The sequence below is a fragment of the Phalacrocorax aristotelis genome, chromosome 3, assembly GCF_949628215.1.
Source record: "Phalacrocorax aristotelis chromosome 3, bGulAri2.1, whole genome shotgun sequence".
NCBI lineage: Eukaryota > Metazoa > Chordata > Aves > Suliformes > Phalacrocoracidae > Phalacrocorax > Phalacrocorax aristotelis.
The window spans coordinates 15,873,384-16,450,099 of record NC_134278.1 but is presented as its reverse complement, the minus strand read 5'-3'; the positions used below and the strand labels follow the sequence as shown (position 1 = coordinate 16,450,099).

At 41.0% G+C, this 576,716-nt stretch overlaps 6 protein-coding genes and 2 long non-coding RNA genes across 33 annotated transcripts; 5 read left to right on the top strand and 3 right to left on the bottom strand.

Moving 5' to 3' along the window:
• The first annotated feature begins 125,328 nt into the window (after positions 1–125,328).
• Positions 125,329–137,865, top strand: CIMIP5 (ciliary microtubule inner protein 5). 2 transcript variants are annotated; one of them, XM_075086819.1, is made up of 4 exons: positions 125,329–128,600; positions 134,386–134,529; positions 136,873–136,912; positions 137,552–137,865. In XM_075086819.1, the coding sequence occupies exons 1-4, from the start codon at positions 128,485–128,487 to the stop codon at positions 137,741–137,743; spliced, it is 492 nt and encodes a 163-aa protein (XP_074942920.1). In that variant the 5' UTR covers positions 125,329–128,484; the 3' UTR covers positions 137,744–137,865. The 2 variants fall into 2 exon arrangements, with proteins under 2 accessions (XP_074942920.1, XP_074942919.1); XM_075086818.1 differs by lacking the exon at positions 125,329–128,600 and having other exon boundaries at positions 134,151–134,529.
• Positions 130,244–147,506, bottom strand: LOC142054351 (uncharacterized). The gene is made up of 4 exons (XR_012659496.1): positions 147,386–147,506; positions 134,311–134,504; positions 131,271–131,922; positions 130,244–130,584 (listed from the first exon to the last, which is right to left on the bottom strand). It is a non-coding gene; the product is annotated as an uncharacterized LOC142054351 (long non-coding RNA).
• Positions 147,184–157,492, top strand: SLC66A3 (solute carrier family 66 member 3). Of its 4 annotated transcripts, none has more exons than XM_075086813.1 (7): positions 147,184–147,490; positions 149,859–149,941; positions 150,404–150,473; positions 151,081–151,138; positions 152,351–152,471; positions 153,672–153,713; positions 156,449–157,492. In XM_075086813.1, the coding sequence occupies exons 1-7, from the start codon at positions 147,348–147,350 to the stop codon at positions 156,814–156,816; spliced, it is 885 nt and encodes a 294-aa protein (XP_074942914.1). In that variant the 5' UTR covers positions 147,184–147,347; the 3' UTR covers positions 156,817–157,492. The 4 variants fall into 4 exon arrangements, with proteins under 4 accessions (XP_074942914.1, XP_074942915.1, XP_074942918.1 ...); XM_075086814.1 differs by having other exon boundaries at positions 147,217–147,490; positions 155,725–157,492; XM_075086817.1 differs by lacking the exon at positions 152,351–152,471 and having other exon boundaries at positions 147,217–147,490.
• A 411-nt stretch (positions 157,493–157,903) lies between these two features.
• ROCK2 (Rho associated coiled-coil containing protein kinase 2) lies at positions 157,904–269,939 on the bottom strand. Of its 4 annotated transcripts, XM_075086810.1 has the most exons (33): positions 269,650–269,939; positions 226,696–226,777; positions 216,553–216,653; positions 206,882–207,019; positions 203,959–204,219; positions 197,961–198,105; positions 194,106–194,244; positions 192,308–192,399; positions 191,321–191,480; positions 190,667–190,730; positions 188,882–188,961; positions 188,417–188,465; positions 187,582–187,717; positions 187,361–187,452; positions 186,863–187,109; positions 186,433–186,539; positions 185,606–185,765; positions 184,418–184,578; positions 183,815–183,999; positions 182,512–182,581; positions 180,748–180,851; positions 180,420–180,606; positions 179,978–180,071; positions 179,754–179,848; positions 178,887–179,066; positions 178,485–178,653; positions 175,607–175,677; positions 174,557–174,645; positions 173,750–173,828; positions 173,281–173,542; positions 172,420–172,633; positions 166,316–166,350; positions 157,904–158,373 (listed from the first exon to the last, which is right to left on the bottom strand). In XM_075086810.1, the coding sequence occupies exons 1-32, from the start codon at positions 269,797–269,799 to the stop codon at positions 166,347–166,349; spliced, it is 4,167 nt and encodes a 1,388-aa protein (XP_074942911.1). In that variant the 5' UTR covers positions 269,800–269,939; the 3' UTR covers positions 157,904–158,373; positions 166,316–166,346. The 4 variants fall into 4 exon arrangements, with proteins under 4 accessions (XP_074942911.1, XP_074942910.1, XP_074942912.1 ...); XM_075086809.1 differs by lacking the exon at positions 157,904–158,373 and having other exon boundaries at positions 165,601–166,350; XM_075086811.1 differs by lacking the exons at positions 157,904–158,373; positions 166,316–166,350 and adding an exon at positions 165,601–166,079.
• A 17,459-nt stretch (positions 269,940–287,398) lies between these two features.
• Positions 287,399–299,702, bottom strand: E2F6 (E2F transcription factor 6). 4 transcript variants are annotated; one of them, XM_075086805.1, is made up of 7 exons: positions 299,231–299,702; positions 296,158–296,206; positions 292,086–292,302; positions 291,623–291,772; positions 290,491–290,605; positions 288,868–289,015; positions 287,399–288,150 (listed from the first exon to the last, which is right to left on the bottom strand). In XM_075086805.1, exons 1-7 carry the CDS (start codon positions 299,294–299,296, stop codon positions 288,113–288,115), a joined length of 783 nt encoding a protein of 260 aa, XP_074942906.1. In that variant the 5' UTR covers positions 299,297–299,702; the 3' UTR covers positions 287,399–288,112. The 4 variants fall into 4 exon arrangements, with proteins under 4 accessions (XP_074942906.1, XP_074942907.1, XP_074942908.1 ...); XM_075086806.1 differs by having other exon boundaries at positions 292,092–292,302; XM_075086807.1 differs by having other exon boundaries at positions 299,240–299,678.
• On the top strand, positions 299,682–302,479 carry LOC142054346 (uncharacterized). The gene is made up of 2 exons (XR_012659495.1): positions 299,682–300,912; positions 301,004–302,479. It is a non-coding gene; the product is annotated as an uncharacterized LOC142054346 (long non-coding RNA).
• An 8,611-nt stretch (positions 302,480–311,090) lies between these two features.
• Positions 311,091–417,505, top strand: GREB1 (growth regulating estrogen receptor binding 1). Of its 11 annotated transcripts, none has more exons than XM_075086796.1 (33): positions 311,091–311,366; positions 351,154–351,310; positions 357,835–357,957; positions 358,715–358,891; positions 365,514–365,696; positions 366,018–366,161; positions 367,446–367,571; positions 369,465–369,587; positions 370,513–370,650; positions 370,822–371,007; positions 371,589–371,939; positions 372,667–372,795; positions 374,307–374,432; positions 374,900–375,097; positions 375,187–375,367; positions 377,209–377,401; positions 378,003–378,139; positions 379,469–379,808; positions 381,311–381,426; positions 382,147–382,346; positions 384,146–384,235; positions 386,314–386,930; positions 394,102–394,204; positions 395,926–396,084; positions 398,253–398,395; positions 399,164–399,325; positions 402,532–402,736; positions 407,586–407,760; positions 408,719–408,937; positions 411,311–411,446; positions 411,979–412,179; positions 413,806–413,944; positions 415,791–417,505. In XM_075086796.1, exons 2-33 carry the CDS (start codon positions 351,154–351,156, stop codon positions 415,952–415,954), a joined length of 5,841 nt encoding a protein of 1,946 aa, XP_074942897.1. In that variant the 5' UTR covers positions 311,091–311,366; the 3' UTR covers positions 415,955–417,505. The 11 variants fall into 11 exon arrangements, 10 of the variants coding, with proteins under 10 accessions (XP_074942897.1, XP_074942899.1, XP_074942898.1 ...); XM_075086798.1 differs by lacking the exon at positions 311,091–311,366 and adding an exon at positions 324,296–325,843; XM_075086797.1 differs by lacking the exon at positions 311,091–311,366 and adding an exon at positions 332,485–332,731.
• A 6,961-nt stretch (positions 417,506–424,466) lies between these two features.
• Positions 424,467–508,038, top strand: LPIN1 (lipin 1). Of its 6 annotated transcripts, XM_075086788.1 has the most exons (22): positions 424,467–424,724; positions 447,435–447,491; positions 467,824–468,024; positions 469,342–469,437; positions 470,654–470,988; positions 471,356–471,475; positions 472,587–472,694; positions 477,190–477,319; positions 479,288–479,597; positions 481,104–481,197; positions 482,533–482,720; positions 483,867–483,960; positions 485,310–485,379; positions 488,231–488,323; positions 489,638–489,714; positions 491,738–491,882; positions 493,447–493,595; positions 495,214–495,300; positions 498,189–498,341; positions 500,151–500,265; positions 503,562–503,665; positions 504,471–508,038. In XM_075086788.1, exons 1-22 carry the CDS (start codon positions 424,644–424,646, stop codon positions 504,628–504,630), a joined length of 2,967 nt encoding a protein of 988 aa, XP_074942889.1. In that variant the 5' UTR covers positions 424,467–424,643; the 3' UTR covers positions 504,631–508,038. The 6 variants fall into 6 exon arrangements, 5 of the variants coding, with proteins under 5 accessions (XP_074942889.1, XP_074942890.1, XP_074942893.1 ...); XM_075086789.1 differs by lacking the exon at positions 472,587–472,694; XM_075086790.1 differs by lacking the exons at positions 424,467–424,724; positions 447,435–447,491 and adding an exon at positions 459,322–459,521.
• The last annotated feature ends 68,678 nt before the right edge of the window (positions 508,039–576,716 follow it).

Here is a 576,716-nt window from a genome sequence, read left to right as displayed (position 1 = left end):
GAAATATGTGTCTAGGTCAGTCAAGGCAGAAACACCTTGGGGCAAACTCAGCTGAAAAGCTTTATGTGCTTGAAGGAGTTTTTTTAAAAAATATCCTCTTGGGATCTAATCAGGTTTAGGGCTTAAAGCTGGACTGCTCTCCTGAACACTGGCACCCAGGTTGTGTCTATGACGCACTGGGGGCCCATGTAAGAAATCTTACCCCAAGTCTTAGCTTTTGCTCTTCAGTGCTTTCTATTGGTTCAATAATTTGACTCTTTGGTCCTGTGGCTATTGGGCTTCTGAAGTTAATTCTTCTCCTGCAGGGTGGACGAATTGTTTATAAGCGATAAACCTCTTATAGGAGCCCTCCAGGAACGGTACACATCCACAATGAAAGACATCCAACATACTTTTCACCTGCAAATATAACTGGATTAAAAACCTGTTTTAAAGGAGAAGCTATTTGTCAGACAGAGGCATAGCTTATAAAAATGGAAAGAAAAAAAATTGAAAAGTGTCAGGAAGATTTTTGCCAAAGTTTCCTGTTGCAGAATTGAGAAGCGTGTGCATTCTCCATGCAGGTTTCACCTGTAGCCTTACCAGCTATGAAATGGCAGGAAAGGATTAGAAGTGCTACTTTTCAAGAGCAAGTGTTGTGTTTGGAAATCATTGTCAAACATATTAAAGGGAAGATGTTACTTTTAAAAATGAAGTGTATTTCTCTCCTTCTCTTCTTCACACTCTCTTACTATTTCTCAGCTCTACAAAAGCTGGAAGAGAGTGAAAGTTTGGGAAAAGAAAAAGCCCTTTTTCATGTTTTCATCCTTTGCTTATGGAAAAAATATATGATTTCACATGGAAAGTACTCCTCAGAAAGGCTCTACCTACACATGAGACAAAAAAGACAGATTAAAGGAACTGTCAAAAGGTTCAGTGTCAACAGCGGAATAAAAAATAGAAAATCATTTTATCTGACTTTGCCTCTCCCTACTATTATTATTGCTGTCTCTTCTACAAATCAAACACTCATTTCCAAAATGTTCTCTGCTGCCAAGAGTAGGACCTGGCAAAGGGGGGAAAAGATCCTGCAGTGTTCAAGAGGTGGTTAATAATTCCTCTTTTTGAATCATCCTGAAACTGTAATTGAAGATTTCATCAAAATAATTTTCTAAACATTCACTGACACTTTGCAGCTGCTAAATTGCCACAGCAAATCCAGGTTAACTTTTGCCCATGACAAATCAAACTTTTTTTGGTCTCTTCCTCCAGCCAAACCCTTCAGTCATATTTCCATAACTTCTTATTACAGACCATAGAACTTCTTCCCATGTCTACTCTGACTCAGGAACCAATTTCTCTTGTATGTGTGCATGATCCACATTGCTATTCCTTTAGAAGTCCTTATGAGATCAGAAAACCATAAAGCTGCTTTCTTTTCCATATCCAGCCCTTTCTGTTCACCTTGCAATAATTTTCATATCCTCTGACTGTGAATCACCTCCTGTAATGCCCAGCTCCTGCTTTTGTAACAAGGGTTCATGCTGAAAAAAATAGCTTTGTGCTGAAATCTCAGATGCAAAAGTCTCAGTGGAGAATCTCTGGAAAGACAGAAGAAATCCCACGAACACTCGGACAAAATGACACAAGCCTTCCAAATGGATTTGTCTACCATTATTAAAATAGAACACAAAATGCTGTGATTTTTCCTTCCATTGGACAATGTCCTCATTGCTGCTTTGCTTTCCCAGTGTCTCAGCCTAGCCCTTTGGGGGGAGACATCATCATCAGAGAGATGGTGTGACCAGAGAGGCAGTTGATAAACTGCCAGCAAAGAGGTACCTACCAAGTGCCAATTGACAGCAGCGCTGTGCCTTAGTGAGCTACTAGTTTTGGTAGGTCTTGGTGACTTGCTCACTCTCTCAGAAATGTTTTCAGGTTAAAGAGTAAATTACAGCCAGAAGGTGACAATGTGAGATGACATGAGAAAATGTTACCTGTCCCGTGAGCTGCTCAGGTGAGGCTCTCTGTCATTGCACTACCTCGTTAAAATGAAATAGGTCCCCAAACAGAGGGCAAATCCAATAAAAGTTACAGTAAGAAATGCGAATGGGGAAAAAATGTACTCACTGTTATTATGTTCAGTATATCAATGTGAGTACAGGATATCGTCTGCATATATAGGTTGGAAGTGGGACCTGCTCTATAAGCAGAGGACAAGCCAGGTTTTCTCTGTTAGTACGGTAAATAATAATAATAAAAATAATAATAATAATAATATATTCACCTTCTCTGAACATTAGACTGTGGCTCTATATACAGTTTCATGATGGATTACACATTTTAACTGCACTGCCCAAGGAATTTATTGCTGACCCACAATTTTCAGAGCATCTTCCTTGCTACCAGGTAGAACAAGCTGTGATCTACTACCATCAAGTTCTCCTAATTTTAACAAGATGAATGGGGTTTCCACAACTTTGACACTGTCATTATCTTATGTTTTTAATGTTATGTGCAGGTTTTTTTAGTCTTCATGAAAAATGAGATATTATATAATCTTATATTACAATTTTTGTCAGTGCACTGTGTCTAAAAGTTACACCACTGTGCTTTCAGGTGGCTGAAAAAAAGAACAAAGTGCTGGAAGCCAGATGTGTAAATTATGATGTGGAGCAGAAATATTAACCAAGAGACCTATAGAAAGGAGGGGAGGAGTTGAATCATGCGATAGATTCATGCACAAACACAAGAACGAAACCTGTCCTAAAAAGGAATGGGGAGAAGCTGCGTGACAGAATACATTATGGGCTGGAAACAGGACAGGTTGCTTCAGGAACCTTCACCAACAAACCAGACAATACGCAACTCAAAAAGCTCTCCAGTGCAAAGTAACTTGGATGGAAAAGTCAATTATCCTTTCACACAAGCTTGCTTCTATGCTGGAGGGGAATTTTAATGATTTCTTGTGGGCTTCTCTTTTTGTAACTGAGAAGAAAGCCAGAAAGCAAAATCACTGCTGTCGTGTAAGTTTTCAGGTGAACTTTCTCTTTTATCCTTAAATATCCAATAGCAATCTCTCTGGAGCTGTGGAAATTAAGGTGGTTTAACTAAGCAGGCCTTTCTGTTAAGCCTGGCTATTTCTGTACAGAAAGTTGAATGGGAAAGTCCTAAATTGCCCATAACCCTCTGGAAAATGGTGTTCTCAAAATGACCAGGGAAATTCTCCACTGAACCTGCTTATTGGCAAATGACACAAATTTCCTAAGGTGAAGAGAGATGCTTTTCTCAACATGTGCGCTAGTCTTGGCAGCTTCGTTGAGCAACCTGGGATGGTGGCCTCATCGTGAGCAAATAATTTCTTTTGTTCTCTGGCACTCTTCCTGACAGGGTACATGGGCGGATGCATGATCCCGTTTATCCCCACAGTCCTGGGCAGCTCACATGAGGACACTGGAGGGATCGCTTAGGCATTAGCAGGACACTTAATTCCAGCCTGAGCAGCAATGTCTCTGCTCCTAATCCAACCGGAGTCCTGTGTTCAGTCATGGACCCCACACCAGACGCACTGTTAGCAGGTTCACTGAAAAAGTAGATGGTTTGGATGCAGCCAAGTGAGGTTTTGGAGGGTGGGGAGGTCTCAGCAAGTCTATCCACTTGAACCAGCAATGCTGTCCACTACACTAGACTGATCAGTGACATCCCAAACTGTAATTTAACACAGCTACCAGGTTTTCAGTGCCATAGTTTTTACAAAACACCTATTTTTCTTCATGTAAGGCAATTCACTAGCAGCAAGCAAAAAGACTTTTTCCTGCCTAGCAAGTTTTAAGGTGAAGTTACGTTTTTATGAGCTGTAACAATTCAATGAGTGACCATCCCCCAGGCAGTGTGACCATCTTGGAGCTTCATGACCTGATTTCCAGAGTGCTCCCTAATCCACACCAGTGCAAAGTCAGCAGGATTTGGGCTCCAAAGGGGTTGGTATTAGCTTTGAATTAGATCAAATTTGTAATTGATCAGCCAGCAGTGGCAAGGGGGACTTTTTCATTTTGATTGCTTCCGCTGGATCCATAAAAGATTCAACAGTAATCTGAGACAGCCTTTGGGTTTATGTAGAAGACTTGAATGTTGCACAAGGAAAGAAAAACAAAACACGGGATGATGAGCACTAGTTCCACACTTGGAGCACACTGACATGCACAGACTCTTGACTGCAAAATGAAATTCAGTGAGGAGACTTACTCTCCTAGGCTCCTCAGAAAGAACTCACTCTGTAAATTCAGTATTTACGTAATAAAAATGTGGTTTTGGGAAAGTTCAGTTAAAGCATGATGCTGAGCATGAGACAGGGCCCTGACTAATCTGTGCCACCTCAATATCAAAAGGCTTTGAGCAGTTTTTCTGTTTTCACCAAAGGAAGAGCTATGGTATCACCTGCAGCTCAAGCTATTTTAGAAAGTTTTGCATTTACAACCAATAAGTCAAAATCAGTAACAAAGCAGTGAGTACAACTGCTGAAAAGCATCTCTTAACCATGAGCCAAAATCCTGTCTTCAGTCAGCTTTCACTTCTTACCTGATATGATTTTGACAATTCACCTTTGTTTCTCTAGGGTATTTTGCCTGTGTAAATGCAAAACACAGAAAGACCCTCGGTTCTTTCAAACATTTTTGCTAAGTGAAACATAAAAAAGCTAAATGGGTGAGAAAACAAATTATTTAAATCACCTGTGGAAGGAGCAGCCCCTTTTTACTGTCACTTATATGCTTCTACAGAATGATGATGGGGTTTTTTTCCACATTGAATATTCCATTCTTTTCCAAGTTCCTTACAAATTTAAGAACCTAGGAAACCAAGGAAACAAAGTATTTACCTTGGTTAATTTTATCTTGTGACTTCAACCCACACAAAGTATTTCCTTTGTCCAGTGCTTCCATAACCCTATTTTTAGTTAATGAGGAATGATTATAGTAAACACCAAAAAGCCTGTCTTTTCAGAGCTTTTGAATGTAACGTTTGGCACTGTACTACTTCCAGAGTGTCACGTAAATGGAACAGAGCACCAGAGACTTCCCTCATCCCTTGGAAGGGAGTAGGGCTAGGTTTTGGATATGAGAGTCTTTAGGTATAATAGATTAACTGGCTATATGTGTTCGTCATGGAAAGTCAAATAAGTGTTCCCAATATCCATCAAGCATGTTAGCATGCTGATGATTTAAACACGTTTTTTTGGCATAATTAAGAAAGAGCTTTTCGGGAGACCTCATCACACTATAACTGTCTCAGTAATTTGCCATGCAGCCTGCAATACCCATTTTTAATTCCAGGAGTAATTAGATATCTCCTGGGATTTGCCCTGAATATATTTTCTTGTTTGTCCTGTATACTTCTTCAGATAAACTGATTTTGCATCCCTCTTGTCAGGAAAAGCACATTAGAATCGCCATTAATTTTTGCCATTTAGAATCCTACAGTAATATGATGGCTAAGATGTAAATTGGCCTTTTGTACTCATCTCTTCCTGCTTCTTTCTTATCTTAGATAAATATAATTTGCTACTATTAGTTAATAATAAAACTGAATTAAATTTAAGGTGCCCTCTGTTAGCAGGGACTTAATATCAGCTTCCCTGAGGCAAGTAACACGCACTGTGTAAACCAGGCTGGCCATGCTAGGAAATGGTCCAAACTTTTATCCAGGCTTGCAACCGGCCCAAACCTGGACATTTCAAATATTTGCTTCGTCTCTGTGCAACTATTTCTCTCTCTCTGAAAAAGGGAATTTTGTCTACTAAGTTTTGTCTACTAAGCTGTGTGGGCTCACCCATCAAGGGTTACTTAATATTTCTGACAGGAGTGTCTGTGTGCTCCAGACTGTCCCAACACTTTGGGGGATCACTCAAAGGAGAGTGTCCAAGGAAGGAGGTCAGTACCATAGTGATGGGCACAGGAGAGCAGCACGGTGGGCGGTTCATGTAAATGTGCAAGATTGCATGCTTTTCTCTTTTGCAAAGGGATAGAAAAGCTGGAAAAACTAGGGAGGCTATGGTTCAAGACACCTAAATTGAGGACCATGTAGGTGTCTGTGTGTGCTTCCAAATTTCCATTACAGTCAACACAGATCCAGGCTGTGATTCAGTTCCTTAAATGTAAGTGTCTAGAGCCATTTGAGACGCCCTAGGACACCCCACAGGTCCCCTACAATTTCTGTGTCATACCTATGAGGCTCACACGAGTGTTTCAGGTACCCAAGAGTATCCTAAAAGGCTTCAGACACCTCCTCTAGTCAGCTGAACAAAGATGCATATGCCTGCAGGCACTCACACATGAACACTGAAATGGAAGGCTCCGTCTTGAACTGAGCCTGCCTGGGATATATTGTACTGCCCACGGTACAGATGGAAACCATGGTACTGAGTTGTTAATTAACTGTCTTAATTCATAGAAATGATTGACACCAAATCTTGGGCAGAACCTGGAACTGATGCAAAGATTTCCAAATCCCAGCCACTGTCCTATCGAGTAAGCGGACAAGGATAGCTACAGGGTGGCTAGAAATTCACAGAGTTGCTCATTGAGTGCCAGAATAGCATGCAAAAAGTGAAAGATTAGAAAGGCATGACTTGTTGGTCCTGTTCCTGCAGGTACAACCTTTTATGGCCACCTCATCTTCTTCCATGGATCTTTGAAGTTAATAATTTCTTAACATGTAGCATATCATGCTGCAGACCCTGATTCTCTATTATTTTCTGTAATTTTAAATTAATTCAGACCAGTGGAGATGACTGTGCAATTGGAGTGGCACACCACTTCTGTACAGCTCAACAAATTCCCTTATGTGTACTACCCAAGCAACATCTCCCACAGCTTCATTTGAAGTTTTTTTTTTTTTTGCTATTTCAATTGTAATCAATTGCTTTAGCAGTCTGAAAAAATACCTTACAGGCCACCAGTCCTAATCACACCTATGCTTAGGATTGCAGTAAATCATCACATGTGGATTAAAAAAACGTGTGAATAAACCCTTTTTCTTACCTACTGCATGATTGCACGTTCCTTTCTAATCAGTCTTCACTGGTTTTTGTACATCAGTTATTTAATCAAGCCCTAAACAGATCAAGTATCCTTGACATTTTTTCGTTATAACTTACATCAGAGATGTAAGACAAGAACCTGATGTGCCATATGTTTCTCTGCAGCTGTGAAGGTTATAGTTGCCATATCTAGAAATGGAAAAAGATATGTCACGTCTCCAGGTACACCTTTCCATCTGGACAGCATTTTCCCTCAGAAATATTTTGAAGATCTTTGTTGTCTCTAGTTTTTCTGACTCAAATATTGAGTTTCTCACCAATCCTCTGGGGAATATTGCTCAAAACTTTCCCTGCCCTAATGTCATCCTACATGAACCATGACTTTTCATTGCTGCAGTTTCTCAAGTGTTTGCCATCTTGTTGTCTCCATTGTCCCTTAACCCTGATTCATCTGCTCCACACTACATAACCACAGCTCAGTTTTCAGTCAATAATAATTTTGTTTCTTTTTTGTTACTCCCCGATCTTTAAAATTCATTTTAATTACCCGCCACATCCTAGAACCACATAGACACAAACAAGCACTCTTGGCTTGAGTTTCTGTGGACTGTGACTGTAACATATCACCACACCAGACTGGAAAACAGGGCCGATTTCACCAGGTTTGTTCTGGGCACACTTCTTGCAGCGAAGATACCAGCTAAGCTCCTGAAAGAGTACAGCCCCATGGATTATAGCTGTACCAATACAGAGATCTCAGTCCCATCAATGCTCCTGTACTGGATCTGGCTCCAGAATGGAGTGAGGCATGGGTCACTCATGCCTCTCCACACAGCACAGAGCACAGCGGGCATACACCTAACCTCCAGTCTCTGGGATGTGTTTGCCAGGGCAACACAGCCCAGAATAGTTTTGCCTTTGCAGCACTACCACATTGCAAATTCAAGATTAATTTTGTCACCACCCTCATGTCCAATCTGATATAGATATTATTAGTACATTCTCAGATTTTGCTTGAACATTTATGTATAAATATTTACTGTTCCGAAGTTTTTCTATCTTATTTAACACAAACATTTTCCCTGCATATTTACTTGTATTTTCCAAGTGCAACATTGCTAAGCAATTTTCTACCTGTAGCACTGACGTCCATCCTCTTGCCTTATTGCTCTGTTCTCAAGAGAATCGCAGTGTTTCCTTAGTTAGTATGTGTTGCAAACTGGGCCCTTTATTCCAGGTCACCAAGATGTCAATGAGACCAATACAAGGACCAATATACCAATGCACTCAGCACAAAGAGGTTTGAAGGTGGCCATGGAGTGATGCATTATCAGCAAAGGGCTGGTGCTGAGCTTCCTACAAAGCCCATCGTGGCACAGGTCTTTCTTTCCAACCTGACCTCTTCTTGTGGCAACTTGTTTAGTATGACTGGCACAAAGCCATTACCTTCTTGCTCTTTCAACCCACAGAAAGACCTCAAAGCACATCTTAAGGCCTGTTTTAGCTGGATGTAAACTAGCAACCTACTGCAACAACCTCAACAGTTTGCTAATCCTACTAGCCTGCAATGCTTTTTTATCTATTTTATTATTTCCTGTACTCAGTGTGCAGTAGAGTTCCTTTCTTCTCCCATGAGGCCATGATCTATTTCTCATTGTTTCCCTGTCGATCCATTAGCCATTTGAGGATTCAATTAGTTGAAATTATTTTTATATTTATGCTGTAATTTTGTTATTAGCATTGCAAGTGACATGTTGTAAACAATGTGTTCACTGAACTAATGAAAATGTCACTGCTGACATTCAATAAACTTTGCCAATAGTTAGTTATGAATACAGTAGGTTTTGTGTTGTACTGTCACTTCAGCCCAAACTGTCTGAAGCAAGTTGTTTGTCCTATGATCTGTAAGGGGACCAATCTCCTTTGTCTGGAGTCAGTGGAAGTCTCTCCGTTCTCTTAGGTGAGCAATGGTCCCATCCCCACAAAAAGTATAATTATAACTAAATTTAACATTAGAGAGTGATAGCAGTGAATATCCTTGCAAATGGAGGAGCAGTCCCATTTACTACAGAAGACACAAAAGATGTCCCAGCTTCCTCACCTGCCAACCAGTTAGGGAACCACCTTCATGATGACAAAGCTGTTAAAAAGGAAGGCACTTAACATTTGAGTTGTTTACTTTCCCAGTCTCCAGAGTGCGAGCATGAAGTTATTCTTCTTAATTATCAGTCTTCTAAAATGCCATCCAAGTGCCCCTTATGAAGGGAAATCAAAACAAGTCACAGGTGTTTAATGCAGCTTCACGGTAGAGAGCTGGCAGGTAGATGTTACCTATAAAGGTTTATATCTTTCCATAGTCAATACAAAAATGAAAATAAGAAAGCATAAGATTCTTTAAATATTTCCTGCATTATGCACATTTCTGTAGCACAATGGGCTCTTTTTATTGAAATATTTTGGAAAAATATATTTTTTATTTTTTTTTCTGCTCCCAAGAGATATGTCAAACTCTAAGATTGATAGAGACACTGGACTTACTGCATTTTCTTACAATCCCCAGTGTAACTCTTCACAGTGAAAGGAAATAGCTTTTCATTGGTCTGCAAAAGGTAAGGAGTGATAACATAGGAAAAAATGTCCTATATACCCTGTAAAATTTAGAAGCACACTTTGGTATGTACAAATTACCTAGGTATATACCTGAATTTTCTAGGTGTTGATGAAAATTTCTCCTAGAACAGAGATCTGTGCTGCATATAGCCAGATGTCTCTTTTCCCTCTACCATACATCAAATGCAGCTTTTCTCGTGCTTGATTCTTAAATCAGAATTCAATTTTTGAGGAACTATAGGAATCCCTATTCATTTTGGACTTCATTTTTAGTGACGGACTGCCTTTCTTTTCCTGTGTTCTTTTCATTTGTGTTTTGAAAACAGTATTGCTTAATGGAGAATACGTAACATCTTTCACAGAATTTTTTTAACTCTTCATCAGAAATAGGTAGGTTGACAGTATCAGAGCTTAAATTTCTGCAAAAGAAATCCAATTTAGACAGAATTCAGAACTGGCCAGAACTTTTGTTCACACTTTTTCCCATACTTTAAGTTGTTTAGAAGTTCACAGAGGTGGAGGAGGAGGGAAGGGAACAGTGAGAGAAGCACAGTGTAATCCCCCCTGCTCACTGCATTCATGCTTACTGATGCTGCTGGGGCTGATTGTAGGGAGGCAGGCTGAAGCTCTGTGCTATTCCTCTTAAACCAAATATGAGAAATTACATTAAAGGAACCTGGTACCTTATTTTCCACTGCCTGGTGTGCTCCTGCTTCCAGGGCTGCACACAGGCTTAAGTGGCTCGCCAAGGCTGCCTTTTCCCTAATCAATATTGGCTGGAGGCTGGTTGTATAATCCTGAAAAGATACCCCTATTAGAGAAGCTCTTCACAATGTGTGTGGTCATCAGGACAACTGTCATATCACATTTCTTCTGGGTCCTGCCTTAAGGGAAATGTTCTGCAAAGAAGAGAACATGGGCAGGACTCCCCTGCACACACAAATCCTGGCAGCCTTACTGCCCCTTGGAGCCACTTCCTGGCATAAGGAGCCTGAGGAGCTCTTAAATGTCCCCTGAGCTGCCCAGGAGTGGGCAGTGCAAAGCTGACATACAGTGCCACCCCCACCCCCCTGCCAGCTCTCCCTCTCTAACCTTCACTAGATCTACAACTTTTTATTTTGGAAATGAGTGGTTTGTTCATCTTGACTCGAATGATACAAATATGAGGTGAGATATCCTCTGCTGTTGAAACAAAGAAAAAGTAATATCTTTTAAAGTTATAAAAGATGTTGATTTACTATACAAAGTGTTCGAGTCGTTCAGTGATTTGCCTGCAATGAGTAACTTTGATCACGGACAACGTGTTTGTTACCGCTGCCATTGCCCGTGGTGCTTTGACATTTCATGCCACAGCCCCTGGGTTTCCCTTTCCTGACACTGGAAGTGTGATTAGGTACTCTAAATCCTTCGACAAGGAATGGCACATTGTGCTGGTGCACTCCCATTAGGTCAGGAGGCATAAAGGGAAAAAACAGCTGTTCTGTTTCACTGGAGATCGTCATTGAAAGACTTCCATCGATAATCAAGTCTCTGAGTGTTTATTGTGACTCAGGCCCATATATTAATTGAAAAATGCAATTAACCTCAATGCTGGCCAAGCCCTCCCCACACATATAAAAGAAGCCCTTAGGGAGCACTGGCAACCAGGAGTGTCATGACTAGGCAGGGCATGGTGTGGCAGTTCGCATGGAAGGGCATGCAGGAAGGGCACTGAAGCTCTGCCAGCTTGACCAGGGAGCAGTGGTAGCCACCCAGCAGAAAGCCATGGCCTCTCTAAGCTCTGCACCCACCATGACTGACGCAGGTTCCCAGACAGAGCTCCAGTGGGAACCAGCTGCCGCTCGGGTGTCCGGCTGCAGGGTGTGCCCTGCTCTTACGCCAGTACCAGGTGGCAGCAGTGAGCACAGCTGTGGGATCTGCACCCACGTAGGTGAACTCCTCTGCTTAGTGAGGGAGGGGCTGAGTAGTATCAGGTTGAGAAGTATTAGGGAGATCGAGAGACAGACAGACTGTTGGAATCACACCCTACCTTCTCTGGGACAGGCCTGTCAGGCCGACAGGATGCGTGATACGGAGGATTCCCTATCCTCTCTCCAATGGCAATGAGTTCCAGCCTGGCACAGCAGGCGTGTCTCCTCTGTGACAACACCGCCTTCCCAGGTGCCCTTGTGTAATAAGGTATGAGGCTCTGCAAGTGGAACCAAACAATAACAAGGACCATGATTCATCTATCTTGGAAGCATCACCAAGGTTAAGTCAGCCTTATGCCCTGCATCAAAACTGCTTCCATAAAGGAAAAAAAAAAGGGACGTTGTCATGGGAGGCTCCCTTCTGAAGGGAACAGAAGGCCCAATATGCAGACCAGACCCACTTCTTAGGGAAGCCTGCTGTCTCCCTGGGGCCCGGATTAAAGGTGTGGAAACTTCCTACACTGGTACAGCCTTCAGATTATTATCCATTATTGATCTTTCAGGTAGGCAGCGACAAATTGGCAACAAGAAGACTCAGGGTCTTGGAATGAGTTGTTAAGGGATCAGGAGCACAAATAGTGTTTTCTATCCTTCAGTTGCAGGGAATGATGAGGGAAGAAAACAGGAAGAGCCAGCAGATCGATACCTGGCTCTGAGCCTAAAGTCACCAGCAGAATTTTGGGGTTTTTGATCATGGGTTGGTTTACATGACCCCAGGTCTTCTGGCAACAGACGGGGTACACCTGCCTCAAAGGGGGAAAAGGATCTTTGCAGTTAACAGGGCTCATTGAAAGAGCTTTAAACTAGATTTGAAGAGGGAAAGGGATAAAAGCAGGCTCGCTAGAGATAAGCCTGGAGGCAGCATGCCAATGTTTGAGGTACAGTATGCTAGCGAGGTCCTTCAGTCTGATGTCTCAGTGGAGGCAGGGGATGGAGATCCATACAGCAGCAAAGATGAAAGGGTTATGGATGTCTTACAAACCACGGAAGCACTTGAGATTGGTCATGTAAGAATTAGGGCTTCTCCCCCCAAAAAATTGTCAGGATCAATAGCCCAGCAAAGTGCATCTACACCAATGCACACAGCATGGGCAACAAGCAGGAAGAGCTGGAAACCATTGTGCAGCAGGAAAACTATTATATAGTTGCCATCATGGAAACATGGTGGGATGACTTGCACAACTGGAGTGTTGCAATGGATGGCTGTAAACTCTCAGAAGGGAGAGGCAGTGGGCTAGCCCTGTATGTTAAGGAGTGTTTTCACTGTCTAGAGGTTGATGATGGTGGTGATAGGGTTGGGAGTTTATGGGTAAGAATCAGGGTAAGGCCAACAAGGCAGATATCATGGTGGGAGTCTGTTATAGACCACCCAACCAGGGTGAAGAAGCAGACAAAAAATTCTATACGCAGCTGGGAGAAGACCCACAATCACTAGCTGTTGTTCACATGGGGGACTTCAACTTAGCAGAAGCCTGCTGGAAATAAAATACAGCAGAGAGGAAACAGTCTAGGAGGTTTCTGGAATGTGTGGAAGATAAATTCCTGACACAGCTGGTGAAGGAGCCAACTAAGGAAGGCACCCCACTGGACCTGTTATTTGTGAACAGAGAAGAACTTGTGGGCATGTTCAGGATAACCCAGTCACAGATCAGGCCCAGTCAGCATGGGTTCATGAAAGGCAGGTCCTGCTTGACCAACCTGATCTTTCAATGACCGGGTGACTCAGTGGATGAGAGAAAGGCTGTGGGTGTTGACTACCTAGACTTTAGTAAAGACACTGACACCATTTCCCACAGCAGTCTCCTGGAGAAACTGGCTGCTCATGGCTTGGATGGGAATACTCTCTGCTGGGTAAAAACTGGCTGGATGGCCGGACCCAAAGAGTCGTGGTGAATGGAGTTAACTCCAGTTAGTGACCAGTCATAAGTGGTGTTCCCGAGGGCTTATTTTTCGGCCAGTTCTGTTTAATATCTTTATCAATAATCTGGACGAGGGGATTGAGTGCACCCTCGGTAAGCTTGCAGGTGACACCAAGCTGGGTAGAAGTGTTGATCTGTTGGAGAGAAGGAAGGCCCTACAGAGGGACCTGGACAGGCTGGACCAATGGGCCAGAGCCAACGGTATGAGATTCAACAAGGCCAAGGGCCGGGTCCTGCACTTCGGTCACAACAACCCCATGCAGTGCCACAGGCTTGGGGAGGAGTGGCTGGAGAGCTGCCTGGAGGAAAAGGACCTGGGGGTGTTGGCTGACAGCCGGCTGAACATGAGCCAGCAGTGTGCCCAGGTGGCCAAGAAGGCCAACGGCATCCTGGCTTGTATCAGGAATAGTGTGGCCAGCAGGAGTAGGGCAGTGATCGTGCCCCTGTACTCAGCACTGGTGAGGCCACACCTTGAATCCTGTGTTCGGTTTTGGGCCCCTTGGTACAAGAAGGACCTTGAGGTGATGGAGCGCATCCAAAGAAGGGCAACAAAGCTGGTAAAGGGTGTAGAGCAGAAGACTTCTGAGGAACAGCTGAGGGAACTGGGGTTGTTTGGAGAAGAGGAGGCTGAGGGGAGACCTTATCGCTCTCTACATCTACCTGAAAGGAGGTTGTAGTGAGGTGGGTGTTGGTCTCTTTTCCCAAGTTACTAGCAATAGGATGAGAGGAAATGGCCTCAAGTTGCACCAGGGGAGGTTTAGGTTGGATATTAGGAAAAATTTCTTCACTGAAAGAGTTATCAAGCACTGGAAGAGGCTGCCCAGGGAAGTGGTTGAGTCACCATCCCTGGAGGTATTTAAAAGATGTGTAGACGTGGCAGCTAGGGGCATGGTTCAGTGGTAGACTTGGCAGTGCTAGGTTAATGGTTGGATTTGATGATCTTAAAGGTCTTTTCCAACCTAAATGATTCTCTGATTCTATGAAAAAATGTTCAGAATATGTTATTTGTGATTGTCTTTTCAATCCTTCCCTAGTATTTCTCAATGAATCGACTGCATAAACATGTACAGTAGTTTTGGCAGCATGTAATATTAAGTCCTAACTTTTGGCTTTGACAAACATTTCTGTATTATTCAGTGTGTTTTGATAGGTTCTCTTTTAGCTTACTAGCTCAATTCCCAAAAGGCTTCTGTGCAGCTTAGCTTTATAGTCTCAGTAGTGTCTTTCATAAGTAAGCTGCTGAACTAATAAAAATGACCCAAATTAATAATATATTCTTCTATTTCAAAATGTTGACAATATGGAGTAGAAGTAGCTGCCAATAAATCTTTCCCAAACCTAAGTTAAAAAAAATAAAGAAGAGAAGCATATCGTAGCAGCAGCCCAACATTTTACTGAAATGTATTCATGTTGGAAGCAGGCAGAGTGCTGCACGGGATGAGAATGAGGTTTGGTGAGTTCCAGGACTGTTTGATTTGCTGACATTTAATGTTTCATTTGGGCTTCTCTGTGCCCAATGATTTCCACTTCTTTTTTTTTATCAAGTCACATAAAGTTCCTGTTTACTTCCTGAAAACATTCAGACAATCCACTTTGATGCTTTAGACAGAACTTGGGTGCATTTTCAGTGTAACCTGGAAAATGAAGTGGCCACCTAGCCTAGGTATTGATATGTGCATCCCAGAGTGTACAATTTAAGCACCCAGAAGCCAGCTTTTGCCAAGAATTCACTGTAGTCTTTCATTCCTGGAAGGTGGGCCTGGGGAGCAGATTTCAGCTCCCCCTGCTCTCCACACCATCAACACACACTATGGTGTGGTGTCACCTCCATCTCTTTAGGCTCTCCTGCTGTGATCTGTGCATAGGCACCTTGCTTCAGAAGCAGGGGAGGTGACTGCTGGCATACATGATTGGTGGGCAGAGCACTCAGCTGGAAGTGTGGAGGTGTCACAATCCACTGTTGAGTTGAACAATTTGGCAGAGGTTAAACCACCTTGCCTTCCAACCAACCTCAGATAGCTCTGGGTGGCTGAGGGCGGCTGGGCTTAACTTCTGATTAACTCAAATGTTTTATTGTGACTAGGTTTCTTTTACATTCTCAGAAATAGAATTAAGACTCGAAATGGAGTCAAGTGCCAAGTCACTTTATTTGGCCAACAAAAAGTATGCAAGAGAAAAGGAGAGAAAGAGAGAAAACAGTGAGAAAGGGAGAGAGAGAGTTGTGATAGCTACCACCACAGATCTGTAGCATCCCGCCAGTCCGATGTATCTTCAAATCTGTTGGGAGAATGTTCTTCTTTCGTCCCTTCCCTTCCCTCTTGCGGGTCTCTGTTGGTTTCACCTTTTATAGTGTTTTTCTCAGAACTTTTTTGCATACCCATGCCTCCCATTTGGCAATGGGGACACATGCCTAGTACCATCACTAGAGGCTCTAGAGGGTCCAAGCCCCGCATGTGTGGTCAGTTGACCCTGGGCCCAGGTGCATGAACAGGGGACTACGGCTATGTGCTATGAGGCAATGGGATGCATATGTGTTCCTGTCAGGTCAAACTGTCCTGGCTGCCATGGTGATGAGGTTTTGGTGGTTAAACTGTCCTGCTTGATTGCCATGGTGGGTAAACTGTCCTAGTTGCCGTGGTGGCTAAAACTGTCCTGCCAACAATGTTGAGACAAGTTTCTAGTCCCTTACAGGAGGCAATGCAGATCTCTCCCAATTCAGGAAGAGGTAAAAACTGAACCCAGGTCTTCAACTTCTTGATGCCAGTATGGACAAAAAGATGCTATTGCTGGGCAGGCTTTAAAATGAATGAGTTCTGCTCAGCTGCAGTCCTCACCTGTGAAGTGGGTCCCACACACTGGACTGACCTTGTGCACAGGCCTAAGGCATTATCAAAGGCTGAGCAAGAGATCAGTCACACTGCCTACTCAGAGGTTACTTCTACAATTCCTGTGGCCAGGTGCCATGGTCTGGCCATCTCCATGCAACTAAACGTGCTTAGCCTTCCAAGTAGGGTGGCTGCATCCAAACCACCTTTTGGGAATGGTCCCAAACACCAGAGATGGCTCCAGCAGTTTAACTACAAAGTTAGTCATTGTTCAGCACCTGCATCGAGGTCTTGGTACTATTTTTACCAGCATAGCCACAGCCTTCAGTACTAATTGGCCTGGTCCCCTGATGCATAGTAATTGCGCCCTGAAACTTTCTGATATACAAATAAAGAGATCTAAAAAACCAAAAGACTGACTAGCTGACAGGCAAGCCTGGTTTCACTAGCTCAGCAACTGAAAAAAGAAAAAGGGAGTGAGGGATGGGAGCTGGCAAGGTATTCTCTTTAATAAGCAATGTCACTTGTCATCACCAAGACCAAAGCTTCACTGCTTGAGGGTGCTCAGAGGATATGGCTTTTCTGTGTGGTTTGCAGCTTCATGGTAGTGGCACCAAATCACCCATGAGTGTTGGCACAGACAACTTGAGAAAGGGAAAACTTTTACCCACCAAAATTTGATTACTCAGAAAGAAATGAGACTAAAGAATATTGAAACAGAGGCTTAGGATCAACTTTGAGCAGTAAGCCAGTAAAAATCAAGGAAAACTTTGTCTTTTATGCAGCCTAGGAAAAATTTTAGATTAGTACTTAACATCAAAAAAATTATTATCCCTCTAAGTGAGCTGCTGCAGTGTTGGGGAACTTTATCTTCCAGCCACCCATTAAGATACACTTTACTTCAAAAGTATGATTCCCTGGGGAAAGAGAACATGCCAGAGTAGTGATGGACACAAAGGGGGACTCAGGGTCTCCACCTGAGAGTCCTTTCAGGAGTGGACATATTAAGAAGTTGCACAATTAAACTTGAACAGATCATTAATTTGGTAATGACAATGTGCCAAGACTGTATGAACTGTCTGGATGGTCGCATCCAGAGGGTAGTGGTCAATAGCTCAACGTCCAGTTGGAGACTAGTGACAAGTGGTGTCCCTCAGGGGTCCGTGTTGGGACCGGTGCTATTTAATATCTTCACCAATGACATAGTGGGATTGAGTGCACCCTCAGCAAGTTTGCTGATGACACCAAGCTGAGCGGTGCGGGTCACACACCAGAAGGACACAGACAAGCTGGAGAGGTGAGCCCATGTGAACCTCATAAGGTTCAACAAGGCCAAGTGCAAGGTCCTGCACCTGGGTCAGGGCAACCCCCAGTATCAATATAGGCTGGGGGATGAAGAGATTGAAAGCAGCCCTGCGGAGAAGGACTTGGGGGTACTGGTGGATGAAAAGCTGGACATGAGCCAACAATGTGCACTTGCAGCCCAGAAGGCCAACGGTATCCTGGGCTTCATCAAAAGAAACACAGCCAGCAGGGCAAGGGAGGTGATTCTGCTCATCTGCTCCGCTCTGCTGAGAGCCCACCTGGAGTCCTGCATCCAGCTCTAGAGCCCTCAGCACTGGAAGGACATGGACCTGTTGGAGCAGATCCAGAGGAGGGCCACAAAAATGATCCGAGGTCTGGAGCAGCTCTGCTGTGAGGACAGGCTGAGAGAGTTGGGGTTGTTCAGCCTGGAGAAGAGAAGGCTGCCAGGACACCTTATTGTGGCCTTCCAGTACTTAAAGGGGGACTATAGAAAAGATGGGGCATCCTCTTTATTGAGGCCTGTTGTGACAGGACAAGGGGTAAAGGTTTTAAACTGAAAGAGGGTAGATTTAGCCTAGATATAAGGAATAATTTCTTTGTGATGAGGGCAGTGAAACACTGGAACAGATTGCCCAGAGGGGTGGTAGATGCCCCATCCCTAGAAACATTCAAGGTCAGGTTGGACGGGGCTCTGAGCAACATGATCTTGTTGAAAATGTCCCTGCTCACTGCAGGGGAGTTGAACTAGATGACCTCTAAAGGTCCCTTCCAACCTAAACCTTTCTATGGTTCTATGAAATACTCCAACTCCCATCACTTAGCAACAAATCAAAAGGAAACTATGAGGACTATGAGGATAGATGGTAAAATTACTGATAATAAACTTGGCACAATGAAAAACATTTAATAACACCTGTTGAAATAATACATAATAATTATAATATGTCAAACAGGATGGGCTGTACTATACCAACACATCGCGTTTCTGGTCTTTAGGAACCACTGTGAACTGCTTGCCAGTGACAGCCAAGGGCAGGCACTTCTAGTCCATGGTGCATAAACTCTTGAGGGTCCACAGACTGCTTCTAAAAGGTAGGGAGGTTAGCGTGGCTTGCTTAAGGTCATAACAGAGAGGTTGTCAGTGCCAGGGAAGTGGGTATTTGGATGAAATTCTTTTTGCCAAGCCCTGTCCTGCTTGTCCTGGAGTCACTGGGAGTTACTTCCAAAAAGTGCAATGAAAACTGGATTGATTGCTGTAGGAACAACACCTAGACAGTGTTTCCAAGGTCTTGATGCTTTGGGGAGGGGGAAGCCACCCTTATTCCAGACAGTTCTGAGCTCTCTGTAGTCCAAGTATCCAATAAAGGTCTACTTAACAAACAGGAGATTTAATCTGCTTGGTTTTGACCTGTTGTGCCCGGTCACTTGCATGCACGCACTGCAGTAAAAGAAAAAAGTAGGAACTTTTGGGCTGCTTGTCCCATTTGTGCTCACAGTGGAAGGACAGAACTAGACCTAGCACTCTATTTTTGCTGTGCAGATCAATGCATTTTATATTAATGTCATATACAAAAAGCATGAATCAAACTCATCAGTTAAACTAGGAAGACACTTGCGTTTTGGTGGCCTTCCAGCTGAGAAATTTAACCCCCGTGTTTCATAAATGTAAAAAACACAAAATGCAGAAATGGTCAAATGGAAGTACTCAGTTTTACGTCTCAGTACATCTTCTGTAACTCTAATGAAAAGTCAGCATTATTGACCTAATGGTAAAAGAAGTGAGTATTTCTCATGCTTCCTTTCTTGTTATGAATTATTTCTCAGCTGAAATCCCCAGAGAAAGAGTATGTATTTAGACTGTTGAACAGCAGCAGCTCCTCTCTTTGGTACCACTTATTTCTTCACAAAGGCAGCTCTAGAGCAGTGCAGCACCACCAGCAGCAGTGAGGCCTACACCCTTCCCAGGCTGGTGCAAAGGCAGGCAGAGTTGGGTCCCCTCTCTTTGGTCTTATCAAAATTAGCAATAGATCTAACAAAATGATTAATATTGCAATGCAGTGAGAATCACTGCTGGTTACAGAAAGACTCTTCTGTAAGCAGTTTGCAGCTTGCCAGAATCTCACAGGCAAGTTTTTCAACTTTCCATTGAAATACAGAAATAAAATTTTAGTTTCAGGAGATAATAAGAAACCTCAAACTTATCAGGTAATTAATTTGGCATAACTAGTCACATGCTCAGAAAGGTGAAAGCAGATACTCACAACACTTCATTTTTTGCAATCTCCAGAGTGCACTACACCAGGAGCAGCAGAATAATAGGGCAAGCAAGGGAGAGAAGATGAGAAAGCTGTCATGTTAAAGTAGAGAAGAGCAATCAGTTCATTCACAGAGTTCTTTTTTGCTTTTAAACTCTTAAAAGAAAATGCTACAGATCAATGGGTTTTCTCATTAACCAACTTTAGCACCAGGTTCTGCATATCAAAAACAGCTTTGACTTGCAGATGACAACTGAGCTAACATCACTTGCAGTGCAGGACCTCTCTGGACTGAAGGTTATATGTTATAAAATGAGGGCTCCACATGTAAACTGGTTCTTGCAAACCCACCTCTTCTGGGGACTGTAAATTTCATTTCTCTCCTGCCCAAAGCTTTGCAAACTTACCCTGCTAGTCTTCTTTCTTTGGCCTTGGTTTTTGAGGATGCTTCCTGTTCTGTTCAGGTGTTCTGGTGGGAGGAGAACAAATGAGCAGATCTTTCTGAAGCAGAGCCACTTGTTCCAGTTTCTCATTTTTAAATTTGAAAAATCTTTATACCATGCTTAAGAATAAACATCTTGTAAATTATTTTATGAAACACAAATAAATTGTTTCAGGCAAGCATATTTTTTTCTGCGTGTTTTCTGCATTTCACAGCACAAAAGCAGTTTTATTTTGTGGCCGTATGATACAGCTCACAATCTAAATTTCCAAATAATAGGACTATTAGTTTCCAACCCCAAGGGTTCTAGCAGATGAGAAAAATGACATAATTATATTGAAATCCAACAGCAGAGACATTTTACTTGCACCTGCAAAATGTCTGCACATATAATACCTGTGCAAGCAAAAGTCCACTTGTCTTTCCACTAGCCTCCTCGAAGCTCCCTGCTGCACACAGGAGCTGAGTTTACAGCAGTGAACAGAGCTTCTTGACATCAGGTTTCAGCTAAGTAAAGGACTGTAGGTCTTTACTAGTGAACCTCTCAGAGCCTTAGTTTCTAATTATTTTCTGTTCTGTCAATTTAAATTGTAAACTTCTTGGTACAAGAAGTATCTCTGACTTATCAAATAATTAAAGTTGTATAACCAGTCACACATCTGAGAAATGCGAAACCAAAGCTTTGGCCAGGGTATGAATGAAAATTAATTTTCTAACGTTTTGCATTCCGTTGCCTGACAATCTTGCCTTTTCAATTCAAAACCATAATTACTTGGATTAAGATAGTTCTGCAGCTATGGTTTTCAGAGAAAGGCAGTAGCCAGGCTGGGTAGACCCTGCAGCCTCTGCATTGGGATGGCTGGGAACTACTGCCTTTTCTCCCAGTTCTGCATGGGAGGCAGCACAAATCCCAGAACTGATCGCTTATTTATATTTCCCAACCAGGGGTTGCAAAAGGCATCAGCTATGTCTCTCAGAGGAATGGAGACATGTGGAAACAGCCTCTGGTTCAAACGAAGAGTTCCATGCCAGCACACCGCTCTTTCCGAAGGTATCACAAGTACTTGTGTCAGCTCTGAATCCCCTGCAGACATTATCCACCATCCACCTGTTATCATTGCAAGTCTCTGCAGCCTCTAACCACTGCTGCAGCTGATTCAGTTAGGTATAGACTCAAAGCCACATGTATCCTGCCCGTGCAAGTACATTTAGCAAAATAGCAGCAGAAACTTAACTTGACTTCTAGGTGATAGATTTTTTTCAAGACTAGCATTTTGAGTGTATTTGATTATAAAAATCAAATAATGAAGAGAAATGCTTTGCTTCTGTTACAAGACTGCTTTGAAGAGTGATGATTCTTCATTTCCTAACTTGATTTATTCAGCTAATCTACTTGACCTCTTGTGGACCTTCTGGTTTCATGTCTGAATGGTGAGGAGGAGGGGTTCTTAGTGTGCGCAAGAAAGCCAGATGGACTATGAAGAAAACTGAAGCCCAAAACATATTGTTTTGTGAGGAAAAAGTAAAATCTGCATTTATTACAATGATTGTTACAAAGGTCTTCTCTCTTTTCTGCATTTGTGTTGTTGGGGTCCCAAAAATGAAATTATTAGCCTAAGATACAAAAGTAAATTATTCAAAACTGTCTTTCTGGATTATATCAATTTGTATTTGAATAAGGCGTTGTGTCTCCCCTATGATCAAGAGTCAGGAACACAGCACATACAGGTTACAGTCTTAGAGAAAGATGCTCAGAAGACTTTATTCACTTCATACAGCCTGAGTGGCCACCACTCTGTGCCAGCCGCAGGTCTGGTCCTGCAGTCTGACATACTTTTTTGCTTGAGCAACAACATCTTCCCTCATACAGGGGACTTAGCATGGACCTAAGAAGTAAGTTGGGTCTTTACCCATCTCTCGTTCCCACTGTCAAAGAGCACTGGCCTTGCAAGATTTTGGTGAACCCAGCTTCCTTCCCTCACAGATTTTGTGTTTTCTTATTCTCCCTTTCTCTGCCCAGTTTTGTGTCAATATTTTTTCCCTTGTCAGAAGTGAGAGAAAACTGCATCTCTGGCGGGGATGTGAATACGCAGCAGGAGACACTAGCACCTGGAGGCCAAAGAGTTGATTTTGGGCTCAAAGACCAACCAGGATTGGCCTCACTGGCTGAAATAGCAGGCACATTTTTTTTCCTCTGCTATTGGCAGAGCAACCTCAGCTGTCCCTCTGGATTAATCATCATCCTGACCAGGAGCAAAGTGACTGCCTGTGGTGCAGAGAAGAGTTGTCCTTCCTGCTCTCATAACAAAACCTGCAGGATTATCACACAACCTGACAAACGTGTTTTCTGAGAAGAACTGTAACAGAATCTGAGAGAGAGGTATAACCCTGAATGAGCGCTGGTGGCACTACATGCTTGAAGAAGGGGGTCTCTTGTGTTGACTTTCAAGTGAGCAATTGGCCAGAGAGAATACTAACACAGGGTTACGCTCACCCTCCTCTTTGGGGATTAGACATGTAGCAACAGGCAGTTTTATTCAAATTAAAGACCCAGGCAGCTGTGCTCCTTGTTAGCTGAGAGGTAACTTACAGCAATAATTCACACACTTGAGAGTCACAGTTCGGTTGATTAAATTGTGACCTGCTTGAAATACCCTTAAATGAAAGTTATTTTCCAGCACATCAGTCATTATTTTGTTAGAAGATACATACAGCATAACAGGCATTTTTCAGAGTGCCAGTAAGCCCAAGGTCTGAGATTTTTACTTCAGGAGGAAAGGGCGTAAACTGTTGAGAGAAACACAGAGCAGTATTGTGCAGGAAACTTTGTTCAGAAATAGCTTTTTGTGCTTTGGCCAGATAAGGCACATTTGAATATGCAACTTTACGTACCCTATATTAAGTAAGTGCTTGCTGTTTCTTCTGAGTGATTTGTGACAGTGCATGCCATCTACTGTAAAACAAGACTTCTGACAGAAATAAAGGATAATAGTTTCTAAAACAGTGGAAAAAATCATGTCTTTCCATTACCTTTAATGGGCTTTGGATCCATCCCAAACAAGCTACAGCAATGTGCTGTTCACTATAATTCACTGGCTCTTGCCCCTGCCTTGTGGAAGAGAACATCATTTAGCAAAGTGTGCACTGCCTGTAGCAGCTCCCTTTGGGCTGCAGACAACACCAGCAGCAATGGTCAGGTGTAGTGCTATGTTTGTGTCTGAGGATGGTCTGAGAGGGAAAGAGAAAAACCCCATCAAGAGCAGAGGCCATCTCCACCAGTTGTCACAGATGCAGCCTTTCTTTAGTGTGCTTTGCCAGGGGGTCCCAAAGTCACAACTGAGAAGTTTTTCCAGTACTTTGGATATGCAGCTTTCTTGCAAAGCAGGGAAGACTTTACAGAAACCCAGACTACACGGGCAAGATGCTGTTCCTTAGGGGCTACTCCTTGGGCAGTGGTCACTAAAGTGCTACTTCCCTGAACCTATCATCTCTCCGGAGCCTGTGGATGGGAGCAGAAGCTGCCAACAGTGACCTCTTCTTGCCCACGGACAGTTCCTGCCCAGCCAGGGGCTCAGCCCATGGGTATGCATTTCCAAAGCTTCAGGTTTATCTCCATGATTCATTCTTTCCTGCAGCATCACCAGCACACAGGGCTTTTGTCCCATCTGCTCCCATCCCCAGGCAATGCACCGGTTGTGCCAGCCTAGTTGCACTGCAGGCCCCTACAGATGGGCAAAAACACCTCCTGTCCCCCTGCTCCCTGCTTGCTGCTCCTGTTTGCATTGTGGCCTCCAGGGAGCCAGAGAGGCAAAAATACTGTTCTCAAAGCCGAAGCCTCAGGCTTCTATTCAAAAACTTGCTTTAAAACAGCATGAACTGTCCCCATCCCTCAGGCAGCTGGTGACCTCCCATCTCCCCATCCCCTTTCTCCCCAGCTCTGCTCAGTGCCTAGAGCTGGCAGAGGTTTGGCTGGCTGAGTGCTAGAACAAAGCAAGGTGCTGAAGCATGATACAGTGATGGGGACAGGGCCAAATCCCACCCCAGTCCACTGCACAGTCACATGGACCCTTAGAGGTGGCACATGGGGAGACCTGCCCCACTCCTTCCAGGGTCCCTGGGTGATAACCCGGCAAGAGCTGCAGCCAAGTGGAGTTACAGCTGGGTGATATTTAGCTTTCTGTTCTCCCTAAGCTTAGCAGGTTGGTGTTTTTGAATTCAGATCCATTACAGGTATGAACAGGAGTTGCAGGTTGTTTTCTCATCACTGGACTACTCCAAGTTATACATGTGCAAAACTGGCTTGAGTTTAGGCTTCCGTGCAGAGACTTGTGTGCACATAGTAATACCTCTCAGAAATGAAAAGACTGAACAATTACTAGATATAAAGCTCCTTGAAGCAAGAAAAAGGTCATTCTGCAAAAGAAATGTCCTTTTATTCCTGAAATGAAGCTGCTGAAATAATGCTCATGATGAGGTTTAGCTGCAGAGCTTTCAGCAGTTTCATTAATAAGAATTACTTCCAGTCACTCTGTATCTGAAGCACTGTGACACCAGGCAGACTCACACCTCCCATCAGATATAAAGAAACATAACCATCAGCTCTCCTGCTTTGTGTGTGACTGTTAAGATGCCGTATGGAGATAAGGCATCATGTCCCATTCTGGGACAGCTGGCCCTTTGTGAGAGGTTCATTTTATTCATGAGCAGAAGCTGATTTGCTAAATCCAGCATATAAAACCATAAGTTAGGGTAGGTGTAAGAATATAATCAGAAAAATAAAGTATTAGCCTTTCCACATCATAAAAATCCTTGCATCCTTTTTGGTAAGCAGATAAAAGGATTTCTTTAATCAGTGTTTGTTCACTGACTGTAGGCTAACATATCAAATCTTGGCACTGATCGAAGGCACATTTGCTGAGACAAAATATCATTATTAACAATTAGAGCAAAGTTATTCTAAAATATTTTGCTGCACTTGAGCAATTATCTGGGTAATCTCTGACAGAAGTGTACAGGCAGTGATGCCAAAGCACAGAGCTGAGTTCTTGCTTCCTGTTTCCCAGTCTTAGTCTCAAATTAAAAATCACTGTGATCCAGTGGAGTTAAACTATGTGTACAGCAGCATCCTGCAGCATTGTCACATCTGAGATTATGCAGAGATTTACCCTTTCCATATTTACCAACTCTAAATTTGTTCCACCAAATTTAAGCGCACACACACATGCTCACAGAGCTCCCCATGCTCTGCCAACCCCACATTGTATGAACCTTGTCTTGGTAGGATTCTCCACTTCTGAAAACATGCTACAGTGCAGCTCAGAGCTGGTGACACTGCCCACCTGAGAAGCACAAGCACTGAGAATGTCTCCATCTGATAACACAGATTGCTCACTGCAAACCCAGGTCTATAAAAAGATCCTGCAATCACATTCCTCCTAAAACAGATTTTGGAATCCAAGAGGTCCTGCATAATTGAAGAACTATGAAGTAATAGACAAATATGTAATGGTACCGCAAAGTCCTGATGAGTCACCCAACTTACAAGCGGGACTGGAGTGTGTTGCCTCACCAGTTTATCCAGGAGGAGGGTATTTTGTTTTATTTTGCAGGCCTGTAGTTTACAACCCTTTTATACCCTCTTACTGAGTGGTTTGCCTGCTGTTCCAGGGAAACTAATTATTGTGCTGGAAGTCTCATTTTGTCTTTGAGGCTTATCTTCATATTGTCATCACTTTATAAATAGAATCTTAGCTAAAAATAAGCATTTTAAAATGTTCATCAGGGACTTGCTTTCATACCAAAATAGATTTGTGTGTGTGTGCATGCATAACATACAAGTGTGCAAGTCTTGATAAATTGAATCAATAGAGAAAAAAAAACCAAACCAAGAACCAAAGCACACTCTTTCCCAACATTTTCCTTTAATTATTAAAAAAAAAAGGGATAGGTGGAATTGTTGAGGTATTTCTCTAAGAACATGATATGAAGCCAAAATAATTATTTTTAAGAGGTCCTAAAAGGTGGGAAAGTCAGGTGTAAGATAAGGTGTCATTTTAAAATGTCAGAATTTATATTCAGGAGGGTGTTGTAGATGAGGAAGATTAAGACAGAACAAGTGGTACCACTGCAGCTCTTAGTGAGTGCCTGAAACCTTCAAGATTTAGGTATCCACATCATGTTACTAGTCACAAGGTGACCATAAAGATGCTCTACAGAAGAACATAATATAAAACTCAATGTTTTTGGAAGGTACCCAATACTTATTTTTCTTCTTGAATAGAGCTTGGTTATTTCCTTAGGCAGTCTTCAGCAAAGATTAGACAGCAGCTTTTCTGAAGCTGATCAGTTTTGGGAGCTCTGTCAGACCAGGGAAATTTCTTTAAAGAAATAATTGAGCATCTCTAGCTCAGTTATCCACTTTACTCAGTTCAGGCAAACTTTTGTGCCCTCAGTGGGAAACAATTACCAGAGGATCTGACTTCTGCTCCCCTAAATCTAGGCTCCTAAAAAGCTCATTAGGTTGTTTTCCAGCACTGGCTGATTCTTTCTGATGTGCATTCCAGAAGAAACTGTTAAACTATAAGGACGAGCAAATTACTAGCAGTAAAATTAATCGCGCATCTACTAGATGATAAAGAGGAATTAATGTCAAGTGAATGTCAGTAACTAGAGCTTAAAAGGATTCTTCAGTATCATTTCATTACTGACTGAAGTTCTGCGAGTGAACACCAGAGATATCCTGTGAAGTTTTTACTTCTCTAGGATGTTTGATTTCCGTTGCATCTTTTGATATAGACACAGGTTTTACATTAAATGCAAAACTCTTTTACTTATATTGACTGCTTTACAGAAGTTCCTTCGATCACACACCTTTTGCTCAAGTGTTCATGATTTCAGAAAAATGAAGATTGTTCTACAGCTGCCAAAGAAGCCAGTATTCTGGCATTTTACAGTATCTTGAAGGCTACTTGTATCAAAAGGAATAATGAAAGTGATGTTAAATTAATGTAAACAAAAAAATGGAGAAGTCAGAATGTTCCATGCCCTTACATAAAAGGGTTTTCTCAATTAAAGCTGAATTGCCTTATTGGGCTGGAGCCACAGAACTTGTTAGTCCTTAATCTTCTAAGAGCTGCCATTCAGGGTGCTGTGCAGGTCTCACATCTCTAATTTGTGTAATGACTTGCCTTCCTACTAGGAATTAAAGAGGTATTACAACTAAACATGGCAGTTCTGATTAATAATACAGAAGTGAGACATACATTTTTAACTCTACATGTACAGCACACATAGAAACCCAACTATTTCTGTTCTACTAATTTTCAGCTCAGACAACATCTTACAGGAATGAACACAACACTGATTATGTATTTTATGAAAAAAAAATTAAATATGGATATAAGAGAAAAAAAGATTTTTCTGCCTTTGACTGATCCTGAAGCTATACATATATATGGGTTGGTTTTGTTTGTCTGGGTTTTTTTCTCCAGGTCTTTTTTGAAGAAATAGGAAACATATATCAAGAACTATATCTTAGTTTAGGTTCTGGTCATAACAATATAGGGATTGAATCAATTGGAGAGTTTTACGATTGCTTACCTTTATAGCTATCTTAAAGATATAGCCCTGCTTTCCTGTTAGGTAAGAGGAAATTAATGCATCCCTTAAGGCAGACTTCCAAAATGGGTCCAATGAAGCACTCTAAAATTGCCTATTGCTCTTCATTGACTATGCAACATTGGGTACAAGAATCAGTTTGACACAAGAAGCTAAATTTAAGTACTTTTGGGTGCACTAGGTTTCTAAGCTCCCATTACAGTCACTCGAGCCTGAAGAGCAATTCAGCTCACCATTCAGCTGAATCATTCACTGATTACTTTTACTAGATCTTCATTAATGGTAATGGAAGCTTAGACATTTTGTATGTAGTTTCTTGTGATTAGGGGACTTAATCTAGACTTGATCTCCCATCAGAAGTGTTAGGGGTTTACCTACTACTTACTAACCCAGGTTACATGAGCCCTACCCATTGTCTCAGAAAACTTCCACCTCACCTTAGAAGTATTCTTGGAATAACTAAGAGCCAAAATGACTTGAAAAACCAGGAACTCCCCTGAACTTTAACTTCCAAAGGAATTACGCATAGGAAATGCAGATTATTCCTGAAAGTTGTTACAGTTACAGTTACAGATCCTCTTGCTTCTACTCAAACAGAAGAAAAAGCAATAACAAAGCACAGTTAAGCAGAAAATGATGACCAAGACATTTGCTAGAAGAGCATGGCTACTGGCAGTTGGTGGCTGGATTTCATATAGCCTGTTCAGCACTGACCTAACAACAGTCCTGTCAAGGGGCCAAGCACTCAGCCTGGAGTCAAATTCCATCAAACAACTGACAATGAGATGTTGCCATGTGCAGTGGTAAGTCACCCTTGGATAGCATACTTTTCACAAGGTAGGTACTTATGCAGCATTTGAGCAAGAGGCACTCTCAACTAGCAGCTATGACTGGATGCTGAGACAATTGCCTTGTCTTAAATCCTGCCTCGAGGCATGTAAAGTCAGTTGCTGAAAGACAACACAAAAAGGAATTATGCAAGCCATTTCTACAAAGTGAAAAGTTGTTGGCAGTTAACTCCTTTAGACAGTAACTCAGAGGTAGTTCACTCTTCCAAAGACGGTAGAGATAATGATCCAATATACTTTTTCCTCATCTCCCAGAAAGCTCCCTCTATAGTGGGTTAATATAGGATTAACAAGTCAGTAATTTCATTTTCAGTCATTTGACGTAATATTCACAGAGAGAGCATGTACACATGCCTCAAGACTCTGCTTCAGGAGTTGGGTTTTGTTGGACTCGTATTAGAGCTTTACACTCCTAAGAAATTATTTAATTGCAGAGGTGTTAAACATGCACAGAGCTTAGGCAAGTCCAGAAGGAAGCGACAGCCCTGTCAGGGGTATTCAAATTTTGAGGTAACAGAAAGAGAGTGAGGTGCTCAGAGTGAAAGTTTATTTGCATTTTATTTGCATACACTGTTAAGGGAGGATTCCAGTGTTTCTGAAGTGGGGATAAGTCCTTTCCAACCTTTGTTTTTTCCAGACTTTATGTAGCTACAGCAGCTATGGGTAAGCCTGTGTATTGATTGTGGATTTTAAGCTGTGGGTTTTAGGAGGCAAGATTTCATCAGGTACCAGGACTTCATCCATGAAATAAAGGCTGTGCAAAATTAACCTATTCAACTTTCACCTCATCAGTCACTTGGTGTGTTCTTCCAAGCTGTCTCCTTTGCACTAGAGCTAGCAATGAGGCTGGATATTACACTGACCTTTAAAACCTATTGAAACCTCTTTGGCCTTTAGGGAGCAGGGAGAGTCCTCCCACACCCCAGGAATGTCCTGTCCCCTGGTTCTCCACTTCAGCACAACTCTAATCATTGGGCAATTACCTCAAGGGGAATAGATTTCCAAATTCACTTTTAAATACAGAAAAGCTCTGATTTTTTATTGTGTTAGCATGATTAGCCAAATGGCTTTGTGGACCCAACTGCTTTAGAGCATCACATTATGAACTAATTTCATTACTACTTGGCAAGAAGCAGTAATTAGAAGTCTCCTTGCACCAGAGTTTATAGAAAAGGCAGGAGGCAAGCACTGCCATTTCAGTAAATACAATCACATTTTACTACATCACTGTACTAAACAGGCAACATACAAAGCAACCAACAGGAATGCAACTTATCTATGAGATGGGGGCTTTATCCCTGTTCCTAAAGGAAAGTATTATGATCCCTTCACATTTACCCCAACAGATAGAAAACTCAAACTCTACCTTGCCAGTCCATCAGTACCCTATATGGAGCACATGGGAATTTTGAAGACATGCTTGTATAAATAAGGTAGGATAGAATTTAAATCAAGAAAAACAAATTTTAAAAATCTTGAGTAACATGTGTGAGAAACTGTATCAGTGTTTTTTTCTCCCCCAAAAATGCAAAGTAATTTGAAAGGTGAGATTTCTAGAGAAAAATAGGATTTTGCCCATTTTTTCTAGCAGTTGTGTATACTCTGTCTTCTACATGGCATGGGTACTGAGCAAGTTTGCTTCAGTTCATGTGAAACCTACTGCCTGCTGGAAATTATGAAAATTTAAACAGAAAAAAATCCACCTGCCAATGGTTTGCTCACCAAAGTTATGTTATCGGGTACACGGTCCCCAATTTGCTGTCCTACTGGCTCTGGCTGGCATGGAGTTAACATTGTTCATAGCACATATGGTGCTGCCCTTTAGATTTGTGACCAAAACAGTGTTGATAACACACCGGTATTTTGGCTATTGCTGAACATTTCTTGCTCAGCATCAAGGTCTTCTCTGTTTCTCACTCTGTCCCACTCCAGTGAAAAGGTCAAGAGTGGGCAAGAATTTGCGAGGAAACACAAATGGGACAGCTGACCCAAACTGGCCAAAGAGATGCTCCATTCCATATGACACTGTGCTCAGCAATAGAGATGGAGACTTTTGTCTTCCAAGGTAGCCATTGCTTGGTACAACAGCCTGCTTGTAGGAGTTGATGAATAATTGCCTTTGCATCATTTGCTTTCCTTCTCCTCTCTCCTTCATTTATTAAACTTTCGTAATCTTGACCCACAAATTTTCTCACTTCTGCTCTAGCTGTTCTTTCCCCATCCCACCTGGAAGAGGAGTGAGCAAATGGCTGTGTGGGTGCTTAAATGCTGGCTGGGGTCAACCCACCACCCAACCCTTCTCACAAGACATCTCAATACATCAAGAGGCTTGAAAAGTCCCACCAACATGAGCAAATGGAGCTTGGCTATAGTTTAATCCTTCATTAGTCATCATTTTTTACTTCCCAGAGCATGCACCTCCCATCTTTCAACATGCTGCTCCTTATTATCTCTCCTTAGCTTTCTTTTAAAGAGAGTCCTTTCCCTCAAGATCACAGGTAACAGGGCAGTAGAGTATGTGGGAGGTTGAAATTCAGCTCACAGTGGAGCTGAAAATGGGGAGTTTGCTTAAGGGAATGAACAGGTTAAACAGGCTTCCAAGTACTTACTCAAAATAAGCCTTGTTTAAGCATCCAAATGGAGAATAAATTCCTGTTAGGTTATTAACATAATTTAACTATTTTCAAAAAGTTTTCTGAATGCTACAGGACAGTTTGATCATAACTTTTCACTGGCAAATAATGTAAAGACACCATCTTATTCCCACTTAAGAAATTTGGTTGCTAACAGGCATTTAAATCATTCCCACCAGACACCTGAGCATAACAAAATAAATATGTTCACACACTGGAGATTTTCAGAAGGTACCTCTATGCATTGGTAACTTCTAGTTCACAAAGCATGGTTTTGCTCATAACCAGAACAGCCTAACAGTCTGTTTAGGATCCTGGAAGGCAAATGAATAAATTCATAGAAGTGCTGCATTCATGCTACTGATCTTGTCTGAAGGTTGCAAGTCAGTCCAAAATCAACTGCTAAAAAGCAAAAGTTCCTAACTGAAAGGTTTTTCACAGATATTAATAAAATTTTATTGTTTCTACAATATAAATTTAAGAAATGATGACAGCAAATTGTAAATTGGATTTCACGGACTGCTAAACTTTGAATAATCTTAAAAGTGAAGAGGTTTGTTTCTTCTTCCCCCACAAAAGTAAGCTTTCACAGTACCCCACATGTAGCAGCACCATGACAGAAAACCTAGGAATTGTCTTTCATATAGTATTCTGTACATGTATTACATTCTGGTCTAAAAACTTTCAGTATGACTGTTTAGTAGAAATTCAGTAGATAAAGAAAAGAACACCAAGTCCTGTAATTAAGAATTAAACTTCAATCTTGTAAATACCCAGGAATTTTCTGGGTCGTTTACAAAAGTCAATTCTACTTCCCTGTTGAACATTGTTCAAAGCTGTCAGAGAAATGTAAGAGAAATACAGCAGGCCAAGTAGGATGTTAAGGGCCTGCACTGTGCATTCAGCTATTCTGACCAATTCTCAAACACTTTTCTGTCCCTTATTTCAGTCAGATTTCATTGATGGGCTGAATTCTGCCAGGTATTAAGCACCTACCACTCCGGATCCCACTCACAAGTCAACAACTCTTCAACTCTTTTCAAAAAGGAGGACAAGTAGGCTTATTTCTTAGCCCATTTCATTTAATATCAACAGGACTTAAGGGTCTTGGGAACCTCAGCCTCGTAAAAATCCCACTTGATTGCTCAGTGTGAGAAATAGCGCTGCCATAAGAGCAGCTGAGGGATGCAACACATTGGAACAACTCAGTCCTTCAGTACTAAAGTGCTCCAATTCTCACACCAGTCATGGCTTTTGCTCTCCTGCCTCAGTGGGGTTCAGGATGGTCTATCCTGACCAAACAAAGCAAATGCTTAGAGCCAGGGTGGCTGGTCAGCAGGGGTGCTGAGCAACTGGTCTGGCAGCACAGGGGTACTCTGGGATCCTATGCCTAATTCAAAGCACAGACTTGAACTCAATAATTGACCTTCCTCATTGTTGCCCAGCAAGAGGCAGCCAGGGATCCTGGCTCTTACTCATACAAACTTTTTAGTTTTGTTGACCTTATTGATGAAGCTAAGAAAAATAAAGTGGAATACTCTCAAACTACCTAGGAGTTCCTGGAGAAAAGTCTTTTCGAAAGGGTGGGTGAGGGCAAGAAGGGTGTAGGTATAAGCCTGTATTTTGCCATTCTCTGCTACCAAGGCAACTACTTCAACAGCTGACCTAGTCTAACTGCATGGCCAAGGTCACTCACACATGAGACCAAGGTCGCTCACACATGAGACTGGGAAATCTGGGACATCTTATCTACTATAATTTCCTTTGGGGGACAAAGGAAGGGGCAGGCAGGGAAGGATGTGGGAGTGAACTGCTGAAGAGCCAGTAGCAGCTTTACTCTTTGTCTCTTCTACCAACTTAAAGAGATTTTCCCAAGGAGTACACTGATGTGCACCTTATAAGTTTTTCTTATTTCACTGCTGCTAGTTTCAGGTCAAGAGAGCATTACTTTTCCCTGCTATTAGTACTTATTATTATAAACACTGATCCTTTCCACAGGTCTCAACATTGTCTTCGTTAGTTTATGCCTTTGAATGGGATCAAATATGATCTATTACTTTCTCCACACTTTTTACCTTGAGATGGTCATAAAGTAGTCTAAGTGATATGTTTAAAACCTCCCTAAATCAATATAATTAAATGTTATGTTTCATATTATATAAAATATTCCATCCTGACCCCCAAAACATTGTTTATGTCACCATCTTCCATCAGCTTGTTGTTCCTCAAAGAGGAAAAGAGACATCTCTGCTTTGTTTCATATGCATCCTTGAAGTTTGTCAGTTTTATAGGCACCAATTCTTTATAAGCTTCTGCTTTGATGTTACTAGCCTCCAAAATATGAGGTGTCTCAATGAAGAGATACACAGTTATAATTATTTAAGGTATCATGCTCATTCAGATTGTTTTCCACTAATGAATGATGCTACCTTTTCTGTCAAAGTCTTGTGTGTTTAAGGTCTTTGACAGAATGCAAAATATGCCCAGCTCGGCTCTGTTCTCACAATATCATATATCAGAAGTTGTTTAATGGACTTACAGAGGGAAGACTGCTGTAAGTCAGCTGTGAAAGATCAGAAATTGCTGAATGAACTCCGAGAGGGAACATTGCTGTGAAATTAGGTCTTTTGTCTCATTTCTAATCTTCCAAGAACTGGAAAGAACTGAAAACACAAGAGTATAAAGACTAGTTGATCTATTTAAATACTTGGCTACTTTTGTAGTGCAAATTGAGCAGTGTACGTGAATTGTTCTGCTTATATCTGTGTTACTAAAATTAAAACACTAAGTTAGATCCCAAGGCCCAAATATGCACCCTAACCTTGGATCAAAAATTTGCAGTTCAACCCATCTTTAGTAAAGTTGATATACTAGAACCCATAAATGCCAAATGAGGTAGCTCATTTAAATAAAAGCTTCCCACTCAAGTCCTTACAACACCAAACCTCCAGTGTGATATAGATACATGTGGACACATAAATACTCATGTTACTGCTGTGAAGAATCAGGTCTTCATGGCCAGTGTTACCAGAACCCTATAGTTTCATAGCATCTTATGAGGACTCTAAGATCATAAGTTTCAGAAGGAAATAGGTTAAATGTTTATAAATATCTTTGTCAGACTCCCATAAGTGAGTTAAGGAGAATAATTCAACTATTTTGAAAATATATAAGGCTTCATTCCTTTGCATAAAACAACAGTAGAAGAGACCACTGAGTGTACAGGCCATTTGAAGTGGGACCTAGGCTTACAAGCGAAACACCCTCTCCACTGAAAAGATGTCTTTTATTTACTTTTGTACATGTGTAAGGGCATATAGGGCAAGGCAGTGAAATGTCAGATTTCAAGCACTCCAGAGTAAGTAGGTTTTATATACATGCTACTTAAATACAGGGCTGAATCAAAAGCTCAAGTTTACTCATATTCCAGCCTGCACACACAAGCCCTTTGCTAATGATATAAGCACATGTGAAGTACATCTTAATTCAGTTTGAAGTGATTTGAGCACTGGCAACAACAGAGAATAAGAGCAAGCTCCTTTTTGTGATTCAACTTTATTTGGTAAGGCAAACTATCACAGGTACTCACATGCTTTGAATTTGACCTCATAGAGGATTCATGATTCCTAGAATTATTTTGGTCTTGACAAGCAGCAAGTAGATTGCTTCTAAGAGACAGAGTATAATCTTTTATCTTCTCTAAAAAGTGATATTTATTGATTGTTGTGCTGCTGTCAAATATAGTTCAGGGGAAAAAAAAAAGTATAAAGTCACCATCAACACCACAAGAAGCTCTTGGATCTCCTAAAACTCTTGCTGGGGAAAAAATGCAGGTTGACAGATCTGTTTGAGGAGCTTTTGATCTTCTTTTCCTCTTTCATAGCACATCTCCAAAGGGCAAGGGTGTCCTTACTATGGTAGCTCCCTTCCTTTTCACCAAGCACACAAGGATCCCTTCCTAAGCTTTGCTGTAAGACGCAAGAGCGCAATAAGTCATAGGCCAGCAGGATTTCAGAGGGTCAGTTTTTGTACAGCACTGTCCGCCCCAGGGCGGCAGTACCTCCTGCCAGTGACACCGCATCATTGCCAGCGCTCACCCTGGTGGGCAGAGGAGGGGGACATCTGTGCCAGAGGCTTTGAGTTTGTTCCACGTAGCTCCTCACAGCTCCAGGAGTGGGCTCTACAGGACTGCACTACTTCACAGAATGATGTTGATGAATTATGTGCCTGATAATTAAGCAGTCTAACAAGCCAAGTCAAACTCTGCCCCCACATTAAAAATATCAAAACCAAACAATAAATAAAAATCAAAATTGGAAACCCACTCCAGGAAAAAAACCTCACATCAATTCAGTTTCCAATAGAGCTTTCACACAGCCCTCAGCATTTAAGAGACTTAGTTAAAAAGCAAACAGGCTTTCTTCAGGACATTTCTTTCTCTGTAGAGGGATACTCCATACAGGCTTCATTTCAGGCAGAAATAAACCTCTTGTACAGAGGATATAAGAAAAACAACTATGCTTTGTATACTCAAGAACACTTACGGTGAACACAAGGACATAGTCAAGATATACATATTTAAACACAGTAGGTCACAAACTGAATGTGAATCAGTCTATACCACTTTTATGGAAGGCAAAGACATACCTAGGGGCGTGCTAGGAAATATGAAGAGGTGTGCTGTGTTTTAACACACATGGCAAAAAACTACACGCCAGTGAGGAGTTATGGAGACTGACAAATCGCCTACTGCTTTGGGCTCTGTGCTTCAAGGAGTATGCAGTTGTAAAGAGTCCATAGCTGGGATGTTAAAGCTGGAGAAGACAGAGTATCAATATTGTAGTGTCCTCCTCAGGTGTAAAGCCACTGGAAGTGGCCTCTCCACAGCAGTTTGATAGCAATAGCTCAAGAGCTGGGCTGGGCTCCAGGTCTGAGGTTATCTTTAGATAACCCCCTGTAAGAGAAGCAGAGAAGAATCTTTCAGTTACTGTGCTGAACTCCCTGCAGTCAGGGGCAGAGTCTCATGCAGGCAGGGACTGGCACGAGCAAGGGAAGATGGGACTACCCTACAGCAAGTAGAGCAGAACTGCTTTGAGCCAGCTTTTCTGTCAAAGGAAACCTACTATTGTCTTGTGGCCTAAGGGGAGAGATATCAGCGCTCCCTTACATAGGGGAACATATTCTTCCCCATGCACATTGTAGAAAACTTAGTTTAATGGGCTTTAGTTACGGCAAGGGGGCATTCAATAGCTAAAAGCTTTCTGGAGTGAGAAATTTGTGCAGGATAGGAGCAGGTTGCACAGGGTGGGGTCTGTACAGTCCCCATTACTAGAGGGTGGGAGGAAACTGGACAAGGACAATGCTCCTGGAACATAGCATTACCCTGCCTTTGGGGAGAGGATAAAGCAGCTTCTCTGAGGCTTACAGACTTATTTGACGTTATTTTGGCTCCCAGACCTTCAGTACTGAAACTCTGGACATAGTTACTTTGTAAAGAGGGATATTCCATTGGATATTCCATTCTATCCCTTCACTCACTAATACATGGGGATTTTAAGAGTGAGATGACACTTTAGTAGATAAATTACTCTTAAAGGGTAATTATATATTCAGGGGCAGAGGCAATGAAGAGTAATTAGGGCTACTAAGACCCACAGTTCACATACAGCCGAAGCACTCAATCATTTGCTAAGTAACTGGTTGTAAGCAAGCCCAGAGTTGATACATTTTCCAAGAGAAAAAACTGTTCTTAATTACATTTTTTTAAACTCTCCTGTACTTGTCTCATTCATATATATAGTGCCACTGAAGTGGATATTATTTGAGGAATCCAGTTGAAGATAATTGGAAGTTGGCATTGCTTTACTGAAAGCCATGAAGCATTAAGGACAGATCTCAGCCTCGCCAGGGTATCTTCTAACACTCATGCAGACTGTCTTATACTGTTCTTACAGTCATCATCTTGCATCATCATCTCTTCTCTTGCCCGGCCACATGGTAGGTGGAAGTAATTAGTGTCTGAAAAATGCTTTAAAACTTGGGCTGACAGAAACTACAGAGGAATGATGGTTATTTGGAACAACTTCAGGAACAGTCACTGTATACTCACTAATTTTACTTCCAGTATGAATTTTCCATGGATAATTTGCAATGCTCATAACCCACCAGAAGCAGATATTTTCTTGTAGCCAGAAGCTGTTTGTATTAGCTCTTATTGTTTGCCTATTATCTGAAGGAAATCTTTCTCAAAGGTAAGAAAAGTAAAAAAAGAGTTTGTACGAGTTTTAAGACCCATCCATCCTAGTGTACCGGAGCTCTTTGAAGAGCCTTCTCCCTCATCCTCCTGACAAGAATCTGTGTCTGACACTATCATTCCTTCCCTACGCAAGTGGTATTTGATATAACTGGCATCAGTTATCATGAAAGTGTTTGCACACTTTATTTCAGGAACACTACCTTTGAGTAACTGGCCTATTTAGTTTCATTACCAAATCCTCTTGATCCTTATCAAATGCAACTTCAGAGCCAAAGAACACAGGCTATTTCCATTTTTAACTAACAGCTTTTTAGTACAGTAGAGCATAGGAGAAGTAATACTGTTATAGCTACAGCCACTGGAGAAACTCTGTACATTTTGTCCTAGCTAGCTGCAGCTTCTAGCAGAGTATTTTGGAAGAGGGTGGAAAAAAATATAATAAAACCCCATGCCTGCCAGTTCAAACCCATACCAAGCTGCTGACCTGGGCATGCTGCAAAAGTACCTTAGGGAAGACGACGCTCTCTTGAGCGATGGAGCAGGCAGATGCCCAGCTGAATCACATCTTAAACTCTGCAGGATTTTAGCCCATCCTGAGTACCATGTGTTAGCATGCCTGCAGTTAAGATGCTATTTTCACAAGTGTCCGAGCCACTTAAAGACATCTGTCTCATCAGAGTAGGACAGCTACTGTTGAAAGCACCATTCTCTGGCCTCAGATGCTGTCATTAGCATTCAAATTGTTGTGGATTTCTTGAGAAAACCCCCTAGAGAGTAGTTTTTAGTGACACAGACCAAAGACTGTAACTTTGCACTGCTCAATAACCTTTTATAGCTTTGTTATATAACCATCAATCTCCTTCTTTCTTTCTTCTTCAAAACCATCTAGCCATCTTTTAGGTTGATGGAAGATATTTCCGCATTAAGTGCACATTATTGCTAGGAACACCCTGTCCATTGTGAAGAAATTGCCATCACCCCACAATATAACCATGCTCTGCTGCCATATGATTAGGCGAAGAGTACCTCTGGGCTTTTAGAGCATCCTTTTCATGGCTGCTCTACACTTCCTCTTTCGGCCTATGTCTGCCTCACTAACTAGCCCTGCATCAGGCTGATTCTCAGACACACCTTTTGCTGTCATTTCATTTTCCTCAGAGTTGACCCTCTTAAATGGTTCCTTATAAGCCATTTTGTCTTTCCTATGATGCCCAGCTGGACAGCCAGAAGTTGAAAGCACCATAATAGGCATTAATGTGTTTTTGATGTACCACTTCCCACGGGGAAGATGAGCCCTTAGCCCTGCCTCCCCTTAGCACCAGGAACAAAGCTGAGTGACAACTTTCATGGGCTCATAGGCCAAGCCTTGTCATCCTCTTCATTTGCCTGGCACTTGGAAAATATTTTTTTGTTTTGGAAACAATGACTGGGAAGTTTTTGGGAGGAAGTTAATTGGTGTGGCTGAACCAATGGCAAGGCTGAGTCTCACAAGTGAGCAGAATCAACAATCAAGACCCAGGACAGGGGTCAGAGCGTAGTTTAATTAAATAGCACAAATCTGCATTTAGCCCTTAGCCCCAGTTCTAGTCTTTCATGTCTCAGATATCATCCCTGGGCAAATTTCATCATGCAAAATCCTATGAGATTCATAGACCTTGGACTTCGGTTTTCTCCTGTAGAAAAGTCATTGATAAAAGTCATAAAGGAATTTTTCCCATTTGTATCCACAGATTTGAAAGCAGACTGCACAGCAGCAGTTGCCTGTTCCAGTGCTGTGACATGTCTCCAAGCCAAGCTCAAAGACAGCACTAGTCTTAGAGATTGCAGGAGGCAAACTCTCTTGTGATCTCATTATATTCTTTCTTCCAAAAGAAACATCATGAGAAGTTTCTATTGCAGCATTTTCCCTTTATTACCGGGGGTGGGGGGCGGTATGGTGGGAAGAAAAGTTTGTTGAATTGTGTTCTTCATGGTACCCTAAAAAGCAGCTTTTTCAGAAGTCAGTTAGCATGATAGAGAGGGTATGAACTAGAAGTAGGGTTTTATTCAGGGCACCAAAGTTCTGTTGCCTCTTTTTGGGTGAATGGGATAAGAGACAGAGGATCTGATACCCTAAGTGAATTTTCAAAAGCAAACACCCTCCACAAACTATCTGTAACAAGTTGCTGTCTAGGTATGTAAGTATCCCCACAGCTCTAAGAAACAGTGATATCTGGATTTTATCTCAGCCATTAATCTCACAAATGGTTTAATCATTGCAATAACAACAGCCATTAAACCTCAGAAGTGCCTATAAACGGTCTCTCAGCCTGGGGCTAGACTGTCTTTCTAGTTCATCTTGGATTTACATGTAATTGTACAGTTTTAAACATCCACACTGGTAAATCAGCTGGGAACAAGCTTTGCACAATTTGTTTGTTTTCACACCAATCTATTTAAGGTTGATAAAAGGAATTAAAAAAAACACCCCAAAAAACCCGCTATTGAGTTCAATGCTTTTTACCCAGAGTTTCTCTGCACTTCATTGTTTTACTCTGCAGAACTAATACATAACCATTGAATATAGCTGTTTCCCTCAGGTTTCCTCAAGAAACACTTTAAGAGTTTGCAGGGGAATGTATTCTGCACTGCATAAGCCAGCAGCTCATAGCAGCGGTGGATTTTGCTCTGCTAATTCATGTAGCACATTTTAAAAAATTTGGATACCTTCAGCTTTTTAAGTCCATCAACTGTTTTGAATCTCCAGCTGCTGAAAACCCTCAAGGATGAGGTTTATCTCCAGGACACAGAGTGGGCAAGGGCAAGGGTCTGGTAGGTGATATGAGGTATAGGACGGAGATAGTGACTCAGCAATGTCAGCATCATGGGGGAAAGGCAGTGTGCTTCCCTGCAGACACCCCAGCACAGCTCCCTGTCTTCAGCACCATATGATGGATACAAAGCAATAGATTGCTGGTAAATAAAAGGAAGAGAGCTAAAATTAAGACCCTGTAGTATCAGTTTCATCTGCAAGTGCTCAGCACCCCTCAGGAGAACACTTGAGTAACCCAAGACAGTCTGTTGCGGTAAACCACCCAGTCTGTTGTCTGGCCACTCCAAGGGGTCTTCTGTGAGGAATTTTTGAGCCACTCATGAGGAATGTTAGAAGCCACAAGGGGAAAACTGGTATCTTTCTTCTCCTGGGATACTTGGTAAATTTTTGAAGTAATGCATTTAGATGGAAAAAAATTACTTGTTCACAAGATGCGTGAGTAGACAGGAGTGGAAGAAAAGAGCCAGAGAACAGGAGAGCATAGCTACCTTCTCTATGAGTTGTCCCTGGTGAGGATCAGAGGCCAGGACAGTCTTTCTCTGTAATGCTTGCTGGGTCGCATCCAGCTCAGTACTCCAAGGCAGTTGACAGCATTTTGTAATCTGTTATAGCTCAGGACTGTTTTTCAGGATATAAAACCTGCTAAAGCACTGTTCCACCCTCTTCTGAAGCTCTGCAAAAACACTGGTGTAGGAGTTCACAAATTCATAATAAAATAACAAAGCAAATACAGAAAGTGTACAAGGTGAAGCTAACTCTTATCCTGGTAACTAATATTCCTCTCAGCCAAACCTCATCTCCAGGAATACGGATTTTGCTGGACCGATTTACCAGTGGTTTCACCTGCATTTCAGAGGTTGTGCCCTCCACAACCCACCCCTGTGCAAATCTGGTAACAAGATCACTGGAGCTGGCTAATTAGTCAGATCCATAAGAGCTACACACCTCTGCATGTCTATATTGCTAAGATTTTCTTCCAGAGGTCCAAAATACAACTGGTCAATGTTTATGTGGCAGCATTTTATTTCTTTGATTTTACAAAAAGGAGCAAAGCAGAGGGAGGAAGATGCAGGTTGCCTTTCTGCTCTACAAGAAATCAGAGAGAATCGCAAGCCACTTGGTAAGAAAGGCATAGAAACATTCAGAAAACAGTATTTATGTACTTGCAAATTTTCTGTTTTGTGATCTATTTTGGATATAAAAATAAACGTACATATAACATGTACTCATGTGCTGCTGTTTATATGGAAAAACCAAGTAAGAAAGTTTCTGTAAGAGCAAAATGTACTTCTTAAAACCTTTTGATTATGAAATTACTTGAATATTGAAAACCCTATTATATACAATATTTTCAATGCACATGAAGTATTTGGTTATAAGAGGTTTATGTTTCACTCTATACCAAAGTTCCTGTAATACTTACCACTCCGTGACCTAAAGGTTTTCCTGTAGTGCATTAATCAACATGACTAACTTTCTCATATATTGGGGTTTACCTTTTGGGGATTTTCCCTGGGGAGGAAAGCAGAGGAGTGACTTATTTTGAAAGAGTGTGTTGTGGGGTTTATATATACTTTTTAAAAACAGACAAATTTATGATGTATCTAAGGCAGAAAAGGCAGCTGAAAAATTGAACTTTTCCATTAGAGTTGAAAACAAGGTCTGTGATACACCTCTGGCCCTTAGGGAACTTCTTCACAGTGATTTTTTCAGTGAATTCTGCTCAGACAAGCTTTCTCCTTATCGTGAAAGTGGTATACCAGAGGAGGAAGGTTGGCAACAGCCATATGCCTGCCTGCATGAGCCTGTAAGCAGCCTTGTGCATATCCTTAGCCTTGAGCCATAAAGTGCTTTAGCCGTAAGGGCTGAAAACACAAGCCTGCCTCAGTGTTCTGTGAGGAGCTAATTCACATGAGGGAGGAAAGGTTGGTGTCCTGGTAGTTGCACTGGTAAGGAAATGTGTTCTGCACCATTTAGAAGTGCCAAAGCACTGCATGCTTCATGCCTGATCTGTTTTTGCTGCCATCCAGCTAAGACATATTATCCAGGCCATGAAGCAACTGCTTATCTTACTCTCAAGGGTAGGCTGGAGTCTGTCATCCACCCAGAAGTGAAAGAAAGAATTATTCATAAGAACAGACTCCCAAATCAGTGAGAAATGCAATAACCACCAGCTGTAACTGGCTCCAGGGAGAGCTGGCATTATGAGGACATCCAGCATGGTGGCCCATTACAATGCCCTCTGCTTGAATGTGGAAAATCATATCTGAAGCGACCCACTTAAAGAGGCTGGACCAGAACTGACTGGGAAAGCCCTACAAAGAAGATTAACTTTTTGTTGTTTTCTTGCTTCAGCAGCCTTGACAATACTAGTGCTGAAACGTAGCAGGATGGCAGCTCCTACATTTGGTATCTCACAAGAAAATAAATGCAATGCTGCCTTTCCTTGTCTTGGAGTCTGTAGTGTGCTAAATACCCTGCAAGGAGGCTTAGGACAGTTTTGGCATGTAATTTAAATATGTCCAGGTAAGGCAAGGTACACTAATATCTCTGTTTCTGTTATCCTACATTGTTCGCATACCCTGAAGCAGTCTGTGAGCTGTCATTTGTCGCAGATGTGCTGGACACCCTCTGTGGCGTTAGTGAAGGCTCTGCAGTGATGTCTCAGGCTGATAGCAATGATATATTTTGAAGCAGAATGTGGAAATTGCCCTGGGCAGGCAGTTCCACCATCTGCAGATCCTGGTAGCTCACTGACCAGCACCTGACAGCACCGCAGCTATCCAGGGAGCAGCCAATAGATACTCCTAACACCAGCACAATTTGTTCAAACAAATGCATTTCAGAGTACTTAAATATACTCTCAAACCATACAATAGGTGTATGCATGCCTCGTTACCCTATGTTATCATAGGGAACTTTATTCCATTTAGAGAGAAATTAAAAGTACTTGACCTCATGTCATGAGGTTGGCCTGGCCATGCCTACCTCAGAGCTAGCAAGACCAACAAGGTCCAGAACTGGCAAATAACCAGCACTTGCGCAAATAACCCAAACCAAGGGGCTGAGCTGGCATCTCTGCACATGGCTGCACGGTGTGATTACCAGCACAGACCAACATTTTCTCACCTCTATGTGGTGCTCTGTGAGCAGTATAAGTTTTGCATTTCTTTTCACTATGGACTATTTCTAGTAGTTCTCATGAGCAGTGAGCATCTTCCCTTCCAGCGACTTGCAGATGTACAACAAAAAGCCTTGCACCTTCTCAGCAAGAGTCCTATGAAATGCCAGACAGTACAGCTGTACAATATAACTGGGCTTAACAGTGCAAACATCCACCTGTGCTGAGTGTGGCTGGGAACTAGGGCTTCAAAGTGTTGCAGCCCCTCAGCCGCCTGGAAAGACAGGACATTGAAAAAGCTTTACCAGTTTTATTTCTTGTATACCTTTCTTTAGAAGGACTTAGGGGCAGTATGCTGCTGCACATGACAGGCGTTACATCAGCAATAATAACAGTACAGTTATTATAAACAGTACAGATAATGATCCAAAAAGGAAATCGAGCTTGTTTCATACAACCATATTAGCAAAGAACAAATAACCGTTACTAGGCTTCAGATAAGGAAATTCACAGAGATGTGGTGACAGGCACTCTTTCAACAGCATAAGAAATGCACAACAGGCAGAAGTTATATGAATTCATTTTTAAAATCCCATAAATCTGTATTATATTTGAACTACAATGAAATTTATATAAAATTGTTGCATTTGCAAAAGTTCAGTTCTTGGAGCACCAATACTCTATTTCTGCACAACCAACGACAACCAGGCTTTGCTGACCCACACCTGATTTTGTGTTTAGAAACTATGACCAAGGCCAGCTGTGACGTATGCAGAGATTTTCAAAAGTTGAGGAAAAAAAGACCTGGAGGAAGCTGACATGATTTAGAAGTTGGCCCTGCTTGGAGTCCAGATACCTCTGCCTAAATTATTTTATGATAAATGGTGGATGATTTGAAGGATATTCTATAACCACACAGCCACAATTGCATCAGATGACATAAGGGATATACTACAGCCAGTAGTTCTAAAAAAGTGATGCCTTAATATTATGCCTGTCATAGTTATCTGAGGAAAATTTGGGGAAAACATCTGTTTTGATATTTTTTTCAGGAGATGGGATTTTTCCCTATGCGTTCCTCAAAGACATGATACACTTTCAAGATCATGGCTAGGAAGTGGTTTACTGTCCCCAGCCTTGGTGGTGAGATCTCTAACTCAGTGCAGACAAGCAAAATTGTGATGTCTAGTCTAACAAAGAGGTCATAGAATCATAGAATCATTAAGGCTGGAAAAGACCTCTAGGATCTTTTCTCTAGGATCCAACCATCAACCCACCACCACCATGCCTCCTAAACCATGCCCTGAAGTCCCACATCTACACATCTTTTAAATACTTCCAATGATGGTGACTCCACCACCTCTCTGGGCAGCCTCTTCCAGTGCTTGACCACTCTTTCAGTGAAGAAATTTTTCCTAATATCTAATCTAAACCTAATATTCCCTTATTAAAAAGAAGTCTGATCACCCTAGGGCTATAACTCTCTAATGCCCTCTCTAAACCCTCCATGCACCCCAGTTAAACCAGAATGACAATCCTACTTTTTAGTCAGAGAACAAGCTAATTAACAACAAAACAATACAACCAAATCTCACAATTAACCAGATGCATGAAGAGCTGGCAGAAATTTCAGGCAAGATAACTGATGTCCTAATGCTGCAATTTACAACTTTCAGAGAAAGGGGTTTTTGTATTTGTTTTGGGATTTATTTTTAGTTTCTTTTTAAGTATGTCTTTCACTCAGAGTCACAGAATGTTAATGTACTTCAACCCTGGTGCTTAACTTCTGCGTTTTCTATTGCTGAACTTCAGGAGGTTTCTGCCAGCTCATTTCTCCAGCATGTCCTGGTCTCATTGGATGTCAGCACCACCCTCCAGTACATCAACCACTGACCAATTTTGATCATGCATGGACCTGCTCCATCCCATCCTCCAGATCATTAATAAGGACATTAGATGGTCTCAAGCCCAGCATTGGTCTCTGAGAAATACTCCAGGTAGATTTTATCCTGCTAATCACAACCCCAGGTGGTGCAGACTATTTTCTACTAACCTCATCATCCGCTAATCCAGCTCTTAAATTACCAATTTGGCTATATGGGTACTGTGGGTGTGTGTCAAAGGCCTTGCTAAAGTCAAGATAAGCAATGTTTTCCACTGCCCCTCATCTGCTGAAGCATCCCTCTTACTCACTGGCTTCTTTTCTAGTGGTAGCGGCCTGAGGACTGAACTGGACTGAATGTCCAATTCCCAAGCCTGAGGACTGAAAGTCCATCTTTCCTGTGCTGATCGCTCCACAATAACAGACAGAGGCCAAGGCCAGGAATGGGTCTGGCTGTGCAATGCCCTGCAGTATGGCTGCTTTTTGGAGTAAATAATTATTTCCTATGCTGTCAGCACAGGATATCTCACAAACATTACAGCTTTTTCTCAAAAAATTGCATCTCCAGAAAACACCATGATGGATAAAATAAGCATCAAATGAGAACAGAAATTAGATGATGCAAATACCAGGACAGCCAGCCAGCCACTGGAGATGGAGAGCAAAACCTTTGGAAGTAGTACAGCACTCCCTTCTCACATTGACATGATTCACCATTGTTCTATCTCGTTTAGTTATTTACCCTTCTGTTGATATATATAAACTCCTCGTGAGCCCAGAGGAAGGACTTGCTTTACCACTTTACAATAGGCTAAATGATTGGTGTATCAGGACATTTCTCATTTCAAAAGTCAATGGAGAATATCATAATCAAATCTCACCTTGCTTTAATTTACTCTTCTTACCTACAGTGTTTAAAAGATTATATCCTTTATGCTTTAGCTGCACAAACAATGCTGTAGATTGCAAAAGGAAGGGAAAGTGGCTTGGGGAGGGGAGGTCTATGTTCACCTTTCTAGTTGAACAGAGGCAGCCCAGAGATTTGTCCAAAATATCTCCTACTTGCTTTTGACATCAGAAGCGTGAGTATTCTCTGTAGTGGAAATATTTTGGTGACTGGCACATGCAAAATCACTGAAAGTAAAAGGGAAAGAAGCGCAACTTCAATCTTTGCATTTGCCTGCTTGGTTGCTGGTAATTACTGAAGAGCAAAAGCAGCCTGTGCTATGAATTCAGTATCCTCACCTCCCCAAGAGTGAAATTTACTATAACCACTTCAGAGTTCCCCAGGCAGCCCCAGGAACAATTAGGCTTCGTGTTCCTAGCACCTGAAACAAAAAGGGGGATGTGCACAAATGAAAATAGGAGAAAAGAGGGCAAACATACACTATTCAAAACACTTCAGACCTCTTTGTAGGTGTTCAAATGAGGCAAAAAAAAGGGGGCAAGCATCCAATTAAAAGTACCTCTGATTAATTACTGAAAAGAAGGGGTTTCCAGCACTGTGGATTTTCAAATGGTGTGTTGCATCCTTTCCTCTAGCATTGCTCCTTCATGGTGTTCTTTTGTCTCCAGAAACTGCCACCTTAATCTTATCGGCTCTTGGTTTAAACAATTCTTTTTTTGCCCCCTGTAGGCTTTGAAATTATCTCCTCTAGGAAGACCTTGCACATTTCCTCAAATATTTTAAAAATATTGACACACAAACAGTCTCTGAATTACAGGCCGAAATTCTCCTTTTGAGCTTGTCCTGAAGGGACACGACCTGCGGCCTTGCAAAACTCCTGGATTTTGCAAAACTCCACAGGTCACAGCCTGCTCCTTGGGCTCCTTGCTCTGCTCTCCCACTGTGACTCCCAGACTCTTTTCTTAATTCCTGGAGTTTACCTGTTTGGATACAGAGAGAAAATGCCAGTGCCGGGGGGCCTTTGAGCTACCTGTGGGTACTCCAAGGCAGCACTAGCTCAGCGGCGATTGCTTTGGTTCAGCACTGTGGGTTTACTAGGTTTATACTGGAAAGCATCAGGCAGAGAGCAGCCAGGCCAGGCAGCATGGCTGTGCTCTCCATGCACACCAGCCAGGGAGGGACAAAGCCTCAGGTTTGCTCTCAGGTGGCAGAAAAGAGCTGCTGTGGGAAGGGGAGTGTGTGCGACGCAGTCCCCAGCCCTGGGGATGGAGCAGATGCTGTACAAGAGCAGCAGCAGGGGGCATCTCTGCTCAGTGAAGGACAGCAGAACTGGGACCCTCCCTGTGCACCGGCTCGGGTACTACCCCCAGCTTGATATTTTAAGCTTCACAAAGCAGAGGAAAGTTGGAGTTTTCTTGTCACTTCGTGAGGACCTTAGTCCTGCTTACAGATAAGAAAGTGCAGTAAAAGTAATATTTTCTAAGGGGTGATAGCACATGAGGTTGCAATGCAGGAAATCCTGCAGGCTGTGCGCTGTCTGGTATCCTCCGTCACAGTAAAGCCTCGTCATGCCTTAAATGGGAGGCAAATGCATGCAAAGAGGCAGCACAGAGGAGTCCAGGTCACGCGGTCACCAGTGGTGAAGGGAGGTGAACTTGTCCTCATCACGGAGAAGGGCAGCTCCATTCTGGGTGCTCCTTTCTGGCTACAGCTCATCTTGGAAACAAAATGCTTTGGCCCTCAGGCCAGCTGACACAGACTGGCTGGCCAATGTCTTCTCATCAGCACAGCCATCCAAGCCACCCAGTGGGGCTGATCCCTGCAGTGAGCCCAAACACTTCCAGGGACTCTGCGGCCACTTTGGGACATCGGGTCTGCACTGGATCCTGCTTCATTTACAGATGTAGCCTCCAAATGAGGGCCTAATCATCACAATGAAAGGCATTTTGGAGCAGATTATTCCAGTAAATGCCATTGATAGCATCTTCCTGAGGATGACAAAATGCTTGGACATTTTCCATAACTGAAAGTCTACTATGACCTACAAAACTAGCAAAAAAATTGTCTCCTATGTTAGGTGGTCTTCAAGTGTTTTTTGTTCCTTCCATGGTTGTTTCTCCCTTGCAGCAGAGAAGTTTGGCACTGTTGTCACCACCATCCTCCTCCGGTGCTGCACTAACTGGTGTTCCCCATCAGCAGGCATTTCACTTCTTGAAATGCAATTGCATATACCAAAGTCTTATTAAAGGAATTTGGGGTCACTACAGAGACAGCAAAAAGAATAACTGAAGTTCTCCCTTTTGTATATATAAGGATTAAAAACCTATCAGCTTTACCCATCACTGTCTGCTTCTAAGGCTGCATTCTGCATTTAGTTATTTTAAGCTGCTTAGTCTTGGAATATGTTACTGGTGTATATTGAGGAACAGTTCAGACTGAATAACGTCATTGTTGTTTCATGAGTCAGCAAACATTCCTCTGTCAAACTCCTGTCAGAGTAATCAGAGTCAAACCTAATTCGTTTGCACTTCCGCTTGAAATAAGCAATGCGCATCTGGTCAAATTAAGCAATGAGTCTCTTAATTGTTATAATGTGCTCCTTACTCCAATTCTCCCCACTGATAGGTGATGCTATTGCAGACATTGCCTTTCCTACCCACAACCTTTCCTACCCACATGCTTCTATAGGGTGTAATTCCAGCTGCTAAGGGAAAATGCCGTAAGTGGATAAGTCTTCAGCTGCAATATTGCAAAGAATGTTAGCCCCTTGCTGGTTAGTTCTTTATAAGAAAAAAGGTATGCATTTTTGATAGAAAACCAATAGCTATTCTACAATAAATGCTGAAATAACAGCCATAACTAACAACATTACTAGCACTATCACTGTGTTAAAAAAATTATAAAAAGCCCTAAGAACCAGTAAGAGAGACTAAGCAAAGCGACCTATGCTAGAAACATATATGACAGTATGTACTGGGTCTGGCTGGGAGGCAGCGGTTTCTCTTCACAGCAGCCCATATGGTGCTGTGATTTGGTGCTGTGACTAAACCAGGGGTGGTAACACAGGGATATTTTAGCTATTGCTGAGCAGTGCTTATGCTTAAAAGTGCTTTACAGTTTGTTTTGCTTCTGCATGCAGCTTTGTTTCACCTATTAAACTCTCAACTAGTATCTCAACCAACAAGTTTTCAGCTTTTGCTCTTCCAATTCTCTCCCCCATCCTACCGGAGCAGAGTAAGCAAGAAGCTGGGTGGGGGCTTAGCTGCCCGCCAGGGTCAACCCACCATAATTTGTGGGTCTAATCCAGGATCTAACATACCCAGTTACATGCTCTACTGGCTCTTCGATGAATCTCCAGGAAAAGCTGGGGGTCCATGCCCCTGTGGTGCAGCCTGCCTGGGACATCATAATGCAAAATAATGCATAATAGCATAAAAATTAACACGTACCTACCACCCCATTTGAGGTGGCTTGAGCAAATTAGTGACATGGAAAGTAGTAGCCAGGAGAATGGTGCCAGCGTCAGCAGGAGACTTCTCACTTTGCCAGGAGTATTTTCTTGGCAGAGTCCCCCAGAAAGGTTACAGCTATGCCACTGAGTGGCTGAATCCCTCTTGGGCACAGCTGTGCCACCATGCTCAGCAGGTGACCTGCTAGTTGTCTTGTAATCCCACTGATGAGCAAACCTACATGTTGTCACTATAGATCTACTCCATGTCCAGCTGTGAGCCCTTTGCCACCCACAGCTGGTCTTTTAACCCTGGCTGCAGGGTGCTTTGCAGGAGGCTCTTGTCCTGGGTTGTGAGGCATGGCCGAGAGTACAGGATTGGAGTTCAGGCTTTGCTTCAGCCTGCCTCTTGTGTCCTCGGGTGCCAACAGTGAGAAGCCAATGTCACACTGTAGGGCTAAGGTATGCCTTGTGAAAGCCAACATGTATTGGTGGAAAGACTGTGAAGGGGAGATGTGACTGACTGTCATGAGCTGGTACCCCACAGCTGTGTAACCAACCTGGTCAAACCAGGCTGCTCCCAATGTCACATTGCCATCACAGCCAGAAAAAGACATAAATATTTTTACCACCTATTTTGTGGAGAAAATGCTGTCAGACACTCAATTGTATCCCCTGGGCTCTGCTGCCTTGCTGCATTCCTCTCCTTGCCTGCATTCCCTGTCAGCCCTGTGCTCAATTCCAGCTATGCATCCACAATGTCTGAACAGGTGGGACATAGTTTTTACAGGTTGATTTTTTCAGAATCTGATATGGGCTTCCTGAAAAAGCTGCCACAGGAAATCTGCAAGGCCTTTGATTTGGACAAATGTGTCCCAAACAGCATTTTGATTAAAAAATATCATCAAAGAGGTCAGTCAGGTGTACAGCACCCTGAATGCTTTAATGCCTTGTTCATTACCATTTCTTGTTGCCAAAAACTGTTTGCTTTTCTTTCCAGAATTGTCTGTGACGATGGGCAACTCATCTGGGAAGATATTTCTATGCAGTGTTGTGCTCCCACCACTGCAGCAGGTCAGGTCTGGGTCTTGCAGAAAGAGATGGCCCTGGGAAGGAGATCAGAGGGTGGCTCGATGGGCAGAAGGGTGGAGGGTGAAGACACCCTGCCTGCAACAGCTTCTGCCTGCTGCACCATTTGGGTACAGTTGCAGAGGACTGGCTTTGTGAGGACTTTCAATAGGGGATATATATTTCTGGGACATTCTGCTTGCCTAAGCTTATGCTGACCTGAAGGCCTTCTAGATCATTGGTGTATGCTTTTATATTCCTCAACACGCCACTTCCAAATTAGGGCATGACTGTAGTCATTCTGTACTGATAGTGTACGTAGTCCTTCATCCCAGGAGCTAAGTACTTTATACATCCAGATAACAAATTTCCAAAACATTCTTACAGATATTTATTCTGTTAAAGTGCTAAATGGCAGTGGAAACTTCCATGGCTTTATATATATCATCAATTCAGGCAAATGACAGGAATAGAACAAAAATGTCCCTATATATGGCCTTTGCAATCCCAATGGCCAATGCTTCCACATGTGTCAGATCATGGCGCACATATTTAGTTGGGAAATAAGAATGAAATCAGCCATTAATTATTACAACACACTTTTGATAACAAGAATTTCTGTTTAGCCATGTTTGTTACTAGCATTTGACTGCTATAGCAACAGGCACTTTATAAATGAGCAAAGTCACAAAAAGAAACACTCCTAGTTTCATTTGAGCTTCACAGAAGTAAAGACCATTCCTGTACTCTAGTGCTGCATCTTTTTTGCTAGGTGGAACTGTGGAGAGTTTTCATTCACAGTTTATTTATCTTAGGATGAATTGTTTAAGTTATGATATTTTGAACTTGACTTTATTAAATGTCATAGTACTTGCTCCTTTCCTTTGGCATGTAAGAGGATGTGCGTTCATGATGGTATTTGAATGACCTCATCGTATTTCCACACTTAAATGTAAGCAAGTGATGGGCCAGATGCATGGCATATATGTGCTGCAAATTGCCTATATTTGGATCTGCACTTTCAGTGGACGGGATGAGTAATAATGAGCATAAAGTGAGGGAGTGGGAGACTTAGGTGGGACCGTAGGAATAAAATTCTATTGATGTGTGTATGGAGCGTTGGACATAGTTGCCTAGAGCAGGTGTAGGGTTTGAAATAGAATATTTTTTTTTTTAAGACAAGGTTAAACAGCAGTTTTTGAGGAATATCTTAGGTGGGAGAGCTGATCCTGTCCTGGGGCAGGAGATTGACTGGGGGGCTTTATGAGGTTGCAGCTGGGCTTGTAAACTACACAGTACTGGAACAAGGGTCTAAGAACCTGCACATTTAAAGGATTGTCCACATTGTTTAATTGATATTGCTCATGCTAGAAAGGTATATTCCAGTGCCCAGAGCACACTCCTAAATAATACTTCTGGATAATATGAGACATATAAATCCCTCTCTGCAGTACAGATGAGGTCATATTTGGGACAAGAGGGAGTTTATTTTTATGGAGACAGAGAGTTTTGTGCCACTGGCTGTCATTGCCAGAGGACAGACTCGTCTGCCTTATTAGCACAGACACTGACAGAGGTTTCCTTCCAACCCTACTTTCCCCAGCCCTGCAATACAGCCTTTTACAAAAAGGAGACGTTTATGAAATGCTGGTATTAAGCTCTCAGCAACATTCAGAGTCTGTTCTGGTTCAGCCCCCATTGTTTCTCTCTCCTGTAAACTTATATCCACAGCACTGGATTCCCTGATACATCACTACTGGCTTCAGTAGAGACTATCCTGATCTACCTTCACCAGGACTCAGAAGACAGCTTTGTTAAGGGGAAAACCTGGTCTATTGTTTTCTTTATGTACAATGGGTGATGTAGAAAGAGCTAGGGATCTGGATGATGGAGAAAGAACTAAGGATGAACAACTTTATGATCTGGCATGGAGACAAAAAAAACACCAAACCAGAGATAGGCTATTGACAGCAAAGTACATAATCAGTAGTGTATTTTTGGAAGCTGGAAAGAATGTCTTTAACTTTACAAGAAAGGTGGATATCTCCAGTCTCTCTCTGTTTGAGTGGTCAATTTTTAAAACATGTGCATCTCAGGGGATTAGGACCCCCAGGCTACAGACAGGCTTTGCATGCTGAGTAAGTGATCCTGAGCTACGTGGCATTAGTGGCCCAAATGTGTTCAGATATTATCCAGATTAGGGGTGTCCATGATTAATAACTAAGAGTGCAGACAGCAACCCTCCACTGCACATCTGGACCAGCTGTTCCTACTGGTTTCACAAGGGAAGAAAGTCTTGCTGAGGCAGGTATAGTAGAGATGTTTAATCTGTTGCTGTCCATAGTGTAGAAGGAGTTGACAGACTTCCTCTACAGTAACCCGCTTTCCCAAGAATGGGACTTCTGGAGCTGTTGAGTTTGGAGGTGGCAGAACAGGTCCATGGTAGGATTTTACCTGTCCTGTGAGAAGTTCTCTGTGGCCTGGAATTCAAAATAAATGCTATGAACTTGATGCTTTTTCTTAGATAAACCATAGATTTTCTTCTTTTGACTTTGAAGGCCAACCCAGGAAACAGCTGTGAGGTCATGGCACCCAAGGTGGCCACTGGCTGAGGTGATATTTAGGGGATTTCCTTGGTGCTGTGGAAGGACAAAAAGGGTAAGAAGCTTCTATAAGCAATAAGTTTCATACAATTAGAAATAATTCCATGTTAATGGACATTTTAAGATAAATTCATGTGTCAGTCTCAAGGAGAAGCTGAAAGACAGTGTTATGGAGGCTGGGTTTTCCAGCAACAGACATTAGGAAGGGAGTAACACCATACTTGTTAGCACTCCAAAGACGTGTTCCAGTTTACATTTCCTGAAAAACACATTAGCCAGAGGAGAAAGCCCGAAAGACAATAGGGCATTGAAGGAGATTCTGTCATGCTTTTGACACTGATAGTTTGTGCCAGACAGAACCTGTCATCCACTGAGAGTGGATGGTACTGTGCAGATAGGTGTTTGCTACAGAAAGTCTATGATGCTTTTGTGACACTGAGGAAGGCCCACAGAATGTGGTAAGTAATCTTGATATCTACAAGCATATGGAAACCCTCATCCCTTTGATAACTGTAAACCTTCCTTGCTTTCAACAAGGTTGTCTTCCCTTGCAGTTTGGGCCACTGGGAATCCCAGGGCATCGCTGAGAACTGGATCCAGGCAAATATTCTCATCATTACAGTGATGGGAAATGCAATACACTGCACTGAATGTATCTACCTTGTAAATGTAGGCAAGTAGAAACTATCAACTCTTCTTCATTCATGAAGGATTTTAGTTTGTTCTGGTGATTCTGAGACCCTCTGTCCTAATTCAGATCAGCACAAGCTGATCTGTAGTAATTTGACATGCTCATCTATAAACTAGCAGATGAACAAACTTTTCACATAATGGGCTGAATGGACATCAGGTATTTCAGCTGGTTTTTGAACAGGATTATCTAAAACATTTGTAACAGGTTAGAAATGAGAGTTCCCCTCTCTTTACAGGTCTTGGTACATCACCTCAGCAGGCAATTATGTGACAAGTATCAGTGCTATTATGTGCACTGTTGTTATTATGAGCAGCCTCTGCAACCATCCTCTGTGTAGGTCTTATCAGACACGCCAAGATGCAAGATACCCAGTAGCCTGTGACATTTGCTTGTATCTTCCTCTGTGGTATATGTTTCTACTTCAGCAAGGATGAGGATGCTGCAGAGGAGGCAGCATCTTTCCTGCAGTCTTTTCTACCAGTGTCCCAATTCGTGGAAGACCTGAAGGGGGAGCAAGGAGGAGATAAATCCTCTCCAAGGGGTACAGAAATGTACCTGCCATAGCAAGGCCTCTGTTGGCTTAGTGTTTCTCCCCTGTCAGACACCCTCAGCCCCTTGACATGCACTGCTTCTGGGAAAATCAAGGAGTATTATATTTGTTAGATATACTTAGACCCTTGGATTTGAGATATTAAAAGGTGGGGCTACAGAAGACAGGTACCAAGGAAATATGGTTCCCAAATTGTTTCCTGGCTCAGGCTGGGTCTTAAAAATCAGACCCTGGCCATCAGAGAGACTTGTGCTAGTGCTATCTTGTGATAGACTCAGCCAGCATCATTTTGGTATGGCTGGTGTCAGGGAGGGTGTCACTGTGGGGGTATCCTTCTTCTTACCCCACAGTCACCACGGCAGGGGACATTTGGATGACAAACTGGAGGGCCTTTTGGTGGCAGGGGAGCTTGGCTGAGGAGGCAGAGCACAGAGAGGGCCCAGACAGAAGAGAAAGGATGGGGTAGATCCTGCATTTTGTGAACCTGGAGGCTTGACAGAGCATTTCCCAGATGAGAAAATTAGACAAGCTTTTTGAGGCAGCTTGTGAAGTATGGCACGAAAAACGTGTCTTTTAAAAATGTTTCTTTCCTAAATCAGAGAAGCATCTATTTGTAAGTAATGCTGAAGCTTCTCACAAATGGCAGATCTTGCACCCTGGGATTTTCTTACTCCCTTTCTTGTGAACTCTCTGTCAGGATGAATATAAATAATAGCTTCACTGTTTTACAGCAAAAATACAGAGGTTTGAGTTCTAAAACTGTTAACACCCCACAGATAACTAACATCCATTTATTAACAGTATACTGAGAAGAATTAAATTCCTTTTCCAATCCAGGGTTTCATTAAGGCCTTCTCTGTTTCTTGAAGTTCAGAAACAATAATTTGCAAAGAAACCTTTAATCAAAACAAAGGAAATGGATTCAGATTTTTTTGTAGCGTAGGAGAAGAACAGATGGTTTGTGGGAACAATTGATTATTCTGTAATATTATCTCTTTAAGTGGATCTTTCTTTAGTGTGTGTGAAAACTGCTAGATTGCTAACTCTGGGCACTTAAAGACCTGTGTTTACACATGGCACAGGCATGGTCAAAGTAAATTTGCTGGCTCAGTCTTAGTCTGCATCATAATTGGTACTGAGCTGTTGAACAGTGCTGAACAGACCTTGGGACTTCCACTTAAAAAGAAACTGCAACGTTTTGCAATTTCATTTCATCCACAACAAGTGCATCTACAAAATAAAATTCTCGGCAATTACTATCAATGGCAAAACAGACTTGTCTTGGGGAAATTAGTCTAATTTATTACTAATCACATCAGAACAACATAATGAGAAATAAAACCAAACCTTAAAACACCTTCTCCCCACCCCTCCCTTCTTTTCAGGCTTAACTTCACTCCCCATTTCTCTGCCTCCTCCCCACAAGCAGCGCAGCGGGACGGGGAATGGGGGTTGTGGTCAGTTCATCATGCATTGTCTCTGCTGCCCCTTCCCTCTCATGGGAGGACTCCCCACACTCTTCCCCTGCTCCAGCGTGGGGTCCCTCCCTCAGGAGACAGCCCTTCACAAAATTCTCCAATATGATTCTTTCCCATGGGCTGCAGTTCTTCACAAATTGCTCCAGCATGGGTCCCTTCCAGGGCATTCAGGAACAGGCTGCTCCAGTGTGGGTCCCCCATGGGGTCACGACTCCTGCCAGCAAACCTGTTCCATAGTGGGCTCCTCTCTCCATGGGGCCACAGGTCCTGCCAGGAGCCTGCTCCAGCACGGGCTTCCCATGGGGTCACAGCCTCCTTCGGGCACATCCACCTGCTCTGGCGTGGGGTCCTCCACGGGCTGCAGGTGGATATCTGCTCCACTGTTACCCTCCATGGGCTGCAGGTGGATATCTGCTCCACTGTTACCCTCCATGGGCTGCAGGGGCACAGCCTGCCTCACCATGGTCTTCCCCACGGGCTGCAGGGGGATGTCTGCTCTGGCGCCTGGAGCACCCTCTCCCCCTCCTTCCTCACTGACCTTGGTGTCAGCAGGGCTGTTCCTCTCACATATTCTCACTCCTCTCCCTGGCTGCAGCTGCGCAGGGCATTTTTTCCCTTCTTAAATACATTATCCCAGAGGCACTACCACCATCATGATGGGCTCAGCCTTGGCCAGCAGCGGGTCCATCTTTGAACCATCTGGCATTGGCTCTATGGGACATGGGGAAAGCTTCTAGCAGCTTCTCACAGAAGCCACCCCTGTAGCCCTCCTGCTACCAAAACCTTGCCATGCAAACACAATACAAGGACTTAGAACAAAACTGCTCTGTAATCATCTATTTGGTGGGGAATGATAAATATTCAACAGGCCACTTCTCAGAAATTAAAATCAAAAGAGTACAAATCATTTAGTACAAATTATTAAAACCAACCAAACAAAAATTAATTTAGGATGGCAAACAATGAGAAATCGGGTAAAACTTCCAGAACAGCCATTTAAATTCATTCCCTCCCACCACCCTAGAATTTCTAATACTTACCAAAAAAAAAATATGCTGAAAGATAAAAGGAAGTAAAAAATAGAATAATAAACTTCGGTTGCACATAAAAGGAATAAGTGGGAGTATGGGAACATATTTGTAACTATTTTCTTATCGCTAAGTAGGGCAAAATGACTCCAGAAAGGCATGGTATTATTTAAACAACATTCATATTTTGTTGATTTTTCAATATACAATTTCCTTAAAGATAAAAATGTCAACACAGATTGACCCCAGGTATTAATGATAAGAAAGCCAGTTGTTGTTTTTGTATTATTGATTTGCTTTTGAATCAGTAACTTAGCATAGGATTAATTTCCTTAAATCATATACATTTAGGCTGGTAACTTTAGACTCCTTTTATATTCACTGGACAGAAAGGACACTTGTAGCGTCCAATTTATTGCACCCTTATGTAGACCTCTGAAATGGGTTGATGAATTGCGCTCTCAAAGTGCTAGTTTCTCTCAGGGACTATAGAGTTGAGCATAACTAGTGCTGATGTAGGCCTCTGCTGTGCAGAAATCTCAGTTTAGTCAAGATGAACCATCCTTAGGGCATAGTTCAGTTGCCCCCAGACAGGTATGCAGTGCCATCGGAGAGGGTACTAGAGATGTACATGTGATCTATTGGAGACCCATGCTCTTCTCTAGCAGTAAATGAAGACTAGATAGGACAGCCTACAGTGTCTATAGAATCGCTGCACTACATATATATGTGGAGACAACTGAATTGAGCCATTGAGTGTCATTGCCCTCTACTATCCACTTGATATATTACCACAATGAAGGCATATAGCAGCTATTTACACAGATTGGGAACCAGACATCTAATTTAGATGCCTTCATTGCAGCAGATTGGATTTCCCTCTGGCACTTACTTTCCCCTGTTAGTTATAAAGTGAATTTTGGTACCAGCTTTTGGAAGGATGCTTTCCATCATACATTAATTCATGCACCTGTTTTTTTAAAATGACTCAATACTATATGTGACTTTGGTTTTTCTAAGAAAAGCAATCCTTAGTCATATCCCTGGTGTGGGTAATAGTTTTTTGAAGCTCCATTTTCACTTTATCTTCAGCATCACTAAGCACTCGATGAACACCAGATCTCTGTATGCTAGAAGCACAGATTTACAGTTCCATGATGCTGCATTGACCCAAAGGCACAATTTCCCCCCTTCTTTGGGGGCTGCTTTGTTTGTTTGTCTGTTAAGAAGGGAAGGACAGTCCTTCAGGCAGGGTGTGAGTCAGGACTTGGTAACCCAGGGTACCAGGCCCTTCCTGTATCCAGTCAGGTCACTTCTGATGTGATACAAATCCCCCTGAGGTCTCAAATGTAAACATCTAGATCTCAGTGAGTCACCTACATTCCTGTTACAGCTGTTTTTAGAAGATCTGAGGATGCATCTCAGATCCAGTTCCTCTCATGTTAAGGTAGACATTTACACAGGCATAAGGACTCATGCCCCAGAAGTGCCTGTTTCCTCTCATGGACTGCAAAGGTAGGCACAGGTGACAACCTCAGATGGAGATGAGGGACAAATCTAAAGGCAATATTGTCCTCAGGACACATCTCCCTCCTTAAGACTTCTCTGATTTTCATGGGGTTTGGTTCTCTTTGTCTATGCTTTATCAACCATATACCAGTTGGAGGAAGCAGCACCTCCCTGTTTGACAAAGTGCCCTTTGGATTTAGTGACTTGAGGTATGCAGAAACTGCAGTAAAGAAGTACCTAAACTACATAATATCAATCTGCTAGAGTTAAGAAAATTGCACTGTTTTCCCAAATTACCCTCTAGCCCTGTCTACCATTTATTAAGTTTCTCTTCAGCTCACTGCCTTTTTTTTAAACCCAGTAATCTAACAGCAGATCTGCTGGGAAACACACCAGATAAATCACCAATTTCAGAATAAGTACAAAAGGAATAGCTGGCTGACATTTAGAGAGACTGACCTTTTGACAGACAAGCCGGTGTGTGATTGAAACACTGCCGCATGCAAGGTTTTAACAGGGCTGTTCCACATAATAAATAATGTAAAAAAAGAAAAGGCATTTGGAAAGCATAAAGGGGGAGGTCCTTTCATCTTGCCTGTACAAGTACAGGCTCAGTTCTATACCATTCAGTACTTCTGCATTATTTTACTCAAATGTACATCTTGGAGAAAAAAAATAAAATTTTATTATTGAAAGATCATATAAGCATTTCAGCAAAGACACAGTAACAAGTTAGACAAGTGATTTTTTTCACTTGCTTTGTCATCTTCAATTCTCCCTTTTGGTTGTTTATATCATCTGGTTTATCTTTGTCTCTTCTTCAAAGGTCATTTGATAAAATCATTTTTAGAAACCTTTTTAAAGCATTGTTTTGCCCAACCAGAATCAACAGTCTTGTTACTATAGGGTTGCATTATCCTCTTCTTATAGAATTCAGAGTGTTTGAAAGGGCTTTTCCAGAAAACTGGAAACAGAGGCATTATCATTCTTTAGAGAAAACATTTAATATTTAAAGACTGTTAACCTTTTTAAGTCAAAAACATCTTGTGTTCCTTTTGTTTTCATTTATAAGAAAGTGAGTGGATCAGTCAGCTAGGCAATCCCAGCATCTTGCACAAACTGTTCCAATTAGTTTCATTTTCAGTCCAATTATAATCCCAAAGAAAGCAAAAAATGATCCCAAAAAAAGCAAAAAAGAGTTGGACAAAATGGAGTAGAAAGAACATGCCTAAAATTCATGAGACAAGATTCTTCACAATTTATCTTAAAGGTCTGGTCTGTTTCTTATAAGAATAAATTACGTTTCTCCTGTTGGCTTCAGGATCCCAGTTTGTGAGCTAGGAAATTAAGAGCAGTTCTGATTAAAATTATGCCTATTGAAAACCAGCACTGGAAATATTGATAATCTGCATTTTTCAAGCATGAGTCAATTGCTGAAACAACTGGCTTTTTAGTAATTCCAAAGTGATTCAGTGAGACATTCAGCTGACAAGTTCACGAATGCAATGTAAAGCTCTAATTAAATAATACTTTAAGGAACACTTAAAATAGGTTAGCCTTCCATAGGCCATTTTACTTAACAAAAACTTTTATAACCATAATTTATAATAATATATCACTTATAATTAATTGACCTCATGCACTTAACACCCACAAAAACTCCTGTACTTGCACCAAGTCACTTGACTTGCTCATGTCACCCAGGAACTGACCCCAGCTCCGACCATCCCACCACATTTCACTTCTGCTTTTTTCTTTTTTCTTTTCAATTCAGAGATCAATTACGTGCACTTCTAAAAGCCACCCGCTAAAAGCAGGGTGACAGATAGAATTGCAAACATTGCAGACGACTCATTGCTGAAAACATTGCCCTGTACATTTCAATTCACACTTCAAAAAGTGTCCAGGTTTTTCTTATAAACTATGATGATTTAGAAAGTGACTAGAGATATGTAGATCAGACAAAAATGAATAGCCGTTTGAAGCGTGCTTTCTAGACGGAACTCTCTGATCAGCATCTCTCTAACTCACTTTGATATAGTTATTGGCCACTTGGCTGTATTTGAGTTTCACACTGTTTTTCTAGTTGGATTGCAGAGTTCCCTCCCGTTCCTACCAAGGGAGGCTCAAGTCATGGCATTTCGTTATGGACTTCACCCCCTGCAGTTAAAAGTTAGTCAGAGACTGTATCTCTCTACAGCATTGTGCAGCCTCTCTCAGTGCTAAGTTAAGACTACAGTTCAGCTCTGGCCCTGAATTCCAGTTTCAGAGATACAGAGGACAACAATTTGTCCAACTCCTTTACATGCAATTAGACAGCCGATCAGCATTACAGTCCCACTGGGGTATGTGGCAAACTCGGCTTCCTGTTACACTGATACAAGTTAAGGTTTCACTGCACGTAAACATTGATTCTGTTAATTTACATCAGCATCACTGAGAAGTGGATTTGGCCCATGTCCAGAACAATTTCACAATATCATAAAGAAGCAAAAGAGCCCATTTTTTTCACACCCTGATGATTTTTTCACTTCCTGAATATTATATTACTGTGAATCCGAGCATAATTAAGGTTCCTGTCACTTCATCCATTGCCAGCAGAAGCAGAGGGCTTTTATTCCCTAATTGCTTGTTTTCCAGTGTCCATGAAAATGATTGTTTGCATTCACATTACTGGCACTCACAGAGAGAGAGAAGGGCATGAAAGAGGAGGCATTCCTCTGTATAAATCTGCAAGCACCTGCAGTGTCAGAAATACTGTGACCAAAAGCTTAATGAATTCTGGAGTTTTAAAAGAACATATCTGAAGAAAAGTCTATGATTCTATGATAAGATCTCTCTTCTTCATGGTATTTTGTGCTCAGCTGCATTATCCCCAATTACATCTACAGTGGTGGGGCTGGCTCTTGGAACTGTGGTTTTGACAGCTGCAACAGCTGCTAGTGCATGAAAGCCAGAGAGCTTTTGAATCCACAGGACAGAGCTCCTCCTCCCCATTTCTGCTTTAAAAGCTGCAGTAGAACGGTTTGAGGATAGAAACTTTAAATGGCATCTGCTAGCCCGGTGTAAGGAGGGTTTGCATGGCTGACTGCATTTAGACACACTCCAAGAAGTTTATAAAAGTGGTGCCATGACAAGGAACTAGCTCTTCACGGGTATTGAGGTTTCTCTCCCATTTAGACTGATAGGAGATGGATTCTGGACTATTTAGCATTTTAGCACCCTGGAAAGGCTAGAAGGGCAGAAAGCAGAAGCATTTCAAGGTTTTTAAAATACTTGTAAATGCATTGACCAAGCAAACAAAGCACCTAGGAAGATTATAGTTTTATCAGTTCAGGTGCCAAAACAAAACACTTAAAAGCAGTTTCTGAAGAGGTCCACCCAATTAATAATAATGATAAAAAAGAAACCAAAAAAACAACAGCAAAAAGTCTTTGTTAGTGAAATAAAAGCTAAGAGTTTTTGTTTAGGGTCAAACAACACAAAACAATTCCTATAATGAAACTGTACCTTATCCTGGAGACCATGTAGTGTACCAGTGATGTATATTCAAAAGATGAGTAAAGGATAATTGAGATGACTAGGCTAAAGATGAGCTTTTTTTAATAGATTAAACTTAGTAGTTTAGCTTATTTAGTCAAGCATGATGAAGGCTGGAACAAGATAATTTCTGCACAAGCATAGCTGGAGGATGAACACAGAAGAGCTAACAGAAAACACATGCACGCAGAGGTGAAAAGGTTGGGCATAAATGAGTTGTGTATGTAGTTTGGCAGTTAGGAGACTTTCCCACCATCAGAGGAGTGAGGCTTTGGAAAAAAAAGGTGTATTAGGATTATCAAGGAGAAAGTCTTCATAGACATTAGGTTGAATGGTGGTCTGTTTGTGAAGGCTATGCCAACAACTGCAGAGGCCAAAGTGTCCAACAAGCAAACTGTTCTAACTAATGTATCCAGGCTTTGGAGTGTGGGGCCATACGGATGATCTAAATGCTTCACCCAGGGAGAGGCAGGGATCCAGGGATGCACTAAGTCACCTATCAGCCGATATCTCTGATTCACTGACTGTGTCAGAAGCAGTATTTGAGAGAAAGCCAATGCTTGCCACCATCTAGGAAGGCACCCTCTGAGGCAAAGAAAAAAAATAAGCCCACATCTGGTACATCAGCAGTGACTGTGTCTAGTCAGTACAAAGGAAATACATGGGTAGAACCAAGATCAGAAGCACAAAGCTCCAATATTGACAATCTAATTGCTAAAAAACATTTTTCCAACAACACAATTCATTAAATGAATGCATAGTCCTGGGGTGAACAAATCTGTATTTCTTCTTAGCAAATAAAAAGTTCAGTAAAAAAAAAGACAAGAGTTTAGAAGGAACCAGTTAAAACCAAGACTCTAACACTTTTCTGCTACCATTGGTAAAATGCCAGCAAAGACTGAATCTAAATTGACGCCAGAGAGGAAACAAGAGGCATTAGGGGCTGAGTGCCCAATTCCTGCATTCTGGCACGCTGCCATGCTGTGATTTTAAAAGGTGGGGACTGGTTAATCATTCACAACTGTGTTGTTAAAAGAAAAAGGTTATCCAATTCTTGTAATTTCAACCCAAGCAATATCACAGATCAAAGGTAGCAAAAATTTACCTTCCATATTTAGCACTGAAAGGCTTACATTAACTTTGTGGAAATAGCAGCATCGTGAAAGTGATTCGAATCATGTTCTCTCTCCTCACTTGGGAAATGGCTGAGAGCGTTGATCGCTGCCCTTGCCACTCTCCGGGAGCTGCTGTAGAAAGATACAGGAAGACATAATGCCTGAGCTAAGCCGTGCAGGGATTCATTTAGGAGATAACATTTTCTCCTCAGCCTCACAGTCTCTGGCATATACTATGCATTGAGAAGAAATACATAAAAGCAAGGCAGGCTCAAAAAGTTTCTGACAATGCAGGATGGAGACTAGAAATCCTCAGAGGAAATATAACACGTGATTGTCCTAGGCCTGTATTTTTTCCTACAAATCCGCTTCAGGGCATTGTCAGAGAAATGAGCATTTAATTCAGGGAAGTTCTGCAGCTTCTATTGTGCAGCTCAACTTATTTCTTCTTTTTTTGCCTTTTAGAGGCTAAGCTTAGTTTAAGGAGGTAAATTGTGTCATAGACTATATGGTCCCTTGTCTGTCCAATCTGCCATTAACTGGAAGAACTGGGAAGACAGCAAAGGGAGCCCATGGAGGTGGAGGCTGTCCAGAGCTCTCGCAGCGATCATGCATACAAGGAGAACCATTTCCAGCCTTTGGTAAGGAGGCAGAGAGCAAGACACAGAGGTAAGAGAACATGGGAAAGAGAATAACAAAGAAACTAGAGGAGGAAATATGGAAAGATTTATGTAGAAAGGACAGAGGGAGTTAGAGGAAATCTTGAGATGGATAGGGAGCAAAATTTAAAAGGAGAAAGTGAGAATAGTTGGAAAAATACTTCCAGATAGGTAAATAGTAGTGAAAGAGAAATCAGAAAAAGATAAAAATGAATTCAAAAAGAGAAGCCAAGATGAGAAAATTAAACACCATCATTACTTACAGAAGGGACTGAAGAAATTTTCCTCTTCAAACCCTCCTCCTCTCTGAAATCAGAACAGATATCAGATACCAGCCTTTGAGGGAAGAAGTGGTGGCTGCAACCCCTTTCACTCCCAGCACCCACAGCCACGATAACACCGCCCTGCCTGGCACAGCCATGCTCTCAGCTGGGCATGGGGGTGAGCCACAGAGCACCTCAGTCCTGCCCAAAAGCATCAGCAGGAACCCCTCAGCTGACTTCCAGGGATACCAGTTTTCCACTTCTCATTCATTTTCCTACACTTTTTCATATTTTTAACTTAAAAGTGCATTGTGACTGAGATAAAGAAAGATACTGGCTTTACGTTTTACATGCTGAGATAATACCAACTTCTGTTTCAGCATCCTAAACGGAAATGAGAAAAACTTACCTGCAGGAATAAACCTGTTAAGGATTAAGGGGATTAACTGGAGACAAATCATGTTCTTCTATCTGTGACTGACACTGGATTTTTCACTTTCAGATACTCTTCTGTTTAACCTCCTCAAGATATGTTAAGCTAAAAAGAAAACTAAAAAATATCTAGAGCACAACTTCAGAGTGTGTTTTATCACAGACTCTCAGGAAAAATAGAAAGTGCTCTTTGTAGGTGTCAAGTATCTCACCTCAAACAGCTATAGATCAGTGAGGGGGGTTGGTTCTGTTTATTTTTTTTACTTAAATGGCATCAGTTTGTTTCTGACTGTCAAAAGACAGTCAGTTAAAAACAAAAACAAGGGAAGAAGAAAGAGTGCTGAGAAGTGGAAGGTGCTTTAGCACAGAAGAGCATTTCTTTGAGGATAAGAAATAAATTCTGACTTCACAGTGCTGCACTGCAGTGGAAGAATAGACTTACTGGAGCTAAGAGATGAGTTTGTATATCATAAAGTACTTGTGTCCCTAGGATTTATTTTCACAGATGTAAGGCTACAAAGGAGCATGTGAAAAGGTTAAACAGCTCATTTTAGAGTCTCTTTTTCCCAGCAGATTCACAGAAGCCAACCTTAAAAATTATTCTCAGCTGTTGACATGCCTTAGACACAGCCAGGCTGCAGGAGCTGTGGTGCCCAGGGTGGGAGCAGAAGTCCTCTGCCCTGCACATCCTCTCCAAAGGGACCAGAGCACACTGTCCTCTACAAAAGGTGGAGGATCTGTTAGGGAGACATGCACTGGGAGGACCTGTGCAGCAGGAGAGAGCTTCTTGTCTTGCACAAATCAACCTCAGTGCCCAAAGCCCAAAGCCAAGACATCACAACCACTGGCCTAAAACTAACTTGGGGCAAGCAACAACAAAAGCACAATCTCTGTGCTGGCAGGGCTCCCACACATAGTGCAGGCACATTTTGCAACTGTGCAAAATATTGAGATCTTACAGCTGTATGAATCCTTAAATGCAGGGTCCTGTAAACTGGGCGCAGCAGGGTGAGACATCTGGTGATCACAGGGAAGGCACCTATGCCCAGCTGGGCAAGTTAAACTCAAGGTAGAGAAACAGAAATAGTGGACAACTCATTTCTGAGGTCAGTTCTTCAAAGCAGGGGCTGTCAGTCCCTGTATGGCACCTTGCACAGAGCGGTCTTCATGTCAGCAGCTACTGCTCTGAGCTTATGCAACCACAAATGCTTATTAATAACTGAATCAACTTTGCATCTCACTCTCTAAAACAGGTTGCACCTCCTCCCACCCCCAGCCCAATCAATCAAAAGCCCTTAAAATAAATCTTCTCATTCATGCTTATAATCAAGTCTCGAAGAGAAAAATAACAGCAGGTATTCATTATCACACAAAATCAGGTTATTATCGCCAAATTCTGCCTAGCAGAACATAAAAGATACATTTTTGTCTATGCCCCTCTCAGTCTTGGTGTTATTTCTTTCTCTGACCTTGCTTCTTAATCCTTCATTGGTAAATGCTATTTTGAGTTCAATGCAGCATTTGTTTATTTCCTATATTACAGGAGTTCCTCTTCTATCACTGTGACAGATGATTCCCATTGCTATTCACAGACCATGCATGAGCATAAGGAAGGGAACCTGCCCCAGACACCCTCTGTAAAGCCAAACACATCCACAGGCTGTGGATAACACTCAGCACTTTACTGAATGTACACTGCCGTTTCCATAACAGATATTTATTAGTTTATAACTGAAAAGCACAATTTAAAATGTTAGTTTTGTCCAGGAAGCAAAAAAGTCTCTTAGATATAGAAGGTGAATTTCAGATAGTTTTGTAACTTTAAAGTGGAGGACACTGCCTAAAGGACATTGTCTAAAGCAGTGGACATTTTCTACCTGGATTTCTCCATGGCATTCAGTACAGCTTCCCACAGCCTCCTCCTGGAGAAACTGATGCAGGATGGCCTAGACAAGCAGTCTATGCAGTGGGTGGGGAACTGGCTGACAAGCTGCACCCAGAGGGTGGTGGTCAATAGCTCCTTTTCAAACTGGCAACCTGTCACAAGTGAATCAATATTGGGCCCAATGTTGCTTAATATCTTCATAAGTGATCTGGATGATGGGATCAAGTGTAGCCTGATGGAGGTTGCTGATGGTACCAAACTGAGTGGGGAAATGGACACTTCTGAAGGAAGAGCCACCCTGCAGGAAGACCTGGATAGGCTGGAAGTGTGGGCCAACAAGAGCCTTATGAAGTTCAACAAGGACAAGTGTAATGTCTTGCAGCTGGGAAAACGCAATCTGGGAGTGCAGCACAGACTGGGATCCACCTGGCTGGAGAGCAGCTCTGCAGAAAGGGACCTGGGGGTCCTGGTGGACAGAAAGCTCGACATGAGCGAACAGTGTGCTGCTGCGGCCAAGAAGGCCAACAGGATGATGGGTTGCATCAAAAAGGGCATCGCCAGCAGAGATAAAGAAGTCATTATCCCACTCTACTCAGCGCTTGTCAGGCCACACCTGGAGTCCTGTGTACAGTTCTGGTCCCCACTGTACAAAAAGGATGTGGACAGGCTGGAAGGGGTCCAGAGAAGGGCCACCAAGATGATCAAAGCACTGGGAAGCTGCCATATGAGGATAGGCTGGGAGAACTGGGTTTGTTCAGCCTTGAGAAAATAAGGCTTAGGGGAGACCTTATCACCATGTTCCAGTATTTAAAGGGTGGCTACAAAGAAGATGGAGACTCCCTTTTTACAAGGAGTTACACAGAAAAGATGAGGGGTAATAGCTGCAAGTTACTCCTGGGGTTATTCAGACTGGACACAAGAGGAAAATTTTTCATAATGAGAACAATCTTCCATCGGAATAATCTCCCCATGGAAGTGGTGGATTCCCCAACATTGGACAATTTTAAGATTTGGCTGGACAGGGTGCTGGGCCATCTTGTCTAGACTGTGCTCTTCCTAGAAAGGTTGGACTAGATGATCCCTGCGGTCCCTTCCAACCTGGGGTTCTGTGATTCTGTGAACTGAGCAAGTCATTAGTTAGCAAACTGAAAATCATCACTGTGCTCCGAGTCATCACTTAATTCCAAACACAGCTTTCATTGTATTGGTGCCAGTGATGGCACACGTACAATATCCATTTGTAAAGTATGTATAAAAAAATGCCACAACGTCATTTCAGCAGTAATTGCATCACAGGAAGAAAATATAGGAACTGAAGAATTAGAGACATTGCATTGAAACTGTAGGTGGACTTGCACGTTCCTTGGCAGATGTAATCGAAAATCTATAGATGTTACACAACTAGTTTAACATTTCAGAGACCTGTAAATACCAGGCATAAGTGTACTCACTGTAACTGGAAATGAGGCTCTATTAGAAAGTCGAGTATTTAAGATCCCACATAAATCACCACAGTCTTGTCAGTGGTAACCCACCACACATTTGAATATAGGCATATTAATTATTAGCAACTTGTCTGGAGATTCACCTGGGGCATAGCCAGGGCTGGGGTGAGTTCACACACCTAGAAGAAAGACCATGTATATTCCAACAGGAAGAATGAAGAGACCTAAATTACCTCTGCAGAAGATCTTTGATGACTGCATGTGACAAAAATGGACACGGCATGACTAGCTGGAGTCTTATTCAGCTGAGCAGCGTGACCCACTCTTGTGGATAAACAGTGACATTTGGGGAAGGGGAAAGGGAGAAGCAGAACTTGTTTTAAGAATTAGTTTTCTAAGCTTGCAAATTTAATTTTTAAATATAATCATAAATCCCTATCTTTAAAATCACAGAAGGGACAGGAGGCAGGAAAAAAGGAAAATTGAAAAATATGTTTTGATCTCATCGTTCACTGGAATATTTTAAGGTCCCTCACTGGCTGATTGGTTGAAATGAGCGTGATACAGGGACAATGTAGAGTTACAAATTTCTGTTCATAATACATTCCCCAAGAGCCACTCCGTTTCTTCCAAGGAGATTTACCTAAACCAAAACAGCAGAATTCCTAGAACTGTTTGTCAGAGGAAAAAACAAATATATATATTCCTCCAAATAATCTTCTTTCATGTTCTCTGCTATAAGAAATGTCACATTCTTTATCTTTTAGACTTAAAAGTTGTCAGTAATTACAATTCTCCTTGTGTTGTCTGAAAGGGGTGAAATAAAGGGCAGGTATTAAAACTTGCTAGCCTTAATTAAAATGTTTCCAGAATCATGCTGAGACAGATGAGCTTCTCTTAAAAAAATTAAATATTCATTTTTAATGTTATGACATTGCCATCCTTCTTTTTTATTATTTTGTTCAATCCATTAATATTTCCACTGAAGCCTTTCCATGAAATAACCGTAGTCCACTGCAATCATGCTTGCATATTCTGCACATACAATACCAGATAATAGGGCTCATATAGTTTTATCTTCATAGTTCCATTAAAGATAATAACAATGTTTAATGGTTTCATCACCTCTTCACCGACAAATCTTTCCATTTGTACAGCTGCAAAGCCCGTAAGGGGAACCATGCTCGCACACAAAGGAAATGAAACAGGAAAAGCAGACAGAAAGGAGTAGAAGGAAAACAGAATTGTTACAGTCCTACATATTGCTAACACCAACTGTGAGAGCTGTATACCCCTGTATAGTGGCAAAGTAAACCTGTACAGTTCACAGAAGCTCCTCAGAAAGGTGGGACATAGTGTCACAGGTAAGGCATAGCTCAAGCTTCTTGCCCCATGAAGGACATAAAATTAGAGAGGATGTGGTGATTTAGCACGAAAAATAGGTGGACCTGAGGTCCATGAAACTTCCAGGTCTTGGTGCCACATGCAGACTGGAAATACATTGCCGAAGTAGGAAAAATCTTATGCAGGGGACATACAAAGAAGTGCCAGTGTCCACAGTCCTCCTCCCTGAAAGCCTCCGCTAGCTCAGAGCCCATCAGTGCTTGCACACCAGATGCTTAGCTGAGGTCCCAGCCACCTCCTTGGGAAGGGGTAGAAGAGAGCATCCACCCTGTGCCCTGACTGCTCACAGGAGCACCGGTAGCCTGGTCCCCACTAATGTGCAGCACATGAAGCACCTACAAGGAAGACATGCTAAAACACCTGCACATGCATTGCAGCTGCTGCATGAATGTGCCATGCTGGTGGAGCAAGAAGCCCTTCAGCTACTTATCAACGCCAAAGTTTCCATGCTAGTAAATGGCAAAGGGGCTTTTATACCACACCGGTCTGTTGATCTGTCTTCTCATTTAAACGACAGGGGTTATCTTAAATAAAAAGACCCTGGTAGGGGAAGGACAACCAGGAGTGTCTGAGGGGCTCCAGCAGAGGTTAAATACTTTTTTAGAAAGGAATCCTTAATGTGTACCTTTCTGGATGTTTTCTTCAGCAGTTTCCCTGTGACGGGGATGACTGTGCATTTGGACAGAGAAGTCGATCCAGTGATGATTTTGAAAGACCCTTAGGGGTCAGTCACTCATGCAGAAAACAGCACCACTTCAGACATGTGCCTGCATGAGCATCCATCACCAGTAGGACATTCTCCTCCTGCAGACAACCTCCTCTAAGGGCTCTGGGCAGGGCTGCTCCCTCCTCTGACTCAAGTAAAGATATTTCCAGTCTTCATTTATAACTCATCAAAATGTCTTTCACTGTCTTCTGCAAGGAATGTGTGTGTGTGAGTGGGAAAGGTGTATGTACAACCCAGAAATCTTGTCTGCAGGCTTGTCTCTTGATGACTTTTTTCACTTCCCTCAATTATCCTGAGAGCAATGGTGAAACCAGAAGGGCTGAGGAAAAAGCCCCTCTCTCTCCAGACTTTCACACCCCAGCCTGGTGCTCTGTGCCTGCCAGCCCTGTACCTTGCTGCTGTATCGCAATGAGGTACTGAGGCAAAGCAACCACACCGCTCCCTCGATTTGAGGTTTAATTGCCTTTAGCAATGGTCAGGTTTCACTCACGCCCTTTACAGTGCAGGAGTGTCTCAGACTCTTCACACATAAAGTGGAAAAAATCTCACATTTTCAGCTCACGTAGCTGGATTCCTTACTGTTGATGAGGTCCCAAGTAATGTATGCACTCCGTAAATAGTGTTTGAAAGCTGCCTAGAAAGATATACAGACAGGATAGAGGATTGTTGTCATCAAAAGAGACACCTGGACTCTCGGTCTGGAAGCAGAGGTCTGTCCAAAATAATGGTTTAAAAAGTGCGTGTCAAAGCATTAATTCTTAGAAGTGTTATCTTCTGCATTTCACTAGACCTATTTGCAGTTGCTGAAAGATGCTGTTTCTTTCAGACAAAAGCAATACAGTAAATGTCAAGATCAGTGGTGCTGGGCTGATTGGGGCAGTCGCTGTGCTGTAATCTATAGAGCCCTGCATTTTCCCTCCATCCAGATTTCTAAACCTGTCTTACTTCAGAGAGTATCCATATTATATTTTAGAGTTAGAGCCCCAAAGGGCACCATTCAGTCAATACAAAATACCATCAAATCACTTGGCGTAAAACCTTTTGTCGACTTTCCTGACATCTCATTTTATTTAGTAATTTATTTTTTGGATATGTACAGATGAAGCAAGCTTCGCTTAAATATATTTTCTAGAAGTGCTGTTTTTTTTCATAGGGTGATATCTCCTCATTTTTTAAAGATCAGCCTTTGTACTGGGAAGTCTGTTTGTAGCTGCAGTAGAACCTGCAACCAGTATATATAAATCTACTACGATTCTAGTGAACGCAAGGAGAAGCAATATTTTGCACCAATGAAGAATTTGGTCAGTAGACTTAAACTGTAGATTTCTTACAACTGAGTCATACATTTGTAATTGTGTGACTGAAGCAATAAGAAGCCATAGCAACCATCATCTGCCTTGCTTTCAGCTTGCCCGTAATCCATGGTGCCTGGGTTTACCACCAAGCCTCAGCAGCAGTACGATAGGGCGTTTTCAGCTGTTCCTGCTGACCCTTGGCAGAACCCTGGACCCAGGAGCGTCACTTGGAACTGGGCTGTTAACATGAGGGCCCTCCCAGGGATTTGATTGCCTGCTCAGGGTGAGATGAGAGAGGGCAGCCAGTGGTCTCAAATGAAAGAGCGGGAGGAAGTGTCTAGAGATGCTCTCCCCACCTTTGTGGGCTTCTTTTAAGCTGAAGGTCTTGCACTTTGTCTGTGCACTCTGTGCACTTGCACAGAGTTACACCACACCTCCATCACAGGAATGTCTGCATCCAGTCTCACAATTCCCTGATCTGGACCTGTGGACTTGGCTCCCTGGCTTGACTAGGACCTCCCCTGCCACTGAGGACTTGTTGGGTGCTCACTGGACTCTCATTCGACCCCGTCTGCTCACCTTGCTCTGGTGCTGTGGTCAGTGAGGCTGCTGCCCTGCCAGCCCTGTATTGCCCTAGGTTCTCGACTCCCCTTCCCTGCAGAGCAGCCTGCCCTTGCTGCTCCCTAACTGCCAGAAACAGAGAAGAGGATATTTTCACCTCCAAAAATCAGTTTATCACACCTATTTGCTGGATGCTGCTCTCCTGTTTTTCTCCAGTTTCCCCTAGATCTGCTTTTGAAATCCATTAATCCAATGGCCTCAAGGGGGTTTGCTCCTCCCACTCTTTCTCCTTCAAAGCTGGAGAGATTTTCCTTCAAATATAGTTGAGGCAAGTATAGGTGACCCCTGTCCTTGGCCCTTGCAAGCCCAGACATAAGAATGAGCCAACTGAAATAGAAATTTGCAAAAAAAAAAAAAAAAAAAAAGGAAATAGGTCAATCTAAACAAAAAAAAAAATGGTCTGCCAGCCTGCAGACTGCCCCAGGTAGCTTCACCTCAGGTTCAGCTGCAGGTCAGTAGCAAACACCTCATGTCTTGGTAACCAAAGATTTTTGCAATAAAGAACAACGTCTGCTTGTTTATTCCTCAGGATTCATCTGGGGATTTCAAAGGAGTTTGCAACCATTAATGAAGCAAGTAGCAATAAGCAGTAATAATCCTCTTGTGATGTACTGGATTTTAATACGCAGTCTCTAAAGTATCAATTTAGCCCCAGTAACTTTTTAAAACAAATAAATACGTTTTACATAGAGTGTTTGTAGTCAAAGTCCAAAACCTTTGTGGGCTTTCTTATCTTTTAAGACACCTCCTACCCTGTATTCTTGTGCAGAGATCTCTCTATTTATTCCTTTTCCTGTGCGTGCAGCCCTCTGCATCAGATCACACTGCAGCGGCATGGGCAGCATGCTGGGGGGGCTGGCCCTGAGGAGCAGCCCACTGAACCCCCATCCTCCCCTGAGGGCAGGTCTCCGTCAGGCAGCACACTGCTGATCTCCGCACAGCTCTGCAGCATTTCTTTCATTCCTGCACCTCATGTGCTGGCCACCACTGACCAGTGGCGGGCAGATGACAGTGGAGATGCTGGGGTACGGCTCTGCAAACAGGTGATACGGCGCACAGCTGAGGCGGGAGCACGGGACAAAAGCCAGTTGTGGGAACCTCTCGCCAACACGAGAGACTTGACGGATCAGTAATGTGTAAACGCACAATGAGGAGACAGGCTCTCTTTTTTTTAGCAAGCTCTAAGCTCCTCAGGGCAGAAGCCAATTTATCACTGTTTGCATGCACGCATGACAATTAGCATCACAGGAGCCTGAAGCTCCAAGCCTGGGCCAGACTGCAAGCAACAAATACTAAGCAGATCTCCAGCTGTTGAGATTTGATTTCTCTGAATGATATGTAAAAATATTTTAAAGTAAATAAAGGAATAGGAGAAACTGACCACAGCATTGCAGTGACTGTGTACAAAGTTGTAACATGACAGAGCCAAAAAAAATTTAGGCTTTGATTTTTGTCCCTTACATTATACAGAAGTTACTTACAGCATTTGTGCGTAAAGAATCTTCCAAAGGAATAATCACTTTCCAATGTAAATTGGCAATCACCTTTAGCTGTTTTTATCAATTTCGGTTCACTCTCTGGTCCACCTCCTGCATTCCTCCTTGCCATTTATGCTGCCTCCTCGCAGAACTACGGTGCTTCCAGCTGGAAAGACCTGAGATGGGCCAATGCAAGTTTTTGCTCTAATATTTACTAATGAAAGACACAAAAATGGAGCTTTTTAACAGCCAGTTTACAGAAGGATAAGCTAACACAAGAGAGAACTGAAGGACTTCTGATGCATTTAATTATTTTCTAGGTTATATTAGACACTGGCACCATATGAAGGACATCAGGAAATTATTAACTCCAGCCATAAAGGCAAGGAAATTAATGCAAACTGTACTGTTTCAAACTATAGGTTGAACAGCCTCTAGATACTCTGAACCCACCTCAATATGGAAATGCCACTGAATCCTTCCAATTTCTTTGCTAATCCCCAGATATCAGCAAGTCCAGCCTGGGGAATGGGTTGCACACCTGGAGCAACCTGGGATGCAAATGTGGCCCAGGGCAGCTCCACCTCTCCAATCCAGACGAGGTTTCACCTGCAGCCTGCTCCATCTGCCTGGAGCCAGTCAGTCAGCTCAGCAGAGGATGCTCACCCTCCGTCTGCCACCTGCAGAGCTTGGGGAAGCAGGAGTGGGGAGGCAGGTTTCCCCTGAGCAGCACTGCAAACCAAGCCTGTGTCAGCCCGTAAAAGCTCCCTTGCCTCGTCCCTCCAGAGAACAACCTTTCAGGAAGAAAGCACAAGTCGTGTGTGAGAGATCTGCCAACCCCAAATAGCACCTGGGCTGGCTGGGATCTCACATTTCTTCAGGGAAAGCTTAACTGCCATGATTGATGGGTTACTAGTCTTTTTTCAGTCTCAGAAAGCCATTTTAAGCCACATCTGTGGTTTCAGACACTCCCCAGGGCATCCCCGCCTGGCTCTGGAGGCTCAGCACAGAAATGAGAAGGATGCAGTGGCATTTCCAAACTGGGATGAGTTCAGAGCACCTAGAGGCTGTTCAGTCCCATAGCTTGAATTTACAAACGCCTCTCTCCTTTGCCAGCTGATTTCCTTCCCTGGTGTCCTTTCTGCCTGCTCCAGAGACATGCCGTTCTGGTGAGAAATAGGAGGCACGTGCTTTCGTCCTGCCAACCTGCTGCCCACCGCCTTCCCTGTTCTCCTCCCGAGAGAGAGCAGAAACACGTTGTCCATGCCTGAAGCTGCCACCTCTATCTAGAAGCTGGAGAACTGCCAAAAAGAGCAAAAGGCCACATCAGCCCAAATTGCTAGAGAATGGCCCATATAAAATAGCTAAAAGATAGCAATATGATAATTTTGCAATAACCTAATCATACATTATTTATAACTATGAATGCAGGAGAGCTCCGTGCTTAATCCTACTTTATATCAACTTAATTTATGTTATAAAATCTATGTTATATCATCTGAATTTTTTTTCTTATAACATCAGATCTTTTTTCAACTACAGCTTCTCACTCATATGCTTCTCTTGAACCCACTGACTGCCATGTAAAAATTTGGTCTAGCATGCAGATCCATCTTTGGTCTTTAATACAGTTTTGTCCTTGGATATTTACCAATATGCGACCTCCAAACCTAACACAATTCATGTGAAAGAAGTTTTGCACCAACTCATTTTTATTGGCAGTGCTGATCTTGGATGCCAAATGATGTAGCATCATCTGCCTCAGGTGACTAAGCAGATGTGGAGGGACACACTGCCGCTGGTGTTCCCCAAGCCCACCCCCCGGCAAGGCAGGAGGTGCTCTCACCACAGGCAGGTGCCCTCAGCCTGTTTAACAGAGGGAGGAAAGACATAGTGGTTGAAGACAGATTATCTTCTTGTGAGTAGACATGAGCATCTAAGGAAGCTTGAAGAGTTAAAAAAACTAAGGCCCCATATAATGTATGCAATGACATACATGTGTATTTTATTTCATCATCACCAAACATCCAGCTAAATGCAAAGGATAATTTTATGATAAAATATGTATTTAGGTAGCTAATTAAAATAAAGGCAGTAGCAGTGAACAGTGCCTTGAGAGAATAAGATGTATCCATTATGGAATTTAAATATAACACTCTCATCATGTTTCTTCCTTCAAAGATTTGCAGTGATATTTCTGAGGCAGGGTCTCAGATTTTAGTAGAGATAATGTTCAGTTCAGTTTTATTTCTAAATAAAAACATTGACACAATGTGAGAAACCATTCTTATGATACTTTTGCAATACTGGTATTAGCAATCATGTGACATACAGGTGGCTGATCACATTTAAATCTTGGCCTTCAGTTTATATGTTTCCTATCTTTACACTGGACCACCACTCTGCTCGCTTTGAAACACCTATTCCTTGTTGTCTGATGAAGCAGGATATCAGTGTGACTCCCTCCAAGATTTTAACTTATATGTGATTTAAAACTGCTAAATTACAGTTAGCTGGAATATGGTAGAAGTCACTGATTTCAGAAGTTGGAGACATCAGGAGAGCATCTGCAAGCTAGACACGGTGGCTGTTAGTGTAGCTCAAATCTTAATGCAGAAGGTCTAAGAAGGCATATTTTCAGCTCTGTAAGATTATGAGTAAAAATTAATTTTTTAACATAACAAAGTTTATAGTCTTTGCACTAAACTTCTGTGGATATGAATTACATAATAAGACATAATTTATAATGGTGCATGACAACAGACTTAATATTTATTAGTGTGACTGCAGTTTATTAATCCAAACTTGTTTTATCTTTGTTGAACTAAATTAAGTCTTTCATTGAAAAAAGACATTGTAATGGTATCTCCCTTCGCAAGCATCACTGCTGAGCAAAAGGAGAGCAACAATGTTTGCCAGGCTTTCGGATTTATTGAGCTTTTAAGAAAGTTAATTTGTTTTGGTTTTTATCTTCCTGGAGAAAAACTTCCTTCTGCATGCAGCTGAGCAGTGGTCACAAAGGGGAATGCACAGATCATTGCAATTTGGAGCAGGATGGACGCTTGCTTTGAATCTAATCATACGTTGGCAAATGATAAATTAATTTGCCCCTCAATCTGCTCACTTTTCTAAAAATTAAAACTGTAGATAATACAAGAGAAGCAATTTAATGTTTTATTTGTCCATTATGCTGCAGCTTCATAAAGGGAAAGCCTGTGGCTTCAGCGAGTTTAGTCCCTGTAGTCACTCTTTCATCTGTGAAGTGAAAATAAACAAAATATCGTGGGAAAGGCATAATGTTAAATTGGTAGTTTAGATTTCTTATATTTCTGATATTAGCCATATTTGAAAATATAGCACTTATTAAAAGACGGCTGCCTTCTGAGACTAGAGTCAAATGCATTCCCATTAAATATTGATTTCAGTATTTCCATACACACATCTTTGAGAACGCACAGAAATGTACACATGCTGAAGATACAAAAAACCATTCAGTTTGTGAAGGTAATACCATTTGCCTTCTGAGCAAAGTGAATGTCATATTTATAAATAAACATAGGGAAGCCAAGATACCAATCCATTTGGGAAAATCAAGCCAAAAAATTTTTGAAAGAAATTTATGTTTTTAAAAGTTGCATGTGTTTTAAGTAGAGGGTGCTTGAAGGAAGATAGTCCCATGTGCAGGAAGAACCTGAATGAGTGATAAAAGTAGCACACCTAAGAAGTTACCAGCCCTGAAGCCCTCCAGACCACCTCCTTCACATATTCATAAGGCCAGTAAGGTCAGAGTGGTCAAAAGGTTTGCTGGTGATGCAGAGCTGCTCAAAGTAGTAAGGCCAAAGGCAGACAGAGCAGTGTTAGGAAGGACCTTAGGAAAATGAGTGAGGCCTTGGGTAACAGCAGCTATTTCCTTAAAGCCATCAACTCAGTGTTTGGTAGAAGTCAAAAAAGCAAAGAAAATTAAAATATCAAGTAAACAATGGTTTCAAGGGGGAAATGGGGAATTCCATAAACAAGACATCACTTGGAGGATTCTGAACAGACAGGCCAGGACAGGCAGGGGAAATCCTTTGAGCTGAAATTGGTGGAGGTGGGGTAAGGTAGCAGGAAGAAATATCACACAGGACACGATCTCCTGCTTTTATGCTTCCCTAGGTATCGGCTTACAAGCACTTTTGGGCTAGGTGGATATGTGCTCTGAAGCAGTATGTCCATTTCATGTTCTTACAGGACACAGGAGGGCTGCATTAAATTCCAGCTCATTCACAGAGACCAAGTATGTTCTTTGCCTGGTAACTTAACCTTAACCTTGAATAAATTTTCCCAGACACCTGAGTGAATGTAAAATTTGTGGCCTTTCATAAGGAGTCTTACGCACCTATGAAAATTATTCCCACTGGCTTTCAGTGAACTTTGCAGAAGCAGGATTGTTGTGAGCTTTTTAAACTAGGAGTCCTGGTTCTTTCATCCAGGTCGAGGGGCAGCCAGCACACCTGTGTTACTATTTTAATCATAATTATTTGCTTTTTAGTACCAAAATTATTAGCCTTACTGTGGAAATTCAATCCAGTTAAAAGTTGGCGTCTGTTCATGCAAAGTCTGAATTGCTCTGCCTTCCCTTGAGCCCTACCCGACAAGCAGCACACTTTGTAAAGGTTACACAGCAGGGAATATAGCAGTTTTATTCCAAATGTGTATAATGAAAGGGTGCAAAAGAAATGGTTGAGTCAGACACAGCTTGCCATTTGTCACTGCCTACATGGGATTAAGCAAGTGACCTTATGATGAAAGCTCCATATTAGTAGATTATTTATGAGGGCTGTTTGATGTTAGATTAACACTCAACAAAAACGAACACTTAAATGTTGTGATATAAAGATGTATTTGTCTTCTTTTGACTGTAAAAAATTCCTATTGCAATGGCACCTGATTAGCCCCATTTCAGCTGTCGATCCCTGCCTCAGTGACATTGTAGGTGTATCTGTATGGGTGGAGTTTGGAGCCATGTCGCAGCTTCTTCCCATCCCTACCTCTGGCCCTGTTTCCTTCTGCTGGAGCCCTTGGATGAACCTGGCCCTGTTTCGTTGCTTGCCATGTCAGGGTCTGCTGGACCCCATTATCAACTCCTGTGGTACTGTGCCGGTGGGTGAGGGCGGGGTTTGCACTGGGTCATGCTTGGCTCCCAGCTTGTCTTCCCCATGGAGCAGCCAGCCCTCGCTGCACCCAAGGCAAGACCTCCCTGTCAATAATAATGTCAGTAATAATGTGTGGTGCTGGCATTATCACAGCGGGTCTACCTGAGTGTTGTCTGAGTGGATGTTAAGCTGAAATGAGTCTTTCATAGGACAATTATTATTGTCATGGCCCTCTGTGATAGTTACTAGGCTAGAAAGGTCCTAGATGAAAACAGAACTTTATCCAATAACTCCTTCATACACTCAGACTTGTGCTTGCCCTATAACCTATATGCAATAGGGATGTTCTTCTAAACCAAAGACTGAAGAGTGTGAATAATTTCATGTTCTCTGCTAGTAGCTTACAATGGCCACCTTTGATGCTAGAAATGGCCAGTTTTACCCTTGTTTCCAACTTGAAGGCAGTAGATCTCTGTCTATCCCACAAAAGAGTAAGGTTACTGCAATATGAAGCTTCTTATATTTACATATGTTTGATCTGTGTATCATTTCATGTCATTTCATGTTCTTTCTCCCAATTGACACAACTTCCTTTTATTAAACTCTGTAAATACAAAATGGGAAACACAAAGCAGCCCAATTCCATCTCTCCTCTGGCATCACTTTGCTGTTTCCAGTCATCTAAGGTTCTCAGTTTCTGGTTGTCTTCATTGTGCTTTAGTATTCATCTTTCTACAAAAGAATCGGTGGGGCTACTCAGAGCTAAAGGAGTTTAAAATGCTGAAGACGTCTGAGAAATCCTGCAGGGAACTTGCATTTTCCAGCATCTTCCATGTAGGATGACAAAGCACTTTTCCACTGCCAAAGGAGATGATGCTCTCCTTCCTCCTTCAGTCCACACTCTTCTACTCATCAAACATTAAGTATACTGGTTTAAAAGGTTTTTTTCTTTTGAGCTCCTCAAGTGAAGATGACAAAGGGACTTAACTAGAAAGTTTGATCGCTTTATTCAACTGTGTCATTTGTTCTAGTAAGACATTAAATGCAGGTGTTACCTTTACCTAGAAGTGTTGCTTCCCTGCATCCTTTGACTATTACAATGGTAATATTATTATCCCTTAACATTAACTGAGGTGTTCTGTGTGAACTTTCAGGCTGCCCCACCTGAAAGCCAGCAATGCCCAGGGCACTTGTGAAAGCTGGCATTTATACTGTAAAGGGACTCCATAAGAAACTAGGACTGCAGACTATTTTCTTTCAAACAGCTAAAATACAATATTTTAGAAGAACAGCATCACTATCTAACAGGAAAAAATAAACTCTCAGAAAGTCCTGACTGAATAAAGCCCTGAGCAACCTGGTTTGATCTTATGGCTGATCTTGCTTTAAGTAGGAGGCTGGACTAGAGGCCTCCTGAAGCCCTTTCCCACCTGAATGATCTTAGGATTCAGTGAAAGTTAATCTCACCCACATCCAAAAGAAAGCACTGGGCAGGGAAGCTCCTTAATGGATATTTACTTTTGGAAGCAACAGATAATTTCCTTTTCTGGAATTCCAAACCTTGTGGTGAAACATTTTTTTTCACTGATACACTCAGGTCATCCGTTTACTTGATTTTCACATTGTGGAAGCAATCCAGATGCCAATTGTACAGAGCACAAAGGAAAAGCAGGAAAAGAAAGAAAATAATAGTAAAAGAAGCTGAATAATGGTTTTATCACTCTCCTTAATAATATCTAAAGGCTACTTACTGCCCAAATGACATAGTATTTATGGCATCTCCGAACTTATTTAGTATCTTCTTGCTTTTAATGAAAATCTGAAGATGCTGGAAGTTAGACAAATGCCTATGTATGGCTTGAGCCATGTACCTTATGGATTCTTAGAAAGAAAGGACTGATGGGCTTTTTGAACTGTGGCTCATGGACTGTTTTTACATTTCTGTGATTTAGCCTTGTCTGAATGCTTCAGGGTTTACTCTCTACTGGAGTCTTCCCTAGAAACTGGTTATCTTAGGCTACCTATTTCAAGGCTTCTTGCCTCTTCCTTTGGATATAAATGAGAGAAATAGAGAGGAAGAGAGAAAGTGGTCTAAGTGTCAAATTTTAAATTGTTGCTATGTCACATGCTATCTCTAAGAAGAGCATATAATAAACTAGAAAATATGAGTTTGGCAAGAGCCATGTATAATGAATATTTTATAGAGTGAATACTGCTTTCAGTGCATAATTTAGATAGTTTGAGAGAAGTCTTGCATCTGTTGTGATATATCCACCTCCAGAAAAACCCAGAATGCTTCATCCATACCACCCAATAGGCTCTTGCTTCAGATCATTACGGCTTTAAAAAAGGAGATGAGAAAGCTCCAGTGCAAAGAACTGGGGAGAATGGAAGGAACCCGGTTCAGAGACTTTCAGGCATGGGCAAGTGTATCAGATGAAAAGTTGAGAAGAGCTCTCCTGTCTTCCTTCATAAGACTGACTTCCACTGGAGGAGGATCAAGAGGTGAGCTTGGCAAGGCAGGGCAATTCCAGCAAAACAAAAGTGCAGATGGGTAACTTTAAAAACTCACCAGGGACATCAGGCCTAACAGAGTGAAGGTTGTTTGTTGTTCCCAAACATCTGAAACACTCATAAAACAAAGCAAAACCATGCTATCTGTTGTTATTTTTCTTTAGTGATTTTGTTTAGAGTTGTGTTAATTGGGAACATAACCCTTTCTGTGGTGGTTTGACCTTGGATGGATGCCAGGTGAGCACCAAAGCCACTCTGTCACTCCCCCTCCTCAGCTGAACAGGGGACAGAAAATATAATTAAAAGCTTGTGGGTTGAGATAAGTACAGGGAGATTTCTCAGCAATTACTATCATGGGCAAAACAGACTTGTCTTGGGGAAATTAGTCTAATTTATTACTAATCACATCAGAACAACATAATGAGAAATAAAACCAAACCTTAAAACACCTTCTCCCCACCCCTCCCTTCTTCCTGGGCTTAACTTCACTCCCCATTTCTCTGCCTCCTCCCCACAAGCAGCGCAGCGGGACGGGAATGGGGGTTGTGGTCAGTTCATCACACATTGTCTCTGCTGCTCCTTCCCTCTCATGGGAGGACTCCCCACACTCTTCCCCTGCTCCAGCATGGGGTCCCTCCCTCAGGAGACAGCCCTTCACAAAATCCTCCATCGTGAGTCCTTCCCACAGGCTGCAGTTCTCCATGAATTGCTCCAGGGTCACAGGTCCTGCCAGGAAACCTGCTCCAGCACGGGCTTCCCATGGGGTCACAGCCTCCTTCAGGCACATCCACCTGCTCTGGCGTGGGGCCCTCCACGGGCTGCAGGTGGATATCTGCTCCACTGTTACCCTCCACGGGCTGCAGGTGGATATGTGCTCCACTGTTAATCTCCATGGGCTGCAGGGGCACAGCCTGCCTCACCATGGTCTTCCCCACGGGCTGCAGGGGAATCTCTGCTCTGGCGCCTGGAGCACCTCCTCCCCCTCCTTCCTCACTGACCTTGGTGTCAGCAGGGCTGTTCCTCTCACATATTCTCACTCCTCTCCCTGGCTGCAGCTGCGCAGGGCATTTTTTCCCTTCTTAAATACATTATCCCAGAGGCACTACCACCATCATGATGGGCTCAGCCTTGGCCAGCAGCGAGTCCATCTTTGAGCCATCTGGCATTGGCTCTATGGGACATGGGGAAAGCTTCTAGCAGCTTCTCACAGAAGCCACCCCTGTAGCCCTCCTGCTACCAAAACCTTGCCATGCAAACACAATACACCTTTTTGATAATACAATAAGATTTCCTGTAACTATTAAAGCCAGTTGATTAATCTTATGGGATTTTGATAATTTAATAGACCACAGCAGCAGCATGTTATGTACTTGGCAGACACATCCTTTGATTGTCTGTAATTCCCCTCAAAATTCAGGGATTTGAGTGTGTTTTTCATCAGTGAGCAAGGATTGTCTTAGAGGCTAGTAACATTGGCTACCAGCGCAGAAAGAAATATATCTGTGGGTTAATATATTTAAGGGGCTAGAGACAATCCATCAGAGAGTGTAAACCCATATTGTGGAAAAATAAACCTTATCGTGCAGGAGGAAAACAGGAATACCGCTCCTTTAGAGAAGAGGAAGACATTATACAGACTGCAGAAGGATGTACAGTTGCAGCAGCACTGGGAATTGAATGTTATCTCTTGAAAAAATGCCTTGGATCGCAGTCTACGGATTGTCAAGTTGTTTTAAATTCTCAAGCCGAAGCATAATTATTAAAACATATTTTTTAAAAGAAGCTGTAGAAATCTACTATTTCTATTATACAGTGTAGGGATTTATAGAAAAGAAGGTCTTATGATGGAGGTAGTGATCAGTGTGCAAAAATGTCTATATCCTACAGATAGCCTCCAATCACTGCACAAATGCTTTCACAATAACTGCCAATAGGGGACCCAAGACTAGTCAGAGCACAACGATTTGGATACTTTTTGAGTATAGTCAATGGCTTGAAATGTTACCAGCCCACCAGAAAGCAGGGTCTTGCAAAAGGAAACTTTTCTTGTACCAGTTAGGCACTGGGCAGCATTCCCACAGACCGCCTGCCTCTAGGACACCACCATTTGCTAGAGTATTTAGTGAATACTAACAACATGGTATCATGGGCTAAAGAAAGTTAATAGGTGAGGAAGGAACATTTGAGGGTTGGGAAATTAGCCAATGTTTTGATTTTAGGTGCAGAAAATGTGGAGAGATTAATTTCAAACACATTTTGTAAGACAGCAACAAGTCCTCTGGCTGTCAGAGTCACCCAGCCTGAAAGAAACCAGGCAGTTGTGTGTACACAAGGAGACGGGACAACCTGGGTTCTGATGCTCTACTTGAATATCAGCCCCTTTCAGTTTTGCCTCCAAAATCCCGGGCAGTAATCTGACCTATGGTCTGCACTTGTCCTTGGTGACATCCATGGCGGAATCCTCACTCATCTGAGAGTGCCAAATTCTGCCTCTAGTTTTCAAGAGTAGCTATGATGCACTTATTCCTGGGTACATAACATTTACTGTGAAGAAAACATCCTTTATAGGGAAAATCAGAACTACCAATAAATCTTTCATAGTAACCAATACAAATCTGACTCCTTTTTATCACAGATTTACCACGCAGAAAATCAAACCAACAAACACATTTGCATGTCTAACCACGATGTCCTTTTCTGATGAAATATTAATTCATAACATACACTGTCCAGGAGAAATAATATGTTAGAGGCCTATTAAAGGTTTATTAAGTCACCTGATAGCACACTGTAGCAAAACGACACAGATGATAATAAAAATCTTTTCTATTTTTTAATCTTTTATGAGTTGCATGAGCGGAGGTTTAGATTGCATATCAGGAAAAATTTCTACACTGAAAGGGTTGTCAAACATTCGAACAGACTGCCCTGGGGGTATTTAAAAGACATGTAGCCAAGGCGCTTAGGGATGTGGTTTAGTGGTGGGCTTGGCAGAGTTAGGCTTATGGTTGGACTCAATTATCTTAAGGGTCTTTGCTAACCTAAATGATCCTATGATTCTGTGATTTTAATATTACAAAGTATTGAGTGTACCTGTTAATAGGAATGGGGACATGATTGTAAACGATCACCTACCACATGATTCCTGCTTCTAGTCCAAGCAGGGTATTTTAAAGTTATGAAATAAAGTTCAATTAACATTTCACAAAGATCTTCAATGATTAAGCTGTGGCTCAAGTACAGCACATAAAAAATATCTGGCAATTACTTGCAATACATTTGTGAGAGTCACAATCTGTTTGACAATCTGAGAACAGCAAATGGAGAAATACATCAAACAAGGAGCAATACTTGTAAATACATGGAAGGGAACTGAGAAAGCAAGCAGTAGTATGCTCATAGTCTAACAGGCACGTATCTGGAGATGAGGCATCGTTCTCTTTTCAGTGTTTCTTTTTGATGACTATGAAGGACGTGAATTGGTGCGAACTTAGCCACAGGCAGAAAAGGAAGGAGTGTTTGGGGGGTTTGTTCCCGAACAGTGAAGTGTGGGATATCTGGAAAGCAAAGGACACCTAGTGAACAATCCAGGCTCAGACTGTGTGGACTTAATCTGCCTGTGAACAAGGCGGCCTCAAGGATGTTGCAAGTTAAAACCAATGTATGTAGCTATTACTAACAAATGTGATTTTGTATTTACCAAGACTTACAAAGTGGCATTGTACAAACTTACTGCGGGGACCTGCAGGATGGCATTACGTCTTCCTAATAAGTTGCAAACTCCAAGGTTGGCCACAAGCGCTACTCTGTCAACAGGGGCCGCATCCCATATCACCGGCGGGAGCATCTCGTTACAGTTTAGCAAAACCAGGACAATCCACATTCAGGAGTTGCTGATGCTGCTAGTGGCTATCCTTATGATGAAGCCCAAGGCTTGTGTACAATTAATAGGCTTGTGTATAATAAACAATAGGCGTGTGTGTAATAAGGTGATTACTGAGTTATATTAACCGTGCTGTGTCTGTAATAAACTGGCATTTGCTTGATCATATTGGTCGTGTGCAGTGTCTGTGCTTTCCACGTCAGCAGTGAAGTTTAGGTTTAACAGAAGCACTGGTATCCAAACGTCATGGAAATAAGCCCCAAAGACTTCCACAGTGCTGCCTTTACCAGCACTTCAGGTAATACATTGCCGACTCAGGCACAATTTGCAGAAGGAGGAGCTGCCTGGTAATTCAGGGAAAGCTGATGAGATGCCCTAAAGCAAGGAACCTGACTGCTGCAGCCAGCCCCTGGACCTGTGCCTGCCTGGTGCATGCAGAGGGATCACCCATGGACACTGTTTCCCAGGCACTCCTTCTCTACATACAGCTTTTAAAATTCACCTGCAAATAAGGGCTTTTCTGATGGGCTTCTCATGCCCCTAAATAGGGAATATGCTTTGGACCACAGAAAGAGATTGACCATCACCCTTTTTAATGCTCCAATATGCCACAGAGATCTGCCTCATTTTTAGAGCTGAAATGTACTGAAAATGTAGTAAGCCTGTCTCAGCTCCACAATAGAGACTAGCATCATGCTTGAAGTTGCTCAGCATTCCCATTTACTAGCTCCTTTCCTCCCTGTATATGTCCCTCTGGCAATGAAGCAAGGCTCCTGATTTCTCTGTAGCCCCCTCCTGCCCACTCCACAGAGCCAACATGGGCAAGGCTGTGCCATCAGCTGGGCATCATTCTCCTTCCTCCTCTCCCCTAACTTAATAAAAATCCCTATTCATGAAGTCTTCTAATATCTCTTTGTGGTCTCAAGTCCAGAATGATGTAAAATGCTTCAAAGACGCAGTGGGGCCACTGCAGCATTTTGCATCCTCCTGCTGCCTCCTAAGGTAGTAGCAAAGAAGTGCTGCAAATCCCTGGCTGTTCAGTAAGTCAATCAAAGCCAGAGGCGGAGGGGCCGTTTTTGGGGTGGGGTGTACAACTTGGGGAAGGATTTGGCTAAAATGTGCACCCAGATGTGCCCAGCTCAGACAACCATTTGTTTTGTGCTCAGATCACTGATGTGTGGGTTCTTGAGTACTTTGCTCTCTTCCCTTGCCATTCAAATCTCACCATCCTCCCCGGTTCCCAGGCAAGTTACAGCACTAACAATGTTAATCACAAAATACTGAGGTCAGATCACGTAACTGAAGAAAAAACTGAGGGAGCAAGGACAGCATGCTCAAGCAATAATGACATGGAAACAAGAATTTAAAAAGCCTTTATCTCAGATGCAGCAATCTGGCAAGACCAGATCTCTTACAGCTTTTTTCCCTGATCTTGAAGTAGGACCGAAAAAAAATTCAGCAGTCGTTTACTCTGGATGTTGTGATATTGTACTGGCCAAGCTAAGTGCTGTCAGCCCACATTTTGGAAACCTGACAGTAGAAACACTGACTCATGAATCCTGTAGCTAAACTAGTGTTACATGAATACGACTGCATGGGGACGCAAGCTGAACTCTGTATTTTTATTGAGGTGTAAGACTGTTTTGTACACTTTTTTGATATTTCCATCTAATAGGTTTCTTTGGACTGGTTCGATAGTATTTTTTCTGAAATATCTGTCTATAACAGAAAAAGAAAGGATTCGTAGTCCCTGACTGAAGCACCACTTTAAACGGTAAAATAAGTTTATCTGACTGAAAACTGGAAGAATTTAATGGTAGTTTTACCCCTCTGAAATAAGTCTTGTCTTTAAGTACCTCTTATCTTTACTTTTACTTCTTTTCCAAGCAGGAACGTCCCACAGTAGAAGCCTGAATACCACTTCATAAGCTGCTTCCATGAATTCCAAAGATTAAGAAATTTATTTTTTTTTGAGAGACAAAAGAATTAGGCTTCAACTTCCATTGTTTATGGTGTTTTGTAGAACCCCCTCTGGAGAGTTTAACCCACTTGTATTTGGCAAGACGTGAGCCAAATCTATTGCTGGAGGAATAATAGTGAATGATGCTGGAGCCAGGGTTCATCTGAACATCACCTCATAAAAAGCTCCTGCTGGGACACAGGGGCTGTCTGTGGGTCAGTCGTCCCCTGCCGGGTATGCCTGTTGCCAGAGCAGTGGTCTGCACCCCCAGGGGTGCAAGGGAGGGCTGGAGTCCCAGTGTAATACAAGCAAGCTTCACATACGTACCCACCTTCACTGGGACAAACTGAGGCCCTCTTACCACCACTTCATAGCTCCCCTTTACAGAAAAGTGAAGTAAAATAAAATTAGCTTGAGCTCCAAAAGCTTTAAAAACTGTAAAATACATTTTAAAATTTGGAGGGCAAATAAAAAATAATAAAAAGCTTTAAGTCAAAATAACAAATGAACCCTTAAAAATATGGTGTCTGAAAGCTTGTGTATATTTCATGAAAGTGGTTATTCTACAGCGCTCATCCCTCAAACTTCTAACACTTAGACAACACATATTGCATCAGTTAAAGGATAATGTCCCAACCGCCGCAGCTGCTTCCACACCACAGGTAGGAGCCACCAAGGCCAGGAAAATCCCATCCAAGCTTTGCACACTTCCATCTGGCCCTGATATCGGAGACTTACCTCCCTAGGATTCTCCTAAGGTAAATGTAGAGAGAAAGGCATCGCTGAGGGACCAGCTCATGCTTGTTGGCACCATTTGGTTTAGATTTTTTAGCAATCTGTATAATGTTTGCTGCCAGAGGGTGTGACTGGGAAAGGAGCAGGAGATGAGTGCCGAATGTTGAGGTCTGTGGCAGCACAGACATGGGGTCCCCTCAACTGTCACACTCTACCACAGTAAGAGACAGTGCAAGACCATAAATATTTGATCAGCTTGTTTACACCCCAGAATGTTTGAAGATATTTCCAAGATGATGATTAAATCTGTCTGGCTCACTGTCATGCTTACACTCTTTCATTGCTTCCACGGAGTTAATTGTTGGTCCAGAACCAGCACCAGCATGAAAACGCCACTGAAAGGGATTTCTCATCCGTAATATGATCTGTTGTATTGGTATCTTCCCTGCTGGTCTTTAGTGTTACCAAAGCAACATATATTTCACATTAGCTTAATAATGCTAAGAAAAATTATAAACACTGTTCCTTGAGGCACTTGCTCCGTTTATCACCATTCCTTAAAAATTACAAATACAGAAAGCCACAGACTAGACCATAATGGTCGAAGGTGCTTTGTTTGAACTCCCCTCCACAGATTGAGACTTTTAAAATAAGAAACTTAAGGGGTTAAAAAAAAAGGTCTTGAAAAAACTTTTGGAAATATTGAACATGAAAAAGAGAAGTATTCAGCTAAAATGCTCGTTCCCCCAAAGAACGCTCTTTCCTCTAGTTTACTTATTTTTTTTCTTCAGAGAGCACAGGGTAAGTTGGAGCTGGCTTTTCTTCCAAAATAATATTTCTGTAGAGCTGTGTGCTTTCTCCCAGTGAGATATTGCATAGGAGAGATATTTTTAAATTAACATTTTAAAGGTGAACTTCACAACAGTGACACACCTGTAGGCATTTGTGTTGCATGAGTAATAGCAAAAAAAGACTAGCAGGTTGTTATAGCAACAAGCATCAAGTGATGACTTCATGAGAGGAATTGAGTGACATCAAAATAGCATCTTGAAAATAGCTGCTTTCAGTGTGAGTCTCATTTTGCAGGACAGGATGAGTGCTTTTCTCTTCTCCCAGTCCTGGCAGCTCAAAGAAGCCATGAGCACAGGGGAAACCTGAACTCGTGTCTCACACTCAGCGCAGGGATGAGCACAAGCAGCTGGATGAGCAAGGTGTGAGCACTGTGGGTTTGGAGGATGTACCTTTGTCTATCTCACAGCTTGCTGAGAACTTCCAAGAAAGACGTTTTCCCCAAAGTTTGCTTGCTGTTACTCCTCCAAATTTTTCCCCAGGTGTCAGACCAGCTTCGTGACTCAAACTTTCTGTGTCCCTCAAGCTTCCATGCAGAGGGATTCTACCTTCAGACCTTAGCATGGTGTCACATTAAGCCTTCCAACACCCAAGGGAAAAGGAGGTCTGGGAAGGGCAGAAAATAAGCAGCATGAATGGGGCTGGGGCTAGGATAGCCATGGTGCTGTTGGAAGGAGTAGCTGTTATTCTGAGCGATATCCGAGGAGTCACTGATCATTTCCATCCCCATAATGGTTTCTTCAGAAGCAGATTCAGTCTCCTTCCAGGTCCCTTCTCTTGTTCCTGTTAGCTGAGAGACTCAAGAGTTACTGGGTTTTTTTTAGAAATTTACCTTGGTTTTTTTCATCCAATCTTCAATGCATTCTTTCACCCTAGATGCTTAAATAGGCACAAAAAGATGCCTGCTTGTTCCTGAGAAACTAAGGATTCAAGGACTTGGTAGGTGGATGCAGAAGATTGTCTCCAACTTTCCTTTTCCCTGGTCTCTTCAGTTCCCTTAGCTAACCCCTGGTTTTCTCTCTTCTGGACAGTTCCCATTTCTCTGTGGTTTTAGTGCCTCCTTTTGATTACCTGCCTGCTTACAGGCAAAGGGAAGATGAATGGGGGCTTGGCACTCCAGATAGTAGGGAAACACCAATACAAAGGACATAGTCTAATAGAAAAAAAATGGCATTTTAGACACTTATACATTACTTGCAAAAGCCAAAGAAAGTTTCTACAATAGCAATTGCCTTCTCTGAAGCAGGTGATTTGTAGAAATAAGCTTAAAAATATAGATTAACTTTTCCATAACTTCAGGATGCTTTTCCAGACAGGCTCCTTCTGGGCTTTGTTGCCTCATTGCCTCTCTGGCCCCGAGATGTCACCTGCTGGATACAAGCGATCAAGAGATCACACACATGCTGATCTGCTGTGTGTGGCAAATGGGAATAGCAAGTGAGATGTTGCAAGACATCACTCACAGTATGTGAGACAAAAATATGGCGGAGGCGGGCCAGGTAACTTAGTCTCATGTATAACGCGTGAAACTTGGTGGATCTGCAAATTGCTGAGGACAAGCACTAATTGCAATGCCAAAGCAAACAGCACCAGCAGTGACTGGCTGGATGCTGCAAAAGCATCTAGGGGCATGCGGCATACCTTTTTGCTGGTTTTGTGTTTGGCTGGAAAGATTGAACTCATTGCAAAGTTTCTGCTCTGTCTGTTGCAATGAAAGAACACCACCAGAGGCTTTCTGGATTACCTCCTTTAAAAGCTGAGAAGAAACTCCAGTCTTCCAGGCTTTTCTCCTTTCTGGAAAAATAAGACATTTCAGTGAGATGCTAGACTTTAAGAAGGTAAGCAGTCACAACTGATAATATTTAGAACCGTAATCAAAGTGGCCACAAACTCTCCAGATATCAAAGATACTGCATAAGTCATTAACGAGTGCTCTAAAGGAGTTTTATCTGTGACAGGATCAGAATGTTACAACCCACCACACTGTGTACTCAGTCAGTTTTTTAATGACTCAGCCTGCTCTGACTTCAGGAAACCATGGTGTTGAATCTCAATTTATGGCCTGGCAATGGTTAATGAACCTCAGCAAAGGAGACAGAGGTGACTAATTATTTGCACATTTGGACATCTGAAAAAAAAGAGGAAGAATAGGAATGTCTTAAAAAGATGGAGGGGGGAAAAAAAGACTCATTAGCATGCCTAGGCATTTAATTTAATTGCCTGGGTAACAGATTTCTCTATAAAGAAAACAAATACTCTGGCTTCCCTTCTCCCTACATCACTGAATGAACTAGCCTGAGGAAAGGGAGAGATGCGGTGTCCTTGGACATCTGCCCTTTACCTACAGACACAATATACATGCCAAAAAAAATGTGAACAATAGATGTCCCAAATATTTGTTGACTTTTAAACTGAGAATAGCCCAAATCCAGTACCAGTCATAAGTGTCTGAAAGCAATTCAGAAGAAGCTAGCATCAGCTGCAGTGCTTCAAATCTTGCCTAAGAAGTTAAGGGCAGAAGGCAAAACTGATTTCAAATCTCACTTCAAGGCATGCACTCTTGGTAGGACACACCAGCTCAAAAAGACACCAGCATTTTTCTGATGGAAGGTCCGTTCTAAATCTAAGAAAAAAAAATCCAAGTGCTTGATTCAACTCTTAGTTTTCCTGACCCTGAGGGGCTTCACCCCCACCCTCTGCCCATGGGAAGCCTTGAGTAAAGCCCTCAAACTCTCCTACTTGTCAGTGGTGGTCACAGCTTCATAGCTGTGAAGATTCCCTCCTCTACTTTCCGTCCCCCCTGCCTTGAGGCTAGGGTGACTTCTGGTCCTGCACAAAGACATGTGAAAGGAGAGCTTTTCACCTCACCAGGAAAAGAAAGGATTTCAGCCTGACCATATTGTTGCATAGAAAAAGGAAGCAAAAGACTGGGAGATGACAAAGAAACTATGCTTCAGGAGTAGTAAGACTATAAAATTCAAGCATATATTCAAACGAAGAGATAATTTATATATATGGTGTGTGCATATATGCACCATATATGTATATACGCAGACACACACAGCATATAGACAGATATATATATATATATAAAAAACATCTTCAAAACAAGGGTGGGCTCATAAACAAATGATTGTGATCTAGTAGTATATACTCCCTTGGAGAGAAACAGTCACTGACGGTGTGATTTACCTCATCCTCTACTAAATGTCCCCAACAGGGCAATTGCATTGCATCATAAAAGTGCCTATTTTTCTCCATTGACTATTAAGGGACCTTAAAGGGACTGGGTTTTTGAAGTTAAAATCTGAAGTTGTTTGCCTTCACAAATCTTTCAAAAGGTGCTGAAAACAGGAAGACAGGAATGCCTGTTGAATTAATACTTAGCTGGAAGAAATGCTTCAGAAGAGGCTCTTTTTTGGTACCACAGATAACAGTAGCATTTCTTATTTATAGAATTCCTAATAAGAATAAAGAAATCCCAGCTCATTCACAAGTCTGGTCCATAAGTAATTCACCATTTTTGTAGAAAAATTACTTACCATTCACAAACAACCTGATATGAACAACACAAACACATCCCAAAATGATGTGGTTTAATATGTGTTATACCTTCAGGAAGAAAACAAGTTGTGAGGGAGGAAGGTGGTTGGTCTTCAACAACAATAAATCAGAAGTACCAAGCAGATTTAAAGAAATTACCACACGTCTGGAAAAGACCCAGTTAAGTCTTCCACAGTTTAAATGTACTACCAATTTCCAATAAAACGTTAGCTTATCTGTTTCTGATGTCACAATAGGGAACAAAATCACACCTTTTCCTAATACAGTTGCTACCACAAACTGAAATACATGTTCTAATTCATAAAGAAATACATATGCATATTATACAGTGAGCTTTATCTCACCGAATTTTAACCATATAGCTAGGCATCTAGTCTGCATTAGGCAGCCAGTTTGAGGTCAGTCTTTCCCAACTCTCTCTATATCTAAGCTCAGCAGATACAGATCATCCCCAAAGTCCAACCTAGGAATATCCTACCTGTACTAGCTATCCATAACAGAAGATATAAGCACTACAAGAAGGTTCCTCTTTTTCTACAGTGATTTCAGATGAAACCTAGGCCAAATTCATTTCAGTCGCCCCAGTGAGGAGATCTGGGTTGAATTCCACTTTACATTGCATGGTGGGGGGAAGTCCCAGGGGAAGGAATCTTGAAAATTCCCCAAAGAAGGCTCCATACAGAAGAATGCAAAAAATGGCTGAAACTCAGACCTTCGACCTGATGTACACCATGAGGAAACGCAGCAATGTCATGTGTCCACATGGTCTGCAAAGGGAAAGGAAGGATCTTTGTGCTTGTATGTGACCTGGCCAGTCCTGGGAGAGGTGTGAAGGCTGGCATGGTCTCCACTGACCTGTACATTCAAACTGAGCCAAACACAGATTGCTGTGAATCCCACCTGCTGCAGAACAAAACACTAATCAAGCTGTGGGCACCCAACGCAATGATCCACCCAGTGTCCTCACACAATGTGACCACAAGGGCAGGCTGGACCCACACAGAGACCAGCAGAGGCACTGCATGTCGCTGGCCTGATATAATGCAAGTAAACACAGCTAGCCTGACAAATGCCTTTCAAATACTTCAGCTGGCAGAACTTCAGCTTGGGGAAAATGAACTGACTTGATTGCAGATCTGAGTCACATTTACCTGCAAATCTGCCTTCAGTGAATCATATGTACTCATTTTCCTTCATGAAAAGGAAACCACATCTGCTTCTTATTGCATCCACAAGACTTTCTGCTCTTCTCATGGTATTTCTTCCTGTTCCTGCTAAGGGTCCCTCCAGTTTCCCGTTATCTTCTTCCCTGGCCTTACTCCATGCAGTTTTCCCAGGTACTCACTGTCCTGACAGCCTTTTGTCCTCCCAAACTCTTTTCCTTACCTCCTATTTTCCTGCTCTGTCATTGTCCTCTTCTGGTTTTCCAGATCTTCCTCCCACACCTTACATTCCCATCTGCAGTCTTCTGCACAAGAACTTATATTTTTTTTAGCAACCACTGACAATAACCAATAGTGGTAACTATTTTTTTAATAGTCAAATGTGACCAAAGCCTACTCCGAGAGAAGTTAAAATGAGGAGAAAACCAGACCAACCCAAGCCAATGGCTGGTACTCTATTTGGATCACATAGCGCTTAGTCATACCTGCTCCAGACCAGGGTAACTGCACCCTAACACAGCCAGTGGGTTTTTCTGCAATGGCTCTTCTGCAGCCAAGATATGATTGAACTGCCACAGAGCCTTGACCATGGGAATGTCCTTCGGTTGACATGAGAAGTGAGTCTGATCATTAGGCAAGGGGTGCTGATGATAAATCTGGGGAGATGAGATGAAGGGAGAGAAAGGTAGTCTCTCTGACATAAACTTGAAGAGTTAAATCTGAAGACCTGAAAGCTTAAAGTACCACAGCATCTGCAAGGTAGGGCCAGAGCTACATGGAATAGAGAATGAAAGGAACACCTTACTGAATTAATAATATAAAAAAGCTTAATCCTGCTAATTCCCATGGAGCAAATTCCAAAGGGTTGAAGAGCTAAATTCTTATGAGAAACTGCAAATGGATGTTATTGTTCTTCACAATATAATTTTTTATCCCCACTGAACTCCACCAAGATTTCTTCCAGATGAGCTTTCTGTCTAAAACCACTGAATCTGTGTCCATTAAAGTAATTTCCACATAGTTATAATCTTGTTATACTTGTCAAGTAAAATTGAATTTGCACAAACTTCCTTGCCATTGGGTACGTAGAGTTCAGTTATTAAAATGTAGTCTCAACCTGGGAAAATGTTGTCAGCAATGGGTCTGTGGCTTTGTGCATTGACAAATATAAATCAAAAGAGTATCCTTAAAAAAAAAAAACCAAATTAATTGGCTCCCAAAATAAGAAATAGACAATTTTGAAAAATCTGTGAACAGAGTGATCAGAGGAAAGAGGGATCAAGTGCTTTAAAAGAATCCTTAAAACTGATAAAATGCACTAAACAGCCCATTTTTGCTTCTTTATTTTACTCTCTTCATGTATAAGCTTCTGGCTGTAATTAAAGTCTTCATGTCGCTCAGCTAACATCCACTGCTACAAAGTGATAACAAACTTAAACCATGGGACTGGGTTTTTGAAAATGAAGAATTCTGGTCTTGGAGATAAATGGGTTTATAGGTCTTAATCAATTGTAGGCCTTAGCTGATTATATACCCAAGAACTTTCTGTCACATCCTAATCATTATTTATTTATTGACTGTTCTAATGCAAGACTCCGAGCACTGCTTAATCACTTAGGCCAAAATAACAACAGCATTTTAGACATAGTTTTAATTGGATTAAGGGCACCGTGAAGCTTGGCCTTTCATAACTAGAACATTTCTCAGTCCTACTGTCAACGTCATGAAAAGTCTGCTTTTTTTCTTAAAGATAAGACTCCCGCCAGTGCTTGCTCTCGCAGAGGAGTGGATGGACGGCTGTCCTGCAGATCTGAGCAAGCAGAGGGAAAGCAGGGATGTATCCCACTATAGTCATTGGACCCAGGCAAAATTATCTGGGCATACTAAATAGGGCAAAAATATACTCCTGTGAAGAGCATTAATGATTGGCAAGATGACAAGATGCAGAGAGGTCTGAATACTGGCTTTGATTAAGAGTGATATGCTAATGGAAGTAAAGTGAATGCTGCCATGTGCCTCAGCAGAGAAAGACAGCGCATCCTGTGAAATAATTCTGATCAAATGAAAGCTACATGCCAGAAATAAGACACCTAAATTTAACTAGCTACATGTAGCTGGATCTCCGTCTCTGTCCTGCTTAGTGAACTGGGCCTCAGCAAATCAGAAGAGCAGGTCATGCTTACTCGCCTGGAACCAGTTTCTAATATTAAACAATGAAATTAAAGACCTGGGTCTATTTGATGGCAACAAAGAAGTCAGAGTAGAGGCAACAGACCCAATTCTGCATTTTCCATAACCATTTTCACCCACTGAGTGGTGGGTGCTAACGGGTGAAGGTGATAATTTAGCAGTTGCCTCTTTACTATTTTTCAAATGACCTTCCTATTTCTTCCATTGTTTCTTCACATACAGCCAAGAATCTCCATGTACCAACCTAAACATATTTTCAGTACAACACCTTTCACATTTTTAGTGGCATTTGTCTGTAAAAATGCTGAGTAATTACAAATTCTCTGATATTTTCCCTATGAGTTATCAACGGTGCTAGAGCAGGGCTCTCATACAGGAGTACTGCCTGTTTCATTCTTATTTATTTAATTTCTAAATACCTATTTCTCAGAAATTGGAATTGCTTCTAATGCTTTGCATTGAATCATTCATCTCCAAAAATTTCCTTAGTAAAAAGCATCAAACAAAGTGCTCAATTCTCCAACATTTTCATCAGTTCAAATGTCCTTTTATGCCACTCTCTTTGGGGCATTTAAAAAAATAATTTTTGTTATTAACCAGTGAAAGCAGCCACCAGATTCCCTAGCATAGAGTCTTCTCCCTGAGCCATGACCAAATACAACACAGAGGTTAAGGGAAAGAAGTCTGGGGGCTCCAGCCCCCAAAGAAGGGGGGGGGGTGTCCATGCACTTTTTAAAAACTTTTTTTTTTTTTAAGGTCCATTTTTAAGGATCTTTTTTCTTGTTATGAAGTTTAAGGAAGATGTGGAGTCTAACACAGAGCCAGAGGGTCACAGAAGACACATGCCATGAGAGGATATTTGCTTGTGGTTTATGTGGTAACACTCTCCCCTCTTACCTTTGGTGCAGGATGGCGTATGGATTAACCCATGGCTGGGCACCTCTGGACAGATCAAGAGGCTTGGAGAGTCTGGGCTTCATTTTCCTAATGCACTTTTCCACAACTGGCCTGGATACCACTCCGGACGGCAGGTGCCTGCACACTCCTCCGCTCCCCTCCTAGAGCATCTCTCTGGCATTTGGCTATCATGCAGTGTGTTCACTTGCCTGTCCATCATCGCTGGCAAAGTCACACTTCCTAATGCTAACTGCCTGACCGGCTTTCCCCTCCGCTCTGCTTTCACAGAGCTGTGCTCACACAGAACTGTTAGCAATCCTGTCCCCCTGCGTGTGCTGCAAGGCAAGACGGACACGAGCTGTGGCACCCACCAGCTACACGACTGCTGGAAAAACAAAGGCAGTGGCCAAGCAAAACACCTCTAAAGCCTAACAGAAGCAAATAAAAATGTATTATCTTTTAATGATTCCTTTGCTGTTCTGTATAATTCCATAGCTGATTCTACAGCGTTATTAAAAATCCACAGAAGTCTATAGATACTTTTTCTGTTAAATTCTATAGGACTTTTCCCATAGGGATATTAGACTGAGGACCCTGGAGAATAACAGCTGTCAAAAATCAGGCTTAGGTCCTTGTTTTCACCACCTACCACTGACCTGAACTACTCCAGCCATGTGCCACCGTGGCCAGAGAAAGATTTAGGAAGCCCTGCAGCAGTGTGCACAGCAGTATCCCCGAACAAAATTTCAGAAGAGGACTCTGCAGCTCCAATGGCTTTCTATGAGCCGAGAGCTGGGGAGCCCCGGCACTGGTAGAGAGGCTTAATCACCCATCAGTGAAAACCACAGGTGGGTGCTCACACCACACCTGACGAGGCAGTGGGGAGTAAAATGCCCTGCCCCACTGGGAGCCAGTGCCCCATGGCTCAGGGGCAATCCCAGCCTCCCTCCTGCAGAGTGATTCAAAGCAAGCCTGACCATAACTTCTGCTAACTCAGCAGCCTGCTTAATTCCACAGCAAAAAATATATTTATCAACACTAATTCTTGCTCATAGAGCAGGGCCACAGCAAGTCGCCTGCGGTGCCGGGCTCCAGGACAGCTGCATGGTGCTGCCGGGTGGGCTCCTGCCTGCAGTCTGCTGCCTGCCCCACTGAGCAGAGCCGCCCGACCCCCAAAGCTGTCAGCACTGCGCACCCCCCACCACAGCAGCAGCCCCAAATCACAAGCAACTGAATACTTGGGGTCTCAGTACAGGTACTTTGAGCATCGCATAAATAAACTATGGGTGAGAAGAAAGGAAGAATAGTCTAATAATTTTCTGTTGTGTAATTACAGTAAAAATAGCTAATCCTGAATAAAGTTATTGCTTCATTGTATCCATGGCAACAGAAACGGATAGCGACCGCTACGCCGTCTGCGAGTGAACGTGGCTTTCTTCTCCATCACACAAGGCAGTTCTGTCTGGCCCAGTGCTTCGGCAGGCAGGCGAGGAAGGGCTTCGTCTCTGCGCTGGGGTGAGCGGTCCCACCTGCAAGGAAACGCACACCCACGCTCAGCAAGCTCTGTATAAGCCCGCTACACTTTCAGAGCACCCTGAAGGCCCCAGGCCTGTTCAGAAGGCATGCACAGAGAAACACAGGGAAACGCATGGCACAGGGAGATGTGGGCTTATCCCCAGCCTTTCCAGCCAGCCCCTCGCGTCCCGACAGGCTGCCAGCTGGGCTGCTGGCACCAGCACGGGTGGTGAGCGAATACGCTCAGCCTCTCCTGGCTTTTCCTTGCCTGCCCATCTCCAGGGAAAAGGGTAATGATGGTGATTAAGGAGAAAAGGCAATCCATGTGTCCCTCTAATCTGTCTCTTCTGCTGCTGCTGCTGCTCCTGCTCAGACACAAGATCTACTCTCTGCTAAAAACAAATAATTTTTTTCATCATACTGCATTAAAAACTGAAACTACTCATACCTTACAACGTCTACCATGATGTAGATAAAATTAGTTTCTTAAAATTATTTCCGCCCTTGTGTGGAGTTTGTCTGTGTATTCGCCAGTCCTGTGTACAGCTGTACATACACAAATTCATCTTCTGACCCTGTAGTGCTCTGGAAATGGAGCAAGTTGTTACTCTGATTGTACAGACTTCTATGCTACTGCAAACTCTTCACCACAGATTTGGTCCTGGATCCTTGGCTTGATGAGGAGCTTTTTCTCCTGTCATCAGGTACAGCCACTGGCAAAGCTACAGGATTGTCCACAAGCGTCAAACGAGGCAAGATTCCTGCGCTTATACAAAAATAGTGACAAATGCTGACAGAAATGGCCAAAATTAGAGCACAAAAAAATAGCATTGCAATCTCCACTGTAAGTCATCAGACTTTAAATGTCCAGTTTCAGACCCAAAGTATGCGAATACACTTTTATTGGCAGCTGCTTATACCATTTAACATAGTAAGTACTCCAAACCACTTTTGAATAAAACGGCCTTTAGGGAGACATTAGTTGACTGAAATAACTTTAACTCTCCCAGCATTGCTAATACTAAGACTGTATTATTATATTCCAAAATCACAATTAACTTCTTGCACACCATCCAGAAGAAGTGAGATGAGAACATCAATTACCATGTTGGATGATCTGAAACAATGAAAGAAATATGTTGTAACTCTGCAGCATCAGGGTCTGACTTAAAGTTAGGTAGTGTGTGAAATCTCCTTTAGTGCTCATGAGGGGTTAATGATGGCCACCTACTTTACACATTTATCCTCTTCCAGTCTTAATTATTCTGACTAAACACGTCACAGTCTTCTGCTCCTCTGGATGGCCTTTCTCCACAATGTTTTTTCCACATTTCTAGTAAAAAGACACACCTGGAACTTGTGTGGTGGATGATCCCTCTGCAAAGAAAGAGTATGGCCAGAGGCTTTAACCCATGCTCCTGCTTACAACTGAAATTAACAGTCTTTGTGCAGGATATGTGGTATGTACAGCAGAACTGGACAGTTTTTGGAGCAGAGGCCATACAGGCCACCTCACACCTGGCTTAAGGCTGCCTTGAGATCAGTTGAGACGAGACAAGGGAGTTCATACCAGCTCAGGAACTGCGCTCTCTTTCTTCTCATTCTCTTATCAATACTTTAAGCTTACAAAATTTGGTATCTGAATGCTTTGTAAGTAGCTAAAATAATGATGATGTCATCCTGCATTCACTGATATTAGTGCTAAAATCCTGCCTAACAGACGTGCAATGGAAACTTGGTATAACTGGATCAGCCACAAACTGGTAGCTTTCTGGTGGCTAAAAAATATGAATATTGTCCCTCTCTGACTGTATATGGAGTAGTTCACACATTTTTCTTTATCCTTTATGTGCCTAAATTTAGAATGGAGCTTGATATGGTTGAGATGAAGCACAGAGGGGAGAGTTCGTTCCATTCAGGTGTTATTCCGTGACTCCTCAGGCAGTGTCTGCAGTGTCCCGCCCCAGGTGCACAGGGGGTGCCACCGAGGCCACTTCTGTATAGAAGGTGATGACCGAAATAACGGCAGTTCTGAAGTGCGTCTACACAAATGCCTAAAACAAGGGCATGTGTTGGTCTGTGTTCCACCTCCCGCTGCGGGTACAGAGTGGCTGTGCCAGGGCATAGGATAAGTACAAAATGGCTTCATAAAAGATATTAAATGGACTTGGAGTCGCCAGCCTGAAAAAGTCACAACTGAGGGCGGCTACACGGGGAGTCTAGAAAGCCAAGTGGAGAGACGGGAAACAAGGAGTACTTGTTATTTGTATTTTGTAAAACGCAGCTGAGATGACAGTCTAAGAAACAGGCTGGTGGGGGTTTCAAACAAACTCTAGCTGAACCCATAGGCATTGTGTCCTCAAGGGCAATACCAGGCGATATCAATGTATATCATCAGCATCCTTTTTCACAGTAAGTGGTACTATACCCACCTTGTGTACTTTCTCCTTCATGTAAGAGGCCAATTTATGAAGTCCTGCCCAAGCAGTCTTTCCTGTAGGTACAGGCTAGGAGAGCAGGCACCTCCCTGGGCTCAGGTGTGGGGACACCTCCCAGTGTGTCAGTTCTCAGCGGGGTAAGAATTCATGAGGAAAAGAGATGATGCAATCTCTAAAGTGACAGTCTTACAAGGTGGCAATTTGTAAGCTATGAAAGAAACAAATGCAGTTCATTAGATCTTGTCAACTAATTAACATCCGCCTAATGAGAACTGGCTGTAACAAATTACCTGAAAAATGGTCTGATGATTTATGTCAGGATTATTCCAACTTCCCTGGGAGTGTTTTCCTCCTGCACATAATATACACCAAAAAGAAAGAAAAAACTTATGCAATAAAAATCTTTGTTTCACACCAGCTGTAGCCCTGCCCTGCCCTTCCCTTCCCTATGTTCACAAAGCATTTATTCCATTAGCAGGCAAAAGCAAAGATTATAAATAGCTTCCTGATCACTGTTATTTGGCTCATGTGAAGGCAGGGCGCTTGGGTTCTCTGCCACAAATCGGCAAAAATCAAATGACAGATGACCAGCCGAAGTGGACCAACACTTCTCCATGTGTAGCCACAGGTTTCAGTGCATGCCTTAGGTGTTAATCCAAGTAAGTTGGGGTGACTTGCATTCTGACGTAGAAAGGATCTTGGTGTGTTGCTGATAATCTGTAAATTACCTATTGACACTAATACTTTTGTGCTTCCTCTGTGAATCTTTATACGTTGCAGCAGGGCAGTGCTAGTATCTCCATTTCATCCCCATCGAGTGCGTTGAAGTTACATGACCATGTTGATGAGCCCATCGATACTGTCTGGAAAATCAGACATGCACGTACAGAAGCATACCTTTAATTCCCAGTTGGAAAATATCCCTTATTTCAAGTTCTGTTGCCCTATCTAATTTTTATTCTACATGTGGATTTAAGTCCAAGAGATTAGGGCTGGGATACAAATTTCAAATGTCATGTCTAGGCGACGAGCTGCCGTGAGTATTGTATCCCAGTCACATCTGTGTTTATTTGCATGTTCTCATCTGCTTATAATTAGTTGCTGGTCATAAAATTACTCCTTGTGAAATGGAGACCAAATTTGATTATAATATAATATAATATAATATAATATAATATAATATAATATAATATAATAATCAGTTTTAATTTTATATTAATGTTCCTTTAAGTACAGTGAATTGCACTGCATTTTTAATGGAAAATAGTATAATACAAAATCTTATAACGTGTTCCACTGGCAACACAGCATCAAAAGCGCATAAAGTTCCTGCAACTTTATGTATGAAGAAACAGCTTTTCTAATCAAAGTGCTGGGAGTAAAAAAAATACTTGTAACATAATAGTGTCATGGTCATTGTGAAAATCATGAAGAATAAGCTGCTCAGAAAAATAAAAACACTTTACTCTATTTTTCAGGTCACAAGAGGGATGGGTAAACAGTTACAGCTCCTTTTAAGAAGTTAACCACATGCATAAAATAGCATCGCCTCTTGGAGAAGAATAAATGCACAAAGTAGGACATAACAGTTTGTGTGTATACAGTAGTTTTTTAAGAACTACTGTTAATTTTTTCTGTCTGTGGGTTGTTGGGGTTTTTTCCCCCAAGGGAGGGATTTGACTGAGATGCCATCTCCAGTGCATGGCATTTCTATGGGGATTTTTACTAATTACAAGAAACTAAGGAAAAAAGGAAAAAAAAAAGCTTTTTAAGAAATCTTTTTTACTTAGGAGAAAGCCATACAGGACAACCAAATCAAACAAGTCTCATTTTTATGTTGTAGTTCAACTAGCTTTCTGTCGCATGGCTTTCATAGCCAGCAAAGAACCATTCTGTAAACAGAATTAGCCTTTCTACTTCTGTCCTGATACACAGAAATGTGAACTGATGCTTTTTGCCCAATTACACTACATGCACATTGTGAACAACCCATTCCATGCCCAGAACATTGTCTGGTTCGGAGGGTGAATGGCATGGTGTCCTGGTTTCAGCTGGGATAGAGTTAATTTTCTTTGTAGTACCTCATATGATGGGGCTGTGTTTTGGATTTGTGCTGGAAACAGTGGTGATAATGTGGAGATGTTTTAGTTGTTGCTAAGTAGCCCTTACACTGGCCAAGGACTGTTTCAGCTCCCCGTGCTCTGCCGGGTGCACAAGGAGCTGGGAGGGGGCACAGCCGGGACAGCTGATCCCAACTGACCAACGGGATATCCCACACCATATGACATTGTGCTCAGTATATAAAGCTGAGGGAAGAAGAAGGAGGGAGGGGATGTTTGGGGTGATGGTGTTTGTCTTCCCAAGTAACTGTTATGTGTGATGGAGCCCTGCTTCCCTGGGGATGGCTGAACCCCTGCCTGCCCATGGGAAGGAGTGATTGAACTCCTTGTTTTATTTTGTTTCCGCACGCGTCTTTTGCTTTACCTGTTAAACTGTCTTTATCTCAACCCTCAAAAATTCGTTTCTTCACTTTTACTCTTCCGATTCTCTTCCCCATCCCACCAGGGGGGAGTGAGTGAGCAGCTGCGTGGTGCTTGGTTGCTGACTGGGGCTAAATCATGACACATGGCTTGGCTTGCACCCATATAGCTACAATCCGCTGTGCCCAGCACCCACACTGCCTAAGGGATGGATCCTGCTCACCCATGCACTGTGCCCAGGCACTGCGTGGCAGAGCTGGAGCTGCCCCGAGGCTGTGCCAGGGACATGCCGGCAATCCCACGGTATGGACAGCCCTGTGCCAGCACTGCCCCACGACCTCATCTTCTTTAGGTTACTGGTACAGAGGTAACTTGTGCAGCTCAGAGGGAGCTTAGTTTTTCACAGCAGCTGCTCCTCTGAAGGTTAGGAAAGAGCTCTCACTGTCTCACTGCTCTTAGGAGTTAATCCATCATGCATTCCTTGCAATTGATCTAAATCACTGGTGTAACTGGAAGAGGCAGTGATGGAAGCGAAAGGGAAGGACTGCTGACTGATGCCTACTCCAAAAAAAACTTGCCTCTGGATCCCAAGGGCATTTGCATGACAAATCTCCTGTTTTCCTTCATATCTGTCACTTTTATCAACAGCAGCCTGTACTAACTCTAAAGCTCCTTGCAAGACCTGTCGCTGTGTTCCTTTCACCTAGCGTTTCTGCAGCCTCTGCCTCTTTTCCACTGCTGCCTTCTCATGTATTTTTAGCCCTAGTGGTTGTCTCCTTTGTTAGCTATTTTTCTCTTCTTTTTCTCTGCCAAAACCAATCACATTCACATTAGTAAATTGAACAGTGTTGGGAAGGTCACCTTGGTAGGAGGGTCCCAGGCGCAGTTTTGCCCAGGCCACCTACAATCACCCCAAGCAATTCCTAAGAAGGGTTCAGGGGTTGGCACACAGAGATCTCCAGGAGTCACTTCTAGCAGGCCATTTCAGTGCAGCTTCTGTTTCAGTGCAGTCCCTATTTTGAAGCAGAAGAGAGCATGATATTACTCATATGGCCAGGCCATGCTGTGCTATTGCACTCCCGTGCTCCAAAACTGGCTCTCCTCCTGTCCAAACATAGGGCTACTCTGCGCCAGTTTTGCACAGAGAGCTGGTCCTGGCACCATTTAGCGTCTCAAAAACGAGCTAATAAGCAGATGTAGCACATGTGATCTCAGCATAATGGTAGTTATGGCATTTAATTCCTTGCTGCAAAATTTTAGGGCTTCAGTTACTGCCAATCTACTCTCCTAATGTGCTTATTCACTTTTGGACACACTGACAACAGCCCTCTATCCCATTACAATGGAAGGTAATGTTTTATCAACACTGGAAGCTGGAAACTCTGTGGGTACAACGGAGGAACAGGCTGAATATGGGACCACAAGCTGAGACGGGTGATGCCCTGAGTGCAACAAGAGCTGCCAGGGAAGACAGCGGCAGCGGGGCAGCGACTACACTGTGCAGCAGCGGGTCCGGTCCATGCCCTGCACTGCCATAGCTGCGCTGATGGAAACACCTGACGCCTGCGCCACCAAAAGTGCTCCTGCGCACACCGGGGAGCTGTTTCTTCACCCGGCTTCAGCAAAGTACATATTAGGGACAACACACAAGGGAAATTACTGGGGTTTGCCTACAGAAAGAATGGTGGCAGAAATAAATATTTTCCCATTATTGTCAAATATTTTCTTTAACACCTTTTGATTTTTCTTTCAAAACAACAACAAACCCAAGAAAAAATTGCCCAGAAGCAGTTTCTGAAATATCCTCCCCTGTGCTTTCATTAATGAATGGTTGTTTTATCCCTGTTTTCCCTGAACAAAATAAAACATATTGTTACAGAAAAAAAGTGTGTTAATAAGGATGTTCTCTCTGCTACAGCAGCAAAGGTCTGTGGTTGAGTGAGACAGTATGGGATGCAGGAGAGCTATGTGTGCACAGCCCTGTGATGGGATTGCATGAGGTTTAATCTTGTTTTTTGAAGCTGAATGCTTTCCTGCACAGCACAGGTGAGCCGGTGTGTGAGAGCGAGGGAAATCCTCCTGTAAGTCACTGCGGTGTTGGGACGATGAATAGTCCCAGGCAGTTTGGAGGCACTTTGTGAAGCACCAACCATTTTTACACAGCGGGGCTCTGCCAAGCCACGTTTGCAAGGATGGTTCATTTTCAGAGACTCTTTTTTTAAACGAATTCCAGATCTTCCTGTTTAAAGCCTAGGCAGGACTAGGGGTTAAAATCCTTTCCTCCCAGCACAGCAGTGGCAGAGATAACTGGACATGATAGGAAGCAAAGCTGCTGATGTTTTAAGAGACCTGGAGGCACAGTTATAATTGAAATTACGTATTTCAGAGACAGCCACAATAAGGCAATACAGAATCTGGCAATTCACACTTACATCTAATGCTATAGCATCTGATTGAGCTGACAGGGTCAGAAAGACAAGCAGCTTTTGCACAAGACATTTTTAGGCTGTTAGTAGACTGTCTCCAAAAAAGACACCCCATTTGGGGCTGGGGGGGTGGGGAGTGCAATGCTGGGGTTGCTTTTAAAGAGATCCCACATACCTTCTGAGTGCAATAAAATTGCGTTACTAAGTCCTAAAAGAAACATGTTACTGAATATATTTTTTAAAGTTTTCCAGGTTTCATAAAACGGTTAGTAATGCCATAATATGAATAAATATTAATTTCCCAGGAATGCTTTTGTTAGGGTATGATTTTTAGTTTTGTACAGGTTGTAAAAGTAACTATCTCTGCCCACAAAAACATTATTACTGTAGCTGAACAAATTACTGCAATGCATAATTTATGCTGCGTATTTATTTATTTCCATCTGAGAATCACCTAGCTATAATTTTTGCTGTTTGTTCTTCGCAATCACCTTGTGGATGAATAAGCAGTTGCTCGTGGTAAGAAGTAGATATGTGAACTCAGAGAGTAGGCATCTAAGTCACCCAGTATCGGTTCCACTCACAGACTTGAAAATCTCACTTTCAGTAGGCCCTGAACCTAAATAAATCATGTGTTCGGTACCCTCCGGGGGGGGCAGTTTGGGAGAACAAGGTGTGACATGTTTGCAATCTTTAAAATCTTTCTTTCCCATTTACTTCTTGTATTTTTGAGCATAGTAGAGAGACCAGAGTAACAACTCAGAGACAGCCAAGTTCAAAGTAAAGGAGATGCAGGAGACCCCCAACATACAGATTTCAGTTTCAGAAAACAGCAGTGGCCTCTCTCCCCCCAGATCACTGGCATTACTGTGCCATCACCATTACCCTGAAGACTGTGGATGAGACCAGGGCCCATTGGGTGCTGTATAGACACAAGGCTTGCAGGCTGTGAACTCTAAGGAGTTTACAGCTAATCTTCTCAGGATTATCACTTCTGCACAATTTCTGTACATGCCTTCAGACATGTTTTATCAGTTCCCCTCCTTGGCCACTCATACTGGCTTGTTTTGACCTTGAACTAGACCTTAGATTATACCTGCTACTTGAAATAAACTTAACCAAAAAATGTATTTGGCATGACTGTCAAGAAAGCGTTTCTCAGAAAATGTGGGATCTTTGTAAACTCTTTCTTGTGAAACCATTTTCTCTAACAACAATACAAGGGGCCCAGGTTCCAAATACTGCTTCCAAACCTCCAGCTAGCTACAGACAGATTTAATGCTGTAGTCTTGCAACTATTCAGTCAGCCCAGTGCCACAGGGTAAGGTATAGGAAGAGCTTTGTACTGCCAGAGAGCACAGGACTGAGTGAAGTGCAGCTCTGGGGAACATGGGTCTGTTTCTACAACGGCTCTTACTGCAATGAGTGCCGGGACCTTTTTCACCTCTTGTTTTCCCCTTGCGAAAATTTTCTCAGCCAGTGCTTGTTCCACGTCTTCTGTCTTTCCTGGGGGTCAGGGACCACATGCTGAACAATTTGTCAAGGTTTTCACTGGGGTCCTCTCTTTGTAATCTCCCTTTTGGTCTTTCAAAACCTGGGAATCCTTCCAGGCCCAAGGGACTATCAACCCTGCACTGAGAATTCTCCCTCTAATCACTGCTTCAGAAAATAAGCCTTTTCTAATACTCTTCTGTACTGAAATGATAAACCTCAGTAAATCCATTGCCAGTTTTACACACCCATCAGCAGTGTCTGTGCTGTTTTTCTCTAAACTCCCTGCTCAGTCTTTTCCTTCTGTACTTGCTGCCATCTCAGGCACACCTCTTCCCTGCTGGCAATGGCTGTACTTGGAGAAAGACACTTCTCCCACCACACACCCCACACCTCTCCCTGGGGCCCAGAGAAGATGCCGGGAGCAGACTGCTCCAGCCCTGCAGTCAGACGTTGCCTCAGGAAACACTCAAAGAGAAACACGAGATGCTCCCCCAGCCCTTGTGGGCAGCTCCAAAATGGAGAACTTGCTGCAGCCTCCAGCCACCAGCTTCCAGTAGAAGCTTATTGGGAACTTGGAGCTTAGAAACCTTAGTGTGTCTACAGATGCTTATACAGAAAAGCATAAACTGATGTGTTTTAGTATTACAAGGAGTTCCTGCCCTAATATCTGTAACTTCATCGAGAGACACAACTGTCTTGCTCTGCCATGGCTGCTAACTGTACTGCACCCAGTAAAGATGGGAAGGTCTTTGAGACCCTCTGAAGGAAGGCACAGTACCTCCAAAATCATAACTTCAAAGCTGTTAAAGCAGGAGGCAGCCACTGGTGCTCTTCCTTCCAGAGCGACCATGCTGGGAGGGCAGTTACATGCCATACTGTGCATGTAGGAAGGTCTCCAGGATTTGAGGTCTTCCAGAGTATGCTGCAGGTTTAAAGCCATACTGTCAGGTTTTAACAGTCACCAGATTATTTGAAACATGATAAACCATATTGCAACTGTTGTTTCTGTCCAGTAAATTATGATGGACACTGCAAAGCAAGCCTGATTCCACAAGACCTCGGTGAAGCTACACCAGTGAAATCCCAAACTACCCTTTAAATAGTTCAGCTACACTTTGACTTTCTGCAGCTTCTGTACAACATGCCTCTTCAGGCTTTCATAAAGACAGTAACATTTTATCTAAAGATCCAAGGCAGAATTTAAAGTATCACCAGCTATCCAATGTTTAAGAGTAAGCATTTAAAAGATGCCGATGAATAGTACAGCACACACCAACTGTTGTTCTAAAAAGCATCCATTCAGCCTCAGCAGTCACAGCAGAAGAACCGGTGCTCATTATTAAGAAAAATAAACATGAATGTACTCTCTAATGTTGACCATAATTGTACTAGTCATAGAAAGTGAGTGGTCTCCTGTGAGCCTGTACTGGTTGAGGACACTATTAATTAACACAGTGGAAGGCAGAATGAGTTGCCTTTGCCACAGAAACAAACCTCAGCACTTGTTAACAGCAAAAGAAAAAGTACTGAGATGTGCTAATTTGTCATATTGGAATGAATCTGGAAGGTCAGGGGAATGTTTTATATTTAGGAATTGAGAAAGATTAGATTATTTGTGAGATTTGATTGGTCTGACACTGAGGATGTTGGTATTAAAAAAAGGTTCTGTAGTGCTAAAGAAATGTGTTGGAAACCACCCTGAATGATCCAAATGCTTTACAGAATCATTTATTATTGTTATTTGCATGCTGAGGGCACACAGAACCTTTTTTTTAAGGTTTTTGCATTAATTTAATATATCACATTTAGATTTGGTCTTCTGTGGGTCATGAAATACAAAAAGTAACAGGAGACAGGAATATTTTGTGGGTGTTTCTGAGTGGCCAAACCTGTTTCAGCGTGTTTCTCATAGGCTGTGAACTGATAACATTCCAATTCCCTTTTCTGAGCAATGCAATATAACGGATAATGGGAGAAAAATAACAGGAGAACCACTTAAAATCAGCCTGATCCTCCTCTCAGATCGCTATCTTGATTACAGTATTTAAAGAGTTTGCTGAGGAAGAAGTTGCAGGCACTAAACATCTTGGTAGTCTAGCAGGGAAAGTTCTGAGAGAAAGCAAAGGCTGGAGGGTGCAGTTGAAAGGACGTGGGTGTATGGAGTCCAGCACAGCCCAGAAATGCTGCGCTCACCTCGTATGTGCAGGATGCCTGTTTCCAGGATCACCAGGGCACAGTGCGCACTGGGCACAGGCATCCCATGCGCAAGGAGACGTACAGCCAGAGGGGTTGATCTACAGTACTGGAGCCATCAGAGCCAGGCTGCTGCTGAGCTGCCCCTGCAAACAAGCTGCCAGCCACAGGCTGAGCACGCCCAGCAAACCAACCTACTTGTACACCAACACCAGCCAAGACACAGTGAGTTTTGTTCAGAAGTGCTACTCCTCCACCTGCACTGAATCACCCATGAAAAATAAACCCAGAAAACACAAGAAAACAGAAAAGCAAATTACCAGCTGACAGCAGAAATTAAAATTCTGAAAGGAACCTTCCTTCTGTCCCATCATCTTTTGAAATTGGTCTCAAGACTGCAAAATAAACAAGATAACCAATAAAATTTTCATTGTACCTCTCCACATGCTGAGCTTCAGGAAGGAAGATCTCTGCTCATCCAGCTGTGGAGTGATACAATTTACTCCCATGGTTTTCTTTTGGGTTTATATTTTCTCTGCCTTTATTTATTGGCGATGAAGTGGGGATTTTTATTTAACTCTCCTTGGAAATTCAAGTGATTAAGGTGGTTTAGCAAGATCTCAAATTCTATGAGGCTGAATCGGGACAAACAAGGGGACTTTCATCCAACTGCTGCTGTTGTCACTGGGAGCATTTGGGAGTTGTTTGGTTAGGAAAAAAGTATTTTTAGCAAAACTTTCCTCTATTTCTGGAGGTTTTGAGGGTTTCCCATATAGCAGAATTCACAATGGGGAGAGAAAATTGTTTCAGGACATTTCTGTGTAGGATGGTGGCCGGTGGCCAGTGGCATGAGGCTGGGAATGTCCAATCATTGCAAAGTACATCCATCTACTCTCTTCATTAGTAAAGGTATATTCTGGTTTGATATATAGGGACCTAGTTAAAAACTAGTTTAATTCACCTATTGCTCAGCAAATTACTTACAAGCCCATTTAGAGAGACTATCATAGTAAGAAACTTATGTGGGATATAAAGCAAGGGCTGAAGAAGAGTAGAGGTCAGTTTTGTGAGGCTTGGCACACTCACAAAACACACAATCTTCAAAATGAAAAATAAGACTTGACGTAATGCAAGAAAAATTTCTATAGGTAACCAAATCACCTATGTAGCCAAAGAATGCACATTAATTTGATCTCTGGTTCATCTGGTAGCTCCAAAATGTAACCATGTGCTGAGACCTGTGGATTTCCAACCACAAGTAACTAAATTTGTGTAAGCCCCCGTAGATTTAGGAGAGGTGATTCCATAAAACAAATGCAAGAGGAATTGTAACTCAGGTAAAATGGAACTAGTCCCAGTACAGAATGGAGCGCTTGGTAGTTGGTGGCTGGATAATAAGAGTACACCAGGCAGAATCAAAATCGTGTTAGTTTGTTAACTTTAACTGCACCTACATGTCTAATAAAATGTTAGTGCTTCTTTAATTTGGAGAAACACTCTGAGCTCTTCATCTCATTAATTTGCACTTACTTTAAATTGCATGACTTACTTTCCATAATGAAAAGAATCTTATAAGGTGGAAGTCTGTAAATATTTGAACTTGCAGCATCAGGTCAAGACACAGAATCAATAAACAGTTGTCTTTTAACCTGATATTGGTATTCTGGGAGCTGTAACTCACACAGAATGCACACAGAATCGTATGGGTTTCAAAAGAACTCTAAGATCATCGAGTCCAACTGTAAACCTAACACTGCCAGTTCAACACTGAACCATGTCCCTAACTACCACATCCAAACATCTTTTAAATACCCCAAGGATGGTGACTCAACCACTTCCCTGGGCAGCCTGTTTGAACGCTTGACAACATTTTCAGTGAAGAAATTTTTCCTAACATCGAATCTAAACACCCCCTGGTGCAACTTGAAGCCTTTTCCTCTTGTTCTCTCGCTAGTAACTTTGGAGAAGAGACCAACACCCACCTCACTACAACCTCCTTTCAGGCAGCTGTAGAGAGCAATAAGGCCTCCTCTTCTCCAGGCTAAACAACCCCAGCTCCCTCAGCCATTCCCATACAGGTGATCCAGAGTGATGGGACTGGGAGACTTTCAAATATTCCTACAGTAATGAATCATCCCAGATGCCAGAATAACATCTGAGATTACTGTTAGCTGGCAGCAGAGACGTGGCCAAACTGCCAGGGATATTCCTCTGAGAGTTTATTGCATTGCAATGCAAAAAAGCTACACGTGAAGACGTGTGGAGCATGAGAAAGAAAGTCTTTCTAGTTCATGAAAGACTGGCTCTAGGGATAGTTTTACAGTAGTACTAGTACTGACACAGAACCGGGTTAGCTAGGAAGGAGAACTGGAGAGAAATATCAGTACCCCTTTGTAAACTGATGGCTATATCACACATGAGACTCAAGGTCGAGGCAGAAGATACTAGTATTCCTTCTCAGCAGAGGCCAGGCTTCATTTCTGCTGCCTGTAAGAAATACATTTATGAAATTCAAATGGTGGAGGCAGCAATTTAGGAAAGGCTGATGGAAGATTTTAAAAAAGATTTTGTTGGTATGGCTATGAATCTGCCCTGAACAAAAATCTTCAGTCACTCTTGTTTTCATGACCTGGATGATAAAACATAATTGAGGTTACAGCTGTGCAATGGTATGTCCTGCCCCTCAGCTGGAGCCTGGCTCTCACACGAGGTCTGTGAGCACTCGAGCCTGTCAAGTGAGCGCTCATGCGAACAGCATCTTTCTACTTCTGAATGGTCTTTGTTTTACAGGTAACCCAGTTTATTGCCTTTTGTTTGTTTGTTTTACAGTGGCACAGTTGCTCAGTCATTGCTCAGCCACCCACCTGCCCTGCGGATAATAAAGCATCTTGGAGAAATATCTGCGAGCAGTGAAAAGCAGCCGAAAGAGGGCTTAGAAATGCATCCAGAGGCTCATTCACAATTATGTCTTGAAAATCAGGCAGAAGGCCTTAAGATTATGCTTTATTTCCGATATTGCCAGAGTTTCCTGGCTCATTTAAGCAAAAATGCTCAGGGTGGATGAACCCATCTTGCCAAATTTTAATAAACTTCGGAGATGAGGGTTCACAACCCCAAATTTTACTTGATGCTGACTTCATCCCCATTTCACTTAGCAGAAAACACAGGAAAAGGAGGCAGAAAGAGAAGTATATTTCTAATATGAAAAATTATACGCATATTGCACCCAGGCTTAACCACTCATAGCAGATAAACATTCAAATGGAATCTTTTTTTCCTGTTAAAAATTTTCTTTTGGATCAAGTGGAAGGAGATATTGGGGAAACCACAACACTTTGGCTCATAACAGCCTATAATTTCATTTTCTCTAAACAGCCAAATGATTATTCTTTTGTGCTTCATTAATTGTGGCCCACCAAAGGGACTTGAAAGGCTTAATCAACCCGCAGAGAAAGGCTTTGTAATGTGCCTTGAGCAAATGACATTTGCCCTTTAAAAATCATCTGCAGTGGATGGAGAGGGGAGCTAAAATTACTTTCCAGAAGGGATGACGGGTATGAACACTGGTACTATTTCTATATGTGCATATGTGTGTGCATCTGTCTGGTTCTCGGACACCCTTGAAGAGAGCTCACTTTGATGAGAAAGAGGGAATTTAATAAAGAGTGGCAGAAAGCAAAAGATCAGTGTCTTTCTTCTTCCCCATTCAGTGTGTACACTTTGTCTTTCCAGAGCAGAGTTCCCCCAAATAAAAGAAGAGTTAGAAACGCTTGTTTGCGGCAAGAAAGCTTCTCCAACAGCAATCATGAACCCCCACTGGCGAGATCAAAAATATGCAGCAATCCAGGCAGCCAGAAGCGGTTTAGTCGATGCTACGGCTCCCATCCTTGATCTGAGTGGCTGTGGTGCCAGGAACCGTGCCACAGGCTGCTGAGACAACCCCAGCATCCCTGCGAGGGAGCGTTTTAGTCTTTCAGCAAAGTTAGCTGAAACTGTGGCTTTCTTTCCTGGTGAAAGAAGTCCTGCCAGCCTCCCTGTGGGGCCGGTGAGGGAAAAGGGAAGGGCTGGGCAGTCAGCCCTGCTCCCCCACCTCAGCTGAGAGGAGAATCACTGCTCCATCTCACCCTCCTTATTGATGATCCTGATATTTTAGGATGAACCACACCCTACTTCTCCCAAAACACTTTCCTCCTTCCACAGCAGCAGTTTTTTAACCTTCTAGGCACAGCCGGTTTCTTCAAAGCCTGACTACAGCAGGACAGCATGTTTTAAAAGCAGTAATTGTGGTGTTTAGCAGGAGTATCCTATCAAATCTCAGAAAGCAAGTGCAAGACTGAAAGTAATTAATGATAATAGTGAGAATAATAATACAAAACACAAAGGGAACACAGCCCTCCTGGAGCAGCTGATGGGTAATGAGGGAATCTGACTGCTCGCTCTCGTAAAGCCAGGTCCAGGAATCCCATTTATGTGCGTCTGAGCAGAGGCTGTGACGCAAAGATCTTCCATGCTGTAAGATACGTGTATAGCACTTTGTCTCTCATTTGCGTTACACTGTAATGAGATTTGTAAAGAACGACAAGCAAGTACACTTCAAGTAGGTGACACAGAAGTTTGCTGCTACAGCAGAAATTCAGGCAATGCAAACATGGGTGCAACCACATTAAAGTCAGAAGAAACGTTACACTTCCTCTTTGCTTGTTTTTGTCTTTCCTGTGGCCTTGCATAGCTGCTAAGACTTGGCGTATCTACAAGCCTGAGCTCTCTAGGTAACAGGTTTTTTATTATTATTTGTAATACAGCAATTATATCTACACAAAAACATTGCAGTAACACTACATATAAGAGAAGAAAAGCCTTAATCAGACAAGGCAGAGAGATGATGCAAAAGATTAGATGACCTCGTGAGGCCCCTTCCAACCTGAATAATCCTGTGATTCCATAAAGTCAAGCCACCATCATTTTATAAAATTTTTATAAAAGCTGAGGAACAGTGAGGGCTGAGAAGAGTCACCATCCTCGAGCATCGTGGCAGCACCAGAAACCCACACTGTTTTGTGTTCATCTTTCTCCTGTTTCACAGCCATTGTTCTTTCTCCTCCCTCTCACTTTTTGATCTGCCTCATCTCAGCCTTCCACTCTTTTAACCTCACTAATCCATGTTCTCCACCTTCAGCTGCTATCCACTCCAAAAGCTGCTCTCACCAATATTTCTAAGTGTTACTCCCTTCTCCCACATCACCTCTCTTACCTTAATAAGTGCTTTTACAAAAGTGACACTGCAAAAGCGCATCCTCCCTTTCTCCTTTGACGCTACACAGTAACCACTGACCCGCACCCTCTTCATCCATCATCAGTGCTCTTCTCTCCCTCGACCCCACCCTGCTGCTGGAGGTTTTCCTGCCACTGCCCTCCTGCCCTCTGCTCCCGCTGGGAAAAGGAACGTGGTTTGTGAGCAGAGCAGGGCCCTTCTGCTACCCCTTAAATCTAAGCGGGTGATTGCAGGCTCTGCGCAGGCTAAATCTGCCAGCAAAACAAGTCAGAAACTCCCTCAAACAACTGAAGAGGAGGCAAGAGTCATCACAAAAGCAAGGGACAGAAAGAGCCCACTAAATGATATTTTCCAGTCCATTTATGTCTGGCCCTTTATCATTTGTGATGAAGAGAGGCACTTGGAATATTCCAGTAGAATAAAATTAGCAGGGATGTGATTATGAGACATGCAGCTCTCTCTCAAGATCTTGTCTGTAATTTTGGTTCATTAACCTGCTGTTTATTAAAGACTCATTTAGAGGCTCTGAGATGGTTTCATGTCATGTGTTTTCTAGTATAAAATGTTCCAGGCATGAACATGTACTGTTCGGTATTTCGGGAATTCATGTATATTTATGTCGTCAACACATTGCTTTTAAATTTCCTAATTCACTAGAAAGCCCACTCCCAGCACCTCCACAACACAGTAGGAAACTAAAAATCAGAGCAGCTGCAAAGGCGAAGGCAGACATTCATTCATTCCTCTGCAGCTTGCGCTGTCTTTCACCAGGCAGAGACGGATGCGCAGCCATCGGCTCCCCTCTGCTGGCTGGTACCCGGACGCGGCACGCAGCCACGGCCAGACCTCCCCAGGGGCCGTTATCTGCTGACTGAAAAGCAACGAGGGCCCAAGCTGCTAATAATCATGAAACGAAGTTTTTCCAGGCAGGTGATCAGCACTTGCACGACTGTGCAAGGGCAAGTCCACCTGAAAGCAATTTACACAGATTCTTTATGCACAGACCAATAACTTATTGTAGGGAGACTGGCTGCACTGCCCAGGGTCAGGATGTCTTGACCTTCCCTTTGAAAACACCAGGTTTGCTGTGATTATAAATACTGTGATTATAAATTTCTGTGATTATGAACTTTAGTCATTATGCCTGAAAACTTCCCTGTCAGATCTCTACTTCAGACTGATTCTTTTTAACTTTCTACCAAAACAGCTCAGTAATGTTTGAAAATTAATTTAGGGAAGAGCAAAATTCTTTTCTCCATGATATTATTTGCTCGTTGGCTTGGTTTTTGTACAATGTTTTCCAGCAGAAACTTGAAATTTGGCAGCATGTGTTTGGGAACTGCTTTATACCACCAGTTAGAAAGTATGTAGCCAAGTTATAAAACTCAGAATCAAAAAATGCCTCTCCGCCCATGAGCAGCTAGAGACTTTGGAGCTTGGCAGCAAACCTCTACGAAGAGCCTGTCTGTGCTGAGAGTACACTGCTGTTTTTAGCCCTTGTGTGAGATTGCACATCCAGCATCTTGTCAAAACACTGCCCAAAATGAGCTAGTAACACCCTTCCTACCGACGACAGCAACTCAATGGACCTGCTGGGAGGGTATGTGGCAGCAACCCTCCTACCCAGTGAAGCTCCTTGTGCTTTCAGTGGGCGCTCCCTGGACAAGGAGCCCAGCATTGCTCTCAGGCTGCACCTTGAAAACGGGGCAGCACATTCAAGGCTTGATTGTATCCTTAAGTGACAACTACAACTCAGACGTGTTTTTCTTTTGTGTCGTCTGGTTAGGGATTTGGGTTTTTTTTTCTGATCATGGGAATTCTCTATTGACTTCAAGAGAACAGGGCATGACTGTTTAATAAGAAAAGTGTGTATGCAAGGCATTTCTTCCTAAGTACAGGAAGTCTGGTTTGAGTCAATTCTGGTACCACAAAATTAAAGAAATCTCATTTACCTGGCTCAATACCGAGAAAGGAAGCTACTTACCATTACTCCTATTATTACTATTATTTGTATTAAATCATGCATGCCCTGAATAATAGACTCCTAAAACTTTTAAACACCAGGGATAAGGGTGTCTTCCAGAGTCACATAGATGCAGTCCTGAGCCACGAGTGTGTCTGCCCAGGACAACACATTGCCTTGCAGAATAGGAGCAGCCAAAGACCTATCCTATGTGCCAGGAACAGGGTCTCTCAGAGCAGCTTTCTACCTGGGGGACCAGATGCTGCCCTTTTGGCAGAGCTTTGCAGCCCAGGAACACACCTGTGATGATCTTCTTGTGCCTGAACTAGCCCGTGGAGCCTGCTTGCAAGCTATCCCCGATGCCCAGTGAGCACCTTCTCAATGGGAGACCAAACCTACAACAGCAACAGTACGCAGGCACAAAACGCAGGGCTTGTCATGTACCCAAAGAGAAATGAGAGTAAAGGCTGCCTTGGTCCTGAAACCTCCTTGGATTTTGGTGAAAACCTGGTTTGTTTCAACGTTTTTTGTGTAACGGGAACGTTCATGTATAATGCATGTGTCCAGATATATTCATAGAACTTGTATATGTTCAACTACACGTACCGAGTAAGCAACATGTTAAAAAAATCCTTAACGTTTTGTCAAGCAGGGAGAGATTTATTATATTGAAATTGTAAAGAATTTTCATTTCACCACTTGCCTGGACACAAAATAGGGCCAACATTATGTACAAGGAAACAAGTTTAAAAAAACACCAAAAATAGTACAAAATGCTGGGTCGGTTGTTTGAATCAAGTTTTCATTAAAATAATCAGGTTTATGTAAATTCATAACTAAGCTACAAATCAAGTACCAACATAAAAGCACACAGAAATGCAATGATAAATGACTGGCCACTTTGCTTGCTCTGTCAGTCACACAATTATGATCCTGTTACCAGTTACAGGCAAAATACAGAGTACGGCCACAAGGGATGGTGCTGTTGATTGATAAGATGGTATGTTTCGACAAAGAGACACTTTGCATAGCAAACAGAAAATAATGGGGAAATGGTATATGCAGAGAATATTCTATATTTGGCAATAACTGCCTCTAATGATAGATCTTGCAATCATTTCCGATCCAATTTCACCAGCCACTGACCGCAGCCTCATGGCTGAAGATCTGCTCGATGTGTTATGTGACACAAAAGTCCGTTTGCAGTAAGCATGTGATTCCGTCCTCCCTTGCACACGCAGTGGTGGGTACGGATGCCTTGGGAAGAGACTTAAACCAGCATGGGAGAAGGAGAAGCTGAAATAATTCGAAAACCACTTCCACCACCCTAAGTGGCTCTCAGGACAAGCAGCTACTGTTGTAATGTACAAACCATTTGGCCATCTTTAGGTACTTTCCTTCAGCGGTGAAAGATTTCTCCAGATGTTTTTGAAGATCTGACGAAATTTTATTCGGCGAGAATTTACAGCAGGGAGGTTGGCCAGTGGGGGCCACTTTGTTTCTTCTGCTGATTATATGATGCAGTAAGAATAATGTTTTCTGTTCTTCCAAACACCTACTTCAAAACGGTTTCTCTTCAGTTTCATCAAATCTGAATCAAGACAAGAGACCCAAAAGCTCTCTTGGACAGAAACCTGGTCTGTTCGCATACCTGTTACTGGGATGACTATTCACAGGCCTTGAGAGGACAGCTCTCTTTCATGCCTTCCTGGGGCTGTCAGGCCATAATTTCCAAACACCGGAGCCTCTTGACACCCCAGCTGTTACTCTGCACACGGACATTTAAAAATAGTGCTGTGATAATTTAGTTAAGCTACGTCTTGGACTTACCCTCAGTAGGAAGGAGAATAATTGAAAGGTTATTAAGAAAAACTCATTACAAGTTAGCTGTGGGCTGTCCATCAGGCAGGTAGGTGTTGTCATTTCTTCTTCACATACCATTAAACCTACTTGAGAAAGCTCTTCCAAAAACGAGGGGGAGACCTGCGTTTTCCATTAGCTTTAGGAAAGGGCAGACAAACACATGCACACAAATAAAACTTCAACGTTTCTGCTTACGTGTCCACCTCTCAGCTTTCACTAAAGCCTCCCACGTGTTCAGACTTGCCTTGCACTCACCACCCTGAATAAATTTGAACTGGCTCTTTTGTCTTGCAGCTCCCAACAAAAGTTGCAGACCAGCCAGGGCTATGCTACCCTCATCACCGCATGCACAGGCCAGTTCTCCCGACCTGAGACCTGCCTTCCCAGTCCCAGCCTCCACGGAGAGTCGTGTTTCCCCAGGGAGACTGTGATTGCCCACCATCTGAGGGCTACAGGGTACACAGAGACTTCAGAGGTGAACATGAGAACTTGAGGGAAGGGACACCCATGGGTTACATGCTCCAAAAGACCAAAAACCTCTCTGGTCCTACAGCTAAAGCCCAAATCTGATATTGTGCTCAGTTTCCCCTACAAAATAAACTCCTCCTCTCTGGCCTGCCTTTGCTTTTATTCATACACTAATAATATGACTCAAAAAGTAGTTTCTTTTCTCTGTATCTACAACTCCACAGCGCTTCTCAGTTGCGAAGCCATGTTTGCAGCCACTCCAATGTAGGTTCATTTTATCCATCACTCCTTGTTTATCTGTACCCTCAGTTTTCTGGATGAAAAACTATGATTGCATCGATCATGGAGCTACTGCTGCTTCAGGCCCAGAGCACCCCTTCTTAAAGGACAGAAAAGAAACAGGGAAAAAAATAGTATTATTTTAACTCCAGGATCTGCCAGATGGGTGACTTTCCCCCATTTCCCTGGTGTGGTCCCCTTCCCTTGCTCCTCCACAGAGCCCCAAAGACCCCACTCCCTGTGGGACTCTGACAGGGAGGAGGAGGAAGAGGAGGAAGGGGGGAGGCGTGAGGAGGAGGCCTTCAGCCACCTGCTCAGCCACTGGTTTCACAGGGAGAGAGGATGAAGAGTCCTTTTGGCTTACCTCTCCCCTCCTGCTACTGCAGCCCCAGAGCTGTTCGTCCTCCAGCAGGTCCCTGCCACTGTCCTCCCTGTCCCGTGTCTCCTAACATCCACCCAAGAGACACTGCCATGTTATTTTCCCAGGCTGCCAAGCAAACCTGCTCCAGCCTGAAGAGCTCCTGCTCCTCCCCAAACACAGCACCCCGCAGCATGCACACCACCAGCCATCAGCGAGTCCTCCATCACCATCTCACTCACCTTAAATTTGACAAGAACTAATTTTCCTGGACTTGGCAGCCCATTTTTTTCTCATTTCAATCTGTATCAATAAGGCTTTTCAAGATAAGGCAAAGGAAAGCATTCATAGCTTGACTACTTTTATTTAATGTGTTTGTTCTGTTTCCTTCAGCATAGCTTTTTTATATAGTTTTACATCCAGATTTCTGCACCAGTAAACCAGCTGATTTTGACAGTGGTATGTGTGACATCAGATATCAGCTCAGTGAAGAGAAAATAATTGTAACATGTGATGCTGTTTGTGAGAGTTTGTTAAGAAGATCAATAAGGACAAGAGCACTTTGACTTTTCTTGGTATGGTTTCTCTGGCAACCAGGGGACATAACATAGGTAAAATTACAGTCCCATCATGCTCCATGTGCTGACAGTACATAATGTATAATTGCATGCTTCCATCCAGAAAGCTTACTTAGTATAATCCTATACAATCTTTTCTCACACACTCTTTTGAGTGTTTCATCATTTCCACAGCTTGCAAAGCCCTGAAAAATTAAAGAAGAAAACAAAACCCCTAGAGTTGGTTTTGCTATTGCCTGGTTTTGAGAGCTTATGACAGGACTAATTTAGTTTGTCTGGCAGCAATAATCCTAGATTATTCAAAACTAAGAAGAAGTGGGTGTATAAATCATGCAGTCTTTGTAGAGAGACTTGGTTTTGCAGTTTGCCAGAATCCTCATCCTCTTAGAAGATGAACCTCAATACTTCTAGAGCATCTTTACTTCTGAAAACACCTGACACAGGCTACCAATTTCAAAGACAGCACCTTTCTTTCAGCATGCACCTTCCAATAGCTTGTTTGTCAATCCCATGTGTCTGCCTGTCTGTGTTTTGAGTTGTGCTGGTCTCTCACAATTCAAGAACACCCTGGGCTTGCAGAAGGTACTCAGGGGTACCTGGAGATGCATCAACACTTTGCTGTGACATTTCTACCCCTGTGACATGTACTAACCAAAGGAAAGGCTGCTGGGCATACAGCATAGCCTGTCCTAGTGTTTGAAATTAAGAGGAGCTGGATAAAGCAATGTAAAAATTTGCAGAATTAGGTTCTAACTTGCAGAAGTAGAGGCCATGATTGAAGCTCTCACCCTTCTCCCCTGTAGCTCCCCAGCCCCTGTCCACAGTCCTTGCCTTGCCTCTGCCCCACTCAGTACTTTGCTAGTGGGACACTGGGGTTCCTCCAAGATCACTGTTTTGGAACCCAAAATAAGTTCAGCTCCTAAATGTGCAAACAAATATCTGTCAAAATAAGCAGCCTAATGTATTAAAATTTTTGCAGGGCGCTCTGTGAGCCAAAAAACTCATCAAACCTAATGAAACTGCCATTGCTCGGGGATATGGAAGTCAAATGCAAACTCTGAGCTTTAACTCAGAGCTGAACTTGAGCTACCTACCTCTAGATATTAGTTTCAGATATCTGAAAAAGGTAGAAAACAGCAAAATAAAGAAAAACTTGCTGCAAGCGGAAGATTACCTCTATAGAAGGTAAAGATACTCTGGAGGTCAGCGTGTCTCTGTGGAATGGAGATGATGGGAAGAGGAGCAATTAACAGCTTTGGGTACTGCAAAATACTTGTAAAAACCTTTAGGGCTTTTTTTTCCTCCAGTGCCAAAAGGTGTGCAATTAATTACTTAACACTGGGAGCCGAACGAATCCTGGTGCTCTGCAACAAGCTTCTGTGTGCGTTTCTAGGGAGGGTCCTGGCACAAGGTGAGGGCAAGGCTGTCTCCTCCAAGAAGTCCATGGGCAGAGCTGCCGAGCCCTGGCTGGATCACAGGAGGAGGCTTTGCTAAGCCAAACACAGCTGGGACCCGCTCCACGTGGCCATAAAGTATCTTGACAACGCTGCCTGCCCAATAGCTTCACTGCCTAAACACAGTGCAGCCGTTGGAAAAATCACAGAATCACAGAATGGTGGGGGTTGGAAGGGACCTCTGGAGATCATCTTGCCCAACCCCACTGCTTGAGCAGGCACACCTAGAGCAGCGGGTACAGGAACACATCCAGCAGGTTTTGAATGTCTCCAAGGAAGGAGACTCCACACCCTCCCTGGGCAGCCTGTGCCCCTGCTCTGGCACCGTCACAGGAAAGAAGTTTTTTCTCATGTTTAGGTGGAACTTCCTGTGTTCCAACTTGTGCCCATTGCCCCTTGTCCTGTCATTGGGCACTATTGAAAAGAGCCTAGTCCCATCATCCTGACACCCATCCTTCAGATATTTATAAGTATTGATGAAATCCCCCCTCAGTCTTCTTTTCTCCAGGCTAAACAAACCCAGGTCTTTCAGCCTTTCCTCATTAGGGAGATGCTCCAGTCCCCTTATCATCTTGGTAGCTCTCCGCTGGATTGTCTCCAGTAGTTCCCTGTCTTTCTTAAAGCGGGAGGCCTAAAACTGGACACAGTATTCCAGATGTGGCCTCACTAGGGTGGAGTAGAGGGGGAGGATAACCTCTCTTGATTTGCTGGCCACACTCCTTTTAATGCAGCCCAGGATATTGTTGGCCCTCTTGGCCACAAGGGCACAGTGCTGGCTCAGGGTCACCTTGCTGCCCACCAGCACTCCCAGGTCCTTCTCAACAGAGCCGCTTTCCAGCAGGTCAGCTCCCAGCCTGTACCAGTGCATGGGGTTGTTCCTCCCCAGGTGCAGGACCTTCCACTTGCTCTTGATGAATTTCCCCTCTTGTTGAGATTCCCCTTGGCCCAGCTCTCCAGCCTGTCCAGGTCTCACTGGGTGGCAGCACAGCCTTCTGGTGTATCAGCCACTCCTCCCAGCTTGGTGTCATCGGTGAAATGGCTGAGGTTACACTCCGTCCCTTCATCTAGGTCATTGATGAATATGTTGAACAGGACAGGACCCAGCACAGACCCCTGGGGAACACCACTAGTGACAGGCCTCCATCCAGACTCTGCTCCGTTGATCACGACCCTCTGAGTTCTGTTGTTGAGCCAGTTCTCTATCCACCTCACTGTCCACTCATCCAACCCACACTTAAAGGGGAAAATCACTTAAAGGGGGGGGAAAAAAAGGGTTGGCCTCTACCTTGCTTTGCCCCCTCTGCAGGATGGGAGGCTAAAGCATGAATAGGAGGCAGTACCGGTGATAGAAACAACCAACTATTTTTAATCCCTGTCCTGTTGCCTATCTGCAATCTTCTCCTTTGCAGAAAGCTCTTGTTCAGATTTCCTGGACATCTATTTTCAGTGAGGACACACACCACATGACTGTGCTTAAGACAAGCTAACCCTGGTCACTGAAGAGAGAGCTTTATTTTCCACTTCCGTGTTGTTTATTTGTTCTCATCAGAGTATTTATTTGCAGATGCATTTCTCAGATAAATGCTTTTGAGACACTGCCTCAGCTATAACATCCAAAATTTGGGTTTTAATAAAGCAGCTCCCTTTTTCTTCATCTAGAGATCTTGTAACCTCCAAAGAAACAAGCACATCTATTGCTTTAATACTCTCCATGAATCCAGTCTCCATTTTACTTTTAGCAGAGAGCACTTCAGATGTCTTTGGGATGTTCTACGTTTGTTTCCTCTCTTCTTGTCCTGTTTGTTTTCTAGTGACAGGAATTAGAATTACACGCATTAGCAGGATTGCTCTATTGACTGAGGATCAATACTAGATTGCTTTTCTCCCCTCAGCTGACAGCTCCATCCTCCTCTGACTCCAGAAATATTCATCAAAGTAACAGTCATTCTACAGAGTCTTTATCTTAACTTTATCATGAATGGCTTAGCAGACGCAATGCTTTCCATATATCACCTCCTTTAATGCTGCCTTTTCTTTCCTGTTGGAGAGACACAGAGATGGCTGATAGTGACTTTCTGGGGAAAGTTAAAGCCATAGTTCAAACCAGCAGAGGCTTAATGACATCGACACATTGCAATAGCCTTAAAATAAGAGATAAAACTTTATACAACAAAGCTATGGATTTCTTTTTTAGGGTAAACTGCTCCTGAGGTTTGGTGTCTTTATTTCCAGTGTTAAAAAGCTGCATGTTGCAAAAGTGAAAGACACAAAGTGGTTCAGAAGGCAGCTGGGCTTTGGTCAAAAATACCGAAGAATGACAGCACGGGTTATGGCATCCCCTTGTCCGGAGCTGCTGCCGGCTGTGCCTCCATAGCAGGGCACATTGTTACAGAGGTAGTGGTTTCTATAGCAGCGAGTGCTATATAAAAAGCTTGACTTTTCCCTTACCTAGGTAATCTTTACACGATGTAAGGAAGCTGGGAGAGAAAAGACACAAACCTGCATCTGTGCATGTTGCAGGCAGGCACTGAGCAAGTATCGCACTAGGGGTGCCGTGGGGATCAGCTACCTCTGGATTTCAAGACTCACCTTCCACTTATGTTCTGTAGCTATTATTTATTTCTGATCATTTCTATCAGGGAGGAGGTGCCCTGAGGATTTCCCAATTTCCCAGCCACTCCATATTAAACCCACCTCAGTTCCTTGGCTCCTTGTGATGATGAGGACTGTTCCCTGCGCTCATACCCACAGGCATGCCCCCAACTCACCCCACGGTTCCCCCCAAGGCGAGAGCTGTCCCCAGGACTGCCCCATGCTCTGCCCCACAGGCTTCCCACCTCTCCAGTACCAGCCAGCCAATACCCCCAGGCTGCACAGAGATACACTGTGCCCACCACCCCCAGCCTAAAAAGTCACCCCACTCCGCTGAGCTTATTAGGGTGTGCAGATATATCCTTTATCAGGTGACCCCTGGTTCCTACATACATAGTACCCCTGCTCTATATGCTCTCTAGAATGAATTCAAGGGTTGCACCTGACCCTCAGTTCTTCACCCCAATTCAGAAGACATAAAATAATATTCTACAATGTGCATCTCATCTGGTTCATTTGAGGATCATAGATGTCAGATTTGCTACTTGGATGATATTTTTAAATCCTGACTGTGCAATGGCACATTGCTACATTTAGCACGTTGCTTAAGAACACCAAACAGCATTGCAACACAGCTTTTTGTGCTAACGCAACCATTTTTTGAACAGTGAACCCAGCTCACAACCACTGGACCTACTGGTTGGCCCAATTTTGGTTGGGATTATGCATGCTTCATTTGCCCGGTGACATCATCAGAAGCTATGCCATCAGCTGACCAGATACCACCTTTGTATTTAAATTGAAACAGAGTTATCCCACAGTACACACAGACATGAGTGGGAACCAAATCAGGAGCACATCATCACACACATAACCTCGCCCTGCCTCCAAATCAGCTTCTCCAGCCACTCTCCATGCCAAAACCCGTAAGAGCCACACCAGACACAATATCCTCCAACATGGTGATTCCATCCCAGACTGATCCTCCCCCTGACCATGCTTTCTGCACCACTGGCGAAGTATAAAGGTAAGCCAGCTGAAGGACCAGCATGTATGGGTGAAATCTCTAAAGAATGATGGCCCTTTGGAATAAAAGCTTGCCAATTTGCATATTAAAAAAACAACCCAAAACACTGCTATCAACAGTGTCTAAGTATCAGCTGCAGAAAGGAAAAAAATGTCCTTTCCTGGCATATCCTTTAAAGGCCTAAAATCCCCCCGCAGCTAGGATTTTCAGAGGCACATAACTTATCCCATTTTTCCTTGAGCAAAATGTCCAGCTCAGTCAACAGAAGTTTTGCTTGAGTAAAAGCTACTTCTTTAACCAAAAGGTGAGGAAGTTATAAACTGACAGGTTTGGGTATTCAAAACATATGCAAAAATGCTCTCATAAACAAAGGGAGTTTTAATATTCATTTTAATGGGAGAGCTCATATTCTGCTGAGTGCTTACATGAATCTCTGCTTCAGAACTGCCGTGCACTTCCTACTACAATAGATTAAGTCAAAAAATATCCTCTTCCTGCTGAGTGATTCTGATGTATTATTTACTGGCAGCTTTTAAAAAATAAAATTATTCACCATTTAAATATTGAGTGTAAATTTGTCTTCAACTTATCTGCATTAATCCTTTTGTTATTAAACCAATTAGTGCACTGGCTTAGAAAGTTCCTCAGGACATAAATTTCCACAGCACAGACGTTTATTTGAACTGTAAACAGAAGCTGAGGGTTGCTATGGTGTGATCTTTTGCTCAAAGTCTATTTACTTCTCCCTGCTAACAACAGTACCAATAGTGGAGTCCACAAAACATAAAGTATAAAGTAAAGCAGCTGTCACACACCATGGCATTGAGAAGTCCTTACTCTAAAGAAATTAATCTGAACGCTCACCACAAACAAAGGTATGTAGAAAAGCAAGATAAACTCTTTTTTCTAGCTTAAAAACGGTATTTTAATCTGTATTTTGTGATAAAAGCTTTAAAAAGAAAGCAGCAATTTGAGAAGTCTGCTTTGATTGTTGCTGTTTTCTAGTCCTGTTGCAAAATTGCAGTTTGTGCAAGGTAAGGTTTGTAGCACAGGTGAATATTCACATTATGGCACATTAATGAGACCCTGGAGGAATGGGAACAGGCAAAGAGCAAAGAGATACAGCAGAAAGGTGCTTGTTGCCATGTCCCTAAATTAGTCTTTTGCAAGAGTATGGTACCATTTTAACTACGGAGCTAGTGCAGGCTATTTCCAAAACAGATGTTCTCATTCACCACCAAATCTTCTAGCTCCTATGAACTGCCCTCCTACTGGAACTACAACTATAAGAAAGTCCTGCTTTTTATTTTATGCTAATGGCATAGGTGTTTTTCATAATGAGACTTGCAAAAACGGCAGTCCAAACACATCCTTAATCCTCCAATTGTAAGGTTTAAGTATATAAACAAAACTCTTACAAAAGAAGAATGGCTGGAATTGGGAATATAAACCATATCAAATAAAGGAAAAAATCCCACATACTTTCCTCCAACAGAAGATTGGAAATTTAAATTACTTCTTCTATGAAGTTCCCCTGAAATTCTCCCTTTACTCCTGGCTAAATCCCTTTTAAAGAGCAAATCAGTAACAGAAAATATCATGCCATATAATGCAATCACTTAATAATAAACTTCTCCCACTAAGGTGGGGAACGCCTCCGATTCCCACCCAGAGACCAGGGCCAGGCACTATTTTCCTAGTGTAGGTGTAGTTATAACTTTCTCTCATATTAAGAAATCTCATTTTTGACATCTGCCTGTAGGATTCTACAAGGGTATCTCCACCATCCTTACAGGTAATGGAGGTCTAGGGAATATATCTACAATAGCAGGTAATGTGGAACTGTGGAGTGAAGTGAACTGTTATTAAGGACTCGCAAGGACATTTAATCCACCCTGCAGGCCAGGGGATGCCTGCTCTTTCCTAGTGGGCAGCGTTAATGTCCAAGAGCAGCTGGAGAGTGGGTGCAGCTCACCTTCCCCAGCAGCAACCCATGAGTCCCCATAGACTGCATATTCCAAGGCCATGCCATGGCACAACCCATAATACAGTAAGTGGAGATGACTGGGAGGTTTGCTTGAAAGACACTCTTAACTGGACGTCAGATGTCAATATTGATGCACTCACAGTCATCCAGTGCAATCCGACAGCCTTTCCCTGCCTTTCCCTTCTGCTGTCATAGAAAAGACACAGGTCTCTTGCAGATTTGCTATGGATCTGCTGGCCCTGCATGGATTTCTCAAATAGCCTAGGACTTTCTAAATGGCAGTAGATGCCTCTGTGTGTGACTAACTCAACTGACCCAACTAATTTTGCACAGGTTAGTCAACCTGAAACAATTTAGAATACATTTAAAGGATCCTTAGCATGCACAGCAGACAAGAACCAAGACTTGCAGAATGCTCTTCTCATGGTTTAAATTACCAATGATCTGGAATGCTGCCGCAGATCCTCAGGAACGAAAAAAGCACACCTGAACATCCCTACTTTGGTTGCTACCTTTTCCATTCTTTTAAAATATACAGAAGTCTTGAGTAGTCTGCCCGGAAACCAGGGATGCAGGAAGCCCAGTATCACAGATCTTTGAGATTCCTGCTGTTCAGCAGCAGGAACAAGGGAAGTGGTAGGAGACCTCACCTGACATGGGGTTCTCCATGCTGTCAGGCCACTGGCTTTACTCTGCTCTCTGTCCTGGGAGTCCAGATCCTGGAAGCGTTTTGGAAACCCTGCTTCTCATTCATCAAAGGTTCACTGATCTCATTTTATTTCAAAATGAAGTATTTCAGGTTAAACAGGTCAACAGTTTTCCACAACCTCACATTTGAAAGCTGAAAGTTTTTTATGATGGACGTGGCTGGTAGGTACACTTACATCAGTGCTGTGATCAAAGCTGGATTTTTAAAGGGAGGCATATAATCCTCATGCTGCATGTGTGTAGATTATGTGCATAATCCACACAAAAAGTAGGATAAGGTCTTGCCCTTTTCTCATTAAGTGGTCAGTTGTATGCAAGTAGGATTTTATCCTAGTTCTGCAACTGTATTTTTAATTGCATAGCTCTCTACCGCTTTGGAAGCTTTCTAAACTTAAGCAGTAACCTAAGCAAAAGGTTTCCTAAAAACTTGGACCTGTCCTGAAAACTGGAATATAGCCCATAAGAGCCAGGCTCCCGTTTTCATTATTAAACCATAACAGGATCATTAATGAAGCATCTGGTACAATGGAAGTCCAGTCTAAAAGCTTTTCAAAGTCTGTTTGGCTGCTCTGGCCCTAAGGTCTCCGGCTGCAGCTGTTTTCCTTTTGTTTTTGCCTTACTGTTTGAGTTTTTGCATGTGAACTGTTGCAAAATTGAGCTAAAAATACAAAGGTCCAAACACATCCAGGAAGATTTCATGTTGTTCTCGCTGTCCCCTTCTTCAGGGAGAAAAAGTTTCCAGCTCCATAGCAAAACAAAGAAGCTGTCTACAACCATAGAAGGAATAAGGCTGAACTGAACTACAGAACAGTGCAGGTGATCCAAGAAAAGAATGGCAAAATGGACTGTGCTTTCCCAGTACACTCTGTTACTTTCTTTTCTGGGTCTTACGGAGCATCTGTCTCATTGGCTGTGAGTGTATGTTGTCAAAAGGCAGGGACTGAGAATGGAATGAGGTAGGTAAATGGCTGACATATCTGTGTAACACAGGCAATGCGACTGTGACCAAATCCTGCTCAGCTTACAGCATTGCCCAGTAGGAGGATGAAATAAGTTAAAAAAGTTTACAAGAATAAGTTACAAAATAAGTTACAAGTTGAAACAGGAGAGGTTCTGACTATATATAAGGCAAAACTTCTTCACCATGAGGACAGCCAAGTGGTAAAACGTGTTACCCAAAAAGGTTACGCAGTCTCCATCCTTGGAGGCGTACAAGACCAATGGCATAAAGCCTTGAGCAGCTGGTCTGATGTCATAGCTGACCCTGCTCCAAGGAGCAGGTTAGGCTGGAGACCTCCTGAGGTCCCTTCAGACCTGAATTCTCTTGCCACCAGATTCTAGCGTATAAAAGCAAAGGCTATACACAACTCCCCCTACATCCACTTATGGGAATATCCTGCCTTTAGGAAGAAATTCCTTCTAATCCCAACAGTCAGAGTTGGCCAAACACCAGCCTGAAGTGTGATTTAACACTAGCTTCCACATTTAAGACGGAAACCTATACTAATAGGAAGCTGCAGTGAAGATGCTAAAAGCTTTGCTGAAAAACAGATAAAGGTTGTAACTGACATGTTCAGACAAGGCTTCCCACCTTTAGACTCTGACACTTATCTTGAAAAGAACTAGAAGGAAGTAGCTCAATTCTCACCCAACAGAACTTCCAAAGGTTAAGAACATTTGAAAAAACAAGCCCCTTTCATTTAATAGCCAGAGACACAATTTAAAACAAATTTTAGGTACCCCGATTTGAAAACTTTGCCTAACTTGCAGCAGAGAATTTTTGATATATCACATCAAAACAGAAAGTTAATGTCCCTTCTGAATACGGAGAGCAGATGGTAGGTGAAACAGTGTATTAAAGTGTAGATCAACAAATAGACTCTTAGATGCCGGAGGAGATAGTTAAGAAACAGAGAATAATCAAAAAAATAACAGCATCTTGAGCATTGAAATATAGAGTGATACACACCTGGAATATTTTATTTCACAGGATAAAATGCTTCTGTAAATACTACAGTGCCCCCGGAAGAAGAGAGAGAAAACTGAATCTCTGTAGTATCTGTGAAGCAGTTTCTCTTCAGCTGTTATAAAGTGACCTGTAAGCTGATACTGTTAACAGATGCATACCACAGGAGCATAGAAACGGAGGGCTACGCCAGACTTCAGAGGTCAAACTGATGCCTTAGGTCTGAAGCAGTATGAAGCACAGCCTTTTCAGAAGTACTTAATCACTTTATACAGTTAAATTCTCTTAGACATGTTAATGAACTGTCCAAGAAAACAGCAAAGATGAACAGAATAAAGCCAAGCTCCACTATGCAGTTACCAAAGCTCCATGTCATGGTGAGGATGTGACTTGAACAACTCTGACTAATGAGGACAACTTTGGTTGTCCAAGTGATATTGCACTTCTTGACAGCATCTAGCCTGTAAGATGAAAATTATGAGAAATACCACAGAAAACATTCCTCAGCCAGTGAGGAACACTTCTTATATTTATAGTTCTTTCTCCTCAAAACAGATACTTGCAAACAACCTTACTCACACACCAGCCCTGCAATGCTCCCTCCCTGAAATCCCATCACGTTGCTCAGGTGGTAGGTTTAAGAAGACGACTTTAATGTAACAGGCTTGCATATCCTATGGAATAGTTGCTGCTCGATATTTTTTTCAGGTAAATAATATTTTTTCAAATAAGTCATTTTTGTTTCAAATAAAGCAAACTGCATATCAGTAGCTAACATATTTTGTAACATTAGAATTTATATTAAAAGAAAGGAACGAAAAAAATCCACAACAGATTTCTTACAGTCTGCATTACAGCTTTGATTTCATTTTGAAGTGTCAGACTCTGTGGCACCGGAAGCAGACATTCCCGCGGTGGCATTTGTAGGCCGCCGACACAACAGACACTCAACTTGCCAGGCTCTCTCAGCAGAACTGCATTAAGATGAGAAAGAAGTTGATATTTTTTAATGAAAGCTACAGCAAAACTTAATACATGAGGCCTTTAATCAAGCAGCTGCATAATCATTTAAAAGGAGTTTTACTCCAAACTGGTAGTTTGCAGGGTTTGTTTCCATTTTGGCTGCACACAGCAACCCAAGGCACTCTGCTCCTGCCAGACCAAGCCATAGCTTGGATCTCTCACCTCCAAGCTTTCTAGGGCCCTTGCTGGTTAACGCCCAGGGTGAGTGAGAAAGCACCGCAGTAATGCTCTGCCATCCATCACTTCTCTGCTGGGTGCCCAGCATCCTCTGACCGATCACCTAACACCCCGCCCTGCTAACCATTGCCGTGACCCTTCTTCCAGTCTGCAATCTTGACTGACTTGACTGATCTTTATTCATTTGAGGAAGATGATAATGACAACGCAAATGTCACTATTCGAGGCAGGCAGCACTGCTCATACCAAAGATTTACATGAGGATCTCTGTCCCATTCATGAAATGGCAGATATCTTCCAAGTGGTGATCTGCTCTGGTCTCTGGAGAGCTGCCCTCTCCTCCAGCTGATGATCTTGCTCCTGCCTCTTATTCACATGTGACTTATACAGTGCACTTGTGTTTTTAAATGTGTATGTTTCTCAAATCTCTACAACCTCTCACAAACACAAACTTTCTTACATGAAAATTGCTGTTGATTGAATCACTGTCACACCTCTCAGAAATTTGCTCTTCACAATGTGAAATAGCTGTGATCTTTCTTCTTTTACAGGTGAGCTTGTTGAGACACAGGCAGGCATACCATGCATCTTCTCCTAAATTCAGCAGCAGATCTAGGAGTGGGAGAGTCCAGAAACCCTTATAGCTCCCTCTTCCACAGTCTGAGCTGTACAAAACATGGCATGAACATTTGGCAACACTGTCCTTAAGGTTTAGGAGACATAACTTTTGTAGGAAAGTATCCCAACACAGTACTGTGTTGTAAAGTGCAAACCAACACTGGATGTATACTGTAGAAGACCTGGATATAAAGGAGAAATCTGGGAAACACAAATGGGCTAAAAAGGATTTCAGACCTTATTCCTGTAAGCAGGACCACATGGGAAAATCAGATCAGTCTCACTGACTTTGACAACGCCCATCCTGGACCAACATGCACTTCCAACCAAAGCAGCAACACATTAATCTCCTGTTATTATTTCCCGTCTCTAACGTTTCTCACATTTAACCAAGCAATTTCCATTAAGTTTTTCAGTGTTCTGGAATAAGCCTCTGAAGTCCCCGTCGTCCAGTGCAATGAATGAGAACTTCTCAGGCTTCAAGAAGCTTGTTACTATAAAAAAACAAAACAATTTTTAGAAAAACCAGCTCAGAAATTGCCTCTGTACCAGGACATCAAACACTGACATACAAAACCTGATTATCTTAACAACTGCTAAATTTAAGTAATCAAGTTCCAGAAATGTGTATTTTAAAAAGAAGGCAGTGTGTATGAAGTCAAACATTAGCTCAAGTCTTGCATAACTGATACTGCAATACCCTCTTGTGGTCAAATAAAAAGGGTTTATCTAAACACCTGAACTTTTTCCTCCATAAAAAAGCCTCTCTAGACTTTCTTCCTTTGACAGGGGCAAAAAACGCACATATTTTTCACAGATGAATTTGTAGTGCCTATCATCACTTGTCTGGCAGCAACAAAAGCCTAATCTCAGTCAAGTTCTTCCTCAGAATGACGGGCACCGACACTGCTTGTCAAATAAACTAATCCCAAAATAAACTCCTAAGCAAAGGCACCATCTCCTACAGTGACGCTCATAACTTTTTTCAAGTTTCACATTCCCAGCCAGAAAAAATAAAGATGCCATAATAAATTTACAGAGATACATATAGCATGAAGCCACAATAAATATCCATCTCTTCTACTACAGGATGAAAGGAAGGATGCAGTAAATCAGTCATACCAATTCAAGTGACCTCCCTGCTTAAATGCCCCAAGTTCTTATAATGAACAAATAAAATGCTAAACTGGCAGATGGTAATATGAGGGGAAACAGTTCAGTATCTGCAGCAGTTATGCTGAGCTGTTAATTCAGTAAAAGGCCTAAACGGGCTACTAGCAGTAAGTAATCTAGAGTAACACCCAGAAATGTCATCTGCACTCACGTTGATGTGCTTTAACGGTGCATAACCACTCCCTTAATGACTTCTGGTCCCAATAGAAAATGGGATAATTTTCAAAATATCAGCTCTTAGTGATCTGTTTTTGGAAGCAGCTACATTTTAAAGTTGTATTATTGTATGTTTAAAAACCCAACTTATTTAAACAGCCATGATCCATTCCCATCTATTATTTCCAGAGAAATGGACTGAACACTATGAAGTGTCCAAAACATGCATGTAGACTCAGAGTTTGTTTTTGTTTAAAGCCTAAAGAAGTCCTAAACAATTAAGACTTCCTTCTTTTCTGAGGTTGTGGGGTCGTCTCAGACCAACAGATCTGCCTTTAAGCTATGAGTTCACTTCCAGTAAGATGTTCTGAGAGGCACTTTGTAGCCCTGCATCAAAACCAGTTACAACTCCTGCATCTTTGCAGATACCACTCAATAGCATAGACTTTAAACATCTGCTTGCAATCTTTCCATCCAGTTTATTCAGTGGCTACAAGTAATCATCTGGAAGCTATGTACTCAGCTCAATAACCATTTTTAGTTTATTATTATGTTTAATTTGCAGAAATTGACTTGAAGGAAGGATTGGAATTAAAATAACACGTGAACCTGTAAGGTCACAAATACTTGAAGAGGTGACTTCACTCCACAAAAGCCCAACAGGCTGACTGTAAAGATAAACACTGACATTTTGGACAATGTTTTGAAAATTCTCACATTGTATACTAATAATCCTTTAAAGTTACTTAAAAACTACTTCTCATAGTTGTTTAATATCTTTGGCAAAAATCTCTAAGTACTTAAAAGGACTTCTGACGATCTCTGACTCCTCTTTTATTAAAATCAGAAAATAAGGAGCTTTCAAGGCACAGATTCATTGAAATACCTTATTTTAAACTGACAAGCTCTGACCCAAATAGAGTTCAAGGCTCCAGCAGCTCTCCCACTGGGTCTCTGCTCCCTTTCTGGTGAAAGTCAAACTTGTTTCCAATGGAGACAGTAAACACACCATGGAAACCAGCAGCTTTCAGGAGATTTTCAGCAATACATAACCACAACAAAAGTCCTCCTGACATACTCAGCAGCAATCTCCACAGCACCCTTTGTGACTAAACCAGACTTTATTGTTCTGAGGATTCTGTATAGAGGGTGGCCTCAACTGCAAGCAGTAATCGCCTCAGGAGTTTGCTGGTTACAGCTGGAGAACCAATGGCTTTCAGTAACAGTCATTTCTTATAAAATTCCTGTTACCATGAAAACTCCTCCAGCATTCAAGCAATGAAGGAACATAAAGCAGTAGGAAATAAGCATTAAATAAGAGGGAAGTAAAACAGTGCCAAGCACTGCCTGTCAGTGCTGCTGTGCATGTTCATTTTCTGAAAGCACTCCAAATCGGCAGCTAAAAGAAAACATTAGGAGAGAAGGAGCTTTGAAAGTGCAAACGATCGCAGGTTTAACTTTCCTAACAGTCACAATATATCCAACAGTACTGGGGATACAGTGAGTCTCAAAATGGACAAGCTGGGAAAGGGTTCTGGATTCAGGAGAAATACCTTGGTTAGGTCTTGGCAACCAGCAACCACACCTCTGCGGCAACCAGCCTCAGCTCCATCTGTGTCTCTCAGCAGCACCCAATCCAGAAGACCTGTCATTGCACAACCGGCTGCTCGGGCCTGGGCAGACAAGCAGGCAGCACTGCAGCAGGACCAGGTTCAACAGGATAAGATCTGGAGAGAATCTGCGGGGGCTGAGCAGAGAGGAAGAAAGATCTGGTAAGTCACTTGTTCCAGTTCATGCTTCTTCTACTCATCTTGACAATGGTACTCATGCTCCCTGACAGCCTTAGGGCTTGACCCAAAGCCTACACTATCAAAGGAAATCTTCTGTGGGGGCTTTGGATCAGACCCTAACACCTTTCTTTCTAAGATTGTATTATCTCTGTTTTCCTTCACTGGATGAAATCTATGCTAATATCTCCTGGCATGCTGGGCTTAAGCTTTAAGAGAAGAGATGCAAAGAATTACACGTTAAGTATCTTTTAGCTTTTTAGAAATTTCCACAATGAAGATATAAATGTGCCAACCTTTATAATTTATTGCAGACACACTGATACTATCACCTCTTCTCATATTCTTGTAAATGGCTGAAATGGAAGCTGAACAGTGTGTTCTGCCAAAATATGATTTTGCATTCCCAATCTGTAAATCTGCTGAACATGCCCCATTGTTACCGTGTTTCAGCAGACTGAGCTGCACACATACAACCTAAGCTTTGACTGTGTATACACCAGTGACCTGAAGGAACCCAAAATTAAGATCCTCTCTGTCTCTGCCACATGTCTTGAGTAAGTGTTTATGGTCATACTTCAGCACACAGCATGAGCATGTCTACTAGCAGAATATCCTGCGTAAAAGTAAAATCAGATCCAGTTCCCACTGCACACTAGCCAAGCTAAAGGAAAGGGAGGAAAAGAACATAAATTTTAGGATTTTTTAGAATGGGAGAAGAAACCATCTGAAAACCTCCATCCTCCTCAGCCTTCTGGAGAAGGTACAAGTCACAGCTCTGATTTCCCCAGAGATGCATTTGCACTCGTGTCTGGCTCCTTTCACCTGAGGGAAAGGCTGACACCAGGGCTGTGACTCATGCAAAGCCAAGGCCATGGTGGCAATGTTACTCTCTCCCAGTTGTGCACTTAGACTCTTCCCAAACAGGCCCAGCACGTTCCATACCCATTCCCTAGCTAAGGCAGCAGGAGGGACTCTCCGTCTGTGCCTGCCCCCTGGGATTCAGTCATGGATATCGGTGCAAACTCACCTTCACGGGTAAGTAAGATAACACATCATACAGCTGATGCATGTCCTGCTCTCCAGTCCCAGCTACGAAGACAGAAACTCGTGTAAAAGGGTAAGAGTAGGACAGGCATGTGAAGGACAGATGCCTAAAGCTGGATTCATCAGACTACATGTGCCTGCACTGAACTGTCCTTCAGCTCCACATCCCCATCCCAAAAGCAATGATGGGGAAAGGCTGCTATGTGTTGTTGGTCTAATTTGAAGTGGACATAGGTAAACATCTGAGACCCAAGCATTTCTCAGTAATTAGCACCATGCAGTAACACCCAGATCTGGTATGTTCAAATAGTGGCTGGCATAGGAAGATAACAAATTTTAGGACCTCTGTGCTGTGCTGGTATACCAAGACATACAGTGAGAAACACAATAAGCATATTAGCTCTTATTTGCACGTAGGGCATTTCTGCCCTGGACAGGGGAGTGCAGCACAGCAAGCCAATGCTCCTAGCTCCACGTGATACGTGGCTGTGCTGTACAGGCAGGCTCAGCCCAGAAGAATGTACAGCTTCAGCACTAAATCGATGAGCTTAGATACAGCACTGCATAGGCACGGGTATCCATCTCAGAGAGTCAACCCAGGTGTCCCTTGGGCCCTGCTGCAAATGCAGCTGTAGATAACTGTTTCCTCTATTGACCTCACAGTACTTTTACAATAGCAGGTGAATGTTGGTTTTCTCCATTTCAGGCCAGGGAAAGCAAAGGACAGAAAATCAGAGGACTTGTCCTATAGTCCCACACAAGATACAGAACAGAGCTGAAGACCAAAACTCAGGTCTTATTGACTCAGTTTGCTCCTAACGTGGCTGCTTATCTGCACAAAAAAACTCCTGTGGGTGTTTGCCTGCAGCAAATATAGCTCTGGGAATTCCTACCAGGGACTTCTGCCAGCAGAGTATCGGTCATTTAAAAGATAAGAAGTTGTGTCTTGCTCCAGGCATGGGACAAAACTTTGCTAGAGTGACTCAGGACTTAGCTAATTTACCTGCATTTGCACAAGGAATACACGGTCGACATACTATCCTCGTCTTCCTTTAGCAAAAAAATCCCCACTCCTCATGTAGTATAGACTTTATATGGGAATAAAGAAAACCCTGGGCTTCACCACAGAAAAGACAGGTTTCAGTACAGAGTTTGCAGGTGTAAGAGGTGGGCTGTAAGTATCAAATCTAGCAGTTAAACAGGCATTCAAACACAACCAACATTAATTATTGTATTTAAAGACAGAAAATTTTACACTGCATTTTTTATTTCTATTCCAAGGTACCAGAACTGGAGTTTCCTAAAGGACTACGAACAAATGGTAAGTTATGAACAAACATCCAACTGCAATCCAGGGCCCTCCTAGTTTACGCCAGTTGGAGCTAAGCTAATATTTCAAATTGAAGCATACTTAGGCATAATAAGAAAATGCTTTAAGACTATAATCTTTAGGAAAAATAAAAGAGAACTGAAGTGCCTTTCATCTGCTACCTACACCACAAAGAAATAGAGTGCGTGAGCATGCTCAATCTGTTTCAATATTAACAACTCCGTAGAACGACAAGTGCTAGAAAAGCAAGTTCCTAGGAGAAAATTCGTAAGATAATGTCATCATGCTACAATCCAAGCCACTTACTAAAATTGAAACTTCCCACACCACAACCATTCTACAGCAGGCTAACTTCTGTCCCAGCTGACATTTCATACAACATATTTGAAAATTACTCATTTCCCTGTGTTACCCTATTGCCAGGCACGATGGCAGGAAAAAAAACCCAATCATTTTACTTTATTTCTTCAACACTTTCATATACATTCAGTATGACATTTAAAAATACATTCAAACGCGAATTTCAAAAGCAAAAGTGCTGATATTATAAATAATCTCACTAACTTGTATTTTTGTAACAAGCAATGGATGCCATTCTGAAAACTTATTAATGGTCTTTGTTTCATCCAGGGTAAGAAAAAGGAGCAGAAGCCACTGCCAAACTATTTGTCTGGGTTCTCAAGCAAAGTTCCCAACTCGACCAACCAGACTATTGGCAGTCGAATAAATACTGAACTTGGCAGGGCTCTGGTAAACATGGACTACTTCTTCAGCAGCGGAGCACGAAAGAGAAAACTTGAGGGTGAGCTCCAGTTTTCCTAGCGCTTCAGTAAAAATATAACAGTAACAAAGCAAGTTGAATCGTTCTAGCCAACAGACTGCAGAGCATGTAAAAAATTCCTCAACCTTTTTCTCAGAGAGACCAATACTACTGTCTAGCATGGATTTTCTTTCAAGAGGAAAGATGGATGCTGTCCAACAATATCATAGGAGACAATCCTCTTCATATTTGGGGTGACTGGGCGATATACAGCGAGTTAGCACTACAGATCTCATCCATCTTCCCATGGAAGTCTACAGTAAGGTTGCCACTAACATCAGAAAGAACAAGGTTACAGCCAAAAGGCAATTTCTTCCCGAATTTTTATCTCCTGAAAATAAACAATTAATGGACACCTGCTCAGATGAGTCCCAACATAAACAGCATACTTTCAATTCCAAAAATCAGTGCAATAAAATGCAACAACTTCTTGCATTTCATGTAGTTAGGCAAGGATTCATCAGCCTCTGTTATCTGTGTGTTTAAGCTTGATCTAAAGAATAAACTTTAAGGCACGTGAAATGTGTTCTGTGCTTTTTCACCCCTCCCTGCTGAGGGAGGGAGACCACATTTTTTTCACACCAGTTTTAATTTTTATTTCTTTAGATCTGCTGCTCTCAAATTCCCTTCTCTTACTCTTTTCCCCTGGTTTAGCTGATGGAAACTCATTGACAAGGAAGCAGGATTTCACAGTTTGCTCTGAAGGCGTGTTGGCTCAGCACCCTGTCTTACACTTCTAGGATCATCAACCTTGAATTTAACAGGTTCATGGTTCCTAAAATCTGTGGTTGCCCAGGGAAACCATCATCAAGCCAAATTGACTCAATACCTAAAGCCTCTTCACTAATACATCTTCATTACAAAAACTTCAGCAGCCAAAGGCAGTTCAAAATCACAAGAGATGGTGTGGAACAGTGTGATCACTGTCAACATCCAAGTGGTCTCTGGGGAAAAAAAAAACAAAACAAAAAAAAACCCCACACAAACCAACAACAACCAACAACAACAAAAAAACAACAAAAACAAAAAACAAACAAACCCAAAACCACTGTAGAAAGAAGAGCCAAATCTCACTTACTGAAGTCATGGCACCAAGCAGTTCTCCTCCCAGCTTCCTCAACACAGTGAGAACTGCAGGATTACAGCTTTCAAGATAAAGCTAAGCTACCTAAAGAAGGAAGACCACACCATGCAATCTGCTTAGGTGAGGAGGACTGATTTCTTTCTGTGCACACTTGAATTTTGATGGACAACTGTGTTATGACACACCAAATAGCAACCTACTCTTTAAAAAAGACATCATCTTGTTCAGCTAAAATGCTTTCTACTCTCTCCTGTGAGCAGAAAACTGCACCAGGAACTGGTTTGTCTTCAAACATCTGAAAGAGGGAGAGGAGAGAGCAGATCAAGCCTTTCCTTATTCCTGTGCTGTCCATAGCTTCTTCCAAAGACTGCACAGGCCACTCAGAGGCTATGTATTAATTGGTGATTGTGTAATACTGAAAAGTCATTACACTTGCATGCCTTAGTCTGAGACATAATGAGCAGCTGGGGTCATAATGAGCAAGCTTACTCCTCCTATGGGTCACAGACTCTATACTGAGTGGCAGATGTCCAGTACCTGTCAGGCTCAACCTCCTATTCGTGTAAGAACATTTCATTTATAAAAAGCATGGGCATTTTCTTTTTCGGCATGAAAGCACACAGAGCTCCATGTTTCCTAACCTCCAGATGGCACTCACTCCACACCAAGTAATCCACTGAAAACGACACTAAGTTATAGCAAGGCAGTGTCTCACAATTCGTTGTTAATTTCAAGTGACGTTAAATAATTCCAGATTCTTGATTCTGCTGTGTGGGAATCCAGAGAATCCCTCTCCCAGAGAGTTCCCGCAAACCAGAGAGTACAGGAAGCAGGATGGCCTAAGCAGTGAACAATTTAATCCTTCCACTTCACTTAGCACTGGCATTGTTTCAGCTGAAGCACCTCTCCCAGTTTTGGACATGACCTTCCACATCTTACCTTGAAGATGTGGGCCACTAAGCAGGATAAAGAAGCAATAACTGGAGTATGGGAAGGTATGGCTTATGACAAAAGATTAAAAAGACTGTTAAAGTTTAATCTGAAGAAGAAAAAGCAGTCTGGGAAGAGGACAGCAGGTTTTAGATACCTGTATAGCTCTGGAATGAGAAAAACAAACATCTGTACTTCACATGAGTGGCAGACAACAGCAACAATAACAGGCTTAAAATATAGCAAGGAAGAATCATGTTAATTTTTTGGGGAAGCTAGTTGTAAGGCTAATACAGCACTGCAGTAGATTCCCTGAGGGATCTCCACCTTTGAAGGTTAAACACACACATCCATCAAGAATGACATACTTAATAGGGTTTGCCTTTCAGTGCATAAATTGAATGATAACCTGAAGAGCTTTTCACCAATTCTCTGGTCTACACCACAGTTGTTGGGATCAGAACACACTCTGCAAACATGACTTTTCAAACACATTCAAAAAGAATTTAAAAAAGATCCTATTTCGATTACACCAGGTTTAAATAGACTGCACCTCTAAAATAGATTAATCACCTATTTTTTGATAGAAAATATATTTCTAATTCTTCTAACTACTCATATATAAAATGCTTTGCACAAAGTCTAGACATGCCTCTTTTAACCACATGTATCTAAGTGTGATTGACTAGTGCCCTCCTCACAGCCACATAAGAACCCATCTCAGAGAGCACATTTGTGTCATTAGGTCATGTGTATGAATGGCGATAACTGATTTTCTTTCAATGATTTCTGGAAACCTTACTAATGAAGTGTAGTCCTGAATACATCCTTAATCAGATGAAGCACCTGTTGAGATGCCAGGAGGTTCCTGCAGTGGGTACTTGCAGTGATTACATGCACACAGCACAGTAAGAGCCTTGTACACCCCTGCACTCCTTCTCAGCTGTACTTTGCACAGGTCACTTGAGTCCAAAAGATCACAACAGGAAAGCCTGTAGGTATACCTGAAGTGGAGCCAAAACATGCAAGGGTTTACGGCTTAATGATCGAAGTGTGCAGCCTTGGAAAACGTAGCTCTGTGTCTTCTTGCAAGATCACAGCAACTGCACTACCTCTTCTGATGTGAAATTAAGTTAATACCTTGACTTCCTGATTAAGCCCACTGAAACGCCTCTGAAATACTAGTAGGCAACAACTGGACAGTAGTAGTTCTGTTCACCCCCAAAACTCCAGTTCATTCCTATTTCCTGTTGAAATGAATAGCAACTCTTAAGCACGTGACACCTTAACGGCTATCTCTAAGGGCAAAGGAACTGTTTAGAAAACAAGCTTCCTGTGTGGAACAGATCTGACAACCCATGTGATAAGGGAACACTGTGTAGAGCTGGGCACCTTGTTTTGTTCCATTATTACACCTTCCTTGGAAATGCAGATGATTTTGTGCCACTGCAGTTAGCCCTCCCCTGGTAGCCAGTTTAATGTTTCTGAAGTTAGTTTGCATCTCTCTACCATGTACAGCAACCTCCAGAAAAGACCTTTTGGGAATACCCAAGGCCTTAATCAAAACTGCCTTAGCATCTTGTCATGGTACCTCTGCGAGTACAAAGCAGCAAACAGATATTCTCTAGACACCATTTTCATCCCAAGTTTAACATTCATTTTTCCTTTACCATAATTAACTTTGCCAACTAATCCTTATTTACATAAGCAGAGTCTTTTAGAAAGACATGGATGAGTTGAGAACAGCATTGAAGTCTGTAAATAATAAATGGAAATTCCATTTATTAAAGAGAGTGTGTAGATACTAAACTGTGTTGCAAGCTTCTTGTAAAGAGTTCTTATGATGTAACACTTGTGTTTCAGTTTTATAAGCTTTTTTCCCTTTTGGTTCCAGATCTCAAACAAGAGATTATGCATGTTTAGACAACTTTTTTTTTTTCTTTCAGTTAAAGAGCACAAGTGGGTAGCTATATTAATTTCATTCTTCAGTTAGATACACTGTTTTCTCTGGTGGACTTTTGAGTATTGATAATATTATTTGAAACTTTGTGCACAGATGCTTCCAGTTCCTCCAAATTTTGTGTGTTCTCATTGTGAGTTCTGATTGCAATAGAAAAGTATAATACTTTTTTTAAGAAAACATATGTAAGTTCATATAAATCTGTATTTCTCATACTTTTAGCATAGTCTTTGTATATAGTTCCCAGGTGGCATCTTAACTATAAAGCTTTGTTTTATAAGCTTGGTGATGACTGTAAATCCAATTGTGTTTCTTAAAAACTGTATTTAAAACTGTTTCTCGACCTTTAAATTATTCTAAAGTAAACAAAATAACTAAACGGGTTTTCCTACAAAGAAGGTCTCATCACACTGTGAAAATTACTGCATAAACAGTACGATTCCTAGAATAGGAAGGGAGAGGAGACTTGTGTAGGCACCTCAGATGGACAATACTACCAGTCATCATGTTTGTATGTATTATGCACATACACATTCACATTGTTTGCCTTCCATAAAGAACACTCTATAGACAAAATTTCTGAGCTGAAGTTCATCTTAAAGCAGACAATAGTTTTATGAAGAGGGTATTTTTTGGTTTGTTGGTTTTCAATATCCACGATAATTAGTTAGGGCCTCAAGCTGCTTTTCCTAATTCCTGCCCAGACAGAAACCAGTAAACCTTTCCTGAAGTAGGATGTCTCTCTTACAAACTCTATTCACTGCTTTGAACCCATGTCAGGTATGCTTTTCCCTCTTCAGAAAACTTCATGTTTGCTTGGATTAATTCCTTGAAACACAGATGCTTCTCCAAGAAACTCAGAAGTTCTGCCAAAGGCTAAGAAGGTACTTGCACAGTCCTGTCAATGACAGCCCTGCCCACAGCCCTCTTCTGTCACAGGGCACAGATGCCATGGACTGACTTCAGCTCGTAACCTTCTCAAAGCTCCTCTCAGAAGCTGTATGTACCCACAAACCCACCAGTGCTTAGAAATGCAATTTCCAAGTATCTGGGGTTACAGCCTCACCTCAGCACAAGACCTTTATGCTAGGCTGATGGAGCAAAACCGCCACAAATGCCTCTTAACTGTCTCTTAACCTGGGGAATGCCAAGAGGAAAGTCTCAGTTGGCATATACTGATCAATAAATTGCAGTAAGAAGTAATCTGCAAATGTAAAGGCACAATAGCTATAAAAATGATGAGGTTTTTTTCACTCTATGACTTTGACCTGATCACTTCAAACTCTGTGTCTATTTTCCCCAGTTACTAATGACCAACTATCATCACTGGATACATTTTATATAATCTGTGAATTAACAAATGTAATTCTTATTTCAACTACGGGTATGGCTGCAAAAGAGAAACAAACCAAATCAACAATGCAGCATAAAACCATCCACAACTATCACAATGCTTATTAGCAGTTATATGCTTATCTCTCTTAAAAGCCCAATGGAGTGAAACCACAATGTTTCCATAAACTCTTCTATAACAAAACTTAACAGAATGCTGACACATTGCTAGCAACGTATTACCATAGGGCTACTCAATTACTTTTCACTGAAAAACAAGAAAGCCACAGGGCAAAACCAGTGCATGGTGGTGTTTCAGAGCTGACTATCTTCTTTGCTGGAACAAGCACGACTATACTGTAGCCGCTCCTGAGCGCTGGCAGATCCATTTGCACGCTCTGGGAGAATCATAAACCTCTAGCAAGAATGCGGGAGGCATCACACCCCAGGACCTCAGCAAGGGCTGCCATAATGTACTCACACTCTCAACTACTGAAGTCTCTTGTTCAAGCAGTTCAGATGTAAGCAGGGATCTAGACCACCACCAGTTCCAGATCCAAATACTACAGCTCAATCCCCTCTCTGGGCTACAAGCTCAATGCAGATTTTCCGCATAAAAGGGACAATTCCAAATTTAATATGGAAATCAACTTAAGGAGTCCCAATACAAACTAGTTAATAGATTTTCCCTCTCTTTTCTTCCTCCCAGTTTTTTGGCTTTGTTAGTTTTAGGTTAGGTTTTTAAGTGTGTATGTGGAGGGGGCAGTTTTGCTATTCCAGGCTGAAAGGCACTACTTTTTCTAATTGTATTAATTAGATAACATGCCATTACCCAGAATGGCCTTTAGGCCTTCAGTTAACCGAATAAACGATTTCACAGAGCAAACACTGAGTCAACGGGATTTGGTTTTTTTTTTGCTTACAGTACTTTCATTCAATTTGTGACGCTTCTATTTAGCCTAACACCAAGTAAACCTTATATAAATACAGCCATGTTTTCAGTTTGCCACAAATATATATAACATACTGCACGCAAAACCACTGAACTACACGCAATCTCCAATGTTTCTTTTATACTCCTGTCACGCACACTTGTACAACATAACCTCAAACATGCAGTACATAGGGACCCACTGTACTTCTTTAGTAAGAGAAGGTTCTTCAAATCAGAGTTGAAACACTGTCATTCTGCCAGCGAGTCGTCTCTCGGCCCAGAGACAACCTCCTTCCTCATGGTGAGCTTTTGTGATAACCCTCCATCAGTCTTACTACTCCAGTCAACAGTAAAACTCCAGTTCCTGGGCACTACAAAAATGTTCAGCAAATACAACCAAATAGGATCCAGGCAAAGAGATGATTGTTGGTGTAGAACACAACTTCTACTCAGTTCCCTGTCCGCTTTTCCAAAAGAGCTTGTATCCTTCCATCACAGCACTCGTCATGAGCTATGCCACCCTGTCCCTGTGATCCCAAAGAGGTCACAGCTCTGTAGCTGTGCTGATACGTCTAATTCCTTGGGTTTCTTTCCCGGGCTGTGTGTATTCACACAGTGCCACACCCCCTTCTCAGGGCAAGCGAGCAAGCCTCCCGCAGCCTGCTGTCCCAGGCCAACTCTGCCCACCCAGCCTTCCTCCACATGTCTCTTGGGGGTTGTCTCCATCACCACAGGTTCTCCAGTTGTTGAACTTCCTTTATTTTAACCTGGAGCTTCAAACACCAATTATCTGTAAAATGAATTATTCCCCGCTAGTATGGTAGGCTGTGGAAATAACAAGCAAGAGAGCACTCTCTGCATTCCTTTCAAAACCACAAAATTCAAGCCATTATTTTCCTTAAAAACTCAGCTACGATAAACCAACATCACTACTGGGAAAAAACAAAATCTTGTTTAGCCTTTTGTCTTTGGTTATTACAGAAAGATTATTTTCCTTCTCTAGTTTTTTTGATAGGAATCAACATTTGCGTTCCTATTTGAGGTGCAGCAGTGTTAAACTACTGCCCATCTGCTGCAAAACAGGCAATCTGCAGTGTAGACTTGAATATAGTGAATTTATTCAGTGAACTGTAACTTAAAGTGGTTCTCCAACTTACCAAGTAAAAGAGTATGAAATTTTATATAAAACTTAATAATTTAAACAGAGTAGGAATAATTTCTTACACTCTTCCTAGATTTTTTTTTCTGTCATAACCTTGAACAGGGCTGTCCAGCACTGTGACGTCTGTTCTTTCCCTAAGTTGCTACATAAGTAAAAGTGGCCAGTAAACAGATGTAGAACAGTATTGTTACATAGACAGGACAGGGGAAGGACAGTAGATCATTTTGCTTAACTGTCTGCTTGCAGTGCAAAGCAGGATGTATTTTTTAAAAAGCTGAAACACTGACTAAAGGGAAACATTTAATGTCTCTCTTAAATATAAAAATAGTTGAATAAAAATATACTCATGGACCTGATTAATAGTTTGAAGTCAGTTCAGCTTCTTGATTACTCTAGTAGGATACCAGGCAGTGCATATTATCGATATTTTTACAGCATTTGGTTGGATCAGCAACTACACAGTAATGCAGATACACAACTTCTACCTTAAATAATTGTCTATTATTCTCAGATTATCTGAAATGACAGACACATTTACACTTCAGACTTAATTTTAAATGAGATAACTTCATCCTGTGTGATGGGTTACTCAACTCTTTTTCAAGTACATAATACTCCCACAAGGCTGAGACCTCATTTTATCAAGAAAATCTTGAAACACTTATTAAGGTAACTTCAATTTTTCATTTCTTCTTTTAGTGTTTATTGTCTTTGAAAAGCTTGATTAATTTCAATTATATTAACAGAAACACAGGTTTCAAATTAAAATGCTGTATTTGGGGAGACTACTTATTTCAATCAGTTTTGAGATTTTATGTACTCCTATGTACCTGCTTCTTCTTACGACTGAATTACACAGAGGACAACATGATTTACAAATTAAGCATTAGTAACGTTCTAAAATACCACTAAAGGTATGTGGAATGAATGCAATAAACCTGTTTGTCAAATGATGTTATCAAAACAACAGAAAATAATTTGTGAGAAATGCAAAAGAGCTGAAACTAAACCATGCTAAGAACTCCTAGTCATACAGAAATACACCTTTCATTAAAATGAAAAGGAAGACATTTTATGCCTGTGAATAACCCCTCATATTAAAGCAATTTTACTGTAGGTAAAAATCTGAATTAATGGTATGAATTTGACACTGTGAGTAGTCCAGGCCATATGCAGGCACGAAAGAGCCAAGATTCGTATGTGTGTGATCAGTACAAATGTTTATTCCTTGGATAATTGCTCTTATTTAGTTCTGACAAGCTGATAAGCACAAAAGCTTTAAAAACTGTGCTTTACTATTTTTGTGTATAACTGCGTATGGTGGGTAGGTGTATGTTCCAGGAAGTTGCTCCATCTTTGATAATCTGACAATTCCAGCATTCAGGGACTTTTAATTTTGCCAAACTTTCTTTCTATGCAACAAAAACTGACGCTGCCAAAACTATGCCATGCCTACTGCAGGAATTACCACCACCGTGATCCAGACACCGTGACCCGAACGCCACAGGAGCTGTAGCGCTGGAAACTCCCGCTTTGGGATGAAAACAGAAATCCAGCCTACAGCTCCCAGCCGAGAGGCGACCCCCGCTGCTCTACGGGAACACAGCCCATGGCTAACCTTTCGCACCAACACAGCACCCGATGATTGCTGTTCTGTGGAGTTTGTTTAAGGCAAGAAAGTAATTTCAGGACCGGCGCTCTCGACCCGGAGCCTGTTTCTCGGCCTGGCACCGAGGGGCGGTAGCTGCGGATAGGCCTCAGCCCGCGGCGCCGAGACCACCCGGGAAAGGCGGCGCCCCCCGGCCCGGTCACCGCGGCGTTCCGCGACCCACCAGCCCGGAGACCGGGGGCTCACGGGCCCCGGGCCCGCAGCCGGCCCACAGGAAGTTCTCCCCCTCCCGAGGGAGCCGCGCCGGCCGCCCCGCGGCTGCCAAACCGCCCGGCAGCGCCCTCGGGCCTAGCGCGGAGCGAGGGAGGCCCGCTGCCGGGCCCGGCTCTCCGCTCCCCGCGGGCCGGGCGGCCGCCGCGCCCCACGCCGCGGGCAGGCCGGGCGCCACGAGCGCTCCGTCACGGCTACCCCGGCGCCAGCAGGGCCGCGCCGGGCCGGGCTCCCCGCCCCACGCCACGCCACGCCACGCCACGCCGCGCCCCACTGCACCGCGGGTTCCCCGTTCCGGGCTGCCGCGGGTGCGCAGGGCAGCGGGATGGCGCCGGCTCTGCTGGACCTGGCCCACTGGAGCACCTGGGCGGTGTGCGCCGTGATCAAACTGCCACAACTGGCGGCGGTGCTGGCGGCCAGGTCGGCGCGGGGGGTCAGCGTGGGCAGCCTGCTGCTGGAGCTAGCCGGGTAAGGCGGCGGCGGGGACACGCACACGGGGACAACATGCCCCCCCCGACGGGGGCGGGGGGGCGGGGGCGGCGGGAGGAGCCGTTGGGGTGCGGCGGTAGCGCCTCGCCTCAGCGGGGCTTCCCTCAGCGGCGCTTCCTTCTGGCGCGCTACCCTCAGCGGGATTCCCTCCGCGGTGGGCGGGGAGGGCCAGTGCCGTGAGGGCCGGTTTGCTGCAGCAGTTCCTTCCTTCACAGCTCTGGACACGCATGAGGATGTGTTGAGCGGGTGTTTGAAGGGGGCGGCGAGCAGTCCTTGCTCTCTTTGGTTTTTAAACCACCCCTTTTTATAACATGGTTGTCTTCCGCTGAGCCTGCTGGCTCTTCGTATGCCGGCATGTGCAGGTGCCGCGTCCTGCCTTCGTTGGGCGTACAGGCGCTCTGGAGCAGAAACTCCCTATTTTAAACTGTTTCCACACTGTTGTTTTAAGGGAAACTTGGCTTTTTTTACTTGCCCAAAACCAACCCGGGCCACCCATGTAGCTGGAGACAACACCTACTCTTGGGTTTAGGCCACGTATTTAGGTTATTAAATGGTCCATGTGCCCTGTTGTGCAGGTAATTATACCAGTTAGACAGGCTTTTCTCACCTAAATAAATAAAACATGATCATTCTTTAAGAAAATTACAAACCTTGTCAAACACCAAAGATTTGTCAGTCTGTAATAAGGTTATACGGGCTGGGCTTATTAAATCTTCCTTAAAGAGGATTGTATAGAATGGAAAATAAACACAGGAGCTGTGTAGCGTACCTGTATGTGTGGGTACAAGCATGTCAGAGAAGATACCTTGAAGAGCCTTGTATTTGCCAAACCGAGGGATGGAGATGGCCAGAACATCCAGCTGAATGGCTGCTAGCTCTCCACACCAAGCTAAAAAGGGGGCTTTTTACACAGAAAAATCACCTCATAAAACCGGTACATCATGTCTGAGTGCGCCTGGGCCTCGTCTTCCATTAGGGGCACAGCTGTTGACCCGGGTCTGGCACTGCGCAGGCTTAGGCATACAGACACCTTTCTGCGCGCAGCTGTGCAGAACCCCCTCAGTCTCCGCTGTGGCCGTTCGCTGCCCACGTTCCTCCATGGCACTGAATCCTGTTTGTCACTGTTTACCCTTAATACACCTCAAGAGTACGTGACCTAAAATTTAGTCCCAGGAGAGATAACTTACCCCACAGCCCCAGCCAAAAAGTGGTGGTAGCATTTTAAAATCATTCATGTGTGTTGGTGTGCACTGAAAAGGCTTTATATGCAATGTTCCAGATGATCATGGAGAAGCCATAAATGTCTCCTCAGCGCCTGTGTGATAACCACGGTACCCAGGCAGCTGCGGGTTTTGCACCTGCTCTGGGCAAAACTATTCTTGAAGAGTTGCAACCGTGCTTTTTTGAAATGTTTATTGAGACTTTGGGTCCAGTTGCAGAGAGGTTTGGGGCTTCTGGTACAAACTGGGATGGTTCTGCAGAGTCAGAATGCAGAGACCTGGCAGAGTGACACACAAGCATGGTGCTGATGGCAAGGAATGTAATTTGACCCTACAAGAAATAAGACTTCTAGGAAGTTCAGATATTTAAATTCTGAATACTGTAAAATCCAGTTTCTTACAAGGCAGGCAGTTCCTTACGCCATCTTTCTATGCTGGAAACCATCCATTTGCCCTTACATAAAACTATGCGCTAAGAGACATTTCTGTTTTATCTGCAGCCTTGAAGTTTCTGTCTAACCTCACGGACTTGCATGAAAGTTGAAGAAAGTAAAGAAAACGTGATAAAAGTTAAATTCCTTTTAGATACTATATCGCGGAGTACCAGGAAGGACAATTGCCATTGTTTGGTGCACTTAAGAACAGGATCTGAGTCTGAGCAGTACAGCTGCACTGGGCAATCCTCTAAAACTGTAGTCTAGGCAGCTCGGAGGATGTTCTCTATGCCTGTAAAACTTGCTTAATGTACAGATTGAACTTCCAACACTGAAAAAGAAATTTGAGTTATCCCAGAGGTGCCAAGGCAGTTGCAAAGAGAAGGTAGCTTCTAGGTCTGGAAGCCTTTCTTTCTCATCAGTTGTAATTAATAAAGTAATCCCTTTCACACTGAGACACGAAGACCTTGACAAGAAGTGTGGGCAGCTCTCTACATCTTGCTCTATTTGAGGGTAATGAAACCAGAATGCAGAATCCTCAGGCTTGCACCTCCTATTTGTGTGATCAGTTTGGCAGCACAGGCTACACCTGTCTGGAGCCTTTTGGCACAGCCAAAACAGTAAAAAAACAAAACGTGAAGGAGCTGTCCTGTCCCTACATGCAGTCACGCTGTTTTATGTCTTCCTGTTCAGCTTCCTTGTGTTTCTGAGGTACCAGATTTATTATGGGTACCCTCTGCAGACATACCTGGAATATCCCATCATCATTGCACAAGGTAATTCTTTTAAGCCGTGTTGTGGAAATAAAACAGGGCTCATTCAGCGTTCCAAGACTTGTACATACAGTACTCCACTGAGATGACATGTATCCCATTGACCAGTTCTAGCTGGGGTCGGGGGGAGGAGGGAATGAACATCTCAAATACAATTGAATTCCTGTACATTTTATGAAAGTAAATGGTCATGAATGAATACATACAGAGTGGAGTTGCAGTGTAAGCTCATCCTTTCTCCAGTGACTCCATGCGGGAGAGAGACTTTATAAATGCTCCAGATTCTGAGAAAAGTTTCATTTTGGAGCTTGCAGTGTTTTGGACATCAATCAAATTTGAGAGGCAAACCTGTGAGAAACCATTTTCCATAGACGTGGTGCCCAGTGGAGCTACTTCCTTCTGTCTGGAAATGCATTTAGGCCCTTTCTCTCCCTTCTCTGACAGGCAATCTTTTATTTATTTCAGATGTCATTCTCCTTTTGTTTATTCTGCGTTTCAGTGGAAACATGAAACGAGCTTTGTTCTATGCAGTCACGTATCCTTTGAAATCTGGGAGTTTTGGTTTATGTAGCTTGTTTGGTAGTTGTTTGCATAGCAGCTGTGTCATCATTTGTGCTGCTGTTGCAAATAATTTTCAGCCACTCAGCATGCATTCCACATTCATAGGTGTATTTCTTGGATCACAGTAAAATCTCTATGAGAAGTGAGCTTTATATGTAGAATTATATGCTTTAGAAGGTCCACAGCTGGTAAGGAGTAAGACCAATTCTTAATTTACGTCTTTGCTAGAGATGCAGGGTGGAAACGACTAATCTTTTTTCTTTGATTCCCACCCATGCAGATTTTACTTGCTATGATGAACACAACAGTGCGGTGGTTTTTTTAAAAGTAGGACTTGGGCATAAATCTCAAGTCTTGTGCTTTGGAGCAGGTCTGGGGAAACTCCAGGTGCTGTTCAGCCAAAGACAGTGTGAAAAATAGGAACACTTAGTGTCTCAATAAGTGCTTAATATATTTTATCTAGATTGTATAGCCTGTTGTAAAGTTTCAATAAGATTATTTCCTGATGTTTAAAAAAATCTAGTTTTGAGAGCTTTGGTGTCTTATAATTTTCAGTGCTATGAAACTTAACATAAGATAAGATTCTGGGGGGCCTGGTACATGCTAACACTGCGGAAGTGGATAATAGACCTGGCCATGGTAAGTGCTGCTGCATGATTATTTGAAATGAGGTCCACATATGAAATGACTTTTTTTTTTCCTGGATGTCTTGATCAGTGAAATCTCTCCTTATATTTGTCCTTGGAAGAGTTAATCATTTATGTTATCTTTCAGAACGACCCATTTTAAAATACAGCTGTTTCACTTCTGGGAGTAGCTGGAAAACATAGCACTGGCATTAGAGACTCTATGGGGAAAAAAAAATGTTCTGAGGTGAAGTTGTTAATTGTGGTGCCTTAATTAAAACTAGCAAAGTTTTAAGATGTTGAGAAATATTTGCCTCTTTAGTCCTAATGTCATAATCCCCATTAATAAACCTTTAACATGAGAGGAAAAGAATAGTCAAAGCATTTGAAATAGGGAATGTTAAATATTTCACCAGCTCTTTCTTCCATTTAGTCCTAGAATATTGCAAGAAAAATATCATCTGATAATGTCCTACATAGGTTAAAGATGGTCTTTGCCCTTTTTATCAGAAGAAAGTTAAAATGTAATTGGGATGAAGTGGAGTTGCTAACGCAGAAGATGGTACAAATGGGGATAAAAGCTTCTAAGCCTAACGCCACTCCTTACTTGCAAAGAAAATCTGGGCATGCCACAGAGACCCATGTGGAGGTCCCCTCTACTCCCTGCCTTTGCAAAATCCCCCTTAAAAGAGTGACAGGGTGTATAGTCTGTTCCCTTCATTACTTTTTCCCACCAGTTGGACTCATTTTCCACACATTCTTGTCAATTTTCTCATTCTTCTATGGTTTTGTTTGCCAGGCATAATGGTAACAGATGGTCTGAATCAACCTTGCTGTTTAGACTGGATCAGTCTCATTCTAGCTAACTTTCATAAACAGTTTTATGTAGCAGGTTGAGAGGCTTTTTTATTTCTTTTCTCCTTACTGTATTTGCCTCTATCAAGCATTTGCCAACAGCAGTAGCAATTGTGTTCTTTGAGATTCTTTCCCTAAAAATCAGTCCCTTGCTTCTGACAACTTTAATTTTTTGCTTTATGGTTCCTTAGTAAGACGCTGAAACACTTGGGTTGCAAAATACTGAAAAAGTATGTATTTTTTTAAAATTCTAAATAAAAAAGCTAGTCCTGGTTTTTAGTAAGGTACATGCTAGCAGCTGTAAGCTAAACACATGGATAATACAATGGCAGAGGCAGAGGTTCTTTCTCTTTTTCTACCTGCTTTTCAGAATTTGTGCACGCTCATCAGTGCGGCCAGTAAACTGGCTCAGCTGCGGTGTCTCTGGCAGACAAAAGATTCCGGACAAGTGAGCGCCTTGACCTGGAGTATGTCTGCGTATACCTGCGCAAGTAAGCTATGGGCAACTTCGTGCCAAGCACTGAGTTTTCATTTTTTAAACCATATCTCCTCCTAACGCTCCTTTCAACAGATCTTTACTCAATCATAGTAGGTAAAAACCTTGCCTAATGTCATGTCCCTTAGTGCCGACTTCTGAGGCTCAGGTACCACGCGGTCTCTGGAAATCAGGTTTCATCATTGACACCAGCTCAGTCGCAATGACAGTCCGACTTAGGAAACATGCAAATATGGCCAAAGGAACCTGGTACAGTTGAAAGAACTGAAAGAGTGTCTTTATGAAGAAAAGATTTCAGTGTTCTAGGATTTAATAAAATTACTAGTGATCCAGTGTGAAAAGGTTCTAACTTTTGTAATTAGACAGTCAGACAACACTAATTCTGAAAAGTCATCTACAAATAAATAAGACACTGAATGCTAAATACCTTTAACTCTATGACTACCTCTGAATACACTTCTCAACAGAGGAGAATTTAAGAACGTACCAAGAACAGTGATTTGTGCGGTTCATGTGTTAATTACCTAGTGGTCTGCACGAACAGTTCTTCTACAGCAATTTGTCGGAATTGCCTTTGTCATATTCACAAAACTTGTTTAAAATATTCTTACTATAAACCATAATGATGCTGGATCTATTTCCCTGTGAAACAAATGTTTTTAAGTCAATAATTAGAAGTTGTGGTATGTTCGCTGAACAATGGCAATAAGCTTTGTAAACGGTTTTGGTCTGCTGCAAATGTGAAATAATTCATGTTTAGGTTTGTTGTGGGAAGGACAGCTGAATTCCTCATCTTTGCAGAAGCCTAAAAGCATGCATGGGAACATTCACAACAGTGAAGTCATGCTAGCTCGATTGTGGGTGTAGCTCAGCATCAACTGCTGAAGCAGGGGGCTGAACAGAAGAAGCAGTAAACTGGCCACATCCAGTCTAGTGAGATAGACAGATATAAAAATTCTAATTCTATCAGTGATTTTCTCATTAAAAAGACCTTTAATACAGTGTCACTCAGCTTTCAGAGCTTGATCTCTGAAGCTAAAATAGCGAAGAGTGGATGCACTACAAGTGGGCATGCCTATACAATGTATATTTCCATGCAAGATTATCCTCCATTGTAAAATGGATGTTTTGTCTTTTTTTGAAGGTATAAATGTGTCGTATCTAGCCCACTAATCAGAATTCGTTCCATTTACAGCAAGAATAGTTACAACCGTAATGACTACGAATGATCTCGCAGGTGAGTAACGTCCAGAATTGCCCGCCTTTCCAAGAAAACAGCCGCCAGGTTGGTTTTAGCTCTTTTGTAAAAGCAGTTACCTGGTCTCAGCAGAACAAACCATGAGCTTGTGGGGTTAGCGTGGTGAGGGAAGGAGTGACTGCTGAAAAAGTCACACAGGATTACAAATCAGTCAGATACCTGGAGAAAACAAAAAAACCTGCTTATGCTTATCATGTGGTGACAAGCAGTCCAAAACCCATTATTTTTTTCAAAAGGCTAAAGCACTATGAAATTAGCTTCATTATGAAAATAGCAGAATAAAGCATTAAAAATCTTCAAATACACAAATCAATTTAGTAAATAATAATAAATTTAGTAAAACAATAAATCTGTCATAATTGAGAATAAATTGGTAATAACTGAGTGACAGCTTTTCAAATGATAAGTGTTTCCTTTTATTGTGGGGTTGTGCATTAAAAAATCCTTCTAGAAAACTATTTAAAGTTCAGCTTAGTATGTGAATAGTTTTAGGCACAACATTCAGAAAGTTTATGGCAAGCTGAAAATGACATGGTAGGCTGTTAAGAAGCTCCCAAAAAAAATGGCTTAAAATATATGATTTGCAGCTGATTCCATTATAAAGCGAATTTATTTAGCAGCTTCCTACCATTCTGACAAAACGGGAAGAGCTAAGGAGTACAGCAGATCTTTTCAATAAATGGTTCAAAATCAAGGCTTGGTAGATATAAGAACAGTAACAAAGTGGCATTGTACTTCATTTGCCAGATCCTCTCTCTAGTTCAAAACTGGTATTTCAGCAGAAACATAATTTGAATTTATCTTTTTTTTTTTTTTTTTTAAGCAGTCCTGTGCAGCGCAGTAAGGCTCTAGTTTTAGGAACGATTCCAGTGGCTCTTTCCCTGGAAAAAGGGGTCCCTTTTTCAATCATGCATTTTCACCCCCATCCTTGCTGCTCTCTCTTTGCCAGACTAAGGATTTTGGGGCTGTGCCATTAACTGGATCACCAAAGAACTGGCATAATGCACACACAGAAATTTAGTCCAGGTCAGTTATCAAGTCCAGTTCACCCACAGCTACACAGTTGGGCTGATTCAAAGTGGGAGAGGTATATTGAGGGTAGGAAGGAAGGGAGGAAATCACCATAGAAGTAAAAAGCTGGCTCTGGTTAAAGCTACTTTTTAAAATACAGCACAATAGACTTTGGAACACGGCAGAGATGGCAGCAAACATTGATACTGCGCTGCTCTACTGGGAAATGTTTCCAGTTAACTTCTAACACTGACCACTTCAGCGTGTTCTTGGTTTCACACACGTGTATGAAACTGTCAAACACCACGTATTTCTGAAACAAAGTTTTGTGTATGTTTCTGTGACGGTCCCATTTACCAGATGGATATTAGATTCACCTGTACTTCATACCGTGGTCTCACAGGTAGAGAGACTATGCTTATTTTGGTTTAAAAAAATGCTGAAAGTTAATCAAGATACTGAAAAACTGCGCTTTTTTTCTCAGTTGTCAGGTTTCCTCTCATTAAAATCTGACAGATACAAATATTTCCAGCCTCCCTGAAACCTCCACTTAACAGATGGTAGTAGAGAATAATCCCTTTATTATAAACAACACATGCAACTATAAAGGACATGTGAGCTGTGGCTCCGAGTTTAATGTTAGGTGTAAATATAAATTCATACAAGGCTACTGAGACTTGTACTATTCTCCTGGTTTTGTCGTGAAGGCATTAGAGGTACTGCAGTGTATTAAGTTCTGGTATCACTGGCAGGTGCTAAATGCTCTTCGGTGCCATTCTTCCTCTGAGAATTTCTGGGTTCCTGAACATGGTAATTTAAACTAATTGACTGGAAATAGCTGCAGAAGGGGAGCCAGCCTGTTTGTGCCGGCTGCACTGGCCACGTACAGGTGGAGGTTTACAAAACAGTGTGGCTTCTGAAAACGACAGCAGCTGATTGTTTTGGATTTATGCTTACAAGATTTTTTTTTCCCTTTTAGTTCTCATCCGTTTCATAACCATGCTCATTCTCAATGTTTGGGTCACAGCCACAATCCTGCACTACAGGAAAACTAAAAAGACTGATTAGAAGACACTCATCAGCACACAACAGTTACGATCAAAAAAACCCTGATACAATTAAGCTTGAACAACAGAACAAACGTTGAAATAGTGCTCGCTCTCTCGTCCCCCCCGCAGTGTTTATCCCTAAGCGTAGTTAATACAGTCACACTTATTTTCTCTTAGAAATGCTTTTGATAAGACACTTAATTTAAGCAGCGTATTTTTATTGGTCATTTAAGACAAGTTTCAGTCATATCATATTTTCTCTGGATTTCTTCACTAACTGAACAAGGTATTTTGTATTTCAGTGTTCATATATTCTCATATCACTTCAGTATATATAAGCAATTTTCTTCAGTTATACAAGAGCAATTTTGCACCAACATATCAACTCATTTTCTGCATCTGCTGCGAGTTTGAAAAACAACAAATGCTTGTTGTCGTCTTGCAAGCAACTCAATTAGTTTGACATTAACTTTCTGTACTTCAGGATGAGGAAAATCTGAGTCACGGCCCAACTCAAGGTTCTAAATGTGTTTTACTAAGTCACAAATCGCGTCGGGATTGTAGCGCTTACATGCAACACCTAAATTGTACAATTTATACAGCTGATACAGGATATCCGCAGTCACTTTCTTTGATATATCCACTTTTTATTAGGACAAGAGCAAAAACTCAACTATGAATTCTTCTTTTTCAACCTGAGCTCTCATTCACTGCACGTACGGTTTTGGGAACAGCAGAGACTAGAACACGTAGAAATTAATGAAACTTTGACCAACACTGTTAAAAACCATGTTCAAGCAGAAGTTCCTGAAGCGACACCCAGACTCCCCAAATGCAATCCATCCCAACAGCGGCCCATCTGCACGTGCACCTCGACGCATCAAAGCCGACTCCTCTCCAACGGTCATCGGGTTTTGATGCTGCTGCTCAGTCCTTTGTTAGCGCTCAGCCTGTCTGTGCTAAGGGTGCCGAAGAACGTAAAGGCTTCGGCTTTTACTTTGCAGATTCTAAGTGATTTGTAGTAGGTATAGTGAAAAAAGAGAAAAGGATATTCTTGAGAACTATTAGCAGGGGATTTTGCTTTGGGAAGTAATGCCTTTGCAGCCAAAAGGTACAGCAGCGATCGGACGGCTGGCCTCCGTTCCTCATTACGTTTTCCGAAATGACAAGGTGCGCCTTTTTGAAAGAGCACTTGCAGTGCTGTCATTGACTGGCATGTTAAAACCAAGGCACCACGGTCCTGGCACCCTTGGACGCTGTGGGAAGACTGCGCTGACTGCATTTGCGGCAGGTTTTCCTTGCAACCTGCAAAATCATTGGACTGTTGTGGAAGAGCGGGATCTGCAAAAGCAGATGTTTCCGTCAGCACCCACTCGGCAGTCAGGCCATGACCCTCACTGTCAGAAAATGTGGCTGCTTTGCAAACTCTGCTTTTAGAGGAGGAAGGGGTGGGTGGAGGTATGTCTGCAGGCATACAATTTCATGTATCTCATTATTGAGAGCAAGTTCAAAGATGAGGATTTTTTTACTGCTCCAACAAAATGTATAAATGCTTCTATGTTGGTTGAGAGTGTGACTAACCATCCTGGTACGGATTCCACTAAGCTGTGTAAGCTACCTGAGGTGGTCCCACTAGTGGCAGGTGGCATGCAATACATTCTCCAGGTTGTATTAATAAATGCTATTCTTCATAATCAATTAATGTTATTCTTACAGTTATTGACCTGTAAAATGCTGAAAAGCTCCAGCATCTTAAATGAAAAAACCCTACTTACTTCTCATCTCGTTTCTTTTAATTAAGCCTCTTCTTGATAGAGAAAGATTTTGTCAGAAAATCTGGTCAGAAAATGCTGAAAATGCATTTAAGAAAAGTTCTTTACAGGTTATTTAATGTACTTAGAATAAATCATCTTAGAAACTTGCAGAAGAAAAACAGACTGAGGAAAAGAAACAAAGCTGGGTAATTCATAAGCTTAAGGTAAAGTAATTTTGTGGACTTTGAAAGCTGGACCATGAGTTCTCATTCAAGCTGCAAGAGACATGGAACGGATCAGAAGGCAGCAGTAAAGTTTTACACACTTTCCACCCCTCCCCGAGAATCCTTTTTTTCACTTCTGTACAGTGGAGGTCTGGGTGGGTCCCGGGCAAGCCCCGTGAAAGCGCAGACCCTGTGGTTTTCCAGTACGTAAACTGTCATCTTCTCGGTAGCTGGATCAAAGACAGTAGCTTTAGACGGGATATGCAGGGAAGATAAATCTTGTTGAACTTGTTGTTCAGCTGTATCCAGGAGGACACAAGCACTGTTTGCTGCATAACACAGCAGCAGTGGACCAAGGACAGGCAGGGAAAGCACCTTGGATTTATCGCACTGTGTGTAAGCCACAGGAAGCGACTTTCAGCTACAGGGCTGGAAGTAACATGTCTCCATTCATGGATCCTCCAGAAGCGCTGAGTTACACACTCTGTGTGTAATGGCAGCAGTTGGCAGCAAGCTCACAGGGTGGAACAGCCTCTCCTGGCCTGGCTGATAAAGTGTGGGTCCTGCTGGGGCTTCCAATAATTAGTATGAGTTTTCTTGCCTGTGAGAAGACAAGATCCGAGTTCTAGTCCAGCCTGCTGAACTTTCACCATAACCCCAGCTCTCTCCAGCTGTGGATGTGATGAACTACGTGCATTCGCTAACAGATAAGCTACAGCCTGCACTCAGCCACAAAGCTCAGTTTAACAGCATGAGAGAGAAAACATTTATCATGAGATTTACTATCCAAAACACGAACGAGGACATGATTCAGAGGTAATGGGTTGTAGGTTGAAAGCGAGGACAGTAGCCAGCGGAGGGTGCGTACAGTTTACTTTTCCCAAAAGCCCATTGCTAAACTATCCTCAGAAATGTTGGATGCAAATGCAAAACCATCACCTCCCCCAGCCCGTGGGCCTCTGCAGCGCTTGGCCTTTGCGCGGAGCAGGCCTGCGTGGGCGTAGGCGTGGTTCTTCACGTTACTCTAATCCAGCAATAGGCATTATTGCCTGGACTGCTCAGAACTGCCTGCCCCCGTCCGCCCCCAGAACCTCAGCCGCTGGCTTACGCTGTGCACATAGCGGCTCCCTCACCTGGCTCTGCTCAGCTCATCTAATAGACTGGGGGAGAGGGGAGCGGGGTGGGGCAGCGGACACACGCCTCAGCTGCTGGAGCTCAGAAGCTGGACTTTAGAGCAGTTTGGGTCTTTGGAGAAAGTAATTCACAATGAGCCAAAAGCTGCCAAACAGCTTACAACTCGTAGGCGGCCTTCATTCAGTCCTCTAAATGAGGTAAAATTACTCTTCCCCCATCAATCAATCATCATCCAATTTAAGGATGTTGTAACCAGGGAGAAAAAAATTAAAATAATAGTAATAATAACACCTCAGAGCCCACAGGAAGAACTATTACAAATGAAAAGCTACACAGATGTAGAGATCCACTCAGATGAGGTAGTTTCCCAGCCACATCGTTTCTATGATGGTGAACAATTATTTCCCTGCTAACCCTTTTCAGGCTGGTTTGTTCTGTTCCCTTCCAGATTTTTTGATACTTGAGATTCATGTTTATGTATGAAGCAGAACATGAATAATGGTCTAAGGATGTCCCAGTTTGGAATGTGTGGAAACTGGAAAAAAACTCTTAAAATAGGATGTTACTAAATTTTTGGTTTGTACTGAATTTAGTTTGCTTGATTTTGAGCTAGTTCTCCAAGGTACTTAAGGGTTCTCGGAGATGATGGACCTTGATGTCAAATAGGTGTCTGGGAGCCACAATAGACATTTCTGTAAGAACCTGCCAGCTCTTTGCTTGGGCTGGATCCAATTGCAGGACCTTGGCAGTGTGACAGGCTTCAGTCCTGACGGACCTCAGGAGTTTCCTGCCTGATGGCAAGACAGACATAGAGACATCTTCAAGTTAAAGATGTCAGCCATTCCATTCCCCCTTGGAATTAGTTTGGGGCAAGCACCATCTGTCTTGGGAAAAATCCAGCCTTGGGACTGGGGGTAAAATAAGAGGTTTTTTACACTACATGATACTCTTGAGGAAACTTAATTGGGGATACCTTAAGGACAATTTAAGTATTTGTCCTAATTTTGTTCATGCCCTGTTTTGTTTTCAGCTCATAACTGCCTTAAATTGTCAGTAGCCTAAACAAGTAGTTCTGTGCATCACATGGTACTGCTGACTCGCAGGAGGGGAGCTGTAGGGGTGCAGGCAGCTTGTTTTATCTGTCAAGATTCTGGAAACTAATTTAAAGGACAGAACCTGCACCAGCCTAAAACGTGACCAGTCAGCCAGTAACGATTACAATTCAAATTGAATAGTAACATGGCTCCACAATGAAAATAAATTCTACTTACGACGTTATTGTAACTACAAGTCATCTGTGTATAGGCCTACTCTGGGATGCGCACAATTTCTGCTTCTGAATTTGGAGGCTTTGGCCAGCAGTACCAAGATGCTGACCTGCCTCATACTATACAAAAAGCGTAAACAGAAGAACACACTTGCTACGCCTCAGTGTCCCCTCTGTCGTGTGAATCAGGACAATGAAGCACAAATTGAACTTGTGTAAAGTGTATTTTGAGTTACCCAGTTACTGTAAAGAGATCCTTTCGCCTTTGAGCAATCGACTACATACAGATTCCACTGAACTGACATCCAAGACAGTGACACAGTTTTTGAAATTGTTTTCCCTGAAACACACCAACAGCACAACTTACAGTCCTCACGGATAATCTGAGCTCCAGGGTATTTTCCTCTCTCAGTGTTGGTGTGTGCCCACCTTCCTGGTAATAAAACACCCATTTCCACAGCTCTGAACAGTATAGGAAATACACAGGGGAGCTCCCTTACTCTATTTATCACACCCTTACATCACTCCAGAGTGGGCAAGTGGCTACACAGATCCTACAGAATTTAAGTTGGCCCCCGTACACCCAGGTTGTGATATGCTGGACAACACCACACAGGCACAGGAGGCCATGGGATCCAGCAGGTAGACGCGAGCCCTGAAGCTGCAGCCAGACCCACACGCAGCTCCACGAGGAGCTTACTGTGCCTGTTTGGGAAATGGAGCACTGCTGTGGTAAGAGACAGTGCCAGGGCCATCAACTGTGAAAAGGGGTTCCGGTGGTGGGGTTCCTGGCTACTTCAGCCTTAAGACAGGTAAGGTATTAAATAGATACCTCCAAAAAAAGTTTCCACTGATTCAGTCATTAATAAAAAGTAGCACCTGTCCAAGATACATTGCTAACACGGCAATGCAGCGCTCGAAGTCTAAGCAGTCGGCAAGCCACAGGGAAAGAGGAAGACTGGCAGTGATCCCACAAGCCTGATCTACTTTGTGGTGGGTGGCCACCCACCAAGGGATGCAACAGAAATCCCGAAGAGCTATCAAGGGTGATGACAAATGACAAGAGCTGGATGACCCAAGAGGCATACTGGGACATGGCACTGTAAGACTACACGTAGAAGTAGGCTCATGTCTCTGAACAAACGCTGAAGGCCTAGGCCTCAAAACAGGGTGGTAACGACTGAAGCATGACACGCAGTTGCCTCAGCTGTGAAAGCATTTCTACATAGCTCCTCCAAACCACCTAAGAAGGGCCGCAGGGACATGCAACTGCTGTGGTCTCTGCCCTTTCTTTTCAGGATGAAGATGTGTCTTTCCAGATTTCTTTACAGTACGCAGGACTACACACACTCACAACTTTGTAGTTTTGCTACCTTTCACTGTGACTTTCATTTTGAAAGGTCACTTTTGTCCTGCAGCTTCTGTAAGATTACTGGAGCAAAAGCAGTGGTGGTCAAATCTAGCTTCACACTTGCAGTAACAAGTATCAGGTAGTAACTTGACTTTCTTACCCTTGTAAAACAAGGCTTCCTGCCTACAAAGGGGCAAAGATTCAATCCCCTGATCTTCATAACAAGGCCTGGTCATTAGCAGTTCCTCTGAGTCCCCACTTCTCGGAGCAATGGTTTTACAGTGAGCTTTTCCATTTGTTGCAATAGTTTCTGGGGAGAACTAGATTCAATGTGTTTAGACTTAGTGTTCTTTTCTGCCACATACATCTCAGTAGACTTGTCTCGTTTCTCATATGAGCATGTCCGAGTACCTCACTGTCCCCTTTATGGGCGACTTAAAGAACATAGGGTCATTTCAGAACCGCTCCATCATCTTTTACAGGGATCCAAAAGAAAACTCCTTCTGGCTCTCCTGAGGCGTACTTCAAGCAGCAGGCAAAAACCCATGATCCACGGGATGCTGATAATCCCCTATGTGGTTTATAGGATTGTCTTAAAAATACCAAATAATGTTTTCAATTTAAAGCATAATATGTGCAGAGATGATAGTCCATAAAATATTCTGAAGATCAACTGTAACGCACTGAAAAGGCACCAAGCCCGTCAGAGTTCAAGAAGCGCCTGGACGAGGATTTTAGTTGTATGGTTTAGTTACAGGTAGTCCTGTGGGGAGCAGGCAGTTGGACTTGGTGATCCTTATCTCGAGATATTCTATGATTCTATGAGAAAAACAAATTAATCACTATTTTAACATGGAAGTCAAGGAAAACTAGCCAGGAAAGTGGAGAAGACTGAAATACTCCAATTCCCTGAATTGGACCATGGAACCATTACAGTCTCCTGCCTTAGAAACAGAATAAGGAGGTGGTAAGGGTTTGTAAGAGTTATGCAGGTAAGAAGTTTGTTTTCATACAAGTTCCCCCTTTTCACAGCAGCATCCCTATACGGCCTCACAAACACAGGGTGGGTGAAGGCACATGAGACCAAGACAGGTAAATCCTCTACCAAGGATGACTCTCCCAAAGCTAGATGGGGAACTAATACACTCAAATGCTCAAACTTCTAACGATCACCTGACACTGCCTGAGAAGCTAAAGAGAAAGAGCATGTAATTTCTAGTGGCAGCCTTCCTGGCCCTGGTGACTTCAGAGGCACTGAACACCTGTCAACAATGTAGGACGTTCAGTGTCTTCAACAGAGATTTAGACACCTGCAGTGAAACTTCAGTGATGTTTTAAATTTGGTCACTGTCACTGACTGGCAAGATACTTGAGCCTTTTGCATGTTTCCATGTCCTACATGGTACAATGGTCCATGTCACGTTTTGGTTACAGCATCAACCATGCTAAGAAGCACAAGAACCACAATGTTTCCTTCAGTACACAGACTTGGTGCTGGATCGCCTGCAGCGCTGTGAGAGCTTGAGCTTTGGCAGGAGCCATGGGAAGCAGGACTGGCAGTACACAGCTAGGACAGAAGTGGAGATCTCTTTGCAGAAAGGTCTTTGTGACAACTGACACATTAGCTCCGATGGGGTCTTCCTGTCCAGCGTCCATGCTGGTGAGCTCTTGAGTGGGAACCAAAGACCAACTTCCCTACAAGTGTCTCAAGCTTCTGGCTCCAAGTCTGATCCCTGATTTTTCCAGAAGATTCACCTACAGCTTGGCTATGCTATTTGTTTACTCTTGTGAAACAAAAGGACTTGCAATGAGAGAATTTTTATAAAGTCATCCAGGCCATAAAAATGTCCTGTTTACTGGGACAGCCCTGTTACAAACAGGAAGTGTTTAAACATCGTTGACTTTAAGACAAATATTCCTTAGTTCAGGAATATGCTCTTCTCTCCAAAATTTTAAAAGGTTGCCACTGGACAATAAGGAAACAACAGAGCCTCCAGGAACTAATGTTTAAGAGTTCTTTGCACGCAATAGATCAGCAGATGGAAGCTCTGTCTCGAGCAGAAGGACAAGTGAGAACAGCTTCGCCTTTTGTGTCCTGGGTACAAAACAAGGTTCGTGCACATCATACCATTGGCCACATGATCTCCACATTACGGCCCAACGCAGCCCACGCTGTTCCTTTGTTCTGGGACAAACTGCATGAAGGAAAACTGGGGAGTGCTGTGATACTTCCATCCCGAGAGGCACTGAAAACTCAAAGACTCAAAGGTGAGGAACCTATGCTAAGCTGGCCCTCTTCTGAGGTAGAGGTCAGACCAGGGGACCTCCAGTGCTCCCTATCAGCCGACATCATTCTACGACAGGGTCTCCATTTAGCCTGCTGTATGTATAGCCAATAACTATTTGTACAAGTACAGAATGCATGAACTGGGCCTAGTAAATACGGTAATACAGTACATTTCCTAAAATGCCAGGCTTAACAGGGCCCCAGGGATTCACAGTAAGCCGGGGCACGCCAAGGAGAGAAAGCGCAACAGGTCCAGCGCCCAGCAGCTGACGGCCTGCCAGCACAGCTCCCTCGGAGTCTGCCCTTCCTCCACGCACAGCCTTGGCTCGGCTTCTGTCTGAGCAACCCTTGCCTCTCCCAGCTCTGCCGCAGTTGTTGCCTATATACTTAAATATTGCAATTAAATACCAGCTTCTCAAGTTCAGGAACTATTTTACCTTACTCAAATAGTTTATTTAAAAATATATATATAATATTCTCCAATTCAGAAAAGGATAGAACTTCCCACATTGTAACATTTTTATATATATATATATAAAATATTTTTCATTCAGTGAATGGAAACAGTTTTACTGTATACATTTTTAATGTTGTACTCTATGCATATCTGCATCGCCTAAAAATATACCGTACTTCTGTAAATCAAAACAAGCAGGGAAAAAACACTGTAGCTGTGCGCTGGGTTATAATACCGAACAGAAATACTATGAAAGTTTTAGTTTTGAATTGAAGAACTCACAAACAACGTTTTACTTTGCGAGTGCATAAATAGAAGACTGAATACATTCTGGCTCTGTTAAGCTGAACTGTAGTAGAGGTTACAAAATGTAAATATATTTATTTATTTTCAGTATTTCAGTGTTTCCAAGTCCACCTTTCATGATAGTGTTAAATAAATCATGGTCCTATCCTTCCAAACATTTCAACACTCTTTAAAAAACAAAAACAAACAAACAAAATTTTAAAGTGAAATGTCCTCCTTCATTGAAGTGTTAGATCATATTTTAAATTACTGCACTCCCACACAATATTTTTATATATATATATATTTTAAATATATATATATATTCATATATATAAAGAGACCAAATAGGAGACTACATTTTTTACTTTCAATATGTTTAACTTCACATACTGTAGTTGTATAAAACATGCATCTTCTGGGATAATTATGAACACGTCATGAATGAGCCCACATAAATTATACGTTTTGTACAACTCCAAGTTAAAAAAAAAAAGTCCGATTAAGTGCCGCTGAGGCCCTTTCTTCCCAGCTATCAGTTCTCAAAACACACTACTGAAATATTTATCTATGCCTAGAGCTATGTGCTAGAGAACCAGGTTTAAAATTTTAAAATACATCTACAGTATGTTTTTGTTCTTACAGTTTGTGACAGTCCTCAGATATTGTGTTGTGAAATGTAAAAATAGTCACAGATTCCTTTTTTCCCCAGAAACAAAAAAACACATCTAGGAGAGTATGCAAAAACAAGGCAAAATGAAGTTTCATAGCACTTAATGAGGGTTAATATAAGTCAATAACTAATATTGAGGTTTGTAAAAAGGGCTGGATGAGCAGTTACATGTACAAGCACGTGGTCTAGTCATTCCAATGGTATCAGACGTTGTTTCTGTAACCAACACTTCTCCACCCTTAAAACCAGTTAATATACATTCAAAAATAGGCTGACATTGATATACTTACTAGGTGTAAAAATAGTGCACTATTTTTTCTGCCACAAAGCAAAATTGCATCCTAAGAGCTGGTAAACCTTCTTTTTTCCTTAAATAGAGAGAATGGGCAAAAAACTTGAAAAAATTAAATTAAGGCAATTAGACAGGTGAAACAGGACTGCCCATGATGACGTAGCTGAAACTAGTGTGTACTTCAAACTTATACTAGCTGCTGAACACTGACATGCAGCGTTTGATAGATGTGTATGAATGATATAAACTTCAACATTATGGCTTTATACAAGTGCATAGTTGCAACTGCGGTAAGTAACGGTATCTGATTAATAAGCATAAAAAAATAAAGTGGAAAGATTTTTAAAACCCTCTGGCAGTATTACAGTACAATATATATACACAGTATAATGGTCACTTCTTACAGATGCAGTCTATATCACTATGGTGGATCTTCCTCCTGTTCTTGCAGACATGCTGGTGGCATCTTTACGGAAGCTGAAAAGTCAGGTTTTTTCCATTTTAATATTCATTCCTTGCGATCCTTTTATGAAATGTAGTGTATGTGTCTTGCCAAGAAAGCTTTTGTGGAACAGAGTTTAAAAGGTTACCTAACATATCCTTTTACTATTTACCAACCATTCCTCATCTGATCAGTCAGTCAGGAGAATACAGGAAACCCCTCAGAGATTAGTAATTTATATTGCAGCAAAAATGTAAACCTCTGATATATATAGCACAATCTCTCAGGAAAATATATATTTTTAATATATTTTGCGATATGTTTCAGTCTTGCTTAACAGGAAGAAAATTATCACCTTGAATTGCGTCTGCGTTCACGGAAAGCAGTTAGCTGAAAAAGAAGCAGGAAGTTTGGTCAGTAAATGCAACGAATATAAGCCTGACAAAAATACACTTCCTCAAAGTCTTCATTTAAGGTGGGCTCATCAGCATTCTTGGGAGCAACGTCAGTCCTCTGCACCAACAGCATTGTTACTTAAGCATAGCACATCCTTAAGCATTATGATCCCAAACAATTAAACCCCCTTGTAATGTATGAGGGTAAACTACAATATGCACAGTGCAACAGTCACTTCTGAAAGATCAGTAATTCTTAAGCTTTTAATACATAAAGATGCAGTATATTTAATTAATGTAGTGCTTGTTACTGTAAACACTAAGCCAGTTAAATTCTACAAGAGCTGGTCTCTCTCAGTTAACTGAGTACACAGCTGAGGTACAGCCCCAGTGCTGCGGTCATTACCCATTCTTTTGTAAGGCTGAGACACACCTTACATACTATTTAGAAGAATTCTTAAGAATTTAACAATTAGGAAATTTTTTCCTGTGTAAACGTAACATTGCATCAACGTGTAAAGTGATTAAACACTGAGAGCTCCAAAATAGTTATTCCTATTTCCAGTACATTCACACTGCGTATTTAAGTAAGCCATGAGACAAATTAAATCGATAAAATGGCCATGTCTTTTCTAAAGCAGTCAAGGAAACCATATCACAGAAGCTGCAAAGCCCATTTTTTTATGTAGCTTTCAAACGCATGGTTAGGTACCCAAAAAGCACAGCACTGCAAAGGAAAGCAAAGTCAAATTCACTTCATAACACAGGTAGATAAGCAAAATGCAGAACTCTGGTGATTTCATGTCTGCTAGCCATAAACCAGTCAGTTTATGTTAAAAGCTTAAAGATGAAAAGTATTCATAAATTCTGTTTCAGCTAAACATCCAACTGCTACAATCTCCCTTTCGGCCTTCAAAAATTATCGGCAGAGGTTAGCAGTATTAGCACTACAGAGGAGCAACTACTCTGACAACAGGAGATATTTTCTTTTTGGGCAGGCAGACATGAATTGTCAATAAAGATCTAAAATTAGAAAAATAAAAACACTGGCAAAGGCAACAACATAGTTTTAATGAAAATGACTCCTCTAAAAAAAAATCCATCAACATCATCAACAGAATCTCATTTTTGCTGTTTAAAATATTAAAATGAGATCTTGTATTTTCTCTGCTTTGAGAAACAAAATCCAACATAGCATGCTGTATTCAAAGGCAAACAAATCATTCCTTGCTATTTAGATTTACCCCTTATACTTCTTCAGAAATCAAAAACATCGTCATCATCATCATCACCATCAATATCATCAACATCATCAAATGACCAATCCCAGTCCTTAAATGCCAGATCAAGTAATCTGCAACAGGAGGGTTTGATGTTTAATGTGTGCCACACTTCTATAAAAGACTTCAAAATTCCATCTGTTACTGCTAAACCTTTTTAAATAAAAGACTGTGTTCAGGTAGGTGGCTTCCTTCCTTCACCTACCAGGGAATACAAAGATTCAGTTCATGTTCATGTAAGCCAGGAATATTGTACTCATTGGAAATCTATCTCACAAATCATTCAATTCTATAGAACACTTACCATAGTGATTTCTCCCCCAAAAAAATTCAGCAAAAAAGACCAACATGCAAATTTCATAAAATCAGCTGCTTTCTGTTTTGCTGCTGTTCTTGTTGACTGAGGTGCGGTACAAGAACATCAAATAAAATACCGTCATCTGAATTTCCAAACAAATATGGTAGGATTTTATTATATCCCAAATCCAGTGGGATTACACTACACAGCTATCCTGTAGCTCATTATTAAAAGCTAAGCAATGCCATAAAAGAGGACATATCAACAACTTCTCTAGGCGTCGCTGCCTGCGCTCCTTCTATGGTCAATATAGAACAAAGAAAGCAAGCGAGGCAAACCTTGTCAGCAAATGAGTAATTTTACCTATTTTAGGCTTTTATTTTGGGATGGGATGAATTGTTGTCTAGAGGCATTCATCTCTTCCTGTTGTTATCAAAGGATCTTAGACAAATATCTGAAGTACTAACTTCTCAATTGCTGTAGCTACAAGAAATAAAACCCAGTCTAGTCATCTCTCCAGTGAGCAAAATGGATTTTAAATCAGGATTATATGCTAACCATAGAATCATAGAATGTCCTGAGGTGGAAGGGACCTGCAAGGATCATCAAGTCCGACTCCTGTCCCTGCACAGGACAAACCCAAATTCACACTACATCTCTGAGGGCGTTGTCCAAGTGCTTCTTGAGTATCGTCAGGCTTGGCGCCATGACCACCTCCCTGGGGAGCCTGTTCCAGTGCTCCACTGCCCTCTGGGTGAAGAACCTTTTCCTAATATCCACCCTAAACCTCCCCTGGCACATCTTCCTGCCATTCCCTCAGGTCCTGTCACTGGTCACCAGAGAGAAGAGATCAGCGCCTGCCCCTCCTCCTCCTCTTCTGAGGAAGGTGCAGACCGCCATGAGGTCTCCCCCTCAGTCTCCTTTTCTCCAGGCTGAACCACAGCAGGCAGAGATAGAAACCTTACCCTCAACAGAGTTCACTGTGTTTTAACTAAAACACTATAGTGTTTAGTAGAATTAATCACCTGATTTAAAGAAAATGGGTTTCAGGGGTTTTGGGGGTTTTCAGGTTTTAAAGTTTTTACACTTGTAAATGTGATATATCCCTGAAAAGGCTCAATATTAATTTCTTATAAACTATGGCTATTGTAATTTCTAGAACACTTGAAGAATTTATTAGGCATTAAAATATATGAAAGGGGATTTGTTTCGGTTTGGAATTATCCTTTTGGCACAATCCAGTTGAATGGATAAGCAGAAATTTTATGGTCTATCAAAATCTGATTTGGCCTTTCTTAAATCATCATGAAGAACAAGCAAGCCATGAAAACCTTGGAGAAACAATCACTGTGTGAAATTACTAGCAGGGACAGCTTTTATAGGACCACGCAGGTTGGAAGGGACCTCAGGAGGTCTTTGGGCCCAACCCTCTTCTCAGAGCAGGGACAGCTGCAAGGCCAGTCCAGGCTGCTCAGGGCTTTGTCCTGTCAGGTCTTGAAAGCCTCCAGGGATGGAGGAGCCTGGCCAGCGCCACCAGCCCGCCTCCCTGCCAGCTGTCTGCATTGTCTTTTCCTTCCATCCAGTTGGAATCTCTCTGGGTTCAGCTGAGCCCTTGTTTTCTCACCCTCTCACCACACAGCACTGAAGAGCCTGGCTCCATCTCCTCCATATCCTCCCCGCAAGCAGCAGCAGGCTGCTCTGATACTCTGTCCTTCATCCAGGCTGCACAAGCCCAGCTCCCTCAAGCCTCTGCTCCACCGTCCTGGTGGCCACCGCTGGACTCTCCCCAGTTTGTCAACGTCTGTCTTGAATTTGGGGGCCCATCTCTTCCCTCAGAGGGGGATAACCTCCTCCCTCAATCGTGTGGCTGTGCTGATCCTCTTGGTGCAGTCGCAGAGCCTGACTTGCTGCCAGAGCCCACTGCTGGCTCATCTCCAGCTTGTCCCCAGCCACTTGGTCCCCAGATTTAACTGGCAACTAGATCTTCATTCTTAATAAAGTTCATGACAGAAAATTCATTATTCCATATGGTAAGCCCTTGCACAAAAGCCTCACAGAGGCACCAGTCAGATATTAATCGGCCATAGCAATTACGGTAGTTTGTAAGTATGTGGTTTCTAATTAAAAGTGTTTAAATCCATACAAATTTCCACTGGTTTGACAGACTGAAGGTGATAGCTGAGATGACCTCACAGAACTACACTTTTCCATCTATTAGGTACATTTGCAAAGCTAACTTGGAAAGTTTAATTGCAAGAATAAAGGGGTCTACACATACAAATGTTCATCCTCCTCCTTTTCCCACCATTATAAAAATATACAGATAGAAACATATACAGATAGAAAAATACACAGATAGATAGAAAAAAAATCACTAAAGACTGATTGGGTCTGAAGGAGGACCACAACTAAAAAGAAGGGTAAGAGTGAATACTGTGCTATGAAAACATTTTGTAAAAAACGTCACAAAGAGTGAAACAATGGTGTTATATGGAGAAAAATTATTTTATGAACACCTAAAAACAGCTGTTGAAAAATAATCAGAATTTATAATATACCTTTTATGTGTCAACAGTAAGAAACAGAATAAAACTAATTCATTAGATTGTAAACACTAAACAGAAGAAAAGCATTTTACTTGTCCCCCAAGGTGTAATGAACGTTTCCTTGATTCGTGCTTCAATCCAATCATTGATATTTTGGTTAGTTTTGCATGAAGAAATCTTTCAATAATCAGCCCCTAAGTAGTACTTACAAAACTTTTTACCTTCATGATTATAATAAAAGAACCTAATAATTTAAAATGCAAATTTTGAGCTCAGACTTTCTTTTGAAGTATGTTAAGTAAACCACACACACAAAAAAAAAATCAGACTGTCAGAAGTTAGGAGGAAAGTGAAATTAAGTGACTTTGACTCCTTTCACTGTGCATTTTCACACATTAAAATACCAGTATTTTTTTTAAGACCTAGCCCTTCATAGCATAAGGCTGGTTTGGGATAACAGCAGCATCACCGTAAGAGCATGCTTACGCTGCGTTCCCCCCGTAACTCAGGCAACTCACCCAACCCAGTTTTCAACCAGCCAGCTTAGGTACTGGTGGCAGTCTGGTCACGGAAACAAGGAGAGCAATAGTGTCTAGCCACGGCCAAATTGTCTCTCTGGGGAAAAAATATTAAGCCTTTGCTGAACTGTCCATTGCTGCTGGAATACTGCAACAAACAGAACAAGTCAGACCGAACTTTTCGCAGGCTGTCAACAACCAGGGACTGATATAACCACGTGCTAGCTAGCACTCTAGGTGATGAAAAAAAGCAAACTGAAACCCCCCAGAAGTTCTGTACTTGCGCATTCACATAAGCACCACCTGCAGAATTGTTCTCACTTCCACAATACAGTATAGGGTTTTGCTCCTTAAAACTGATCCAATAATAAATTACTGGTTTTTTTATACAGATATTTTTTTTCCCAAATCAGAGGAACTTGATAAGACTATTCTTTCAGGAATCATGAGCATGAGTCATTCTAGGCTGAATGAGGAATTGAAGTAAATTCTTCCACCCTCTGGTAAGTGCTCCAGCTACTTGACCAAATGGCGATCCCCCACCTCCCACCTTCCTGCTCTCTTGCAAAAAGTGTGAGTGATGCTCAGACAGGCGCCCACCACTGCAGCAACAGGCTCCGCATTGTGCAACCCGCACAGGCAGAAAGGCGAAACTGAGACTCATCTGAACTAGCTTTTCACTGTAGATGTCGAAGAGCATGCTGTACGCTCCTCTTCTACACAAGAAGGACACGAATCCTGAAAACAACTCTTCCTAAATATCAACTGTAAATGGAGTCAGACGTAGATAGGTACATTTGGTCAGATGAAACACACTAACATTCAAATCTGCAATCAGGTGTCTAACCCAAGAGCAGGGCAGGAATTCAAACACATGCCTCAAAACCAAGCAATAAGAAACAAAAGACGTGTAGTCTTTTGCTATGCGTAAGGAGTTCTAGACTGCTTTTTGCAGGCACCTAATTCTCTCCAAGGTTCATTAGAACCACAAGCACCTAACTTTGTTGCTCAACTTCAAACCAGGTCCAGTAGTGGCCATCTTGAAAATTGTTTTTTCTTTTTTTAAATCTTCACACCCCTCTCACTGACCCTTTGTCTAGTTGAACCCCGTTTTCCCTACCAGCTGCCAGCTCACAGAACTATTAGGCTAAGGACGATGTTGCAAGTTCTGCCTATTACATGCAAGAGCAATAGGATACATTATCAGTACGGTAGGGTTAACTAACAGGTAATGCAAGGTGCTTTACACAAGGGAACAAACACAGTGGCTCTTCTTATAACATAGCTGAGGTTTCTAGAAGATGACAGGCTAGATCCCATGTCAGTAGTCAACAGCATTTGTGGTCAACTGTCCTCGTCAACATACACAACATTAATTGTAGTAAAGTAAAACCATAAACTAAATAGCAGCTCTTGTGTCACCTTGGTTTGTTTGGAGGAAGCTGTCGACTTGGTCGTCTGATGGACTGGTTTGGCTGTACCTTCATGGAAGTTCTGGGAGAAGATCGAGCAAAGGGGTCTGGTGCTGGAGGCTTCTTGGGTATTTTTTTCACCAGTCGGCTCACCCATTTTTGCTGTTCTTCTGTAGAATTAGCTAACAGTAGTAGATTCTTTGCCGTTGAAATATCATAGTACACTGTAATAAGAATTTTTTAAATAAAAATGAATATTGTAATTATTCTAAATGCGTTCCCACATCAAAAATTAGTTGTCAGATTACCATACTCTCACAGTCAACACAAAGACACATCAGCAGAGAAAGCAAAAGCACAGAGAACCAGATTTTGCCAAACTTTATGTTTCCTGGTTGCTGACAGTGCCTCCTCCTTGCGTTTAGTGGGTAACAACTTAGTACTATGGAAGACACACACTCACACAGAAAAAAAACAAGGAAGGGTAACACAAAAAAGGTATGCCTGAGCCCAAGAAAGGAATAAACTTCACTGAGCATCATCTATTTCATAACATGCACTAACGCTATCGTTTCGTACAGCAACCCAGCACAACATGCAGTGGAGCAGCCTTACAACTACCACGCTTCACTGCGTGATGCTGACAACACAGCAGGTATGTAGGTATATTGGCCACATGCCATTAACTCACAGCAGTGAGCTGATCCGCAGATAGACGCCCTTAGAAAGGTTCTGACGGCTACGCACTAATAAAAGAAACCCCTACCTGTTCATGTTTAGTTGGTGTCAGATCACCACTAGAATCCTCAGATCTGTTAGAATGCCCTGTGGCTCCAGTGACTATATGCACATTCAAATACCTGCTATTTACCTTTGCAAGGTGCTATAATCTCTTCTTTTTTATCCATGTGATCTTTGTGACATTTGATATGGCAACGGCGACATTCTAGAGCAGGAGGAGGTTTAAACATATGCCACAGTGGCTTCATACAAGCTTCACAATTGGTTGGAAAGTGATAAAGAGTAGGTATAAACTCATGTCCCTTGTGACAAATATAATTTGACTTCTCTCCCATGGGCTCCACAGGAAATTCCTGTTCCTTTTTGCTCTCTCCTTCATTTGCGTATAGAATCTGAAATCAAAGCAAAATCATCTCAGTACTCCTATAGGACAAATGGAAATTCAGAGTAATTAAGTAGAAAGATTGAAGAAATACAATGGAATGGGGTTTTTTTTCAAGTTTTTTTTAGTGAGCATTCCATTAGACAAAGTTATATTTTTGACAATGTGTGAAATACCATCTTTGTTACAATAGAAACATTAATTTATTACTGAATACCTGGAATATCCTAGGAATTTCCTTGGAGTCTGCTCTGTACACATCAGTCTGAGTGACTGGTCGGACATGGAAGAGTTTGCTATAGGAAATTATTTCAATAAGGACAAAAATTAACGTTACCAAAACAATGAATTTAAAATGTCAGGTTAGGATACAACATACCACATTAAGACTTAGAGCCATTAAAGATTTATCAGTACAAATTTCTAATCACTTGATTAAAGTTCTATCTTTCAGTCCTGCACATGAACTTCCAGAAACCTAGATAAAATGAAGTCATAAGTATCTGGCTATATTTGTGAAAAAAAAATGACAGCACCCAAAAGCCAACATCACGTAACTTTAATGATTGCTGGTAGCTTTCTAACACAATCCTCTCCCCACGCTCCAGCCTCTGAATAACCACATTCTATATTTATTAAGAAAATAAATTAACTATCAACCCACCCATAAGGACATGTTCTAAGTGAAAATGTATAAACACTGAAAATTATAGTCTCTTCATTACAGTTCTCTTAACATTTTTTGCTACAGTGCATACGTGAGGTAGGTCAGCTGCGCTAGTGGAAGCAGTTCAGTGACACCAGAGCTCAACAGAGCGGCCTGTACCAGGCTGAGCACCACACTACTGCTGCACCACCGCCTACAAGGGATACTTAAGCTCCCAGCTCTGTACTTCACATTGCAAAAGCATGCCCCATCTGACACTGCGCTCCCAGACTGGGCCTCTGAAGGCCTTTTATCAAAGTCTTTCGGACAAAGTTCACCTACAAATCAGAAGAAGAAATGTCACGTGATGATACTTACTCTATATCTAATACCATATAGGGATTAGATTGTTCTTTATCTTGTTCGCTGTCGTAGAACAGGATCTTCTTACTGCTTACTATTACATACTGTTAAGAGACAGAAAAGGATGAAATATATGTTTCAATCAAGCTCAGCACAGATGTCAAAGATGTCACAGCGATTACCAGATATCACAGCAATGTTTTTGTACAATTTTATTAAATGGTAGCCAAATAGACAACAGTAGTACCATATTCTAAATCCATGATTTGCCAATAAATTCATTGCACAACAACAAAAAATTCTGATTACCTGACAAATCAATTTATTTTATCAGATTGACACTTAAACAGATTTAAGTACCTATGAAGAGATAAAAATGAAAGTCTGGATGAAAGTCAGATAAAAGCTTTTCATTTCTATTTTACTTGGACTGGTAGTGAGAGTAACTGTCATCTTATGGTGCCTATTTCACACATGCAGTTCACAACTGATAGGGATTACACTCACAAAGATCCCTGTTATACCTAGCAGTGTTGCCAGCAATTTTCATAAAAGAAACTTAGAACACATCCTATTTCCAGAATTTTGTCCAGAATGAACAGTCTGAGCAGCGAATGAACTGGTCTGAAACTGTGTAGTTACTCTGTGGGCAAAAGCCCATCAAAGAGGCTACTGAAGAGCAGTAAATGAGTGAAGGCTGCACAAGGCAGATGAGTAGTTGTTAGTTTTATCTCCTAAATAAGGAATTTGTCGAGGGCATCTGCTTCCAGACTCTGCTAAATTCCAGCTACGTAATACTGCTGGGAATTCCGCTTATGGCGGAATGTACAAGTGTTTGAAGATCATGAATGGCTGTTCTCACCTCTGGCTGGACAAAGAAGTGTCTTAACCTATTAAAATTGTCTCAACCTGCTCCTCTCAGTCGTAGCTATACCAGCTAACGTATTTTACGTATTTAAGTAACGGGAGAACATACATCAAAGAAAAATTAAAGTGTCAAAAATCTGAAGTAAATTTAAAATCCAGACTACACGTGAAACAAGATCATAAATCTGGTTTTCTCACCTTTTTAACCCATCCAAATTTTTTAGTGTTGTTTCTAACAGGCAGTGATAGCCAGCCTTCCAATCTTGATTCTGAAAAAAAAATATATATTGAAGAACATAAATATTCACAGAACGCCATTTTTGAGAGTACTGTGCATCCAAATAGTTATTGAAGATGAATAATAAAGCAACAGAGCAAACATGAGAACATGAACTATTTAAAACTACAAGGTCTTGCAAAGTTCATCGCAGTAAATGGTCAGGAATAAATTAAGTGGTGTATTCTTGAATACAGCCAATAACCAACAATGCAATCACAAAAAAGTAGTAGGCACGAGGAAGAAGGGGAGGAACAAACTTGCACTTACAGCACACACATTCCCTTTAGTAATTTTTTCAAGACTTAAAATGCTTACGTCTATCAACCTTTACCTTTTAAAAACAGCATCTGCAGATATTAGTACAGACCACACAACATCCAGTTCAAGACAAAAAAAGGCAAACTACCACCACCAGTAACCTGGATCCTCTATACACTGGGTAAAATTTCAGAAGTTTAGTATTCTAACTCATTTTTTCTGTCAATTTTTCTCTTTTCTAATTCTGCCTAAATCTCCTAGGCTTTCTAATGCAAAAAAGTAATTTTTGGCTAATCCTTAGGCCTCGCCTAAATTCAACTGCCCTTTCACTCACTTGCAACATTTCATAGTGCACTGCTACGTTAGTTAGTCAGATTGACTTTATTAACAGTATTAACAGAACAGCTGTTGTTTGACACACACATTTCAGTAGTAACCAAAAGCTCACCAGGATCACACCTAGTGCTTGGTAATTACATAGTACCACATGGCCTTTGACCCTATTTTATAGCTGCACTTAATACAAGCATTTCTTTTTCCTATGTTTTATTAGAGAAACTACTCAACTGCAATAGTATTTTCCTAATGAGTAACCCACCCTAGCAGATAACCTCTACCGCTGCCATGGAACCTCCAAATCAAAATTACTGAAGCCTGAAGTATCAACAAACACAAAAACATGAAAGGAGCATAAGCACGCTCCAAAATTACAAAAGCTATTTTCTTTCTCATCAGAGGGCGTACAAAGGTAGCGAGCATAATGCTGATGCAAAAAATCCCTCCCCACATCCAGGACGCATGAGTAGTTTGTTAATTGTGTGGAAAAAATATGCATTAATATCGTTCCTATTTTTCTCTGTAGTCTCTAATACTACAGCATGACATTGGGCAAAATGAGAGTTTCTGGTTATGCTACTTCATTTCTGGTGGATCGGAGAAAGGCCAGAATATTGCAAAATTTTCACAGTACATGCTTATAAACAGTAGGAGGGAAAAACCCAACAGAACACAACTACCACACCTCCAATCTGTTCTAATTATGTCTGAAAAAGTCCTAGTTTAGATATGATTTCCACTTTAGAACAAAACAAAACCATGCAGATACCACAACAGCAGCTAAAACAAGGAAAAGTTATGTATGTACTTAACAATTCTTTTATTAGAAGCCTCATAGAAAAAAAAACAGAGAATGAGCAAAACAGAGGAAATGCATTATTCTTTATTCTAGTTTGATGAACTACTGTCAATATTCCCAAACAAGTTTTGCCTTCAGTGGAAAGGTATTCACACTTTAAAGGAACCTCAAGTGAAATACAGACATTTGAATATAATTAAAAAACCACCTCTGATGTTAACACTAAACGCAAGTTTTGTTCAACACAGTTTATGTGTAGTCATATAAAATAAATAAGAATTAGTAAAACAAAGCCCTGTTGTACCAGAGCCATATCATTTCATTATATGCTTCCTGTATCTGGAAAAATGACTAAATTTTCCCTTTGAAATAAGGCAAAACAAAGTAACACTCAGAAGAGTGAATTTCTATGAGGAAATAACGTACATTTAGATGGTGAGGTGCTCAATGTCTCCACACTTCACTTAAAGACAAAGATTTGACTTTTTGGTATCTAGTATCTTAGGGTCCTACAGAGAGCTGCAGATACTGGATAGAGGCTACCTTGGAAACAAGGCCATAAGGCTCATTTATTCAATGCTTTAATAAAACTGATGGTTTTATAAATAGCAGTGAGCATCTATAAACATTTAGAGAAAACAGGCCAGTTATTTGTTCACACAAACTTTTTAATGTCTTTGATGGCAACATTTACTGCCACTGCAGTTTGTTTACTGCCAGATTTGGGTTTGGGGTTTTTTGTTTGTCTGTCTTAAATAATGTATTAATAATGTTAGTTTTGAAAGAGAGAAAAGGACACGGTAAGAACAAAACCAAACAGTTCTCAGGGATGTCACCTGTGCTATCAACTTCTGTTGGGCTGTGGGAACAAGACAAAGGTTCCTCCTCTGAGTCAGAATCAGAATCGAGAAGCATGCGAGAACTGGAAGGCTTAGTGGCAATACTGACAGAGGTAGAAGAGTGCTGGTAGGTAAAAGACATGGATTCCATAGTGTGGGATTGAGTGATATGGACTAAACAGAAAGCATAAAGGAGGAAAAAGGTAGAAAAAAAGTCAAAACAGAATCTCGAAGAAGAGAGTATTAGTTTTACATTTAATCACATAACACAGTAATTGCAAAGTAACCACCACAATAAAGTGGAAAAAAATATTTAGTTTTAATGGGGTACAGTAGAATTTTTAAAAACAAATTTATTTAAATAAATTTAAGATGAAGTATGATTACAGACAGATTTAGTTAGTAGGTGGATAGTGATCACTACCAAAGCATTAATAAGATGCCAGAAATACCTGAAGATGGAAAGCCACAGAATCATGAGAGAATTATTTAATACTTCCGCTTCTGTGGTAAAATGGTGATATAAAACCAATTAATACAGAAATGTTGATAAAATTAACATACCGGGGAATCCATCATCTGCGTCAGCATCTCCAGGTCCACTGCCTATGCTACTGTTGTCTAGACCAATGTGTAATGACTGGAGCTGTGAACGAAGCTGTTCGATGTCACTGTCTTTGCTGTCCAAAGTCATCTGGAGTTCAATCCGTATCTGACTCTCTTCTGCTATTTGCTGTAAGGATAAATTACAAGATTTCCTATTATCACAATAATCAGTTATCCAGAGAAAATATAAGTGGAAAATTATGCAGATTTTGCAGCCAATCTCAATATATGTAATGCATACTTCTTTCAGTCACGAGAAACGGAGGAATAGAGACTGTACGCGCTACCTTAAAGCCTGTGTCAATTCAATGGTAATTACAGAAAATGCTACCAAAGTTTGTAGTTGCAAAAGGATCTTACCGCCTGCATTTCGTTGATTTCCTTCTGATATTTGATCATCATTTGGGTTAACTTTTCTCGTTCAGACTTCAGTTCCATATGTAGTTTCCTATTTTCCTTTTCCTTCCGCCGTACATCAGTGTCAGCTCCACGTTTGACTGGACCCTTCCGGTTCATGATCTCAGCCAATTTATTCACAGCCTTCCCATGGAGGGAGGAAAATAAAAAGACAAAAACCACACCCATAAATACACAGAGTTACATCCTGAAGAAATAACGTCTTCTCTCCCATCCACAACCAGACACTTTTAACCTAACTGTAAACTAAGACCCCTGCATATTTAGTACTATAAAGTTGCTTTAATTCAATGTACTACTCAAAACTGAAAAGAAGGTAGTGATGCCATTTTCACTTTAAGCAAGCATTTGATTTGAATGCTTCTGCTCATTTAAATATTCTCTTCCATGTCCATTAGCTAGCCCAAAAATGTATCTTTAGATTAAAATGGCACTTGTTCTAAAAAACCAAAAATCTAGCTTAAAATCAGAAATATACTGGTTTATGGAATTTACAGAGGAATATGAATCAAGATGGAAACTAGTAAAATATTATTTCAGTTTACTCAAATTAAGACTTTTGCTGGTGGACTCCATCTGGATTAGGAGTTCCTCTGTAATAAATCATGAGGAAGCAGTTTCACTACACTGAAAGTCTACTTAGTAGAACAAACAACAACAGCAAACCCCCACCAAAACAATATATTTTGTTTCAGGGCAAAAAAAAGAATAAAGTGTTAATGGTATATAGTTTACCACGGAAAGTTTTCTATTAAAAATTATTTAATTAATGAACACTATCCCTTCATTCATTTAGATACATTTGCTTACCTGGGTTTTCAACGTTCTTTCATTCAACAACTGTTTCTCATATTGTGCTTTAATATTTCCTACATTTGCTTCTTCTTCTTTTAGCTTTGTAATTTCTGTAGCAAGGTAATTAACAACAACAACAAAAAAAAAAATCTATGAAGGCTCATTACAAAAGAAAATAGTGCTATTAAAGAACAAAACTGGTTTCAAATTAAATTACATTTGGTTCAGAGAATACATACGTTCTTGTACTTCCTTCAGTTTATTATTTAGTTCTTCTTTCTCATTAGCAAGATTAGCCACATCACTAGTTAGTGTCCTATTTGCTTCCTCCAACTACAAAACAAGAAGTACATGTGACTATGAAACAAAACAAACGTTTGGCGTATGAAAGCATTACTGGACAGAAGGAAATGCTGCAGAGTGAAACCAGGATATGGATAAGAGGATTTTATGTAAGAGGGGTAGGGACACAGAAGAACGAACGATCAGAGAGATGGCATGGAAGAAACATAAGGGGGGGGGGGGGTTTTTATTTCATTCATAGAAAATAAGTATTTTTAAAGTGTCAGATATACTTGTATATCACTTACCTCTAAGAATGCTAAATAACAATAACTCAAAAAGCAAATAAAACTCAAGCCCATGTAAACCTCTACCAAAATTATGATTCATATTACTCACAGAGGCTATGGTGGCATCTTTCTCAGTAAGTTCCTGTTTATGCCTAGCCATCATCTCTTTAATCTCCAGCTCTTTCATAATCTTCTCTTTTTCCAAATCAGAGTACTGTTCTTCAGCAATGGAACGTGCAAGTTGTTCCGAATCTGCTTTTGTCAAAGTAATCTCTAGCTGAGCAGCCAAGGAATCTCTGCAAATTATTGATACATGATATTAACTCTATTAACATTAAAAAAATGGGAGGTTATGGCAGGGGGGAGGAGTTAAAAAATAATAAAAGAAATGCCTTCTTAATATTTTATATATTAGTAGTGCAACTAGTAAAATCTACCTCTCGTCCTGTAACTCCTGGATCTTTTGCTGCATTTCTTTACAAAGTTTGGTCTTTTCTTCACATTCTTCTTTAAGTTCTCGAACTTGCGTCTTGTAGAGAGTCTAGAATACAAAGTTGGATAGAAAAGGGTGCGATTTGCATATTCTAGCTTGAAGGAACACAAAAATGATACAAGATGACACTGCCTGCAATTCTTTAATCACACACTCAGTTGGAGGATAATTGTGCAATGCCTTCTCTAAATTTAACAAAACATCATCATCACTCCCAAATATGTTTTCGTTATTTTACTTTCTTCTTGTTCACTTTTTTTTTAACTTGTGTATCGGTGAGTGGATGAATGTATGATATACATATTATATGTTTGCAAGCATACTGTTAAAGCAACTCTGAATGTGAATATCACTATTTTATAGAAAATCAGAAGTATCAGAAACAAGGAAAATCAGTAACTGTTTTTTTTCCCCTACTATTTTATATCTTTGCCACACAGAGGGAGGGAGGGAGAATTTAGATCATAACCGTATAAAAATCCAATAAAACAACACGACATTTGAAGAGCAAAAAGAAGTTGTGCTGGGTTGACCCTGGCTGGATGCCAGGTGCCCACCAAGCCACTCTATCACTGCCCCTCTTCAGCTGGACAGGGGACAGAAAATATAACAAAAGGCTCGTGGGTTGAGATAAGGACAAAGAGAGATCACTCAGCAATTACCATCATGGGCAAACCAGACGCAACCTGGGGAAATTAGTTTATTGCCAATAAAACCAAATCTTAAAACACTTTCTCCCCATCCCTCCCTTCTTTTCAGGCTTAACTTCACTCCCCATTTCTCTGCCTCCTCCCCACGAGCAGCGCAGCGGGACGGGGAATGGGGGTTGTGGTCAGTTCATCACACTTTGTCTCTGCTGCTCCTTCCCTCTCATGGGAGGACTCCCCACACTCTTCCCCTGCTCCAGCATGTGGTCCCTCCCTCAGGAGACAGCCCTCCATGAACTTCTCCAACATGAGTCCTTCCCATGGGCTACAGTTCTTCACGAATTGCTGCAGCATGGCGTCCCTTCCAGGGCGTTCAGTCCTTCAGGAACAGGCTGCTCCAGTGCAGGTCCCCCATGGGGTCACAGGTCCTGCCAGGAGCCTCCTCCAGCACGGGCTTCCCATGGGGTCACAGCCTCCTCTGGGCATCCACCTTTTCCTGCTCCTGACCCACGTCCTTATCTCAGCCCACAACCCTTAAGTTATATTTCCTCTCCCCTGTCCAGCTGAGGAGGGGGTGTGACAGAGTGGCTTCAGTGGGCACCTGGCATCCAGCCAGGGTCAAACCAGCACAGATCTCTACCAAGTTTGCCTGTAATGCAAAAATTTCCTTGCAAGCCTTGGACACACATGTTTCGTCACACCACATGATACTGAGAATACAGCTCTTCCATGCAGCATGGAAGAGATGCTGACTGCAAAAGTCTTCAAACATGCATAAAATTGTTCACACTATGGAAAAATCAGCTTCTTGACTCCTCCCTCCCTCTAAACTGTGTTTGGGACTCCCTTCCGAAGCCAGGACATTTCTTAACAAGCTCTTTCATACTGCTCAATGATACAAGAAGTGATGACAAGGCTGCAGACAAGGCTAAAAACAGACACAAGAAAAACTATTAGCTTTAGGTTAGACATGTGGTACGCCTGATCTCTGAGGAGGAAGAAAACCTAACATTGTACTTTGTAAATAGGTTAGTATAAAAATAAAGAAGCATAAAACATACTGAGAAATACTGTTCAGCTTCAAGTTGGTCTTGAAGCTCTTTCATTTGCCCATCTGCTTCTTGACGTTCCCTAGAAAGGAATAACATACTTTAAAAGAAAAGAAGGAAGATATTCCAAACCAGTAAATGGAAAAGACAGCATTTACACTCTTAAGATCTTCAGTCATTTCCTGACCAAAGTACGGTCAGCAATTAAACCTGAGGCTTCCTCTCAGTACCAACTCTCTTCTTCACTTGTACTGCTGAGAAAACTGCAGTAATAAGGAGCCAGTTTTATACTGTTAACACACTTAACTACAACAGTGTCACACAGTTTAACCAGTAAGAGACACTGATAAAGCCAACGGCCACTGACAGAATTTTACTTCCATGTAAAACACCACTGATCTGTCAGATTGTTTTGGGTCTCTTGCTGGCTAGAGCTCGGTCAGTGAAACTATGACTGTATTCTTTGACACGCACCATTTCTTGAATTCATCTGTTACTAAAACAACTCAGAAAGTCAATTAGTCCATAACAAAGAACAGTAATGCAGCAGAGAAGATTTCTGCCAGTGTTCCACATTACAACAACTGTCACATGTTGCCACCTGCTAGGTGAGCAACTGCACCTTGCCGACAGGAAAGATAACACAAGGAAATAAACCCTCGGAGTCATAAAGGCGCTAAGAATGAGATTCATCCGGTATGTGTGCTAAAGTTGTCTTTTCCTTCACAAGAATGTTCTTTATGTTAAAAAAAAATATTTATTTATATCAGGTGCAAATATTGCGTGTAAGACCTTGAGGAACTGTTGGGATTTAACACAACTCCTGTTTGAAGGCCCAACAGATGTGTTTGAACAACTTTAGTGCCGGATATTTCCAATGGTTATGCTTCACAGCTCTGTATTTGTATCCATTTCCAGTTCTCATGAGCTCTCCTGGACTAACAATGCCAGTAACCTTCCTCCTCAATGAAACCACACATAATTAGAAAAAAACCCAAACCCAACCAAAAAAAACAAACCCAAAACCAAACCTAGATTTCCTGTTAAATAAGTGTTTCTCTGAAGTCCTCACACTCCTGTTTTTCACGATTTTCAGGGTAACAAATATCTTTTACTAGAAATCTATACATTGCTGAATAAGTAGGGCAAATCTCAACTACAGTGACTGTAAATGATTTTAAACAATTAAGGTTTTCACTGTAAAAGAGCATATTCTGTGTAGCAGATATTTAAAATTAGTATTGTTCTCAGCTTTTGCCAAAAAATAATTACAAACCAGTAACATTATTAAAAAATACAGAGCAACTCTGCATACTTGCGGAGTTCATTATTTTGTTTTTCCAGACTTAATTTGATTTCCTGAAGATGGTTATTCTCCTGTTTTAACTGCTTCTCTGACATTTTCAAGGTGTTGACCTGTTGCGTTTGCATCTTGAGGTCATTTTGAGTGAGACAGCGCTTTTGTGTTTCTTGCTCTATTTTTAACGTCAGGTTTTTTACCTGAAAAATAAACAGAAACTTGTCAATTTTACAGACCTACACAGGAAAGCAATATTTAAAGTGTCTCTTATTGACTCCCTCTACACTTCTGTACAACATGCCTCCATCTTTTGATAAGCCGAAGCTGTTTCCTGAATAAAGGCATCAGCAGACAATAAATGAGCTAGTTTTCCCATGTCAATTTCACAGCATTTTACATTCCAGAAGAAAAACTTTTTAGGATCAATAATGCTGAAACATTTCAGAAAAACGAAACCACACTCTATAAAGTAGACTTTTTAAAGCTCCAAATACAGAGAAGGAAGAAGCTGCTGCCATTTTCATTCACAAACTTTCCTAAATATAGTCATAAGAGGGAAAATATTACAACATAGAAAATCAGGTTCCACTCAGGACCCCTTTTGCCATTGTTCCTTACATCTTCATTTAGTATATCCTTTTGCCTAAGGAGCTCATTGATTTTCTGTTGTGATTGTTTGAGATCACAGTCCAACATGGAGCACTGCTTTTCAGCTTCTAACAACCGATTTTCTACTTTCTGCTTTAAAGCTCTCTCTTCCAAGAGTTTCTTCTCCATTTCTGTGAAGCAAGAGATTTAAGATGTCAGTCAGTGTAAAGCAGGGGATTTGGGAGGGTGAGGGGAGGAGGTCTATCCCATTTAACAATGAACAACATGCTTAACGTTTTAACACTGAAGAGGAAGACTGCTGAAGAGTGGTTCATTAAAATGGTCACAGTAAACTCACTCCCAGAGGATGCTTTTGCAAGCATTCCTGACTGACAGCTACTTCCTACTTTTGAGTTTCAAGATAACTTCCAGTTTATCTGCAACACATCTGAGACGGATAAAAAGGGTGGATTTTAAAAAATAATCCACCTAAATTTACTGAAGTGTTGCTTTGACTATGATAATCTGAAATTGTTTAAAGAGCTGAAGTTGTTCAGGAACCTGATATGCCAAGTGATCTAGCCACTGTCACTGAATCATTTGTGCTTCTTTTGAACATCTGGAAGGACAGGACCTGTAGGCAGCTTTTTAAGTAGATGCAGTAAACATAAGCCACTCAATTCAAAAGTAAGGGGCATCTTCTGGAATTGTTTGGTAATAATCCCTCTCTCCAACAGATTTAAATTGTCATGAGATGCACCAGAATATGCACAGTGACTATGGAAGCCTAGCAAAGGCTTTGCTATTTCTAACTCTATCTGGTCTACATATTTAAATTGTTAAGTTTTATTTTATTTAGGAAGACACAAAAAGGTGTGAGTACACTGAGTAAGAACACATATAAGCTCTTAACAAAAATGTTTCAAGCAGTTTTGGTAACAGAAGTTTAAAAAATAATTCAGAATACACTAGCACAGAAGAGGAATTAGTGGTGTGGGCAATGGAGAACCTGTTTTACTCTGAGACTAAAACAGTGTGTCTTTAACCTAGCAAAGCAAGGACAAATGGACTATGACTACTTTTTATGACACTATATTTAAAAAGAACATGGGAATCAAGGAAAAAAGCCTACACCGAGGCTTCCACTGGTGTTAAAAGATTGTATTATCTACTTCGTACAGTTTACACCTAAGTCCAACTGTGATGTCAAACACATACCTTTCATGGCTTCAGATTTTGCTTCCTCTATAGACTCATAGATCTTATTTTTGTCTGCTAATCGTGCTTTTGTGGCTTTATGTTCAGCTTCTTCTTGTTCAAGGTTCTGCTGCATAACTTTAAATTTATACGTCATATCTATTTCCATGTTGCTCTTTTCCTGTTGAAGAAGAAATTACATTGAAATAAAACATTAAATACATCAGGTTAAAGAAGAATTTTTGGACAACAACAACATGCTGCTTGAAAGTATGCTAAGAGTAGAAGAGCGAGCTCAGACTCTAAGGAGCTAACTAAGAACTGATTTCTACAAATGCTTTCCTATGGATGTCAAAGCCCTCCAAAAATGCACAATGTCAGCCCCCGTTGCAAACAATTATAGAATTACTGCCTTAACAACCAACATTCTGTAATAACAGCAGCTCAAAGATTAAGATTACTGAAGAATTTTTTCAATATTTTTGTTTCAATGACAAATTTGTCAAAAAAATATTATCAGAAGGCTTTTTCATTTTTGGTAATATTGAGAGTTTAAAAAAAGTCAGGTGAAATTAAATGTTACTTCTGCACTGTTAAGCTACACGCTGGGGTACACGTACTTTAGAAGTATAATGTATTACGATCTAAAGGGAAAAGCCCTCTTTTTTCCCTCACTTCCCATATTGCAAAAACGATAAACAAAAAAAAAAATCAAAAGAACGAGAATGAACACTGAAAACAAGGCTTAGTTTTTGCATAGTTTTGTCTCCATGTCTTATGTCATAAAAGCAGAAATTTAAAAATTCCGTAAGTATGTAACACGAGTATTCACTTAGAAGTGCTGTTACCTTTTCTAAATCTGTAAGTTTTTCCTGCAGTTGTCTCTTCTCCATTTCCAGTTTGGCTAATGCACTCTTTCCATTTTTTACTTCTTCTTCCAGGCTAGATATTCGACCTAAAAAATGACCAAAACATCAATGAGGCTGGAAAATGTGCAGAAAAAGGATGTACTGTATCTACTTAGAGATAAAAATTTTCAAATGTAACAGCTTCTAATTCTGAAGAACATCTCCCTTCGGGGTGTTTTAAAAAGTTATCAATAACATTTTATAAATGTTATCACATATTTCCTCTTAAAGGAGTGTCCACACTTACAGACCATGGTACAGAAGAGCATGCTAATCAAGTCAGAATCTGAAGCTCCAATAAGATAATCAAAACTTATTTTTATTTCTGAAATGAGAAGCAAGCTTAACTTCAGAACACTTGCGCGAATACCTTGTAAATCACTGATAATCTCTGACCCATGACTTCGATCTCTCCTTTCTGATTCTAGAGCTGACTGAAGATTGAGGAAGTCCTTCTCCAGTTTGAGTTTAGCATTCTCTAGCAGGCAGTTCTTATCTTGTAGTTCTCGATTATTAGCTTCCAGCTGCTGGATTTGCTTTGTGCTTTCTGTCTGGTTCTTCCTTAACCTGGCTGCAGTATCAGACTCTGATCGCAGCAAAGAATTGGCCTCATCCAACTAAGGATTGATAGAAACATACTTCAGAAACAATTGAAATATAATATCTACCATTTCTACTACAGAATACTAGATTTTATGAATTAAAGAAATAAAAAAGGAATGTATTTTAAGATTACTTTTCAACACCAAAACATTACAAGAACAACTTTTAAAACTCTGTTACACATTTCAACACCCTCCACTGCTAGTAAAATCTGAGTTCAAACAGTTATTATTTTAAAATATACACATATAAAAAGTTGGCATGCCTGTCTTTGTAGTTGATTGATCTTCTCATTGGATATTTGAGAGTTCTGATTCCTCTTTTTTAGATCTTCAAGCTGGTCTTTCAAACTGTTAACTATAAGAAAAATAATTCAACATTGTTAATCATTGCCATGAAAAAGCTTTAGTTTGAGCTATAATTACTTTATTTTATCTTTTAAAAACCCACATCAAAACAGAACCCTTCAAACATGGTTCAACATACCCTCATTTTCCAAATTGCGTTTCTTATCTGCTTCATGTTCTGCTTTTCTCTGGTATTCTGTATTCTTATGCTGAAGAAGAGCCTTCTCTCTTTCTAACTGTCTGACTGCACACTCTACATTCTTTCTTGAAGTTACCTGGATATATTTTCCAAAAAACGCCACTAATTACACACAGAAGTATGGTATACTTTAAATGATAAAAAGACAGCTCATGCACTCGGTTTAGTTTGTAATGGAGAAAGACACAGTCCATTTGCCGCTGCAAACACAGTATATCAGAACATGTGATCAAATCCAGCCCAGGATGACTATGGCCAGGAGCTTTTATAATTTAAAAACCGTTTGATAATTTGGATTTGAAGACTCTGGTAAACCAACCTAGCAGCGACTCAGGAAGCACAGAAACATACATGTACTGTAAAGTCTCAACATGCACCTGGATGAGCAACACATTAAGTTGTATGTGTCCACTAAAGATGTGACAAATTTGTAGTAGTACTAAAGCACAAAGCTGGACAAAAAGAGAGTCCTTTTACTGACACTGTTTGAACAGTGTAAAGAAGGGGCTTCCTCTTCCAGCAACATTACTCTCACATCTTCAGTTATTAGAACTGTATATGGATTATTCATATTACGCTGCCCTCCAAATTAAAAACGCGTTAAAAAATGAATTCTGGAAAAAATGTATCATAGTACAGAAATCACAATGAAAGTATTTTAGTAGTGACAACAGTATCATGCTTATGAATATAAATAAATCAACTGGTATTACTTGCTATAAATAGACAGCTACTCAAAATGTTAAAGTTCTAATTCCAATAACTATGGACTTACCTCTTCATCGAGCTCTTTCACTATCTTCTCTAAACGAGTATTAGTAGACCTGAAGACATTCAAAACATATTTTTAAACTCTACTGATCATACAGAAATTAGAAAGTTTGGATGTGTCTAACTCATTTTATGTTAAGATACTCTAGCTTCAGCAATCACATGAAACTTCAAGGAACAGGGAAGACAAACAACAGAGGAGTTCTTATGGAAAGTTAAGGCAAAAAGAAAAAAACCCACACCAAAACAAACAAAAACCCAACAACAAAACCTAAAAAAAAAAAAACACTAAAAAACAACCAAACAAGTAGTCATAGAAATAGCAAGAATTAAGCCAGCAATTTACAGCGAGGTCTGCTTGCAGGGTCACGAATCCCTGAAGTGGATTAAAATGCTTTTAAGCATTCAAAAACAAAAGGTATAATAAAACTTCTTTATAAACATACCAAATATGTCAAAACAGTCTCACCTGTACTTCTGTTCTAGTTCATCTTTGGCTTGTAATTCATTACTGAGCTGTTCTTCTAGCTTGCTGAGTTTTTTCTGAAACTGTGTAAGATGTCAAAAAAGCATGGCCCACATAAAAATGCTATCACATAAAACAAGTGCAATTCAATTAAACAATGAAAAAAGGGAAAGCAAGGAAAATGAATTCAGACTTCAACTATATTATTTTAAAACCATCACCAGAGGGTTACATCTTTACAAGGTATTAATCCTGATAATTTAAAAGATACAGATCCTTAGTAACGAAATTTTCTGCAGGCTAACATGAAATCCAACCATCGCAGAACAACGTGCCACAGATTGTGAGTCATAAAATTTCTATAGGCAAAGAATATTGTTACTGGCCCTTTGCTGTACTCTTTCCCTGCAGACAGAGACTTTCCACTGGAGCAGAATTTTTGGTATAGTCTTTTCTAAATAAAATTTTTTTAAAAAAAAAAAAAGGGGGGGGGGGCCACACAACCAAATTGGATAATATTCAGAGAATATTACTAACTATGTTCAGTAACCTCACATAAAGAAGAATTTCTTAGTCTAACATGTACAGAAGCTAACAAACACTTTTCGAATTTGGGCATGCTTTGTTTGGCTTCCTAAATATTAAAAAGAAATTGTAAGCCACATACCCAAATATTCATTAAATAAATTATAAATAATAAATTTTGGAATCGTTTCATGTCTTCCGGCTTTCAAATGCATTTATTTTCCTCCCTTCCCCCTCCTCCTCTACCTCCAAACATACAATGTAAAAATGTGGTTTTAAAACAGTTTATAATTGTTACAATTAGAAGATTCCCAGAACAGGGACACTGAAAAGGCACCAAGACTGGAGAATCATTGCTTGAGAAAATAAAAATGAAAAAAAGTTGTCAGAAGTGAAATGCAAAATTTTACCAACTACGTTTACTATCAGAACATAAAGCAAATATCACGAATGTGATGCTATGTATTTTAAACAGCAGTAGCATTTCTTTTTAACAGGGAAACTCTAAAACTTATCAATCTATTCAGCAATACCTAAAACCATTCATCTATTCAGCAGTGACAGGAAGGAGTGGAGTCTAAATTTAAATGCAAATGTTTATTATGCTGGTCAATACATAATGCATTTCCTTATTTTTTAGACTTTGCAAAGGAGTTGTAAGTTTTAAGAAATGTTAACAACATACTATCTACACATGAATCATACAAATAATACCATTTTGTGATTCTGATTCTGTTTAAGTAACATAATGAAATCAGTACATGAAAATTCCATAGGATTCTCCTGTCATGTGCAAATTTAAATTCAATGGTGAGTCTCCAAAAGCTGAACTCACTTCAGCGAAGAGCATGATTTAAACATTCCTTTATCACTGCAGGTGACAGTTTACTTTTCCAGAATCTGAATAAATCAGTCATGAATCACTCAGGCAAGTGTAGAGCCAAAATTCACAACCTTCCCAAGAGTGATGCTGTTTGTGGTAAACAGCGCCTTACACGTGTGTCTTCTAAACAACTTCTAGATACCACCAGAATTCAAGAATAATCTGTATTCATTCATCTTTATACTATAGTACCTTAATGCTCGAGTACAACTGTTTCAAAATACAACTGATTTACTGTTAACAATTTGGTGAATAAACATTTAAGATATTTCACATTCACACAAAAATTTCTTGAAAACTTATTTTAGACTGTCTTTTCTTAACAGACTTAACAAAATTAGTTAATCATATAATTAATACTTATGAAAAAAGGCACTAACCTCATTTTTACTAGATTGCATGGATTCATTTTCTCTGCAAGACTGAGAGGAGTCACTTAGCAACCTGTCAAAAACAAAACCAAATCCCTCCAGCTCTTATCCAAGTTTTCAACAACTCTGGCAACCTTGACAATCAAGTCATTTTAATCAATCCTCCCAAGTCTTAATTTGTCCTACACTATTCCCAGAATGAAGCTAGTTGTACTGCAGTGTGAATACTTCTTTCTGATTTGAATCTTAAGTATAACATGTTTTCAAATCCATAGCACTTATCATTTTTTAATTAATACAATTATTTCTTAACTATTCAAGTTGAGTCCTAGCAAGCTATTAGCTTGTGTAAACTTTTTTCCAAAGCTACTAATAAAAAGCCATTTTAGAACTAAATTATAAATCTATCAGTATTTTAACCCTAAAAGATTTTAAGAGACTATATAATTAAATGCATATAAAAATACTGTGTTTAATCAGAGTTATCAAAATAACCAAAGTAGTAGCAAATTATATACTCTACTTAAACTCTGCATCTTCACAACTGGACATATATTAATGTAATGCAATGAATAAATTATGCCTCTAGAGTGAAAAAAAGGATAGGATATAAGTAAAATCTGCAGGTATATTTCTAAAAATACATATTAAAATATCACATACAAATTGTCTCTATAGTAGGTAAATCCTATAAAAGGCAGCTGGTTTCCCACGAAGGCTTTGGGGATTGGAAAGGTTTCCACGTCTCCCTTGTCGTCCTCAATGTCATCAAAATTGCTGCTATCTATATCACTGCTAAGCTCAGGAACAACAGGGGCAGCAGCTATAAAAAGGGGAGAAAATATCAACTTCACTCCAAGACGTTCAGTTGGCCGCGTGCTATATACCAGTGGTACCTCTGTAGTGTTAAAATGCTTGTAAGTTGTTCTGCTCGTTAAATATGTATTAACGATGCAGCAGATCTGTAAAAATTACTGTGAACATATTTTTCTAGATAAATCTGTTTTTACATTAGTTGCCTAATACATAGAATATCTCATGTGCGAAATATATTTGCTAAGGTAATAACATTTGAGAATAGAACTCTAAATACAATCATCATTTTAGAAAACTTTAGTAAATATATGACTTTAGAAATTAGAATCAAGCTCATGATCTGAACTGACACAGTTCAGTTTTTTGCCTAAAGCTATAAAGTTCACAATGCCTTAAATGCAAAGCAATAAAACTGACAAGACCCCTCTCAAACTGCTGTCTCAACTACAGAAGGTTAAAAGAAATAATAATTAAAAAAAAAAAACAACAAAAAAACCCCCACAAACCACACACCAAAAAAACCCCGAACAAAGCAACAAAAGTCACAAAGAAACAGAACCTGGCATGCATTCTCATTAGTTAGAATTCTAAAACATCCAGTTCCGTTGTTCAAAACGGAAATCTATGCATTAAAAGCATGATAAAAGTGAGGATAACTCCAGTAGGAAAAAAGTGTATTTACTAACCCTTATTGCTAAGTTCTTATAATACAAATAATAAATACAGAAGTTTGAGCAAGATTCTTAATAGAAAATAATTTATACAGCCTGAAGTTTTCATTTCTACTATTGCAAACACTTAATAAATATAGAACTTTTAAGCTAATTTACTTACTCTCTCGAATGTTGTCCCAGTTCCACTGATCACTCTTAAAGAAAGGGTGATGCTTTATTTCTTCTACCCCATTTCTCCCAAGTCGCACATCCCTAAACATAGCAATGAAGCCAAAATCATGTTAAGAAAAACAACACTTGTTTTTTGTTATTTAAATGCGGACCTGCTCATAAGCAGCAAAGAAACTTTTACTGAAGATTGTCTGCGTTAACCACATTAATAGTCAAATAAAAAAAATTTTAAAAACCACCAACCACTGGATCCATAGCTTCTTATATAAAATGTACTCTGTTTCTTAGCATGCACTCTCCCTGCAACTGCTAAAATGTCCAGAATTTGGAGTCTGCCACGTCGGGAGTAAAGCAAGAAAGAGAGCACTGAAGCAAAAACTACAAAAAAACTAAAAACACAAACAAAAAACCCAACACCCTCAGGCGGGCCGGGGTGGGGGGGAACTGCAGAAGTTCCATGTCTGACAAACCACATGACAAACCTTAAGACACAAGTGAAGGAAGGTCTAACTTACTGCACGGAACAGTTACTCAAAGCTGGACTGAAATAAATATTTTAAGAATTCCATCCTCTGCCCCGTAACTAATCCTGACACAACTTTTGCTGTGATTTGCAGTGAAGTAAACCTTAATGTAACAAGAAGCTTTTAGTTTGACCAGAAGTCTCTCTCAAAACTATCTACAAGAACAGGACATAAAAACTATTAATGTAAAAGAACTAATAAATCTTAAGTCGATGCTTATTCCTTCTTTAAGTGCTTCAGCAGCAGTCACGCATATGGAAAGAAAGCATCTGTTTCAAATAAATCGTTCAAGCACTATATTAAATATAAACAGGAAGACGGACACACGTAGTGGAAGTACACCTCTCCAAGTTTACATTATGAAATTCTACTTGTATTTTCTCTCTACCTTTCAGCTACTAAGGGTAAGAAAAAGCTGTTAAAGGACATCTTTCCTGAATAACTGCAATCTTGCTCAACAGAGCAAACAATCTCTCTCTGAATGCAAAAACCATGATACGGCAATTTTTTTCCTAATCCCTCATTCTGTAAAGGCTAGATGCTGTGCTGTAGCAAGTTCAGGTGACCACAGGAAACCATAAGAAGGCATCATTGATCCAGAGTTAACTGTGGACCTACAGCGTTGTTTTAAATCAGAGAAACGGAAGATGAACTGTGCTTTCTAGAACTAAAGAAAATGTTGAGTGTTCAGGTCAAGAACAAGCTTACACAGCTTCCTATTAATGTGGCTCAGTTACACAAAGGGAGACTTCTAGGATCTATTTATAGCCAAAACAATATCCTTGCTGGTTTGTTAGCTACACTTGTCAATTAATAGAGCAAAGCAAATGAAAAAAACTTCAAACATTCTAAGAAAGCTTAGACAAACTCAGTAAATACATGCTTATTTTCATAAAAGTATTTGCTTTCATTTTTTTAAGTAACACCTGCTTAGACATGGAGCACAATTTGGTCCCTGCCTTGGAGCTTATAAATGACTTTCAACCTTACAGGTTTGTTACTGTATTATACACCACAACTGGAAGGATTTGTCTGGCACAAATTGTGTTGTTAACAAGAGCTGTCAGAACTGCTCATGGAGATAAAATATATTGCCTAGAAAAAGCACTGCAAAAGAAAAACTAGAGAGCAGGAGATTTTGCAGAAGAGATCTGAACAGAGATTAGGATAAGTAATGGAGGGGATTGATTTTTACAATGTACATGTGCTAATGCCATCCAAAAAAAAAAAAAAAAAAAGTACCAGAATAATACATGCAGTTACCTATCAGTTAAAAAGGCACAGATAAGGTTCTTCGCGTGCTTAGAGATTTCCACATCATCTGGGAAGTGTAGTGAGTTCTTATGATCCATAATTTTACTGTATGTTCCTACTAGTGAGTCTGCATAAAAAGGAGTATCACCTGAAAATAAAATGTTAAGTTTACAGTGATTTTGAGTCATGTTCAAGTCCTGTAAATTGAAAAAGACAAAAGATATAAAGAAAAGTCTATAAGCAGTTTTACCTAAAATAGTATTTTATTTTAAAAAAACAATTGGAATGCAGGGTACAAAATAATGTATGCTACTAAAAGTATTCCTTCCCCAAAATGCCTGTGTTACAAACTAAATCATTTTCCATCCTGTATATCACTACCAAAATTTTGCCCACTGAATTACATCTTTTGTTCTACCTAAAGACTATCACTGTTTTCTAATTTACATGATGGCAGACACATAAATCCCCATCTGTATATCATCTATAAATAACAACTGAAACTCATTAAAGATTTGCCAATGAACATTTGTTGGAAAGAATCCACCAAAGCTTTCCAAAGACCGTTTCAGAGGCAGGCAGGTCTACCCTGGCTACCCCCCTGAAGCTGCCTACGGCAAGTCAGCTCTGAACAGGAGCCTTCACAGAGTGTTACTGCACTGTTAAACCCATATTAATAAGTCTTGTTGACTGATAAATTATATTAGCTTGGGTGCCCATATTAACATGGGCAGGTGGCTTTTAAAATCATAGACCTTTCTCACCGAAAGGTTTGCAGTGTAGGATTTAGTTAAGTCTAGTTTCTTTGCAAATATACTTAAGAAAAGTAAAACTGGGAAAACTGCAAAGAATCAGTATTGATAAAGGTAACTGACATCAAGTTAACTGACAACATTCTGAATATGCAAATGGTTTGGGTCAGCAATCAAGAACCTGAAGTTTTTACATAAATCTCTTCTCACAACCAATCCACAGGTTTAATAGAGAAGGTGAACAATCAGTTGCATGAGCTGGGCTCTTTCCTCCGTCCGGGTGTGCTGCACGCAGGCAGAGGCCACCCGGCAGGGCAGTCGGCATGCTGACTGCATGCTTCCAATGAGGTACTAAAAATTTCAAAAGCGGAAAAAAATGTATGAACAGACCAATGCACAAAAACCATTCCACTTTCAAGAGGAATATAAATGCAACAATCCTACACCTTTACCCTCTTTCTGTCATTTTATGGCAAGGTAAGAAACTCGTAGTTACCAGCTTGAATGAAGTATCTAGACTTTTACGAAATTCATTAGGTTGCCATACCAACTGACTGGAGGGGGGATCACTGATATTTGCTGCTGCTACCCTCATTCCAAACCTTCCCCTTCTCAGCTATCTTTGGCCTCAGAAACAGCTTTGGTTTAGGCCACACCCCAAACCCACCCTAAGTCACTGAACTAAAGTAGTGTTAGATTTATCCTCTGATCAAGATTTTAGCTTTTAGTTAAGCACACAATAAAAAGTAGTACCGTTTTCGTTAGTACTGTATCTTTACTAAAAACAGAACAACAGAATGCTGTCTGCAGAGCATAAATTTTTAGAAGACCATAAACAGAAACTTATATGTAAACAAACAAAAATACTTTCTACCATTGTGTGGGATATGGAGAACCAAGTGTGAAAGTCCACAAAGGCTTTGTGGACTTTATGTGTTGTTCATGGGATCTTGAAACTGATAAGGTTATTTAAGAATGGAAATGGTAATGCTAACGTTGTGTTGTGTTACATGTCATTCAGGGTGAAAACAAGAAACCTTCAATAGTGAAAATACCACAGGATAATAAAGGGATAAGGGTTTAACCAGAGTTCAGATTTAACCTGTATCAAATACTCCAAACCATTTTATCACTTCCTCGGTCTTAACAATATGTATGTGGGAGTAGAAGATCTGTCTTGAATAGTCTCATTCTTAGTTCAAAACACAAGGGCCAGAAAAGCTACATCCTTACTGAAGAGAAGCTGCATGTTTTTCTAGCCATTTTGTCAAATGGATTTGACCTGAGCGTCAAAGCCTGTGTTTGCAAACAAAGTCATTGAAGGAAACCACATTGGTGCTGTCAGACAGGAAATCTAATTGAGACTAGAATACAATGATTTGAGAAGAATAAAAAAATGTTATAATAATTTATATTTTTATAGTATAAAAAAGGGCATAACTAGACCCTGTAATTGTAAATACCAGTATAATGGTGAGGCAGGTTTTAACATTTCAAGAAGACTGCATAGATAGAAAATCATGTATCCATTTCAGAGGAAGAGGGAGGCTCAGATTAAAAAAAATAGAAAAAAAAGGCGTCATGTAAAGCACAAAAAAAAGAAGACAAGAATTCAGCTGAAAGGGTACAGTGCTAATCACACAGGATTATGGCACGACTAAAACCAAAACAGAAGCAAAATTGTGATTTCACTCCCATCAGAAAGTGTCTGAAAAATCAGAGAGTTAATGAAAGTGAAGTTTCCAGTCTAGAGCATACACAAGAAAAAATCATTTTCAGTACTACAGAAAAAAACCCTAGTAAAAATAGCATTCAATTCAAATATTTATTAATATTCAAATATTAAAATGAGATATACTTCGGGAGGAAAAATACCTGAGGCCTACAAAAGATTAGAAGTTTTCTAACACAACTCCAAGCTCTACAAGCAGCTACACCAAATAAAGCCCTTAAGCTTAGCTACCCATACTGAAACCTCAAAATAAAAACAGTGTCCTGCACAGAAATGTAGATGGAATTTTGTGCTAATCAGGTGCAGGCCCCCTCATATAACCTAGCACCTCCAGAAACTGTACCTCTCCACTTTCACTTAAAAAAAAAAATGTTTTCATTAGAAGAATAAAAAGGGGAGGATCTTCCTTCTCCGATACAGAGGGAAGGGGGATAGGCTCTGAGAAAACATTCTGGACAGCTATGTCCAGTATTTTACTAACTTAAGAATTTTGCTGATTGCTAGAATTGTTTATGACAGACTATTACTTATGGAACACACTTTTTGTAAGTCAGAAAGCCTTAACTCTGAAAGACACAGAAATTGTACTACTACAATCATATATCCAAATGTCTTTCCTGGCTCAGGATACCAAAACCATCACATCTGCAATATTCCCGGAACATGCTGATTTGGATTTTTAATAATTATATGCTCAATTCCATTCTTCTATAATCAGTATTTTCCTACAGACTAGACTATAACACTGATTGTCACTGTATTTTAAGATGCAGATGGTGACTCATCTCTCTAACAGATTATATTCTATGTTCACTGCCATAGCAGTCTGATGTATTTTACTGGAAAAATCCTGACTCAAGCATAAAAGAAAGAATCGAGCCATACTTCCAGTCATTTTGACCTAACAGAAGCCACTGCTACTGCTGGGGGGGTGGGGGTGGGGGTGGGAAGGTGCGGGGTAGAGGACAACAAAAGGGGAAAAAAAAGAAGAAAAAAAAAGGAGAAGGAAAAAAAAAGAAAGGGCATTCCTGCCCTTCCCTCTCCTTTCCCATCTCTGCATCCCTGAAAACTCAGTACTGCCCCTGAGGTAGGACAAATGTTCATGAGATGACAAGGTAGCTGACCCTGGTTAAAACTATTCTAAGAATTAGTTTTAAACTGAAGTGAGTCAGGAAACTAATCACTGAGCAAGCATGCAAACAGCTGTTGCAGTGTAAGAGCAACAGAGAGCAAAGAGAACAGGAATGAAGCAACTGCATCAGCCGAAGGTCAGAAGCTGTTAGACAGTTAGGTACAACCAGTCCCCTTGCAGCAAAGTACAGCTAAAGGCACAGTCAAGACTCAACGATAATCTCATTAGCAGAAGAAATCACTTCTTACCAACTAGCATCTCAAAAAGGAAGACTCCTACAGACCACCAGTCACATTCCCGTCCATAGTAACCATCACCCCCTTGCGACTTCAGAACTTCGGGCGATATGTAGTCGGGCGTTCCCACAGCTGTATCGCAGCGCACCATACCTATCTGTGCAACAGTGAGAATTCAAACAGCTCAATTAAAAATACTTCTAAGTCTTTAAACAACTAGTCCATTAGTAGACCAGAAAAACACAGAAAATATAGCCCAAAATAGTTGGTTTGAGGAATGTGTTTGAAAGTGTCTTTTTTTTTTTACTCCAGAAGCAATATGGACTGAAATGACAATTCCTGATAACACGCTCTCCCCTGTCTACTCTGTAGCTGTTTTTCTTGATTGTCTTTCAAAAATCGACCTATCTTATTATCTTTACCATTTGTTTCAATATGAAGCTACGCACCATATCGGACTGCTCCTTATCTCACTGAATTCAGGGACAAACTTCAGAATAGTTTTGACAAGCTAGGAGTTCTAGGCCCTACACAGCAGATACATAAAAGTTTTGTCCAATTCAAATAATAAATCAAGTTAAAGGCAAATTTTTTTAGTCGCACCTTGGTTTTGAAAGATAAGAAAAAAATAAAAGGAACAGCTATTTTTAAAGAATATCAAAGCATTTTTTTAAAGTTATTTTTATTAATGTATTAACACGGTTGTATTAATGGAATGATTCTTCATCCTCTTTGTTTCACACTGAGAGACTAAAAATGCGGGGGTGGGGTTAATGACGCAGAAGCATCATCAGATCTGCCAGCATGCTGGTTCAGACTTATAAGCCTTGTTTCCTTTAATAAAGTTCACTGCATTCATTCCAGACAGAGCAGATGGATGAATGAATGACATGAAATCCTGGATGAAGTTAGAGAAGTAGCAAAAATACACTCATCTCTTATTCTGTCTCTCAACCTCAAATCTTTTCTAAGCCATCTTACAAAGTTCTCTGTGCATTTTGCAATCAGCCTTGGCTGAATATGAATACAGAATATTAGCAGCAACAACTAAAGTCAAAATACATATTTAAAGAAGAGAAACATTTTGCTTTGGGAACTATATCAGCATGTAAAAATTAGACACTAAACTACAATATTTATTTTCACACACAATATGAATCATAGAATCATTACCGTTGGAAAAGACCTCTCGGATCATCAAGTCCACCTGTCAACCCAACACCCCCATGCCTCCTAAACCATGCCCTGAATTGCCATGTCTACACTTTTTCTGAATGACTCCAGGGATGGTGACTCCACCACCTCTCTGGGCAGCCTGTTCCAATGCCTGACCACTCTTCTAGTGAAGAAATTTTTCCTAATATCCAAAACTGACAAAAGCTTTTATTTATGTACTAAACCAGAACCCTGGAAAGTCATGAACCGGCAGTGAAAAACTAGGATTATGCCTAAATACTGCAGAAACCTAAGGAATACTTCAAATATCTTCCTGGCAAATGCCTATCAACTTCTACAACTCCATGATGAAACCTAAATGACGTTTTAACTTCCCAGTTCTGGAATGAAAAGCAGGTTAACTTCTGCCTTCTATACTAGGAACCAGATAGCACATAGCTTGATAATACTGCAATAAGAAAATGAAGTTAACTCTTTTCAGAAGACCTAATGTCTTCTTTGTACAAAGAAGAATACAGATGATCCCATTTTAACATTGGGAAATAAATAAGCTAAAAGCCAAAAGGCTCCAGAAATCTAAAGCTGAGAACATTCAAAACTAGGTCCGGCATATGGCAGGAACTACTAGTTGATCATCCTGCTTGTAACAGCACCCTGTGCATAAACCTACAGATCTTCTCTGAAGCTTAAGCCTGTCTTTGCTTTGAGCACTGGAGGAATCACTCTGGGCTCATGTGATTCTGCTGATCTAGTAGGACTGTCGCATCTTAATAAGGCCTCCGACACTGGTGCGTGTCTATCTCTTCCTTATCCAAATGCAAAATTACAACACAGGAAAGTCTGAGCCTTCACTCAGTGATGACTGGCTGAAGCCACCTGAATCCGTCCCTGGGTAAAACGCTTCTTTAAAACCAGTCACTGAAACAGTTCTGAAAGATCTCTCTGAAGACCGCCGGTTCAGTCACAGACTCATCACCTCAACACCTAAGCACTTCATAACACCCCATTTCCCATTCCTCTATAATTAAACACCAAAACAAGAACACTTTAATATATTATACATGTCAATATTTTACGAAGTCTTATGCAAACTAAGCAAAGGTTGTGCCTAAAAAAACTCCAGCCCTACCCAAGTCTGATGGCTAGTAGGTAGCGACAAGAAAGCTTCTTTCCAATTACATTATAGATGCCGAAGAACTAGAGGTAACAACACCTTAGATTTTCAGACAAGATGTCAACGAATTGAACAGTAGAGCAAAAAAGTACTTCTACAGTTATAAGGGATCTGCATGCTAACATCAGTTTTCAGTGGACTGTATCTGAATCGCATGGAGTTGGTTGTACTTACTCCCCATAAAATTCTACCTTCTGTCTCCGGAACAAATCTAAAAATGCATTCACAGAATCACAGAACAGCCCAGGGTGGAAAAGGACCTTGAAAGATCATCTGGCCCAATCTGTCATGGTAAAGGGAGCCTAGATGAGATTATACAGCATGCTGTCTGATCGCATCCTGAAAATCTCCAGCAGCAGCGAGTCTACCATGTCCCTGGGAAGGCTGGTTCATTAGCACCTGAATATAATATTCCCAGATTTCCATTCCTCTCATTTACACACTTGTTCCTTTAAAGAACTTGGGCGTTGCTCTGTATGTATTTCTAAGTACTGGATACTCCTAATACCAAAGTCAGACTAGCTTATATGATCTCAGGCATCAAAGCCAAGTAAACAGGGAAGTGCCCTCTGTGCAGTACATGGCATCTTGAGAGTCCCTACATACTGCACAATGACTTCTGTACTTCAGCATTCGAAGAGATCTAAAGGGTGCTGTTTTCTCTCAACAAAGCGTTGCTCCCGTGTTTCAAATACTAAGCTTCTGTTTTATGGCCAAATAGCACACTTACTTCGGCAGCTCTCATACAAAGCTTCCTTTTGGGAGTCTCGACCCAGTGTCTCACCTGAGACTTTTCTCATCACCTCAAAAGATCAAGGTGGATCTTGGAACTCAACTGGTGTCGTCTGAAAACTTACTGAGAGTGCACTCGATCCCACTGTCTATGTCACTGATGAAGATACTGAACAGTGCTGGTCCCAGTATGGACCCCTGATGGACACCACTCATCACCGGTCTCTATCTGGACATTGATCCATTGACCACTACCCTCTGGATGCAACCATCCTACCAATTCCTTATCTACCAAATCAGGCTTTCACTCCCTCATGAAGTTCTTTTCAGTAAGCAAGAGCTGGAGAGCGCTTGTGTGGAAACATTAGTATAGTTCAGATATGGTGCTAACACTGCACCCGGGCTTGTGCAGCATGCTGCCGGCAATGAACTGAAGCAAGAAGTATCCAGCAGAGTCTTGGACGAGCTTCAACGAGAAATAAGCTGAGTTCTAAAAAGAGGAACGCGTTCCTTCTTTCAGCTCAACTGCCTGAGCTGAGGTGATAATCCCAAATGGTAAACATCCCTTCTTTCAGTCACATCTCTCTTCAACAGATATCCCCTAAACCTGTGATCTTCTAAAAGCTCAGTTAGCACAGACAGCATTATGTACTGAGCCTGGCAGCACTAGCAGTTCCTGGCTCTGCCAAGGCCAGCCATGCTACTGTCCAGTTTCTTACAGAAAACCTGAAGATTAGAGTCTGGTAAAACCTGCCCTTGGCTACCTTATCATACCTAAATACGAAAAGGGAACTACAATTCCTACTAAACCTTTGAGGCCAACTCTATTCTTTATTCAATTATAGAAATACTCACCTTGTTGCAGATTTAAAAAAAAAATAAAAAAATAAAAAAATAAAAAAACCTACAACCCCCAAAACCATCACAACTGAGTATAGACCAGGTCCTTTTGTGTTGGAAAAGATATGTAGCATTTCTTTTCACATACTAGTAAGGAAGAATTCTGCTGCAAGTGCCAGGACTGGCCTGGAAGACTTAAGAGGACACTGAATTCAATTCCACAGCAAAGGTCAAAATATTCTCTCACCGAATTGCGGCAGAATTTTCCTGTGCTCTCAATAGCGTAAGGAAGACGCTAATTGCACAACTGCTAGAAGAACTCCAAATCAGAAAAAATAAATAAGTATTGGGTAAGCATATATTTTCTAGAAATCATCCTGCCAACATCAATAGTATATTTACACAGCTGGGATGTGTTCATGTTTTGTAAGAAGTACCATGCGATTTGGAGACAATCCAGAACCTCTCAACTTCTAAAGCTTCCTGTATAAAAAATTTTTGTGATTCCACTGAGTCTGAGAAACACTAAGAACTTGAAATGTAATCTGTTAAAAATTAACTTCTTTAGGAGATCATTGGTTCATTGATGGTGCCCAGTCCGAACTGGAGCTCACTGTAACTCTTTATGAGAAATGTGCATGCATTTCTAACATTTATAATACGATCAACTACATTTTAGTATTCTAGTCTTTTAACACTAACAACGAAAAAGAAAGAAGGAAAAAAGCCACTTAGGTTCACCATTTCTGGGACACCTAAAACAGCATAAGGGATCACCCTTTTTTCGTAGATTTATATTATGAACTTTTGGATGCTTTTTTTATTGTCCCTTCTGATGAAAATCAGATTCACTTAAGACCTATAGTCTATTGGCTCAAAACCAAGATATTTTTTTAAGGACTAAATTTAGAGATCAAGTTCTACTTTTGAATTTTTCAACTGAAGTAAATGCTGTTGCCTAAAAGTAGGCAAGTAAGTCAAACTGGAGATAAACAATGTCTCTGCCTTTAAAATAACAACTGCAATATCAGCAAAACTAAATAGACTACTGAACCTCATTGAACAACTACAGCTCTTTATCGAAGTTAATATGTTGTCAAAGGAAAGCAAAAAACCCAACCCCTAACCAGAGACAGTACTTTCAGATGCAGCTGAAGAGACATTAACTTAATTATGCAAATGCAAATTAAGTAGATTGCAGAGATTATACCAAGCACTGCCTAAACAATACAAAAAAAAATCTAATGCATTAAAGCAAATAAACTTAAGAGGATCATCCTTGCTAACATGAATACAGAAACCTTTCAAAGGCCAGGCAAATTATAACACACATTCACACACATTGGTTTTTAGAATCTGTTACAATTCTTCACAGGAAGAACATGTTGTGTAAATTACAGCATAACACCGTTTGTCAGGGAAGATTTAAGAAGTGCAAACTACAAAAGGTATCTTTATTTTTAAGTCTCCTTTAATAATATAACATATTACATCCTGTTAAAAATAAAATATTCTTATAGAATCTCATTAGAAAACAGTGTATTTGGCTGTAGGTGGTAAAATCTGGACAATTAAAATGTATGACATCTTAACAAACAGCTAACAAATTCTAATATATCACATATCACTGCTGCCTTACTGTGACCTCATTTTAATGACCACTAGAGGATGCTATGAGAACAATTAGAGTGAAAAATGAAAATAGGGACTGTATCTTGCCTATAAAATAATTTCATTTACAGAAAAATGTCAGTTTATGAACTGTTCCAAGGTAACTAACGTTGCAACCAGTTGTCGTCTCATAAGCTTTTCAGGCATTTGGCAAAAAATGAACTGTCAAAATTCATAAACACACACGCTTTCAAAAACAACAAAAAGTTTACATCCTTCTTCCACGTGCCAGAAAAGTTTATTATAGACAAGGTTACACTATTTAAAGTACCCTTGTATTTAAAACTAGAAGACAAGGAACAGCTTTCCAACCAAGTGGACCATTTGACAAATATTCCTTTGGGTATTACAATTAATAAGAAATTAACCTTAGAATTACAGTTTTATAGATGATAAGTTATTCAGTTGCATACTTACTTCATCCATTTTCATGCAAGTGCCAAAATCTGCCAGCTTCAGATGCCCATGTTTATCTAAAAGCATATTGTCAGGCTTCACATCTCGGTGTATCAAGCCCATGGAGTGAATTGCATCAAGAGCAAGAACAACTTCGGCTGTGTAGAACTTGGCCCATTTCTCAGGCACATCGTAATTGCTCATAAGGTTGACAAGATCTCCACCTGGCATGTATTCCATTACCATGTACAAGTATTTGTCATCTTGAAAGGCACAAAATAGCTGCAACATTAAAAAAAAAAAACAACAAAGAGCAAATACTTTCAGAGGCAGCTAGGAAAGAGAATAAAGTACTTCATCTTGAAGTTTCATCAAATCTGAGCATACATTATCAAGACTGATGTAAAATAACTTCAATTTTTATATTCAGATAATCTACATTTGCTATTCATTATGGCAGTACCTTGAAACTTACTGAACTTCAAAACACTATTGTTTTCATTTTTAAGAAAGCAAAGATTCCCTGATTATTTTAGTAGTGTGAGCTAAGTATATATATGTGTTTCTTGGCATTAAAAGGTATCACTAAGTCAAAATGCAAAATATAAAACCTGAGAAAAGGAGCACCATGTATTGATTTGAAAATAGCTCAACAGTGAACAGTGTCTTACACTGTTCCTAAATTTCGTATATTACAAATCTCCTTATCTCTCTACACATTTACTTGTTGCTACTGATTTTGCCCTAAGTCAACAAATATATTGAAATAAGAAGGAGAAAGAAAAGAAGTTCCTGACAGGTATAACACAATACAAAGAAATTATCCTTAAAAATAAAATAACCATCTGGTATAGGTTACAGCCAGTAAGTTTCCTACTGGCATGATAGCGGAAGTAAGTTTAATCTCTTTAAAATGTATTTCAGACCTAGAGTACTGAATTTTCAGAGACTTCACCAACCGATCACCAGGTCTGAAAATGGCCCAAACCAGCAAAAAGCGTTACTGTTAAATTTCAGTCTCTGGTGTGGAAAAGCCTCTGAAAGTCTCCCACCTTATTTCTCAGGGAATACTGCTCCTTTACATTAAAAACTAAAATCATTCACATCTTTAAGTTAACCACACAAAATTCAAAGGCAATTGAAAAAGAAGATGAATGGAAGAAATCAAAAACAGGGAGTTTGTGGAGGACGAGGAACCATGAAAGGCAGGAACGTTATTAGAGAGATTTGACCTTTAGATTAAAATTTCTAGAATAAAATTTCTAGAATAAAATTTGAAATGTATATTAGTGTCAGAAGACCTATATTTAAATACTTATTTAAATACATATATATACTACACTGTATTTGTTTTCTCAAATGGCTAGTACATACAATATATAATATGATAATGCATTTGGTCATTAAAATCTAAATTAAAATCCAAAATAGTCTCTGTATTCTCACATGTAAGGATATTAATATAACACAATAATAAAGAACAACACTATGCCTTTACATGGCACTTTCATTATTGCCCTCAAAGGATTTATTTAAAAAGAAGAGGGGAAAAAAAAAAAAAAAGAAAAAAAAAACCACAACCCAAAACAAAACAAAACAAAAACAAAACAAAACAAAAACCCCTAGGGCTCTAATTTCACTTGCTTTTCACAAAAGGGCGGCACAGAGAAGCAGCGTCATCTGTCCCAGTTTCTAGCCTATACCACTGGACCACATCATCTAAATATATCACACTAATACACTTATTCACAGAAGGCACAATTGCAACTACACTTTAATTCATTTGCTATTTACAAGAACACACACTCACGTTTATATCATGCTTGCTACACTTTGCTTTGAAAATTGTCATACATTTCTCCTTACTTTTAACTGCATGTGAAAAACAAAAATAATTCCAGACAACTAATGTCAATAAAACAAATAACTAAATAAAAATTCATCTATTTGGTTAAGTATTTCTGCTGAATATAGGCAAGAACACAAAATATGATCTGAAAAGCAAAACATCTAAGTTAAAAAAAAACCCAACAACTTGTAAAACATTTCTTGCACACATGAGGTAAAGTGTTATGAAGAATATATGGGAAGCTTAGCGCCAGTCTTTACATATTAAATATACAGAAGTATGGCAGTATTGGTGAGAGCATTTAAATGTATTAATTATTTAACAAAATGAAGTACTAACAATTTCTTTAAGTATATGCTTTCACTACTCATTTTATTAATTGGTGTAATTTACCAGTTACAACCAATTGCAGTATTTAGTACTAATTCTTCCCAAAGGCATAATTCATATTACAAACATGATGATGATGATACATGTTGTGAGACAGCTGCAAGGGACAGTGTTCAAGACCAGCTGAAGTCAGCTCTCCATTACTTGGATATTACTTGTGAGCTGAGATGCAGTAACTGACCACTAAGAAGATGGTTTCAAGCAAACCACTGCTACAACCTCCTGTCTTGCAGGAGACCAGGAGTGTACACTCATCCACTTACCAAATCACAGCTGAAAAGACAGTAACTACTTAAGGCACTCTTAGTACTAATTGCCTGTGATCAACTGACTGTATCATGAGGAGAGACTGGAAATAACACTGACTTTTGTTTCTATCCTGATTTTTTCTTAGTTGGGGAGGTAACCTCCCTATTATCCCAAATAATTGTGTGGATATTTAATAAATCAGTTTAATTCAGTTTTATGATGTATTTGTAGTGACTCAAATGTAAATTAATCTACTTTCTAATACAGCCAAATACACAAACTCCATGAAATTGCTGTAAATATGTATCTTTAAAAAGTAAAATCTGAACCTAAACCATTATTTGAGTTTAGATGTAAATTCAAAACCAGCTCAAGACCGGGAAGGATTTATGGCATCATCATCATCATCATGATCATTATTATTATCATCATCATCATCTTACACATCTTCCTTACCTGAACCACCCATGGACTGTTGGCAAAGGCCATGATATCTCTTTCTTCCCAGAAAAAGGCTGAATCTGATCTCTTGATCATTTCAAATTTACTAAGTAGCTTCATTGCATAAACCTTCTGTGTCATTTTGTGGCGAACCTGTTGGTTAAGAAAGAGAAACCACTTTTTTGAAATGCCTTGTAGAAAAATTGAATACCAGCATAGCATATTTCTCCTACATGCACACTGCTTTCTGGGATGTGATGCCTCCAGGTCTTCCTATACTCAATTTTCTACACAGTAAGGATTTGAGAACTTTCAAACCTGGAAAAAGAAACCTAACAGCTGCTCCAAAAAAACATAGCAGGTGTGGAACAAGGAGGAGGCCAAATGAAGGAAGATCTGCCGCAGCCTGGCCAGCTGCTGCAGATGCAGCCCCAGGAAAGGAGCTGCAGGGCCACGAGGAGGACAGGCCTCAGGGCTGTGGGAGCTATTAGGAGGTAGCTGTTTATTGAAGATGCACCGATACATGCCTACGTTCTTCCTCACTGTGGCTATAAGCATAAAAATGAGGGCTCACTCCAGTAGTCTGCTTACTCCAATTGAAACGGCTTAAAAAAGCAAGCAAACAAAAAAAACCACCCCAAACAAAAAAACCCAACCCAAAACTCAGAATGAGAAAAGTACCGTCTTATTCTAAAGAACTGGACTCCTCTTCCTAACATTTTCTGAGTGAACATGCCTACTTGAAATCACCCAGACCACCACAAAAAGAGATGAAATAGCTCTGTTTACAGAAGAAAAAGGAAGTGCTTGTATATTCCCCCTTCAAAAGCTCCACTGTGTAAGGAGAAATAAAATGCAACTCTGTTTATATTTTCTTATTCTGAACACCGTCCATCCATTGCATTCATTCACATTAGAAATTCTGCAAGCAGCCCACTTCAGCCTCTTCCAATTTTTATTTTCCACAAAAAAGATTGCTCCTATTTCTTTTCTTAAGAAGTTATTGATTTATAAATGGTATAAAAGAATAACAAATGATGTTGGAACACTGAAATTAAAACTTTGATGACAAAATCTGAAAATATTTTGGAAAACTGCTGAATATGGACATGAAACAAAACCCTTAAAGCACAAACTGTAAAGTCATTACCCTGTTAGTGAAACAATGTTAGATTTATACTACTTTACGTCACAACTACTGAAGGGCCAGTTTTTTAACATTCTTGAGTGTTCCTTGCAGAAATCAAGGTGAGAAGTATTCAGCTGTAAGGTAAAGTCAGCAGAAAAAAGAAATTAACTGCATCTTAAGTTTCTGCACATTGTTTTCACGTGAAAATAAAAAAAGTCAGTGGACTAATTTGTGAAATCAGAACTGAACGGTTACGACTTTCTGGTGCATTTTAAAACCTCACATTTAGTGAAATAAACCATATCCCCAACCTTCTTACTTTTACATAATGTCTAAGTTTAATTATGCTACTTGAAAGAATGTTTAATAGGTTCTTTTCCTGAACAGCTCTAAATGTTTCAGGTTCATTATGTCTGCAGTGCAAAGCTTCACACAGGCACCTATTTGCTGTACAAATGTGGGTGCATCAGTCTCCTGCTCCTGAGGAGCTGTAAACATTAATGCTGCTGAAGCCAACAGGAATGAGCTGTAGAAACAGGAGAAGCATTAGATGGTGGTGGTGGAAATCTTGGAAAGAGTGAGAACATGAACAGAAACCGGATCATTTATGAACTTACCGTTCTTGAAATTGGGGCTTTTTGTTCTCAAGACATAGGTACAAAAGTGTTAGATTAGCATCTTGCATAGTTAAATCTAACCAACAACCTTCTGTACAACTAGATCAAAAAACCTCAAAAACCTCCAACCAAACACCAAAACAGAAACACATTCTCTGCATGCACTAACAACTCTATAAACATGTATATTTTAAGACATTAACAATTAACCAGCTAGTGAAGGTGTCCTAAAAAAGGATTTTGAAAACTACCTCTTTCCCATTTACTAATCCCACAGGGGATTATTTACAAAGACTTGGTGGTACACCACAACTATACGCCATTAAGTAAAGCTTTAGCAATCCTGCTCAAATCCAGAAGAAACACAAAGACCAGCAACCTCAAAAAGATACTGTTTAATTGAAGATGGATTTTCTACGAAAGTTCACAAAAAGCTCTGCAACTTGTTTAGTAGTTTGAGTAGTCTCAGCCTTGAGAAAAGGAGGCTTAGAGGAGATCTCATCACCATGTACCAGTACTTAAGGGGTAGCTACAAAGAAGATGGAGACTCCCTTTTTACAAGGAGTCACATGGAGAGGACAAGGGGGAATGGACACAAATTGCTCTTGGGGAGATTCCAATTGGACATGAGAGGGAAATTTTTCATAATGAGGACAGTCACCATTGGAATAATCTCCCCAGGGAAGTGGTTGACTCGGCCACGTTGGACACCTTTAAGAGTTGGTTGGACAGGGTGCTGGGCCATCTTGTCTAGACTGTGCTCTTCCTAGAAAGGTTGGACTAGATGATCCCTGAGGTCCCTCCCAACCTGTGGTTCTGTGGTTATGATTCCTAAGATTGCCGTGTGCTCTTGCCTGGGTGCAGTTAGTAGACCTGCCTCTACTTACAGGAATAATTGTCTCTCACTACTTGGGGGGGGAAGTCTCAAAAAGCCAGCACAGCCTGAAGCAAGCTCATGCACGTGAGAAGCACAGTAAACAGCAGTGCAGGGACCAGAAATTACAGTCTCCGGACCTCTCTAAGGCAGTACCAATAGCTTATTAGTTGGCTAAATTATTTATTGAGAAAATTTGAAGATAGGTTCATTCTCTGTACAAAAATCAAGTAACAAGTAGCATACCGGCACATCCAAAGGCTGAGTAGGCCTTGGTATGCCTTACAGGTGAACAGACCTACTGGCAGTATTACTTCTCATATCACCACCATGACCCCTAGAGACAGCCTATTTAGCTGCTGGCCACTGTGCTCCTTACCCAGAGCTATATTTGTGCATGTATGTATTGGCTTATATAGCAGATTATTCATGTATTAAACTACCATGATGTTTCAATTTTTTCCAACTGTTTAAATGAACTGCCAAATTTAAACTGCAGCTCACCAGAGTAACTCTCAAAATAGGTAGGAAAATCCCTTCGTGCCATCAGCACTGAGTAACATGGCCTCGTTTAACTTATGAAAAAACATTAAGAAATAAGAATTTCCCTCTGCTCTGCTACATCAACCTAAGACTTTCAAGGAACCAGTATGCACAAAATGCATCCATCATTTCTACAGCATTCGTGTCTGAAGAAAATCTGTAGCAAAGAAAATAACATCCATTTGAAGTTATCAGACTGATAAGTAGTACTGATAATGGTACCATCTCTTTTATGATAAAAGAAAATGAAGATCCTAGAGTTGTGAAATGAACTCTGAGGTTTGAAATAATTAAAAATATCCTAAAATACTTAATAGAGCCACAAGAAATTACTACAGATGGGGTTCATGCCCTGACAAATTTCAGATAATAGCTCACGACTGCTTTATTTGTATTACTACAGAAATGTACATCAGCACTGGCTGGGAAACTAAACCTAACAAAGCACTTAATGGAAAAAATGAAACCAGCACCTGTTTACATAGGCCATGACAACCGCTGGTTTGCAACATGAAGAAATCACTACTGAAGTATGTCACCCAGACCATCATTTATTACCCAAATACAGAAAGAGTTAGCCTTGCTTTAGTTTTCTATTCCAGTACATGATCAAGTCAGTCTGCTGGGTCATTGCATTTCATTCATTTCATACATACATCTCAGTACTTTGCAATTAGACCTGGAAGAAAGTACTGAGGATATGTTTCCATTTCAAATCAAGAGGATTTTTCCCCAAGTGAAAACAAACAAGAGGTACTCAGGATGTGCTTTGATAAATTACTGTTTCTGCATAAACCACAAACAACATATTAAGCACCACAATTCAATTCTTCTGTCTGTCCTAGACACCAGTCACTTTTATTTATGGCAATGCATAAAAGAAGCAGCTATCTGGTAGCTGGCAATTATTCTCCTAGTTTTACCCATCACTACAGACCCAGAAAAGCCAGAGGCTCAAGAGCACAGTTTAGTACTTCTGGAGTTATAGAAAGTCAGCTGATCACTGGGCTGATATTTTTTTTTTCCCCCGGAGGGTGGCATGGGGAATGAGGGCGTTTTAAAAAAATCCAGCTGTAACATGCAACAGTAGAGAATCTGGAAAGCTGATCTCTCCACACCACTTCTTTCACAAGAATATGCTATACTGGAGCAGAAAGCTTGGGGGAAAGAAAATTAAATGAAAGAGGTCAGAGCTGACTATTTTATGCTATATGTTAACATCCTCATATTTTGGCTTGTTATATTTAAATATTACAGATATTTGTCCTCCAAATATTTATGCACAATGGCACACACATAACACGACATTCATGAATTTAACTCATGTATTTAATCATGTTTTATTTATGGTTCTTTCTGCATTTAGCCCCCACTGAAGCAAATTTCTATTTTGATCACAGAATGTGTTGCAAAATATTTTGATTACTGCAAATCCATCATCTGCAACTGTGGTGTTAACATTTTGAATGAAGTAGAAATAGATATAGCTTAGCTCAATAGTTTAAACTTGTATCATACCTTGTGAGGCAAAAAATCTAGGTATGTATGCCCTCATCACCAGCTAATATTAGCTCAGATATACAGTTGTATTAGCTCACTGCTTTTTAGCTGTAAAACTGCATTACATTATGATTTCTACTTATATTTTTACATTCCAGAAAGAGTCATCTTTTAAATTGCCATGAAGTACAGAAGAGCTCTACATGAAGACACAGAAGTTCCCATCCAGTACCAAGCATTCTTAGCTTTTTTTATTTTGGAGCTTGAAGGGCTTATTTAAAGAAATAAAAAAACCACAAAACATCATTATATGACCAAGTTACTATGCATTTTACCATTACATTATAACGATGAGGTGAATGAGAAGTAAAGTTTGTCTTCAGACCACTCAAACTACCTAACTGCAGTACATACACTGTGAAAACACCTCTACTTTAGAATTTAAAATCTGCACGACAGTGCTTATGGGTAAGGATTAGGGGGAAGGCCAATAAGGCAGACATCCTGGTGGGAGTCTGTTATAGACCACCCAGCCAGGATGAGGAGACAGATTAAGTACTCTACAAGCAGTTGGCTGAAGTCTCACAATCTCTAGCCCTAGTTCTCCTGGGAGACTTCAACTTACCAGATATCTGCTGGAAATACAACACAGCAGAGAGAAAGCAGACTCAGAGGTTTCTGGGGTGTGTGGGAGATGATAACTTCCTGAGCCAACCAGGGGAGGTGCCCCGCTGGACCTGCTGTTTACGAACAGAGAAGGCCTGGTGGGTGATGTGGTGGTCGGAGGCTGTCTTGGGCTCAGCGACCATGAAATGATAGAGTTTTCGATTCATGGAGAAGTAAGGAGGAGGGTCAGCAAAACCACTACCCTGAACTTCAGAAGGGCAGACTTTGGATTGTTAAGGAGTCTGGTTAACAGAGTCCCTTGGGAGGCAGTCCTGAAGGGCAAAGGAGTCCAGCAAGGCTGGATGTTATTAAAGAAGGAAGTCTCAAAGGCTCAGGAGCAGGCCGTCCCCGTAAGTTGAGCAGGCGGGGGAGAAGACCGGCTCGGCCGAATAGGGAGCTTTGGCTGGAGCTCAAATAAAAAAGGAGAGCTTACTGCCTTTGGAAGAAGGGGCAGGAGACTCAGGAGGACTACAGGGATGTTGTGAGGTTATGCAGGGAAAAGATTAGGAAGGCGAAGGCCCAGCTGGAACTTAAACTGGCCACCACAGTTAAAGATAACAAAAAATGTTTTTATAAATACATCAGTGACGAAAGGAGGGCCAGGGAGAATCTCTCTCCTTTGTTGGATGCGGAAGGTAACCTTGCCAGGAAAGATGAGGAGAAGGCTGAGGTACTTAATGCTTTCTTTGCCTCAGTCTTTAATAGTCAGACTGGTCATCCTCAGGGTTGTCAGGCCCCTGGGCTGGGAGATGGAGCTAGTATGCAGAATGAAGTCCCAGTTGTTGAAGAGGTGGCAGTCACCGACCTGCTCCTTCACCTGGATGTTCACAAGTCCATGGGGCCGGATGGGATCCACCCAAGGATACTGAGGGAGCTGGCAGAGGAGCTCGCCAAGCCACTCTCTATCATTTATCAGCAGTCATGGTCAACCGGGGAGGTCCCAGGTGACTGGAAGCTAGTGAATGTGATGCCCCTCTACAAAAAGGGTCAGAAGGAAGATCCGGGGAACCACAGGCCTGTCGGCCTGACCTCGGTGCCAGGAAAGGTCATGGAGCAGATCATCTTGAATGCCATTATGCAGCACATGTGGAACACCCAGGGGATCGGGCTCAGCCAGCAGGGGTTTATGAAAAGGCGGTCCTGCCCCACTAACCTGGTCTCCTTCTATGATAAGGTGACCCACTTAGTGGATGAGGGGAAGGCTGTGGACATTGTCTACTTGGACTTTAGTAAGGCCTTTGACACTGTCTCCCACAGCATTCTCCTGGAGAAGCTGGCTGCTCACGGCTTGGACAAGTGCACTCTGCGCTGGGTTAAAAACTGGCTGGACGGCTGAGCCCAGAGAGTGGTGGTGAATGGAGTCAAATCCAGCTGGTGGCCGGTCACGAGTGGTGTTCCTCTGGGCGCAGTGTTGGGGCCGGTCCTGTTCAATGTCTTCATTGATGATCTGGATGAGGGGATTGAGTGCACCCTCAGTAAGTTTGCAGATGACACCAAGCTGGGTAGAAGTGTTGATCTGTTGGAGAGAAGGAAGGCCCTACAGAGGGACCTGGACAGGCTGGATCGTTGGGCCGGAGCCAACGGTATGAGATCCAACAAGGCCAAGTGCCAGGTCCTGCACTTCGGTCACAACAACCCCATGCAATGCCACAGGCTGGAGAGCTGCCCAGTGGGGGTGCTGGCCGACAGCCGGCTGAACATGAGCCAGCAGTGTGCCCAGGTGGCCAAGAAGGCCAATGGCATCCTGGCTTGTATCAGGAATGGTGTGGCCAGCAGGAGTAGGGCAGTGATCGTGCCCCTGTACTCGGCACTGGTGAGGCCGCACCTTGAATCCTGTGTTCAGTTTTGGGCCCGTCAGTACAAGAAGGACATCAAGGTGCTGGAGTGTGTCCAGAGAAGGGCAACAAAGTTGGTGAAGGGCCTGGAGAACAAGTCTTACGAGGAGCAGCTGAGGGAGCTGGGGTTGTTTAGTCTGGAGGAGAGGAGGCTGAGGGGAGACCTTATTGCTCTCTACAACTATCTGAAAGGAGGTTGTAGCGAGGCGGGGGTCGGACTCTTCTCCCTAGCAACAAGCGATAGGATGAGAGGAAATGGCCTCAAGCTGCGCCAGGGAAGTTTAGGTTGGGTATTAGGAAAAATTTCTTCACCGAAGGGGTTGTCAAACATTGGATTGGAAGAGGCTGCCCAGGGAGGTGGTTGAGTCTCTATCCCTGGAGGTATTTAAAAGAAGGGTAGACGTGGTGCTTGAGGATATGGGTTACTGGTGGACTTGGCAGTGTTAGGTTAGCGGTTGGACTCGATGACCTTAAGGGTCTCTTCCAACCTTAATGATTCTATGACGCTATGATTCTATGAATTAAGAAAGTTTTCATTCTAAGCCAGAAAAAATTAAGGCCTTATATTAAAAAATGTATGTTAAAAAGAAAATTACTTAGAAAAACCCTTAAGTTCTTAGAAATGTACATATGAAAACTATGTATTCTGATTTCGGAAGCACATTAAAAATACAATTATTCTCTTGGATGCTTCCATTAAATGTATCAGTGTAGCATCCAAAAAATGCACGACTTCTGTCATGGGCATCTTCTCTTTTTCACCTTCCTCCCCCAACAAATGGACAAGGAACTCTGCCCCTTACAACATGATTCTTCGCTGACTTCCCATGCAAGTCATGAAAAGGGAGATTCTCTACTACCTACTCTAAGTGGATATATATAATGATTAAAATGTCTAATAGCCAGACTTTAAAACAAACCATTTGACATGACTGTCAGTGAAAAGACAAAAGTAGACTGCTTCCTTACAAAGCTTCCTGCAGCAGCCCCTTCTCAAATAAGTAAGGTTCTGCTGGAGGTTTTTTGTTTGGTTTTTATCTCTTGCCAGCAAGGATATAAACGCATATGCAGACACATAGTAATTCTTTAAAGTCTTGTTCAAAAATGGGGATCTTTGGAATCACTCCTCTCCATATTTCATAAATTATTCTGGATCAAAACAAAGTGCAAATGACCCAGAAAAAATAAGGAAGAGGGAGCTACATTCTCATGTTGCTACACATAAATGAAGTACCTTAAAAAATGAAATAAATCAATAAAAGTTGCTGAGTAAATATTGCTAACTGCCATGTGAATTACATCTAAATTTGCAAATTACCCATGAGTCATGCAAACAGCATTACGCTAGTTGAAGTTCCCCCCACCCCCCAATTCCTATCAATTTCACCAATACTAATATGGAACATACACATAGTTTCACAAATGGATAATAAATTTATTGCCATCATACATTGTGTACCTCCTATAAGCACTTCAGAGCTAAGATCTTGCCATGTTCCTCAACAAAAGTCCAAAACATCTTTTTATTTTCAAAAATTGCTGTACATAACAAATCAATATGATTTCCCCAGCTTCCTACTGCAAAATTAACACAGAACAGGCAAATGTCAGTTCCATGTCAAAAGGCACAAGCAAAAGGGTAATTTTTGTTCCCTTTTAGTAACAAGATAACGAGCTTCAGTTGCTGCAGATTAGTTGCTCCCCTTTCCACTGACTTGCTTCACATCTCTCTTCCTCTAAAAATGCTTACACAGAAAATTGTCATGGATCAGCTGATATGCATTTATCTGTTAGTTCATGATAACCTGCCCCTGGTTTTTGTATTCTCAGATTTGATTTGGTGCTTACATCCATAGCATTTTTCACAACTGATGTATCAATCCATCTCATACATATGCTCACATTTCTGTGCTATTTATCACACAGCATAACTTGGAAGTCCAGGAAAAATCAAAAGTAAATGACAGGCAGACTATGCATGATATACTAAGTTACTTTTTGTATTTTGATTGCTTTCTTTTTTTAACAGAATTTTTCTGCAATATAAATTTTAAAAGTAATCCCCTTCTTACATTAGATATATAGGATACAATGTTGAGTCGACAGTTAAGAAAAGCATCTTTAAAAAAAATCTTGTGAGTCATATTAGTTAAATACAATGCAAGTATCACAACTGTAAGACCAAAAAAAAGTTTTTATGTTGCACTATTAGCTTGCTCTTTCCTAGGAAGGTTTCAGATATTATTATACAGTGATGCTTGCAGCCAAAAAAATTTAGAAGTGCCATGAACTGCCTTTTCCATTTTGATCAAAGGATAGCAAACTCTTTCCTAAGTCCTTCCCTTCCAATCCATGACGTTTTAAATCCAGATGTACTGTTTACTATGTACAGAAATGACCTCATGATACAATGAAAATAACACCTATTAAGAATGCATTTTTAGATATAAAGCACGCAAGTCTGGGGAAGGTTTTGGCTAGAGCCATAAATCTGTCTAATCATTAAATCATTACATTCTTACCAGCTGCACTTCTCCAAAAGCCCCTCTTCCAATCACCTTAACAAGCTCATAGTCTTCAGCTTTCATTTGTAAAGCTCGGATTTTTTCCACAATCTTCTCATCTAAAACAAATCAAATAGAAGTTGTGATAATGCATGTATTAAAATAAATACATAATAAAATAAGCTATTTTTATTTAAATGTAGAGAGCCTTCTTGCTAATTCCTGGAATCTGCTTTCACTACTAACAGCCCCTTTCATTATTGTTTGGAAACCATTTACCTTTAGCTGTAACAACTGAAATGTCTTTCAGATTTTGCTGACTCTCATTTCACACCTCTAATAATTACTCACAGGCTCACAGGAAGACACTGGTAATGAAAAGAACCAGAGAGACCTATCTTCAATTCTCAGACAATTATTCATTGCCACCCGCTGTGCTGCCAGGATCCACTGACACTCCATTGATAACACAGGAGTGTAAAGTACCTGGTAAACACAAAAGCACTGCAGGTGCAGGCTGCTCCTACACACCTGGAGGGTTGAACAGCAAGGACCATAACTCAGAAACCTTTGTGTACAACTTCAGATCATGTAGGGCTATGACTTCAGATCTACTCAATCATTCCATATGAAATATTAATCCAAGTTTACATATGTTTATGTAACTACTGGCCATCTCAAAGTGCTTTTCAGTGTTCACACTTTTTAAAATTAGGTCTACAATGCTCTCTTCAAGTATCCTCTGGTGCAATATTCTGCAGATAAGCTCTGTCCTTCGGTATTTTTCTTGATGGCAGTTGTGGGAATCTGCAAGGGAAACCAGTGAAATTCTGACCTCTGACAAATTGTAAAAACATGCAAGGTCCTAGACTCTTTAATTTTTTAAATGTAGCATGCTAGTGAATGCGTCCTGGCTAAATACATTTTAAAAATCTATCCTCATTACAAGGACAAAAGATAATGGGAGAAACGAATGGAATCCATAATACTGGAGGTAATCTTTCTTAAGCGTGAAAAGCTTTGACACAACCCACACACACGCTTAGAGGAAGAAAAAAACAAAGCAAAACAGGTTGGCTGGAGCAAGACCTCTACCAGGGAAAAGCATGACATTGTATGAAGAGCTGTGGATGCTTATATTCAGAGAAGAGTAGAGGTGCACACTGTGAGATCCCTGTTTACAGTCAAAGACCGTGGAATTTGATCCCAAGACAGGCATTAAAGGGAATCTCAGAACTGAATACAGGGAAAAAAGCATCAGAGGTACAGTTAATTCAGTATGACATTAAAGATGACATTGTCAGCAGGGAGTTAATGATAACGAACATCTAGTAAATAGTTTAACCATTCCTACATATTCATGAAGAGCAACCTGGCAGGCTACAAGGAATCCAGGAGATGCCTGACCATCAAGAATGTTTCTTTTGACCCAAGTGAGCAACAAGCCCACTCAGGGAGGCACTCTGATCTATTACTCACAAACAAGAAAGAACTGGCCAGAGGTGACAAAGTCTGTGGCAGCTTTGCTTGAAGCAACCATGAGATGGTAGAATTTATGACCCTAACAAAACTGAGGAAGGAAGTCCAAGCAGACCTTGGACTTCAGGAGAACAGACTACAGCGTGTTCAGGGAACTCACAGGCAGGATCCTGTGGGAAGCTAGACATCCAGCAGGCGTGGCAGAGCACCAGTTTGGCTGAATAGGCAACCTCTGCCTCAACTCAAGCACAAAAAGCAAAGGTTTGGAACATGGAAGCAGGGATGGGCTACCCAGCAGGAATCTCCCAAGCATACAAGAACGGAACCGGGAAAGCAAGCTAAGCTAGAGTTGAAACCAGCCAGGGTTAGGAAGGGAAACAACAGCCTTTATAAATACACTAACAATAAAAGAAAGAATGAAGCAAATGTAGGCCTGCTGCTCCCAGTGGGGTAGGGGGATTTAGTGCCAATGAGCATGGAGAAGATCAAGGTACTTGATGCCTTTTTTGCCTCGGACTTCACTGGTGAGCTCTGTTCACAGGCCTTCCAGCTCCCTGAAGCTAACAGCAGGGTGTGGGGCAGTGAAGTAACACAGTACAGGAAGTCAGAGTTATGGACCAATAAAGTAAACCTGACATATTCCGGGCCATGAGATGACACAGGATGCATCTGAGCACGCTGAAGGAGCCAGTCAACACCATTACCAGGCTATTCTCTATCACCTTTGAAAGTTCATGGCAACTTGGGGAGGCTCCTGATGACTGGTAAAGGGCAAATGTCATGTCCGTGTTCTAGAGGAGCAACAAGGAACATCCAGAAAGCTACAGGCTGGAACAGCAGCCTAACCTCACTGCCCATGGTGACCATGAAGCAAATCCTTCTTGAATCCACTTTCAAGCACTTGACAGATAAGAAAGGATGGGAACAGCCAGAGCAGATCCAAGAAGGACAAACTGTTTCATTAACCTGACCGCTCTCTATGAGGAGATGTCTGTCTTGATGGACAAGGGGAGAGAAGTACACATTTCCTTTCCTTGACCATAGCATCAATTTCAACACAGCATCTCAAAGCATCTTCATAGGCAAACCATGCTGACACAGACTGAAGAGAGAAATCGGCTGGAAAACTTGCTGGAGTCATGGTCAGTGGTTCAAAGTCCAAAGTCAATACACTGGAGGGCAGGGCTGCTCCTTCGAGGGACCCAGGCAGGATGAGTAAATGAGCTGACAGGAACCTCACAAAATTCAAAGGCAAATGAAGAGTCCTGTACCTGGGATGGAACGACACCACACAACAGTACAGGATGGTGCTCACCAGCTAGAAGGCACCTTGAGAAATAGGACCTGAGAGCCCAGTTGGACAAGATGAACAAAGAGGAATGAGCAGCAAGCCTGTGCACCAACTGCATACATGGCTGTGTTGGTAAATGCACAGCTAGCAGGTTGAGGGAAGTGATTTTCCCCCTCTGTCACTTGTGGGACCACATCTGGAATGCTATATCTAGTTTTGGGCTCCTCAGTGCAAGAAAAATATCAAAAAATTCCCTAGCTTAATGGAAGGCCACCCAGACGTTTAGAGAGTGGGACCACATGATGCTCATTGAGAAGCTGAGAGAATTGGAACTGTTCAACTTAAGGAAGCCTAAATGCTTGGCCTCAAAAGAAGTTGAAAGGAGTTTTTACTTTAGAGAGATACAAAGTGAAAGGACAAGAGGCAACAGCAAGTTGGAACACTGGAAATCCTACTTTGGAGGAAAATAATCCCTAGAATTGGGGAATGGAGCAGACTGCCCAGCAGAGCTGCAAAACCTGTCTTTGGAAATTTTCTAAATTCAACTGCACAAGGATCTGAACAACCTGATCTAACATCAAAACTGGTTTGGCTTTGAGCAGAGAGTTGGACCAGTTGACTTCCAGAGGTCCTTCCTAACCTTTGAAACACAAAAGCGCAACTAAAAATTTCTTCTGAGGAAAAGATAAGGTGTGAAAAGGAAGGGAAGAGATTTAAGGGAGGGGAGGGTAGAGGTTAATAATGAGGGAAAAGAGTCTTCTAGTAAAGTTGTAGGGACAGAGGCAACAACCACCTCAGAAGCAGACAAATCAGCTACATTCAGTGGACCAATAAGACTGTGGAATAATCCAGAGTGTGAACAGGAAAAGCAGTTAGGAGAATGCTGAGGCTGCTTTCTACAGTGAATCTAGGCAGGAAGCATAGGACAGCAACAGTGCTTCTCCCACACCAAGTTTATTATTCTGTTCATTATGTGAACTAATTCTGCAGTTTGAGAAGGGAAGACTGTGCTTGGAAGCTTACTTAACTGCAAATCAGAAGCTCTGGCACAAGACAAAGAAGTCAAATGCAAATTCACAGGAAGAAGCAGTAGAGAAAGAATATCAGTCAGAGAAAATGCACAAATACATGTTTGAACACAGTGTTACATCTCACAAGGGAGGGGAATTACATGAATTTATTTTCAAATGTTGCTGAGATGTTTCAAACGTTTTCAGATGTACGAGATGAGATGGCAGGGATTTAAACATGTTGAAAGAGTAGGGTATAGTTTTACATAGCTCCATTATTGGTAGGCAACTCACTTCAAAATATAACACAGAAATTTTAAACAATTTTAATACAGCTCCAGTGAAACTGTTTAAGCATTAAACACGGCAGTTAAGCAATGAAAACCTGCAAAATTTATGAAGTAAGCAAAGGAGATACCAACTGAGGAGTTACCAGTTTTAACATCCCTGTGAAATGCTGAGGATGGAGAAATCCTACTTACTCTACTAAAAGATTTAATAATTTTAGCAAAAAATAATCATCTAGGGATGCAGGTATTGTGGAGGTATCCATTGGATAGATGGGCCATCTATTTTGTCATAAAATTTAACAGATATAGAACAGATAATCAAAGCATGGAACTAACCTGAACCAAAAAATAGGCTGCAAGAGGCAAGCTCAGAGAAACCGTGAAGCAATGTCATAATTGCAACATGCTGGATCATATGATTTAGTTCATATATCACATAGCATGATGTAATTCAAGGTGCAGGAGACCTTTCCAACTCTTTCCTGTTACTGGAGGACTGAATTTTCAGAAGGTTTCACACAGATGAGTTTGTACATCTGTGGTATCTGTATGCACGGATAGCACAGACTGTATTGTACAGTCTCATGAATTTGCAGCAGCAAGAAGCCCCAGCAAAAGAAAAATGTTAGGTTTAAAGGAAGACTGCCCAGCCTCAGAATACAATAGAAAAATATTGTGACATTTGAGCGTAAGTCCTAAAATATAAGAATGCCATCACTTGTGACTCAGGTTTCTTCTGTAACATAGGAAGGACCAGGAATGCCAGACAGCAAGAGGTTTAAAGACAGCTTTTGATTTACTACCTGAAAATGGCACTATAACCTTTAAACAAATGAAGCTCCACTTTCTGAAAGGGCAGAGTGTTTGGATCAGTCACTGACAGCTGGCAGCAATAATGTGGCTGAAGGTTACAAGTGCTTGTGAAAACGGACTAAATACCTGACTAGAAGAGTAAAGGGGGGTGGGGAGGATGATAAAGCCAAGCTTCCCTGCTCTTGAGAGGTGGGAGGGTGGGGAAGAAGTTAATATCCAGGTTATTTTCTTACCAGTTAAAAAGAACATGTGCCAGGCAGTTCTGGGGTGTGTGTATATGAGGAACAAAAATGCAAGGGAGTGCAATTCTATCCCCACAGACCAGGCACAGTCAGTCAATGAGTGCTGCTACGGAGTACATTAAGTCAAAAGTTGCTGCCCTAGGCAAAAGTCTAGCCAGAAGTTAAACTGAACTACAGCCAGGAAGTGCTGCAATCCCAGGCCCACCCAAAAACAAATAAAATGCACAACAGTTATTAGAAGTGCATACATGATATCTGGTCAAAGGTGTGCGAGGAACAAGAAGCTGCTGTAGACCTTGCAGAAGCAGCAGAAACTACAAGGCATAGCTTCAGACAGGCTGGCATTTCCCCCTCCTGAGAAAAGAAAGGGGAACACAGGAAGTATTTTGTCTTGCATAGATGAAAGAAGCAGAAGATTGGGAAACAGAAAGCAGCAGTCCTCTGACCTGCAGAAGACACATCCCTGGCTTAGTGAAAGTAAGCCTGACAGCAGAACTGAATTGCTTTGTATCTACCAAGTACCCAAATGGAAAAGCGGTTAGTAACACCAACATCTAACTTGTTTATACATGTAAGACATTCTGTCTTAAACACTGTGGCTCTAATTCATGCTCTGCTTGGGAAAAGTGGCTTATTTCATACTCTTACCAGAACAATTATCATTAAGAATGGAACTGGAGCCTAACCTGCAGAGGTGACTGCAACAACAGGCAAGGAGTGGCTTAAAGAAGCCAAGAAAAAAAATCCAGATGGCAATTAGCTCTTTAACTCAATGTAATGTAATGTAAGATCTACAGTGCACTAAATTTCTAAGATTCTTCTTGGCATCTGACATTTCATCTGTGTCACTGACAGGAAGTATGGAGCTCAGAGAATTACAGTCATGATAGGCATTAACACCACACCAAATAACACATTTCTGTTGGTAACTGCGTGGCTGGCACATGATTCAGCAACTTCAAGTGACATAACAAAGCATAAGGGAAGGAACCAGAACTCATTACTTTTGCAAGAAGTTCATCTGAACAGATAAATCACCTAAGTAAGCAGCGTCTGCTTGGAGAGGAAAATGGCAAAAGCGACTTTCCAGGAAGTTTATTCAGGGGGTTAGCAAAGCTAGTGCAGGGGTGACACACCTGTTCTAGAAGTTTCTTCTACTATAAAGACGTCCATTGCCATTATACTCTAAAAGTTTGCCAACCTCCAAAACATCAGCAAATGGTATTAACAATAGAGGTTTCCAATTTTTGAGTGATACTGGATAATGCATAGGAAGTGACTGATCACGGGAGTCAAAACTTCTGGATTGTACCAGGCCTGCTGATGACACCACACCCTGTGCTGCCGTTTGGACTTCCACAAAAACAATTCTTCATGCCCTTCTATTCCTGATAAGATTATAAATGATTAAATATTTTTAACCATTGCTTGAAACTGTTGATAATTATTTAACCTTCTGCTCCCAAAAGTTAAAGCAGCTAACAGACTATGTAGTACTTGCATGGGGGACCACCAAAAAAGGGACAAGCCACTAAGACACATTTCAACGCTTGGCAAATCTTAGGAGGCAGAAAAAGTGTCTTGAAAGAATTTACTCAACCTGCTGTCACAGTCTAGATGACAGAAGACTAAAAGACCAAGAAAGATGTGTTATACCAAGCCCATGCCAGAAAGCTCAAGTTTCTTTCCTAAAATAAGGAAGCTACTTTTTGCTCTCAGAGGACTATGAGATTCCTCTCGTCGTTTTGGTAATTCAATGTTACATTATGCTTTCCTGTCCCATGAATACTCCAAAGAAGCAGCAATTTAACCAGAATCCTAACAGTTGCTTAAAGCAATACAGAAGACTGAAAAGGAATGGTTGTACTTTTATATGAGATACTTATGTGCCTCATATGATACATGCTCTACTTTGCTTCAGTGCCTCAGAGAAAGTTGTAAGAAGTCAGAATAGTAAGGGAAAGCAGGCAATGAAGAAGTTTCTTGCATATTAAACACATGAAGAGGCTGCTTCTGCAGAGTGGTCACAGAAACAGGATATACCAAATGGTACAGGCAATTAATACATTGTACCTTTGTGAAATGAATTAAAACATTTGAGTTTCAGCTTGAAACTATGAGTTGAGCCAAATATCAATTAATGTCTCAGCTGAGATACAAAGGGGTTCATTTTTAAATTCAAATAAGCTATTAATAAAACATTAACCTGATTAGCAATGATTTGCAGTAAGTCTGAAGTGGGGTGTATTCAAACCCCCAGGAATATGGTAGAAAAAAACCCCCTTCCTTCCCAAAGTGTTACTGTAGAAAAATTAAGCAATTAAATTGACTGAAAGCGTGATGATTACTGCAGCCTTCTCCACAATTTTTGAAGATTTGTGTAATATGGATTAAAAACAATCATAAGCGACGACTCCGCCTCAGCTGCTTCACTCTGCACTACAGAATGCAAACTCACACGATGGCCCCACCAACTCTCTGCGGTTGCCTTGAGGAGGGATGCAGGCTCCAGGCCCCAGCACAGACCCGCTCATCAGAGCGTCAGAACCTTTCAACAATAATTCTTATCTTGGCATTTGCTACAGCTCTTCAGATGCCGAGACAAATCAGAAGAGACAAGAACTCACTGTTCCCTAACCTAAGAGAGCAACAACTTACCGCTCCATAAATTCTTAGTACTATTCCCAACTCTTCTTCCAAGTTCATGTTAGTGAGAGGCTTCAGCAAGCATATGTATGCCTTTCCACTGATACTTGCTACCCTCAGAACAGTTTCCAAAAAGACAGAAGATCTGGATTCAGCAGCTTTAAATGGTATAAAATGGCAGTGCCAGTAAGAACCCAACTGTCCTCCTTGGAGACCCAAGCAGCTCCCTTTGCTCTTCACACATATCAGTGAAGCGATATGAAAAATCAGAAACTGGTCTTTGCTTTTCTTTTGCCTGACTAGTTTTAACAAAAAGAAATAAACAAACCAACCACCCCACTCTTTGCATTAATTCTGCTCAGTTCCCCAATCTGGTTCATAACAAACCACACAAGCACCTGTGTCAGAAAGGACTTTGAAACAAATCAATGTGGCTGGACTGATTCTTTCAATTGTGATGCCAAAATATTACCAGCTGCAAATGCTTATAAAATTCGCATTTCAGAAATTTTCTTTTTTTTTTTTTTTAATAAAGTGTAAATCAGAGAAGATATGTAGCACTATTTTTCATTCCCTCCTAGGCAGTATGGAAACAGGAGAAATTACATGGGTGATTCTTGAAAGAGATGCATGGCCTCACATTGCGTGAGCCAAAACAGTCAGCTCATACGTGCTTTTTTTATAAAGTTCGACAGTTAAGGATGAAGGGCACCCCTGAAAACTTAACTACTGTGAATTTTTTTGTAACACACCTCAATTTTCTTTAAGTAGTACCTGGCTATTTCAACTGTGAACTGACAGCTGATTTAAAAAAAAAAAAAAGCGGTAATAAAATTGTGAACCAAAGTATGTTTTTTGTTTTCTGCCATTGGTGATAGCCTGCAGGCCACATAAGATGCTTAACAGCATTTACTACAACAATGGGAGAGAAGCTAGACTAGGAGAAAGATCAACAGCCTTCAGAAAAGGGAAGACAGACAGCAATAATGTTCAGGGGCTGCCAAAAAAACAACCCCAAAAATCTGTTCCCAAGGTTAAATTGTCTCCCCATAGTGGCTATTTTTAATAGGCAGATACCAGAAGATACTAGTCTTCTGATTAGAAAAAGGTTTTTAATTTTGTCCTACTAATAAAATAGTAAAGGCAAATCTGAACAGCTCATAAAAGTTACTGATACTGTCATTTATGTCATTTTCGTATTTGCCGTAGATAGGGCTTTTTCCTCCCATCACACTTAAAATGCACAGTTGCAGGTAACAACCTTACTTCAAACTCTGTTCCTGACCCTTTTTTTGTCATAAATATCTGCTTGAATTCCTTTGAACGCAAACTGAAAAAAATCCCAAGGTATGCTTCTTCCTAATCTGCTGTTTCTTATTCATTCTTTTTTTCAGTGACTTCTCCAAACAAGACTTTACCGGCAACTGTAAAGCTCTATGTTGAGCTATGGGGCTCCGCTAAACCTCACGGAGAAGCACTGAATTCCAAACGTAAGAACTCACCACAGATGACTACACCAGCCACCATACAACTGAGAAGCATGAGTGGGTATTCAAAGAAGTCCCAGAGCAAGAGAGTGCAGATACACGTAAATGTTACCAGTAAAGAACCAAGAGAGGAGTGGCTGATAAGACTGCATCTGCAGTAACCTCAACATATGCAACAGAAAAGTTTTTTAGGAAAAAAAGGAAGTCTCAAATAAGCTCACTACAAAGCACAGTTGTTCCAAGAAGGTTTACTCAACATTTTAAAGCAAGTAATCCACTATTTTTACAAAGAAGAAAAAAAAATGTGTTTATATACACGGATAGAAAACACTTTAAAAAGACAAAATACACCTAACTGATGTTAACAGTGTTATATTTTCAGACGCACAATAAACTCCAAGATCCTGTCTACAATTAATTCGGGAAAAATCACAAACATTTACACAAAGGTTCAAAAATGCACCAACAGATTTCAAGGTACAATAATTTAGTTTTAAAAATCCACAGAAGGCTTTGCTGTTAGATCAGATTAACTAAGACTCTATATACAATGTTGGCATTTTGAGTAATTAATACCTAAAGAATAATAACTGGGATATGCCTTGCAAATTATATCGCAGCACATACTTAAGATAAAAAATAACATAAAAGGATTTTTCCAACTCTAGCTGGAAAAATTACAATCTACAACTGGTATTTTCCAACATATTTTCAGCAATACAATGACTCCCCAAAATGAAACCTTTTTGTAATAAATGGTCCTCCATAGCCTTCTGAATACAGAAGCAGCTCAGAGTTACAAAAAATGAGTACAATGCAAATCAGCAATGCATTTCTGACCACCCAGGTTCCTGTGACTGAGATCACAACAATATCATTGTTTAAGGGCCACTTGTAACTTACATCTATTTAAGAAATTATCAATGTTCTTGTTCTTCCTCAGTGCTGGATAATCCAGATCAAGGACCAAAGAATTCAAGCCATCCTGAAAAGAAATAAAAACAAGTTAACTGAATTCTAAAATCATAATCAACAACTTTCTTAAAACTACTACACTACAACTGACTATACGTATTATTCAAGCATGCATTACATTCCTAGTAGGCAAATCAAACAAGCTCTCACGTATGTTTATAAACTAGTCACCGCGAAGGAGCTAATACACACTGAGCGGCTCCAAGTTGGCCTATAAACAGTACAGATACATTACCACTGATTAGTGGCACTGGGACTTCAAACTGTAGTAGTTTTAATCTTAACCAGTAAGTAATCTTACTCATTAAACACTGATTTAAGATACTCAGTTCAATCTGGTTTTCCTGAATTCCATTACACTTTTCCTGCATATTGAAAAACTTTACATATTTATTACCCATATTATTGCTTTGATCACATTCTCTCTACCTCTCCATTCTGGATATTGAAAAACCAAATGCACATCTTTCTTCTTGGAAGCAAGATGTGACGTAAACTTAAGACGACAATTCACCACATAATTCAGGCTCACAAGACTAGATTACTTTTTCTAAGTGACTCAACAGAAGACAAGCCAGGGCTCTACATGCCGTTCTGCTACCAATTATCAATGCCTCCTTAGAAAACAATTGAGACCTCTTAAAATGGCAAGGGATGAGATCACCAAAATCTAAACTAAAAATAGCACTTTAAATACCCGTTACAAGACTTAACTCAATTCCACCTTTCAGCAGCCTAGAAACTCTTAAAAAATTACTCTTCAAAGAGCCAGAGACTCCATTCATACTCAGCATTTCCAGTGTTCTGCCTAAACTAGTAGTTCTGTTCATTGCTTTAAGAACAAAATCCTGAGACTGTTTCTTCAGATTTTTGAGCCTTGACAGAACATCAGAGATTTGTCAGAGACCACATCACATTAAGAGGCAGCCAACAGAACCAGATAGTTTTTCAGTCTTCTGAGGCTATAGCTAAGAACTTGTTGATTTTACATTTTTTTCTTAATGTCTCTGGGAAGGGATCATTTCTGTTGCAAATCTCACTAAAGTTATTATACTCATCCTAATAACATATCTACCTGCACAGAGGTAAAGGCAAAGCCCAAGATTATTAAATATATTTTGAATGCCAGACTTTCCTAAATACACGCACACACAAATAAGACTACTTCACCTGTGGAGATGATATCTTTCACCACAAAAAACATTAGTGATTAAGCACATTTTCAAAATTAAGATACTCGATTGCCTCCCTCTCCCCCCCCGCCCCCTTTTTTTTTTTTTTTTTGCCTCCTAACAAAAAAGTGTCTTGGGAAGTACCAGTAGCAGTCATTAGGCCATAGGGACTTGCTCAAGAAATGCCCATTCAAAGGCATTCTTGACAGGCTAGAGAAGCAGACAGAGAAGAATATCACCAAGTTCAACAAGGGGAAATGCCAGGTCCTGCATCTGGGGAAGAATAACCCCAGGCGTGTTTGTGTGATTTCCTGCACAGATTATGTCCCTCTACTAAAGGCCACAGAATACAATCATCCCTTACTATTAGTTTTAAATTGATAGGGAACATAATTAGCATCTCACTAGGATCATCTGTTACAAGAGGATTACATTTATTATATTTGACAACTATTATAAAACATCAGAGCCTCACAGATGCATTAACACCTTGCATAAGACTTCAAAAAAGGTGAAAACTCAAAAAGGTCCATCCGGAAATCAAGCAAAGGCAGCAGGAGGCCTGCATGGATGAGTAAGGAGCTCCTCACATGAAAAGGAATCGCACAAGAGGTGGAAGAAGGGGCAAGTGACTCATAAGAAGGACAACTGCTGTCTCATTGTGCGGAGGCAGAGATTAGGAAAGCCAGGGCTCACTTGGAGGTGAATCTGGTGAAGGATGTGAAGGGCATTACTAAAGGGTTCTACAAGTACGTAAGCAGCAAAAGGAAGGCTAGAGAATATGTTGGCCTGTTGCTGAATGGGGCAAGGGAGCCAGTGACAAAGGACATGCAAAAGGCCAAGGCATTCAATGCTGCCTTTGCCTCTGTTTTCACTGGTAAGACCAGCCTTCAGGAATCCCAGGCATCTCAGACCAGAGAGGAAGTCTGGAGCTAGGAAGACTTACAATTGGTGGAGGTGGACCAGATGCCAGGACCAAGTACTCCAGGACCAGAAATACTTAAACTGGACATATGGACGTCCATGGGCCCTGATGGGATGCATCCTCAAATGCTGAGGGAGCCAGCTGGTGTCATTGAGAGGCCACTCTCAGTCTCTGAAAGGTAATGGCAACAGGGACAGGTTCTTGAAGACTGGAAAAGTGCAAAAATCACTCCTATCTTCAAGAAGGGCAAAAGGAAGATTCAGAGAACTGCAAGTGGCCCAGCCTCACTTTGATCACTGTGAAGGTGATGGAGAAAATGCTCCTGAAAACCATTTCCAAACACGCAAAGGACAAGAAGGTGACTGGGAGTAGTCAGCATGGATTAATGAAGCAGCAATCGTGCTTGACAAGCTGATAGCCTTCTATGATGAGGTGAGTGGTGAACAAGGAGAGCGCAATGGATATTGTTTACCTTGATGTTGGTTAAGACTTTTGATACCATCTTCCATAACACCCTCATAGACAAGCTGACAAAGTACGGGTTAGACAAATGGAGTGGATTAAAAGCTTGCTGAAAGACTAGGCCCAGAAGATTGTGATCAGTGGCACAAAGTCCAGTTGGAGGCCAGTCACTAGTAGTGCACCCCAGCACTCAACACTGGGACCAGTACTGTTTAACATCTTCATTATACCTGCAGAAAATACAAATCTGGGGGTGGGTGGCTGACACACCAGAGGATTGTGCTGCTATTCAAAGGGACCTCAACACGCTGGAGAAGCAGACAGAGAGGAATATCACAAAGTTCAGCAAGGAGAAATGCCAAGTCCTGCATCTGGGGAGATACAACCCCAGGCACCAGGTACAGGCTGGGGCCTGACAAGCTGGAAAGCAGGTTTGCAAAGAAGGACCTGAGGGTCCTGGTAGACAACAAGCTGACCAGGACCCAGCAATGCACCCTTACAGTAAAAAAAAGGCCAACAGTATCCTGGGCTGCGTTAGGGAAAGCATTGCCAGCAGGTAAAGGGAGGTGATCCTTTCTCCTCAGCACTGGTAAGACCACACCTGGAGTGCAGTGTCTGCTTCTTGTCTCTCCAAACCAAGAAAGGCAGAGACTTAATGAAGCGAGTCCAGCAAAGGGCCATAAAAATTAAGGCACTAGAGTATTTCTCGTAAGAGGAAAGGCTCAGAGAGCTGCGAATCTTTAGCCTGGAGAAGACTCAGGGCAGGGGATCTCATCAATGTGTAGAAGTACCTGACAGGAGGGAATGAAGGTAGTGCTCACTGGCAGGACAAGAGACAATGGGCACAAGGTAAAATGTATGAAATCCCATCTGAACACAAGACTTTTTTTTCCTGTGAGGGTGGTCAAGCACTGGAACAGGTTGCCCAGATAGGTTGTGGAGTCTCCGTCAGTGGAGATATTCAAAACCTGACCGGACGCAGTCCCGGGCAACCTACTCTAGCTGACCCTGCATTGCGCAGGGGGTTGGACTAGATAATCTCAAGAGGTCCTTGCCAACCTCAACCATTCTGTGATGTAACACCTAAAACATTTCCTAAAATATTTCTCTGCCGCACAGAGAAAAGGTAGAATTTTACCATTGAATCTATGTAATGTAACTGTGTCATGAAGGTCTTATACATCTCATTTTAGAACCTCCTTACAAAACCAAATGTAAAACAGTGTTAATAAGCAAAAAGGGTTGCAATAAAATAAAAGCAATAAAGACGACACAATATCAATCGTTAAGTTTCTTTCAGAACAGTATTTACAGGCATTATTTCAGCCTTGACAATAACTGTTCCTGCAAGACCTATTAAGGATAAAGGAGTGATGCACCAGGACATCGTACTCATATTTCAGAGGGACAAAAGACTTAAGTACTTATTCTTAAATTTGATGACATTTTTACAAAAGATACAATAAAACTAAACCAAAGTAACAAAGTTGTTAAATTCTTATGGATTAGTCACTGCATGAATTGCACAGGAACTGCCCAATAACCTGGACAAAACCAACGGAAAGTACTCTGACTTGAGGTGATTTCCTGCAAAATAACGTAATAGATCTGTAATACCAGACTCTCTATTTAGCAAACACTGCCTTCCAAAAAAGGATATCTCATTCTGTTGCACAGTGTGTCAGCAGAAATATGGGTCTTCACTTTGTGACATGTAGAGAACCATTCTGAATGCCCTGATGGAGAACAGCTGGACCATCTTTTATCATTTTACCTAGCACAATGAAGTCTTGATTCCAATTAGCTGGCAGTCTACACACAACACCTAACTCCAACATCAAATAGGACTTGAAACTACACTTTCATTAATATATTTGCAATATAATTGCATGAACTTATGACTGTAGTTTACAGTGTCAAATCACAGTATCAAGTTAAGAATCTGTCTTACTCTTTAGAATCCCTTAATGAAACTAGAGTTTCACAATTGGTCTGGAGCATTTTAATTCTGAATTACAGTTCTTGTTTCTACTGCACAGATTCAAAAATAAAAACCAGTTCTCCAGAGCTCTGAGCACCTTCTTACTCTATTTCTCTCTTCACGTTCTAATACCTGATTTATCACTCCTTTTACATTCTTCTTTCATTGCTATTGAAACAATATTTTAATGATCACTAACAACTGGGCAGACATTTTAAGGGAGATGTAAAAGTACTCTGTGCTAACACAAATCAGTGAAGCATATTTTTGTTCTTCATATTTTGGGAGGGCTGGGGGGGTGGAGGGGTGGGGAAGAGAGAGGCGAGGTCACCCGATATTTTAATGCTTTTCATGCAAAGATATTTCAGAGGTTGACCAAGTAAAACATTTATAGCGTGTTCTACTTAGATCTTATGCATGAAGTCAGGGAAAAGAACAGTTAAAATCCCCAACAGTTATTTTAGTAAAGTTGGATTACAAGGCCAAAAACAACTTCCAGTTTCAACTGAGATGCATATTATCATTTCAGATGTCACTTTTTCCCCCCCTGTGTAATTCCAGTTCCACAGCCTTTTTGTGGGCTATAAAAACTAAGAACCATATTTGCAGCCGATTTTTTTATTAGCTCTTTCTTTCCCCTTTTCATGGACTTCTGGTAACAATTTTCACAAGTAGCTATTAATGAACAGAAATTTGAGAACAGTGCCACTGCCTATTCTTAACTATTTGGAAGTGTCCTAACTCTTGAGGACAGTCAGCTACAGTGGTGTCAAAGGGAGGTGATTAATATCAGCAACACAGGGAACAGAAAGAGTGTCGATTTTTTGTTTTTATCCCTGTGAACAAACTTTATTATCACAGTCTTTTAAAGACAGTATTTTAAGCCCTTGAATATAATTTTAAGGTAAGGAATTTCAAGTTCGTATCAACACGTAGTTTATGAAAGACTTGTCTTGCACATTAGCATTTTGTTAAAAGGTGTTTCCTTAAAGCTTTACATTTTCATTAGAAGGCCTAGTTTACATTACTTAACACGAAAATTGCGCTACAATTAAGAAGCTGGGTCAAAAGATTACACAGTAAAACAGACCGTTCAAACTGAAGAGAAGTAATCCAGGAAATGACATCTCCTCTGTCTAGGCCTCACAGATAAGTCACTTCAACCAGGAAATATGTTATTAAAGTGATTTCACTGTTCGCTTCCTCTTTCTGCTATTACAAAAGGCTCAGCAGCTAACAGTCCTAAAAATAGCAGCTTCCAAACAAATGCGCTGTTGGCAAAGTCAGCTCTGCACCCATTAAAAAAAGCCTTTTGCTCACAGCAAACATTCTAAAGCATTCTCCACAGACTGTTTTCCAAGAGAGAAGTCCAAACTAGATATTTTTGCAACGCCTTCCTACACCAGAAGAGTTCCTGGCCACTCTGGCAGCAGCGACCACCTCAGGTAACAACAAGGAGTGGGGCTTTCCCAGCAAGCAACTTGCACTGTTACAGACCTGAATGAACTGAAGAAAAAACAGGCATCAGAGGTTCAGGAGATATAGGAACTAAATGTTTATGTTCTTCTCTCTGACAAAAAGGGCAGTAACAGGGAAAAATAATGGTAGCTTCTAAATACGCAGCTCAATGTTAATTCCATGCAGTGGGATACTGAAGTCCTCACCAAATTAAGCCATGCTGTTCCGATACAAATTTCTGAAATTAAAATAGCTGTTTGAACCCATCTAACATTGATACGTACACGTAAACTCCACAGGATGTCACAACAGCTTTGGCTATGATTTATTTCTCACTTTCACAATCAGAAAAAAGTAAAACTGAAGACCAAGAAGTAAGATGTCTGAACAGAAGAGGTATCAGTAGCTTCCTCAGTACCCACAGGAAATAATTCGTAATCCTGCAATAACTGAAAAACATAAGAAGCCTGATCTAGTGAAATAGGAGGGGTTGGACTACATGATCCTTCAAGGTTCCTTCCAAACCAAACCAAACCATTCCGTGATTCTATGAAAAGTTCACTAAACCATTACACATCAGAAAACCAAATGCTGCAGTGGAAAGTAAAGACACAAAAGTGTGTAACTTCAGATTACACTTTTCTAACTTGACCTGCATGCTTTTTAAAACAGAGCTTCCTAAACCTATGCACACAGGAACTGAACATCTAATGACTTCACCAGGATTAAATTCCCATTATATTCTTCCATATGCCAAACAGATCCTTAAGTAATTCTGGTCTTTCCTGAGCGATTACTTCTTTCCCTATCATTGAAGCTACCTTTGGATATAAGGCTAACAGCTCACAGTAAGAGCATACAATGTGAAAAACAACTGAAAGGTCATATGCAAGGCAAATGTACCATTTTCCCAAGCTTACCCTGCTGCTCAGTGATCATTAGGATATGTTGCAATTCATTTTTGCGCTTACTTAAGCATAACAAGTATGTGATGGAATAATTCAGGGCATGATAATGCAGCCAATATGTACTGTTGGGAGGTCTTCCTATTACAGTTGTTCTTTAACAGTTCTACATTAACTAAGAGATTTAAGTTTTAGCAGTATTGAGTATGAACAGTTTAGAAACCTAAATGCAGCTGCTGTCCACAAATAAGTATGTAAATACTTAACAACAGGTTTTACTTGCAATCTGATTTCTGTAGATGGAGGTAAACAAATATTGACATTATTTAAATGACTGAAATTATTTTAACCTTGTCTACTATTAAATAAATGCAAATTTTTCTTCATCATACAAGCAATACTCCTAAAGGACCATCATCTCATGTGCTACATTCTACATGAGTGTTTTAATGGTTTTATACAGTTTACCTTGCTATTTGAAAGGCATGGTGTCAAACTGCTCCACTGTAATGGAGCATGCTCCACAGCATGATAATAGAACAAAAATAGCTTCATCCTTAAATACTAACAAAAGAATAACAATTCAGAATCTGAATTTATTTCATACAGATGAAAATGTTGCATCTTGTTCAAGATGCAACAAGAACAATATTAAGGAAAAAACACTATGGAACAGAAAAAGCATGTAAATAAAGATCAGAAAGGCAAAGGCGTATAAGAAGGTGCAGTTTACAAGGCACAAGTGGAAAGAATGGAAGGTACTTTTATATAAGAATGATCAAAAGTCCATTAAGAGTTAAGAAAGGCAAAGGATGTGCAGAAGGCGTAAGTTTTCAATGCTTTGTTCAACTTTTTTTTTTAATGTTGCATATCTGGACATATTTACAAAGGATAAGAACGAAAAAAAAATATCCTAATGAAAATCACCATACATGATGAAATGTGCTGAGGACCGCAAGATCAACTGAAATTCACTGTAAGGTATTTAAGGAGACTGTCTAGATCAATTTTCTTTGACAACTTTGAGAACAGGAGAGGTCATCAGGACTGAAGAGGGCAAATCAAAGCACAGCCATTAACAGGGGGACAGCTTCCCAAATTACAGATCAGAATACTTGGGGAGAGTTAGAACAAGACATTAATCAATCTGTAAATACCTAGAAGATTAACATGCAAGATCCATGGTTTAAGCTTCTTTGTATTCTTCTCAAAAACAGAAGTGTCATATAACCAATTTCTGTCAGAATATATGATGTAATCAATAAAGCAAAGCATCTTAACACAGGAATAAAACTCAAGACTCACCATTCTCATTAGCAAAGTAAAAAAATACTGTATAGGATATCATGGAGAAAATGTCCACAAGGTAATTATCAGGATTTGGAGAAATGTGACAAAAAGAAATTCCCCTGGGTTTGTCCTGTTCTAGTTCTACAGAATATTTTCATTACCTCAGTAAAGCAACAGAATAAGAAACCTATATATTAAGAACAGATAACAATCAGCAAATGACACCGTGCTTTTTATTGCATTTAAAATTATCTCAAAAATGAAGGAAAAAATCTGGGAAAAAATCCAATCAGACGCAACTCTAATAATAAGCACAAAAAAGAGGGGGGAAAAATCCTCACCAACGTACGGTTTTGGAAGAAATTAAATGCAAAGAACATGAAAATGGGAACGAGTTAACAGGAAGATAATAGAAAAAGACGCAAGGTTATAGCAGACTAGAAGTCCCATCTAGGATGCATAAACAGGAGGTTCATTGTATAAGACCACACAGAGAAGTAATGTTCTTCTGTAAATACAGATCAGAAATCATTTGCGGATATTGTTATAGCCTAAGCCAGAATACTGTGTCCAGCTTTGTGAATCCCTAGACAGAGGACTGCAAAATACAAGCTGGAAAAGAACTGAAGGGAGGTTAACAAGAGCAGAGAAGTGACATGCCATTTGCACTAGGGAAACTGTCAAGACCAGAGACTTCAGTCGTAAAAAAGGCTAGCCTAAGAGGAGACAGGACAACTTCTTTTGGAACATAAAAGGCTGTTATGAGCGATGATGATGGATGCTTCCTCACATCCCCAGAAACAGCGTAAAAACGTAGCTTAATTAGGAGTGAAGATTTAGGTTACAGTTTAGGAAAGAAATCTAAATAGCAGTAGTTGCTATTTTGAAGAACTGATGCAATACACCTACCCAATGAAGCTAATAAATCACCTTCAGAAGAGATTCACAGGTTAGAGAAATATTTACTACAGTAGATCCAGCTGTGGATCCCACCCCTGTGGAGAGGAGTTTACTAGGGATCTCTCAAATTCCTTCCAAGCTTACCTGGAAACTCTTCATAAATTCGTTGAAGAAACACACAAAAACAGTAAATTAAGCCAAAGGGAGATGATTGAGAAAGAGGAGTATGCCAGCAGCTGCGAATATACAGCTTGTCTCTAAAATATTAATTACTTTAATACATTGTTTTATTAAACAATGTATTGACACTTGACCATTACAAAAACACACATTTTCTCTTCCAAATCAGTTGTTGCTATTTTCTTAATAGCCTTAATAAAATAAAACTAGTCTTGCATGTCTTGCTGGTTATCACTATAGCCATGGAAAATTCAGTAGTTCAGCATAAACTGATTTTATCCGAAGTCACTGTATATTTCCAGGTTCTTCAGCTACTTTGATTTTAGAACCCGTATTGCTTTTTAAAAAAAAAAAAAAATCAATGTGCACTAAAGCCCAGTATTGCAAACCTGTTAAAATAACAGTAGAGATAATTTCCTATTAATTGGAATTCTCCAAGGCCTTTAATAGCAAGCTTAGCTCCTTAACAAGAGAGCAAAAGCCGTCTGGTAATTTTGACTGTTACTCTCCCGCAGCAAGCCATTTATGCATCAGTTCAGATGAAGATTTCCCAAGCACTCAAGCAGAATAGTACAAGTACTAGAACTGCAAAAAGACTGTCTACAAACACACCGAAAACAAACCTCTGCCTAGAATGGTTTCTCTGACAACCTGAAAAAGTGGAATTACCTGCTGTTTCATACAAATCCAAATGCAATACACAGCTTCTTATTCCTTTCTCTTTTCCTAATCAGGGGTTTCAAAGGCTACAGCTGCAGGAATCACCAGAGGTAACACCAGGGAGAGATAAAAGGTCAGGGAGCTCATCTGCAGTTGATGTAGGAAACAGACATACTTAAAATCATGTTCTGACCACAAGGCCATCCTTGTTTCAGATTAAATAAGAGTCCTGCTTCTCCATCATGAAAATTATTCTATTTATCTTTTTGTACCTTCAAAGAGTTTAGCCTGTGAAGTTAGTTTCAGCAACTAGCTATCGCTCGTTACACCATCAGAGTCATTTATCCCTCAATTTCACTCTGAGCTTTTTTTTGGATAAATATATTTCTTATATATTCCTTCATATAATGCAAACAGTTGCATTATATTATATATTTTTACTTATCTACTTAGCAGTCTTGGATAAATAAGATGCAAGAACACAACCTAATAACTAAAAAAATAATACTTATTAGAATAAATAATAAAAATTCTAACAATCTGTTTTACATTAACTGGAATTGCAAACAAGCCTTGAAAGGAAAAATGAAGATACCACCTAGCATGCTCCTCCCTTAAAATCATGGATGACTAGAAGTACTTCTTTTTTTCTAATCTCTGATTCAGAACAAATGATTACAAAATCTCCCTGTCTAAAAATATCAGCAACTGCTTAAAATCACTTTTTAGAACATTTCTAACCCAACAAATATTAGCCTGCCTGTCATATTATCTCCTGCCTAACTTCAGATTTGATCAGCATATTCTAATCAGCTGCACTACATATTTCTTACAAGTGCTGTGCTCCACCATCACTCCATGAGCCCAGACTTCCAGTTAAAGTGGTGAATAAAACCAAAGCAATCAAACTCACATCTAACTTTAGAATAAAGAATTTGGATGCAGTATGGAGAAACACAGAACGCTTATTGCCACAGACGGATTTTTATTTTTTTTAAAGATCAAGATATCAAGACCAATCCCTCAGGTCTCAGGATGCACTGATCCATATGCTAGTAGAGAAAGGCATTGTGTTTCTACTCCAGGGGAGAAACAATTCAAGCCAAACAGAAATAGTCAAAGAGAGAGTCCTACCATTTAGCTGCTGCTCACATATTCACACACAGACAGGTTTTGTGGACAACTTCTGGAAAAGTCAAGAGTTGTAAAAGTGATTGCTGGAAGAAAGGGAGCTTGCAGGTAACAAACAGCAGGAAGGATCAAACAGATATGGAAAAAACCAAATGGGGTAAAAACTAATTTTAAATAATGAGTTCAACCTTAAACTACTCTTGGTCTATTGTCTAGTAATATGGACAAAACAATTATTTTTAGATTATCTTTACATGACACTTTACTAACGACACTGGCAGAAAAATAATGGAATCTGAACAAATTAATGCATATCCATTTATACCAATCACCGATATCTAAAATAAACAGGGCAAAAGAATATCAACATCAGGACAACAAGTTTTTATTTTTGCAATAATATATATGCATTATTGATTGGTAAGGAGCCTATTTTTTAATTAAAAAAAGCTAAGCAGCCCTAAAAAATGGCTTTCTCACACAAACGGATTTGACAATAAAGGAAATTATTTACAATAATTTAATTCATTTAATTAGTATACAGTATTTTCTTGAAATATGAGTGCCCTATTTTTAAGTCTAACTGGTATTCTTGAAAGTACTTATATCTATTCACAATCTTAATTAATACAGATCTCTAATATTGACAAAAAAGGGCATACAACTGGAAACAATGATTTTATGGAATTTGAAGAAATGCTTTTTAGGCTGCTTTAGTAGAACAGTGTGTTCACATAGCATGATTCCCATTTCATACATAACATTATATTCATTTGGAGTTTCAAATAAACACATTGCGATACCCTGTTCCACAGTCCAACATGCATCCTAGAAGCAAACTGATGACCCTAGACTGCAGTCAAATTCACTATTAATTTTGTCTCCTAAACAGGTAATGCATTTTCCCATAACATAAGCCTACATGTAAATATGTTAAAATATGCAAATATTAAAATATTTATAATATATAAATAATTATATAATTAAATATGTGAAATAACTTAAATATTATTTCAATTCCAATTCCTACATCAGAACTACTAATGTAACATTCTAGGTATTAAAGCAGAACAGAAACTTTAGGATAATTTCTGCTGAAACTCAATACATATCCTTCTAGGGATTGACTAGAGTAGTAATTCCATCATATGTAAAACCCATGATGATTAGGTATCATCAAAGAATTGACATTTTCTCACCAACTCCAATATTAACAAGGTATTTAACAGGTCGCTAGCCTCAGCCTTTAGGACTGGAAAGGAACATGCTGGATTTCCTGACAAGTCCAACTAGAAGTCTTTGATCTCCCATGTTTTCCTCTATAACAAAAAGATTAACATTGTCTTTGTCTTCTGAAATAATTTGGAGGAGCTCCCTACTCCTGAAATACCTGCCAGAAAAGGGGGGGAAAAAAAGGGGGGGGGGGGGGGGCAGAAGACAGACGGACACATGACCAACCCTTCCCTGCCTATCAGACCCACATAACTGGCTGACCTGTATAAAAAGGCACCAGATTCACACTTGGGATAGACATTAAGCAGCTGCTTTGAGCAGGTGTTGAACCTAGATGATCTCCTGAGGTCTTCAAAGCTGAATTATTCTGTGATACTACAATTACCTCTGACCTGAGCACATGCAGGTTGGCACCATTAAAATCAGTTTTGATATCAACAAGTCCAAAATCTTCTGGTCCAGTGGAAGATAAAGACAGTCCTTAAACAAGGCATTTGTTTACTGTAAAAAAGTATGAAATCAAGCAGTAGCAAAGAACTGTGGCTAACAGGAACTTCCTCACTGCAGATTTTGACTTACTTCAGAAAGCCTGAGGAAGCGAGTGCCCATTGCAATCTGCTGCTGTAATTACTCATTTTTCAAATCCCTAAGCAACAAATTTGTTCTGTGCACAAATCTATATTGATTAGCTATTTCACCTACAAGATCAGTCAGGACTTTCACATTACAAAAAACTCCTCAAAGTTGTGGGTAGGATTCGTGAAGATCTTTGGCTTTCTTTGAAGAGGAGGTGATGCAAAGGGCCATAGAAGAGAGCAGAAAATTTCTTCTGAAGGATTTTCCAACTACTTCATCAATAAACTAATTTAGTCATGGAAGAACTGTTACTTGTTTAGTCGCTGAAATCCACTTAAGGTTTAAAAGACATCAAGGCAAGTGCAGAACCTTGTTTTAGAAATTGTTAGCAGAAGAATTAATTACAAAATTCAAAATTTTTACCACAGTTGACCATAAACTGGGGAAAATAACAGCTTTTGACTTCTGATCTGTGTATTTAGCCATAACTTCCAGTCCGTGCTGTGGGTGCTGTTACACCGTGTGCTTTATGACTCAATTTGCAGAAGCTTTTAGTGCCAATTGCAAGTTATATCAGAAGGAACTGTATTTAAAAATAAGCTAAGTGTTGTATAATACTAGACACTGAAGAAAGAACTCTAAGCTATTGCAGCTTGAACAGACAAACCACAATAAATACTTTTTGTGTTAATACACAGCACCTCAGTTTTGCTTCAGTGGGGAAAGAACATCACCTTATCAATGTTTGTGAAATACTCAAGTGCCATATAAGACTATAATAAAATAAACACATTATGTCGCTTTGGTTGTAAAACATCCTGTGCCAAGCATAAAACAGCAGCTAAATATGTGAATGACTGATTAAACCTGTTTCTCTTGAACTGGGAAGCACTTAGAATTACACTGCCCCTAGAAAACCGGAATATACACACATATACACATCCTTGCACACAACAACAGGTTCAGACCCTGGCAACGGAAGGGTATGAAGGGCAAGAAGAAAGGTTTCTGTGAATAAATCAGCAGCAAAAGAAAGTACATGTGGGCTGTCCTTTATCACCTCTGAAATGTCACAACAACTGGAGGAGGTTCCTGTTAGGAAAAGGGCATGTGTCATGCCCATCTTCAACAAGGGCTACAAGGAGGATCTGCAGAACAGGCCTGGAATTCCAGTTAACTTCAGGTCCCTGGACACCATTTCCAAATACATGAAGAAAAAGATAACTGAATAAACTGATCACAAGCAAATTGTGTCTGATCAACCTGACTGTATTCTATAATAAGATGACCGTTTCAGTGCCCAAGGAGTGAGCAGTATATGTCTCAACTGTTTGTCTCAACTTCAGCAATATATTCAACATGGATTCCTGTAGTAATCTCACAGGCCTATCGGCCAAGCGAACAATCAGTTGGGAGGACAGCTGGCTGGACCATCAGGCTCAAAGAACCATCATGATCAGTAGTATCAGGTCCAACTTGGCAGCCCGTGACCACTGGCATTCCCCAAGGACAGGTACTGGGACCAATATTGGTTGGTGTTTTCACTAATGACTCAAAAGCTGGGACAGAGTGTACCTTCAGCAGCTTCATGAATAACAACAACGAAGGGCAGCAGCTGCTATGCTGGAGGGCAGAGCTGCTCTTCAGAGGGACCTGGAAAGGCTGGGAAAATGGGCTGACAGGAGCCTCATGCACACAGACGCAGGCAGACTCCCACATGTGGGATGGATACTGCCACACACCAGGAGTGAGTGGCACTCACTGGATAGACAGTGGCTTTGAGGAAAAGTACCTGAGGGTCCTGGCAGACAAGATGGTGGCCAAGAGTCAACAGTAGGCCTGTGGCAGAGGGGTGTGACAAGAGGCACAAGACACAAGTTGCCACTTGGGAAATTTCACGTGGCTATATGGAAACATGATTTTCTACCACGGTCAAACGTTGGAAAAGGATGTGGCACCTCTGTATTTGGAGATTTTCACAACTTAATTCTTAAACATTATCTAATTGAACCTGCTTAAGAGCATGTCAGCAGCTTGGACCAGAAGACCTCCACAGGTCAGCTGCATCCTAAATTATCCTATGATGGGTATTTTTATTTAGTGCTGAAAATAGTTTCAACCAGAGCTCAATTACTGATAGGGTGCCATGTAAAACTCCAGAAACACCACAAATTATTTGGCTAGACATTGCTGTTAGAAGAGCTGACAGGATATTTTGTGAAACAGTACTTCATCGTGAATTGTATTATCACAGTGTCATCAATCACAGACCGAGTCCTGGCTGTGGAAGATCATGGCTTTGTTTTGTTTTGTACCGCAGTCAAATCTAACGTGAGAGATGCCTGATGGATAAGCACAAATTAAAATAAGCAGAGACAACATCAGACAGTATCACAGGCTATCAACTGGAACCTGGTCTCTTACGTATGTGGTGACTCACTGGCTAGCTGGGTCCCATTAATAGGAAGATGGAAGGCAAATGCGAGAGGCTGAAAACTGAAGGAAGGGGTTTTTTCACATCAGAGTTAAGCTAGAACTTACTGCCACAGGATGTTTCTGCTGCCAAGAGATTCACATTGGGCTGAAGGCTATTCGATTCAAGGGAGATAAAGCTGTCAAGAGTTACAAGACAGAAGAACACCACATCTACCTTGGAGAGCCCCCGAACTGCTTCGTCCCCACAGGCTGAGAGAACGTAATGGAACAGGACGAGTCCTCCTCCTGCACTCTGTCCCAGGCACTTCTGAGCTACTTGGTATTGCTGGAAACAGGGTAGTTAGGCTAGAAAAACTCCTGATCCAATCTAGTGATCCACTTCCATGTTGTTATTTTGAGCAGCTGTCTTTTTATTCCTACACAAGCTGCTTCAATCCCTATAAGTAATTACAAGGAAATAATACTGAGGCTGAAAGAAAGTCCCTGTCTTACATGCTCTGGACAAAAGAGTACATCAGGTGTCAAACTCAAAAAATACACAGAGGAAAAAGAGAAGAGTTTCAACAACAGAGACTAAGAGAAACCATTCTGAAACCAGCAGTACATTGTATCTTGCCTCAAACACTGGAAAAATTGGAGGCTGGGTTCAAAGCCCAGCTCTGGCAACAGCCAAATCAAGTGCTACGGCTCTAAAACAGGCTATGAGCTTGCAGAAAACATTTGAAAGGACTTAGTATCATCCCTATGCGGAATAAAACAATTTCTCTAATCTTAGCAATACACAGAACAAGAAAACTATTTACCATTTAGTGATGTTCTGAAGTCATACTGCATTTCCTTTAAGCTAACTTGTAAATCTTTGGAGTGGCATTACAACTACATACCCATACAGCTATATTCAGAGGAAAAATTTTCAACACTTATAATATAGGGAGAATAAAGGTTGAGTGCCCAACCTTACTTCACTTCCCCTTCCACATCATGATAATACTTCCAGCATGGAATGGGTGGCTGTGCAATATTGCTTTGTGTCCTCTTTCCTGAATGCAACTCATCTCTCACTCAGTAAAAACAAAACCGACAGAACTAAGTGTGTAAAATTTCTCTTTGGCAGTTTAAAAAACAACATTTCAGGTACATTCAGTGTTCTAGGAACTTGATTTTCATTACTGCACAGACAATGCAAAAACCACTCACACTGCAGTTTCTGAAATACCATGACTGATTATCAATTTTACAGCTGGTTAAACCTCGTTCTAGTTAAAAAGGCTATTTGTTGTGGTAATACACTAGAGAGTAACTCTGAAATAAAGTGGGACACTTGGTCTTGCATTTGCATAACGAGTTCCCAGAACATTCTTCTTCCCAGTGTTACAGCTGTAGGTACAAATCAAACAGTTGGGTGTGCTTATGTGTACAAGATCTTTTTGTTTGTGTTTCTGAAAAGGAATGACATCAAATTAGCAAAGGAAACTGTAGTCCTTTTAGAAGAGGCTCAAAATCATAATGCAGTTCCTTAGTATTTTACTGCTAAGAGTGAAAACAGTTACAACTCATAGCAATATTTTAAATAAGATTTATCTTTAAAAGAACACCAGTGTCTTATTTTTTTAAGACAGAATGACTATATCCATTTGCAATTTCGCGTTAGGTGCAGTTTTACCAACATAGGAAATTACTATTTTCAAATCCAATTCAAAATAACTTATCTCTACTAACACGAGCAGTATTGTGAAACTGTTCAGAAATTAGAAGTACTAGAGTAAATATATTTTCTTCACAGTAAAAATGTTGCTGAACTATTGTACATGGACTCTTCTGTTCATTACAGATGAAGTAAAATTAAAGTTTTTGCTGTACATATGCACATTCATCCTTTTAGCCATGAGACCTGTAATGTGATTTTCAGATGGACATATAAGCTTTCAAGCTCTCAAGAAAAAAAATCCCATCCAAAACCACTACATTTTGAAGTCAACATGCATCTTTACCTTCTTTTACTCTTTAGGAGAGTTCCTGGCCCCGACTTCCTGTACACAAATTGGGAAGATGAAGGTATGCAGATGAGGGACAAAATGTATCCCCTTTTTACTTTCAACTTACAAGAAAACATTCCAATACTAATGCACAAACCCAGCATTATGAAAATTCAGTATCAATTTTAATAATTTAAAACAAAGGTGCAATAAACCCACAATGCAATTTACTTTCTAACACTTATTTCTAAATTTTGATATCACCCCGTACTACACACTATGCAATTCTATATTTAAGCCACCTCTTCACTCGGAATGCCATCACTCTCAGTGGAAATACTTCAGTTAGATACTGAAATAGAACTCCTAGAAGCAGTAATCCCTTATGCTGACTCATTTACCTGAAAATATAACTTCAGTTCTTCGAAAGCATATACCTAACTTCATTAGGTGCTCAAATCACCCATGTCTAAGTGTACTTACAGAGACACTGAATTACAGTTACTGTTTTCACCACAATAACAAATATTTGTGAAACTTCACTTATGTGCAACTAATCCCTGCCATTTAATCTGATCCTACAACAACTTAAAAATATCTGAGCATGGAATGCCTGTTTGAAAGAGTATGTATAAACGTATTTGCGTAATAGCAACAACTCAAAACCCATTCTACAAAGGATAGGTGAAGAAGTGTTGAAGAGGCTAAGAAATACTGCAGTCAACAAATTAGGAGATATTTAAGACCTGAAACATTAATCATCACAAATATTGATGAAAGTCTGGCTTGAAAACTAGATCCCATTTGTTCATGCAAAGGATTTGGAAGAATGAAAATCATCAGACAGGTTTCTACAGTAAATCACGGTAGTGAAAATCCAGGTTTGTAGTAAAGTGACCAGAAAAAACAGGCCAGAGTTTTAGCAGACATAATGCAGACAGGAAGAGTTAAAAATATGAAAGGATTAAAAAGGATTACATAGGGAAATGCCAAAGATCATTCCAAAGACATTTTGAAAGGAATTCTAAATATTGTTACCACTTAAGACTTGGGCAAGAGGAGGAGAGGACCAGATAAAATTGGTATGGCCTTTTCAATCTGAATTATTTAATTCAATTTAGAAACCAATGTTTCTGCATTGACTTTAAATCTCATTAGCTACTAAACTATGGCAAATTGTAATTGGAAATTAATTTTTTTAAAAAAAAGTCAAAGCATTAAACAGAAATTTAACTCCCTAACTACCATTGAACTATACTGCAGGAGAAACTGAAGCTGCTTATTTCAAAAGGGAGCTTTTCTGTAAAATTGTAAAATACTATTAACACAAACTAGTGTTAGAATTCTAGAACCAGTTCTAAAATTATTTACAATTTTTGTTCATAAATTTCTTTAGTAGAAGGACCATGTGATTTTTTTGCAAGCACTTCTACATAAATATATATATAAAAAAAGCACACCAATAACACATCATAAATTGACAATCAGCTTTTATGACCTTATCTGAGTCCTTCTGAGTTTCACCTAGGGAAAAATACACATGCCTGAAAGTCACTTGTGAGCTAGTAAGAATTCTTTCAGGCCACTCTGCAGTACATGCACATCACACACTATACAGTTCATTATTTGTAACTGGATTCCAGGATCCCCCACATTACATCCATGGGGATAATGCGGGGATAAATAATCTGAAATGGAAGTTTGTTGTTTTGTAATGTTAGGTTAATGGTCGGACTCAATGATCTTAAGGGTCTTTTCCAACCTAAACCATTCTGTGATTCTATGACAGGCAATCCAGTAGGCTTACAAAGCAGGAGTGGGGATGGCAGCACCTTGGGCACAAGGGCACAGACAAACAGGATACTTTTCAGGTAGACAGCACAGGCTGCGTAGGGTACAGGACAAATTAAAAAAACCCAACTTTAAAAGTCCTATCTTCTGCCAAGAAGACACCCTGATTTCAGAATCACAGGTGCCGCAAGTTCCCAGAAAAAGGTACTTTACAAGAAGCCAATGAAGGCTTCCCCAGTGAAAATACCCAAGTCAGTGACTCAGCCCCCATGCAGATTTTATAGCTGTATTTTATGCCAATTACCATGTTTCAGAGCAAAACCAGCAGCTGCGTATAGTAAAAGTACTTTAAATAAACCAAGAAAGCATAGTATTTTTTTTTATGAAGTATCTTTCAAAGTAATAAAACCTGTAACTTATTTTAAACTTGGGAAAAATCTTCATGGACCACCATTGATAAGAACTGTGCATGGAAGTTGACCTTATTGCTATATAATTCATCTGCTCATCGAAATTTGAGAGATTGTTACTTGGCTTTAAAAACCTCCAACAACTGGAAACAAATATGCAAAATATACTATATCGAATTACATGCTTAAAAGGGGTCTATTGCTTCACCTTTATCAAGCACCCTTAGCAAAGCCACCCACCATTCCCGTGCCCAGTGGCTGAGGCTGTGCGGAAGCCTATCTCACAGCAGCAGCGGCAGCCGGGACACAGCACCCTGTTCCCCTGCAGCCAGCCGGGGCTGTGCGACGCACCCTGCACTGCTGGGAGTAGAGCGGGAATTGTGGCCATGGCCGAGGGTTGGTCACCCCACCCCTGCTCCTCCATGCTTACAGGTGCGGTCAGGGGCATGGGCTTTACGTCCCTTTACACATTCAGGATTAAGAACCTGAATTTCACCCCTGTGGCAAGAAGCCTTCGGAGCTGCTTCCCCACCAGTATTTGCCAACTCTTACCCTCTGCCTCATGGCAACATCTGCCTGCCTGAAAATTGCAACAGGGAAAAAAGAAAAATATGCCCAAACCCACAGACAAGCATTTTCAAAAGCAGAGACTGTCCTTCAGCTACACATGGAAGCCGACACTGCCCTCAGAGCAGAAGCCTTATCCTTATTTCTGACATGGAATTCTATTCTAGCCGAACAAATATCCTTCTTTACCAAAATGCAGTTTACCAGAAATTAGAGTTGTTTGCTAGGACATTTGATTTATATATTTTGTATGTCAACTTTACATTTAGAGTTCTGCTATTCAATTAACAAGAACGCTAATGAAGATATTAACTCACTCCCTTTGTCATGGAGAAATATTTTAAAAAAACCTCTTACTAGTACAATTTTAGATTTTTTTTTTTGTGGTAAAAAGAAGTGCTAGAAAAAAACGCTATGGGAAAATGAGCAATAAGCAAGTAGAAATCATACCAAGAAGACATTTTCACAAGTCTCAACTTCTGAAGCTACCTATAAATTTGCAATCCAATCTTACTTTCTAATACACATGGAAACCTGCAATTATGCTTTGGTATATATTAATTTCTACCTCCTCAGTGGCTGCAAAGTAAGACTGTATGTGCAAAGTTACCAGTATGATGTTTTCATCTTCTAAAAAATTTAGGAAATTATAATCATACTGTGCTTCATTTTAAAAGTCTCTTCTACCCACTACAGGAAGTAGCTAAACAAAAGCAGAAACAGGCACCTGCCCACCCCTATGAACAGCTGTTCAAATACTATCCTCTAGTAAATACATTATTAGATGGGAAAATGGTTTAATTCAAATTTAAGAAGGTGCTACATAACACATAGCCATCTGTATGAGCTACTGTGTGAATGTTTGTGTGAAAAGCAGGAATTTTAAACAGTATTACAGTGAGTTGTAAATTACCCAAACTATGCATGTGTCAAACTTAAAATTCGAAGTGTAACATCATACATTTGTTAAACTCTGACATTCCCAATAGAAAAAAGTGAAGCTACACTCCATGTAACTGTGACAACGTAAATCACAACTCACTTTCTGATTGACTACATATTTATGGCACACTGCAGTTAAGCATATTCTTCCAGCTAGCGATGATCTTAGTAAACCAACTCCCTCCTTTTAAGTTTTCTCACCAAGTCAAAAACGAGGAAGCATTCTGGCACCTTCAACAACCCCTCCAAAAGTCCTGTGACACCGCTGCCTCCCAGCTGCACAACCCTCCCGCCGGCACCTCATGTCCCACTAAAAGATCTAGGTCCTTCCCTGGACAGAAATAGACTGAATGCATATTTTAAAGTAAGATAGAAGCATGAAGATCAATGGAAATTTATGCTGTGATTTTTTGGGCAACTCAGAGGAACATGAAGTACTGTCCCTGTAAATGCAGACGCAAGCCATTCTGTGCATTGGGCATGAAAATGAGATAAGCACTTTTGCAACTTCCACTCGCAAACCAAGCTGCACCAGCTCTTTAAGCTACAGAAATAAGGAAGAAAATCTAAAAGTTTCTTACCACTTCATGCTGCAGTAAGGCACTTCAGTCAAGATTCACTTTATTTCTATCAAAGTCAGCAGAACTGTCTTACTTTAAAAAAGCCTTTTTTAAAAGTGGCGTTTCAACTGTGTCAGTAATAGAACGTCAGAAATAGGTATTTAACAAAGCCACGTTCCTGTGTTCCTCGTCTCCTTTTTTCTTCTTGGGGTTTCTTTCCTTACTATTGCTCCATCTCAGCTCGATGCCCAGACAAAATTTCCTTCTCTCAAAACTGATCTTGCATTATTTCCATAATTTGTCATTAACTGATCTTAATATGGAATGTTTGACCACAGCCATACATCTCCTTCAGTGTTTTAACGCTTCACTCAGCCAGCACATTCACATCTTTTTAAACTCATCTTACTGATAGAGTCCAGGTTGCCTACAACTATTTTTTTTCTTCATTACATGTGAAACGGTCTGCTGTATGAACACCACACATTGCTCTTCTCATCAGATTGAGCAGAGGAGGCCTTTTCAAACCTTCAGATTGAAAAGATCACAAACTTTTGAAGATTGAGGACCTCTTTAGGGAAGTCAAGCTTTTAAATAATAATTTTCAGAATTCTTCTCTTTACATTACAATAGTTCAGCTCTTCTTTTTGGCCCTAGATGCACACACAGACCTGTGGAGGACACCAGGAATTTTTCCTTGAACTTAGTGCCTTCTTTAGATTGCTCCCTGAAGTTTTTTCATTTTTTAGTCTACTCAAAGGCAAAAAACAATAGTCAAACCTACTTCACAGCTAAACAACATCACTCTACCAACTTCACGAAAGCAGAGAAATTCTAAATAACTACTATTAATAACCATTTAGAAAGAGGCTCTGGAGGTCTGTTGCGTGGAGTGATACTATCTCAGCATTTTCTGTGAAAGTAGTACATTTGCCACACAATTTTAGCTAAGTTATAGCTTTATTATAAGCATTTAACTTCCATATGCTTCAAAGAATTTTTAAGTGAGCAAGACTACCCAGTGAAATTCAACAGAAGTACCCAACATAACTGAAAAATGCTGTCAGTAAATTAGCAAATGTTTGACAGAAATGTTACTTAAGAGTACTTCAAAAACTTGACTGGGGAGCAAAAGAGGTTCTAGCTTGGCATCATCTCCTAAAGAGACACAAATCACTGCATAAACGGCTGGAGTTTTAGAACACCAACATCGACAGAGCGCCTGGGTGGCCATATGAAGTTGCAGCTTTACATTCGTAGTATTTATTTTCCATAGTTTCTTGGAATGCAGTTCATAGTTTAACACAGAAGTCTTTCCAATCTTCAAGTTTTCGCTGTGTGATGTCATTTCACCTCTTTAACAAGATACAGCTTTCAGCCAGTTAAGCCTTTCATTAAAAAGGTTATGTAAATGACAACATTATTACAAGCACTCCACTCTTACACATTCCTTTCCCAACATGACATTAACTATAATGCACCTAAGAGATTTATAAATAAAATCTATGCGCTCTATCCCTCCTATATCGCCTACCTCCATGTCTTAACATCTCAAAATATCTGGCTTATACAAAACAAATTGTAACAGATATTACACACATTAACTATATAGAATGTTTAAAAGTTATTTTTAAATACGAGTTTTAAAAGATAAAGTTAAATTTGAAGCTTATGTCTAAACATATAGTCTATTAAAATAATTTCAAAATTATTGTGTTTAAAGGTAAAATGACAAAAAGCCTAGAAGTTGTAGTAAATGACTCTTGGAATACATGATGAAGTAGTTATTTGCTACATCTTTTAACAAAGCCTGAAGACTTCCACAAATAGCAAATGTGAAAATGTTGAAATTATAAAATATGTTGGTAATTGCTTTGTTTCAATTCACTGAAGAAAAATGATCAAAAGTAGTTCTTTGGGAGGGGTTCGGATGTGGGATTTAGCGAACAGCTTGTACTTTTCATTAAGACAGACCAATTCTCATAATTTTCATAATTATCATTATATGGCATTCTAACATACATGCTCTATCAAGGATAAGTGTAAAAGAACCTTCTGAAGCTTATTCCTTTTCATTTGCCCCAAACTGTAAAAAAACGCCATGACATTGTGGATGCTATCAAGAAGCATTTGAATAAAAAATGTAGAGAAATCAGAAGCTCAAACCTATGCTACAGTGAAGTGAAATGTGATATCCTCAGCAGTTAAAATGGATGTCTTAAGCACTCACTCCACCTGACGCTTCTCAAAATGAATTTCGAAACCAGGTTAACATCGTTTGCTTCCAAAGCTGTGTATGTTGCAGGCATCTAACAGTGAGTAAATCAATTATAGCAACCCACAGTAATTTTCAGGGCTACCAATTAACCAGTCAAGCAGCATATGTTTGCATACAGCAAGAATCCATTCAGGGTCTGAGGATGAAGTTCCAGGACAGTCTAAACCAGTCTCCTGGTCCCCTAAACAAAAATCCCTACCCCTCTTCTGACTTTCTCATCCTGAGCAACCCAGTTTAGGGAGCTGAACTGGACAGGTCTTTTGCAGTTTTCTTTTTTGGCCATTTTAGCTCCTCACACCTGCTCAGTGCAGGGTCAGGTAAGTAAAATAATCAGTGGAAAGGCAGCAGAAGGAATACAGCAACGAAGACAGATCAGTCAGATGCACGGGAATTACACCTGAGAAAATGTAATTTCATTCAAACTTGAAAAAGAGAGGGGGGCAAAAAAACAACCAACCAAACAAAATCAACCTGAAAGAACTTTCCTTTTATTCTACCAATAGAACTTCAATTGAAAAGATGTACAAAGTCTTTAGACCTGATTGTCTCTGGTCATACTAAATCAGTCTATTTTAAGAATAGAAAATATTTTCTTAACTCCATAAGAAAAATATGCTAAGCATACTATCAATAGCTGTTAGTTTATCCATAGAAAATGTTTTGTATTTCACTGAGCTATGGTTCACATCCAAGTGGACTGATAGATGTCTCAGGAACAAAACACTCTTTAAAAATATGTAAGGAGTCATCCAGTAAGTTCAGCCTTTGTTTCTTGACAAACAGGGAAAAAAAGTCAAATTAGCGAATAGTCATATAACTAAATATAAAACTGTTCAAACATTAATATCTTCTTTTGCTCACAAAATAGAGCAGAAAATTTAGAGAGGATGTAAGAGAAAGGTAATTTGTAACAAAGTTATATTTATATACTGCCCAAGGGTCACATTCAGCTGTATATTAACACACACAGTTGTATTAATAAGTATATATTTTGGGAAAAGATTAATCACATACTATTGTCACCTAAATCATTCTACTTTAAAGTAAACGACCCTCTATAGAGAAATGGTAACATCACTTCACCTCTTCAAATGGTTTATCTTTCTCATTCTATTTAAGACAATGGCCATGACCCCTCTCATGAAAGTGTTGTTTGGATTGATATTAAGTAGTTTGAAAGAATGTTTATCCTGAGTTTTGTGTCTGCACTGCCAACTTTAAAACCTCTTCCCTCCCTACCCTTCAAAAACAAAACCAAACCAAACCCATCCTGCAGAAATCCAAACGATACTTCTCAACTTCCTATCCCATTCTGCAGGTACGCCTTAGTTAGTCACTTCTGTTACATCTCGGCTGGAGTACTGGCATACAATTTTATGGACATGAAGACTTCTGGAGCCAAGTCCCGCTGTACAAAACACTGCAGTATTCCTCCACAGCCAGACTCTCCATCTCAATATGTTTGCCTTTGGCTCCTGTGGTTGATTCAGACTTTGAAGGCTGATCTTAGCACTCCTTGAGAAACACTGCACCTTACAGTATCAAGATAGAGGTGTATCTCCCACCTGAAGATCCTGGTTTATAATCATGTTCCTCTTGAGCAAAGAGGCTTTCTACAACAGAGATGAGTTTTATCATTTCTATGTAGAAGCCTTGGCTATTGAGGGACTGGTCCAAAACTAGGGAATGAAATCCCACACAAATTGAGGATTGTAGAAAAGCTCACCAACTTCTCCAGCATAAGTTGCATTTCCTAGTCAGATGCTGCTTATTTGCTACAAGATTTGTCTCCAAGTATCATAGCTGAGGGAGCCAGCATAACAGCTTATGGAAAAGCGAATACATTTCCCCAAACTCTAAAGAGAAAGAGACCTTGCAGGAGTCCCGCAAGTAGTCTTCTTCCATGTCAAGCTCAATTTTAAAAAGCATTTCATAACACTGAAGTGTGTTCTTTCAGCAACATCTGAAGTTCGTTGCAGAAACTTTCTCCTACATGAAAAACAGAGGTTAGTAGTTACTGCAACTACTTATAAAATAAGTGGTTAGGAAATACTACATTTTATCTCAAAACTTTAAAATATATTTATTCTTTAAAGATGGCTTGTGTGCATATGGAGAGAAAGGGGAAGAAGAGAGATAATAGCTTATTATTCAACAGTCTCGGCTGAAATTGCTTTTCAAAGACTAGCCTAATAGAGGTAGCGCAGCTCACACTAAGATGACCAAACTATATATAAAATTGGAGTAATTTTCACTGAATGCTTGCCAAAATGAGACAAACAGGACAGAACATCTGTCAGCCAATATCATCTGATTAAACTTACTGAAAAGATCAGAGGAAAGAAAAGCCAAGTAACATATGCGTTTTCTCACTGAAAGCATCAAAAAATACCTATTATTCCCAGTGTTACATATTCATATTTGTCAAAGAGGATAAATAACTCAGAAAATAAACAATTACTTAAATAATCATAGGGGATACGAAGAGTAATACATCTTTGTAACTACTCAAGTCATGCACATGAAACACATCTCTGGCCAAAATTCACTTTCAGTAATATAAAGAAATATTAACTTCCAAGTACACATACATATATGCATAACAAGACAGGCTGTAGCTCCTACCAGTGATCTCATGGAAAATCTGGCAGTGCCATGGAAAATGTTCAATGTCTTTAATATACGACCCTTTAAGAAAAATAATAAAAAGGTTCTATTTAAAGATGTGATAAATCAGTAATTTTAGTTCTGTGATTTTCATCACAGTGGCACAGTTGCAGATATTCCAGTTACACTCCAATTCAAGTTTCACCCGGATATTTGAGTAACAGAACAAAACATCTGGAGTCTGAAAAAATAAAACCAAATCATCACTGGGCCCAGGATGTCTGCCCCTTCCTCTTCCTCCAATTATTTCTCCATAAGGCATACAAAATTCACTCCAAAACCACAATGAAATACCTGAGAAAGAAGGGATGGACCTCCATGGAAATACGTTGAGTGTATTACTACATTCCTAAACATATTACTAAATTTCACATACAGTGAACTGTTAGGCTTCAAAGCAGTAACAATTAAGCTCACAGAACTACATGCTAACAAAACACACATTCAGATTTTAGGTCTAAGATGTTAGGGATCCACTTAAACAAAACATAATTTTATTAGGAAATAGACTTCATTTGTTAGTCTCAACTGTAATGGCTCCATGTCGCTCTAAGATGAGAGGAAAGATGAAAATGAAATGGGTACAACTATCTTACATATCAAAGAGATAACAAAAAAAAGTTACCCAGTCACTAGTGACAATCACCATGGTCCTCTGGACTAAAACAAGCTCATGTCTAATACTGGGCCCATAAGTAGTCCTACCCACTTAACTGTATTTACTAAAATGTTTTAAACTAAACACGCATGTAACTGCTTGTAAAAATGCACCCTAATAACACTTCTGAAAAACACTCCCCCCCACCCCAAAGTGTCTTTCAAAAGACTTTCTGGAATCCATCTCTAGGATCCATTCAGTTTTCATTATTTGTTAAATAATAAAAAAACCCAAGTCCTAGTCTAGCTATCCAAGATGTTCATCCTGGGGAAAGGAATTTATAATGAGAGATATGAAAGAGCGTTCAAACACCCAAAGAAACTCCCCACTGTGGCAGAGAAACTCCTTTCACCTTTTTTGTGAATGAATGATAAATTCATGTTTTGGGAACATCTGCACAGTATAACAATACAGATTTTGGATTTGCTGTATTTGATTTTTCACATTAGTGTTGTCGAAAAAAGAACTTTTATGAAAATAACTGACTTACACTATCCCCTGGGATACTTATTTCTCTGAAAGAAAATTTCCTTTAGCATGCCTGACCAGGAGATCCAGTATCTACAGAAAGTGATCCAGTCACGGTTCCCATACTCTAATGGTGAAAAAATATTTTTTGTATCACCCTCAATCTGTTGTTACCAAAAGAGGGCTCTGAATTGCTTAATATCAGGCTACAAATAAGAAACAAATTGAACATAAAAATGACTGTGGTGACACTGCAAGTGTCTCTGCTCCATAAATCATATTTTATATAGTTTTGTAAGATTTTCAGACAAAGAATCAAGAACAATTGCAGTTGTAACTCCAGTAAACTATTGGCCTATTCCTTCAGGTGAACCTCATACAGTTCAACAAGGCCAAGTGCAAGGTCCTGCACCTGGGTCAGGGCAACCCCCAGTATCAATACAGGCTGGGGGATGAAGAGATTGAGAGCAGCCCTGCTGAGGAGGACTTGGGGGTACTGGTGGATGAAAAGCTTGACATGAGCCAGCAATGTGTGCTCACAAGTCCAGCGGAGAGCTACCAAGATGATCAGGGGACTGGAGCATCTCCCCTATGAAGAAAGGCTGAAAGACTTGGGTCTGTTTAGCCTGGAGAAGAGAAGACTATGAGGGATCTTAACAATGCTTATAAATACCTGAAGGTTGGGTGTCAAGAGGATGGGGCCGGACTCTTTTCAGTGGAGCCCAACGACAGGACAAGGGGCAATGGGCACAAGTTGGAACACAGGAAGTTGCAGTTAAATGTGACAAAAAGCTTATTTCCCATGAGGGTGCCAGAGCAGTGGCACAGGCTGCCCAGGGAGGCTGTGGAGTCTCCTTCCCTGGAGACATTCAAATCCCACCTGGACGCATTCCTGTGCCCCCTGCTCTGGGTGTGCCTGCTCAAGCAGGGGGTTGGACAAGGTGATCTCTGGAGGTCCCTTCCAACCCCTACCATTCTGTGATTCTTTGTAAAGGGGCCTTATAAGAAAGATGGGGACAGACTTCTTAGCAGGGCCTACAGCGATAGGACAAGGGGTAATGGTTTTAAACTAAAGGAGGGTAGATTTAGACTGGATATAAGGAAAAAAAATTTCACAATGAGGGTGGTGAAATAGTGGAACAGGTTGCCCAGAGAGGTTGTGGATGCCCCATCCCTGGAAACATTCAAGGTCAGGTTGGACGGGGCTCTGAGCAACCTGATCTAGTGGACGATGTCCCTGCGTGTGGCAGGCGGGTTAGACTACATCATTTTGAAGGTCCCTTCCAAGCTGAACCCTTCTGTGATTCTGAAAGACTTCTGTCATCAGTACTGAAAAAGACGGTCTATATCAATAATCAGCTATTTCCTTAATAATTTGTAAATGGTATCCATCATTAAAAATATTTTTTTCTTTTACCAACTGTAAAATTAAACATTTGTTTTCTCTGGAACCTTCAAAATAGTTTTATCTGTTATAAACATACCCACCTCTCCATTAACAACCTAGAAGTAACTCTTTTTCTTTAAACAGTCTTGACTCAATATAACACTACTGATGCAGTTGGTGTTGCTACCCTGATGTAAGAATATGAAATCAGAAAGCACTGAGTAAGTGTAAAGTCAAATTAGTATAATTTAATCCAGTCAGGTATCAAAGCAGGCTGCACTGGTATCAGTCCGCTTTGTGCCAGTGTAACATAACATCCATATTAGAGATGGAGGAATAGTAACATGGCACTAAAAAGAATTTCCAAACAAGCACTGGCAGCTAAGACATCAAATTAGTCATTTTGGCATTTTGTACACTGATGGATTCCACTATTTTCAGAAGAAAACACGAGCCGGTATTCATCTTTAATACAAGCTTGTTTACACACAGAATCCTGTTGTTTCCTAAAACAGAGGGGAAGAAACAACAGATTAAAGCAACAGACTATAATACAAAAAATAGGTTTCAGTTACCTGATTTCAAACGTAGACAAGTACTAATAGGAACTGGCCTTTTACAAGCTTCTCTAAAAAAAAAAAAAAACCAAAACCCTTCCAGTTTCTACAATTTCCGCTGTACACAGACTAGTAAGACGGTGTGCTATTACCCCGTCTATTTCTTACACAGGTGTGCTATTTCTTACACAGGTCTGAATGTAATAGAAGAAAAGAAAATTAGAATAAGAGTGTGAAATGAGTTCTGCTAAATTTATATTAGTAGATTCTAGCAGAATTGATGTTCTCTGCAATTTTGAAAGTGGCTACAGTATTTGCACAGCAGTACTTGGAGCTTTGTTCTTGTCCCCATGCTCCCCTCAAAGTTCCATTACTGACATTGTGACAGGACACACGGATGATGGCGTGCAGTCAAGAAAGTAAACTCCATATCTTAATTAATAAACACACCATTCATTTGAAATCTAGTTCTTTGAGGAAAGGAGATACACTGGATTTTTTTAGTTTGTTTTGGACAGGTTTAAGATTGTGGGTTGGGTGTTGGGTTTTTTTAGATGCCATAGCGGTAGTTACCATTGTGTTCTGCAAATCTGCCAGGATTAACTGGAAGGTGATTCATGTTAGTTTTAATCCAGTTTAGTTACTCAAGTCCATTCACAACACACCAGCACAAATATTTGTGTCACCATCAAGGTGGTGCCCCATGGAAGCAGGTGGAGCTACTTCTCTAACTGATAGTGAAACTATTTGTGGAGCTGTTAGCCATTTGTTTTTAAATGGATCCATATAACTAAGGGAGAAAGACCCAGGTTAAAAAGTTTGAGATCACTCAGGCTCAGTTTCCCATACTGAGAAATTTCTGCCTTCTTCAGATTTCTTGAACGTTTATTTTTCTAACATTAAAAGCTGCTTGCTTTCTCCCTCCAAAAGCGTACAATTTTATCAGTTCATTTACAGACTCCTGCAGGATAAGTACATTTTTGTTAAATATTGGTGGCAATCCTTAGTGACTGAAGCCCTTAATAAATGCAAAAATAAACATTACCTTTTTTAAAAAAAATAAAATCTGGACTATTAGAGAATAACCCAGAAAACCTTATTTCAACTATCAAGATAATCATGTCTATTCCTCTTCTAAATGTGTTACTGCTAAGGCAGAAGAGTCAAGCTGGCTCTATTAATAAGAATTTTTGCACATACCACTGAGAATGCATGTCTGTCCTCTGCTGTGTCCACCTTTTTAAACACAAAAAGGTCACCTTCTTTGTTATATCTTCCTTCCTTCAGAACATTGTAGATAACCTGAAAATAGCTAGGCTAGTTTTAATTACTGCTGTATTTACTTCCACATCGCAGACCAGAGTTGGCTGACCCAAGGGCCATACTTGCCTATTTAGTAAGCTTCTGTCTGCAAAATCTCTTCTCCTTTTGCTTCAAGAAGTCATTCAGAAATAGATACTGCATCCTACAGCATTTTAAGGTTTTCCTAATCCCTTGACTACTCATGGATCTTAAACGCATGAGGACAGAGCTTATCTGAAAAGACAGAAAGACATTCTAAAGGTCTCTGTCTACATCTGATAGAGATCTTCACAAAGGAACCCACACCCTCAGGAACTTTGGTCTCAATCTGACAATTAAGTACCTTGTATCTTCAGAACCATAGGACTATTTCACTGTCTTTTCAAGATAAAGCTATTACAAGGAAAGACTCCTAGGTACTGTGAAACTTAAACGAGGTATAAAAGTTTTCTTCCACTAGATAATAGCTTTGCAAGGTAGCGGTATTATCTGCACACATTCGGACAATTAAATGTTGCCTTAATCACCATGTCATTAAACAGAAGCCATGCATACCTGCCTTTATGAGACGGTTACATTACAATTCTATCACAATTTGTTTACACACTGACATTAAAAATATCAGCCAGAATTATGGTAGCTAAAAGAAATTTTGAAATGGAAGAATATTTTTCAGTGTATTTAGCTTGCGTTTATTCCAACATGATCGGTTTCCCCTTTCTGTGCAAATTTGTCTTTGGGAAACAAAGAATAAAAACCCCCCATGATTGTGAAATAAAAATATAACAAGAAATTCAGAACTAAGTGAACATCCCAAGTTACATGGGAAAATAAAGCAAAATAGAAAACAGATTTCAAGTTCATCGTGGTTCCCTAAGTTCAAAATAGTTTTCCTGTAGAAAACAACTTGATGTTTCCTACAATTGCCTTAATCTTTGGCAACAAGTGATTCTGGTTGGCAAATACCATCTCACCTTTCCATGAGACCTGAGTATACCAATTCCCACAAGAGCTATCTGAATCAGTTGCTTCCTCCAGAAATCAGAATTTTTACATTTGAAGGAAAAAATCCTGTGCATCAAGATCACTAGGGTCAGAAGAGGTGTATGCACTTGGCTAAATGTTGTGGAGGAGAAGCAAATTTACAGATGTCTCTTGTAAGAGTACTGCAGCACACATCCTACGCGTATATACACAAGACCAGAGCACAGACCCATGAGCAAACTAGAAACAGGACAGCCACACCAGCGTGGCACTGCCTCACAGCCAGCAAAGACTATTAAATAGATATCTACTACAGCAGCATTTAAATCTGGAGAAACAAAGTCCTTACATCACCAAAACAGTTTGTCAGCTTCACCATACATCATTCAGGTAAGAGCATGACCCTAATGTTTCAGGCCATTCCAGACAAGCTTGTGCCCCTAATTGACTTGGGTTTCTTATATTTTGTTAACTGTCCTTCAGGGAAAATCTGCATACAACTAGCTGTACGCACCTCACCGTCCACAGAAGTACAAACATACAAAAAATTTGTTGTGGAATAGGGCTACACCCATTTACTCACAGACCAGCATTTTCAGAAAGTGTATGTAGGTATAACACCAGATGATCAGAGTTGCATTGTTTTAGACGAAAAGACCTCTTGCTGCTACTTCACTACCTCTTGCTCTACTGAAAGAATGGTAGTACTGAATTTCACAATATTTCTTAGCTTGTTCTGTCACATTGTGTCTAATCTAGTAATTAAGTCAAAACCAGCAGAATAATCAGCAATTTGTGCTTAAAATGAACCTTGACAATGCTCAGGGTGAATGACAGTTTCCAAGACCACATCTGTAGCAGCAAGTGAAACAGCAGCACCTGAGCTCCAGCATGAGACCTCCATTGCCCATGCTGTAACCAGGGCATGCTTTTGGACAAACACAGGCTATGAACCTAATGCTAGGGTCAGGGCAAGACCATGCCAGTTAGAGCACAGCAGGACCCTGACGCTGTCTGGTGTACGGTTTCAGATGCAGACTTATGGACAACTAAGATATATTACTTTCATGACTATTTTGCATGCAAGCAAACACAAAGAAAAAAAATGTTATGATCATCTCACAGTCTGTACGTACTTTCAGCATCAGTGACCATACAATATTACAGCATCGAACATGTTTGTTTCTTCCCCCCACCAGGACAACTAATCCAACAGTGACAAGATTTCATACATTAGAAAGTAAATCAAGACTTGATGACAGTAATAATAATACTGATTCTGCAGTTCAGAAAATTACTCGGTGTATAAAACCAAGAACAATTCCCATGTGCCAAGAAAGCAGTCTGATCACATGGTAGCCTCTTCTGATATTTATGCTCTAGAAATTAAGCTTGAAATCAAAATGTAACTAAAAAGTTTTACCTAGGAATAAGATGTGTATAAGACTTTTCTTAAATCCTGCTTTCTACATACTACAAAAAGTCTAAACAGCTTATACATACTGCCATTCCTCTCCCCCTCCCTCCATTCAGCATCCATTTGATGTAACGTGTTGATAAACAGAAATAACTGCTTGGGTTTGATATAATAAAAAAGGACTTGGATTGTAAGTATACTGAAACTTAACCAATTTACATCTAAGTCTGAAAGACACACTGTACATCTTTCCTCATAAATTTAGACAGTGTGATTTCAAAAATAAATACTGTATTACCAAACACACTTTCAGCAATAGTGTCTGACTGAAACATACCATACTGTATAGAAAACTTAAAATAAACTCTATAGTTCAGCTTAATGCTGTCTCTGCCTTTCTGATTCAGACAAATAAGGCCTGTGATAGAGTCATATAAAATAAATCTGTGACTTTTAAAAATTAGCACTGTCATACTTTACAGAATTGGTTTTAAAGTTACATTCTCTGTTTTTAGTATGCTAAATTTTGGCAAAAATGTTTTGACAGGTAGAGAGGGGCAGTTGGGACTTCTGGCACTTGAGATACACTGCAGGGCACACGTGGGAAACAATACTGGTAGTTCTAAAAAAGTGAAGAGCACTGAAATAGTTTATTTTGACACTTAAATTGCCTTTCTTCAGAGGCAGCCAACCATTAAAATAGATGAGGTGATTCACACCTCATAGTGCTGCTGTTTAAGGCTTCTACATGTACCAACCATTCTTTATCACACCACCCATATTCAGAGGTTTTCTTCATAATCCTAACAAATTATTTTCAAAACAGAGCATCAGCTGGATGTCTACAATTAAAAGGATTTGCCAGCACAGTATTTTTCAGGAGATGCAGCTTATATTAGTATGTTTATTATTTCTTATATCTTTATCTTCTAATTCATGCTTAAAATATTCCCAAAACAGAACAAACACTGCACACATACAAAACAGTGTTTCTGCTGCCTTATTTGCTGTTACATTCAGTTTTTTGCAACCAGAATTCTGATGACTGGGATTCTGCTGCTCCCCAACCTCAGTGGCACAAACACCACCATTTCCCGAGTCAAGACAAACCCTTCAGTTCTGGGGAGATGAACAGTGGGGGAAACCCATAGAGATGGGGATTAAAGAAATAAACTTTTAAAAAAATAATTAAAAAGTACATTTCACATAACTGAAGTAATTCGTTCATAGTAACATTGGACAGTGAACTTGACAGCAATTAAAAAACCAGGGCTTTATAAAACTTTGGAATTTAATATTAGGAATACATTTTTGTCTTGTAAACGCAGTTATTTTTAGCTTTCTCTACCAGATGTATAGCATAGTTCAGGTGCTTATAATAACCAGCATGAATGCAACTCTTAAATTTAACAAAATTACTAACTACTTTGTACCCACAGAGAAAAAACTAAACATAGAATAATGTTGAAATTAATAGCAGTAGCTGCAATACAATAAACTGCCGGTGCCTCCCTGCCACGTAAGTAATTCAAATTGTGTTCAGTCGCTTTTCGTATGAAAGAATAAAATTTTAAAATCCAGATTATACCCACTAAGGAAAGAGGCCATTGGATAGGCCAAGAATTAAAAATTATGGCTTAATGCCTAAGTGGGCAGACTTTTACTGTTGGAGGAAGAGGTCCTGAAATGTTCACTAACGGAAACAGATTGTGCATGCGTGCAGCTGGCATTAGAAAGGTTTTCATTATTCAATAAACCAACAGCTTCCAACACAGTACTATTTCCTGTTCTTCTCCATTTTCTTGCACTATGAGACGGAATAATTCCAATCCTAAGGTGAGAGACTTCATCATTATTGCATTACAAAAGCTTAAAAATTCCACAAAAGAAGCATTCAGAAGTCAAGTGTGGTTATAAAATTCCATAAAAAGGAGCGGAAACAGTACTAAGTAACTCCATTACATCTTATATCTACTTACTACAGCTTGTTCCAAATAACTTTAGCTGCACATATTAGAAACCTACCACAACATACACTCCCCTGTATACCAGATGGTGCTAAAAGTAATTTGCAAATAAAAACGTGTGTCCTATACATGCAACAAATGACAAAGCTTGTCTCCCTAATATTGCACTCAACATAACCAGTGCTAAACTGAAAATGGAGACCAGAACAAACCAGTTTCAGAAACTACAGGGAAGACCAGTTTAAAACTAGTTTTGGTATGAAGTAGAACATTTTCACAGCACAGGCAATCCAAATGATTGCATACCCCTCGACCTAAACTTGTGCTATTATAGTTTTCAGAGCATAATCTCTTTGAAGATATGTACATACATGCTACAGTGAATTTATCGATGCAGCACTCTGAACACTTTGAACAAAAGAAAGTACAGAGGATCAACTTGTACAGTAGCAACTTACACAAGCAGACTGTTTTCCAAATTCACAGCTCATTCAGCAAAAAGTAATTTCTAAGAAACGTCCAAAGGTATTTATCTATACCATAATAGGGTAAATCGACACTGTTGAGATAGCAATGTTTGATATTTAATCAACAACTAAGCTAGAGACTTTGCACAACTATCTTTTTCTTCCTTCTAGTTATTTATTTATTTGGTAATACTAACAGTCAACATTATTTGTTTTGAGATTAAAAAGAACGAATAAAAAGAATATTTGGTAAAGATTAGCTTTTCTTCTTTTATCACTGTTCAAACCCTCTTTCATGTCTCTATGTGACCCCTTCTTCATTTCCTCCTGAAGATAAGTATTAAAAAAAAATTCTTGTGTTTGGATGAGTCACCCAAACCTTATCCTGCTTTATGCAGGATCCTGTTATTCTGTACTTTAAATACAGACTAATAAAATCAGTACCCATGACTTAGAACAGTCAAGAAGGCAACAAAGCAACCACTCAGTTATCTGAAGTTTCAAGGTTCAGAATTAAGCACTTTGACATGAAGTCTCCTCGTGATCACCCTTTTTATATCATGTAAATTCATTCTAAATATTAAATTCTTCTCCAGTACAGGTTTAAAACAAACAAACAAAAAAACCCCACCCTTCATCATCGCCATTTCATGTAGCTGGAAACAAAGAAACATTTATCTGATGACATGCAGTGTCAGCACTAGATGAGCGTTCAGACCCTCCTGCACACCATCCTTTTTATTTACCCCTCTGCCTGTACCATCTCAACGACACTGTCCTACTAGTAAAAATGAACGATGATATGACCATGGCATTGAAGTAACAATGCTACACACTAACATCAAAACCCAACTGTTCCCATCTGGGCACATAGAAAACACAAAATATGTGATTGGTGACTGTTTGCAAAAGATTTAAGTTGTTCTACATAAACTAAAATTTAAAACATGCATAATGAAAATTTATTTGTATGTGACACCCAGACTGTTTTTTTCCTCATGTCTATCACCTTCCAGATGCTACAAAAACTGAAGCAGAGACTGAAGAGGAAGGATGTTTCACAAGCCAAGGGAGAAATTTACACCCATCTCTTCATGTGAAACAAACCAACTGAACTCCACGATATTTCATAGAAGGAAAATAAGACCCCTCCCTCAGTAGTTGTAACCATAGCAGATGAACACAGAAAAAAAGAAAAAGCTACGTCCACATCACATATGCAGCTGTTACGGATTCAGGCTATCCAACCTAGTGAAATCTGGACAAAAGTCACAGAATGACAGTCTTCCAAATACAGAGACCCTGCACATTAAGGGGTGGCCAAATCACCATTTTAAGCATACGGTCATAAAACTTTGTTAGCAGGTATTTAATATAATGTCCCAAAATAAGGATGCAAGTGACACTTCACATGCACTAAGGAAGCTTAAACGGCGCTGGCTGTGAAGACGGACCACTGCTGGCAATACGGGATGTGTTTTGACATTTTGCTACTGTAGAGCGAGAGCTTCACGCGCAGTAGGTATGGCTTTGGAATGGAGCACTACATTCAACGTTCTGTTTACATAGTGAAATACTCATTAAAGTAAGTTTATTACTGGCAAAGGCTGCCAGTATAAACATGACAATGCTTCTTGCCATGTACCATGTACCAAGAAAAAAAAAACATTTGGTGCTTTTCAGTATAACAGCTTAGAGCAACCTTGGACACAATATAGTATATTCTGCCCCTCCTCCCCCCCAAAAAAAACCCCCACAAACCATCCTTATGGTTTATAAAAACATACGTATTTTTAAAACTTTTAAATATTCTTTCATTATGTAAAACTACTACCAAGCTTCAATCATTTTCATCCTTAAAACCCAAGGTCAGGTCCTCTGCGGCAGTGATACAATTCCAGTCATATTTTGTAGATCAAACACTGGCAAGAAATCATCAACTGATAGCTGCAGAGACTGCTTACTGTGGTAGCATTTTTTTTTCCTTTTTAAATTAGGCAGCTTTTTTTATGGATTACATTACTAGACAAACAGCCAAACGCTTTGGCATTGCTCTGCCATTAGTTGAAAACCGAAAACGTACTTAAAAAACAGCAGCTTTTTCACACATTCCCTAACTGACACTGAGGCTACTAATATTTGGAAAAGTGGAGTGTTCCTAAATTTTAATTCCATCACATATAAAGAGGAAAACTGCGCTAATTTGAGAGATTGGCTGTCTTGTTTTTCCTCTTAAATTGTTATAGAGGCTGAACAACTAAAGGATACTAATGACCCAAGCTGCAATCTGATCAATACAGGTGAAATACTGGGAGTGAACATTCATCTTGTGAATGCACACAGAAAATCTGCACGCATCTCATGTATGGCAGTAAAAGTATTGAAGCTGAGCAAATGGGCTTTTTTCCTCTCTTAAACTAAAAGTGAAAGGCTTTTAATCCTAGTGTGGATTAAAACAGAATATAAGAACACATAACACTGTCAGAAAATAGAACTGTCCTTTTTCAGTCAACTATATTACTATATATAAATCCATCACACAGGAACAATGAACAAAAGATGATTCTGTTTCTTTAAAGCTCATCTTTTTCAACTCTGCAGTAGATGTTCTGAAATTACAGATCAAAAAAAAGAAAATTTATAGAAAAAGTCAGAAGGTAAGAGAGAAATTACAGCACAAGGACTATAACAAGAAAAAAATATTTTTTCAAGAACAGAGAATCATTTGGACTTTCAACTACTTAGTGGGCAATGAATTTCGGATCAGATCCTGCTAACCGCTACATCTTCAGCTCTTCCCTGTGCTTGCTGGCTCAAATTAACACAACAGATTGTTCTTACCGATTCAAAATTACATGGCAATAAATTCAGGAAAATGAGACAACTTTCATTTTAAATATGAAATACTGAAAGCTCATAAGGCCAGAATTCTGCAAAGGGATACATGTGTGTCAGCCACGATGACCTGGAGACCTGGCATTAACAGAGCTCAGCATAGTGATCTGCTAAATTAACACTTGGTATAAAGTTGGTATCTATCTGGTTGATGAGATTGCTATAGACAGATGCACCTATTGAAAGGATCAGAGTTGCAGCTATATCTGCAACCCACTTTTCATTAGGAGCAAAATTCTAGGGTCTCAATGGCAAGGATCAACTTAGATGAACATCTATTCATGTTCAAACTAGTATAAACACAGTTCACCTGTCAGCTTTATTTTAACAAAGAAATAAATAGCAAATTTGATTTTGGGTTTGGGGTGGGTTGTTTTTTTTTTTAAGTTTTAAGGTATGTATATTCCAAGGCACTTAAACACTCTCCTGCTAATAACAAGTCCATTTCTTACTCCACCATAAACACGTTCCCAGTGTACCCCAGCACTGTGCTCACCATTTCACTGCTGCACTGCCTCATTTACAGTTCTAAGAACTCCTTTCAAAGGCTGACATGGTCACAGCAGAACAGGCAGAAGATACTAAACACTTCACATCTCCAGTGCAATGTCAAGGTTTAAGCTTAACGCTAAAATCCCAAGGCTTGCACTGAACAGGACCAGGGGCGGACACCAGTTCCTTTCTCTAAGCAACTGCACTCAACTGCAGCTCAGCGAAAGGAGCAAGCAGACAACTGCACGGAGGAGGATGATAAGATTTATCAGAGCTGTTCGTCACCACCACAAAACTATAAAGTTGAGTTCAGCATGTGCTAAAGTGATACAATTACACACAGCAAGGAAGGAGGTCTGGATTAGTGTTACACAGCCTACATTGCTCTATCTGAACACATTAGCTGTTCAGCTAACACCTACCAATGCACCCTTAAATAACATGTATTTAATGCTATATGAAATAACTCAGTTAATACTGTAGATAGAGCATATATGCAAAAGCATAAATACACAAATGTATTTGAGAACTGTTAAGCTCTTCTTCAACGCAGCTATCAACTGGGAACTATTTGGTAGGAATGTATTTATAGAAGGGTTTCTTATAGATCACCCAAGGTCAAATACCATTGAGCACTATCATCAATGTGTACATGCAGTACACAAAAATGTCACTTCATTAAATTAATGGATGACACAAACTGGCAGAAGAACAAATAGTAAGAATACAGTAGTTTTACAAAGTGATCTGCACAATCTAGATGTAATGCACAAAACTGGGTTTCATATCCACTAGTGCAACATTACACGACCAAAAAAAGTAAGAGACCATATCATAGAAAGCTGTGACAATAAAAAAGTTATTTATCTTGGCACAGGCAACCTAACACAGGCTTTCAACATGACACAGTGAGAAAAAGAGCAGTCAATGGATGTCTAAAAGGGGTTGCAAAAACATACTTCCTTTTGCAGATGCCTTTGCTGAAACTATCACAGACCACTGTACACAGTTCTAGCACTCCCATTTTCATGTCTGTATCAGACCAAAAACAGGAGAAACCCACCAAGTGCAGGCTACGCATTTAAACCGTGCTAATGAGTAGAAAGTTCTCTATGATGGTTTTTTATTTAGCAGAAAAAAGATGGTGATAACCACGTCACACATTTCAATTTCCATTTTTTAAAAATGTTGCCTTCATAACTAGCTACCAGGACAAACTAAACAGCAAGTTCTCCATCTCTTTAACACCTCTGAATTGAGGCTGCCTGACTTTTTCAAAGACAAAGATAATCAAACACAAATTATTATGCTCAACACACGCATAAACGGACAAGTGTTAAGGCACACAATATAGCAAAAATCACATTAGAAAATCTAACAGCCTCTCTTGAGCCCCAGAGGGGCATGGGAGGAAAATAATCAATGTATTTGGATTCATAGATTCTCCTGCTGAAGAAATAGATGTATGTGGTCAGCCATCCTGTGGTCGGGAAGGTACACAAAGAAAGTCTCTTCATTTAGAGCCACTGAATAAATTATCTTGTGATAGGCAGTGGAATTGGTATCTAGAGAAAGACAGCTTATTACCTCAGCTTTTCACATCCTTCAAATTTGTACCATGTGTTGTAGATTAACAGTTACTTTTTTGCTTTTTACGGCTGCCCAAAAATAAAGCATGCACACAAAATGCAGAATAGCAGCTGTTTATGACTTTTCACAGTGTAAGGAAATGAATTCCATTTTGAATTCCATTCCACATTTTTAGTTTTGGTTATGTTATTTTTGGAGGATGAAATAGTGGCATTCCAGCTAGTCTTTTTAAGATTTTTTCCCTGACTCTTAGTTTCTGTTGCTGTATTTCTACTTTTAACTGAAAACACATTTCCACTTATGATAATTTAGACTGAAAACAAGCTGTTTAGTAAACAAGTAAATTTTGCAATTTGAATATGATATTTTCAAACTTAGACTGCCTAGAAGAATGCCAATACAAAAATCAGCGTCAAATAGCATAAAGCAACAATGTCAAAGCCCAAAAGAAAAAGCTTTTGCAGGAAGTCTGTTGCAGATTTCCTAAATAAGAATAATAAATAAATAAATGAACCTGAAGTAGTTATTTCATATGTAGACACATTGAATGCAGAAACTAGGAAATTCGATTGATTTGCATTATATTCCACTTGCTACCAATTTTTTAAACAATACTTACAGAGAGAGTGCAGAGAGCAAAGTGATGGCCTTTACCATAAAAAACATGCATTTCCAATCCAGCTAACACTCTCCCATGGTTTGCTAATTCGTCCAATGTATTACACAAAGTGGTCTACATTGTAAGCATACAAAACAAAACAAAAAATCAAGTGCTAAGCAGGACGGTCTCAATTTTGCAATTAGAATTTCTCTTCAGAACCATAAACAGTTTTTAGTGTATCTAATCTCTGTCCAAGGCAGGGGAAGCAAGAGAATAAAAGAAACACACTGTTGAGTATAAAAGCAGAGAGTGTGAAGACGTCTACTAGGGTTAAGTATTAACCTGATGCATTTTTCAGAACGACTGTACTATTTTTAACTGCTCTTTTTTGGCCACAGGTCAAAGTTTTCCTAGCAAAATACCAAAGTGAAAATGCTGGGAGCGAGGCCCAGAGGCAGCTCTCTCTGCTCTGGCCTAGGCAAAAACTCATCTGAGTCCAGCTAGATATGTAGCACTGTTTCCCACTCCCCTTCATTGACTACTATGGGTGTCATTATGCCTCTGAACATCTATGAAAAAAATAATACAGCACTAAAGCCTCGAGAACATTTTTCAGATGTTGTAGGAAATTCCTATATTCTCCACACAGCACAGGCATACATACTGTTCAGTCAGTTCCTGTATTTTTGGCCAAACAGAACTGAGTAATTTGAAAGTTAAAAAAAAAAAAAAGACGACTCAGTGTAAATGCCTTGAGCAAGTCTTGAGAAGACTGGGATTTCTTCCCCCACACCCCCACCCCTTTTCTGTTCCTCATAACTGGGGCACATTGGAAATCTTGGGACAGACTGCAAATATAAGGTTTGAAGACCCTTAAGTTCTAATAATAATCAAGACTCCCTCTCACCGCCTTTCCAGGGTTTAGATGTTTTAAATCGGGAAATATAACTCCCTTCCCACTCCTTCCCGAGGGCATGGATTTCTTACTAAAGGAAATTATATTTCATACACTCACACAGAAAAGTGCTATTTGAAATAGGAGACAGAAGAATCAATTTGCCCCAATGGAAAATAAACGTGACCCCACAGGAGACCCCCCCCTCCCCGTTACATTTCTCCCTTAGGCGTGTCCTTTTCCTGAATTATTTCCACATCTCCCAGCAAACCCCAGCCTCTCCAGAGGAGGGTTGTGCAGGGGGGCTGCGGCCGGCTCCTGGGTGCCTGGCAGCGCACACAAAGGCAGGTACTTCGGGGACGGGCACGCCGTGATTATGAGGCGCGAAAGTAAACGCTGTAAACGACGCTGAGAGAGAGGGGAAAAAAAAAAGGCGCTTTCCTCCCCGGGTCGGATCCTTCCAGAGACATTTCTCACCTTTCCCCAAAACAAGCTGCGCCCACACGGAGGGCGCTCGCTCTCAGCTCAGCCCCCCCCAAAAAACAGCCCCCGGGAAGAGGCTGCGCCGCCTTCGTCCTCCCCCGGGATGCGGGAGCCCTTTCCTCCCTCCCTCCCTCCCGCTGCCGCCCGCCCGCGGCGAGGGCAGCGCTCCCTTTGTTACCCCGCCGAGTGCAGCGCGGCCCGGCCCAGCCGCCCCCTCACCAGTAGGCTCTCCACGTTGACCGGCGAGCGCGGGTCGCGGATCATGGACTCCAACTTCCTCTGTCGCCCCTCTAGCATCCCCGCCGCCGGCTCCAGAGCCTCCGCCGTGACGGGAGCCGCCGACATCTTCACCGCCGGCTGCCGGCTCATCCTCCGGCCCGCCTGGCGGCGGCGGGAGGCCGCCCCCCGCTGCCGGGAAGGAGGGGAGAGAGCGGGTCGCCCGGCGGGCCGGCGCGGGGCCTAGCGCGGCGGAGCGGCCGGGGCAAGGGCGGGGGCCGTAGCGGGCCGGGCCTGGGCGGCGAGGCGGGAGCGGGGGGCAGCGCGCCGGCGGTGGCCGCCTGGCGGCCGACCGGGCATGAAGGGCGCGGGGAAGCGGCCGCTCCTCCGCCCGGGCGCGGGGAGAGGAGGGGAGAAGTGGGCGGAGAGGAGGGAGCGCTTCCCGCCGTGCCCCCGCCTCTCCCCCTGCTCGGGGCGTCCCTCGGCGGGCGCCGGCTTACGGCCCGCTCCGCGCCGCCGGCCGGGCCATGGCACCGCAGGGAGGCGGGGAGGGCAGAGGGACGCGCCCGCCGCGCGGTCGGGCTCGGGCTCGGACCCCGCTCCCGCTCCTCCTCCTCCGCTGCTCGGGTGGAAGCGGCGGTCCCCGCCGGCCTCGCCTCGCCGCTCCCCCTTTGGGCCGCCCCCGTCACTCACTCCATGACTGCGGCCGCCCGCCCCCTGCCCGGCGCGGCGCGGCCCGGTCTCCTCCCCCGGCCCCGCGCCGCGGAGGCGGCCTGCCTTACCCACAAGGCCCCGCTGCCAGCGGCGGCGCATAGCTCGGCGCTCACTCACCGCCTAACTATAAACCTGAGCTCAGCACCCCGCGGCCCGGAGGGGGGGGCCGAGGCCAGGAGTACCAAGGTGACCTCCCGGCTTCCAGAGGTAGCTGCTGCGGGCAGGGCCCGGGGGAGGCACCAGGCCTGGGCACAGCAGTAGGAGAGACAAGGGGCTGTGTGGTGACTGGGTGAATTTTGCTTGAGGCCGCGTCCTGCCCGTGTAGCGTAAAGCACGCCAAAAAAACCCACATTAAACATTTGGGAAAGCGGGTGAGCAGCGTTTCAGGTAGAGCGGCAGTGCTCGGGGCGCGTAGGAGCCGGTGGAGGGAGAGGCGAAGGTGAGGCGCTCCCTCGTCACCCTGAGGAAGAGCAATCTCCTCCACACTCTGTGCCGGACGTGGTTACTCCTCGGTGGGCGTTTCGAGGGGGACAGGATGCTCTTTATCAGGCCCAGACTGTAGCGGGGAGAGTGCCGCTGGCGGCTGCAGCCGTGGCCGCGGGGACGGGGCGGCGAGCCGGAGAGCAGGGGCGCTCCGTGGGGCGACCCGGTGAGGCTGTGGCCGGGCTGTGGTTCCAGCAGCCCCGAGATGCAGCTGGCATTGCTGGGCAGGGTGACAGAGACCACGGAAGTGCCATCCACAGAGGTGGGGGGACCTTGGGGAGGAAAGATTAACGATTTTATTGTGTTAACTTTCAGCTGATAGCTGGATGACAGTGAGCTGATGTCAGAAAAATGGGCCAGTATTTTGACTTGAAAGGAAGAGGGGAGGGAGTCAAAGTGAAGTAAATACATGAGTCATTTGCATGGTTTTGCGTGAGATCACTGTCTGTGATATTCTGAGTCAGGGCCCTGGTGCTCAACAGCCCCCAGCTCAAGGGAAGGTCAGGTCTGAATATCAACCCAAGCCCCCTAACTGGATTCTGTTTTACAGTCCAAAATCCCCAAACCTGGCAGAAACACATGCACACGCATGAATATTTTGAAAAGTAAAACTGGATGTTGTAATTCATGCTTCTTCCAGTGAGCCACACTCACTGTGAGTTTTCTGAAAGAATTGGTGAAAATCTGCTTGGGAGAGGCACTGCTTATTTATATCATAGGACTACTTTGTTCCCAAAACAGATTAGGATCTACTTTACGGCAACACATAAAAAACCCACATAATTTGCTCAAGCAGTTTACTTTGCAACGAGGTGAGTAGGTGCAACAGCTTGTAGGCTTGCTACATGAGTACTACTAGGATCGTGAAGTTACACAGGCTAGCATGTCAACCATTAAGAGCTCTAAGTTACCTAAAAAAACCCATAATTTCACATACAGCCTACTCATTGGCTAATTTCTTGTATGCAGCACAGCAGAAATGTTTTGGTTTTTTTAAGAAGGGACTTAAAATAGGTTTGGACAAGAGACCAAATGTGAGGAATGTGTCTCCAATGATCAATAAGGAGCCCCTGCTGGGCTTTGCTAATCTCAACAGCATTTTTGGGGGTGATTTCAATGAGCTTCGAGTCAAGCACCAGGTGATGTGAAGGTCTAAGCTCTCTGTTCAGTTTTCCCTCACCTACAGGCAAGCTGCTTTTCCTCTCCTCATTTTTCTTATCTATAACATAAGCTTTGTAAAGACTAATCTTTATCTAGTTTATATGATTTAGTGACATTGTTCAGGGTGCTGTTTAAACAAAGGTAACAAGTAAGCATAACAGCTCTTTCTGCATACAAAAAAAAAAAGCATGAGTGTGACTTCAAAAGCAAGTGTGTAGAAACAGTACCTCCTTGGAATTCTTGCCCAATAGATCTGTTCCTCCAGCCTTCAGGACATATCTGTTTACTGACGAAACAAGTTTTGCTCTATTACAGGGACAAACTGACAATGGCAGCGTCAGCTGAATTCTTTTGTACGACTCAAATCCTCAACAAAATCATCATCAGAAGCTTTATTGCTGGTTATAAGTGATTAAATGGCAAAAAGAGTACCCAGAAAGTCAGATCATTCCCTCAGCATTTACGAAAAGCACAGTTTTGACATGCCCTACAGGAAAAATAACACTACCTTCTGTGGTCTTTTTACAGTTTTATCTTTTCTGATTGTAGTGGCATATGTCTCTTAGGATAATACCTATCCCTCACAGTGACCATCTAAGGAAGAAGTGTTTTCACTTGGTCCGCCTACAGTAGTTTTGAAGTCTGATGTGGTAAATCGGTAAATGTTATTTACCATGTTTTGTAAGGCAAAGTCCAAGCCTTCCAGCGTGAGTGCTGCAGCTTTAAGCCTATGTGTCCACAGTTTGATCCTTCACCTCTCTCTCTACCCCCCGAAATGCCATCTAACTCTTTAGGTGTCTACGGTCCAAATGTGGCTTAGGTGTCCCGGGGAAGTTGGGAATTTGCTGTTGACCATTTTCAGAACTGGCTGCATTTTTATGAGCAGGTTTGTAAGAAGTTGGGAAACTGGGCTTATTGGTTCAGTCATCAGCTTCAGATCATTCCTTTAGGGTGTTCCATAGGGATCAAGCTTTCTCAGGAAAAAGTGGAATTTGGCTCCGGACCTCAGGCATGCTTTCACTACTAGCAATTGCAAAAGAAGAAAAAGGAGACAAACTACCCATCTGTGCATCTGTTTTAGGAGAAGGGGCTGCTATGTTTTTACCACTTGCTGCTGGCTAGTTAAGGCTTTTGCAAATCCTCCTCTTAGGCTCCCACCCTCTTCAGGTATTGTATAGAGAGTGTAAGAGCATTACTGATGGGGGAGTTGATTCCGCTGATTGGTAGGGTTGATACAGTTTAGGTTTAGCATCTCATGTGGATCTAGTCCATTTTTGTGCTTTGCATATGGGAAAACAGATGCATAGAAAAGTGAGTTGCCAGTGATCTCATGGGCTGTCTCAATCAATGGACTCTTACCCAAATGAGAACCGAATTGTGACAACAGGGTAGGAAGGAAAAAAAACCCAAACAGTCCAAGCAAATACACAGTCTTTGAAAGCTGCCAAAATTAAGCAAATCCTCTAGCAAACTGCTACGGGCGAAGGTGCACAACTGTCGTCCCTCCCTGCTGGGACGTCCAGGGCACTGCACTGACAGTTTGAACATCACAGTCAATCGTTGTGATGGACGTAGGACAAGAGATGGGTTTTTAGATAATGAGGTCTCCAGACTTTGGAGGTTGTAGCTAAAGATTGTCATTCTACATTCAGAAGGTAACTTACATTTACTTCACTAGCATAAGGGTTTCTTTATTTTTAGATTCATAAATATGTAATAAAGATGGAAAGGAATATAAATGTATTGTGGGTGGGTTTTTTTTTTAATTTTCCTTTCTCACATGCTAGTGTTTAATCAGCCTAAGGGTTAATAAATTATTTTTTCTGGATTAAAAATAAACCCTTTTTTCTTCATTTTAGGTTAATGAAAACAGACGGGAAGAAAGGTACATGACTTCTGTATCTGGGAGATATAAGAGCACATGTTTTTAAAGGAGTCACAGTGTCAGCCACAATCATCATCATTGCTGATTTTCTGATTCCAGCGTTGCCTTGGTGCAAATATCATAGTTATGCAAAGTCCACAAAAAATATTTTTAAACATTCTTGCATTTAATTCATGATATAGCATCTGTTGCATTGCAACTAGCGGCTTTAAATACAAGCAGCTTTTCAAACCCTGTGTATTTCCAAACCAGCCCTCAGTGAGAACAACACTACCACATCAATCACTAGCACAGGCCAACTATAAAATTACAAAACCACTCAGCCATCTGTACAATTAAATGCAAACCAAAGCAATCAAGCAAATGTTAAAGAAAATATCTTCATATGGTGAACTTTATCGGTGAAGGCCTACATCTACTCTTTCTACTTGGGAAGGAATATACTTGTGTCTCTGACAGGTGTGCTAGGTATCATTGCTTCCCGCGATTTCAAACGGCGTGTCTTGCCATAGAGCTGATAAATGCAGAAATATTAGTTGGTGCTCTCTGTGCTGTTTCAATATCTTAAAAACCAATACCAGAGGATTAAGAAAAGGAGGTATGAAACACAAGTGGCTGCGTAATGCCTGGGTGTGTCCTGATAATGCAGGCCTTGGGCTCTGCCTGTCTGTCTTTTAATTGGTTACATAATTCTCCCCAGCTAACTAACATTGGTTTTGTTAATAAGGTAGTTTCGTAGTTTCTTGGATGCGTTGGGAAGACAGAAATGAAACTGTGAATTTAGGTTAATTGAAGTGCTTACGTGATGATGATGTGCCAGATTCCCTGCTGTAAGTCTCAGGAGGAAACTTGCAGTAAGCGTAGCTTGGAGAGTGAGGACAAAGTGACCTCAAGTTTTCCTTTGCTACTTTCTACATTTAGGCTCTGTTTGGGGCTGTACAGCCCACAGGCATAAGTCACAGTGCTTCAAGGGACTGCTCTGATTTATGAAATCCAAGCCATCGTGCTGTCAGTAGGCTGCTCATACCTCACAATACCTTGGAGCAGAGGAGGGTTTCTGCTACTCCCATTTCCGCTGTGAGCATTATCTCCCGGACTTCCTTTGTGTGACACATCATAAAGGTGGCAAAATTGGAAGCGTGCAGGGTACAAAGCTGCTGGTCCCTTGGAAGTGTTGGCCATAGCTTCTCAAAGCTGTTTCTGCCTTCTTTTAGTTCTGACAGGGCCTAAGGATTGATTCAGTCCCGTCACTTGCATGCCTTTCATGCTTATCTCTTCCAGTGAACACATACCCATATGAACAGAAGCATTTCTGATAGTTTATTCTGCATTTAAGATCAAACATTTAAATACCTGCTTCCCAAAATGGAACCCAAAGTCCAGAACTGGCCAAATAGGCTCCTTACAGAAAACCTGTGGAGAATCAGACATTTTAGAAGGGAGTGCCCAACTGCGTACTGAACAGAACTTGTACAAGAAGTGTGCCTGAATCCCTGTGCATTCCCAGATGATATGTAAATCTGAACCAGCGTGTCCATCTTCATCCAAGCTGGAATACTTCAGCAGAGAACCCACGTACATGTTCTCCTTTCTCCATCCTGTGGCAATTCATGCTGCAATTTCCACCTCCAAATAAAGTTCCTAGCCACTATCTTGCAGGTTTCGGTGTGGTTTTGCCTCTTTAAGAATGCTGAAGCAGTCTTTATGCAGTAAAAATGCATTAATAAGAAGATAAAGAGGAAGAAACGGCTCTCTAGCCTAAGGATGAGGGTGCTCAGCAGGGTGGAGGCAGAGAGGTAGATAACAAACTTAGTGACCTTCACAGTTAGGTGGCTATTGAGAAAAATATTTTTGGATTCAGTCTTGGATTTTGGTGTAAGGACCACTGTAGGCACCTAATAAATCCTTCTTTTGATCTGGCCTTTAGCCAGAGTATGCAGGAACTGGCTTGGAAAGTGACAGTAGAACCCTGGGCACCAAATGCTCCCTGCAGTTTGCAATTAGGGGGAAATGCCAGTAGAAGACGACTTGTATAGAATGGGCTAAATAAAGATGATTATTGCTGTAGTTCTGTGTGCATTTCTGAATACCCACATTATGTGTCTCCGTATTAGCGCTGTCATTCCTACGATCTGCTTTTCATCAAGACTTAGCTACTGTTAACTGTGGGGAAAACAAGCCAGTCTGATACTGGGGTGTAAACAACCACGGTTGCAGGGCCTACTCTTGGGGAACTTGCAGGGGCTCTAAAATAGGAATAAGAACAATCGTGAGTGCGCTAGTGAACGCATAGCTTTGCAGATAAGGGTTTATGCTCTTGGAGAAATTACGTCATTTTGTATTTAAACAACATCAGAGTCGAGCAGCAAAGTAAACACTCAGCACAGAGAGGGTGGGAAAGAAAGAAAAAAAGAAGAATATCCAGGAACCCTTATTTTATTCTTCCTGTTTGGAAAAAATACGATTTTCCTATTTCTCCTCGTTTTGTCCAACAAGGACAGTCTTGTTTAACAACTGTCATTACTAGACTTGACTCTCAAATAGGAAATGGGACGACTGTGTGAAGAGGCTAGCAAGGGATGATCTCAGTTTTGCCCCAGTCCAAATGAATACCTCATCTAGGCTTTGGTGATGGGTGATGATGTTAAAACACTATGTGGTAAGCAGAATTAAGGTATGAAAATGAAAATTGTCATGAAAGAGGTAGTTACAACCAAATTGGAAGAAAAGTTTTGAAGATTTTAGCTAAGTCGGTGTCAGATCAGGATCAGAATTCTGGAATTACTAAAATTACATCTGAATTTCAATAACAAGTAATTTTCAAATAAATTACTATTGCCAGGATGATGCCATATGACTGAAAATAGTGAGTATAGATCTATATCTTAAAAAGAGACAAATACGACAGTTATCAAACTCCTTCTGTGACCTCAGTAACATACAATGTTTAAAAGCACATTTCTAGCAAATAAAAAAGGTATGGAAGAAAATAGGAAGCAGTCTAAATGTACATCGTACCGGACTAATCAAAGCTATAAAATAATGGCCAAAAAAAAAAAAAAAAAAAGTGCAGCTGATCTCATTTCACTTGTCTTCAGTAAATAATTTGATACGGAAAGGCTGGACTTAATGGGAATTGCTAAGGGAACTTTTCATGTACACTCTTTGTAGGACATCCATCTATAAAATGTTCTGGAGGGTAATGTACTCTTCCTAAACTACAAAGAACTGACTATTGGTAGGACAGCAATGCCTTCTGGGGTGAAATAGGAGGGCGTTAGTTGAATCCTTGAAGATTTGGATCGGTAGGAATTACAAGAACCAGGCCTAGTCCATCTTGTTTAACATTTTGAAATTAGAAGCTTTTTGTTTACCAGCATGAAATCAGGTTGCGTGCTGATGATACTGACTGTTTGTGCAGAGCCGGAAGACAACATCAACAGAGGGTTGAGGTTGGGATATTGCTCGGAAGATCTGGATCATCTCAATAACGGGAATGATAGAAATAGGATATAATTAAATGGTAGGGTCTATAAAGGGATGTGCCCATGGGGACTAGTAAGAAATTCTGATACAACATGGGAACTTATTGTCTGGAAACAGTTGAGGAGAAATACTTCAGGCTTCCATTAGTCAATGGAAATGTGGAATTAAAAAGGGTAAATGGTGTAAAATTTAACAAAGATGCTCAAGTGAGATAGGGAAAGGGCAAGGTCAAGTAAATCACTGCTGAGACATAAATAGTTCTGTTCATCTGTACTGAAGGAGAGGACCTGAAATTGGGAATTGGGCAGAGTTAAAAGAACAAGGCAGAGTATTTCATGTGAGGTGGCTTGAATAACTCAATTTGCTAAGTCCCGCAGAGGAGTGACTCAAAATATGGTGGCGTCTGTTTGCACAACAAAGAAGTCAACACCAAGGAGACTAAGAGCTCTGTACGTTACAGAACAGTGTTGGTAGAAGAACGTATGCATGTCAACTGGCCACAAATAGACTTAGGTGGGAAAGAAGAAAGTTTCTAGCTATAAATGATGTTGGGGATTTGGTACAACCTTCATCTAGGTAAAGGCAGCAAGCAAATAACTACCTGCAGCGTGATCAGCGCATTTTGAAAGGGCTGTACAATGTGGTGACTGGCATGGTAGGGACTGGAGTCGGGAGCCCGCAACGTCATTTTCAGTTCTTTGTTTCTGTGGCTGCAGACCCAATAGTTTGTAAGAAGCACAGTGCAGCCTGGTGAAAGTGAAACCAAACTATTTCATGACCAGTTAAAGACTTTGTGGAGGTTTCATTTTGTTCAAAACCCACAGTGAATGTAATAAAAACCAGCATGGTTTGGACATAACCAAACTGGCTGTTTTTTCTTGCTGAAGGAAAGTAACTTGAAGGTGTTTCTTTGTGTGGACCATTAAATGTTGTTTGACCCGATGTAGAATATTAGCTTTGGATGCTTGAAAGAAGAGAGGTGGTCTCTTTCTTTATCTCATAGCATGAAGATGCTTAGGATAAGGAGATCGTACTTTTATCCAAGGGAATTTGAAGCAGAATTCTACCTCTTAGGAAGCTGTCACAGGAGTGGGGATCCCTGAAGTGGGGGAAAGGGGAAACTCCTACTCATATTGAAGCTGTTGCCCTGCACAAAGGCAACGAGTTCATCGGGTCAGCAAGGAGGAACATGAGAATCATGGCTTCCCACCCTGGGAACAGCGTGCTCCCTTGGGAGGTGTGTCCCCATCCCTCTCCATCTGGACAAAATCAATGTGGTAATGGGAAGGATTGAGCGTAGCCTGCCTCAAAACAGCTTCTGCTAAGGGGTCTCTGCTGTGAGCTGTTGGGTAATTGGGGACTTTCTGCAACAGACTTTATCCCCTCCTTTGTTTTTTTTCCAGCCAAAACTGTTCAGCAAATTTGAAGCAAATAGTTTAGACATGAATGAAACCATATTTTCTGCGGAATTAACTAACTAACTAACTAACTAACTAACTAACTAACTAAATCCTCCAACTCCAACTCTTACCACTTTTTAAACTATGCTGCTTCTTTTCCACCTAAATTAAAACAAATCTTTATCTTTTTTTGAGTATAAGGGTTTAACCCATCTACCCAGCCAGGGTAATAAATTAGGGCTCATTACTTATGCTGTTCCAGGGCACACGAGACCTATGATATCACTTAAAACTTACTTTCTTCAGCTTACTATTTTATTCCTGCCGTTGCAGCCCCTTTCATGCAGTCCGTTCTGACTGCTGGTCCCTGTAGGAGGGGGAACTCTTCACTATTAAATTTTCATCCTTTTCTGGTCAACTAATTTAAACTAATAAACAAAAAGAAGTACTTTTGTCACTGAGCATACTGCTAACTTGTTCATAGATTAAATAGATTGTGCCATACCATAAGGTATAAGCTAAACCATAGGAAACAAACAAACAAAAAAAGGATGTATCTAGCTGGAGTTGCTAAAAGTATAGGAAATGTTACAGTAAAACAGAATTTCAGTTCCAAACCAAGTGCTGGATCTGAAAGCTGCCTGCAAAGTGGCAGCATAAAGAGAGATTTCACTACAAAAAAGAACAAAATTTGGGGTTTTCAGAATTTTCTGAGCAGCTGTCCAAGATTCCCCCACAACAGGTATCGCAGGCAGGCGGGCAGGCAGCTGCATAGCCTGCAGAGTCAGTCGGCTGGTGCTGCCGCAGCCCGGACCCCCTGATCTTCCAAGACCTGGAAGTCCTTGAACTTGGGCTGTCAGAAAGACTTGGGTGGATCATGTCTGATGTACTGGAAGGAAAGCAGCAGCATGGGATCTGGGGGGAATCATCTGCAAATTGTAATTATACAGTGGAAAATTGTTCAGCCAGAAGATTTCTGATCAGCTCACTTGGACCATGTGGCGTACCGGCGTTGCGTTGCACCTTCCCAGATTTGTAGTTTCCAAGTGCTTTCCCTAGGCCATGGTGAGAAGCCCTCTGATATGTCCTTTACAGCGTTTTCAATTATTGTTTGATGCTCAGTGTGTTTTGCAGCTGGTCAGAAATGTGAAGTGGTGATTTGGTGATGCAGAAGCCGGTGGAAGGATGGTTGTAGACACCCCTCTAGTGGCTCCACAGCCTCTGGGAAGCTAAGGAGCAGCTCTGTCTCCAGGCTCAGCATGGACGCGGGCCTTTGGGTTGGGTCTTTGCCCACTGTGCACTTCAGTCAGCATGGGGCTTGGGACCTCCCTGACGTAACTGGATAAGAAATAGTGGGTAATTTCTCTCTCTTTTCCCTTTCACCAAAGTTGCCCTTGAAACTCCGCACCAGTTCAGGCTGTTTAGAGTGTTTATTAGACACAAGCCACGATGCTGGAAGGATGTACCCATTTCAGTTTCCCTCTGGCCACTGTAAAAAAGATGTACCAAGAGATGAAAAAGGGGTGAGGAAAGAGTTAATCCTATCTCTGAGCTTTTTTAAATGTCAGATTATTCAACCTAGAGAGGGAACAATTTTGTCATTGTTGAAAAAAATGCAAGTTATACTGAAGATTAATCAGATGTTGCAGATTTTCCTGTCTTACAATACCAGACAGATAGGATACCAAAGGGCAAAACCCAGTGTATGTAAAATAAACATAAGGAACTTTTATTTGTACATTTGTACTCTTTGGCTTCTCAATTGAAAATGTTGGTAAGATGCTAATTTTTATTATGTTTGGAACATTGAATTTATTTTGCCATTTAATTTGTTAAAGGACATGCAGTGAAGACTGAGAGCACCCATAAGCCCCGGGGCAGCATCTTCCAAGACAGCAGAGAGCTTTCCGGTGCTGTCTTCAGAGAGGGTGCTCTCCTGGGGCACTTGGGAGGTCCTGGCACCCACCGCAATTGCTTCATAAGGCACAGCAAGAAGTCCAAGGACTGCCTTTGTTGGTGCTGGGGTTCCTGGGACAAGCATCCCGTGGAGGGCCCTGGGGAAGCTTGTACACTCTTAGGAGTCACTGCAGAGCAGAACTGACTGTAGTTTGCGAGGGAGATCAAGGCAGTCGCCCCCTCTTTGCAAATGGGCACAGCATGGAGGAATGATATGCTCAGGGGCAGCAAGCTGCCTGAGGGCAGGGTGATGTGGTGTTGAAAGGATATATGGGTTTACATGTAAGTAAAACTGTCCTTAGAGGACAGCCCACACTGAGATTCTCTCTGTATGGGAACAGAAACCCTAGATCTCGTCCTTCTGATAATCAGAGTTCTGCATCTCAGTAATTCATCTGTACTACCAGCGTTACCATTGTGAATCCGTTATTGCTTTTAAATAGAGAATTACCTATACAAAATATGGAAGTGTAACAATTCAGCTCCAGGTATAATTAATTCAGCTTACTCTTGCCCATTTCAAAGCAGCCTTTTGCGGCCAATAAAGCACATGGCTGAATGACTATTTCTAGTTGAACCTCACTTTTGTTAAACTGATCAGAAGCAATTAATTGAATGAACAGACACCATCCTGATGAGGTTTTGATTCCAAAGGTGATAAAAAACTTTTTAGTGGTGTTTGGGAGATTCTTTTTTCCCCTTACAGCCGTATCATTTTCTTTCCAAATGATAAATGCCGTTTTGAAGAATTCCCTCTTTACCCCCCAAAAATAGCTCACTCTTGTCAATTTAAGAAATGATTCATTGGTATAAAGCTAGCAGAGGGAGCATAAATGCCTGGGAAGTTTTCAGACAACATCTATATAAACAATTATTGTTGTCTTGTTTTCATTTCTAGGCAACAGATCCTCAGAGACATACACAGCATACAGACAATATCTGGAGAGCCTTCCAACCCCTTTTCTCCAGATTGTAAGTCTATATTTTCTCCATGTATAAAGCAACAGAACTTAATGATTGGGAATAAAAGATATTTTCATTTGGAAGATACTTGTTTTTAAAACTCTAAGGAGTGATCATCTAATGTCACAAATTTAACTCCTTTTTGAAAAGAAGTAAGATTCCTGAGCTTCAATCTGCAGTAGGTTTTTAATGCAGTCTAGAGTCTTTCAGACTGGGTGAAAGATGTAGTTAATCAATAAATACACAGCAATCCATATTTTCCTTTTGTGCTATTCAGTGGCCCAGTGCTGTCAGTGGTTTTGATACTTTCCAAGCAAATCAAACCCACTGATCTGTGCATGGAGCCTGCCAACTTATGCATCAGCTTTGGCAACTGGAAGGCCAGCATTTGTATTTATCCCTTTATTCAGCTCTCCAAGGAAAATCTGCAGTTAAGACTTGTTTGATCTCAAAAGGAAGGCACTGCTAATGTTTTCACAGTATTTTGCTTTTAATTTCAAACCTCTAATCACAGGAAGAATTGATCCTGCAGTTGTTGAGGCAAATCTCTCCATCTCCCTCATGAATATTCTTCCAGGATGGGATAATTTTGCATCGTTTCAAAGGTGTTTGTTTTCTTTTCAGCTGAATAAGGGCAGAAATTATCATCTCCGATAGCTTCTCAGCAGTTTGAAGGCCTTGCATACATCGCTGGGCAGTTAAGGTTGAATCTGTCTCTAACACCAGGAGGATTTTTGCATGAGAAATTGTTTCTTACAAAAAACTACAGTATTACTGGCACTGGCGATGAGAACATTGCTTGGTAAAAAGGTTCTTTGACGATTTGTGGGGAGTAGCATTATCAGGTAAATCACAGTTCTCTGCTCCTGACTACAAATTCTGTGCTACCTGCTTTAGTCTAAGGGCTGGAGGCGGTGTGCGGATGTTGTCCTGTCTTCATAGGTGTTTTAGGGATCATGAAGAGACCACAACTAACTTCTGGGAAGCTTGGTTTGATCCTGGAGTGCCCAGCTAACAGCAGAGTGTCTGGTGTTACTCAGAGTACTTTCAAAACTGCTGTATGGTCAGGAAGAAATGGTCTAAATGTTCGTAAGTCTCACCAGGGGAAAATGGGAGTTCATTCGTTCATTCATTCTACATACAATTTATTTTCTGGACACTTCTGAACAAGAGCTCAGGCAGAGCACGACCTCGTGGACGAGATTGTCAGAAGACAGTCTCATCACAGTTTGCAGAAAGCAGGTCTTACCAGTAACTGTGTTAGAGATACTGTGTCTCCTCCTTTTCAAAATCACATTAACGCCTTCACTCGTTCCAGACGCCATGCTAAAATTTTATCACTTGCAATATTTAGCAGGGTATGTTTCATACACGTACCCGTGTTCAAGAACTTTTTGCATGCTTGTGAAGAAAATAAAAGGGGTAGGTAATTGTGTACAAACTGCTGCAAATAATGAGGGAAATTCTCCCTTTCCTGATGTTTCCAGATCCAGAATTCTTCTGCTGGAATCCCAGCTGTCTCACAGTATTTTGGTCATGCTAAATCCCAGCCAGAAATCTCGATCTTTAGGGAAGTCTGTATCTACCTTCAACCTTTACTGTTAATGACTGGTATCAACATCACGCCTGTTGACCTTGTTTTTCGCTTCAAGTCTGCAGGTACTTGCTTCTTAACTTGCTCTTAAAGGCCTGGGCCCATCCCTAGTTTACAATCCCCCTTAAAACTTTATTATCCAAATAAATTCTGAAATGTTTTTACTGGACTTTGAACTTTTCTTCTGACAAGTAACTTCTATTTTCACATTTGGAAATGAACTCTTAATGTTGAGGTCAGTTTGTGCACATGAATGTTATCCTAGATCTAGGAGCCAGCAAGCCTCTTAAGAACTGGTGTGCCTTGTAATTAAAATATATATAAAAACAGGTTTTCCGTTTCTGAGCTTGCTGAAACTTTATATCTGATCTGACACCTTCCTAATCTGCAAGAAAACCTTTATCAATTTTTGTTTCATTTTTCATGATACGCACTTCGGCTGCATGTTAGAGAAGAAAGAACTACTGCTGAAACCTGCTTGTGACATTTTTATGGATATAGATTGGGGGGGGGGGGGAGGAAGAGTTCCTTAGAAAATGACAGCTGTACCACCAAAATTGCTTCTCTGTCTGGAAAAGAATATTGCATTACTTAAAAGCAGATCTGTGCGGGATTTGCATTAGAATCTACAAAAGACCAAAAGCAAAACTGTTCCAGCAACTTGAATAGCTTCTTGCAGATTTTTAGATTCCTGAAGTTTTTATTTGAAGTGCTAATGCTATGTTTTCCTTTTGAAGAAGGATGCTATGAAATGTTAGAGGCCTAATAGAAGTCAATAAAAGACTAACAAATGTCCTGAGCTTGTGTCTTTTGAATTTGCGGTTACAACTTCTAGAACCGTCTCCTATAGCCCTGTCAGTTAACCCAGGGGCGATCACAAACACTACCTCCTACATGGACTGTGTTGTGAGAAGGTACCGTAAGCCTGCGCATAAAAGGCAGGTGTCCAGGCAGCCCAGCTGCAGGCCCTTAGATAGCCCACCATCAGACGGCAGTGGGATGAAAGGAAGGGAAGGAACCACGTATGGGGTACACAGAGAGAACCAGCCTTCTCTTTCTCTCCAAACATCATTAAGAGTTCCTTCCGAGCATACATCGTGCTTTTTTACAAAGGAGTATCCCAATCCTTCAGTAAACACCTGTGTGAGAAGCCTCATGTAGGTGTCTATAAACAGTTCAGAACGAAGTATAATTTATGTGATTTTGGCTTCAACGCACTTCTCACAAATTACGGCTGCCAGATCGGAAGTGGAGCCAAACCAGCAGATTACTGCTCCGAATAAACGCTTCGGCAGTTGCTTAAGTCCCAGCAGGGAGCCAGAGCCAGCCTGCGCACCCCGACACACAGGGGTTGAAAGCCCGCAGTCCGCTCCAGCTACCGGGGACCAGCCGACCACGGCGCTAGCAGGCCAGCTCCTCCACTGAAAAGCTGAAGTGGCTTTTGACACAAAAAGATTACGCAAAATGAAGGAATTTGCTGTCTTCTAAGTGCTTCCCAAAAGATAATAATGTAAAGCAACCTTCTCTGTTACAAATCTCATTATTTAAAAACTGCCGTTCACATCTGAGAGCTTGGATGAGTAGTTTCCCGTACCGAATAGGGGCTGAACTGGTGACTTGTGGCATTTGTTCCACTTGGAGTCAGCAAAGCCAGGCCAGTTTGTAATTATGGATCCTGGCTATTGCTGTTGCTGATTAATGCATTTAGATGCTCAGCCATTCTTATTGAAGGTGTCGTGGTTTAGCGGCAGCTCAGCCCCACACAGCCGCTCGCTCACTCTCCCACCGGTGGGATGGGAGAGAATCAGAAGGGTAACGCTCGTGGGTTGGGATAAGAACAGTTTAATAATTAAAATTAAAAGAAACAACAGTAGAAATGCAATGTAAAGGAGAACAGCGAGAGGCGCAAAGCCCCGGGGGAGGGGGGAAGGGAGGGGAGAGGGGGAACGAACCGCCGGAACAAACCGCACGTGCCAACGCCGCGCCGCTCCCGAGCCGCAACTGCCCCCCCTTCATGTACTGGTCATGGAGTCACGTGGTACGGGATGAACCTGCCATTGGCCAGTCGGGGTCAGCCGCCCCCACCATGGCCCCGCCCCTCCCGGCCCCCCCCCCCGCCACGCGGCAGAGCGCGGGAAGCTGGAAAGGTAGCCGACCCCCACAGTGAGGAGAATTAACCCCTTCTCAGCCAAAACCAGCACATGAGGAAAGACAAAAATGTTATTAGAGCTTTTTAATTCTTCCAGGCAGATGCCTCAAGTAGCCGAGGGAAGTGCTTACACAAGTATGTTGAAAATGGACAGATACGGACTCAATAAAAATATTTTAATAACCTTTCAGAAAAAAAATCAAGCTTTATTATACTAATTCAGAGTAAGGTCCTATCACATTTACTTTTTAAGTGAGCTTATAACTTGTATTTAAGTTCAGCATCACTCAGGAACTTTTCCTCAAGCCCAAGTCTCACTTTTTCAGCTAGCACTGAGCTCATACAGCCCATCGTTTTCCAGAATCGCAAGCAGATTATACTCTCAAGTATCCGAGTAGTAACAACAAAGTGGTTTAACCTTCAGAAGTCGATTTGTTCCACTGAAGGTGCACTATTAAAGCACTAAATGTATTTAAGAATATAATTGTCGTATCACAGCTTCTCCCACCTCACTGTGATAATTGTGCAGCTTGAAGTGAAAAAATGAATTCTGCAGCTAGAAAACCTGCACAAAAGAGGACAAACAGTCACTAGGGATTTGTTCAAAACCCTAATGTTTCAACTAAATAATGTTCTGCTTTTGAAGATGGACTTCCTTAACATTTGATAGTTAGTCGAAGTATACTTCCTTACTCCACAGTTCAAATCACCGTCTCATCACGTAGCAAAGCCGCGCCCTAACACACAGCATTCAGGATTTTCACACGTTTCACAGCAAACGTTATCCCAAGATGCTGTGGCGATCAGGGCTTCTCTTAGGCACAGACCTCTCTCCCCACCAAAACACAACAGCAATGCAAAATACCAAATGGCAAGCGTGCTACCTGGGACAAAGCCAACCACTGAAGGAAAACGACCATCTTTCTGTGTGAAAAGGTGGTTTCTTCATTTCAATGCCTGCCCCCAGCTTCACTGGAGGAGCACCTTCCCGATTTTTACCATGATCTACATCCAAAACATGCTTTCACTTTGCCTTCATTTGTTATTGTAACAGCTCAGCCTGTAGTCTGCGTTTTATAGACGTGCAGAAAAATAGCATCCAACACTGAAGTCCTATATTCTGGAGCTGGAAGGCAGCAGCACCTATACAAGAAGTCAAAATGACTTTCTGACACAAGCCCGCACTCGGTGCGTTTCCCAAGTTGCACAGTGTAGTACTATGCGTTGGAGGAAATAGCAAACCTTCTAGAAAACTGGATTAACTTTCAATCTGTATTTAGGTGTATTTAAGCTCTTCGGTGTCAACTGCCCTACTTTATTCATGAGTAGAATATAAGGAATTTAATTTCACAGCACCTGTCTCTCATGGCTGTAGAGTTGCTGGTTAAAGCGTTCAGGGATTTATTAGCTTTGTTGTTCTCATTTCTGAGTAGAGGGAGATTTGTTGACACTCTGCGGCTGGGAAAAGAGGACTTGGAGTTCTGATCCAAAACCAAACCAACGCACCGCTCCCCACAGGGGAACTCGAAGTATCCTTTTCAGTGCTGGGGTGAAATGAGCCTAAGCGTGGCATTTGTACGGGACAGTGAATTCACCTAGAAAGGCAATATTGAAATGCTGAAGCTTCACTTTACAGAAGACAGATGAATACACATATCCTTCTAAAGAATTTTACATATTTTCACAAGCTAAAGCCACAGCAAGATCACAGTACTAGGCTAAAGCTATGCTTACATAAACTCTAGAAACTGGAAGGGGCCAATGTAAGTAACTATTGATCAGAATGTTTCTTCTGAAAATTGCTACGGAATCGTGGCATCACAGGGATCCGAGCTGACCGTCAGCTGCCAGCACCACAGGTAACAGATTTAAAGTTTTCACATTAGTTTGTGTTTGTAGTCACCCAGTGAATTCCAACAGAGACAACCCAACGTGTTTCATTAGACCAACCAATTAGACTATTTAATATTTTTATAAGCTTATTTTATTTCTTTGTTGTACAAAGGCAGAAATGCAACCCACCTCAATAAATCTACATCAGTAACTACCTCGACATGATACAGATATATACAAAAAGCCCAACCATTTAACTTCAGTGTTGACACCATAGCTCATGCAGAGCTGGATGCAAACAATGCAAACAGCATCTACACAGTGTAAGGCATAACTCTCATGATATTTACACCTTGTTCCATACGGTGAAGGCTTCCGATACACCAGCTCTTTGTTACACTCGTATTTGTCAATCCCACTCAATAGCAGTGCAGCCTCAGAACTGAAAAGTGCTTTTCTTTTATTATATACATTCTCATAAGGATTGCCGACCGTTCTGGAAATAGTTTTCAAATCCTCATTTTTAGAAGTAATTAACGGCCTATGTTCTCCACCAGTTAATATTATTTATTAAGCTAGAAATATCGTTTTCCCAAAGCCCTGTAGGTCACATGCAATTATGAAAACAAAGCTCCTAAAAACAACTCTAGGAACTGTCGTCTTGTCTTGGGAAGATAAGCAATCCTGTGAAAGCGCTCAACCAACCCACTGACTGCTCTTTTAAATTTCAAACACTTTGGAACAGTTCAGGTAAGTTTGCAGATCCAAGAGGCTTTGGAAAAGCTCTGTAACACATATTTACATTCTGTATTAGACTTTTGAGTTGTAATTAATCTGTCATCTCAGGTGGTTAGGTTTTCTTCTTCCCTCGGAGATCTCACTTTGAAAGGAAAGCAAAAAAAAAAAGAATACAATTAGTGTCACCGTAGGAAATATAACTCTGAGTCATTTCACAAAATAAAGTAAAAAAAAATCCCTAAGATTAAAAAAATCCACTCTTCCCCTCAACAATAAAGCAGCACTGCTAAAAATAATTTATCTTTTGTGTTCTGAGCTACTGCAGTTCCCGCCACATTTGTTTTTAAACCACAGCGTCCTGCAGCACTGCGGCTCCAGAGACACACTATTCCAGCCAATCCTGTTTAGGAGATCAAAATATTACATCCTCTCTTCTGCCTTCCCTCCCTCAGGCAGAGTAAGAAGAGCACACTCTCTTCTCTCAGGCAGCATCCTAATACTCATGACAACTATTTCAGCGGAGCTGCTGGGCTCTGCAGTGAGGCAGCTGCGAACTGACACACACTGTTCCACCCACAGAGCACAGCACTGACAGGAAACCAGCGAGCAGAGAAAGAAAAGGGGTCAGGGAACAAGAGTGCCTCACGATGCCTGCACGTGCCTGACTCTGACCTCCTGCTGTTGTGAGGTAACAGCACCACCTTCTCTTCCAGGCATTTCCTACACCCCCACACATCCTGGCCCGCAAACGTGCCCAGAAAATTATCCTTTTGCAGTACAGTTTTCAACTTCATCAAAATGGTACAACCGTCTTGAAAAAATATTACATGAGGATAAAAGCGTAAATGGAAGACACTACCTTCATCAGGAGGAACTGATGGTTCAATTCCGTAAGTGACAGTATCCACGTCTTCAAAAGTTTTGGCACCTGGCTCCTCTTGTTCCACCTCACATAGATACACATCAATGGGTCCTTTTGTGCTCTTCACATGCACTTCTATGCAATCCTATAAAATAGCGACTTGCATATAAGCTGAAGAAGAAATCTTGCACATCAGTTATCTATTTTTGCACATATTTTAAAGCCAATAGATTGAGAACAACAAATTTAAAACTGTGTTACTAGTTCTACATAATTATGACTATTACGTCGGTTTGTAGACCAACTATGAAGCGCCATGAAGCTAGCAAGCTTTCATCTGAGGTGAACACGCGCTTGACGAATCTTTGTTTAGTCTTTTTACTGACTTTTAGATATATGACCAAGATTTACTATAGGCTGACGAAAAGTAACAGAATTTAAAACTTGACAAGTCGATGCCATGGATCAGAAGGCAAATCAGAGCACATAGCAGCTTTAATAATATGGCAGAGCAACTAAACCATATTACTGCTTTCCTTTAGCAGACATTACATTGCAAGGCACAGAGCAAATCAAATTTCATGGGCAACGAAGAGAAGATTCTGTTCTTGCTAAAGTACAGCTTTTTAAATCCTGCCTTCTTTTGCTTCAGGAAGCCTCTGAAATCTTATCTTTTTCATCTCCACAGGATTTTAGCCAACTCCTTTACCAATGAAACCACTGGAGACCTATGCAGTGGACCTAAGTCTTCTGGTTCTATTGATTCATATCTCCTTTTCCGACCGTATCACCTCCCTTTCTGTGCACACAGCAAGGCAAATTTGATGGCTACATGATTAAGAACATTATAATAAAATGTACATGCAGAAGGAAACCAGAATCAAAGCTCCATTTGTTATCTTAAGCTTACTTCCAGAACTTCCCCTCCTTCTCAGCACTACTTTAAAGAGCAGGTTCCTGCTGCAGAGAGACTGGGTGCAGAGGGCAAAGCTACAGCTCTCCTCTACGACCTGAACGGGAGGACGTGCACTGTACCGTGCAGTGAGGACAGGGCACAGCCCCCCGCCCCCATGAAAAACCCACCCTGACACGATCTACTAGAGTGCCAAAATGTTTTCTTTTGTCAGCCATACTGTGTGTTTCATACTTCAGTATTGCAGTAACAATAGCCATCTACTCATTAAGCAGTAAGACAGCATTTACTTGCTGTTAAGATAATTTTCAAATGATGCTTATTGCTTGCTTTGGTTAGACTTAATTTTTGTAGATTTTAGTATATAATCAATAACAGCTCTTTGGAAGTTTCATTATCGTAGTAATTTTCAAACAAACTAATAGTGGGAATAAGTAACAATTATTACAGCTGTTCCATTCTCTCTTGCAAAACCAAATAACTGAAGCTCGGACATGTATATTGTTCAATAATTTAGGTAAACAAAAAATACTGAAAATAAATTTTAGACTATTACCCCTACAGCATTGTTTAATAGAACACAAGAACAATAAATTACCAATATTTGCTATACATGACAGAGAAACTAGAATCAATTACTGATTGCTGCTGCAAAAATCAAATTTGAGAACTTTTGTTCCTTTAAGACAGAAATGTATAAAACTTACTTCTTTAGGAATTGGTATTTCCAATTTGGTTTCCTCTGGAGCTTTGATTGCAATCACAATCTGTTCTTGAAATGCCTGAATGCTACGGATATCCTGATACGTCACATAAGCCAGTGTATACATTGGTCAAGGATTCTGTAAAGTAATTTGCTAATGGGCAGAAGCAAAGAGTACGATGTCAAGATATGCTGAAGCAGAATACCAACTTAAGGGAACTGGTAAATAGTTCAGCTGAGGTTACTTTAATACAAGCTTTATTAACTAATACTTTTAACACAAGCAGAAAAGCTTTTTTCTTTGTTTCTAGGAAGGAAAAAGCTTTATAAAATTTGAGATATTCAACATTAAAAAACCAAACAAATCTGACAAATGGTTTTCGCAGATGCTGTCATAAGTCTACAAAGCAGAGAGAATGCTCTCCCTGAGAAACCACTTGCATAGTTATTACAAAACAAAGAAGTAAATAATTTCCCAGAAAACTATGGAGTTATTTTCTTAACCAGAACAGGTAAGGTATAACGAAAAGTTTTACTGATACCATAAAGAAAATGGACACGTTTCATTCTGCCAGACAAGGGAGCTAAGTAATATTTATTGTAAACTAGAGCCAAACCCCAATGTTTATGTCATATTAAAATACATCCCTTTTCTGTTATCAAAACCCATCTGAAAGACAAGACAGCATTGGAACCCCCCCTCGAGAGACAGAACAGCATTAGGACACAATCAGCGTACCGTTACACCTGCTTGGTGACAGGCCACTGGGACTGTTTTGGGTCCTCTTTCTCACCTCGCTAAGCAACTGAATCTCACTGGTAGGTCAAGACCTGCCCCTGAGACACCTTTACTCTATAATGGAGAGAACAAGGTGATGGTCAGGGCACTAAGACTGTTGCCGCACCTCAGTGGGGCGGTGCGGTGGGAAGGTGCACTAGTACTCCCCTGAGAAGAGGGTAGATTGCACATGATACTGCAAAGCAGGACACACGACTGTCATACACTAATAGAAAATAACCAATAAGTTTTCTGTTATAAGCCACATTATCAAGTATTGCTAAACACTTGTTACTAGCTACCTCAGTACTTGTAACCAAAACCACATGTTAAAGTAAGGCAAGAGTTAAAAGGATATTTCGCATTTTCTCTGTCATCTGTTAGTTCAAATAACTGATGAGCACAATTCTTGATTAATTCATCCAGAGCTGCTTCCATGGCTGACAAGTCTGAAACTTCATCTTTAAGGTGTTGGTCCTCTGGTGCAACTTGGTCAGAATTAGAACCTCTAGAAGAATATGAAAGTTGTCTAGTATACTTATATAAGAACCTGTTTATTGAACACGAAGTGTACTAATAGAAAACAACAAGGAACTCTGCATCCTTTCCTCTGCTGAAATACCTTTCATTGTGTTTTCGCACTTGATACTTAATATACTAATTCAGACAGCTGAAGGGTACAGAAGAAGTCAAAATATTTTTATCTATTAAAAGTAATTAGATACTCTTAAAAGTACTCTCAAACTTACAAACATTACTCAACATTGTTGGGTTTTATTGTTTCAGAAATTAGTTTCAAAAAAGTTTCAAAGCCAACTCACACCCACTGGATAAGATTCTTAGATCTTTTCTGAATTAAGTGGATTCCATCCAACACATTGGTGATGTCATAAACTCTTCGTTTTCGTACTCCAAGTGTTGTTGCTACTTCATTTAAATCAAGGACACCATGTGGAGCTGTTTTGACAAGATCCATGAATTTTCGGGTCAAATAAACCAAAGATGCATCAAACCGAGGCTTTTTGACCTTTAGAGTTCCTGTAAAGTTTTGATAAAATATTTAGGGTAAACTACCACACAACTATGAAATGTTCCTCAAAAAAACAGTAATAATGAACTAACAGTGAAGATGCACTTGTCATTATTAATGCTGACATAACAATGGCATCATACAAAGTCTATTAATTATGTATACCTTCATTTGTTTGCAATGATTGTACCTTAATAGCAAGCATGCATCTTCAGGCTTTCAACATTCATGACTTCAGACTGCTAGTACGGGCATTAGGAGCCATGTAACTGTAGGTTCTGTAGGAGCTCAGACTACTGAGCGAATACCAATGACACCTTCAGTTAACTATAGATAGTGTCAGGGCACTGCCCCAGAACTGCAGCTCTGTCATCTGCTCCATGACACTGTTGAAATGTTTTCTTGCACCCTTTTGGCCCAGATTAACCAGCAGATCTCCCAGATAACATTTAAGCATGGTACAGGAGTTACGCTGGTTTCAGGGACTGTTTCAGCCTGGACATGACCAATCTGTTCTGGAGTCCGAAAACTTAGTATACAAACTGTGGCTGTACTATTTGGCCTCAGGGCAAAAGAATCATAGAAACATTAAGGTTGGAAAAGACCTCTAGGATCATCAAGTCCAACCATCGACCCAACACCACCATGCCTCCTAAACCATGCCCTGAAGTGCCATGTCTTCACATGTCTTCAGACCTTTTAAATACCTCCAGGGATGGTGACTCCACCACCTCTCTGGGCAGCCTGTTCCAATGCTTGACCACTCTTTCAGCGAAGACATTTTTCCTAATATCCAATCTAAACCTGCCCTGATGCAGCTCGAAGCCATTTCCTCTTGTCCTATCACTACTAACTTGGGAGAAGAGACCAACACTCACTTTGCTACAACCTCCTTTCAGGTAGTTGGCAAGAGCAATAAGGTCTCCCCTCGGCCTCCTCTTCTCCAGGCTAAATAGTTCCAGTTCCCTCAACCTCTCCTCACAAGACTTGCTCTCCAGACCCTTCACCAGATTCGTTCCCCTTCTCTGGACACACTCCAGCAACTCGATGTCCTTCTTGTACTGACGGGCCCAAAACTGAACACAGGATTCAAGGTGCGGCCTCACCAGTGCCGAGTACAGGGGCACGATCACTGCCCTACTCCTGCTGGCCACACCATTCCTGATACAAGCCAGGATGCCGTTGGCCTTCTTGGCCACCTGGGCACGCTGCTGGCTCATGCTCAGCCGGCTGTCAGCCAGCACCCCCCGGGTCCTTCTCCGCCAGGCAGCTCTCCAGCCACTCTTCCCCAAGCCTGTAGCGTTGCATGGGGTTGCTGTGACCAAAGCACAGGACCCAGCACTTGGCCTTGTTGAACCTCAAATAACTGACCTCCGCTCATTGATCCAGCCTGTCCAGGTCCCTCTGCAGAGCCCTCCTACCCTCGAGCAGATGACACTCACACCCAACTTGCTGTTGTCTGCAAACTTACCAAGGGTGCACTCTATCGCCTCGTCCAGATCATTGATAAAGACGTTAAACAAGACTGGCCCCAAAACTGAGCCCTGGGGAATCCCACTTGTGACCAGCTGCCAATTGGATTTAGTTCCATTCATCATAACTCTCTGGGCTCGGCCATCCAGACAGATTTTTACCCTGAGAAGAGTGCACCTATCTAAGCCATGAGCCGCCAGCTTCTCTAGGAGGATGCTGTGGGAGACTGTGTCAAAGGCTTTACTAAAGTCCAAGTAGACAACATCCACAGCCTTTCCCTCATCCACAGCCTTTCCCTCATCCACTAGGTGGGTCACCTGGTCATAGAAGGAGATCAGGTTGGTCAGGCAGGACCTGCCTTTCATGAAGCAATGCTGGCTGGGCCTGATACTCTGGTTGTCCTGCACATGCCTGCTGAGCTCACTCAAGACGAGCCGCTCCATAATCTTCCCCAGTACCGAGGTCAGGCTGACCGGCCTGTAATTCCCTGGATCCTCCTTCCAGCCCTTCTTGTAGATGGGCGTCACATCAGCAAGCCTCCAGTTGTCTGGGACCTCCCCTGTTAACCAGGACTGCTAGTAAATGATGGAGAGTGGCTTGGTGAGCTCCTCTGTCAGCTCCTTCAGTACTCTCCCATCCAGCCCCATAGACTTGTGAGTGTCCAGGTGGAGCAGCAGGTTGTAAACTGCTTCCTCCTAGATTATGGGGGGATTTATTCTGTGATCCATCCCTGCCATCCAGCTCACGGGGCTGAATACACTGGGGTAACTGGTCTGGCAGTTAGACTGAGGCAAAGCCACTAGAAGTACTAAACCTCAGCCTTTTCCTCATCGGCAATGTTCCCCTCTGCATCCAATAGAGGACGGAGATTCTCTTTGGTTCTCTTTTTGTTGTTAACAAAATATAAGAAATATATTATCCCTTACAGCAGTGGCCAGGTTGAGTTCTAGCTGGGCTTTTGCTTGCCTAATTTTCTCCCCACAAGACCTAGCAAGGTCTCTGTACTCTTCTTGCATTGCTTGCCCCTTCTTTCCAAAAGCAGTACTCTTTTTGGCGATGCCATTGTTTAATTTGCTAATGCAACAAAGATCTACAGATACCAGGACACCACAGGTTTAAAGAGAGATCCCTGTGCTATGTGTATCCATTACCAGCATATTTGCAGAAACAGCAGAAAAGTTACTGATGAAAGGCTTGTTATTTCTGTATGCACAAAGCATTAAAAAAAAGCATTTTTAAAGCACAAAAGAGACACTGTACACATGCACTCATCTGATGCTTGAGTCAATGAAATAATGTCAGGTCCTGCTCTTACTCTTCTTTTCTCCTGCAAAGCAAACCAGGTATTCTGTATCTGATCAAACTGTGTCACTGAGTAACATTCTCTTATGAGGAAAGGCTGAGACTTGGGTTTGTTCAGTCTGGAGAAGACTGAGGGGGGATTTTACCAATGCCCATAAATATCTAAAGGGTGGGTGTCAGGATGATGGGACTGGACTCTTTTCAGTGGAGCCCAACGACAGGACAAGGGGCAATGGGCACAAGTTGGTACATGGGAAGTTCTACCTCAATATGAGAAAAAACTTCTTTCCTGTGAGGGTGCCAGAGCAGTGGCACAGGCTGCCCAGGGAGGCTGTGGAGTCTCCTACCCTGGAGACATTCAAAACCCACCTGGATGCGGTGCTGTGCCCCCTGCTCTGGGCGTGCCTGCTCAAGCAAGGGGTTGGACAAGGTGATCTCTGGAGGTCCCTTCCAACCCCTGCCATTCTGTGATTCCAGTCTAATGCTTCAAGAAAACGTGTGTCCATGAGTGTTTGTGCAGATGGGGATGTGTGTAAGGAAACCTCCCCAGGAAACACTCTACTTCAAACTTCAGTATTTTTCCCAGGATGAATGAGAGAGGGAATTTTACTTGTAGTACATCATACCCGTTCTATGGCTGCAAGACTGTGCACTCTTCAACGTGAAGTGACAGGTTAAATAACTGAGTTTTGAACTGTGTTGCTGCGAGATGTGTAAGGCTATTCAATTGGTGAGAAAAAACAAAAAACCAATGCAAATTCACTCAAACTTGTATTTACATTTGTTAATACCAATTGAGAACTAATATTTGCCAGCATGATATTCCAGTTTTCTCTAACTCAGTTTTCCCATAAGCTATTTTCTTTATAGCAGTAAGAAAGTATACTTGCAGCAGATTTAGAGAGGAAAAACTATGAAGAACGTGTTGCTTCATATTTGTTATATCATTCAGTGCACAGCATCCCTCCTGTTCTGCCTATATTAGGTACATAACAATTTCTCATTTGTTTACAGCATGTATTCAGCATTGTAAAAAAAGCATGAAATACTTCAATAATAATCTTCAGACAAGGAGTACAGAAACTTACTTCTCACAAACTGTACGTCATCGTCCACATTCACGTTGATCATCGGTGGCTGGGGAAAAAACAACAAAAAATATAACTGACATAAAATGCTGTCTACACAGGAAGCTTCTCCAGAAGAAATCCCCGAATCAACTCTAGATGCTACAGCTGACAACTCAACAGATATTATGGTGAAGGAGTGTCACTGGATAGGAGGGATACATACTCATTAATTCCCATCAGAATTTTCAGCCTGTAATCTCAGCACCTCCCCCTCTGTCTTGGAAAGCAGGAAACACCACTCAACTCCCTAACACTCGGGGAACATTCACATACTAACAGACACCCGTATAAGCTCTGGAAATACAAGCTTCAGCTATTCCATGTAACAGCTCACATACAGAAGATACACTGCTATTACACAGAATTACAATTATTTTGTAGTAGACTTCCAGACTGGCAGAGTCTGCTCGGGTCAAGAAACTGAAATGATGCGCCTAAGTAGGTACTTTACCCCCCACCCCAATTTAACGAAAGGAGGATTTTCAAATTCAGACTCATTCCAGTTGGAAGAGACCTGAGAAGATCTCTGGTCCAACCTCCAGCTCCAAACAGGAACAGCCACTAGATCACAGCAGCTTACTCTGGGCTTTATCCAAGTGGGTCATGAAAATTTCAAGGGATGGAGGCTACACCTCTCGGGGCATCCCATTCCACTGCTTTCCTGTCCTCTAAACTACATTCAGTTGCAACCTCTTTTCCCTCTTTTGTCTCAATTCACAGCTATTTCCTTTCAGCCTCCCATAGCGCACGGCTGTGAAGTGTCTGGCACCAGCCTGTTAACTTCCCTGCAAGTACTGAAGGGCTGCTGTGGCTTAATGAGCGCTCTCAGCAGTATATCAACAGCCTTCCTGTACTGGTGGGCCTCAGATGGACACATCATTCCAGGAGCAGCCTAATACGTGCCAAGTAGGGAAGAAGAATCACTTCCCTTGATTTGCTGGCTATGCTCCTGCTCATGCAGCCTCGTACACCTCAACACCAGGGCACCGTGCTGGCACACGTTTAGCCCACTGTCTGTTGGGACTTCCAGGTCCTTTCAGCTGGGTGGTCCCCCCCGCCACTCAGTGCCCAGCCGGTACCACCGCAGTAAACCGGTCCAGGCACAGGACTTGGCACCTTAATTTTCAGCTTCCTTGGCTGAAGTTTGAGGTGTCTGATGAGCAATTTCTCCAGCCTATTCCTAGCTGTCTATGGCACATTCCCCACGCATAAGCATTATGAGGGTGCATCCCACACCCTCCTCCTATCAACAGGACAGGTCCTAGGACAGACCCCTGAGGAACTCCACTTGTAATCCACTTTCAGGTAAAGTATGAACCACTAACCACTTCTCTTTGAGCCTGATGATCCAGACAGGTTTTTTTACTCAGCTATTAGTTTACAATCCATAACATCCCAACTCAAAGAGGAGGATGCTGCAGGACACTGTTTCAGAAGTCCTGCTAAAGCTAGCATAGATGGCATCCAAGGCTTTGGACCTACAGATCTAGTCATTTCACCACCAAAGGTAATCAGTCTGCAAGTATAAGTCATATTGATTATTCCCAATCGTTGCCTTCTTCATGTGCCTAGAAACAGCTTCCAAGAGAACCTGCTTCATGATTTTCCAAGGGACTGAAGTGAGGCTAACTAAACTGTAGCTGACCTCCACATCCTCTTAAAGATAAGAGATCAACCTCACAATGACATCAGCTGGCTCTCTCAGCCCTCTCAGGATGTACCCCAGGTGGGTCCTTTGGACTTGTATGGGTTGGCATTTCTCAGGAGATTCCCAGGTTGACACTTTTCTTCTCTTTGAATCCTGTCTCTTAGACACAAACCCTAGGGGACATCAACTCTGAAGACCCATGCAAGGAGACCAAGTACTTCAGCCTTACCTGTGTCTGCTCTTCCTAAACCACCATACCTACATGGTCAACTTTTTTTTAAATCCTTCTCCTTCCTTTCACCTCCTGCGTATGTTCTTTTTGTGCCCCACCAGTGAGGACATGGCTATGCCCATCCCTCAACACATTTACTTGTTTCCATGAGTATCAGGACAGAACATCACTGTGCTTTTACAGTGTCCTTACAGACCTCCACCTTTTCATCTCCTCTAACTTTCAAAATTGCCTCCCTCAACATCTCAGCTACTTGTAGCCTGAATAAACTGGAGTCCAGGTTCTGTATTCCACTACTTGCCTTCCTCACTATACCCAGGGTCCTGAACTCCACTATTCCACGGCTGTTATAGCAGAGACTGATGCTAATTACCACATCCTTAACTTCCCTGCTTATGAGAAGCAGAATCAGGAAAGCATCACCCCTGGCTGATTCATCTGAACACCTACATAAGCAGCTGTGCCCAACACCCATTGTTTCTTACAATCATCACCTCCAGTAACAAGAACTTTCCAATTACCAGTGTAAAACCTTACGTAAACTTTGTTACGGCTTTAAGACCATACCACTGTGTAACGTTTAGCCCAGCAGCTAAGGTTAATAAAAATAAGCATTTTTAAGAAGTATCACAGAGTTAGAAGCAGGCCCGGTTTTTGTTAAGTTACCTCATAACATTACTAAAAGTAGCAGGGGAAGCTGCATATAAGAAGATTAGCTGAATATCACAGATGTCCAGAAGAGAACGGAATACACAGTTGTTGCCTGTTTTTCTCAGGCATAGATTCAGAGGCTGTAGGCTACGCGGCTAAGGAAATCACCCCATTGCACTCAAACATCACTACACTTTCCCTCCCCGGGCAGCCTGCTAAAACGCTGCGAAGGAGGGTCGCACCACAAGGCCCCTTCCCCGCACGGCCCCGGCGAGGCCTGCCTCACCCCTCCCACTCGGGGAGCCCCCGCCGGACAGACGAGAGGAGCGACTTTGGAGAATCTCCTTGAAACCACCCTGCCTCGGGCGTGAAGCCTCTCGGCGCCGTCCCGCCCCCCCTCCCCTAGCCCCCCTCCCCTCGCCCCCCTCCCCTACCCCACCTCCCCTCGCCCCCCTCCCCTACCCCACCTCCCCTCCCTCCCCTCCCCGCCCGCCGTGTACCTCACTCACACGCAGCGTGTCCGGCCGCAGCGGCCTCAGGCGCTCCCACTTGGCGGGACTGGCCATGGCCGCCCGCCCGCTCCTCCTCCTCCTGCCTCTGGCCGTGCTGGCGCCACAGGAGGCCTCTCCCGACCCGGGGAGAGGCGGCGGAGGGAGGGCGCTCAGAGGCCTTCGCGGGCAGCCTGCGAGCCCATATCGGAAAAAAGGGGCTGCCACCCCACCCCGCCTCCGGGAGGAGGCGGCGGCAGGGCCCCCCGTCCGCTACGGCCGCCTTTCCCGTCCTCTTCCCTCCTCTCAGCACCAGGCGGGCGGCTGGGCGGGAGAGCGGAACCCCCACCCCTCCCCGAGCCGCGGCGCCACCGAAGGTGAGGAGGAGGAGCAGCAGCAGTAGCCTTCCTTCCCCCCAGGGTTCAGCGGGGCGGCCGCTTCCCTTACCCACCGGCCCCTGCGGCCGCCTTGTCCGTCCCGCCCCGCCCCTCAGCGTGGCGCGAAGGTGTCTCCTCAGAGGCAGCCGATCCTCGGAACGGCGGGAGGAAAGAGACTTCTCGAATTGCCTGGAATGGCATTTCCTTCGCTCTCATCAGCCTCCTACAGCGGCGGGGAAAAGGATCTACTCGCCCCCTTCCTCCTCGTATTGTTGGCGGGGTGCAGCCGGCAAGGGGAGCTCTCTCAAGCACGGCAGCGGGCTAAAGGGGGTTAATACGAGGTGTTCAGCATGATCGAGGAGAGAGCGCCCTGCCCAAGCACCGTCCTGTTAAATAGGCGTGAGAATAATTAGTGTTCCTTTATTGCAGGAATAATCTTCTGTCATAACTTGCTAGTATGAGAAGGTCAAAGCTGCGTACGTTGTTCACTGTAGCCAGCAGGATCCCATGGCTGTGTGAAGAATAAGTTAATTAGGAGAGGTTTGTGAGTGCAGGGCTAGGTATGTTCCTCTACAGCCAGAGAGGAGCCGACGTGCGGCTTGTCTGAACTGAGCCAGCCCATTTGCCCCCCAGCAAGAGGTCCCAGATCCTTTCCCAAATCCCAGCTTCATTGCTCCTGCTCTTTCTTCTGCACTTCCGACAACGTTTTACGAGCACTAACTGTTGCCTTGCTTATTTGTCAGCGTCAGCAGTAATCTCAAAATTTCCGATTTAGTAGGTAACTTCTGTTTGTCAGACAAAAACTTTTATTTAAAACACAACTCCTTAGGGAGCTGATCTGTCAGTTGGTTGCTCTTTATGGCACTTATCTGTCCTCTACCATATGGTACAAAAGAGGAGTCTGTCATGGAGTTCTTTGTGAACTATTTTGCTTCCCCCACCTACACCTTAGGTGAAATTTCCAGCCATTTCCCTTCCCCACCCTCAGGGCAGGTGCTCTGGAGAAATGCGAATTTCATTGGATGTTGTGTAAAACTGCCAGTCTGTATGAGGCATTCAAAGCCATGAAGAACTTCATTTGTCATATGCCAGATTGGACAGGTCAAATAACATTCTTACTTTGAAAAAATACTGAATTCATTTTAATTTACTAGCTGTTTCATATCTCTTCAGGTTAGACATTCTTTTGGAGTAGCTTATGTCACCACTGGTATATGAGATGCCTTGGTAGAGGATGGAGTTTTCTTCGTAGTAACCAGTTTTCAGTCAATTACTTGCATGGTAATAATTGTCCTTGTAGAGGCATGTAGAACTAAGGTGAGTTATTCTCATCCTCTAATCAATTTATAATTAAAAAAGGGGGGAAAAATATGTTACGGTCCTCAAAGGCATGATGTCTGTGTTTCAGGAGACATGAGGCCTTGAGTTGTACAGTTGAAGATGTGCAAATGTTGTTTGTCAGTATTCTACGGAGAGCTTAGACTGCTGCAGATGCAACAGGTTGACCTGCCATGGAAGCAACATATCACTGAAACATAAAAACGCTCATTTTCTTATGGGCCACATGATCTTTAATAACTATTCTGTGATGATAAATGTAGTCCCATAAGGAATGAATATTTTCCCCCTTTGTTATACCTTTAACTGGAAGTTGTGTCTTACCTTTATAGTCACAGATTGTATAAACCCCCTGTGATAAAGCAGGTTTTTTCCAGCTGGAACAGTAAAATGGTTTGGAACAGATGTGTTGGACCGCTTTAGTTTGGGGTGCTATAAGGAATGTGCCATGCAGTATAAAAATCATTGAATAGGATTTTGGTGATTGTTGGGTAGTCAGATGTTAGGAGGACAGATAACGACTCATAATTAGAGGATTACAATACATGAATTTCTGTATTAACCCATGCGGAAAACATTGGATCAACATTTAGCTACGCTGTTCTAGCCAGAAGATCAAATTCTGTTGTTCCTGTGCTTCTCTGTCCTTGGCTGCTGACGTATCTAACTGAGCAAAGAAAAACCCCACATAGATTCAGATTCAAGAAGGCCTTTCTATATTTACATGAAAATTATAAAGCCTAATTCTTTTTTAAACTGAAAATTAGATTTTGACATAACTGACTGGACTATCAGGAGTTTTGGCTGTGGTGTTCTGTTGATCAAAGAGTTTGATTCTAATGAGTAATTTACATTTTGTAAAGCTGATAATTAAATTTCTCCCACATTCTTTATTACTCTTGTAGATGAAAATGTAAATTATACCCCATTTACTTTTATTACATATGAAAATGGCTGTGCATTCTTTTTAATATCTTACAGATATAAATCGTGCAAGGCATGATTCTTAAAATGAAAGACTTGTTTATCTGAAATAGTTTTCTTCGATTGCATTGATTCTTAATCTGCCACCAGGGGGCAATAATTCCATTTCCTAAATCTGATCTTTCAACATTAATACCTACTAGAAGAGAGGTTTCGTTAAAATTTTTGAGGGACTATATGTGAAAGCCAAAACCTAATTTTCTTAGAAATGCTTCATTTACATGTTTTAATGCTAATTACGTTAATATTTTACTCTGCTCTACTTAGGCACGTAGGTTCTACTTGTATTTTGAGTGGCTGAAATTAGACCACTTTGTAAAAGTTTCTACTGGTGAACCTCATGCAACACTGTAATGGTGCAAGGTTTGGATTTAATGCAAAATAGGAATTTTTGTGTTTTTTTTATAGTGCCATTGTAATATTTTAGAATTTGTTTTGAATGCCATTACTTTCCTATTCTTCTACTTTTTGTTACACTAATGTCCTATTAATGTTTACTAGCCTATATATGTAGTCCTGAATTTGGGAATTATATCACCTGACAGGTACCTTTATATCCTTATATGATATGTATTTATTTTATTTGTGTGCATAGTAGTTCCAACATACTGCAGCTAAAGCCAAGGCCGCCTTCACTAAAGATATGTACAATTTTGTATCACATACAATCTTCCCTTTAATGACAATAATCTTGTAACTGGATCTTCCATTATGTGCATATGTATTGTTGCAAAGATGAGCCTGAGGAAATATCTTCCTGCAAAAGTACAAAATAATGAAAGAGAGAAATAGCTGTAAGTATCTGTTTAAACTACATAGAATCTTCCAGATTTTTGTATATTACTGCCTGGATACTCTCTAGCCTCTCAAAGGTCCTGCTAAGGTCCTCACCTCTGCATAACGATTAGGCAGGAAGGTGTGGAACACTGCTATGTAAATTTTTATGCTTTAAAATGTAATGATTTAAATCTGTTTCTGGTAATAATACGGTCTTTCTTGATGTGCTCAGCTCGACCTGTCTGAAAAAATTTATTCCTGTACACATGGTGAATAGTCATCCATTAACTTAAGATGGCAAATCTCATATTTCTTCACTTTGTTGTATGAGTATGAGGAGGATCAAGTCAGTTAATCAGATCTGAACAGCACAGTGCTAACCAGCGTTCTCTTTTGTGATGTCTGGAATTGCACATCTGAAATAAAATTAAAAGTCATGGATGTGGTATCATGTTGGCGACGTATATAAACCGAAGCCCCTACTTTTTGTACCTGTAATCCAGAAAAGAAATTATATAGATGGAAAAAGTACCTTTAAGGTGACATTAGGGTTATGTGAATAGCAAGTGCTTGCTGCATACGAACACTGGTGCATTTTATTGAAAAGATTTGGTGAATAGTGTGTCCTTGGTAAGATTTTGCAACGTGGCAGCAAGTCATCTCCCATCTGAAAGAGTCTGAAGGTTTCTAGGCAAAGGTTGCTGGAAATTTTCATCCATGCTAAGGGGTTTATAAACAGAAGAAGATTCCTGTTGCAAAAGGGCAGTATTATATTTGTTGTTTGTATCTTTTGAGTTGCAGAGGAGGTGCAGAACTGCCTGATGTATTTCATTTTGTCAGCTTTAAATGTATGGAAAAGTTGAAGTACGTCCTCATGGGGTGGTTATCTTTATATCTTGAGTTTCAAAGTATCTTTGAAGTTACTTTTTTTTACTTTAGGTGAAGATTTCCTCATTGTGGTTTTTATTTCATTATATAAAAAAGTGTTTTGTAGCACCTACTTGGAATTAGAGTAACTTGCTCTTATGTGTGCACTGAGGCTTATGATCTAGCACATTTGCTGATGGCGGGGTTGTCTCTAGGTGCATAAAAGTAATTCTGGCCTAACAGGGAAGTGTTTGGGTTGGCCGCTGCAATCCCTTCCTCCAGTTTCTCACTCTGCCTTACAGCAGTGAGACCATGAAATGACTGAGAGATGTTGGGGCACCTGTTCAGCCCTGAGGGAAGGGTAGAGGGGAAAGAGATTCTGCGATGGTGGGTTACCTGCCACTGGGAGGCACACTGTAGAAGGGTGCTGGAAAAGCAGAAAACACTGGGGAAACGCAGGTAGTCATTTCCATTTTGGAGGCATCTGTGTTCCAACTATCCGTGCTGTGCTTGTCCAGCCCCAGCGCTCCTGTGTTTTGCCATTGGGAGAAACACCCTTGTGAGCAGGTCTCAGCCCTCCAGCAAGGTTAGATTACCTCCAGCCCTGGAGCGTTAAAGCTAAGCAGACTTTTCTACCCCTTTTCTTATCCTTCCCTTCCTCTCACTTTGCTGCCACAAGCAAAATAGAAAGTAGCTATTTCCACTGATAGAATAAAATAATTACTGACTGTGGAATGGCAATATTCAATTTTGCCTACAATGTTGAGGAACCTTGAGGTGTTTCTTATCAGAAGGCATATTCTAAGAAATAATAATAAATTATTTGACCATAAATGTCACATTTATCTAAAGATAAAACCTAGCAAAGCAAAGCAAAAAAAAAAAAAAAAAAAGTTGAGTCTTCTTTATTGCAAATAAATGGAATTACCATAATCCTATTCCTCTCATTTAACAAAACAAAAAAAAGTTTTTCTAACTATATTTCTTGATCTAACAGAGGTGATATCTCTCTTTACAAGTTTGCTTTTACTTTGTATTCTGATACCATGTCTTTGCACTTGACTCTGGAACAGCTGGAGTAACTTCTGCTACTTGTAGCCATCATTCTAGCTGCGGTGACACACTCAGTTTCTTAGATGCATTCATTTATAGCCATATTTAATCACCTTTTCCAGGAATAATCAGACTGGCATGTTACCTAACTAAAATGTAGGCATATGCTTTAAGTTTTGGTTACCTTTACTCACATGCATGGGCATGCCTGTATTTTCGCCATGTAATAAGCATGCCATATGACTGTACAAGGTTGGGACATTAATTTTCTTACTCTCGCAGTGAAGTATTATGGTGATTGTTGTTGCTGGGTTTTTTGTTTCCTTTTTTTTTTTTTTAATGATTGGGTGTGTATCCATCTTTCACTAGAAAACAACTGTGTTTTGGTTATGAGTGTTATTGAAGATGAGAAGGAGGCAAACTCTGTATCCTAGAAAGAGAGGGAAAGAAAAAGCTATGGGCCAAGTTAATTGTTCTGGTAGGCTGGATCACTCCATAGACTGCCTATTGAGTACCTGGGATTCATAGGATCAAAGGAGTGATTTTGAAGAGACAAGTTAAGAATTTCATGCAACATGTAGATGTAAAAACTGGACAGGATTTCTTTCCTCTGATAATGATTAGAATATTTTAAATAGCTGTGAAGTGTCTTGCATGGTTTCTGTAAGGATATCAAAGATTATTTGGTTCCTAGCATTTCAACATCAGCTGAGTTTTGTTGTAATTAGGAAAGTGGTGATTAAGTGGTAACTTCATTGTTTAATAAGAATCTGATGCTTTGTGTCATTTATAGTACATAAGTCTAGTGCTAACTTCAGAATGCACAATGCAGATTTTTCAATTCCAATAGATATTTAAATTATGTACGATTTGATTATTTCCTCATTCTTGTAACTACCTAAATATACAAGAAGTCTACAAGTGTAGGCTTAACACGATGTCAAACTGATGTTTTCTTCTTTATTCTCTATTCTATTGCTAACACTGTATATCGCTTTTTGACAAGTAGTGAGCACTGAGCTGATGTTTTCCAAAAACTGTCTGCTCAAAGACATCTCTACTAAGTGGGTAAGAGTCTGTCATTATGCACATACAGTTAGCAGCTCCAGCAAGAGCAGGAAAGAAAGAGCATCAAAAGGTGGTTTTGGAAGCAACATCCCTCCGTTCTCTCTGTTCTGAGTTACTTCCTTGACCTTGGACAAAAGGAGGTAGCAAGGAGGAAGTGTCTTTGGGGTTGCCTGGTTCTGTTGCTGCTTCTGTTGGCTGAAGCACTGGCAGAAACATTGATTGAAAGAGTTGTCTGCTGTGAGGGCAAAGGATTGTGCTTCGTGCCACTAGCACGTCTGTTGCCCTGGTATGCTCCTGTACTGGACAGACTGAGCGCAGCTGGGCCCAGCGTTAGTTCCGTGACTGGTGCTGGTGGCTGCTGCCTTCTGCCTGAGCAGCCTCATACCATTTTTTCTTCACCCATTCTCTGGGTAGGTAGCTCTCGCCAGCTGCTTTTGCTCTTCCACTGATCTCCAAATCTCTATAGACTACCCATACTGTCAGCATCTCGCCTCTGACTTCTTGGCTGATGTACTTGCTAAGACACTCTCCATGATATTTGAAAAGTCACGGCTGTCAGGTGAAGCTCCTGATGACTGGAAAGAGGGAAACTTTGCACCCATTTTCAAAAAGGGTAGGAAGGAGGTCCCTGGGAACTACTGACCTGTCAGCCTCTCCTCTGTGCCTGGGAAGGTCATGGAACAGATCCTCCTAGAAGCTATGCTAAGGCACATGGAGGACAGGGAGGTGATCTGAGACAGCCAGCACGGCTTCACCAAGGGCAAGTCCTGCCTGACCAACATAGTGGCTTTCTATGATGGAGTGACTACATCAGTGGGTAAGGGAAGAGATACGGATGTCATCTGTCTGGACTTCTGTAAGGCCTTTGATACGGTCCCCCACAGCATCCTTTTCTCTAAACTGGGGATAGACAAATTTGATGGGTGGACTGTTCAGTGAATGAAGAATTGATTGGATTGTTGTATCCAGAGGGTAGTGATCAATGGCTCGATGTCCAGATGGAGACCAGTGATGAGTGGTGCCCCTCAGGGGTCCGTGCTGGGACCAGTACTGTTTAGTGTCTTCATCGATGACAGTGGGATCAAGTGCACCCTCAGAAAGTTTGCAGATGACACCAAGCTGAGCAGTGCAGTTGACACACCTGAGGGATGGGATGTCATCCAGAGAGATCTAGACAAGCTGGAGAGGTGGGCCTGTGAGAACCTCATGAGGTTCAACAAGGCCAAGTGCAAGGTCCTACACCTGGGTCAGGGCAACCCCCGATATCAATACAGGCTGGGGGATGAAGGGATTGAGAGCAGCCCTGTGGAGAAGTACTTGGGGGTACTGGTGGACGAAAAGCTGGACATGAGCCAACAATGTGTGCTTGCAGCCCAGAAAGCCAACCGTATCCTGGGCTGCATCAAAAGAAGCGTGCCCAGGAGGTCAAGGGAGGTGATTCAGCCCTTCTGCTCCGCTCTGGTGAGACCCACCTGGAGTCCTGCATCCAGCTCTGGAGCCCTCAGCACTGGAAGGACATGGACCTGTTGGAGCAGGTCCAGAGGAGGGCCACAAAAATGGTCTGAGGGCTGGAGCCCCTCTGCTGTGAGGACAGGCTGAGAGAGTTGGGGTTGTTCATCCTGGAGAAGAGAAAGCTGCCGGGACACCTTATTGTGGCCTTTCAGTAATTAAAAGGGGCTTATAGGAAAGATGGGACAAACTTTCTAGCAGGGCCTGTTGCGACTGGGCGAGGGGTAACTGTTTTAAACTAACCATTTTTAAGTCAATAAATTGTTAAGCCATAAAACTGTCTGGATGGCCGAGCCCAGAGAGTTATGATGAATGGAACTAAATCCAGTTGGCAGCTGGTCACAAGTGGGATTCCCCAGGGCTCAGTTTTGGGGCCAGTCTTGTTTAACGTCTTTATCAATGATCTGGACGAGGCGATAGAGTGCACCCTTGGTAAGTTTGCAGACAACAGCAAGTTGGGTGTGAGTGTCGATCTGCTCGAGGGTAGGAAGGTTCTGCAGAGGGACCTGGACAGGCTGGATCAATGAGCGGAGGTCAGTTATTTGAGGTTCAACAAGGCCAAGTGCTGGGTCCTGTGCTTTGGTCACAGCAACCCCATGCAACGCTACAGGCTTGGGGAAGAGTGGCTGGAGAGCTGCCTGGCGGAGAAGGACCCGGGGGGTGCTGGCTGACAGCCGGCTGAGCATGAGCCAGCAGCGTGCCCAGGTGGCCGAGAAGGCCAACGGCATCCTGGCTTGTATCAGGAATGGTGTGGCCAGCAGGAGTAGGGCAGTGATCGTGCCCCTGTACTCGGCACTGGTGAGGCCGTACCTTGAATATTGTGTTCAGTTTTGGGCCCGTCACTACAAGAAGGACATCGAGTTGCTGGAGTGTGTCCAGAGAAGGGGAACGAATCTGGTGAAGGGTCTGGAGAGCAAGTCTTGTGAGGAGAGGTTGAGGGAACTGGAACTATTTAGCCTGGAGAAGAGGAGGCTGAGGGGAGATGTTATCGCTCTCTACAACTACCTGAAAGGAGGTTATAGCAAAGTGAGTGTTGGTCTCTTCTCCCAAGTTAGTAGTGATAGGACAAGAGGAAATGGCTTCGAGCTGCATCAGGGCAGGTTTAGATTGGATATTAGGAAAAATGTCTTCGCTGAAAGAGTGGTCAAGCATTGGAAGACATGTGAAGACATGGCACTTCAGGGCATGGTTTAGGAGGCATGGTGGTGTTGGGTCGACGGTTGGACTTGATGATCCTAGAGGTCTTTTCCAACCTTAATGATCCTATGAGTCTGTGATTCTATGATTCTTGTGCACTTGGCAGAGCATGGGAGGCTGGGAAAGTCCTTGACTACTGTAAGCGCTACTTAGCAACAACTAAAACATCTCCACATTATCAGCACTGGTTTTAGCACAAATGCAAAACATAGCTCCATACTAGCAACTGTAAAGCAAGTTAACTCTATCCCAGCCAAAACCATGGCAGCAGTAGTTCAGCAGCTTTGTGTTTGGGTAGAAAATCTTTGGCCCTGGCAATATGTTATTTCCAAATGACCTGCCCATTCTAGATCTTCCTTTGCTGAACAACAGGAAGTTCTGACCCTCAGAAGTTGTGCTGACATGTGACGTCCCTGGAATCTTCTAGGAAAAGCTTATTTTATAGAGATCTTTTAGCACCAAAATAGATACATCTGACTCTCTCTCCTTTCTTTTTACCATTTTTATTTTTAAAGTTCACCTGTTCTTAAAAACTCATCGAAATTACGAGCTCTGACTTAGTCCTCTTGTCAGTTGCAACATGAACAGCATCAGTTTGAGATGATTACTCATCCAGAGACTGTTGCTGTAAGGTTTGTTTCTGGTCTGAAAACATTGTTGCAAACACAAAGTTCTGAGCCACTTTTCTGCTACCGCCTGGGGTGGTACTCTTGTCCTTCTGGAGCAGTAAAGGCTGTTCAAAAGCAGCATGTATACTGAAGGTTGGTAGGAGATATTTCCGTACACAGTGCAAGATGGCACTAGTTCTTAAAAAATGTATTGCAGCCCACAACTCAGGAAGGAAAGTCTTGATGCTGTCCGTCTGGCTGATTGTCAAAAGTTTTCCAAACATTCAGGTCTTTATTTTGCCTTGATTTTTGAAAAAGGTCTGCACTGGTTTTGAAACATTAGATTAATTTGGTTCTTTAAATTAGGTGAGACACGCTGAGGTGCAAGTGTATCGAGCGTGAAAATAGGCAGCAAGCCCTTTTGCTGCAGCACAACACTGTAGCTCATTTCTGAATATTGAATGTAAATATCAGATGCATTTGGTTAAGTTTAAACAGTTTGCCAAGAGCTGCATTTGCTGTGCCTTCAAGAGGCTGAGGGGATATAACACTGTTCTGTGACACAGGAGTTGCTGCAGAAGAGAAGGTGGAAGAAGCTGTTTGATTGAATCACATGCTGATCTGGGTTATAATTTTTTCTTAAGTATTAATTTCTGGGTAAAATGACAGAGATGATTATGACAGAATAAATAGGCTAGTTCTTTAATTTAATTTCAGTCATCTAGGTTATCCTTCTTAAGCTGGATCAAATCTGTGTTGTTTGCACTGGTTGCTTAGCTTGTCCTAGCAATGAATGAAGACAAAGACTATGTTCTGATTCTTTTCAAATCTATCAAGAGTTTTACAAAGATTGATCAGTAGATTGTTCTGATATGGCGGATGTTGCTGTTGTGCTCAGAGAGCCTCCTCAGAAGGAGGTATCTTTCTTCTATTTGTGAGATGACCCAGGGAAAGTGAGCAGTTGGGTCTTTGCCCTGTGGGCCACCATCTGCTGACCTTAGATGTCTCATACCTCCTAGTTGCCATATGAAGCCTCCAACAATGAAGAAACATGGGCTAGGATATCTAGAGTTTTAAGATAACTTGCAATTACTTCACCTTCACCGTGTCTGGGCTTGGCCATGCAGTAGCTAACTTGCTGCTTAATTTCAGGCAGTTGGTAAAACAGACCTCATGAAGCAAGTGCCTAATGCATCTTCATACATCACTGGAGAGAATCAGGTGCCTCTCAAGGCCTCCAGAGGGAGATCCTGTCTGCTTAACTAAAGTGTTCAACCTTAAGCAGACAAGAACTTTTAGAAGTCCTGAGCATCGTCTACCTCTTTCCATAGTCTCTGTAACAAAGAGAAACACCTTAGAAGGAGTAGTTTATTGCATGTCTAAAATTAGGTCCTTAAGAAGAGCATGCTGGCTAGCTGTAATTATATGCGATTTTTGGAAGCCATGTACTGGTCACCTGAAGTTGCTTCTAGTTGTCATAACTGCTGAAAGTGAGAAAAGACTACCTGAACACATTTATCACTCAAGCTGAAAAGTCAGAGGACTTGTGCCTGTGTTTTCCATGATCTTAAAGTTGTGCTTCAGCTTGAAATCTTAAATATTGCTGGTTACTTTTTCACTTTCAGTCACTATTGCGTCAAGAGATTATACTGGTATTTAAGTCTGGCTTTGCAGGGGAAAAGTTTGGAAGCTTCTTTAAAAAAGAATCCTTTAGAATAAGGATCGAGAAACAAAGAACATAAACAATAGGTAAGCTGGATTTGGGAGATAACTAGCTATCCAGGGCACTTTTCTTTAATCTGTATAGATCTTTTAAAGTAATCTCCAAGTGGCAGGCTTTGGCTACTCTGGCTAGATTTCTTTCACACACAGATAAACCCCCAAAGTTTCCAGTTTCTCCAGAAGACTTCCACTTTCCCTTCATATCCCAGGTCTTCCCTGTGCATCTTCTGTTTTATAACTCTTTTTCTCCGAGGGCTGCTGAAATTGTCTGTGCTTTAGACATGCCAAATAAGGCATGTCTAGTTGGGAAGATACCATATTCAGTGGGAAGCAGGGGTGAGGATGCATGAGCCTGGAGAGGAAAAAGCAGGGGGGAAGGGTGAGGGGGATGTATTCTTGACCTTAGGTAGCTGGTGCTAAGAGGTAGCTTATTGTGTTGAAGCACAGACAGAACTAGAGTTTGTGGATGGGAAGGAGGGGGCAACGAGGAGGGAGGAGGAAGCTGAGGCAACGAGGGGGGAGGAGGAGAGAGCAGCATCTCTATCTTTCTTTGCAGACCACGCTGCGGGGAGGCTCATGCTTCCCTAATATCCATCACTCCCTGCTTCCAACGTGGTCACAGACAGAGCAACAAAGAGGGTCTCAGAGGTAAGATTCTTGCAACTTGCAAAGCAGTATCGTATTCCAGAATAAGGAGAAGCAGTGGCAACAATAATACAGAGAAAAGATTATCAGCACCTGGGAATGCTGAGAGGCGGCAGGGGGGTAACTGGAAGCCCAGGTCCCCTGAAGGCTGAGGAAGTGTTGGCAGCCGCCGCAGCAGCAGCAGCAGCAAGCAAGAACGGAGTAAGAGGGGAGCAGATCAGGTCCGAGAGGGATCAGGATACCAGCTAGGGAGATTCAGCAGTGGGCAGTTTGTGTCCCAACTGCCTGTGTAGAGAGAGGAGAGAATAGGGTAGAGCTATGAAAGCAAATACTCTGATACCTCATTACATTGAAATACATGGCTAAATAAGGCTTAACAAAATACATGAACGGTTTATTTACCTGAAATGTAGTTCTGGAGTGAACAAAACAATTCATTAATTTGTGCATGTCGGAAGAAAAAAATCTAAGTGAAAAGCAAAGCTTAAGTCTGCATAGTGTTTCAACTTTTTAATGTGAAAGTTTGATTTTTTGTTTTAGGACAATGTTTCAGTTCAAAAATGCATTTAATAGCAAGAAGGAGGAAAAAAGGGGAAACACCCAAATGAAATTTTTTTTTTTTTAGTCCAAGTGGGCTGTTTGACCATTATTGTAAGAAAATACGTCATACCAAAACAAAGTATGCTTATTGACCTGACAAATACTGTTTAATTTAATTTAGAAAAAAAAGAACAACATAATTTTGCACCGGCCTGATATGAAATTTATAATTATGTTTGATTCATCCATTCAGCCTAAAAAATCAGCAATTTGGTTAGGTGTATTTATAAAGTGAATTGTTTATTTTTAGTTGCAGATACTGGAATCTTAGATGAAGGAGACAGAAGATATAGCATTTATGCATTGGAGAAATTGATGCTTGCTTTTTTCTTGTGCTTTGTCCCATTTATTTTACTTTTTGAGGTATGAGCTACCTTGGTTTTGACCTAACACCTCATAGACCCTTCTGAAAAGTATTAACTAATAATGGCAGTAATGCCAGTGTTTGTTGTTAAACATGTTGAACTAACTGCAAAGAAAATGAACAGTGGCTTTTATGTCTAATGAACAAATGTCTTTAGGATTTAATGTCTTCTCCCCGCCCTATGAAACACAGATTCAGTTTCCAAAAGTGGACATTCTGGAATATTTGTGCTTACCTGGAAATTTCTGTGTTTTCATCTCCACACTAGGTAGCTAAAATAGCAGTAGTGAGCTGATTTGGTGTGTGAATGAGGAAGTTAGAACCATTCTCTGCTGCCTTGAGGAACCTGGAGATGGTGGACCTGATTTTGATTTTCTTTTTCATGAGTGTAAATTTAATGGTACAAGTGTCTATGGGATCACCATCAGGTTCTGTACTGGTCTGCTTCATCATTGCCCCATTTTTCTTCTATAAGAGAGAAGAGCCACACTACAGCAATGGGCTTTTCTTTCACCAGTTTTTACAATGATGTTAATTGCTATTTCAGGGCTTGCAGTACTGTTATTGTTTTAAAACAATAACAGTCTGACTTTGGTCACCTTATCTGGTGTGGTAGTTGTCAGCTCTAGCTTTAAAACTGATTTCAGTCAGTAGAGAATCAGGGGTTTTATTAGAAAAGAAAAACCAAAATAACTTCTATTTGTGCCAGCTTCCCCCCTTGCTTATACAACTTCACAACTTGTTGTTTTTTATTTTCTTTTGTTTGTTTTGTTTTATCTTTTGGTTTGCTAACTGCAGGAATGCCTGATATAGTTTTGAAATCTCTTGTTCTGTCTTGTCCTTAATGTACAGCTGTTTAAGTAAACCTGAAATGAATTGCGGCCTTAAAAGTGATCTTTTGGTTCCTTGGAAAAACTGAACTTAATACATAGAAAATGGCTTCTTTTTATTTTTCGTATTTGACTACAGTTTTGATTGTCTGTGTCTCCTGCTAAAGAATGGGAATGTTCTCACTTCGGAAAGGCTTAACTGTGTATTGTGTGCATAAAAAAACAATAACAAAACAAACCTAACACAAATCTACCACTGCAGGTAAATTTCATTTGAAGCTAACATTCTTTTCTACTTGGACAGTAGTTAGCTATTGTTCTGTTAAAACAACCTTCTATGAACTGTATTGTTCTTTAAGTTTATATGGGCTGGATGCAAAGCGCCCTGAAGTCAGGAAGAGACATTCCATTGACTTCAAATGGCTTTGGATCAGGCCTGTCACGTGAGATTAGCTCCTGACAGAAGATCTTATAAGCACAGGCGCAAAACAGAATGATTTAGGGACAGAATTTCACTTATGCCATGGGTGTTTTTGCTTTGTGAACATCTGTTAGGCACAATGTTTTTGAAGCAAGTCCTCTTTTATTTTGTGTTGAAAATGTCTGTATTCCTTGGTATTGTGAATAAATAGTTTTGCAGAGTTTTTCTTCTAATTTAGGTCTCATCTATTGTCTATTTGTGTCTATGTTTAAAGAATTTGTTAAGGGAATCTGTCTTTGGATACAACAGTTCAGAATTTCTCAGGTGAGATTTTATAACCTCAATAATATTATGCATAATATTCACAAAGTTAAAGAAAGAGTTTTCTAATGTGAAATAGCAAGACAATGCTTTGAATTCTGTTTTTCTTCTTAAATTGAAACAACATATTCTGTATAAGAAACTAATGGCTTCCATATTTCCTTTTTTAAAAACCCGACACCTGCCCCCCAAAACCCAGTAGACATTGCTTTCTCAGTTGTGAAAGTGGCAGTCAGATTGACATTTGCTGTTTTTCTGCATTTGAAACTTAGGCAACTTAACACAATGTAAAAGCAACCATGAGAAAACCAGTGTAGTTTTGTATAACAAAATAAACCAGGAGCATTCTACAGCACTCGTTATGTAAGGCCAAATTTGGGCTTTCAAAGGTGATTCTTGTTAATAAATGAAAGCTTGTCAGAATTCTAAACACACTAGTGATGCTGGCCATAATTATCTTTAGGAAAAAATTGTCTTTGGTTCTTATTGATTGCGTTCTTCTAATGAATACAAAGTCTGCACGGCGAATGATAATTGATCTGCCATTCCTTTTTTCACCCTCATACAAAATAAAGCATTTACTTACTCTCAGCTGAGATCAGGCACAACCATGGTTTTATTTCATGTGAATAAAAGCTACATGAAGGGGCATAAAAAGCTAGTGTAACTAGCAACAACCAAAATCTACATACAAACATCCCTACTTCCACAAAAACATGGCTGCGTTCATGTTACACACATGCACAGGGAAAGCATGGCATTTTTGACTACATCTGAAAATTCTTTGCTTTTTTCCACTTAGGCTGTGGTTAATGATTCAGTCAGTCTGCAAATCTGACTAACTCTTAAAAACTCCTGTTACAGCAGGAGATCCTGTTATTTATGAAGGAAATTTAAATGTGTCGCTTATGCTGATTTTGTAGATGTTTGTAGTTGCTCCTTTATAATTACACCTAAGGGCTCCAAAGGACATTGGTTTGATTTTCAGCTTGCCTCATTTGCCATTATCCATGTGTTGCCTTTCATGTTTGAATGTCTATGTGGAGAGTAAAGGAAGTCTAAGAAGTAACATCGCCAGTGGTGTATTCCTGAAGAAACAGTAAAAGAAAATTGCCATTTAGACATTGTATCTCTTAGAAAAAAATTGCTGTAAAATATAAACACTGGGTGTTATATGAAGAAATTATCCCTTTTTCTAGCTAAACAGCATAGCAGTACATACGGTGCAATGTATATATTACAGTAAAAACAACAAATTGTATTGTACAATCTGTAATGATGTTGGAGGCACTTTTTACATAATTATGCAGTAGATAGAAATGAAAAAATATTTGTAGAAAGTATATTAGCCTCACAGTCCTGACAAAGAATTGCCATCAAAGATGTGTTTAGAGGTATGAGAATTCATCCTGATACCTAACATTGACTCTTTTAACACTTTTTGTGTTGTTTTAAATGGTTGCGTGCAAAACGTATCCTTGTTTTTAACCTAGCTGTCTTAGTTTTAGAGGTCCTTAGTAGGAAAGTGTGGGGCTAGGTCTTCTGTTAAAGGAGAAAGGAGAAAATAGGTAGATTTTATTTTTGGGGGATGGGAAATTTTTATTTCCACAATCTTTCTTATCCTTTTTCCAAGGATAAACATTTTATTTAAAATAGAAGTAATGGTCTGATCCTGTGAAGTTCTAGTGTCGTTATACAGTGCTTTGAATTGACAAGCTAGTTCCTAATGATTATGACTGCACTTCTGTTATGATTTCATCATACAGGTCCTCATCTACAGGGTGTATGTATCAATGGCAAGAGGACTTGAATGGATATATAGACAGGTCTAAAAGCGATGGCTTTCCTTCTATCAACTAGAGGTTTAGTGCATTTGAAAAGGAAAGGATAGTATTTTCTGACTTTAGTGTAGTTGGAATTAGTAATGGTTTAGGCCCTAATTGTTCAAAACCCATGCACAAATATGCTGTGGAGATACGCCTAGACATATATGTAAAATGGGCTCAATCATTCCTGCCATCCCTGAAAAAGACAGTTGTCATTCCCATTTGAGGAGGAAATGCATCAGGATGCCAGCCAGTTCAGACTTGCTAGAATATATCTGTCTTTGATGAGTGGTTTTCAGATGTATAATTTTATTCAATTAAAAATCTTCTGTCAACAAGTGTATATGTTGCTATACACTTTGTTTTTTCCCCCTTGTTCTGCTATATTGCCACATTTTTTGTCATTTGTCGTCTTTTGTGTAAAGAGGAGCATAGCGTTCATATCAGTGGTAATTATGTCTCTGCTGCTCAGAAGGGCCCTGAAGCAAGAGAGCCTTAAGAAGAAGCAGATAAGCCAAGTCTTGTCTTCTCAGCAGGAGGCAAACGTTTGACCCGATATCCAGCCCCCCAGCTATGATACAAGCATCTTACATGCTTGCAGCGGAGCATTATGGTATATCTCCTGCTTTGAAGTTCACATGATCCCAGAAAAGCAGGAGAGGAATCTCAGTGATGTACTGAAGTGCTCTGCCTCACTGTGGGGTCCCAATTTGAAAGGCCATTTAGAAGGAATATTTCTGAGGCAGTGGCATTAGTCCAACCCCGTGTGTGTGATACGTGGCCCAGTGTGGTGGTAGAGGCTGTTCAATATCAACCAGGCCTACTCAGGCAAGAGGGTGGCTGAGCGAAAAGCAATGAACAGTGCACATTCGGTATTCGGAAGAACTTACAAATACCTGGGAAAGTCCCCTTAAATTCTGTGGAGCAAATCTGGGTGCAGAATCAGAGAGATGGTGTTTGGAAAACTCTGGTCTTCCACTGATACTGTAGTCCATTCTCTTGTGGCGAAGAGGCTTTCACAATGTGAAATGAGGGTGCAGCTCCACAAGGAGAATTTGCTATAGTTTTAATATTGTTGATGGATTATTGCGGAATTTACTGTCCCTTATATAATCTGAGTGTATTGGAAAGTATTTCCTCTTGCCATTTCAAGGGTTTTTTAGAAAGTTAATTTTACAAATTAGTTGAAGATTTATTTTTGTCTAGTGATGCTTGTCTAGGTCTTGCTCAGATTAAAAAAGGAAGTTGTAAGTATCCAGCTTTCAGGGTAGTAAGGTCAGCCTCCTGACATCCTAGTCATGAGTCATAAAACCACCAAGGAAGATTATATTGTGGAGTTTGGTATCGGTAAATCTCTTAGTTCTTACTGCTGAGGAGGATGCTCTGTACTGTTGCTCCAGGTCAGAGGACGTGGCAATGCACAGTTGCTGACAGCTTTGAACTGCTGAGTTCTGAACCACTGGTTAGATCCTTCTGACTTCTGCTGAGTTTTGGTACCAGGCCTCAGAATTCATTGATAAATATTGAGTGTTGCTCTGCAGCCATATGTGGCAGGTTCAGATCACTCTGGTAGATTCCCAGACATTTATCTGTGATGTCAGGAGAACCTGGTAACAGAGTCTCTGAAAAGTCTTTCTTTTTATGTAATACTTGTGGGAGAGCCATCATACCGTACACTTTCGTGCTTATGGAGCTCTTTAGAGGAAACCTGGACACAGGAAAGACGGTATATACAGTAAAGCATTTCTTCTTTCATCTTGTTTTTGAGAAGTCTGTTCTCAAAATGGCAGTGGTTTTTTTTTTCTATATGAAATAGAAGTTGTCCTATAATGTTACTGTATCTTGACCACCTTTGAACAGTCAGCTGTAAATTTCATAAATTCCAAAAATGAGTATTGTAGCTCAGGAAAAGCAACCAGCTTTTTTTAGCCATAGCAATAAACAGCAATACAATTAACAGCAATAAAACAGCAACAAAATTAACAAAAACATGAAATGAGTGAAATGATAGCAACTACTTTTGTTAAAGTATCTTCCACTTGCCTATGCTAGCGGTCTGATCAACATTAGTACCAATATTGCTGCTAAAGTTCACATGGCACCAGCTTGAACCATAGACTATTTCTTTACAAACTGTGCATGCATAAACAAGAAAGAGTTTACAGCCTAAACAGACAACATATGTTATAGATATATGTGTAAGTTACCATGGCTTAGCTGCATGCTGGATCAGCTGCTCTGTCATAGTTACCGATGACTAAAAGCTTTCGTCTGTGAGACTTTAATAAAGAAGTGAGAGACCTTAGGTTACTTTGCACCGAGACTTCACCACAGTCGTTATCTCACAAACTGTGTTTCCAACCTTGTGCTCTAAATTTTTTTATTCTTCTGCCATTTCCTTCCTCTTCTATCAAACCTAATCATAATATTCTTTTCTTTTTTTAAAAAAAGATTCATATACTATAATGTATAAGTACGTTTTGGTACAACTCTTGGTGGGCTGGGACTGTGAAAGTGGGGATTTTTGAAAGGCAAGCTATTAATTTCATGTATTCGTCTACAAGCAATCTTTGCATTGACAGTCCTACATCTTCCAATTTAAGGGTCACATATGGAGGTTTAATACAAAAAGGGCTTCTGGTCAGAAAGATAATGGAAGGACCAACTAGGAAATCAGGCAGCGTTGCTGTTTTCTGGGAAGATGTACTTAGCACTGGCAGCAGAGTAGAAGGGAATTACAGTCAGCTCTCTTTTCATTGGGATTATCCAACAGGCAATGGGTTTGCTGATGCAATATCCGGTGTTAATCATACCAGTTTGGATAGCTATGGTAATGAGGCTCTTTGGTTAATGGACCTGCTAGTCTTTGATGCACCTTTGGCTCCATCACTGATCATTCTTTTTTCTGTTGTGCTCCTACCATATACTTTTATAGCTTAATTCATGTATGTTTTCTATGATCGAGAATATTGTTTCATCTGATTAAGTTTGTGCTCCCTTCTAATCTGAGTAATCAAGCCATAACATCACTATCCATATGGATGCTTTTTGTATGGATGCCATATCTAATGGGCTTCCTTCCCATCCATGTATTGCACATATCAGATTAGATCCATGTTTTTATATACAGTTTCGCTGATTAGTTAAAGTGCATAGAAAATGATAGTATTCTCCAGCTATAATGCAAGTCGTCTACTGAATTTAACACTGCAATATTTTGTAAAAATGATGTGCTTATTAAAAAGCGAGATGATGACTTTATAATCCCTGAAAATGCATAGGTATAACCAAGCATTTGCATTTTTAGCATTATTCCTGTGCCTTAAAGGATCCCTACAATCTCAAAAGGTCCGTTTACCTCTTTCAATTTCACGTGAATTAAAATACTAACATCTGTAAAATCTGAGGTAGTGACTGTGTGTAGTCTCCTAAAGATGTCAGTCTCTGTCTCTTTGTGTGTATCTTGTTTTGTTTTACTCAGTGAGGTTTCCCGACACATTCTGATGTTTATTTCAGTTATTTTCTTTCTGTTATGCAGCCAGCAGTTTATCTGCCCAAGGGGAAAGCCAAAGGCAGCTGAGGGATGCAACTGGGACTACTACTTGGTATGAAAAAGAGTGCAGCCAGTAGGGGAGGGGGCTTCACTTCTCAGTTCATTCCCAAGTTCCAGCCCACTGATGATGTTTGCTGTGTGGTGTTGTCTCTTGGGTTCTCTTTTACAGTAATTCAGTGATTTCTCTCCAGGGCAAAACTTCAGTGTGGTTCTGGAGCTAATTTACTTCAAAGGCTGCGCCTGCTAGGTAATATGGAGGACACAATTACTTAGGACTTAATTCCACACAGTTTTCTAATACTGCTTAAGTAGATCTTGTACCCAGTGTATAATGTAATGCAACATCCCGGTTTGTGTATCCTGTGCTTTTAGTTCCATGGCAAAAAATATTGCTCGGATAAAAGCTGCACTACAGCCTGCACACTAATTGTCTTAAACTGGCTGAGGGAAAAAACATACACAAATAGCTATGTCAGGGCCACAGAGGCCCAAAGACGCTTTGGCCAAGCATCAAATGATGTGAACATGATCCTGCAGTGTGAAAGCAAGCAATTCTCCACCCCTTGGCATAAAGGCCAGGCATCTTTTCCTGGGCCCGATGCTTTTAGCAGTACAAGTGTTAGGTCATGGTGACAGGCCAATCTGTATGTGAAGTAATGTTGTATGGGATGGGAGGAAGAAAGCAAAACTTTATGGTTGGCGCTGTCCTCATTTCAAATTAGCCACACTGCTTCACAGTCTTTTCACTGCTAGGTGGCATTGCTTTTGCGTGCAATTTGGTTTCTTTGGCAATGTGTTTGCTTTCTAAAGAAAAAAGGCTATCCTGAATTCAAGCTAAATTTTACTAACTGTTGGAGTGATCTCTCTCAACTTTGCAAATGAGGTCTTAATCTACAGGGAAAGCTTCCCTGAGGTTTGTTTTTTCCATTGTGTGCTTCTGTCGATCCAGGATGAAATACATTTTTCTTTTTAAGGTGCATCTTTTGATATATCCAGTTAGTAACTGCTTACACAATTGTGTTTGTTAGATTATGTGATGAAAGTCTAGCAACTCCTAATGAAGTTGACACAATGGGGAAAAAATAGCCTGACAAATAGCAGGACTGCAAAGGAATAATCTATTGAATCTTATACCTTCTACCTACATCAGAATTAAGTGTAACTGCAGCCATAGAATTTGCCTACACTCAGGGTCATGTATAAAAGCATGCACATGAAAATCTAGTGTGTTTTATTAAGGCTTTATTCACACACCCTCTTCTGACTGCAACTGCGCTGGCTAAGAAGGTTACTGCCCCTAGTACCTCATTACTGCACTTCTGTCAGAGGTTATCATGGGTGACTCTGCCAGCTGAGCTGCTCCCGTACATGGTTTCTAATCTGCTTTGCTTGAAATGATGGGGTGGTGAAGAACTGTTATTTTAACAGTTTTAACTTTTTTTACTGAAGAGGCTCAGGGATTGCAACTCCATGGGTAAAACTGCCAGGGCAATAATATCCAACATCGGAGCAGTAATGAGCCTCTATAAAAGTGATTGTAATCTTTTCAGTGGATGCTGCCAGAACAGGAAGATTTGTCAATGGCATTATGTGCATTGAATTTATGCCACTGATTTTTTAGTCTTTTGTCATGGGTCAGCCCCAGTCGGCAACTAAACACCACGCAGCTGCTCGCTCACTGACCCCACCCCTGTGGGATGGGGGAGAGAATCGGAAGAGCAAAAGCAAAAAAAAAAACTTGTGGATTGAGATAAGAACAGTTTAATAATTAAAATAAAATAATAATGATAATAATAATCAATATTATAATAATAACAATAATGATAATATAAGGAAAAGGAAAAGGGAAAAAATGGAAAAAACCAGAAACGGTACAACCGCTCACCACCCGCCGACCGACGCTGCCGGTCCCCGAGCCGCGATTGCTGCCTCCCTCCCCCAGTCAGCTCCTCCCAGGTAACGTACTGGGCATGACGTTACATGATATGGAATATCCCTTCGGGATATCCGCTCTCTTGGCTGTGCCCCCTCCCCTCCCGGCTGCTTGTGCACCCGGCAGAGCACGGGAAGCTGGAAAAGTCCTTGGCTAGTACAAGCGCTACCCAGCAACAACCAAAACATTGGTGTGTTATCAGCATTATTTTCATACTAAGTCCAAAGTACAGCACTATGCCAGCTACAATGAAGAAAATTAACTCTTTCCCAGCTAAAACCATGACATCTTTTCATGTTGCTATATAGATATGACCTTGGTTTCATATATATGTTGCCTGTTTGGGTGTAGTTGATGTTATCCGTGGTCAGGATTCAGTTAAATGAAAATGTATACTTTTTTTACCCTGGTTTAGCTTCTGTTTTGCATTCATGCTGGAGCTTCTCAGAGAGCTCTGCACTGATTCAGAGTCAAGTCCCCTGTTCTGTCTAAAGACATGCAATTTATTTTTAAAATAACAAGAGTAATCACTGAGCAAAAATGCCTGGGGTCTGTTTTAGTTCAAAACCCACCAAAACCAATAGGATCAATTCTAACAGCCCTTGTATGGCTATCATATAGATCAGCATTTTGTCTGATAATTTTTTGAATTCTAAAACTTAAAAAAGCCCATCTTTTCCCTTCTCCTTTCTACTATTTTCTGGTATATGCCTTGTTTTTATGGAAGTAAATGAATATAGAGGACAAGAGAGTTTCTAAAGATGGCAAGATTCTTGATCATTTTTGTAACATCTTCTTGGCATTCCCACTGGTACATTAGGACACAAAGCAATTATGAAAAGCAAAAAAAGTCCTTAGTTTATTGGCTAAATTTGGAAAGAATTTTTGACATGGCTGACCATCCTTCAAATAAGATCTTTGTGTCAGAGTGCAGAGGTCAGGGTATAGAAGCCTTGGGATATCAAAAGGTGGTGAGAAGAATGGCTGGGATTTCCAGCAGCCTAAGAGTGCTCTTTTGTCTCTAGTGGTCAGTTGTCGAGGATGATGCCTGTGGACATCAAAGAAATGTCTAAACAGTGTTATCTAGGCCTGTCCTTTGCCCCCTGCCATGTAATGGGCCTCTTTTCAGGAAAACATTGGGAAAGCTGAGAAAGCGAGTTGCCCTATGCTAGTGCTGTTAATTCAGCAAGAAAGCAGATCAATAACCTTTGCACTAACCAGTAAAACAATCTGTTGGTTTCTAAAAATGCAGATCAGTCAAGCCTGTAAATTATACATTGCACATCCAGGAATCAATTTTAATGTTTTTTCATAATGTGTATGTTATGAGACCTTGCTTTCTGAAAAATTACTTTTCTGCCTGCTTTGGCATATATGGAGAACTGTTCTGAGAAAACAAAACAAAACAAAACCCCCACCTTTCTTTAACGCTTGCAAAGAAGTTTGGGGTTTTTTTATTCAGGAGTTGTATGTAATGAGGTACTTTTAAAGTAAAAACATGAGCTGGTATTTGATGCAATTCTTGCTTAAAACATTGACTTTGATGTCTGGAAGAGTTATGCCTTCATTTTCAAGATGGATTGCTTTCCCCATCAACAAATAAAAATAAAAGTTACAGTATCTAAACCAAAGCCTGTACCTAATATATTCCAGCTCCTGTATTGCCTATTCCTCCTGTTTGTACACTGGTGAAGGAATAACCATGGCTAGCTGTTTCTTTGCACTAAATGCAATTAAAAGAAAAATCTATTCTGAAAGTGTTATGAGAAGTCTATTACGAGTATTTTCTATTGTTGCCTGTGTGCAAAAGCAAAATTTATTGTTTGCTGCTTGTCATTTTGGATTTTGTTTTAGAGATCAGAGTTCTTTAAAGCCCTGATTTTGCAAAGAGATACTGCAAGTTTTACTGATGAACAACCAGGGTGATAGTCTGGGGCTCTAGCCCTGTGAGGGCTCGTTAAGCCTAAGATAGGTAGTGACAGAGAGGAAGTCAGACTAGAAATGGGCCTTTGCTTGTGATTCCTGTGAATCTAACTCTGGGCTTTTTTGTTGATTAGAACCAATGGTAGTGCCTATGTCATTATGCAGTACCGCTGTCATTCTTGAATCGTGTAGACACAATGTAAAAAACATTCTTTGCAGGATTGAGGCCTAAGGGGAATTTTTGGCTATGGATCAGTCTCTAGGAATATTTAATAAAACCAGCTTTTAGGATTCATTGCTGCGCACATTTTTCTAAGAGTATATTATTAATTAGAATATACTTGAATATACTTACTAATAAATTAGGCCACATCTGTATGCATAATTGTATTATTGTTATAATAAAACTATATGAATTCAATATCAGATACTTAAGCCAAATGGTAATGTAAGTATTAAAAATAAACCTGTGGTTGAATCAATGACACCTTAAAAAGGCAAAACTGGATCTGGGATTTGTCAGTATGTAGTTATGTGACATCTTTAAAGATAGCTAAAAATGTAAGTGCAATGTGTTTTCAAAAGTCTAAAATCAAACTGTCTAAGGGGAATGTGTTTCTCTACCATATTTCATTTTATTGTAATTTAGGACTGAAGAGAATACTTTTTGAGAAATATATGTGTTAACTAGAAGAACACATATAATACTATCACTGTTGCGACACCAAATAACAACTAACAGATATGCTGGGATTCATTTGGATGGATATTGCACTTGAAAACTGATATTTTGGGCTGCTAAATGTCTCGCCATTACTTACCTTCCTATATCCTCATCTAGTAAAGATCAAGAGGTACAGATTTGCTAGCATGCCTGAGTGACCCCAGCGAGGCTAGATGATGGTATTTGTTTTCATTACTAAACTGAGAGTCCGAAGTAATGCTTCTCACTTTCAGAATATGGATAGGGAACATGGATACTGCAGCTTGTGTATTTTGTAGTTAATATATTTTATAATATATAGTATCATGTTACTTTCAGAAAAACACTGAGAAAAAAGTATTGTACCTCTTCCAATATTTTATCCTGTTTCTTTCTACCCCTGCATTGTTTTTTCTTGTCATAGTTGTATCCTAATTTTGCAAACATCTCTGTTCCTAGCTTCACTCAAGAGGACAGTTCCAATGAGTGAAGAAGGACAAACGCCACAGAAAAGGGGAGTGTTTACAGAAGTGAGATCCTGATCCTGTAGTTAAATTCTGATCCTATAGCTACATAGATTAATTTAAATTTTTATCAGAAGTGGTAAATGTCTACAAGTATCGTATTTCAGCAGTAGCTTAGATAATAGATGTAGCTAATGAATAGTGAACAGGTCACTGCTGTTTGCCACAGAAGGCGTATTCTGTTATGTCACAAATACATAATTTATAAATAAGGATAAGAAGACAGGAGTCAAGGAAACAAGAGAAAAATGTACTTTTTCTCATAAAAATTTCCAGACCATCTTTGAAGTTTACAGAATTGCCTCTTTATTTATCTCTACTGAACACTCATGCAGAACTTTCTGCTATATGAATTTAAAGAAATAATTTGCTCTGTATTACTCCTGATGACTATGGCCATCATCACTTAGGCAGCTGCTTCTGCAGCCACTCATTCCCACAACGTTTGCACGGCTGCATAGGTGGGACATACACTCATGTGGCTATATGGTGAAATAACTTAAGGGACTGATCTGGCTGAAAATCAACTTAGAAAAAGAAGCAATAGGTAATTTTTTTCAGCTAGGTCATGCTGTAATCCTGCTTAATGTATCCATGTATGAATATCTGTTTCCAAACAAAATAAGAGGTGTGAATGTGTAGCTTGGGTCAGTCCAGAAAGGAGAGTTACTCGCTGCACAAATGGGAAAAACTACTGAAAAAATTATTCAGAACGTGTGCAAGGGGAGAATGGATTCCGCCTCTGACACCTACTTGTACACGTTCGCAAATGTTCACATCTGAAGTAAGAAGTGCAAATTTGACATTCTTAGAAGCAAAGAAATTGCCTTTTCCAAATCACATGGGCTGGCCCGTCTCTCTGATATTTCTGTGTATCTGCTGTAGATCACTTGTCTGTCAAAATTAGTTATAAAAAATCGGTTTTTAAGTACTGGCCTTCATTCTATATCATTCAGTCTAGAGAAGCCTAATTAGAATTACAAGAGCTGCTGGAAAAGTCATTATAACTTTGTAAAGGGAAGTCAGGCATTGTAGATTTCCATCCCTAATTGTAGGGTAGAATTAATGACCTACTAATTGGATGATAGTGTCTAGTGTTATAAAAAAATTAAAAGTATATCTATGGCAACTAAATATCCATGCATAGTGATGTGATCTGAATTAACTGTTCTCCCTGGAGAGACAGGTTTTAAAGTTGTTAGGTCAAAACTCAGTGGCACCAGAAAAATAAAAAAAATTAATAATTATTAAGAGGACAATAAAGGAAAAAAAAAGGAAAACTGTATTTTGCCACTGGCATCTGCCCATGTCTTGAATAACTTGTGCAGTTCTGGTCTTAGAGTAAAGCCAGAGGAGTCCTGGAATGGAGACAAGGATGACTGGAGGTATGGAGGAGTTTCTGTAGAAAAAACTGGATGGGCAAGAGTTCTTCAGCTTTGGATAGCACAGAAGAGGGGATAGAAGTTGTAGGAGATCTAGAAGGTAATGAGAGATAAGAAATTGTACTAGACATACTTAATCACTATTTTTCCTAATAAAAGAATTAGAGGAGCCACTGGAACTTTCGTGCAACAAATCTAAAATGAAGAAATGGGTTGCTTTTATTATTTCTTCTTTTCTGTTTTTTATGTTTGACTTCCCATGCTTCTCCATAGCACTTTTCTTATGCATATGCTCATTTTCATCATGAGAGAATGGTTTAAATCTAACTCCGAACTATGCCACATACAAAAACTGGGAGCAATTAGATTAAATAATTGAACTTGAATTTTACAATAATTTCTGAAAAAGCAGTCTCCGATGCTGGTAAGCAAATTTTATATCTAACAGTCTTTCAGAACTGAGTTTTGATTGTGGGTAACTAGAGATGTATAGAGATGTTTGAGATCATAAATTTTGCCCCAAATTTATCAGAAAGAATGAGATGGGAAACCTGTAACATACCATGGGGGAGTGCGCAGGAATTTGAGTAATCTGAAAAGAATTGAAAAGTAAATGCTGCTGGATAATACTGGTTTCATGCTCAGAGAAGTTGCAACCTAAGTTCAGATGAAATTTTGCAGCAAACTGTATCAGCTCCCCTGCAAAAAAGAGGTTCTTACCTTTTATTGCTGTATTTTTAAATGACCCTTGTAATTACTTAGCTGGTTAGATGCTTGAGATAATTTTAAGTTAAAATTATATTAAAATAACTCTCTCACTATGCCAGGAAAAATGTAAAAGCAGGCTTAATGTAATTTAGTGAGAGAAACTTCTCAGGCCATTTTGTCGTCATATGGCTTTTTATTCTTTTTAATGTATGCTGAATCTCCTGTCAAGTCTGACTTGCCTTAAAAAATGAAGAGCTAGCATGTACAGTCAGTTGTCATTGATACGGCATAATGATGGGACAGAGGAACAGAAATGAAGTAAAAGCAGTCTAAAATATGCAAACTAATAAGAAAAATGTGAACCTGTTTGTGAGGAGAATGGGAATAGCCTGAAGAAATTTGCTGCTCAGTGGTCAGAGCAGTGTGTCACCCTCCATGGTGTTGTGTGTAACCAAAGGCATGGAGTGAAGATGACTTACATCACGGTTTGGACAATCCACCCACAGATAGTAAGGAGGTGATGTAGAAGCTTTACTAATATAAAGAAGGCAGATACTCAGCTTGCTCATGTATTTTCTTAGTCTATGTAGTTTAAAGGCAAAGAAAATGATGTCTCTTCTCAGGGCTGTATGGGTATATGTGCAGCTGCAGTACAACCAGCATAGTGCCTCTGGGTCTGCAACATGGTCTCAAGATGCAACTTTCTTTATCTTTCATAACAACAATATTTTTAAAGCCTAATGGTGTGTGTCAGTATTAGTTGTTTCATTGCTGAGTATTTCAGTTTTTGGAAAGAAGTAGGTGGAGGTGGAGCATGTATATCATTTTTGGGAAGGGCATTTAGAGAGAACAGTTTTAAAAAAACAGTGGATAGGAAAGAAATCAGAGAAAGTGGGATGAAGGAGGAAAAACTGTGACCAGGATGCATGTGAACTTGAAGGCAGAGTCTGCAGTGCTAAATAAAATGGCTTGTGGTGAGCCTGAGCACTGGAACTTCTGATTAGAGTGGTTCCTGGTACAGTTTTGGCCTGTGGCAGTTAAGAGTCTTCCAGAGAGTGCCTGGGCAGGGAATGGCATGCACTGGGGACTGTTCCCAATATGTACGACCTCACATACTGCCCCAGCAGGCTCTTTCCCACAAAAACGTTTTCACAGCCCTTCAGTTTCATGTTGTGAAAGCATCACTATGATGACTTGCAACACAGCACTGGCATTGATTAAAATTCCGTCTCAACCACACGTAATGATTATGTCCACAAAGCCACAGAGCACTACATGCAGCCAAGACAGCTAGCATGGGCATGTCACAGAATGACCTGTGGCCTGGTTCTGTTTAGCAGTATAGACATACCAAAGGAATGGCATTCCCTCTTTGGATGTAGCTGATAAATGGATGGGGTTGCTGTGAAACGGCAGCCTCACATGAATGGAGTGCCTGTCTTATTGAGTAGCACTAATGACAGGGGCTTCATCTGTATGGGTCTTCCAATAAACTAATTTCTACAGAGTCTATCACTAAGGACTGTTGAATGTGAGATATAGAGAAAAAGCAACTAATAGGAATAGCTAAAAGTTATATTACCACCTAAGGGGCATATTTTGTTTTTGCCTTTTGTGCAAAATTCTTGTGAGGTCATGAAAGTAGAGCGATGAATGTCAGCTGATGAAGGAAACTACTGCGTAAACATATGTCATGTTATGCATTGATAACTGAGCCTCAGCCTCAGGACACATAAGACCCTGTGTCTGTGTGTGTGTGTGTATGCATTGATATGTGTGTATGTATGGGTAGTACCTACCTGCCTGATTTGTTTTTATCTATCACTGGAATATAGCTATTGCTTAGAAAGAGCTTCTTAACAGCATACTAGGACACTGTTGTCTGAAAAAATAAGTTGATAAGCAGAATTTATTCTAAGGAAACAAAGCTTCAAAACGGCTTATAAAGTAAAAACCTATTCAATATGAAAAAGTTTTATAAAGCTTTAGTTTTGTAAAGTATAAGCACCTCAATGGAAAGATGATATTCATGTAGTATATAGACTGTTAATTGAATGCAGAAGATGATGAGGAAAAGGTAATAATATACTATTTCTAAGTCTGTATTGTCAAGGACTGAAAGAAGTTACCAGTCAGAGGGTTAGAAGGAATGACTTTGATAACAGAATGCTAGTAGAGGTAGGATTTGTAATTGTGTGGACCAGTTCACGAATCACAGAATGGCAGGGGTTGGAAGGGACCTCCAGAGATCACCTTGTCCAACCCCTTGCTTGAGCAGGCACGCCCAGAGCAGGGGGCACAGGAACGCGTCCAGGCAGGGTTTGAATGTCTCCAGGGAAGGAGACCCCACACCCTCCCTGGGCAGCCTGTGCCACTGCTCTGGCACCCGCACAGGAAAGAAGCTTTTGTCACGTTTAACTGCAACTTCCTGTGTTCCAACTTATGCCCATTGCCCCTTGTCCTGTCACTGGGCACCACTGAAAAGAGTCCAGTCCCATCATCCTGACATCCACCCTTTAGGTATTTATAGGTATTGAAGAGATCCCCCCTCAGCCTTCTCTTCTCCAGGCTGAACAAACCCAAGTCTTTCAGCCTTTCCTCATTAGGGAGATGCTCCAGTCCCCTGGTCATCGTGGTAGCTCTCTGCTGGACTTGCTCAAGCAGTTCCCTGTGCTTCTTAAACTGGGGGGCCCAAAACTGGGCACAGCACTCCAGATGTGGCTGCACTAGGGCAGAGTAGAGGGGGAGGATAACCTCCCTTGATCTGCTGGCCACGCTCCTTTTAATGCAGCCCAGGATACTGTTGGCCTTCTTGGCCTCAAGGGCACGTTGCTGGCTCAGGGTCACCTTGCTGCCCACCAGCACTCCCAGGTCCTTCTCAGCAGAGCTGCTTTCCAGCAGGTCAGCTCCCAGCCTGTACCAGTGCATGGGGTTGTTCCTCCCCAGGTGCAGGACCTTGCACTTGCTTTTGTTGAATTTTATCAGGTTCCTCCCTTTCCTTCTTCACAGCTTTTGGCACAGGAGACAAGAGTAATATTTCTAGCTGAAAGTGACCTGGGCCCCTTGTGGGCTTGACTCATACTCGCCTTTAGTCAGAGATCATGTTCCTGAGTCTTAGACAGCTTGTAGACAAGCAACAGTTTTCATGATTATTCCTCAGTGTTTATGGAGATGTTTCCCTACACAGGATAAATTCTTAAGAATTCTTCATATATGGTTCATCCCATATTCTGTCATAGAGCTGTTGTTCGGGTACCTTTATTATAATGTTGTTCTTTATTCTTCAAAAGTTAAGCTCTAATGCAGTGCTGTTTCCTGAAAGTCATGTAATAGTGTTTACAAAACAGGTAGTACTTTGGGATCCAAGGCATTTTCAAGAAACTACGTTTTCAGTAAGTAGAATTATCTGTGTTTTTCAGTGAGAAACTGTATATAGGTTTAGAAAACAAAAGCTGAGATCATAACATTAATGTATTAGGATGTGTTATAACAAATTAGGATTATCTTAAGCCTCCCAGAATCAGAGATATGGGACAAAGTAGTGGGACCAAGGTACCCTGTGTTGGGCAAGTAAAGCGACCTGCTCAGAATCAAAGAAAATTGTCATTTTCAAAGTTTGAATTAGAAGTCTACATTTGTTGCCTGCTGACCTTGTGCTAACATTTCTGAATGCATCTTACTCATGCTTTCAAATTATACATAAAGCTAAATACGTTTTTCTGAAAGAGCCTGTTTCAAATGTCTAGGAAAAAACCCTGTCCTTTATAAGAAATGTTTACTTCTATTGAACAAGTGATATGTGTGTGTAAAATATATTGGATGGATAAAATGGATTCTGGCAGATGTGAAAGAGCCACCCCTTTAAGCAAAGAGTTTTGCTCTTATACAAATTACAGGATAAATGGGTGCTGGCAGGCGTGGAAGAGTCAGCCCTTTAAGGCAAGAATTTTGCTGTTACACAAAAGCTTGCTCCTAACATGTCAATCGGTACAATGTGTCCAGCTGTTTCAGACATACCATTTCGTACTGTTCATGCTGCCTGTTTAGAGTGCTATTCCATTCTTTCATCTAGTCACATGAGCTCTGTTCTTTCAAATCTTTCTTGATCGTGAGAGACTGTTCTCTGCTGCAGGGGCAATGTACAATGGATAATACTCAAATGTGAGAGCAATGCCCAGCGCTTTTGAAAAATATGAGGTGCTATCAACCAACTGAAATAATGGTATTAAGAATAATACAAAAGAGAGAGAGCCCTAATTTTTATACTTGAAGATACAGTAAACTATGTGTCCTTATGCAGCCTTGATGTGCCAGTCATGATTTTGTAGGCTTCTAGCATATGCCTCTGTGTCTCCTCTTTCCTGTTCTGAAGACTCCCAGCCAACTAGATAGTCCTGAAGCTTGTTAATCCTTTCAGTCTTCCTTCTTGTCTTTCTTTGAACCTTTTTGAGCTCTACTATGTCCTTTTTGACACAGTGGACCCAAAGTGCACACAGTGCACTCCAGTGTAAGCAGATTACGGGTTTATCCAGTGGCATAATCATGGTTTATGTTTTGCTTTTGGCTCCTTTCTGCTTAATTCTCAAAATCAGGTTTGCTTTTTTGCTTGCTATTGAAAACAAACAAAAAAAATTTCAAATGTTAGAAGTTACTAAGAAAGTCACTCAATACACTGCTGAGGTTGCTTTTCTCAACCAAGACACTGAAGTTCTTGGCCATTTTTTATTATAGGAGTATAAAATAATTTCAGGTACAAAGAAATAATTCTTAATACCTGTTTTCTTTGATCACTATAATTACACATATAAAGACCATAATCATTAGGATTGTACAACACATCTGTACGACACAGAGAGAGGGAGAGAATGTTACTGTCATTATGTAGTATATAAATGACATTGTGCTGTCTTAGATTTTTATGGTTTAAAAAAAAAAAAATTACTTCTTGTAATTTGTGTTCCTTTTTGTATAGATCTATTGCTCTGGATTGCCCCTCCTACTAACACTTTTTGTGTATGTGTCATATAACACGCAATAATGATTTCAAACCAGAGCAAGACAAAATGTCAAACGGGGCAAAAGTGTCATAATGACAGTGTTCTTTCTCTCCAGCTTCTTTTCTGTAGTATGAGGTGTTGAAAACTGGTAAAGATTTTAACATTGCTTTCAGCATAATGTCAGAAATCACACATCTGTCAAATTAAGTTCTAATTTTCCTGAAGAATTTATTATCGTTCTGGCAAGGTCGAGTCCAGAATTGCTTTCCGATAAATTCTGAAGATAAAAGAGCAAACATCATATTTAATCATGTCATTTTATAATACATGTTTGCTTTTTAAATTTTTTTTTCCCAAAAAGTCAACAGCCTCATATATAGTTGCGATGCTATTTCAGCACCAAGTTTTGGATGTGCAGATTGTTAAGCTAAAACAGATTTTTGTAGGACCTTTGTCTTTGCAGTTTGACACTCAGTATTCTGCTAAAAGCTAAGCTTTGAGGCCTTGCAAACTGCACTAAAATTTATTTGGTGACAAGATAATGAAGTATATTCACATTGTTCATACTATGTTCACAGCTGATAATTTTTATGTACTCAGTTGAAAAGCACAGTGATGTTAATTTATGAGAAAACGATGCAAAGATCGGTCGTTTGTATTTTTTGCTTGGGGTCAATTGATAGACTAAACTTGTTTAAATGGCTGTGCTCTTTTGAATTAGGTATAATAAAACTTACAGTAATTATGAATTGATTCTCAAGAACAGAATGTGAGAAAAAGGATCCAAAGTCTGTAAAAGAGTGTCCCTAGCTCCTCCAAATAACTGCCTCTCATTTCTGTGTAATGAAAAAACAGAGACAGCTGGATTCCTAGTCTGCTAATACTATTTTATGCTATTTGCAAATACTAGAGCTGTTTTGATTTTTTTTTTTTAATGTTAGAAAAATCCCAATGTACAAGCAACTGCACTGTCAGCTACAGAACTTTCCTGGGAAATGAGGTAGGTACTGTAAAACTGGTTCATGCAATGTGAAAATTAAAATAAATATGGAACCCTTTATGCTTGTCTTCTGGTTCTTCCATTTTTAGCAAACAGTTACGTAAAATTGACTATATCTGTGTCATCTGCTCTTGTCGTATCTCTAGGGAAAGGGAAGAAGGTATTTCAGCAGGGCTGGAGGAGACATGCTGAGCTGAGTTCTGCTTAACCTTCATTTTTACTATTATTAGCACCAACAGCTGGGTCTCAACCTGCTAGAATTTACTCTGCAGAAAAGTTTTGAGTAAGCCACTTTCACAACCTTTCTGAACTCACATGTAAAGATATTTGCTTTTGGGCTTGATTATGGTGGGTGCTATTCTGCTGTGCATTTACAGGGCTTAGCAAAAGGCAGCTAGCATTAGGATTGGTCACAAGCAGCCCTACAGGTCATGGATGCAGAGGGAGTCAGCATTTGAGTTGTCCAATTTATATCCTGTTTCTTATGTTGGAACTTGTTCCGTAGCCTTCCAGATGCAAATGAAAGCAAATTTAGCTGCTTACCCTCCTTTCTTTGGAGGAATACAAGGATTTGTTTCTCAGTTGCTTGATATTGGCATTTTTAATAGAGTCTTCGAGTAATTTTCAAAGGAGTAGCATTCAAAGGAGTCTGTTGTTATCTTGCCTGTCTACTTGGGTACCTAAACCCTACTGTGAGCTCACAATTGCAGCATTTCAGCATCTTTGCGTTATTTGTCTATTCATTTTTATTCCACAGGTGACTCCTCAATATACAAGGTAAGGTGGGGCTAGGGTACCTGGGTGATGAGAAATTAATATGGCTGCAGTGCTGGCTAACACGGTATAGTATCAACTGGAATAGTTCTGTATTGGCTCTCAGCTCAGTAGGACCTATCTGTATAACCCATAGTAGAGGAATAGACCTGGAAGACTATAGTATAGCTGTGGTTACATGGCCTATACTTCACCTGATAGATCATATGAGATCTAAGTTGGCTTTGCCTGCAGTCACACCAAAGGCCTCTGTACCTCCAGCATAGCTAACACCCAAAGCAGTTAACACTTGCATGGATATTTGAGAGTTGGTAATCTTTTGACATTGTGTTTTGTATTGTTTCAACATCATACTGTTCCAGTACTGTTAACATTTGTAGATGTGAGTAGTTTTCAGCGTAAAAATTTGCAGGATCTGTTCTGTTTGCTGGTGGAGCATGTGACTGATAACTATGAGAGCTTGGCAAACCAGAGGAATAAGATGTCAGCTGTATAACTAACTAAACGCGTTATAGAGGAGAACTTTTTCTTAGATTTCTCTAACACTTACAGAAAGTTTGAAAATGCAATATTTTAATGAATGAAAATCATCAGAATTTCTGCTTAACATCTGAGATCATTCATAAAACAATTGAAAAGAGTGTCAGGTTTGAACCAAAGCCTGTTGATCTCACTGGGTTTTGATCTCAACTATTATTGCAAATCAATTAAGAAACTGTAGAGGAAGATGACAGGAGATGGGAAAGCTGTATGCTTTGTTTTTCCTCATCTATAGCTTACAGTAATTCAGAACTTACAGGGAATTTCTACGACCTTTTACCTAAATAAGGAAAAAATTACTTTTTATGGGAAAACTGATTTCAAAGGTTGTTTCTACATGGCCATATCATTAGGCTTTTGAAGTAGAATTATAGAAATTGAACAATTAACTCTCTGCACCCTCCAAACTCCACACATCTACCAGCATTTAAACTCAGTAGGTAAATATTTAATAAGACACTAGAACAGATGATTGTCCAATACAGAGAGGTATCCCAGGAGAGCTGCATTCAGATCTGAGCTTTTCCACAGTTCCTGTATGACTTTGACTGAAATACTTGAACTCAGACTCTTAAAAGTATTTAGATAACATTACCTGCCATGGATTTCAGTTTTAATTAGGGATTCAGATGCTCATGGGAACTATGCTAATATCCCTTCAGACCATAATATCCCATCAGTAAAATGGAGAAAGAACATATCCTGACTTCCCTGTGGTTCCCTGAGGGTGACACTATTAACCATTGAAGTGTTCAGGAATTATTGTGCAATTTCCACGGTCTGAAGAAGGAGCAATTGGAGATTCTGGTGCTTCTCAAAGCTAAGAGGGCATAGTTTTTATTTAAGTGAGATTGAAAACTATGCTGTTGTGAGCATTCTCAATTAATGCATCCAATATGCAGCACTGAGCTCTTTAGTATTGATCAAGCAATCAAATTATAGAATTCTTAAGAAAAATGTATCTAAACCCAAGGTAAGCTACAGAGATTAAAACTCTAATGATACCTGGTAATTAAAGAAAGAGGGTCTGATAGAAAGTTGTGCTGTAGTACAACAGGTGTGTGTGTAGTTGTGCTGTGGTATATTTATTTTGCTTACAAGCAGAGATATGTATTCCTCTCTGACGAATTCACTGAGTATGAAATAAAGTCATCCATTAGTACACGTAGACACGATTCCTTCCTAAGTGTATAGAGGGTTTGACAACATATAGAAATGGCAGATTGGGACGTAAGTACAAAACATGCAGTGACAGTGGAAATTGTATAAGTATCTTTAATAGTTTGCAGTGGAACAGCACCATCACTGTCTCTGAAGTTGGCAAAGGTAGTGGCTTAACGCCAGTGTATCAAATCACACACACTGAGCACAAGATTTGTTCAATTAGTTTCAGTTCACATTCGCAACAGAATGTGATGTGCCTGTTCCCCAGGTATGAGATGGTGCCACATCTTGTCTCCTGACCCAATGTACTGTACAGCATCCTGCATCACATGGCTTGGCATATGAGGTCTTTCACAATGAAAGCAAAGAAAGTTGGGAGTTCTTAAGAGCTGTTTTTCTAAGCACTCAAATGGATGTTACTCAGCCTGGATGTTCGGAGTGTTGTGGTTTTTTTTTTTTTTTGCCACTACGACAATTACTAGAGATGAAGGAACACTCTTAAGGAAGTGTTTTGAACAGTTAGAGCCGTTAATAGCTACAGAAGTATCAGTTAGGCTGTAGCTTTTAAGTTTTTCGAGAATGGTCTTTTAAGATTTTTACACAGGTACAGCATGACTGAACAAGTAGTGGGTGCTTTTGTGCAGTGCGTGAATAAAAATGACATGTGGGTGAGATATGAAAGCAGCAACAGTTTCAGTTACCATTAAGAGCGATGAAGAAGCAGTTGTGACACTCTGAAATGTTCCTGTTGTGCACGGAGAAAATTAAGGCTTTTTCTGGCATAGGTTGTGCTAGTTGTGTAACAATGTGCCTGATTAATAATGCATTCTATTGAAAGGGAATGGGAGCTTTGCTTAGGTATGATTCATCGTTGTCAGTTGCAGTAATTAAGTCTGTTGCTTGCTTTAAGGTCAGCGTGACCCTGTTTGTTTTTTCAGTCTTGAGGGTCTGTGCAGTTGGTGTTTAAGAAGGAATTAGCAAGAGATAGCAATTTATTGGTTTCTCTAGCTTTTGGCAAGTGTGTATTTCTTTTCATTATTTTCTTTTTTTTTTTCCCTTCTCATTCATTTTCAAAGCACTTGGTTGTCCTATAAAACTTAACTGACTTTTTATTTTACTCTTTAATAACAATTTTTTCCACAGGTATTTTAAAAACATACTCTATAATGGTTAAGATCCTTGTCAAATTACTGATATGAAGAACAAAAGTACTTGTATGATTTTAAATATAAAGCAGTGTTTGGAAAGGTTCTTATGTGCCTTTAATACACTTTCTTATGAAAGACAATCCTATTCCAGCTATCCTGTTATTTTATAAATAGCAGTTTGCTATACCCGCTTCCTCAGCTTTCTTCATATTTGTTAGTAGCTCACAGTAGATGTCTGCACATTATTTTGCAATTCTCCTCAACATCTTCTTTAAAACTCTTGTGTTTCTTTAATACCTTCAAAAACCTGAAGAGTAGTCTCCTGGTATGTTTTATTCTGGCAGCATGATTGGAATAGCTCGCAATTTTGAGTATAACTGTTCTCTGCACCTTCGAGAAGTGATATTATCCCCAATTTACAGTCAAACAGTGGAAGGACATTGGGGTTACAGAAAAAAAAAAAAGAAACCACAAAAGAAAAAGAGAAAATGCATGCAAAGGACTTAGAAGAATTTACACAGAACATCCCAAACTGAAATCCTGAGAACCCTGATCAGCTGTTGCTACCCCAGGAGAATCCAGCTCCAGTTCTGTGGTCCCACAGCTGTGCAGGGAAATATGGCCCAAGGGCTGGGCTGTGCAGTGGCTCTCACACTGCTCAGGGTGGCATTTGTCAGAATGACGGGCTGCGTCTGCAGTGCTCTTCACATGACTTTTGTGCCTCCAAGGCACAGGTTTTGTGCATGTGTATTCAGATGACCAAAATACTGTGAGGTATGTTTCACAGCTAGCCAGAAAGGACTGTTCATGGTATCATGGTGTGGCACGTGGAGCATGCCTGGGAGCATGGAGTGAGAACAGGTGGGTGAGGGCACCAGGCCTTTTGTAAAACTGTTGGAGAACTGTGATGGGCAATGGGAGCAAACCTGACACAATCTTGTCCCTGCTGCCTAGAGAAAGGCGTGCCTTATTTAACTACTAAAGCTGAGTGCAGGATGCCTGGATATAAACTAACGTGTATGCAGTGTAGACACTCGGGCAATCAGGAGCTAGAGGCAGACTGCAAGCCAAGTCATTTGACAATGTGGATATATCCATAGACATGCCATTTTTTGACTTTGAGAGTGGGATTTAGTTTGAGATTAAGGATTTGATTCAGTTTCTTGTTTACATGATTCTTTTAACATTTGAGATATCCTTGGGTATTCTGCCTGGCTTGGTGTCCTGCAGGTCTTACATTGCATTTGTGGGACCTATGCAGCTGTCTCAGATACCCTAGAGCATATCAAAGACCACTGAACATCTCTGTGTAAGCAACTAAATTGAACCCCAAGTCTCCTAAATATAGAGGTCTTCATGTAGACATTTACAGCTGCAACTCCTGGTAGTGAAGGAAGATATAGCCAATGTGGTCAGTGGAGCCAGGTAAGTGATTCAGCTCATGTTGAAGTAAACAAACACTAATGGCTGGTCAGCTGAACCTCTGTCTCAGCTCCATTGATTTTATTGATCATAATGAAAATTTCTGCATAGTGAACCAGTAGATACCTGCAGTCTGATTCAGTTGCCTAAATATAGGTACCTCATTTCATTTGAAGTTCATTGGTTTACCTGAGATGTCTATAAGGGTCTGGCAGATATTACAGAGGACTTGCCTCAGACCTGTGCTTCTTTGGAGCAGCAGCTAGAATCCAGACAGGATACCCCAGGACATCTCAAAGTTAGATGCCTGTGGTTAGGCAGCTGAATCGCACTCCATACTTCTAGCTGATCTTAAGGGTCTCATTTTGTACATGTCCAAAGTACAAGAATGAGCATATTCTCATAGAGGAGGCCATCTGGGGAAAAAAAAGCATTAAATTAACAATTATATCTTAATTTTCCTTTCTAGTTGCACAGTGGACCAACTCTTTCCGTGTTCTTCCTTATAAATAAATATCCTGGTAAAATATTTTCATGATGCTGTTTATGATTTTTGTCCTTGTGTCTGAGTCTGTGCTTTGAACTTCTGAAAACCTTGTTACACTGACATTATAACTTCAGGTTACATCCCTTGTTTCACTTCTATTCCAGTGTTCTCAAACCTTGGAAAACATGCCCTTGTAGATTCCTGTAAAAAAGAGTATTCTTTTCTGTAAGTGATTAGGGTACAAGGTATATATTTTACACACCTTTTGTTGGGATAATTACATGGTCAGCTTTCCCCTAACAATTGTTCTGTCAATTCATCACTTACATTACTGACTAACTTCACACAGATTCAGCAACTTATTTCAGCAGGCAGACCCACTCTTTTCTGATGTACGTTGCATCAGCAGCTGCGTACTGACCAACTCCCACTGGTTCTGTATACAAGATCTCTTCTACATAACTTCCATACTCATTGCCCATTCCTGGCATTCCTGCTCTGGGTACTAATCAAACACAATAGGCCCCTCTGTGCTTGCTTGCCCTTTCTCCTTCTCCTCTGGAACTTCTTCTCCATGCGTATATCCAAAGCAGGCAGGCCCCTTTTACTTTCTGCATTCCATTACTGAATATCAGGTTAACATCATCATCTTTAACACCTACCCTATACTAATACTCTTTAAGAGTGATGTGGTGTTTCCAGCCCCAACGCGAAGTCAGGCGTAGGCACTGCAGCATCCTAGACTTCACTCTAGACAGCACCCTATGCAGCATCCTAGAGAAATTTTGTTCATGAATGCACTACAGTTGTGGGGCAGGTATGTATCGCTGGCATCAATCAAGTTATACCTCTTTAAAATGTGAATTTTCTGGCTGTGTTGTTGTTGACCTGGTAAATCAGTAGAAGTGACTCTTCAAAAAATGTTATGCTTTCACAGACGTGCATATGTATTTCTTGCAGTGTTTGTTTTCCTTTTGGATTTCTCTAAACTTTGGCTGTCAATACAGTCTTTTAAGTGTCATCTTGTCAGGTTGATATGTTTAAGGTACACAGCTGTACAGTGCTGATAGGAAACCAGACAGTGATTTCTGCATTCCCTAGCTGAATGATTTTGTACCCTACTTGAAAATGACATAACTGAGGTCTCCCATATTTGATGTTAAGCGTAGAACGTCTGTAAAACTTCTAGTTCACTTCTGTAGTAACAAAAACATACCAGTCACTCTTCTAGAGCATCACTTACTACTTTTTGTACAGTTTCTTTTTCACATTCTTTCATACAGTGCTTGCATCTAAAATTTAAGTATAGAAGGGAATAGAATAGACTATTTCAGTTGGAAGGGACCTACGACGATCATCTAGTCCAACTGCCTGACTAATTCAGGGCTGACCAAAAGTTAAAGCAGGTTATTAAAGGCATTGTCCAAATGCCTCTTAAACACTGAGTGTATATATAGAGAGTATATATATGGGGTATATATTTTTTAAAATTACCAAATAAACAATGAAAGTTCTCCATTAATATGAAAGTCGTTTTGAGTGAAAACACTAAATCACATAAGTCCCCAAGAGATTCCTCAGCAAGCTTTAAAATTCAAATTTTTCCCCTTTATGTTACAGAAGAATGAGAAGGGGTAGTTTTAAGATTTAAAGTGTTATTTAAAGCATTTTCATAGAGAGAATGGAGAAAAAGATCCTGCTGTCATCACCAACCCTAGCTACATGTTTCTGGTCCTTTTCTTTTGCATACATTAATGGCTGTATACTTTAGGCATAGCTAGATGAGGGGTCTGATGTAGCCGAACAAACCCTACAAAATTGTAACCCTACAAAAGTTACTCGTTTTCAACCATATCAGCTCAGATCCATGCCACTGAACAACAGAGGGGGAATATATGATCGAGAGTGAGAGACATTCCTTTTCAGCTGTAACTTGAGTTTATAGCAGCTTGAGCCAGTCATGAAACCATACCCTGAGAGTGAAGGGTGAAAACAGTCTCACAAGCTGTACCGAAAAATAATCTCTTTTCATTGTTCAGTGTATCCTGTATACAAAGGTTATACAGAACCTTAATTCAACTGAAAGTCTAGATAAGTCCTTAATTATACTTAATTTTACCTAAGTGAGTTTAAAATCAATCACATATCAGAATATTTCATGACCTGGAGCCATAAGAACAAGGGAAATTCAATTTTCAGAATAAATGCTTTCATCTTCCGAAGTGATGTACTGTGATTTGTGACCTAAGGAAATGTTTGATAAATATACCTTTATCAGAAATGAATGTTCTCTGTATGTGTACTATAGATGTATCTTAAAAAGATGCAGTGTTTGTTTAAACACTGCTGTGTTTATAGCTGTTTCTTTGTCTATCCAGCATTATATTGAACATAATCTCACCAATATTGTTTTGATTTCCTATCCTTTTATTCAGAAGATGCAGGCATAGTACCAACACAAAGATAATATTGCTACATATCTAATTTCTGTTCTCCTGTTAATCTTCTGTTAGCAAAATGAAGTACCCACAGTATACACTTTATGCTTTCTTTAGTGATTTGTTATCTATATAATGCAAACGACACCCCCATTTCTTTAAAAAGCCTGCCACAAACTTGTTGATGTTAATAATGCTTCAGACTGACAGGCTGATATGTGCCTGGCCAGGAGCACCATGACCCAGCACAGCACTTCTGTATTAATAAGACATAAAGTCAGACCATTTATCATTTCGTGTAGCCAGCACACAAATTAGAGAACAGCTTGCCAGGGTATATTGTGGTCCCATTACTTTGTTTTTGCCGTAGTTGCAGAATAGATAGCTTTGAAACCTTCCTGTGCTCTACTGTGACAGGAGAGTGTTCATGTCATGGCGACCTGACTGAGGAGTTAGTTGCGTACAGTGCTGACTCAGGAGCCTTAAGTGTCCTAACCAATTCGCCAAGCAGCAGGCTCTTCCAAATCAAAAGAAGGAAAACTCCATAAAGATATAATCACTGGCAGTTACCACGCGTGTAAGATGTTCAGCAGTGCAATCAGAATATGAAACTTTGTGAGTAATTTGCTGGATGTCACTGAGGAGCTCATGCTTTCATTACGGTACAGTATATTTTTTTTATTACATACCTAGTATCCATGCCGAAAAATACTGTTACTGTTTAATGAAAACATTAACATGTCATAAGATAACATATTCACACTGCCTTGTATGGGTTACTGTTCAAATATTGTAGTGGAGAGACATTTTACAGCTACTATTCATGTTTTAAGTATATGCACTGGTCTGCATTTTGTGTACCTCCTGCCTTGTCAGTCAGTTGCTGTCTTTGAGGTGAGTGATTTCCTCTCAGTAAAACTTTGAAATGTTAAAAAAACCCCTGCAGACAATTTGAATTTTTAAACCCTTAAAATAGCTCAGATCTCAAACTGCTAAGTTCAGTTTCTTAGATTGATGTAATTTGACCTTTGTAGTGGTTCTTTAAAGATGCTTCTTTAATGCTTTTGGATTGCATATTTATGTTTGTGAATGTTTCTTATTTTATGCATTGTCAACACATAATTCATGTGCAACTGATCTGATATACCTTGACATTCAGTTTTATTTTGCAATGTAATGCATTCATCTAGAGATGTACTTGCTATCCACAGATGGTGAAGCGTATTTTAGACTGCTCCCATTGTATTTCTGTCCACTCTTCGTTCATCAAATGGAAAATATTATCCAGATATAGCATAGTGTGCTCTGTCAGAAGAAATCAGTGAAGATCTCTCTCAAGCAGTGAATTCCCTTCTCTGTGAATGAGGTAAAGCCTCTAAACCTGTGCACTCTGTGTATATCCTTGGAGAACTGCCACAGAGACTGCCTGGCTCTGCCTCTGCTGCTCTGAAAGAGGTGGCTCCGAAGGGTCTTTGAGCCGTACGTCCTGGTCTGTGCATGTGGCTGCCCTGCAGACCACAGCTGCGCTGCTTCCAGGAATGAGCCTAGAGGGGTAGGCTTGGGGTAAGGAAAAATAAAAGTCTGGTTTTGAGGATGGCTCAAAAGCTAACCTGTACAATCAGTGTAGGATTACTCTTTGTATATTCATTTTGGATTCTGAAAAGATTCTCAGAAAGAGTCTGTAGCACCAGTAACTGGAAGAAAAAAGTAATAAACCCCACGTGCTGATTTCTTAGAATTTTCTTTGGAAAATGTGCGTTTCGAGATAATTTCTCTCCTTCTGGCTTGCCAGTCTGCTTCCTACTGCTTTACTCTGAGATCTCGAGTGCTGCTGTACTCAAAGGTACAGAAAAGACGTGGGAGACAATTCTTGGAAAGAGAGTTGTATCTCTTTCCTGGGTAATAATGAGAAAGTCTTTGCGCTCACGGAGCTGGAAAGGGAATGACCTAGACCAGTACAACTTAGGGATCATTTTTTACTAATTTTCCAGTCGCCACTTTGATCATCGCTTCCTAACGTTGATTTGTGGCACCTCTGTCCCTCCTTTTCTCCTCCCTCTACTTGGCTTCTTCCTGCTGCTTAACAAGCTCAATTGGTTTTATGTATGTAATTCTTTTTTTAAGAGAGTTTGAAGGTGGTCTCTAAACGAATTGCTTTCATCCAAAGCCAGGAGCTGATCAAAGTAACACACAAAAGCTGAATGGGAGCCAAGGCAGAGCTGCCAGACCAGCCATAGGGTCAGGGTTCTGTGCTGGAGAAATAGTAAAGCATATCAGCTGAACTGTGCTGGAAGCTGCTGATAAGGGGTTTTCTCTCTAGTAACACCTGCAAAGTTTATGAGATCCTGCAGGAAAATCAAAGAAATCTGCATCAGAATACATTGTTTCCTGTCAGAGAGGAACGTAAAAGCATTTACAGGATGAAGTGCCATTGCTTAAATGTATTTATTGCCATATCATATATTAGGCCCAGTCTGCGCTATTATTACAACACTGGGGTATCACCCAGCTCTACATTTACTTTTATGAAGTGGCTCCTTAGCCCAGTTATCAGGATATTAAGGAATGACATATATGATTGTCTATGAAAAGAAAGTTCACCCTCAATCAAAAAAGCAAATAAACGAAAATCAGTTATCATTATGTATGTCTGAAAATAGTTTTCCAGTGAAAATTGTAATTAAGGAACAAGTTAATAATAGATGTTCAGTCATCTATAAAAAGTCTAATTGAGATTTCTTCCAAATTCTTTTTGCAGATACAGTTTTTTATCAGGCTTTGGTCCCAACAGTGATTATGATTTTTTAAAAATGTGAGTAGTAATCCGATGTGTGATTTTTCACAAAGGACTTTCTACGATGACCAATTTGAACTTTGTCTGGCATTTTTTTCTTCTATATTAAAATAAGGTAAAATAGAGTGCCATTTTTAAAACTAATCATTACTTTAAAGGTCTCAGAAAAATTCAGCTCTGGTTTGAGAGTAGGCATAAAAGTTTCTAGGGTGAAGGAAGTTTATGTTTTCTATAGTCGTAAAGGAAGACTAAACTATGTCTCAAAAGCAAAACAGCCTTTCATCCTTAAATAAGTAAAGGAATCTTGTTGCAATTGGAGTTTTCTCTTTCCCCAGAAAACTACAATGTAGGCTGTCACAGCTTAGACTCCCTGTCACTAAACTGCCAACATGCCTTGGTCTGGATCTCCAAGCATAGCTGTATATTTTAATGTGTTTATGACAAGTTAGATTGCTTTGTATTTAGTCAAGCTTTATTTTTTTCATTTAAAGTAAAGTTGAATTTGTATGAGAAGTTTAAAAATATTATTTTTTGTAGACATATCTGGAAATCCTTTTGTTCTGTAGAAAATATTCATTTTCTATTTTTGCTACTGGACCCTGCGTGAGTTGTAGCATTTTCACTGAAAAATGAACTCTCTGTCCTCAAAAGTAATGCTTGCTGATTTGCAGTTGAAAAATCTCAGCAAAAATAAGAAAAGACTTTTATTTAGCTGAAGTTCTCTTTCCAGTGGCCAAAATGGATGTGAAATAATTTCATATTAAGAATGATCCATTAATTGGTTTGATTTATTGTCTGCCTGAAGGGAAAAAGAAAGCAACAGCTTTTCAGTAGTGTTTTTATTGAGGTTGCTTAACATTGATTTGTCCAAGTTTGTTTTCATCCCTTTTGATACAGATCTGTGTGTTTTTTATCAAGGGCGCGGAGGGCAGTTAACAAATGGGCTTGATTTTTTCAGTAGATGGGGAAAACTGCTTATATTTGATTTTATTGCAAAGGTGCCTGGATTAATCTCTGCAGCAATCTCCCGAGAATAAAGACATCTCACTATTATTTACTTCTGAAGTGAGTGACAAAACTGATTTCAGTGATTAATAGAAGCAATTTGGCTTGGGACCTAAAGTTACCAAAAAGCTCAGTGATGTTTTCCCACTTCCCACTCTTTCCAGTGCACTTGAAAGCTTGGCACCTTTCGATCTGCGCTCCCGTTCCAATATCCTGTTGCTTGGAAACATGAGTCACGGGAGGAAATCATCTCTCTGTTAATGGAAGAGAAATCCCATGTCTGTAGTCAGCTTGATTTTCAAAATGAAATGAAGATATCGGATTAAAATTAAAAGCAAATGCAAAAGAAAAAGAAGTGATAGAGAGATCTGAGCAGTCTTCTTGCAGTATATTCTCTTTACGGAAACGGTAGCAGAATTGTTCTTGGCTGAATAAAGATGGTAGGATTATGTTCTCTGTGACCTGTCATCAACCTTAATGAGAGTCTCTGGGTTTAATCATGAACTACTTTCCAAGGTGGCTTTATTAGGAAACCATTAATTTTAATCTGGTCTGCTCTGTAGATAACATTTCTAATACAGTTCCACAAGGGCTCCAAGACCTGGTAACGGAAAAGGAGCTGGAATTTCTGGCAAAGGTAACTGTGGTTTAGTTAAAGCTTTTATGTTGCCTTTAAAATGTAATGGCCAAATGGGGTCTACTGAATTGCCATAACTTTATTCATATATGAAACACAGAACAACTAGGGACTTTTAAATGATCTGACAGCTTTATTGCTGTGGAATAAATTACTTCACTGAAGAAGTGGATTTCAATCAGCAGATCCGTAAGTGACTGCTGATTTTAATCTTATTAGTGCTATAGAGTTGAGCTCAGCAGATGATCATCATTTCATTTCTCAGCAACTTTTGAAGCTTCAAAATTTCTCTTTCTGGATAAGACTAACAGCAGAAAATCAAACCCTTTTTGGCAATTTTGATGAAAATCATAGGAGTAGTAAAACGTTGGTCTCAGATGAGGAATGTGTGTTTAAATATTTCTCACACTCCTGTATTATATCATAACCATCAGCCTTCGTTGCCCTTTTTTCCTCTCTCTTACTGCCAAGTCATTCTGGCAGAATATTATAAGGAAACAGATTTGACTTCCAGAAGCTAATATTTTGTTTCAGAAATTGGCAATAGTCCATCTATTTACTACACCTGTAGGTGGCTTTGTACCAACAAATAAAAAGCTTGGTAAGTTAATTCTACAAGTGATAATTTTGTGGTACATGAGCAACCACATTGGTTTCTGAAAGAGCAATTTCTTCTTTGTCTTTGCCCATATCAGCTACGGCTGTATTAGAAAATTAAACAGCTGCAGGAGAAAATCCTGTGTGCCAGAAATCAGTTTTCTGTTTTGCTGTCTTGGCAAGGCTCTGGTGCTAGCACTTACTCCCTGCAGCAATTCCCAGGCATGCTTCACAAGTTATGGTGGGCCAGTGACCATTCCCAAAAGGCATTTTGGGTGGAATAACCTTTTTTGAGGCTAGTAGTAAAGACATAAGCTATAATACTATACTGAGTCTGGTGGAGAGGGAATATCAGTAAGAGCCTCTGTTAGTTCTCCGGAATCAAGAATTTAGTATAATGTGTGGGAATATATTTACCACACAGTATCACTTTTATACAAGACAAATATTACTATAGAAGATTAAAAAAAAAACCCTTATTCTTCCAAATCCAAAGCTAAAGAAAACACTGTCTATAATTGCAGATAGCTTCATGGAAATAAAAGTGTAAAATATGATTACACAGCCTTGTGGCTGAACTGAATCCATGAGGAAGCTCTTATAGTATGTATCACTACCATTGAAAAGAATCAGTTTTGTGCTGTCTCCAGATTTACTTTTCTTCTTATACTTACATTTACATACATGTCCCTGCCCTAGGATTTCTTTCTTCTTAATCAGGTTGGTTTCTTTAGTACAGGTTTTCAAGAATTATTAGAGACTTGACTGAACTTTAGAGATAGTGATGGATTTTGGATGTTACTGGATGGATCTAACTCATGTTCAAAGAGCAAAACAATCACACCAACGACTTTTCTGGTACTGATCTGTGAATGAATTGTTAACCTGCAGTAAAGAATGCTTTTTCCTCCCAGACAGATTTTAATAGATAGCCTTTTGGATACCTAAATCCATAGCTCACCCCAACAAACCCCCTCATTTTATGCAAGTGATGAGCTGCCTCTTGCCATAGCAATAAGAAATTATATTGGAATAACAGTGAGCTTGGAAACATCTTACCATTCTCCTCTTAGAAATGATGCAATAGAAATTAGGCCTTTTTGAAAGTATGAAATCTGGCTGCTTAAAGTGAGAACATCTATCCATTGCTACACTGTTTTGCTAGAAGGACTAGTATATTAAAGTAGCAATGCCAGTTATATTTTAGAATGAAAAAAATTGCAGCTTAATATGAAAGTTTTCCTCCTGTAATGATTTGTAGGTTGTATCTAAGATTGAATTTGTTAGTAGCTAGCTGCATCTTCCTAATTTCCCACTTAGATCCCCTGACTATTTTTTCAAGTCTTCTTAACACAGCCCACATATATTTGCTTTACTCAGTTTCTGGTGAAGGCAGACTGTTCTTTTTCAGTCTATTTCAGTTTGACTTGTCAAAAGCCCGGGATTAGTTTCCATGCTCTGAAGTCCATAGCTTTCCTTAGGATACCCAGTCTGTCCTTGGTATAGGTTAAATTTCATCCAAAGTTGCTGTGCTAGATCTTCAGTCTTTCCAAAATCTTAATCCTCTTCACTGATCTTTATTACAGACAACTGCAACTAAAAGGTCACTAGCGTGTCTTTGTTCCACTGTGCAAAAGATCTAGGTGATGGGACTGCATGTCCTCCTGCTGCTGGCAGTTACTGTGTTATCATGACCTGTCACTGTCGTGGCTCTCGTGGTAGGTACCGTCCTCGTGGCCGAGGAGCTCCTTTTCTAGATCACAGCAGCTGGAGTACAGGGTCATGGCAGAACAGTGCAGGTTTTCGTCAAAACCTGACTAGTTCAACTGCAGTTGAACTTGAAGTTGACTCTATATGGGACAGACATTAACCTTTAAGATCCCTGTTTTTCCTAGTCACGTAATACCTGTTTACCACAGGAAGCCTGACAGTTCCTTGTTTGGAATCTGAGGGCTGTTCTCTTTAGTGACTAACATACATCTACTCTCATTTTCAGATGCCTGGACTTGGCACCTCTCTTTGGTAGCGTTATCCATGGGTTTCTAAGACATTGGCCCAATCTACTTCATTTGTATCTACACTTGTTTCTTAGGATCCCAAGTTCTTCAGAGTGGATTTCTTCTTTTTATCATGGCTTTCAGCAGCTCTTCCAGGTCCAGGTCTTTCCCTTTTTTCTTCCCTTTGTGTTGGCAAGTATTTTTCTCTGCACGCTCTCCATGGAAACTGACAGTGTGCTAGGGAGGTGCCCTTTGATTTATCAGTAGCTGGGGTCGAGGGCTATCCTTCTGTGTCACTGTGGGGATTTTTTTAATAGAGCTGGTCACCACCTATGTTCTTTGCTTGGAATTTCACAAGCATTTGAAAGTTTAGCCTGTGCCACCTACTTCTATCCAAAAGAGACACAAATCTGGGCTGGGAACGCTGAGTTCATTGAAGCGGGAAAATAGGACTCAAAGCTTTTGCTTCCTGGTGCCACAGAGTCAGCAATTTACAATTCAGGTACCACAGTCTGAGCAGCTTTAAAGAAAAGAGGGGATGACAACCATGATAGAGTTAGTGAGAAACACTAAGTAGTAGTGATTTCTCCTGCAACTGAGGGAGTCACTGACTGAATGACAAAGGGTGATGCTGGCAAAAATGCTCCTGCAATGCCCATTTTCTGGTCCCAGTGGTGTGTGTTTGTTGCTAAAAGTAGCTATAAAATACTTAGCATATCTTCCAAAGTATGTTCCTGGATTTATGATTGTGTTTGGCACTGTGATTGTAAGATTCTGCAGGTACATGAGAGCTTACCAGGTGTACGAATCCAAAAGCATATTTTTGTTTCATTTTACAAACCCATTCACATAATTAAGTTAGCACCCCAATGGATAAACAAATATGCTTGTGTTGTAAAAGATTCCAGGACCTGCCTCTTGCACAAACAGCTTAATCTTAACTGATTCCTTATCAGTAGCATCGCACAATAAGATGCTGGTTTCTGTCATCCTTGGGGCTAAATATAGGGTTTCTGTTTTGTCCACTAGTGGGCTCTATAAATCCTGAGCAAGTACGTTAAATCCATGAAACTGGTATATCTATTTCTGTGCCTAATAACCTGTACAGAAAAAGAGCTGACTGTATGGGATAGAGTTCATAAACAGAAATATTACAGTGTTTTCTCATTCATCACAATTAGATCCAGAGAGTGATTGGTAAAGCGAGTAAACCTTCACTTCATAAAGCAGCCTGCATGCCTGTTTGATAATGCTTTTATGTTGTCTCAGAATGTTTTGTCTCAGTCTGGATGAATTAAAAAACCTCCTATTTTTCATGTGCTTTAACGTAGCTTTTCAAGAAGTAAATAAGTTTGAAAATCAGGTAGACCGGTCTGCTTTGCATGGTCATGTTGAGAACAGGTAAAATCCAGCCCTTTGTAAGACAAGCCTCTGCTGCTGCAGTCAAACTTTGGATATTCTCTTTGTGCTGTATTGGTGATGTTTTAAATGCAAAAGGTCTTTTCTGTGTTATATGAATTTTTCATGTTTTGGGTCTGTATGTAACTAAAGCAGTCAGTGTAAGAAAGTGTGTGGAATGGATGATAGCTGAATGCTATTTCCACTCCTGAAGGTGTAACTTTGGGTGCTAACATGTTGAGAGCATGTTCATGCATTTTTATTTCTCTTTAGTCTGGACTTTCAAGACTGTGATGAACAGTCATGAAGAACCATATTGTACCTGCCCCTAAAAATGTAGAGATGGGTCCCTGCGCCCGCAGGTGCCTCCAGCCTAACAAGAGAAAATACGAGTTCATAATATAGGAAGGAATTTAAAAGAACAAAGAATTAAATAGTTATCTGTCAGGTATCTCGAAAATTATTTGTTCTTGTTACATTAAACATAAAACATCAATGTAACAAAGGCAAATAATTATCGAGATACCTGACAGTCATGTTAATGGTTGAAAGATGGATTAGAATTGCAACTAAACATCTTTTAGTGTTTTTGTGTAGAAACAGCATTTAGTATAATTAATTTCACAGCTTGACCTTGGCTTTCCCGCATACACTTCTGATAAAGCTTTGTAAGGACGATACTGATGTCAGGCTTTCCTCATTGTCTGCAGCTGTGTTTGGTGTAGGTGAAGCAGTACTTAAAACAAGACGAGCCAGAGAGCTCCTGTCAGTGCAGAAAGGGAACTGTGATCTGCTTTTTGTGTTGGAAGAGAAGATGCATCCCCATTTCCATACAAGCACTGAACATCACTAACGGGTTTTTTAGCTTCCCATTTACCCTTCACCAAACGGACACACCAGTACTACTCACCGCAACTTTTCTGTGTGATTTTGTGTGTATACATGAATATTTTGTCAGTAGTGCCTGCTTTTAATCTAGATCACGTTCTTAAATGCTGCCTGCATTGTTTTATAATTCTTATCGTGTTTCTATTAATACTATAAATATAGCATCAATATAGCTACTTTTATCAATATACTTGCTAGATTATGTAGTATTACCTATACTATATATAGTATTAACATGACACAAACAAGTATAGAAAAGCATGATTATGTATGTAAAATACGCTTTACAAAGTCATTAAAAGATATCCAAATCGTCAACTGTGTATGTAGTTCCTCTCAATCTCCTTTTTCTATCAAGAGCAGTATGTGTTTTCACACAAGTTTTTCTTTTGCTTGACTGATTCCCACAGGATGCTTCCCAACAGGCCCATTTCCCAAGCAGTACCCAGTGCTGAGGAGGGGTTGTTCAGTGTTTAGGAATTACTGCCACAAACAGGAAGCGTTTCGTGCTTTCTATTCACAGTTACTTGAGGAGGGAAAGGACATGGGGCCCAGGGCAAGAGCTACTTTGTAATAGGAAAAGAAAGCTGACATGGCTTTTGGTTATGCCAGTTCATTGTATTCGCTGTGGAAAGCAGGCGGCAGTTAAGTACGTGGGATATTCGGTTGGAGTAGCCTGACTCCTCAATGACAGAATGAGTAAACTGCGCAGCTTCACTAACAATGAAGTCCTAATAATCAAATGCCAAATCAAATAGGTAATTGATAATGTCTTATTCTAAACAAGAAAAAAAAAAAGAAGCATGTTTACAGGGAAAAGTACTGCTTAAGGTTGAGAAGAAAAGCCGTTGTATTTCACAATATTTGAATTACAGCAATGCTACATTATTTATGAGACAGCACCTCTAAAAGATACGTTGAACTGCTTTAGCCATGAGTTTTCAGCCACGATGGGCCATGCAAAGGTAAATACACAAAACTCTGCTATTCCCCAGATCCTTTAACATTTATTCTGTTCAAATCATGTAAAACAGAAAGGCTGTTTAACAGATGAGATTGCTGACTATTGCAAATGCACCTCCTCAATTGCTATATAAACCAAGGAATTACTCGAATCAGATTTCTAGCCACATCTTCAAGAAGGTGTCAAAGCTTGCTGCCTTTCTGCTGAATTACAGAAAGCTGTTACTTTTAGATAACTTCCTGTAATTTACCAGCAGGATCTGCTCAGTGACTGCTGCAGTCAATGTTCTGTTCCTTTGCCTTTCTTTGTGGACAGTGAAGCTTCTCTCTTTCATGAGAAATGTTGTAGTCTGACATCAACATGCAGTGATCGAGTTCTGTGTGCTAAAATTGAAAAATCTTTTATTTTTTTCTTTCCTTCTTGTCTTTTTTTTTTTTTTTTTTTTTGAGAAGATGGGAAATTCTTACGCTGGTCAGCTCAAGACAACACGGTTTGAAGAAGTGTTGCACAATTCTATTGAGGCCTCTCTTCGCTCAAACAACTTAGTTCCCAGGCCAATCTTTTCTCAGTTGTATTTGGAAGCTGAACAGCAGCTGTCATCACTGGAAGGTAGGAAATGGTGGAATTTATATTTCTGCTCAAGGACAATTCTGCTGTTTGCTCTCCCAAGGCTCAGCACACATATTACAGAGTACAGAAAACCAAAAGTATTTAAAGTTTTTATTTGGATTCTTTATGATCTACAAATATATGCATATATATTAGAATTGGATGAAAAATACAAACTTCATTGTCTTTTATTTGACAAAATTAAGCCACTTGCTTGCTCAGATTTATCAATATACATAAATTGAAGTACTAGGAATTGTTTCATCAAATGTGTGGAAGAATCTTTGGAGATATTGAACACAAATCTGTTATCCTATAATTTGTCATACACTGCTGAAAGTTATACAGTAAATGATGGTAAACACATGATTGATTTACAGAAGATATACGCTAAGACTGATTTTCATTGTGGATAAATAGAGCAGAAATGTTTTTAGCTTTTAAGAAGTTTTATAATTACTTTGGGCATAATATATTTAGTTATTCTGTGGTTGCAAAGGTAAAAATATAGGATGTGTTCTCTGCACAAATTGGTATTTAACACATGGGATTTCTCACAGAATTTGTGTGTGTGCTTAGAGAAGCCTGCTTTCCGAGTTTCATTTGCTCAGCCTTTTTTCTTGGAAGTAGTAGAGTTTAAATGAACTGTATGGATGCGATAAGCAAGCTCGTGATACAATTTGATGTTCTGGTGTGCTGTTACGTGTGGTAGTCTCGTGGTTTTCAGTGAGTTTACTGGTGTGTGCAGAACACCAGCGTGTTGGTGCAAGTTTATGGTTAATAATTTCATTATTTAGCTATTTCTTTCACCAGGGTGTTTTTTCATTTCTTTTGACTGCATCTACTTCCCCTGTCATAACCTGCTAAAGATTGCTTAGATATACGTGTAATGAAAAATGTGTAATGGATAACAATCCACAGTAACGGGGGAAAAAAATCAGCCTGAGAAGTAGTAGTAGATAAAAGTATTCTGCACAGATTAAGCTCTTTACTATTACCTCATGGTAACAGCTGAGAAAGTATTTCTTGAAAAAGTAAATCTGCTCACAGCTCACACATCATTACTCATTTCATCTTATTTTTTTTTGCCAGTATAGGACATAATAATGAATATACATTTGTTGTTTAAATACATATGCTGCTTATTCCCTACACAAAGTGATCCTTCTATCAAACCCTTCTATGAGGATTTCATAAACTTTTCCATGGCAACCAACTGTGATGTCACAAAATGGATTATGACATCAGCTGGGAAAGATGCTGCAGGAACAGATGCATTGTTCAGGAACAAAAGTGTGATTTCACACTTCTGTAACTTCTTTCTTTCAAGGCTTTCAAAGGACTTTCCAAACCTTGAGGGGCTGATTCTGTTTTCTTTGCAGTTAATGGAAACAGAATTGAACTGTGATTAATTAAAAGTCTCACAACAGCCTGGCAGAGAACATTCTTTTCATGAAAGTTTCAGACAAGGGGAACTCTGAGGAACCTCTAATAGTTTTTCCTAGGTTGTTTTGCAGGTGGGAGAGGTCTGCAAGCTGGCGTCATGTACTCCAGCCTCATCATAAACTGAAATTTCCACTTCTAGCTACATAAATCCCTGTGCTCTGAGGGCCAGGAGGCATGTGAAGCAGAGAGCCATCCTCGGGGTCTTGTATAAGCCTCTTCCCCCCCCCCCCCCCCATTGTGATCTTTCCTTGGCCCTGGCATTCTGACCCGGTGGTATACTCGGACTGTCCTCGGTCATAGCTGCCCGTTGGTGCTCAGTACAGCACGTGTTTTCCTATGGTGAAGCAGACATTATATAAATAATTTAGACAAGATAGTGCAGTGGATCTGCGCAATCCAAGTATTTGGGCTTTTCATTTTGTGGACTGATAACACATTATAAATGTTCAAAGTAGCATTTGGCAACAAAACCAGCCACCGGTAAATAGGCTGATATTAGGGATTTTTGTCTCTGCTGATCTTACAATATCAGAATTGCTAGAGAGCCTGACAATTAAGTATATAGTCAGTTTAAAGAAAAAACAATTGGAAATGTGTTTTTTTTTTTAAATTTATCAGTCACCTGTTGTGACCTGTCATTATTTTTAAGTTTATATTTTTGGTTTGAAAAACATTTTTCTGTCTCCTTTTGATACATAAATGACCATCTAAATCAGAAAAAAATGCCTAGCCACTGAGACTAGCCTAATACCATTATATATCTGTCATGACAATTTATGCCTAAAAATAATTTGTTTGTACAAAAGAGATGGTAGCGTGCCTGGAGACAAGTTAAATGAACATGTTGGTCCCTTCTGGCCTAGGTGTTATTTTTTTTGCAATGAACTTGCAAAGTTGTACTTTCCAGTGAGTATAGTTTTCCAGTCTACACGTTCTAGATTTGAAAAAAACATACATATTATAAATGTAGGCCTTTATAGTAATTTATACAATTACATTTGCCTATAAAATTTTTTGTAGCTATGTAAATTAAAAGTACAACATTCAGCTAAGTTGGTTTAGACATAATGTCAGATCTCCTCGGCCTCAATGTTTTTTCATTCTGATTTTTTTCCTGTCTTTTTATTATTGATGTGTTTCCTCTCTTCTCCAGACCTGGCAAATCCATGTAGTGCTTGAAATAGTCCAGAAATATTACCATTATTTAAACAAACTCTTGCTAGATTTTTCATTTTACCAAAAAGCCTGCAGCTTGCTGTGTTCTCACTGGGCTTGCATTTCTAATGAGGGTCTTCTAAAGTCGTCTTAATTTTCTTGGCCTTTGTAATTGAGGATCATAGCTGCAAATGCCAATAGATGGTCTGGATGTTCAGGAACTTTCTAGGAATGTGCATTAAAAACTCTTTATGATAGAAGGCAAGGTTATTTGGCTCTAACAGGTTTAGATTTCTTGCATATCTCTGTTTGCCTAGATATTACCATATAAACTGCAAATTAAACATGTGGACTGGATTGGTAGTTATTAGAAGTTAGTATGTACAAAACAGTGAGGCTCTTTAATCTAACTCTTTACTTCTGAAGTCAAAATCCCATTTGAATCACAATCACATTCACAGTTTCGATTCTCTAATCACATCTTGCCTTTCAAAAAGAAAATACATTTCTTCCAATTTTCTCTTGTGCTCTTAGGTGCATTTGGGTGCCGTCTTTTAGGCCCATGTATTAAGTTTGTGCCGAAGAGTCATGAAACTGATTTCAAAAGTTAATGACAAGCATTATTTTTCTGTTAACACCCAAGTCGTATGCCACTGATATCACTGGGACTTCGGTGGGAAAAGGATGGGAAGCGGCGTGGCAAAGCAATGCAGAGCGGCAGTGTGGCAGCTGGCTCCACTGCAGTGAGGTTGTTCACTGAGCGTTGCTGTGTTCAGCGCTGATAGCAGCGTCACATTCTGACATGAACTTTGCAGCGAACATGCGTCTGTGGTTAACTGGTTCCTTCCCTGATCTGCGCTTAAGGGAGGCTGGGTGTTCATGGATATAATACATTTTGTGGCTGTTGATTTAAGCCCTGATGCTGCAATGAGTTTGTGGATAATATCAGCCCTATGAATAGTCCCACTGAGAAAAAAATATATGTATATTAAAATACTCGCAGAACTTAACTTATATTTGAATTATACCTTAAGAAGAATTAATTACAACTGTATAAGCATAAAGGTCTAATAAATCCTTTGTGAGAACTGAAAATAATTCCTTAAAGCAAACGGTGTTTATGGTATCTATGAATAAATTTAAATTCAATAAAATATGGACTAAATCTTCATGGTATGTCCGTTGGTTTGATGATGCTATATCAAGTTATGTCAGCTGATGCCTAGTTCTGTAACATACAGAAGAACTACATTGAGTTCTCAACGTTGAGTTGATGTTGAGTCTACTTTTGCCATCAACCTGTCTCTAGTTTTGAGTGCTTGATTGTGTGCTCTTTTGGGATTGTTTAAGAAAGGAAGATGTGGAACAGACACATGCAACACAGAGTTCTTTGAAGGGGCCCTGCTTTAAAAGTAAAACAGAAGCAGAAGCTGTAGATGTTTTTTAAAACAAGCAGCAGAAACCCTAATGGTGCCCTGTACAGGTGACAGCAGCTCATTCTGGTGTATCGTAGGTACATATTTGCTCTTCTACTCTTTTTGGTTTTGACCTGAAAGCGCTGTAGCTCTCCTGTTAGTCTCTACTTCCATTTCTTGTCTCTATCTGGTTTTTTTTTTTGATGTGAAATTGCCTGTTATGGCTGAACAATCCTAATGGTTTACCACTGCCCGGAGGACAAAAGCCCACATCCTGCTCCCCCCGTTCCTCCTAGCCATAGGTTACCATTTTCTCCCTTTTCATCAATTTTGGCATTTTTTGGCTCTTCCACGGAGCTAATTTAATACATAAAGCCAGTAAAAATACCTGGTCACTTTTGTTTACTTAGTTTTCTGCTGGGTTAGCAAGCTGGGATGGCTCAGCACTGGCTGCAGTAAGTGTCAGAGCTGGCACAAAGAGGAAGGAAGGAACTTCATGGCTGGGAGTGTGAGGAAAGAGAGGAGAGCCAGACTCACTCCTTTTGCATTGCATTTGGGTATTAGTCAAGGTTAAGTCATAACAGATAACTTACCCCTGACTTAAACAGCAAAGATGGATAGCTTCACTTTCCCTTTGTTCACTTTCAAAGCATTTTTGTCTTTAGACTACTCCCTTAAAACGGTTGTGTTTAATGTTCTGTCCTTATCTCTGTGCACCAGGACTGAAGCTTGATGTTTGGATACTTAAAAGTAAACATACCCTTCAAATTCTCTTCTAGATTGGCGTGTAAGTCTGAATAGCCTTCAGAGACAAATCTTCAAACTCCAGATTTACCTTCTTCAGCTTCCTCCCTGATTCTCGTTTATCCTGTAGTATTTGTTCAATTGATTCCCAATAATTTGTCAATAAAATAAGAAGATATTCTGAGGAGGGTCATAGTTAAAAAAAAAATCCTTAATTAATATCCTATGGGATTCTGGGTGCCCAATCCAAAGTCAGTTGAAGCAAAGAGTGTGGCCAGTTGACACTGAGCTTTGGAAGACGACTGCAGTGTGCTTCACTGTTTTGTGTTTCAAGACTAAAAGCTGGATCAACAGAATAATGTAGGGGCCTAAATGCTATTTTACTTGCCCAAGTCCAAATGGGTATTCGGCTTCTTGCTGATCCTCAAGTACTTGCAGCCCTTCACCATCCAATTTTGCCAGTTAAAGCTCTTTGTGTTTGCTGCTGGAGTGTCCCTACAGAAGCTGAGAAGCTAGAAGCCTAAGGCATAAGCCCCACTGGGTTTGCTTAGTACTTGTGCCCTCTCTCTGTCGTATGTAGTGCTGGATCTGGTCTGAAATTTTTCTTAGTCCTGTCCATAAAACTGTTCTTCCCATTTACCATTTAGCTGCACTCCTCTGCTTGCCAGCATTGTCCCATTTGCCACGAGTGTGTCTGAGCCTAAGAGGGAGTGGAGTCATTGCTCAGTATGTTTTGCTGGAGCTGTTGCATTATGCATGAAAAAATTATTGTCCTATGGGTGGAGAGAAGGAAAAAAGCAATCTTTAGTTGAAAGGCTGAAACATACACCAATAACATGCAGGTGAATTCTCTTAACAAGCAAGCTATCTGGTAAAAATGCTGATTTAGGTAGCTACTGAGCCCAAAAAGTGGGTTACAGCAGAGAATCTAAAGAAACACCTAAAGGCCTCTAAAAAATGAAGTCTACATCATGTATTATTCTCTCCATCCCTCAGTATTTCCTCCTAGACTAGCACAGTCCATGCATAGGCTGCTGTGAATCTTCTTCCTAGACATCTGCCTTTCTTTGACATTGTACAGGGAGCAGCAGTGCTTTACTCAGAGCTCTGGATTCTGGTAGGAGACAGACGGCCTGAGAATTAGGTGTCCTTATCACAGCATCATCTGTGGTGAACCTAGTTTCAAGCAGGAACCGTTTCTTCAGTTTCCTGTACAACATCAAGGACATGGTCAACACCTAATTAATAAAATCTGTACTTGGACTTTAGCCAGGACATTCTAAAGTGCTAAGAAGTAGTGACTTTGGTTTATATTGGCTGTTAATATTACAAACAAAAGATACAGTTACACTGTTGTGATCAGCAAGAGATCAAGCACCAGGAGTTAGGCCTCTAAAAATTTGAGAGGTTAGCTTAAAAATAATGAGATGTAATAAAATAATGAATTGAGGCTTCTTTTTATTTGTCCATTAAGTTTTTTTTACTTTCTCAGGTGCAGTTGGGTCACGCTTTTGAACTTTTTTTTGGACAGAAGCAAAAAGCTTTATTTTTTTGATGAAAGACATTCTATTGTAAGCATGACTGGAAGTTGGAGCTTTAAGGAAAAAACAAATATCCTAAGAGTTGGCAACAGTAGAGTCATTGTCAAGAGGAGAGAATCCAGTTTGCTGTAATACTTTCTGTAACTGGGTCACCCTGTTCATTCATTGGTTTGTTGCCAGGGTTTTCTGTTGTCTAAGTCGTTTATGCTATGATAATTTGTAGCAGGCAACAGAGCAGATAATGAGGAAGAAGAAGAAGAGGAGGAAGAAGAAGGCTCAGAATCAAGTAGTCCTCCTGTTTCTTACCAGATGAAGCCTCCCCCAGAAGGATGTTGCACTACTGATGGTAAGAAGTGCACTAAACGTGTTGTCAGAAGGCATTTGCCCTACTGAAAAGGGGAGGATTGGGGCCATTACCCCTATAATTCATAAGAATGAGATAATATATATGACATAGAAATCGTAAAAATGTCAGTGTTCATTACCTGCCAGAAAAAGCCAGATTGCTCTTGGTTGCTCTTATATTTGGCAGGATCTTTGCCCAGTGTGTCAGATAAGCATTTGTGTTGGAACGCCTGGCACGAGGACAGAACTTCTGTTCTCTTAGGCAACGTGACCTTCGAAAGGTTGAGTTTGCAGGCATGGCATTTGCTAAAATGAATGTGGTAATTCTTGTGGTTTATCATTGCTCTTTTCTATTTAAGTTGTACTTCATTTAATGTTGCTGTAAAAAATATTTGAAAACCCAGGAGAAGCCAATGAAATTCACCAGATATTGAGAACTCTTCTCTCCATTTTTGAGCGTCTGACCTAAGTGATGATGCTGCTAGTAAATAGTCCCTTAAGTATGTAGGTTGCAAAACATCATCAAGCGAAACTTGCACTGTACGTTTTCAGATTTTTGTTTGTTTATTGTACCGGTAGCACCTGTTTATGGCTGACCAAAAGCAGGGAAGAAAATTATCTCTTAGTTTGCCCTTGACCTCAGAGAATACAACTTTGTTTTTCATTTAAAATATATGAAGTTCTATAATGAAGCCAACTGTGAGTATTAAACAAAAAATCTTGCCAAATTAAAATACTTTGAATTGATTTTTTTCTAGGTTTCTGCCAGGCTGGTAAAGATTTGAGACTGGTCTCAATTTCCAATGAACATATTGAGGTACCATCAGGGTTTTTACTTGTTGGTGCAAAGTCACCAAATTTACCTGATCACCTTTTAGTGTGTGCCGTGGATAAAAGATTCCTGCCAGATGACAATGGGCGCAATGCCCTGTTGGGTAAGTGTCTGCGTTTGCAGTAAGTGGATTCTTGTGTGGGCTACAATTAATAGCTAATCCTTTTCTGAAGAATGAGTTCAGCACATCTTATTTCCGTTCCACGTCTACAGTAATGCTCACCGGTGATGCACAACAAGATAACAACTCGGAGCTGGCTATGTTTGCTTTGGAAAGATGCAGAGTGAGCCAGTTCCTGAGAAATGCTCCATCACCTTCCATTCTTTAGTCCAAGGCTAAAGTCATTGTCCGATCAGTTTATGTCCTCGTTGCTGGAACTGCCCATCTGGTAATTGCACTAGTTGAACTGCTGCCTGTCTCTGTTTTAACTTCCCAAATACTAACATGGAGAGACTGCAGGTCTGTCAAGTGGAACTTTCTGGCTACTATATACATGTAAACAGTTTGATGATAGTTTGGACTATAAAAATTAATGACCTTTTCAATCTCTCTGTTTGAGATAAGGATAATATTCCCCACTGTGTTTGGACAATAGCATGGGTTCTGGATCCTGACCTATGACTTTTTGCTATTATCACAATATAAGTAAATGTGAATGATTAAAAGTTGAAATTTTTCCTATATGCATAATCAGGTAATACTGTGTGTTTGAATAATACTGTTTGCAGAATACTTCAATTTCTTGCTTTTCACCTATTTAGAAGTCTAACTTCTGACTTAAAACTAGGTCCTTCTATCCATTTTTATTATAGCCTCTCTGATGGCCATTAGCCTCATCCAGATCAACCCAAATAGGGATGAACTGCAATCTTGTGAATAAATGAACTGAATATTAATGTTATTAAAATGGCATACTTGTTATATTAGGACAAGTGGTATATAATCTGGGGGAGAACTCTTTTTTCAATCAGGCACTCTCAGGTTCTTATGTATTTTTTTTTTAGTTAACAAAAAAATGCTGCATCTTATATCTGTGTACCAGTCTGAGCTGTAAATAGCAAAAAGGAAACACTTGCCATGTCTTTTAACTGTTTTCTTTCACAAACATTAACATGAACTCAGTTGTTATCTCAGTTTGAGCAACTCTTCAAGGCATTTGAGATGACAGTGTAGTGTGAAGGTGCATAATCTAATTCTATGTACAGTCATTTCTTTCCTCATGCGATCTTGCAGAGTTGGATTGGTCACAGTACATTTGACCAGGGATTGTAAAAGAATTAAGAGGGTTGTAAATCACCCATGTGTTGTCATTTTAAAGATAAAGACAGGAATGTTGTACCACTCAAGTCATTCAGTGCTAGCACTGTTAACAGCCTAAGCTCCTTAGGCTGTAGCAGAGAGGAAGTAGTGTGTTTGTTAATTGCATGCTAAACAAGAAGAGAAAAAGGCAACAGGAACATAACTGGGAGGTTTTTATGCTAGTTACATCCTCAGCTCGCTTATTTAATACATTTTAGTTTCCTGAAACCAGTTAAATGCTTATATATGGCTGTTGTTATACTCTTTAACACCAGTGAATCACATTCTTTTGAAAAGAACTGTAGTAATTCTGTAGGATGACTTTTATGTATTCTATAACAAACTTCAGTATGAGAGCATTTATGTACTTTAAGATCCAAAGTCTTCATCTGGAAGCTGGAAATAAAATAATGTTCCTGGTCCCTAATCTAATAAAAAATAACCCACAATATATTTTATTGACATGAGGACAGCATACTATCCATACAATAGATCATACTGGAGATAGAAATGATTATTTGATTCTGGTTTCCATACACTGTTACAAGTGAAATCAGGGTAAGTAAAATCAGAAGCAGACATGAATAGTCTCACAGTTTCAGACACACAGTGAGATAAAAGGCAGAACCATTTTGCCCTTAAATTCTCTGTGTATGAGTATAACACAGTGACTTCTGTCTTGTCATAGATTTAAGGTGAAAACAGTTCATATGAAGAAGGGGAGCTCTTTTATTGTGTTGTTTTTAAAGACAGTATAGAAGGCTTATTTTTGGTATTCTGAGTTTAGGCTGTTCTCCTGCAAACATGTTGGTCTTTTGAAACAACATGGAAAGTTGTCCCTTAAAGCCTTTCTAGGTTTTGAGGGGAATTGAATTGGATTCATTTTTAATTGAAATGAGCTGTCATCATGAGTCAGAATATATCCCACACTTCTGGTAAGGCTTATTGGTGATACAGGCACACCATGTGTAACCCTTCAACCCCATTGTTTGTATTTAATTTCATGCTTTTTTTCTAATATACTGTGTTTTTGTAAGGCAGACGTTACTTAGGACTATAGATTTTTTCCAAAATCATTTATCTGAAGGGAAAAGACACTAATGAATTACCCCATAGTCTCCTGATTTCTCGTGGTCAGCCTGCATATGTTTGTGAAGATGCCTGTGGACCATGCAAAAATTCCAGAAGAAAACAGGAAATGTCTCGGTATCTTCCGGGCCAGCTTTTGACTTATGGTCTTGTTCCCATTAGGGGCTGTTGACATGCCTCTGGGGCATGTGCCAATTTATTGATTATGCTAATAAGTATCCCGCCATCCAGGCATATGTGCTTGTGATTTGAAAGTAATTTCTCTTGGAGGTTGTTTTGTTTCTTTGTTTTTACAGTTGATGTATTATTCCATAGAAAAACATCCCATTTTCTGGAAAAGATTATACTTTTGGCAAGCTGAAAGTTCTCTGTGTCTGAGCATGTACCTCGTATCCTTCTGTTAATCAAGATAGATCACGGGTTTAACTACTCTGCAAAACAGATTCAGCTTTTCGCTTTTAGGAAGCTGTTTCTTGGGGTTTTTGTGACCTAAAGGAATGCTTAGATGTATGAAGCACTTCTGTGATAGTGAGATATTTATTGTTTCCTAATAAAAGCAGCTAATGTACCACTTCCAAAGGTTTTTTCTCTTTTGGTTTTTTCCCCCCCGGTTCTCACTCTTAAAAAGAGTCTCTCATGATAAACAAAGCAGCTATTCACCCATAATTTTCCTTCCCAAAGGACCAAACAGCTGCCTACTTTCCTAGCAGGGAATAAGAAATCTTTTTTTTTTTTTTTCAGTGGGTCTCTAAGGTCAGAATGACAGAGGAAAAGATTAGTTTGCTTGAATTGTAAGCTGTGTGTAAGATGAAAACACTGTAGTATAATATACTGTGGCTGCTTCTGTTAAAATGTACAATGTTCTCTTGGGCTTTTGTAACAGTCATGGGTTTCCGTACAATGGAGGTCTCCAGCTTGACCATATTGATTTCATTCATTTTTTAAATTTAATCTTTAATCTTCAAATGGAGCGGTACTAAGTAGGAGGGGAAAATATGAGGCATTGTCAGTGTCTGTGTGCTTTTTCTTGTGGGTAGGACTGAAAAGAAGAAATACTTCAGCTGAAAAGTTGAAAATATGATCATTCTTTGTCTTAAGCAAGCTGCCAATTTTCCACAAAAATATTAACATTAATTAAAAGCCTGTTACTCATTTAAAAGAGAAACAGGAAGAAAATTTTCTGCCTATTTATGAAAGATTAGATTTTGAAACATTAGATTATGAAATATTAGATGGATATCCTTCCATCCTGAAGTCCTCTCTTTACCCCCAGCACAAGCTCACTGTTGATCCAAAGGAACCCTTTCCCCAGTGAAAAGCTAGGTCAGGTTTCATACCCTTTTACTCCAAGGTCCTTTTTCTGACCACAAGGTCCCTACTATGGAAGACCTTTTTAAATTATGGGCAATTGATCTTTGTGACGGGAGCAAATTCAAGAAAATGCATATGATAAAATTCCAGATACAATCCAATACTTTCTGATTAAACAATCTTCAGAGGGTAACAGCCTTAAGTCACTACTGCACTGAGTTGGATATGAACTGGTGACCTAAAGGTGAAAGGCTTTTAGCCCCTAAACTCCAGGCATTGGTTTCTAATTCTCTTGTGAAATCAATCCCATGACAAAGATATATTGAGTTACCTTATGGCTGCCCCAACTCCCCTGACCTTTGTCCTCTCTATAATGTATGGAAGAATATTTAATGCAGCTTGTTTATGAAACAAGCTGTCCCCTCTATCAGCTGCTGCCTCGGGCCATAGCCCATGAACAGGGCATGCAGAGAAAAGAGGATGAAATGTTTGGGTTCTTGGTGTTCCTCTATCTGCTACAGGATGTGCAATGGGCAGGGTTGGCAGAGCCCTGCAGTGAGTGATGGCTGCAGAGCGTTTTATTGCACTGGAATGATAAGATTATGGTATGGTCTATCTGTGATATCAGGGCTGAGCTGTATTAACAAAGCAATGGCTGTCATCAATGAGAGTGTCACTCAGAATGAATGGGATGAAAAATGGTGTTGGCAGGAGCTTGCAAGAAAGGACTCTCAGTCTGACTCAGAGGAGCCAAGGAAGCTTGAGGTGAAAGATGATAGTTTGACTTAAAAGGAAAATTAAAAAATAGACTTCCAAAATGTTCTCCAAGGACTTTTCAAAACAAGTGGACAATTTAGATCTGTTTAATCCTTACTAGGCCTCACCTGGATGCTATACGTGGCGTAAACTTATTTTCCAGTAGACCTCACATAGTTAAAAATAGGTGATGAGGGCAAAAGGTTATTTCAAGTAGAAGTTATTGCTAAATCTGGTTTAGACAGATGATGATTTACAAAAGTTATGAATAACGACTAATCTAAAGTCCACATGAAAAGATTATATGTCCACTGTCCAACTTCTGTTGAAATGTATGTCTGCCTGTGGCTTTGGCAAGTGGCTGGTCACTCTCAGCAAAATGATAAAACCTAAGAAAGGAACAGGTACTTCTAATTTACGTTTGGAAATGGTCCCCTCATGCTTGTATTTGAAAAAACATAAGGGCTTGTAAGTGGCAACCAGGCAAAAATTGCAGTGCTGCTGGTCATGCTCAGTGTGCTGCCCAATCTATGGGAAGTTTTCATTTACTAGCAGAAGCATTTTTCATGATTCCTTAAACGGCATAAAATGCACGCAACTCTACAGCTTTTGCCACATCCGTTCTAACTTTGTTTCCTTTTGTTGTTGCTTTTATTGCAGCTACTGAAGGCTCTGTGATGTTAGACAGATGCTTTTGTACTGACTGATATAACACAGAGGATTCTGCAGAGTCATGACTTGTCCTGATTTTATGAGTCATAATGACCTTTATCATCCTATGGACCAGGATCAGAGAGATAATATGCAGCTTTCAGTAGCTGTTAGCCACTTGTTCCCACAGATACCAGACCAATTTCCACGTGAACTTAGAGTTTCAATAAATTCTTCTGAGCCATTTGAAAACTAATGAAAGTGCTCAGGTTGTAAACCAAGCAACAGGTGTTTACAAAGCATTATATTTCAGTGCTTATATTTTACATAAGGGGGAAAAAAAGAGACCATTAATTTCAAAACTTAATTTGCCTGAAATATGAGATCGAAATCATAATTCTTATTAAGGGCTCTCCACTTTATCTACCATATTATTGACCCTTTACTCCAGTTACACTATTTATTTCCAGTGTTATTCCCTTTATTTTTGCCATCTTCCAATTCACTGACCACACCCTTTCCATTTCAATTCCTGGCATGACACAGAAAAATGTTCATCAGATGTGATTAAAATAAAAGAAAACTTAATGCTTCAGGTCACATGTAGGGAATAGAGAGAAAATTTCCATGGGGAATATTATCTTCTAATTGCACACTTCAGGATTTCTTTGTAGATTGTAAGTATTTTCAGACAGTTGCATTGGTCTGATGCAAGATGAAAATTTCTTAGGAAATACTTTGGAAAGTGGAGAAGAAAAATTTTTTTTTAAGAATCAAAAGGCAGATAGTCAGACGTGCAAGAAGAGCCCTTTATTTACAGAGATAATGATGTCACCATCATGAGCCCCTCTTTGAGGCTCAAGCTGTGTATCTCAGAATGAAAGGAAATGGCAGCGTCCCTGGAAATGCCCCATCTAGCCTTAGTACAATAAGCTTCTTTACGTGCAAGGACTATGTCTCTGTCGTGTCTATAAAGTTGCAGACACTTTGTTTCTGTAATCATAAATAGTTTAAACTGCTGTGAAGTGCTAACTCAGTCCAGCCATAATCTGAGAAAACTACTTTAAATTAATAGCCCAGGAAAGCTTTAGTATTTTCTTCTCTCTAAAAAAACCATCTGTAGTAGGAGCTTGGTACTTAAATACTTAGATCTAATTAAATATAATAGGTTAAATATACCTAATTTCTTGGGGCTTAATTGTGTGTTTAATTTCAATGAAAGCTGAAGCAGAAGTGAAGCCTGTACTTTCTGTGGTGTTGAATAGGGCTGGGGTTAAGCATGTGATTCAGTACTCTTCACTCAGAAACTTCTTGGTTTAGTGTTTCACAAGTAGGTAACAAATAGGAATTGTGGTCTTTTTTTGGTGGGAGAAAATGAAAAATATGTCCTTTTTTTTAATTGTTCTATAAATGCGGGGCTCTGTTTTTGCAATCTGGTAGCCGAAGTGCAATACAGTGGACTTGATGTCATTTTTTTTGGAGGAAAATGTTAATAAAAAGTTCACTCTGTGAAAAACGAATATAAATACAGGTTTTCTCCAGGAAACAGTCGTGTTTGGATGTTATTAATAGTGACCCACCTATCTCATTGGATCATATGTATTGTTTATTTTATCAGGCTTCTCTGGCAATTGTGTTGGCTGTGGCAAGAAGGGTTTCTGCTACTTTACAGAATTCTCAAATCACATTAATCTTAAACTGACCACTCAGCCCAAGAAACAGAAACACTTAAAGTATTATCTGGTCAGGAATGCACAGGGAGCTCTGACCAAAGGATCTGTAATCTGCTGGAAAGGGGCAGGTAAGATAATGAAGCTGTCTTCCTTGAGCTCTGGTTTTCATCATCCAAGCTTAGCTATCACAGGGACTGGCGTCTGTGTAAAACCTAAGACAGATCAGTTGAAAGAAAGAGTCTTTAAAGCTAGGTGATTACTACAGCAGCTGTAAAAAGCAATTGACTGACCTAGTATGAGGATGGCACGCATGTCTGAAGCCATCAGTTCCTCCCTTCCAAGTGCCGTAGCCTCTAAGTAATTAATGTGTGAAATTATCAAATCAAACATGCAGAGAAAAAGCAAATGCCGCTGTTGTCAGGGGATAAGAAGTTTCCTTTTTTGTTAAGAGTTCAGAGGCCGCCAGTCTTCGTCCAGCACCTGCTCAAGCACATTGTTCCAACTGCCGGAAAGTTCGGGCCTCTCGGGAAGCACCTCAAGCGAGCCGCTCCCAGCAGCAAACCCCAGTGCTCCAGCTGGGGCTCAGCAAACAGGTACTGCTTAGAAGGAAGACACGCTGGGTTACCTCCTGCTTTTCTGTGCATGTGTGTTTATTTGTGTGTTCTTGTGTGAATGGAAAGACAAGCAAATAAGCACGCTACCACATAAAATAAAACAAATTGAATAGATTTAGAGATATATTACAAATAAAGAAGGCAATCATACTTTGAAGGCTTCTTGCTGTCCATTTTTCCCCCTCAGAATTATGTATAAAGTAGGTTTTTTGCAGCTTGCTCACAGCTAAGGCAAACCAACATTTTAAAAAAGCCATTATTTTTAAAGTTGCTGAGAATAGGTATTACGTTCCTCCAGCTGTTGCTTGTCTAATCACATCACAGACAGCAAGTGTTGCAGGAATCAGTGTCATTTCATCTTTTTCTTCTCATCCAGACTATTTTATGTTATGACCAAAATCCTCTTTATTGCAGGCATTATATGGGCATTGGCTTAAAAACCTCTGAGATTTTTCTTCTGCTGAGGAAAGCGGCTTTAATATTAAAAAACAAACTAATGGTCAATATCTGTGACATTTTTTGAATTAGTAATTCTTTCTGAAACATTTAGTTTTCCATCAGCTTGACATAAATGAGAGGTGATGGATGATAGAGGCTAGAGTGATCTCGCTGAGCTTGTTCATAACGAAACAGCTCTTTGGTGTCTTGTGACTGTTACAGAGATTCGCACAGGAGAACTGAGGCACATCTGTTGGTGGTTATATTTCTTCTGTGAGATAAAAGCCTGTTAAATAGTTGTGATCTGGAATACTGGTACCCCTCCAGAACAAATAAATTATCTCTTTGTAATAGCAGATTGACATTCTTTTTGTCGGAGTTTACATATATAAAAAGCTACACCAATTACAAACATATCTTTTTAATGCAGCATAGTTAAAAAGAAGCTTGGAGAGAGGATGTCAAATTGGAATGAAGGCTTAGGAGATTTTTAGTAAATTTTAAACCACCTCTCTCACTCTCTTAGCTGGTTCTTGAGTAAACTTCATGTAAGAGCTAGCTAGGGTCCACCTGCAAAGAAGCTAAAGGATCTGGCATATGTGTTTAACTGCAGAATCAGATTTTACCTAGGCACGTAACTGGGAGTCAGACAGCAGTATTCTGGTATGAGATCAGAAGTGAGTTTGGTTTATTCAGCATTGCATTCACTCTGAGCAAATCCAGGTGGCTCTATTAAAGTAAATGATCAAGTGATCAGTTCATTATATTAACAGGGATCTTGACCTAGAAGTGTTTAATGCAAATATTTTGGTTTTTTCTTGCCAGCTGCAGCCATAGATCACATCCCTTCAACAGCAGCGTTCAGCTCAGCAGCTTATAATGGCAAGGAGTCGCCTAAACAACAGGTGGTGAAAAATAACCTGTCTTCTCTGACAAGACCTTCAGTGTTAGGTATTTGTATAGATTTGTTGTTTAGTAACCCTAAACTCTATATTTCATGGGTATAATAGAAGCATTGAACAAATTATATCATGATCGTAGTTTCTTGTATGAACAGAAATTACTATTCCCTTCCAAGAGCTTTCTGACCAGAATGTTTTTCCTATGTTACTTTTCAGAAAAAAAAAAAAATGCTTATATGTTTTCAGCCATACACTTGTTACAGTTCAGATTATTAATTGGAAGTTTTTAATGATATTTACAGTTCATTCATTTAATAGAAGTACAGACTAGATTCTGAATCCAGGTTGTTAAAGATTGTGTCAGATTGCACCAATCTCACCAACAGATTTTAGGAAGGGAATTAAGAAAGATTTATGAGTAATCACTCATAGGATAATTCCTATGCTGCAGTTCACCTTGGGATGGAGCACTAGGCTCCAAATCAAAGAAACTGTCCTCACGGCACCATTATTAGAACGCTTTTTTTCTATCACAAACAGTATTCTGTGTCAGTGCCTTGCTTAAGCAAGAAAGTTATTCTTCACTGTGGCTAGAAACATGCCATAGCTCTATTTTAGAATAAGTCTTCCCAAGTTTCCTTGCTGGCATCACAGCCAGATTCTTTTTCTCTGCCCGTTCAGGTTCTTGATCTCTTTCCTCCATGCAGCAGCATGTTCTTGCTGATTCATTTCAGATGGATTATCTTCACATATCAACATACCTGGGGGAAAGAGTACGGCATTTTCAAATTAAAAATTCTTTCTATTGCACTATCTTGCGACTTTCATCACAACGTTACGCCAGGAACCTAAATAAAAGACCGAGTAGCCGAAATGGCTAAATAGTGCCCTCACGTGGTAAACGTTTAAAGGACAAAGTCATCTCTAAAAACTGTGCATAAGGTTCTTCTGCAAGCGAACGATGTTATTCTAGATCTGAGGACTTCAAGTTAATTTTTAATTTTAATATATTTTGCAAAAATTAAACCCACCTTTTCATATAAGATTCTTACTGTCTTGAATATTATGTGGGACAAACCATTCTGCCGGGATATATAGCCCTGCCAGTGTGAAGTAGTGTTACGACCTCTGCATAGTCATGTCCAGAAATAGAAATAGCTCAGTCCTGCAAGATGCTGAGCAATGCCTGGAGGACCGTTGACCCTCAATAATTAGAAATACTTGATGTTAGTGGAAGCTCATCATTCTAGGAGTTTGCAGGAGTGCGTAAGATGATTCAAGAAATAAATGAAAGAAAATTCAGTAAGTTAATCATCAGGAGCTCCTAGAAAAACTGTGAGCAAGTTATGTTTTTACAAACAAAGTTGTTGGAGCTCCATGTGGATAGCAGGAAAGTGCAGGAGTAATTTGCTAGGAGTTAATATGGAATGTCATAAAACCAAAGACAGTAACCAGCAAGAAGTGGCAAAAATCCTATGAATGGAAAAATTGTTGAGAAGAACTCAAATCTTTATTAAAGTTACCCTGAAACCCTTAAGAATTTTATTTTACAACAAGTTACATGAAACATTGTGTCATGTGCTCAGAAATAAAAGGAGCAAAATGCCCACTGTGTTGACTTCAAAATATTAATACGTATAAGCATTTTCAGTACATGTCTCATTCTTAGTAGAGTATTCTTAGCACAGAGTAAGCATTGGAATAAAATAAGTGAAGTCTGCCTATATATTTAATAGTTCTCAGTACCAGAAAGTTCACAGAAATTTAAGCAAGACTTAGCAGAGTAAAATAAAAACCATGAAAAAATGTTAGTCATTGAGTTGACCGTGTCTACCACAGTACTTAATGCACACATTCGATCTATCAAAACTTATTGAATTACCACGCATAAAGCCGAATACTTTTTATTCTAATACTTTTCTGAAATATTACTGTTATTCAGGTACTTTAACAAATTCAGGGCCTCCAAAAAAGCGCCATAAAGGTTGGTCACCAGAATCTCCATCATCTACTGAAACTTGGAACTTGCAGCTCAACCCACAGGTTCCAAACAGAACTAAAAATGGTAAGCTACACCCAAGGTAACCATAATGTTTGTTTCATTATTTAGAAAATAATGGGGGAAAAGAGGCAGTATTTTAAAGATCCATGCAGATTTTCATTAGAGTTTTGAAAGGTGTTCGATACCTACATGCTCACCTACATTTAGGTGCCTCATTTCCAATGAATTATTGGATCAATGGAGCAAATGATGATCAGTCATTCCCATTGATTTCTTTTTGAGGGTCTCGGCTTAACTCTCATTAGGATCCAGTCATCAAGTCATTCTTAATAAATCCCAACAGGTGCCTGTGTCCATCTTTAGACACCAAAACCCCCTTGGGAAATTAAAATTAGTGTCATAACTCAGGTCAAGGTACCACCCATTGTTTCAATTATTTGTCACAGTGTTCTTCGCACTTGGATTTTATAGTCTATAGATACAGACTAGAGTGACATGTAGTGAAATAAACCTGTGTTCCCCAAAGTGTTTTCTTTTAATGTGCTATTGTTTGAATTAAAATTACCGTAAAGAAGTTATGACTGAGTGAACATTGAATCTTAATTTTTTTTCATTCTTGCTATAGCAAGAAAACCTGAATCAATGAAACTAAATATATCATACAGAACACACGAATCATAACTATTTGTCCATTGATATCACATCAGTCTTTGTATTCTTGCATTCAAACCTGGGACTGTTTGTTTATAAACACTTAAAAATCTTTAGATGCTTGAGTGATGTTTGAGGTCTCAACAATATAAGTAGTCTTCCAAGAAGATTAGCATAACAATATGGATTTTAGTAACAGCTGATTAAATGTGTGTTGTAATCATAAAAAGTATTTAACACTGATACCAAATGTGGGTATGAGATGATGTTGAATAACTTTTCTTTGAGGAAACCATTATTAGACCTGACTTCAGTAATAATATGTTTAAAATCTTAGATGGAGGAAGCTTATCATCTTTACCACATTCCGCTTTGGTGGGGCCAGCCTCGTCTCCGATGGTGGGCTCAGGAGAACCGGTCTCAGTTCCTGACAACTTGCTGAAAATCTGTAAAGCAAAGCCAGTTATTTTTAAAGGTGAAACCCCAACCCCCCAACAAGACCTTATATCTTTTTTGTAAGAGATGTAAAGATACATCCTACTGCTAAAGCTGTCAATTTTAAAAGGTTTACTACTAAAACTGTTTAATACACATATGGGAAATTATTAAATTAATATGATGTGTACAAACATTGTTTGTTTTGTAGGTCATGGAAACTTCCCATATCTTTGTGGGAACATTAATGATGTGATAGTGAGTCCTTTGTTGTACACCTGTTACAGAAATTCACAGTCTTTATCTAGAGCATATGAACAATATGGTGCCTCCACAATACAGCCTATTTCAGAGGAAATGCAGCTTTTACTGACTGTCTACTACCTTGTTCAACTAGGTAAGATTATTTTACATCCAGATAGACTACAATGAATATATTACATTCCAAAAAAAGATAAATATTAGGGCAGGACAATATTAAGTATCAGTCTTAGGAAATGTGATATTAAACAATTTCATCTGTGGTAATGAAACATAACTAAATAATTAGTTCTTGAAGACCAGACAGATTGAAATATAATCATACAAAGTTCATCTTCTCCTATAATCCGGGACATCAGCATCTAAAAATAAAAAAAGGAAAGAGCTATAATTCACTGCTCTTGCATAGTCAGTGGTTTAGAAGTAGTATTATGCTGAGACAGGCAGCACTCAACCTCTTAAAGATTTCTAATTACTGATAGTCAGGTTCCAACACGGCAGCTTTACTTGAGTATCACAAAGGCACTTCAAAAGGAAAAATTTGATTCACATCTGCTAAAGACAATAGAGTCATGCATGCATGCATAAATCTGATCCCTGAGGTCCCTTCCAACCTGTGATTGTGATCTCTAAAACAGTACGTATTCTGAAAAAAAATGAGGTTTAACTCAACAGTTTCATTTAATTGTTTCATAATACTTTAATTTTTTTTTTTAGCCTCGGACCAGGTCCCTCTGATTGAAGATCTGGAACAAATATTCATGCGTTCATGGCGGGAATCACATCTGTCTGAAATTCGCCAGTACCAACAGGCTGTTCCACAGAGCTTTCCGCAAGTGTCCAGCCAGATCGCACCAGTGACTTCAGCCCAGCTGCCCTGGCTGGCGGGCCTCGCAGCTAGCTCCTGTAATGATAGCGTCCATATCATTGAGTGCAGCTACTCGCTGGCTGAAGGGCTTTCGGAAATGTTTAAGCTGCTTATTGAAGGAAAATTAATAAAGACAAACTATGTGGTGATCATATGTGCCAGTAGAAATCGAGCCATTGATTCCTGCATCGTGATAACAGGTGAGATCCCAAGGGTGTATCTGCAGGCAAACCAGAGTAATTCAATGCTATGAGGAGTTTGGTTGGAGTCTCAATAAGCTGTGTCAGAAAGCAGAGCTTTGTCCAACAAGTAATAGGTTTTGATGAACCCAAGTCAATGCTACACAAACGGGTCTCTCCCCAGCAAATAATATTTTGCATTTTTTAATTTTATATTTAATAGTAATTGCCTGCATTACGCCTTTTCTCACCGAGGCATCCCAGCCAACACTACGACAACAAATAATAGCGAGTTACAGCACACAGTGCAGAAAGCTCTCCTGCTCCGTGCGACTGGGATATTACTGCGAGCAGAGGACTGAACATTTTCTTAGCTTCTAAAAGATGGTCTTTCAATGTCCCTTCGACAACCTGTTGAGGGCTATGCTGATAATTAAATAAATTATTTGAATAGCCATTTGAAGAGTCATGATGAGTGTAAGATAACTGACAATTCCTTTGACTGTTTTCGTGCTCTTTTTATATACTGCATCAACAAATATTTCCTAAAAAGGGAAAAAAACACTAAGAATTGTAAAATGTGAGTCTATCTTACAGGTATCTGGTGCATACATGTATAGTAGGAAAGACTCATCTCTGCCATTTTTGTGCATGTGGTATTCATTTAGCTGGGTAGTATTTTTATTATGACTTAGAACATTTTTACTTCAGTTTGAAGTGTTTTCAAAATTACTTTTCTGTCTTTTAGGAAAGTATCAGGCAAGAGTTCTGTCTGAGAGCATGCTCACTCCTTCAGACTACCAAAAAGAAGTTAACTATCAGCTGGTCACAGGGAAAGTGGAAACTCTGGGGTCCTTCTTTAGCACACTCTGCCCAGGTACCTAACAGGTTATAAAGAGGCATGTTTCCAAGTCCCTGAAACTTTTAAGTCAGAGAAGATAGCTGTGCTCATTACCTTTCCAGAAGAAAGACACTATTAGAAATATATGAAAAATGCAGGACAAAGTTGTGAAAGTACATTTGAATTGAAATTCCTTGTGAAATCCCTCAGTTTCATAAAAATATGCCAGCAAATAGCTGAGCATATTCTTCTTAGCAATGCAAATCCATCCATATACATTGCAAGGCCATACCCACATGAATGCAAAAATTCTTTTGCCCTAAGCACAGAATTTGTTTAGACCATGATAGAATAAAAGTTACTTTATCAATGGAAGGATTTGTCCTTTCAGCTTACCATACTGTGAACTTGATCATGATGCACGGGAAAGAGGAAAATTGCAGAGAGCCAGGGTTACAGGATAATTTTTTAACTGAGTGTACTGAGGATTATTACTACAGGCAGGATTATCTGGGGGTAGATCCAGCTGCATGGAAAGTTAAACTGTATCACACAACTAGAGCAAATGCAGCATATTTGTCAGTGTTAATGGGTTATCACAGCCCCCTTTGCCATTCACGTCACGTCAGTAAGTCTGTACTTAGATCACAAGAACCCTTCTGGATGTGTCATGATATTCTGAGTGGTCGCTTAAAAGAAACTCATTTTCCTTGAGCCATCATGTAGTTATGTTAGTGTTTCTGCTCTTAGTATCTTCAAAGTGTGGTTCTCAAAGTCACTTTTGCTATTGCTATTGTTTGAGCAGAACAAGTAAATGAGCATCCTAAAAATAGTCGCCATCTATATCCACTGGATTGCACTTCACAGGGCAGACCCTGCCTGTCTGAGCTCAGTGCAGACGTGTTCAAACATCTTTTCAACTGCTGAGAAAATACTAAATACTCAGGAGAGGCGTGCTGTATTCTCTGCATAGCTTTCATCTGTAAGCATGGCCCCTGCTGAATAGAACAGGATATATTTGCAGATGTGCATAGTTCATACCTTGCTTGCTTCAGCATTGGATGTAGCTACAAAACTCATATTTCTCTTTCTGCTTTATAGGGAATTATTTTTCTTTCTATTTCTCAAAAATGTTAAAGATCTAAAAATATTTATCTGATTTTCCAAAGCTTCTTATAATCCTTATTAGTGAACAGTACAGCTCCACGGTCTGATCATAAACTAAGCCAGTTTCATGTCTTTGTTGTTGCTGATTTGCACCAGGGTCTTGAGGCTAGTTTTCTACCGTCCTCCATAAATGTCCTAGCCGGTGGTCTGCAGAGGTGGTCTGTCATTCCCTGGTCTGATTTGCATTTTATTAGTTGTATGCTGTGAAAACAGATGCAATAGAAAATAATGAGAGGGTTCCTGTATAAAACAGCCAATAGGCCAGGGGCAGGATAACTAGCTAACATATATAAAGCTCTTTGATCTACAAAACAAAATCAGTATGAAATGCAGCTGTTATTGACATAGATGCCTCTTCCACTATCCCTTCAATTTGATAGAGGGTGACATTGATCTTTTGCTGGAGAAATTTTATCAGGAAAACCAAGGGCACATCCCTTCATCGCTTTCAGCTTCAGTGAATAAACCAACAGCACTGAATGGAACAGGAGCAGCTGCGTGTACAAGTAAGTAAGGAGTTTTTTCTAAAGAGGTAACAGAGTAGGGTACTTGAGACCAGGTCTCTGGGTGTGCAGTTAGATCCATCTGGGCGGAGTCCTAGGCTCTTGAAGGCAAAGGTCCTGAGGCAAACAGCAACTCATGTCTTGTGGTATTCAGGTTTACACTGATGGATGCTCTCCTTCATTCCACCAGGTATTGTAGTCTCTGAAGCTCTGCTTGACTTCTATGGTAGCAGAATGCTATTGCACAAATTCAGTTTCAGTTCTCAGACATTTAAGAGATTTATACGACCAAAATGCCCAAACGCAGAAAGATTTCTTTGCATATTCCATATAGATTTTCATAAACCTGAACTCCTGTTGATACATAAAGTACCTCGAAGAGTAGATCAATCAGTCTTTGCCAGACTTTAATAGTTTGCATTAGATTAGACTTTGGGCATATACCTAAACAGAATTTTGCCTTTTTCCAGGTTATGAGATTGAACGACATCAGATTCGTCCATTCCAGCTAGCAGTGGCTCAGAAATTGCTGTCTCATATTTGCTCAATTGCTGACTCCAGCACTCAAAATCTTGATTTGGGTTCCTTCGAGAAAATTGATTTCTTGATTTGTGTTCCACCCTCTGAAGTGACTTATCAGCAGACTTTGTTTCATCTCTGGCATTCAGGTGATTATTAGTTATCTTTATTTTAGATTTACAGGGGTTTGTTAAATCATTTTTATCTGGAAATACTGACCTTTGTTCCATTTCTATAGGTATTTTATTAGAACTTGGATTAGAAAAGGAACATCTTACAAAGCAGAGGGTGGAACAGTATGTTATGAAATTAGATGCAGAAGCCCAGATTAAATTCAAAGTCTTTTTACAAAACTCCATGCAGAATCCACATACGCTGTTTGTCCTAATCCATGACCATGCACATTGGGATCTAATGAGGTAAGAGAACTGTAACTTGTTTTTAGAGAAATTACTATTGTTTGCGTTAGTTCTCAAGATCAGCTTTCTGATTTATCCCTTCCTTCATCTTTGTTTGCATCTTTCTGCTATCTCTCATCCCATGCATTGTATAAACACGTTTTCTTTGAAGGTCCTTCATGACTTATTCTTGTCCTGCTTATTATATTATGCCTCAGTGGAATATTTCAGCTTTCCTAGCTCACCATTCTTATCTTGTTTCAGCCACAGCTATTGTTTTTTTGGTTGGTTGTCATTTGTTCAAGGGAAAGCTTCCGGTGAAAGTGCACAGAGCTCATTATCCCCTGTCAATGTCCTCTGGGCTGTAAAACATGCAAAAATCCTCCACAGTGAGTAGACAACTAGTGAGCCAACACTGCTGCTTAGTTTTTTTAACTGACTGGAAATTTTCCAGTGCAGTGCTTTTGCTGTCCAGAATCACTGATTTGTAAGAATTGAAAGCTTCTGTGGATGCATAGTAATGTCAGGTAGACCTCTCAGGGAAGCAGGGAGGTTTCTATCTGATGTTTACTGAGTTCCACATCAGGTCACTTGCATAACTTATTGCTTCTCCCACAGAGCCTTGTTTCTCTGGCTTCTCAATAATCTGCCTGCTGAAAGGTTGGGCTGCTTTTGCTTTCTGGCTCCTGAGGGGCTGGGGAGCTTGGAAAACATACTGAATTCCAGAAACACTGACATATTCTAACTTTGGGAGCATGGCTGTGTTTCTGAAACCAAAAACTATGGAATCTTGCTTGTGAATGAAATGACAGGGTCTTGTCTTTCACACTGGTTAACAGTGACAATTTTCACCAAAACCTTATTTTTGCATGTGAGAGCTTTCTGTTCAATTCCTCCAACTCTTTGGAACTTGCATGACCTGTTACAGCTGTCATAGCCTTTAAGGCATTTATTCATATAACATCCTTGAGTAGTAGGGAGGTACCTGTATTGCCGCTTAACTCTGATATTTTTCCTCTTATCTAATAAAAATATAAGTGACAAATATTGAAGTGACTATTCTGCACAGCAGGATTCATGCCACCTAACTGAAGTCACTTAAATGAGGTGCCTAACACAGGAGTGTAATTGCCTGGGATTGCCCACATAGTCACAACGGAGACACGGGCATCTCTGAGGGCTGACTTAGATCATGGGTGGACACAACCAACTTCTGGAGTGACTTATCTCTCTCTGCTGGCAACAGAAGGAGCTTGCAGTAACTAGGCTTGTAAGTTAGTCACTGCAGGTAAATGCCAAGAATTAAATAGAATGAATTTGGACTGAAGTTTTACACTGGAGCAAGGAATTGTCTATAGGTGTTCCATGATACTGGCAATTGCCCTAACAATAACTGTTCTTCCCTTTCATAATAGCTCTATCACAGCTAGTTTCCCTCTGTTTTTCTGTCATACTGGCTTATTGTCTGTCATTTTCTGTCTTTTTTTGTGGGTAAGAATTATATTTTCTTAAGGCCATCACTAACAATGTGGCCAAAGTTACTACAGGACTATGTGTCTATTGGTAACTGCCAAAACATCAGCTTCCTTTCACCCTTTATCTCTCATATCCTGGTAGCTGTCAGGGACTGGTAATTTGCTAGCTAGGGAGCTTATCAGAATTACAGAAATTTTCAGCTGTAGCGAAATAATTTGCATTTCTTTTCCCATCCTTCTATGCAACAAAAGCAGGGCAAAGAATTGGGTCCTAAGTTCCTTGTACATGTTTAACTTCTATTTCACATCCAGGTTAAAGCTGTTCCACTGACACAAATGTTCCCTTGTGCTGATCACTTTGGAGAGTTCTGGGTTTCTTTTTTGCAGTGCTATGCATAGCCTTTACCCTCAAACAGAACTGTCTACAGGACTTGTTGATAGACTGTTGAACTGCAGGGAGGTGAAAGAGGCGCCAAATATTGTGACCCTCCATGTGACTTCCTTCCCCTATGCGCTGCAGACACAACATACTCATATCAGCCCTTACAATGAGATCCACTGGCCTTCTTCATACAGCAATGTAAGATGGATGCTTTGAGGTGCTTTTGTGAGCTTTTCATAAGTTATTTTACATTTACATACTTGGTGAAACTGTGGAGGCCCCATGATTTTTGTAAACAAGAATGAAGTTTGCATGGCATCTTTTTCTTGTTCAGTGTGTGGCAAGTTCTTTTCCCTTTGCTTATCCTGTCATTTCTTGCTTTTTTTCTTTATTCCTTTTATATCTTCTGTAAACTGTAGTAGCTCTGCTAAAACTTCTTGAGCTACATAAAAGGAAACCATTTGAAAATCTGTCTGTAGTGCATTACTGCATAAATATATGTACATTTTCTTCATATGTGTGCATATTAATTCCATACATAGCTGGTCTGTCTGTGTGTATATATATATGGGGAAAGAGAAAGAGGGAGAGAGAGAAATAAGGAAAAATTGGGTCAAACTTCTGTTTTCTCAGAAAAATTAATTCTGTTTCTTTCTCTCCATGTTTTAATGTCTGAGTAGATGTATGCTTATTACAGTATTGACCGATTGCAAATATGTCAGATACCAACGGTTAAACAATTGTAAAGTAATAATTGATAGACTTTACCTTTCTATTTTTACTGCTTCGTGTGCTTTAGGGTGTAGATTTGTACCATGAAAACAAGAAATACTTTGGACTGTCAGAATTCATTGAGTCCACCCTCTCTGGACATAGTATTCCACTGCTTCGGTACGACAGCTCTTTTGAAGCAATGGTCATGGCTTTGGGAAAGAGGTACGGTACCCTCCTTTGTTTAGCACAGGAAACTCAGGAGGTGCATTCTCATGACTTGAGTTACTACCTAGAAGCCTGGTTCTTTTTGGTTTTTTTTCTCATTGTCCCACAAATCAGCTGTGTATGCAAGGGCATTTCACTCCTTATTTTCTCCTTCCATCTTTTGTGTATATATTTGGCCTGTAATCTAATCAGTCTAGGCTGCCCAACTTAGAGTGTCTTCTTGTTGTGACCAGTAGCTACTTCTGTATTATAATACTCTAAAATTGCATCATCATGTAATTTCAAATGTGTTATTAATTTTGTCGAATGTTATCACTTGCTGACCCTGGCTAATTTTGTTGTATAGAATTAGTGCATACTGCACTTAGACCACAGAGAGAAGTAGATGTATCACTGTGGTTTGTACACTTAAATAAAAACTTCAGAGCATCATCAGAGCTTGAAAACACATCATCAGTTTTCTTTGGTCTCTGTGGAACAAGTCTAGAATTGCTGCAAAAGAGTAGTGACACATTATGTGCATACACACAGCTGTGAATGTACTCTTTGGGATCTGTAAGAAGAATGAGACAGGATAAGTAAAATCTTGTGATTTTGTGTTGCTAACTGGGAGACTGAGCGCATTCACACTTAAGTGCTGGGGCTCGCTGCAGGTGCTTTGGAGCTCTGACCACATGTATCGGGCACGTCTCTGAACAAGCCATAGTTCCTCTTTTTACTGTGCACCTCGATTTCATTTCTGTGAAAACCAGATTACAGGAAGCTGTTGCATATCCACATCTCTCCCTTCCATAGATTGGGGATTGAGGCAGGGTGTACCTGGGATTGGGAACTTGGAGTCCTCATTGGATGCTGCCTACATATTCAGTCCTCTTGGAAGCAGGAGTAAGTTGGTTCAGGGCTTCAGTAAGAAAACAAGAGGAACACCATACCACCCCTGGCCCGTTAAGAATAACATACAACGAAGAATACTATTCTCATTGATAAGAGAATATAATTTTATTGATAATATTACTGAGTGCCTTAGCAAATATTCTGTGATAAATTTTGTAACAGCAGTAAAGTCTTGGTGACTTAAAGTGATGTAATCTTACCGGACTACTTGCTTAGTAAATCCTTACTAAGAAATGGAGAGACAACATCAGTTCTGATTGTGAAACGACGCTTTGCAAAAACTATTCAACTGTAATTTGGTGAGATTCGGTTGTACAGTAGATATGAAGGATACTTTACAGGAGAAAACTCCAAGTTTACTATATTTTGTAAAAATCAGCTTTTTCACTTTAGCCTTTAGTACTTCACTATTTAATTCACCATTTATTTCAGGTTTCCCAGATTACACAGTGCAGTGATAAGGACCTTTGTCCTCATACAACACTACTCTGCAGCTATGATGGCAGTGTGTGGTCTTTCTCAGATGAAGAATTACACCTCAGTTGAAACTCTGGAAATCACCCAAAACCTAATAAACTCTTCAAGACAATGTCCTAGTGGTCATGGGCTCATGGTAGTGTTGAGAATTCCCTGTACTCCGCTGGCTGCAGTGGCATATGAACGTCTGTACAATGTAAGGGAAAGGCTAGCCCTTGAAGATAACTTCGAAATAATCTTGGGAAATCCTAATTCTGGAATCACAATAGGGAAGCACTTTGTGGAGCAACTAAAGGTAACTTGGAGAATGACATATACTGGGAAGTTCCATTAGATGGGTAGGTGGGGAAACTTTACTGGTGAGAGTTGTGGTCCTGAGATAAAGTGCGGGTCTTACTAGTAAAAATAAAAACTACCATAAGGAGCAAGACTTATATCTTTTAGATAAACTGCGTGTGGCTCCTCTACTGTCCTACCTCTGGTTAATACTTAGTGGAGTATTAACTAATATGGCTAGGACTTCCAGCAGCAACCCCCCCCCAACACTTGAACTGCTTTTATCTACAGGGACCATGAGCAATAAAGAAAAAAGCCAAATAAAATTGTCACAGTTTTAGCAGACTTTTCTCACAAAATCATCACAGTGCAAAAAGATTTTGATCAGTGACCGGTTGAGAGTTATGTTATTCTTGTCATCAGCGGGTGGCATGAAGGCACCAAATCAGTGATGCTAGTTATGGCTCCTAGAACACCCCCGTATTTACAGCTCAGAACCATGTGTTGGTTTATGGATTAATTTATACCCTTTAGGTCCAGAGTCTTGGGTCATCTGCTTAACAAAAGCCTCTGATACTGCCTTGCTTTTAATAAAATTACCATCATCTGATCACCAAAGCAAAAATGTATTTACATTCTAGGATTGTGTAATACACGTACGGCACACTCTGTACGGTGTCTGATTCAATACATGTTAGATGAAGTAATTTGAGTTCCAGAGCCTAACACTAATCTCATTCTGCTATAAATTAGGCATAACTTATGCTGAAAAATCAGCGTTAGTTCTGAGTCACGTCCTGGTAATCTTCTCTGACATGCATAATAGTGGTACCTGTATGAATGTCAGAGGCTGAGTCGTTGTACTGTTGGTCCTACTGTGTATTCCTTACCTGTAGATCAGTCTTTCAGCAAAAAAGACCGACTGGTGTGAGTAAAGCAGTCTAGCCTGATGATAAACGGTCAAACTTCTCATGAAGTTACCAGGAAAACTAATAGCTTTGGGAGAGAGCAGGGTACTTCAGAGGGTAGCAAGCAAGGACAGTGGTACGTGTGTGTTGAACACTCCCAGCTTTCCCCTGTTCCTCTAAGGTGAAAAAGACTCATTCCTCACTCTTTTTCTTCCTTGGACTCAGACATCCATACATTATCTGCCACAAGAAGCAACCCTCTGTACTCTTCTCTCCCCCAGAGCTCCTACTCAGCTTTACTGTCTATTGTACCATATCCACTCTACCCATATCTGCCCTGGTCTCAGTGCTATGCAGCCGGGAAACTGGGAGGGTTTTCAGACTGGAACATACTGTTCCAGTCTCCTCAGACTCACAGCAGGCAGATTGCTACCTGTAATGCTCTAGGAATTGTGCAATCTGCCTATGTTGAAATTGGCTCTGCTCTGTGGCTTCCCTTGGTGGAACGTCCATCCACTACACAGATGCACATAATGGATGATAAAAATATATATTTCTATATTTACATTTGTACCATATAGATATGTTCAACAGTGTTTCTTACCTTTTACAGGTCTGGCAGAAAATTGAAGATGTAGACTGGAGGCCACAGACCTATTTGGAATTGGAAGGTTTGCCTTGTATATTGATATTTAGTGGTATGGATCCACAAGGGGAGTCTTTGCCACGGTAAGAAGATCCAGTATTTTCTCAGTGACACTTTTTTATTATTGCTTACTGAACAGCTAAAGATTAACTGTGTAATTACATGTGGGAGAAGAAAACATATTTCAGTGTCAAGATGTTTCTTTTCCATTTTTTGGCAATTTTTGTATCATAAATACAAACCCCATATTATTAATAATAGCCTCCTGTTTATAGCAAGATATAAATAGCTCAGAAAATATTATGAGAGTTGTCCCAATTTAGAGGAAAGAATAAGGGTATGTTAAAAAAACAAGTATAGCTACATTAGATACCTTAGGGTAGCTGAGACACCTGCATGATGCTGGCATATATGCTACAGGATGTGTGCAGAGATCAGTACCTTCTGGAATGGCAGCTGGAAGGCAGACAGGATGCCCCGCGGCCATTAAGATAGCACTAAATGCTTTTGTATGTTCAGCTGAATCCTACTCTGTGTGTTAGGCTTAGAACCCAAATGATTGTTCTTTTTCTTATGCTAATACTGATGCTCAGTGCACTAGACAAAGCTGCATAACCCCATTAAGGACAGTGCATACACCACACTGGTAAACTTATTAAGCACAAAAGATACACTGTGTTTTATCTCATCTGTAGTTTAAGCAGATGAGATAAGAAAAAATTCCCCTTGGGCTGTGTTTATAAAAGAAACAAGGGTGTAGATTACAGTGAGTTTTCATACCACCCCCTCTTGTTTCTCTCCAGATCGCTGAGATATTGTGATCTACGTTTAATAAATTCATCTTCTTTGGTAAGGACAACCTTGGAGCAAGAGCTTGGTTTGGCAGCATACTTTGTGAGCTCAGAAATTCACACAGAGAAAGCAGTTGTGAATGATGTGTTAGAAAGTGACCCAGAGAAACTAAGCAGCACTGATAATGAAGATGAAGAAATAGCGACAGAAGGTATTATCAGTAGTGATATTACAGAATATTACAGATATTACAGAAGCTGTAAAATGACTGAGTTGTGTTAGAAAAAGCAGGATTGTACGGATACCTACTTGGTGAGGGTTTCTGGAGTTAGCCTTGCTGAGTCAGTTCTCGATTTTCCTTCATCTCATTGACCCTGTGTTTTCTCACCCTCCTGGCCCAAGGACTGCTGCTGCTGCAGCATTTTAATCTCCTGCAGTCCTGCTGTTGCATCTGTTCTCTCTCTGTGTTTTTTGGCTCCCTTCTCTCCCCTCCCTCCGTACCTCATTTACCCATATGTTCTGGCAGCCGCAAAGTGGAGCTCGAATGAGCATCCAGTGATGCTCACTGTTCTGAGTCCTGTGCTGCGTTGCCCTCCCCGCAGCAGAGAAGTGTGAGCTCTGCCATCTGGGAAGCAGTCACCCAACCCCTCTCTCAAAGCATGGGCAACTCCACCTAAACTGTCCCTGACTGATGCTACCGAACCTTTGCCTACATACTGACAATGATGAAGATTCCTCCCAAGCAAACTGTATATAGTACAGCTTAGTCATCTCTAGTTTGTAAGGTATTAAATAGTATGGCTAGAAAATATATCTGAACACAGTAACCTCTGAGTACTCTGTTAAAATGTCCATGAATTCAAATTGACAGTGTAGAGTTGGTGAATTCATAATTTCTTTAAAGAGGAATTAAGAACATATAAACATGTAAACAAACAAAAATAATTTACCAGGAACTGTTGAGGGGTTTTTTTTTGAGAGACAGTTGATGGGCGTTATTGGTTATCGATAAGTTTTTTACATTTTTCTTTATTGTCTGCTTGAAACTGTGGAAAACAAGGGGTTTTTGTCCCTGTGAGTTATTTAAATCTCAAACTGCTTGCCTTCATTTCCTTTTCTATACTACGAGGAGGAAGAGAGCTGGTTACTGCTCACCTATTAAGTTCTTACTCATTGATAATAAGGATAGCAGAACAAGCAGAACAAAACTATTTAATCAAATAGAGGAATAAAATACCTGAGGTCATACTCGGACTGCCTTAAATAGAGGCCTACTTTAGATGTGATGAGTGCTTCTGTCCCTTTAGTTGAAGTGCACTGAGATTGTATGTGATCTGCGTCAAATGGGCACCTAAGTTGTTAGGCATCTAAGTTGTAAGGCTGCTTTCCTAGGCCATGAAGTATGGTATGCACCTCCAGAGTCCAATTCAGAACACCTGAGAAAGACTTATAGCCTAAGTTTTCTGGTGGCAGAGCTTATGTCTCTGTCACAGTAAAACTGTACAGAAACAAGCATTTTAACTTAGAAGCCTAAGCTAGGAATCTCAAGTGAATGTCCTTGGTGGCCGTCCAAGTAATGGATTTCATCACCAAAAGGTGAGATATAATCTGGCCATAAAACTGTAATGTATGGAGTAGGAGGTAATTTCATAACATACTGACAAAATAGAGTTTCTTGACTGTTGGTTTCCCTGACACTGGATTACTGAGGAAAGCAAGGCATGGGTAGAAAGAGAAAACATGGTTGAGACATGCCTAGAAATTACCATCTCCTGGCTGCAGCGTTCATTTTGTGAAGCTATTGCAGCTCAGCATAGTTAGATTAGACCGTTGGCTGATCCAATATTGCATGGAAGGAACAGATAGTCTCCACAGTGAAAACAGTGTCAGAATGAGAACAAAACCTGCCTGTGTGCCCTGCTCTACTTTGACAATGTAGCTGTGCCTTCCTACAGGCTTACTTATATTATATTGTGGTTTTGTTTTCCCCTACTACCATTCATGAAACAGGTTCTACTTCAGAAAAAAGAAGTCCCATGAAAAGAGAAAGATCACATTCCCATGACTCTGCATCTTCATCTCTCTCTTCAAAAGCTTCCAGTAAGACCTTAAGATTATCTCTACTAAGTTACATTCAGGACATAAAAAAGACCTTTTATTCCGCTTATTAGAAAAATAATAAAAGGCATGAATCACTAAGGTTTTGGTAAGGCCTATCTTAATGGGATCAATAAAGATAACTTTTTAAAAAATAAGCAACAGACTTCTGAAATATAAGAAAGAAGATATTTTCTTGCCTGAAAAATAATCATAGGATGGATGCCTGAGCCAGGCGCTTCTTTAATATGTGCCGCTGAGGTTTGAATCCTCAGTTAGTACTGTGATGGCTGACAGTGTTCACTGAAGCTATGATAATTTACGAAGAAGAAAACACGCTTCACATTTTTAAAAAATCTTTTTAAAAACTGCAGGAGAAAAAGCATGCTTGGTTTCATTGGTACTTTTACATTTTTCTTTTTGCTCTGGAATATTAACTCATTAATTTTGCACTGTTTGAAAGCTCTTTTGGAGGTGGAAAATTTTTTAAATCTTCTGTTCCTTTTTAATCTGCAAATTGATGTAGAAAGCATGAGGCAATGTTGGGAACTACTACAACTCTTTTATCTGATAAATTTCTTTGCATGCTTTTTATGCAGATAATATTAAGAGGAGAGTTGAATAAAAGTGGGGAATATAAATTGTACCATAACGCCCTAGGAGTCCCAATCTCATGCAGCTTTTTAAAACATGTTGGTCTTCATCAGTAACAGTACATGCTTTTTGATAGTTGTGGTATTCAACACGGTGACATGCATATTTGGCCCATGATTTCCTTTCTACAGGCACAGTGGTGAATACAAATAGAAAAAAGCTTGAAAATGTTTGGATAAGCTTCACCAACATTTTAATTTTCAAAATGTTTTTTTCTTCTTTAAAGTTGGGCTGCTCATCAGTTCCACAGTGTCCATGCGGCCTGCCTGTAGCTTTGTGGCCTCAATTTGCCTGTGGTTGAAGAAACCTTTTTTCCTTTTTTTTTCTGTGCTCTTGGACACTGGCATTTTGAGAGACGTCACAGTGGTTTTACTTGAAACCATTCATACTGCCAGTGATATTTTTGTATTTATTGCTAATGTCCTTTACTGGCTACTTCAGATTAATATGCAGCTAGGTATATCTTACTATTTCTTGAGACCAAGAGAAAGTATGGACTTTTATTAGTTCGATTCCAACCATAATGATTCTACGATTCTATGAAAAGGTGGGTTTTTTTTCAGAACCAAGACCATTATTTTCACCATGAAAGGAAAGCTGTTTTTATCTATGCTCAGCTTCAGACATTCCTATTCCCATGCAGAGGCTGATTCCTCAACCAGTTCTCAGTCTACTTTGGGGAATACGAGGTATTTGCATCTCCTCTTTGGAATTCACTAAGCGTTAAAGATGCTCAGAACCACTTAAAATGAGGCCTTAAACTTTCAAGAGATCTTAGTAGTTAGAATATGTAAGGTAAAAATATACCACTTTCAGAAAATCAGCAATTAGCTGTGGAGTATATCTACATGACCTATTCAAGGCCAGCATTCGTGAGTTCAGCATGTGCTCTGAGCTGACCAAAAGTTGTATTAGTGCGTTAATGCATTATGTAGCATCAGAGAATTGAAAGCCAGGTTTTATTAGATCAGAGTAAGTGCTGCACCAATGCAGACACATGAGTGTCAGATCAGATCTGACTCAGAGCTGAGGGCTGTTTCTAGATGTCAGTCTGTGCAGACATTTCTGTAGCCTGTGAATACTTATTTTCTTGAGCTCTTAAATGATGGTTTCAGTAATTTTGTATTTGTCTTGAGTGATGAAAGTATGTGAAGCAAGGAATGGGTGGGGGAAGTAGAGAACACGACGACCACTGACATCTTTCCTATGCGCTTCAGTACTTTAAAAACCACTTTCTGCATTGAGATGAATACTCCAAACTAGTCCCATTATGACTTCCTATAGGAGAAAGGTGAAAGCAAGAACAGGAGCGGGACTGCAATGTTTGATGGATACTCTATCTAAACTATTTCTTTGTTTTGTTTTGTTTAACTTGCATTGACTAGCAGAGGTAGTTGCACTGTGTTGAAACACAAATTTACTTTTAGTTACAGCATTCTGCAGTGAGTCATCTCCTCCTTTAATAGCAGCAGGGGATACAGCAAAATCCCCCCACCAAGTCCTAAGCAACAGCACTGAAGAAACTACAAATAACTATGAAAGGCAGAAGCAGAAGGTAGACAAGGGGGCACAAACAACAATCAGCAAACACTTGCCACCGGTAACTGAACAGCTGGATACAAAACAAAACATAAGAAGTGCCCAAATTTCCATCACCTCATCATCCTCCTCACCTTTCTCCTCCTCTTCTTCCTCCTCTGTGCCTACTCATAACTCCTTCATCCTACAGACCTCTCAGTGCTCTATGACCAAAGCATCAAAACAGCCTCCCATAGTTTTCCTGCCCAAACTGGTTTATGACATTATTACTTCTACGGACAGCAGTGGACTTCCCAAATCATCTTCCCTCTTGCCTTATCATTCCGTTATGTGGGCAAGTTCTTTTCGTCCTCTTATGAGTAAGATGATGACTTGCACGGAGCAGTCTCTATACTACCGCCAATGGACGGTTCCCAAGCCAATCCATATGGACTACAATAATAGAAATGAGGGCAGAATGGACACCTTTCACCCAAGGAGGCTGCTGCTGAGTGGGCCACCACAGGTGTGTAATAAGAACAAGGTATTGTCATTGATTTCTTTTGTTTAATTTTATCACATTCTCAGAAAAAACGGATTAGTTGTTATTATTCATACTTGGAGGGATTTTTTTTCTTGTGGAGAGTAAGTTGCTTGTATTTCTTAATCCCTTCTAATAAAATAATCTTCCTTTCTTTACTGTTAGCCTGAGTTTAAAGACAAAGAAGCTGCAGCAATGTTCATTTTCTGTCAGTCTCTTTCCATTTAAAACAAAAATGTTTTAAAAGATAGTTTGCTCAAGAGGTAGATTTCATGTATAATTTCAGTTTGTTAAAGGTGAATATGCCTTTACATTTTAAATAGAGATCAAAGATCTTCATAAAACCACTTTCTTATGATCAATCCGAAAACACCTGGGAGTTTGTAATTAAGTTATTTTCTCTGTTCCCTCCACACAGCAGACAGAAATAGAAGCTGTTGTAAACAATACATGCAAGAAGGCCAGTTCAACATTAGCAGAGCCATATTTACAAAATGAGTAGCTGACCAAAGAGTTTTTAAATTACTTTGAAAAGATATATGGAACGGGTGTAGTCCTAAGAAGTTCACTCTCTTCTAAATTCTCTAATAATGTTTAGCACTTATCTCCAAGCACTTATCTCCTAGTTCAAAGCACATGTTACGTGCTAAAGGTAATATTGTGCCTCACAGTGTTCTGCTGAGGTATGAAGCCACAAGATAGGAGGAGACACCATACCTACTGAGAGCCTATATATGTCCTGTGAACCTCAGAAGTCAAAAAGAATAAATCCAAACCAAGACAAAGGCCCATGTTTCCAGTTAGTGTAACATCAACCCAAAGAATTAATCTAAAGAGAGTTACTGATTTAACTTGCCACATGATCCACTCTTCTATGCCCAGCCATTGCAAAAGGAAACTACATATTGCTATTTGGTAAGTGATTGTGTTCCACTGTACACCCAAATTTATGGTGCAGTAGAGTAGAAAGAGCATAAATGGGCTTTTCATATTGGGACTTCCTGCAAAAGTTACTGCAATTCATAAATAATTCCAGCAAATACTCTGAGGAGCAGTTTTTCACTATCCAGTCTTCTCATCTAAATTGTCCATGTTTGCCAAAGATTGAGGTATTATGTGATCAGGAAACTGAATTTCATACTCAGCTGCAGCATAAAAACGAATACATTCTGGAAGAGAGATGTTCATTTCCATCTCAAAGAAAAACACATGCTATGACACTTTTTGTTAGAATTTTATATGCATACATATCAAACCCTGCAAAGATACTATTTCCAGCGCCACCCTAAATATCCAGATTAGCTGATAAGTAAATATTTCATTGGTATTCATTTGGTTTTGGGTCATAAATATAAATCTGTGGTTCTCAGAGGAGTCATTCGCAGACTTCTGAGACCATACTACACACCTGTGAGAAGGTTTTGATGCTTATCACACTTGTTACTTGCCATTTAACTAATTTTAATTAAACAGGCAGCTTATTTATTCATTGGCTCTGTTTCGGGGTATGGTATTCACTACTTTTCACTATCAAAACTTTTTTCTTCCCAAATATTGAATAGGACTCCTGTTGATCCTCTGTACAGCAGTGAATTTCAGCCTTAATATAACAACTTCTACTTGAAACTCCACCTCTTCTCCAGCTTCCTCCACAATGCAGATTATTTCCTAGTCATGCACTGGGTCATACAGTTGGATCAGTTCCTAAAGGACATGTTTATTAATTTTATATTCCTCAGTTCTTTCTGAAGAATATACTTGTTTCACACAGAAACAAATTCATATGCCTCAAATTAGGAGTATAGAACGAGACGAAACAGCTTCAAGCTGCATCAGGGGAGGTTTAGATTGGATATTAAGAAAAATTTATTTACTTGAAAGAGTGGTCAGGCATTGGAAAAGGCTGCCCAGAGAGGTGGTGGAGTCACCATCCCTGGAGGTATTTAAAAGACATGTAGACGTGGCACTTTGGGGCATGGTTTAGGAGGCATGGTGGTGTTGGTTTGACGGTTGGACTTGATGATCCTAGAGGTCTTTTCCAACCTTAATGATTCTACGATTCTCCATAAGTATCAAAGTTTATGGGTATATATTCATTTCAGTATGTGGAAAAAGACATCAGCTTTGCTTCCTTTACTATTTTAACATCCCAAAGTGCTAAAAACTACTGTAAACCAAAGAAAGAGCTGTAAAAGTATGCTGTTTGTTTATTAGTTTAAGGTATAAAAATACAGTGTTTCTTCTAGGGAATAGTTACAATAAAGTATCCAGAAAGTAGAATTACCTTTCTCTTTTTTGGGAAGAAATGGTTTTCTTCCTGAGATTGGTTTTACTCACACATGTGTTTGGTAATATCAACATTTTACATGGACTTAATGCTTAATGCATGAAGAGGTATAGGCAGAAATAAAAGCAATTATTAGACAGCACCTGTCTGAATGTTAATAACATCTCAGCCAAAGTATAAGACTGCCAGAGTACTATTTTTTAAAAAATTAGGAAGTAGGTATTTTCTTTATCAGGTAGGAATTACTTTACTAAAATTCAAATCAGGAAGCAATGTGTTGGTTAAAATTAAAAATATGAAATCAACATAGGAAGAAAACTAGGCACATTAGTGAACCAAAATTATAGTTCTCACTCTCGGGGTAATTAGTAATAAAGTACACTCACCCTTCCCTCACAAAGACATTTTACAATTTTTTTACATTTTTACAATTACAATTATGTACATTAGAAGGCAATATGTGCATTATTTTTACAAGAGGCTTTAGGAAATGCAGCAAAGATGGGATAGGTTTAAAATAGATCTATATATTTATCTGTAAGTTAGCTCTCATAATCAAAGTTAAGACATTGGTTAGTGATCAATTAGTGGTATGAATAAATATGCACCACCATGAACAACATGTATCATGTATATGGCTAGACATCTAGTCCCTAGTGCACCCAAGAAAATGCCTATAAGGAAGCCTAAATTCACTAAAATATTTTTTTTGAAAACATTGAAGTTCCCCGAGCTGCAAATCAAGGTTTTGTATCTTTGTTTTTTAACCAGATATTGCAACTTAGGACCAACATTTTCCTTAAGCATGGAAGCTGCTCGTAAGCACAGCTCAGTCCCGTGGCACCACATCCAGGGAATGAAGCAAGCATGTCTTGAGACACTTTCTAAGGAAGAAAACTGTTGCCCATATTATTTGTATTTCCTCTACTCCTATTAAAATCTTATTACGATGGGTTTATAGTCCATTCAGCTTATGTAAGAAAAACGTTAGGGAAATATTTAATATATCTATTGTTAGCTGTCTTTTAGAAGAATGTATCACATGGAAACAAGGAGAAGAGCCAGCACCATTTGACCAGCTGTCTGTGGACCATCAGCATCTTTTTTATGAATCACCATTGGTTCGCAGATCACAGTTTGAAAACCACTGCTGTGGCATGTGAAGAACTATCTCACCTGGAAATTGAAATAGAAAAGCCAAACAGAATTATTTCCCCTTTTGCCATATTTCTCTGAATGTCAAGACTGAAATCAGATGATACTTTATAGCAACCTGTAAGAATAATAAAGTACTTCTAGTGGTCCTGGTGTCCAGTGTCTGGAACAAGTCAAAAAAGGGAAGTCATTACTGTTCATCCTGCTGCAACAGCACGTTTGGATGTCACTTCCATGAATAAATGTGGAGGCACACACCTAATTTCTCTGACTGGAATATCTCTCTCAGATTCTTAGACAGAGAGACTGTTTTCAGGTTATCCTTGATATCTATGACAAGCACAGTTTAGTGGTAAAAATCTTTGGAGAGCTTTCCACTCCTCTTAGGTAGTGTATGTCTTTGACCCAAAAACTAGACCTTCACACATCTTGAATTTTCTGCAGGAAGAATTTGAATTTATATTACTTCCTTTTGCTCAGCTACAGCTACAATTTTCATGAATGAAGAGCTGCACGGTAAACATATTCTTGGGTTTTTATGGGCCAAATCATCCCTTACGCTAAGGATGAAAATAGAAACCAAAATACTAAATCTTTGCAGGCCCCAAATTCCTTATTTATCATAAGTTTTCACAAGATTTGAGATTTCTACTTCTTAGTCTCCTGGGATTTTCTTCTTCCAAGACTGATTCATCAGACTTCTGTCCTCCAAATTCAGGGAGATATAAACAAAGGAGAATAATCCTTCCTTTATTTGGGAATATTGGCCCCCGAGTGCCTTATCTGTTAAGCCACTGGGCACTGCCACTTACTTGAGGAATCTCTTTCTGGGAAGTAGAGCTGTCTGTAGTAGCAGCACCCCTCACGGACATTTTGTTTCAGGAATCGTAAAAATGCAGCCCAGTTCCAGATTCCTTCATTCTTTTAATATGTTTGCAGCTTTTGCCTGCAGAGCAAAGACAGGATATGGAGAAAACCACCTTGCTCAGAGTACTTACTTCCTAAGCATATTATATCATGCTTAAGCCCAGAGTCACTAATAAGGGTCAACACAGCATTGTACTAGGCTTGTTTGAAGACTTGTAAAGCTACAGCCCAGTCACGTACCTAGTTTAAAATTTCTTTCAAGGTTCTTCCCTTCTGGAGTAAATGTTGATTGTAAATGAGAAGTCATTCTTTTCTCAATTTCTTTTTGAAAATCTTCTCAAAATGACGTGGAAAACATTCTCCATTTCACTAATTCATTTCTTCAGCAGCAAATGCAGGCAAATGTGCACGTGAAGGGAGTCCAAATACGAACATTGCTATGTGATCAGCCTGATCTCTCTCCTGGCACCAAAATGTTCTGAAAACATGGAGAGATTCCTGCAAGTTCCCACCAGCATTTTGCATACAGTGTTGCTAATATCTAACAGTTCATAAAGCTCATAGTACTGTATTGGACACTTTTAATGTGACAGATAATGAGATTGGGTAAGATATGATGCATGGAATACCATAAGTACATATGGTTTAGTTTAGTGGTTACGGACCAGCATTTGTAGTCCTGTAGTTCCCAACATTTTTGACTCACGGCCCTACAGCTTTGTGTATACTTGAGTCAATTGACAACTGATACCTTTCATCTAAGTACCACGTAGTAGTAGCCTAGTCACTCCCAGATACACCATTGAAAACCATTGGTGAAGGCTGGTCTCCCAGGCAAAGAAAAATATATTATTTTGGTAGAATAAGTTTTAAACGGTTACCAAAAAGAAAAACCAAGGTTTTCAGCCTGTTCTTCTGTAGACAGTTCAAATAGGTTATGCACTTCACATAGGTTAGGAATTAGTTTTTCACAGAGATAGCTGGTATCAGGGAAACAGGTTGTGTACTTTTGACAAATGATCTCTCATTTGTTTGAAATCAGGGAACTGCTAATCTGTCAGGCCACCGAGTGTTTAAAGAAATCATCAGAGGCACTTTATAAAATATGTTCATAAAGGCATAAAAAGGCAATCTCAGACTTGAGAGAAAACATTGGAAGTATTTTCTTCTAGAACAAAATACCATCAGGTTTGCCTCAGATGTGGGAAGATAAGATGCTTTTCTTTAGCTCACCAATAAACAGCTATTGCAGCTAAGTTTAGAACCTTATTCCAAGATCAACAGAAAGATTCTCATCAGTCTCAATGGATTTTAGATAAAACCCCAGACTGGGAGTTAGAAACATCTGGTCCATGGGCCAGCTATGGTCCATGCTTTCATTTCCTCTATTCAAAGTCACTTTTTTCCTGTGTTACTGCTGGATAACACAGAGTTGTGTGCTAACACATGGTCTACCATGTGTACCTGCAAAGCTTATTTGACCCTCAACAGGGAAAACGGTACCCTTTCCCACCCTTGGCAAGACACTGCTCAAATGCAATCTGATTTATTAAGAACAACAGATACTGAACTTTGAGCAAAATGAATGTTTCCCTACTCTTGCTTCAGCTTCAAAGCCTCTCATCCTCAAATGTTGAGAGAAAATGAAAGTTTCGCTTGAAGTACATGGAAAATACCAAATCCAATACTATTTTTAGTATTTCAACACCCTATGCTTCTGACATGTCCTAGCAGTAACGGCTGTGAAGCTGGGTTTTCAATTCAGTAGTAATATAGACTCAGTCCAAACTCTGATACCACTCTGTGAAATCAGACAGTTGCAGCGGGAGAATGTGCCTACATGTTAACCTCACCCTGTGCAGGTGTGACTTTAGTCTTAAGTTGTCATCTGAACCTTAGTGACATTCTGAGGCTGAACTATACACACACACAAGAAATTCTCCTGTGAGAGTGACAGGAGCTTGCTGGGCTCTTTTTTTCTCACTGAAACCCATTGTATTCTGCTTCCTGTTCAAGTGTAATGGTTTGTAAAGCTGTCTGCTTAGATATGGCACTATTTACTTGCTGTTATCATCAGCAAACTTTATGTGGATGACACAGAACAATCCATGGAGTAAATAATTGGTTGTGGCTTATACCTTTCAGCTGAAAAAACTATAAAAGGGCAGCTATACTATTTGGTGTAATGAAGAGAAAATTTATACAGTGTGTTGGTGGGGTAAAAATGGAGAAAGTAATAATCTTAAGATAATTTTGAAACAAAGTTTTAAAAGGTAATTTTAAAACAGTGGAAGGGAAATAATATATTTTCATCACAAGAGGTGGACCAACACATTGCTGCATATACCATGTCCTCCCGGAGTGGAAGTGGCCTGCCCAAGTTCCCCTCTAGATGCATGCACTTTGTCCTTCAGGGTAGTCGCTGTACTTCAATAGCAGTCAGGGTACTGGTAAATTATGCAAACATGAAAGGGTTGAGGTAATTCTTTAGTTCTCTTGTAGCATGAGGTGGTTTTCTGGAACATTTTATGAACTTGTATGGATTTTTAAAAGTTCACTGCCTATGTAGAAACTATAACATCAGGAGAGAAAATTCTTGTCTGTGGGCCTGCAACTAGAACTGTGATATAAAATACATTTTCCAAACCAGGTTCCTGCACAGAGAGAACAAAACTGCTGATCATTTAAGCATTTCATTTATGCCAAGGAATATGCAAATACAGGGATATGCAAGCACTGAATATTAATATTCGGTTTCACTACAGCTGCAATTTCCAGATATGTGGAAAAGTAACACGTTGAAAAATGAAAATTTACTTTTGTATTTTCTATTTCATGTATTTACAGATAGGGAAAACAGGTGCCTATCTGCAGTTCCTCAGTATTTTGTCCCGAATGCTGATTAGACTGACAGAAGTGGATGTTTATGATGAGGAAGAAATCAACATTAGTAAGTTCTTGATATAACAATATTTCTCTGGAGACTGTAGAAAATTGTTATGTTAATTGAAAAGTAGTTGGCTGTATATTCTATGCCATTCACCTTTGCAATTAATTGACGTTATTAAAATCTTTTAAGAAAATTTTGGTGTGATATTCAACTGATACTTAAGAATACTGTATTATTTTATGCATAATTTATAATTTAATCTTCCTCTCAGTAAGAAAATCACATACCTATGTTTTTCTTGGGAAGTAATCAACAGCATTTATGTATATAAAATTATACCCAGCCATTGTTTTTGAGTTTATAATTGGAATGAACTTTTGTGGTGAAGTATATAAAAAGGATCAGTGACATTCTGGCAGATTTATACCATAAGGAGCAATGTCATATTTTCTAAGTACATAAGACTACACGAGGGAGGAAAACAGTTCCTGCTCTCTAATAGCTAACTTTAGTCCAAACTTCCTTTATTTACAGTCTATCACTCCCCTGGGTTTCCAGATTTATTTCTGTAATTAAGGGCTGGAATACATAAAAAATATGGGTGAAATTTTATGGGATATGTCTAATTTTCACTGAAAGCATGCCCACAGTCAGCTGTGGAGAGTCTCAGGTGGGTGCTACCTGCCTGCTAGCTGCCTCTGTCAGACCCTGTCTGGAAGCTGTTCAGTGATTTTCCTGTGGGACTGTGCCTCAGCTCTTGTCTCTGAGGGCTTTTTGGGGCAGTACCCAGGAGTCTTCCTCCACACTGAGCTGTGCTGGAGAAAGAGGCAGCTATCCCCCAACGTTTATGGCAAAACCTGTGGAAAATGTGACCAGTCTGCTAGGGGAGAGGTTTGTGCAATCAACCCTTTGTATTTTAGGCAGGTTTTTAGAGGTAATTCACAGTCAGGGCATGAAGATTATTTCACCATCTGACTAATTCCACCTGAGTTTCATATTTACTTTTGGTGCCAACAGACAGGATCTCACCTTTTGTAAATAATCTTTTAGTCTATATTCATAGACATGGAGTTATGGCTCTTTACAGCAGCTTACAGCTGACCCCCAAACTAAGCTCCTCACTACTGTCCATTTTACTCTTGTCAGATCTTTCATCCTCTTGACAAAGGTATAAAAGTATTTTGTAAGGACTTGTGTACATCTGGGGCTTTACGTCACTTAACCTGTTTCAGAAAAAGGCATGAGTTCACTGCACATTATACCAATACCATTTACTATTTTTCTTTTACCCTAGGGTGACTTATTTTTGATTACTGTGGTCTTATCACTAGAAGGGGCATTTGACTTTAACTCTGCACTGTACTTAATAATGCAATTTCTGAAGCTTTAAAAGGGCTTCTTTCCTGCAGTGAGAATAACACATCTTTCCTCAACTGAGTTCACAAATGTGGTGGTCAGTGGAAAGACTCCAAATGCCTGGATGCAGGTAGATCAGCCTTACCAGAGTCCTGACAGTGTTTTCATCATCACCCCACCAACTGCTCCAGTAAGATTACAGAGGTCTTAAGTTGATAACAAAGGTTTAGAAGCCAGAATTGCACTGAAGTATGAGGTACATTTTTCAAAGGTGCATGTCTTGATGCATAATAATATTGCGTGCTCAGAATGATGAAAGAAAAAATGATGCAGAAATAATAGGCATAGCAAAACCATTTATAGCAATATAAAGAACTTAAAAAATTTTCATCACATGAGTTCTTATTTTTTCAATAATATTACAGACATAAAAGAAGAATCTGATCAATACTACCATCAGCCTGGAGATATGTGGCCAGATTTGGAGAAATTTAAGAAGATGCCTTTTGACTACACTATCCATGACCCAAAATATGAAGATGCAAGTCTGATTTGTTCAAAGCTTCAGACTATAAACAGTGAAGGTTAGAATTTGAAAAATCTGGGTTGGCACACATACATGTATTTTTTTTTTTTTAACATGAGAATCCTGTTAACAATTTAAACAGAGTGAAATTATCAGAATTGCACTTGGCTAAGTAATAGTGAAAAAAGATTTGAAGTTTGCCAGATGAAGGACCAGAGTATGAACCTTATAAATGTTTTATGGAATATTATCTAGGTAGTCTTTCATTAAAAGAAAAGCTCTGATTCCCTAATAAGTTTGTGTATTTGAATGTTTTTATGTAGTGGCATTGTCCTGCTCTGTAGCAATGAAGTGACTTGTGTGGGTAAAGTTATTTATGTACCTAAAAGTGTTTATAGGTTTATTTTTTAGGTTTTGGTTTAGGTTTGGAAAGTGTGAGATGCGTATGTCTAAATCTAGATTCCTGGAGTGCTGAGGTGTGAATTAGTCCTCTGAATTAGGCAGCTGGACATACACAAGTCCACAGGACCGGGTAGGATGTATCCAAGCATGCTGAGGGAGTTGGCCAACACCATTGTGAGGCTCCTGTCTATTGTTTTTAAAAGGTAATGACAATTGGTGCAGGTTCCTGATGGTTGGAAAAAGGAAAATGCCACGCCCTTCCTCTACAGGACAGCGGAGGATCCAAGCAGTTACAGCCTAGTCAGCCTACCCTCAGTCCTCAAAACAGTTATGGAACAAACTCTCCTGTAAGCCATGTCCAGACCCATGAAGGGCAGGAAAGTGACAGCTGGGTATGCATGGCAATACTGAGAGTTATAGTGAGGCAAACGCTGTTTAAGACTGCCATAAATAACCTGGTCAAAGGGGCAGAATGCAACGCCAGCAAGTTCATGAATGATACCAAACTGGGGGTGCAGGCAATATGCAGGAAGGTAGCACTGCTGTTCAGAAAGACCTTGACAGACTGGAGAAATGGGACCTCCAGAAACAAACCTCAGGAACCTCATATAGTTGAACAAAGGTAAATGCAAGATCTTGCACTTGGGATGGAATAATTTTTCACAGCTGTACAGGCTTGTGGCCAGCTGTATAGACAACAACTTTGAGGAAGGTGACCTGATGATCCTGGCAGACAACTATTTGAACATGAGTCACCAGTTCTCCACTGGGTTAATAATGGCTTACTAAAAATCTAGCAAGCAGACCAAGGGAATCTATCATTCTTCTATGCATAGCACCTGTAAGACTATATCTGGAGTGTTCTGTCAAGTTTTTGACTTCCCAGTACAGGAAAGACATTGACATACAGAAGTGAGTCTAGTGGCTAGCTGCCAAGATGGGTAGAGGCCTGAAGCATGTGATGTACATAGGAAAATGAAGGTAATTGCATTTGTTCGGTTTGGAGAAGTCTCGCAGGGATATCTGATTGCTGTCTTCAACTTCCTAGTGGGAACTTACGGACACAAATTGTTAGAGATATACACAGCATAAGGACAAGACCAACAGGCACAAGTTGCAACATGGGAAATTACAATTAGATGCTATGAAAAATATTTCTAGAATGAAAGTGGTCAAACCATGGAGCAGGTTGCCTAGACTGACTGTGGAAACTCCACTCTTAGTGATTTTCACAACCTGACAGGACAAGGAACAACCTGATCTGATGCTGAAAATCTGAGAGAAAGGTTTGCCCAGATGACATAACAGGAGTCCTTTTCAGCAGAAATTGCATCTCATCTTCCTCCAGTCTCCCACAAAGGAGACCCTTTCTTAAAATGTGGATATTCACTAAAAAGCAACATCACTAAATTTGCAAACTTCATTTCACATAATCTACTGTGATGTCCGTTGAGGATGGCAAATCTCTGTCATAAGACTACTTTTTACTGTTTATTACTTTTGGAAACATTCAATCAATAACAACAACAACAATAATAATTTTAATAATCTGGCTTTGCCTACACCTCAGCCTTACGTGAAATCTGTACGGAATTATCATAATCATGAATTTGCAGATACTTCTTTGTAGTCCTCTTTGCTGCTTATAACAATTTATAAAACGTATTATGCTCAGAATTAATTCCTTGTTCGATTTCCGTATGTTTAATCCTGCCATTGTTCCTAGAAGCTAATTACAGTGACAGAAACAGTTTGCCACAAGGGAATATATTCTGGCCTTAAATGTAACATATGTTATATTTAAGTTGTTTCTTTTTTTAATAGACAGATCAACAAACAGGAGACAGGAGGATATGTATACACGCCGTCAAACAACTAGGATGAGATTGTCCAAGTATGCAGCATATAACACTTACCATCACTGTGAACAGTGTCATCAGTACATGGGTTTCAATCCTAGGTACCAGGTAAAGATTTCCAGATATTACTCTGCAGATCAGAAGCTGAAGCCAACACAATCCAAACACGGTTTTGTGTACATTCGCTGTATTTGAATTGGCTTAGAAGTTGTACGTATGTGTTAAAACCAGCTTATTTACAGATTTTGTTATTTCTTGAGGTTTGCCTGTCTTGACCAGACTGCAGGTTTGGGGACATCAGAGGACTGATCCTTGCCTCATTTACACTGCTTATTCAGTGCTGTAGTCTGCATTCTACATGTATACTACCAGTTAAAACTACTTTCCCAGTAAACTTTTTCCACTGGGACTTGCTTACATTTTCACCTGAGTAACTACAAAAGATGATACTTCTGATACAGGAATAGTCCAGCGTAGAGTAGTCTACATGTGGCATACAGACTGTTATTACTCAGAGTAACCCTTCAATTTCCTGCCTATTAGAATGTGAGGAAAAAGGCATTAGAAATGCAAATGCTGGTTTTTATGTGTCAGTATTTCTGAAAGCCCAGAGTGGCCTGTAAGTATTGCTACCATCTGCAAGACAAAGCTGAAACAAGGGTTTCAGAAGAAGGAAGAGTCTAATTTGTTTTTTCTTTAGTGTACGCTGTATCTTAGGCGGCATTGCTTAACACCTTGTAAATCACAAAGCAAAATCTAATGCAATACAGTAAGTGATTGTAGTCTGTTTGGTAACGTTATAACTGTATTAACTACTCTGAAACCTTGTAGTTTGACTCTAACCACTGGAATTATCTTATTTTTTCCCATCCTCAGCTTTATGAGTCCACTCTTCATGCATTTGCCTTTTCCTATTCTATGCTGGGAGAAGAGATCCAGCTGCATTTTATCATTCCAAAGTCAAAGGAGCATCATTTTGTCTTTAGCCAACCAGGAAGGCAACTGGAAAGCATGAGGCTACCACTAGTCACGGATAAGGTAGATGGATAATTATATCTATGGCCATACATGGGAGAGAGACACCACCAATTTTAAAATTTGTTGAATTAGAATTCTTTACATTTCTGGTCCTGCTGTTAAGAGATAATGAAGATGCCCTGATACTGGGGCAAAAGGTCTTTGGTTATGGGTTTAAGATGTTAAAGAAAGAATGGTTTCAGCAATGAGCCTTAGACATATGATTTTGTTTATCACCTGTTGCATTAATGGTAGGAGTCTGAGGAGTGGCCAGGGAGAGACCCTGCCATTCAGTCATAAGGTTCAGACAGGACCCCCTTGCTTCCTAAACTCCTCCTCCAAGAGAAGTCTAGGTGTGGCTAAGTCCAGTCTTAGTCTCAGACTTGGTCAATGGTTTATTTTCTAAGGGTTGTAGAAGTAACCACTCATCAGAGTATTTGTTGTTAGTAACTAATTTGGCAGATGCCCAGGCTGGTCACGTTCAATGAGAATGACCACAGCTAGATTAATGAATGGGGCAATTTATTAAAGCAACGGATACACGGGTTCTTTGGATTACTGATGATAAGATTGCTGGTTACAAGACACACATAAATACCAAAGATATGAGTACACTGCTAGGCTACAAGTATGCTAAACAAATATGAAGCGACTCTAATATGAAGCAAAGCAACTCTAATACATTAGGGATTTAAAGTGACTCTATAGAGGCTTCCAATCTTACCCAAAGGCATCCCAGTGGAGGGGAAGAGAGGCTCAGCTCATTGACTGGTCCCAGAAGTTAGAGGAGTATGCGATGGTATTCCCTAACACCCTCTTTCTCTTCGCACATTTTATACTATTTTTTATCTTTTGGGTGGAGCTTGAGTGACTCTAGTCATACATACCTTTATTATGACTGGTGTAAAATTTCCTTCACTTTTAAAAGCGTAGACTAGAAGAAATTCAAAGCGCATGCCCAGTGAGGGGTGGTCGCACCTTAGAGGCTGGTAACTTTGGGGATGGAGGTGTGTTTTGGTATTATAATGATATTATAATGAACAAAGTTCACCAAAAGGACAGCATTTGGTCAAAAGTATGATGGACTGTTGGCCCAGGGTAGCAAATATGCAGCGTACCAGCTCCATGGTACCTTGAGTTCCCATTTACCACAGAGCCTGGCCGTGATGCCTGCACAGTGCTCCACCCTCCGGACAACTCCTCTTAGGGTCAGTACACCAAGTTCTCCTGGCATTGCCGGCATCTATGGTTACTAGGGAACTTCCGTGGAATGGATTCCTCACATATCAGCTGCACTTCGCCCTGACACTTTCTTCAGTGCTGTACCTTTTCTAAAAACATACGTTTGATTTCTAAGTCAACAACAGCACTTATTCCACATCACCCAGTTACTAAGAGGAAGCAATTTTTTACTGTAGAGGAATGCAGTGGATTATCCTGTCTTATTCTACATAAATGCTTGAATATTGTGTTCAGTTTTGGGCCCCTCAGTACAAGAAGGACATCGAGTTGCTGGAGGGTGTCCAGAGAAGGGGAACGAATCTGGTGAAGGGTCTGGAGAGCAAGTCTTGTGAGGAGAGGTTGAGGGAACTGGGGTTGTTTAGCCTGGAGAAGAGGAGGCTGAGGGGAGATGTTATCGCTCTCTACAACTACCTGAAAGGAGGTTGTAGAGAGGTGGGTGTTGGTCTCTTCTCCCAAGTTAGTAGTGATAGGATGAGAGGAATGGCTTCAAGCTGCATCAGGGGAGGTTTAGATTGGATATTAGGAAAAATTTCTTTACTGAAAGAGTGGTCAAGCATTGGAACAGGCTGCCCAGAGAGGTGGTGGAGTCACCATCCCTGGAGGTATTTATAAGACGTGTAGATGTGGCACTTCAGGGCATGGTTTAGGAGACATGATGGTGCTGCGTTGACGGTTGGGCTTGATGATCCTACAGGTCTTTTCCAACCTTAATGATTCTATGATTCAATATAAAAATAAGGCTTTCAAATAATCTCTGTTGTGGCTTCAAGACTGTCCAAAGAATCACGTCACACTTGTAGAAAACACTTTGTAAGGTCATCCATCTGACAGGCTATGCAAACTCTGCTGTTGGCCTTTACAGTGACTCCTAATATCCATTTCTAAGATGAAGCTGTGCCTTGCTCAGGCCACACTGTTTGGAATATTGAAGCAATCTGTGAAACAGTAGTAAGCAGTATCACTTCCATCCTGGAGAAAATAAGCTACTTCCAATAATCAATCAATACCACACTCTAGTTAAGGCTTTTCTGTCCAGTTCACATTTGAAATGGGAGAACCCAGGCAGCAACACAGCAGCAAGTATGCAATGTGAGGATGAAACTTCCTGCTCTTCCTCACCCAGTAAACTTGTGCTTGGCTATGCAGTCAGAACTGTGCACTGGGTCCTTGTGGATTGTCTTCCTGTTTCTGCCACTGACCTGCTTTGAGGCTTTGCCAAACCCATTTTTTCTTCCTTTGCTTCTTTTTCTGTTTGCTTGCTCCAAGATGGTGCCTGCAAGCTTGCTGCAAGCTTGAAAAATGCTGTGGGATATAAACCTGGATTATTAAACCATTATAAAATATTTTTCCTGATCCACTTTAAATTCCTTTTCGTGAACTCTACTGGCATCAAATCTACTAATTTATGCTTTGGCAGGTTTAGATCTGGAGTACTTAATTGTGAGGGCTTTGGAGAGTCTCTGTAAAGAGGCACACTTCAATTCTGGGTCCTTAATGACCTTAGTAGGAACCAGGCTAAAATCAGTTGCCCAGACTGGAACAGTCCTGGATGTCTGTAGAAAGAGGGCTTTCAGGAGCTGTACTATCAAACTTGGAAGCACCTAGAGAGGTTCAATGCATTCAAGACTGGGTGATAGCCAGTCAGAAGGGCTGTACTGCAGTTTTGAAGTAAGGTGTTTCTTATCACCTTACGTCATATGGACCTCAATCCTTTTCCAGATCCAGCATCAAGGTCCCTGTGCACTTGGCATGTCAAGGTTAGTGGTCCTATCCAGTCTACCACACTCTCACCAGTTGGATAAGCTAAGTGATAGAGTTTTCTTTTTCCCAGCTCTTATGAAAGTTGCTTACTTTCCTACAAAGGTGATTTAAGATGTAGCAGTTTGATCAGCATCAGCGAATCTGATTTATTCTCCTGAGGTATCTGGTTCTCTTTGTTTAAACATCTTCCAGTTTAAAAGTGAAACATTTCTTTTTATTTGCAGAGTGAAGATTACATAAAAAGCCCCACTTTTACTCCCACCACTGGTCGTCATGAACATGGACTTTTCAATTTATATCATGCAATGGATGGAGCCAGTCATTTGCATGTGTTAGTTGTCAAGGAATACGAAATGGCCATTTATAAGAAGTATTGGCCCAACCACATCATGCTTGTTCTTCCAAGCATTTTCAACAGTGCAGGAGTAGGTAAGTATAACAAAAAGTTCTAACAAATGCGGATGCATGACTCGGGCCCTCAAGGTGTTGTTAGTCAACAGTGAAACGTAGACACACACCTTGTAGCTAGCATATCTGATCTGGTGATCTGGATTCTCTTTGAAGACAATGTGTCACAGTTGAAGATGCAATTCACTTAATCCAGGTCACCTAAAACAAGCTAGATGAATTGCACCCTAGAAATACTTACTCTCCTCTAATGATTTCAGAGGGAGCTGAGCATGTTAACTCAGATGGAGTTACTTACTCTGTTTCCTCATGGAAAGAAGTTATGTACTATTTGCATAGGCAGTGATGCCCTGATTAGGTATACCTCCTAGGTCGGTTCTGCTAATATAATATCTGTGAAATATTCAGCACCTTGCTTTTACTGCTGGGACAACTTATGGACAGCAGTAGTGACAAACATTCAAAGTAGATCATCAGGGGAAATCACAGAATCATAGAATTGTTAAGGTTGGAAGAGACCCTTAAGGTCATCGAGTCCAACCACTAACCTAGTACTAAGTCCACCAGTAAACCATATCCTCAAGCACCACGTCTACCCTTCTTTTAAATACCTCCAGGGATGGAGACTCAACCACCTCCCTGGGCAGCCTCTTCCAATCCAATGTTTGACAACCCCTTCGGTGAAGAAATTTTTCCTAATACCCAACCTAAACTTCCCTGGTGCAGCTTGAGGCCATTTCCTCTCATCCTATCGCTTGTTGCTAGGGAGAAGAGTCCGACCCCCGCCTCGCTACAACCTCCTTTCAGATAGTTGTAGAGAGCAATAAGGTCTCCCCTCAGCCTCCTCTTCTCCAGACTAAACAACCCCAGCTCCCTCAACTGCTCCTCATAAGACTTGTTCTCCAGACCCTTCACCAACTTTGTTGCCCTTCTCTGGACACACTCCAGCACCTTGATGTCTTTGTTGTAGTGAGGGGCCCAAAACTGAACACAGTACTCGAGATGCGGCCTCACCAGTGCCGAGTACAGGGGCACAATCACCTCCCTACTCCTGCTGGCCACACTATTCCTGATACAAGCCAGGATGCCATTGGCCTTCTTGGCCACCTGGGCACACTGCTGGCTCATGTTCAGCCGGCTGTCAGCCAGCACCCCCAGGTCCTTTTCCTCCAGGCAGCTCTCCAGCCTGTGGCATTGCATGGGGTTGTTGTGACCGAAGTGCAGGACCTGGCACTTGGCCTTGTTGAATCTCATACCGTTGGCTCCGGCCCAACGATCCAGCCTGTCCAGGTCCCTCTGTAGGGCCTTCATGCCCTCCAGCAGATCAACACTTCCAGCCAGCTTGGTGTCATCTGCAAATTTACTGAGGGTGCACTCAATCCCCTCATCCAGATCATCAATGAAGACATTGAACAGGACCGGCCCCAACACTGAGCCCAGAGGAATACCACTCGTGACCGGCCGCCAGCTGGATTTGACTCCATTCACCACCACTCTCTGGGCTCAGCCGTCCAGCCAGTTTTTAACCCAGCGCAGAGTGCACTTGTCCAAGCCGTGAGCAGCCAGCTTCTCCAGGAGAATGCTGTGGGAGACAGTGTCAAAGGCCTTACTAAAGTCCAAGTAGACAATGTCCACAGCCTTCCCCTCATCCACTAAGTGGGTCACCTTATCATAGAAGGAGACCAGGTTAGTGGGGCAGGACCACCCTTTCATAAACCCCTGCTGGCTGAGCCTGATCCCCTGGGTGTTCCACATGTGCTGCATAATGGCATTCAAGATGATCTGCTCCATGACCTTTCCTGGCACCGAGGTCAGGCCGACAGGCCTGTGGTTCCCCGGATCTTCCTTCTGATCCTTTTTGTAGAGGGGCATCACATTCACTAGCTTCCAGTCACCTGGGACCTCCCCGGTTGACCATGACTGCTGATAAATGATAGAGAGTGGCTTGGCGAGCTCCTCTGCCAGCTCCCTCAGTATCCTTGGGTGGATCCCATCCGGCCCCATGGACTTGTGAACATCCAGGTGAAGGAGCAGGTCGGTGACTGCCACCTCTTCAACAACTGGGACTTCATTCTGCATACTAGCTCCATCTCCCAGCCCAAGGGCCTGACAACCCTGAGGATGACCAGTCTGACTATTAAAGACTGAGGCAAAGAAAGCATTAAGTACCTCAGCCTTCTCCTCATCTTTCCTGGCAAGGTTACCTTCCGCATCCAACAAAGGAGAGAGATTCTCCCTGGCCCTCCTTTCGTCACTGATGTATTTATAAAAACATTTTTTGTTATCTTTAACTGTGGTGGCCAGTTTAAGTTCCAGCTGGGCCTTCGCCTTCCTAATCTTTTCCCTGCATAACCTCACAACATCCCTGTAGTCCTCCTGAGTCTCCTGCCCCTTCTTCCAAAGGCAGTAAGTTCTCCTTTTTTTCTTGAGCTCCAGCCAAAGCTCCCTATTCGGCCGAGCCGGTCTTCTCCCCCGCCTGCTCAACTTACGGGGACGGCCTGCTCCTGAGCCTTTGAGACTTCCTTCTTTAATAACATCCAGCCTTGCTGGACCCCTTTGCCCTTCAGGACTGCCTCCCAAGGGACTCTGTTAACCAGACTCCTTAACAATCCAAAGTCTGCCCTTCTGAAGTTCAGGGTAGTGGTTTTGCTGACCCTCCTCCTTACTTCTCCATGAATCGAAAACTCTATCATGTCATGGTCGCTGAGCCCAAGACAGCCTCCGACCACCACATCACCCACCAGGCCTTCTCTGTTCGTAAACAGCAGGTCCAGCGGGGCACCTCCCCTGGTTGGCTCGCTCACCAGCTGCGTTAGGAAGTTATCTCCCGCACACCCGAGAAACCTCTGAGACTGCTTCCTCTCTGCTGTGTTGTATTTCCAGCAGATATCTGGTAAGTTGAAGTCTCCCAGGAGAACTAGGGCTAGAGATTGTGAGACTTCAGCCAACTGCTTGTAGGGTATTTTATCTGTCTCCTCATCCTGGTTGGGTGGTCTATAACAGACTCCCACCAGGATGTCTGCCTTATTGGCCTTCCCCCTGATCCCTACCCATAAGTACTCAACCTTATCATTACTGTTGTTGAGTTCTAGACAGTGAAAATACTCTCTAACATACAAGGCTACCCCTCCACCTCTCCTTCCTTGCCTGTCCCTTCTAAAGAGCTTGTAGCCATCCATTGCAGTGCTCCAGTTGTGCGAGTCATCCCACTATGTTTCCGTGATGGTGACCACATAGTTTCCCTGACGGGCGATGGCTTCCAGCTCCTCCTGTTTATTGCCCATGCTGCGTGCATTGGTATAAATGCACTTCAGTTGATCTGTGGATCTCATCTCCAACACAGGCATGCCACCCCTAGGCTCTTCCCTAGCAAGCCTGGTTTTATCCCCTTCCCCCTTTGTATCTAGTTTAAAGCTTTCTCAGTGAGGCCTGCTAACTCCTGAGTCAGAATCCTTTTCCCCCTTTGCGACAGGTGAACCCCATCTGTCTCCAGCAGGCCTGGTGCCATGTCAGCTGCCCCATGATCAAAAAAACCAAAATTCCACTGCTGGCACCAGCCTCTGAGCCACATGTTAATGAGCTGGGACTTCCTGTGCCTTTCCGTATGTCTCCCGGCTACCGAAGGGATGGAGGAAAACACTACCTGCACTCCTGATCCTTCAAGCAATCACCCCAGTTCTCTAAAGTCCCTTTTGATTGTCTTTGTGCTTCTCTCAGCTACCTCATCACTGCCGACCTGAACAACCACTAGCAGATAATAATCAGATCCTTTTACTAGCCCAGGGAGCTTCCTGGTAATGTCTCTTACCCTTGCCCCAGGAGGCAGCACACTTCCCTATGGGATGGATCCAGTCGGCATATCAGGCCCTCTGTTCCCCTCAGATGGGAGTCCCCTACGACAATAGCCTTCTTTTTTTCTTACCAGTGGCCATTGTAATGCGTGGGGCTGACTGGTTCCCTCTAGTCAACCCCTTGGGTGGAGCACTGTCTGTATCTGCATCCTCCTGGCCCTCGGGTTCCAGAGCCCCATACCTATTGTGTAAGGGCACCTGGTGGGCCGAAGTCTGCCGGGAGAGGATTTGCCTACTGCACCGAGCAGGGATCTGCATCCATCCTCCATCTCTTGGGTCCCCTCCCTCTGCCTGGCGGCACAAGGGCAGGGGAGCCACTCCTCTTGATGCTTCCATCTGGTGTGCTCCTCCAGTCTATCTCCCTCTCGCATTCCTTGATACTCCTCAGTCTTGCAACTTCTGCAGATCCTCCACCTGCTCCCACCTCATGCAGGTCCTGTCTCGGGAGCCCTCCATGACTGGAGCAAGGCTCTGGCACTCCCTGCAGCCAGAGACCTGGGTGGCTGCATGTTTTAGTGGGAGTTCTGTCTGCGTTGCCACATGCCTCCTGGCGATAGCTCTTGTCCGAGCGGAGACCATGGCTAGGTCTTTTCCAGGAGAGCACAGACCACAAGGGGAGCTCGCCAGCTGCCTGCTCGCCCTGCCTGCGCGAACTGCCGCGCCGCGCCCTGTTTGCCCGTCCTGGTCTCCGCGCGCCTGGTCGCTCGCGCTCCCTAGGGAGCTGTTCAAATCTCCCGCCGTTGCCCCAGCAACGCCCAAGCCCCGCCTGCCTCGCTCGCGAGAGCAGCCAGTTGCTTTTGGCGCGTGGGCCCCACCGGGCTCTTCATCGGGTTCCCTGGCACAGGAGACCCCCCCTTTTCTACCCCAATCTAGCGCCCAGTCGCAGGACTTACCATTGCTGCCGCCGCGTACCTCGCCGACTGAGTCTGCAGAGCTGTTGACTTCAAAAGGCTTCCTACTTAAAAGCAAACAATTTGTGCCCCTACTTTGAATCTGATGGTGTATGTCCTCGGTTTCAGGTGCTGCACACTTCCTGATAAAAGAGTTGTCTTATCATAACCTGGAGCTTGAACGAAATCGGCAGGAGGAGCTGGGGATAAAACCCCAAGATATTTGGCCTTTCATTGTAATTTCAGATGACTCCTGCGTTATGTGGAATGCAGTAGAAGTTGATTGTTCAGGAGACAGGAAAAGGTAAATAGAGTAATATATGCTTTTTCAGCTGGTCTCTGTAACCTTTCACTGCATATCAGTTTTGAAATTACATTTGATATACTACAACATTTACCCTGTAGAAGCAGAGAATAATATTTGCTTAACGAGAGAAATATTTTCCCTAGATAGCTGCCTTTGCATAGGACGTAGTGTAGTGCCTGTTTTTCATTCCTGTCCCCTGAGGGTTTAAGTGACCTGCAGCCTTTGCTGTATAGCTTGACTCCGGTTCATATTAGAGTTACTTGGATTGCAGATTTCACATTCTGTAAACAATCCCTGATATCCCTGATGGGCAAGCATAGGCATTCACATGTACATTTTTAAATGGATTTTTCTAAGGAAGCTAAAAGACATTTCTGTGCAAATAGTGCAACTGATTTCCTCTGGCTTTTTTTGTCAGTCCCAGCCTGTATGGCTCCTTTATCAGCTCCCCAAATCCCCAAACAAGTATTTTTGTTTTTATTACTTTAGAACATTGTTTGTACTAGATATTTTTATCTATTCCCAGAACGGTGCTACACAGGATTTACAGCAAACCTTCAAAGAGAACTAAACTCAGTGAAAACTGAGATTTATGGGCTGTAGGGGTGGGCTAGGAGGAGCTTATACTTTGCACTTAAGTTACGGCACAAAGTCGGCAACACTCTCAGAGTCATTTGGAACATTATCCAGGTAACTTTAAAAGTTCACTTATGTGAGTGAATATTTTGAAAGATCCAGACTGTTTCAGATCTGTCATACCAGTCCCCACCACATAGCACTAGTTAATTTTGAGTAGAGTGAGACACAAAAAGTTGCAGTAAAGTAAGACAACACTGAAGTTACCTACCTGTTACTCATAACTACTTTCAGCTGTTAGGAATTGCTCTTCAGCTGAATGAGATTCTGAATATTCTCTATATACTTTAAAATGAACACATTTTCATAATTATTGTAGTGACTATACTTGGACTGAAAGGAATGTTTCCTTGAAGCAAATTCTGCAACATATTGAAGCAACTCCCAATGTCACTCACTATGCCTTAATTGGGATGAGGAAATGGTCCAGTAAAACAAACAGTACTGAGATCAAGGAACCATTCTCCTGCTGCCATGTGCATGATTTCATTATGCTGAACGTCGATCTGACACAGAATGTACAGTACAATCAGAACAGGTAAGTGAATCAGTAGCGCCCTTCAATAGAGATAATGAACCAAACAAAGGAAGTTTTACAAAAGTTCTTGATGGTTTTTGGGGGAGTTTGTTAGCAGAACGCAGACAGATTTTGTTTTCCTGCTGATGGTTCAAATCCTTCCCAAATTGCCAGCAGTTGGAAAAAGACATGAATTTCCATAGTTCCAAATAAAACAGTCACATGTGGGTTACAGGGTAGGCACACTGAGCAGTGTGCCCTGCAGCATTGGACCCCCAATTGCCTAGTCCAAGTGGCCTTTTGGTAAACACTGTACTTCCCCTCCTGCCCACTTACCTGCACTCCCTTCCAAAGGAAATGGGTGTACGGGTGAATGGTGCATAACCAAGTCTTGTTCTGACATGGAACTGAGATATAGCTGGGCTTTTTACCCTGAGCAGCACAACTGGAGCACGCTGCATGTGTGCTCATCAGGACAATCAGAAGAAAGGAATAAATATACCTTGTTAACATTCATGGTTGTTTCTCGCATTCAGCTGTCTCAGAAATCCCACTTTTTCATTTATTGTGCCACATAGGATAGATCTAATAATAACATTGCCATACGCACTATCACCACAGTTACCAGAACTGTATTCATTAGGTACATTATCTCACAGAACTGCACTGATCTGTGTGAAATAAACTTTGGTTTGGGCCCCATTTCTGAGGGATGAGCATTTATTACAACAGAATAAAGTAGATATCACTAGAGGTGGGGTTCATTTGTCTAAAGTTGGTCTTTAGGCACCTTGGAATATGCAAGGTGTCCATATGGGACTGACAGGTATGACATAAAATCTACATGTGTTTTTATGTAAGCTAGGTGGGATGTCCCAGGTAATCTAAAATGGGTCTACACACCTAGACTTATTAGATAACTGCGCATCAGTCACTGTACTTCTCAGAAGAACTCTCCTATCTCAGGAAGATGTCTTCTGAAGTCCAAGTTTACTTATAACTTCAAGGAAGCACTTCTGCTTTCATTATGCTGTGGATAAAAAAATGACGTAAATTTCTGTTGCTACCAGCCTGACACTTTAAAAAAGCCTTTTAAACTTGCTCCTGTGCATCTCCTAGTACAAAACTGTGCTCCCAGGCTGTCTAACCGTGTTACCTTATGAAGCATTATGAAGGGCTAATGAAGAGAACAACAATGAAGCAAAACAATATGAGGCAGCAATGTTAAAATGTCAAGAATGCGAGCTCACACCGCCCATTTCCTGCCTGTGTCTTCAGAATCATAGAATCATTAAGGTTGGAAAAGACCTATAAGATCATCAAGTCCAACCATTTAAACCATGCATGGCTCACCATAATCCTCTGCGTGGGTGCTGTTGAGCCTGAAGTGTTGTATGACATTCCAAGCCTGGGCGGGCAAGGAAAAGGATACATCTTAAAACAGAGAAACACTGACATTCAGGAATAACAAATATCCATGTAAATATTACTAAGATCAAAGATAAGATTTTAAAAACATATAATTAAATGCCACATTTCTCACATATAATTAATTGCCATATAGCATTAAATGCCAATGTTCACTGTTGCAGTAATTGCTCAGCTCTCTTAAATCCAGGCCCTGGATGTTAATCTGACAGTTCTGCACATCATCCTGTTTGCTGTGTAGTATCTACATTCAGAATGGAGAACTGACTCTGAATTCTCCCAAGGCCAGAGAATTTTAATTTAGTCAACTTTAGGAGTTTACCTTTTATTCCGCTCCATCTTATTTTTAAAATGGATGAAGTTTAGCTCAGGGATGTTTGGCATCATTCCACGTAATTTATTCCTATGTCTCAACAGTTCAGTTTTTGTCTCTAATGCAAAATGACATTATTTCTGTAGAGGAATAGTGAAAAAATTTACTGGATATTTGTATTCTAAGGGAAAAATGAGTAGTCAGAGACCTCTGTGCAGTTGGAAAATCAAATGTAGGGCCTCATCCATTTCCTTCGAAGTCAAAGGAATTAATTTCCTTGACCTGTTTTGGGGTACTAATGTATGTAGCTATTTTCTATGACTGTGTTATTGTAGTAAAAAGCAAAGAAATTATTTTAACTCCTAGGTCTTTTCCCTGGCAATTTCCTACATTCTCCTTCCACTTTCCCCAGTGCTTCTGTTCCCTTCACTCCCTAAGTGGTTTCTTCCCTCATTCTGATCTTCTTGAACTCATCCTAGCCTAGTTTATGATTACAAAGCTGAAGCCTCTTTCCCTGACTGATAGGCACTGATGGAGGGTCAGTATGTTTGACACCTGTCCTTTCTACAGTGCTGACCAAAGGCCCTGCATGCTTGTATTTGTTGATGTGTGATGAGAAGCATGCCTCTGTACTATGATTTTATTTCTTCCAGATTTACGTGTGATGATGTTGACTTCAATTTGCGCGTCCACAGCGCTGGCCTTCTCATCTGTCGGTTCAATCACTTCAGTATCATGAAAAAGCAAATTGCAGTAGGAGGACAGCGATCCTTCCATGTTAAGTCTAAGGTGGGAACTGAGATCTCTGTTTCATTATTGTTAAAATTCTGTTTTCCTTTTTGTACCCTGTAACCAGGAGAGCTGAGGTATTTTGGTGTGCGACCAGTTACCAGTAATGGGGTATGTCTGCCATGTTTGGGGTTTTTTTAAATTTCTTTCTGAAATCCACAATATTCTTGGCATAAATGCACCTTTCCTTAATAGTTTTCCTCTACAATTTTTGAAAACACCTAAAGTGTCTCTTTATGATCCCGGTAACCATTCACTATCTATAGCTATTGAATTGCTCATCTTCATATGACTTCATATGTAGGCGTACTTTGGGTTCAAACAAGAAAACCCAAAGACTCTATAAATAAAAATATAATCCCAAGAAAGTCTGAAACATTTTTGGTAGAAGATATTTTTGGCTTAATGACTTTGCTTCTTATATAAAACTTAGATTTGAAAGATAGAGATATATTTTATACAAACGAAAATTCAGATAAGTGCAACTTGACTGATCAGGATTGATCTGTACCAGTAATATTTTTCCTCACAGGTATCTGACACTCCAGTTTCAATCTCACCTGCTCAGTACATTTGTGCTCCTGACAGCAAGCATACCTTCTTGGCAGCACCTGCTCAGTTGCTCCTTGAAAAATACCTCCAGTATCACAGCCATCGCTTCTTCCCTCTCTCACTGAAGAATTATAGCCATCCAGTGCTATCTGTGGACTGTTACCTTAATTTAGGACCACAGGTACTGAACAAAATAATCTGCAAGCAGCTCTAGAAATGTATAAGCTATGTTTTGATTGAGTTCATTGATGCATTCCTTAATGATAGTTACACAGCCTTTGAAGAATCAGGTATTAAATCCCTATAATATTAAAATAAAATTCATAGTCCCATAGAGATATTATTAGAGGCTACAAATAAAGTACATGGAGAACAATACCAGAGTTGTCCTAAACACTAATGTAGTCTGCGAATTATATTAGATTCTGAATTAAGACAGAGCACAGGTTTGTTTAAGAAGTGTTTTCTCAGTCTGCTATAATTTGGCCTTTCCTACAGCAAATTTCTTGCACAAGAGTGTTTTACAAACACTAGCTAGCCCTTAGAAAGCACTTCAAAATACAAATGTTTTAGTTCACTGTTGGCTGATAAGCTGAGGTGGAGAAGCAAATGCCAAGAAAACAGTTAGAATGGGAGGTGCTGACATCAGATCACAAGAGCTGTTGGCTCTCTGATGGGTTTGGATGTAAAGCCAAGGTCGTAGTTAAACTCAAATGAAGGTCAGATATAAGTGTGATACTGAGGTGTTGTTCAGGAGAGAGAAACTGGTTTTACTTTTTCACCTGATTTGAATACTAAATGAAATTCGGTTTTGCTGGATTTACTAAACTTCTTTACCAAAATAGCTGTGTATTAACCTTCCCACATATGCTGCTTCCAGAACATTTTGAACTATATCTTTTAATTTCCTTTCTGGCTGAGCTCTTACAGGTCTACGTTCCCACCATGCTTGGAAAAACAAACTCTGTGGAAGGGCACTGTACTGTTACTGTCTTCATCCATTGCATCCTTTCAGCTCTAACCCATTCAGCACGTGAAATGAGTTCATTCAATTCTGGAATTGTTACCTGAGCTGGAATATGATGCAATAGGATTGAAGGAATATGGATAAATAGAGGCATCCTGGGCCAGAGTCTCAGTTGCTGTGGGTTAACCTTTCTCCTCTGAATCACACTGATTTATGCTAGATGAGGATCTGCCCCAACTAAGAAGCACAATGCACTTTGGGAAACAAGCCTTGTGTGGAAGATTCCTTAATTTAAATTTATAAGTCCTGAAAGAGGGCTATAAGTATTCCTGGTTCCTAGTGGATTTGGGGAGTAACCATAAAAACAAACTAGACGAGGAAACCTTGCACATTCATATTTATGTTCATGCACAACTCTACTAACTTGAGTAATCCTATTGTACTGCAAATTAAATTAGGCATTTCTAAAGGGTTCTTTTTGCATCCAACTGCACAGTTACTATATTTACTCATGTGCAGATAAACTGTGCTGGGCGGGTCACAGCTTTGTGGTTGTGGGGAGCTATTTTTACTGCAGCTTTTAAACCCTATCCTATCTAGACCTCATGAGAAGAATAGTAATGAATAGTAGCAACTAATACCTAGTTATGAATAGTGCTTTTATGTAGATTTTTAATAAGTAGAGCGATGTTTAGGAATGAACTATAAAGATCACACTATTTGAAGTTGGAAAGCAAGTCTAAGTTTGAATCAGGTGCAAATATGAAAAGCTTGATATCAAGCCTTAGCTTTATATAGAAGCTTGAAAAATGTTAATTTTTTTTCCATTCTCCCAATCAGATTGCAATTTGCTACGTGAGCTCTCGACCTCATTCTCTGAATATCAGTTCCTCTGGTTTGACATTCAGTGGTCTCCTGCTGTACCTCTGTGACTCCTTTGTTGTAGCAAGCTTTTTGAAGAAATTTCATTTTCTTAAAGGTGAGCTGCAATAATTTTATTACAGAGAACTATATGGCCTGGTCTCTGGGAACCTAGGGAAAAAAAGTATTTTATATGAAAATATACGTGCATATATATGTATATGCATGTATTCATATTTGTGTTTGTACATCCCATCCATCTTTGATGCTTGATCATGCTGGCTCTGTACTGTAGTAAATTGGTATATAACAGTGTTCTGCAGATTTCTAAGTGGGGATCATTATGTATCATTATGCTTAGTGTATATGCGTAACTCCTTACTTTATGTCAGAAAACTGAGTATTCAAGATTGATGTATGAAGCATTTACATATTGTGTTCTTGCAGGTTTTCTAATTTTCTATAGAAAGTGGGATGGACATCAAAAGCCTCCATCAAAATCTAGTTACTATCCTTGGAAACAGAAGCTGGTTCGTTTAAAATTTATTCCTAATTACCAGTTTCTTCGTGTAGCCCTTATGACTGTGGATAGCAGTGGAGAAAAACTACCATTTGTATTGCAGGCAGTCACACGGCAAAATTCTTTCGGATTGTTCTGCTACTATCGTAGGCATTTAGCACTCTGGGGATTTGTTTCACTCACAGCTGTAACTGTCTCTGGAGGAGGAACACCATGGCAAATGCCTTCTTGAAACAGGCAGAGTTGTCACGAACTGCTGTGTTCTTTGTTACAGTTAATACAGTTTCATGTAGGTATGTGTAGCAAAGTGCAAATTGGGATCTACAGTGCTTTTACCTGCACATGCCGCTGAAGCCACAGGAATGCCAGTGTCTGTGCTCATTCTGGAGCAGTGTCCACATTTCAATCAGCCTGTAGTTTCTCTAACAAGGCTATCAGAATAACTGCAAATGAAAGCAGTGCTTTTGTACTGCATTTTCTGAGTGACCAGAGGCTACCAATCAGATTCATTTTGCATAAACCAGACAATTTTTATAGCATGTAGCACGAAGCGTATTTGATTTGGGGTTTCTCCATCTCCTTTGGCAGTCTACTTGATTTTCTAACCTGCCACATGAGCAGTAAACACCACGTGACTGTCTTGTTTCTTTTTATTATATTCTCAGCTTTTTTTTTGTCTTGGGCATTTCCACTTACCTCACCATCTCTCATTCAGATTATTGAATGCTGGCAAGGTAATTATCTCCTCTTAAATGAGCACTTTTCTCAGAAGCCAGGAAATCATGCATGCAAGTTAAAATGTATCAGTGTGCCAGTCAAGACAGTTGATATTGTTTACTTAAATATGCTATTTCTTACTTTGGCATTCTGGATTTGCCTGTGTCCATAGCAATACACACCAGATCCTTCTTTGCCAGCACATTAGCTTACCAATGTGAAAAGCTAAAGTTTGTCATTAGTTTTAAGAATATGTTTAGACCATTTCTGGTCAGCAAAGCACAAAGAACTTAGTCGGCCATCCTAGTGATTGTCTTGTGGTGTACGTGTTTTGCTGAGTGAGGGTTTAGCTCAACAAGGTAATGATCAGTAGGGCTAGAACAGTAATGGATGTAGGGCTTTATCTTGTTTTCTGCCAGGACCTATCACCACCTCCTTTGACCTGACAGTTTTACCCTTCCTTACCCTAAAGAGTAGGGAATGTATGTTAGTCCTGTTTGCTAGATGAATATTAGATATCTCAAGTTACACAAGAAGACCTTGATAAATCGGGAGCTGAACATAGCTCTCCTCAGTCCTACATGAATGTCTCAATTTTCTCTCAGGCCCTTTTGTAACACCTGTTGTGAAAGTGGTGGGGTTCTACATGCTAAGGGGTGGTGGGAGCTGAGTGATCTGAGGACAAAGGGGGCTACTCACGTGGGTTTCTTTTTAACCGTTTGCTTAGGCGCCACTCTGTGTGTGATTTGTCAAGATCGCAACTCTCTTCGCCAGACTGTTGTCCGGCTAGAGCTAGAAGACGAATGGCAGTTCCGACTGCGGGATGAATTCCAGACTGCCAATGCAAAGGAGGACAGACCCCTTTTCTTCCTGACTGGGCGACATATTTAATTGGAAAGAGACACACTTCCTGAATGATAGAAGAGACTAATCGCCACCCTCTCATGAAATGACTTTTGAGAGGCTCTGCTTTCTGAACAGAAATAGGACGGTTTTCTGTTGTTTTCTAGAATGATACCTAATCAGACAATTTACGCTCATATTTCCAAACATTGAAGTGACTTTTCTAATTTAATTGTCTGATGGAAGTCACACCTAATTCCTGGGAGGGATGCAGAAACCTACTACTCCACATGGCGGAAATAATTTTGGATCAGAAGAGAGGTCAATCAGTGCACTTCTTCTGTGACAAAAAAAGACCACATGCAAGTTCGGAAGCAAGAGTTTTAGAAAACTTTTTGTACATTCCAAAAATAGAAAATGTAAGTTTAGGAGTAGATTTTGTTTTACAAGTCTTATTTATCTAACAGTTGGCACAAGGCAACAGGAATTGTTACAGTTTTGTAGTATACTGCTACTGATTGATCCAGGTAGGCTTTTCACATGAAGATTTGTAAAGAATATTTCTTAAATAGTGGGAACTCAGTTGGAGCCTTAATTTTTGGAACAGGAGCCACACTGAATAATTTTACCGTACAGGAATCTTGGGATAGAGCATAATTATATGTCTGGTTTTATTAGCATAAAGAAGAGAGTCAAGAAAGTACATTTTAAAATGAGATCTGAACATTTAAACCTGAAACTGAAATTACCTTGAGTAACTGAAGAGGCCAAATGGAGAGACTGACCTGCAAGTGACTTATTTCAATTAGAGCAGTGGTGTTTCCTGGTTCCTGATTAAATTGTTGCACTGGCTGCAGACTTTAAGCTGGGTCCAGTGCACTTAAGACAGCGATGAGATGATTCTGAAACATTCCCAATACTCTTTCTGGGGATATTTTCTTGCCAAGGTGCTTCAAACAAGTAAGAAGATGGAGACTACATCTCTGAGGAATTCAGGTGGAAATCTAAAAACATGTTATAGAATGGCACCAGGCATCACAGTATCTTGTACACCCTAAATGTGAAGCAAGTTATCATGGTCTTTAGGCTTTTGAAAATATTCTCTGAGTTGCAAAATTCATGTTTGTCTTTATAGAAACAATGTTAGCTTCACCCAGTCAAGGTGCAGGAAGGATGAGTATAGACATTGTCGGAAGACATCTAGTGTTTGGGCAGTCCTTTCTTGCTGGATACACCAATGGGAGGATCATTGGTCAGCCCATTGCAGAACTGACCTTGAAAGGCAGTCATCAGTATGACTGTGCCAAAGAGCTAATTTAGGTTTATTTACAGGGGAAATGGCAGTTCTGTAAGTTTGAGAGACTTAGATCACTATTTAGAAGATATCTGCTAGAAATCACTGTGTTTCTGTATTTCATTGTCCTTATTTCAGAGTGAGAATTCACTTTGTTTAAGTTTTGGGAAGGAAGGTTGGCATTGTCCTATGTAAATATTACCTGTTCGGTTTTCACCAGTTGATTAGTTAACTTAAACTTCTTTAAAGAAGAGTGATATTCATGTCTAATCCATCCTTTATAAATAAAGTTCATGCTGCATGGACACCTGCCTTGGTGATGTACAGGACCATCAGGTATGCTTCTGTAGGGAAAAAAATGGTTGGCTGAAAAGAGCTAATATAATTAAGGAATGCTCTGAACTGATCAAGAGAAAATACAGTACTCTTAATGGCCTGAAGCGTAATGCAGCCTCAGAGGTGTGTTTTTACAAGAACTCAGAACTAAAGACAGTGGGTTGAAACCTCCTTTCCTGTAACCAAATACTGAACTTATACCAAGTGTCTGTAAACTTTCCCTGTGTTTTTGACCTGAGGTTTGCTTTGCAAGTCTTTAGGCATCCATTTCTCCAAGAAACTGAAAAAAGGCCTAAAGTATATAATAATAAATAAATAAAAATAAATCACATTCTTTCTTAACGTTCTCTTTTGCCACAAAGTCTTCAAAACTTTGACAAAATGTAGCCACTAGTGGGCTGAAACCGTCATACTCTTGAGTGTTGTTTCACCGTTAACCTTCTGCTCCGTGAGTTACCTACCTGCTCTATCCTGTCTACAGGATAAGGGTCTTGGGGCCTGGTCTCACCAGACCTATGTCTATCGTTGGACCAAGTGCAATCATTCTCCATCATGGAGAACTTACATAAGCACTCATGTATATGGTGAAACTTGCTTGCACAGCCCATTGTCTGATGGAGCACATCCTGCTATAAGACCAGAAATGCACTTATTGTGTGACCAAAATGCAGTTACTTCCCATCGTACAACCAGCTATATACCCAACACAGTAGAGAAATACACCATTGTGTTCACAGGATGCCAAACAGTGATGGTGGATCAGTCAGGGAAAGCTGCTCTCCAGAGCTCCATCCAAAAGTTTCTTCATCCCTGACCTAGTTTACAAGCTAAGCTCCCTTAGACCATAAGCTTTCTGGTAGAGGGACAACGCAGGGTTCACGTCCAACTAGGACTCTGAGGTGATACAGTAATACAAATAAATAATAATGATAAATAAAAGCAAATCTGTTTGGGTAGGACTGGCATCCTGTGCTGCAGCTTCTTTGTGCTGTAGTTATTTACCATAGGCGCATGTGTTGGGCAGGGAACCCGGGTCCCAGCTCCACCCTTCTCTTGTCTTGCCTTTTGTGGGAGGTAATTACTGGCTTTCAGTCCCAGTAACCTTTGCAAGAAAACTTGGCCCATGCCCATTTTGCACACAGATCTTCTAACTGTTTCCCTTCAGACTTTGGATGTGGCAAGAAGATAGAGTTCTCCATCACATGGATTGACTTGATAATGTACTAGCAAGCAAAATAAAAGTCATTGCCTGCATGCTTTTATGGACTTTTTACAGCCTCTACCTTCTTCTTGAGTGCCTTCCATGCTTGCTGGTTTAGTCACTCACTATTATCACCTGCAGATAGTATTGTTAGCATGTTGTGTATTGAGTGTCAGAGAGTGAAGTATTTTATGATTCAGCTTCTGAAAAAGACAGTATACAAATATAGAGGAGGTTACTGGGAAGGTGACACAATTTTCCTTTTTACCATCCTCTCTCCACTATCAAAGCACTCTTCACAAGCACTTAATCACTGATGTCTGGTATCTAGTCATCTGGGCATTACAGATGATTTGAGCACTAGAGGATGTAAGGGATTTCATCCTTCCCTAGCAAGTGCCTCCCATTGTGATAGGGAATGTACAGAACTTGGCTCCCACTCTGCAGCTAAAAGCAGCTGCTAAATATTGCTTGAGAGGGGGCTGCCTTTCAAAGGCTGTATCTGTGGCACTCTGTGGTGAAATGTGTCACACAAAAGGAAAGAGGTACAAGTAATAGACAAACAACCCAAAGGAAGGGTGAGGGGAGAGATTTACAGGGTGGAAAATGGAGAGCAAGGGAAGTGGGGGCTATGAGTGGAGGCAGCAGCATGGAAGAAGCTGGGGAGCAAGTAAGGCTCCCGGCTGCGGTAGGCAGTGTTTGCTGGGGCACAAGGACCCTGCGCAGGGGCTGTGCACAGTGCAAAAGAATCAGGATTTCCATGGCAGGGGGAGTTCAAGGGGGTGGTGGAGTTCAGGGGGATGGCATGAGCGCCCAGCTCAAAAGGCTCTGGCCATCTGCCATGGGCTGCTGGGCTGGGCTGGCTGTGGGGCTTGGTGGGGGATGACAGGTCACTCCTTCCTGGGGTCTGTTCCCCAGCCGCTGCCTCAGCGCCTGTAGCAGAAATGACCGTGCCAGAGCCATTTCTCAGAGTGGTAGTCACTGCAATTATCTTAAAGACCAGCCTCCGCTGGCACCCCTCTGCCATGTGCCGCTTACCCAGCGAGCGCAGTCCCGCACACTGGCAGGCGCCCGCACACCCGCTACCTAGCCTTTCACCGCACCTCGCGCAACCCACCGCCCTGCCTTTCCGTTCTCCCACCGGAGTCCTCCGCTCACCCATCATCCCCCCCACTCAGCAACCAGTCTTAATATTTCATCAGCTGTCACTGAAATACGGTGGCTATGCTGGTGTGGAATAAAATCTGTATTCTTTCCTTCTCCTACTTCTGTAAGGACGCAGCTCTTCGGCAAAAAGTAGAACTTGTGCCACACATCCCCTTCCTGTTGACTGTCTTCTACATCTTATCCAGTCTTCAGCTGAAGAAATACTCAGTGGTTCTGGGCATTTGCAAATGCTTTCGTAACATCTCCAGTCCTGTTTTGACAGCCCCCAAAATAACCATTGACGACTGTGGGGGACACGACTCCAGAAGTTTTGAGGCAACGGTCCAATCATTGGCATTGCCCACTGCTGAAATATTTTTTGGTAAGGGAGTGATGGGGTGTCAGATATAACAGCAAGACTCCTGCTCAGTGAGAAAAAGACGTTTGGAACCAACTGCCTTGATTTTAAGAAGGGCTTCATAAAGCTGCTTCATATGTAAATGTGGCTTTGATTAAAATCCTCAAGAAAATGGAAATGTTTGATTTAGATTTACATAGTAATATAAACAGAAGGAAATTTCTTCACATTTGCTGCATGAGCGATGTGTTGATTATGCACTTAAACACTACTAATAATACTAAGGAGTATTATTCTGGCAGTGTGTGCTGAGGTGCTGTAGAAAATGTTGAGTGGCACTGGTAACAGCAACTTAACAATTTTCTTCATACTTAGCAACAACAGGATTGACAAGAAATTGAGTTTTCACTTTTACTACCTACAGGGACCAGTAACAGTTTGGAGAACTGGGTGTTGCGGTAACCACTGGATTAATTTGTGCATCATACGATACCTATGCAGAACGGGCTTTTGCAAAAACACAGAACCTGGATTTTGGTGATGGTGTGATTTCTTTCTCTTTGAACATAAATTATTCTTGTGAATGCTGTTGGCTATCAGCCATAAATCTCATAGAGCTGTCCTGGCCAAGACAGCCCTGTGTCGGGGCAGGCTGGCAGCACTCTGTACCAGTCTGAAATTCCCCACTAGGTTCGTGTTTGGGCTGAACATGCAGCATCTTGAGTCTTCCCTCTGCGGCAGATGCAAAACAGGAGAGTTACAACTCAGCAGCTGTGTAAGGTAGATTTTATTCTTGCTTTCTTCATATAGCCCCATTTCAGGTACCAAGGTGCTACAAATTGCCGTGGGTGTCTATGAGACAAAAGCCCTTACAGAAAGGAAGTAGAGAAGAGCGCTTCCACACGCTTTGTCCACGGCTACTGCACTAATGTGAAAAAGCTGGAGAAAGTTAAACTATTTTATGTGATCAATGCCGTCCCAGTACAGTAGAGTTGTGCTTGTATTTAAAAATATCTTAAATTAATCTTTAAGGTGAACAATTACTCTATTAAAAATAAGATGACATAATCTTGTAATTACAGCAAAATAAAGTTCACATGAAGGTCACCATGAGCTAATATTACTATATTACTATATTTAAATATTCTGGGATGATTACGAATGTTTTTTTCCTTCTCATGATACAGCACTCACAAACGCTGTTTATAAAAAGAAGCTGGCTCCTGTTTACCCCATGTCGTCATGCAGTGAAATCATTAGGCACTGTTTAAAACTGACATCAAGATTTCTGTTTACGCTGCATAATTGTGGAATGAAACTCATTGCCACAGGATCTCACAGAGGCTACGAGCTGAGCAGGAGTCCAAACACGGTTGTGAAGCTTGTGTGAACTGTGAGTCTGAGCGTATCTTGTGTAAATTTTGTGTCAGCCCCCGTGTTCCATGTGTGCCTTTGGTTGAAAACACCAACCGGGGAAGTAGCAGCAAAGCCATGAAGTCCTGAAAGTGGGGAAATCAGAAGGGAGTGAGGGAAAAGCAGCTGCTGGGGTCATGGGGGAGCACTGGGAAGGAGGCAAAGAGCCAGTGGCCTGGCTGTGTGGGCATGGCAGCAGAGGAGGGGCGAAGGGGAGCAGGTGGTGGGAACAGCTGCCTTGGGAAAAGGCTGGGAACCACTGTTCTGATTTATGAAAATTATGGGAAAAGGACTTTTATATCTGGTTATTATTCCATTTCTGGATATCTTGATCAGAAGTGTTTGCTGATGGTCACCCTTGGACACAGGACAGCAGACTATCAGGTGCATTGATCTAGGAACAGCAGTCGTTGGGTTCATATATGCTGCACGGAAGAAATGCTCATACTTGTTAGAGCTTCCTGGTGAAAGCAGAAAGGTCCTGAAGTTGGACGGTGCAGAATACGACAAAGGCTTCAGAAATACAGTGTGCTGGGAAAGATGCACAGCCACTTCTTGAAGAATTTTATAAATAAACATTGCAATGTATTACAATGATTTAAACAGTATTTCTGATGGATTTTTATACTTACCCATCACAGCTTGAAAGCGAATTTAACAGAAGAAATGGGTGGGACAGTGGAAAATTACTCCAACAAACAGTGGTTCCAATCTTTTAAGTTTAGTGAATAGACCTTTCAGCAGGAGCAGGAATGCCATTGAAATTCATTAGGTGTGGCATTTCCCTGTTTAGCTGAAATGAGAGGAATTGTATTGAATTTCCTTCCCTGAAATTGTTCCAGAAAGAAAATGTGATTTGTCAGATAGCTAATAAATGGGTTTCTGTGCTTACAGTCTTAATATTTGGTGTATAAAAAAAACAAGTAACTTGAGCATCTTGGTAACTTAAGTGCAGTGCTGTTTTCTCTTGGAAGCGTTAGCTTAGAACTTTAGAATGACTTGGCTGCTGGGGCACTTCAGATTCTGAGTTTCTGATGTGAAACATTAAGGAGTCTACATAAGAACCGATTTTTCTGAAAATTTGGTCTCTTCCAGATGTCTGTCAAGTCAATGTCCTGTGATCCTAACTCACCCGTCAGGAGGGATGTCCATTGGGGACTGGCACCAGTGGGCCAAAGTGGCAGGGTTTCAGGGGCAGGAGCAGGTCAGAGATGGCAGCACGAGGCTGCCTGCCAGCGCAGGAGGGATGCTGAGGGCAGCCCAGCACACTCCCACAGGCCCAGTGAGACACTGGAGTGAGCTGAGAGTGTGTTGCTTCCACGTGATGCCTGTCCTGGGCTGCCAGCTGCCAGCCCCTTTGCCATGTCAGACATTTGCAGCAGTTTGGCAGCTGTGTTAGTTTGGTTTATGCACAGGAATAACACCTCGTTCCCAACACTCTCAAAGCTTAAAGGCAACTCCACACCGCACTGAGCTCCCCTCTCAGCTGGGATGTCACAACTCTTCTTGTTTTAGGAAACTGTTTCAGACTTTAAAAGGTCCTGCATGTTGTAATTTGGGATAAGGAGGGTGATGGAGGCAAGTACAGCTGATGCTGATGTTGCTGTTGAAAACAACACACAAACCACAGCATGTGCGACTGTGATACCTAATCCTCAAGCTGACAATGCCTGGTGGGCTGCCAGCTATCAGAGAGGGCTGTCACTTTTTAGTCCTCTCTGTCTTTACATGGTGCCCAGCTTAGTGACACTCACAGTGAGAGAGCACGCACTGGCAACGGGCCATTTCTCTACTCAGTGCTCCATTTCCAAAGCTTCTTTTTCCACCACTTAATTATTTTCCTACTTACTGAATTTCCATGTAGCTTAAGGTTATATATGAAACATATTTGGGCATATTTGTTCATCTGATAATCATTATCAGCTCACAGCTAACACTAAGACTCTCCTGCAGCAGTGTGCTATAAATAGCCCGTTTCGTTATATAACTCAGTGGAAAGATTTTGAAGCCTTTGCCCAAAGTCAGTGATGTATCAGAAGGGTTCAAGGTTTTTGATAGCACTTTTATTTCACCAGCTACTCCAATCAGATGCCTTACAAGCAGAGGGATAATAAATAATAAAATTCAAGCTAAAGGTTGTAAATTTGAAAGTGTATCATAGCTGTGAATCAGGGGTCAGTTCAGGCACAAAGCCTTCCCTAGGCCTGACCTTGGAGACAAAGCTGCCATTCCTGCCAGCTGCCAGAAGTGATTCCAAGATGCTGGACTCGGCAGTCCCCTCTTACAGAGCCAGAAGTCTCACAGGTATCAGGGCAAGTTTGTCTGAAGTCACATAGGGTGAGATCTGTAACAACTGGATTCTACACTCTGGTACTGAACCCAGTGGAAACAGAAGACCAAAAGGAACAAATGGAAACAAAATGGCCCTCTTTCAAACTTGATTGCACAGAAGAACAGAAAAGCTGTGCTGCCTTCACGTCCAAGGCTGTGGAGTTGTGTGGCTGTGCAAAATGGCAGAAGATGATTTTGACACTAAGAACCTGTCCTGAAAACAAACTTAGACCATTAAAATCCATACTAGATATGATTAATGATGGCAATAAAATGTTGGCAGTGAAAATTGCTTATATTCTCTTAACAGAACTTATAACTCAGCATTTCGTCTGACCATAAAAATCTCATATGAAAGTAGGGATACCGACTGTTTGGAAGTGAGTTTGTGTTGTCAGGTTCTGATTCTTCACTGAACCTGATGACTTAATTAGGATACTTGAGGAGTCAGTTGCAAGTAAAGTGTGCTCTAGTTTACTGAGCTCAGGTTTCTTGCTCTGACTGTGCTTCCAAGAACTTCAGCAGGTAAAATTAGCAAGCAAATATGATCGCTGGGAAATTATATTCTCTGGAGCTTTGTTGTCAACAGCTAAAACTTGAAGGCAGAATTTTTGTATATGGCCAAAACCAAGAGTGGTTTTAGTAGCGTCTGCGAAGAATGGGGGAAAACGATCAGCTCAGGATGTCATCCGAGGAGGAGGACCAGCCAGAGACCCCTACCGGCTCCCCTTGGTCGTGGGTAAGAGCTTACGCCCCAAGGCTGCATAAATCACACCTAAAGCCCTAGAAAAAAGTAACAAGCTGTGCTGCGTGAACCTAGATAGACCTGAGTATCATCAGCTTTTTCACTCTCCTGTTGAAGTTTGTGATTCATTAACGGTTAGACTGTTCTAGTTCTACCTGAATCTGAATGGGGAAAATGTTTGTATGTTGTTTTGCTTCTGTTGCGTATGTCAGATGCTACAAGAAGAGCTGGCTGATTCGGTACTGTTTGCTTTGCTGTGTCACTGGCCATGTGAAGCAGCACTGTTGAAAGATACCTTTTAGGTATAATGGAGGGAAAATGATGTAAACAATAGTGTAAATGTTTGCTCTGAAGGTCTGCATTAAGAAAATGCCAGTGAAACTCCTATTACAAATACAGAAATGTCTTGCCATAATTTTTTTAGTAAGATAGAAGCTGCCATAATGAAAGACAATCTGCACTGATGGTCCCCTAACAGTTGTTGCACGGTCCTGAGTTTTAAGATCTGGGCTTGATGCCTAATGCTGCTAGAGAGGATGTGGGTCAGTATGGTTTTCTGATGGAAGGATAGAGGATGCATTCACTCCAAAAGGGCTTTGAGTGGAAATAGGAACAGCCTTACTGAATGGTCTGGGAATTCTCTAGCTCTGAAAGAAGAGCGGGGGGTACAGTCAAGGTTTTCAATTACTTTAAAAGAAGCATTAAAGTGATTAAAAAACAATTATATGTCTTGAAATTAGTATCACAGAATCACGGAATCACAGAATGGCAGGGGTTGGAAGGGACCTCCAGAGATCACCTTGTCCAGCCCCCTGCTTGAGCAGGCACACCCAGAGCAGGGGGCACAGCACCGCATCCAGGCGGGTTTTGAATGTCTCCAGGGAAGGAGACTCCACAGCCTCCCTGGGCAGCCTGTGCCCCTGCTCTGGCACCCTCACAGGAAAGAAGTTTTTTCTCATTTTTGGTATTTATGGTTTAATTTCATAACCTTAAATTTCCATATCTTTTATAGACATACACATTTATGATTTTTCTGGAAATGTCAATGTTTGAAATGGTTTCTACGTGTTTGTTGTCAGGCATGAATGGGTGTGTAAGCATGGAACTGATAGTTCCTGCAGGTACCCAAGGAGTTATCAGAGACAATTGCTTTTTGAAGGTAAAAGGCATAGATCAAATCAATTTAGCTGATGACAGGAATGTGGATTTAAAATACTCTCATCTTTGGAGGAACACGCAGGGAGGATGAAAAGGAGTACCAGTTGTTCTCACTATCAGGACGCGGGTTTCCTGGCGAGCAGCAGTATTTGTGTGTTGGTGAATGTCTATTTTTGATCGGTAAGAAGAGAATTTACAGATGGTGATTTCTTAACCAAATGTAAGTGGAAACTTTCTATTTCAGCTGAAAATCCCCTACAGACTACGCAGATTGGAGGCTGGGTGTAGAGAGACAGGTACTGAATAGTTAGCAGGTGGTTGGAGTGCTAAGGAACAGCCAAACTATATTCAAAATAAACCAAGCTGTGAGTATAGGCAAAAAAGGCAGGGATATATTTTTTTAAAAACTTCAGATGTCAGTGGATTTCTAGCTATCAGTTTTATTAAAAATTAAGATGTCCTACACAACATTTTGACTATTGCATTTTTATGATGTGTACTTTAGCTTAAATTTCCTTCTGGGAATTTCCTTCACATAGAAGTCTCTTAAATTGCCAAGGGAAATCACGGGTCCCACTGCTCCATGGAACAATCTGTTCTGCCACAAATGTGTAAGTTTCATTACAAGTTAAATAAACAGTGTTATTCAGCAGATAAAGCATACTGGACTGCTGATAGAAATAGATGTGCTAAAGATCAGCTGAAATTGTTGCTATTGACCTTTAGGTGTTGCTGGCTCTGGGCTTCTACTAAGGTCCTTCTTCAGAAAAGAAGAACCATTTGCCTCCATGTATTTATGGAAGTGCTTCTGCATGTCGGTATATCGCAGAGTACAGAGAAGATTGTGGTCCTTGGAGAAGATAACAGAATTTTAAAAGCTCATAATAGAAAGTTCTTTGATAAAAAGATTCCTTAGGTATGCAAAGATAAACATGTAAGCCCTAGGCTTTGACATGTAGCATGTGATTAAAAAATTACATGCTTCCAGAAGCAAAGTTGTTTTTGTAAACATCGAGACCTCGAAACACTTCCTCTGATTTACCATGATGTTGCGAAAGGGCCACACAAATGTGATTTCTTACAGACATTTTCTTTCCCTAAGGATATGAATGAAATTGTACACTTCTGTCCTTTTCAGAGGAGGAATAAACTAAAAATATCAAATAAATTATGCACCACTGAGAGAAGCGGATATAACGCGGTGGGGTTGGTGGTACCAGAATTTAAACACAAGTGCCCTTAGACTTGAAACAGAAAGATACTTAGGAAGGCAGCTTTACAGTAGCTACACAAATTAAGCAGAAAGAAAAAATTACCTTAAACCCCTGCATGATCACTTCACTTTCTTTTCCATTTTTGACCAGTCATTGGCAATGCGACAGCATGTGAGGTTTCAACAGAAAATTGTGACTAACCTGTGTTATTGGAAATGGGAATGTTCGGAAGGAAGGACTCTGCCGGAGCAGTGTGACCTAAAGCCCAGGTTGCTGCTGGATATGTACGGTATCTTATCCTTAAGTATTTGCCTTTTTAGAACTCCTGTGAAAGTAAGGTAATTATAAATCCTCTGCAATTGTTACAGCGCATTGTCACAACTTCATATGGATAACGCAAAGGTGGATACCTCTAGCCCATTCTTGCACCAATTCAGCCCATATCTAAATTGGGGAGAGGCTGCTACATGCTACAGTGCTCTCTCATGTTGGCGAAAGCTTATTTCACAGTTCTGGGTAGCTTTGGGAAGGGCAGACTAAAGCCTCACCAGTCCATCTCTGCCCCTGAGAGCACTGTACCAGCAATATCCCCAGACTGCACCCTGCAAAGGTGGGAGCAGGTGATGGCTGGGAGGTAAGAAGGCCGTGATATACTGAAAGAGGGGTAGACGACAACGTGTACCTTGGGGTAACGGTCTGGCTATGATGGAGGAGTCAAATGTGGGAGGGCTGTGCCACCGGCATTTTGGCAAGGCTGGCTCTTCTCCACTCCCCTCTTCCCACTGGTGACAAACCCTCAGTGACAGACTCTACAGACAGACTCTGCAGACAGACTCAGTGTCTGCAAGTGTCTGACAAGCTGGGCCACATGTTACTGGTGAGGAACTCGTCCCAGCCTCACCATTAGCGTAGGGCTGGCACTGGGACTGGCAACTGCATTTGAGCATATTTGCCAAATGAGGTGGGCTGGGAGAGCTGGAGAGAGCAGGGACCGTTCCTGCCCTCACCTCTGCCTCCCTGCAACCACGCTCACCCCTGGGCCCAGTGGTCAGACACTGCTGCGTTGCAGGGTGACCCCATGTGCTGCTGTGGTTGCTCTGCTCTGCTGGGACAACCCAGCAAGGTGGTGGAGCCGCTATGGCTTGTACCCACACAGCACCAAAAAGCCAAACCGGGCCATAAACAACAGCAGCGAAGGGGTGCTGCGGTCGGGACGGCTGTGTGCTGGGCACGGAAACCTGGTTTCCCATTTTGTGACTGGGACAGGCGCACATGGGGCATGTGGTGGCAGCTGGGCTTGTGTCACATGCTGTTGTTGGCAGCCGGGCGTGAGTGTGATGTGTGGGGATGAGGCTGGTGGCGGAGGCACGGGGGAAGGCCCTTTATTCCAGTGATTGGTTTGTTTGGATTCCAGCTTTTTCATTGTTTTGCCAGTTCAGTCAGGTGTTATTCATTTTATTTTTAAGCATGTGCTTGAAATCCCCATGCTCCAGGTCAGGCAGCTGTCTTGCCAGCGAAGGATGGTGTGAGGCTGCTCTGGGGGAGACACGTCAGCCTGTACGGCTGCTGCTTTGCAGGGATGGCTGCCAGCTGCAGCAGAGGAGTCCCAGGGTGGCTGTGGAGCTTCCCTTCCAACCAAATACTGCCCAAAACTGCCACTTCTGGGCCACGTGTGGAGAACATTTCTGCTCCTCCAGCCTGGGGCAAAGAGCAGTCCTGTTCAGCAGGGCAACGGGACTGTCTTGGATGGAGACACGGCACCTGGCCTGACTTGCCCCTGGCATCTCTGGGCATTGCTGCCCGCCTGCTGTGTCACCCCAGCAGCTGAGCCACGGTGGGATCTTCTGAGTTACACTTTGCAGTGGGCACTGAAAACCAGTAACACATTTAGCAAAAAAAAAAAAACATTGGAGAAAAGAGAATATTATTAAAACATCACCAAGCTCTCCACATGGTGGCATTTCTTTCAATTTGATCCCATAAAGATTTTTGTTTTTACCTGATAACTAATAAAATACTGTGGGCTGTGTAGTTCAGCTAACAGATGCTGCTCATGCTTAATTACAGAAATATCTAGGAGGGACATTGAAAGTACTCACCCACCCTCATTATCGCCAGATTTTTAGAGGAGGAGAGGGCCTGTCAAAGCATTGTGGACACAGGGAGATCTGTGCAAATTCCTGAATCAAGTACAAGCTTCGCATATGGCCCTAGGCAAAATTCAGGTTTTATATTCCAGTGTTTCCACTCACTGTAGGTAGCTCTGCTCTGAGATCCCAGCTGAGACCTTCATGTCCAGAGGAATTTCTACAAATTTCACCTGAACCGCAAGGGCTGAGCATCTGTGAAAATCCCCCCTGAGACACTTGTACTGGGTACCCAAAGTAAATGGGCACACTTGAAAGCTGTAATCTTCATTTCCCTCCTGCCCCAACATTTTTAGGTGAATTTAACCCGAAGCTTATATTGTGTTTTGAGATCCTCTGGGAGAAGCCTTCTAGAAATGCAAAGCCTTGCTGCAGTTAAGTTGCCATCTGCTGCCAGTGCTACAGCTGCTGGTGATGCTGCCATGGGTGGGAGACTGGCTGGCTTCTCAAGGGCAGGTTTGTATCAGTCTCTGCGCAGTCCCAGGCCAAACCACTGAGTCAGTGATAAAACACTGTCATTTCTCCAGGGCTGCAGGTGGTCCTGGATTTACCAAATTCCAGTGGTGATAACAATTTAATTAGTATCAGTTTCTTTGGAAAGCTAAAAACATCTGCCTGTCTCTCACTGTGAGACTTTTACTGCAAAAAAACTGTTATCCTGCGTAAAGTGGAATGAGCAAGCTGGGAGGAGAGGCTGCTCTCACCCCACCGATGCTGTGAGAGCCCATTTAGCCGGTGGCTCCGCTCACCTCGAGTCTCCTGCACTGTACAGCAAGGGTGTCCCCAGCTACGCTCACAGCAGGACTGTTGCCATCTGTCCCTGCAGGTGGGAATGGTCTGGCTCTGGGACTGCCCCATCCCCAGCAAAGGCTCTCTCACACGGTCCCTGATTCCCCCTGGCTTTCTGACCTGCGGCTGCTCTGTACCACTTCAGGCACAAGGATTCAACTACTGCCCTCCACACAGGGCCCACAGTGTGGGCTCTTGTTCGCTTTCATTTTGGTGGGCCTTTCCGCAGCCATCAGCTGAGCAGACCTCACCCTTTTAAGAGGCAGGAGCTTCTCCTCCCCAGGGCAGCCTTACCGGCCGTGCCCTTACCGGTCAGCAGCTGCAGCCCGGGGAGCAGGTGCTGCCCGGTTGCAGCCCCTTGCTCCCATTTTGGAGGGCTGACACTTCAGCAACTGGGGGATGTATTTTTGCAAGCGTAAATAAGTCTCAAAGTTTTCACTGCAGATCTGCTTTCCTTCAGCATCAAGCACATGTGCTGCCTTCCCACCTACTGAAAAACAACCAGTAAATTGAACCCAGACCCTTCCCCGTGGTTCACCCCGGACCTCCCGGAGCACCTCTCTGGGGAGCTGACTGGAGACTGGGTCCTTTTGCGTTTTATTTAGAGCCGACTGCTGGAGGTCAGCAATCCTCTGTATCTGGAGATCATGTCTCACAGAGCCTGCTCTGTCTTAATATAGATTTGAAAGTTCAGCTTGGTCCACGGGGACGAAAGGCTGTGAGGGCAATAAGTGGTAGGCAAACAGTATCAAGGCTGTCAGCTGCTTCGCCCCCCCAGTTCCTGTCGCCTACACTGCCTTTGCCTGATAACCTTTCTTTGCATGATGAGTAATGCTTTAATAACACTTATTTATCTTATGCTGCCGTAAATGCAAATGGAGCGTTAACCTCTCTGTTTCCGATCTCCTACTCCTCGTAGTGGCCTGTGACAGCTGAATCTTACCTGGAGCAGGAGTTTGTACCACATCAAGGCCATGGCCTAAGGACTGGTCAGCCCAGGGCTGTGCTTCAGCAGCCCTGACCAAGTGGCTAAGCAAAACCTACACTGAGAACTCAGCTGCAAGTGCAAAACACTCTTAAAACAGGCGTGCATAGGAAAAACCCAGTCCAAACAGGCAGAAAGCACAAACACATCTTTAAGAACTAGGCCTGCCTTAAAATCTGAGATTTTTGAAAGCAGTGATACATATTTGTTTCCTGCTCTCCACTTTCAGACTTTTGCATTTAAAAATTTATCAAGCTCTTAACAGTCATGGCAAAAGTTAAAACTTTGTTCCATTTAAAGTCCCCTGCCTCTGGGAGATAAGAAAAAGCTTCCTGAAAAGCAGCAGAACTCTGGCGCTTACACTGCAGGCTCCCAAAGAGCTTCTCCTCCAAATCAATGAGCAGATAAGGGCTGGGCTGTCATCAGCTGAGTGTTTCCCACCGCATGAGGCCCCGGGTGCCATAACAGGGTATGCATGGAAAGGGACCATTGTGTTGGTCCCCACACACCCCAGAATGTGCATCCTCTGGTTTCAATGGGGACAAGCTGGGGACATCGTTGGAGAAGAGCATTGACAGCAAAATGGATCAGGAAATGCAGAACTGCCTTCTGCTTTGCTTGAAATTATATATATATTGGGGGGCCTTAAGGAAATGGGAGCAAATGGTCTTGTGGATCTCATTGCTTTTACAGAGCTAGAAATAATTAAGAAATTGAAAACAGAGCTGCATATGCTGAGGGACAGAGGTGGGTATGGAAGCGAGCATGGGAGCAGAAAGCAAAGCCATGCTTGCGTGTAGAGTAAAGGAACAGTGAGGAGAGAAAGGCACATTTTACTACAAAGCCTGTGTATGCCCATCCTGACAGGGCACGCTGCCTTACAGCTCAAGCCCTCACGCTCCCAGTTTAAATGCACCGTGTATTAGAAATGAGGCACATCCCACCTGGGATTGCAGTTCATGAAATGAGGAGGGAAAGTGACCCTGAGACCATCCTCAGAATTAATTTTCTCTCTTTTGGTACCGGTAGCCACCCTCACAGGAAAATCAGCTACCATTTTTTTTGAGAGATTACCAGTATAAAGTTATATATATGAGTGCAGAAGGAAAAAGAAGTTCCTGAAACCATTTCTCATATAACCTATGGTCTGTGCTTTTCCAACTGAAGCTGGTACCTCTGTTGCACCTTCACTGCCAACCCTGAGCTCTCCGTGCACCTGCGCCACTGCCCATCATTGCTGCGTTGGGGTGGTTTCCCTGCAAAGCTGATGGCAAAGGAGAAGCTGCAGTCAGCTTTGCAGAGCCTCCTGCATTGTGTCCTGTAGGGGCCTGGCACTCCTCTCATGGGCAGGAATTTTGGGTGCATGCACATGAGTTCTGTCCAGGTTTCAAAAACTGAAGTAAAAAAATATTAAAAATACATACGTTTAATAAGGCCTCCAGGGTGATGAGGTTTCAGTGTCTTGGAAATATCTGCAGCACTGCCATGGCGCACAGGGGCAGGAGTCAAGAGCCTGTTTATCCCTTAGTAGTACCACTTAGAAGTTATAGCTCTTTAAATCTTCAAGTGGCAAGATGTGATTTTTATCTTTCCAGTCTCCCAGGAAGTTCATCATCAAAACAACAGACCACAGCACAAAAGAGTAATCATTTACTCAAACACAGCAGGCACTACATTACAGGTGCTGTTACCAGGCAATAGAGACATGGCCACTCACAATAAATTCTCCATCTGAAAGGCCAAGAATAAAATACCTGATGGCTTCTATATTCTCTTGCCCTCTCTTCATTTTTTCTCTTCTGCCTTCTGAATTTTGCAAATGCCTTGGTCTGGTCTTGGAGAAATGCTGGTTTTGAGGCAATGCTGCTGAAATACACTGCTCTTATGGATGAGCAAATTCTCCTTTGCCCAACAGAGACGGGAGTAGAAGGATGAAAGGATTGCATGGCTGCTCCCAAGCAAGAGAGCCCAGGAAGCAGCACCCTTTCATGAGAGCCTGAGTAAACAAGAAAAACTGCAAAAAGAAAGAGGCTGAACATGGAGGCTGGTCTAAAAAACCTTTTTCATTCAGACACACTGCCTCTGCAGTAAATTGTACCAGTCATCTAAGGATGATCTCCTCAGAGGAGAAAGACTTTGCAGGATTAATCTAGAAATTAATCCAGTACACAGAATATGACTGCTTTTCTATGCTCCTTCTTTACTTCTTCAATGGTAAAAGCCTGAATCTTGGAGCCTTTGAGCTCTGTGGTAGATATCTGATCTACCGATCAGGTGAACGGTTTTAACATTTTCTTCTTTTAAGTACAGAGCCAGTAATGCATCTGCATAGCCACAAAGACAAAAAAAATGTTCTTTTCCATTCTAACCCAATCCTATAGTTGTTGTTTCAATTCATTGATTTAATAAAGTTATTGGCTTTCAGGCCAAAATAGCCTCATTGCAAAACTGTGTAATGTGGAAAAAAATTAATGACAATAGCTGTTTCATGAAGATAATTTGCTATAATTCCCTGAAGCCTTTCTGGGCCACAAAATATAATAAAATGAAATAAATATTTTTTCAATTAATTTTCATGAACAAGTTGCAAACTCCACTTGTGCTCCTTTCTGCTTTTGCAGAAGTTGTATTGCTGCCAAAAGGCCTCTGAAGTGGAGAATTTCTAAACCAAAAGTGACCTCCAGTGGTCACACATATTATTTATAGCTGATGCCTAGTATTTATCTTGTTAGAAAAAAGGCAATAGGATAATTAATAGCCTGCAGCAAGCATGGTCAATTAAATTGGATGTATCCATTAAAAAAAAAAACCAAAAAACAGGCCAGTTAATCTGGATGTATCCTTACATCCAGACTTTTTGTATACCTGCCACCCAGTATGAAGTTTTTATTTATTTACATCAGTGTTTTACAACTCAGGGGTGTTTTTTCTGCATTAAGCTGGTATATAATGCCACATTCTCTTTGCTCACCCTCTGCACGTAGTACAGCTTTGATACAAACATCCTCCATATAGCAATCTGCTACAGGGCGGAGGTGACCTTTTAAAAAACAAATATATCCTCAAGCATTTCAAGGTTAATTTTTACTTACATAAGCAATTAGGATTTCAGCATAGCTTTGCTAATAAAATAATTAATTTTCCTTTAAAATCTGTAAATCATGATGGATTGCCCTATCTTTTCCTAGGTATTTTAGGATCCCATGGACTCATCATTTTTTGGAGACCTGAAGGCAGAGAAACATGAGGCAGAGGTATAAGCTGGGTCTTTGTGGGCTCACCATCCCAGTAAATATCTCTGAGAAATCTCTAGAGTTCAGGGCTCTCCTTTCGTCATGTCTGAGCACCTCCAGTCTGCCAGATTTTGCTTAGAGGTTTTTATGAGTCAAAGGCATCTGCAGGGGGGCTTTCCTGCAGAGGGACACTTAGGAAATTCCATGGAAATATACTCTTTAATAAACAAATAAATTGCAAGAAATATTTGTATGAAAACTTTCTTGAAAAGCTTTCCGTAATTTGTATTAGCCTAATTTAAAATAAAACAGATTAAACTTGAAGGAGATTTTTCCCATAGGTATTTAAATGTCCTTCATCTTTATAGCCTGAGTTAAATTGGATTTACTGGCTGAGACCTGGCATTTTTTGGAAGGTCAGTGGAAATGCAATGTTCATTGCAATTGAGCTGATTTAAAGCAATACAGACATGACCTTTGGTAAAAATGTTTGGGTACTTATAAATCCCTTGCCCTGGAAATTTTATGTTGTGTGTGCAAGAGAAGCCACAACTTAAATATAACTCAAGTAAGACTTGGCTCTCAGCTAAGATTGAGAAATAAATTGTAGCTCTTGGCCTAATCAGTGCAGCCCTGGCCCAAGACAGGATGACAAAGCTATTTTCCCTTGTGCTGCTGGATGAGTTTCAATAACCCACTGCAACTTTCTCAGTTGCTCCATCTGTTAAAAGGCAAGTATGCTAATACTGTCTTTTGTAAGATGCTTTGAGATCCATGGAGGCTGTGCCGTATATGAAAGGGGTAATGCATTTAATAAACAGATTACAAATACAATAATACTTTTTCGCCCCTCCCACAGTAACTGAGGGAAGTTAAAATTATGGAAGAAGGAAGTTTGCTTTATTTTTCATTTCTCCTGTCCCTTCTGCTCCCCTCCAGCAGCTGCGTTAGACTTGTAAAGCAGGAGCCCATGAAGATGCCCACGGAACATTTCTGCAGCAACACATTTGGATATAAACTGTGCCATAAACCTTACGTCTTCCTCAAAATTAATACTCTTTCCCTCTCTCCCCCCCCCCCCCCCCCACTTCTAGGGTGGTAGGTTGTGGATAGTCAGGCCCTAATGGTATAACTGAGAACAAGTAGTTTCCTGTGACTTTTGTTTGTGTGACTAGTTCACTGATTTTGATATTCTTCCTCCTCTTGTAAGCACTGCACAAATCTCAGTAGATTAGGAAATGGTACAGAAAAGAAAGCTGTGACCTGTGGAACACAAAGAAGATGCATTGTAGAAAGGGAATGGCATTTTATCGCGGCATAACTCTGCGACAGACAAAAAGATGGTTTATTAATAGGGGTTTGGCAGACACACTAGACCAACACTTAATGACTGCAAGACCGAAGCAGGTGTCTAGTTTCCTGCTGGCTGTATGTGCCTAATGGGTGACAGGTTAGTGCAGCAGGAGAGGCGATGGTCAAGTTTCCCCACTGTTTTTTCTCAGCGGTCTGGGCAGCTGGGCAGGAGAGGGGGTTTTCTGCAATGGCTGAGGCACTATGAAAATGTCCTGGACTAAGTATTAACACAGTGCTTACAGCAGGACCCAGATTTTTAGCTTTTTCATGGGCTGGGAACTTGTACTGTAGCCCATAAGTAGGAAAGGACAATTAGTGGGACAGCCTGTGGGGACGGAGCTCGGTTTGAAAGAATGGCTGGGCAGAGATGGGGGGTTAAAGGTGAATCAGGGTCAGGGGGTGAGGGATGACAGGTCCAAAGGGACGTGGGCACTAGCTGGTGGGGAAAAGGTTTCCCTTCCGCAGGGCACCCATATAAGATGTATACAAGAGATGGGCTGCATCCAGCCCAGCAATGTTCTCCCTTAGCTTCCGGCAGAAGCTGGAGGGAGCCTTCAGCCTCCACTAAGGAGGACTGCCAAAGGCCAGATACATCAGCCTTTATCCCTTCCTCGCATGGCATCTGGGGAAGGACCCTCAATCCCAGCCACTCCTGGAATTCCCACAGGTTCTCTGGGGCACCGCCCCTCCTGCTTTCCCTTGGAATTGTTTCATCTCCACCCACATCAGAGGGAGTGGAATAGGATGCTGCAGGGTTTTTTACCACATTTCTGTTCAATGGAAGCAGGGGACATCCCTACAGAAGGGCTAGTTTCCCCAGCTAAAGACAACAACCGTGTTGGAGTGAATCAATCCTTGAAATCGTCTCTACCTCTCCACTGCCTACAGAGGGAACTGTAAGCTAATTTAGGCTTTGGCTAAGGTTAGGGAAGATGCTACTCACTGGGGATCTGCACATTTCCACATGGGAGAGGAAGTTCCTCTCTTTAATTGGCTTCTGCCAGTTCACAACTATTGAAAAACTGTGGCCTTAGCTGCTTGGTAATGCCGATGGTTTATTTTCTGCTTTGTAAAAGGCCTTTGTAAATCCCCAGACAAGCAGCCCTGAAACCAGAGCATTGAGAGTGCTGGAGCAGACATACCTCCTGACCTCTCGCTGGCCTCACAGCACCCGGGCAGCACATTCCTCACCTTGCCATACAAATCAAGCAAACTCTGCAGCTCATCCTACACTGCCTACAGTAATGATGTCTTGCTCCTCATTATGTTAATAAAACTGGTGACAAGCAGCAGCCATTGAATGACTGACAAGACTTTCGAATGTTAATATTTGGAAATCATTCACCTCCTTAAATTAGGGAGGATTGCACAAAAGAGATCTCATGGCACAGCCTTTTTGTTTTGTCCCTGTACAGTGTGTGGCAAAGTGGGCCACAATTAAAGCTTGTACGCACTGCTAAAGGCCAGCAAACAGCAGCATAAAATGAGTCTTAGAGCACTGTTCTTCTCCTTTGTAACCCCTGGGATAAGTTAATACTGATGAAAATGAAGATCTTTTGACTGCTGTACTGATTTTCAGGAGGTATTTGCATTTGTTTGCACTTTTCCACTGCCCAGGAGAGCTTTGCTGAAGAAAAGTTGACTTTGTTTCATGGAGCCACAATCCCTGATGGAAGCAGTATGCTTTAGGCAAGGTAAAAAGCAGATCTATCCTGTGGGGATAAAGGGTGAAAAATGTAAAGGAAAAAGAATAGTGGATGGTTACAGAAATGGTCTTCCCAAGACAATTTACAGAAAACAGGCTATACCTGAGTGCTCCGTGTTGTGCCGTCTTACGGTAGGTCAGATGGATCATGGTCTAGCAATGCTACCCTTCCTGTTGATTAGGAAGGGAATCCGGACGTAACCATCTTTGTTATGGATGTCTAAGGTAAGGGGCAGCCCCTGGATCTGGTCCCACTTAAGAAAGGTGGCCTTGAAGTCAGGGGGCTAATCTGTGTCCTTAAAGTCAGATAGGGGCATCTGAGCTGAATATAGGAGGGTTCTTACATTAAACCTCTTTGCATTGTATACCACGGGGTCTTCAAATCTAATGCTATCTTACTAAAATTAACACTAACAAACCAACTGATGGCACATGATGGAAACTATGACCTGGGTGAGAAAGGCTCTGACAAGGCAGAGTCCTGTTTTGCCACCTCAAGCAAAACAAGAACAGCTGGACCTGTGTGCTTGCATCTGCAGGAATCCCTTCACATGAGAATAATTACATTATCGGCATTGCATAATGAAGAGAAAATAAGTAAATCTGCTGGAGCCTGCTACAGTGAACAGATTGTCTCTTCTTCCTAAGCTGTGAAGTTAATTTAAAAATGGGGCCTGCTAGCCTGGAGTATCAGGTGGTGTTCATTTTTCACAGAGCAGTTAATAATCCTTCATTCATCTGAATGGAGGAGTACCTCTAAAATCCAATATACTCAATAAATATGAACCAAAAAATGGAGCTCTGAATTCCTTGACTTCACTTCTGGGGAAAACCAGCCCTGTGTGGGTAACAGAAATACCAGTCAGGCTCCTCCACTGACAGAGGTGGATCTCTGATGTCCTCAGCCATGTCACTGGACTCTGGGAGAGGTTTCTCACTCAGGTGTTGAGACCTGTCTCTCCATATTGCTCTTAAGCTACAAATCCAGAAAACAGATAGCCCCAAGACATTCCTGAGGGCAGCTGGTTGTTGCTGCTTCACCACCAGCCAAACAGCAATGGGATCTTCAGGATTGTAAAATAGACACTTGTAGTTAATGCTGGGACCTGTTGCTCTATTCTGGGGTCAGCCAGCCCTGTGTGGAGTGTCCACTGGTGACGTAAACTGCATTCACTACAGCCAGGACTCTGTAAATCTTCACCTGTAGCATTGTGCTGTGTGGAGAAAAACTATATGACATTTAGCAAAAGAGAGCAATAAATGCAAAGCCACTAAGCCTGGTTTAGGCAAAATACTGAGACAAGTAGGATGAGAGGCAGGGAACCTCTAAAAGTGTGATATTGTTACACGGTGGAACAATTTCAAAGTCAATCCAATTATTTTAGTATTACTAAAGCCCAGTTAAGCCCAAGCATTTATTAACATGGTCTAAAATATTTCTAAAGACTTTTAAAGCTTTTTATATGAACAAATACTAAACTTGTTCCACAGGAATAAATATACTTCTGCCCCATTTTATTCTGTGATGCTTCTCCCCAAGAATTTGAGTTAAAAACTTCCTCTTGTTCTGCATGTGCTGTTTATCTACTAGTCAGCAAATCTGTAGCTTATTTTGATTGGTTTTTATGACTGCCTCCTTCTTCCTAGAAATAGTCCTGAACAGCATGTAGCGTTAGTGAGAAAAACAAGTCACGTGCAATGAAAGGCACACTTAGCTTTCCCCTCCTCCTTATTCTCTGATCTCCTGGGTAAAATCCAGCAGGGAACTGCTTCCAAAGCGTATTTTCGAACTTATGTTTACGTACACATAATCTTTACTACATGTGTACCCTACATACTGACCCAAGGAACTCAGACCCTTTGTGAACACTGAGAAATTCCGTTTCGTAACAATAGTCTGAGGTTGATACTGTTTTCTCCATTTTATGTTTAAAAAAACAGAAGCTGGGTTGCGCAGCAGAGCACAGAAAGCCTGCGATAGTGCCAGCCACAATGGACATTTCCAAAGTTCCTGACCCACCCCCCAGAGGTGGGATTGTTTTTCCTCTCCTTATGTTTCCACTTCAGAAATCTGATCTTGGGACAGAAGTTCTGTCCTCTCCATATTACAAACATACCCGTGTTCCATGAAATGACCTAAACTTACTCCCTAAAAGGCTGTGGCTAGCAAATCCCTTTAAAAAAACCTATGAAGACTACATATAAGACAATGATACTTTTTTCCTGCAGTTACTAATGAGTATGTGAAGCTTTAAGGTTTGACTGCATGAAAGGATTGAAGGAATCACAACAAACCTATCTGTATTTTTTTCCCCAGGTAGACAGAGAAAGGTGAAACCCTCCATGTATATTTTAATTAACTTGCACTTTAATGCAGGGTTGTTATCACTCTTTCAAACCTGTCATGAAGCTGTATCTTGAAATCTGATGTGCACATTACTCTGTTGGTACACTTGCTGGCTCTGGATGGTAACATACATAAATACTTAGATATAAGTACTGACTCAAAGCAACTTCAGTCTGTGGCAAAATTTAATCTCCTCTGAATAAATTGCATTCTGATGGGAGGCTTCACCGCAAATCAATGGGCAGGGAGAGGGGAAGCTTCACCTCCAGTCTAAAATAGGTATGATACCCACAGGGAAGACCTCTGAGTAAAAGCCTACAAGAAAACAAAGCAAGTAAACAGAGAGGATAAAAAGCCCAGCTGATTTTTAAAGGTCAGCCCCAGATGTGGCCATTACCTCCCACTCGCTGCGGCGACATTTATGCCACGCTACAGAGGCAGCTGCCTTAGACAAATGGACAAAGGGTTCAATTCACAACATGAAAGGCTCGTCCAGCTTTTCAGCATGCAGCACCCACTTTTGTGCCTGTCATCTTCCTAACCCCATCCCCACTCCTGAAACTCATGCCCAGACCTACACAGAAAACAAAAGGGATCAGAGAAATGCTCATTTCTGAAAGTGCCCCACAGACTTCTGTAAGCTATTTGTATGTGACCTATGGCAAAATTTAATAGCAAGTGAAACACACACAAACTGTGCCTTGTATTATTTAAAGAACAGGCAGCAGCTCAGCAGTTATAGCAGTTTTTATTCCTGTATACTCCTGGGTGCTGCAGAGCCTGGGAATCCAGTGTGTGTCACAAACCCAGTTTCTCAAGCTTGTAAACAGGACCACTCCGGGTTTAGCTCCACTGCCATACCTGTTTGACCAGAGTATGTCTGAAGCCAAGAGCTTCTTAATAGCTCCTGCCTTGTTTTCTTCCTGAGGGTCCCCTGTGTACATGACTAAGCACATATCTGGTGTCTCAGTATGAAAACCAATGGGGCAGGCATCAACTTGGTCTGTTCTTGATTTATCATGCAAAACCCAAAGTTTCCAGATTTTTCATGGGTGCAAATCCTATATTCTGCTGGATCTAGCTCTGAACTCCTCTGCCTCATACTTAAGAGCAAGGGTCTGGATGACCCAAAGCTTGTCACAAGGCCAAGCCCAACATGCAAGGGCATGTATGTATGACACAGATACCACAGTCGTGCAGCTTCCTGCCCCTGACTGTGAGGAGAGGCAGTCATTTTAACCCCCCTCTGGAGATTGGCGTGTACAGCCTTCCTCAGTGGTCCGGTGGAGAGCTGCAGCCAGTGGCCCCCATTTCCAGGCATGAGGGTGAGGCTGCCCTGTAAAGGAGAGGGCTGGGAGGTCCCCAGGTCTGGAAAGGCTGAAGCCACCAGGGAGCGCGTGATGTGGAAACATCACCTCATGAAACACCTTTTGGTAGCCTGAGGCAATTCGTAAGAGGAACATTCCCAGGTGCAGTGTTAACAGCAGTCATTAAAATACCTGCCAAAAGCAAGCAGCAGGCGTGGCGGTGGGGCCACCACGCCAGCCAATGGAGGTGGCGGTCAAACACGCTCCCAGAGCTGAATGGTTTGGTGGAGATGAGGAAATGGCCTTTATCAGCTGTCAATGGATGTGTCATAAGATTTTAGATAAACATCTGATAATTTTTACGGTGACTAATGTGGGGTTAAGAAATGTGAGGAGCTCAGCAGAAAGAATTCAGACCTGGCCTAAGGCATCTGGACAGGTATATTTCAAAGACCTGTGCTAGGGCGTCATATGTTAACCCAGTGCTGAGATGTACTCAGTAAGGTGCATGACTAAATAATATAACTGCGCTGTAGTGTTCTTCCTACCTTTGCTTGAACTCACTTTCAGATGTGGTCAGCAAACCGCCGTGCCTGGGCTCTGCTGGAGATTGCAGCAGTCCAGCTGTTCCTCTTCTCCCACTGACACTTAGCAAGAAGGTTGGAGCTCCAGGACAGAAATGCCATGGATGCTGGATTATTAAAAATCATTCAGATTAGGTCTATATTTTAAAATAATTGAGTAACCTGAGCTAGTGCAAAATGCAGCTATCCGTATTTTCAGCAGTGTTGGGGCAGGGAGGACATCGTGCTCGTGCTGCAGGAGCTGCCCTGGCTCCCATGCTGTCCTTGGAGCAATGCAGGCTGTGAGGACTGGCCAAGTAAGGAGGCTCCAAGCTGCTTAGGATCTTCCCGACACCTGGGCCTCTCTCTCCATGTGATGCCTTGGGACCCCAGAGCTACCAAAATGCTTGAGCATAATGGCTCCTTTGACTTGAAAGAAATTATGCAGGCCAAGCTTGAGAGAGGTGCTGAAGCAGAACTGGCATCTTGTTGGGCCTCTCCACTCCATATGACAAAGCTTGACTATGGTTCCCGTGTTTCAAAGTACTTAAACTGTGCTGTGCTGATCTTCATGTGCTGCAGCCCCCCATGCGGCCTCCCACAGACCAGTGGCTATATTTTGGTGGCCTTCTTATAGAAAGTGAATATAGACAGCAATTCTTTGGCTTGGTGGGTTAAGATGTCAGGCCATTTGACTAGGAACTCACTACTGCAGTTTCTGACACACCTCTCTCCAGTTAACATTTCTTTGACATTATTTACTGATGTCCCAAGCTTCACCTGACTCTAGCTACACCTCTCCAGGAAAAAAATAATGTTGTCAGTCAAATCTGACTGTCCTAGATACTAGGATGTGGTTTTCTTCCTTAAGGTCATTTAGAAAGGTAATTTGGTCACGTGCTCAATTTATCTTATCTTAAAAGAAGGCAGTCCGCCTTCCTCTTTGTTGCTTAAAAGATGGTCTGTAGTGGAGATAGCATCCTCTCATCAAAGGTACTGGCTCTGAGTCTCTGTGAAAGAACAGCCCAGCTGCTCTGCACTAGGCACCCACACTACAGAGAAAACGTAAGTCACGTCTGGGCATCAGAGGTGGGTTTTATAATTGCTTTTTAAAATCAGATGCTCCGCAAGTGAAGAAATAGTATGTTGCTGTCTGGTATTAGCAGCAATGAAGCACACATACAGTGTGTACTTAACCACATTAAGGAAACAGATTAAAATTACCTGAGTAATTCACAAATGAGTAGCTTTGTTTACAGCATCTGTTGCATCAGTGTGATGAGTTAAACACCAGTCAGGTGATGTCGTGAGACTGAGTCAGAAGTTTGATGCAGAAGAGCCTTGTAGGTCACCCAGCCCATTCCTTGGCTACTCTGCCATGCTTCCCTACAGCTTTTCTGCACTATTTTCTCAGCCAGATTCAAAACATCTCATGTAACACAGTTTTCACCACCAGTTTCTGACTTTTTTCCACTGTGAGATTTCATTGCTAGGAAAGAGCTCCTGAAAATGCAGCCTCATCCTGCCGTGTCACTTTGTCATAGAATAATAGAATACACAGCTGGAAGAGACTCAGAGATCATCCAGTTCATTTCTATGCTTACAGGAAAATTCGACTATAATTAAAACATTTCTGACAAATGTGTGTTCAGCCTGCTCTGAAAGATCTCAGCCTCTTCCGGCAAGCCATACCAGAGCTTGCCTGCTCCTGGTATTATAATGTTTTCCTAATGCCTAAATGTTCCCTGATGCATTTCATACTTATTGCATCTCCATATCTCTCCCAAGGGGCGATGGATTACAGTTACCACCTTTTCATTTTTTCCTTGCAATATTTGTATATATTTTTCACTCTAGTGAGAGTATGAAGTATAGACAATCTGTTCTCCTGCAGATATCACACCACAATATCTGTTATCTCTGAATCTTCTCTTGTTTTACTCCACCTTCTATCAGCTATATGAAATCTCTCAACTCTTAACACTTCTCATTTAGCTGGGAATAGTACAGCTTGGCTTAATGCTGCTAGACTGGCCAAGATAGGGTCATAAAGCCTCTCTTAGGGGTTGAAAGGCAAATTTTTCTTTGCACCACAAGTTGCAGTTCTCTTATGAATATTAATGAATTTACCCTGACAATTTAGGAGGCTATTATTCCTGTTAGACATCAGGAGAACTGAGCAACAGGGCTTGTGATATGCCCACCCTCCTGGAAGGAAGCAAGCTCAGGTAGCTCCAGAGGAGATCTGGAGCTCTTGGCTGCACTGGTGCTAGTGAACTCAACAGTGACAGTTCCCATCCTCTGGCTTTGATGCTACCTGGCGTGATCTAGTCACCTCCATGCTATTAAGCTCCTTCAACCCTGAAAACTGGTTGGCCCCATTCAGATGCCTGCTGGAAATGCTCTGTGCTCATTCCCAAGCTGGGTGCTGGTTGCTGGCCGGGGCTGCAGCCGTGCCAAGCGCTGTTCTTCCAGCGTCAGGGCACAGACCAGCATGTCCCAGTGCCTCCCCCTGTGCCTTGACTTTGTTTAGTTTTCTTGTACAGGAATAGCCCTCGTGTCCTATTTCACGAGCTTAAGTGCAAGGTCCTCTTTTCCCTACGTTAGCTTTGTTCTCTGAGGTCAGCAGGTGACCACAGAGACTGGCACAGCTGAAGAAAAGATTTGATGCATTGTGTCTGCTTTAAAATAATTTTTACTGATGTCAATTTGCATTTCCAAGCCTACTAAACAAGAAAGGCAGATGGTTGATTTATAACAGTCACTCTAAACAATTGACAAAATACCTTTCAATAAATACTAATATTTTCCATTAATTGCAGGGCTGAATGAAAGCTCCTTAGGGTTGTTTTTCAAATATGAGAAGGTGCGGAGATTAGACAACTCTAAAGATCAAATACTTAACTGCAACATTAACTGTACTTTTAAACTGCTGGCAGGGATCCTGGAGAGTCGCGTGGTTGTTACACTAGTACACAAAGAATGTTTTACAGGACTGTCTCTGATCACTGTTTTTCAGAGGAACTGTTGTACAATTATCAACTCTGTTGCAACAGGTTGTTGACTTCTCTGCTAATGAAACGCACTGTTTTCCTGTGGCAGTTCCTATTATTGTTTCTAAGATTTATTTCTTTAATCACTTATGTGATTTAACAGGAACTTTGATTGTTTTTAAGAAAGAAAGAAAAGGAATGAGAGAGGGAACAAAAGTGCAGGAAAGAGAGAGACAAGGAGAACGAAAAAGAAAAAGAATGAGGGTCAGTCTAATCCTTTAATCAATATAGATATTTGAAAAGAAATCTACTCATATGAGCTGTTTTCTAGCTAGATGGGCTCCAGAACAGATTGCAGATGTTGGGGAAAGAGGAAGAAGGGATGAATTAATACAGAAAACCCTTGATCCCCTCTGCCAGCGTGTCCCTGATGTTCGGAGTAAGAAGGTGGCACTTCCTAGTGTACTGCCTGCCTTCACAGCTGCTCCTTCCAGCCCATCCCAAAGCAGCTATTCTGGACCCAGCCGTGTGCGCACAAGTGGCACACTGGTACCCTAATGGGTTCTTGTTTTGCACAGCTGATTTCCTTTGGGAAACCCAGAGGCTACAGCCCAGCTGTGGGGCGGGCATTTTCCAGGGAATGAAGCCAGTTGTGCCCCAAACACTGCATCCAGCCGACACATCTGGGTTTCCTTCTCACATGGTCAAGACATGGATGGGGCTGGCACCTCTCCCTGGGAGGTGGAAGTGCTCCTAGAACTCAAAAAGTGACAAAGACTAAAGATAGGCACTAAGACCCACACCTCAGACTGTGTAAAATGGGATGAAACTTGCCCTAGCAAAATATAGAACACATATACCATATGTATTTTATATGTGCCAGAAATACAAACATCAAATACATAAACATTTACTGTGAATTTGATCTGATATTTCCTGTTCTAAATATTTAATGTTATCCCTGAGCAGACAATTGCTATATCTTCAAGCCACCATCTTGGTCAACAAAGCAGCAAGATGCACCTCAAAGCCAAACAGGCACATACAGCAGGAAAATGTAATTGTATTAAACCCAGCATTTGCATGCAACACACATCTGTATTTCAATTAATAATTTAGCCTGCAAGAGCATTTCTGTCATTTAATTATCAGTGCAATAATGCCAGTATTTTTGTTCTGCTTCTGAGAATACAAAGAAAGGATAGACTTGTTAAAACAATGGACCATACGGAAAGAGATCTGTTTCTAATTCTGATGCTAGACTTACATTGTAACACAGAGTAAGTAATTTAATCAGGGCGTATCTCAGTTTCTTCATTTGGAAAATTGAATTAATAATACCACCTGGCCCATAAGGTTGTTGAGATACTTTGTAAATTGTGTTTGAATAGTGTGGTGCAATCCCTAATGGAATGCTCAAGTGCAAGGTTTAATTGTGAACAGAGAAGGGCTACGTGCCAGACCTCTGCTGTCTTCTCCTGATGGTGCCACCCCAAACTTATGTTTCCCATCACCTACATGAAATGTTATTCTAATTATACATATAACAGTGTAAGTGAGTGTAATGAACATTAATGGAACACTTAAGAGCCACACCTACCAGAGGGGAAACTGGGTGAATTTATTTCTGCAATGCTTATTTTTCTATTTCTGATTCCTCCTTATTTGTTATTGTTTTACTAGCTGTATTTAAATGAGAGTGAGTTCAGGAAAGGGATCGTTTCATACCTCTTCTATTTGCTCAGTAAGGTTCCATAGAGTATGCTGGGTGTCACATAACTTGATAGAGAGTTGAATGAGTTTGGTTTTTTCTGGTTAACATTTGTGCTTGAAAAATTTTGAGATTTTAATATGAGGGAATATTAATGTTTTCACAACACACACCACCAGCAAACCTGGCCATATTTGATTTTTGATTTTTCTACACACTTTCAAACATTTTGTTCATATCATCATATTTATCAATGGTGTATAATTAGTCCTTTCAGTGTAAAATTTCACTATGGAATAAAAAACACATTATAATATGCAGTACAGAACTTCTCTTCAATAACTTTTCCTTTTATTCTAAACATGAATCCCATCATGTCCAGCAACCCTGGAAGATTACCTTTTTTACTAGGTATTAATTTATTTCAATGTGTCTTGCAACTGTGGTTTCTTTAAAAATGAAGTCACCAGTCATTCTTAGTTCTATGTATTCAGAAAGAGGTTGTCACTGTAATTGTGTGCCACCTCAGCTTTGGGGCTCTGGCTCTGAAAGCACAGCCACTCTGTTTCAGCTCCTGTGCCGCCTGTCAGGAGGACTCAGGGACTCAGGACTCAGGGAATGAAGTCCTGGCTCTGCTATGTAGCCCCTGAACTCCAGATTGTTTCAAAGGGGCTGCACATGCTCTTCATGTCCTACAGAATTCCTTTTCCTGTCCTACTGGGTATTAGAAGTCTTCCTGTACCACAAACAGATCTAGGGATGCTGCTGTATGGAAAGATCTTTTCCCTAAGGCAGCACGGTGGGATTGCAGCTCTGCCTCTGTCCTTTGCATTGGGCAATCCCATCCTGTGAAAGAATAAATAGAGAGCTTGTTGTGGTCCATGCTTCTTCAGAGCTCACAGGGATCCCCTGCTCCCAAGCTGTCTCTGGCTGATGATATAGACCCTGCTAGCAGAGGATTAAATCCTTCTGCAAAATCCCTGAAAACTGAGATGATGGAAAGAGAGAATCAAGAACACCTCTCAGTACAGATAAAAAGAGAGGATGGCACAAGGGCAGTGTGGCTTACCAAGGAATCACAGGAGAGGTTTTCATTAGAGCAGCAGGGTTTCAAGGACCATAATTGAGGCCTGGATAAATTAACTTCTGTGCATTGTTAATGAACTGTATTATTCCTCGTTATTCTTTGTTTCTTTCAGATTCCATTGATGAAAGATCCCGGCTGGATTCGAAACGTCTGGACTCGCAATCTAAATGTAGGAATTAAATTGTTCATTTGCTTTTTAACTCCAGTGCCTTAGGGCAGGCCTAGCTTGAAGCCTGGTGGGTCTTTGGGAAAACAGGGTAAGGTGGTAGTTAACTCCTGTCCACCTTCTGGTACCCAGCACGGCACGTCCAAGTGTCACCCTTTGGACACTGTGTCACTCTATGTCCACTGTGGTATTATTATTGGTGTGACAGGTTGGGTGGCTCTGTGAAACTGGTGACCCTCACATGTGGCTGGTACTAGCCGGACAAGGATGGAAACAGCACAAAAATGTTGAAATTTGGCACTTGACCTGTGCAATAAGCACAGAACCAGCAAACCTGTGGTGAATGTGAGATGTGAGACATGTCCCAAGTCAGGGAAAACGTACGCAGACACCCCTGCTGCTGCTCTCCTGGAAGGCAGAAAGCACATCTGTGAGGTGGTGGTCTTGGGACACAGCCATGAACTGGACAGAAGAACCACTCAGGAGAAGTAATGAGAGAGGGAGAAGGGTGCTTCCCACTCCAGTTACACAACTGCCACTGCTGAATCACTGGTGAGGGAGGGAAAAAAGGCAGATCCAGGCAACAACCTGGTGATTTCCTGAGTGACTCTGGACTGTATTCCTCAGAGTGACCTACTCATACAGTGATGGTGGGGCAGAATATTTAGAGGCTGACATGTTTGAAATCACAGGTAGGACAACAGCATTTCTACCCAGCACCAAGCAGAGCCATGTTGACACATCCACAAAGCTGAACTATTGGAGTCACCGTATAGCTCTGCATGGGTTTCACAGGAGACGTATTAGCCTGGGTGGAGTATAATGTTAGCATAGATGTACTGCTACCTCATGTCGATCCCACTCAGGTGCTTCCACACAACCGACAGTGCAGTGTACGACATACTCTATGGTTTATGGGGAACCTTCCTGATCCAGGACTCTATGGTGACTTGCATGTAGCTCCTTGGTGTGCTAGCTAGTTGGTAGAGCCTGGCAGCTTTTTGGTTTGGGTCTGGCAGATGTAGGTCAAGATTTCCATGGAGGTATATCAACTTTTACACACTGAGGATCTAATTTTTATGACGAATTTGATATTAGCAATGTCATGTAAACTGGACAGGTGGGTAAGTCAAACAGGCAGTCTGAAATAAGGGTGAGGTTGGTTGCTGTTGGCAAGGGTTGGGTTTGGACACCCAATTCAGTAGCTGAACTATGCAGACAGAAAGGTACCTGGGAATTCAAAATGCCAGTAAAATAAACAGGGAAGGACTCCAATTAGAGGACAGCATAAAATCTGAAAATTAAACACATGTAAAGCAATACTACAGATGTGAACTTTTAACTTTGGGAACACTTGGATCTGCATTCAGGTGAGATTCTGAACTTGGCAAGAGAAGGGCAAGGAAGCTGGTGAAGGGTCTAGAGAGCAGGTCTCATGAGGAGAGGTTCAGGGAACTGGGGTTATTTAGCCTGGAGAAGAGGAGGCTGAGGGGAGACCTTATTGCTCTCTACAACTGCCTGAAAGGAGGTTGTAGCGAGGTGGGTGTTGGTCTCTTCTCCCAAGTAACTAGTGATAGGATGAGAGGAAATGTCCTCAAGGTGCATCAGGGGAGGCTTAGATTGGATATTAGGAAAAAACTCTTTACTTAAAGAGTGGTCAGGCATTGGAAAAGGCTGCCCAGAGAGGTGGTTGAGTCTCCATCCCTGGAGGTATTTAAAAAACGCGAAGATGTGGCACTTTGGGGCATGGTTTAGGAGGCATGGTGGTGTTGGGTAAACGGTTGGGCTTGATGATCCTTGAGGTCACTTCCAACTTTAATGATTCTATGAATCTATGATTCTATGATCTCCTGGGTAACCAAAACATGTCACATGGACTTGTACTGTAACTTTGAAAGAACTGAGGATAACACATTATTACAGTAAGATTATACTTTAAGAATCATCAGTTTATGTTTTATTTGGGCAAAATTTTGAATTCATTTTTACATATCATTACCACGCTGTTCGTCCTAGATGTCTCATAACATAGTAAAGAAATACATGAAGAAGAGGAGGAGGAAGAATTTTGTAACATGGATGTGCTATATTTAAAACGTGCTACACAGAATGGAGATTATGGGAAATTAGCAAACTACTAACAATAAAGAAATCCCAAAGATGTTGCAGACAAAAGACATGTTTACACTAAGCTGTGCCTATGTCTGTACAGACACGTTAGCAGTATGAAACAGAAAGTGAAAAACCCATATCAGACTGAATCTGCCACAGGAAACAATTACACAGGGTAATTTGCATCTGAGCTGGACAAAGTAGATGAGAAATAAGCACAATCCCAAGCCCATGCAAGCAACATGCAAAACGTGCAGGGTGAATGAGCTGGGCTGCAGAGGAGGGGCATCTGATATCACTGGGATGACTGCACAGGGAGGCTTTTTTATTTGTGCCCAGATTGCAGCGTGGGGGTGGGGGTGGGATAAAACAGGGTGTCTGAAGGATTCAGATCAGAAGCAGACATGTACCTTGAGATGACTCTGAGCTACCTGTGGGTATGACTCTGGGTTTTATTTTGTTAAATAGGATTATTTTCTGTATTTTCTGACTAGGCCTTCGTCTCTTCTTGTACTATGGCAGAACTTAATCCAAAGCACTGTCTGGTTGCCTGCTCCTAGTCTTGCTTTATAAAAAAAAAATTTCCACCTGTTTGAAACAATGAGCAAGACCCTTTGCTTGTGCAATACAGAGTTCACTGACTCAAATGGGATTATGTTGCTTTGTGTGAACTGAGCATCAGGCCTGATACTTTTCAGACTCTAAACTCACTGGGATGGGAACTGTCTTTGTGCATGATAGGCTGACCACAGTGTTGCCGACATGTGAGAAATAGTAAAACAAGCTTACGTTGCTTTTGTGGGCAGAAGCTGCCAGGTTTGAGAGACTGTTCAAGGCATGCAGATTTGTCTGCACTAGACAAACTGTATGGTAGATTGTGACAAGGGTAGCTGGAATGGGGCAAAGTCTTTTATGAATTCTCCAGTTTGCATAATGGAATATGTAAAGCATAAAGCCTGCCAGAACAAAGGCTTTCTACCCCAGAACATGCTAGACCTAACAAAATTGATTCTACTAATTTCACTAAAGTACATGATTTCCATAGACAAATGCAAAATTCTTGTTTTAAGGAACACCTCTGCCATATTTATGGAACAGGGATAAATGATTTTCACAGCTTGACAACTCTTGAATGCATCCATTTTCTTGCAATAACTCTGAAACATAATTTGTAAAAAAAGTTCTTGTATTTATGTGCAAGTGCTTGTAAGCTTTTGTCAAACTGTGTACAGAAGTACATGGACACAGAGCTGGCTTTTATGTAAGGGCATGATCTAGAGAATGATACATAGGGCAGTCAGAGTGGATTACATATTCATTTGCAGTATTTTAATACCCAACTAACTAAAATTGTTTCAACTCTCTCAGTTTAACATTGAATTAGATTTCCTTATAATGCATTATATCCTCCTGAGAGCCATTCAAATATATCACACTTTCTGGCCAGATGACATATCCATAATAACCCCACTTTAAGACATGTGTTTCACTTGCAAAACCTTTTGTGCATTTTATACTTCAAGAGTCTTGGATATTTCAGAGTCTTTGTTCAAATATTAATATCCAAATACTGAAATTTCCCTTTAGGGTAAAATTCCGATTTTTGCTCCACTTTCAACACAACAGCAAAAAATCAGAAAAAAAGAAGTACTTCCTTGCAATCTATGGAATGCTTTTCCTCCATTAAATAGTTCATTTCCCGAATCTGAACTGGCTGATATATTGTTCAGCACAGCAAACCTAAGTTTAGTTTTCTGAATAATTATTTTTAAACTGATGGAAATGAATCACAGAATCACAGATTGGAAGGGACCTCAGGGATCATCTAGTCCAACCTTTCTGGGAAGAGCACAGTCTAAACAAAATGGCCCAACACCCTGTCCAGCCGACTCTTAAAGGTGTCCAACGTGGCCCAGTCAGCCACTTCCCTGGGGAGATTATTCCAATGGTGACTGTCCTCAGTGTGAAAAATTTTCCTCTCGTGTCCAATTGGAATCTCCCCGAGAGCAACTTGTGTCCATTCCCCCTTGTCCTCTCCATGTGACTCCGTGTAAAAAGGGAGTCTCCATCTTCTTTGTAGCTACCCCTTAAGTACTGGTGCATGGTGATGAGATCCCCTCTGAGCCTCCTTTTCTCAAGGCTGAACAAACCCAGCTCTCCCAGCCTATCCTCATATGGCAGCTTCCCAGTCCTCTGATCATCCTGGTGGCCCTTCTCTGGACCCCTTCCAGCCTGTCCACATCCTTTTTGTACAGTGGGGACCAGAACTGTACACAGTACTCCAGGTGTGAAATGTTGTTTAATCGTACTTCTAACAACCCATTCATTACTGTGTTCAGGTATTGCAGTGCTGTAACACTCCTGGAGAGACTGCACTCATAAAGACATAAAGACTATTTTGGGGGAAGGATTTACTACTGTGTTACCAGGGACATTTCTCTCACTCATAGATATTTGAACATGAAACAGAAATAATAATAAAAAAGGTACTATCTTCATGAATTTGCCAAGCCCATCACATCTATTAACTATATAAGTGCTCCAGATGCAGGAATCATAAAAATGAAGCAAGTTCCTCACATAAAGTCACATAGACACGCATGTTCTTACAGAAGATCTAAAGAAAGATGGCAGGTGCAAAACTGAAATAAATGCCAATGTTCCTGCTTTAAAATACCGGACTTAGAGGCACCAGTGAGAGTTTTAGCTAAGCCCTCAGCCTAAACCAGGAGAGTAAACTGCTTAGGTAAGAGAAAGACTGCAGTAAACAATGTTATCTACTGAGAAATTGCTCAGACTTGATGCAAGTAATTAAAGAGAATTTATTGTCCTGTGACTGCACGCACAGGATTTAATTCTGTGCCTCAACTTGCTTCTAGGATTTCAGTACAATCTTGGTCATTATATCTTTATCAATAACAATATATTTATGAGAATAAACCATCCTGGAAGCAGTAAGATTAAGTCAGATCTGACAGCAAGCAAGACTGAAAAGATCATTTGTTTAAGTCAAATATACTTTTAAACATTATCATTGTTCCACACAGCTCAAATTTTGCCTGAAGAAATTATTATTACAAGCATTTGAAGGATGACTGTATTTTAAATGCAGAACAAGCACAGTCCTTGGCATAAACTGTAATCACTAAAATCCCCAAGAATGGAATTGCAAAGACAATGCCTCTAAGACAGATTATCCCAAAACGGTATCTCACCTGTCCCCTCAAATCACCTGATACTAGGTCTAGAGGTTAAAGATCAGAGAGATCTGAAATATGAGCTGCCAGATCAAGGTGTCCTCACAGCTCAGCACACGAGAAGCAATGAGAAGAAAGTGTGGAAAGACCTGGGGGCCAAAGCTCTTGAACAGACTTGCACCCTTGTGCCTGCCTCGCTGTTACAGAAAGCCCTGTGGAGGGAAAGCGGGCTCCCTTCAGGCAGGGGCGCAGGATCCACGCCTGCTGCATAGGCTGAACTGGGAAAAGTAGAAAATCGCCCTTTTAAATGATACACACAGGCCTTTAAAAAAATGCCCTAACCTGGTTACACTCTACCCCTTCAAATATTCAAGAAAGTTGAGTCTCAGTGAGGGGGAAAAATAAAAAAGTAAAATAGTAGCAAGGGGTTGGTTTACCTCACTTGTTTTCAGTAAAATTAATAAGGTGGGGCTGAAGAGGGGAACTTTATGGCAGAGCTTGCAGATGCTTCCCACACCAGTTCACTGGCAATGGAGAAAGCAGCCAGGGCTGGCCTCTCCTCCTGACGGCCTGCTCACAATCCTCCATCTGCCTCTTTCTTGAGAGGAGATTAAAACCCTTTTCATCCAGTTTATATGACTGCCTGAACTAATGGCAGTACCTGAGATAGCACAGAATTTTCTGACTTCAAAGCCAAGTAAAGCTGCTCCTTGTAACTACAAGGATGGTGCAGAGTGCCCCTTCATTCACCAGGAGAACCACTTTTATACCCTGGTCTGAACAGAAGTGAAGAATTTTTCTGTCACAGTGAGAAGCACCAAATGTTGTTACTTTTACTGTAAAACTAATTTTAGAGGCTTCACTCTCTCAGGGGAGTTACAGAATGAACTTCAGGCTGAGCTCTATTAGGACTTAATGCTTAGCCTACCGCAAGAAAAAGCTTTATACAAAATACCTCTTTATCTTGCTGTTATCTTAAGTTGGCTATAGCTGTTACATCTTTACATCTGCTTACATCGGCTACAGGAAAGAGGGATTAGTTTGCATAGTAAGGAGGTAACAATACAGTGAACTAATCAAGTTGTGTTACTTTACAACCCCCAAGCAATAACTTTCCGAACCCGTTTGTGAGGATAATTCAATATTGGGAGACAGTCTGATGTAGACATTGCAGACGTGAGGCTGAGAAGAAAGCAACAAACATCTCAACAGAAGGAGCTGGTTTCCAAATATCTTTTCCTCTTCAGGATTAAGACTGGTATTGTAGTTTGCAAGACACGCAGGAATAGTAAAGAAAAGATTATACCTTGGGAAGCAGAGCAGCTTTGTTTGAAGTTCTCAGAGTGTGTTTCGTACTATTTTGTTCTAAACAAATAATACTGATGAGCTTGCTTTTGATTTGCTGTGCTTTCAAAACAGGATTCTGGGCAAAAGCTTTGCCAGTCATGCATAGATTTACTGGACTGATGAAAAGTCAGCTTTTGGGCTGGAAATCATTTCAGTGCAAAACAGGACGGTAAGGCTTTCCATGGAGTTGTGTATGATCTCTCATTTCTTGTACGTGTGTGCATTGAAACATCAGAATGCATTTTGCCTGAGCAGAGTACAGGTCTCTGGACATGCCTATGCAGGAATTCTGGGCTTTGGCTGAAGAATGAACATGTTGATGATTTCATTGTTATATCCTTAATCTCATACGCTGTGATTGCTTTGCTTTATCAGGGCTCAAAATTTTCTGAGCTTTCTAAGATTATATTTAGAGAGCTCGAGCTTGGTTATTTACAGATTTGGAGCTAAATAACTTTTAGATGAGATTGGACTGGGTCAGGTGGACCTCCAGCAGGGTTGATATATTTAGCCTCTTGTTCCTAATTTATGTATTCTTACACTCTTTTGCTTTGGCCATGTTTGGATCACAGGAGTCAGTAGATGTCTCTGCTCTGTAGCAGAGAACTTGAGTTGTGACTGTAAAAAGAGCTCCTAGGGTACAAAGGAAGCACTGAGGTTTTCATGGTTTTGCAAGGCTGGATGTGGAACTAGAGGAAAAAGAAAGGCTCTTTTGAGAACTTTCATCATCAAGACTTGTTATACTCTGAGAAGGAAAAAAAAACCCTGTCTGGTAGCTCATCGGCCACAGGTCCCCTTTTTGGGACTGTATTTTCAGTCAGGGGTAAAAAACAGTGTATCTGTCACAAAACAAGTTCAAAAATACTTGGTTCAAAATCAAGTTAAGTTACGCAATGCAGGCCCTGACAGCATGAGAGCTGATAAGGGTGTTATTGTTACAGATGAGCATTTTGGTACGTGACCTCCTGCCCTGCCTCTAATTCCATCTGCGACAGCTGCTGGAAAATTACAGTCCCACATTTTATCATTTGACCAAAAAATCCTCTCAGTTTCCCTTTTCTCCTGTCACTCCCTCACCTCAGTGATGACTTAAACTTCATAGTACTTCTGATGATACCACAGTCCTCCTGAGGATGATGTCATCATCTCACCTCTTAACAATGAGGCCAAAGAAGGAAGATAAGAAGTGACATCAGAAGTGTATTGGCTAGCATGTGCGACTGTCAGCAGACAGTTGCAATACTCGGGAACTTTGATCATTGGAAAGCAAAACCCCAAAGCTAAAGTTGGTGCAGTGGAAGGAGCTCAGGTGGGACAGACTAGGTGGCTGGTGCAGGCCAGAAGCATCCACCTAAACGTGACAGATAAAACACACTGCCAAAGCAAGATGGGTTCATATGGAATATAGCCTGTCCTGTACGGCGTTTAGTTGGATGAGGACGGCACTCTTTCACTTTTCAAAGCAAGTTGTCTACTACTCAGATTTTCAAGCGCCTGATACTGAAACAGCGGGAACAGTTGATCCCAGGCGTAGAGACAAAGCAAAACCATCAGGACAGACAAAACTGGCAACAAGTTAAAGTCAAGCAAGGGCAAATGTTTTAGAAATCTCTGCAAGTAAATAACGTCTACTTACACTTTTATAAAAAAGTTCTCAAATAAATCAAGCACTAAGAGGCAGATTAAATGCCAGGATTTACATGCTACAAAAACAAGCACTACTGTGCCTTTAAACGAAGGACAAAATGAAGTACTAGATCATTGGACTTGAAGGAAAAAGAAAAAGAAAGGGAAAAAATAATGTGAATCAGACAGAGAATTCAGCACATTATCACAGGTAACTGCAGGTACTGTATAAAGATACCCACTTACGTTAGGAGAATTATTCCTGTGTTAAGGTGGTGGGACATTTAATTAGGTAATTACCGAATCAGAGTCCAACTACTTTCCGATGTTTACACTGGAATAAAACTAGACCAACTCTTAATTTATATTGCCTGAGCTACTGGGTCTAATACTAATACAGAGAATGTCAGCACCAGACTCCAGAGCCATCTTTGCTTATGAGTTCATTACAAATTAAAAGCTAAAAGCTCAACGTTTCTATTTACTGAATCTCTTTTACACGCAGTGTGCATGCATTAACAATTGCAGTCACTCATAACCCAGGTACTATGTGTCTGAACACGAACTCCAGAAATCCCAGACATTACTGATAATGCATTAAATAATTAACTTGTTCATTTGAGTGGTTATTTTGCTCATTGGCAACATACTTGCCAGGAAAATCTAGTGTCCCAAGCTAGAATTGAAGGCCTTTTTTTTTCTCCCCGTGTGAACTTATGTATTGCTTTCAAGGAATCTGTTCCTGAGTTTTATTAAACCCTTCTGTGCTTGTAGAGTTTTTTTTTTTTCAACCCAGTTTTATTAATTTACAGAAGACTACACAGCTCAACTTTCTTCTTACTTGTATTCTCATAGTAACTAGGGCCCAGGTCATAGGCTGGAACCCCACTGTTCCAGAACTGTACGAACACAGAGTGAATATGTAATCTATAAACTCTTTGGGACAGGAATCAAGAATTAGGTAACAGTTGATGGATATACACAGACCAGGAAAGGAGTGGAAAGAAAAACTTTCATGAGCAGGTCCTTCGATAGTTTGTGGGCTGTTTTAATTCAAACCTTGAGAAACAAACTTATGTTTCCCAACACAATGCCTCCAGAAAGAAACCTGTCAAGGGGAAAGTGTTACAGGAAGAAAAACAGTAATAGTTCAGAATGTCATCGTTCCTGAGTGTGTTTTGGAGATGACCCCGCCAGGGACTGTTCCCTTGCAAGGGCAGAGCATGCCCCCTGACCGTAATCCCTCAGCCATCCAGTTCTGTGGGTAACTCTGGATTACTCTCCCTGACCCTGACCATACCATCCTCCAAACTCTGCACTGGGCTGAGCCAAGAGCACAGCCATGACTGTGCGAAGGCTTGGATGGTATAGAAGATTCTCTGTTAGTGCTTGGTCCTCTATATAGATGTAACTGGTGAGAGTAGTTCTGAGCTGGAGTGCGGCACAAGGCAAGTAAGGATTTCAGAATCAGTTTGCAGAGGTTGTTGCAGAGAAGTAATCTGAGGAGCACCACCCTGCACCGTGGTCACACCATCAGTAAGGACAGAGTTAAAAAGCACAGAAGGAGCAAGAGGGGGCCCTGCTGTTAACGGAAGCTTACTGTTGCTGTGCAAGCGTTTGGCACTTTCCACAGCATCGTGTGTGTATCATGGCTATATTTACACTGCTCTGTAGGAAGAGAAAACATGACCTCGCACATGGAACCATTAAAAATGTAGAGCATCATTCCATGGGTTATTTTAGGTCAAGCAGCAGATGGTTGGACATGACAAATAACTAAACACAATACAGTACTTCCAAAGCTGAGGCTCGAGCTTCTGGATTTCTGAAAGAAGTACAGAAGGGTGGGTGTGGCTGAGGCTGTGGAAAAACAGTGGGTTTGATTCAGTGTGCTACAATCATGTTTTTATTTTAGCATAGTATGGAAGACTGTAGTGGAACAATATGTCAGAGCAGTCCTGGCTGGTGATGGCTCGGGGATACAGCCCCCTCGGAGGGAACACTATACGGGATCGTGCTCCACAGGAATGGGGCGGGCAGGGGACTGGTCAGGACTCACAGCCAGTGCAGGCACGGCTTCTTGTATTTACATCAGGGATGGGATTATTTACCAGCACATCTCCTTGCCTACTGGCTGCCCACTGATGAGGGATTAGGTACGATATTCCTGGGAAAGGAAACTGCAGGTATTTCTGGGCTCGATTGCATATTGTTTCTCTTTGGGATTAAGTAAACACCCTTGTTTGTTGTGCCAAGGCAGAAACTGTCTTCACTGACTTTTTTGTCCTAAAACTGAGGTGAACTCATTAGCGTAGCTGGGTGACTGGGAATGGAGGAGAAAAAGACACAGGGATTCAAACCGGTGAGCGTGCACCAGGCCCTGTCCCCCAGTGGCTGTCTCATTGTGCACAACATTGTACAAATGCGTGCCAACATGGAGACAGACTTGATAGAACTACAGGAGGAAGACATGCTGGAGAAAAACAGTCTGAAGGATTACAATCACGTGACGACCTAGAAGAGACTGCATTGAGATTGTTTTACAGTATAACTGGAAAGTTAACAGAAAACTGAAGGCTCAAGTGCTAATTACTAGACAAGGATCTCTTCCCAGGCTTCAGCTGTGCATACATTTTGGGGACTAGAACACATAGATGCACAAAATCCACCTCTGGAGAACTTGTTTTCAAGCCTAAAATTAGCAGGCTCTTCTTCACCTACTGAACTTTAATCCTTTCCTTTTTGTGCATATTCTTTGTCCTTTTTTCCCCCGTGTTCCTCTTTTTCCTGCTCATTTGTTATGCACTTAGCACTGCCCTCTTCTGCCTTCTGTAAACAGACTTGAAAGATCCCTCTATCAGGTAGTTTCTATCACGGACGCCCACTTCCCTATTTAATTGCGCAAGGCACTCGGTGTAAAAGGAAGTTGCAATATGATTTTAAAGGAAGGGAACCACTGGTGGAATAACTTTATTTCACCGCGTTTATTTACAGCAATAAAGCATATGTTACTGAAAGAAGCGCTTCCTATGGCAACGGGCGCTGTGCTCCGGGAACTCAACTTCCATCACCGCCTTTCCAGGACCTGCCCATCAGTCCGGGCTGAGCGATTCGCTTTTCCGCTCTGGTTTTCCCATCTACAAACCTGAATAAAGATGTCTTCCTTGCTAAACGTTTTTAACATCGGCCGAAATGAGCCGGTAAAAAAAAAAAAAGGTATTTCTGTGATTATCGCTACAAGTTGAATATAAAGGTTGAAGCAAACCTACAAAAACACTGCCTAGAGCTGCCGAAGCCAGCCACCAGCTCCCCTCAGTCCGTCGGCCCCCGCGCTGACTCAGGGGCCCAACGGCCGCCGCGCGAGGGGCCCGCCCAATCAACCGCCGCTCCGCCCCTGGGGCGGGGCCCTCCCCGGGCCGTCCTGGCCCCCGTCACGCCATCGCCCGGCTGCTGGCCCCGGGGGCACGGGGCGGGGGCGGGGGCGGCGGCGGCGGGGTGGGGGGCGGGGCGGGCGGCAGGAGGGGCCTGGGCTGGTGGGGCTTGGCGCCGCCGCCGGGAGGCGGGTCAGGCAGAGACAGTTCCAGCTGCAGCACCGGGTCGGGGCGGTCGCCCCTCCTCTCCCCGCCGCGCCTTGCCTTCCCCGGGTGCACTGTCCCTCCCTCCGGGGCAGGACCTGTCGCCGCGGCGGGCGGCGCGCACAAAGGCGGCGGCGGCGGCGAGCGGATCCTGCGGGAGGTGGCGGGCGGCAGAGGTGGGTGCGGGGCTTGGGGCGGCCGCGGCGCGGGGAGGGGGAGGAAGGGGAGCCACTGGTCCCCGGCGCTGGGCTGAGCTGAGCTGGGCAAGGAAGGCCAGGCTTGCCCCGCCGAGCGTCGGAGCCGCTGGAGGCAGCGGGTCCCTCCGGCCTGGGCATCCCGCCGGTAGCGGCGGCGCCCCGCAGAGCCCGCAGCTCCCTTCCCGAGCGATCTGGCTTTCGGGAGTGACAGCGAGCAGCGGAGCTGTCGGGTCCGCCTGGGGTTGGCAGCGCCTTGTGTTAGAGGGAAGGGGGCACTCGATGCCTGGTTACCCCCTGAGGGAGGTGCCCGGAGCCGGGCGGATGCGGGAGGGCTCGGTGTGGGGTCCCTGCTCCTGCCGAGCTGCCCGGGCTTGTGCAGGCCGGTGCCCTTCCGTGTGCCACTTCTCCCTTTACGTTAGAGGTGGTGTTTTGCCTCCCTTTGGCTGGTAACTGCTGATGCGGAGTGCTGCGTTAGTACCGCTGCTTCGATGAGGCTTTTCTCTGGGATGCAATATTGAAAGCGGTAACAGACCAAATGGCATAGCAGAGCCAGGCTGGTGGTAGTGCATATGGAACTAAACTTCCATATATTTTGGGTTTTTTTTGGTGTGATTTCCAGCCCCGCTGTAGAGCAGTTACTAGGGTTTTTTTTCCTGTTGATTAGTGTTATTTCCCCTACCCTCAAGAAGAGAAAGTAGAAGAGAAGGTATTTTGCAGAGAGTGGGGAGGAGACAAAACGGCAATATTTTTGTTATCTCTGTCAAAAAGAGGAATTCTGAAGAGGCCTGTACTAACAACAGGATCTCAGCGCTGATGTTGCAGACTAACTAGCAGACAGCTTCCCTTTCACATGTAAAGTCATCGACCTTGATAAATCTATTGACTTCTAATTTGGTTTGCAGTCTGGAGTGTGTTTTGGAGTGGTTTGTTTTATTTCCTGGGTGGCTTTATCTGTGTCTGTGCTGTCTTAGGAAACAAATATTGGCAAAGTTTTAGTGAACGTAGATAAGGTTTTCTGTCATCAGTGTACCCAGTTAGAAGTCGGATATGCTCCTATTACAGTAAAGTGAGCCTTCTTCCATGAAAAGAAATGAAGAAAAAGCAGGGTGACAGTGAAGGAGGTAAGATGGGGAGGACTCAGCATAATTATGTTATGAGTTTAGGCATGAAGCCATGAATATAGCTTCTAATGGTTTTAGATGCTTTCTGTTTTCCTGCTCCATTTCACTAATTTGGAGAATAGACCACTTGATAATACCTACTTACCTGACTCAGTGTGGCCTGTCTGTAAGGGAGCTGGGCAAGTTTTAGTGTTTGTCCCTTTTCCATACCTATGGATGTGTAGGTGCACGCATTTGTTTATCTGTGAACACACATACACTCAGCAATCATCAAAAGCAGTTGAAATATAGTAAGAGCTTACTTTAAGCTCTGAAAATGCAGAAAATGTAAAGTTGTAGCCTAAGAAACAATTTTTTTCCCCGATCCCACTGAAAGAATGGACACCAAGTCACGTGAGGTATTGGCAGAGTAGAGCTACTGCTGTGCTTCCACTGTGATTTGTGTTCCTCTTCTGACATCAGAACAGTAGCACAGGGTAGCACAGTACGTGATCAGGCATCAGTTTGTACTTTTCAATTTGTTCTAAAGTTTGATCCTATTTATGCAGCGTCAGTCCAAAGGGTTGTCAGCCCTTGTGTGTGTTCCCTCAAAGCGTCTCTGTGAGGAGGATAGCATTGTACAGCTGGGAGGCTGAAACACAGAGAGATTATGGGAAATGTAGGAGGTCTTTGGGCAAGGAAGAGAAAAGGCTTGAGAGATGATTTCGAGATTGCCTGAAATGCCAAAAGAGGTGTCCCTGGTACTACTACCCACCACCGATTCTTTCTCAGCTTCTCTGTTTAGTTGATACCAGCAATCATATGGGTATGCGGTGAGTCAGATCATCCCCTTGATCCAACTGAAAATTGTTTTTGGATGGTTTTAGTGGTGTTAGTTTTCAGTGCTGACACTAGGACAAGATTTGGGAGAGCTGAGAATGTATGGTTGGGAGGTTGGTGTGGGGATCATGGTTGTACACTTGAACTGGCCATGAAATAGTTCTCTTGGACTCCTGTGTGCCAGTCCGATACCATGACTGTGGGACTATAGGCCAGTCCTCCCTTCACTTGAACATGAGGATTCATTACAGGCAAATTTTGAGTCTTCAATTTGAAATTTTGATTTCAGGTACTCTGAAGAAAACACTGTCATTTACAGGGACTTTGTAAAGTATTGGACTAACTAATGTTTCAGATATTTGAAAGGTAGTCAATACAAGCACCAAGTGAATAGTCATCTCGTAGTCAAAGTCTGTCTGTGAGTGAGTGGGTTCTGGGAGGGACTGGCAGCTTGGAAGATAAAGCTTGACATTTGATCTGTTTGACACTCTGGTCATAAGAAGTCACAGTTTTTGGCACTGGCCTTGGCTGACTTGGAATATAAGTCAAATAGTTCCTAATAGAATTAAGCCCAGAATAATCCCAACTCTAAAATATTTCTGGAGATTTGGCTGGCAGGAAGCAAAACAGTCTTGTTGTGGTATAGAGCCATCCACGTGCTGCATGTTGCTTTCAGATTTGGGACATCCTAGTGAATTGCACCTGTCTCCTGATTGAGCAGAAGTATTGCAAATCACCTGCAGGAACATGGTCTGTCCCATGCTGCTGCAACTTGGGGTGGCGTCCTGGAAAAAATGTACATGTAATCAGGTTTGGACAGAGTTTGCCCTTGTATTTACAGAACAACCAGAATCACGCTGCTCAGCAGAGCGCTCTGGAGTTCTCCCCCAACAACTTGTCCAACATGTCTGTCCGTGGTACAGACATGAAGGGCTAAGCTTAATTTTGAAAAAAGCCATCTAGGGAATCTTCATCTGAAATACATCCTTCTCTACCCTACATTTTTGTCATAAATCTTTTTTTTAGCGTGTAACCTCTGATACTCTTTTTTATGGTGAAGAATATGTCAATGATAGATTCTACTAACTGCTGTAGAGGGAGTTGGTGTTCAGTATTGCAAACAGAACTGAATTGCTTCAGTGTCAAGAAAACAAGTGTTTGATATGTAATAAAAGAGTGGCAGTAAGCACTTACCTAGCAGTCATTGAAATATTGTCATCTGCTTTTTTGTAAATGAGGAATAATTCTCTTGAAGGAGCCACAGTCTGATTCCCAAATATAGGCTGGTCTGTCTCAAGCTTTACATCTTCAAAACGGAAGCCAGGGGCAGATCAGGGGACCAAACACATCAAGTTTGTAAAATTTTCATTGTTTCATTGTCAGCAGCAGAGCTGCAGCGACTTGTTCTAACTGAATGCCGGCCCATCAGTTTTTGGCTCCCTTTCACCATTTTGCAAGCTGTGTGGAGAAGTTCTTAGGAGAGTCGATTTGTTTTGTGCTTATGCCCATCACTTCACTCGTGGACCAGGGGCTCATCAGGTATTAGAAGCACAACCAAAAGAGGCGTCTATGTGTTGTTCTTTGTGCTAAACATTTGGATTGTGTTACATTTGCCATTGCTGCCAATCTTCCTCTCACAGCCTACAAAACTAGTGCAGTCATAACTGCAGAACCTGAGAAAAGGGGCTGAAAGGGACCCAAACGTTACATCCCTGCTAGTGAATGAAATGTCCATTCTTGGCAGCCAGGCCAGACAGCACCATCTGTTCTCTACCTTTAAAAGAAGGTGACTGCATCTAAGCTGGCTGTGGGAGTAGTCTCCAGTCTGTCTTATCCACTGTGCCTGGGAATTTTTGGGAGAGTGCATATTGATCTGCACCTAAAATGTACCAGAAGCAGATTTAGTTTAAATAGATTCATTGTAGATGACCACATTGTAATGGTCAGGTCTGTGATGTGATAAGGTTTGGCTTACTGCTTTGGACGCAGGCACAGTGACAACATCTGTCCCAAAGATTACAATTGCCTATTCCTAAACTAGCCCTACAGACATTTGTCCCACTCTTCAAAATTTTCTGCACTGGAGATTTCATATCTTCCAGAGGAAGTGTGTTCCAGTTTTTAATTACACTTAGAGCATGCTACCTAAATCAAGGTGGGTTTTTTTTGTGTGTGTGTCTTTAGAGCATGTTGAATAGCACTTGTATCCCTAAGTAATTTGAATGTGTGTGGATATATGATCTGTTATTCATTGTGTTGTGGCACCTGAGGAGACACTGGGCCTTGCAAAAGGAAATGAGGCTTTTAATTCCTGCATCTTTTGGTATTTTATTCTATGAAATGTGGTGCAGAAAGATGAAATGGTATGGGGAAGAAGTGGGCTGTAAAAAACAGGCCATGAAGGATACAGTTACCAGTTTTTACAGTGGTATTAGGACATAGTTTGGTTTATCTGCATGAAAGAGGCGGATTATCCAGACGACAGTGCATTTGATCTTACTGTGGCATCCAGTAGAGTGGGACTTTAAAGAATTAACTTCGTTAGTTCAGTCTTTGGTAAGTTAATAAATCAGGTAATAAGGTAACACCTATATATTTACTTCCACGAGATGATCAAGTCTGAAAAATGACTACTGCGTTTAACAATCAAGAGTTGGAAATTCTCTGAGTCTCCTGGCAAGTGATGCTAGTTAAATTGACATTAAAAATTGTGCTAGAAAATACTTTTCATAATAGATGCATAATGTAGGGTTGTGAGTTGTCTCCTGGCAAAGAACAAAACTCAAGCCATTTGAAAATCATGACAGAAGCAGTACAGACTGTTCTCACTTACTATAAGCTTAAAAGGATTCTCAATTTTCCCAGCAGCAAAAAATATTATGTGCTATGTCCACGAGCATGGTATGAGAACAAGAGTTCTATTAAATTCAGTATAATTAACAGGCAGGCACTGGGGGTTTAACCCATGACGTAAACTCGTGTTTACTGCTGAGGTTGCTGCTGTCTGGTTAGTAGGTGAAAGACTTCTTGGAGTGGCCAGGGTAAAATGTTGCTCTAAAACCACATGCAGTCTCTCTGGGGTTTGAGGAATGTTGATTTCCTGGAGCACTGGCATAGGATGGACTGAGTTTAGATTCAGAGTATATTTACAATCTCAGTTTTGCTTGGCATGTATAGAAGTTAGGATGAAAGGCCTACATCCACTGGAGTCCAATTTCTGAACTCTCCCCCATTTTAACTACAGCATCTTTTGTTCTCTACATTTGAAATATAAAACCATTTTTTTTTGTCTGGTTTCCTGAGGAAGTGGGGTTTATGTGACTAGTCTGCCAGTCTGTCTTAATTCTGCAGTGATTTTGTTGCACAGGCCAGGTTCAACCCAGCTTGAAAGGAGTGTTCATCACCTGCTGACAGTTTGAATGTGGCACTTTCTTTTTAAGGGATAAGAGATTTTGACTGTATGGAAGCAAGCTGTTCTGTGCTAGTTGGCCTCAGAGCTTGAGGATAATGTGCAACTTAAATTCATGAGTATAAAAATAATCTCTGTGTCCTAAGACAGGGCAGGCAGTGCAGCTGTGATTTGTTGGGAACAAGAGTAGTTGCAAAAGTCTCAGTTTAGGAGATGTGTGAGGCCTCATATTTGGGTTGTTTGCCTATAACTCTCCCGAGCATTGGGGGTACGTACAGTCCCAGGAACTTCTTCGCCACCAAGGAAGTAGTGGCTGTTTTGCGCCTAGAAATTTTTTTGCTTAAGCAGACCAACCATTAACTGGGTGAACTGCACCATGCAATTTTGAGTCTAATTGTAGCCATCTTAAATGTAAACTTAGTTCAGTAAGAAATGTGTTTCTTACTGGGCTTTATGTTAGAAAAACCCCAATAGAAACTGAAATATTTTTCCAAAGCAAAGGGATAATGTAAAAGTTTGCTTACGTCTGTCACCCTGGAGGCTCACTTCTGAACTTAGGTCTGTGCCCTTGCTAATTTTTAAAGAGCTCAGATGAAGATAATTATGGCGCTAAGAGTTTATGGCTTGAAAGGAGAGACTGCGAGGGCTAGTTTTGTTCAGTTTTCAGGGTATTCAGTTACCTGTTGCAGGGTATAGAGGAAACAGCAACAGAATCTTAGAGGTGCACAGTGATAGGACAAGAGGCAACAGGCACAAGTTGCAATGAGGGAAATTCTGACTAGATATTGAGAAGAAAATTTTTGCTATGAGGACAGTCAAACATGGGAACAGGAGCCCAGGGAGGCTAAGAAATCTCTGTCCCTGAAGATGCTGTGAACCCAACGGGACCAAGGTCGTGGGCAACCTGGTCCAAGTTGGCCCTCCTTTGGGCAGACTTTTGGGCCAGGTGACCTCTAGAAGTCTGGTCTGTTCCAAGCTGTTGTTCTTGGCACAGCATAGGGTGCAGTAGGTGGTTAAAGCATAGTTTCCTATGAAACAGTGGTAAACCACTAGATTTGCATTCAGGAAGCCGTGTTTCTAATGTATAATAGGAGCCCAGAAGTGCTGATACCAGTTGGATGCCAGAGAGCTGAATATCATTGCTCTTTCTGCCATGACTTCATGTGTTGACTTTTCAGTAGATGGCACTTTCTAGATGGCTGAATTAAGGGATGTGCAGAAATGCTTCTCCAAACAGTATTAAGGGATTGTTCTTTCATTAGTTAACAACTTAGTATACTAAATACTTCAAAAAGGTCTGTTTGGTTTCCAAAGTTAGTGCCTAGTTTTAATCTTAATTTTTTTGTGATTCAGCTCCCCAGTTGTCAGATGGGGAGAGCATCATTGCTTTTCAGGGGCAATCTAGTGATGACTATCATAAAGCCCAAAAGGACATAAACAATTCTTCAGACCATGGTCTGTGTCCTCATACCCACATATTGCAACAGAAACAGAGAAGAAAGCAAAGTCCATCCTATGTGAAGGGAATATCAGGTCAAAAAACACAGGTGATCATTAATTAGAGAACATGAAGATACCAGCCTTAATTATAGCATTTCCTAACTTTCCAGTTTTTTACTGTAATACCTTCACTGTATTTTGATAGCTTTTTGTTTCTAAGTATAAATCATGTTTAAAAATTGGAGCTGTTTTTACAGCATTTCACACTTGCATCTTTTTGTTGTTGAACACAGCTGAAAGAGAGTCTCTGTTGCAGCAGATGATGCTGGTTAACACATGCCATGCAGCTCCGTCCAGTGACTGTCTCTCAGACTCTGAGCTCAGTTCTGTTCTCATCACCATCAGTGGGAGTTTTACTGTTGCCTACCCTGCAAGTGTCTCTTATTGATGTCCAGGTGATGTCATCCTAGTACGGAACTAGCGAAGAACTTGCATGTGAGGCCTGTGCTTTATGCTCAGAGCACAAAGACTTTCCTGAAATCAGTGTCTTAGAATCTGTAAGAGGTGCTGGAAAAATAATGAAAACAATACATGTTGGAAGTCCTTGAAATCTCTACTCTTCAGGAAAGTATCTGCTTAAATTCATTCATACTTTGAGAGCCCCTGAAAGACTTTTTGAGTTTTTGAGCATGTCTAAGTATGCATGCCATCCTGTCTAGGAGACTAATTGTGTTAATGGAACATAAACAGAGTAGAAGCAGGAAACTAAATGCTAAATAAGTCCAGAAGCAGGGGAAATAGAGCCAAACACTTCAGCCATCAACACATGCCTAATTTTTAATAAACCTGCTGATACTAAAAGGCTGTTTTTGAAATAAGAATGGTAAAGTTGCATTAGGAAGCACTCTGAAGTTCAGACACTCTGGACTGAAGGTTGCTTGTCAAACCTTAATGCATATCTATTGTGCGTATGCATTATAATAATCTTTTAATGGGAGAAATCCCTGTAAAGTGGGAAAACAGTCTTTGACTTCAGTCTAGTGGAAAATTAGATCTGCTTAAAACCATTAACTCGCCCTGCCCTTAAAAGCCTGTAGAAATACATGGGAAAAGTATATTTGTTTTTGAGGGCAAATAAATGAAGGGAGGAGATACTATTTTGGAAGTAATGCTTTTCTCTTTGAGATAATTGGAGACATTTATGAGCTGCAGAGTCAAAAGCCTGACAGTGGTTTTGAATGCAACTTGCTCTAACAACTTATAAAAGTTTGTAAAATTCTGACTTGCAAGGTCTCATTTGCTTCTGTCTTTTAATAGCTCCCTACAAACATGCATCAGATATAAATAAATTAGGTGGGAAATCCTGATTTTGTGTGAAGCTGTAGATTTGTGAAACAGGAGAATATACCACTGCTGGAATCCCAGTCTCTCAAATGTCTCTACAATATAAAGTAGGGATCAAAATCCTGTTGCTCTCTCTTTTGCCTTTCAGGTCCAAACCATGAATTACGTTGGACAGTTAGCAGGGCAAGTGTTTGTAACTGTGAAGGAACTCTATAAGGGACTAAATCCAGCCACATTGTCGGGATGCATAGATATAATTGTTGTACGTCAGCCAGATGGAAATCTTCAGTGTTCTCCTTTTCATGTACGCTTTGGGAAAATGGGAGTCCTACGTTCTAGGGAGAAAGTGGTAAGAAAATTGACAATTTTTATATGTTCTGTCTGTGGGGTAATTCTATCAGCGTGAAAGTTACTGAATGTTATGTGGTGTGCTAGCCAAGGTTTCCTTTAGACACTCTTTACAAAGTGCCCAAACTGAGGCTAGATTAAATTAAAACGGTTGTTACTGATTCTTGCATTTCAAAGCAGAATTTTTAAGATATTGACTACAGTAAACACAAAACAAACCATGAAATTTGTAACATTTATTTTCAATAGAGCAAAATTTTGAATGTTCTCATTTGGGCTTATAATAGACTTCATTAGTGACTGTGTATTAAGACCCCTTTGTTTAACATGTCCATTGATAGTTACCAGAAGAGTTAATAATGAAGTAATATTTTCAGATAACAGAATACTGAGGTTAATTGAAGCTAGAAAAAGCAGTGAGGACCTTTATCTAAGTGTAACCAAGCGGAATGACCTGGCAATATGATATCAGATGTGAAGTTGAGTAGGTAATGCACAACAGATTATTTTGGGAAATAGTTTGTAACTACATATAGTCTACGTTCTAATGTAGCTATAATCGTTTCAGCAGAAAGATTCTAATGTGACCATGGACATTGCTCAATTCTTACTTGAATCAGAAAAGAATACCAATATTTAGGAATGAGTAAAAGTTGAAAACGTTACTGTGCCGATAGTATACTGTGTCCTGAAATATAACACAGATGTAGGCTTGTTGAAGTCTCAAAAAAACCCCAAAAAACCAAAACCCCACCAGTGAAAATGGAGTTGGTGGCAAGAACGGTTATAAGCAGAGAGAAAGATCTTCCTGAGAAGAAATGGAAATAGTTGAGGCTGTATAGTGGTGAGATAAATGTGCAGAAGAAATAGACAATTTTTCTTATTTGTCTTGTCATTGTGTAAAGAGAAGTCTGTTTAAAGAATTTGAAAGACGGCATATTAAGACTTTGCATACGGAAGTACTTCTTGCACAATGTAAAATTCGGCTATGAATTAAAAGAGGAAAAAGGATTTGTGTGGCGAGTGTAGCATTTAGAATTACATTTTAAAAGATTCAGGACTTTATATAATGGCTGTAAACCTTCCTAGGTAGACGGGTAAGACAGCAATGAGCTGAATGAGTTAGAAAAACGTTCTGATGATGGCCTTGTGAAGGCATAGGGTGAAAAGCAGAAGTTCGTTTTTTTGTGCTTATTATAAGGTTTCCTACGCTTCCCTGAGAAGCATTTGCCCAGTGGCAGTGGTAGGGTAGCTGAACAGGAACTGTGTACCTAAAATAACTTTCTTTTAATTTGAGAATTTATTTATTTCCTTCCAGGTTGACATAGAAATTAATGGAGAGGCAGTAGATCTGCACATGAAACTAGGAGACAATGGAGAGGCCTTTTTTGTGCAGGAAATGGATAATCATCAGGTAAGAGTCAAACTAATTTTAATTTGATAAAAATTCAATGCCTGCTCTTTAGAGTCAGGTTTGAATTTAGGAATTTTGTTGAAAAACATACCTTTACCCGTTTTATAGCTTTAAAAGTTTCTGGACAATTTTCTGCTATGGAAATTTAATACTATGCAGTTACTTTGTTTTCTGAGTTGCTGAGATAGGAAAAGAAAACTAAAGAAGGTAACCACATACCTAAAAAATAAATCAGAGTTTGTGTGTGCCAGTGTGTGAACAGAAATAACATGTACACAGCTCACATGCTCTGAAGATGTGTACAACAGAGGGTAATATGTCCATGGACCTGTTTTTTTGCAGAAACCTTTACTTTGAACATACGTACTCAGCAGACTGCCAGTAAAAGTGCACGTGCCCTGTAAACATCTTTGCATGCTGTATTTCTGGTCCTTACCAAAAATGGGATCTTGCAGCTATTATTCATGTGGAATTATATTTAAATGAGAATGCCTGCTGTTGAGCTGTGTGATTAAATACTAGTCTATTTAAGTTACGGTCATGCTAGTTTTGAATAGTCCATACGGAATGTAACATAAGAAAAGCTTTTTACAGGCGCTTCTCTTTAGATATCCCCAATAATTTTTTGTCCCTGTCTGGAGTGGGATGAGTTTTCAAATTCTTATATTAAGTACGATACTACTATTTCTCTCTGTATCTTTATATTTAAATTTTATGATCTCAGTATCAAAATCTTGTGTGGTAATAGTTATTTGGTGATTGAGAATTGCTAGAAATATGTCTATGAATGTCTAGAAATGTGTATATATATGATTGACCTAGTTATCAACCACTGACCTGCCTGACTATTGTCTGTCATCTGAGCTGTGAAGGAGAATTGGATTTTACAAAATGTTCAGGTTATAAACTAGTTTTTTGTTTCTGGCCTGTATCTAGCATCAGGTAGATAGAGACTCATGCCATAACCTGACCAATATTAGATGCTCAGAGGATCCTCTTAAGAGAGAGTATTGTTCCTGGCTTGTCTAAGGAGATGCAGCTATGGAACAATTTTGATATACTATAAGATCATACTGAGCACCCAGACGTCTAATCTTTCTAACTTTTCTGGGGTATAAATGACTTAGATTTTGGCAACCATACACATATTTTAGAACAAACCTTGACTGGCAGAGGAACTAATATGTTGCACGGCTTCCATTTTTTTCTTTCTCAGGAGGTAATTCCTTATCATCTCTCCACATCTCCCATTCTGTCTGAGGGAACTGCTTTAATGGAAGCTCAGCTGAAGAGGAACTCCATAGACAGGATAAGAAACCTGGACACCAGTGCATCCTCACAAGTAGCACCCCAAGCCCATGGATCCCAGCCTTCTACTGAAACCTCTCTAGTCTGTAGCTCTGTGAAAAAAAGGAGGAAAAAGAGGAGGAAGTCTACCCATAAAATAGACAGCTTAAAAAGAGAAGACAATGGAGACACGTCAGAAGATGAAGACATGTTTCCTATAGAGATTAGCTCAGAGGAAGAAAAAGAACCATTGGACAGTTTGAGGTATCACAGTGAAATTGAGATATATAATGGAAACCTAATGCTGCATTAATGTTCCATTTCATACCTTCTAACAGTAATATCTGAGTCAGTACGTATGGTTGATGAACATGTTTCTTTAAGAACCACCTTTAGGATGGAAAGCTATTGGGAATGTTACTATCAAAAATAATGAAAATGACACTGAAAACATGAGAACAATCCTCCTCCGTGCTGTGAACTAGGTGTGAATCAGATAACATTTCCCTGTCTCTTTTTTGTTCAGGTTATACTAATTCTTCTCCACAGTAGGGTTTTTTGTTATCTGGAGTGTATGACCGTTCAGTAATCAAGTATGGTTTTTAAATTTCACATCTTTCCCTGTACCTAGGATCTCTGTTCCAGATGTGTTTGTAGATGAAGTATCTGATATAAAGGCTCCTGCAGTTTCTACGTTTTCTCAGTCTGCATCTTACCCCCATTCAGATGGAGAATGGTCACCTCCTCAAAGGTACTTCTAATAGTACAGTTCTAAATAACCTTCCTTTAGCTTCTTATATGCTAGTGCTATAGGAAGTCTTACTAAATATTTTGGTATCAAACACGGTCACTGTCAACTACTAGATGAATGCTTTCTATATTTGAAATCGGGTAGCGTACAAAGAATTCAGGCTAGGTTTTTACTTGATTCAACAAATGCATGCATACAAATTCTGAAGAACATTTCTGTTAATGTTGCTGCATATACTGTAGAGAGGATGAACATTTTGTGAAATCTGAATCTTTGCCTAATGCACACACCTTGTAAGGACATCAGTGAATGCAGGTATATAAATCTTTAGTAATTCAGGTGTAATCGTTTTAAGAACTTGCAAGATTGGAACGGATGTATTCTCATTCATTAAAAAAAACAATCTTATTTTATATGAGCTTCTTGTGTCCCTTTCAAAGCTAATCTGTTGAATTGCACAGCTAGATAGACATGGAATATTTATTGTGTGAAAAGAACGCATACAGTACTTCCCTTACTTTGTCCTATATATGTATTTGTGTGCATGTGTATACATTTGATGTCAGAGCAGATTAGTTAGGACCTCATTTCTTGGGTCTGTGGAACACTGTCAAAAAGGGACAATTTTTTGCTTGATGTGCATTGCATTATAATTCCAACGAAGTCTGCGCATGTGTGTCTGTGCACACGTGCCCCACATCCTCCATGCAGACTATTGGAGTGGGGCAGTATTAACAAGACCTTATTCTAAGTCGTCTCATCTCAGTAGACTGCCTCTGTAGTTGAGGGATGGAGGAAGGGAGAGTAAGGAGATTATTTCAGAGCGAGGGCTTAATTTGAATTTCATTCTGGAAGAAACTTTCTCTACTGACTATAGAGCTTAATGCAGTTAGCATCACCAGTCTGGTGATCGCATATGTCAATACCCTTCCCCTTCGGTGGCTTTTTGAACTGTGTTCTGTTTGGTTCTTGATTGCAGTATTCTGGTCTTTGAAAATTCTGGATGTAAATTCAGCATTTATGTAGCTAATGCACAAAGAGCTTATGTTAATCAGCACTTGTGAATAATGACACCCTGTTCTTCTTTCTACCAACACGCTATGCTGTCCAGTAAGCCTATAGATTGCACAGGGCAATCCTCTCTTCTCGCTGTTCCAGCAGATGGAGGCCTATCTAACTCTTGTCCTCAACAATCTTCTCACTTTTCTCCTCCAGACAGGTAGAACAGTTGTCCTCCCTCTTTTCTGGGCTGCTTTTTAATCCTTTTAATGCATTAATACACTTCTAACACATTAATAGTATGTGAACTTTTTTGAACTTATAAATGTACTTAATGCTAATGCAGACACTTTGAAAGAAAGTGACACTGAAAACCACTTCCTCTGCTTACTGCTTTGTGGGCATTGACTGGAGGTAAGTTGCCTTGATGAATCATCCATTGAATTAGGATGGCTAGTATAAAATCAGGCCAATGAAAACCTGGGTTAAAACTGAAGTTGATTAAGGTCATAACAAACAAAAAGGGAAGAACTTAGCGAAAACTCATCCCTCTGAAAATTGGCATTTCCTTGTGGCTTTTCTACAGTCAGTGTGTATTTTAATGACATCTTTATCCCATGGTTTTCTTGAGTTGTTTGCTTGTGTCTAGATTGAGAAAGTAAAAGCAGAACAAAGGCCTCAGAGATGAGGTGAGCGATAAGGAGTGAAAAACTTATAATGGGAAGGAGCCCAGTACCAAAAGAGAATTTCTCTTCCCTTGTTCCCCGGTCTGGGGGAGGGGAAGACTTTCTCTATGTCGGATTGCAGTGGGGAGCACCTTACAGAGTAAAGGTGACACAGTAGATAAGGTATCTTGCCTAAGGTTTAGGAGACCCTGACTTAAGCCTTTGCTGTAGTGTAGAAGAGTCCAGTCAGAGAAATCCTACAGAGCTGAAAATGGGTACGGACCCTTTTTCTTTGACATTGTGTTACATTAGGTGCAGTCATAGCTGTTAGGGAATACATAGGTCTGTGACACAAATATTCAGCGTTTATGTGCTGTGAATCAAATATGCTGATCTAGATGACTGAACTGAGATTTCCCTTCCTTGTAAAGTGTTGACAGGATGGGTGGCTCTAGTCTGATCTGCAATATCTGCAGCACTCTGTGTAAGGGAAGTGAATTTCAGCAGGACTGGGTGAGCACATAATTTAAGGACAGGGGAATGGCAAGGCATAGTTCAGCCCAAGACAAATATCTTGGTGTAAGGAGCAAAGAACCTCTTTTGAGTCTGATCCATGCATGCATTTGCAGGATACTATCGCTAGATTATAAATCCTATGCAGTCTTGGTATTTAGCCTTATTGACACCTAGTGCAAATATAACATTAATCCAGGATTTAATTTTACTTAACTGAGCTAAAAAAAATTTTAAGAAATGTGATTGTGAGCTTTATTAGTCTTCAGTCTCATTTTACTTTGGTAGCAATAGTATGAAGTGAATAGCAGCCAAAATAGTCCCAGTGTGGGTAAAGGAGAAGACATCTGGCATTACATATGGAAGCAGAACTATACAAACAGGAAGTATACAAACAAGACCCTATTAGGCATAATTGCCATCTGTGTCCATAAACTACAGAGATTATTGTTGCTGTTTCAGGAGGATATTAGTTGGAGAGAAGTAGCTATTGAGTTTTAACAAATTGGCATATGAAGAAAAAATTAAAGGTATTTCTCTGTAATGGAAAACCAGCTCTCATTGGGAGGCCACCAACCCTGTATTAGTATTTGTGGGTGGCATAGCAAATTCCAGCTTATGTTCTAGATGATGTAAGGAATGAGAATGCTTTAGTATCTTTTCATACAAACAAAATAATGTACCCACTGTTTGCCTTGTGGGTGCATTTTTGCAGTCTGATTTGGTCTTGGACCTTTTAAATTAAGATGGCATTGCAATGATAATTTTGGTCTACCCTGAGGTTGTATTAGCCTTTATACGCTAATCTACAAGGAGAAATCAACTGAAAAGAATTCTGAAGATCTAACATTTTGTTACTACTAAATCCTTATATTTTACTGCATAGAACAGTAGCATTTATAGAATGAGAATTAAGATGTCTTAATTGTGCTTGTGTCGAAAGTTCAGTAGATAGTGTGTATTTTGTGTACTTTGTTTTGGGAGAGTGGGTAATATTTTGGGAGCTACAGAATCACAGAATGGTAGGGGTTGGAAAGGACCTCCAGAGATCACCTTGTCCAACCCCCCTGCTTGAGCAGGCACACCCAGAGCAGGGGGCACAGCACCGCATCCAGGCAGGTTTTGAATGTCTCCAGGGAAGGAGACTCCACAGCCTCCCTGGGCAGCCTGTGCCACTGCTCTGTCACCCTCACAGGAAAGAAGTTTTTTCTCATATTGAGGTGGAACTTCCCATGTTCCAACTTGTGCCCATTGCCCCTTGTCCTGTCATTGGGCACTATTGAAAAGAGCCTAGTCCCATCATCCTGACACCCATCCTTTAGATATCTATAGGTATTGATGAAATCCCCCCTCAGTCTTCTCTTCTCCAGGCCGAACAAACCCAAATCTTTCAGCTTTTCTTCATAAGGGAGATGCTCCAGTCCCCTGATCATCTTGGTAGCTCACGCTGTTCCTAACTTACCATGGTTTATACTTGTCGCATCTACTCTGAACTAATAACCCAGATGCGCGCATGGATCATCGGGCAGCCTTTTGCAGCAAGAGCCTCCTCAGAGCAGAACTCTCCCTGTTTTAGCATACACGCATATTCAAGTGGCATATTTCTGGCACTTGCATGTGTGTGCCTAGGAATATACATCATGGTTCTTGGTGCTGGGTAACAGCCTGGGCGTCTTTCCCACTCTATTCTGTGTACAAGGCAACTGTATTTTTAGTGAAAATTATGGAACAGGCAAGATGCCCTTCCCTGATCAGTGTTCTCCCTGCAAAATGCAGAGGCTGTAGTCAAACTGAAGCAAGGCCTGTATTCTTTCAGGTCATCTGGCTGGGTAAGTGATCCTGGGCTGAACTTATACCCCAAAGCCCAAACTGGAGGTTTTTCTAAAACAGTAGGTATTTTGAAGGTTAAAATGTGCACAGTGCACAGATTAACTCGTGCAGTGACAACAATTCCTTAAATCTAGATGTTTTGGGCTTAAAGCAGCAGTAGAAGCGTTATTGACTGCTGAGGTCTTCTGAAGTGCCCAGGCTTCTGACTTCCAAAGTTTCAATGGGCCCTAGATGCATGGAATATACCGCAAATCCTACAAACTTGATAGTGGGAGATGTAGAGGTTGCTGAAAATCCCACCAAGGATTTCTTGAATCCTTAGAGCATGAAAATACTTTTTACATCACATTGTATTGATTCCTTCATCTGTCAAATAGTAGGTTTTAGCCTAAGGACTAAGAAAAATTTGGAGTTTTTAGGACCAAAAAAGATGTTCCACAGTATGGCTTATAAATTTTGTAGTTTAGTTAGATAACGTAGCTAAAAAATCATAGCATTTGTTCATAGTCAAAAGTATATCTTACTGCAGCATAGACGAAAACAAGGAATAATGTAGATAATTAGGCTGCTGGTTTTTCAGATGTGAAATTCCAGATTTTTAAAAGCTGCTTTGTGTTAGTGCGAAGTAATTATTTGCCTGTGACCAATGAATTCCCTACTAGCTGGCTTTACAATACTGCCTTACAATGAAAGAGCAGAACTAGTTTGGATAGTCAGTTTATCCAGAAGAAGGGCAAGAATAAATCAAACATGAAGTATTTATACTACACATAGGAAGCATTTTGTTTTTGAGAGCGAAGGTAACTCAGTTTGGACCTTTGATTTAGGAACGTGTGGATTCTTTTGTTGCTTGTAGTATTTAAATCCGGATTGCATGAGGTATACCAAAGTCATGCTGTGTCTCAGACAAAGAGTAATGTGCTTTGTTCAAAGGGTTCCGACTGCAATTCTATGACTTACATTATGCAGAACGGCGGAGTAGATGATCAGAATTTTTCCTTTTGTCCTTGAAATCAATGAATTTATTAATGGCTCACTTGACTTCACGTTATTGACTTTACCACTTTAAAAATACGCTACAAACTGATAATTTACTGATTAATTATAAAATATTTTATATTGAGTAGTCAGCAAAGCAAACAGTTAAATATTTTTGCACTGGAAGGGCTCAGATTCTTCATATAGCTCTCCTGCTGGTTTTTCTATAAACATGCATCCAAGGATAGAACTGAACAAGGTAGCAGAAGGAAGTAATCAACTGGATTCCTTAGACTAATTTCTTTCTTACTCAGGATAAAGTGTCTTGTTGATGTGAGTGAGTCATTTCTGTACTTCATATCCATTATAACAATACTAACATCTATTCATCTCCTGCTGGTGGTACCATCCCTATTCTTTTTCCACACAGAAACCCAAAAATAGTCCTGAAATGTTCAGGTCCAGTGCTCTTGTTATGCCTCTTTCAGCTTCTCAAATACCACTTCTGTGCTGGTACTTACTAAAAAAATGGATGAGGCCTCTGACTGCCAGTCTAAGAGGATCCTAAACTGTTTAAACTGTTTTCCCATACTTTCACACTTTCAATTGGCTCATAATTATTTAGATTTTCAGTGCTTTGGGTTGGTGGATATCAGTGTGTGCATTGTGGTTACTTCTGGTTTTGTAATGTTGTTGTAATAAGTAGTGTTTTTGTTTGTTTTTCTTCAGCCCATCAGGTTCACGCCCTCCTACTCCTAAAAGTGACTCAGAATTAGTCAGTAAACCTATGGACAGAAGTGGACTGAAGAATAATCCCCACATGCACTGGGCCTGGGGAGAACTACCCCAGGCTGCAAAGGTATCCAGTGTAACTTGTTTAATTCTTGCTAGCATCTACTGTGCTTTAATGGGGCAAAAGTGCCTATTGTATTGCAGTCTGCTGAAGAGGGAATGGATCCTCTTTTTACATAAAATTGTAACGTTTTATGTAAGAGAATTGCATTTTACTCCTTAGGAGGTACAGGAAAGTACCTTGTACCATGGATGTTCTTAACACTGATGATACACAGTAGAAAATGAGGAAGTGTCTGAGACCTACTCTTGTAAAAACTAGAAGCTTAAATAACACATAAAATCAAACCCAATGTCCTTCGATAAATCATTGAAATTTATAAATGGTCTTAGAAAAAAATTAGGTGCTTGGTGTTAGCAGTGTGATTCACAAGAATTAAAACTGGTTGCTTGAGTACATAAACATCCAGAAACACCTGCAGTTCTGTATCACTGCATGCCCAGACATGCTGTTCTCTTGGCTGAGCTGACTGGCTTGGTGCCCGCCTCCTGCCTGAAGCCATTTGGCCCAGTTAGATGGCAGGATCTGTAGCGTGCCAGCAGCATTGTCTCCATGCTGCACAGTAGCTACGTGCGGCTGAGTACACTGCGGTTCAGTCAGGTGCTGGCTGGCTCCTTATAATAACTGTGGAATCAGAGCATTCACACAGGAAAAGGGGAGACTTAGGGCTTACGCCTGCCTCAGGGTATGAGGAAATAAAAGTCAGGTTCCAGTGGTATACTGCAACTATAGCAGCAGGGATGGTGCTGGTTTTGGCCCCTTCTGCTGAAGGCTGGGCTTCTCTGCAGAAAAGGCTGCAGGAGTAATGGGATCAGGAATAGAAAATGGAAAGAAATTCCTGCTTTGCAGGCCAGGGAAGTGGGTATCCTGCTCAGAAGGAAGACTTCTGCGTTCTGGTGGTGCACTGTTATAATTTATCTTTAATTCACTGTTGGTAGCTAGTGACAGAAGCAGGGACAGGAATCCAGGATTCTTACTTCCTTCAGAAGACCTCTGGCTTCTTCTTTAGTAGGCCAAAGATGAGCTGTCCCATCACCTCTGCATTATTCTCCTCCTAATGTATATTATAAGAAAACTGGGAGCTATTTTCTGTACCTAGAGAACTGATTTAAGTGCACATGTCCGGGTAGGGGTTTCAAATTGGCATTTCCAGTCTAGAATTTAGAGTTTCCTCATAGTATATTTGGGTGTTTGATTTTTATCCCAGTCACACAGCCTGGCTTGTATTTCTCTTTAATATTCTTTTGACGAGAATAAGATTGCAAATCTTATTCCTGGAGGCTTTTTCCTCTGTAGTCCCAGTCTGTCTCCCTAGTGAAGCTATTCAGAGTTGACCTGGCCATACCTGAACTGGGAGTTATGCTTTGGATGCCGTGACCTTCTTGTGTAAGAGTTTGTTTGCTATGACTTGAAGATTATAGCAGTTATACAGCTGCTGCTGTAGGAGTTCAGCTCCCCTCTGTGAGAACACCTCCTGCCCCACACTCAGATTATCCAGAATTGTTCCTATAAAGTGATTTAAAATCTAAATCTGGCGTATAGATGAATGATAGCATACCTGTGTCCTGGTCCCTGAGAGCGTCCTGATTGTGTAAGGACTCCAGTTTGTGCTTCTCATGTTTGTTGGGGTTACCTTCTGAAGAAAAGCTAGGATTTCTGCAGGAAGGGAGGAGAGTGGGGTGGGAGCTCTGACATGCTCCCAGGCAGGTGAGTGGGAAATGACTGTAGAGCACGTTGCAGAACAAACCTTTCCTGGCTTCAAGGTACAGATTAATTTTGCACAAGCAAATGCACTGCAGAGAGTTCTTTTGTGCACTGTAGTCTCCACCTCAGTTAGTGGTGGCTTTCTGCTGTGGTTGGTTACCTTGAGAATCTGATCTCACTGGAAGTGAACAGGACAGGTTAAACTCTGGCTGATGCATTTTTTTAAAGAGCTTTTCTTTATAGCAATCTGTTTGTTTTTTTTTTTCACAGGTCAGTTCTCCGCTCAAAGCAAAGGAGCCCAGTGTGGTAGATGTAAATCCTTCTGAAAGCACTCACTTTCGGGTCATCCAAAGTTCTCCTGTAGAGGAATTTAACACTGTGTCTCCTCTGCCTGCCCTTGGAGAAGCAGATGCAGCAATTGCTGCTGAAAGAGAGCCCTTACCAGCTGAGACAAATAAACCAGAGATAGAGTCTCCAGGAGCAGCTGTGCCACCATTGCCTGCCAATGAAGAAATAAAACAAGCTGCAGCTTGCTCAGCCCAACAAGCTGGCAAGACAGATTCTCCTTCCAGAAAGAAAGGTAAAGCTGTTGATTCTGCACTTTTATATGTGTGATTTTGTCTTTAAATTCCATGGTGATAAAGCACCTCATTGTCATATAAATTAATCTGTGCCCTGAAGGCACTTTCAGATATGGAAAGAAATAAGCTTTGGAAAGAAACTTCAAAATCTGAGCTGTGCAGCAGGCTGTTCACAGGAGCTGTGTAGTAAGACAGAAGATGCTCCTTGGTCTCGGATTTTTGGCAGCTCTGTGCATGTGAGCAAGACTGCAATACTTGCTCAAAATTCATCCATATTTGACAGATTTAGAGATTTCACTTTCTGGTGCAAGCACACTTCAGATCTGCTGGTTCACCTGCTCCGACTACTTTCTGAGTTGTTATGTGTTGCTGGTAATTGTGGAACATCTCTGCTCTTTTGCACAAACAACAGATTTGCCATAAAATAAGGTGCTTTTGTTTCACATGAGCAATTTCAGTTCTGAGTGGTACATGTCCTATCCTGAATTTGTGAAATATAACTGCATCTGCTGTTCTGCTTCTTAATTTCTGGGGTCTATATCCATTGCATTTTATAAGTGTTACAATCTTCACATGAAATTTGTTTGCTTACAAATTTTATATTTTAGAGCTCTGATTATTCTATAATTACGTAAGTCCTATAGAAGCCTAGTTTGTGCAGCTGCTTTTTAATCAGTAAACGTAAAAGTTTCTTAGCCACTTCCCCATGCATTCCACTGTCTTTGAAGACCAAAAATGAGAAGATACTCTCCTTGCTATTCAGCCTTTACATAACTTTTTTTTCTGATAGCTTTTCTGATGTTTGATGTTGGAAATTGGGACAGTGAGAAGTCGTGGATTTTAGAATGAATTCCATATTAGGTTTTGGCTTACACTGGCTACTTGCCTAGATGTACCAGCAATGTACAGTGTACACTGTACAGATGTACAGTGGTGACTCTGTGTTGGTACTAGCGAAAGACCGAGGAGGGTTGTCTTGTCCCCTGCAATGGTGCATGTGCACACACAGCACATCAGTTGTATGTGCTGAACAGTGAGATGCCTCCATAACAAGCCAGTTATAGTGTATTAGTGGCAATAGTGTAGTCTGTGTTATTTTACTTCTGCAAGGGGGATAGAAGATTAGTTCTTTGAGATTAAATGCTCTGATTGCCTTACTGTGATAATAGGTATGTGCAAGTACTCAGAAAATTTTTCTTCTGCAGTTTTCCTGCAGTGACCACTGGCTTCTAGTTCCAAGTGGTTTTATTTGGGATAGGGAGGCTTCAGCATATCTCAAAACTAGCCCTCTGCTGTCCCATTTTGTGTATTTAAAGTCTGAAAAATATATGTGAGCAACTTGTCTTGAAACTTTTGGTAGTACCAATTTATAAAAATACAGTTTGCAAACTTTTATAAAGTGTCTGGTTTATCAATCTTAAAATGAATAGTTAAACACTAATAACAGTTCTGCCCTGTTGCTCAGAAATGCTCATTAACAGGCTTATTTGTGCCATCCATTACAGACAAACGAAGCCGGCATCTTGGTGCTGATGGTGTCTATTTAGATGACCTCACTGACATGGATCCAGAAGTTGCTGCACTTTATTTCCCCAAGAAGTATAAGTCCTTTGCTTATATTTTTACTATTTAAAGAGCTCTTGTCACCTTCCAGATATAGATCAAACTCTTAATTGCCAACCAGATAAGACCTCTTTTTCAGGGTCCAAGCAGAGGTGAAGGCAGAAGGAAAATAAAACTCTGTAGAGAGGAATATTAGAGCTTTTGGAAGGCTCTGTATTTGGGCCTGAGACGTGTGCTTGAAACTGACTTCCTATTTTGGTCAATTAAGCATCATATGTTGATTGTTATGTAATGTACACTGGTGTTTGTGAGTGTTGCTCACATGCCCTGGGAGAGCAGTTGACCTTAGGATATATTTATCTCCATGTCCTTGCTTATTACCATGAAGAACATATCTTACTGTTAACAGTATTAGCACAAAAGTATTGCTGTAATGCTGTTCTACCATGGGTGATCACCTATAAATATGGATGTTAGAAAACAACTTTTGGAAGGCGCATGACCGATCTATTTATGAAAATATTGCACCCTAAATGTACAATTTCCAACTTGTTCTGATCTTTATTAGAGCCTCTTATAACGTTTATAGCCCTCTTTCCACATCATACTCTAGTCATTTGACTAAAGTCATTGAGCAACAACTAAAGTAGCTTGCATATTTTATTTTTCTTTCTTGCTTGCTTAAACTCAGCTTTTGTAATTTTAGCATTTCCATAAAACTGAAAAAGATTAGTAATACGGAGATTGAAAGGAATTTTCAATAGATTGGGAAAATTCCTTTCTCAAATGCATTCATATAAATCTGGAACAGAAAGCAGAGTTTAAGCCTGCAATTTGTAATAACATTCTCATCTGTACACAGATTTTAAAGTGGGTATAATGATTTATTGCCTCTTAAAATTTTAATCCTAGTAGTGTATATGTAGAGTATTTTATTTATATATACATGACAAACACACAAACATACACATCCTTTTTTTTGGGTTTAGCTATGAATTTATAGAATTAATATAATAAATGAATATGTTTGTTCTTGTTCCTGTGTGGGAATAGTTCTACTGATATAAGCCCTGCTTATAGTAATGTTATCTTGTCTACTAAGATTGTACAGTTTATTGTCTTGTCTTTCCTATCTCTTATAAATAAGTGAACCTATAATTATACATGCCTAGTTTAGGTAAGTAAGTAGAAGCAATCTAATATTTGAGGGTACATGAGGCCTGTACTACTTTGTTTAAAACTTCAGGCAAATTTTGTCTTTTCTCTTCTTTTCTTTCCCTAAGCGTTTGCCAGATGTAAACTGGGCTTGTTGAAGGGAGCAAATCTCGGAATGAATGCATGAAGGCTGAATTTATGATTTTTCTTTTCCAGTGGGGATAATGTCCAAAGCAAGAACACGAACGACACGGGGCCACGGTCTGCCAGCCAGTCCCCACAGTCTGTCGGGAGCTCAGGTGTTGACAGTGGAGTTGAAAGCACCTCGGATGGAATTCGAGATTTGCCCTCCATTGCCATTTCTCTCTGTGGAGGCCTTACTGACAACAAAGAAATAACCAAAGGTACAGAATGACTTTCTGAATTATGTGTTAGCCAAGTTTTAGCATCCTGGACTGATGAAGCAGTGCCCTCCTGTGGCTGTACTCAAGAACGTGTTGAGAAGATAAATACTGCTTGTAATGGTGTTTCCTAGAATTTTTCATATTTAAAATAGTAGATTTACATAGGACTTATGATTTTTAACACACTTAAATAATCCACTATGTACTACATTTTTTGGAAGTATTTTATTGGTATTTTTATTTCCTGATAGTACTATATTTTGTATTACAATAGTGTTAATGGTACTTCTGCCACTTGGTACAGTATATAGCTAGGAAATTCACAGCTGTTGCATGTCAGGAATGAAAAAGGTGGTCTGTAAATGGGGACACTAGGAGGGGGAATTGGAAACTTTAACCTGAGTTCCTGCTCTACCTCCAATTTCTTGTGTGACTTTTTAGATAAAACATTTACATTACAAATGCTCTGTGCCTTAAACTTCCAGCTGCCTAACGTGAAGATAAATGTGTTAAGAGTTGCACTTTATGCAGAATTATGGCATCATAAAATCATGAGCCTGATGCTACACTGATTGCTGTTCAGAAGCTAGTTATGAAAACATTTCAGATATACGGTGATTTACTGGAGTTGTGTTGTTACCTGAATCACTTGCGAGTTACATAGATTTTGTGAAAGGAGTCACAGCCAGTGGAAGGGGTGTTTGTTCTTAGACATTTTCAGTTTGCTGTAGGCCTTACAAGTGATCGTTAAGTTTCTGGCTGCGGGTTTACATGTATGTTGAGCCCATCAGTTCCTGCTCTTAACTTGGACAGAGGATCAGTGAAAGGCATGATAAAGTGCTTCCTTGCTTTGTTTAGAAGCCTCATTTTCCTCCCTCACAGTTCCATCCCTGAGCTTTCGCTTAGCTTGTATTTTGAACAGGAAAGACACCCAGCAGCTAACAAATAAACCCTCAGCATCTTCTGAGATTGAGAGTCTCTGAACATCTTTCTTCCATATTACTACTCATCTCAGCACCCTAGTCATGAAGGGCTGAGCCTGAATGTGAAACCTACGTGTCTGAGATGCAAAAACGTTTTAGGGTGGTCCCACCTGAAGCATCTATAAATGCTTGCTTTACAAATGTAATTTTTTCTCCCCCACAGAAGAATTCTTAGAGCACGCAGTAACATATCAGCAGTTTGTGGACAATCCTGCTATTATTGACGACCCTAACCTTGTGGTTAAGATTGGAAATAAGTAAGTATATTTCAGGAGAAAAATGTTTTACTGTTGTAACAAATATAGTTCTGTAGCACTTCAGTGCATTAGATCAGTTTAACTGTAGCTGAAAAATAGGTTTTGAATGTTCGTAGCTTTGATTAATCCAGAAAGAATCAACCCTCTAGTGAATTCAGGCTCTTCTAGTTACCTTTCCTCCTTTAAATTGAAAGTAAAGAGCAGTTTCAGGTGACCTGTTCCAGCTAACTGACACAATCTGAATTTCAAGAAGCTATTATTAAATGCTAATAGTGTTCACACTCAAGTAAAAATGAAATAGGACGTGAACTTGCTAAGGCTTGCCCTGAGCCAGTTTGAATAATTAATATTTACAGGGCTATGGCAGTCTGCTTGCAAGCACTCTGTACCCAGCAGTTTGTCTGTATATGCTGAATATTTTGCTAATATGCCTCTATGGAGGCATTGCTTTTCAAGACTTGTCAGACTTCACCCACCAAATATGAGACTTCTGCAAGGCTAAGACATTATTTCGTACATTTATATTGCTGGCAGCAGCGCAGCACTATGGTCTGTGCCAGATGCAGCTTTTTGGAGGATGTTTTAACTTGAGAGCTCCTTGCACCTGGCATACAGTGTTATGGAGTAGAGATCATGGCACTATGCTGCACCTAGAGGTTAGGCTACCTTTAGTCATAGACATTGCGCATACAAATCCAGCATGTCATTTGTATCGCATACATTATGGTCTCATACCTGACCCTCTCTGTGGTCTGAGGTGAGTCACTTATTGCTTCCCTGTTGTAGGTCTCTGAATTTGATGGTAATGTTAACCTGCCTATTGATATGTTGGGAAGAGAGGAGTACTTAGGATTTTAGTGTCATATTCTTTGGATGTCATGTGAGCTTCAGCTTCCCTAGGCAGATGGATGATAATACTGTATTTGTCCTACTGTCTGTAACAAGAGTTAACCCATGTTCAGCGCATAATAGCAAAAGCTTGACATCCTGCAGACTACAGCCCCTAACTTTTATGTAGTTCTTTGGTGGAAAAACAGTGAAAACAGTTTGTAAAAAAATGTAGCTCATACTGTGATAATGAGGTATAGTAAGGACATGAGTAATGTATGACAAATACCCATTCTACTTAAGGACCAGCTTCTCTTGCATACCTTGAAAAGTATATGCTGTAAATACCTGTGAACATACTGTGGAATAAGGTGGATTTGCTATTACTGGTGCAGGCCAGAGTTTGACCTGTGCTAAAGAGGCTTCATGGCTTTAACCTGCCAGATGATAAATACCAAGTAGATTATGAATTGGAATATTGGGATTACTAAATGCAGTAATCGTCTCTCTTGCGTGCCCAGGTACTACAACTGGACAACAGCTGGTCCCCTTCTGCTGGCAATGCAGGCATTCCAGAAACCTTTGCCAAAGGTGAGATTGAACATGAAGGTTCAAAGGAGGAGGTGTGACATTCTGCTATTTATTAAGGCAGGGAAGAGGGTGGTTGTACAAGAGAACCTGCCCATCAATAATATCTATCCACACATAACCATTCGTCTAGCTTAATCTAAGGGCTGAATAAACAGGACTAAATTTGGTCTGTGAGTAGTGTTTATTTGGTAGGCTAAGATCATTACAAATATTTTGAAGAAGGAAAAATTCTTCTATCCTTCATTAATGTGGATTGTAAACATAAATTATATTGACCCATGTGAGTGCTTGCTGTAGCTGAATACTTGGTGACTGCTTTCTATTTTATCTGTATACAGTATATATTATCAAATAAAAATAAAGGCCAGGAATTTTAGCGCAGTGAATAAGCTTTAACTACTAGATAAGGAAGGCCTGTAGCTTGCTGGTTTTCTGCTTCTTGTTTGGTTGTTCATGACCAGTGCAGGTAGGTAGCGGCAGATAGCTACAACTATGTGACAGCTATATATGTCGGCTTATATTAAATGTGTTGATGAACTTAGTCCAGTTCCATGTGACCCAGTGCTGCATAGATGCTCAGGACAGAAATACACACTACTGTAAAGTTATATAAAGAAGTAGTATCAGCATTGGCACTATTTTGCATCCTGGTTAATACATTTTCGAACCTAAACTTTCCTTCTGCCATTTGCAGCACTTCACATGACTTGAATTAATGTGGATTAAACCCAATGCTGTCTCTATTGCCATGAACGAGGAATAAAAATGTCTTCAAAGCCCAGAATACTCTCTACCACTGTGTTTTCTTAGTAGCACACTGCCTACGTATGCAGTCATGCATACTGCACTGTAGCATCCTACAGTGTAAAGTAAATTGATCCTAAAAGTTCCAAACACCTGGTAAACCTGGCTTGAATTTCAAGGATGGCACAGAGCCAGATGTTTTGTGCTTTACTGCAAACATTCTAGTACTTATCAAAGGTGGGATTCATCCCATGGAACTCAAATGCCTACAGAAGGTGTATAGTTATCCTACTCTGTATTTGTCGGGCATTGCACAGAGTGATTCAGACCTCAGTAGGTGCCTGTTTGTTCATCAGTGGCGATAAAGGTAATGCAAGGTAACTGCATTTTTAATTAAACACTTTGATACCTCAGCCAGATGTTTTAGGCCTTTCCTAGGATGGGTAAATGGAAATAAGTGGTATGAAATATTTTTGCTGTTAAGGGAAGTGGCAATTCTTTCAACAGCGTTGTGGTTATGCCATTATTCATACAGGTTTTCAGTTAAGAAGAGTCTTCTATGAGTGTGAAATCCAGTGTGTTAATTTCTTTAAATGGTTAACTTACATTCTGAATGCTGATAACTTTCTAGACAGTGCAATTTTACTTTTGTGGAAAAGCCAGTATATATATTGGGAACAGTCTGCATGATTGGGAAGGTTTACTTGGCTGAACTGTACCTACCTCTGAATCTAAAATTAGTCATTTATTCTACCAGTCCTCCTGCTGGCTTTCTTAATGACTTTTTAATTAGTTTTGATTTGCTGTAATAATGGTACCAAGGAATTGAAATACTAAGATACTTTATCAAAACAGGCTTTATGAAGTGTTTGAAAACTGGAGTTTTTGCAAAAAAATCAGTCATGTTCTGCAAAATATACTTAACCACATGTCTAATTGTAAGCATGTAAATGGCCTCACTAAAAGTCAGTAGGATGTCTGCTTGATGTTGTCCGTGTGTTTGAGAGGCTCCTTGAATTGTAACCATTGTTCTCAACAGTGGCGTTCCATTCTCAGTAGCTCCATCTGCTCCTTGGTTTTCTTATTTTTGTTTAAAAAGTTCTCAACTTACTTGCTCAACTTTATTTCTCTGTCCTTTCTTTCTTTTCTTATATGCTTTAGATAGTGTAGTGAAGAGAACCTATGGAAAACTGAGCAAAGGGATGCATTCTCCCATACATTAGCTGAATTCAGCCCTCTCTCTTAACTGCTAAGAGCTTGTGGGATCACTGATTACTTTTTTAAAATCACTAATAAATGTCACAGTTTTATTTGGGTGACTTTGTTTGCAGTGGGGCTGTTGTCTCAGAAAGCCAGTGGCTAAGCTATTCTAGGGCATACCAAACACTGTGGCAATCTTTTACAGTAATATTTTGCTCTTTTGTCTTTTGGCGTGCTATCTTGAGTGAAAGAATTCAGCTCTCCTTGTTACCATGCATAAGGCTCCAGTAATTACGGATATTGAAAGAAACTTTACTGAGGTCTAGTATATATAACCAATGAAAAGTAGCCAGGGTTTAAAAAAAAAACAGTTTTAACATTGTCAGTCAAATTCATAACATCATACTAAACTCGTAAAAGCTAGTAACTTCTTTGCTTTTTTTTCCAAGCTGGTGATTAAATATTAACTTTGTAGTTATTTTTAAATGAGAATAACCATCTTGCATGTCGGTTTGTTACTGTTTTGCATGAGAGCTCCTTCAGGAAGGGATATTTTTCTTTTTTCTAATACAATTTGCATGAAGTAACTTCAACTTAAAGCCTGTAGGTCCTCCATTCTAGACATTATACTAATATCTATTTATGCTTTTTTTTTCTTCTTTGATTTTTATCTCTTTTTCATTTTCCTTTTAAAAATACCATAAGTATTCATGCTTAAGTTACTTCAGAGCAGCTCTGGATACCATTAGATTTTGCTTTAGTAGAATTTATGGTCCACAGACAGTATGTTTACTTTTATTCTATTTATTATCAGTTAAAATTGTGTGTTTGGTACTTTCTTTCATTTACATATGTCAGGTTGTCCTTTGTTTTGGGTTTTTTTTATGTTACCATCCATTTATCACAGGCCACTGTGGAATCTATAATGAGGGACAAGATGCCCAAAAAAGGTGGAAGGTGGTGGTTTTCGTGGCGAGGGAGGAACAGCACTATTAAAGAGGTAAGTTCAAGAAGCAAGCGGGGTTTCTTTCTGGGTGCGGTGGGAAGGCTGGATACCTCCATATTCATCCCTCAGAACTCTGCTTCTGAGAGTAACTCAGAAAATCAGACCCTGCCTGAAACATTTGCCTGCAGTGTTTTGGTTCTGCACGTATTCTCATTACACAAACCTGAGGCAGTATTATTTGACAGATGAAATTTGTGTTTGGGAGCCTAGAATCAAAGAGCTGTGCCGCTAATATGATGTTTTCATGCAGATTACTTACCTTTCTGCAGCTTTCTTTTGATAGTCGAAGAACAGACATATTTGAGTAGCATGAGCTCTAAAATTCAGCAAAACCTAAAATGGAAAACTGCCTATATATTAGTTTTAAAGTTTTTTTTTTTTCTGAGCATTAAAAGTTTGTGGTAACAGTCTTAGCCGTGGATGAACATTAAAGAACAGTGGAAAAAGCAAAACTTTATATGAAATATTGATCTTCTGCCTAGACATATGTAATCTTTAAAGTTGGCTACTAAAACCTCTTCATATTAATGTATACTACTGAAGCATTAGTACTTGAGGGGAGAAAATGACTTCTAATACAGTTTTATGGTTGTGCCTCTATCGAACTTTTTTAGCTTTGCATGAAATTGGACTGATCTGTGGGTATGGACGTAGGAGCATGAAGTTTTTACAGTTTCCTGAAGTTTTTAGAATTTCTCTCTGAGTGAAAGTATTTGGTTATCTCTTGAGCTCTGGCAGCTATAAATGTGTAAGGGGAGCTGTTATTGTTGTTTGTGAGTCTCAAAATCATTCACTATTTAAAAATCTTCTGGGATGACATTGATAGAACTTAGCATCTACTCAAGGTAAAAGCAGTTTGGGAGGTTCTATTGGATTAAAGATTTTAATGATTCTATGAAAGGTAATTGCATTCTTTTTTTTTTTTCCTTTTCCTCTTTCTCCAGAGTCGTATGTTGCTTTTTCAGGTGAAATCCAGATATTTGAGGTGCTTAAACTGAGTAGTTATGGGATTTATCCCAGAACTTCAACAGTAGTAGATGTGAAATACGATATTTTGGTACTTCTTCGATGCAAAACTAAATCTTAATAATTCTTCTGAGGTTTATATTTGTGACACTTACTTCTTTGTTCAGCCTTTATTCTTTAAGAAAACCATGAAGTTTTCCTTTGCTTGTAGGCAAAGTAAACAAACATGCTATTGATTTTTACCAAGTCTGTACAAGACAGAATTTGGTTTTCAAATATTTTTCAAAAAACGCTATTTGCCCAACAGGAGATGCAGAGCTTCTCATATTTGTATTTTTACAGGAAACAAAGCCAGAGCAAGGTATGAGTGGGAGTGAACTTACAGGAGAAGACTCTTCACAGATGAGCATGGCAAACAGGTACCTCAAAAATGATCTGTACCTGAAATGAGCAGGAGTTACCATTTAAAAATGAAAGCAAGCTGCCTCTTATATTTGAACAAAGAAATACTGCACCAGTGAAATATACTAAATTTGTTATTCATTGCACCAAAGAAGTGTAGATAGGAAGGCTCTACCCATGGTAGGCTTGCAGACCCTGAGTGTGTGCTCTGGCATTTCTGTGGTTTGGCTGGCAGTTCCATGACAGCCCCTTGAAAACAAACAAGAATTGGAGCAGTTCTCCAAAGCTGTATGTGTCTCTAAAATTTTCAGGGGAACCTCATAGATGACCCTATGCTGTTGTCAGATCCCAGTTGCTAAAATTTCAGATCTACTTATATTTCTGGCCTGACAACGTAATTTGTTCCTGCAGATTTTGGGAAGTTTAGGGGCCTAAGACTTCCCCAAGGTTTTTTTCCACAGTCAATAGTCATGGTTTTGTATTACTTCTTTCAGGAATTGCAGAAATCTCTTCCTTCTCATGCTCCAAACTAATCATATCGTATGGCCAGAGTATCTCAGGAGGGTTCCATAACATGAGCCTTAACTTCCTTTTGGGGGGTTGAGTTAGCCAGAGACAGCTCTCCTACCTTGCCCCTTTCTATGTACATACAGATCTTACTGTAAAGACTGTCCATGTGCTGTCTGCACTTAGAGCTGAAAAGGACCAGAATCACATACACTTTTGCTCATTAAGTTCCAGGATCACATTTATGAAACAAAAAGGCATTAGCTGTCAGGCTTTCTGGAGGCCAGCAGTTGCAGTCCAGGAGAATGTGCTGGAAGGAGAATTCCTTGTTATGTATGAGACCAGCTGTTATCTCAGTTGTGCCTCTGAGTTTGAGAGCCACAGAATACATGGAAAGGCTGATTTTCTGTTTAAAGATGACGAGTGACATTTGGGTCTGTTGTTTCTTACATGGTTGTTTAAAGATAAGCTTTAAAGTGGGATTAAGACTTCAAGCAGATTAGATTCTGTAATTGGTGTTCTTTGTTTAAATTTTAACTGACCTTAGAAATCTGTCATTAAGAATTTATTGCTTGCAAGCAGAATGCGACAAGTGGGATGTTGAGTAAAGCTTTTGAGATCCAGTATTACAAAGAATAAGAGAGGCTTTTAAATATTGCTAGTCATGACATACAGTACCTTGATATTGGGTCAAGACTTCCTAACATCAAACAATATCCAGGTGTGATTGAAATAAGAGCCCAAATGCTGCTGAGATTTGTAGGATCTGGAAGGATATTTTACCTTCCACCTAAGGTGATAGATTTGTTTACTGTTAGGAAAACTTCTTCTCTCTGAAGAAAAATATCCTTGATTAATTTCTGAAAAAAAAAAATGGTTGTAGCAGAAAAAAAAAAGAAATTACCCTGATGAGTGTTTAAACAAGATTGTGTAAAGGAGCTCAGGTTTTATGACTTTTCATTGTCGTGTCCTGAGTGGAGTAATCCTGGAAATCATGGAGAATAATAATCCACTGATCTAAATTTGCTCATTGAAAGAAATGGTGGAGTTACTTTCTATAATAAAATGTCCACCACCTGGATTTTTTTATTAATTGATAAATTCTTCAGGGGAGGGGGGAAAGCAGGGGAAAGCAAGCCAGCATAACAAACTCCTTTTTCTTCATCCTAGCACTGAGGAATTTTTGTAGTTACAGTATCTAATGTTTTGGGGTTTTTTTACCACTTTGAGATTTTTGAGACAGTATGGCATATTCCATTTACATCCACTAAATTTAAGTAATGAAAACTAGCTTATAGGCAAGTGAATGGCTAGAACAGTCCAAGTATGACTAATGGGGAACGTGTGTGAATGAAAACTCAGCACTTCATTGATATACTTAAACCCATGATGTGAATGAGCTCCTGTGAGGCAGTACTTAGGAGCAGAGAATCAATTACTTACTTGGTGACTCATTGTTAATGCATTTTTAATGGATACTGCGATGCGTTTACTGACATGTTAGCATCATTTTCTGTGTATGCAATGCTCCAGAATAAAAGATGAATCTTCTTCAAGCGACGAAGACCCTAGAGCTGCCAAACAAAACCTCGGGTCGTTACAAACCAACTCAAATCATCTCCCATTATTGTCTGGAATCAGTTACAAAAAAACACTTCGACTCACTTCTGACCAGCTTGTGAGTTAATTTTACATCCTTGTCCTGAAACATCATTTCTAATACAACATGAACAATACTGTTATTCAGGCTTGCAAAGCTTAATTAGCTGTTATGTCTTGCATTTAAATCTCTCTTATTATATTTTCAGAAAAAATATTTTCCCTTCTCTTTTCAGTGTTAAGCATGAATGTTGTACCTTGCAGAAAGTGCTGGGGTTCAGAGATTGGGAGGCATGGGATCCCATTTAGAAAAATATCAAAATTAAATCCCAAAGTATGTATTTGTCACCTGAATAAGTGTACTGGAACAATATCCTTTTTGTATTATGTATAATGTGTATATGTCAACCCACAGGCTGCTCTTCCCACCCCACCCATCCTCTCCTTTCTTTTTCCCTCGTTCACAGGCAGGCAGTTGCATTTTGCATAAATATGATTTTCTATTAGTAACTTTTGAAAGAGCTGCTTCAGAGGCCAAGCTATTAATTTCTTGGGAGCCAATTCTCTTCTCTGTGGCAGAGTGTTTTGACTAATGGTGACAAAACTGTTACAGTTTTGTGTTTTGCACATTCTAATTTGATCTGGAAAAATGGGCTAATTTAGGGAAATACTTTTTTGTTGTTTTTATCTACAGCCAATTAGTTTTCTGAAGGAAACCCACACAAGGCATGCGATGTTAAACAGTCCATCGCTCACTGCCTAAATAGTTTCTAAGAAATGTAGAGTTTTTCCCAAGAGACAGATGGCCTGTGTTGGTAACTTTTTCTGACAAACAGAAAGTAAGGGTTCCACAAATACACTGATATTTTTCAGATTCAGAAACCTCACAGAAATTAGCTGAAGCTAAAACTACTTTTAGATTGGTTTCTTGATGAAACAGTGGGTTAGACTCATCAGTTACCCATCAGTTGTTCTGCACTCCCACCTCCCTTTCACTTCCTAACTAATTGAAAAATTGCAGTAGAATGTAACTAAGAAAAAGAGACACTTAAAGTATTAAACTCCTGCAGGTTTTGTGAAAATGAATGGTTAGGTCCACAAATAGAATCAAATCAGTAGTTTTGCGTCCATCGTGTTGCTAAGTGACACAGGAGGCAGTGGGAGGGAAGGGCAGGGAAGTGGGAGAGTTGAGGAAATTTGGTGGAGACTGAAGGGTAACAGGGCATGTGGTATGCAAGACAGGTTATTATAGGAAAGAGATGTAATACCATAGAACACAAATCCCCATATAAACGCTCTCAGAGTTCATGGAACTACTTGTTACCCACATTTCTCTCTGCATATGTATCTATATCTCAGAATGGAAAACCTCCATAGATAGTCCTTATTCCATAATTTTGTTTATGTTTTTTTATATCCCTGATTGTGAAACAGAATTTTGTTTGTTTGTTTTTGTTCTGCTCTATAAATCAATGCCTAAAGTACACAACACAGGGCAAACCTCTGCTATAGTTTAGACAATAGCTCTGCTGAAAGCAATAGGATTCAGTGTGACCAAGGCAATGACCATCTGTGGCTTTGTTTGCGCTGTGGCCATTTCACATGCTCAGTTTGTTGATTATCTCGCTGATAATGTCTTGCAGAAAAGCTTAAAGCTCAAGAATGGCCCCAATGATGTGACCTTTAGTGTTACAACGCAGTACCAAGGCACTTGCCGCTGTGAAGGCACCATTTACTTATGGAATTGGGATGATAAAGTTGTTATTTCTGACATTGATGGAACAATCACACGGTGAGTTCATGAGCAGGGAGAGGCTTTATCTGCAAGGACAAGCTGTCCTTGGGACTAAAGGAAAAAGTAATTAACAGGAAATTTTGAGTCACAGAATCATTATATTCTAGTGTTGGGGTGTGTGTGTGTTTTGGCTTGGTCTCTTTTTATTATTAATTTGGCTTTCAATCAATGCAAGAATCATTAGCTGAATTATTAATTTTCATAAAGACACATGCCATATGTGCCCATTTTGTCACCTATTGGTGTTTCACGATAAAGTTAACAGTAGTATTGGAGGACCTTCTCCAAATCATAACCTTTTTGCTGCATCACACTTATGAAGTACACTGGCCACATTAAAAAGAAGAAACACATTAATTATGTTTTAAAAGGCATTACTGGGACATTCCAGTGAGAGGCATTATTATTTCGAAGACAAGACTCTGAAATCAACGTCAGAAATTAGAATTTGATGGAAAGTTTTGGTTAGTACTTTAGGTAAAAGCCAGAAATTTGGAGTGACCAAAATGATTGACTCAGTGATTTTTTATTTATTTATTTATTTTAACACTGGGGACAGCAGTTGTGTGTGGAACAGGGAAACACATATAAAAACATAAACATTTCCTTTTAGCCTTTTAAAATAAAATGCTTAGATTTGTTTCAAAATCAATTTCTTCAAAATCAAACAGCTATATCTAATTAGAAAAAAGAATAAGGAAAATAATTTCCAAGAGCAATCTGGGGTGAATTAAAATACTTAATTTAAACTCAAACTCTTTTCTTCCTTGTTAATTTATCCATTGTAGGGCAAATTTTTTTTAGGTTCCAGCATAAATTAATATTACCCCCTCACCCCTTTGTTTTCTTAAGCTTCAATAAAGTGAATGGGATCTATTTTTCTCTATGCTGGTGAGCTGAGAGAGTTAGTGAATCACTTCACCTTATAATATCATTGCAAACCCATCCTAAGCCACTGCTCAACGTTTTTTCTCTAACTTACAAGATATTCAGGGAGTGGATTCCTTGCTTAGTCAAGTGAGGTGGTGCTTTGTTTCTAGACATTGTTATTTGTAGACATTGTTATAGTGTAAATAATTTTCTCTATGTAAAGCAGGAAATACACTGAAAACAGTGTGTGTGTTTCATAATACTTTATGTGTGACCAACTGCCGGCTTTACTTGGAGAAGTTGATTTTAAGTAAGCTAGAATGTCACTTGTCATGCTTGTAATTTCCCATAAACTTCCCTTATGGGTAGCTATGGTTTGTTTAGAAAATATTTAATGTAAATCTCAAAGTATGCCTAGAACTGGCTGGCCTACTACCCAGGTGTGATGGATAGCCTGTATGCTGTAACTTCCATGTTACCTTATGGGTCACGAGCTTACCTGTGAAGACAAGTCCTGTGGCACAAGAGTAATTAAAACAACGTGGCCAAGGATGGGCCTGTCAGTCTATCTCAAAAGAAAAGGGAATAAAATAATCCTCTTCTGATCACAATAAGTACCTTAGACAACCTGATTTTCTGTTGCTGTCAGCCAAATAAGTTAGTGGGTTTTGTATTAGCCCCATCTGGTGTTATAAGTATTGGGGTTTTTTTTTCAGTTCATTTATACTGTTTTTCCTTTATTCAGGTCAGATACTTTAGGTCATATTTTGCCAACTCTTGGCAAAGACTGGACGCACCAAGGGATTGCAAAGTTGTACCATAAAGTGAGCCAGTGAGTATTCAGTAAATCTGTTCATGCATCTGTGACTTGTCTGTGTTTGTTCATTTGCACAGAAAAATTAAAATTTCGCTAGGCTTCTCATAACCTATAAGGGTGACAATTTTATTAATATCTCGTCACTTCAGTGATGCTTACACAGTGTATAATCATACACATGTATGTGTACACATGTACACATCTGCTGTATGATATCGAGCAACACCTGCTTTGTGATGTTAGAAACAAAAGCCCCCGAGCAGTTAAGTAGTGATTGCCCTTCCAGGTAGCTACAGCTATGTCCAAAAACTCTAGTAGTTTGAATGAGCTGTGCAATGGCGACAAGCTGAACTTTTTTGCAAACTGGGAGTTGCAGCAGCATTAATTTGTAAGATGCTAACATGCTTTCCCTGAGATCCTGCAGAGATTGGGACTGTTTAGCCTAGGGTCGTCACTGTAGGTGGAGTTCTTCCTGCCAAACTTGATTTACCGGAGTCATGCAGGGATGAGATCTAAAACACTTGGGATGAATCTGTTTGGGGGAGTTCCCTCTCTTTCCAGTGAGTAGAAAGCGAGTTTAGTGAAACAGCTTAGAGTTGAACTGTCTAAACATTAGGCTTCCAGTCAAGCAAGATAAAGATCACCCTTAAAGCACATCACGATGTTTTATCTTGATTAGAAACAGACCCATTTCAGACGCTCACTACTAATATTGTTGTTGCTCTATTTGTTAAATAAATAATGAGTTACAAAGACATTGTTGATGATATTTCCTACAGATTATACAATTTATTTTGTTATTTCTGTATGTAAATATATGCTGTTCTATTATTAAATTGCAAAGTTAGGAAGGATCAATCTTAAAATATTTTTGTGTCATTGGTTAATTTTGAGAGTATGTGATAAGTAAACATTGCTTAAAGTGCAATTTAAAGGCATTGAAGTCAGTAAGGCATTGAAGTGAAGAGCCTGAGGAACTGGCTTTTGCCTGGCAACAGCAGTGTGAACTGCTGTATTGTAGCTCAGTAGTTGATCTGCACTGGTGCCTGTTGGTCCACAGTAATAAATACCTTCTGTGCCTCTGTGGGTGGAAGAACTTGGTTTTGTCATGTTTGCTTGTGGCTTGTACTCTCTGTGTAATCCATGGAGAAGGCCAGGCATCTTCAAAAAGTAGCTCAGTATACCTGGGATCTAATGCTGTTTTGAAAAAACTGGCTTTTTTCTGTTAGCTATTGAAGAAATATTGGGCAACAGTAGATCAGCTGTGCTTTAGGTCAGTTAGTGACATTAACAGGGAGAATATCCTGGTATGACCTAGAACTATATACTCCAGAAAACTGGGGTTATTTCCACTGATGAATATGAACAGTGGAAAAACAGACTATACCAACTCACATAGGTGATGCATGGGAATGCTTCTAGGTGAGCAAGGCTAATGCAAGAGAGCTGTTGGTTCTATTTTGCAATGTAGTCAAGCTATTGTGTACACCGAAGAATCAAAGACTGAGAGTATGGTGAGTTTTGTGATTAGCAATTGAGAGAAAAAAGGAAATGAGAAAAATTAAGTGATGTCTGAATGGGATCAGATTAAGTATCTGATATATTCTGATGTTATGCATTCAGATTTTAACTTTTACAAGGAGGACTGCTTATAGCTGTCTCCTCAGTTTGATATTTCTGCTTTATGCAAAAAATAAATTTGGTGTTCTTTTATTACATTAAATTCAGCTCTTCTTATATATTCAAATTACCATAAATGTTTGAAGAGCCTCTGGTACACATCACAACTGCCCTTTTACTTAATCTGATTTGTTCTGTGTACTGGGGTTATGCTAAGGTTTGTTTATTGCTTTTTGTTTCAAATGGATGATGAATTATAAATAATAGATGACAGAATCCAAATTATGCCAGAGACATTTGTCTGTGCTTTTATTCCGTATAGACATACGTGATCACAGAGAAGACAGGACAGCTTCGGAATTCACATGCTGAGCAGAATTTAGTTCTGTGTATAACCTCTGCATTACATTCGGTGAAAATATTCATTAACTTTTTAAATTGCAGTTGTAATTTCTGTGCCTGCCAGCATTGTCAATTGTTAGGGCTTTGGCGATCACAAACATGGGGGGGAAAATAGATTTGAATCATGTTGTTTTCCAAATTGCTGAGTTAATTATGTAGGGGCTAGATATTACAGCTGAACACCATATAAATGTTCAATAGTTAGATTTAATGACCATGCATGCACTGAATACTGGATTTCTTTATTTTATGAACAATAACTTCTTTATAGGACTTGCAAAGTAAATTGTTATTGAGTTAACATCACTGGACTCCGTTCTGTCATGAACAGAACCAAGGGTAACCTGTGGCTCCTGCCAAAACTTCTATTTCAGTGTCAAATCAAAGATTACTTCTCATGCGGTGTGTTGAAGTTCAAATTTGCTCTGACTTGAAGGAATATGTTACTGCTGCACATAGACTAGTCTTTTTTTTTTGCAGGAGCCCAAGAGACAGGATTACAACATTGTTAATACAGCAAAGGCTAATACACCATTACAAGACAGGTGTTTTCCTCTTAGCAGATGCCATTTCAGTTAATTCTAAGAGTATTTCTATCCACCACTGCAGAGTGGAACCAACCACAAGAAGTCACAAGCCATGAGAAGACCAGAGATAAATGAGCCCTCTTAGGTATAAATCGCTAACTACAGTGGAGCTAGACAGATTTTAATTATACAAGTTTCTGGCATAAATGTGTTTATCCCTTTTAAATAAGTCTAGGTTAAACATAAGTCTAAAAGTTATAATTTGGTCTATGTAAAACTAAGCCCACAAATTTATTAATGTCAAAATATCTCCTTTATCTTTACAGTAATTTCTTCATTTATTTATGTTCACAGAAATGGATATAAATTTTTATATTGTTCGGCACGTGCTATTGGAATGGCAGACATGACAAGAGGATACTTGCACTGGGTCAATGAGCGAGGAACTGTGCTCCCACAAGGGCCAGTGTTGCTGAGTCCCAGTAGCTTATTCTCAGCTTTTCACAGGTATCGCAATGTCGCTTTTATATTCTCAGCTTTTTGTTTGGGAGTGTTTGAAATCATTCATAATGTTTTTTTTTTTTTCTTACATATTGGTGCAAAACTTAATTAAGAAGGAGTTTTGTTAGAGAGAGACCAAAAACCAAAAGCTAGTCATGTTGCTTAGTTAATCTCTTGGACAGGCCTCAGTATAAATCTGTGTTTGCTGCTTGCCAGTAGGTACTGCCTGTTGACTTCTTGTGTTTAACATGGTGTGTTAATATTTAGCTATGGGAAAAATGTTCATATATTAATAACAATCACTCTTGTCTTGACTTGTAAGGTGTTCCGATTGCCATAAATATTTTTATGGAAGAATATTACTTGGTGGGTTTTGAAGAAATTCATGTAAAAAAAGAAACTAATTATACTCCTGACTGCACTGTGGTATTCTGTGTGGACAATGTTGTTCTTTCTAGATGTTGAACTGTAATAAGTGAATAATAATAGCACGGATTATGAATATCGTACCTTCTTCCTAATTCAGTGAAGCATGCCAAATGATTACTGAAAATATTTTAAGCTGTTAAAAGCTGCTGTGACAGGATATATTTCACTAGAATTTTTAATGGAAGGTTGTTCAAATGTTCTCCTGATTGAGTGACATGCTACAGGCTGTCTTACTGGTTGTGTTCTAAATATAAGAGACTGTGGAGGTAGTACAGTGCACTTAGCCTGATTAAATAATAAATGTGCAGTGAAAGGGTAGTTACTGTTATCTTACGTTGCTCATATGTAGAAATATATTTACAGTGATACTCTCTTCGGTAGCTTGTTTAGACTAAAGAATGCCCATCTTTCTGTATACACTATTATAACTGCTGTGATATGTGGGCAATAAATGACTTCATTGTTTTCCATAGATTTAATTATTGTGGTTTTGATGGCTCTGAGATCAGGTGTATGCAAGACTGAAGAAAGATGGTTTTATTCCTCTTCTGCACATTCTCAAACTTTGATTTATACATGGAGCTGCTGTTCTGAAGGACAGTATTACTCCTGTGAAGCTTCTGTACTATTCAAATCTTCCTTGACATATGTGTTGGCGCTAGGATGTGGGATCCTGAGGTTCTCGGGTGCTTTTGTGTCATACTGGCGTCCTCCTATGTTATGGGAACTCCAGCTCTGCCACCTGTTCTGCCTCCTTGCCAAGAGAAGCTGTTGGGAAAGGGCTTTTGCCCAGAGATGAGAACTCCTCTGTTTATTAATGAATTCTGTGTTCTGTAAGGAGCAACTGAAGAGAAACAGCTGATTCCTTTATTTCTTAACCTCTGCTGCTTAGCAGTGATGGGGGACCCTGACTGTAGAAGTATCTCAACAGGCTGAGGTGCTTCTAGCACAGATGGTAGTTGCAATCTTTTTTTTTTTTTTTTTAAAGAAAAAAGGAGCTATACACAGTGAAGGCTAATATAATCTATAAATCATTCTGCAGTTCTCAGGAAGCAGTTTACTTGAAGACAATTTATGTCTCTTAAGTCTTTATTTAGCAGCTACTCCCTGTAATCAACCCTCTTTGCTCAGTACCATCTTTACAACATAGGTTTCAGTAGAAGTTCCCTTGTTTCAGGGGATTTATTTACTGTGTCCATTATGTAAGCTTGGGAATGAGATTTTTTTTCTTCATGGGCACTGTGATTTCCAAATGAAGATTAACTGGGGAAATATGGGGGCTCTATAGGAGTATCCAGCCAGGTGAAAATGTTGAATAAAGAAAATAAAATGGTTTGTACTGTATTTCACGTGTACTTATTCAGCCTCCCTTTTTTATCATTTCAGGGAGGTGATAGAAAAGAAGCCAGAAAAATTCAAAGTTCAATGTTTGACGGATATAAAAAATTTGTTTTATCCTAACACAGAACCCTTTTATGCTGCTTTTGGAAACAGACCTGCTGTAAGTAATAGCTGAATTTATTTCTATTGCAGAGAACAGAAACCTTGCTGTTGATTCATGGTTCTGTTCCATTGGAACCTAGAAACTTTAAATGGGAGTTAAGAATATTTTTATTAGGCCCTGTACAAAGGAAAACATAAAGGTTCTTCCACAAGGATCTTGCAGTGTCGGGTGCAGACAAAGATGGAAGATCAGCAAAATAACTATGTTCTCTCTGCATAAGTTAGCATAACAGCAAATGCCGGTTGAAATACTAACTAAAGAAACCCTTAAGCTTGTGTGAAAACTCTGATCTCATTTTACTCTACACAGATACAGTGTCAGTGAGATACTCGTGGACAAATAGAAAATTTATTGGATGAATATTGGTGGAACGTACTCTTCAAACTCTAAGTACATTCAAAAGAACTTGGATGTCCACTGAAATCAAAAGGTTCTACTGTGCATGGAATTGATAAGTTGTTTGGCACAGAGAGGGGAAGACAGATCTCTGACTCTTTTTGAAGGCTGTATAATTGGGCAATAGGCTTTTCTTGCTCCTGTCCTAGCCCAAAGAATACTTTTATGCATCCAGAAAAGGAAACAGCCTCACGGACTAGGGCAAAGCCAGTGACACTGGCATGTGATTATCCCTCCTTTTAAACTGTTAATGTGATCCAAAAGACTGTTTTGGCACAGGCAGCTAGCAGTCTTCCAGGCAATTTCTGAATATGATTGCTGTGTTAGCCTGGGACATGGAGCCTTCCCAATGGGCATCTGATACAGCTTAGTGGGGAGGGGAATGGTGTGTGTGGAGAGGTTGGTTTGGTTTTTTTTTTTGAGGGGAGTTGTATAGAGAGTTTAATAATTCTGACACAATACGAAGAGACTTCCAAGTCTGAGAATGGGTACTCACACTGTTTAGTTTACTAGTGTAGATAACGTTGCAGGTGCCGCTGAAATCTTTGAAAGCATCCTGCTCTCAGAAGGGTATGTAAAGAAGATCTGCTTCAGATGTTTATAGTTTCACTGGGCACCTAAACTTAGATGCTAGCTCAGTTGGGCCCCTTATTTATGCCCAGGAGCCCCACAGAGCATTTGGTACTTCCTCCAGCTCTATATTGTCAGGTACTATTTACTGTAGAAACTGATGTGTAGTATAGTAATGTGTAACAAGTAACCTGGTAACACTAGTGTGGGGTCTATGGCTAAGGACCATTGGCATGCAGCTTGGGTGTATGGAAGCTAAACCCACTTAATTGTATGCCTGTACCCTGGCCATGCCATTCGGTCTTCAGAGAATGGTCCTTCACCCTTTGTATTTCCTCATATGACTACCAAGAGAGCACTTCAGTTGGTTACCTTTCTTTAGTTGGTGGAGAGGAATGGGACGTGTCTGGAGAGTAAGCCAGGTGTTAGGTTACTGGCTCCACGAGACCTAAAGACTTCTCACTGAAGCGCCTGAGGACCGTGGATCCCCCAGCCCTAGCTGCTCAGTGCTGTAAGAGCTGAGATATGTTCACTAGCAGAAACATTGATAGCTCGGGGAAATTATCAGTAGAAATGTGGACACTGGCCATTGCCAGCGTGCACGTGAACATTCAGAGACTGGGCTGTTTAGATGCCTAAATGTTGGACAGAGGTGCCTGGCAAGGTAATTTTGGCACTAAAACCATGGATGTTGTAGCTACATTTGAGAGGATTCAGTGTGCCTTTCTGATGGGACTTTGTTTCTACGTTTGTCTTGTATTTTTGTTAGGGTTGCTGACACTGACAAGCAGCAACTTTTTTAGTTTCCTCTTTTAGCAAATTACATTTAAAAAAACATGTCAGAGAGGACAGGAGGTCCTCACTGTCCAATTGCTATATTGTTATATCATACACAACTTAATTTCCATTATCAAGATACCTTTATACATATGGTTCTGAAATAACTTTTTAGATACTTTTGTGGTTCTGTGTTATGGATGATGTCTACCTCGAGTTCTGCTTTTTTTTTTTGACTGTCAGGGTAATGAAATAAAATCATTATTTTCATGCATACTTCAGTAAAATTTCAAGTAAAGCAGTAAGTTAAAGTTTCTAAAAGAATTACTGCTAACTCACTCCTCTGGTTGTTGTTGGAGTGCAGTCTTCAGGTGAAATGTGCTACTGGCTTTGTGAAGATCAAGTTCATAGCTTTCTTAATTTTCTGCACTGCTTTTTTTGTGGTTGGTTGGTTTGTTTGTTTGTTTTGTGTTTTGTTCTCCCCACCCACCCGCAGAATAAGCTTAGAGAAATTTCAGTACTCATGGATTTTACAGGTGTAGATAGTGCATGGACTGCCAGGATGCTGAATTCTTGAAGTGACTGCTGTTCACATTTGTTCAGTTACTTAATATTTTTGGAACAGCCTCTACAGTATAGAGATAAAAATAATCTTTATATTTTCATTAACATTCCAGTCTTTCACCACCTCAGCTTTTCAAACCATATCCAATGATTTATATTAGTAAAATGGAAGCTTGTTTTTGCTCTGGTCTTCTGGGAGTTATTTTCGTCTTAGCTTTTGCTAAGCTTTTCTTAAGAAAAATCAAAACTTATTCATTGCTTTCCTTAATTTGAATTTCTTAGAAGACATTCTTAGTACTTTCTTCTAATTGTACTTCCCAGAGTTGCGTCTGCATTACCTTCTGGGGCTCACTGCTGCTATTTTGACATATATTCCTTGCTTTCCCTTCTTTCTCCCTTGCTGTGATATGGAGTCAATATATGGGTACAGCACAAATCCAAATCAGGAGCCAAGAGGTGTTTCCAGGGGTTTTAATGTAGACACGGTAGTTCTGACATCCTTTTGTGACCTTGTCCTTGCAAACTAATCACTGTTTTACACGTCAGTTATGTTATATCCTCTGTACATTGTTGCGGGACACTTGGTACAATGCACTCAGGAAATGAAATATTCTCTGGAAGAAATGCTGAAGTGTAAGTACTTTTATACCAAATACCATTAGTTTTTTATTAAATGTTATTTCTGTGTCAAGAGAAGTTACTGAAAAAAAAACCTGAACATGGTTTTGATCAATAGTTTAAACTGAAGCGGCAAACTCCTTACCTAGCTCCAAATTGTCTGTTTCATGAGCATTTTGTTAGATTGGCCTCGTTTGTAACATACTAGAGAATTTCAGGTACACATTAACTAGTTAAATTTCCTACCAATGCTGTGCAAATGTGTTGTTCTGTGCAATATATTCCAGCAAGAATAAACATTATTGTGAAAAGGCAGATCATGATTTTTTTTTTTTTTTGTACCTTCTTTTTTTCTCTCTTCTCTTTAGGATGTTTATTCATACAAACAGGTGGGAGTTTCTTTAAACAGGATATTTACAGTTAACCCCAAAGGAGAACTTATACAAGAGCATGCAAAGACAAGCATCTCATCGTAAGTAATTTCTTATCCCTAACACCTGATAGACTGAATTAATTTGCTGTTCTAATTTATGACTCAGGTTGCCCAAAGATGCATTTCATTCCTTAAAAGATTTCAAACAAAACATAAAGACTTTCCACTTTCCTTCAGTTAAACTGACAAAAAGGAATTAATTGTTTAGTATTTTGTTTAATATATTACGTGAATAAAGTAGATGGAAAGACATTGTCAGTGTACCATTTAGTCAGCATAAAAATGAAATGGGCTAGTTTCCTGAAGCCATCTGCCTTTTCATAGCCTTTTTCAAAATTTCCCCTTCCTGGAGCTCCTATCTAAAAGAGCCAGACAACAAAACCTGAACACAGGGCTGAGGGCTTCCAGCAAGATGTTTAGGGACTGTAGCATCTTAACACTGAATGGGCATGGCCTTTTGTAATGTTAAGAGTGTCCTTGATTGAAGGGGAGCCATATGCGTATGAAATGTGAACAGTCAGTTGAGCACGTAGCTGCTTGAGCCAAGCTGGACAGAAAAGGAGAAGCAAAATAGGGGGCTTGAGTATTTTAGCAGGTGATCTGCGTGGAAAATGGCATCTGTTTCTTACTAGATAAGCATTATTGCTTAGAATGAATGGATTTACAGTTCAGATAAGAAATCTTCTCTGGAAGCTAGGCACCAAAATAGTTTAGTTTTACTCATTTGAGGAGGATGACTTATCTCTGTGAAAGAAGCCATGCCTTAGTGGTTGGGGATTTATAAAAATTCAAAGTAAGATGATCTGAAATGGTTCAGCATTCTTTTTATTTGTTTATTTTCCAGCTATGTCAGACTGTGTGAAGTGGTAGATCACATTTTCCCTTTGCTGAAAAGAAGCCATTCTTCAGATTTCCCATGTTCTGATACCTTCAGTCAGTTCACCTACTGGAGAGAACCTCTACCGCCTTTTGAAACTCAGGATGTACATCCAACCTCATCTTAACTGCATCTCCAAACTGTTGGCCTAGGCTCAAAGAATGAGTTAGCTTGTACTGAAAGGACAGCACTTGGCTTTTGCTGCAGACAGTTCAACTGGAATCTGTGTTGTTGTGAGCATTGTATTCTTTTGCTGTGAGCAAATTTAGAAATGCTTTTTCATATTTAGCCACGTTTCCAGGTGATGAGGAGTCTTGCTAGGAATAGGAGTTGCGTTTGCAGCTCTTCACCCAGCTCCTCAAATCGTGCCATACATTTTCATTATTTAAGGTCAAATAAAAGTGATGTTGGAGTTGCAGTTAAATGTGCTATAAGGTTGTAAAGTGCTACTGTATCTTTTCTGCATCACTGAAGTCATCTTTCATCTCATAAGAACCCCCTGCAAGTAAGGGAGCTGAAGGTGCTCACCAGTCCTGACACTGTCTGGTGACACGGACAGGGGTTGCAATCCATATGTCAAAATTCCTTTCTCTGAAGGAGCAAATAATTCTTCCTCTTTCCCCTTGCTTGACAAACAACTGTTTAAGAGTTAATTACTCTTAGGTCTAGATCCTCAGCTGTTGTAAATCAGCGTAGCTATCAAAGCCACTTGAGCTGTGTTGATTTATTCCAGCCTGTTGTTTTGACATGGTAACACTTTTCTAAGGAAATAAATGATGTGTCATCTAAATAGAAAGCAAGTTAAATAAGATGGCCAGATTCTGGCAGGCTTTCTCCATTTGAGAAGTACCATGCTTCAAGAATAGGTGTTTGGATTAAGGTAAGTGTGCAAGTGGACGAGAGGCCACTGTGCATAGTGCCTGTCTTCCTGAAGTCGGTAATTTTCAGTAAAGACGTCTTATCTGCCAAATTTGCTGAGTTTCAGGATCGTTACTGAGCCAAGAACACTAAGGATTTTGTCAAAATTTAGTAGTTTTATTTGAAACATTATTTTGGCTAAAATGTGAATTTTGATGCTGTTGAATGATGCATCTCAGGGTTTTTAGCGTATGGAATTTTTTTTTTGGTTTTGTATCATAAAGAATGAATGCTTTTAGTAGAATTTACTCTCCTCCAAGATAATGAAATCTCTTCTTTTCATCTTTTTTTTTTTCTTTATTTGTCCAGACACAAGCTGTAGATACTGATTTTGCTACCTGCTTTTGATTGCCTTAAGACTTAACTGTGCATGCTAAAAGCAATACTGCAGATCAGTTGATAATGTTTTCCAAATGGTCTGCCTTTACACAATGCGGTACTTTACTTAAAATATAGGCATCAAGTGACTGCATGTCAAATGATCCTCAAATGTGCTTGTAGCTAGGAAAGAAACCTTTTTTTCCCCTTTAAAAATATACTTAAAAGTCTAACTGTTCTCTGAAACACAGAAAATGGCATCATGGGATTCCATGTATATTGTATTTCAATATGGCTAAAACAGTGGTTCACAAGCTGTGGTCTCTGCCAGCCTGTGATTGCTGGGGCTATGGTACATGTTCTGCAGTTGCTTTGTAGTGTTTTCAGTTAAGAGTTTAATAATAGGAAGGCAGAGTGGTCCAGGAGGAATTTTTAGTATGTGATTGTGGTCGGTTAGCACCCAGAAGTTTGGGAGCAGCTGCTCTGCCTCACATTTGTTCTGTTTCAACAAATTCTGGTTTTGCATGTCAAGAGCGATAGCAGCGTAGGTAGGATGGTTAACTGTAGTAGGGTTTTTCTAGCTTCTAGCACTGCAGACTTTGTGCGATGTCAGGGGCCAATTTACGATTTCCCTGTGCCTTCGATAGTATGAGTGTTAAGTGCAATCCTTTACACAGCTGCGGTGTGCAGTGGTGAGCCCTCCCTAAGTCTTCCTTTTCATGTGGACGTTGCTGCTTTGGGCAAGGTGCGTGCCCACTTCGGAGTTACCAGGACTAGACAAACACAAGGAGGAAGAACTGCGTGTTTAACAACCCAGACTGCTTATGCTCTCTTGAAAGTTTAAAGAAAATGAAAATATCTTTTTACTTATAGACGGGAGAAATGTGGTATGGATTTTCTGAAAGACAATCAGTGAGGACTGCAAGTTGCCAAACTGAGATGGTTGCATCTCTGAATATAGCCACGCTTTCCTTAAGTATCTATTAATACTTGTCATTAATGATTGAATTAACGGATGAATATGCTAACTGCATCCTCTTAATTCAGTTTTGGTAAAGGCCTACTTCAATCCATTTCTTATGCAAAATAAAACCAAACCAATCCTTCTCTTCAGTAAGAGGCTGTCAGTTTTGTGGTTTCTATTGATCCTGGTAGTTAAGATCTTTTTTCTAAGGTACTGCATACAGTACCTTCCACCAGAAGAGATGGTCCTTGAAAGTTCTCCACAGTTGAAGCCTGTGATGTGTTTATTTGTAACTTACTAAATAGCTAATCCAGGGTTGTTTGTTTGCCATTAGTATTTCAACCCAAATGGTAGTGTGAATGAGTGGTCATTCTAATTCCGTCAGATTTTCAGGCGTAGTGCAGCACGGGCACAGGTAACCCTGAGACGCTGCGGAATCTGTCCCTGTGTTTTTCAAGACAGTAAAAACAGAGTTGTGGCTGACTTGAAGCAGATGATCAAGCGTGAAGTTGGGCTAGATGACCTCCAGGGGTCCCTTCTGACCAACATTTCTGTGATTCTGTGAAGTTAAACGCCTTACTTCTGACATACTGTATACCCCTTTGTATCTGAAAGTTGAAGTAGAGCTGAACAGTGAAATGAATGTCTGTTTTTATAATAAATGTTTATCAAATTTGCTCACAGAAAAGAGACTGACGAAAGTCAAAGTTCTGGCCTGACCTGCTAGGAACATCACCATACTTCTTCAGAGAGTATAAGACATTTTGATTTGGTAGTTGAGCAATTTTATGCATAATATTTAAACTGCTTTATTAATTCATGTGGAAGAAAAAGGGATGTTTAACAAATTTCTACTCTTTCTGTGAAAGAAAAATTCAACCATGCTTGCAGTCTAATGCTGGTTTCTGTTACAGAAAGAATATTTGCCTAACATAAATATGCAGACACATTAAATCACAGTATATTCTATTTATACAATACACACAAACTAGAATATGCAGCAGTGAGGAGTGACTAATGTTTATTTTCTTGAAGCTGATGACCGTAGTGCTCCAGCTGTGTCATGTGAAGGAAAGAATACCATACTTGTTGTATTAGTTACCGTTGAAGATAAAATGTTACTGTTGTAATTTGGGGAGGGAGGAGAAAGAGGGTATTGGGTATTTTTTATTTCTAGATATGGTTTATTATTTCAAAACCTATTTATATATAGTATTTACTCTGTATATGTATGTGCTACTGCGATGATGAAAATCACTTTAACGCCTCATTTTGATCTGCTGAATGCAACAAGGGTGGAAATATATATTGTAATAAAGGCAAATATAATTTTTTTTCCTGACTTTTCTATTTTTCTATATGTTTTGATAGTGGCAGAGTGCTTTTGCAGAGCTGCTGAAATTCTGTAAAGCCTGGCTTTTGTAGCTCCAGTCTCAATTGCCTGTCCCTGGTTGGGGCTATCTGGTGTAGCTTCCAGTGCTTGCAAAATGTTTGCTCTTCTGCTGCAGCATTTGACCCAGAGCCTTTTCAAATGGGAGGAGTTCCTTGAGGGAGACAGGGCCAGGATCTGGGGGTATGGGAACAGCACCTCGGTGCCAAGAGCAACCAGATGGGAACTGGAGCAAATTGGACCAGTCAGGAATCTTGCCTCACCCCAGAGTTTTTTGTGTGTGTTGGGTTATTTTTTTTGTGGGGTTGGTTTTTTTTTTTTTTTTTTTTGTGTTTTAATGTTTGTTTCATCTAATTCCTAATGTGACCTAAGGAAAAACTAGCCATCTGTTTTGAATGGGAGTGTTGTCATTCATGGCAATGAGACCAGATAGTCTTTTTTCTTTTTTTTTTTTTTTTTCTCTCCTCCTCTTTGACATTGGCCATTCTGCTGGTGAGAAGCAAACAGTCTTTCCTTTTGTCCGTGAGAACACAGCGCTGCCTTTTGCTCCCTCTGCCGGGTTTGCTGAGCAAACTGACTGCAGCATAGTGATACTGCCAGGCTTGTGTTAGGTGGTATGAAAACAAAGATGTTTGGGGTTGATAAGGCTCTGCGGCAGCTCAAGTTGTGTGTTAAAAATACAAGAGCCAGCCGTATTTGGGCAGCCTGCAGTCAGTGCTTCTTCAGTCTTCTCTATTTTCTGTATGTCTCTGGCTTGTATAAACATTTACACTGGAGCTCTGGAGACAGGCTTTGAAATGAAGGTGCCTTTTAATTAAAAAGTGGAGAAATGGTGCTTTTGCATCAGCAAACAAAACTTTGTAAGGACATATTCATTGCTCCTGGAATATCCCATTAACACTAGAGGTAGAAAAGTCTGGAAAGCAAACCTCCTGAGGAGCAAAGACAGCAAAGTTGGGTTGGTTTTTTCTTTTTTTTTTTAATGCCATGGGGAAGGTAGGGAATATTCCCAGAACACTACATTAATTTCTTCTTTATAAATAAATAGTCTTAATTCAATATGCATTGCAGATGCTATCAGGTACCTCAGGTGAGATCGCTGCGAGAGGCAGAAGGGTGTTGGTGCTAAGAGCTAAAGATATATCTTTCAACTCTTCTGTGAATGCATAAAAAGGTGAAGTCTGGAGGTTGTTCTTGGTCTGGGTTTTTTGGGGGGTTGTTTTTTTATTTTTTCTTCTCATAAAAGTCCAGCAAAGTACAGCGGTGAGGGGAGTACACTCGCAGTGCCACAACCTCGGCTAGTCCTAGCTTTTTTGCTTGCAGCCGCTGATTTTGTCCTGTAGGATGTTGGAGATATGCAGCGAAAGGGCTAGGTGTAGGTGAGAGACTGGCTTTAAAGAAAACCCGATGGTGGTGTAGAGGGATTACAGTTGTCGGATGCTTTGGGAAAGAGAGCCTCATCGGCACCTTTCCAGCCCTGGGGATGTGAGGGAGAGAAATAAAGGCAAAATGAGAAATCTGTTTTCTTCTAGAAGGAACTGGAGACAGGGAACAAAAACAGAGTTAAGTGCCCAAAAAGCAGCTTCTTTTTTCCATCCCCATGCTGAACCTAGGTGGTACCAGGTCTGGCACTGAGCTCTGCCTTTTGCCTCTTAAGCAGTCTTACCTGAAATCCCACGTGCCTGCATCGCACAGAAAAGGTGGGAAGGCCATTTTGGCTTCATTTGCCAAACAGAAGAGAATAACATTGACCAAAAGGGAATCTATATTTAAGTGTCCAAGGGGTATTGCTAACAGCACAACAAAGTTGCAATTACAGCTAAATTTTAAGCTTAGTTAAGGACTAGGGCTTTATTTTTTCATGAACTTGGGAAACAAAGCTTTTGCCTGCAGTATGTACACCCTTGTAGTACCATGCGTGCATCCTTGTAATAAGGCTTGCTTCAGAAAAAAAATATAGACGTAACTTATCAGCCTATTTAAGCATGTGCTTAAGTCACACCTCGCTGCACTGAAATTTATGCATATTCTTAAGCACTTTGCTGGATTAAACCAACTAATGCCAAGAAGATTGTGTGCTGGGGAGATAGAGTTTCCGAGCTGAAGAATTGATCTGGCTTTTCTAAAGGCTACTCTTGGACTGGTTTTTAGCCTCCAGCACTGTCAGGTGTTCTGCCTGCTGCCAGCAATCTATTTATTGATACAGGAAATCCATTTTGCCTTGCCTTGCTTTTAATGAGTTTTGCAAGCAAGTGGCCCCTTCCTGTGACTCATTCTGTGTTTTCTGAGCAGGAGATTGTGGTTTTAAGTTTCACGTTGGAAAGCAACCGCTGTGTCTGCTTTCCTTGTCTGCTGGAATCTCAACAAGAGGAATACATTTTGGAACAAAGAAATGTAAATGGAGTAGAACAGTTCACGTTTCTTTGCAAAATTGTATAAACATCCTTCGTTTTCAGGATGGTTAAAAACACTGGTGCAAAGTGAAAATAGATCATGTTTTAAAATAACAGCTTTAGCTTAGAACATTGCTGTTAACACGAGCAAAAAAAGACATTTTCCTGATATCTCAATATGTGTTGGCCCTTCGGTTTATAACCAATAAATAGCCAAAAATTAAACAGTGGAGGCCTTTCTCTGATCTTACTGACACAGGAGCAACTCGATTAGCATCTGGATGGCTGCTCAGATGTGCACACCTACGACAGCAATCTGAAGTATGAATAGCAAATACTACAGATTTCCATCCAATTCCTGATCCCTCTCGTCCCTTTAGGCGACTGGAGGCAAAGAGGTAGGAGACGTAGACGTATTTGTTTCTGACTTTTGCCAAAAATATGGTGGCGGAAGGAGAGAACCCTCTGCAAGCTTGGACCGTTAGCACTGAAAACTTAGATTTACGTTAAAAGCAGCCATAAATACATCAAAACCAGTGACCGGCACAGTTTCCATTCCCCATTGCTAGATACAACTATTTATATTTCAGGCTCGGTGGCTATGTCTGTACAATTAAATCGCTGCCCAGTAAAGGGCAGGGACCGTTCTTTGGCCCCCTTGCCAACGGGCACGCTTTGGCGAGTGTCCAGCTGCCTGCCTGCCGGCTCGGGGTGGTGGCTGGCCTCTGCTGACCCTCAGACTGTGCCCAGGCGTTGCCTGGAGGAGCGCTGGCTGGCCTGCCTGAGGGACCACGCTAGCAGCACACCGAATAGGCGACTGCGTGCCAGGGCCTGGGCTTGCTCCCTGCCGGTTTGCTGACGTGCCTGCACTCCACCTGGGAAGAGCCGGGTCTGGTTCCCAGGTCTGGGCTGTAGCTCCTTTCCCCACGTGTGTCCCAGCTGGCTGGATAATGAAATATTGGGACCTCTCTTTCCAGGGGGCTTGGGATGAGCTAGGCTCTTCCTATGGGCTTGAGGAGGTGCTTCAGTTCTTCTGTAGTTCAGATTGATCTCAAGAGGAGGCACTACCTGGTCCAGAACTGCTTTCACCTCTATCTAGTGCAAGCCTGTGTAATATTAAAGCATGTTAGGGAAGGCTGAGATCATTCCTGCAGTTCTGCAAAAAGGCCAGAAAAGTCTAAAAGCTCTGGTAACACAGGCTTCATAGAGACAAAGTATGGATGGAGATGTACAGAAGATCATATCTGAGAACAAATAAACACATTGGGAAAGCAGGAATTCAGCACATCACGTTACCCATCGTAGCTGTCAAGTTCAAGCTGGCAGAGACAACAATTGGAAGGAAAAATTGTGAGGCTCAGAAACTGAAGCAGCTTTATTGGGAAAGTACTGAGAGGAAAGAAAGGAGACCCAATATTGTCATACTGTTTCCTGTAAGGATCCAGATATCATGTAAAAATGCAATACTCTGTATTGTGGACTTCATTTCTGATGCATGTATTGTGGGAATGGAAATAACATTATAAATGTCTTTATTTCTCAAAGGATGATGGGGTGGGGTGGGTTTTTTTGGGTGGTTGTTCGTTTGGTTTCTGTCAGTAACTGATTTTATTGAGATATGGTGACTTAGGGAGCAGTTCAGCTGTTCACACCCACGTTGCTTTCTAATGCACTCTCTGCGCAACCTGAGAGCGTGCACAAGTATTACACCTCCCTGCCAGGCTCATTTCTTTTCTTGCTCTGGACTTCTCCTCTGCACATATGATTGGCAGGGTATCACTTCCATTTTCTTTTGACCTCATAAATTCTTGTAAACCAAGGCTGTGGTTTCGTGGGCAGCTGGTCTGATCCACTGGTTTGTTATTGCCTAAAGGAAAAAGTCACTCTCCCTGTCTCCTCCTTTGCTCCTCCTGATTCTTCACCCCACCCCCTCGCTGTACTCCTAGGATAGTTTTGTTCTGCATTAGTGAGTTAAATGGGCTCAGGGGGAAGCAGGACCTTATGCTTCTGCCTATATCCCATGAAACCGCAACCTAAACTTTTCTGTGTCCATCTTCATCCTACACCTGACTTCTTCATTCTTATAGTAATCACATAATTGTGGGCAGACCTTATCAAGTGATAGGCCTAGTGTCTATCAGTGAACCTGAAAGCATGGACATAACTGCATCCAGATGAGACTATGAGCGGTGACATACCACAAGTAAAAAAATAGCAGGATCAAAACCATCTGCCCAAGATGTAAGGACTGATTGGGAAGAAAAAACCTGCTCCCAAGTCAGGAGCAGGATCCAGCCCATGACCTGACACGGACATCTTGTGTTGTCTGAGGTGAATCCTTCAATGCGCTTTGTATCTCAGTTCGCTGTGCCCAAGATGAGGATGATGGCAGTTTCTCTGCCCCAGGCATGCTCTGAGGGCAAGGTACCATAATGCCTGTTACATACTGTGTTATGAAACTGAGGAGTTATGCAAGAAAGCTATTTGAACCACCATCAGTGGCTCAGCTTCTGAATGCCCAACAGTCAAGTTTGTCCTCAGTGACCTGTGGGAGGGAGATAAATAGCGTCCCCATTTAATGACAGGTAACAAAAGGTCTTGGTAGCCTCAGTAACTTCAACTTGAATTTCCTGAGTCTGATGTCAGTGTCCCAGGTACTGTGTCAGCCTTTGGTGTGTTCAGAAGAAGGACTGAGAAGAAGTGGGGAGCTCAGAGCAGACCCTAATTTATCAAGTAAAAGCTACTGGTCTTCAAACTTCACAAAGTGGCGCTGCTTTGCTAATGGCATCCGGTACTGTGGTGGCCTCTACGAGGTTCATCATGATCCCTGCAGTGAGAGACCCAGAGAGAACCACCTACCAGAAAAACACAGAAAATCGAAATCACATGTATAAGGTTATTTGGAGTCGCTGGAAATGGGCAGAGAGTTAGAGCAGTGCAGAGAAACACCAAATTAGCGTTAGTCATTGTGACAGAGTGGTATGTACCAGGGCAGTCTGGCTTTTGTGGGATAAGTCCAAACAGCTAGGAGTTCTGCTCTTGGGGTCACTGCAAAATGTTTGTTTGCTTGCTGGTTATGTCCCAGCAAATTTTGCAATGCCAGTCTAAATCCTTCGACCGCACATCCAATTTGTAATTTAAGCCTGCATAATTTTATCTCTGCTTGCTTACACCCACTGTCTCCTGGTTTACACAGGCCATTGCTGGTTTCTGTAAGAATCGCTGCATTGATTGATAGGTGAAACAGGAAGGTAGGATGTTTTAATGTGGAATGGTATTTAGAGAGATGCAGCATCTGTGTCTAAAGTGAGAGATAGTTACAGGGTTAGACAAGTAGGCCATCAATTACAGGAGACTGAGGTTAGGACCATCTGGCTGTTTGAAACAACACCAGGTGTTAGCAGAAGCAAATTTCCTGTGTTGCAACATAGGAGGAGAGTGGCAGGCAAGAAGCAGCACTCCAGAGCGAACCTCAGCCATGAAGGAGGCAGCTTCTCATTTCCTTTTTAGTTCTGTCTTGTGGGGGGGAAAAAAAATCACTCTAAGAGCCTGACACACCTGTCTCCTGCCCGATGCCCCCTGGGGCTGCTCAGGGCGGGAAGCTCTCAGCCGGGGATGGGAACCCCTCCTGCGAGGAGGGCTGAGCAGGACTTGTACCCACGCAGCCCGCTCAGCCAGCTCTTGGCTTTCAATCCCAGCTGCATCCTGACCCTTGCTGATGGACCTGAGCACCAATGTCCTGGTTTGTATACCCAGCATCCACGGTCCTTTTGGGGCCCTACCGACCCATGGCGCAAGGTATCTCCAGCCACACGCAGCCCTGCCTCGGTTTCCCTCCCCACCCCAAACTGTCTCTGCCAGCCAAGGGAGAGGCAGCCAAGGGTGGGCTGGTTGCTGGTGGAGAGGGTCAAGAGGTGCAGAGAGAGGACCATCACCCACAATCTGCTCAGCAGAGGAGCGTGTACTGGTAGCCATTGAGGGCTACTGGGCCATATTTTTAAATAGTCACTGGCTTGGTGTATGCAAAATATATTCCCGCATTACCCATATGTGCATTGTTAAATTTGAGCAAGTCTCCTATGCACTTAAGCTGCTTCAAATTTTCTCGTGTATGCTTGATAATACTTTATTATGATTGTTTACATTAAAAAGGGGAATAATTCATAATGCTGAAATTCATCCAGCCTAAAAGTTAGACTGATAAAAATAAATCAGGAAACAATCACGTCTTCCACTAAAGTTGCTCTTACTGTGCTGAACTATAACTGTAGCTAAGACTTGACGGAGACTTTGGCAAGAGGCAGTTTCCAAGGCAGTTGTTCCTGGCGAGCCCCCCAGCTCAGCAGTGTCCTTTCACAACAAGCAGGCAAGAGGTTAAAAATTAGGTAGATGCAATCTCAGTAACTGACAGCAGAACCTTAGATCAGTTTTTCCTAATTTCTATTTCTATAAGTGAGAAACAACCCTCACGGGTTTATTTTAAACTTTAATTATTATACTTTAATTATCTGGTGACAGAGGGAAAAGCCTTTGATTTGGTTATAAATGCCAAACTTACATGAATTCCTCAATAAAACACTTCATTTAGGGAACACAGCTAAGGTTGCTAAGTGACAGCAATGCAGTTCTGTATCAGCACTTCCAAACCCCCATCTCCAACAAGAAAATGAAATACCTGGGGGCACCGGTGTGTGGGCAGGGTGGGGAGGCTGAAGGGCTGTGGCTCATAAGCAAGCCTGTGCCTATGTATTTTTAGCTACCTATTAAATGCAGGCTTGTTTGCAGAAGCTCTGAGCACTTGTGACATCCACTGAATAACCGCAACAGTGCGTCGTCCAGGTCACTGCTATCCAGGTACTCTTGTGAAAGAGGATAATAGGGTGTTAGCTCCAGCTGGATTTGAAAACATTGGCTATTATGCAAATCAGAAGGGCTCACACCGTTCATTAAAATGCAGCAAAATGAGTACGCAGCCAGGGATAACGTTTCCAAAATGTACCGGTGATGAACACAGAGGTAGAGTTTTGGCTAATCTAAATTTATAAACTCTGCCTTTGAAGAGAGAGTATTTGGTGGGGAATACCACAGATAACAGCAATAGCAATTCCTGAAAATAATGCTGTGATTGCAATTCTTAATTTAGAAAGAAAAAGGGAAATTTCAGGTATGTGGTCAAACTAGGTACCTGCTGATTCACCTGTGAAACTGATTGGTATCTATTAGTAATAAGCACATGCATGGCCTTCCATAGTGATAAGCAAACACTTAGCAAATTCAACAGGTGTAATCACGGAAGTCAAATAAAACCATTACCTATTTTCTGGAGTGGGACGGTCATTTTTATGTTCCTTTTTTTGCAAAATATTTTGTCCTATGTGAATATTTAATATTTTGCACTTAGGAATGAGAAAAGCAGTGTTTATTATAATGATGGGCTATACAAATGCTTTTCAAAGTTTTTATGTGGCAATTTGTCAGGTGTGGGCTTGTTTTTTTATCTGGAATAATTTTGTGTTAAAAGAAAGTCTTATTTGCAAAGCAAATGAAACTCCAACTTCTAAAACTAGGTAAAAATGAGACATAGGGTTGGCTTGACAGTTAAATGAATATCTAAAACTAACACATAACCACAGACTTCTAAGATTGGGCTAGAAAGAAAATATCCAGAAAATTGTATTGACTGCATCTATCCAGGACATTTGCTCTGGTGTTTTGGATGGATTATTGCCTATTATGCATTTCTCTCTTCTTTTGCATCCTCCTCTCCATCCTCTTCTCCCGGAGGTTTGTACTTGCATTTCAGATTATGCTCTTTTCCTAGATGTTTTATTCTTACCTTCCTTAAGAGCTCCCTGTTTTGTGTGCCGGTGTTGGAATCTACTTCCGTTTCAGATGGACTGCGAGACGGGGTTGCCCTGGGCTTGATCCTGCCTACATGCTCATCTGCTTCTCCGTTGTCAGGAGGCTCGGCTGTAGGGTTGTGGCAGGAGTAAAATGATAGCTGCTTGTGGCACCAAGGCTGTCTGCAAAGATTTCACAAAGACTTACTTTATTTATTAACCTCTTGAAAACTGCCAGAGCTGCTACACCTAAATCAACCCTCAGCCTGCCCAGTCCAGCAACCAGTTCTAGCTAGGAGTAACGATGCAATGGGTTTGTGCATAAAAGCTGTATTACAAAAATGCTTACAAAAATACTTATAAAGTGACCTTTATAAGGCCCTCGTATAGAAGCCAGATGACTGGCTCCATTTGCAGCTCTAGCCTGGCTTTGCACATACTTTCGATCCCATGTAAGAGTGTTCAGGAAACTTGGCCCCAGACAGCAAGAATGTTGTGGTGAGAGAAGTAGAGCTCAGCGCAACTTAGGCTCAGCTTGGGGCTTATCTAAGCCTCAGGGTGATGGATCTGGCACAGACCTGCTGCACTGGATGAAACGTGGCCGTGCCTGAGCAATCACCACTGCTTTGCCTTTTCTGCTTCAGAGCCCAGTGCTGGTGCTCGCTGGCCATGCAAAGTCGAAACGTTTGAATTTGAGAAAGCCGAACCCATCTGCAGTGGCTCCTCTGCTTGATCAGGTCCGTGCCGGCATGCGGTAGCTCAGCGGGCAGCGGGTAGCTCCACGGTAAAAGAAGCCTGGCCAGCAGGAACACAATGCTGGCACATCCTGAATGAGTCTGTTCCTGCAGCCAAACTATTGGTACCCCAATAAGCACCCTGGGATATTTAAATACCCCAGGCTGAGAGTGGAGCAGAGGATGATTTTGGCCCCTTGACTGTTGAGTCAGTTCCTGTGACTTATGGGCCAGGGGATTGTTTCAGGTGCAGCCTTGGGTAAATGGCTAAACCACCACTCTGCAAGCAGTCCTAGGAAGCACTGTGCATCCACACGCTTCCTCCTGCCTCTTGCCTCTGAAGGGCGGGATGGAAAACCTGATGCTGGGATCTGCGATACAGCCTCCTTCCCTGTGGGTTGGTAGGAGAAACCAAAAGAAACAGAGAAAGAAATAACACCACAACTGTCTTTGATCTGACTGAGAAATGCATTTTCAAGAATAATATGTGATAAAGGCATCAGAATTTTTGCCTGCTTAAAATTTCCCATTGTCTTCTAAGGAGCAAATACTTTGGTGTATATTTTGTTTAGCTGGATTCTTTTGCTATGATGGTCTGTCTACACTGAATAAATTCTTGTACTAATGGCTCCACGATGCTGCTTTTAAAGATTATAATACATTTATAGCCTGCTGATTAAAAAAAAAAAAAGCTGTATAAAAGCCAGGTATTAGCTATTATTAAATAAAAATAATTTACAGCTTACCACAGCCACAATGAATGAGATTGACTCACTTATGTGCTTTAGGACATTTTTTTAGTTTTTGTTTTATGAGACTGTACATGAAGGATGTTAGCTCAGTTGGAGATTTTCTCTTTTACTCTATGCCAAGGTTTTCAGAAGTGACTAATGACTTTGGGTGCCTAGCTGGAAACATTGTAATAACGCCTGAATTTCAGAATGGCTGAGCACCCATCATCTGAAATTTAAGTCCTTTTATGGTTGTTTAAATTCAGCTCTCAGGACTGAGATCCTCTAATTCATCAGTAACTCTTGAAAAGCTTGGAAGTTATGGAAATGTATTAAAAACTTTAAGATGCAATTTCCTTCTTAAAAGCCTCCCCATACCCAATTTTCCATGTTCCAACATGTGTGGAATTAGAAGAAAAAAAAAAAAAGGCAATTATTGAATGCAATACGCTTTGATTTTATGATAATGAAAACACTGTGTTCATTTCCTTACTACAGTGTGGTAGCCCTGCTTTTCTGATAAATCGTAATATCCATAACCTCGTTTTCAAAGATCATTGTGTCAGTTTTCTAGATCCTCAGCATAAATCAGTGACGTGGTTGTGGGAGTTCAGCCTTCATTTTGCAAAGGTAGACACAGCTCTGTTGTCTTTATATAGGGAGGAATGATTCATGGGCCACAGCAAGCGCAAAAGGCTTGGGATACCTGGGGATGAAAGTCCCATGCAAGCGGACACTACTCTTCATTTCACAGGCTTTTGGTGCTGTGCTGCCACAACCCACAGTTATGGAGTGGACAGATATTATCTTTTACTAACAGTACCTTTGCAGATAACAAGTCAGGTCTTTGATATCCACTGGTGCAAACTGCCACCAGTTAAATTGTGCCATTTGACACCAGGTGGACTTAGTATTGGCTTAGAATTTCATTGCTCACTGGGAGGTGAAGCCTTCCCTTAGATAACTGGAGAGCTCTGGCAGATTATCTCATAAAAATCAGCTATTGCATCAGGCACAGAATAGGAGGAAGTTAGTCTCTTAAATGAATTGTAACTGGAAGCTTTTACTCTGTCTAGCCAGGCCGTTACCCACAGCTTAGATTAGATCTGATCTTTTTATGCTTCCCTACAGGTTTGCTTTGATTGTCTCCCCATTTTCCAATAAACACTGTAAGACACCACTGGGCAATTACTGAGGAAGTCCCTGGGAACTGTTCCCAGCAAGTCTGATCTGAGGCATGCAGGGTGTAAGGCACTTGCCCAGGATCACATGCCCCCAGATACACGGGGCACACGGATGGCCGTTCCCAGAAGTGGATGCCAAGAAGCAAGCTAACGAGGGGCATGGGAACAGCTGGGTGACCGCGTCCAACGGCAGCGGTGGGAGACTGAGGGCTGCAGCGGGACTGTGTGAAATGAAGCTGTGTGTTTGGTTTTGAAGAAAGAAACCCAAATGCTTCTCTAAAGGACATTGGACATCACTGAGCACCCAGTGGCAGTGCTACGCAGAGGTGCTGTGAATCATTTATCACTGCCCAACTGATCATTTCATCACCTGGATGGCCCTGAAAATTTAGCTCCAGGCAAGGACAGAAGAGTAAGTTTATCCTGGCATCTTATACTCTCTTTCTATTAAAAGGCTGTAGCATCTATTTTTTCCTCCAACTATTTTCCCACATCCTACCTCTCTGAGCCTAACCGTAATCCTACACTCATTCCTGTACTGGCATCTTACCTTCCCAGTCTCTGTCTTCATATCACCTGACTGCGTCCTCTCCCTGGCTTTAGCCAGGTGACCCACTGGCTCTGTGGAGGACACAGTGGAACCAGCAGCCCCTTGCAACTTTTATTGGAATGGTTTATTTTATTTCTTATTGTTCAGATGAGCCTATTCCAGTCTGTAGTATTGAAATCCAGAAAGACACATGGGTATCCCCCAGTGTGCAACCCCAGCCATGGCCAGGATCTCCAGAACCTTGCTACCCACATCCATCCGTCCTATTGGACAGGGTCCGCTCCTCTCCTCTGGCTGTGAGGCTGCTGACCCCCAGGTTTACTCAGGCACAAAGTCTGGCCAAAAGCAGCCACACCTGTTGTGCAGTGAGGGCTACACCATCCATACTTGCAGCATGACAGCCTCTTTTCTGCTGTCCTGCATCCTCTGAATTGCCTGACCAGCAGCTGAAGTCCTCAGCAAGGCAAACACCGTGGTGCCGAGGAAGGCCTAATGCCACATGCCTCTGAATGACTCCTTCTTTTACCTCTCCCTTCACAGGATGTGATGTGCTGGAAGGGTTTCAGGAAAGGAAATAGAAGAGGAGGGTGGGGAAACCTTCTGGCTGCCCAGCTACCCTTCAGCTGATGATGAGCAGCTTGTCTTCCTAGATGTACCCAGCTGCCTAGACACTTCTGTTCATGGTACCTATGGCATTGTCCTTCAGCTAAAATATGTGACTTCTGTTTTAATAAGAGCAAATAGCAATACGTGTATGTCAGAAATCAAAGGGCTTGGGACTTACGAGTTTTGCAGGCAAAAAATGGAGCAGATTTTTTTTTTTAAATGAGTCTAAGAGTTTGGACAACAGCATTGCACAGGGGAGAATAAAAGCCACTCTACCTGTACTCAGGCAAAAGTACATTATACTGAGTATATACTGGCTAGAAAAGGGAGGGAAATGGACTCTACAAAGAGGGTCTGAGACATGACACTGGAGGCATAACCAAACCAGCAATCTGTTGCCTGGCTCATCAGTAGGGAATAAAATTTAGCCCACTTTTAAGGAAATGAACAGGGCCCTGGAGGTATTTCTGAAGAATGAGACACTGTCATCTGCACTAAGCATGGCTTGATATGACCTCTAAACCTCCAAGGCCACATTTTTCTGCTGATAAGGAAGCAGAGCCTGCCCTGGCAGTGCAGTGTCTATAAACACCATGCTGCTACAGCCCCACTGGCAGCAAAGTCACCAGTAGAGGCACAGCTGAAGGGGAGATGCCTGCCACCCCAACTGTGCCCCATCCTGTACCACAGTTGCTGGCAGAGGGATTTTGGTAGCATTTCTGAATTCTCCTGTTCCTATCAGACACAGCCTTGGGGGCTGACCTGCTTGGTGTAGACTGAGAATCACAGATGATGTTTTCATGTTTACTTGGCTACTGGTTTCACACGAGCACCTGTATCGCTGAATGCTGTGTACAGCACTGCTTGTGTCTTTATGGAATAGGGTCATGTTGGGGCCACCACCTGTCCTTTCCCTGTGCCTTCAGCAGTCTTTTCCATCCATGTGCAAAGCTGGTGAAGTGGCTGTTTGCCGAGCTGGCTTCTTGGCTGGACACTCCTCCTACTCTTGCTGCCTTTGCCCCGCAGCCCTGTGGGATGTCCCAGCTTTCCCCCTTTCCCATCAGGTGACCATGACCAGGGAGCACGACATGTCTGCAGGCTTGTGGAGACTGGGGTTTTTCTCACATGATGCCACAGCGGTGGGGACACAGCACTGCACAGCTCTGAAGCAGAAATTTAGTGTGGCATAGCCAAAACGGCCTGAAGAGCCTAGTGGACACATCAGTGAGCAATGGTGTCCTAATGACTCTAATTTCTCTTATGAATTTCAGTGTAAGTCACCAGATATGTCTGTATGCAGTATATAAGCCTCATTTTCTTTTCCTCCATAAAATGCATCTAAAATTAAAGTGTATTTTACTCTGAAATTTTCTAGGAGGATATAACTGATCCTGGTTGCCTAAGGAGATGTCAGCTTACTGCTGCCAGCACTGCACTACTGCAGCAGCAGCAGCGGCAGCAAATCCGGAGGTGGTGGATCGAATCGACCCTCCTTTAGGCCAACAAATACACAGATGTGTCTTTGTCCCTGGAAAATATGGGAAAGCCCAGAGAAGGTAAGAAATGTACTTTTTTCTCTTTGTAATACACTCTTTTTTCCTTCTCCGTCTGTCCAGCGGTGGCTGTGCTGTGCCGAGGAGCGTCTCCCCAGCATCATCCTGTCCCAGCACAGCACCAGCCCCTTCCTTCCAACACCCCTCTCGGGCACACAGGCGCCTGTGCCTAATTGAGGCAGCGGCTGGTTTTAATATGAGGTCTGAACACTGTTCTGTGTTTTTATTTTTTTAGGTCCTAAATTGCTTTCAAAGGGATGGTGCATCGTTCCCCCCCGCTCCAGCCCACCCCGCGCTGCTGCGGGAGCGGCGGGGACGGTCTCTGCAGCCTCCAGAAGATGGTGCCCTGCTGTTAGGAAACAATGCTGCGAGCAGCAGTCATTCCAGTTCACTGGCACAATGTCACACAAAACGCTTTGTGTCTGTCAGCACATTCCTGGAAGGTCACAGTGAGTGATGAATGCTCCTGTGTAGGAGCTGAGGAGGGTGGTTTTTTTTCTTCTTTTTTTTTCTTCCCTTTTTTTTTTTTTTTCTTTTTCCATGAATTGCATCACTTGGCGGCCTCTTGGCTTCATTCATTTGACTCCTGTGGTTACAAACCTTTCCCAATTGTTGTGAGCCTGCTTCCTCCACAGCCCCTCTGTGGCCAAAGCAGGATATTCATGACTGACTGGCCTGGGGAAGCTGGATAACTTCCAGCTCCTTTCCACAGCAGAGTTGCTCACTTCCCTCCCCCCGAGGTCTGAAATATCCTGTGGTTCTGGTTAGCTTTCTCTCCGGATGCACATCAGCTAAAGCATATGCATCATCATGTAATACCCAAGGTTGTTTCAGTGCAGCTAATTGTGACAGAGGCTTTATTTAGATGCCATGTATAAAAAGATCAGTAACGCGCTCCAATATGAAGTCAGAAGGATATTTGACTTGATCCTGAATGAAAAGCTGATTTTCACTGGCATGTAGCACTGGAGTTCTCCACTGAGCTTTGCACATATGTCTAAGATGTTTAAATAATTCCAATAAACTATGATGTCATCTTTGCAGCTCCGTTGCCATTTCCTATGATTCGGTTCATTATTTCTTTCCCCTCTGAGTTCCTAATTGCTCATGAAGCTTGTGTAATTGCATGGGGCTCTTCTATTTTTTTCATGCTCCCTTCCCCCCATACAGAAACCTCAGACCTGTGAGTTTTAATTGGGGAAAAACACCTACAGCCAAATTCAGAGCTACTTCTCAGTGGGAATTTACCAGCACCTGAGCCGCAGTAGTCACTTGACACAACCCAGCCAGCCACACTGGAGGGCATTTTGTTGGCACGGGGAGGGTCCACATGGGGAGAAGGGTTCAGGAAAACCCATGCCAGCATGAAATTGAAAAAGTAAAACCTGCATTTGCAGACAGTGTTCAGGGCCCTGTTCAGAGGCTCATGTAGGCACACATTCTTCTGAAGGATGGAGACGCACTGAGCGGTCAGGACAGGTTAAGGGTCTCCAGTATGCCTGCTTTTGTTTGCACAAATGCAGCAGGGCGGAGGGTCTGAGAAGGGGCTGCTGGGACCCTGACAGCACATCTGCTGAGGTCTCATTCTGTTCCTGAAGCCATCTGGCAATGTCCATACTGTAAAAGTCTATTTGCCTTCAAAACAGGGTTGACTGTATCTAACTTGGCTAGTGAAAGCCCCTGGTCTAGTCTGGTCCCTGCACTGTGTGACCTCCCTAGTTGTGCCCAGGAATGGGTTGGAGGATGCTGGCAGGCCCAGGTCAGAAATGGTCCTGACACTGCTGTGCCCATTATCCGGTTCAGAAATGGGGATCTGTGCTTGTGTCCTGGCTTTACTTAACTTGCTAGTGTGGATGTAGCTGGACAAACTCCTGTGGGCTGGCCAGGGTTCACCTGTAGGACTGGGAATCTTCATTTTGGGTAGAAGAAAAATGTCCTTGGGCTGGAGAAACTAGATGGGAAACTGGTGAGAGGGGGAAGATGGTAAGTAAATTCTGAGTGAGAAAGAGAAGTGTCTGGACTTCAGTAAGACACTAAATAAAGCCAGAGAGAAATAAATTCAGAGGCCAAACGCGTCCTTAGGAGTCAAAGTTTGTGGACTAGAGTAGGCGATATTTTCCAGAAAGCCGCAAGGAAAAACGTGTTGCTGGCAGTTCATTGGCATATAGGGAGAAACTACTGAAACTTTAAGGGGGTTTTTCAGCAGCAACAAATAAGGACATTTTGCAAAAGCTTTGGTGAAGACAAGCAAACTGCAAACTGCTATCCAATAATGACTATATGTTGCAAAATGTGGGATGAAAGGAAAAGATCTGTGAAATCTGAGGACATTTAATGCTTTATACATTTCTAGAGAATTCATCAGATCTTTCAGGTTGTTGAAGAAATGCCAGGAAGTGGAATATCAGAGGTTTTGCACAACTTATGGGTAACTTTTAAAAAAAGTTATCCAGTCAGAGAATGTAATTAAAACTTGTTTGATTTTATTTTGATTTCATGAAGTCCCTTGGTGTTATTATTTCTGCATTGATAGGATCAGGTTTCTTTGTCACTTCCCCTTGTACAGACCAAGAGCTGTTCCATATACAGGCACACAAATAGCATCAAAAACCTTCTTTGAGCAAAGGTCACTTCAGATCAGGTGAGCTCTTTGTCAGCATCACTAACAGCTTGATAACAACATGTGAAGCAGGTTTGCCAAGACACCTAACAGGACTGAAGCCACCTTTTTCTTCCCACTTCGGCATTTCTTGGTGTCACTAATGGGAGTTGCTAGCAGGACCCTTATCCTGTGTATTGCTGTACCTGTCCACAGTGTGTTGCCCTGTGTGCCACTTGTGAAAAACACAAGGAAGTACTGATGTCTACAGGGTTTTGGATGAAGAGGTGGAGGCACTGCATGGCATGAAGCTAGGTCTGCAGCACATTACAGAGGTGAGAGAGACATCCATGCAGATGTGCCGTAACCAGCTAGAACAGCCCAGCTATGGCCATGCAGGCCTCGCCAGAGCCTGTACATGCTCACAAAGGGTGCTGGGTTTGCAGTTGGTGGCTATAAGTCCACTGTGTCTGCTTTTCATGGGTTGCCTATAGCTCTCTCCATTGTGTCTACCTGAGGATGGGAGAACCTCAGATCTCCTTTCCACATAGGCACTGTACACCCAGTACCTCTCAGGAGGAGATGCCATGCATACAGAGACCAGTAAGAAGGGCAGTAGTGCTGTCTGCACCTGTCTCCGAGGGCTTTCACAGAGGTATTTGTATAATTACTCAGTGATAAGGAGTAGAGTTCATCTGACTACACAGGAGAAGAAAGCCTCCCAGATTTCCCTTTAATGTCTGCCCAAGAGCAAACCTCAGTGTGCCCTGATGCATCCAGAGGAGCCTGCAACAGAGAAGATAAGGAGAAGCAGACTTCTATCATTCTCAGTGCAACACAGCTTGAGTACTTATGAGTCATAGTTTGCTCTCAGCCCTGACTGAAGGAAAATGCCTGCTGACATGTCAAAGAAACTTCAGAAAAGTAAGTAGGGGCTCTAAGGATCTTCTCAAGGTATTCTGACATGCACACCAAACCATCTGAATCTGAAGAACTGTTATCCAGCATCAGTAGAGTGACACCAGTATGTGCTCATCATTAGAATGGAGGGAAGGAAGGGTTTTGGCAGATGCGTGCACATACCTGAGGAAAAAGAATTAGAACTTCTAAAGTTCTTCAAAGGAGGTGATTTGCTGTGCACTCTGAGGTTTGACCCATGCAAATAAAAACTTCCTGCATATTTTGTCCTCTGCAAATGGCACTTACATACCAACGTGCTGAGCACCTAGAGTTATATGAGAGTGGGACCTCAGCTCCTGTAGACAGTTCAGCTGGAGTTTCCTTGGCTGTCATGATCCACAGCAGCAGCAAAGCTACCTCGGAAAAAGCATGGCTTTTTCTGCCATGGCACATAATCAGTGCTGGCAGAGGAAGGCAGCACCATGGCTGTGGGGATTACGGAGGGTGAGGACGAACCTTCTCCACACATGAGATGGCTTGCTCCTGGGTGGTGCAGGACTTCTGTGTCCTGGCTCCTTCATGTGTGTGCCACAGACAAATCCCTTACTTTCTTTCAATTTTGTTCTTCAGAAGCCCCTGAGAGGGAAAGGCCAGGGTGCTGTGGGGTGGATGTGAAATCCATCAAATGCTATTCTCTATTACCAGTACCACAAATCTAGGCAAATTCAGCATTGAAGTCAACGGGAGTCTTTTTTAATGGCCTCAGCTAGGCTTGGATTCTTACTCTAATTATGTGCCTGTGCAGGGTTTGAGGACTGGGATTCACCTACCTAAACGTAGGCATTTGATGAAGGTGTCTAAGGTAGATCAGTACAAAGAGACATATGTAGTCAGACAGCGGGTCAGACTGTCTGAGCACATCCCACTCTGTTAACGGTTAAGAGGCATTAGAGGGATTAATATTCTACTTTGGTGCCTTGAATAGTGCCCAAACTTAGCCAGAAGAACATGTTGAAACACCTAAGTACCCAACTGAAACACTGGGAATATTATTGCATGAGTTTCCTGTGCAACACTTACTGAGATTAGGGTGGAAATGTCCACATGTTGCTGGGTCTGACTGAGGGTGAAGAAAGAAGATAATAAATTAGAAAAATGAAAATTAAAGTAAACTTTTATTTTCATGCTTTATCCTAATATAGCTAGAATGTTAAGAATTTATCACCTGAGTTAAAAGACTTAATCATTACTAAACCCTTTGGCAATTGTTTTAATAACATTAATCAAGATGAGCTCATTTAGTGCTAATGGGGGCGTTTTAAGTACTTTTATAGGATTTTCACTGAAATTCAGAATTAAATAATTGGGCCATTATTCTAAAGTGTTTTTGTCATCCCTCAGGGAAGTCCCAGTTTCTTGGTTTTCATCTGCTTGGTTTTATTTCTTCCCAAGCATTAATTCTGATTGTCCTTGAAAATTTTGGAGCACCCCCTCCCAGTTATTAATCTGACCTTCTTGTCAGCAGTCTGAGGCTGGTTGCCCCTGCTAATCTATTTTGTCAATGCAGTCATGGACAGGAAAGGTTTAAAGTATCACTAAATGAGTGTGGTGATGGATGTTGAGACAGAAAGAGTGGTGATTGCCATTGGCCAAAGATTCTAGTGAGTTGAGTTTTTCCCAGCACCCAGGCTGGATGAGCAGTTGGTTAATTAATTGCCCAATTCTGTATATAACATTACCTTAGCATGCTTAGGGGCTGTGGTATTTGCAATCTGGAATGCATCGGCACTTGCTGCAGGCATTATGGAAGGAAGGCAAAGGGTTATGGACTTAAGTCAGTTGCCTGAATTTATGTTCTCAGTGCCAGCTGATAGGCCAAAATGTGCTTGAGACACCCCAATAGCTATGGCAGGTGTAATGCAGGACATACAGTAGACCTTTGCCTTTCTTGAAAAGCAGTTAGATGCCATGAGTGATGCCCTAGGTATCTGAAATGACGCTAAATGTTTTGGGCAGCTGTACTGAGCCCTATGGTTGGGAATCCATTTGAGACTAAGACTCCACATGCCCATGTACACCCATCTACATGTAAACTAGGTATGTATACTCCTGTTGTACGTGTTAATGGAGTCCCTGACATGCAGCGAGTGATTTGGCTGCTTAGCCACTACCTGTTTATAATCAGGCTAGTTGAATCACCCTCCAGACTCATGACTGTGTTGAGTAGATCTCTGCTGATACAGTGCAAACTTGGATGCCTCGGGCTCTGTTCAGCTGACTAAACTTTGATGCCTAGTGCCATGGTAGATGCTCTGGAGTCTCCTGGCTGGCCTCTAGCTGTGTCTTCAGAAGAAGCAGGTCATCTCTGCCAGCCCAATGAGGATGTCTCAGACATCCTATGACACCTAAAAAAATTACAAGGCAGCTACATATGGGCACCAAAGCACTGCTTTTTGTCACAGATCATAGGATGCAATACATTTAAGTCACTTCAATACAAATACTAAAATTCTCTGAATCATTCATATAATGATATGTTCATTTAGATGATAGTCATATTAGAAGTTTTTATTTAATCTGCTAGGAAAGCTTGTATCAATCATACCTAGTTTTGATAATTGCAGGAGACATTGCCATTTCAAACTCACCCCAGTGAATTGTCAAGTCCTATTCTACCAGCATGTCCAGTAATTCACATGCCTAAGCCCGAAGAATGACAGCAAAAGTTAACTGTAATGCATTTAAACATTAAATAATGCATATTTTTCAATAGTCAACCAACTTTATGACTGCTGTTTTCTATTTTCTCTCAGAATAACTGGAAGTTTCTAATCTCTTACTCCATTATGGTGATTCGAAATAGAACACTAGATCATAGAATCACGGAATTGTTAAGGTTGGAAAAGACCCTTAAGATCATCGAGTCCAACTGCCAACCTATCACTGCCAAGTCCACCACTAAACCATATCCTCAAGCACCACGTCTACCCTTCTTTTAAATACCTCCAGGGATGGAGACTCAACCACCTCCCTGGGCAGCCTCTTCCAATGCCTGACAACCCTTTCGGTGAAGAAGTTTTTCCTAATATCCAACTTAAACTTCCCCTGGCGCAGCTTGAGGCCATTTCCTCTCATCCTATTGCTTGTTACTAGGGAGAAGAGTCCGACCCCCGCCTCGCTACAACCTCCTTTCAGGTAGTTGTACAGAACGATAAGGTCTCCCCTCAGCCTCCTCTTCTCCAGACTAAACAAACCCAGTTCCCTCAACATCTCTTCATAAGACTTGTTCTCCAGACCCTTCACCAACTTTGTTGCCCTTCTCTGGACACGCTCCAGCACCCCAATGTCTTTCTTGTAGTGAGGGGTCCAAAACTATGAGTATGAGGGGAAAAAATGAGGAAGAATATATTTTCACTTTATATCTTGTCTGGAAAATAAGCTCTGAAAATGTCTTTGAAAAGATTATCCTCTGCGCAAAGATCTTTACTCAGATCACTGTATCAAGCACAATAAACAATGTATGTTACACACAGCAAAACTTCAGCTTCATAAATCCCATTTTGCTAGGCTTTGTGTAATAATGAAGATCACATTTTATAACCAAAGTGCAGCTTGTACATTTTATATGGTTTGAACTGTGGGCAAATTATTCAACATCTCAGATAGATAGATTTAACAGTTCCTATTTTTTTATTCACAGATGGAAGTTGAACTATTACACTGAGCAGCTAATATGACTGAGAACAGTTATTTACAGGATAGCTTAATCATTGGGTAGGATTGCTAAGATGTCATATTTTTAAAGTGTGATGGAAGCATGTCTATTTTTGTGCGCTTTGTGTTCCCACAGATGGGTCTCAGGTTTTGAGCGTGCATTGGACATGCCTTCTGGCCATGCCAAATATATGATGAGTGCAGGATCCAAGTAAAAATATATGACATGTATCCTGTTTACACTTACACAGTTATAATAATTCAATCCTCTACACAAGAATGGTGCAAGAGAGTTTCCATTTTAGGAGGTTAAACTCTGCCCACATGTGTGATCTTTGTTATTATTCAGCGTCCCACAGTTGCAGGCTGCAGCTGACAGACACTTAGATGTCTCCACTACGGCTGTATGTTACCAGTCCAACAAAACTTACTGCACCCAATCCCTGAAATTGCTTATTCAGAGCTTCCAGAGTTCTAACTCGATTTGAGCTTCAGCTAAGCCAGAACTGAGTCAGGATTTCAGCATTCCAGTTTCAGCAGGTAACTGATGCAACAATGAAGCTGAAAGATTGACGCCTCTTGTGCCTTTAAATCATGGCAGTATAGCACCAAACAACAGTCAAAATAGCCATAAAGAACCATGTCTTGAGAGGCCAATTATTCATGACTAACCCTGCGGGTTAGAGCAGAGGAAAAGCAGCTTGATTAATTGTAACATTTGTTTTCATTTAATAGATTCATAGTTTTCAAGGCCGAAAGGGAGCACTCTGATTATCTAGTCTGACCTCATGCAGAACAGAGGCCACGGAACTTCACCCGGTGATTCCTGCACAGACTGAGCGGTCCTTCCTTGGTCCATAAGGAAACTCTCCCGCCAGCTATATGGGTGAACATTACCTCATGCAATATACTGGGATGTATCCTGAGCTCATTTTACCAGCTTGTAAATCCTGAGGAGTTTCACTTGGCAGCTCAGGGCTTACATGGATGAAAGTGAAATCAGAATTTGGCTCATGCTTCCTCACAATATGGTAGCCAGTGAAAAGTTTTCTTTATACCCCTGTATAAAAAGTGTAAGATACATATCTATGTATTTGCGGTACATTGCTTTATCCTGAAGTGTAATGTTTGGACTGAATCGGTGAATTTGAGGTAACTGGCATATTTGGTCCAATCATGAATTTTAGATTTGGTTAGCTGACAAGGAAGACTCTTCAATACTTTTACTGCAGTTTATAGGCGTGTCTGACCTTCTGCCTTGTACAAATCAGACTTTATCCCTAGTATCTGCATTGAATCCAGCACTTCTCATGTCATCAGAGTAAATCCTCCAAAAGATTTAATTTAAGAATCCACCGTGTCATTAAGCAGCTCTTTTCAAGCACTTTCAGAAGCTACATGCCTACCTCCAGAGAGGAAAAAAGTGAAAAGAATGACATTAGAGACTAAAAATCCCCGAGTGTAGTCAAATTACACATCTATCCTTACTCTTAAAAGCAAACCCAGCGTATTTTAAACACAGCTCAATCTTATGTGACAAGAAATGAAACAATTCAAGCACAGTCACTATTCAGGGTAATATTCTGTTGCTCAGAAATATTGTGCATCTAATTTCAGCTAAATAGCAGACAAATACTGTTATATTATAGTCAATGGAGAAAAAAAGGAGCTAGGACAGCTATGTGTGTCCGTCAGGTTACTAGGTTTTCCGGGTTTTTGCCAGCCAAACTTTTCAAGGCCTATATTTGGCTGAGACTGCACGATTTCTTTGATATGCCCAATTTTTTGCACCTATCATCTGTATGTTGTGCATTGAGTCACAGTCTTTTTCAGAAGAAAAGGACGTAGTTCCATTAAGCCCCAAGTCTAAAGTGAATATATGAAAATGATCCATGATGCTATTATACTAACCACACTTCCCAAGTGTTACTTTCTAATATCAGAAAAATTTGTTGCCATGGTGACTGGCCTGACCTGAAACAGTTCAGCTGACGCTGAGCTTCCTTTCCCTTCCCCAAAAAGGGAACTAAATATAATCTTTTGGAAAGGCAATTCTTTTTTGATTAGGTTACGGCAACCTCTCACAACCTGTCGCTGATGCCATAATGGCTTATTAACACTCTCAGAAGAAATGGAGAGTTAAAGAAAAGTGGGCTTGAAAGTGGACTCCAATTTTAAACTGAAAATTATCCTTGTTCGAGGTTGCTGTGCCCACCTACCTCAGGACGCTATCTAATTTAGTGTCTTCTGAATAGAAATGGAGAGTTCAAATTTTCCATTAAAAATGCAATTCCAGTAGTGGGTGAATTCAGCATTACCTGCCCACCGATAAGGTGGACAGTGGCATGTTAAAACTTCCTTTGATCCTTAGAAACTTAGTTAATTGGCCTCATCATTAATATGTATCTTACTTTAATCCTCTATTGGATTAAAAGTTAATCTTCTCATGATCCCAAAGTGATGAATTTTTTTTGTTGAAAATTTTCCGTTCTTTGAAAAGAATGCTGAGAAGAAGGAAATGTCAAAGAGTGACATCCCTCTGCAGCTCCATTTGCATGCTGGGGCATACTGCATTAATGGTTAAACAAGGCCTGAAATCCACAAAAGGTCACAGGCTCCTAAGAAAGGGCTCAGGTGGCTTATCAGTTTAAACACCAAGTATGCAAATCACAAGGCCCATACTCAGCATGATATGCCTTCACTGTTTAAGTTCTCTAGGCATTTAGGGAAAGGCTCCAACCCCTTTGTGTGATCCAGCTTGCCTAAGCTAAGGTGCACACCTGGGTTTCCTAAGGGCAGTAAATTGAAGAAGTTATGTATATAACCTGGAGGTGAGGGCAGCCTGTCTTTAAAAAGTAGACCAGACTTCTTCCCAGATACCTCAGACTTCCTGTATTTCTCAGAATTTTTAAAATAACTTCAGTTGAGGGATGTGGGCTGTAGTCTGGAGTGGATTTTGGGGGAGGGAGATTGAGACCCTCCTTGTCAGCCCCTGCAGAATGAAGCAGCATCAGCTATTTTAAATAAGGAAGGATATTGGTCCCTGTTTCCTTACTCCTCCAGTAATGTCATCCTTCCCATACCAGCATCCTCCTCCTCCTGGCTGAGTGCTTTCACCACTATACTCCAGACTTAGACTTCCTCTTGCTTCTTTTTCTTTTGGGCCCCGGGCTTTTGCAGGTCTTCTGCACTTAAGGTTCAAATGAGGATTTTACTTTCGGACAGGGTTTCAGGCTGTGAATCTTGGTCTTGCACAGGGGGTCTGTGTTTTGGAGATGGACATACTGGCACTTATTGGTGTGCCTTTAAAGCAACAATTCGTCTAGTGTGTGGACCTCCATGACTGAACAGGGAAATGAGGGACTGACTGCAGCATAGTGAGCTCAAAGAGACATGGGAAGTGTCCCCATGTCTCTTTGTGGGATATGGGGAATACTAAAGGCACGAGAAGCAACTAACTTGCTCTGCATTCTTGGCACATCGTCTCATCTTTCTAAGGTCTCCTTTTACCAAAAAATGAGTGGAGAGGATTCATTAAGAGCCGCTCAGAATATTTCCTCTGAAACAATACCTGACTAGAAAATCAGGTTCTTTGCTAGTTGCCCAAAGGAATTGATGAAGAACTTCTGCATTGCTCTAAATTTTCCCCCTTTTCGTTGGAAAAAACATAAAGTAGAATTGTTTGGCTTTCAGCCATGTTTAGCTTGCAAGATCTTTGCTTTGCTAGAGCTTTTTTCAGGAAAAGATCATTCTGAGCACCAATATTTATACAAGACATTTCAGAAACTAGCGATGAAAGATGATCTTGAAGTGCAACAAGCAGTGGTGTTGTAACTAGGGACACCAGCAAGACAAGATTTTTAGGGAGAATACTGTCTTTCAGTATATCTACTTACATAATTGGGGAAAAAATGGGCATGCAAGCCCTTCCTCAGATCTCACTAACTTACAGAATGGCCCTCGCTAGTAATAAAAGACAAAGAAGTATGTCTTCAGCTTCTCCAGAATTGCTCTCCAGAGTCTGTAATTGCTCTCTTTCACACATACATACATACACAAACAAGTTTAAAGGCCACTTATCTTACTCAGGTCTGCATCTGCCAAATACCATGTTCTCTGAAAGGTTACAAAGAAACATGGGATTCCTCTTACTTCAACAAACTAACTGACTTTGACAGCTAAATTTCCCCTTAAATATGTTTAGAACTTCCTTTATATAGAAGTGTGAGTCATTCTGACAGGCTTAATTTGTACTGAAAAATGAATGTGTTAAACTTATTAGCCATTCAGGTTAGAAAGACTGTAAACAGTAGATTGATGACATTTGCACTTCATGTACTACACACTCTGTGCCTACGAAGTGAAAATATAAGAGTTGGTGAAAGGCATGCTGAAGATTTGAGAGAAATTGTATCCTAATCCCTTTCTGCTCTTGACTTGATGTTTCCTTGTTAGTTCATTTTCTGTAATGAGGAGAATATGTATGAAAAGATGGCCCTTTTAACTACATCATATTTATGTCAAGGTATGCATATTTCCAGCAGAACTAAAAAACTAAGAGCAAGTATTGCAGTTTGCTGGAGTTAATAAAACACTGCATGATAGACCAAAAAATCTGTTTGAATTGAAGACCCATCAGTTGATACTTAAGGCGATGTTGAAGTCACACCTTTGTTGAACAGCCTTGAGGATATCTGGGTCTGAACTTCTCTAGCTTGGTTTCTGTGCTAAAAGCATGCTTGACTTGTAAATAAGAGTGAGAGGAAGAGAGGGGTAGTCACAAAGTCAAGCGTGATTTACTTGTGAATTCTCCTAAACTCTCTCTCTTCTCAGTGGGAAGAAAAGCTTTTCAGGAGGTGATTCAGAAGTGAAGCTGGACTCAGATGCTCATAAACCACCTTTAGTATTGTCAGATGAGCTCAGGGTGTGAGCTGACACCTGAGCCCAATCTGCACACGCTTCTGTGTTGACCTGTTTGGGGAGAGCTGGCAGGTTATCCAGGCAGGGGTACTTGGGCAGGAGAGTTCATGAGCTTCCTCCAAGATCTGAGCCTACTGCCTGTACAGTTGCATCAGGCACGTCAGTCTCAAGCATTGCTATGAAGGGTGATACAGATCTCATCTCAGCATATGTAAATCAGCTTTTTGCTTTGAATGGTCTTCTAGATGAATGCCTCTTCCTCTGTAGGAACACATAAAACTGGCAAGTTAAGTTAGGACTAGTAATTGTAAGAGTAACTCCTCTGTCCCCTTCATAATCAAAGAGTGGACAAAATACAGTCAGAGAAGACTGCCTTGTATTGTGCTATGATCTTGGCTTTCTTTATGAACTGGCTGATGGGACTTTGGATCCAAATCAGCACCTGCCTCAGTAGGTCAGGCACAGGGTGGTAGCCACAAGCAAAAGTTGAGGCTGATCTTGTCAGCATAGTCCTTTCCCTGTCTCCAATTCTTCAGCAACTAACAGTTCAAGAAGCTTCAAGACTAGCCATATATATAGGGCACAATATTTCAGTGTCCTTCATATTTCTTTTATGGAGAATTTCCTATAGTCAAGTGCTTTAAGTATCAATGGCAGTATAGGGAGACAGTCTCTAAATTAGAGACATTTTAAGGATGTGCTTAGAAATCATAACCTTGTCACTGACACTTGAAAAATATTCATAGCTCATCAAATACAGTGAGTATATGTGTAGTCAGGAAAGAAACACCTGCTGAGGTTACTTTCTGTTGCTGTCCAGACCCTCTGCATCTCTCTGGAGTACATTGTAAGTGTGGAAGAGAAGATAATGAGAATGCAGATTCCCCGTCAAATGATAACTCATAAGAACAAAAGAGGATTAGAGGTGTATGAAACCGAACACTCATCTGATCTGAATGTGCCAGTTCTATGAACCCTTGCACAGCTGACAGCTTTGGTGTGACGTACTCTGCAGAGAACTTTTGTTTTTCTTCCTTTGCAGAGAAATTTTCTGCTGGGAATCTATTGCATTATTATCTTTCACAGCAAATGTTTGCAGCCCGATGTAATGGATAATGAAAATATGTGACTCATTTAGGGCATTTTAACCAGTGTCTGTGTGTGTTTGTGTATGCTTTGCATAATAAATCTACCCTGTTTTGGTTATTTGTAATATCACAACTGTTCTGTAGGTTGTACATCACATTCTCCACCAGGCCAGACTGCATATCTCCAAAATCCTCAAAGATTATGACTCCTGTAAAAGCACACATCAGAAAAAGATACAATTGTATATACAGAGCCAGGACAAGGAAAGAAAGTACGCATAAAAGTACAAACTGAAGATAATCTAGGTCTTTTGAGTATCTTTTTGTTTGGATAACTTTTTGGATAGGACTGCAGTAAATTAGTAGTTTCAGATTTTAAGGTATAGTGAATCTGAAAAGATAAATCCAAATGAATCTCTGTGCTTTTGTTGCCCTGGGATTATAAGGCCAATTCTATGTGGTGCAGTCTAAGATAGGTACCAGAAAACAAAATGAAGCAAAAAGCTCCCACCCAACACCTTACAACTCTTAAAAGAACATTTCCAGGGTTGCAGATGCAAAGATCTAAAAATTAACGGAATGCCATGATTAATGTTGTCTGTGATTTTTCATTCACTTTCTTAGGTTATGGTTTTGAATTAAATAATCACATATGATTTCTCTCACCCTGCCAGGGGGATGAATCAGAACTGTGCTGTGAAGGCATCTGTTGTCTGTTAAGTCCCCTGACTCATTTGTTGCACAAGTCGGAAGATGTGAAATGAATGAGGCGGGGGACAGCAGGGAGAAAGCGGGTTGTCTGGTGGCTGAGGTTGATGAATGTCACTCAGGAGAACTGGATTTCATCCCTGACTCTGACACAAAGATCATATGAGGAGCTGTGCAAATAATTTAAACCAGGGTTATTATTTCCAGTCATGAACAAGTGGAAATTTCAATCTGATCTTCCTATTACTCAGATATAGATTTCAATTCCATCATGGATCTCCCTGTTACAGCCAAATGCTTTCTGGCCCTTTTGCTTTGTCCTTGCTTTGGCAAGCCCACTAGGGAGCTGAGCCCCCTCATGCAGTAGGGACTATGTCAGGACCTTGGCAATTAATCTGAAGTTCTTGTGGCCTGAAGATAACTCAGGACAGGGCAGAAGTGGTGAGAGGTGGGAGAGGTGGGAGTACAGACTGTGTGCTACAATCAATGTAGGACCATCTGACTCACTAACCTTGTGATGTTTTCCTCAGTTTTGAGAACTAAATAGTATCAGATTTTGTTCACATTAAACAGGTTGGAGTTGACCTCCTCTCCCCAGCAGTTTCCCTGTGCTGTCCCACACAGATACCTCACTGCTCATCAGCAGTCCTACAGCTGGCAGAGTTGACTGCTTGATATAACAGGGATGCTGCAGATCTTGCACATGTACACTAGTAGGGCATGGAACATGTAACTCATGGAACATGAGCTGAAAGATTTTGGGCTTAGTCTGCAGTTCTGAGGAGGGTTGTGTTCGGCCTTTCTGCCCTTAAGCAGAACTCTTGGGCTGCCTGTTCTTGTTCCAGTCCCATCCCAGCCCCATGCCCAACTCTTCACTAACCACCACAGAAATCTCAGAAAGTCCTGGTATGCCCCATTTAGGGATTCTTATCCCATTCTCACTCTTTACATTTCCCAAAACTCCTTTTCCCTCACCAAATTTTCAGTCAGTCTTGGTTGGCCCTCAAACATCTTCCTGCCAGTGTTATTCCTCTGCACTAGCACTCAGTTTCTGCCCATGGGGTCCTCATCTCATCCCTGGTGTGCTCCTGAGAACAGTTTCTTTGCAGCACACAGTCACACCTCTTCCCTGAGCATGACCATGACCACTGCCTGGACCTATCCCACATGATGCTGTTCCCAGGCTCAGCTCCCTGTCTCTCTTCTAGGTTTCCCAATTTGCTCAGTTCTTTTCTGCTTTAGTCACAGTTTCTCTTCTTTAATGTCATCTAGACCTAGTATTCTCCTTCAGAAAAATCCACTTTTACCTACATAATTCCTTTTTCCCACCATCTTTGATTTACATCTTCTCCTTGTCCAACAGTAGCTCCATTCTCTGCGATGCTCAGTTTCAGTAACAGGTGGACAGAATGCCAGAGGGACCAGATCTCTGGTGCCATGTCCAGTGCCCAGGAATGCTCCGGCTCAAGGCATGTGGGGACAGCCGTTACAGAGGAAAACTGTTTTCATTCCTATAGCCCTATGCTGCAGAATACTTTTTTTTAAACTTTCTTTTCCCAATGGATGTGAAGCACGTACAATTCAGCCACATGTATAGCTTGTAAGGAACTGGAACATGCTCAGTGAAGACAGACAGCCTGGGGATTTCAGCTATTAAACTCTGGCAAGTCTTTATGAAGCATGGGTAAACTACTACTTGTCAAAGACTTACAAGTTTTTAGGATGTGGATGTATTTTTCAGGGAAAAAAAATGAATAAACAAGGTTCATCCTTAACAAAAGCCCCTCTTTTCCTCCACACAGAGTTCCAAAGCTTTGCACCTACATTTTTTTAAATGTTGTGTAGCAGTTTTTCTTTTTTCTTCTGCTTTTTGTTTTTGAAAAGGTCTTAGCAATTTTTAAAAAATAACATAGCATGAGACATGACAAGTGTGAAATCTCAGAAAGTTTCTCCAAGCTGCAAATGAAAACATGGTTATACAGTAAGAAAATGTCAGACAGCCTTAGCTGGGATGAAAGGATAGACACCAAGGCAAAGCACAACTGGACCTGTTATGTATGCCCATACCCACATGTTATTTAGCCAAAAATTTTCTTAGAAGTCAGTTAGATTATTTCTAGCCCTTGTACTCAAGTACCCAACTAGGATGATAGACTTGTAGATACAAAGCAAATGCCTTTCCCCATCCTTCAGCATCTTTTTTAGGAGTCAGATCCAGACTCCCTTGTTCACTGAGGAGTAAACCACTTTAAAAGAAATAGGAAAAGTGGATGTATGGGATCCTGCTGGATTCACCACACTGCAACAGTGGTTCAGAGCTTCTAAATGGTAGTGCCTGACCTTGTGACTCCTCATGGAGGAGTGGGGCTGCCTCTCCGGCACGTGCAGCTGAGCGCTGGGAAGCCACAGAGAGGGCTGTTCACCTCTGTCTGGCTGTGAAGCTTGTCTGAGAGAAGGAGGAGAGGGAGATCTCATAGCTCTACCACTAAGTAATTTTTGTTATGGAAACTTATTTTTAATTTGTTCCATATGAATCTTGGGAAAATGAACCATTTGAGAAGTTTACAATATTTCTAGTCTAGATAAACAGCTCAATAAAGAATGGAAAATATGTATTTTGTCAGAAGGCACCACTAAAAAATGTTCACATATGGCAATGATTTCCTCAGTATTCAACAAAGGATTGGCTCAGGAGTCGTCTTCTGTAGATACAGATCAGATTTATCACTGCGGTAATGTCACCTGACTTGTACGATGTTTAAGCTGTGAGTCAGCAGAGCTGAGAGATGTAGTTCTCCAGCATGTACAGTATTTATGCTGTCCTCTTCCACTCACTGGCGCTCATTTTGTTTTTAACATTATTGAGGAGTGATTCTTCATAGTTAAGGTTACAAATGAGTTTGTCTTAGAAGTTTGTTTTGGCTTTTCCCTACAACCTACCCCGCCACGCTGCTGGAGCAGGACCTTGGAGCCAGTAATCTGAGCTGAGAACAAGATAATGTGTCTTTTCAAAATGTGAAGCGAGTGGAAGGTTTGCTGGATTACAGTTCTCAGAAAATTAAAGTGCTCCTACACCAGAAAAAGAAGTCCTCTCTGTTTTGCTGCTTTGTCCACCTTCTCCAAGAAATTAGCAAAGAAATGCTTTACTTCTCTGGGACATTCTAGATGTTTCCCCAACATCGTGAAGGAGAGCTTCTGTTTTACCCATCACAATTTAAGGACAGATAGTGGTTAGAATAAGAAAACAACAATAAATGATATATATGTCAGCATTAGCTCTTTGTAATGAGCTGAACAGACTGTGGATTTGAGCACTTAACATGTGTGGGGCAGTGATGTAGGCTTAGGTTTCTGATTTTTAAGATATAAGCAAAGATGATGACCCTAAATAAAAAAATGTGACCCAACTAAATAAGAACTGTCAACCTGAGGCTACTGAGGTTGCAGAGCCCTCTGTTCAGCCAGTGTTGCCCCTAATGCCCTGTCAGCACCCACCTGCTCCTGAAACATACTCATGACAGCACCATTATGCCCTCTCCACTCTACCACACCGTCAAGGGTGAGGATGGCATACTGCCCTTCTCTACCCCACCCTTCTTGCCATACAGAGGGGAAAAGCTGCTTCTGTCTGAGACCTTAAAGCACCTCAGTGCTGAGGAAGGTCTGGAGTTGAAAAGAGCTTAAATACCTCTCTCCCTCTCTTTTTTTTTTTAACTTTCCTTTCACCTAGCACTGCTTCTGACAGGCAGTTTGGGAGGGCAATTCTTTTGTGAGGTACCAGTTTTTATATAAAAATTTGGTAGGAATTGGGGAAGCCTAATGCAAGGACATAAATTCCATCCTGTGTGGCACATACATAAAAATTTGCTGTTGTGCTTGACACATAGGTAACTTTACTGGATTTCTCTCCCCTAACTACAATGCAAAGCATCAAAAAACAGTTTAATGTTCAAATACTTTTGGTTTAGTTTGGTCTGTTATTGCTACTAGCTGCAGCAATCTCAGTCTAGGCTTGCAAAGAGTAGGGTTCTCATATCCAAGGGTTGCTCAATCAGCAACGACCCTTGCATGCACCCACAACACTTGCTCTGTTAGTCCAACATACCTGGGACATGTTCCAATTACCAGGCGTGCAGTTCACAGGCAGCCTGTGCATAGAACTGTAAAGAAGTAGAGCTGAAAGAATCTCAGGAAATCGTATGTTTCAGCCCCCCCATCCCTAGATTGTTGATGTCTGTTTGACTCTTGTGAGTTATTAGGGTAGCCTGTTCCTAAAGGTGCCTCACAGCATTCCAAGGCAATCTATTACACCAGGCTTGCTGCTTCTTTCTTGCTTCTTCTTTAAGTTGTCATTTGAGCTCATTATGCTTTTTTCTTTTCTGCCCCTAGACACACAGAAAAGAATACTACTTTCCTCTTTGCAGCTGCTTTTTTATATCTGAATGCTGTTTTTCTGAGGCTACTCACCCTCCTTTCCGGTCTATACAACTCCTTTTCTTTCATTCTTTCCTGCTAAGCCACGTAGACTAGGTCTGACACATCCAGTCTGTTAAAGGCTGTAGATCTGAAGTAGGTCTGATGGAAAGATTTGGAAGCTAGTCCAAAAGAAAATAACAGGGCAACTCCATTGCAATGGGATCAGCTGGACACTACTCAGCCAGAAACCAACTTTGGTTGACTACTTTAAATTTAATAGATTTATTGATTTCAAATGAGGCAGCACTACAGATTTTTAGCCCAGAAAATCCCACAGCAGGAGGGTTCCCTTTGCAGATGTGGGAAGTGGATACTAACATCAACATTAGAACTGAAACCACTATAGCCAAAACCGTATCATGAGACAGGCCATCTGAAGGCATGTGACTGACTTAAAATAGTGAGCTTTAGAAATGAGGAAGCATTATTATTAACCACTTTTGCTTGCCTTTGTTTTATGAGCCTGTAGGGGTAACATATGATAACATTTCCAAGTGTTCTCCTGGAAGCCTCTGTGAAAGAGCCTGAAAACTGAGATACTTGGCTAATCACTTGGCTCTAGAAATAGAGGCTTTGGGAGAACACCAAATGTTGTAATTACATTACTAGAATAGGTGTCATAACATTTTGTTTCTTTCTGTGTGGAAAATGAGAGAACTGCAGTTGATGAGTTCTTGGATAGGAAAAAGGTGATTCACACAGAAGCCCATGCAGCCCTTTCTCAAGCATCAAGCTTGATTCATCTGTACTCATCACCGTGAGAGATTTTGGATTGTTGTGACAATTGTTTGACATGAAGAGAATTCAGGCAGAGTCACACTGCAACTCCCTGTGCCATGCATAGGGGGCCCGGGGGCACCTTCAAGATTTGCCTGGACATGGGGTCAGCAGAATCCAAGTTTAGCTGACACATCAGATGAAATGAATCATCTGAGGTATGTTCAGGCTTGTCATTAACTAAGTTCACTGTGAGATGTGGGGACCATCAATAGTATGCAAAATATCAGATAACCCTTAGGGAGAATTTGTGGGCATATACGCTGACATATCAGATTGCTGCAGCACTAACTCTAAAAGATGTTTTGCTTTCTATTGATTAGAATTTGGAGGAGGGAGAAATATTTAAACTCAAGATAGAGCTACAATTATGTGTGATGGATCTCAAAGTAGTTCAAATATTTACTTAATACATGATAATTTAAATGAATTAGACATTAGTTTACAATTGCAATCAAAATGTGTTTTCCTTAAGACTTTAGCTGTTCTAATGATTCTTTAAGTGTAAAGAAAAGCCTGCTGCTTGATTGAAACATGTCCAAAAGGCATCACAGCTGACAGGAACTTGAATTGGTCTTCTGCATTCATTTCTGATAGCAGAGGCAACATAATCTGACAGCAGATGTTAAGCAGGCAACATTTCTCTTTTGCTCCTAAGAGCAGCTGACAAGGATCTGTAGCGTAACTTAAAACAAACAAACAAACAAGCAAGCAAACAAACAAAACCACCAAAACCAAAGTTATCTAATTAAAACTGTATTACTTCTTTGGAGAGAAATACCATTTAAAGAACACCAGGGGTAATTAAGAGGTCCTGATTATTTGTAGAAGTGAGTACTTAACATACTTTTTGTTGCTTGCGTGATTTTAAGGTTTCTGAGCTCTCTGTTCTGATTTTCTTGTTTGACCATTCTGTTTAGCTGTGGCAGACTGATTTTACATGAAAGTAAGGAACCCTGACGATGTTTTTGCCTTTTAGGCAGGAATATATGATCCTTATTTATCTCAAGGGCCTCCTGAACTGCTCTTTGAGCTTCAGTACAAATCTCTTACTTATCTCTGAATTGTACGGTGATTTCTTATTAATCTTCTGTAAAATGTGCCAGCTTCTAAAGGGGGAGGATTAAAACCTCTTGCTTTGACACTGGTTTACCCCAACAATCAGAGCAGCCTATAGCCTAATGGTTAGAGCTTTCAACTCTCTGCAGAGGATTTACCTTCATCTTAAGATATCTCAGTGTCTACTTGTGCTGGAAGAATCTAAACTCTGATAATAGTCAATGGAAAGACAGTGCAGCCAGTCGCTTAAAGAGGAATCTAGATGAGCAGCTACTAACTACCTCCTATAGGGTGCATTGAATGACTCAACTGGATGTATTAAGTAACTTGCTGGTGACAACAAAGGGAGCTTGGACACCTCCAACAGACATCTATCTTTATTTAGGTGTCCTTCCCTTGAGTAGAATCCCACCTGGAAGTTTCCAGTCTGCCTTTCAACTGAAGACACCCACTGCCACCGGAGATGCTCTAGGATTTGCACAACGTTCATATGGGCTTAACAGATATGATGCAGGCCCTAGGAAAGCAGTCCACCTTTTTGGAGAAGCAGCAGCAGCAGCAGTGGAGGAGACCAGGTAGATAGCACTATATGTTTATGTCTGGGCAAATGAACTGAGCATGGGATTTAGCTGCCAAGGTGTTTGTGCTCACTGCTTTTTGAGATACCCCTTGCCATTTCAGGAATCTTCAGGGATCACAGATGCCATGAAGGACTTATGGGAGCCCTGCGTCATTCTGAAGTGGCAGCTGTGGCTTTAAAATACTTTCAGACTCCTAGAGTGTCACTAGGTGTCTATGTTCAGGCAATCAAGTCCTAGTTTGAGAGCTGAATTAGGCAGCTGAGTTCACATGTAATCTCTACATGGAGAAGAGACAACTGTAGCCAGGTTTCCCAGGTCATAAAACCTCAGCCCTAGGAAGAAGGCTTTAATACACATCCTTCTCAGCATGTCCTAGAGAAATGTTTGTGGAGGCTCCATGAGGTAATAGCTTTTTGTAGAACCTCTTCTTAAGCATGATCTCTCTTCATTGACTGTGTAGAGCACAGAGGGATCTGAACACTGAGCCCTTCCACGCTGAGAGTTAAGGAAGGCAAGGGATTTATTTATTTATGTATGTATGTATTTATTTATTTATTTACTACTTTGGATGTAGCTAGACCTTTCTGGGGTCCCAAGCACTGGCACAGAATTTGCTGGAAGATCTCACATAGGAAATTACTTTCAGGACCATGTGCAAAGAACCCCGCTGTTAATTTTGGATTGGAGCAAGCATAGTATGTGAGCCATGGTGAGCTTGCACGTGAAGCAGAACATACTTCCACAAACAGAATGGAGATCAAAACCAGTTTTTGAGTCCATATTGGCATTACTGCTGATTTCATTGACAGTGGATTAAATGTCTCACTTCAGTTAATGTTTCATTATTAGAAAAGGTTCATGGGACCCTGGGTATCTTTTGATAGCTACAGAGTATTAAGAAGCAATTAATTCATTAGTCAAGACCAGATTAAGTAATGACAACTTCAGGGTACAGGAATTTTTTCTTATACTTTTCTCAACTGTGAGGGCACAGGCAGAGCCTTTGCCTCTGTACCTGTGACATTGTCCCTTAAAGTTTAAGCCTGGTTCAACACTTCCAGAATACCAGTTTTCTCTTGCAGCTAAAATTAATCTTTTCCTCACCTAAAAGTATTTGAAAGAATGCAATTTTTTGTTATTTGCAATTGCAATGAAACATTTGTATTTAGGAAAAATCAAACATTATAAATAATCCAAAACAGATTTCTCCTAAATTTTCACTTCACTTTAAATTAAAAAAAAAACCCCAAACAACAGGTACTTATTTTAAAACCTTGAAATCATTTACACTCTTCCTCCAGGTCCTAAGGAAAGGAAAATGCAAGTTTTGCCCTAGCTCTCCTAGCACCTTTTCAAGATGTCTGCGCTTCCTCTTCTCTTCAGCTGCAATAAATGACTACCCGAGCCTCCGAGCAGCACTGAACCAGGGCCATGGTCCTTAATGACACTGCCTTTGCTAGAAATCTCCTTCCTTTGTGCAATGGATACGATAATGACAGAGCACAGAGTAGCCAGGGGGAGTACATGCTGCAGTCTGCAAAATTCTGTAGTTATGGGTTTGTGCTTCTGTCCTCCGTGATGCCTTTAGGCACATCGCCCTTACGGGTCCCTGCAGGAACAGTGGACCATTACTTTTTATCTTAGCTGAGCCTGTGCCTTAGAGCCACAATTTACAGTCCATAATGCCTGCACTTTGGTAATGGAATGACCCAGACATGTTAAATATTATTACTATTACTGTAGAGTACATGATCATATGAACGAACTCAAAAAACACCCTCTTGACTTTACAGTGACAGATCATGCTTTTTTGGTGATTTCTGCATCCCATTGTCTATATAAAAATTTTGATAGCCATGATGATCAATAGCCACACAGTGAGCTATTCTTTATAACGCCTTGCTTCATTACTCTACTACATACCTTCATGTAATTCCACTTAAAAAAAGCCCAAACAAACCGCTGAACAAGGGTTGCACCCAAGCCAGCAAAGCCACTTTAAAATCTGTGGCTCACAATACATCCTCAGAGCAATTTCTGGATGGTATTCATGCTTCATTTAGCTCTGCATTTTGTTCTCCAAGAGCTTCTAATGAAGATACTCAGGATTTAACTGTTTCCTTTCCAACTCCTTTCCAAATAGGAGTAATTTCAAGAAAAAAATGTTATCATTCACAAAAAAAACCGACCAAACAAATCCCAGGCTGGCCTTTTCTTTTTAAGTGGAAAGCCTCAGGTTGCTTTCTTGACAATATTGCTGTTCTAGAAATAAAGAGATCCATCTGCAGTACTTACACTTTGACTGTAAAATAGATAAAAATCTCTTTGTTTCCCAAATTTCTTTACCCCTAGGATATCAGCACATTATCACAGTTGTAAGTTGTAATTATGAAATTCTGATTAGTATTCTGGTCTGAAGAAGCAGCGTTTTTCCGTGTTTCTACATCCCTTTCTTTGCCTGTAGAGACTGTACTGACCCATGATTTACTTCATTAAGCCTATCTGAGGCATTATTGTTTAGAAATGACAAGGCTGCGTACATTTTAGTCCAACAGACTGTGCACATACAAAAATGAAAATATTTTCCAATACCTATAATAATCAGCATCATTCATCAAATTAGCAGTGAATGTTGTCAGCCCTCATTCACTTGTAATGTCCTCACAAACCAGATGGAAAATCACCTGCTCTGAGGATGAATTACCTTGGTCAAGTAAACACATACCACAGAACCACAGGTTGGAAGGGACCTCAGGGATCATCTAGTCTAACCTTTCTAGGAAGAGCACAGTCTAAACAAGATGGCCCAGCACCCTGTCCAGCCGACTCTTGAAGGTGTCCAACATGGCCGAGTCAACCACTTCCCTGGGGAGATTATTCCAATGGTGACTGTCCTCAGTATGAAAAATTTTGCTTTTGTGTCTAGTCGGAATCTCCCCAAGAGCAACTTGTGTCCATTCCCCCTTGTCCTCTCCATGGGACTCCTTGTAAAAAAGGAACCTCCATCTACTTTGTAGCTACCCTTTAAGTACCGTACATGTTGATGAGATCCCCTCTAGGCCTCCTTTTCTCAAGGCTGTACAAACCCAGCTCTCCCAGCCTATCCTCATATGGCAGCTTCCCAGTCCTCTGATCATCTTGGTGGCCCTTCTCTGGACCCCTTCCAGCCTGTCCACATCCTTTTTGTATATTGGGGACCAGAACTGTACACAGTACTCCAGGTGTGGCCTGACAAGCACTGAGCAGAGTGGGATAATGACTTCTTTCTCTCTGCTGGCGATGCCCTTTTTGATGCAACCCAGCATCCTGTTGGCCTTCTTGGCCACAGCAGCACACTGTTCGCTCACGTTGAGCTTCCTGCCCACCAGGACCCCCAGGTCCCTTTCCACAGAGCTGCTAGTAATCTTCTCCTTTTGATATTAGCCATGTAAAGAGAGTGTTTAGGATCATTATCAACAACAAAGAATATTTCTGCTCCCTCAACTGTCATGGGCTTTTTACGGAGAAGCCTAATTCAGTGCTTTCAGGAAAGAATATGTTTGTGTCTGTTAGATGACTAACATCCCCCCACCCCACCCTGCCCTTTTCTTCTTCAAATGTACACCTGGAAACCTCTGTGGATAGATCTTAAAATGAATTTTGAGTAAGAATACAGCCAAAACCTCAGAAAAAAATACCAACAGCTCTTCAGTCTCTTTATTCAGATTAACTGACTTAGTGGAAATGTGGTTTAGGGCATATCAGACTGCTGTAAGGATACACAAGAGTTGTGGGGAAAAAACCCAGTAATTAAGAGCCTGATTCAACCAATATTCTTAAACTAAATGTCAATAGCAAGAATTCTGAGCCTAAGGTTACACATATGTTCATATGTCTGGTTGAATCAGGACTTTGGTTTTATATTTATAGGATTGAAATTTTTTCCTGGTTTTTTTTTCTGTACAGAAATAAATAACCACTCTGCAGTCTCCCTACAAATGCCAAAAGATGTTTTTTGCAGACTACAAGAACTCGTGGGTATTAAGAAGTTACCCAACTCCTAGATGATACACAAACCAAATGCCAGTGAAACTACTAGTGGTCAGGCACCTAATTGCATTTGTTGTTATGGTCCGTACAGTCTGCCTTTGTGGCATATCACTTACATGCATGGTTTTCTAAGAACTAAACTCTGTGTACCCAAAATGAGATGACCATCTGATACCAATTATTGTTCAGCTTAGGTAAGGTGATCTTACGTGCTCCGATTCCATTGCTGTGCAAACACAGATGATAATACTCAAAAACAGTGCAGACAGTGACAGAGAATAATTTTCAAAATGTTCTCCTTTGGCAAGGAAAATAAATTTTTTGTTTTATTTTTTATTCTGTTCACATCTATCATCTCAGTAGAGATGATGCAGCCAAAGGAATATTACTACTCATTTGATTTCTGTGGTCTAGTATTTGACCATGACTCCTTGGCTAATTCCTGTAGCAAGGGATTCCCAGCTAGTCTCTCAGTGAAGCACTAAACTATTTAGTTGTTGTGATGAGACCAGGCTGGGTGTGTTCAATCTGGCATAGCCATAGGTAAATTAATATGAAGGGCAAGCAAATAACTACTAAGATTTGGAAATCGAAAAACCACACAAACTCTTGGATAGTCAAAATAGTCAGGATTCTGTCATGATTCAGCACATTTGAAATCTTGCTCAGGCCTTCATGCTAGTGAAGAACATTTTTCCCAATGTAAATTTTACTTGAATGTGTTTCTGACCTTATCCTGCAGCAGATCATCTATCGGATTAAGTATGTTCCTGGTTTTCTCAGTGGTTCAGACATTTGGACTCTTTAATCTCTGGAAAAACCCACCTGCAGAAGAGCTCCAACTTCATCTTGGATTTCCTACTCTTTCCCACATCCAATTCTCCAACTGGGTGCATTTTTTTAAGAACTTAAGTCTTTTAATGGTTTGAAAGATTCTCCTAATTTCCAGTTTATGTGTACTCCTGGCTAATATATACCTTCTGTTAACATGTTGCTTGAGAAGAGTAACTTCCAGTAGTAACAAAATACAGAAACAAAGCACCAAAGGTGTAAAAGGATGTCAGAACTTGGGGTCTATGCTACTTTGCAATGCTGTAGCTCCTTTGAATCTAGCATATGACTTACACCAGCTTCAGACGTGCCATCCAGTACAGGATTGCCACAACCCAGGAAAGACTGAATGGGTTTATGTCATGGTTGAGGTCCAAATTATTTGTGACCAAAGCCTCACAAAATGGCATAACTCACTGAGATGTCAGGAAAACCTATTCACATCACAAATGCTATCCCAGTAAAAGTGGCACTCTTCCTGGCAGAGAAGCAAAGGACTGGATGGACAGGTGCTTGAATTATTCCTTGTTAATACTGGATAGCCAAGCAATAAAGCCTTCTTCTCCTAGAGTACCAGGAGTCAGGAAAGACTAATATCATTAGGGCATCCCTCAGAAAAATTACATCTTTGAATAAAACTGTGCAGCAAAGAAAAACAACTACTGGTTCAAAATGTCACTCTACCAAAATTACAGAAATATTCCTTTCATGCAGAATAGCTTGGTTTGCTGACTGACAGCAGGAATCGTCTTCAAAGCCCTTTCTGGGAGAGCTCTTTCAGCTAGGGGCTCGCAGCCTCCCATGGCACCTACAGCCTGCAGCCTCAGGGCACAGTCCGTTTGGTCCACACAGCTCGTCTCCCAGCGAAATGCAGCTTTTCTGCAGTGGCTCCCACATCGAGGGGAGACTGGAATGACCGCAGACACATCAAATTCGGACCATAATTTTAATTCTACTTATTTGATCTATCCTCCTGTCCAAAACCAGTTCTTTGCAGAATGCAAGATGAGGGGAGGAAGGGCTGGGTTAGAGTAGATTCTGACAATAAAAGACAGATTCTCCATTTAATTATTTTCTAAAGCTCCAATATATTTTGTGAAGTGATGGGCATCATTTCATACTTCAAAAACAGAGAATAAACCATGTAAGCAGCTTAGCAGATGATCAGAAGTATGGTATGAGGGAGAGAGGATAGGGAGAAGTGTACTGATCATGATGCGTCTTTCTTGTTGATAGAAGTCATCTATTGAAACTAACTAGACATATCTCTAGATAAATGGTTATCACCAACATATTTCACTAGTATTAAATTGACTTACCATTGTCTGGATTTCTTTTTATGTTTCTGTCTCTCCTGTTACAGATAGGTCCTCTTGGAAAACAATTCAATTTTTCTTAGTGCTACTTTTAGAGTAGGGGAAAGACAAGTCATTTGGTGCCTTAGCCTTTTCCAAACACATGAACAGCTCAGCCTTCCCATTCAATTAGGGAGTTAGAGGAGGAGCAGGAGAAGGGAAAGTTATGAGGCAGAAAGTGGAAAGTTGGTAAGGGGTGGAAAGAACGACTTAGCTCAGCTTATGTGGTAGAAAAGAGAAAGAAACATTTCTTTAAAAAAAGGGAGAAAGCAAAAGGTTTGAAATAATCTGATGTTAGAGTTCTCTGTTATAATTTTGGTAAGGTATTAAGATACCATAGTGATGAGCACAGCTGAAATATCTAAGCACTCTGGGATAAAATATATTCAAACAAAAAGGCTAATAAAAATAGTGCTTATTTAGATGAGGGATAATGTCTCAGTTCCTATGCAAATGAGTATAGTTAAAGGATCACTTGCCTTTTTATGAAAATGAATATTGAAAGTTTGATGAGAAACTCGGGAGAGAAACATTCTGCAAGTCAAAGCAAATGCAATCTCTGTATGCAAATGAAATCAATTAATTTTAGCAGCCATGTATGAGTGTAAATGAGAAAATCAATGATTTTCAAAATCTAGTAATTTGATAGCCATTAGTCTCATTAGACTTTCTTTTTAAAGCTTAATTATTCAAAAATACAACCCGATTGAAGTGTGGTTTAGAAAGGACACATTCTTCAATTAATTACAGTAGCGATTTTCCCTGTAGCGTGAAGATACAGTGCTAGTACAAGGCTTTATAGATAGAAATATGACTTTTTGCTAGACTTGGGACTTTATTTCAGTAAAGACTCCACCAGACCTCTACAGACCACCTAAATGCCTATTTAGAAGCATGTGAGTAGTCCCCCTGAAGCCCATGGAGGATGTATTTGTATCTCATGTGGATCCAGCCCTTGATTTGTAGGGACATGTACAGACTGAAGAGCCTTGAAGAGTCCAAGCTGAGCAGAGAGGTGACCCTGTGTAAAGAGCCAGCCAAACGGCATACTGCCTCTGGGGCCGTGACTCCTCAGCACTGGCTTGTGGAGGGCTCACCTTTCCTTAGCTGTCTCTGGGGGACGAATTTCTGCCCATCATCTTCAAAATAGCCTCCTGTCTGCAGTTCTTACCCAGGAAATGGTGCACTGAGATTTGTGTTCTTTGTCAGTCTGGAAGAGATTTAAACAGATCATTGACTGTAAATTTGATTTTGTTGAGAATTGTCTGTGAACTGTGAAAGACATCTGTAGGCCTAAAAAGCACAGCATCCATTCAAGATGTGATTTACTGTTTGCATCACTTACATATGTAAACAAAATGGCACTAGGACCTCTCTTCTGACCATGAGGTCCTGCTCTGGTTTAGCTGAGCTCATCCTGTTGAATTCAGTTACCATCTGAAACAGATGGCTGCATCCAGACTGCCTGTCAGGGATGGGCCTCGGCCTTTGCTAGCTCCAGAACTGTGCCAGTTCCCAACTGGGAATTGTTTGGATGAATTCTCCCTGGCTCAGGCCAAGATTGTGCCAAGAGTCATTCTTAAAATTTATCAACATGGTCAATGAAGTTATATCTTCGGGACACACCATGGCACTGTTTCATTTACAAGTGTTGATGAACTTTACTACTAAAGAAATTATTCTAAAACATTTTAAATCAATTTCTTGTAGGAAGAAGTGCAATTACCTGGATTCTTAGTTACATTTCTTCACTGTCTGAGGATCTGCCCTATAGCATTTCTGAGGAGTGTGTTGCGATACCTCACTGCTGCAACTCTTGCCTGTTGACACTCCTCTATCCTATTCGTTCCACGCAGATGTCTCCCTCACTTCTCTCCTCTCCTCTCCCCTCCTTTTCAAAATAATCAAGATATAGGGAAGATGTGCTTTCAGAGGGCCAATTAAACACAGCAGGGCACCAGCTGAGATGAGGAGCTGCAGTGAGTGAATTTAAATCAAGCTGTAGTTTCTGAGAGATGATCTCTGTACCATCACTGCAATATTTGTTAACGGTGGCAAGGGCTGCAGGTGGGTCTGCACATCACCAGGGGAAGCTAAGCCTTGCTCAGCCTTACCTGTGAGCCAGAAGTGTGAGTAAAAAAAAAAGAAAAAAATGGGTAAATTATCGCTTGTGAATCACAAACATGGCTGCAAAATTTTATACTTAGCTCTTCCAGGTGACAGGCAAATGAGGCGCAACAGAGAAAGAGCCACAGTTGGGTAAATCACAATATTAGCATACATTTATATAACGTGATTACAACAGCTCAGGATTGCAGAGGATTTAAAAAATAATTCTCTTTTATGTAAGGTGGCTACTTTTCGGTAGTGGCATTATCATCTCATGTCTGTACTCTCTGCTTGGCAGAAAGGTTTTTCAAACACTGCTCTACTGAAGTAGAGCCGCTTACAAAGGGGAGGAATCAGTGCAACCCGATGGATTTTAGACTGGCCACAATTTCAACGATAACCCAGAATTTCAGCCCCTGCCATGGAACACATCCCCCAGCCCCACTTCCTCATTCTTCCACTGCAAAATCCTTGATCTCCTGTGGCGTGAGCCAGCCTCAGCCTCCTTGGCAGATGGCAAGGGCTGTGTGAACATGCATGTGCCGTGCTGCTGCCAGCTACGCTGCCTCTGACCCAGGGCCTGGTCCCCTGCTGCTGCTTGGCCCCTTGCCAAAGATCCTGCTCTCATCTGCCCGTGGTGTTGGGGGTGAAAACAGCAGCTGTGTGGCAGTGCGCAGCAGTGCTGTAGGATAGTTTAGGATAGGAAGTCAATAATTCGTCCAGCTGTCTCTGCAGCATGAAGCTAGGAAAGAAAAGGTTTTATTTTTCCAAATAGCATCAGGTCAGCTAGCCAGGTGAAAGCCTTTCAAGGTTGTTCATGATGCCTTCTGGCATTGAAAGCAGTGGGAATTTTGATTTTGTCTTCTGTGCCAGCAAGCTGAGAGATAGGACAGACACAGGATTCTCCAAGTTAGTATCTCAGCCTGCGGTTTGCTTGACTCTGTCTCGTAGTGAAGGATGTTGTGTGTTGTTTGTCCTGGGTTGCCCATATAGTGAAACATTTGCTACACGTCTCAGGTGCAGCTGAGACAATGGCTTTCTCAGACAAAGAAGAGAAAATGAAATTGGAGTGAAATCTCTTTTCCTGTCTCCTGTGGTGCTTGCAGGGGTAATGGCACTGGAATATTTCCAGAGTGTGGAGTGTCCCAGAGCTCCATGTATATGTGCCACCAGGAGGCTCTTCCAATGCAGGAGAGGAGTCACAGCAGGATTCCTTTAATCAGCCACAGCAGAGCAACAGAGCACTTCGCAAAGTGTCCTAAAGACTGAGCGTGTGTCCCTGTTAGTGCCCTACCTAGCAGCAACAGCAGCAGCAGGATTTCAAGCCTCAGCCTCTTTCCACCACTCTGCCCTTAATAAATGATTAAACTCTGCACTTAATAGTAAGTGCCAGTGGGATTTAAATGGATTGCAGTGCCCGAGCTTGACTTGTCTTCTTCTCCCTTTTGGAAGTAGGGCTTAAACCAGTTTTATAAAACCTGAAGAAAGGCAGCTGTGACTAATTCTTGGCTGTAGCTGTGGGGAAGAGAGAGGGGAAGCATAAAGGGCAAAAAGGGTTTTCTTGAGTGCTCAGGCTGGCCCAGCCTCTGTCTGTTTCTCCTGTTGAGACTAGGAAATGTGGCTGCATGGCCCATTCCAGCTAGGTCTGTGGAGAACCCCAGGTACATGGCCTGATAGTTATATGCACTAATAATAGAAATAATAAAATTAAACAGTATGATTTCATTCTGCAAATGATTTGGGGACATAGTTTAGAGGAAACACGCAATACAAAGGAAAATTGTATTGCTTGGTATAATTCTTTATGGTTTTTTTGTACTTTAATATGATATAAAATTCATATTAATAGATGCCATTTTTATGGAGAAATTTATAGCCAAAATACGGCAACTTCTTTGCTACAAGACTATATAGAGAAAATAAAATGTGACCATTTCTCTCTTTTTTATTTGCATGGATATTCTGGTGTGGAGTGGTGAATTGTTTAAACTTGAGAACTTTTATATTACATGCTTTTTATGAGCCACTTTGTTCGTGATCAGCTTTTCTGTGGCATCAGTAAAAAAATATGGGATCTGTCCATGGGCCAAAATGACATCTGTACTTTTTCACTTGCATCAGCTGAAGAATGTGTAGCCTAGAGACACAATTAATGCTAGGCTGGCCTCTTCCACAAATTAGTGGTCTCTTATGCACAGGTTTATATGTTATATGTGAAGGGCCAAATTAGTCCCACTTGGATCACACTTTCCTTAATCACCTCAAGAACTAACTCCACAACAGTGGCTGTTTGTATAGATGTAATTTTCCATGGCTGAAGTGGTATTTACCTGTAAAGGGATTTTTCCATCAAACCTTCTGTGTGAGATGTTGGGACATAAACCACACCAAGATATATTTATTAATGAAGATCTATCAAGATTAAGTGCCTCTTCTGAGACAAAAGAGTCTAGGTGTAAAGGCTGCTGCTATTTTCCTTCTTTGGCTGGTGCTGTAAAAATGTTCCCTAAACTGTAGCTGCATACAGATGGGGGAAGTTGCCTGCTTTCTTCACTGTGGCATCAGCATGATTCCTAAAGGACAAAACCACAGGTCCATTACCTGACCTAAAGGGCCAGTGCCAGGACATAATAACCAAATACAGTTAGGCATACAGAGATTGATGGGGATGTGGTGAATACTGATGTCTGGCTGGGTGAGAGATTATTTCCACTCCTGGCATTACCACCCTTGGCAATGCTGCCATGGGACTGAGAACTGGAAAATAAGGGATTGTATTGGGCTGTTAGGTAAGGCAACAAACACATGAGCATATAGCTTTATATCAGCAAAACAGAAAAAAGATGATAGGATATAGTGGAAAGTGGGAGGTAGGAGTTCCTAACTTGTGCAATACACCTTAATTTGTGCAGTCCTTCTCCACCACTTTGCCTCTGAGCAGAATTCATGGTTACCTGTGATGTGCTTTGGCTGAAAGGCACTGGGGACATAAAGTAGAAAGAAGTGATACTTATGTTTGGATTCTTTGCTTTTGCATACATGGTAGGATGCACATGTTTTCCTGCTGTTCACGTAAGAATGCCAGTACAATGTTTTGATGAAATCCTTCCGTGATCTTAATTTTGACCACATATTTTGGAAGGCAATTTAGAAAACATTCAGAAAAAATACGAAGGAGGCAAGAAACGTTTCTATTTTTATCTTCTGCTTTTAAAAACAACCTAGATTACTTCTTGTACATGGTTGTTACAGTTATTACAGTTGCACTGGAGGAGAAAAATATTTTAGAAGATTTGAATCTATCTTTGAAATGGTTTAAAGAGGGACCATAAATATTATGCATCCTATATCATAATTATTTCTTTGGTTATTACAAGGTACAGCTGAGTAGTGGGGATATTCTTTAGTGCCTTTACTATACAGTTTCATGTCTTAAGTCTGGATTGTTTTCCAGGAGAACTTTGCTTCTGACTTCCTGATTTTTTGACTGCTCAACTATGGGATAATTGCAACATAGGAGGAGCACTTTTTACCCCTACATGACTGATATGCTGCAGTCTTAAGGTAGTTTTTTGAGTTATAGTATGTGTATGTTTTTATAAGCTCACGTTTCTTCATGTTATTATTGAAATGTTGTTATAAAGGAACAATAATTTGAAGACCACTGTCGTGTCAAAACCCCATAATTTTCTTAAGGTCCTCAAAGCACTACACACTATTGGAGCACGGTACTAGCTCTGGGACACTAACTGATATATATCCTCATTAAATGCAACTAGAAATCTGTTTTGAAGTAAAACCAAGGAGATGGTAGAAAACAAAAACTAGTGAGAGGAAGAGCAAAGCCATGGAAATGAACGTTATTCCTTTTAGGTCCATCATCTATAACAGGTCTGTAATGTTAGAGAGAAAACAACAAAAACATTCCCTCCAAAATTCATAGGAAACATATGAACATCCTTGTCATTGTATAAGATCCATGTCCTTAGCCATTAAAATTAAATAGCTTTGTCTCTAGGGGGAGAAAGGTAGTTGTATGATCAAGTCACTGCCTTATGCTCTTGGTTTTTTCCATGATTGGTTCAATCATGTATTTATTCACCAAACTAATCAGAATTGCAGTGGTAATCAGAAAGAGGAAATGGTCTCCATCTATCATCCTGTTTCTAACAAGAAGTTAACAGACCATTTTAGTTACAGTGCACTAATGCTCATTACTGCCCTAATGAAGATTTGTGTTGCTTTTCCAAGAACCTTCCAGCTAATCTTGAATTTCCTCCTAGCTTTCAAAGAAATGCCAGTTTTCACATTACTTCAGCTCATCGGAGCAAACAAAGAGGTATTAGTCTGACCATTATAAAACATGTTTCATAAGGGAAATTAATATGAAAACCACAAGGTTTTTCTAGTTATTTCATTACTGTGGCTAAATTCTGTGAGTTTGGCAAACGCTGACCAGCTCAATCTCTGTGCCCAGACTTTTCTCCTAGCAGCTCTGTCTATACTGCTTAACACATGGCTAGTATTGAAGTATTACCTATTAAACTATTATCACATATTCAAACATATGTGATTGTGATATATTATAGTAGCCAAATCACCACTGCACATGTCGCTTAATCTAGGTATCTACATAACTGGGATCAGTATCATTTCAAGTACCTTAATTCTTACTGTGAAATGCTCCGGCTGCAATGGGAAATCCCAAATGCTCTTGGCTGATGACTTTTCTTGATGTGTCACATGCCATTATGAAAACGCCAACCAAACACATCTCACAGAGAATACTGCTTGGCAACTCTCCTTTGGGTGGTGTTTGCTGTGTTTATCCTGTCCAGGAGAGATAAAGCTCCACAGGAGAGCCCTACGCAGGGCCTATTGCACTTCCAGAAAGAAAGGCATGCCACAAAACCTGCTTTTCTGGTGCTCCATGTCACTGTTCTCTTGGGACTGGACACAGTTAACAAGCAGACAAGTGATTGAACTTTCGCTTACTAATGTGAGCATTAGTACACGTGTCCTCTGTAAACTGTGGATTCAGGTTTTCACTCTGTTTTTTCATCCAGCAGAATCGAGTGTTTGTTCAGACTGAACACCTGTTTAAACACCTTGCTATATCACTCAGCCTGAAATGTCTGAGGCTCCCAACACATAAGGAGTTACTTTCCTGAGCATCTGTTGGAACATGTTCACCCTTAGTAATTACTTGACATTTGGACACTAAGAATTCTAAAGAAAGGAAGTACCTTAGCGGACTTAGGAACGGTTAAATGCATCCTAAGGAAAGACCAACTTGAGTGTTGTTTGAAGAGTTTTAATTTTGTTGGCAGGGCTACTGGGAACTAAGAAAGCCCTTTACACTTGGAAACAAGCTTGCCAAACCATTTCCTTTGCGTATCTTGTTCTGCAAATGTAACAGAATATTCCATTCCTGCATATTTTTATAATGCCAAGGGAAAAGGTGTATTCAGTGTCAAGGAAAGCAGCTTTCTGACCAGGCTGTTGCTGCCTGTTCCTATGGTTTATGCATTACAGTGGTGACACACAGTTCCTCCTTCCTCTGGAAAGGGTAACTGTCACAAAGAGAAGTTCTGCTGCTCTCTGGAAGACTGACCTTTTTTACTGGTAGCAGCTTGGCAGGTGTTTCGTTTAGTTTTTAGATATGTAACTTGCAAAAATTAAAATGGGCTCTAGGGATTTGGCTATCATTCTATTTTACATCTGCTTTCATCAGCACAGTTCCAGTGCCTTGATTCATGTTGGTGAGAACGAGAGAATTAGGTTCTGAGTTTCCATTTTTTACTATGCAGGAAAACTAACATTATTATAAAGAGAAGCAGTTTAAGGACACTGTGGAGTATGTCTGTGTGGAGATATAGATCACTGACTTGGATTACATATGGCAGTCAATTCTGTGCCCAGTAGTAGGTATTTGAAGAATAAAGACCTTAATTGTGAACAGCTGTTTCCACATACTTAATAAAGTGTGCATGGCCAGTTCAAGCTCTATAAAGTGTTAAACATAGTTTCATAAAACACATACTGGGGCCATGCACATTTTTCAAAGAGTATATCAGCCATTCTGACTGTTAAGTCCTGTCTATCTTTTGATTTCAGAGACAGATCTCCAAAAATGTTTTTCTTGTTTTTCACTGTGTAACTGAGGCTTGGATGACTCCCTAATATTTGTGAAAAACATGGTAATTCTTATGCAAAAGGAGCACTAGCTTATTATTATAGGTGTATTTCTACCTCAGCCATTCTGTTTTGTGATGTTGAAAGGAGGAAAGGATAGTGGCTTTCAGGCTGGTTTTATTCCAGGTTGGTTTATGGCTTCAGAACTATCAGGAATGTCATCATCCCAGGGGAGCTGGTAGGGATAAGAAATTAATAGTATCTAGTTAATCTGCAATGTATGAGTGGGAATTTAGAGCCCTGGGCTCTAGAAATGACTCACAGCTGTTATTCATCCAGCTGTCAATCCCATGCTTTTCACAAATGATGATTAACAAATACTAAGGTGTGTGGCTAGCCATGGAAAAGTCCTGTGTGGCCTGAGCAACTAACATGTTTTCATTCCTGTTTTGAATGCAGGAGTCACGGGGTTGAACAAAGGTCCATTTCCACCAATGTATCTGCACTGGAGTTGTGTCTCTGCCTTCAGTGGCTATCAGCATTAGTCCTGCAGAGTGGCCACACAGACTTCTTGGTTTCCAGATGAGTCCCTCTGATGCAGTAGGTCAAAACTTCAAGCTGATACACATTTTTTAATCACTTCTTTGTTCCAAGGAGCTGGAATTATTCTTCAACTGCCTTTAGAGGTCTGAATTTAAGATGACTCGGGGAAGGAGTGGAGAAACTCTTCAATGGGTTAAGCAATCATGGTAAGACAGATGGGTGAGAGGAGGCAGCTTTAAGGAACAGGTTGTGCTACAAGTTTTAAAGGCATTTTGAGAATTGCTGTGATTTAGCAGAGGTTTGACTGAATTAGACTAAACGAAATCTCAGCAATAGGTATCATACCAGGTGTTTGCACCTGTTGAAATAAACCCCGTGCAGAGAGGACCTTCCTTAAAGTTTCCACATCACTACCTGACATGCGTAAACATTAGTTTTGAAAGTACATATTTCTCCATTTTACATGATTGCACAGTATTCTGCCAGTTAGTACCAAGTCCGCACAAGTAAAGCTAAATCCAAATGGAAAATCAACAAAACAGCATAGCCAAAATGAAGATCAAAGAAGCTTTAAACAGTCTATTAATATCTTCCCTCCACTACCCAGTTTCCACGCTCCAGTTTCTTCAGTTGGCCTTTAGGCCTGGAAGGAGAATAAACATGCACATCCAATATAAATAAATGACTAAACAAAGTGGGAACTTTTTTTTTTATTAGCATTTAGGCCCCTATCTCACATACATCTTGCTCAATGCCTATGCATATAACACTAAATGTACATGAATATTACCAAGTACCAAGTCAAGCAAAGTCAACAACACTGAATGACAATTACCTATTGGCATTTTCTTAAATGGTCACGTGCATGGCTCTTTGCACTCAATTATCTTTTACTTTAGACTTTTTGATGCAATTTACTATGTTTATTTTTTCTAATAGGGAAAAAAAGATCTCTCAATTTCCTCCTCCTGATCACTTTATGCAGGTTATCATGAAGCTTGGGTTCTTCAGACCTGCTTCCTAGCGTGGCCAAAGTACTCACAGCTGTTGCACAGGTCCTAAGTGGACCTGGCACTAGAGGGCGGTGGAGGCATACACTTTTGCCACTGTGTCCGAACAATTTGTTGGAAAGCAAAAGCAGAGGAATAAGATACTAATTAGTAAGTTCTTGAAAGAAGAGTGTGCTACAGCTCTACCATCCCAAATACCTCCTGTTCTCATATCTTCTTTCTGGCTTCTACTTATTAAATTGTGGACCCCTAACTCCTGTGATATTTCTCCACATTCCTTCCTTCCCATTATTACCACCTCCTGCCTTTCAGAGCTGATGCTCTGCCCTTTGCAAGCGTATGGGAAACCTGTCTCCAACTCCTGATCAATGGTATGCTCCTCAGGACTCTTCTTTCTCTTTTCCTATCCTTGCTTTTTCCTCTGGCCTTTTCTTGATCTTATTCATTCTCCATCCATCTTTATGTCTACTCTGCCCCTTCCTCAAGGAATCACTCCCATCCTGCATCCTGTCCCTCACCTGCATTCAAAAAATGCAAAAGCCATGTGGATAGGAAAATAAGAGGTAAGAAGGTGCTTCATCATTTGTGCTAGTGGTTAGGCATTGAAAAAAAGAGGCCTGGGTCCTGACCTTTGTGCCTAAAGTGTGCATCCATGAACACTTTACGCAAATAATTCACAAACAGGTACCACTACCAGGGCTTTCCCATAAGATAGTTAATTGGTGTCAATGCTAGACTTCAGTGTTATGCAGCATAGCCTCTTCAGGAGTGGAGGGTGTCCTTAACTGGTTCAGTGATGGTCTAAGGAATGGGTAAAAGCAGCTCGACCTGTGACTGAGGAAGGCTGAAGCCTTTCGCTGCATAACTGGGTGCTCAGGTTGCCAAATGAAATTGCATGGGATCCCAGGAGACCATGGATGAGACTGCCAGCTCCTGGACCGGCAGTGAGCTGAGGGGCCTGAACTCCATAAAAGACATCAAGATACCTTGTGTGGGACCTTGCCCATCCATTATCTTGAGGCTATTCTACTTTCATGCAGATAGTAGCGTTCACTGTCATGTGTCAGAGGCACACAGGGGAAACCGTCTTCTCTGCTGTGTGCATGCAGCTGCAAGAAGTGCACTTGTGATTAGGCAGCAGGAGTGTTTTGTGCCTGTGACTGGGGTTGAGAAACTGTGTCCCTGGCTCTGCTGAGCATGCTTTGCTGCTAGTAGTTTTCTCACTTTGAGTTTGCCAGCTTTTCTACTTTTGTAAGCACCACATCGCATCAGAAATGTTGTGAACTGTGCTGGTGATTTGATTAGGCTGTGTGGGACTAGTCATGGGTTCATCTGCTCTCAGGGAAATTTTCTTAAGATGCATGTAAGGAGAAAGGTGGCTGTCACTCAGAGTCACCAGCTTCAGTCCATACAGTTTTTATTGTCCTCCCATGGCTTCTCAAACCTAGGACTCCAAGGACTTTGAAATACTTACTTGATCATTTTTTCCTCTTTACAGCAGACCCAGGATTATTCCAGGGAACAGGCAGTCTGTCTATAGATCTGTTATTCCACCTGCAATATTCTTTTTCTGGTAGCAAATATGCCATACATGCCCCACAGGTGACTCCAGGCCAGACATTGCCTTTATGCTCATAACTTCATAAAGTCACTTGAAAGAATGTGTGAGGGAACAAATGCAATAATGAGAGGGATGGGGAAAGAGTCCACTCCAAACCGCCATGATTTTTTTAAGAAGAGCATGCTGAAAATTGCAGCAGTGAACAACATTGGGTCCTGCAAACGGACGATTCATCTTGTATTTGCTTTTCATGGCTGCATATCATACAGCATCACTTCACTCACTTGCGTGGCATCCCCCTCTGTGAGCCTGATGCTCACAGTTGCCATGAAGATGAAACTCACCAGGCTAATGGCACAATGCTCCCGAGCTCAACAAAATGGTAATGTGGACAGTTCTTGAAAACATAAATTTTTAAGCTATTAAGGTGACAAATATTTCCTCCTCCTCCAGAAAAAGCAACCTTTTGCCTCATCATTGTGAGATGTGAGCTGAACTGTGTTTCCCTGGAAATGACATGGTGACAGGAGGGTACGTGATTGAGAATGAGAAAGTATTATCGAGACTTGCATTCAAATTCATTATCAGGCAGTGAGACTGATGACTCAGACTTAGAAAAAAATGAAACAACCAAAGAGCGTGTCTCAGTCAGTGCTCATAACAAACTTGAATTCCCATTTGCACAGCTCATATACATGGGAATTACATCGCACGCTTAGAATCAATTTGCATATGCTGTTTCTACTCAGTCACACAACAAATAATGTATTAGGAGTGTGTGTTAATGCACTACATTATCATACAGCTTGAAATGCTGTCTTCTGTTAATGTGCTTTTCAGAGTGTGTGCTTGCACGTGGGTATGTTCTCACTTGTGCATTCCTCCACTCTTTCTGTTAGAGTAAGGAGATCGTCTACCTGAGGGGATCAGATTAAAAATAGGTCAATTTGGGAATCTAGCAGTTTGGTAAAAGTAGCAGGTAGATAGGCATACTTTAAACTGAAGGTTTAAGTTCCTTCTTTGGCACTGGAAAGTTATCTAATATGCAAGCAGATTTCAGAATCCGGGCCAGAGTCCCTGCCAAGGCAGGCTCACGTGGTCTCCATCTGGCCTCATCATCTGAAGAGATCAGGCCTTTCATTAACTGCAGAACTATGATCTCAATCAGCCCAAGTGGACCTTTGACTATGTAGTGCTTTTGCTGTGATGATTCACTAGTTCTGCAGCTTGCTAAGTACCAAAGAATCCCAGAATGTGCTGCATCATTAGCTGATTTTTTTGATCACTGATAATAAAAACAAAAACTGACAAAAATATCTTCATTATGTTTTCAGTGATTGGAAAAGTAAAACCCCCACCCCCCCCATAACCCAATAACCGATCATCAATTCAATAGATTAAGACAAACAAAACTATATTTTGAATTTCAGCCTTTCTCTTGCCATATTGTTTGGTGGAAAACCTGGGTGTCATGGAGGGGTAGAAGATCAACACCTTTACCTTCCTTGCTATTCAGCTATTTTCAATAGCCATTTTTTCCTTCTTTCCTGCAGAGTGCTTGGAACAAATATGGGCTGATGTGCCTGAAGAGAGGCTGTGAGAGCTGCAAGGGTCTTTTGAGCTGTGACAAGCTGAATAAGTGATGGAGGTCTCCCTCATTTTCTTTCTGTGCAAGTGCACCTGACTATCCCTTCAGTGATGGTCTCCCCAGGACTGTGCTGCTGTCTTGTTCCCTCTGATTTCCTTCTCTTCTTGGGGATGGCAGATGAATTTACACAGACACTCACATATCATATTTTGCAGTGTATTCTCTTCATATTTCTGTGTATCAGCCTTTCCAGGTGGCTCAGAAGTAAGTTAAAGTAAACTGAAATTCAGATATACAAACTAAATGACACCAGGACCTGTTTTCCTACCTGAAGGCTGACAGGTTTGTTCTGGCCACATCCATGCTATTTAAATGCCTTCATGTATGAAACAAGATGCATCATCTGCAGCTATCCATTGGGAATGATGCCTGGCCCATGCTAACTCCTGAATTCTACCTGGCTGACCCGAGCCAAAAATCACGCCAGGAAATATGTCTGTGGGCCGTCAAATGCTCTCTGAAGTTCTTTAACTTTACTAGATATAGACTGAGGATCAATTTTTTGATTAATTCACTGGTACTTTTCATTTGGTTCTCATTAGCATCATTAGGTTATGCAGAGGAAAATGGAGGCCTGAAGTGGTCTGCTGATTTTGCTTTCCACACGTGCCTAAGAAGTCTGCAGGCTTCAGCCAGACCTGCGTTTCAGCCTCCTTCTGCCTGGTCAGACTGGCAGTTAATTTGACCAGTTTGGAGCTTGAATATATGTTCCTTATCACTGGCTGTTAAATAGCATTGGACTGGGTATGGATCCTACAATTTATCCCATCATTTGTGAGTTAGTAATGATCAAAAGTGACATGCTGAAAGAAATGATGGTTTCCATTAAGGCTGTATTATACTAGAGTTTACAAGACATAAACCTGAGATAAATGGCTCTTTTTGGCTTTGTTTGAATGGTTTTGAAGACTTTAACCATCTTTAGACATTTGAAGAATGTTTGAAAAAAAGCTGAGAGGACCACATCAAGGAAGAGAAAAACTTGGTTGTTCTGAAGATCACAATAGACACTGGTATATTTGAATAGCCAGCAGGCACTTTGAAAAAAACACCTGACTGTGGTCATTTAAATAATAATATTTTATTGTACCTTCTACAATCTGTAGATCAAGACCAGGCTTGCAAAGCAAACACCATGTGGTTTTGCTGAGAACATGGATGTCACAGTTTAAACCCTCAACTGTTCTTTTGCATATTATTTAACTAATTTATATTAGCCTGGGAACTCCCAAGGCATACAGGGAATATGAGCTATCCTAGACGCACTAGAACTACAACCTCATTGTAAATTCTGTCTACAGTTAAGGTCTCACCCTGAAAGACAACTAAGAGTCCTGAACTTCTCTTACTTACGGTCACCGCTCCTTAAAATGGTAATTCATCATTAAGCGACTTGAACAGAGCACAGCCTACTTACTGTGTATGTCAACCAGTTCCCTACTGTAACATCACCTCATTGCTTTTATTCTTTCCATAGGAAGGGTGTTAGGTTATCTCTACATTACATAATGCTTGGGTTTGGAACAATGAGGATTTAGCCTTAAACATTATTCCAGAGGTAAAGAACTGCAGGATTAAGTTACATCATCTGCTACTTGGCTGTACTAAATTCCAAAATATACAATGGCAGAATAACCTCCAGAAGGAGGGCATGCATGGATAACACTTTAAATATCAGATGACATATGCTGACTGTAGAGTCTGTGTTTTCCTCTGGTGTACTGGTTGCTATTTATGTGGAATTTTCATATCATAGTGGCACATACTGCCCCTGACTTTTAGGGAATAAATAAACGAATATATTTCAAACATGGTTGCAGGATTTGCTTGAATCAGTCAAGAATAATGAATATTAAATCTCACTGGAAAATCCATTTTTATACATTGAAGAAAAACTTATATGAGAAATAGCCTGTTGATTGCATATATAATGTTTTCTTTCCCACGGACTGAAGCATATGGGGTTTAACAGCTACACTAGGAACAACACATCCATACTGCACATATGGCACAATGATGTGAGCAACACATGGCTAGGACACCATCAAGGAAGATGAAGAGAGGTTTCATTTAAACATGAATACATAGAGATGTGAACAGCAGGGCTGAAATATAAGATGTTTGGATAGAAACTTCTGTGGGAAGGCAGCATCTTTGCTGGACCTCATTGCTTTAAATAGAAGATGAGGAGCAAGAGCACTAGTGGGTTTTGTGTTGATTCTGACCAGGACAGCTCCTGTTCCTGACTGATTGAAGAAAAAACACAAAAGAAAAGGATGCAAAGCAAGACCCACTCTGAATATCACTGCAGTTACTGCTTTAGCAAGATGCCAAATTCAGGCCTGCAATTCTGACAACAGTAGGATGTGCAATTTGTTCCCCTACAGTAATATCTGCAAGCAAGAGGGCTTGATGGCCTTTAATTGATGGGAGACCATCTTTGGGTGGATGAACGCTTCTGAACGGGAAATAGGGAAGAAAAGTCCTGTTGCTTCAGAAATAAGTGAGAAAAAAATAAGATAGACCTTTCTGCAGAGACAGAAAAGTACTTTGCAGAAAGAGCACACCTAATCTTCAGACCTGCTGTTAATCTGTTGAACAAGCTTGGAGAAGTCATTTAGGGTGGAATTTCATCTACCTCTGCTCTCTTGTCTCATGCAAGAATAGGGCCATCAAACAAAGCCACACAAAGACAGGTTCAGAAGGAACAAATAGTGGTGGTTCGTTAGGCAGAGGATATTTGAGAAAGTTCTGGATGTTTACAATGTGCATAGGTGTAAGGGAGGATTGAACAAATTGATGGAAGAGAAATTACTTCAAAATACATATAAATGTTCATGCTGAAGATGCTTCTTGAAAATGAAGAATGAGATTGATTTTACACTTGCATAAGCAACAGGAAGACATTGTCAGATGTGTCTGGAGAGTAGGAGAGGGGAAGAACTGAGGCAAAGAGGACTGTCATCCCCCCTGGGAGAGCCTCGGAAACCAAAGCCCTATGTTTGGGGGAGCACAATGGTCCTCACTTATACCTCCACAGTTTGTGGAACTGATTGGTTGTGAAGAGGGCCGAAATGCGGCCTCAGGAGTGGGCCAGTGCATGCAATCATCCTCCACATCTCTCACACACTTCTCCTTGAATATGTGTGGTTTTAACGAATACCTCTTTGGGAATTCTGTCAAATTTCTCTGTGGGCCATATAAAGCAGAAACAGATTACACGTCTGCTGTAGAATTCACATCATTGTAAGTCTTATGAATGCTTCAGATGCCTGATTTTGAGTGGGACTCTGATTCTGCCTCCCTTTCTTAGGTTAAAATTCTATAAACTGAATTGCACGTCCACTATTTTTAAGAAGTGAATACACTCAGCTGGACGTTGTAATTTTGAGCCTGCATATTTGATTACAAGAAGGCAAATTTGGGTAGATTTTTCAAAAATTCAGTTTCATAAGAGTTGAAACTATTAATGAATTTGAACTAAGTAAAAACTGTGGCTGCTTTGTCTCTTTTTTTTTTTTTAATGCAAAAAAGAGAAATACCCAGCTGTTTTATTTTAACACTTAAAAAGCCCCCCACTTTTCCTTTAAATATGAAATAAAGTAACACATCTTTTTCCCAAGAAACTAATTCTGCCAAAATTTCCCTTGCACCCACGCAGCTGATGGAATGTAATGTGCTGAATATGCTTCAATAGTGTTAAGTGTCCAAGTGACATCAAATGTACCTGCAAATTTTCTTTTCTCCCCAGGTACGTGTATGCAAAGGAAAGTGATTTGATTTATTTAATCTGCCCAGTAAATTTATTGGAAGACTGATAATTTTTAATGGAAAGCTCAAGATCTCTCAGATTTCACCTCACATAAGTGTGGATTGTCAGTATACAGGTAGTTAAGGTCAATGCTTAATGACCATACTGACTCATCATCAAATGCTTGTTTACCTGTCCTTAGAAGAAGAAGATTACGTCCACTGTTTTTGACAAGTGCTAGTTTTACACAGGTTTTACTTTCCTCCTAAAAATTTACCCCACCCTCTAATGGCCTATTAACCAGAAATCAGTGGACTAATATGGGTCTGTGGGAGATGAGGTGAAGATCTGTGGAGACACCTTTCATCCCATTTTACTCCTTTTATGGGCCTCTGCTTCTTTTGTAACAGTTCACTATTTAATAGCCACAGTCACTTTAGCCTGGAAGTTCAAAAGACCTATAAATTGCTTGACACAGTTTATCTGTTATGGAGCAGGAGTGCTACAATAAAATATGATAATAAATTAATAATCAGTAATAGCTGACAAGGTTCCCTCTTGCTCTCCCCTGTGAGACAGCCTGAGCAGTTGGGCCATGGGAGGGTTTGTTTCTAACATCAGAGGGCTGCAAGGCAGAGATGGATTTTTTTGGGGTTCTCTCCCGAACTGTTACTGCAAAGACATTTTTCATAGCTCAGATTGTTACTTCATAGCCTTAACTTTTCTGTAGTTAGATTCAAATGAGAAGACCTAGAAAGGTGAGAACTTCTCTCTTTTTTACAATGGGCTGTTAACTTTGGAACCTGGTTACAGCTGCTTGAACACCAAAGCTATTATTGCTTTAATTGACATGACTTTTAGCCAATCTGCAGACAATTAATAACTTTTTTATGTGTGATGGGGCATTTTTCCTAAGGAGGAAATAAAAAGACATCTCAGCACATTCTCTTTTAGTCTCCCCAAGATGTGGAATAGGTTAGAGATTTCTGATGACCATCTTGCTTACAACTACCTTCCATTTAGTGTCTGAATATAGAAAGTATCCACTCCTGACTGTGGTCTCAGGATTGAATGATGCTACTGAAGCGAATCAAGGGCTTTTTCTCTGTGTGCAAGAAAAAGCAGCTTGAATTACTTTGTGCCTACCTCTTCCTATCCCAGGACCGCCTCAAGGTCAGCCTAGGAAGCTGGAAAGGTTGGTAGTCTAATATACCAGAAACAGAATGGATGGCCAACACTTCTTTAGATATGTGAGTTAGAATTAATCTGTCTTTATCCCTGAAGCATCCAGCACTGTATTAAGTAGTGTGACAAATATCTGTCATATAGATTTCATTTCCTCTCTGTTTGATTTGTTTTGCACTCATCAGTGCCTAAAATTTGCAACTAAACAGCCTCAGAAGATTTCTTATCCTACTTTCTTTTCTCAAAGAGCTATAGATGTGCTGGATACTGCATGTCTGCCTGCCAGGGCTGCCACCATCATCTCTCTGAATGATAAATACTGCTGTTTTCCAGCAGGTATATGGGCAGCACTTTGAGTCTTAAGGGATGGGACAAAGAATCATGAAGCATCAACCAGCTAACCAGAGATAGTTTGCATATGGGGAGTAACAATTCCCAATCTATTGGTCTGATCAAGAGAACTACTGCTGTTAGCAGAGGTGTCTTAAGCCAGACAATCTCAGCTGTTGCTGCTGATAAATGGGCTCTGCAAACCTGTCAAAAGTGATGCTCGTGGCTACAAGTGGGATTAAAGCTGAGACAAGCTTGGAGGTCTGTTTGGTGCCAAGAGAAATTTATGGTGAGTGGTAGAACATACAGATAATTTTAAAAAAAGGGATTGTTGTTTGCATTAAACCCAGAAATTCTTCAATCTTGTAAGAATATTTTGAAAAGTCAAAAGCAGAATACAGAATGTGTACTAACATATGTACAAACTCAGTAATAAGTGAGTTTGACTGTGAATATTGGTTAGAAGCTAACTTTACTCTTAATTCTTGATTAAAAAATGATAACACTGTGACTCCCTAAATGTAAGCAGTGCAGTTTTTCTTTGCCTTGAATTACTTATTCAATTAAAGTGTTAGCCTGCATGATACAGTTTGTTCAAGTAATTTGCTCTGCGTTAAGAAAATCTTCAGCTTTATTATAATAATTAATTCAAAGAAAAGATGACTTATTTTGTTGAACATGTTCTTCTATGCTGGGAATACTTAATAAGTCATTAATTAATATGACTGCTATTAAGAACACATTGATGATATCAGATTGCCGTACGCTGGTTTCTGCTGGAAACATTTCATGCTTGTAGAGAGGTGGAAGGAACTGCAGATACCCTGTGGTGCTCCTCAGCTCTAGCAAATCAAGGTGTGAACCTCACTGCCTTATCCAAATAGGTGCCCTGTGAAATACTGAATTCCAAACGCAACACTGCAAATTCCCCACATGCAGAGAGCTGGATGCTTTAAATACCTCTAGAGAGAGTGAGAACCTCTGTGCTTGTTCAGGTATCTGAGACAAGACCCCAGCTAATAAACTGAGCAGAGCAAGGAAGGGCCTGTTCTCCAGCTCTGAGGCCACATAGCACAAAGTATCCATGCCAAGTCATCTCAGGTGTCTCACTCCTTTTCCTCTTCCCACTGAAATAACACCTCACCTACTGGAAGGGTCCCTCGTGCATGCCAGTGCCTGAAACATGCCTGGAAGACCACTAACTGGGTGAAAATGTGCAAGTCATGCCAACAAACAAGATGTGTGGATGGCTGGATTCCATCGTTCATGCCCATGCCTTAGCACTGCTTCAATTACATCCATAGCTTGAGTTAGGAAGACTGTATCCCACCTGAGATTAATAAAATGCATCTCACCTCTCCAAAATTAATGTGCAATAGATTATGAGTCACAGTGTGCTACATTTGCTTGTAACTTCAGAAAGTTAAAACAGTGGTTGTATCGACTGCAGCTGCACTGGTAGCTGAGCACAATAACCCCAAGGAAGTGGCAGTTTTAGGATGCTGCTGCTACTCCTACAGGGCATGAAGAGCACACTCTTACGCTTTCTTTGGCTCTCTCTTTTTCCCACAGATGACTCTCAGACTTATCACATGTTGCTTCTCTGCTTGGTTTAAACTTTACTATGAATTATGAGGCATTATGAGGCCCCATTCTGCTCTTTGTAATTTCACCTGATGCATTTTTTCTTCCAGCTGCCCCTCTAATAAAAGTCCTCAGTAACTCTCCTGGTATTTTTAAAAAAAGAAACAAATGAAATGTTTTGGCTTATTTATGATCATTCTCTGTGCTGGTCCATTGCCATTCTTTGCTGGGTTGTGTGTGAATTAAACTGTACACTCCTTAAGACCAGTATATTTAGACGGCTACTCACCCTGTGCAGAACTTACAGCTGCAATGTTAAGAGTCTGGGTTGAAGCCACACAGAGAATTTGGCCCTTAACACTGTTTTAGAGTGAAAGATGATGTTTGGAGAGCAACACTGAGACATTACACTGCCTTCTATATATCCAAACCCCTGTTTTACAAACTACAGAAACTTTTATTATTTGAAATTACTCCGGCCAACAGCTACATTATTGGTGATGTAACTTCAACACAGACAGTGGCTTGAACATTCCCAGCTGGAATTCCTACTCCTAGCAGTCAGAGGTGAAGCTTATGTAAAGATGATAATCACCTCCTGACTGCCTACTTTCCCTGACCACTTAGTAAAGGACATCCCTGCAGGACCTGAGTTAAAACCCATGTGAAGTTTATGGGACACTTTGTACCGATGCTTGTGAATGTTGCATCACTTCAGAGCTTTTTTACCCCAGGCTATCTTAAAGAGTTTTTTATAAATAACCATCAAGAGCTTTAACCTACAGCTACAGCTGGGATGAGAGAAGTAGCCAAATAACCACAATGACATATTTTGTACCACTGACTACAAGTACTGCTTTGGCCATGGGTCATGACTCATTTGAGTCATGTGAAACCTGCCACAGTGTGTAAAGTTTACCACAAGTAAGAGGACTTCAGGTTTTTAATTTTTTGGCTAGCAGGATGTGGCCGCTCCCACAGTGAGTTCCACGGCATTCAGTGGAACCTTGGAAATCTCAGTGTTCAAGTCAGCTCTTCCAGGAATCAAACAAATTGTTCCAGGGAGTCTAAGTATTTGACCATGAAACAAGTCCCACTCTCTACTTAACTGAGGCTAGACACTCAGATTGTTGTACCTTTTGACTACGTTCTGCATAATAAGCCATAATAAGCAGCCAGCTTACTGCTTTGAAAAAATTTCCTTCTGAAGTCTGCCTGTGTTTTGGGATGCTCTTTATGCAACCCCTTTACGACAAAGCAGTAACACAGGAGAATATGACCTTGCAAAATATAAGTCAAATGAATTACATCCAGACTGCCTAATGTCTTTGAGAAGTTGCTATGGACGAAATCATATATTTATGGCTTGTGTGAGAGACTGTAAAGGAAAACACATTGCGCATGTTGTTTTTACATGCTGTCTGTCATATTGCATGACAATCCTTAATATAAGAACAAATATGAAAACTTGCCTTTAGTCACAGCAGCCTTCATTTACCCTGCCTAACTTCCAGCAGCCAGCTGCAGTACTCAGGAATATGTCTTAATCATGGCACGCCTGTTTATGCATCATGGTATTACATCCGGTATGTATCACGGTATAGCTGTTTTAGGGTGAAATTGTATATCAGTACTGGACAACCATGAGGGGATGAAGAGACAAACATTTCAAAATGTAATTCCCTGTACAAGAAAGAAATGGACCTGTTGGAGTGGGTCCAGATGGAGGCCATGAAAACGGTCAGAGGGCTGGAACACCTCTCTTATGAAGAAAGGACAAGAGAGCTGGGGTTGTTCAACCTAGAGAAGAGAAGGATCTGCAAAGACCTTATTGCAGCCTTTCAATACTTAAAGGGGGCTTATAAGAAAGATGGAGAAATACTTTTTTACCAGGGCCTGTAGTGACAGAACAAAGGGCAATGGTTTTAAACTGAAACGTAGGTTTAGATTAGGTATAAGGAAGACATTTTTTATGATGAGGGTGGTGAGACACTGGAACAGGTTGCCTAGAAAATCTGTGGATGCCCCATCCTTGGAGGTGTTAAAGGTCAGGTTGGATGGGGCTTTGAGAAACCCAGCCTAGTGAAAGATGTCCCTGCCCATGGTAGGGGGGGTTGGACTAGATGATCTTAAAAGTCTCTTCCAACCAAAACCATTCTATGATTCTATAAAATGTACACTGCCGAACTGAAATGACCGTGCTGCTGCTGATACATATTGTATCAGTTTATATCCCATCCTTCCCCTTACCTTTTCATGTTCTTTGTTTCATTCAGCATATTTGAGATGTTTTCTTTTAGGTCTGTTTGTACAGCAGTGGGTGCAATGAGGCCAATTCTAAACAAGACAGAAAAGTGCTATCACAGCCATTTTAGGGTCAGACAAGCTTTTGATGTACTAATTCTTGATTCTATCTGGATCTGTGGGACCGAAGTTCTTGCCTTTAGTAGAATGCATCAGTCACTTGCCAGCTATGAACATTTCAGTCATACTGGATGGAATTCATCTCACCTAGGTCTAGGGCCGTGCTGTAATTATAAGTACATCATCTAAGCTAGTTATGTAAGATACATCTATTCCAATAAATAAATTAGACAGGCCCATTCTTTTGTCAGTATTGGGAAGAGTCCCTGGCTACATCCCAAAGTATGCCCAGACTTTGTTTTGGAGAGTGCTAGTTGACCCAGGTCAAAACTGCACCAGGGATAATGCTAACAGTTAAGCAGTATGGACAATTGCATGCCAGAGTTTGACCATGTCCCCTAACCTTAATGACTTCATTAATTTAAATGCAACCATGCACATTGGAGAGGGATAGACACTTCCAGAGGTTCAATCACAGCACCCACTGATAACCATCTACAACAGATGGGATTAATCTGCTTTTGGAGGTACCTGTGTTGACTGGAGTGAGCTCTTACAGGTGCATTGAATGTTCTTAAATGTCCAGTTTAGCATAGAAATCTAGGCTTCTGTCCATTGTTTCCCACGCATAGATGGAGTATTTAGTGCCATCTGCTAAAGTTTGACAAATATAGCACATGATCAGTAGAGCTCCACACTCTTCTGCAGCAGCATCTGCCAGACAAGCAACCAATCTCCAATGGCTCTCAATGTCTATTTTGGATGAGGGACTAGTGCTCCTCATATAAACAGCAGTTATGGCATGAGCTGAGGTCTGCACTTGGTAGCAGCTGTATAGTAAACATAGGCGAAACACAGAGAGATGGAGAGTAGTGGAAAGGCAGCAATATCAAGAAAGCAAGAGGCATAATTAGATTCATATTTCCAATGTGATATTGTAACATGCTAACTGAAAAATTGCAGAATTCGTTTGTAGTGATAGAGACTGGGACTGTGTGATGGCATAGAAGGAGATGTGCATGCAAAAGTTTCCCTTTTTAGTGTAAATGTGCTTTATTTCACTTCTGTTGAGTTGCATGTGGATATCTGCATTGTATAATTTACTCATGTGTTTTGCATTCCTCAGTGATATCAAGTAAATTCTTTGGTCAACTCCTATAAACAGTGCTTAAATCATAAATGAATCAGACATCTCAGATGGCCATTAAGCTTGTGCCTGTGGAAATATGAACGTTTTATATTTGCTGGCATGTGGAAAAGGTCATTATTTATTCTTTCTAGCCAGTTAGATGTATGAAATTTTACTTTCTGGAATGGTTCCTTGGCATTTCCTAACATCATGGAACATGCTAAGTATTTCTTTTTTTAACAGAAGACAAAAAGGGAATATGACTGTGTTGCAAATGTTAGTTGGAAACAATTTGAAATAGGGAACTAAATATCCATGTTTATCCAGGAAAGGTAGATGGAAACTTGGAACCACAATGGTATTTTCAACTGAGGAGGTCTGCACGATCCATTAAGCACTGCTGCATCATTTTCTCAAAAGTCTGGGGCCTCATCCTCTTCCTCTGGAAATTAATGGCAAAACTCCCATTAACCTAAATGGGAATAGAGTCAGGTTGCAAGTCCAAAACTCTTCTCTTCCCCTGGTATCTAAAAAGATCTAAATGATTAAAGAACTGCTTCTAATCCATCTGAAACTGATTTTAATGTAAGTAGGAGGTTAGAGAGCTGTTTTCCATGAGGCTGTCTTCAGTGGGCAGGTTTGTCGATAGAGTTTTAAAAACTGAGATGCATTTTATCTGTGGCTATCCAGGGAATAAAGGATTCATTGAGAATTATATTTTAAATGAAACCTTTTTGAATTTGGTGCTTTTTGCTTGTGAGTAGGTGAACATAATGGCAAACAGCCAGAAAAATTCTGGAAGTCTTGAGAGCCACAACATCCATTACTGAATCCGTCACTAGGTATTGTCAAGAGTGATTCCACTGAAGCAGAAGACTTCCTATTCCAGAAGAAGGGGATCTTAATATAGTGGCAGGATCTTGGGAATTGATTCGGATTTTAGCTGTGTTGAATTACCCTTCGTAGAAGCCTCTTATTTTCCATTGAGGAGGCAGGGATCCTGGAGGGATGATAGTCTTAATTTAGCTCTTGTTAAGAGCTCAAAGTTTGGTGCAAAAATTTACTGCATTAGTGTTAACCGAGAAATGAAAAAACAGTGAGGTATTTTATTTACTGGAGTAAATGTAACATGATTTCTTCATCCACCTCATACAGTGACCTACAGACTCCTCTCATTCCCAGCCTTCAGCTGCTTTTCTCTGTGTACTTGAGACTCAGGTGGAATGGAGCAATCCAGGTATGACCATGACAGCCTGTTTGCTGGGATACGAACAATCCCAGGCCAAATGCATGCCTAGCACAGAAGACGTAAGAGGGCTGTTCTGCATCTGAGGTGTACAGCAGCTCTTGTGGCTCTTTTGAAAGTGCTCTCTTGTATATTCCACTGACTGGCAGCATCTGGTGCATTAGGTAGGCTGTTTTGGTGGGAAGAAGGCCACAGGGTTACACCACAGCCTGGCAGGAGATAATTTATAACAGATACAGTTGAAGAAGGAAAAAAAAAGTGCTTTTTAAAATTCTATACTTTTCTAAGCATGGAGGTTGTCAGGTTGGGATTTATAGAGTTTAAGGTCAGAAAGAATGCCTAGGAACTTCTCGCTCGGCTTCCTTAATAACACAGCCTGAAGGACCACACAGGAACTTCTTCGTCAGTCTCATACCTTAAAAAATAGAAGAATCTTTTCTTAATTAAATACAGAAAGTCTGGGTTATTTTGATAGGGAAATTTCATTCACTGAGTGCATACTTTACAATGTGTCCTAAGAGGTAAAAACAAAGACACGGGAATGTTATTCTTGATCCTGTTTTGGATTTTGCATAATTTTTGCCTTTCTACTTAGAATTAAACTGCGCACTTCCATAGATATTTCTATGACAAAATCTTGGTGTTATTTGTAATATTATTCTACAGTCAAGCTATTAACAACCCATGTAAATAGGAACTTTGATGTTCTCATAATGAGGACAGTAAAATTAATTAACCTGTTCACAAACTCAATTTAAACTTGCAAAGATTTGAAAGTATTAATAAAGTACTTATGAGAATGCTATTACAGAATTTAAATAGTGGAAAAATATGCATTTCATTTTGAAATGGTGAGAGAATTAATTATATGTGAAAATACATTGGTCTTTGTGTGTGTTTAGTCAAAGGATAACCTTAAGTACTCCTCTGAGATGTTTTTGTTATGTTCCTGTGTCTGATATACCTATTATTTTTCAACATCTGATATGAACATTAAGCTGTATAACTTTTACATGCTTTTACTGTATATAACCCAAGTTACATAAATTCCAGGCCTTCTGACTGTTTGCAATCTTTAAAATGTAATGAGCTGAAAGATTAGCTTTGAGCCCCGGGGCCGGATTGATGTTTTGCTTAACCATTCAGCTGAGAACAGCTTTTAGAGGGATAACTCGTGCTGCATCACATCAATAATAAAACTAAAGACCTAGATCCAAGCAGCTATGAATGAGAATTAAGTCTCTCAGAATGTTATAAACTTAAATGAAACAAGTCTTAAACAGAAGGCAGCTGCAGGCGCTGGATCTAAACTGCATTAAGATGACATAATATTCTTTTGGAAACAATAAGGCTTCCATTGACGTGTTCTATAAGACAATCCCTCAATGGAAACGAATAACTAAATTAACAAACTGTGATGAAATATGACTCATACTGAAATACAATTCTCAGTGGGGTTTCTGCATCTGAGAAACACATTCATAAGTGAAACTGTCAAACTGAATGCTCAGTTTCAGGGATATTCTCTGATTAGCTACCATTCAGAGAAATATAAAGGAAACAGTAAGATTTTCCACTGGTGGTAGGGGAAGTAGGACAGGGAGAACAGGAGAAGGTTTTTATTAAACATGCATGTTTTTATTGAAGATACTGCTTTTATCGAAGATGTTTCTGTTGTATTGGTTTGTCCAAAACAAATAATACTGGTCCTCTGTTCTTACCAGTACAGACTCTTAAGACGCTTTTAAGCCTTTTGGTGTTATAAACCCTTTCAGTACTGCTGCACGAGATGTCACTAACGTGTTAACTGCCATTCTTTCTGTCTCTCAGTTTTGCCTTTATTATGCATTGCTTTGTGTCAGTGTAGTGTTATTGTTGCATGGGAAGGAGGAGCCGTCTTGAGCAAACAAAACTTTGAAGGCAGAGATCTGTTTTGTGAGACACCAACTCTGGCTGATTGCATTCAGAGCATGCCTGTGAAATAATTAAAGATGATAGAGAGAAGATTGTTTCATTTCTATAATCCATTTTGTGCTTGGGAACACATGACAATAGAGGCATTGTGATGCAGAGGTCTGCCAAGACAAAGCCATTTCAAGGCCTGTGCTGAAGAGGAACCTTAGGTGCTTGGGAAGCACCTGTGTTAAAGCTGAGGTGAGTAGGATTCAGACCTTCCTAGGTAGGCAACAGAAGAGAAGGTGGGTTTTTTTGTTTGTTTGTTTTGCTTTTGGGTCTTTTTTTAAGGAAATCTGGGGGAAGAGAGTGCAGGATACCTCATGCTGTACCATGCCCAACACCGTGTTTACAACTATTGCATTTAGAAAGAATACTAGTACCTGATCTGCCAGGCCTTTGGTGATCACAAGGGATGTTGTATGGACATAATGATAGTGTTCACAAGCTAAATATGTTAAACTCTTGTTCTCCAGAGTGCACCATCATCTGTTACAGGCAGTTTGATACTCCTCTTCCTCAGTGGGATAAAGGGGATGGAAAAGACCGTGGTACTCAATGCTTATTGCTTTATGCCCTCATGCCTTCCAGGTCCCTGAGCTTACAGTGAAGTGTGGGGTTATGAAGTACCATCCACACTAGAGAAAGGCTGAATAAGGAGCATGTAAACAAATTGGACATGAACCTGTCCATCCAGCAAGAAGAGATATATTCAGGAGTGCTGATAGAGCTGGCCTGGTGTCATTGCAAGGTTGCTGTCTGTCATTATGGAAAGACTGTGATGATTAGAGGACACTGCTCATGACTGTCACATCTAAACAAGGATAATCTTGGGAAGTATAGGCTGGTCAATCTAACAACTGTTAGTATCTTCACAGATGATACTCAACTGGGGAAAGCAGTCAATATTCTGTGGAGTGGAACAGCTTTTCAGAGTGAACTTGACAGGCTGTAAATGAAAGTGTATGCTGTTTGTACAGGGGAAAACCAAGAAAAAACCAGCAACCAAATCAACACAATGCCAATGTATCCTTCAATTATTTTGTTTGTTCTGTCTGTATATGGATGCTGTACGTAACCTTTATAGATGCTATAAATTAGGACTCTAGTCTGTACTGCAGGAATAAACAGACTTAAAGTTGTTTTCAGATATACTAATGTTTACACATGATCATTCAGGAAAGTAGTCACCAAACTAACATCCTAATCCCTGCATTAACTTTCCTTCTGAATTACTAATGGCCTTGATGGCCTGATCCACATCATTTAGTAACATACAGTATTTCATTGAAATGACAAATTTTGCTTTAGATTCTTGGGGAAAAATACATCCCCCAATACTATCTATGCGTTACATTCAAGGCATGAAAGAAGGTATTTCTACATGCATATCAACAGTGTATCAGGAAGCATAGTCAACATCCTTGTATAAGGAGTACTATTTGTG

Bases quoted from the DNA above. Each gene is read 5' to 3' on its own strand.
- CIMIP5 (XM_075086819.1), top strand. From the start codon at position 128,485: ATGGACTGTGCTTTCCCAGTACACTCTGTTACTTTCTTTTCTGGGTCT. The intron at 128,601-134,385 runs GTAGGTAAATGG...GTCTCTCAGCAG, and splicing joins GGGACTGAGAATGGAATGAG to CACCCAATCCAGAAGACCTG. The intron at 134,530-136,872 runs GTAAGTCACTTG...TTCTATTCCAAG, and splicing joins CAGAGAGGAAGAAAGATCTG to GTACCAGAACTGGAGTTTCC.
- SLC66A3 (XM_075086813.1), top strand. From the start codon at position 147,348: ATGGCGCCGGCTCTGCTGGACCTGGCCCACTGGAGCACCTGGGCGGTG. The intron at 147,491-149,858 runs GTAAGGCGGCGG...CTTCCTGTTCAG, and splicing joins CTGCTGCTGGAGCTAGCCGG to CTTCCTTGTGTTTCTGAGGT. The intron at 149,942-150,403 runs GTAATTCTTTTA...TATTTATTTCAG, and splicing joins TCCCATCATCATTGCACAAG to ATGTCATTCTCCTTTTGTTT.
- ROCK2 (XM_075086812.1), bottom strand. From the start codon at position 269,799: ATGAGCCGGCAGCCGGCGGTGAAGATGTCGGCGGCTCCCGTCACGGCG. The intron at 179,067-179,753 runs GTAAGCAAATGT...CTCCATGGGAAG, and splicing joins AAAGAACGTTGAAAACCCAG to GCTGTGAATAAATTGGCTGA. The intron at 173,543-173,749 runs GTATTCAGTAAT...CTTTGATTTCAG, and splicing joins AAATTCCTAGGATATTCCAG to ATTCTATACGCAAATGAAGG.
- E2F6 (XM_075086805.1), bottom strand. From the start codon at position 299,296: ATGGCCAGTCCCGCCAAGTGGGAGCGCCTGAGGCCGCTGCGGCCGGAC. The intron at 292,303-296,157 runs GTAAGTTTCTGT...AAAACTTTACAG, and splicing joins TGACGTACAGTTTGTGAGAA to GAACTCTAAAGGTCAAAAAG. The intron at 289,016-290,490 runs GTAAGTTTTATA...GCTATTTTATAG, and splicing joins AAATACCAATTCCTAAAGAA to GATTGCATAGAAGTGCATGT.
- GREB1 (XM_075086794.1), top strand. The intron at 357,958-358,714 runs GTAAGAAGTGCA...ATTTTTTTCTAG, and splicing joins AGGATGTTGCACTACTGATG to GTTTCTGCCAGGCTGGTAAA. The intron at 371,008-371,588 runs GTAAGATTATTT...TTTTTTTTTTAG, and splicing joins CTACTACCTTGTTCAACTAG to CCTCGGACCAGGTCCCTCTG.
- LPIN1 (XM_075086788.1), top strand. From the start codon at position 424,644: ATGGGGGAAAACGATCAGCTCAGGATGTCATCCGAGGAGGAGGACCAG. The intron at 482,721-483,866 runs GTACAGAATGAC...TCTCCCCCACAG, and splicing joins CAACAAAGAAATAACCAAAG to AAGAATTCTTAGAGCACGCA. The intron at 493,596-495,213 runs GTGAGTTCATGA...TCCTTTATTCAG, and splicing joins ATTGATGGAACAATCACACG to GTCAGATACTTTAGGTCATA.